Source organism: Corvus hawaiiensis, chromosome 8 (genome assembly GCF_020740725.1).
Source record: "Corvus hawaiiensis isolate bCorHaw1 chromosome 8, bCorHaw1.pri.cur, whole genome shotgun sequence".
In the NCBI taxonomy this organism is placed as follows: domain Eukaryota; kingdom Metazoa; phylum Chordata; class Aves; order Passeriformes; family Corvidae; genus Corvus; species Corvus hawaiiensis.
In genome coordinates, this window is record NC_063220.1 from 18,155,114 (window position 1) to 18,572,083 (window position 416,970).

General features: G+C 41.7%; 6 protein-coding genes across 16 annotated transcripts in view; 4 read left to right on the forward strand and 2 right to left on the reverse strand.

Moving 5' to 3' along the window:
• The window catches only part of DRGX (dorsal root ganglia homeobox), a 17,072-nt gene extending 15,355 nt beyond the window's left edge, over positions 1 to 1,717 (forward strand). The window contains exon 6 of the mRNA XM_048311355.1: positions 1 to 1,717. This exon is cut by the window's left edge and continues 1,173 nt beyond it. The gene's annotated coding sequence lies outside the window, so the exon portion shown is untranslated.
• Positions 1,718 to 11,172: 9,455 nt separating this feature from the next.
• C8H10orf71 (chromosome 8 C10orf71 homolog) lies at positions 11,173 to 63,331 on the reverse strand. Of its 3 annotated transcripts, XM_048311721.1 has the most exons (4): positions 32,909 to 33,234; positions 27,031 to 27,235; positions 22,086 to 22,257; positions 11,173 to 20,360 (listed from the first exon to the last, which is right to left on the reverse strand). In XM_048311721.1, the coding sequence occupies exon 4, from the start codon at positions 20,183 to 20,185 to the stop codon at positions 15,569 to 15,571; it is 4,617 nt and encodes a 1,538-aa protein (XP_048167678.1). In that variant the 5' UTR covers positions 20,186 to 20,360; positions 22,086 to 22,257; positions 27,031 to 27,235; positions 32,909 to 33,234; the 3' UTR covers positions 11,173 to 15,568. The 3 variants fall into 3 exon arrangements, with proteins under 3 accessions (XP_048167678.1, XP_048167679.1, XP_048167677.1); XM_048311722.1 differs by lacking the exons at positions 27,031 to 27,235; positions 32,909 to 33,234 and adding an exon at positions 63,144 to 63,331; XM_048311720.1 differs by lacking the exon at positions 27,031 to 27,235.
• Positions 63,332 to 95,205: 31,874 nt separating this feature from the next.
• On the forward strand, positions 95,206 to 128,084 carry VSTM4 (V-set and transmembrane domain containing 4). Of its 2 annotated transcripts, XM_048311694.1 has the most exons (9): positions 95,206 to 95,286; positions 100,537 to 100,935; positions 104,539 to 104,607; positions 105,404 to 105,511; positions 108,020 to 108,053; positions 113,569 to 113,675; positions 114,518 to 114,579; positions 123,669 to 123,858; positions 125,467 to 125,637. In XM_048311694.1, the coding sequence occupies exons 1-8, from the start codon at positions 95,232 to 95,234 to the stop codon at positions 123,840 to 123,842; spliced, it is 1,008 nt and encodes a 335-aa protein (XP_048167651.1). In that variant the 5' UTR covers positions 95,206 to 95,231; the 3' UTR covers positions 123,843 to 123,858; positions 125,467 to 125,637. The 2 variants fall into 2 exon arrangements, with proteins under 2 accessions (XP_048167651.1, XP_048167652.1); XM_048311695.1 differs by lacking the exon at positions 123,669 to 123,858 and having other exon boundaries at positions 125,467 to 128,084.
• Positions 128,085 to 142,883: 14,799 nt separating this feature from the next.
• Positions 142,884 to 267,728, reverse strand: WDFY4 (WDFY family member 4). 3 transcript variants are annotated; one of them, XM_048311655.1, is made up of 62 exons: positions 267,604 to 267,718; positions 263,427 to 263,688; positions 257,598 to 257,712; positions 256,909 to 257,012; positions 255,343 to 255,489; positions 254,792 to 254,981; positions 253,488 to 253,677; positions 251,435 to 251,595; positions 250,623 to 251,075; positions 248,930 to 249,034; positions 247,881 to 248,071; positions 244,728 to 245,338; positions 240,582 to 240,675; positions 235,878 to 236,092; positions 234,898 to 234,998; positions 232,571 to 232,778; positions 232,224 to 232,300; positions 231,323 to 231,541; positions 229,711 to 229,895; positions 226,566 to 226,797; positions 224,465 to 224,616; positions 223,820 to 223,931; positions 223,514 to 223,704; positions 221,827 to 221,979; positions 221,391 to 221,464; positions 220,440 to 220,601; positions 218,213 to 218,304; positions 217,200 to 217,299; positions 216,184 to 216,389; positions 215,484 to 215,653; positions 215,009 to 215,134; positions 214,374 to 214,535; positions 214,064 to 214,261; positions 212,968 to 213,061; positions 212,222 to 212,379; positions 211,540 to 211,778; positions 209,626 to 209,735; positions 208,480 to 208,671; positions 207,786 to 207,925; positions 197,199 to 197,276; positions 196,082 to 196,285; positions 195,137 to 195,188; positions 194,109 to 194,275; positions 189,673 to 189,821; positions 188,412 to 188,532; positions 185,940 to 186,025; positions 184,502 to 184,564; positions 171,644 to 171,686; positions 170,737 to 170,856; positions 170,134 to 170,251; positions 169,349 to 169,458; positions 164,013 to 164,166; positions 162,303 to 162,394; positions 157,579 to 157,791; positions 156,907 to 157,054; positions 156,310 to 156,467; positions 154,565 to 154,723; positions 150,542 to 150,721; positions 147,542 to 147,724; positions 146,838 to 146,925; positions 144,493 to 144,604; positions 142,884 to 143,494 (listed from the first exon to the last, which is right to left on the reverse strand). In XM_048311655.1, exons 2-62 carry the CDS (start codon positions 263,685 to 263,687, stop codon positions 143,428 to 143,430), a joined length of 9,555 nt encoding a protein of 3,184 aa, XP_048167612.1. In that variant the 5' UTR covers position 263,688; positions 267,604 to 267,718; the 3' UTR covers positions 142,884 to 143,427. The 3 variants fall into 3 exon arrangements, with proteins under 3 accessions (XP_048167612.1, XP_048167611.1, XP_048167613.1); XM_048311654.1 differs by having other exon boundaries at positions 212,944 to 213,061; XM_048311656.1 differs by lacking the exons at positions 142,884 to 143,494; positions 144,493 to 144,604; positions 146,838 to 146,925; ... (37 more) ...; positions 223,820 to 223,931; positions 224,465 to 224,616 and adding an exon at positions 224,805 to 224,929 and having other exon boundaries at positions 267,604 to 267,728.
• LRRC18 (leucine rich repeat containing 18) lies at positions 180,793 to 181,999 on the forward strand. Its single transcript, XM_048311657.1, has one exon. It carries the CDS (start codon positions 180,862 to 180,864, stop codon positions 181,714 to 181,716), a length of 855 nt encoding a protein of 284 aa, XP_048167614.1. The 5' UTR covers positions 180,793 to 180,861; the 3' UTR covers positions 181,717 to 181,999.
• Positions 267,729 to 283,501: 15,773 nt separating the features above from the next.
• ARHGAP22 (Rho GTPase activating protein 22) lies at positions 283,502 to 415,125 on the forward strand. 6 transcript variants are annotated; one of them, XM_048311896.1, is made up of 10 exons: positions 283,502 to 283,833; positions 299,199 to 299,398; positions 303,373 to 303,460; positions 378,391 to 378,567; positions 397,341 to 397,548; positions 401,220 to 401,352; positions 405,888 to 405,961; positions 406,927 to 407,048; positions 409,279 to 410,182; positions 414,275 to 415,125. In XM_048311896.1, exons 1-10 carry the CDS (start codon positions 283,800 to 283,802, stop codon positions 414,501 to 414,503), a joined length of 2,169 nt encoding a protein of 722 aa, XP_048167853.1. In that variant the 5' UTR covers positions 283,502 to 283,799; the 3' UTR covers positions 414,504 to 415,125. The 6 variants fall into 6 exon arrangements, with proteins under 6 accessions (XP_048167853.1, XP_048167854.1, XP_048167855.1 ...); XM_048311897.1 differs by having other exon boundaries at positions 283,506 to 283,833; positions 378,391 to 378,519; XM_048311898.1 differs by lacking the exon at positions 378,391 to 378,567 and having other exon boundaries at positions 283,510 to 283,833.
• The last annotated feature ends 1,845 nt before the right edge of the window (positions 415,126 to 416,970 follow it).

Sequence of the window (416,970 nt, forward strand, 5' to 3'; positions counted from 1 at the left end):
TCCTTTATGCCATCCAAATTCAGACTATTCAATTTACCGAACGCTTGTTGTAATGGATCTAGATATGAAAAGATATTAATTATTATAGATTGGGAACAGTGCAAAGGAGAAATTGATGCTGTAGTAATTATAGCCTTATCTCTCACCCAAACCTCCTGAAAGCAAAGCAGACTAAGATCTGAAGAGCAGTCATTTTAATCTGGGGTGTCTCTCATTTTTTTCCATAGGAACTGCACATATGGATTTGAACTTAGTGACTTGGACTTGCATTTTTCAGGTGCCATTTGCAGACTGCTTAGGGGGGTCCACAGGTATCCCTGGAGTGCAGGCTGAAAACACTTCTCCAAGACTTTAATCAAGTAACATGGAGGCTAGTGGAAGGATTTCTGTCACCTCTGATCCTGCACATTGTGCTTCGGACCTCCTGGAATGTGCTGAGCACATGCTTTTACACGGGGTTTTGTTTAGCTATTCACAGGATCCAAGTTTGGGGATGTGCTTGGAAAGGCAGTCCTGAGTAAGGCTGGCAGCAGAAATTTGTCTCCTCCATATAAGTGATCTCAGCCTATGAATTTCACAGAACCTGGGACTTCTCTGGGGCTCACAGGACCCTTTCATACCCCCTGGTGCAGACCTTCCTTTCCATGAGGCACGGTTTGATGTCAGCACCCACTCAAAGGGTGGGAGCCCTGGTGTTCGTGGAGTGGCTTGGCAGCACCAGGCACCATCATTGTCGAGAAGCCAAGGGTACCAGACACCCCCAGAGTGGAGTTTGTGTCTTCTGGGCACAAGCCAGCAGATAGGGCATTGCTGGGTCTCTCCTTCGGTCAGAGAACAAAGAAAAGGGCCCACATTCATCAAATGGAGTAATTTTGCTTTACTTCTGCCACATAGTGTGTTTCTTTTGGGGATCCTTAACTGTCCTAATGCAGGGAGGGGAACATACAGTAGTCTGTGATCTGCTTTTGTGCTCTAGCTTCAGGAGTTGCTCTGCTGAACTGTGGGAGGAGGTGGCTTTTCTGGCTACAAGTTATGGCTTAGTTCAACAACAGCAACAACCCCTTTATTCCACCAAAATAAAAGAGATCGCTGTGTGCTTTGTTGTGGGGAGTGGTTGGAGGAGAGAGAATCACTGTTTTCTTAGTGATATTCCCAATCATAATTTTTTTTCTCCCTCCTAAAAAAAGACTAAAAAAAAATTCCAGTCCAAAGAGGCAGGCTCAACTTTGTTTCAACATAATTACCTTGCATTCAGTTGAACTTCAGCCCTTCTGTACACTAACTCTTCAATCTAATTGTTTGATTAAACTCGTATTTCCTCCAGAAAGGTACATAAATAAGTGAATTGTTGAGCAAATTAAGAATACTTAACAGCATTGCATCTGAAAAGTAGTTACGCTGATTAAATTTTCTGTCCTTGAGGATTTTCAGGAAATTACTTTTGATCGTCAATAACACAATTAAGTAAACTACACGCACATTAGCATGAATAATTGATAAGAAATTATGTATTACCACGAAGCACTGATTTAATAATTCATGATGCGACACTCTAGTGACTGTGCAAAACTGGGTAACATCGACAAGTCTGCCTGATGTTGCTGGAAATGCTGCAAATACAAACAGTTTTGTTGTACAATAAAGGAAAGTATCTGATGCATGCTGTAGTTTCTGTTTGTTTAATACTTGAATAAATTTAGAAAGAAGACCCTGAAAAGCTCCTGTACTGTTTTCATTCAGATCAATTTCTGTGTGCAAGCATCTGCTTTCACATTGATGACTGTCCAGTTCTGCTTAGACCACAATGATATTACAGAGTGAGGGAGGCTCTCCCATGCGTAGCTGGAACCTCTCAGAACTTGCAAAATTAGGGGACTCAAAACTTCACAAAGCCACCTGGTAAGGAGCAAAGCAGCCTTAGTCCCCCTTAAGCCTGAGCTCTTCAGTGTCTGATGTGTCTGTGATTATAATTATTCAGTAAGATTTTGTGGGTGATTAAGTCAGCCAAAAATGAAGCTGATTGTGTGTTTTGAGTGTACACAATGTCATGTTAAACCCTAGGCCAGTTCTCTGACAATTCTTGCAGTTTGCCAAGGGGAGGCAGATAGATATTTGTGTTCTTGTCAGCATGTTGGGGAAACCAGGGCGTAGTGAGACACCTCTTCCTCTCAACTTTTGATCTGTCTGCTCAGGGCAGTGCATCCCAAGAGAGCTTGCTTGAAGTCACTCAGCAGGAGCACAAGGGCAAGAGCAAAACTCTAGAGATCGTGTCTCAGTCATGCTTGTTTCTAGCCACCAGACCCTGCTCCCTTCCAGATGGACTGCCCACTGCAGATGAGCCACCTGCCTACTTTCTGTGCTGTCATATATCAGGGCTATGCCACTTAAACCATTCTAATGGCCATTTCAGTAGCTCTGATTAAGTCTGGCATTTAAAAGTTTATAACTCAGCTATAAAAAGTCATTCAGGCTGAACCCCAGCTTGAGAGGCCCAAGCCCAAGGGGATGATTTACATGAGAGCAATTCCAAAATTAGCCTGCATGGTATTTTTTTGGTTACGTGAAGGAAAAATGGAAGCCTAGGGTTTAAGGGATGGATGTCAGACAAATATGTTTTGTTTGACAGCTAACTGCATTGTCACTGGATCCTGTGCAGCAATTTTCTCTGAATTTTTGTACTAGCATGAGCCATGCATAGCATTAATGGTGACTGTGCCAGCGTTGCTTCCCTAGGTTTGACAAAGCATCTCCAATCCTGGGCTCCTTTCTCAAGAAATCACAGGCACACACAAAGCCCAGGTTCCCCCTCATCCCCTACCTTCCCTGCATCCTCATTCGTGACTCTGTGGACAGCCTGCGGCCCTGCCTCCAGCCCTGGTGCCGAGTCTCCGCTCGTGCCATGGCCATGCTGCAGTTCCTCCTGCTCCAGGGCTGAGCCTGGCACGGGGGAGGCTGCAGTAGGGCATCCAGGAGCCTGTGCTTAGGACGTGTGTGGGGTTTTGTTAATGGGGGTTGCCGTAAAGTGCCACACCATGGGGCTTCTTTACAAGGTTGCATACCATTCTCTCAGCTCTCTGTGCTTGTTACCTCTTAGAGATCTATTTAAGTCTCCTTATGCCTATGTACATTGTAACAGGAAATGTGGAGCTGTGTTTTCGCTTCTGCTCAGTTATGCTCTAGGCTAATCCTTTCTACACTGCATGCTGGATAGTAATGAGATTGTTGGTCTAATTGGCTCTTTATTAGGAGTATTATTTACAACAGTGCTGAAGGCCATGTGCATGCAGATAAAGATGTTGGTTTACCATTAAACTCTTCCCCCTTGCAGTCGGTGCCCTCCCCTCTGTTCCCCACAGATTGCTGCCCCTGGTGAATTTGGGATGACCTTCTCTCTGCTTCCCAGAGGAGTCCCCCATCCCAGGTCATGGCCAGGGATAAAAGCCTGCTGGCAGGCCTGGGTCCCTGGAAATCTGCACTTCTGCTGTGCACTCCAGCTTTCTGCTTCCCTGCAGCAGAAAAAAGCCAGTGCAGTGTGGGAGGAAGTCATTTGCTGCCAGGTGGACCACAAGGGAACAGGGGATGGAGATGAAATGCTTGTGGTGTGCTGCTGTGGCACATTCTCCCTCTAAAAGAGCTGCTGCTCGATAAAGATCCTGTTGTGCTTGGCTGGTGGTGCGGTGGAAGCCGTGTGTGAAGCAGGGGAAGCGAAATGCCCTGCATTGATACCCAAGCCCTGAGTACATAATTCAGACCTCTCCACTGAAGAGTTTGACACCCCTCTCTGAGATCACAGTGCAGCCCAAGGGCGGGGGTTGCACCACCACAATGCCATAAATAAAAGGGCAATGGAGTACAATAAACAATGCTTTATTCTTTCCAGTTAAAAACTTCCTTTGCAATGTAGTAAAATATTGACTTTAGGTGGCCATGTTACCACAAAATAAGATCTTTTCCTGATAACAACCAAAGAAGTGTTTACACAGACCTAGCTTGTGAAAATGTGAATTTCATTGGCCTATAGCACATCCAGCCTTAGTTGAAAGTGATGTGTTGACCATATTTTAATAATCCAACCACAGTATCCTTGTTGTCTGCCCTAAGCTGTCTGCCCCAAGTAGGTGCTGGTCTGCTGTTTCAGAAGTCTGAGCATCATACTTTGGAGTTGTGAGATGCTTTCTGCAGTAAACTAGTAATAGTTAAATCTCGCTGGGATTTAAAATATTGGCTTGCTTAACTCTTCTAGTATTTAATTTCAATGGCTTCTTCTGTAGTCAATGTTTTTTCAATGTAACATCCATAATATGAAACAGAGAAGGCAAAAAACACCACTGCGTTTGTCATTTTACCAAGAAGAGTTTTCACATGCAGAGCAATAAAAGGCAGTTTCTAGAACTCTGTTCAGATGGGCCTGGAAGTTATTAAAGCTGCTTCTGGTCTCAGACAGTTCAGCTAAATCACTCTACAGTGTCCTGGAGCACCTGAGACTGTGACAGCTGTTTGTACAGAGAAAATATCCACTCCTCTGGGCTGGTCTAATGGCAGCGTGGCTGTTCCTGACCTGCTAAGTCCCAGCACAAGCCAGAGTACTGTGACATTAATGCTGTATACAGGTGGACACCTGGAAGTATGTCATCCTTCATGGCTTACTTACCCATCTTCTGCCCTACCAATGGCCTGAACACACTCTGAGAAGTGCCTTCAGCCCAGGCTGGGAGAACTCTGATAGGGTGCTCAGAAAACGCACCCCGAGAGCAGCAGCCATCAGAAGGCAGGCCAGACACAGCCAGCCTGACACACGGCTCCTTGGGACTGGTCAAGGCCAAGAGAAAACTTTTCATTTTTAATTAAATTGTGTTTGCTTTGTCAGCTGAACTGGTTTACCTTTCAGTTCTTCTGTTTCAGAATTCTTTTTTATTAAACTCCAGCATTCAGCATTGGCCCTAGAGACTAACACTTGCTATAGTGGCAAATTTATTAGGACTCCCCTAGGTACAAATAGGCCAAGTTTTTATTATGTGCACACGGCTTCTTTACACCCGCACTGTACATGAGGCAATGTGTTAAATAAGATCCAAAGCCCATTAAATGAAGAAGCCCATCTCTGCAAAGAAGACTCCCCAGGAACCTAAACTCTGCCTGTTATATCACAGCTGGCTCACCCTCACTCCGTTGTGCTGGCTGAAGCCATCAGGTTTTGGCAGATGCTTGAGAACCAAGATGCTGATGTGATCACCAGCCTTGGCACAGCAAGGGATAGGAGCATCCCTGGGAGTTGTTACTTTTTATTAGAAATATTTCTGTAGCAGCACACAAGAAGTTGGCTGCTGGCAGGGAAGGAAGATGTACAGGAGAAAAAAGCTGATTCTATTTCTCCTCTGAACCATTACTTTAGAGCTAAACCCAGCTGGGACTGAGCCAGAGGTTCTCTGGGGAGGATTTGACAATCCCCATCCAACAAGGGTCAGAAGGAAAGTTTCAAAATCCCTCTCAGAAAGCCAAATACTTGAATACTTCTCCTGTGGGTCTGAACCTGGGAGTAATCCAGATTGATGCTGCTGCTTGTTCAGATAAATAACACAGACAACAAGCAGCCAGACATCATGTGTGTGTGTGAGAGCATGCACATTCAAACTGCAGCTTCCTCTCTCTTTTGGTGGAGTTCCCCTCCGCAGGGCTCAGGAGCAGCGTTCAGGTGAGTCAGCCTCGTGCACCCTGCAGAGCCCTTTGTCTGTCAGTGAAGCCCAGGACCCACTGCACAAGGTTTTGTCCCTACCTCCACTAGGAGGCTGTGGGGTGGAGCTCACAACCTGGCTCCAAGCTGGAAGGAAAGGAAGGGGGAGAGTTTCTTACTCAGTTTTTTACTAGCTATCCCTTTGCACTGTGACAAGCCAATGTGAGCCCTCTGTTACTCTGGTTTTTTTCAGTGCAGACATTCTGAAGGGAAATATTTCTTGCTAGGGCGTCCCCTCTTTTAGTAATTGAATGAGTCTCCATAGCTTGAGAGGTGACTTGTCCCTTCACTGACAGCTCACAAGCCACCTGGGACCCCTCACTGCCTCAGTGTGACCCTGCTTCTCAATGCCACACTGCCTTGTCTGCATCACATCATCACCAGAGATGAGTACCATTACCGCTGAAGATACAAGTGATACTGTTTGTCCCCCACAAAGGGATCACTAGATCTTGGCTGAAATTCTCTTTTGAAGTAGCTTGTTGATTGGATTAAATTTTTTTGTTGTTATAATGTTCGAGGTCTGCTGCTCTGTACAAATACCAAGTGTCTACAGAGCTGCTGAGGCTGGGAAGCCTCTTGTCTGTAGGAAACTCTGAAAATCTTCAAATTCCTACCCAGTTCAGATGAAATCAAACCTTTAAGAAAATAATCCACTGAGTTAAGAGCTATGCTTTTTCACCAGCTTGATGAATCATATACACATAAAATTATTTCAGTGACACTTGGACTCTTCCGTTCTTCAATACACAGTTTGTCAGACACTGTGAAAGCAGGAAGGGAGTGAACAAATGAGAGTTTATTATTAATTAGATTTTAGAATTATACTAATGAGCCAGAAAAGGAGGAGCCAAAGTACTGGAAACACCTTATTCTTGCTGCCACTGCAGGGGCAGGTGGTTTAGCCTTGATTTCATATTCTCTGCCCCTGGGACTTATATGTGCCCAACCAAAATAGCTCCTGCATGTAAAGGTGGATGTATCTGGCCCACAATTTAACAAGGCCTGTAAGGAAGCAAACCTTAGCACCTGCCACAAGGGAGAATTGCATTGCCCAGATGCTATTGTTGTAAATGATGACACCTTTTAAGGACATTGTTCTTCCTTCATCCTTTCCCCCTGCCCTCTGTCAGGGACCCTCTCTCTTCCTGAGCTCAGCTCCTCACATTTCTATCAGCAGGAGGGAACATTTTGGGCTTGCTACAGGCAGACTGGGAAATTCTTGTGCTGGCAGAGCTGGCAATAAGCAGCAAGGAGCAAAAGAGCCTTCTAAACAGCCCAGCATGTTACAGAGGATGATGTCTGCTGTGTGCTCTGTTAGCTAACAGCATGTACACAGCAATGTGAGCATTAATTTGGGGGAATTAGGAATGAGTGAGGGTTTAGTCTGATTCAGGCTGGATTTAGGATTAGCCATAATAAAAACACACACATACTGGGATTGTGTGGTTTAATCTGTGGCCTCTGAGCATCACAGGCTTCCTCCTGCTCAGCCTGATTGGGCATATGCGACTGTGGCTGACGGTGCTGTTCCAGCAAATGCCCTGGATGCAGTCACATGTATAAACCTTTGTTTTACCCCCAGCTCCGCTTTATTTACAGGGTGAAGGGTATTTACCTGCTGAAGGAGCGCTTCAAGTGCAGTGTGGATGTACCATTGCCCTTACATTAGTGCCACTAGCACAGCATGAATGTCACTGGAAGCTTTCCAAGGACCAGGCTGTTGTTTGGGGTTTTCAGATGAGAAGTGTAAAAATTGACAAGTGTAAACCACGTGGTTGGTGTCCTGCTGAGCCTGATCAGACAACCTCTCAGCATACCCCAGGGATGCGGATACTGCACACCATTAAACATGTCTCGGATGCCCAGAAGGATATAAATCTACAGCCAGGTTCCTCTACCGCTGGAAAACGCAGTTAGTGAGCAGCGGGAATAGCCCCCCTGCAGGGCTAATAGAAGATTGTCAGCGTGGAGGCGGTCACACGGCAGCTGCCTCCGGAGCCACGGACAGTCCAGCGCAAGAGGGAGCTCCACTGTGGCTCGTCGTGACAGCCGGTGCTGGAGCAAGTGCTGTGGCGGCATCAGAAACTGTTCCCCTCACATAGCCATTTTGGTGAGGGTAACATCTCTTCCTCATTCCAAAATGGACAAAAAAACCCCCTAAGTCACCACCACCAGCAGCAAAACAACCAAAACCCACAAACATTGGGAAAAAAAAAGTCAAAACAATATTCAGCTCAACAAACTACAAAGAAATAAACCAAAAACCACTTTGTGATGCTTGAAACCCTTTTCTTTATCTTCAAATTCATAATACATGTTTTTAAATTAATGATTTCTTTAAAAAGTAGTTTCAGTCCAGAAGAAAAGGTCCAGGACTGTTTACTTAGACATCCATGTAAGCAAACAAGGACTTCTCAATAAATTTTGAGCAAATTTCCCATCAGAGAAGACAGCAGATGAAAAAAATTAATACTCCAAATGTGTAGGGTTTTGTTCCAAGCAATTTTAGTGTTGTCAAAGCAGTGTCTTTTTTAGCAAATAAGCTGTTTTACTGGAAAATTCCTGCTAAGGTGTAGTCATGTGACTTGGCTGTGTCAGTAGGTTTTTGGTCCAGGCCTCCAGCTGGTATTTGATGCTGCTTGGTTTATGTTAGGGCTCATCTGGTTGCTAAGGAAAGGAGTTTATGGGAGCAAGATCAGTGCTAGGGCCAGTTCTGCTGCTGGGTTGAACTGTTGGAGCTGATCCCGTTGCCAGGAGGAGTGTTTGTGTCTCAGGCTGATAGTGCAGGGGGTTCAGGAAGGGGGCAGAGTAAGCAAAAGGGCATTTCCATCCCCCTGTACAGTTCCACCTGGCCCAGCTGGGGGCTGCTCAGGACTCGCCACAGGAGGAGGGTAGCGAGAGGGGACAATGTGCGGGCGGCCACCCCGCCTCCAGCAGAGAGATGGAGGTGTGGGGGCATACCAGTTACAACCCTAGTCCTGGCAAAAATGTGGAAAGAAGAAAACATTCATCTCCCTGGGGTGGTGGAACATGGGAATGCCAGGGGAAAATGGAGCTCCTTGGGGGAGCTGCAAGTAATAGGACATATGCACCGACAAGAGGGAGGTGGAAAGGACAGTTGAGGGCACTGTTTAGACCATGTCCAGACACTTCAGAAGAACATGAATACTATATCTATAATTTTATATAGACATGTAGACATACCTGGATACATCCCTACACAGGTAAACATCCATGTATGGATGCATTATTGACAAGAACATTGTCTTAGTATAAAGTAATAGGAAATTCTCCTTTCATTCTTTTTCTAACTTTTCCTTTTGGAAATTTCAAATAGCACAGACAGTTTTGGCATGGAATAATGCTGGAATGTTTTCACCCACATTCGTTGGGAAGGGATGCACTCTCAGGGCACCTGTTCCAGGCAGTCAGTGCTCACCAGCAGAAACTGATTCTGCCAACAGACTTTCAGGAATCTCAGGGCAATCAAAGAGAGTCTCTCTTGGGCCAGATCCAGTTCTCATCCCCTGCAGCTTATCAGCGCTAGGAATAGAAAGAAGGATCAATGTTTATCTCAGAGTCTGTCATCTCTACCCTGTCAATGTAAGGATGGTCCTGAAGAAGGCCACCTTACCTTACCTGAAATGCTTTATGTTGGTGACAACACTGACAATGCTGGCATAGCAATAATTCCATTTTTGTGTGCTCTGAATGCTGCCATTCCCCATGCCAGCTTTAAGCAGGTGAAAGTACAGTTGTGATAAGATGAGGCTCTGAATGCCAGTGGACAGGAGTGTGAACACACTGGAGAGCTCCATGACAAGGGAGTCCAAATCAGCATAGGGAAGAGTCAGCCTGTCAGGCAGCTTGCCTTTAACAAGCCCTGGCTTCTCAAAGTGCAGATCCAGCTTTGAACATTTTTTACTTTTTGCTGGAGTCCAACTTCTTTCCATTGCTAGAAGGATTTCAAAGATTGTTCCTGCTTCTCATAGACTCTTCCCTTTCTCCTTCTTTCAAAGTACCCCAGGCCTCAATTTATTCAGTATGGACTTGGACACAGGAAAGTGCTTATCTTTTAGCACTGCAAACTGCTTCCCTCAAGGCTTGAGTTAAATCTGCTTTAATAAAAACACAGAGCTTTAGTCAGTTGGGACATAAATGATTTCTCTTCTGCACTTCTGGAATGCTGCTTTCTAAGTATGTTCAGTAGCATATTAGAAGCAAGTCTCTAATTGGCCATACAGTACCAAAGACCTGACTATCTAATGTGAGAAATCAACATCATGAAAACTTTGAGAATATCAAAAAGAAGCAAGGGAAGACCACAGGTCATTTTAAGCCATTCCCTATCCATTTAAACCACATAATTGCAATATTGTATTTAGTGTCAGGGGACAGTGGTAAATTTGAGATCATCATAAGACCAGAATAATCATCTTAAAGACAAAATAAATTAATCATTGACCTCTGTTGTTATAATGAGGATTTCACAAAAAAACCCCAAACACAATGAAGTTCAATTTACTCAAGTGTTCCATGTTCTTTATCTCCTATAAGGCTCTGAAACAGAGTTTCTTTAATAAAAATGACTGATGTACACCAGTTGCTCCAAATTGCACATTTATATGTATTCACTAGAGCCCATGTAACCCATCATGTGCAATATCACCAGCTTCTGATGCTGCTTTTCAGTGAGAGAGGGGATCAAACTTAGAGTTCTTTATTTACTCAGAAATGAAAGAGAGTATATCCCTCAAATACAGATATGCAAACCTGTCAATGTATTTTTGGTAAAAACATAACCAGCCAACTATTCTCTTTATGGTCTGTTATACTCAATCACAGTAGCACTTTTTACTGTCAGCAAGGACTGCTTGGCTACTCAGGGATCAAAGCAGAGCAAACCTAAATAAAATTCCAGTCTGAACAAGGACTGAGCCAAAATCACTCTGAGAAGAGTCTCCACTGTGTTTCATAACACAACATAAAATAAGAGAAAATGAGGAGAAATGTGAAAAAAGACCAGTTACACACCTGGCAGCTTCCCCCAAGTAGATGGGACACAGGGAATACAAAAGCCCTGATGTCCACTGGGTGGTGGCAAGTGCTGGGTGCTGGCTCCATATCCCCAAGGTTTTCTGGCCAGACAGACCACTGCCCTCACATTGCAGGGAGGGGTGGGAATGGTAACAGGAGTCATGGGCCAAAGGTGTTTCTGCCCAGCCTCCTGCTCCCTCTCTTTAGGAAAGCGAGGAAGGGGGATGAAGCCCTGCATCCAGTCATCTCCTAGATCTTTTAATTGTATACCACACACACACATACACACACACACACACACACACACACACTCTTCCTTGTCAACTTTGTCTGCCAGCGTAACTGGAGATAAAATTACAATGACACATAATTACAATGAAAAAGCTGGCTAGAAGTCATTACAGTATTATAAAACAAGTCCCATTTATTTTGTTTATTAATTAATAAATTATTATTCGCAAATACAGTTGCATTGATGGAACGCGCCGATGACACATATCTTCTTGGACAGATGACTTAGGAAGGCACTGAACACCCAAGGAGGTGTTGACAAAAATCCATGCACGTAGGGCATTTCAATGAAACTGAACTCTGTAAAACAAATCCAGCATTTTCCATGAGGAAATTCAAGCCCTTGGGACAGAGCCATGGCTGTGGGGTGGCAGTCCAAGTGTGCCATGTGACAACTGGACTGTTGGCATTGCAGTCACCCCACAAGGAGAAGGAGACTCAGAGGGAGGCAGTTCTGGCCTTAGAACCAAAGACTAGGTAAGTCAGGTTCGGCCTCAGTCACACCTGCCAAGGAAAAATCACCACTGTAAAGGAGCCTCAGGGCACCAAGAAATGCAACATGCACAAAGGTGACGTGCAGGAGAAGGAAACAGTGAAAACAATGGCTCCTGTTCCCTTCAGCCTGCTGTGCTTCCGTGCATGTCAAGAACCTGCCGTGTTCTTTAGTCCTCACCACTGTCTGCTGGCAAGGCAGAATTTAGCTTGGTTTGCCTCAATACCTCTTCAACCTACAACTTAATGTCACTGTCACAAAACAGTGCTTTCCTACAACTGCTTTCATGACTATTGCACGTTTCCCATAGCACCCCTCCCCCAAAGAAAAGAGTCAATTTACAGTTCTCATTTTGCCTAGTACTGACCTCTTCCAGCCTTGTTTCCCACAGCAGCAATGGAAAACATCCCCCCAATAAACATGGACAGAATAGGGCAAAGAAAGAAAAATATTTGTTATTTGAAAAGGTGTCATTTGTCTTCCTTTCAACACACAAACATTTTGTGTTCACCATCACAGGCATTAGTGCTGTCCTGTACTGATATGAAAATGGCAGTTTTACAGGTATATTACATATATATACAGGGTTGTTTATGTGGATGCATGCATGTTTTTCTACACACACACTCCCACAGCCTCACAAGAAGTTGGCCAGCAGGGTGGTCTAGGCCAGAGACAGGTTTGCTGATTGCTCAATACCAGGCTGGGACCTGGTGCAATACTTTTATATCATTCACTCCCTGCGGCAAAGTGCTCCAGGGTAAGCTCTGGATACAAGACAAGAACCACCTTCTTATCTATTCTCAAAACTCCCCAGTTCTATTTGTTTCATTTCATACAATCATAGAATCATTAAGGTTGGAAAAGACCTCAAAAATCATTGAGTCTGACAGTTAACTTAGCACCAAGGGTTCACCACGCCTTTTGAACACTTCCAAGGATGGTGATTCAACTGCTTCCCTGGGCAGTTTATTCCAATGACTGAGCACCCTTACAGTGAAGAAATTTTTCCTAATGTCTAATCTAAGCTTCCACAGAGCAATTTCAGGTAAATTCCTCAGGTCCTGTCACTTGTTACCTTGGAGAAAACCCTGATCTTGCTACAACAATTTAGCTACAGATTCTCCAGGTCAAAGCCCCTTCTGGGACCTGTTCAGAGACACAGTCCACTGTGAATGCAGCTCCCTGAAGCTGGCAGAAATGAAGAAGTCCTACGTGAAATGTATTTGGTATCCAAGTTAGGACTGACTCCTCTTTAGATGCCAATGTTTCAGTTCACCTTAACAGCAGAGTGAAAAATACACCCTGCTTTCCTCCCATAGCTGGGAGCAGCATAATGGGGCATCCCACTCTCCAGAATAAGAGTTTAAGAAGACCCTTAATAAAAGGGTGCAGAAGCATGCATGTCTACAAAACAAATGACAGTTAAAGAAGTAAAAGGGATGTTTTTTAATACACTCATACATTTCTGTCATCAAATTACCATCTATTTTTTCATCTGCACACAGATGCTTCATATCCATAGTTTCCCTTGGAGAGGAAGCTTTTATCCTGTGCTCTGAGAGCCTGCTTCTTGACTTGTGGCTGTTAAGGGTATTTAAATTTGTAATGTCACGCACACAAAAACAAAAAAAAAAAAGGCTTGTGCACTCTGATAGGCTTTAAGATTTCATAGGTTTTGTATAAATGCACCATGGAAAACTCTAATGGATCTACTTATCTGCAATTTAACATGTGGATGAGATTCTGCTCTATACTGGATAGATGTTATGCTGTATAGAGTGACAGCAACAGAGAAGTGCAACATGAATAGCACCATCAGTTGACAAAATATTTGTGATTAAAAAAAATATTTATAGTAAGAGCCACTTCCCTTAATTTAACAGCTTGAAAATTAATTCTTGTTCCTGAAACACTCTTGATTTTCAATTTTTTTAAAAAAAGTTCTCTCAAAAAAAAAGTCTCTCACAGAGACTGCATTTTCTGAATTCCAAGTCAAAGTTTGTTAAAATTTGAATATTTTCAGAACAGGACCACGGGATAATTCAGGCTCCAAAAGATCTCAGGAGGTCACTGGGTGAACCTCCTCCTCAAGGAGGGTCAGCTCTGAGGCCAGCCCAGGTTGTTCAGGGCTTTATTCAGTCAGGTGTTGAAACCTTTCCAGGGTGGAAAACTGAACAATAAATATTTATTCAAATATGGGCATTTGGCTGAATATGCTTAAAATCCAAACCATACCAGTACAAGCTTCTTCATTTCCACCCTACACCTCTGCTCAACCAAACCTACCAAATCACAAAATGTAAAACAGGTGAAATGAACCTTAGAAAATCATTAAAGGCTAAATCCAAATCCCGTTGTAATGAATGAAGTGATACCCCTAGTGTTTGTCTAAGAGAAATGTTTTAATAAGTGGCTGGTGGGACCAGGACAGGTTGGCTCTTGTCACGTGGCTCTTGTCAGGGATGGAGGAAGGCTGAGAGCTGAATTAAGGAAGGACAAAAACCACAAGGTGGGTCTGTGTCCCAAGAGAGGCTTCAGGCCTGGGAAATTTACTGAAGAAAATCTCTGCCATAAGTATTAACAGTGGGACAGTGGAGCAGTGCCTGTGTCCTGTCTCCACATTGTATTCATTAACAAAAGGCCTGATTCATCCCTTTCTTTTCAGGAAGTCAAGAGCTGCTTCACTGAAAAAAATCCTGTAAAAATTGCCTAAGATATGAATCAGGCTGAAAGTCACTGGCATAATTCTTCCTAAGAGCTTCTGCACTTCAGTTGTAACTGGGGAAAACAGTATGAAAATGAGACAGAAAAAACTAAGCCAATACTCCAAATATAGATATTTATAGGCAGGCACATTACATTCAATTTTTCCATCTTTTCATCTGGGTTCCCTCATTATCTATGATGATTAAAAAGAGCTTATACAAGGATGAGTGATATTTTCATACAGATCTTTTGAAGAAAAGCGATAATTCAAAGAACTTTTCTAGAAATTAATACTTTGGACATTTTGAATCTTTTGTTTGTTTGTTTGCTTGTTTGTATTAAATCACAGAATTCACAAGACCAAAATCAAGTACTTTTTTCAGATTTTAAAAGTTAGTTCCATGTTTCAGTGGGAGCCTGAAAACAAAACAAAACACATTTCAATTACAATAGCAAAGAACTTCTTGTCCTAACAAACAATTAAATATAGTTGTGGGATTTCATTCAATCTTACTCCTCACCAAAATATTTCAAGCCAAGTATCAAGATAACCTGAAGTTTGAAGTTGCATTATAAATAAACACTGACTCTGGGGGAACCTATTGTGATGTTACCAAGAAATACAAAGAATTCAGCAGCATGTTAGTGGGCACTGCAAAAGTATATGAGAAGTCTAGAGCAGCTGCAACTGTAATCTGGTTGTTTAAAAGGGCTTTTTTTGACATGGCTGCTGTATTGTGCATCCAGTATACAATCTTCTTGTCAATGACATCAGGGCAATCAATGTGTGCAAAATATGAATCTTGCATGTATGGCTTATTTGTAGCCACATGCTTTCTACCTGTCAATATAGTTCAAAGGCAGTGAGTGAGGAAAGTTCAGTAGACGCAGCATCAGTCCTCGGTCTCATAGGATGGATAGGGTGGTCTCATAGGTTTTATTTTGTATCATGTATCATGCAATACATCTGGCCAATAGGACATTTGCTTTGGCTATCCCAGCCTCCTTAATGGCAAAGCAGCAGCAGCAAGCAGTGGCTTCATATTGTCACATGTATTTGTCTATCTGGCGTTGCCCCTTCATCTCACTGATAATTTGGTGCTTATTCAATTTCATTTTCTTCAGAGTGGTCATTACCTTGCATCTTTCAACACGAACAGCTTTCATTTTCTTTCCCACCCAAACCACAATGAGATTCAGACAAAGTGTTGTACAAACATCAAATCTGCATGTGTTTTTGTGTGCATGTGTCTGTCCAAACAGTTCTTAAAAACACTAGCTGGCATGTTTTGTTTCTTCATTTTTCAAGACACTCCTTCAGCAGCAAAATCATCTAAACTGGTGAGGGTGACAATGCCGGTATTTTGGGTTGGGCTTACATCCTTTCCTAAGTGAACTTGGGTTTCTCTGGCATTTTGATGGTAGGAGTAGGAGGCTGGTTCAGTGTAGGGCTGAGTATCCACAGATTCAGTGTATCTGTAGTCCTGCTGGGCATCTTCAGGTAGTTCAGCTGGTTCTGGTCCAGCGGGCACTGACCAGGCAGGTTCAGAGAGTTGAGAAGGTGATTTCAGCACTGCCACCGATGAGGCTGGTAAAGGCAGCACTCTAGGGTAGGAGGCATAGGGAGAATTCTTAATTTCTGAAGAGGTGGACTGGTGTAAGTTCTGTTCCAAGGAAGGGACTGAGACTTGAACATATTTGCCAGTTTCTGGGTCATAAAATGTCTTTAAATTAACTTCGGCTGGTAAATCAACTACATAGTATTGACCGGAGTCAGGGTCTTGGAGGAGTTTCCGCTGGGTTGAAGAGGATGAAGGGCTCATTGCTGGTGCAAGTCGAGGTTTTCCAGTACTGGTTTCTGTGGGAGTAAAAGTTGAGTGAAGGGGAGGATGAAGGGGAGAATATCCTAAGGGTGAATCAGATACTATTGTCTCTCCAGAATGAGTAGGCTTTCTCCCTACAGCATCTGTATGCTCAGTCTGAGGGTTTTTCTGCTGCTCTTGCACTTTTTTTCTCCTGTTTGCCAGCTTTTTAGCCCGACGCAGAGCCTTTTCTGTTTTTGGTGGCACAGTGGGTGGCTTGCCTGCTGGTCTCCCACCAAGTCCCCTGGGCTCCAGTCTTCCAGCTTCCCCTGCAATGTCAGAAAGTAGATTCCTCTGTGCTGAATCAATCATCTCTTCTGCAGGCATATAAGCTTGCTTCTCTAGTGCCACGTTTAACAAGGCAGGGTTTGTAACATCCTCTCTCTCTCTAAGGCTGGAAATAGTTGGTTTATCTGACAATGAACTGGCAGCAAGAGCGTGCATCGTGCCTCCTGACCTGGGGCTTGTAACAGCAGAGCATGAAAGATTGTCTAACAAAACTGGTGCACCTTCTGTATGTAGGATGTTCTCTAAAGTGTCATTGGAGACAGAAGAACATGTGTGGTCCTCTAACATGGAGCCAGTCACAGGGGAAATTGTCTCCCTAGTGATTATTTTTTTTGCACAAGAGCCCCCTTTACGGTTAGATAAATGATGATTCTTAAAGTAATTTGTCTTTCTTTTTGCAGGATAGCTGGGGTTGTTTTGTGCTTGGTCATTTTCCAGACCTATAATTGGCTGTGTCAAGCTGTGTCTTGCCTTTGTAGGCTTCTTTTTACTTCTGCAGACACTTTCCTCATTCATTTGCCCAAATTTATTTAACAAAGCACAAGCTGTTTCATCTTCTTCCGTCAGTTTTCCAAATGAAAAGCTCTCTGTGTCTTCCAGAAGACTGGGATCCAGTGCTACTGAAGCAGATCCAGGCTCACTGGCTTCTTTTTCTCTGTCAGTTGCTCCATCTCTCACATTCTGCTGCCCTCTATGTCTCGATGCCCACCAGCCAGCCTCCTGGGCATGCAGCATGTTTTGGTGCTGCTTGTAAACTGCTGGGGACATAAACTTACGTTCCATTTCCTTATAACTGCTGCTCACTGTATCATCCAGGGAAAATGACCTGAGTAGGGGCAGCTTGACAGCCCTTATTACCTGAGGTGACCTGAATGTGTTATCTTTAATCATAAACAGACTGGGTTTGGTTGAGCTTGAAGATGATGGTGTTTGTGGCTCCTCAGACCTGGGGACGGACATGTCTCTTATGCTGTCAGATGCAGAATTTGTGCTGTTGGCCTCTTCCCTTTTCTCTCTCCCTAGTTTCTCTTTCACCAAGCTCCTCTGTTCATTCCCAGTAACACTTCCCTCCCTCTTCTCTGCTGCACCAGTACTAGGGCCGATACAAGCATAATATTGCAGTTCATCTTCCCCAACCCCTTTCCCTCTCTCCTTGTGTATTTTCTTACTTCCTGATTCCATTTCACTGTCAGTCCTCTGGCTTTCTTGGAGGCATGTCTGCTGCATCAGGGGCACTGGCAGAAATGGCTCTTCCTGAAGTGGTTGCTCCACTGTGGAGACGAAGGATTGCTCTGAAGAGCTAGTGCTTCTTTTGCCTCGTGCTTCGTGGCCAGGTACCACAATGCTGGTTTGGCTGCTGCTATAAGGTACATCTTCTTCTGGTGAGAGTTGGTTTAGGAGTGTTTTGAAGACAAAATTTTCATTCTGAACAGAAGCTTGCCTTTCATGTTCCTCACCCTGCTCACTGCGATTTTGCATGGGCTGCCCAGCTGTTGTATCTATATTGTGTCTACTGAATGGTCTCTGTGCTGGATACTGCAGATGTTTTCCTGAATCAGGTTCACTTGATTCATGTCTGAACAAGGGGAAATTTTCATTATCCCTTGTGTTTTTAACCAGATCTTGGTGTTTTGAATTGTCTTGCTGCAAGCTATCTTCAGTTTGGTAAAATGGAAGGTCTTCTGTTGTCTGGGGTGAACTCAAAGTCAGACAGTTGTCTGTAAAGTGTTCAGTTAAATCAGTTTTACTGTCCTTTTCACGAACACTGCTAGACAATACAGAAGCTATATCACTCAATTCATCTTTCTCTGTAATATTTTTCTCACTTTTGTCATGCAAAGTCGAGAGTGAGGCATTTATTTTAGTAGTCTCCTGCATATTTTTCCTTGTTTTATTTTTCTCCTCCAAGGCCCTTAACAGGGGAGAAGGGGTATAAATGCTTTTAACACGTTTGCGCACATCCTTTAAGTTGAATAACAGACTTGATGCTGTCAACCTGTAACTATCCCACGACCTGTAATCATCTAAGGTGCTCTCCTCATGGTCTCTTGAAGCTGTGCTCTCTGTGGGAGGAGGTGTCAGTGGGATCAGCTCACTTTCAACAGTGTCCACCTCCTGTTTTGGTGGTATGACAGGCGTTAGGAGTTCCGTGATGTTGAAAGAGGGACTGATCGATCCAGGGGAGTTTGCCTGTTTAGCCACAGGAGTCATGTCCATGTCGGGGTCAGCACCAGTTGCCTTTTCAGACAATGAGGTCTTGTGGCTGTCTGTGAACTTCTCCTTTGCAGCCTGTCTCTTCCCTGCTGCCCTTTCTGTAGCCCTCTGTCTCCTCCAGGGTGGACAGGTATTGCCCGGTTGGGGGTTGAGGGATTCCTCTTCAGTTAAGGTGGCCTGGGGTTTTGGTGGAGGTGGACTGGGTGTCTCAAACATGAGTGAGGGTGAAACCATCCTGTAGGACACAGACTGGGGTGACACAGAGACTTGGGACAAGGCAGTGGGGGAAAGTGGAGCTGGAACTGGGAGTGGTGGCACAGGAGGGGCTTCAGGGGTAGGGGGTGTTGAGGGGTGGCCAGGTCGGGTGGGGGGTGGGAGAGGAAGTGCTGGTGGGGCAGGAGGTGGCCGAAGGGGACCCTGGTGTACATGATTCCTAGGGGGAGGTGTGGGAGGGAAAGCAGCAGGAAATTTGGTTTCTGAAGGGACGGGACCCTGAGGTACAGCTGGGAGAGGGAAAGCAGCTTCTGGTGGAGTTGGCTTCATCTGAAAATCTTTCTCTTTCTTCTTAGCAACAGTGGTTGTGGCAGGTGACAATTTATGTTCGTGTGTGTGGGATCCTTTAACAAGTGGTGATTCTTCCACGTATTCAAGACCTTCCTTTTTCATTTTTATGTCAACAAATTCCTCCTTTTCTGTCAATTTTTTATGATGAACATTCCATGATTCAAAAGCACTATTCTCACTGTGAAGAAAATTACCTTTTTTTGCTGGCTCATTTACTTTCAAGTTTCTGTTTTTTAAAGCCTTTTTAGAAGAATGGGAAAAATTTGACTTGGCTATTTTTGACCTCTCAATCAGCACAGGATAATAACCATCAGAGTCCCTATAACTCAGGTCTACTTTATTAGGTCTTCTCTGTGGCTCATGTTTGCCACTGAGACTACCTTGCTTAGCCTCAGAAAATTCAGAAAGTTCCTTGTGGATGCTTAAAATGTCTGTATCATCACAGGAAGCAGTATCATTAACATGATTTATTTTATATTTTTGAAAGCTATTCTTAATGGGCTGCTTATTTGCTATCAGAGAACTTCCTGACCCTTGGTCTGCAGTCTTATCAAATGTCTTAATCAGCGAGGACACTTTTGAAACATGCTTATTGTTCCTTGGACCAGGGACTGGCAAATACAATTTCCCTCCCATGGCAAAGGTGTTGTTTTTAGCAATCCTCTTCTCCTCAGGAGTACACTTTGGTAACTGCTGGAATGTGGAAGCCCATATTGTATGTTCATTGCTTCTTGCTGTCAGCTTGTCACAGATATTGCTGTTCTTCATGTCATGGTTTAACGTCCCTGAGTGAATTTTAGCAGACAACTGGAGGGCGAAGTCAGGTGAAATGGAAAGTTCCGGTTCATTGTAAGGGTCTTCAAGTTCTGCTACACACAAACTTTTGAAAGCCCGATCTGTGAGGCTGCTCACCTCTCTGTCTGCATCATCCAGGAGACTCCCAATACTTGAGGAATCACTATGTCCTTCTGTATGTTTCTTATTTCCCTGCATTGTTCATGAGAGTCATGGGTGAATTATCCAAAGGATTAGTTTCAGGTGTTGAACAGGCAGGTGGCTACGTGAGGCAGATCCAGCTGTTTGCAATTCACAAGCACAAAGCCATTCTTCCAGATGGTGCTGCTGTACTTTGACTCATCTTACAGAAAAGTTGAAGGAGACTTTCTCTCTGCAAAGCCAAAAATTATAAATTATCATTTTTCTATATTAACACTATTAGACAGAAAGCATTTTCCAGATAAATCAGTCACTGACTAATTTTGTGATGCCAGCAACATGAAAAATCACTGTTATTTTGGCCAATTCAAGTGGCTCATGGTAGATAGTTTAATTTCTGGAAAGAGCCACTAAAAAAGTGTTTTCACCTCATATTCTTTACTTGGGCTCTTAAACAAGGACATAAGAGACAAATTTTGAGTACTTCCCTTACCATACCTTCAACCATAAAGACTTCCAAGTGCTGTGCATCCATTTAGAAAAGAAGGTTAGCCATTTTTTGCCAGGAAGAATTAGTAACAAAAATTACTTTAAAAAAGATGTCACTGAGTACATCATTGCACACTAAGTCCAAAATGAAAGAAAAGCCGATAAAATTTAATTGTCACAGCTTTGTCATGACAATTGCTATGAGCACAACCCTTGTTTGAGAAAACAGAATGGTACTACAGGTAAAAAGGATTTACTGTGCATGTTCCAAACAAATAGTGCTGGGATACACTTTAGCCACCCATAGCAGGGTATGGTTGGGTTGTGTTGGTCTGTTGGAGTTGAAGAGACTGCTAACATCAGCTTAGCCAGCAGAAGGCAGGAGTGCCTCGGGGACTGTAGCAGACCCACTAAAGTAGAACAGGGAACATTTGGTTTCAGTTCCAGAACTGCTGAGAGCTAAAGGTAACCCATTCAACACAATTATAAGACTTCCATTAATCCCTGATTATTATACACAGCACTGAGGGTTTTGTCTATCTCCTGTCTGAGTACAGGATGGGGGAATCTTTGCATTGAACAAGTAAAAGCAAAATAGACCCTTTGGCTGCACTTGAAATCTCTACACTAAAACTCTTCACAGTTTCTCTGTAAACTTTTCAGATGATTATTCTCATATTCAAGGAATTGAGCAGAGTTTTGACTAAACTGCAGGGAGACTCAGTTTAAAGGCATACTGCAGAGCCGGCTAAAACTCTGTAATGAAAGTCTGGTCTGTATCTCCATTTCCTCCTCCGATGGCATTACGAAGTTGTGATGAGCTGAAACACCACAGTTCACATCTACAGCAGCTTCCACACGAGTGGAAGATATCTCCATCTCAAGCTTGGATCCACTTGTAGATTACTGAGCAGTGAAAAATGCTTGTAGAACTGAGCAGTGAAATTCAGATCTAGATTTCAGCCTCTCCTCGTGTCTACATACCTGATTCCACCTTGGTGTGTCTCAGTGAGACTCTTGGAAAGGACCTGTTTTTCTCTAGGATGACTTATTGCTGGTCAGAGTATGAAAAGTAAAAGGAACTAAGCTTAATCAGCTGAATTACTCTGGCTCAGTTGTTTCTTCAAATGAAAACACTCCTCACCTTCCTTTTCTATTTAAAAGAATCTCAGCCAACCTATTTTTAGGCTCCAAGTATCATAGTGAATTTAGATCCTGTCCTTCCAGCCATGCAATTCCAATGACTTATGCATAACTACAATAGATTTACAGCAGAAATAAAATAAGCCTAACAGAGCTTCTCCATCTTACTTTGTACAAAGATTTTTCGAACATGAGTTTCATGCCCCTCACACACATACATCTTTGTGTATAATGCAGCCAGAAAAAAGAGAAGACAAAAGAAAGGCGATCCTGCTCCTGGTTTTGATTCTTAACTGTTATATAAGTGAGAAATACAGGTACATACCTGCCTTAAAATTTTGCTTCTTGTTTTTAGAACTCACTCTCATACTTGTATTTGGCGTCTTTTCTGACCATCTTTAGTGAGGAGGTAGAAATAGTCCAGTGATGTAGATTCGACAGAAGTAGTGTCCCAGGATGTTTCTGACCTGCAGCATTTTTTTGATCCTAAGTGAACTCTGCAATTTGAAAACAAAGATATTTGTTTGCATGATCTGATGATTGTTTTGTTCACTTGTTCGTTTCCATTTTACAACTATTTTAGGGCTGATTTACAGGATTTCTTACAAGAAGAGACAGCTATCCATCCCAGAGCGACAATAACCAAATACCTGGTGGATTAGATAGCTTGTGGAGTGCACTCAGGTTCCTAGCAAACAACTGTCACAATCTCCAGCACAGTCTGGTAGCCCCAGCAGGGACTGGCAGCTGAGTGAGCAATGATTTCCTGGCACTCTGCCCTTTGCAAAGGCTGGGTGACGACTCTAGGCAAAAAAGAAAAATTCTTCCCTGCTGTGTTACCCTTTCAGAGGGACTCAGAGGAAATTATGTGCCTCCACTCCACCTGTAGATGACTTTCTACTGTCAACAAACACAGGCATCGATCTGGCTGACTTGGAACTAATGCAGCTGAGGTTTGAAAGTCCGTGGTTTTCACTGTCCCTCTGGTAAAGGAGAGGAAAGGTGGACAGCTGGCATGGTGAGGGGCAGTAAACAAAACATCTTTTTGCTTCCATGCATGAGTCAGAGGCAGGAGATGCTAAAGGAAAGCTCAGCCACAGTGAACATGAATTGCTCCCATTCTTCTGCTGTGGAAACCCCCAAGGTTCAGGCCAGTATGCTTAATCTTTGCAAGAATATATCAATTTCCTACAAGGAGAACTGTCTGGCCCTGAGGTAATGCAGATAGCACAGTCTTCTCTAAGGAAACTTTTGAGTCAGCTCGTGATATTCAAAACCTACTGGCAAAAGTGGCAACAAGGGCTCACCCATTGTGATTGTCGGCTGCACCTTGCCTGAGGAAGGGCAGTTATCAGTGTGTTTAGGGATAGGCCTGTAGCAATCACAGCTTTTTGTTGTCTAAGATGTGTGGGTAAAATAAAACTAAAGAAAAAACAAGCAAACAAAAACCAGTGCTACATCTGGTTGCAGCCAGATGGAAAAGGCTATCCTCACTCCTGAGATGTGCAGTCAGTTCTCTCTTTGCTCAGAGGTTAAATTACAATTTTACTGCTTCTGGGGTACTCTTAACTGTGCAAAGCCAACACAGCCATGGGAGATGGTGATTAAGTTCTGTCTCACTCATTAACGGGGCTGCTGACTAAATTCCAGTAGCACAATGTTTATCAGTACTTACTGGTGGTGGTGCCTAAACTAGGAGGAATCTTGGCTTTCAGATCTCATGGACGGAGGTCTGGAGAAATATATTGTCCCTTGTAAACCGAGAACTTTTGCTGAAAAGTGAGTAGAGTAACTATAAACACTGAGATCATGATGTAATCCCAGCAATTATTTTCCTAGATGGAGTCACTGCCACAAAAACAACTCGGCGCCACTGATTAAGGACAGAATAGTGACTGTCCCTGTCTCTGAAATCTTTGTGATGATCCTTGTCTTGCCTGGACATAATATGAGTGCTTGTGAAGTGTAATGTTTCAACCTGGAAAAGCTGTATATACACCACAAGTTCAAGGTGTAGATCATTACTGGGACTGGATGGAAACAGCAACACTGTACTGGTGTAGCTATTCCTTGTGTAAGTATGACAACTACTTCTTAGGCAAAGAAGCTGCTCCTGACTGGTTTAATAACCTGGTAAAGTCCCATTTCTTTACCTTTTTGGACAAACATGGCAGCTAACAAGAAAGGTGCAGTATCTGAGCTTAGGTCAGGATTCAGCTAGTTCAAACATTTAGGGATGTCTGAATTTAGTCTTTTTAAAGAGAGGAAAGCAATGCTGGGCATCTGGAACTGCTTGAAAATGCTGAGAAATGTGTGAAGTGTTAGCAGTAGGCATCATCTGATATGAGCTACTGAAAAAGTTTGCGTGAACACAGATTTCAAGCAGCTTAATCAGAAACCAACCTCCCCTCTCTTTCAAATAGGAGGCTTTTTTCAGTGCCTCTCTTAAGTGCCTAGCAAGCTGTGATGAGGAGGTTAAATTACAGATACTATTCCTGGCCTGGCACAGACTGAATGTCAGCCTTTTTTTTTCACTAGACAGGAGCTGGGTAAACCAGCAAACTTGGCTGGAGTGAATGACATCACTGCTGCTGCAATATATAAAGGGCCAGTTGGTTCCCCCACCCCCTTGGGCTGGTATTTGGCTGAGTGGTTATGCCATGAGACATCACACTGGCATCTTGGCAGTGCCCTTGGGAGTTGCATAGCAATCTGAAGTCAGCAGCACTGCATTGCCCATGAGAATGGGAAGAGAAGGAAAGATTTTTTTTTTTAAAATCTTTGTGAGCTGGTTTCTTTATATGGTGCTCTCTCTATGGCTCCTATCCACAGCTCCAACCCAAAACTCACAGCCCTGTGGTGACTGCTGGCTGAGGTTTATTCAGCAGCATGCTCTACTTCCACACATGTTTCTTCTTTAGGTTTCCAGGGGCTCATCATGACAATGAATAGTTAGTGCTCCTTACCATGGGAAATAGGAGGATCCCTAATGAATTGATGACTTTTTTGCATAGGTGCATATTTGTTCATGGCACACACAGGAGTTCATAATCAGGTGAGAGCTCAGGTCTCTTCAGCTTTGTGTCATCAAGCTGAACCAGCACTCCCAACCGATGTCAGCTCCTCCCTAGCCCTAAGTGGGGCTGGCTCAGTGAGGTCTCTTGGGTATTGCCAGAAAATCCTGCATGGCAGCAGTGGTCAGCACATGAATGTCTATGGAGTGTGCTGCTGTCGGCCAATGCTCACAGCACTGATGTCTTCATTGTGCATGTAGGAAAAGAAACAAAAAGGTGTCAGGGAGTTAAAGGTCACCCTGTGAGTCCCTGCCAGAGACAAGAAGCCAGAAGGATGTCCAGGAGAAATAATGGAAAACCTCTGTAGTCTGGTGTAGAGTACCTAAACATCCCTTGTGCTGGGCTGCCGGGCTGTGTGGGCTGCTCACAATGGGCTGTGGGGGAGACAATGCTGTCTCTGATCTGCCCTGCTGCCTGGGCTGCTCCAGGCACACCCCCTCTCTGAGCAGCCCTCGGGCATGTGGACCCAGGGGTGGACCACAACACCCTCAACCAGGAGGGGAGCTGACTCCAAGAGAGACAGTAGTGGTCAAGCCACAGTTCCTTGAACTGTCAAAAAAGGCAATTTCTAGATTTAGGTGGCCATAAAATTAAATCTACTAGCACAAGCCTCTGTTTCCCTCATCCAACAAGATCACTTTCACCAACTCTTTGCAGTCATAAAGGGAAACCGAAGTGAATTCTCCTGCTTGGGGAAAGGGGAACCACTTTACTCAAAGACAAATACCTGCCACAGCAGATGGAGGATGGAGAAGTGGATCTCTCCAGCTTAGGGTGAAAATCCCAAACACTGACAGAAATGACTAGCAACAAGGTGACCTCAGCTATTCCAGCACCAGATCTTTGATCATTGCACTGGAAAGCAAGGAGAAGAAACCATGTGTCTGAACCAAACCAGTGTAGGAAACTGGGTCCATTCCCCTTGAGGATTTGGCCTGGCAATTATGTCTTGAACAGCTTGTTCTGGGCCAGAGAAGAGGAGAGACTGTTCTTGACTTTGGGCCAACTTCTGTTCTCAGTTACACTGGTATAAATCTAGAGTAATTTTACTGACGTCAGTAGAATAACTGAGAACAGAATTGGTGACTGAATACATCGACTTCCTCAGCCAACACTGGTGCACTATCCAGAAGCTGCATACGCAACTGTAACCATAGTAAAGTGAATTTCAACATCTGTGAAGAGCCAAATCTCGCCCCCATGAGGTATGCAGACCAAGATGCAAAGGAAAGGGGTTTGGAAGCAATACCATATTGCTATGCCACCAAACAGTGCCCTCTAGACAATTCTGATTTTCTAACCTGGATTGCTCATCACTGAAAATAGCAGTGCATTTGGGAAAAGTAATTTTGCTCTTTTCTGCAATATTCACTAGAATACATAGACCTAAGAGTGGTGGGGTAGGCATGGTATAGTTCCAGACTGCACCAGCAGAACTGGCTGCCAACATGAATTGTCATCCTGTGGACAATACCAACTTTTGGAAATATGTTTGTGCACATTGTGTATTAGGGGAGGTGTTCTCATTTAAATAGTTCTTGACATTTCACATGGAATAAGGATTCTGAAGAGAAATCAAATTGGGAATTTCAAAATTTCATTTAGAATTGGACACCCCCTTTTTTATTTTAGGTTATTTCACCATTTTTAGTGAAAAAAAGCTATGAGAAATAACTTGTATATATACACTATAATAGTTATAATAGTATGTTATTACTGTCCTCACATCAAAGAGGGTGTATGCTATTTAACATTAACTGAAACTTTTCATTTTATTTTCTATGTCAAACAATACTCTCATGGTACTGCAATGGAGAGTGTAATCTTGTTTTGAAATTTCCCTAAGTAAATATTTCAAACTATAATGCCCATAAATTTCCAATTATCTTTCTAGGGGAAATGTCATTAAAATGAATATGATTGTGATTTTATTTGTTTAATCAAACCACTTCTTTTTTTTTTTTCCCCCTGAAAAGAGCTGAAGTCTTTTTCTTCCAGCGAGCTCTACTGAAGCTACTGCATCTGTTCCCATGGGAGCTGGAACCGGGCACTCAGTTAAAGGAAGGTCAGTGTAGGCTGGTGGAAATGTGAACACAAGGAAGAAATGCACCTAGCTAATGACTCCGTGTTCTGCATCCTGCTGTGTCCTTTCCTCAGAGGAGGTGAACCTCTTGCAGCCCCAGCTGAAACGCTTACCTTTCCAGCTCAGACCACAAAGCTTCAAACACTGGAAGATGAAGACCTCACATGAAGAAAAATGGGAGGAACAGAGACTGCAAGTGTCTCTACCTTTCCCTTTCTGGTTCAATGGCAAAGACCCAACAGTTATTTCCAGCCGGTCTCCGGACTGCCTTTCCCAATGTCCTCCAAATGCCCCATCCTGCCAACAGGCCTGTTAAGTCTGGAAGAAGGAGATGTCTCTCAGAAAGGGTTGTATCTGGACTGAGGCTTTCTTGCAACTCATGTCCATCCTTTCCATCACCTGGCTCACTGCCTTTGAAGAGCCAGTAACATGTAGACATGACAGGGGAAGTCGGAGGCACAGAGCACATGACTGACACAGGCCAAGGGCAGGTGCCGCACCTGACAAACAGCACGAGTCTATGAGAAACACAAGGCAAAAGGGATGGTGCTCCTCCCATGACCTGAAGTCAGCACAGACAAGTGACATTTAAGCAACTGAACCCAAACAGTGCATTTCTTGGCATTAAATGTCTGCCTGGAAAAGGCCACTGTCTGTAACTAGGTCAGTCACTATACACCAAGATATTTATACAGCTCCCCAGCAATATGGTACATGAACACCTCGTGGCTATTTATCTTTGCAAACTCTCCCACTGAAAGCAGGATCTGTGTCTCTTTTACAGATCATCAGCTAAGGCCCAGCTTCAACTGACTGATTTGCCCAAGATCAAACAGGGCATTTCTGGCAGGGCAGGGAACCAAATCAATGTTTTCTGAATCACACAAAAAGAGCTTAAACATTTTCAGGTAAGGCAAAAATATGCCTTCCCACTGCCCTTCATAACTCGTGGTATTTTATTCCCTGCAAAAATTCACCCCACTTTCAACTGAGTGTTGAAAGTGGTGCTGTAGCTTGGCATTATCCATACAGATTTGGACGTGACTGACTGCAAAGATCTCTGCTTCATCTCAGGTGCTTGATACCTAAATCTTGCTAAGATTGTTAGAACTCAAGCCTTCCTCACTAGTTGATGGTGACAGCTGACTTTACAATACTACAGCCCCCTCACTGAGCACTGGAAGGATTTTGGCTGATGAGACAGGTGTTCATCTCCTTCCATTCAGTCTCAAGCAAGACTTAGACAATGAAAGCTTCTGAGTTTTCACTTCCTGAATGGGAGAAAGGAGATTTTCCCACAGCAGGGGGAAAGCTATGAAGCATCACAGCATTGCAATGGCTAGAGGTAGGAGATGACAAAGGGGGAAGGGAAATAAAACACATGGACAAGAAAACAAATGTAATGGTTTGGATGCCTTGTATCAGGAGCATGCCCGACAGTCCCAGCCCCTGCCGTAGGAAAATTGTAATGATGCCAGCAAGTATGGTAGACACAAGAGGGAGGCAGGTGTATTCTCCTCTGTGACCTACACAATGAATTCTGCAGCTAGCAACAAGCCATGCCTCACTTCTCTTTCCAGGCGGGGGAATCTGAAACCATCCCCCACTTACACTGCCCTCTGCTCATCAGCCCCAACACACTGATACCATCAGCACTGTCAAGTTTACACTTAAACCATTTAAGCTTCTTGACAAAGAGATTCTGACCCACACCCTTCACACACGATACAGTCTCAGGAAATAACAGGAATAATACTTGCAGAAAACAAGTATTACTCCTTTACTGGTAGTCTCATTTGCTCTTTTTCTTTATAACTTCTGGATATTTTCAAGGTTTGGACAAAGACTTTGCTGAATCTGTTTTCTATTAAGAAAAGAATTCAAGATGCTTGTACGTGCTAGGTTCAAAATTGTTTCAACTTCTAACTCACTGAATTCCACTGGATTTAGGGACAGGCAATATACTGAAATATCTGTCTTATGTTACCAAAGACAAAAAGGTGTACGCATCAGAGGTGGGGGAGAAGGTGGAGGCTTTGGTTTAGAAAATTTTCTGGCTCAGGCTGCAGGAACAGAGCTATTTCTTATCTACACCTTGCTATAGCTTTCAAATGCAGCCAAGAGAGCACCACTCCACTCCTAAGCAAGCAGTGTGGCAGGGAGGGTAATACTCACGTGCATGCCAGAGTGTATGACTCAAGCACATGACCATCCTTTCACATAACATCTCTCCTCCGATGACAAACTGCTCCTCAACTATTTGTGATTATAACAGAACCATTCCAGTTGAAGGACAAAAGCAGTGGCTTGCCTTCTGCCCGCTATCTGGAACATGGCCATGGGGCAGCTACACACCTCTGGGAGGACTCTCAGAGGGCAGGGGCAGCCCACTCACCCTTGCCCCCAGGTATCTCTGGAGACCCCACTACTTTCCTCCTTTTGAGGAGCAAAAGCCAGGAGAAAAATCTCACCCTGTACAAGACGGAAGCTCCTTCCAGCTCCCTCTTCATTGTGCACAGGTGTTGTTTTGGTTTTGCCCTGGGAAATGCAGACTCCCTATTCAGAGACTGATTAATTGTTATGATTTAATGGTGTGTCCCCAAGGCAGTTCCTCATTGTTTCACAGTTAATGCACATGCTACGGTGTTTCTTGTGATTATTCTGTAAAGGATATATGCAAAAGACAGAAAAGGAAACATCAAGAGTTTTAAGCAGAATCCACTGTTGTTCCCCAAGAGATAGAGGGATGACTCCAGTGGAGTCAGTCCCTCAGCAGCTTCAATGGTGCTGTCAGCACAGTGCTTTCCCAGACCCTCTGAAGAGGCCTGCAGACAAACAACAGCATCACCATCAGCCTAGTGCTGTCACCAGATACATCTCCTTTCCCATCCCTTCTCCTCAGTTCTCCTACACACCATAGAAGTGGCAATTCTAGCCACTTGTCTATGGCTTCATTCAATTCACAAGCCTGGTCAAAGACTAATTTCTCAGTTTTGGAGAAACAATCCAAATCCTAATATCGCTACTTCAAAGCAGATAAATCAGAACAGAAAGTGTCAGTGAACAACATCATGATAAGGAGTGCTGCCCCACTGCTCCAGCACAAACCATGACACAGCTTGCAGGGGTCAGTTCCCTCTGAGTATGATGTTGTTTCTGCACCAGCATCCTGGGCAGTCCTGGGCACTCATCCCAATTTCTGCACAATGGAGCCCTGTGCTTTGAAATATGCATAGGATGGAGACAGGGACACATGAAATACATTTCAACAGAACAAAAGCCATCTGAAGTGTGTAAAATTGTACATGGGTCTATAATGATGCACACAGGCAAGCCAAGCTGGCCTCGAGGTATGACAACTTATGTCTGATCCAGGTAAAGTTGATAGACAGAGGCACATCTGAGACTGAGAATCTGCAGGAGCTGCAAATTGCCAGAGACTGCTATTTGCTGAATTTGCTGTTAAGGTGTAGCCAAATGTTAACCACATCCATCTCTTTTAAATACTCTTCCAAAAATTTCAGGGATTTTCGTATCTGTCTTTTGCAAGTGGAAAGTATGAATTAGGTGGCCTTCGTGTACCTGTCATACCCATATCAAAGTCCCCAAAACAGCCTTTGACACAGTGTGTAGGTAACAGGGAAGGCATCCTTGAAACTAATGGGATGTGGCTATGTGAGAGGCTGAAAATAAAGATGCATCCCTATTTGACCTTCCTGGCTCATGAAGATTGGTCTGACTGCTACCAGATGATTTAGATTAATCATTACTAGTTACTGCCTTCTTGTATATCATTATTTGCAAGCACAGGTGATGGATGATAAAGAAACCTACAACTATAATTAAATATCTGCTTTCTATTCCTGTCCAAAGAGGATCATTTTGCAGGGAAACCCAAGGGAGACCTTACTTCTAGGTGAGGGTTGTCCTCTTACAGCTTCAATGCTGCCTCAATTTCTCTGAGACTGCTAAAGGATAGAGTCCTGGTGGCAGTCTCTCCCACCAACCACACTTGAAAGCCATAAAAACCTGGCAAGCAACAAGATAGTCACAACACACTAAGCTTAACACACACACACAAATATACATATATATAATATATACATATATATACATATATGCATATATATACCCACACAACTTCAGATATGTGTAAGTAATCACTGATCCATCCAAAAGCATATGCAGGCTTGATTGAAGAGGAACAACCTTATCTCAGGTGAAGTTCCCCTCTGAGTGAACACATGCAGCTCCCACTATGCTCCTTTCCCCACACACCTGTCAGCTGGCTCACAGACAGCTGATCCCCAAATGCAACACAACCTCAAACACTGCACAGTTACCTCTAAAAGCAATGAACTCATCCTCTCACTTGGAGTAGCCAAAGCTCTGTGTAACCTGGCACCCCAGCTGCAGGCAAGGCTGCAGCTAAAAACCACTTGCAGAATTTCCCTCTGCCAGCAACTTTCCCTGTGTGTAAACTCAGCTGGACTAAAGGAAGACTGATACAGATGTGTGGTATTTTCTGCCAACATGGCTCATAGGGTTAGTTGACTTTGTTTCTGGTCTTGGAGGGATTAACAGTTTTGTGGACCTTTTCCACAGCTCTGGTAATGCAAGTACAGGTGAGACAAGCATTTCACAGAAGCAGGTAGGAGCAAGAGGCTACAGGGCAAAATTTCTGTGTGTTTTTGGTTTACAGTGCAGGGATGCAATTACACCTGCAAACCTCCACCCAGCTGTGGCCTTCAAGTTACAACTGTTTTGGTAACTAAGTTGAGAATGCATATATAAATACCTTCCTAATGACTGGCATGGAAGGATGGAGAAATGCAGCTGGGGCTCCAGTGTACTGGGAATCTTTTACTTCTTAGTATTTGTCACAGACCTCATCCTGCAAGCATTAACTGAGGAAATTTGCTTTTTACAAGGTCAGTTCCTTGAAAAAGTGAAGAAAGAGAACCACAGACTTTGATCCTGTCCAGAAAGCTTATTTGTCCTTCTTATCTTGTCTCTCTGTTCCTTCTCCCCTGCCTCTCTCCCAGAAATGGCAAAGGACTAGAGAGGAACCCTCTAGCTGGCACTGTACAAAGTCAGTGTGAACCAGTCACTCTGGTCTGCTGCTGTAAAATTTTCTCTATTCATATTTAATCAGATTGCCTCTTCACAAGCCATTTTAAAAAGCCTAAGCAGTTTGGTTTCTCAGGCTCAATTTTAATTATTTCTGTTCTTTTTTTGCTGCTGAGTTCTGCTGCTAGACTAATAAAATGCAGTTCCTTGGGATAGCAGACTAAGAAGTTCTGCAACAACTGGAGTCAGAAAAGCTTATGCCATTTAAGAAATCTTCCAATAATTAAAATTGGATAAAAGTCATAGTCACAGTCATTTATAGTGGCCTCTTAGCACTGCATAGGTATTTGAACTATCTTACTTTTTCAGGCTCTGTGGCATAGTAATTACTTTTTATAAAATATTTAAATTATTTTATTCCTATTTGTTCCAAAAAAAGAAACATAAATGCTTTCCAAACTCTATACAAATCACTGAAGTTTTTAAGAGTTATCTGTAAGCAGTAATCATCTGGAAAGTAAAACTAATGTATATTTCCTTAAAGCTGCTTACAGCACAATGTGCAAGACAATTAAATGGAGCTTCATATCAATTTAGTGCTCTTTTAAAAAGATCATGCCCCTTTGCAAAATAATTGCATGTCATAAACAGTAATCACTGCAAACAAATCTCTGTGTAAGTCTCTTTCCACACACAGACTTTCAGAGACAATCCTGCATTTCTCTGAGAAAAAAAAAAGCTAGACAAAATGAAAGGACATTCTACCTCCAATCACTAAAGAAAAGATTTAAAAGCTGTTGGATTTCTCCTATCTGATCAATCACACAACTGATCCTTGAGTGCACACACATTCACACACTTAGAAACCACCATTCTTCACAATTTCCTTGTTTTAAAAACACCCATATGCTTCCCCCTTACCTTCTGTGCTCCAGTTTCCTGATAGGGACAATGCAGGGCTGTGCTTTCTTCCCTTAAGTCAAAGCCCCAGCACATTTTAGAGCAGCCTGCTTACTATTAGCAGTTCCCATTATTTATGTGTGTCGGGCTCTTCTTCTGAACATGGTTATTTTAATAAAAAAGATGACTGAAAAATAAATAAAACTATAAAAGTAGAGGAGCTAACCCTTGAGCCCTCGCTGACCTGCCCAGCCAGGTGAAGTGAAATGAGCAAGGAATCCAAAGTTAGTAAAATGTATTTAAATAGTTATCAGGCAAGGGGAAACCAAACGGAGATCATGGTGGGGAAGAGGCAAACATACGTATTGGAATAACCACGCGGTGTCGAGTAACAGACAGATGAAACAAACAGTCATCAGCTATTTTTACATTCAGATTGGCCATTGGTAATTCTTCAGAGATAGCTAATACAGAAAGCAATGCTGTGCCATGGGCTCGCTGCTGCCAGTGAATCCTAGCTCAGAGCACTGCAGTTTTGTACCTACAGGTGGGAGGCAAAGAGTTTATTAGGGTCATCACTAAAAATACTGCGTACATATGCACACGAGTAACACATTACTGTCCTATGGGTGCTTTTTCATAAATAGCTCATTTCATCATCAAGGCTGGACAAATGTAGCTAGTGTTCTTGGAGTAAGGACCTCTTCCACTGTCCTTCCAAAGCAAACAAGACCAGCCATCCTCCTGGAAGGCACATGCCAGCATTTGGTTTCATTTGGCACGCTGCATTAGGATGTTGGATAATGGGGGAAATATGCCATGAAGTCAACAAGTGAAGTTTTTGTACGGCAGATGTAAACAACGCATGGCACCCTGTGCCATGCTGTGTGCACACAGTTCCTTACTGCAGTCATGGGACTCCTGGGGTTCAGCATCACGTTGGACTTGAATCACAGCCTACAGCAAAATGAAGAGCAGGATCTCCTGTAATTACAACCCAACCCCTGCTTCCATGGCAGAGCAGGACTCCACATGAACCCAGTGGTCATTTGCATTTTAAAAAGAGCTGCTAATTACATTGCTACATCATGACCAAGGCAAAACCCATGCAGTATCTGCTGCCTGAGAATCTCCAAGCACCAGGACATTTGTGATGAACTACTTGTACCTGAGATCCAAGAGCAGCCTGGGCTTGCCCCTTCTTTGAGGGACAATGACCTGCCTTCTCTAAAGCAACCATCAGCTTTGAATTCCCAACCTGAGAGAGGGGTCTTTTTCACATTAGATTCCAGCAGGAAGATTTTGCAAAGATGACTCTCCTAAAGTCCTGGTATGGGCTTTTGGTGCTCAAGTGTTTCTCCTAACTCATGCCAAACGTAATGCTGGTCTTGCCAAACATCAGGGCACTTCTAAGTGTAAGTTCTGGCCTGGAACTACACAGTTCCAACAGCTCCCCACGCTCTGCACCTGTAGGAGCACTTATGCACAAAGGTCTGGTGTACCATGAGTCATGCCACCTATGGACTGAGACATTGGAGAGAACTGGTGCACACTGAAAAAAAATGTTTGGGATTACAGGGGACAGTGGAAAAAGTAGTTTTCGGGCAACAACTGCCACTAACGTAGGCAAAACTGTCTGTATGTGTGTCTGTCTCTCCCACACATTTCTAAAGGGGGGGAGGAATGTATTTCTGGAATACTTGTGCTAAAAATAAACACATCTCTGCTGTCTATGAAGAGAGGCAGGTATAACCCTGCTTTCTGTAAGCCCTGAACTTGTGAACTGCTGAGAGGCTGAATCGCAACTAGAAAGATCCCTATGGAAATGGTAACTGCTAATGCAGGAAGGTTGGCTGATTGCTTGCAAAATCCAAAACAGGCCTCTCACACGAAAGCGGCTGGGGTTAACACTATTTATCAGGATAAATGTGGTTCACAGACTCCAGCTTTGAAAGGATTCAAATCTTGGGATAGGCATTAAGCTTATTCAAATACGGTGATAATAAATAGATATATTTGCTAATTCAGTGTTCACATGCGAATCTGGGATCAGATGGCCTGTCATTAAAATAAAACCACTTCTGGGGAAAATTACTGAAAACCACACAGCAAACACGACCCAGTGGCACTTAGATGTTGTTATCCTGCTCCCAGGAAATTTAAAAGCAAAAATTCCTGCTGGTTCCTTTCAGTGAATGCAGAGCAATAACAGATCACACCGAACTTTTGTAAACAGCAATTTGGACTGAAATTTTAAACTTGTATGAAAACAGTATGCAATTTGCACAAATATGTCAATGGAAAATGTACGTATGTCTGTATGCATAATGAACTCCATCTTTCACACTCACACTTGAAACTTCATATGCCTGGCAATGCTGAGAATTCTGACAAGAGAGCCTTATGCAAGAACAGTAGCTTTCAGCTTTTTCTGATTTGTATCCCATCCCAACACTTTCTCCAGGGAAATAAATGGAGTTCTGCCCTACTGACAGAGACAGTCTTTTTCCTTTGTTACCTTAGCTGCAAACCCCAGAGAAGCAGTATGCAGACCCCAAGGGGTCAATGCACCAATCACATGCAAAAAGTCCCTGGTACATGGAAACCAAAAAGTGGAACTGATTATAAACAGAAATGAAAACATCACCCTGGACTAGGAAACACAAGCATCAAACTGCTTTGGTTGTAGAAATTAAATGTTTTATAATTCTCATGGCATTAACAAGCAAGGGGTCTATTTAGGAACCCATGAGAGCAATAGGACTATATTGAGTTTTCAGTTGTTTGCTTACAGCACTTTTTGTCCAGCAGAGCAAGGCAGCTTCAGTTCCTACCTGGCAGCCACAGATTGAATGATTTGTTGGCTATTGTCATGGTGAGTGAAATAACTTGATCTCTGGGCACTGGACAAGGAGTGCAGGTGGGTGTAGAACATTGGCTGGACTGAGCAGCCTCAGGGTCGTATCAGCCAAACAAAAGCCATGAACCAGGGAAGTATTGATAAAGGTATTTTCTCTCCCAAAGGGGAACAAGATCAAAGCTGCATTTTCTGCTCAGCACCTCCTGTCAGCCAATGCAGGCTGTGCTGCACCTGGTACCAGGGGAAATGACAGGTCATATTCTTCTCTGTCTGTGTCCAGCCTCTTACACATCCTGGTTTGAACCAAATTCTATCCTGGAAGACCCAGCTAAGAAAATGTAGGTGAGAACATAAAGGTCCCCTGTACCTGAGAACCACTGGCAGTCCTATGGCCTCTCCCCTTGGGGCCATTTCTCCACCTTTCTGGAAAGGCTGCTTATCCCCCCCTTGTGCAGAATTTGTGCAATGAGACAGATGCAGGATTCATCCACAGCCTCTCTCCAGGTCTACTCCTTCAAACCTTGCCAGAAGATGCAGTTTATTGGTCCCAACTCCACAGACTCCTAGAATTCTGACAAGGAGAGAATTTTTTTTAAGCCCTTGTATTTTTTTCCTATTTGTCCTTATTGAAGCTTTGAAGCCTTGCAAAGTAAAAAGTCTCTGCAAAAGGAAGCTCCAGAAGAAATCTGAGAAGAGTTCAAGAAAAAGAAATATTTCCTTAATTTCATCTTTCATAATTTTATAATATGGAGTTCAATATAATAAAATGTCAAAATTATTTTCATCCTGCCCTCAGAAAGTAGTAAAAGATATTATTTCCTAAAAAAATTGCTACGTTTCTTTTCTGAAATCAGATTTCTTATGAAACCAACAAACTTTGCTACATTTTGGATTTGACTGCATTTATGATCACTGGCAGATATTGGTTCCACCATCTTTTTGTCCATCTTTGAATAAGAACTTAAATGCAATTTTAAAAGAATTTCTGATCTCCTGATCTCCTGTCCCTGCTGCTATGCCATCAATAGCACTCAGACTCAGCTGACTCAGAAACAACTTGTCTGGATTCCAGCCCGGAACACACATCCTAAAACTCTGTGAAGTGCCCGACCATGGCTCCAGGCTGGGGTTCAGCATCTCTCTTTTGGCTTTTGGGAACAGAATGTAGACTAGAAGGACTCTAAAAACACAGCCTCAGTGACTCTTTTGGCAAGGATGTCGATCACAACCGCACCCTGCTTATTTCCCCCAAATCAAACTGACTTTTCAGTCAGGAGCAGTCATGCTTTTAGCAGTAACACAGCCACCTCAAGTAGAGTGATCACACATAAAGAACCCCAGAAAGATGCTTTTGCATGATCGCTTCACTACTAAACATTCTGCCAAGAATGGAAGATAGATGTGGCAGAAAAGAAACTAACTATGGAGAATGTTAAACAGCAGAAGATGCCTAAATTACTCTACAAGTAAAGATTAAACCTGCAAAGCACTCTTCTACCTGGGCCCATTTTTAAAAGGGTTTGCACTACCTAAAATAGCCAAAAAACATGCTAAGTACCTATCTGCCTTCTGGGCATTGATTTTCCTTGGAAATCTTTCCCTTCTCATCAGGATGTGTCAACAAAAACTGACAGCACTTGGCAATTTGCAGGAGAGGTTCCGCCTGTGCCGGGACATGCAATAAACCAGTCTTTCAACTCAAGTTTAAGAAATGAGCACACTTGTGACATATCAGATGAGGGAAAAAATACCTCTAAATAATCTGAGTGATCTAAAAATTAGTTCTCATCAGAAACATTATGTAGAAGCCAGTGACATTTAGAGATACTAGGCCAAATGCATTAGGTAATTTATAAACATAGCTATAATCCATCTAATTTCAGAAAAGGTTGGAAGAATGTGAGGTTACTGGCCTAGTGTAAATGTTTCCCACTTACAAATTGCAAAGCAAAAACTGGAGACCACAGGCTAATTAAAATAGCTGGACAAACAATGATGGGAACCACAGGGGGCTATTTTTAGGGGATCGTATGAGAGCCCAGGCAGCCAGAAGTCTAGTCCCTCCAGAGGTGTCACATGGCTGCTCTCAGAGTCCTTTGCACTCTCTCACCCCACCACAGACAAGGTGAACCAGACATTATGATATTTGTTCCAGCCCCACACACCTCCATCCAGATTTCATGCAGTATTTTGCATTTTACACAACACATTGGATGAATTCCCATGCAAGTTTCCACAGAATCACCATCCCTATCCTGTCCCAGGTTCCTTCACAGCTGAAAGATGGGGTTTGGGCAGTGTGAGCAGGGTTGGCTCCCCCCAGATGCTGGAAATGACAAGAGGAAGTTGTGGTATGCTGCATTATGAGAGGAAGTTGTGTTACGCTGCAGTTCAGCTGGTACTGCAGAGGTACTGCGGTTCAAATGTGTGTTTATCTCTGGGTGATAAGAGGTGAAGAAAGAAAAGATAAAAACGTGTTATAGTCTAATGATTTGCCTGAATTAAATGAGTTTTCATTTTCTGGTTTGTAGAATACACTTTCTGTGGGCCAAGAAGAAGAAAGAGTGAAGCACAGCAGAAGAAGACAATTTTATAATATAATTTTATTACTCAGCAGTCAATGAAGTATCAAAGCATGTGTGCATTATCTCAAAACCTCAGAGTCCTGAAAAATGTGTTCAGAAGATACTGGAGTGCAAAATGCCTCCCTGCATGGTTTTGTACTGGAGCACCAGTGGACAGTGAAGGGGAGGCCAGCTTGGTTTAGGAGAAAGGTTTAGGAGAAAGGACAGGGAAGGAATTCAAATTTGCACTTCCTCTTTCTCAAACCAGCTTTCTCCCTAGCTCAGAATCCTTCTCAGGAAAGGATTATTGGAAACCACTAAGGTTTTGGGAAATATTTCATTTTTGCATGCCTTGGCAGAAAAAGAGATACCAGGAGTATGCAAGCCACAGCAAACACACTTGCCTAACCTGCTTCCAGTCCCCCAGAAGATCAGAGCACACCAGTTAACTGCAAGAAGCAACACAGCTGTTTGCATTTCTCATTCCAGTAATCCGAGTAATTATAATACCACTGCTCTAAAATGATATAAGTCACATTTAAGAAAAGTAAGCAATCTAAAATCAGCATTCAGTAAACCAGAAAGCACTAGAGAGAGAATGAGAAGTTCATGCCCATCCTTTCAGAAAAAGCCAATGTGCAATTGTTCAAGGTTTTGCTGAATGTCAGGAATGGAAGATTAACAAGCAGTGAGATTATCAGCGTTAGAGGGAGGAATTCACGCTAACACAGCAAGGCCAAGAACAGCTAAAAACCTGGCCTGAAAGATAGCAAATGTGCTTCTCTGCAGAACAGTGCTAAATAATGACTGAGAAGAAAGGAGCCAAATGAAGAAGAGGAAAGCAACCACTGCAGAAAAGCGAGGAAACCGAAACAAGAGCGTTCAGAGACAGAACTGCATCGTGCTGCTGCTCTGCAAGAATCGCTCCCAGCTCCTCTGCTTGCACCACACCTGGGCTGCCTGACACAGCCCAGGACCTGCCTGAAAGGTCCATGGCAAAATCTGCCCAGGGAATCGGGCAAGCAGGGCATCCAGGGATGGATATTCATACTTTCACTGTAGCTGAACTCGGAAAATGGAGTCAGTGATATATGTGGAATAGATAGGAAGACACCATCAGAGAACACCCTAAGAATTCCCCCAGGCCTAAAAACTATGTCACAATCCCTTAATGATGATCAATTAGATGAGTCCCAGGTAATCAGAGACTAGTCCTAGCAGTAAAGTGATTCCTGGGACTGAAAGTCACTGTATGAAATGTACTAAAGTGGCTGGTATCAATAAACTGACAAATGCAAACAGAATAATTCTTTAATCTCATTCCATTAAGGAACAGGCACGTGGTTTGAATTATGATCATATAAACCACTGCCTTCAGGCATTTTTTGAATGTTTCTAGTCTGCTAAACTCATTAGAAAATGCATGATGTCAAATATTTGAATAAAAATATAATGGGAATAAAGAGAAATACTGTCTTTTCAAAAAAGTCACAACTGGTTTCCTTTAAACTTTACAAAAGTGTTTTAGACAAAAAAAGATAAATATAAAACAATAATGGAATCATTACTGGTGAAAATGCTAACACAAACAGGTACGTGATTAATTATCTTCCTGCAGAGATTAGGGACTCTTCTCTTAGGAACAAAACTCAACATGTTCACAAAATCAAGGCTTTTAGCTGATCAATAATGACACTCATACAGATATTCTCCTTGATTTCAGAAGGGTTTACACTCACTACACAGCACAGACTGAAGCATTTAAGCACTGCAAGCTTGAAATGCATTTTCATTGCAATCTTTTAGTTAGTGACAGAAAGTATTGCTGTTTCAAAACACAGCAGCAATTCCCATATCCAATGTGTATCTGAAATCCATTAATAAAATGACTGTGTATGCAGGCAGGCCTGGACAAAGAGGCAAGGCTTGATGTCTCCACTGGCAACAATTTTAACAGTGTCCATGTCACTTGGGATGGCAAGTCCCTCTGATTTCAATACTCCAGTCCTATCAAAGGACAGTAGCCTCTCAGACATTTCAAAGTGGCACACGAAAGCTGGGTATTTTGGAAATTGATGTTTACTGCAGAAGCAGCCTGGCATATGCAGCTGAGCCATCTCCAATCAACAGAAACCACTCCACAGACATGAGTGGGAGCTGGAACCTGCTCTACTTGCTTATTGCTTCAAAGACGGAGTTTGTGCTGTCCTCGCAGGAGGGATGCTAATGAGATCTTGGACCAGTCCCTTTCCAGCCTAGTTGAGCATGACAAGTGTGAAACATCTCCATTGAAAAAATATCTCTACCCATTCTGAGAAGGTAGAGATTTTTAGGTAAACAATGGAAGGAAAAAAAATACAAAACTTCCATGCTAGCAGTGCAAGAACAGAAAAGACAAAGAAAGCAATTAATGGGTGCTGTGTATCAAAATGCATAAAAATGAAACACCGTTTAAATAAAAATATTTTTGTATTGGTCAGCGTTAGATACCTTGATGAATGGTTAATTCCAGTGTCCTGGTTCACATTTTCCCTTACACCTTTCCAAGCTCTACCATTTATTTTGCCATCAATGTAATAGTAGTGAATAGTAGTAGTAGTCAATAGTAGTGAAATTTCATAGTTCCTTCAAAAATAATTTGCAGACTCATTGCTTCTACAAGATACTTCCAATATAATCACACAGTTCTTCTACTTACTATTTGAGCTACATTAATTTGTGAAGTCCATGTGATTTTAGTAATATTCACACAGTTTATCAGTGGTTTCCGCTGTGGCCGGTACGAGAGTGAGCAAACACCTAACCTTGCACTTAGAGATGATCTGTAAATCCAGGCCTATGTACTCCAGGCCTGTGTATACATGGTCCTGTTGCTTAAGACAAAAAATCCCAACCACTGTCAATTCGAATAAAATCACCCTACAAAACAGAGATTCATATAAAATACTTGTATTGGAATTCTTTCCAGATCTCACCCTTAAACACCTACAACATGCTTTGTAGTCACGTTGTTACCTTCAGAGCAACTAAACTATATGCTAAAGTTTACACTGGGAACTTGTGAAAAAGCCATCTTTCTCCTCTTCTGGCATTATGGACTATTCAACAGCTTATGCTGAGTCCTAGATGGAAAAACCTCCAAGGGAGGATTTTTACTAGCACATTCTGCCTTCTGCAAATTACTGTGGTATGACTGTAATTCCTTTGTGCTTCTTTCTAACTGCTGGTAGTATTTTAAAAGTGCCTATTGCTCTTGGGTCCAGAGCTGCATAAACAACAACAATAATAATTAATAACTTTTGCAATAATCTTCTGCCAAAAGAAATCTCAGCTTCAGCTTCAACTGGATACATTCATATGTCTTAAGTTGTTGTCTAGGGTTGCTATGCACTAACTGTTGGTATGTTCCATCTCAAAGGTGGCTCTTTGGGAAACTTTGAAGCTCTATAAATAGAAGATACTATTTATTATTATTGGAAGGGCACAGGAATGCAACAATTCACCCTAAGGGGACAGAGACACTTAAGAACACTTGTTTCACTATTGGATGCATGAATAGTTTACAATGTGAGGTAGAGAAAAGCTCTAGAGCCAAATATCCTGTATGAGCAAGAAGGTGAGATCCAGTGGACAAAATCCATCACACCCACTGCTGGCCTTTTACAAGTTTAAACTGATCTTGGCTCCTTTCCTCATCCCTGGAGGTTAGCAGACACCTCTGGGATACCTGAAATGCCATTCTTCCTGTAAGGAAGAATCACAATCTCAGGACACCTGGCAGACGAGAGAGGAGCCTTCCTGAGCAGCTTAGCCCAGGCACCAAGCACTGAGACAGCTGAAGAGAGGTGGCAGGACTCTGGCCCTAGAAAGGGGACAGAAACCCAGCAATGGCCAAGATCCCCTGAGCAAGGAAATACAAAAGAAACACACACCAGAGGAGATTTAAAGGGAGTAGTGATAATGACAAAGTCCTAAAAAGTTAAGAAAAGAATAAAGGGATAACTAGGAGCAGAAGTAAAAGCAAAGTCATTGTTTTTCCTCTAAAATTTGAGGTGTGGTTCTATTTCTGTATATGCCTTGTGAATTTTCCAGCAGGAAATATGAGCAGATTATGATTTCATAGGATCAAATCAAAGGCACCTAAACAAATTAAGTATTCTCCTCTAAGTCACTTTCTTCCAACCTTCCAAAGCAAACTACGCTGAGCTGTCACCCTGCTGGAGAAGCCCTGTGCATAGCCCTGTCACGCCCTTGGTGCTGGGCATGCACCACATCCCAACCAACCTTTGCCCTAAGACTTGAGTGTCATTCCTGACCTCTGCAATGCAGCAGGATTTCAGAGCTAGGCTGGAAAGAGGGAGAGAGCTGGTGGACACTGAAACTGCTGGCAAATTTGAGCAAGACAAGTTCATATACGCAGTGCAGGCAGGTTTGTATTTCATTTCATAATTAGTCAGGAAATAGCATTTCACCCAGAAAGCAGAACTAAAGAGATGCATACCCAGTTTTCTGCACAGAGAAAATCTGCCCGTACCAAGGCCCTCCTTCCCCCACCATGACTGGGACAGTGTGAGATGGCCAGGCCACAGCATCTGGAGCGAGCCAGGGGTGCTGAGTGGTGCTGGCAGTGATAGCCCAGCGCTGACACTGAACCCACCTCCCCTTGCCCCAGGGCTGCCAGCACTCTGTGTGCTGCATCATAACTTCACAGCTCCCCCTAACACACTCAGGTGCCTAAAAAGCCTTCTGGGCAGAGCCCACGCTGTTGACAGGAGTGACAAGCAAACACTGCCTTCGCCTAAAAAGACAGGTGCTCTTTTCCAATTAAATGAGTCTTGAAGTCTGTTTCCTTTCACTGTTCATTTGACAGCCCTGGAAAAAGTGCATGTGCTCATCTCTCAGTGTGCTGAGCACAAGGATTGGGGGGACAGAGGGGAGGATGGCCATGGCTTGACCCCACTTCAGCAGCTCTCTGCCTGGAAGCAGTGAGGGGAGTGAGTAGTTATAGTTCATTTCTTCTTCACTGAGTGAAACATTCACCTTAACTTTACCTCATTCTTCTCCAGAAGAAATTCAGCAAAGGGCTAGGGTGATGCAACCTGTTTCTGCCTGGCTCTTGGCAAAGACAACACCAACCAACCACTCTTTTGCTTGTGCCAAGAGTCAGGGAGCTCAGGTATCAAGTGAAGGCTCACACAACAGCACTGGAGCCGATGGTCTTTTTGATGGAAGAAAATATTCTGCATTGCTCTGCACTTCTACTCTCTGGACCTTCTTTAATCTACTCTTACAACTGTTTTGAGGTGACAGCAAACACCATAGACAGTATTCAGAATGGATTAATGTGAGGACACAATACTATTCTTGGTCCTTTCCCAGTCGTATGTGTGCCTTTGTAACTGCTGAGCATGAAGCAGACATTTTGGAGGCATGAGTGTGGCCCACCAGCATGGAGACACACAGACCAGAGCCAACGCAGCAATACTGGGCTTGAGAAAAGCATTATGGAAAACCCTGCTCCTTATAGCCCTCTGCCAAGAGAGCCTCTCCAGGCTGCCCCAGGAGTGCATGCTACATCCACAGCAGAGCTGAGGCCTCAGTAACTCTGATGCTGTGTGTAGAATGCACAGTTTCAGTTTAGCTTCTCCTTAACTACTCTCTTTCCTTGTGCCTGATACTAATCCTAGCCACTACCCCTAGCAAAAACCTGGTGTTCCCCAATTTTTGCCTTTCATTGCCAAAACCTCACAGAGAGGGAGTCCTGAACTTGTGCCCATTAATTACACTGTGCTTTGAGTGTAAACTGTACCACTGATGCAGGATGAGTCCTAGAAGTGCCTAAATACAGTGATAAGGGAATGAGTCAGATGAGAAGAGATATTTTCAGGTACCTACAACCTAGGCCGGCGCTGGTAATGTCCAGGCATTATGCAACAATCACCACAAGGTGCAGTGTCAGCCTTGGATGATGCAGCTCAGAGATACAAATGAAATTGATGGGACCTTTCTAGGACCACATCTTAGTTCTGGAAGTATTTGTAGAATTATGAAGATATGGTTTAAATTGCACTGAACTGAACTCATCCCACCAAATTCCTTTCTGTTGGCTGCTGCTGGGTTTTGGTTACCCAGCTAAGACAGATGACATACCAGTCATTTAAGGGCTGAGGTGCCTCCTTATGAAGTGGGTTCTGCAGCGTGTGCTGTAGTGGGAGGTGTGATGCAGGGACCCCAGCCTGGCACCTAGCACCCTCACTGGGCATTGGAAGGTATCCCAAGCACACCAGTGCTTGCAGTGCTGTTCAGGGGGAATCATGCTGTGTCCCAGGGGTTGCAGCAGCTCAGGTGTGGTGTTCACAGGTGTCTGCACCACAGAGACACAATACTGACAGCTGGAGTCCCACAGGCTTGACAGACCTAAGCCTATACACATATAATGGCAAGACACCTGGGAAAACCTTCTGCTAAAAGTTCTTGCATATCTGTAATGTTGTTAATCATTTTATCTCAAGCATGATCTCTTTGCCTTGAAGTCAGAAATGCCTTCCATTGTGGAGTTAATTCACAATCTTAACAACACTAGAAGGCAGGTTTTTGTGGTCAAATATATTGCCACATTAATAACTTCAGAATATTACATGAAGCACAAAAAGAAAAGAAGTGAATAAATTAACAGAAGAAGCCTGCATGGCACACTAGAGAATTAAAGTGCCATTTTATTACACACACCTCAGAGTTAAAGTTTTAATTTTCTTTTAAAAGATTGCAATATATAATTTTCGTCCTCCATATTCAAAAATACTTAGAGAGGATGATTTGTTCTTTTATTGTAGTCCACAGGACAAATAAAGCTATAGTCAAGTGATGCTGACCAAATCCCTGCAATTTCCCAGTGATAACAGAATTGTTATTATTTTTTGTATTCATTATTGCTCTAATAAGGAACTTTTCTCCAAGGATCCTGATGTTCTTTAAATACAAATGAATGAGTCTTTCCTAATCCCTTATGAACTGTTCTGCAGTCTTGTTTTACAAACAGATTAAAAAGGAGGACACTGAGGCAGAGACGTGTTGCTGGCCTTATTTCCACAGGAACTGACTTTGAAACAGTGCCTAGTTAGTGGTTTGGCTCAGGTCAAAGCTCTAGCTCTAAGCTGGAGGCAGCTCCAAGAATTTTTCCCAGTGCCCTGCTTGGGACAAGCCTCCTTGTCCAGATGTATGGCTGCATACATTCATACAGTACAGGTACAGTAAGTGCTGCCACTTGTGGCTTTCACTTGCTCTGCTGAGCCGGCACTCAAGAGCTTTTAAAAGTGGAAAGGCATTCAGAGGCATCTTTTTCTTTTACAAGCTGCAGACATTTGCCTCTTAGTGAAGAAGGTCATCAACTAGGCATAGAGATCTCTGTGAATATCACTGCAGCACTTTCCAAATGGCTCCTCAATGCAGCAGCTCTCCCCACTGCCTTATATTGCAGACCAGCAGAGTTATATTTGGAGACAGATATGGGGATTATGTTCCCAAGAGCCTCTGGTGGAGTAAGTTCAGAGTGTGTTGTCATGACGGACGTGCACACATGTGCCCTAGCAGAGTAGAGGTCAGCCATCATTCATGAATATGTGGAGACCACTTACAGTCCAGTTACAGCATATGCTAGCAACACGTGTTCCCCACACACCCTGTTTTCTCCCCAGTAAGCTGCTATATTTTTAATGTCTCCATTAGCTTTTGGAACAACTGACAGCTTTAATCTTTTCCCTGCAATGAGCTCCAATGTGGAAACATCATGCAGCTTTCAATCACAAGCCAAATGGCTAAAGATTTTAAGAGGAGATTCCAATTCCAGAATAGGAAGCCTGCCCAGTCAACCCTACACCTTTAATATAAATATTATTTATTCATGACCAACCATAAATGCAACTAGCTCCTGCAGTATTATTTGTCTTCAGAAACGCCCTTGCTGAAATTGCAGGTGAATGTCTGGGATTTTCTCTTTCAGTGTGCCTGTACCTAAGGCAAGGTTGCTGGCCCTCATGCTTCTGTTGGGAGACAAGATTCAGAATTTAATGCAGCAACACCAACTTATGCCCAAAACATATCAATTTTTACATTTCTTTTAGCACAAGAAATGATTCTTCCATTTAAAGGGAGAAAAGTGCTATTAAATGGTTTCTACATAAGGCTATCAGACCTCAGTCACCCCAAAACTGTGAGTTACATTCACAGCTGCTGAAGAAAAACCTGAAGCTGGCTGGTGTTGCAAAGGTTCAAAGTGCCAAGCAAATAGAAATATTATAAAGCATCTGGTCTCCTGAAGTCTTGTGTCTTTAAGAGATGCTGTCAGCACCAGCAATGAAAGGTGTGCTCGGGTATGAGATAAAATGATGTTTCTCTAAGTGCCATGTGATTTAGTCTGGGAGCAGAAAGTCACTCAAGGCTCTTAATTTAAACATCACTGAAAATATACATTTTTCTATCAAAAGTTGGCTTGGTTTTAGTGGAAATGCCCAGCTATGGAGAGACATGAAGCTGTCCCCTTTCAGGTGGCTCAGTTCTGCAGAGATATCAGGAATAGAAAGAGGTAAAATCACACTTCTGTCACTGAAGGAAGTACACTTTGAACAGCAATTTAATTCAATTTAGAAAACTATTCTGTTAAAGCAGATCCATCCCTCAGTATAATCACTTTGATTTAGCTTTACAGCAGTATTTTGACTAAGGGGCTACTGGCTGAAGAAAGAGCAGAGCAGGTCACTGAAACTGCAATTCCACATGCTGTGCTGATTGCTGCCAAGCTAGTGAGGGTTTTAGTACCCAGCACTTTTCTGGCTTAACCTTAATGCCCCACCTTCTCTCTCCGGGTCTTGCCGGCGTCTTTGGATGCCCCAGGTGTGATTCTGAAGAAACAGAACAGACTGAAAGTCCTCCTGATGAGAACTTAAACTAAACTTCATCTTTCTGGCGGAACTGAGTGAGAAAGAAACCACACACAATTATGTTGGCAGCCAAGGGAAGAAAATAAGCCCCTGGAAACAAAGTAAGGGAGATATTTGTGTGGTAAGATGTGGCTACCTGACAGTGATAAGAGATCTTACTAATTTAAATCTTAAATAACAGTTGCATTTAGAGTAAGAAGTGCATTTAGCTGCTCATTTTCATGCTGTGGTATTGTGAACTGCAACAAAACACTAAAGGCAACTCTGGTGACATGAAACCTCAGGGAAGTTATCTCCCTGTTGCTGTTACGTTTCTTGATAGTGTCCTTCCCAACGTGGGCACAGCCCAGCCAGGAGCTGTGCTTCCTGTATCCTCCATGCTGCCACACATTCCTGTGGGTGCAGGCTGTATAACCCTGTCACAGTGTCAGGATATGATTCTGATAGTGCTTTCAGCTCACGTGAAGCTTATCTCCACTTTTTTGCAGATGAGCAAGGAGATAGCATCCTTCATTTCCCTGGGTGCTCCTCTACCCCACCTACTCTCACGATTTCTGAAGGGATAACATATGCTCTTGTTTTTTCCCACATGGGAGCAAACAAGTTAGTGATCTACAACTTCACAGCAGGAGCACTTTGGACAAACACCTGTCAACTGTTGACAGTGTGCTTTTGTAGGTCACCATTCACCCTTACACTCCCATGCAATGAATGAATGACAAATATGAAGTAAACCACCACAAGAGCATTAGTGAAATCAGCTCACTGGTAAAAATCTTCAATAAACTTCTGCTGCAGAAAGTTCCACACAATAAAGTCTTTCCCCTGTGAGATCACAGAAGTTAAGAAAATGGGCTGTGAATCCCATCAGCCAAGATACCCACACATTAAAAGTCTCTATTCAGGCAGAGAGGCAGAAAAAAATGGTATTTAAACACAGATAGATGGAGGTAGAAAGTTTTATTTTCACAATACTACACAGCTGGAGAAAGCCCTGGAAAGTCCTGACCCTCAGTACCCAACCTCTCTCCTGGATGATTCTCCCAACACCAACAGCAGCCAGAGGAGACCTTGACAGTGCAACTATTTTCCTGCATTTACTGAATTGCTTTAGTTTCCAAGCAAATCTATGGTGCCATAAATGCTTGATTTTAGGATAGAATTGTGAGTTTAGCTCCCACCTGGCTCGATGACTTCCTAAAGGAAAGTGCTCTGTGAGGACAGGTCTCTTGCAGAAGGGGTGAGTTGTGCAGGAGGGAACACTGCCTACATCAGGCCCCCAGAGCAGGGGCTCCAGGGGAGGCACTTCCAGCTCTCCACTGCCTGGGCCATGGGGATGGTGCTCTGCAATCAAGTCACTTGTTGCTCTCTTGAACTTAGACCCTGCAGGCAATGACACAGCAAGCAATCACATAGCATCCCTTTATCTTCACGGTCCCACTCCAAAGTCCTATTTTCAAAAACAATGTGAGCACTTATGAGAGTAAGTCCCAATGAAAATTACTTTTTGCAAGTGGTACTAAATCTCTTTTGCGCTCTCACAGTTGTATCTTGACCTCTCTTGTGCAGTATAGCTGGAAAATCCTTTTATCCAGCTGCTGACAGCCTTTCTGCAGAGCACAGCTCTTCCAGCTCCTAGAAAACATCCCTTTCTAAACAGGACAAAGCCAAAACTGGTGTCAGCAACAGACCAGCTCCGAGGAGGAGTTTAAGCAAGAAGCTCTGGAGGTTTCTTGCTACCAACTTTTCCATTATTTCTATGGCTTAGAAAGGAGAAGGTGCTGGCAAGATTCCAGGCCAGGCCTTCAGAGAGTCGTCTTCTCTAGCATCCTTCAACAGGAAGATACCCAGATTATCTACAATCCAATTTATTTCAGTCTCCACAAGTCAGAGTGAGTCCAGGAAGTGAAACACACCAGAGAGCAACAAAGACTCTCCTCTAAATCCTCACTATCAGGGATTTCAGAGGGAAATGTGAGATGCACCTAGTCCATGTGATAGGGAAAGACTTTGAGCTGTGCAGTCTTCAGACATACATTGGGAAGGGCCCTTCTCCTCAGGGGAAAATAAAGAGAGAAAGTAGGCATTTTTGCTGAAGATTAACAGATTAGGCATTTCTGCTCTAATACCATGGAGTTCAAGAGAGATTTTATGCAGGCTCAAAGGAATGAGCAAATTGTTCTAAATGCTGATAGACTGTAAATAAATAAATGAAGTATTAATCATCACTTCCATCAAACTCTAGGAGAAATCTGTCTTTGCATTATTTGGATAAGGCTCTGTCATTAGTTCAGCCTTGCCATTTTTAGAAATTATTAGAGTTTTATAGCAGGTCTGAAATTCTATGCCAGCGAGACTGTGATTTTAATGCATATTAATAGCAGAAATGGGGGAAGGGAAAGGAAGTTGGTGTGATTCCCTTATAGAGTACAATACTAAATAAGAAGATTCCAGCTGTGCAACAGGAAAGTTAAAATGGTTTGTTTGGATCATTAATATTGCAATGAAAACTAATTAAACCTAGAGCTACAAGGAGGAGCTCATTAGAGATTTGAATAGAGGCAGCATAACATTCAGCAGCCTCCAGTTTTAGCAGTTTCTTTTATCACACCAGGTGGGATAGCAAGAGCTCACTGAAGAGACGAGGATAGTCTGAAGAGTCAAGGAGATATGGATGCCCAGTCCATGGCACGCAACTGCAAGAGGTGTCTGACTGCTAGAGGGCTTCTTTGGAAAACGCTGCATGAGCTTTGTAGCTCTGTAGAATGAGCCAAGCCCTTTTACTGGGTCTCTGCTCACACTAACATTGCTGCTATGTTATACCTCTGTCCCCTTGTTGTTGCAGTGAGGATACTGCAACACGCATATATCAAACCAGGAGTCCCGTGGAAAGGAAATATATATGGACAGACAGATTCTTGATAGCTGTTTCAGAGATGTTTATTTCTCCAGCCGCATGGCCGGAGCTCTGCCCAGGAACTGTTCCAGTCACGGGACCAAGGGTCCTTCTGCCCGCGCAGGGAACACAAACCAACCAATGGGAACGAGGCTGAGCAGGGACAGGGAAACCCCGTGTCTGTGCCCTCAGGGCCCCTCTCCCAGGGCTACACGGCAGGGGAGGGACCCCAACACCTTGTCTGACCTGACATTTGAAACTTCATCTAAAATTTCCTTAGCCTAAGAGCCCTCAAATACACTTTACAAAATATATGTACTCATTTAGCATCAGCCCCTCTATGCCCACCCCCAGACATGGCACTTCATAGTCCGTAGTTTAAGCGTGACCCTCAGTTTTGCATTTCCTTTCTCCTTTAACATGTGATGCCACTTCTGCTGTAGCCAAAGAAGGTGTCCCTGCCCCTGTTCTGTGGCCATCAGCATCCTCCTACAGCTATTCAACTCTTCTCACTTCTGATACTGTCCTTTCCCCATGGCCTCCCGACATCCCAACCCCCCTCAGACCCCAGCTTCACACAGAAGCCAGGGACTATATTAACCTGTTCCATAGATATTTGTCTCAGAAGTGAATAATGATCAGATTGGGCTTCCCTAAGTCTTGCATCCTTGGAATTTCAAGTAAATACTGAAGCCCCAACAAAGCTGTTAATTATCCATGGTAAGTGCTGGCAACAGTGCTTGTATTTCACCCCAGTAAAGGCTGCCAGGGGAAGGAATGGCCTCTTAATGGTGATCATGAAGGATTTTGTGGGGGAGAGTCCTCACAGACAAAAGATACCTTTTAATTTTACTAATGTTGTCTAAATGTTGCTGGATTGGGGTCCTACTGGTGACTTGAGAAATTTAAAAATCCTTCAGTCACAGAGAAAACAGAGTAAGATACTAAAGTAGTGGCACACTAAACTGTACACATGTAACTCAGACTAGAATTTTTCCTACATGCCTTAGACAGTCGAGTGCCAAAGAAACATGATAGGTGAGGCACTGGAACTGGTGAGGCACTGGAACTGATGAGGCACTGGGAGAAATTGCCCAGGGAAGTTGGGGATGCCCCATCCCTGCAAATGTTCAAGCTCAGGCTGGATGGGACTCTGATGGTCTACTGAAAGGTGTCCCTGCCCATTGCAGGAAGGTTGAAACTAGATCTCTAAGGTTCTTGCCTACCCAAACCATTCTATGATGCTACCAAATGGACCCTTGCCTCCCTTAATCTCAGTGTCAGACCATGTGAACATGTGGATCACTGAAAAATCTTCCATTTTCAAGTCAGAAATTTCCCACCACTATAGCAGGTGCTGACTCAGGTTTTTATTAGTTTTGTCCATCTTTGGGCATCCAGGAAATAAATTTTGAAAAATCTCTGCTGCATCTGCATTCACTGCTAGGTGATAGTACAGCCAAAGGTCTGGACAGGAAAAGGCAAAAGCTCAAAAAAGGAGAAAAGAGACAATTAATACTGAAGATCCCAAGAGATGAGAATGGATCCAAGCAAGTCAAGAGGACATCAGTTCCAGCCCAGCCTGCATTTCCAGGCAGGTGTTATCAAGGCATGACTTCCTTAGATAGTCAAGGAGAAGAAAAAATACGGAAAAATGCTGTAAAAGTAAAAATTAATCACTGGACATGAAAAATTATTTTCGAATATGACATCTAGGTATCAGTCTATTCAACCTATGCCAGCGAAGACCCTCAGAAATGCCCCTGCTGTGGTGTTTCATGGTGGGAGGCAGAGAGAGGCTGTTGGACAATGAAGAGCATGGAACTCCCAGCAGAGCCAAACCCACCCACAGTCGGTGCTGGCAGCTGTGGGACACAGGGACTTCTTCACAGGCACTGCAGAGATGGCAGATGGCTCCTGTCTGTTCAGCACTGGGGAACAAAACAAGCTGAAATGCTTTACAGAAAGGCTGCCAGGCAGAACCTACAGCTCTGAGCTACAGGCAGAAACAGCCCCACAGGCTGGAGGAGTGGCACCTCTGCAAAGACCACTCACCCTGGCATCCCAGTAGTGGATGGTGGCATTTAAGGATACTCATCACCAAAAGGGGATGCTTTTGATTTTCTGCAGCCAAAACATGGACATGTAGATGTGATCTCTTCCTCACTCCTCATCCTGCAAACCCTTGCTTTGCTGAACCCATGAAGAGACTTGGTTTACATGGGCCAGGCTCAGGTGCCAGCAAGCCCACAGAGAGAACAGGAGCCCAAGAGAGGCAAGAGTGCACTTCAGATTTCCCTTGAACACAGGAGTCCCAACCTAAGATTATATCCAAGTACAATGAACAGACTATACAAACCCTGCAAAATTCACACCAGGAGATCTGGGGTATGGTTGTGTGTACTGTTTCCACCTTTTTCCTGGGGGAGAAGTAGATGACTTTGCCATGATGTCACTTGTGCCTCTTAATAGCAATCCTGAGAACCTACATTCCACTTTCTATTTTACCCTCCCTGATGTTCCCCCTCAAGCAAAGCCCTCAACAGCATAGTTTTGGAATGACAAATATCTTCACAGGCTTGAGTGACTGCAGTAACCTCACATTCCCTCTCCTGGTGCAGCCTGCATATCACAAATTCACATAGTTCAAAGTCAGCCCCCGAATACTTCACATGCTGGTTCTGCTGCTTCCCCCCATGGCGTCAACATCTTTAAGCAATCCCACATTGGCCCTGACCTGGTCCATCTGATATGCTCTAGACTGATAAACAAGGACAGTGACAAACAAGGGGAAGGAAATCAAGAAACATGTTATGGTCAAGGTCTTGATTTCTACAGAGCAATGAGACCAAAGAACATGTTAACTTTACATAAGCTGCCATCAGTGACCGCCTCACATTTGTTGTCCACCACATAAAGCTTTCAAGGATATCTTCAAATTAATCTAATTCACAAAGTGCTCTGTGTGAGGGGAACCAGGGGTGTAGGAGTCTGAAAGCTGAATAGAGGTGGACAATGCAGGGGAATGTCATCTACCAGAACTTGGGATGCTGCAAGGATTTGGTGAGAAATGCAGTCTTGTTTTAGATCCCTCCCCTAAGATTAATTTGGGCTGTGATGTAGGCAGACATTAGTACAGAGTAAAAGCTGAATGCCTTGGCTGTCACTGGATCACGCATAGTGATGATTTTACTAGCAAAGTGCCTATGCACTGAGATGCTGTTTCTGCTAATTGCCTATCATTAACACTGCCTCCATAGGAAAGACTTTGGGCCTCATCCATCAGAAAGACAACATAGGTTAGATCCTATAAGATTCTAAGATTCTAACTATCTTAAACCATAATGTAAGCACTTAAATTCCTGCTGAAGTAGTTAAAACAGGTTTTTACAACCTTATATCTATATATAAGGGCTTAAAGAAAGCAGGGAGGTAACTAGAAACATATTTAACTCTCCTATTTCAGCTATCTAAATTTGAATTTTGGTGCCTTTCTTCCTTTGTCCATAAATATCTTTCCACTCACTTTGGCAGACACAGCCCCATCATGCAGAGATGAGATTTTTGAAAGCCTCTGTCAGAGGCTGAAAGCTTTCAGCTTTCCACAGCACCATGCACATGAGCAAAAGGACTGTTTTCACAGGCAGATGATGTAATGTATTTGAGGGAATCTGCATGGAAATGAATGCCAAATGCTCATTTTATTTTAACTTGGTGTTTATGAAAATGTCTAAAGACTTTAATGCTTTTTGGTGTTTGTTAGATGTAAAAGGAGAAAAACCACACAATTCTAATCCCAAAGAAGGGAATCAGCTTGTGTATGCCTATTACATTCCATTAAAGATGCAACATCTGCTTTATCTCAAGAGAAGTCCCAGCTTCTTCAAGGCCTTGTGTAAGTGCAAATATTCACTAGCACCAAAATGGGATGCAGTTAGGTCTAATGTCATGTCACCAGCATTGATCATATTATAAAGAAAGTAAGTGGCAATTACTTTGAATAGGAACTGCTTGGCTTGTTCAAGTAGCTCTGCTCTATGTACATTCAAAATTGGCTTCTGACAACAGGATTTCAAAAGTAAAGTGCAAGATGTACATGCAAGGAATAATATAAATGTGCTGTAGGAGTCCGTTTGTCCACTATTCACTAGTCACAGCTGCCCTTGACTGGCTTGAAATGCTTCCTTATCACTAAAACAAACTCACACAGCCACACCCAAAGCCACCAGCTGAACGCATCTACCCAGAAACTTACCAGGCTTTCTTGTGGAAGTTACATATCTCACATTTCATGTCCCCTCTTTTGATGGTTGAATTGACTAGCAAAAGAAAAAAATTCCCTGGACGCATCAAATTTTTGCTGTGCCAGTGCAATGGATCATTCTGTCCTCTGGTTACAGCACATCATGAGAATGCAACTCAGCGGGTGACGCAGCCAAGAGGGCATAACAGGGACATGAACTACATGGATTACCACTTTTATGGGACACTGAATCTACATTCGCAAAAAGGAACAACTGGTGTTTTTCAGGCGTCCATTCCTCGGAAAGACGCTCAACCTTTCCACATTTACGGCGTATTTTCTTGGAAGTTTTATTCTGTTGAAAATCCTATTTTACACCTGGAACAGGAGAGACAAAAAAAATTTCTGCTACTCCAACACCTATGCTCTTTAATAGATAATTTGGAGGAAACTCACCATGGTTTCCCTTTAATAAAGTCCAACATGCTTATACAGAATACAGACGGACAGGAGATGGAAGAATATTGGATGGAAACTGGACACACTTTACCCTTTTCTCTTGCTCTGAAACATCCCAACCACTGCATTTTGCTCCTCCACAACACACACCACCTTCAGAGAGTAAGCACCCAGACATTTTCAGAGGTTGCTTAGGAACTTTCTAAGTTATCATCATACACGTCAAAGGTATTTTAAGACACAGCTGAGTGTACCAGAATATGCAACAATGACAAAGCCAGGCTGCCTGGCATGTTTTGTTCATGCCGTGTGAAAACCTACATAGGAAAAATTCCAGCAGTGCTGCCTCAGTAAAGGAACTTTATCAACCAACACCCCTCTGGTGACCAAGATAACCAGAGAACCAGACAATATCATCCAGTGAATACTGGAGCCCTTCATTTAGGGTCACCCAGTCCAACACTCACTGCTCAGAGAGCCAAACTCTCCCACAAGGACTTCTTTCATCAGCTTTGGGATTGTTTCTTCCTCCTGTAGCATCCCAGTTCCTCTGGCACTTTTAAAAACACTACAGTATCTTCACTGGGACTTACAGTGCTTCGGAGAATATATGATCGGTGGAAGAATCTCCTCCTCCAGCTGCTCTCTCAAAAAGATTTCAGCAATGACACAAACAATGTAGAGACTACTTCAGCACTGTCTTTCCTGATGTACACAAGAGACCTGAGTACATGTCCCAAGGCTTTTTTCTTTGCCTCCTTGCACCTCTCTGAGCTGGTAATAGGGCCAAGCTATAGAGACCCTCAAGTAAAATCCAGAAAACACGTTTTTAAAATGTATCAGCACCTCTGTAACATAATACATTGCTTTACACTGAAAAGGAAAGAGAGATGGAGGGGAATAAAAAAGGAGCAAGGCTGAAATGCTGAATGGTTTCCCACAATATTCCTTAATGTCAAGGCAGGAAAGCATTACATAGCTGGTGCAGGCGTGTTTCCCTTTGTTAACACACCCGACATCTGTGATTCTGCTGCTTGCTGTGACATGGAATCCCTTCCAGTTGTCCCAGCAGCTCAGAGTCCTGACAGAGGGGGTGATGGAGAAAATAGCAAAGGAAGAGCAGCTGTGAGTTTTCAAGCATAGTTTCCATTTGTTCTGGATGCCCATAGCAAAAGCACCTTGATTTTTTGGCAGTAACCAGCCTGAACATGTTTTCTTCATTTTGTCCCATGATGTGACATGGCATGTTAATGGAAGGCAGCACATCCACACACAGCAGGCTGCCTGAGGTTGTCTATTCACCATTGGCACCTATCAAGCAAAGTGCACAAAATCTTTCGATCTTTCTTCTTTCTTTTCAATTGGACTCAAGATTAACTTGGCCACACTCTGAAAGCATATATTTGAGCCCAAGGACTGGATTTGTGTGACGATGAGCTCTCATCGAGAGCTGTTAATGAAAAAAAGGAAATGACCCCTTGGATCCGACCAAGGAATTGTTTCACTCCATGTCAGCCTGCAGTGGCAAACACTGAGGATGCTGGAATCCTGTCAACAGGATGTTGACATGAGTCAGTCAGCAATGTTTGCATGGGTCAGTCTGTAACAGAACATTCTACTCACCGGGGGGGGGGTTTCTTTTTGGCTTTTCACTTCAGGACTGACATGCATCCCATTGCATTGGACTTACTACTTTATTTTCAAATAGGTTGGCTTGCCATTATTGAAAGAGATTTTTAAGTTTGTCTGATTTGTCCTGCTGAAATTCTTCATTTCACATTTCCTTTTTTCATCTTTTAAGAGAATCTCCTTTCTGAACCCACAACTATCCTGGTGCCCCATGCTATAAGAAGCTGCTGCACTGGTCTTGGCTTTGCGCTGTTCAGTGCCATCTGAGTCCATTTTTTGCCCATAGGACTAATTCCTCAGAGAATCAAAGTTGGCCAGGACAGATTTCTTTTGAACCTCAGATGGAATTGAAGGAACAGCATTTTAGTGTGTCTCTAATTACAGCCACCATGACAGTTCATATGTGTAGCAATAAAAATAACCATAAACCTACCTAATCATTAAAGTAAAGCAAACAACTCCTCTCTGTATCATCATACACAGGTACTGGAGTTGCTAATAAACCAGGAAGAGCACTGAGGCACTGGAGTAGCATCTTTCCTATCTCCACAGTTTCTTAAACAACTTTAGAGGCGTATTTTTATTAAGTATATGAAAGGCAGATGATCTTAAACCTCAAAAAGAGTCTGTATAATAATTGTGTGCTCTTCTAATGCTCTCCAAAGACCTATTCAGAGTCCATTCTGAAAGACAATAATATATCAAGAACTTCTGCAAACTTCCTCCTAATGAACACATGCCAATTTGAGACCAAGAATTCTGGCCTCGGAGGACAAAATAACCACTGCACTTAGTCTCTGGGTGTTTTGCTACTTTATTTCAGAGTGATTCAAAATCTAATTAAATTTCTAAACTCTAATGAAATTACAGAAGAAAAATCATTTAGGATTATATTATATACAATTACTCACAGCTGAAAATTACAGTTAGCCTCTTTCACCAAGACAGGGTCTCCTGAGAAATCCTTGTTATTCATATAACGTATAAATCTGACATTACTCCCACTATTTACAGGTCGAAGGTAAAAGCAGAATTAATTAAACATATATATCCTGCCCAGTGGCTGGATGGTGAAGGATAGAGGGAAGGCTGATAATGATGACTGTGCTTGAAACCACATTTCCCAGTTTGGTCAAGAATCAGAATAAACCTACGACAAAGCAGGATTATATTAAGCCTGGCTTATTCTGGTCAGTGCTTTTCCTCACTGGAGGTATGCCGTGAACAAGAACAGTGAAGCTTAAGCAGTCAGCTGTGTGCAGTCACCCAGCTAAGCTCTTTGAAGCATTCGTGGAAAAGTAGCAATGGAATAAAGCAAACAGCTTTAGCAATTTCAGCCAAATACTCAGATGCTTAGCTCCTTCTTTGAAATATAGAAACTACTTGAGATTGCTGATTTGGGCCAGGAGAAGCAACAAAAACAAAATAAGAAGCAACAAAGCAAAATAAAACAAAACCACCCCACCCAATAAAAAAGCAACCACCAAACCCCAAAACTAAACAAGAGAGTTGACATTTCTGCTATTCCTTCAATAACAGGTTTTCAGGAACCTTAAAGCATGGGATCATTTGTAGATGAAACATATGAGGTACAAAACCACTGAAGGTTTCTTACAAGCATCCTGACATTTTCCATCCAGCTGGTGCAGAGATTTTTGTTTTCTTGGTTTTGGTGTTTCCAACTCTGACCCCATAGAGAACCAGGAGTAGTGAAAGAGCAAAAATGAACTACACACACACAGGTGTATGTGCACACCAACACTCACTGCAGGTCAAAGCAGTAACAAATACTTTCTATGACATCTGCCACAGTCAGTTGTACCAATGCTTCACACCGCAAAATAGGCCAGGAACATCGAGATATTTTTCTTAGTCAGAAGTTACTGTCTGGGAACTGGCTTGCAATGGCTTAGCAGCCATAGTGAGCTGCTTCTCCTCTGCTCCTGAAAAAGCTGATTATGAAAGGGAAATATTCAAATAAGTGCTCTTCTCAACACATTATGATATCATTCAAGTTGAGTTCATAAGAAAGCTGGCAATACTGAAAGAGAATGCCTCAGAAGGTTCTTCTTCTAAGACAGAAAATCCACTTGCTTATCCGCAGATTTAGAAGGTTTCAGCAGAAACAAATTCACCATGGTAGGACATTTTCAATTTGTAAAAATAACTGTTAGTGTTTAAAGGCCCCTTAGAGAGCAAAACAGCTGAACTAGGCTGTGATTGTTGGCTGTCTACCTTCTCCACAAAACATTTTCAAGTTTGCTTATATATTGAACTTAAACCCAAAAAAGGGCACTTCTGTTTGCAAATGTAACTACTCAGGATGTGACTGTAGTTTCTCAACGATCATGTGACCTGCTTCAGCTTTTTTTTTTTTTTTTTTTTTTTTTTTTTTTTTTTTAAGACACTGCAGAACAGCAAAACTCAGGAAAACTTGGGTGAAACAACTCCGTTGTCACAACTTCATAATGACCTTACTAACAAGCTGGATATCAGTTCCAACAGCATTTCTTCTCTTAAGTAAGTGATCTAACTTATTTGTTTTCCATTCTTTTTGAGAGCTTTTTTTCCTGAGCTTGGTGGGCTTACTTATTCCCCAGGTTAATTGTACATATCTTGTGTAAAACTTTGTTTCTTAGAGAAGAAACATTTTTTGAACCAGAGGGGTATTTTGCTGAGTTTTCTAGCTCACATTTCCTATTCTGGGTGCAAAGGGCTCGGTTGTGCTCAATCCAGAAGACACCGTGAAGTTAAATGCCTGCAGCTGTGCAGATGAGATGGCCGAGCTGCTGAGCACCTGGTTTGGCACTGTACAGGAAACAGTACTTCAGCAGAGTGTGAGGGAAAAGCTGACCTGTGTGCATGCTGACTGCAAGCTGCTTTTGGACTCTGCGACTCTCCCTTTTTGGACTTTCGTGCTCCTGACTCACGCTGTTTCTAATGCTCCCTGCTGGCCCAAAGCAGGGCTTTCTCACAACCCGTTTTTTCCTTCATTCTTACTCGTCTCCTCGTTGTGCAGGGAGGAAGTGGGGCTCATGGCTAGGAAGCCTCAGCAGGGCTCATATTAACACTGGGCAGTGTGGGCTAACGGGGATGAGGGAGCTGCCGGCAGTTCCATGGGCTACTGCCGTCCCGGGACGTTTGGTAAGGGGGCAGGCACCACCCTCTGGTGGCAAAAGCCTCAGCTTTTACCTAATGAGCTCCTCCCATACTACCCTGCTTCACGCAGACATTCACAGGAAATCACCATCTACATTTGGGGAATCCCACAAGGGCAGTTTGCCCCACCCAAGACATGCAGACCAGTTATTGCAGCTTGCATCCACTGGATATCCACTACTGCCTCACCTTCTGCAAAGCTGTCCACAGATCTACAGCAGTGCTCTACCCTGCAGGTACCCATTCTCAGGGTGCACACAGGAATTTGTTGCTCTCACTGTCTTTTTTTGTTGGCCCTTCAAGCCCTCTGCACCTTTCTACAGGCACTTCCAAGACTCCAGAGGAGTGGAGACTGTCCACCACATGGGATATAGGTAACTATTCTTAGAGATGTGAAGTCAGCTGTGACAGGCCCCTAGTGACTGACTGGTTATGGCTCAGCAATCAAACGGCACAAGTCCCATTAGTGCAGTAGCATTTGCTTAGAGCAAAGAGATGCAGACCCAGGAGCAGCAAGACACGTTTAACAACAAAAGGCGTTTTGCAATAGAGAAAATGCCTGCAGGTGTTCACATGGAAAGGTACAGGCAAGCTATATGCAATGGATGGAGCCGTACGTGGAACAGACTAGAGCTCAAACAATTCCTGTCTCCATGTCAGAGTTACTCCTGTGCTCATCTATTACTAGAGTGAAGGATTTTGCCTCTGAATTCCAGTGAAAGGACTCATTTGCTTGGATGCCAACAGCACCTATATTAAGAAATTTACACATGGCTGGAAGTTTTGCTACACTAAATACCAGCTAAAATACTTCCATTTTTATATGTTGGTTTTCAGGAGTGGCTTCCAGCAGGATAATTGCCTGTAACCTCTTTGTTGTCATGGGCATTCCTTACTTGACTCTGGAGTTGCTCAGATATCCCCTGTGAGCCATCCCTTTTTTCTACCCTGCCTCTAGGTTTCCCAGATATTTGCTTCCTTTCCTATTTGCTGTCTCAATTATGAATGGCACTGAGCTCCTGGCTGCTGCAATGCCATTGTCTGCTGCAATGAGGAGAAATATGAGTTGTTGGAGGAAGGGAGAAGAAAGTTACGTGGAAGCAGGAGGCAGCAAGCAAAGGGACTAAGGCAAGTGCTGTGCACTGTGAAGAACGAGGCACACGTTGCTGTTTATCACTGCAGCTTATGGCTAGGAGTGGCTTACAACACCTAATCCGGTGGGGAAATGGAGCTCTTCCTGCTCCCTGATCTCATGCCCAAATTGCATTCTGCACCATTTTCCTCGCTGCGCTGACCTCTGGGCAAGGCACCGCTGTGGCGCAGAGCGCACAGGGACACCGGCGTGGCTCAGAATCTGTTCTCTGCTTGGCTCAGCTCTGCGTGCAGCACGTCTGGCGAGCGCTGAGCCTGCCCAGAGCTACACCGGGATCACACACTAGAGGCTCCCAGCCCAGAGTATTTATCTGCGGGTCCATCACTTGCTCAGCAGCTCTACCTTGAAGTGGGTAACCGCAGTGGCAGAGCACTGTGTTTGCAGCCGGCAGTGAGAGCTTCCCCGCTGCGTGCCTGGCTGCAGCACAGCTCAGCAAGCCCGGCTCCTCTCGCAGGCTCCCACAGCAGCTCCACAGTTCCTCTTTCTGCACTGCCCCCACGTGTAACGCAGGACCCATCCAGGCTGCAGTCTCATCTCCAGATTGCCCACAACACACTCACCAAGATGTTCCCCGGCGGTGGAGACGCAGCCCGCGTATCTCCCCCGCCTGCTGGGGCTGCCAGAGCCGGGGGCACATCTCCCCCGCAGCTGCACGCTGTGGCCGAGCCGGGCACACCGCAGAGGGCAAACAGCACCGTCACTTGCTTCGAGGCGCTTTGAAAAATGATCCACAAGTCACTCGAGTGTGGGTATCAAATTCATCCGCTAGGCTCTTCCACACATAAGCAAATACTCTGCAAGTCCAGAGGGTTTATTCAAGATGTGTTAGTTTAAGCCCTCTACAGAGAGAGTCAGAAATCCAGCACTGGGACGAGGGCACTGCAGAGTTTAAGGCATCATTTCTAACCCCCCCAAATGGGAAGGTTTTTGTACATCCCCGAAAGATCTAAATTGCAGATAAGATTAAGATCAAACAGAAAAATGTGTATTTGAGTTAGTTAATCCACCTCTTTTCACCCAGGAAAAAACTGAAACAAAGAGAATCCACCGAACACTGTCTTTGAAAGCAAACAGTATTTAAGCAGCATCCAGTAAACGATATTAAACCTTAATTAAAAGCATTTTGAAAGTACGAATTGAAAATATTCTCTTTAGTCTTGTGGGTTTTCAGAAATTTCCCTCCCTTTTTAAAAAGAAACTAAGAACTTAATCTCAATGTATTAAACTGACCTACATAAAATATTCCATGTAAAATATTATTTCTGCCATAAAATACATAATCTGACACTGGTTTAATTCCATTAGAAAGCATACATTAAGGTCTATGTATTATGATCATTAGGATAATAAAAGTAATACAATATCACTTTTATTATGTTTGAATTTAAAACATTCTTCATATGGGCACAAGGAATAATTAAGGGGATGGAAGAAAGGTGTTTTTATAAAATTTATAATGAAATAAAATCACAGGCGAGAGCAAAGAGACTGGTTTTTAATACGGAAAAACAGAAGCTATGCTTTTTATGCCCACTGTGTAGCCTTAGACCTTCTTTTTCTCTTTGAATTTCCTTATCTTTATAACTTTGATTTTGGTCATTTAGTATAGCCAGTATAAGCATAGATTTCTACCTGTTACAACTCCTTCTCTGAGTGTCATGGAGGTTTTGGAGAGAAAACCTTTCTGCTTGTATAAAATAAGTTTCCAGACATTTTCATTACGAAGAAAAGTTTGGCAAAAAAAAAAAAAAAAAGGAGTTTCAGCTCTGAATTATAGTTCCCAAAATACATTTGCTCTGAAACTCAAGATTTTTTAAAGCTCTTCTCCAGATTTTTGAAGCTTGATTTGTAATTTATTAAAATTTGGGAATAGAAATGTGATTAAGACCAGGAAATAAAAACAGATCTGTTGTAAGCCACTCAATATATCAGATTTTTTTGACATAACCCTGGAAGCCCCAGGGCCCACACTCAGCTCAAGGGTTTTAGTAGTCTGAAAAGCAGACACAAGATGTATTTCTGTAAAGATACCAAAATGCCTTGTTTTGGAACATAAGGACTATGCTTCAAGTTAAAAAGCAGTCATGTTTCTAGCATTCATTTTACTGGAAAACAAATGAAAGCCCAGACCCCCCCCATACCTCAAGAAAATAAAATTTTTTCCGCAAAAAGTGGACGAGAGGAGCTGGGACTTGCAATGTTGGACACCTTAGCAGTAGTAAAACTGAGTGCACTTAAGACATTAAAATTCTACTTGGGTTTCAGCCAGACAATACTCCCTCCCAGTTCCCTGCTATGGTGGGGAATGCCAGTGAAAAGATGATGTTGATGTTGATGAAAAGCAGCTGTATTCCCACCTGTACTGCCACTCTGGCCAAAAAGCAGTGCCTTCATGTTCTGCCTGAAGCATGTGCAGGGGACAGGAGTTTAGCAGCATGCAGGAGTCATACCTGCCTTCAAAGCCTTCTCATGGTCCAGGCACCTCATGCAGCTACACAGCAGTTACATCATTTGGAGCTACTTGAGAAGGCTTTGGTGGAAATATCCTTGCACTGAAAAAAAAAAAAAATTGAGTGTACATTTTTAACAATTTCCTATAATCATGCAACATTGACACTAAACAGGACCTTTCCTTTTTCTCTTTTTTTTTTTTTTTTTAATATTGATTATTTTTCCTTCATAAAGTATATGGGAATGAATTGTTTTCTTCAAAGCCACTCCATTCTGAGGGCCTGGCACACCCTGAGCATCAGGCAGCATGGCTCAGTGGCTTTATGGAGAAGGGAAGAGCCAGGAGTTGTCCTTTTTATGAACAGAGTACTTGGCATAGAAGTCTCTGAAAAGGTTTGCTTCCAGCCCACAAAGTTTGCTTGCAAGAGGAAAAGACTCTCTTCTCTGCCAGCAATAAATCACATTCTGACTACTGGAACTACAAGGCAGGATTGGGATTCATGTTTTTCTTTAAAGGGGTGTTGGGCTATGCCATATCCTCACCTATTAGCATGTCTTATTAGCCTTAGTGTATCTGTAATCTTCCTCTTGATTTATAGCAGCTTCTCTTGTAGAAGCTCTCTGGCTTGCAGTGACAAAACCATGGAATGGAAACAGTGCTAAGGCAACATAAAATTCTGGAATTGTATTTTCTCTTCTGGTCAAAAACTGGCACAGTGTGACCACATTTCTAGGATGCCCTCATTAACTTGACTGATAACACTTCACTACAGCAGGAAGCCTTGTATTCTATCTTAAAAATTATTAGAATCAACTATCCCCTTGGAAATAGCCAGAAATGGCATTCTGCTCAATGTCCTAACAGGCTAAAATATTTCCATTCCAGATTTTCGGAGAGCAAAGGTATATGCTTCTGGAAACCCAGAGGAGGAAATAGGTGAGTTTATGGTGAGATTTTCACTTCCAGACAGGAAGTTAGAGGCAAAACAACACAACTGAATGTCCTTAGAAGACTTTGTATACCTTTTATATGTAGAACATAAGCATCTGATTGAGTTTGTAGTTGGCTAGTGCTGCAGAGTCCTGTCATGTGACTGACACTTTAAATTACGTGTAGGGAGGACAGAGCATGGGACTCAGACCCTGAACACAGGCACCCTCCTGCCTGATGGATGAAGGAGGACCCTTCTGTACACACAGTGATGCCAAATCACAACACAGATCATAGTTTACACTTAAAAATTCTGCTTCCTCGCAGCAAAGACTTACAGAGGCAGAACAGCTGGGCAGGGCAGGAGGTGAGGGACTGGGAGGTGGATATGTGCATGTGCAGCTATGGAAAGCAGGAGTAACAGTTTGGAAGGATACAGAGTGGCAAAGGAGTGGGGATGGTGGATTTTGGTTTTGGGGGGAAAAGTAAAGCCCTAGCTCTAAAACTCAGCTGAGACCTGCACACACCAGAAGCTGAAGCTGTTCATTATCATAGAATATCCTCGAGCCCCTTAGCCACAGGTTCACATGGCTTCATGGTATGCTGGGGTTTGAAAGAATAGACTCAGACTCTTCTCAGATACCTAGTCTGGCTCAGCATTTTCTGTTTAGGGATTCATTTAAAGTTTGGCACATCTGAACCTCAAAGAATGTATTTATTATTTAATGGTGTATACTCACTGACTTGTTTTCAATATTTGCAGATTACACATATGTTATTATAGGAATTATTCTGGGAGCAGTTCTAGCAATCAGTTTTGTAGCAGTAGTAATCTGCATGACCAAAACCAAAATGATTGACAGTGTCTTTGAAGGTAAGAAAAACATACTCCTAATCCCTTATCCATAGATCTAGCTCTCCTCATCTTCTGATACAGCAGGTCTGAGCTTCAGTGTTAGCAATTGTGTATGTACAACAGCTCTGGTTTTCCTGAGAAGAACTATTTTAGAAGTGTCTGAATTGCTGGACTGCCTAGAACTGCAGATTTACATTTCAGTATAACCAACTCTACTCTTTAGTCTCAAACTTGTTTCTCATGATACCCTGGGGATATGCTACAACCAAACTCAAAACAGACAAAGTATTAGCTAAGATACAGCTCTGACAAAATTGTCATGCGATATTCCAGCTGCTAGAATCAAGAAGGCCTTTAGGAAAGTTGCATGCTACAACTACTATCAAAGAGTTTTTCCTCAGAAAGGATGGCTGGATCTTTACCAGCTGTAACTGTGGACTCCTAGTTGTCTCCTCACAAATTCTGTGGAGGCCTATCATCCCTCTGTTCCTTGTTTTTACCTAATCACATTTTCCTCTTCTCACTTTAGAGTCAGATGGCAAAATGGATAGAAGGTAAGAGTCATCATGTTTTCTCTTATGCACAACTTTTAATTTCTCTCTCGTTATGCATGATGCTTCCCCACATTTGAATGATTGCACATAACACACATGATAAGGCTCTAGAGATATCTAGTGAATCTGCATGGAAAAAGGAATTTTCTTCTAACAGCATTTTAACATTTCAGAAACATGCAAGAAAACTCAGCAGACAGATTGTTTTTAAAATTAAAATCCTTCAAACACTTGTGATGAAGCTTTTTTGGTTTTTGGGTTTTTTTTTTTGTTTGTTAGGTTTTTTGTTTTGTTTTGTTTGTTCTATGTATAATAACAGCAAACTCTGGGTAAATGGCTTCATCTAAGGTTACTGTGTCTGGATCTCAGTTCTGAGAACTCCCTTCACTCCAGGCTCTTACAAGTCAAGGTCACGCAATGATCATTCCTGCTGGAAGGGATGCCTCTTTGCCCTTCACCATCCTCCCCCTTACCCAAAACAGTAAGGCCATTTTAGGGTTTGAGCACCTGACCAGTTCATCAGCAGAAGAGCAGGGCCAGCCTTCGTAGGCAATGGTCACTCTGCATCTCCCCCAGGGGCAGGCAATGGAGAAGGGGACAGGAGCAGAGACTCTGGACTGCAAGTTGTCTGTTGGCTCATGGTAACCTACAGATGGTGACTCTTTTGTGTTCCTTTGAGACATTTTATAAGTGACTAAAAAAACCCCAAACATTAATTAATGAGCATTCTCATCAAGTGAAGACAACAGCTGTACTCGATGATCTCAGAAATGGCTTTTGGCCTCTCTCAGAGAGCTGGATAGAAGGATGTCCCTATCACAGCCATTCCTCATAACGAGAGCACAGCATATGTAAACACAGAATTAAAGATCAAAGCAAGGACACCCTCTGCAGCAACGGCTTCAATGCTTTGTGTGCCCAACAGAGAAGGGCCCCAGTCCTGAAGGATTTGTTATTTTCCCAGGGAGACACTCCCCCAGTGGTAACTGGCACAAAATGTTTCCTTTCTAGTAACACACCATTCTCTGACAAGACTCTGGCAATTCCTGTGCATTAACCTGAAATAGATTAGGACTATGATAAGGTCAGAAGAACAAACATAGAATACTTGGTAAACTTTATGCTGCTTTCAGGACAGTAAAGACAGAACAATGAATAGGAAAGTCATGAGAAAGAGCTAAGCCAGAACAGAAAAGCCAGAGACCAGAGTCAAGAGAAAAGAGAATAAAGGGATGACAGGGACAAAGACAAGAAGAAACATGGAAGGCAGTGGTAGATTTACTGCCTGGGTGAAATGCAGATGGTATGATCTATGAACTGTTCCACACTGGGCTTCTCTAGCTCCCTTTGCTGTTTATTATGTGCCATATTTTCCTTCAGAGACAGTCTGAACATTTATTATATCATCCTCTGATCTTTCTAGGGGAAGTGACTGACTTTGTGGTGGCAGCAAAATTTAATGTCTTTAATGGTGACCTTACATTGACCTCTTTGGTATTTCCTTATCCCAGTCTACAGGCATTTGCTAAAAGGTAGAATGAAATTTCCAGTTTCATGACAAAATTCTGGTCTTAAGGCTGGAAGTGTGACACAATACACAAACATTTTGCCTTAGAGCCACTGACACTGACCAGTGAGAGAAACTCTAATTTCACAATGTTTTGGGGTAAAACTATTTATGTTAAAGACTACACTTTTATGGCTAAGTAGGAAAAAACCTAGTAATCCACTGTCACTTCTTAATCACTGTACTTTTCAATTCTGCTGTGGTAGTCTGTAATTTACCAGCAAATCTTTGTTCTCATTCACTTCAGGGCATCTATGTATTATTCTCTGGTGGGTCACTAGGGGATTCTGTAATGCTGGTGTTAATCTGTGGAAACACTATAGCCTTCTACTGGTCTTGAGGAAACCTCTGGCAGTAAAAATACAACCAGAGCCATAGCAAACATTTAAAAATGCCCCTAATAAACTAATCCTTAGTAGGATTTATTCAGGTCACCAGAGAGGCATATGGTAATTAGGTCTAAGTTGATTTTATCTACCTGCTTCAGTTCCCTATGGATTTGTAATTCATGGAATTTTTAGACCAGTGGCTAGTCCTGGAAAACCCTCTGATAAAGTGAAATCTATCATCTGAAATCACCTGATTTTCTCCAACCAACCATATAGCCATCCTGAATCCCTCAGGGACAGGCAACCTGAAACCCTCAGTGTTAATTGAGAGACCATCTCTTTAGGATTGGAGAGGAGAACTGGCAAATCTTCTGCAAACAGCTTAATTTTCTGCTTGACCAGTGATGACTATTAATGCTTGTTCAGGAAAAAAAAATACTTAATCCAACTGATAGAACACTCAACCAAATTCACCTTTAGCCAAATTTTGTTTTAAATTTCACGTCATTATTCCCACAAACCCCATCAGTCACTCAATATTTCCCTAGCTGGGACATACTCTGAGTGGGCATCACCCAGCACTGTACTTTCATAGCTGATGGAGTTGCTCAGCCTTGTACCAGCTGAAGGCCTTGATGCAGATTATCATCCTCTAGGTCAGAACCCCAGTTAGCTGGTACTGAACCTAACCAACCCATTCCAAGAACAGATTTTCACTAAGAACAGGAAGTATTCAGATGTGTCTCCCTTGATAATTTCCAAAATACTAAAAAAAAAAGTGTTTCTATACCCACATGATAATGACAGCTCATTGTGAAGTAATTAATAGCATTTACCAGTTTATTTAGTCAGGTACATAACATTAAGATTTAAACAATTCACAATGGGTTGCCCTTAAACTCAATGGGATATTTACTAACGCTTGAGAAGAAAAAGGCTTGAGGCAAGATTCTGTCAGCCAACAAAACAGCAATTTATACGTCAACTGACAATTATTTAACGTCCTCTTTTTTAATTAATAGCTCATGTCAGTATCAAATGCCATCTTGGTGTAAGCTTGGTAAATTATAATGCCTAAAATTTTCATGCAAGTTTAATGTATTCATAAAAATGTCTGGGCACATTTAATGCTGGCAATATTTTGAGTTAACTACAGTGCATGTCACCTAGATTTATTCTGACAGGAGACAAAGAAAGAGACCTACAGAGACAAGGAAAAGGGTGGAGGGACAGAGAATGTTTACTAAAAGGGAAAAAGTACATCTTTTAAACCTGCCACAAATTAATCTGTTGTCAACACGTCCTGGGAAACAGCGCACACAAAATTCCTCATGCAGCTCACTGGGTTCTACAGGACTCCATGTAAATCATTCAGTAGAAAATCAGGTTTTAAATGCAATACACAAATTCTTCTGACATTTGATGGAAGAGAGGAGGAGCTTGGGAGCTGCTTGCCAGGTGTTTTTGACTTCTAAGGGACCAACTTCTCTCTCCTTTGCTAGGCTGTGCTTGAGAAACACTGGATACTTTTGAGAACTTTTGAGAATTCTTTAGGTGAGTGGAGGTGGTCTTGGAATGTTAGTGCACCTTGAAAGCCTCTAATCTGTGCTAAAAGTCTCTAAAACCAGTGCCATACATTGCATAGGAGGTGAAATCATCCACTTTGAAAATATAAACATTGGAGATGGATGGCATGGAAAAGACTAGGTTTGGGCAATCATATGTGCAGGTTTCAATGTTGAGCTGCAGTTTCTTCCATCAGAACTGTGGCAGCCTAAACATCTGAAACAAGAGTCTTTCTCTTAGCATTTTGTGATGTTCAGGTCTGTAGCCTGACAGGCAGGGACAGTGAACAAGATCTGATCTAAAAATATCATATCCTTCAAACAGGTTTAAAGTCAGATAGAAAGAAAAACATCTTGTTTTGGAGATGAGAACAGCTCTTTCTGATCCAAATAGTCCAACTTGGTCTATAGCACTGAATTGAAGAATGCATCATTTATAACAACTAGGAAGCCAAGAACATAGACATGAGTCCCATCACCTGCAAATGAGAGACACAATCTGTCTAGTCACCAGAGTCTGAGCTCACAAATAAACTTTAAATAAACTTAACTGGAGATATAGTTTTGATGCTAGAGTGGGTACTTGAGAAAGCCACATGTGGGAGTCCTTTGGAAAATGGTCCCAAAATTTACAAATCAAATTCCGTAAGTAAATACAAATTGAAAAAAAAGGGATTTTGGCCTTGTCTGAGAGTGTCACTGGAAGAGTGGGTCACAAGGGAAAAAGGTCCATATGGAGAACACAGGTTGCCCAGGATGCTGGGCACTGAAATGCATTGCAGCCACTCAGATACTGGGGCAGCTATTCACAGGTACCACTATAGGTTCAGCCCACAGCCTGGCAGCAAGTCGCCTGCTTCTATCTTTACTCTCCTAAAACAAGCCATTTTTTCTTTTCCTCTCCCAGGAATATTCCTTTTAAACTATGCAGTCGGTTTCATCTTCTTGGGTCTGTAGCAGACCAGCCACGTAGATTCAGCAGAATCTTTGACACCTCCGGGTGAATGGATTCTCTCAACATCCCTCAGTTATGCCCTAAGCTGTTCTTTCACTTGCCACTCTTGTTTCCCCAAAACAGACCTTCACGAAGTCTTTCATTCTGACAAGTAGCATATTCTATGTACAATTCAATCATCAGGTCAACAAAGTTGTCATAAGTTGTTAGTGGTTTACATAGAAGGAAAACCAGAGTTTGGATCTTCAATGATGCAAATAAGCCTTGCAAAATCAGTCACAAATTATTCCTGTGTGGTCTGTTTTGACTGCAGAGCCTCTATTCACATTGCCACCATGGCCAAAAGCCAGTAGTGAAGAGCTGTCAGGAGAATGGGAGTGGAATACAACTTGGAGGGCTCCAGTCCTCTTAGGCAGAAGTGCATTTGAACTTCACTGAGTAGATACCACCTGCACAAGACGAGTCTGGCCCCTTTGATACACTGGGACAGACCCAAATCCTCACTCAGCACTGTAGGGATTGGCAATCCAACCAAGAGGTGGTTGATAGACTGAAGGCTGTATTCACTGCTTTAGGTTTCCTCAGCATGCATCCTAGGAACTGAGTTTAATGGAAAATATTTTAAAGCTTCACAAATGCCATAATAATGCACACTATTGCAAATAAATTTGAGTAGAGATGATCTAAACAAATCCATGTGTGTGTAAATGTTAAAAATGGGCAAATGATCTGAGCAGAAATGGCTGTCTCAACTCCTTGTACACATACACATTTACATAAACAAAATGTCAATACCCATTCTGTGTTGAGGCAATAGTTGCCAGTGACTAGAGCAATAAATTGGTATTTCTACCTACTTCTGTCACTGCCCTGTCTAGCTGAACTTGTTCTTCTGAACAACCTTGGACAAGTCACTGGCTCAGGTTACCCCTTCCATAAAATGAAATTAATCTTTTTATAACACACTTCAAAATCAAGGACATTAAGCTTTGCACTATGCTGGAGACAGCAGGCTTTAAAAAGCAGCACTAAGACACTCTGTAGGCTCTCAGCTCCCTTAGCACCATTCCTGGATTGAGGGAATACTTTGTATACAGGCACACACACCCTGAAAGACAGTGAGATATATAGATAGAGAGATATATAAATATATACTACACACATACATATGGCACAAACTGCTAGGGTGAAATTAATTCATTAAACCTGTTTCCAGGATACAGCATATCTCACTGATGCCAGCTACCAGCCTGATGGGCAGAGCCACACTTCTGGCTATTTTTTGCTCCTCTCTGGCTACCCTCCACATTCCCTGGGAAGGTACCTGGCCCAGGGCGCCTGTACTCCTCTTGGGTCTGGGGACTGCCTTTGTGGTTGACCTTTTCACAGCTGCCAAACAGGGAAGAATCCTTACTCCTTCCTACCCCTCTGCACAACTGTTTGAGGCTAGTCTTGAATAGCTCTCAATAATTTGATTGTAAGAGTTGGTGCCAAACCTGCTGAGTCAGGAGAATGCTTTCCTGGTAATATTCAGACACCTGTCACAGGCAATTCCTTCCACAGCCATCGTGGTCGCTGCTGGCAAACTTGCTGGTGCAAATGATTCCAGCAATAAACGAGTAATTCTACCCTCCCCTCGAGCTGCTGCAACTCTGGATAGGAAAAAAAAAAGGAGAAATGTTTCTGGAAGAGTACCCTCTTCACCCCTGTCAACAGGCACCTAGGGTAACTCAAATATGAAATGCCACCAAGTAAATAACCTCCTGCTCCCTGACAGCACCAGCCTGCCAAACAGACTGAATAGCTTTGTGTTGCCTAGGGCTAGTCAGAGAAGTGACAACATGGGATTAGGTAGGAATGAAAGCTGCTATGATAGCTAAAGGACAGCTTAAAACCAACAGAAACCAAGGCCTCTTGACGCAAGAGACTCAAGAGTGCCACAGGTGTTAGTCAGACAAGAAGAGCATCAAATCAGAGCTCCTGCATATTCCAACTCACCGATTTTCCTGTATCACATTTAATTTCTGCACACAAGTTCACACTAAACTTATGAAAAAGGAATCACTGATTTCAGGTCCTGGGAGCTTTTGTCAGTGACATTTCAGAAAATAAGGTTATTTACAGATCCTTTTTTACGATCATGTGTACAGTGTATCACATCACTTTATTTCAGTTCCCTGATCTCTTACTGTGCAAGAGTTCTGCCTTGAATAACTTGTATTAGCACAGCTGTTAGTTTTTCTCCTGATTGTTGCTTATAACCATCCACTCTCCATATTCCATGTGTACTTTACAGCCTGGTGTCAGAGAACAAACAGCAAGCTGAAAGAAATCAATGAGTACCACAAAGTGATCCTGACTTCTGCCTCGTAGGCTGCAAATGCTTGGGGATCCGTGGTGTATTTCTCAGCAGTTCACGGAAGTTTATGGGCTTAAAGGCTTTCCATATAGATTTAGATGGGGTTTAAAGACACTTTGCAGAGGCTCACAGAGTCAATGGAAAATTTGTATGGTCTTCTAAAAGAAAAACACAGAAAACCACTGCCTGAAAAGTAATTAGGTTTGTGTGTGTCTATGTGTGTGTATTAAAACAACACCTGGCCCACTCCCAAATCTTATTTACAACACAGGCATTGAAATGCTTGTGCTGGTCCAGGAGAGGTAGAAGCTGGGGATACGAAGAATAACTAACCTTGTAGGCAGAAATACACTTTTTAAAGTGTTTGTGAACTGGTTCCTTTGAATGAGCTTCCATGACTCCCTGGAGGAGAGCAAAGCATGGGAGCAAAGGATGTCCTACCTCTAGAGAAAGGCCTGCTTCACCTCCCCCCCTTCCCAGCACAGCTGTATGTTCTGCTCAGGCAGTCACCCTTCTCCACTGCCTCAGGGAACCGGCCCTGCCAAAAATCAACGCAGTAGAACATAAAAATAATTTTCAGAGGTATCAGGTTGTTCAAGGATGTCTGGCACAAGGGAATTGGTAAAATATTGCAACTGAGGTGCCAGGGAAGGCTGGACTGTCCTGTCTTGCAGGAACTGGCATTGTCAACAGTGGGAAGATTGTGTGAGAGCATCAGCAAGACAGCCACTATCTTGGGGTGACTTGCTGATTGCATTGGACTACATGGAGAAGAGCACTGGCCTCCCAGCCAGTCTCTTGTTTGCTCTTTTTATATGGAGAGAATTGAGTTACTCAGTATTAGACCATCTAGGCAATCACTTAGTAACTGCGCTTCCTAGCAGTTCCTTGCCAGCTTCTTCTCCTCTGACACAGGCAGGGGAAGGGATCAAGTGAGCATCCCTGAACCTAATCCATTGCTGATTCACCTCAGTGAGCTCATATCACTGCACTGGCCTGTTCTGTTGTTAGAAGTGGGAAAAATACTGTAATTTTTTTAATGGCTACAGATCCAGACAGAAATTTGTGTAGCACTTTACAGGCCAAAGTCTGTTATTTTGTGTGAAGAAATTTTTGATGATTTCATAAGCACAGCCTATATCAGGTCCCTAAATATGTTTTGAAATGCCTTTCCTTTCTGGGAAAGAGCTGCCACAAAATGGAACAAGCTGAAAAATATTGTTGCATAACTGTTACCTCTTGGGTAATGTCAAAGCTGTGTCACTAAAAGCAATTCCTTGTGTCTGCAAAGTGCCAGACCAGTGCAGGCAAAGAAGAGCTGAGACAATCCTCTGGTACATCCAGTGTGGTCACCAGGCTGCAGGCAAGCAGGCAGGTACAAGTGAGCCTTTGTCCTTGCATTCCAGCAGACACCTTCCCTGGCGGCCCTGGAAGGTCCCAGGGGCTGGGCAAAGCAGGCAGAATGGCAACTTAGCTGTGACTGTGCTGCAGGACAGTGCAGGCACTGCCACCTTACAGAGTTGTGCTGACTCGCCCCAGCCCCAAACCACAGAAAGAAATAGGGGAGGAAAAGGAGCAGAACAGAAAAAATCCCTCTGATTCCAGCCTATCTAAGTGTCATAATATGGTCTCCCATGGACTGTATTCAGTCAGACTAGAAGGATGAGAATCAGAATCTTACAGAGCCTAACAGGGCAGTGAATTTCTCAGGAACAGAAAATTTTGGCAGAGCATTCTAAAAGACATGAGTGACAAAATTTCTCTCAGAGAAGGAAAAAAGACGGAGGCAAATTATGTGAAGCATTGTCCTTGCCCACCAAATCTCCGGTGACATCTTTCTTTAGCAAAGACACCAGAAAATACTTAAGTAGTTTTGTAGGAGTGGGACTGCGATGAAGTTCATTTCCCTGTGGAGTCTTGAGATTTAATATAAACAAGTCGAGGGCTGCAAGAGAAGATCGTATTTCCAAGCACTGACACTAGATGGAGTAAAACTGAATAAAAGATTTAGAGCAGCGAAGAAAAGATAACAAAGTTCCTGCATTTCCCCAACTCTAACGTGTTACTCATTTGAATTCTCATCTTTGATTATTGCTCTGAAAGTCACAGTTAATAGCTCACTCTCTATACTTTGCAGGTCAAACACGGGATCAAGCCAGAACAGGTATGTTCTGGGGGAAGGGGGTGCTGGTGGCACGGGGAGGTGGGAGTGACAGTACGGGGCAGACCCAGCTGTGAAGGCACATGCAACTAGGGAAAGGTCCACAGCAATAAAGGCTGTGGGGTTACCCTGAGCTCCTAGTGACAGCCCAGGTCTCCTGGACACTCTGCATGGGCTAAGGTGGGTAGTTTAACTGTGCTGTCCTCCAGCTTCCCAGTGGTTTACCTGGAGCACCCCAACGTAAGGGCCAAGCACACTGCAAGGCTGTCTGCCCTAGGCAGCTGCCCCACAGCAGCAGGCACTCGAAGTAATAAACTCCTGGGAAGATGCAGCCACAGCAGGGATCCAGGGGCTGCTCAGCTGCTCCCCACTCTGGCAAGCCAATACTGGGAAGCACCCCAAATGACAATAGTCCAGTGTCTGCAATACAGGGAGCACTGGGATGCTACCCAAAAATGTATGGCTTGCTGCCAGTGGATTCCTACCTGGCAGTGACAAGGGCATCTGGAACTCACCAAAACAGCCACAATCATGCGTTTGTTCTGTTAATTCCCTTAGGAAAAACAGATGCCTCCAAAGGTACAAAGAAACATCTAGTAAAAGAAAAGTGAACTGAAAGGAACTTCATGAATGTAACTCCAGCACCTCCATTAATAATTTTCTAGAATTCCTGTTATTTTTATCTGAGTATCTCCCAGCTCAGTTTTTACAATGATGTTTTACCTGGGACAATCCAGGTAAAACCAAAGCCAGAGAATTATTGTTAACCTGTGATTTTTCTTTCCTTTCACAGATGACAGCAATGCAATAAGAAACCAAAGTACAGAAGATCAATAACCCTTTTGCAAACCAAAGTACAGAAGATCAATAACCCTTTTGCAATCCACAGTTACCTGGTCTGAGGATCAATAGAAGTCTCTTGTGCACAGGCAGGAATCTTACCAATACCAATCCTTTTCTTTGTTCTTTAGTTGAAAGGCTGATTGATTGTTTACTGGAAGAGTTTGTAGTGCAGGCTGACTTCAATCACCTGTACCAAAATGGCTTGCAATCCCCCACAGCATGTATATGAAGCAAATGTATGGGGAAAATAAAATAGATTATCTCTGTTTATTAATAGAGCCTATTTAGTCTGTGATAAGTATATGATTGATTTCTAAAGTCAGTTAAATACCAGGTAATCAGAAAGGTGGCAATATAACTCAGCAGCAGAATTCATGGTCACACCCATATTTCAAGATAAGTAAATAATGATTTCAGCAACCTGGAAAATCATTCATGTGAGGTTAAAACAAAACAAGGCTTCTCATTTATTTCAGGAAATACATGTTTTGTGTTGTAATCTCTAGATTTATTTTAGCCGGCTGTAGCTTCCTGAGAGCTCAGCAGGGATGCTTGGGGAATGCGATGCTGGTCCCCCTCCCGTAGCCCATTTCAGACAGCCCCGCGATCTTGCTGCGGCAGCCGGCAGCGCTACAAGCAGTGATGGCAAAGGAGGCGAGAAGGGTCTCCCACAGGGGTTTGAGAGGACTTCAATCACATCCTGTCCCCGCTATCCCCAGAGGCAGAGAGACCTCGTGATCTGGGCGCAGGGAGGTTTTGTTAGGGGCTCAGGGGTGGTCCCTGGGCGGGGTTGGGGTACAGGAACCAACAGGGAGAGCCCGAGGGAGTGGCCAGGGCTGGGGGCAGGGGAGAGCAGGAAAGGGAACCTGGCATCACAAAAGCAGTGGGTTAGCAGATCGCCACAGTTTCGTGTTAGTAGGAAAACATTGCATTCATTTAGAGTTTTATCTTTTTTTACATTTAGAACTGATGTCTTTTGTAGGTGGTAGTGATGATTTCAACCATTTAATATTAATTATGGTCATTTAAAATGAAAAAATTATTTTTGAAATAATGTTTTCCATGTGCTGTTGACACTTCGTGTCAATATTGTACAAACAAGCTGATCTGCTATTTCCAGAATTTCCCTATCCCAATTTTTTTAGTATAAAACAATGCACTAAGTTCAATAAGAAATTGTGAATAATTTCAGTTTCCCAGCACCTTCATTCCAGCCTTATATGTTCTGGTGGACTTGATTACATCAAAATTGCTTTGCCTGGCTCCAATTACAAGCTTCTTAGAGTGGGAGTGATGAGAAGAAAAATTAGAGCTTTGTTTCAAAACATTTACAGTAGTTTAAATAATTTAAACCCAAGTTACTCTGTAAACACTTTCCAACTTTTACCAAAGTTTTGAGTCTGTGGCTTTGGTCTCAGTTCAGAAAATAATGCTGTAGATTCTATTCTGTTTAAACCTCTTCTTTCAAGAATGCTGTATATAACATATTGTCATCACAAGCTGCAAGAAAAGCAGGAAGATTTTTGTATTTCAAGCCAGGCTTTTCTTTCACCTTGTGAAGACAGGGCAGCAAATGTCAGCTGTGGGAACTTTGGGAGCTCTTGGCCAGCATCCTCTGCTATTCCTTACAGCTTCTTTCGGGAAACCCAGCAGAACTTCAAGGCTTGGGAGCCTCAGGTAGATGGCATGCACAACTTAATTAATATTTTATTTATGTCCCAATATTTTACAGGCAGAGCTTTATGTCATAGCATTACAGGGTGACTCCAAACAGGATGTTACACTATTTTATTGAACTTACAAATAGCCATTATCCAGATCCAAAGACCACAAACTGTAAATAAATAGGATCTTCATAAACTTTTAACTCAAACCAATGTCTATAGACATACAGGTTTTTTAAATCTCTCACCTTACATACATTCTTAAAGTTCACTTTTATACCTGTTTCTGCTCTCAGTGTGGCAGATCATAATAAAGTTCTTTCCAGCTCTCCACTAATACAACAGATTTAATCCAACTTAAAAGCAAACAAACCAACAAACAAACCAACAAACAAGCAAACAAAAATAATTGTAAGATTGAAGTCCAACCTAGAAATTCTGAGTGTTATTGAGAAATATCTCTCAGAAAAATAATGGAAACCAAGGCCTCCTATCCAGTAATCAACTTTCAGATCAGGCAGAGCTGGTGTGCTGGGTCAGGGACTTAGAGGAAACATGCTGTTAGACCATAAGAACAGATATATCAGAATTTTGTTTTTATAAAGAAGTACAGTAGCTTTTATAAAGCTACTGTAACTTGTAACTGTAACGAAAGGGATCTCAATATGGGGTTTTTTTGACTTTCACGAAGCAGGTCATTTTTCAAATGTGCAAAGGAAACTGGATAGTAATTTTTCCACACATTTTGAACAACAAAATGTAAAATTTATTTTGAGAGAAGAATGATATATTGGAATACTTTCCCTGGTTTCCTAGGTGTCTGTTACCCATTTCAGTAGCACTGCAGTTCATTAGCAGCATTTGCTAACAGATAAACTAAAGCAGTAATGTGATACTTGTAAGTAATTGTGTGTACATGTGTAAGTGAATAAAGCATCTTGTAAGGTATCTGTTAATTGATTTGCTTCCTTTAGTATCATTTTAATTAAGACTTGGAACAGAAGAGAGAGCATGTGGTCAGGGAGGGAAGCTATCACCTTCCCTTATTTGTGTGAACAAATGTTTCACTAGACATCATTTCAGTACACTGTGGGAAATAAAGATGAAAATAAACAAGAAATGGCAAGTTACAAGCAGTAGAGGAGAAAGGCCTGGAGAATTAAGGTTGGTAATCTTGATCAGGCAAATGTGCTGAGGTGGTGAATAGATTATGATTTCTCAAAACCTTTTGGTGTGTGCCTTGGCTCCCTGGGTATGGGAGAAGGATGAGCAATACTGAGACAAGACAGCTGGGCACAAGGGACTCTCAGAGCTACTGCTTCTGCTGTCACTGAGAAGTTTGGGCACACTTAGTTGCTGTTGCATGGGGCTGCAAGTCTTTTGCCACCTGAGGGAGTTGCTGGTTTTGCCCATTCCTGCAACCAGCTTTACCAGCACCACTTGGAGCATCAGCAGCTCCTAAATTTGGGCCAAGCTGCAGAACAGTGCTTGGAAATAATCAGTGAAGGAAAACTAGATGAAAGAGGAGCATTTGGGAGACAAAAGACATTGTTAGCTCCATGAATTTTTGGTCAAGGGTTCAGCCCAGGCAGTCCACATCCAGCACAACAGGCATCTGCACTCACGTGTTTGCCTGTCCAGCAGAGGTTATGCCTGTCCATGCTAAGCACCCCCCCATGCTCTCCCTGAGCTCGCTGGCATTCCCCTGAATGGATAACAGTGGGAAGCACTCCGGAGTCAGGGTTTGGACACATGCCCAGCGTGTCATTCTGGCCCTCAGTCCCTTCACAGCAGATGCCCAGCAACATAATGATGCTCGTGAATAGAGTTATTCAGAAGAGGAGACAGTTGTGGGCACAAGAAGTGAGCTGAGAGGTGCAGGCACAGCGTGCATTTCTAAAGAGATAACGACACAGCATTGGCTTTAATTACAATGCAAGTGCCACAGCAACAGTGAGATCATTCAAGTCAATTCCTTCTGTCAGCTGCATCAGTCCAAATCAAAACTAAGTACAGGAGTCACACAGCTTGGTGCAGCCCTTGTTCACATGATAATAAATCAGGCAAAAATCCACTGGACTCAGTACAGCTGCATGGGTAGTAAAATGTGCCTGTGGGAGGAGTCCTGGAAATCAGACTCCACTGATACAAATCCACTCTGGGCAGTATGAGGAAGAGGAGAGTCTGATTCAGCTCCTCCCAAACAGAAAGGATGGCAAATGTCAATAGTCAAAAGACTTGCAACCTGAATTTTTCTTGGCTTTTCTCATGACAGTAAATAAAAACTCAGATCATTTTAGTCAGGAATATTTTTTCTGTTTCTTACAATGGCACGTAATCAAATAAAAAAGACTATTAAAAATGCTTTGATTCATCAAGCAAATATGGGAAAACACAAACAAAGAAAGCACCAAACTAGCGGACCCGATAAAGAAAGGATGTTTATACCATACAAATAGGACCTATAGAAGCTTCAGACTTCAGAAAATTGCTCTCATTACACACAGGGAATATTACAATAGTCAGCCTAGGTCTGACAGAGGTCCACCTTCTCTGGTAGCCTCTTTGCCACAGCAAACATCTACATGAAACCTAAGAGCATTGCAAGCATGTGCCAATGCTCTCCTAGAAGACCCTACTGCCCTACAGCAAACTTCTGCTCTGTGTCACTTAGCCAAAAGTGTTGAATTTACTGTCTTCTGGTGTATTTTTCTTCCATTGTCAGAAGTGGTGGATTCCATACATTCTATATAATTGCACATAAAATATCACAAGGGCCTTTGCCCTCTCTGTCACTATATCAGTGAATTTGTACAAATTTCCATGCTAACACATCGTGGAAGCAATTCACATAGTCTTGAGAAGGCATGTTCACTCTTAACTGAGAGGGGAAATGAGACATGGAGCAGCCTAAGTGCTGCAGCAAAGGCCAATGCAGGATCAGCAGAGCAAAGAATACAGACAAAGTTTTCCAAGCCCCACATGGGTGAGCTACCTAGTAGACCATCATTCTTCTCTACTACTGCCTCCAACAAAAACATTGCTTTTGGAATAGTTAGGTGTTAAGTATTTCACCTCAGTGAATATATATGGTTTGAGTTCTCTTGTTTCTGGCTTTAAGTCCTAGACATACCTTGTGCTTTCCCTCATGGCTGCACCAAATGGGAGCCTCAGCAAAGTCAGAGACATTCCACTGGGTTTGAACACTGTGTGAGCTAATGACAAGCCCAAATGCATCTCAAGCAAAGTGGCACAGTGCACACATTCTGTCTTCTGCATTCAGACAAAAGTATGTCTCGTGTTTCCTGCCCTACGCCCCCTCTCTCCACACCATAATCCACAGGGTGCTTTCAGGATGCAAGTGGATTCATTTGCACACCTCACACCACTACTGATGGGGATCTGTCCTGATGCAGACAATCCTTAAGGCTTTTTTTTTACAGATCAGATCCTTCCCAGCACTATCAGAAATCTTCCTGAGTCAATGAGCAATTAAAATAATTACCTTTAATCATATTCTTCAATTACTCCACAGTACTGAGGGAAGACGGAGAGCTGGGAGCAGATACAAACATTCTGTTGTGATTAAAACTGACTGAAATGCCCCAATGAATATAAACCACTGACTATTCACCTGTTTTGGGAACAACCCCTGTATGTTTTAAGCTGCTTCATATTTAAACTCATTAGAGTGACACCAGGGAAGCAACAGAGAGCTGTGCTGAGTGCCCAAGGGCACCTGAAGGGACCTCTTCAAAGGAGCTGCTACCTTGAAATGCATGCAAAACACAAAATAGCTACTCAGAAGAAAAGTCCACTGTGTGTTTGCAGTGACCAGTTCTAACAACTAGCAAAGCACCTGTGAAGATTGGCCAGGCTGGTAGGTGAACCTGCCACTCTGGTATCTCTGGGACCTTGCTGTTCCAACCCAGGCTCCTCTTTGGGAGGCCACTGACATCTTTTTTGTCCTGAAGGAAGGCTCCTGACCTAATGTTTCAAAGGATACAGGTACCTGGCTTTTCCCTTTATGCCTCTCCCCACTTGAGGCTTCTGCTCCTACCTGCCAAAGGGATGCAGTGCCCAAAGTAGAGCTGGAATGGCTCTGAGGTACCTTAGGGGGTCCTGGTGTGAGGAGATGACTGGATGTGTGTGGTATGGGACTGGGGTAGTGGTAGGTTCACAGGGACTTGGCTGGGGATGCCTGGGAAATTGCTTTTTCTTATAAGCAAACTGATGATATAAAGGAGAACTAAATATAAGACAGAACTAACTGATGTCAGGAAGGGGTAAAAGTGAATGCAGAGGAAAAGGCAGAATGCGTGAACTTATACTTGCCTCAAATCACTGTTTTAGCAGTCAGGAACAACAGAAAAAAGCAGAGTGGTGCCAACAGTCATTATTTAACATGGGAGTTTTGCACTGTCTGATACTCTACTTGAGACACTAAGTCTTCAAATCATGTGGCTGTGGCAACCCCCACTATAATATTAAATATACCTTGCTTTGAGCACATTAATAAATAATGCAGATCTAATTCATAACATTTTCCAAATAATGTTAATGAGAATATAATTAAAATCTAGTTCCTATTACAGCATGATCTACACATAAAAGATGGTGCAAATTTAAAATTATTCTCAAACCCATGTGATGTAACATTAACATAACCAATAAACTTTTGCTTCAGATTCAACACCTGCCAGGCTTTTCACACAAGATGATGAAGCTGTGACTGGACCTTCTGTGTGAGTCATAAATGCCTTCCTACCATGACTAAAGGAAAATAAAAAATTCATCTCATGTCATTGATTATTCCATAGAAACCATTTGTTGACCTAGAAGCACATGGTTTTTCAGGGATCCTTCTTGGGGAGGTGATGTTATTGATCTGAACTGGGCTGAGGCTTTCAGCGTGTCGGGGAAAGGAGCAAAGGATGGTTGTGACAGCAGCAAGGCTTGTCTCCAGCAGCAGCAGCAGCAAGGAGATCATATAAGGATCAGGGGGAATCCAGAAGTGGTACCTAGCCCCAAACCAAATAAGAGCTGCTAGTTCTCCACTCCCAAGCCGTCCTACTGACTTATCTATTATCTTCTCCTGCATAATTTGTCATAATCTCTGACTCGTCAGGCCAATTAATCATGCTTCAGAAAAAATGAGATTTCTCACAAGGAGATTATCTGTCTCTGACAAACAAGGGATAATTCAATTAGCTTCCTTTTCTAAACATTTAGTAACTGGTTTTGGTAAATTAGTCCTTTTTGTAATTTAGCTATAATTTAGGAAAATTTAATATGTCATTAGGCACACCAAATTCTGTGTTAATATAACATTATGGCTGAGATTTTAATTGCCCCAGAGTCAGGAACTGTATACATAAATGGCTTGATTCCCTCATGGAAGCAGCTGATAGGAAATACACAGAGCTCCACAGAAATTCTCCTTAAAATCTTTCCTTCTTTTAGTTAAGCACATGCTTAAGGACTCTGGAGAATAGGAGGCTTTCCTTGACTTGGGTAAGAACTCCAAAAATTCCGTGTAAAAAATAAATATTTACATATTTATTAGCAGGATTTCTACACACTACAGAAATTTATGAATTTAACTTGGATTTAATCCTCTTCACAGTTCTCAAAGTTCCTGTTTCCCATCCTGCAACTTCCTGGGAAAATCCCAGTATCTAGCAGTAGTACCCGACTGTGGCTTGTCTGATGAGAATTTCTTCTCTGCTTCATTCTGGAAACAGGCCTTTTAGTCCTTTTGGACATTGCCAATTGATACTAATGTAATGGCATTAAAGAAGTCAATGCAACTTCATACTGAGAGTAAAAACCAGCCTCTTTTGTGCTGGGGGAAAATCAAGAGAAAATCAAAGCCATTGAGTTGTATGGATGTTAAAAGGCGTAAGTGCAGAAGCAGATTTTAAAGCACTGTTAATTGCTTTACCATAGCAGGGTCAGGCAGACTTTGCCTGAGCTGAAAGTGAAGAGTCAGTTAAAGCAGACTGATCCCTTCACACTGCTGGCTGCAGCCTGGCCAGACATGGATCCAGAGCTTCCTGACTGGTCAGTGGAACAACTGAACTCAGGGTATTCCCCAGTGTGCTGAGCAGTAACCTGCCCATGGCAGATGCTTTCAGAGCTCATGTTGGACTGTATGGATCCACCAAAAAGTGCTATGATTTGGAGAATCTTTCAGAGAATTTTGGAGCTCAGGCCAAGGCAGTCTCCTCCCACCATTAGGACAGATTTGCCAGTTTACATTCCAGCATGCTTCATGATGGCAAGCAGCTAGAAAAAGAGGACACAAAACCCCATTTCAAGCTTTTTCCCAGACTGGGGCCTTCTCTAGATCTCTCTTTGCAGGTTACCTGACACCTACTAAGATCCATGGCCTCGTTTAGCAAACATCAACCAAGCACATAACCAAATCTGTTGGGAAGGCGACTTCATTAGTTCTGTTTCTCACAAGACAAATCTGTTTACACTGGAAATACACATCTCTCAGCAGAAGTAGTAGGAAAATGGCCACAACTTACACCAAGGCAGTTCAGCCCATCAGACTGGCACATGCCAGCTCTGTGGTAAACCACATTGATGAAAACCCTAAGGTGGTTATCACAGACCTTTTTATCACAGCCTTTCTGACTCTCAGCTGGAATGACTGGTGCCCATTTACAGCACTGACCAAGAAAAGCCTCAAAGCAGCACAATCTGATTCTCCACCTGTCTTGAAAACACTCATCACTAGCATGACAAGGCAACTTACATCTCTGTCAAAATGCCAGACGTTGAACCACCCTGCCATCACACCTTCATTTAGAGAAAAATAAGAATTTTCCTCAATTTTATTTTAGGGTTAAGATACTGTAGGACTCATTGGATGTCATGGTGCTCACTAGTTTAGAGCCCTAAATTCATATTTGAAATAAATAGTGTAAAACTGAAGATTTTTCATGAGATATTTCACATGGTAATAGGAGGCATGATTCTGCACTCAGCTGTACACCAGCAAAGACTGGGAGTAGCTTGATGGAATTACTGCAGGAAAAAGCAGTACAGACAGGAGGAGACTTCAGCCCATGTATTTTTTAATTTAAAATATTCCTATATTTAACTACAGTTCCAAACTCATTGCTTATTACTATTAGGGGACTTATTAGGCAAGGATTGCTCTGGACAAAGCCCAGCTGACCTCAGTGGGAACGTAGCCCAAGTAAACTTCCCACTGGAGTATGCAATACTATTTGTATGTTCACAATCATGAGCATTAGCAGAGACCAGACCTACATCTGAAAACTGTCATTAGCTCTCAAAGGTGACATTAGCAACAGAGGGGAAGCTTTAAAAACCATTGGGACAGATTCCCTCTGTGTCTTTTTGGCCTGCAAAGTGTCCATTAACACTCTGCAAGCAGCTGAGATGAATTCACAGCTCTGGGCTGCAGGGTGCATTAAGCTCTTTTAATTTTTCTCCTCCACAATGCCGTTGTGGGGCATAAAAGTGAGGAGTGGAAAGGTAAATCTCCTGGGGAGAAAGTGTTCACAACATGTGTGCAGCTGTGCCTTTAAAATCTGCTGGTATGAGACATGTAGAAGGAAATGCTCAGTCCGATGGTGTTCCATGCAGAACAATGCTGACACATTCAGATATCACATTTACAGGCTGTCAGGCTCACAGGCTTGGCATTAACTCAGGACAAAGTACAGTATCGGGGAGAATCAAACTATTCTGCAGGAATGAATAATGGAGTGGGTAAATCCCCTGCTAGTGAAAAAAAACTCTCAGAGAAGACCTGCACAGTTTATGCAGCTACAGTGACTGCTATCAGAAGGATACTGGGCAGAAAGTCAGTTTATTTCTGATAAAAGTTGGTTCTCAGTTGCTTGAAGTTTTTATTAGTTTTCAATTAAGACAGCCAAGAGGCTCACAATGAAAACGGATTGCAGAGCCTAAAGGAGGACTGCATTCTGTACAAAAATGGAACAATATTGTTTTAGTGCAGGGGGAATGGAAAGTATTAAAGGAGTTTGTAACAGATCTAAGACTTGAAAGATGAACATTTTTTTTTTCTGGAGTGGGGAGGAAGGGGGTTGGGGGAGCTTGGTAGTTGACTAACCCTGATAAGAGCAGAGTTCATCATTGGTGTGAAGACACACATGCACAGGGAATCCAAAGAGAGGCTCATGAAAGACCCAGAAATAAACTTTGGCAAAACATCTGGAATCTGACAAGCAAAGGAAGTTACCCAGACTTAACTGAAGCTTACAGAGTGCAGGCTGCTCTGATACTGTGGCCATGATAGCATGCAAAAAACACTGAAAGTAAAGAAATAAAGATAGGACCCGCTCATGGCATTCAGAGTACAAAACAACAGTACGTGACTCGGCACACCAGCCAAAACCATGCCCAGAGCTTAAAACTATGTTAGAGCCATAATTCTTGATGAGATGGCAAGGAAGGCCTGGCAAGTTCAACGATGACAACACCAACACTGCTGCTTCTGGAGATGTCTGGACAGCATGGCTACAAAACATGATTTGGCTGCAGCTGTGGGCTGCTTAATAATATTGTGTCTTCTAAGATTTAGTGAAGAAGGAAAACCTTATAGCTGATCTTAACATTCTAAGTCTGGTCAAGACAGTACACTCATCAGAGAAGGAGTGACCCAAACAACTAAAGAAGGCTTTAGGGACACTTTTGGGAAATTGGGATGCTCTCAAAGAGGGCTGAACAGTGCTGAAAGGACACAATTACTCTAACACGCAGGCTCCCAGGAAAGCTACTCTTGGAAAGAGAGGGAAAGCTTAAACACATTTGTCTGGAAAGGCAGAGAAGAAATATCAGTCCAGTTGTTGAACATTTGTTCTGGTTGCTGAAAGGGGAAAAACAGACAGTTCATGGAAAGCCAGGATGTCCCTGATGACAAATACTGATATGAGCAAAATCAAAGTACAACTCAGGGTACTATAATTTTTAAATTTAAACTTCAAATCTGCTTTTGCACATCTTATTAATCCAGAGATTGTGCAGCATTTAAAAATGGAAATATCATCGCTAGAAAGAACTACAGATGTTAATAATTAGTGACACATTACTCACATTTCATTGTAAAACAGATGTGTGTATCAATTTAATTATAATGACTAATATAACATAGGCCTTTGGCATATATATAAGCATAACATTTTCTGTGAGTCAGTGCTTTAAATATGGTTTTGATTTTGTTTACTTTCCTAAGTTCAGTGTCAGAGAAGGAAAGTATATTTGTTACAGGCTAGCAGATCAAAAGAAGCAGAGAAAGTCTCTGGGTATTACTGGAAACCCATGTTCTGACAGTAGGCATTTGCAATGGGTGAGAGGAATGTTATGATCTCTAGCTTCACTCAAATTGCTCCTTTTTAATGATAATATTTCCTTACCCTGAGGCTATACCACAAACAATTATGGAACATTTTGGAGCCTGCATTGTGTGCTATTACTTTTAAAAGATAGTATCCTGCTTCCTTTTTTTCCCTAGAATCTTCTTTTTTTTCCTCAGAGCAATGTTCAAATACACTCCTTTTTGGAAAATTACTTGCCTATGCCGTGGCTAATGGTCATTTAGCACTGTGGTCATTCACTGTATGGCTAGCTTTTCTTTTCAGTCAGATCTTTGCACTGAGGAGTCTGAATAACAAAAATAAATAAATAAAGCAGACTGCAAGAGCAGAATCACCAGCACACATTTAACAAGATACTACAAGGTACAACATACCTTATGTGCCAGCCAAGCAGAATTTAGATGCTCTCACTCACCCATCTGCTTTAACTTTAGAGTTTTCCTAGATTCAAATACAGACTTCCCTTTAAGATCAGCATGATGTCTATTGTAAGTCCCAGAGAAGGAGGTGAGTTCCCCTCCTTCCCATTTGTGTTTCTCTACAGCCACTCAGGCACACACAAACCTTTTAGCCTGGTGAAGTCAGTCTCAGGTGTGGGACACCCTTCAGTAGTAACTCCCCAGCTGGAAGCCTTTGCTCAATGTCTGCTGTGGACCACATACATTTTGATTAAATTGCAGCTCCAAGAAACCGCGCTGTTTTTCTAGATATAATCCCACAAACCCAAGATACTCAACTCAGCCACTGCTTTTTGGCACTCCTCATGAACAATCCCCATCAGAAACTTCCACTCCTATTATCAATAACTTTTGACAGACTTTAACCATCAGAATAGAAATAGTCTATGCATAGGCTCTCCACAAAGAGATGTTGGGTTTTTTTTTAACAAACTGTGCAAATATTAGTATTCTCTTTAAAACAAACAAAGAAACCAACCAACCCATGGAGCTTTGCCAATATCAACACAGTACACTTTTAATACCTTCATGGGTGACAAAAATAATTTTTCATGTTTCCAGGGTACAATCCTGAGTTCAAAGCTGCCTATCCCAAGCCATAGCGAATCATTCACACAGGTCTTCTGTCATTTAAAAAGTGCAGAGGAAAAGCCCTCTTAGTGTAGTACAGAGGAATTTGACGGATGCTGACTTGTAATGCTGCCCACGTCCCAGCTGCCCTGCACAGACTATTGTTCCACGTAGCCATGGAGCCAGAAAATCAGACTGGACACAGTCAAAAGGGATCTGGCTGCTACTTCACCACATCAAAATCACTAATTTTTAATGGGTCAGGACCTCTCCTCTTCCATCAAACAATGCAAATAATTTGGCGCCTTTCAAAGGCCTGCTGTTGAAGCAGTTGTCTCCTTCCTGCTTTAGGAGACAAACTTTGTCTATTGCCTTCTCATGTAAGGAGAGGAATGCAGGAAAAATAAAGGATCAGATTCTCTTTTTTAATAGGTAGTGCATATTTGAGAGCTTATCCAAAGCAACTTTTCAGGCAGAAGAAATACAAGCTGATTTGGTAATATGACCACCTTACATCTTATCCACATGGCCACAACAATGCTAAGGAAAATATCTATTTTTGGTTAAGGGATGCATCCAAGCTTATGGTATGTACAGTATGTGAGATGTGGCTTCTTTTCCTGCAAAGAATAATTTAACAAATGGCACCTGAACTTCTGTACTTTGAAAAAGAACAGACAACATATTTCTTTTGCTCCTTATTTTTTCCTTTAAAGAAAAGAAGATGAAGAGCACAATATTCAGTACCTGACAGCTACATGAAAGAGATGCCTTTAATGTGCTACAGCATCTGCCTATTTTTCACTTAAATGCAGTATTGAGGAACATATGTCCTCATCTACAACATGAAAGACAATCTATTCTAAAATACCCAGTATTTGAAGGACATGAAACAAATACTTTTGTTTATTCAAAGCTGGGTCAAAAATTCTTCAGAGGGATCATCTTACAAACACAAGTGAGGTAACTTTTAAAGCAGTTCACAGACATGCTGGATATTTGGATAAATACTTTTTCATTATTTCACTGCTCAGCAGGAAACATAACCACTTGTCTCATCCGTAACTCCTCCTGAAGCTCAGAGGTCAAAGGTCAACCTCTACTCAAACCTATATAGCATAAAAAATTTGACTGAAGTTCCCTGATTAAACCATCTCTGATAAAGATATTCACTGGAAGAATTCCTTAAGAAACAGTAGGCTTTTACTTCTGTTTTTTAGTTTAAAGAATCTGTTTTAAAGTTAGCAGCTGCTGAAGTGTAGCGACACCATTCCTGACAACAGAGCAAAAGTGCAGCACATCTTCCAGGGACATTCCTGAGGTTAGGAAAGGATTCCCTGCTTTTCTGACAACAAACTCTGCACTGTGAGTATGTGCGTGGGTACTTAGTTTTCAGCTTGGAATGTTTTAAAAAACTCAAAACTCAGAGTCACAGCATTTATTATCCAAATAAGAAATTTGATCAAGGATTTATTATCCTTAAGAAAAGCAGAAACAGAAGAAACTCTTGGTGGACATGGTAGAAAATGGAGATCAGAGGGCAAGATTCTATCTATGTCCAAGAAGGACAAAGTAGGTCAGAGACAAAATGTTGTTATTCCTTGGGATGGGAAGACCTTAAATTTTTTCTGGTGGTATGTTCAAGGATTTAGTATTTCTACTAAGGGAAACAACATACAGAGAACATAAATCAGTCTCAAAGAAAACAAGGCTAGAAGAGCTCTTCAAATCTCATTTAGTCCAACATTCTTCCCCTTAATTCACCTTCATCCAAACCTTGCATTCCACAACCATTCAATTCTCTGCTTGGACACTACTTCAATCTTTCTCAATCCAGGTGACAAGGTAAGGACAGATCAGAAATATCAGGTGTGGGGAAGGGGTGCATTTCTTGTAATATTTCTGGTCTGAACAGAAACAGGTAGGTCAAAAGAATTCATGTGGAAGCATTTATTCTTAAGATACATCAAGGCTAGATGTGCTACTTCAGAAAATTTGTTGAAGAGATGTTTGAAAACTTAATAAATCTGAGCATAACCAAAAAAATCTGAGACAAGTACACTATACTTTCTGATTTTAGTTCACTGATTTTGTAGTGTGACTTTCCAAGAACCATGTAGCAGCTGTTCGAGTGTCCTTGTGGGGGTGCAGTGATTGTTTCATGATCAGCTTCAGCTTAAAGTATTCTCCCTCCCACCAAGCTTTATTCTATCAGGAACTACATCCAGTACCATGGGAGCCACACACCCACCCTGCCCACAGAAGAGGGATGCACTGGAAAATTTCTGTCTCCTCAGCCCAGAACTGAGTGACATAGGAGCAGATTGAGTGCACATTGAGCAGTTGGGTCTGATCAGTGAGGCTCTGAGACACATCTTGCTGAGACAGCACATGCTGCAAACCGTACAAAGCTGGAAAAGTCTCCTGGGAACACAGCACTGTGTGTTTGCTCTGCCCTTAAGTATTTGTTTATTCCAGCTGCAGCCAGAAAGAGGACACTGAACCAGAAGGATCATTGCTTTGTCTCAGTAGAGTCATCCTTACATCAGTCAGTCCCTTAAACTGAAGGTCCAGAGACAAATTATGGACACAAAGTCCATATAAAATATGGTGCCAGCACAGGTTGTGTAGAAAGACTGAATTCCATGAAACAGGAGACTTCAGATAAACCCTATCATGTGGTTTTTTGGAGAGACTTTTCCTTCCCCAAACCCAGCAGCAATACTTATTTGGGCAGGAAGGCAAGCCAGAACAGGCAACAGCACAGTGCCTTGTCAGGACAACTCTCACTGACCGTGTAGTTCTGGAGTCTGTGCCCCCTCTGAGCTGAGCAGAGTGGGATCAGCAGGCTCACAGGGGGTAGCTTGAAGTCCTGTCAGTAATGTTTCTACTGGGAAAGGTGCCTAATGAGAATGCATAGCCAGAACATACTAATGCACTGAAAAGCCTTTGAAATCCATCTTAGCATGACATTTGGTCACCTACTGCCAGAAATAGGGCAGCTAAAAGTGACATTTTAATATTTTTGGAGAACAGAACTGGAGCAGCAATGGACTTTTTAATGGTCCTCAAATGACACAGCCCTCTACCACTATAGGAAGCTGACATTGCTATATACAACTACAGGAAGCCAAAACGGTGTCTTTTTACATGACAATGCGCAGTAAGACTCTTCAACACTTGCACCCACCTAACTATGCAGGAAGTACACATGACAGTCTCTAAACACTCTTGCAACACATCTACAGATCTAATTTTTTTTCAGGATTAACAGTGCCCTGAAAATTTGAATGATCAAACTTGAAGCAAAAGCTAAGAAAAATATACTAAATCCCTCATGCTTTTGTGCAGTCCCAAACATAATCATAAAAGTAATAACAAAAGCAAGTTTCCTGTACCAAAACGTGTTCTTAGTTGAAAAAAGAGAAAATGAAAAATACATTACAGCATCAATGGTAAGGATTTCACTTCTGGAAGCACAACAGCCACGAAACCTCAGACCCTACCCAGATACATCAGTATCATTCATTCATAACCCTGAAAGAAAAAAGGAAAAGGGAATGGAAGAAGGACACTTCACATGGGGGGAAAGGAAATCTGGAGTTAATAATATCACCATATCTATCTAGCAATTTTCCAATCAGTCAGAAATAAATGGCCACAAGAAAAATACCATCAAAACCCCAAACACTGTGTAAACATTGCATGATGTTCACAGACCTAAAAGTATGATGCTTACAATTTGTAAGCTCTTACACAGTGTTTTTTCTGTTGACAAAGAGCTGGATTTACAAAACAGTATTTTCCACATGTTGGCCCACAAAATAGCCATAGAAAAATGCCAGGGGCAGAACCACGTTGTTCAGAAGTTCTGGATTGCTACAGTTCAAAGGTAACTTGGCGCATTAAAGGAATAGGAAAGTTTGGTTACAGATCCAAACACCCTCCATGCTTGGCAACATTGAAACAGTTTGGATTTTATCCATCTCTAATCACTGAATATTCATTTTTAATTAGGATTCCTTGGGCCATAGGAGCTATCTGCTGGATTCTGAAGAAGACCTGGCCATAACTCATGTCTCTGATGGTGGGTTCCAGGCAGGCAGTATCTTTGCATGCTGCCTGCATGAGGTGTGGAAGGGTGATAAGCTGCAGTTGCTTTGAAAGATAATGCCCAGGTGAAAGACAAAAAAAGTTCAGAGAGATTGTTTATTGCTGCAGGTGGGCAGCAAATTCCCATACACCATTCAGAACAAGCATAACTCTCCTTAGCAGCGTACCACGTATGGGCAGGCAGCCCACCCCAGCCCATCAACACATGGTGAGACCTGCAGCCTTGGGAAGACCTTTTTCCATGCTAGAGCCCAGCTGAAGCAGCCCAGTGTGAGCTGCAGTGGATGTCACTGTGTCCCTCTGCCACACTGCAACACTGCTGTAAGAGCAAGCCACAATCCCGCTCACAGGAACCCTCCAGCAGATTCTGGACACAGATTTGGGGACGCAAGTAAGACCTTTCAAAGAAAGAAGGTGGGTTAAGAACAGCCAGAGAGGGAGGACAGGACAGCAAAAGCCAAGAGGCTGTGGTTACCTCTCCTGACAGATGTGACTTTGCAGAGAGGCAAAGGGGATTTGCACAGCAGGTCTCAGCCCGAGCGACCAAGGCTGATGATTTCAATAACACTGCCCCAGCGAGAGAGGGGCTCCAGGCTCTGCAGTCAGTCAGTCTGAGCTGTGTCAGCTGCACTGGAGTGCTGATTAGGCACTTTTCTCCTCAGAGCAGACCCATTCAGCAGGAAACGAGGCCACATACGTGCTGCCAGAGCCGAGAAAGCCATATCCTGCGGGTCAGAGGCTCCGCTCGCGTGCGTCAGCAAAGAGAGACGCACTGTCTTACAGAGAGAGCTGTGCACCGGCCTGGGGGGGGGAAAAAGGAATTGTACTGCACGTTCATTTGGCCTTTGGGATTTTTGGTGCATGGGTAAACTGTGATGGTGTCAGGTAAGAGGCATCAAAAATCTTGGAAAAACACTTTACAAAAGCAGAAACATCTCAGCTGCAACAAATGGGTGGAAGGGATGAAAGATTTTAACAGCAAAGAAATGCAAATCATGCAATTGCCACCTTTCATGCTGGTTGCCCCAATAGCAAACCCTTCCAACAGAGGCACAAAGGAAGGTTGCAGTTCACCCATCTGCAGCCCAGAGGTGAGAACCAATCTGCAAAAAATCATCCAGCAAGTCAGCATCAAACCTGGGAAGATGGGAGGTCAGAAGTTTCTGTTTGTCCACAGCTCACTAGCCTGACTAGTGCTGTCTGGCCCATGAGTATATCCTAAGAGATTGGCACAATGCAGATTTACTCAGGTATGTTAGGTGCTGGGTTACCTGATGAGTGCTGCTGGTGGTAAAACTTAGAGTAAGCAAGAGAGAGATGTGTACATAGATCTACAGGTGCTGTTCTAGCTGTGCAAAGGAAAGCTCTCCCTTAATAAAAAAACCTAAAAGGGCAGCATCACCTGAACTCATTTATGCAATGACAAGTAAAAAAGACTTCCAGCCTAGACCACTTTTTAAAGTACATTTGGAACTTTAGAATAAATATCCCTTTAAGAGTAAGAATCACTTTTTGTGTTTTCATGTTGTTGAAGAACTTGCAGGGGGGAGCAGTAAAAGGGATTCTACACAAAAGACAGAACCCACAACACAGAGGGAACTGTCAAAAGTACAGAGATCACAAGCTCAAAACAGAAAGAGTATGTTTTCAGTAAAATGTCAGACACAAGAGATTTCAGAAGTCCGGATGTGCCTTTGACTTTTCTTCTGCCTTCTTTCATAGGCAAATACATCATATGAAGCCTTCTCCCCAGTAAAATGATCTAGCTCTGTCCCAAAGCTTGTTAGGGTTCTTGGTGCAATTAAAGGAACTGTTAATGCAGCGAGGAATGGGGACTGTTGACAAACAACAAATGTTGATACTGACACTCGCAGTGAGTCTTTCTGCTCTGCACTCACGTGAGACCTTAGGCAGTCCTTATTTACGTCTTTACACCAGTATTTTGTACACACCATTAAAAGATTAATAGGCTGAAGGAATTCATCAGAGACATGGAGTGAGGCATGAATGAGCCTAGCAGAATTATATGAGAAGGTTTAAGATGTCCATCCAGCCTAATATCTACTATCAAGCAATGGCAAGGAGCAGATGCTTTGGAAGGGTATGCAAAATCAGTCACCCTTGTTTTCCTCTCTATTTGTAGTCCAGTGACTTCCTGAAATGGAGTTTCCATCAGGACCATCAAACTGCATAATTGCTGGTAGAATGTTTTTGGTGAATTTGTCTGTTTTTGAATTAGCTTATCTCTTTGATAGGATTTCCCTGTGCTATGTTAAAGGAGTAGATTTGAATCTACAAATTCTAATTATCTCCCCAGGCAGTATAACTTTTAACAACTGCTTCTGCTTCCTCAGTTCTGCCGATTGCTCCGTGCATAATCCAGACCTGTCACTCTCTTGTGAGAAGTATTTGCTGTACAGACACAAAAGTCTGTCCCTGGAGGAAACAAAATGCAAGATTTTGAAGGCAGTTTTCAGTCTCATAAGGATCAGATTCAGCACATGCTAAATTATCTGTGATGCTTAAAAGCAGACATGTATTTTCCTGCCTAAGTGATTACTAGGAGAGGGGTGGAGTAGCTAAATCCATACTAATTGCCCTATCCAGGGACGCAGGAATGCCAGTGTGTTTGTATCATCCACACTTCGTGCAACCTGAATATATAATCAGGCATAACCCATCATACCTGCTGGTAGAAGTATTAAATCCATGTCTGTGGAGATTTGTAGGCTTTCAAGTGATAAACACTTCAAAAGGAGCACCGGGGAAAGGCAAGAATGGACTGCAAGGTGCCAACTTCCCTTGTACTTTCTGGCCTAGCACTATAGTACCATTTGTGAAGACAAGGACGGTAACCTCGGGGTGATGCACCTTAAGCTACTGTATCAATTCATTCAGGACATTTTTAGAGGCTGATTGTCAGTGGTCAGGAGGTGCTGTCACTGCAGAGGGCAAACACCAGAGCACCGTATGCAATGTCCTGGCACAGGTATCCTAAACGCCTACAACATTCATCCCTATGCTTGCTGATGGGATAGTCCTGCCTGCCAGACCTCCTCGTCCCCAGGCTGCCACCACCTGAACCCAGGGAATGGGAGATAATGTTAACTAGAACAGCCAGGGAATGGTGGTCCTGTTCCAGTTACGGAGTGGGATGAGTGGAATCGGCATGAGTGCCTGCAAAATTTGCAACACCTTCAGGAACCCTGAGAGGATGCCTTCCCCATCCCAGCAGTCTACCCCACAGCCACCAGCTGCCGGGCTGCCTTACCTGCTCGTACAGAGGTTTTCTGCGCTCAGGGAGGGAGGGAGTTTCCCATTTCCCATCGACACAGATCCGTGTCCTTTGGGCAAGGTGCGTATGTGTGCGTACAGGGAGTATCGCGGAGGCTAGAGATGGAGCATCCCTGTCTAGCCCTAATGCCACCCTACAGGCGTGGGGCGGACAGAAACGACAGGGAAGAGGGGCAAGAAAAAGAGGAGAATTGAAGGGGGGCAGGACGCTGGGAAGCGCAAAGGAGTAGGGAGGGAAGGAAGAAAGCGGAAAAAAAAAAGGAGGAGAAAGGGGAGGAGATGAAAAGCAAGGGGAGAAGGGAGGACCGGGCGGGGAGGAGGCGAGAGGCCGGGGAAGAGAGGAGGGAGGCAGCTCGGCAGAGGGGGACGGGACGGGAGCAGGCACCCCGCGGGCCATGCGCCTCCTGGCTACGGCGCTGGCCGCCCTGCTGGCCACGGCCTCGGCCCCAGGTAAGCGGCACCGCGGTGCTCAGCGCCCGGAGGGGCCGGAACTCTCCCTCGGCCCCCGGCGGGACCCCGGCCCCGCCTGGGCAGCCCCCGCGGAGCGGGCCCGGGTCCCCCGCGCCGGGGCGGGGCTGGGGCAGCGCCGGGCTCTGGCGGCGGGACGGGCGCTGAGCGAGAGCCGGGGGTCCCACCGGGGCAGCCCCGCCGGCCCGGCCCCATCCCTACCCCGCTCCGCCGCCGGCTCCCCGGGCTCCCGGCAGCAGCGCTTCTGCACGGCGATCGGATCCTCTTTAGAAAAGAAAGCCCTCTCCATGCAGGTTCATGGAAATGCGTCCTCGGCCGTCTTGTATGCCAGGCAAAGCCGAAGTGAAGGGAGATTTGGCATTGTTTTTTTCCACAGGTGCCCTAATCCCGTTGGCATCAGGTGGAAATGGAACCTGTAGGTCACTTGTAAAAAGTCTCCTCCCTTTTAAGACCTTTTATGCCTCCAAAAACAAAGGTATATTGGCGTTTTGTGTCCTGAAGCTGCAGAACAGATATAGTCTGGATCTGAATTCCAGGTGCAGTGAGTTTAGAGGGGTGGTGAAGCCCTGCTCATTCAAGGCTAATGAAAGAGTTGAATTCGAACTCCACTGCAGAACGGCAGGAGATGGTGGAGGCAGAGGTTTGGTTCAAGTCCATCTTTAGTCAATGCAGAAGCTTTCTCCGAGGGGGAGCCTCTGACTTGTGAAACTTGCAGACAGATCTGTTCAACTGCAAACAGCTGGTTGTTCTTCGGTGCTCTTGCTAGCCAGCTCCTAATTACTTTCATTTAAACAAAGAACTTTGCTTTTTCCTGGCTCATCTGCTCTTTTTAATTGTAAAGAAATCAAACTAAAGCAGGCTTTGACAGTAGCATAGCTTCACTGAACAAACTACAACACAGATAAAAGCCATCCCATATGCTTCTGGTCATGGAAAGCTGAGATCAGAAGGTAACCACCCTAGTCGTATGCCCCTCTAGCCCCTCAGATACCCCAGTCCCCCAGCTATCAGTCCTCTCAGCAGGTTGGGTTGTACGCTGGGTTGAAGATTCTGCCTGTCAGTCTCCATGGAGGATGGAAGAGTGGCCTGTGTACAACACCAAACCTGGACTGTGAGCAGTTGTGCACAGGAACAACTCCACTCCTATCTCAACTGAAGTAGCTGGGGTTCTCCCACAGAACCACAGCCATGCTGAAAATGCTCACCACGTGTAAGGACCGAGTGGTCACTTTAAGTCCTTTGCCACTGTTCCAGCACAGACAGAGGGGAGAGGCCCAATATAAACAAGTTTCTGGGTGCTAGAAGTATATTTTGGTACTACTGACAGTGCTGTGAAACTGTGTTGCTGTGCAGTATGGCAGACAGCAAACTCCAAACCTAGCTAATTCTTGGACTTGAACTGGTGTAAGCAGAACTGGACTGTTTTCAAAGTGAGATTTTTTCAAAACAGCTCTTAGTCAGCAGTCACCTTTCCAGACTCCCCACAGGCTACTGAGACATGCAGGTAGAGTGTACCAGAGAAGCGAGCAGCTGAAATGTTGGGATGGGAGCAACTAAGTGAGCTCATTGCAAAAAGGAGAGAAGTTTGATGGTTAAGCACACTGCAAAGGAATCACCAAGTCTCTGACTCTCTCTCCTCCCCCTTCCTATAAATAATTTCCCTTTCCAAGTGGAAATGAGACTAAAACTCTTGTGGTGAGCTCCACCTGAACGGCTCCATCATGCTATATTGGGAAGGCAGAAGAAAAGCAGTGATTCCTCACTTGAAACAGCAATTTGAAGTCTAGAAATTCAGTACAGTTGGCACACAACCCTGCTCTCAAGTTGTGAAGTCTTCTGTTCTTGGCAAGGAGCCCATTACAAGGGTAAACCTCATGTTGGGGCTGACCAGTGCCTGCTAAAGACAGGAGAAACATGTCCACTCGTGTCTCAGAGCCTTGAATGAGGGTTTTCCTTTCCACATAGGAGGCAAATGAACTTTCCTTCAAAATCCACTGTTCCTTCTCCAATGGCAGTAGGAGGATAAAGTCAAATGGATACTGTTTTTCTGTTTTATGTAAAGCATCGCCTGACCCTGTTCCACATCAGCTGATACCATGGTAAAAGCACCATGAGATTTCCAAAACTCTCCCCACTGCTGTACTTGTGCAGCTGCAGCAATAGGAGCCACGGAAGGAAGATGAGGAGATAAGTTCCCACTGATCAGAACACATGAAGGATGCAAAATTTGATACATCCTTATAAAAAGGCATGCCCCCAGAGGCAAAGTAGAAGCCTTAGGTATAAAATACCAATGTTTGTATGAGTGTAAACAGCTAGAAAGGGATCAGAGTCTCCATGTACAATGCCGCTTTATCTTCTCACAGGGGCTTCCATCATCACCATATCTGACTTCCTCTGTATTTTCTCTTGGGTACTTCTTGGCACTGTGTTCTGCCTAGTTTGGAATTAAGCAATGAGCTTTTTGCCTTTTATTTTGGGACTCTATTTCACAATTACTCCTAGCCAGCTTTTTCAAAAAAGAAATTCACATGTCAGGAAAATGACATAATTGTTTTTCTTTACAGTTTTCACGACATGTTCATAATTTCAGTAAAAAAAAGGTCTGTGTTTTTAATTTACCCAAACAATAATTTTATAAATTATTTGTTAAACATTTATTGCCTAAGTACTTTTGAGGACCCCAAAAGTGTTGAAAATCTTAAACTTATTCCATATTTACTAAGCAGCACAACCTTCACAATGGCAGAGACAGCCATTTACTGGCTTTCCTTCTGCTGGTAAAGCACCAAGGCTGGTAAGTCCAGAGAGTAATAACTGAAGTTTCGTGCCTGGAAAGCTTTTGGTGGGATTCAGTCTTAATTTAAAATTTTGACATCCTGTTATATGCTTTCTACAATGCAAAATAACCTCTTTCTTTGGCATTTGCATGAATTGCAGACACAAACATAATGCACAAATAATTTTATCAATAACCTCATCCATGCTTAGCTGTAGTTTCTTCAAGAAAATTTTTTTTAAAAAGCCAAACTGTTCTTTATACAAAATATTTTCTCCTTCATAACAAAAAAAAAAAAAGTCTACTTGGAATAAACCTGCCATTCATTGGAGATTTCGACTGAAGTGGCACAAAATAATTATCATACTATTAATTTTCAGAATTCTTCGCAAACAGTTGCAATTCAACTTCTTTAATTTAGTGGATTTACTGTAAATAAGGTGATATAATTCACTGCTTCATTTCACAGCTTCACTGGGACCATAAAACCAGTGTCTCTGTCTCCAGTACTCCTTCAGAAATAGAATGGAAATACTTTACTTGCTTATTTTGAAGATAAATACATGTTTGTGTTTCAGGAGCTGATGTCAGACAATAGTCTCTGCCAAAACTCTCATCCCCTTTGTTAAAATGTTCCTTGCTGATGTGCTAGAAAAGTATCCAAAAATGAAAAAATAATTCTCCCAGAGTTGCAATTCTCATTAGTATTTGAGTACAGTACAGTATTCACATAACAGGAAGTTCACAGTTTAGAGGACATTTCATGCTTTGCAGAGTGCATTGCAGGGAGTGCTTGCTCACTGCTGGAACATGGTTCTCTCTCTAGTGGATGCCCTCAGATGGGTAGATTACACATCACAAGTCATTTAGGGAACACATTGCCACAATACACCGTTGGTCAAAAATAGATCACTCTCTGATGTGACTAATCAGGACATTCTTAATGTGCGTTAGGAAGGAAATAAAATGAGTATTGATTCGCATGCCTCAGAAAATCAGTCCAGTATAAATCAGTTAGGTTAGGAAAGGGAAATCTTCCTCTAATGAACAGCTATGGACACTTTTTTCAAGCTTCACCTATAGTGGCTACTGTTAGAAGTAAAGCAGAGAGGCAAACAACTGGTCTAAGTGAGGTTTAGGATGAAGAACATTAAAGACAAGAATCAGAATTAATGGAACAATGGAATAATCATTTGTCCCAATACGATCTCATGTCATATTTTTTCATGGAAATAATGTCAGATTAACTTGAATTTGTAGCCAGAAAATCTAGTCTGCTGGATTTAACCCAGGTTTGAGATGACCACTGGATTATGACAAGGAGAACATTACTTAAAACAGAGGACATGGAGAACTGTAGGATATAGAGAATTCAGTGGTCTTCCAGTGATAATCTAGGGAACAGTATGAAATAAGGTTTGCACAAATGATGTCTAAAAGAGGTAGACAGAAGCATGAACATTGAAATTGTGACCTTATCAAATTAGCATAAGACAAGGATGGCACATAGGTAAAACTGAGGATGGGGTAACAGAAGTGGAGCAGAAATTAGTACAGCAAAGTCACATACTTGGGGATTAGTAAGAATTTCTTTGATACCCTGAGAGCTGAACTGCAAGTGACAAGAGAAAACACCCAAGTATGCTATATATAACCTGCCATATAATCACATATGAAAGTATCATGGAAAAAACAAGTTAATTCTGGGATGTACCAGGCAAGGTATATCCCAGTCAAATCTGAGAAGTACTGTGAGTATTCCACAGGACACTGAAGAACTTCTTTCCAGATACTGCCTATAACTGCAGTCAATTAAATAAAAAGAAAATTAAAATAATTACAATCAAACCCAAAATTTAAACTGTAACCAATGCAGAGAAGGGCTGTTAGGGTGAATAGGGAAGACACTACTTTACTAGAGGAGACTAACAGAGCTTGTCTTCTTTAGCTCAACAAAGCAAAGGCTGAGGCCAGATAATTGCTTTGTATATGGAGTCAGGAAGTAAGCTCTAGAGAAGAAAACGCTATTTTAAGCTTAAAGCTGGCACAGGAACAAATGAGCATAAACTGGCTATTGAAACCATTTGGCCTGGGAGTCCTAAGAAGGATGCAAGCCATCGGAAGGGCTGGTCACGGAACAGCTTTCCAATATGTTTGTTCAGACTGATAAAAGATTATATAAAGTTGGTCCTCTGACAGTAACAAGGTCTCCATGTCAGCTCTGTGTTATTGATTAGTGACAGAAAAAATGCTAGGGCAGGCTCACTGAAGGAGGGCCTCATGCCATCTTTAACATTCACAGACAGATGCTGTCAGGGTCTACAAGGTCATTAAATTGCTGCACACTAAACAGATACCGTCAGTTTACCTGCTGTGGGCTTGCATGCTGGGACAGATCATGGTGCTGTTGTGCCTATATGGAGGATTCTCACCATCTTTTCTTTCCTTTGCAGATGTTTGTGAGGCTTTAAATGTGACAGTCTCTCCTGGACCAACAGTGCAATACTCCGAGGGGGATAATGCTACCCTTTACTGCCACGTTTCTCAAAAGAGAAAGACAGACAATTTGCTGGCTGTGCGGTGGGTCTTCGCTGCATCACCTACCCAGGAGCATCTGATGATCAAAATGACAAAGTTTGGGTCTGTCCAGTATTATGGAAATTATACTCATCATTTTCATAAGCAAAGACTTCATCTTCTCAAAGAGAAACATGGAACTATGTACAAATTCCTTATTTTAAGCCTCCAGCTAACAGATCAAGGACATTATATATGCAAAGTCCAAGAAATTGGCAAACACAGAAATAAGTGGACAGCATGGTCAAATGGTACAGCAGCTACTGAAATAAGAGGTGAGAGACTATTGATTTCAAGTCTATAATTTCTTCTTTTCCTGTGATCCCTTTTTTTTTCTTGGAAGTTCATCCGTATGACATTTGAACTTAGATTATTTTTAAGTGTAATCTGTGGATAGGAGAAGAAAACCTAGTATTCAGCTTATGTGTTTTGCCCTTCTCTTGGTGTTTCTCTTACTCTTAGTTCTAGTCTAGCAGCAGCTGGTAAGTAGCACTTTTAGTACCACTTCAGTACTATTGTTTACACCACTTGCAGCCAGAAAGCTAGAAAAGCAATGGCCATCCTGCTGGTATTGAACTTTGGATAAAATGGCCAGCAACAAGTGGCAGATGTGAACCAAGCTGAAAACAAGCCATCTCTTTAGGATGGATTAGCTCAAATCTTATGCCACCATACTCACACTTTCAGAGATGGGTGAAGTTGGATTTTGAGAGCAGACTCCTTTGGAGAGGTGGTTTTGCTCAGCAGCTGTGCCATCAGTGCTAGCTGGCAAACTAGCCCCCTACTTGTGTCTTTATAAACAGAAAATTTGATTTCCCACAGGGACAGCCCTAAAGATAATGCCAGAAAGCAGTATAGAGTGTTTTCTCATTGTTCCTAAATGCCTGTAGTGAAACATATGGATTTGTCAGAAGTTCTTGGAAAGGGAATGGCATGTTCCAAGTAAGTGGCAGCAGAAGAAAAAGCAATATAAAATATTGTCACACCACCTGTTGCACCCCTCCTCCCAAAGAGACACTCCACAGCTTTCATAGCTTCTCAGACTATTGCTGATTGTAACACTGAAACTGCTCATTGGTTTTCATAGCCAAAGTATGGGGCTTCAGATCAATGCAGTTGTTGAAAAGAAGGAAATCCATCATTTTTCAGTCTAGTCCTTAAATAATATTTTTCCCCTGATTTCTAGTATGAGTCATGAATATATAATCAGAATAGGGATTTGAGACTTGTGACTTCATCATTTTCACAGTCTGCTCAGCTCTATTACTTCACTTGAAATGAACCAAAGCAGAGCAGGAGACCTGAGACAAGGGAGGAAGGCTGGCCAACCTGTAGAGAGTTGTAGACACCCTATGGGGATCTGAGGCAAACACCACAACCACCCTGGCCCCCCAAAAGCATATTTATTCTAACTCTAAATCCAGATTAAAGATACCAGAAGATAGCTGAAATATTGCATATCTTTAAATGTCATAGCAACTGTTTTACCACTTAAAGCCTCTTGACTGGAAAAAAAGGACCACCTTTGCTAGCATTTGGCTAATGCACCCTGAGTGTACAGAACTTGCTGCACTTGAGAGGGAAGGTAACTCTTCTGAGCAGTGATAAAAGCTTCCAGTTTTCCCAACAGTAACACTTGGGCTTTTCAAGGAAATTTTATTCCAAACACATTTTGTATTTTATATTATGATCAGTTACACTTTTTATTGCAAAGGGATTTACTTATATTACAGTTAGACCCAGGATGCAACAAAAGGAGCAATACAAATTGCCTGAAGCATTTGGATACTTAAGTTGTACTGCTTGTGCTTTATCAAATAAGGTTGCAGTGTTCCACCACATCACAGTTGCTGTGTTGCCTAACATTTTGTTCCAGTAATGTGTCTGCAGTTATGCCCAATTCAAAATAGTATCTTTATGCTAAAGCACCAGGCAAATTTCTTAAAATTTTGCACATCAAGCAGAGCAGAAATAGCACGGTCTATTTTTTTTTTATTATTTATTCACACAGGAAGAGGAGGTTACTGTGCAAGACACAAATTTCCAGAGAGAAAAGAAAAGGACAATTCTCTTTCTTCAAAGTGCAACTTGCTCTTGAAGCAACCTGGATCTGTAGTATCTACTGCTATTAATTTATATTTAGATTTTGTTATTTGCTAGCAAGTTTGCACGTGTAAATTTGCATAGGCCATTAAGAAGTTGCAAATACATTTTGTTGCAACACATAAATTTGCACAAATACACATACTGGACTTACAGAAAAACAATTGAGTTACACGCTACAGTTCCTTACTGTGTAACGATGACAGTCTAATTTTAGCTACATATCTGGCTTCTACTTTAGAGGCAAAGTACATTTCTTTGGAAAAGAAGCCTTGTTGTGGAGATGGAGTCCTTACAGTCTTCTGTTCCTGCACTCATGTCAACTACAGCAACTTTGTAGTGTTTTCAGAAGGTCCACATGAAATTTAAACTGTTGTAGTTTGCCCCTTTCATCGTGAATACAAGACATCAGATAGCATCTACAAGAAGGCTACTGTTAAACCTTGTTAGTAAAACCAAGAGAAATCCATGTGCCAGTGTTGCCAAGAAGTGTCTCCTAATCCAGCCTGCAGTGTCTTCTGTCTAAGATAAAGTCAACCTTTTTCCCTTCCCCCATCTTCTCATTACAGGCATCTGCTCCTTTCCCGGGCTTGTGTGGTCAATGTCAGCCTAAAACCAAGTTAGCAGTCTTATTTACAGTAGAGAATACACCAAAACACCAATTTATCACAGACCAAAAAAGAAAAAAATTCTTCTACTCCCTTCCTATCAGAAAACTCTAATCCATATCTCAGAACAATATGCAGCACCCCAGAAACATCATTTACAATCATGTAATCCCTCGAGACTGCATGTCTCTTAGAGTAATACATGTTCCAAATGGTTTACAGTCCAAGCGAAGAGACTACTTGTAGGAAGACAAATACAGAAAATTAGGCAGTCCAACTATAGTCATACTGGCATGGACAACAAAAAAGTAGATGATCACAACAATCTGTCTTGTTGGGAAGTTTATATATCAGAATTTGCCACAGAAGAGAGTCTGAGTTCTTCAATATTAGTTGCATGTGGCATTTTCTAATGGTAAAAATGTTGCAAGATACAGGAATGCAAGATTATTTTTTTCCCCAAAATGAACAAAAGCCCTTTTTTCCAGGGAAGTTATTCTGAAATACTTGCCAGAAATCTACACATGTGATGCTTTCATGTAACAAATGAGTAATTTGTTAAAACATCCAGGATGAGCTTCCCATCACAACTGAATAGAAGATTTCATTAGTCCTGAAAGTTGTATATCCATTGATCTAGCCCCACTCTTGACATCCCTGCAGGGCTCTCTGTAATGAATTCCTTTCCAGTAAGATACTTGTTCTCTAATGATTTGCCACATGAAGCTCTCTTGGAGGTTCAGACCTCACTGGCAATCTGGAGGACATTACCAGGCTCACATTTCATTGCAATGATTGCTAGAGGAAGAAAAATCATGGAATTGGCATAAGTGACATCATCTAATCTGATGTCATAAAAAATATCAGCATGCATAAACAAGCTGGCTGAGGAGAGCAGAAAGGGTTTGGAACAATGTTTCAGCAGTCAGAGCATTTGGATGCTGGTGCTAGCCTGTACAGCTGTTATGATATTGACAGTCACCCATCCTCCTCCTGAAACAGAGGGGACAGTTCTGTGCAGCTGAAGTGTTTCATCAAAAGGCAGTTAGATGAAGAAAGATCTTGGGGCACTGAAGTCTAAGGCAGAATACATTTACTTCAAGAGGTTCTAACTTTTTATGCCACACATTTTTCAGTTTTTGTTGTGTCGTCTTTGGTTTTTTTCAGTGATTTCAGCAAAAGCTTCTGATCATCCCACTTTCAAGAAAAACCATGAAGCCTGGAAGTTTTTTGAAGGTAAAGATACATCTAACTGCTTCTGGTTCTATACTCGATGTCAGTTTATTCCAATGCTACAGGACACCTAAAGTGCCCCAAATCAGGACCAATTTTGCTATTTCCTGTGCAAACCCAGGCCTTGCCTGAGAAACCATCCACAAAGTACAAGGGGTGCTGGACAAAAGAGAATGGAAGCGTCCAGCTTCAGTTTCTTGTATATCTGTTATGGCCAATGGGAAGATAAGCACTGGGAATGTGTTACAACACCCGAATGAAAGCCATAAAGGGAACCTAAGGCTGTAGATTGAAAAAGAAAAAAAAATATACAAAAGTTAAAAGCCAGTGCTGCCAGCAAAAGAAGCAATTGCAGCCTTTCTTCCTTCTTCCCCAGCCACTCAACACTCTCCCCACTGTCACTTTTCTTGCTTCATTGTTTGTGTGTTTGTTTTTCCCTTTTGTTACAAAAGAAAAAAGTACAGCTGTTTGAACTGGGAAATAACCCAACTGAAGTCCTTTTGGGTTTTGAGATGTTGCTCAAAAAAACCCCAAAACCCAAACCAGTCCTTTGTTAGCTCCTGAAAGCCACAACTCGTAAGTGTAGCTACACCTATTTGCATTTATGGAGACTTCAACCAAATTTTAAACCAAGCAGGATATTACAGGAAAGCTTCAAGAGGGTTAAACTACTTCTGAGCAGTTACCCAAAATCTTTTGGGCCAGAGCCTGTTTGGATCTTGCAGACATAACTTTTTTCTGGCCTATCACCATGGAGCATCAGCTGCAACACTGACTATCATCTGTGCTTGGTTTTCAGATCTGTACGTGTATGCAGTGTTTGTGTGTTCCATAGGAATCATCAGTGTCCTCCTTTTTACACTTGTCATTCTCTGTCAGTCACTTCTGAACAGGAGGAGATCCACAGGTGAGTGAAATGCCATTCCTGATGACTGCAAAGACCTTGCCAAAAAGGGGGGCATGGGGAGGGGAGAAGAGAATTAAGAGAATGCAGAGGAAGCAGGAAAAATAAATATTGCCTTGCCTTTATTGTAATTTTAAATAAAATTTGTAGGAAAAAAAATTCTATCAGCCAAACATGAACAAAGGAATTTTCCTCCCTTTTAATAGACATTTCACTTCAAATTTGCTTCAGACTTTTCAAAAATCTTTCGCCTTTGCACAAACATAAGTTGGTTGTTGGAACTTCTTTCAGAGGAGACCACATGCTGTATCACTAAGTTGCATTCTGACCAGAAGCTAAAATCTTGCATGAGTCACGTTTCTCCAAACATGTAGGGTGGTTTCAAAGCAATCTTACTCTGTTCTGTTTTATTCTCCTTTCCTGAGTAGCTGTCAATATTCTTGGGAATTTGAAGGGTTTTATTAGCACTCTCTCACTTACTGTATTTTTTGAAACTGAAGCATCATTTCAACATTCAAATCTGTCTTTTCATAATAATATTTCAAGGTCAAGGGTTACTGTTTCATTCTTCTCTGCCTCAGATAGGGTTTCTCAAAGAGGCTACATCTGCATCAAAGCAGTGTTTTTGTAAACAGATGTGCTACTTCAGATCTGTGGAGTAACCAGTGCAGGCTCTACTTTCATTTCATTTATTTGGAGACCTCACACAAGCTGCAAGGATGAGATACCAGCACACTTAGCAGCCACCATGTCAGAGGAGAGTGTAAGGACCACCTCTGAAGAGAAGCTTTCAGGAGGAGTTTGGTCAGTGCCTTGCCTTGTTAATGACAGGAGAGAATCATGACTTTGCTGCCTCTGCAGCCTACACAGATCCCACGAAGGAATGAGTGACTCAGATACACACGTGAGAAGACATGTAAGCCAAAAATAGATGTATAGAGAAGCCCTTGCCTGACCACAAACACATTTCAGGCTGTGGCTCCATCTTCCTAGTAGTGCACTTAGTAGAGTAACTCTGATTCTGACTGAACCCAACAACTCTGCTTGCCAAGAGGAAGGAGCAAGATTGATGTTATTCTTCCTACCCTGTAAAGTGATGACAAAGGTTCTGTGCCAAGGGACTACCCACACTTAAGTATGTTGGTCATGGTGAGTCACCCTGAAGCCACAAGCACTAGACTGATGTATCCCAGTTTTTCTTGGGCAGACGTTGGGTTAGAATTTGCTTGGTTTTGTCAATTTACTGCTGTGACCATATAAGCAACTCGGAGGAAAGGTCTATTTACATTGAACCAACACCAGCTAAATATTGAAATAATATACAATATAGAATAAGGATATACAAAGGAGAAAAAGTAGGTTCTTCTGAGCTGCTAAAACCTTTCTTCGCTACCCAAATATCTGAATATTTGCATGCTCAAAAGCATGTCAGCACTGTACATGAGCATCCCCTTACTCCCAGAGGGTCAGGCCTACTGTTCTCCTGTACATTTAAAAAAGGCCTGGCAGGTAGATGGAAGCACTGCCTTCACTAGCTTAAACATGGCCTCTGTGTTAGTCCCAGCTCTTGGTGCTCTCAGCTCCCCTTTCCTTAGGACCAAAACAGGGAGCTGTATAGCTCCCTTGGAATGGGAGAATTTAGCTAAGTTCAAATATGAAAACTTTCCCGTAGAGAGGGGCATAGTCATGTGAGTGCCCTGTTGTCTGGTTTTTGTGGTCCTTTAAAGAACAGAGAAGAAGGGAGTGGCATGTCTAGGTTGCATTCAACTTGACATCATGACCCAGGGATGCACCCTCTCATCCTTCTGAGATGGAAATTGGCAGTAGATTGACCAGAAGAGACAGAGTCTGTCCTTTAAGAGATGCATAGAAGCCACAAAGCCACAAAAGAGCATCTTAATAACCCTGGCTCCTAAAAGGCTGCAGTGGGGGCAGCTGCCCTTGCTCAGGACTACTGACTCAAAGGAATAGGAAGTAGAAGGATTTACGCAGCTCACACACACAGCTGTCAGAGACAGGATAGTGGCTGGACTGGACCTCTGATCTGATCCCAGGAGGCAATCCTTTATGCCTATGGTCACAATCTGACTTACATTAGGAACAGCAGTGGCTCCTGTGGGTGAATGGTTTATTTCAGGCTTCTGGAAATAAATACAGGCACCACAAGGGAAATAAAAGTCTTCAAAGTAAAATTACTGGCCTGCTGTGCTTTTCCTTAGCAAGCTGTCTTTTGGCTGGGCTGACCACTGGAATGTGTGTTGCCCGGCATTTCCACAGCAGATTTTTGGTGTTTCATACATTCCCCTCTCCCAAGACTAGCTATGTCTTAGAGTCAGACTGCATTTTAAAGCACAACATAATGTATGGTGAAGATCAGGAGCTCTCCCAGTGTAACAACCTGGCAACTCCACAGTCTCAGCAACACAGGTCTGTCTGCAGTGCCCATTTGAAATTCCTAAACTATGTTGGTGTGAAGCCACATTTTCTTTCTTTTTTTCTTTTCTTTAACAGTGAAGCATTACCTGGTGAAATGCCCCCAGAACAGGTAGGAGATTACACATCTCTTTACTATAAACCAAGGTACCAGTTCTGGATTTGTTTTGCTCTGTATGCTGAAGAATAGGATTAATGTTTTCAAAATGCTTATGGGAACATAAAGAGTCCCAGGTCCCTGACTCATGAATGTGCCTGCTGTGCAGGAAAAGGGAGATCTAACTGGGGTAGCTGAAGGTCTTGCAGGTGCTGCAGTGACAAGCCCCTCCTTGATGCTTTCTGAAGAAGCCTGCTTTCATTCCTTGTAGGTTTCTAGGGTTTCCCAGCACCTCACAGGATGGTAATGTCTTAAACCATCCATGCACATAGAACAAATCACAATATTACCCCATGATTCCCACACCCAGGAATGAAGTGGGGGTTCAAAAGCAAATTTTCAAGGCCCACAGTCTGTTTGCAGCTGAAGACTCCAAGTGATGGGAAGAATTCTACTGCTGCTGCATTCCTTTAAATACCATTGGCTGCCAAAAGTTTTTGATGGTGTGGCTATACAACTGATTTCCATTGTATGATTTTCCTGATATGCATATTGGACTGGAACTGCAGTAAAAATATATGACAAACATTTTACAAACAAAAAGGATGAAAGAGATATGTCTCATAACACAGAGGCACAGCTGTTTCCCAGTTTTCAGTGACAGAAACCATGTGTTTCTAGCCTTACAGTTTAAATCCAATACGTCTTGGTATCACATACTGTTTCTCATCGTATCTTTAGACACTACAGGATTCAATGCCAAGTATAGCACACCCTAGATCCTCCAGTAGTGTGATTTTTAGTGCATTCTCATGGGATTATCACAGTATCCAATCTAACTGGCACTCAGATGGAAGTGAAATCAAAACAAAGCCACACAGGGTTCAGGAGAGGCCAGTACAAACCAAAACTTTCATGTTACTCATGGACAGATCTTTGTTCTGTGACCTTGGCCAGCCATTGCACCACCCAAAAATTCAGAGAGACAGCTCAGCAGTTTTCATTTTTTCCTGGATGTTTTCTCTTTTCCCCTTCTTTATTAGCTGCTGGGACAAAGTTGGAATTACAAAAAACAAACAAACAAAAAAGAATGGGGAGGGGGAGGAAATCTAAGTAGATTGGTAGAGAACACAAAAAGAGAAGAAAAATGAGACCCAACTGAAAAAATGGAGCATGGCAGTCAGATAAAAACTCATACTACAAAATCTGGTTCTCTGGGAACAGATGATGTAGCAGTGATACTGCTGCAAGCACTAACTTAAGAGGCTGAATAGAGGGGAGAAAACAAGCCCATGTGATTTCTTCACCATAAAACAGAATCTCAAGAAATGAAAGAAGTGCATGACTCTATATGGATAAAAACACAGTTTTCATGTATTTTGGTGTGAAATCCTTGATCACACAAATGCATGGCTAAAGTGCATTGACTTGGGGGCTTTAAAATGAAATAGCTATGAAAGTGTTACCAGTATGTACTAGTTTGAAAACAAACCAGTGGGAGGCACCAAGTCAGAATAACAATTTAATGGAAATTAAAGAAAAAGAAAAAAAGTAAAAGAAAACACTGGTTCAAACTGACAGAGTCAAGGTACAACCTGACACCCTGTTAGGCAGGGTGGTGGTAGCAGTCTGGTAGAATGGTGGCTGCAGTCCTCTGAAGCAGTGATCCTGTAGTAAAAGAGTCTGCTCTTCCTCAGAAAGTCCAATGATGGCTGTGTAGCTCCTGTCCCCTGGGAATCCAGTGGAAAGGTTGTCTCTGGTGTTCAGAGTCCCAGATTATATCCACGATGGGATGCTTGGTTCCTCCCTCTGGGTGGAGCATCTCACAATGGCGTAATGAGTCATGAGGCCAAGTGTTGATTAGGCTCATTAACAGAAGATAGTCCGGAGGGAGTTATCTCTGAGTCAGGCGGCAGGACAATGATGGGCCATTAACAGGAAGATAGTCTGGGGGGAGGAGGCAAGGAAACACTGCCCCACCTGGTTTCAACAGCTTATGGGGATGGTAATATAATACACTGCAACCCAGGACACAGTATCATAATTGTTATGTTTCACACTTGGTACCATTTATTTTCCACTCTCTCCTCAAAACACAAACCATTAATTCCTTTGAACTCATTGCTCTTCACCTGCAAATTCCTTGTCTTGGAACTTAATTCAACACATATAGACCCAAAACCTACTGTCTAAATATCCATTAGGCCAAACTGTTTAACTAATTTGCATGAGGTTCTTGCCATTTAAAATTACTACTGTGCAAAATTCAGCCTTGATTAGAGAAGCTCAACTCCAGTTCCCTTAGTGATATTTCAAATACAGAGTAGAATCCAGTTTCAAAATTACATTAATAGTCTGATGTCTAAGAAATGTCTGCATTCGCACTGCAGTAATACCTAAGCATCTTAAAATATTTATGTCTTGATGTCAGAATTATGTTTTTACTTTTAATTGGGATCTAAAGCACAGCGGGCTACGTGAATTGTCCCAGGTCTCACAAAATGGCCATGGTAGAAAAGAAAATTAAGTCCAGATTTCCTGAGTATAACAAAGCAGATGTTTAGGTTTTGGTTTGCTATTTGACCAATAACAAATTAAGGGGAAAAAAAAAGAGTTGACCAAAACCCATTTCCTTACCACATTTTTAAAATAACTACCTAAATAAAATAGTACAGTTATTTTTAGTTTTCCAAACCACCTAATTCCATTTTCTGATGTTTTCTTTTCTTTAAATACCCTTCTTCTTATTATATTCCTTGTTATTGGATCATTTTGTCAGTTTTCAGATCCAGAAACCCCTAGGAGGCAAAGCTTTGAAAACAGGAACATTTTTTTCTGTCTTTTATATTTGTGTTGGCCTGAACTCTCCAGTCCTTCAGTGACTGTTCTTCTGGAGATAAGTAATTGGAGGTAAATAAAGTGTTCGCCTCAGAAAGCTGTCCATCTTGACACCTTGGTTCCACAGTGCCAATCTCACATCACAGGAGCAAATTCTACCACACAGAACCAGAACCAAGAACCCAACTACCCCGGCACCTTTTCACACAGCTCCCCTATCTGAAAAATATCCAACTCCCAGTTCACTCAAGTGAATTTTTTGTCACCCCCATGCAGACCTTTGACAACAGAAAATAGCTGACTTAGGTGACAACAGGCAAAGTTCCACATCCTAGGGTCTAATAAGAGTAGCAAAGCCAAAATTCTAGTAGCTTCCCAGGTCTTGCAACAGGCATGACCTCCAGGGAGATTGCTGCCCTGGTTCCATGATTATTGCACACCTTCCACAGGTTACTTCCCCAAACCCCTGGTTTTTTATTGCTCTCTAAAAACTCATTAGATCCTTCAAGAAATGCACAACGTGACACCATTGAAACAGAAGCCAGGAGGCTGAAGAAGGAACTGGAGATAAAAAACTAACTTTCCTTTTAGACATAGAACAAGACAAGCTCACAAAGAGGCAGTGTTTCAGAGCCAAGGAGTCTTCTCTGAGCCTCCTTGTGTGGTTTGAGGAGCTCAGTTCTAAGACAGCAAGTATAGTTATTGTATCTCCCAGAATCAGTTAACCCTGTGTGGCCCTGGCATTTAAAAGAAACCTTCAAGTCACAAATACATTTCTTTGTAGCTTCACTTTTTCAGTGGCAAAGCAGGAATAATAACTAATGCAATGAATTGACACTAAGCCTTTTCATATATTGCGCTTAAAGAATTTATATCGGAACAACAGCATCTTTAAGCTACACATCTGCCTTAATGACCTGGGATTACTAAACCCAAAAACATTTAAAAAAATCATTCTCATCTCCTTTTTGGTAGTCTTTCTTCTTGGCAGTTTGCTGTTTGTACAAAGAAGCCAGGTAGAGCAGTTTTGTTTTCTGCTGGTTTTAAACCATTTTGTCTTGATTTTAGTATAGAAACAAATGGTTGTTGTGGGATAGGTTCGTAGCAGAGCAGGCAGACTTTGAAATTGTTTCAGTGCAACCCTCTGTTTACATAACTGATGTGATTTATTCATAATTCATGAACATATTTTACTTTTTAAACGCTTTTTAGAAAGTTTGGCAGCAATCTATGTTTTTGACTGAGTACATGAAACAGAACTCAGGAAAATCAGCAAACCAAAGTATTTTTGTAATCTACACAAGTGTAAATCCAGAGAGTGATTTTACCAATGGTAGTGACAGTCATTTGGATTTACAACTGTGTAAAATGGCAATGTCTGTAATTTTGTTGTTCTTGTGTGGGCAATAGCTGACACATCTTAACTTTTGTTAAATCTTTGGCCCAGTCTGAATATTTTATTCTATTAATATAAAGAGAATGTTTCATTATGCAAAAGAATCTGGAGATGAACAAGAGATTGGGTCAAAGGATTTAAAATTCAATGAAATAATTGTTGTCAGTGTTATGACTGTGGAGACCCTGGTTGTATTCCATGGTGTGGTGGAACTCCCAGCACAGAAGAGAAAGGTCCCCACAACCATACTGCCCTAGTCTACTCCAGGGTGAGCCCAGGGGCAGATGCAGCTGAGCAATGGCTGCTTACCAAGTCACCTCCATCACCATAGTCATCATAACTAAATGGTTTACCTTCTCCTCCCACCCCAGCTGTAAGTCAAGATTCCTTTCATCACCACTTAAGCCAGTACAATTTTATTCCCCTTTAGTTGCAGGCAGGGAGCCCCTGCACAGTCAGTTACCCTGCACAGCTCAGCTGACCCGCGGTGACAATCGCTGCCACCTGATTGTGCATCCAAGCCCCGAATATTCAAAGCAGGATTTTTGATCTCAGGCTTTGGGAGATGAAAAGGGTAAAGCGTCCAGCCTTAGAGGATGTTAAACTCCAATAGTCCAAACACAGAAACTCTTGGATAGGAGTCTGTTTACAGTATAACTTGTACTCTTCCCTCATAGCACCTTTTCAGCACAAATATACTGGAGAATGCCCGAGTTAGAGATTGGGGCACAGTTTCTCCTGTTATATTCCCTGAGCACACTGGCCCCCTTGACGAAGCCAGCTTTTGCTAGCGGGTTTGTGAGCTGCCTGAAGACATGCTACATGCTCTCCTGGCCCCTCAGCCAGTCTTAGCCCAGAATCTGCATTGAAGCTTTTGCTTTTCCGTACACTTCCCATGGGAGCTTATGCAAGTCACATAACCTGTCTGTGTCTCTAGCCCTTGAGGGCAGGCAGGCAGAAGTTCACCCTGGGTGCATCAGTGGGGTCATACATGCTTCTAAGGAACAGGTGCTATGAAATGGGTCTTGTTTAAACCTGACAGTTTGCATTTTCTATACCAGGATGAGTGAGACTCTGAGTTTCTCAGCCATACTATATGGCTGAACAAATGCAAAACCCAGAGCATTTCCAACCACCGTAAGAGGTTTTACATTATATACCCTAATAACAATCCAGGTTGTTGGGCATGAACTCTCACAAGTAGAAGGTGATGTGTTTGCATGAACTCACACGGACAAACTGTCTTTCCCTCCATTGCCTCCATTTTCCCCTCACTTTTGGGCCTGTGCTTTGCAGCTCCGGGGAGACAGTTACCAGTGTGACGAGCATGTCTCCTCTACAGCCTAAGAAGGTAAAGAAAAAGAAAGAGAAACTGGAGCAGCCACCAGCCATCCCAGCAAAAGGTATGAATACAGAGACACAGAGGTATTTCAAATCCTGAGCACAACCATGGAGGGACAGCAGAGTGTGGGACGTCAGGAATCTTTCACTTTGCCACTGTCTCTGCCTCTGCCTGTTCTTGCTCCCATCTGTGGGGGAAGAAATGGCCTCTGCCTGCCACTGGGACAGACTTTCACCTCCCTGCAGCTTTAGCCATTCTGAGATGCTACTCAATGAGACCAAGCAGGAGGTCTCAGCTCACACTAACCAGAGGAGAGACAGGAACCTCTGCAGCAATATTCACCCTGTTCAAAGAGAAGATTAAAGTTAGGCAAGTTGAAATTATTTGTTGGGGGTGTTCTGAGGGAAGCCAACACATTGCACTCTTTAAAATTGCTGGTGTACTTGGGAAGTCAAGCAAACTGGGCAGATAAAGACCAGCCTCTTGGGGACTTCATTTTCCAAGAGGATTTGCAACTCCAGGGTCAGTCTCACAAACTCTTGGGTGTACTTTCTGAGCAACACTGCCAGTGCTAAGCCAGTGGGAGAGAGGAGGGAAAGGACCTGAAGATTTACTGTGGTTTAGGTAACAAATGATCAGTTCTCCGGGGGTATACTTGCTCTAGTGTTTGCACACAAACAGCATGTCTTGCATATCACATTCTTTAATCTTATGAATTTTTCTAATTCATAAGCATTATGGTTCCTTGTAAAATACCTGAAATATGTTTAAACTCATGTATAAGTACATGCATCTGCTCCTAATTTGCTATTAATATGTAATTTATAAATTGCTAATACATATGCTAAAAATGACAGTGAATGATAATAATATGAAATGATCCCTTAATATTTATTTTTGTAGCTCCAATTGCCAATAATTTCCCTAAGCCCAAACTCTTGAAACCTCAAAGAAAATTGATCCTGGTGAGTAATTTTCCGTGACATAATTTTCTGCATATTCTTCTGTCTCAATACAAATGCTGAAATGTTGCCAGAACTCTAGGTTCAGATACTGTAAATCGCCTTAAAAAATCATACAGGTCCTTTTTTTTTTTAAGTAATACTTTTTCAAGTGATGAATTATCTTGGTTCTTTTCATTTTGAGCATAATGTTACACTGGATTATGTTTTCCAGCTTTATAACAGTTGTCATGTCTACAAACTTGGCCTGTTCTTAAATGAAACCTGCTATTCCTTCTCACATGCTTCTGGCAGCTGGTGTTTTGGAAAAAAATACCAATTACTGGCAAAATCATAACTGTACTGGTCACAATTCTTTTGAGACTTCAAATCAGAAATGGGGAGGCTTATTCTGCACTACACTGCTGTAAGTCAGAAATGCCTTGAATTGCAGGAATAAGATGTATATATGTAGCTCATACTAAGGAAAAAGCCCTTCATATAAAAGTTTCTCTTGGGTATGAGTTTCCGACTGAAAAATACCCCTGCAGATACATGCAAGACAAATCAGGTAGACAGTGAGATGTTTCTCTGCTTTTGTAACAAAGCAGGGCCTGGACAAGACATCCAGCAGTAATAGAGTGACACAGTTTTATACCAACTCACTTCAGATGCCTATAGCTGCAGTGCTCTGCTATGGTCCCTGTGTAGTCAATAGAAAGAGAGATGAATTAAAGTAGGAACCTGATGCTCCTAGTAATTCAGACTACTCCTCTGAATTGCCTTTTGGGAATCCTTTCTCCCTTCTCTGGCAATAGAGAGATCACAGAGAGACCAACTTTCTATATTAGGTGAAGATGGGTACTTAAAATTACGCCACTGGAATAACCCAAATGCCATGTGATGGTTTCACTTTCAGATGAGGGTTAGAATTGAGAACCTTCCCACCAACTGTCAGTAAATAACCTCTACATTTTACAACCCTGGATACCTGGGCATAATGCCAGGTGACTTGAGAACAGTTCAGCTAATATCTTGGGCAATTTTTCTGCCTGGATATGGAGCTCATCATTCCTCTGCTGGTCCTGCAGGGATTGCCCCTTGGCCAGACTCTGCTCGTACAGGTCAGGCTTCAGTAGAGGAAGAGGCAGAGTTTTAAAACTCCGTGAAAAAGGCCTTATGTCAACATAGGTAATTGTGGCCAAAGCTCTGCTAAGAAGACAAAGACACAGATGAGAGCCTTTGGCACCAGGGCTGACAGGCACCCTTTGCCGTGCCCACGGTGTAAACCCCAGCGCCCGCGCACATCAGTAATCAGGCAGTCTCAGCTCTCTTATGAAAAGCTCTCACCAGTTAAAGCACTCAGACTCTTCCTGCAGGTCAATAAAGCACATCGACACAGGCTAAACTTGAAGTAAATCTGTTTCCAGATGCTTTTTCTTTCTGGAATAATTCCAAGGATAGCCCTTAAATAGCTGTTGGCTCTTCCCTTCCTGCTACAAAACACCAGTCAAGGTCCAAACACTTTGGAGGTTGAGCAGGAGTAAAGCCTTTTCAAACAATGAAATCAGCTTTGTCTCCCCTAGCACAACTGAGGATCCACATGCTGCATGCAGACAGCAGACTCTGTTTTAATGCCTTGCTGTTGGACTTTGGCAGCAGTTTCTGTATGTTGCTCTCTTCCCTTTCATATTTCACTTCAGAGTGCACCTGGAGAAACATAGCCCACAGAAAAGACACAATCTATGGACATGAGTTAGTTTTAAGTCAAAAAGTGATCCAACAAATATAAACGGACCTAGCAATAAAGTGCATTGAGGGACAAAATAAACTAAACTGAAGTAAATCTATAAGGCATATTCAGAAGCTGAGCAGGGCACTTGTCAGAGCAGTTTGCCAATTCTGTTCTTCTTGCCTCCTTTTACAGCACAGTTGTCTAAGCTTTTGTATTCTCAGGGGGAAAAAAATCCATACTTTCTGCTTTTAAATTACTTCTTTTCAGTGAGGAAAATTAAACTAACTGAAGTAAAAGAAGTTTAAAGAAAGATAAAAAATGTAGAAAATACAGAGAAAAAGACATATCATATACATCTAAATGAAACTTTAAAAAAAATTTTTCAGCAAACTTGTCTCCCCATTTTAATTCTCAAAAATTTCTCAGATTTTAAATTTTCAGTGTGCTTTGGGGCAAAAGAAATTAATATCATCATCCTGCCAAATCTCTGCAGGATAAAATAACTTCCTTTCCAGCTATAATTATTGCACAGCTGGTGTCTACACTAGATCTTTTTTCACTGATGGCACACACTTACTAGGCAATCACTACTGCAAAGACAGACACATATCGCTGAGTTTCTGGACTACTTCTGCAGCTTCCCTGTACAACTCAGGGAAGGGACTGTATTGGGGCACAAGGAGAATATTCTAGAAAACCTAAGCTAACAAGCTAGAGTATAAGGGAACATTACAAAATAATTCCAGTGTTTTGGGAAATTTTTTTGTAATAGCCTAAATACCAGCAAAATTATTTCCAGAGGACATATGCTTTTGGTTTCTTGAAAGATGTTTATAATAAGCTAGAGAATTTCTTTTGTTGTTAACGTGCTAGAGTGGATTGCAGTATAATTTTACAAGAACACAATAACCTGGATAAAATATGGACATAATCTCAATGAAAATTAAAAAAAAAAAAAAGAGAGAGAAAGTCTAATACCATGTTCAATTGCGCAGTGTTGAGTAAAGCCTTTTAAATACTCTGCTTAAGTCATATTGCTTTTGCTTTAGCCAGAATAACGATTCTATGCTCCCCCTGTTGCAAAAATATTCCCCATCAGTGTCATTCTCTATTAGCATCAACGAGAAATGTGTGCAGATCAAAGGAAATAGAGATGCTGAAATGCAAAAAGGGATGTTTTTTATAGCATGCAAGAAGCGCAGAGAGTCATTACGAAGAAGAAAATTCTGGGGGCCCACAAACTCTTCTCTCTAAGGGCTGTTCTGCTCTAGCCTTAAGTACTTAGCCCGTTGAGTTGGTAGAGATAAATCTTCTACTTCCTCAACCAAATTTTCTGGTAAGCCTTTCATTGCCTCCTAGAGACTAGCTGTCATAGCCCTAGAGTGTCAGTTATAGAACATCATCTAAATGAAAAGGCTTTAGTGTCTTTTCATGAAGGTTTGAACCATCAATCTTAGGAGCTCCTGTGTGATTCACTACAACCAATGGAAAGGATGTGACTTGAGGTTAGATCAAACCTTGAAATCTTTACTTATACAAAATTTTTTTTTACTTCATCGTTTTCACACCAAATTGTAAGGGGAGGAATACCTGCCCAGATAAGACAGGCTATAGGGACTCCTCTGATTCTGCCACTGACATTTGCACTCTGCTACATCATATAACCATCACACTTTGAAATCAGGTGAATATCTCCTGTATTACAAATGATCCCCTTGGGCTTAGTTCTCCAAACACATCCATGGAAAGCTCACAGTACACAAGAGCTGGCTTCTGCTGTTCCTACACTGACTAACCTCTTACATAAACTCTTTATTGAATGTAGTGTATCTGGCTTCTGTTGTTCCCCACCACAGTGTACATGTTGTTCCTGTGTGACTTCTGGGCAGAGTGATTTCAGTGACCATAGCGCTGAGCTATTTAAGAGAAGCATCCTTCTACCTTCAGCTCCCACAGTGTAGACAGCATTGTTTATTTCAGCATGGATTGGATCACCAGTGGCTCAGTGCTACATGATTACTGAGATCTGCTTTTGATGATGATGATGATGATGATGATGTAAAAGTTACTTGAGAACCAGGAAGGGATTATGGTTATCCAAGGCTGAGGGAAATTTCTAGAAGTCAGTATTTCACACAATTAGTAGGATTCCTCAGTAGTCTTAACTGTAGGTACCATTGGCCCTTTCCTTGAGAAAGAAAATGGAAGTGGAATACATCTGCTCAGTAATTTGTGAATTCTGAATCTGGGAGCAATCAGGTCTTCCCTTCTACTGGATGACTTTAAATTAAAAGCTGTGCCACCTTCTGTTAGAAGAGTTGCTTCCTCCACATGTAATAATGGGTGACAATTTAAGCTCCCAATTTATTAAGGCATTATTGATCTCCACAGACTTCAAGTAAGACCATACATATAATACACAAAGCAGTGGTGAATGGTTTTACCCTAGACTCCCTGTTATTCTTTAATATTTCTATTCAGTCCTCATAATTCCTCTCTCTGCAAGATGAATAATCCTTTCTTTTTTTCAGTGTCTCCATAGGATATGAGATGTCCATAGGGCATGAATATCATTTGCACATTCAGGTTGACACTCAGAACTCAACGTACTCAAAACTACTGAGTTATGCTTGCTTCCTGATTCAGATCACAGGTTGCTATCTTTATGCCCAGGAAGGAATGATTTGTATAAATATGTAAAATTTCTTGTTGGATCTGTGTTGAGACTTGTGTATTTACAAATTCCCACAGTAGATGATTTTTGTGTGATGACACATTTGGAGTAATAGAAGTGCCACCCACAGTAGATGATTTTTGTGTGATGACACATTTGGAGTAATAGAAGTGTCACCAGTGAAGTGAAAACTTTTAATTACTTCCTTGGCTTTTTTTGAATGATAAGAAATCAGCTTGATTTCCAGCAATGTTGGTTTAGAATCTAGGAATAACTGCAACTGTAAAAGCAATAGAGCATTAGCAAAGGGGAGGATGCTCTTCCCCCAAAACTCATTCAATGGGACTTAAATCATCTTTGTCCCTGACTTTGTAATCATAACTTCTGTGGGATGCAATAACAAAATTTAGATGCAATGGTGAAAGAGTGTTCACAAATTGTTGTAGATATTGTTCTCAGGGAGTATAGGCATTTTATTCTATAGGAAGTAAAAAAATAGATATCTTAATGTGAAAAAACCTGTCCTTTTTAACTGATAATGCCACTAAAAGTCATAATTCCTACTCTCCATATTTTCCAATGTCATATTTATTAGCTTTGGCATTGAATGTCTCTCTTGATATTTCATCTTACTGGCCAGTAGATGGATTTCTAGAGGAAAGCTCATTTTGCAGATCTAGCTTCAGAACTTCTGCAAAAGTAATTTCTGAAACTCCTCTGTTCCAGGGGAATCTCTGGCTTTCTGCCTGCAATCAAGTCACTGACATTGGTAAACACTTGAAGCTCTTAAAAAAAGAACAAAAAACTCCTTCTGACTTCTGAGTTATGGTACTATCTTAATGAGGAAATCATCCCACTGAAGTTCATAGGGCTTGACCATTAAGTGTATCTGTGGCCCTCAGGAACACTACTGATTTCAGACCACATAGTATAAAGGGAGGGGTTTTCCTGTGTATATTTAAAAATAGGACTGTCAAAGGTTAATCCTTTTCTCTCTGAAGCTACAGTGAGTTTTGTCCTGCCTGACCCCACTGCCAGCATGTGCTCTCTCCCATGTCCTGGTGGCCCAGACAAGTGAGTTGCAAACTCATCCACCAAATCATCTTGGATCTTTGGATCCACCAGATCATGCTGGATCTTTGCTTCAGCACATCCTCACTTTCACCTCCATCACTGACTCTCCAGTGATGGCCAAGCTGGCAGCCACATCCCATCGCATCCCATCCCCTCCATGGCTTCAAAAACCAGATGCTTTGAAAAGGAGATATGCTGAGGAGATGATGGGCTACCCCCTTTCCCTTAAGCCGCACTCAGCATGCAGTTTCCACCCTTCTGGACATGGATACAGAGACAGCCAACAATCTCTTCCTGTGGTAACACAGCCCAACCAGTTGGCCTGGGGAGTCCTGTCTAGACAGTTTCTGATGGAGTGTGCTCAGGCAGTGACACTGGATGCTCCTGAGCTGTGCCATCTGGACAGTATCTGAGCTTTTCTTTGGAGCTTTTTACTGACTGTGACTACAAAACAAGATGTTTCTCAAACGTTAAAGGAAAAAGGCCAAAGAGTCAAGTTTGGCTTTTGCAAGAGAAAGGGAGAGAAAATAAATGGTAGTTCCAGAATGTGCTTGCTGGGAACAACTCCTTCATGGCACTGGGGCAAGGCTGCTTTCTTGGTGCTGTGGAGTAACCTGGCCAGAAGTGCAATTCCTAGAGACTGGGTCAAAAAACTTTAGCAGCACCTCTTGACTCTTTACCTTTCCCATTTGCACTTCCTGCAGCATTCCTGGGCACCACATGTCCACCCAACAGCATGGCATGGCTGGGCCACGGGTGGCAATTTGCCATGCACTGGCAATCACACCAGCAAACATCTGCAGAATTGGCAGGGTTTTATCCTTGCTGACCTAATCCACTCATCCATGAGTGCAGACCATGGCAGTGAGGGTGGAGTTCCATTTTCAAGTGTTACTGCAGGAAACCAGAGTTACTAAAAATACTGTGAAGCTCTGACAGGAATTTCATAGAATCATAGAATGGCTTTAGAAGGGACCTTAAGGATCATCTAGTTCCAACCCCACCACCATGTGCACAATTTGGGATATATGCTTGTTGAATCCAGAAAACTCAGTGCTGAAAATTTAATTTCATCTATAGGAGTTTATTTTCCCTTGTGTAAAATTCTTTCTGTATCATATCTCAAACAAAAACTACATCACATGTGATTATATAGGCACTGAATTCAAAGGCGAATGTCTGCAGCAATAGTCTCTAAAATATTTAAGACTGAAATGAACTGCGAAATCAGGCCTTTTCTGCTTATTTTTGATAGTAAACTAAAAATTCACATTCAGTTTGTCATCTTCATAACACGTGTGGTCATGGAACAGTGAGACTGCAGCAATCTCTATGTGCAAGTTGGCATCAGTTGTTTTTGCAGAGAAGTTGAATTTATGAGGTTATTATTTGCTTGTTTTCTTCATACCTAATTACAAATTTGGATAAGAGTAGTCTTAGTTAAAACTTCAAGAACTTTCCCGTCTGACAGTGCTCAGAGTAAACATTCTTGAGGCTGCCAAGAAACAAATTAGCTAAGCCTAGTAAGAGAAAAATTGACATTCCTGGTAATTATGACATAAAATTCAGAATAATTTTGATTGAAACCCAACACTTCTATTTAATTTCTAACACATTTATATACTAGACAAACCCAATAAAAACAAAACTATATATACACGTACTTTAGTTTCTTTTACATATTCACATGATAGACCTTGCAGATTGTTTAATAAGAGAAATGTTCCTATAAGTGAACTCTTTTGAATAGTTGCCCATGGGAAGCTCTGTGACTGGAATAAACTAAAATTAAACTGGAAGAAATCTGGAAGAGGAATCATTTTGCATTTGCCAGAAGATACACTGGAAAATCATAACTCTTCCTAATTTATATTTTGGCAAAGTATATGTTCCCAAGATGAGAAAACAGACATACAAGATAAATGCTGTATCTAGGAATGCCACACTGGAATAGATCCTACTTGAAGAAATAATTTCAATATTATTTTAGAACAATGATGAAATTTTTTAGAAAAGGATGTTGTAGCCCTAGAAATCCCAATGACCTCCTAGATGAAGCACCAGGACAGAAAGAGAGGGGTGAATGGCCAGTCAATTGTTGTCTCTTCTTCTTCTGTCCTACCCTCTGTCCCACCTACAACATCAGTTATTAAAGTCACACCATTGTTCCAGAAAGGAAGTGGTGGCACGGGTCCAGGTTAACACTGCCAAAACAATATCCAATCCTAAGGAGAGATGAAATCGTAAGAATTAGGTTGTTTTTTTTTTTCCTGTCTGCTCAAAAAAAGTTGGTTTTGGACAAACAAACCAACAAAATTAAATTAAACGTGGTTGATAAATGAAGTGCAGAAGAGTGTATGGAATAAAAACCTGGCTACCACAGGTAACTTGAAGTAGTGTTGGCTCCCATGCACTATTATTACACATCCTTTGCTGAAAACTGTATACCTTTCACAATTTTGAACCTCCTGTGTGTTTCCTCATATTTTCAATCAAATTATTACATACTAGAAATATGCATAAGGGAAATTATTCTACACATTTTATGGTGTGCTGTTGCTTGTAGCAGTAATTGAAGTACCTTTTCCACTTATGAAAGTACTAATTTTATTTGGTTTTATTGCTTTTCTAGATGCAATTATTTATTTAGTGTGTTTTGGCTTTATTAAATTATGTTTACTATAGGAACATCATAAAAATGTATGAAAGCAACACATCAGCCACTACTGCCCAATGACTTGTTTTGGGGAATCTAGTGTTATTTTTCATATCCAAACATAATAGAATAAGGTAAGACTAAAGAGATAATCTACACTGGAAAACAATGCAATTTTGAGATAATATAATAAAACACCTGGACAATATGATTTCATAAATCTTACTTCTAAAATTTACATGAGCTGGGCGTTGGGGTGGTTATTTTAGGGCATGTGGCATTTTCTAAATGGAAACATAACATGAAATGTGATTAAACAATAAAGGGGAAAACATATACAGATTTAGCTTGCCCTGAACAACTGATTCCTACAGAACAATGAAAATATTTCTGCCTCAACAGATGTTCTGCATCAGACTTAGGAAATGTAGTGCTTTACTGTGGCAGTGACCAATATCTTTTCTTGAAAAGTTTTATCAGATTCATTTTTAGGAGGCTTTTCACATGCAGTGTATCATTATGCATTGAAGGTCTGATGTGACACTGAAGCTGTCAGCAAAATTCCCCATACCTTCAAACAGAGGCTCAGTATACTATCTTACACTGAGAATAAAATATATAGCATTTGTTGGTGTTATTGTGGTGTTCACCCTCAATGTAACTCCTGTGTTTAGCTTCTGTACTACATAACTGAATAGACAGGCACATAGAGGTTTGAATTCTCAAAAGGAATCTTTAACTTAACATAAAAGCAAAAAACAACTGAAGTGCCTAGAAAGTGATACTAATTCTAATACTTTCAGGACAGAAAGAAAAGGGCAATATAAAAATGCATCACAGCAGTTGACCAAGAGTTTTTTCTAAGTCTTTAGGTCAGGGCCAGGATGGAGAGATGTCTTTCTAAACATTGTGGTTCAGTTCAATCCTAATACATTAACAAAGAAAATATGTGTGTGATTTTATTTCTGTTACAGTCAAGATCTGTCTGGATCCACAGTAATTCCTTTTGTCATTACGCCAGAGAATTCAATAAAAGCACGACATTTTCTGTGTTGTCAACAGCAGAGCATTTGATAGTGAATGAGGACCAGAAGTCGAGATCAAATAGGACTACGGATGGAAGTGGGGAGGGAGGGAAGACTGCGTGAACAGTGAAATGCAAAGGTGCCAGTCCTGCAGGCAATACCATGCAAAGGGCTTGGACTCACATTGCACAGATCAATTGACTTTGTGCAGCTGCACAAAGTATTTGAGGATTTGATCTGCAGAGAAGAAATAGGATCAAATTAATGCTGGAAAAGTGTAAACTTTTTCACCCTGATGGAAACAACCTGAAATGAAATGCTGAGTGTGAGCAACTGTCATGAGAGGATTCCAGAGCAGTGCAAAGAACAGGAAGCAGGGGAGCACAGGGACTGATTTCAGAGGGTATTAGATGCTTATCTTTTTAGGAAGAAGACAATACAATAATTATTCAAACACATTTCAAGGAAACAGGAATCATTTGTGTTAAATCAGAAATAAATAAGCAATAAATAAAATGTGAAACTTTGGCTTTGGCAACTATATACAATTTCTTCCTAACATTTAAGTACTGTGTGGAAAATCTTGGTTTATGAACTTTGAGCCAGTTTTAAGTTTACAACTGCCAAAGCTTTTCGTAGTCTGAGAGATGCAACCTTTTCACGGCTGCTTCTTGTGACTGCAGAAATCCACATGGCTGAAACATTTTGGGTTTTTTAATTGTCCTCTGCACTTCAACTTGAGGACACCAGTTACTCAGGTAGAACAAGTACTCAAGAAGATAAAGAACAAATTATCCAGTTCTTCACTTGCATATGACCACAGAGCTTCACCCTTCTTCAGGGAGTACAGACCTCAGTCTTCTACAGATTAACTGAAATCCACTTCAAATACTGAGGGTCTCACATACAATTCCACAGCAACTCTTTTGTTTGTTGGTACATTTTCTGGGTGAATTAGACATGAACAACCCACTCCCAACTGTGAGAAAAACACACACAGGAGCACAAGACAAGATTTTCCTCCTCTAAGCCACCTGAGTCTGGATGAAGTCCCCAATAGCAGAAGGCAGCTTCTGCCACCCACAAAAAAATTTCTTCAGTAAATTTTATTGACCATCTCCCTTAGCTACATTTTATAGTTGTAAGTCAAACTCAATCACTGTAATACAGCAGACAGTTTTGGTGGTATTGCCTTTTTTCTAAACTCTGAACTCATCTATAGCTTGGCAAAAGTGGTGAAATTCCAGTGGAATGGCAGTAATTCTATCCAGTTTTTTCTGCCTTCTGTGTATTTTTAACATTTTTTGGTTCTGTTAAGAAATATAATGAGAGGCTCTGTGAGTGGCTGTGATTAGAGATGTAACTGGTCCAAGGTTTACAGCTGGAAAGCAAATCTGGCATATATCTTTCAAATTGTGAAATCTGCAATAAATAAAATTGGGAAATTTACTATTAAGGAGGCTGAACATTTTGCTAACACACATCTTTCAAGTCTCCAATATTTGAATTGTCAAAATGTTCAGTGTTTGTGAAATTAGAAGCAAACCCGAAAATCCTACTTATTCCTGTTTCCTATTTTTGATACTATTTTTATTTCATCTTCTAAGAACTAACCCTAATGCAGAGTAAACGGATTAAACACGTAGTAGAATTACAATGGGGGGGAGAAGAGCTATAGCCAATTTTATAAAATATCTACATTCAGTGGTAATGACATTATAACTAATTTGTTGGTTCTGTCTTTCAGCCAAAAATCACAGAGGAGAATTTAACATATGCTGAACTTGAACTGATGAAGCCGATTCAGGAAGCCAAAGGCATTCCCAGCATGACGGTCTATGCACAGATACTCTTTGAGGAGAACAAGCTGTAACAGTTCATGCCTGTATAAATGTCCTTTGTCTGTGTTCTATTTAAATCTTGCTGTGCTGTTTATTTATAGAAATCATACAAATGTCCTTATTTTTTTATTTCCATTCATGCACTTCTTTTTTCTATGAAACTTTTAAACACAATGTAGTTGAAAGTAATCATAGAAAAAGCAGCTGGTCAGCAAGTGACGTCCCAGAGATACCCTTTGTAGTGTTCTATACCCCTGTTGGAAATGGACTGAAGTTCCACCTGGGGCATTTTTAACACTAGACATTATTCCTTCTTTAATGTTAATGTGATGAGTCCAGCTGGAAACATCAATATCTTAGCAAGCCTTAGGAGGGCTGGTTGTAGGATCCATGCCCAGCAACCTGCTCCTGAAGGAAAAGACCACTGACCAGGAAAATGGCCACTTTAATGCATTTTGTCCCACCAGAAAAATATTAACCCAGTAAAGCTGAGACTTTTTTCTACAGCAAAGGAAAAGCTAAAGTTACTTTTTCTGCTTTTTTTCCTCTTCTCCAGAAATAGTTAAAAACGTTTGTGTTCTATGTTTTCAAATTCCCTTTCTAAATGACATTGTCTTTAAAAAACTTTTATTACTTTTAGTAAGGTGTTTGAAATAAAATATTTCAAAATAATCTGAAAGAAACATTTATAGATAAACCCCAATGATTTAAGGAAGAATATTCATAGCTTGGAAACATCTCCCAGGATCTGATTTTTTAAAATTCTGATTAGGAATAGGAAAAACTGAGAGAACCAGGACACTGCTTTTGGTCTTGGTTTAGTTTGGTGTTTCCAAACCTGCGAAAGTTTCCTCCTGTAGCCTGCACTGCTGAGCTGCTGATCTAGAGGAAAAAATTACACAGCTTCTCCTTCCGTATGGAACAGACTCTGTAATGCCCTGCTGACTTTGGAGTTATTTCTTTGGAAAGACCAGGGCTTAGGAGATAGGGAAATGAGCCTAATGTGAGGATACAAAATAACATTCCTCTTTCTTTACCTCTTGATAACTGAGAAGGCATTCTCCCTTTTCCTTTGACACACATTGATGGAAAATGAGCTATTCTGTGCCATCCTGGGCATTTCAGTCATGAAGAATAGCTGGACTGCTGTTTTCAAGCTCATGTATCTTCAATGTCTAAATTTCCCCAAAGCTCAGGGAGAGTTTGATACCCAACATCTTTCAGCTCTTGGGAAGCTTTAGCCCTTGAGTAACTGTGCAGTCCATGGAGGTGGAAAAGCATGGGCTCTTTAGGTCACCATTGGGTCATGGAGATCTGATACTTGGTGTGTGACAGGTCTTCTCCAGGTCTGTGAGGGAGCCCCATGACAGGCTGCTCATTCACCAGTATTTAATGTGGATTTTGGAGTAGCACTTGCAGGCCTTGAGTTCTGGAGTCACAGCTAAGATGGTCCAAGTTGGTTCTTCCTTTACAGGTCACAGCCTTTTAGTGATAGAACAACTTCTCATGAGGGTTCAGAGCACAGCTGGGAATCATCACAGGAGCACTCATGCCCTTGTTCCTGTTCCTGCATGGGAGTGCAGGAGAGGAGGGCAGGGGGGACAATTCAAGGATGGGGACATGCAACCAGGGGACAGAGCACATCACTGCCTTTTGGAGGGTTTCACCAGAATAAGTGAGTCTGTATAAACTGCTTTTCAACTTTTTTGAACAGTGGTAGAGATTAGGCAGCACACCTAATCTGTTACTGTCTAGCCAGGATCTGTAAATATAAAATGCAGTCACCTGCTTCTACATTAGATAAAAATTTATTCTATAAAAAGAATTTAAGAAAAGCTTATCAGGTTGACCATTATGTGCAGTACTAATTTTAATTCTATTTCTTCATCAGAACAGTTGTTGCCAAACTAAGGTCAGCTTTTATCGGTTTATAATGCTAGGAATTATTTGCATTTTTAATGTTTGCATTTGTGAGCTGTCAGAAAAGATGTTTGTTTCACCTTTGCATTATCCCAGGAGTTTATCACCCACCAAAAGGGCATGGTACTTTTCCTTGTTCTCTGATCAGGTGTTGGACTTTCAGTGACAACAGCAATCAACTCATTGACCAAAACCAAACTGGTGCTAAGGAGTGATTCAACATTCAGGGATCAATTTTGGAACAGCCAGTTTAACTGATTATTCAGAGAGGACACCTGTTATGCAGACAGCTGTTCAAGAAGCCTTAGAAAAATATAGACATTATTAGTTGTTACTTTGGAATTAAAGATAAAATCCTAACACAGTAATTATTTGACCACTTAGATGTGAAAACTTTCAAGTTTGGTGACAAACATTCCTTTTGCATACAACTGGCCATTGTGCCCATTGTTCCGAAGAATCCTCTACTGTATATTTATGCCCAGCATGTTAATGAATACCATTCTTTATGTATTAATATCCTATATATTCTTGTGTATGTTTGATATCTAATTGCCCAAAATAATAGTTAACTGAACTGAATAAATTACCTTTTTTTGTAAGATTTTTTGTCTCACTCTCTGCAGGATTTATTGCTTCTTAGAGAAGGATATTGCTTCCCAGATTGAAGGATATGCATTTATCTCTTACATAGCATTTAGAAAGTCCCAGTATTTGGAATTGAATTCTTCATTCTGCAGAAAATTCCAGGCTTTTCAAATGTTTGGAACTGACTTCATATGGCAGCAGACAAAAGAAAACATCATCCTGCAATTAATTGCACATCTGTAAGTATCAAAGCAACCCACTGAAAGACTACAGAGAAGAAAACTTCACTGAGTATAATAGGCTTCAATGCGAGAAATGCAGAATAAATGGATTTAGCTCCTTCTAACAGGAACTGCGAGGCCAAATTAATGCCTGGCCTAACTCTCTCTGGCATCAGGAGAAAAGCAGCAGACCTGAAGGTGGCCCACAGTTCTGTTATGACAGGAGTTCCCATGATGACTCTTAGTACCTTATTAAGCAGCAGTTGGAGTCTGCTGAGTCACACTATTTTGGTTACTCCTTCTGTTGTCATTGGTAAAACATGGCTTTGTGCTGAAATCTTAACAAATACACCTCTATTAGCTTCACACCAATTTAATATCAGATTGTTAAACGTTAATGTACTGCACCCTATAGCTTTAAATAGAATTAGATATGTTTACAGCTTTGGTTAAATGCACCTTGTTCCTCCACATTAAATTTTATTACTAGAATTCTCCATCAGCAAATAGGAGTAAATCATATTAGTGTCACAGGCTGTGTGGGGGTTGATTCTGCAGCCCAAGGAAAAAGTATTTTATTATTCTTTATTACAACTTTCTAATTGGTAGGTGTGGTCAGCATGTCATTATCTCTGCAATTGCAAGCAAATTACTTGTTTTAGTATAACTGTAACATAATTGTGGAGTTCTCTTCATTAAAAAGTTCAATAAACTTGTGTCCTTAGCCAGGGTTTGGCCAGGTTCTGATAGCATAGGACTCAGACCAGGTAAGTTTGCATTTGATGTTTAATTTGTAGGTTAAATTTTGCTTTTTGAGGGCCTCTCCAAAACACCTCTGGTGAGTGACATCAAGATGCAAAGATCCTTTTTGGCTTCAGTCTAACCTGCCAGACTAAAAGATGAAATTCCTAAATTTCATAGTGGTCTTCTGAGTTTTCTACTCTAATGTGAAATGTACTCATTCCATTTGCATTGTTCCACCAGCAGGTTTGATTCTATTTCACTACCTTACTTGGGCAAATCAAAAGACTGCATATCAGTGGAAGACTCTTGCATAGATATTTCAGGAATCCTCCCTGTCTTGGCATCCTATTGTGTCTCTCTTGTTCCTTACCAGCATTGGTGGGCTCTTTCCAAACCCCACAAAGGGCTCTTCAGTCTTTGACCACTGTGGTCAGAAATATTCTGGCAGCCCTTTGTGAGCATCCTGCTGAGATCTGCTCAGGTTTTCATTTTAGTACCTAACAGAGCCAGTCACTGCAGCTGCATTTCCCTGCTGTGAGGATCTGAGACATGATCTGTGAGGATCTGCGACCTGATCTGTGAGGATCTGCTCCTGCATCTCACACCAGGGAAGTAGGAGGTCATGTCCACAGAGGCCCCAGGCAATCTCACTTGGGTTGTGGTCCTGGCTAAAGAAAAACTTTGAGGAAAGGGACTGGTTTGGTCAAACACAAGCTTTCCCTCATGGACTTAATTTAAGCCTAGTTAAAACCTATCTGTCTGTAGCAATATTTTGCCATAAGGAAGTGAATGAGAACACAACAGTGCATTAGGGCTTTGCACATAGAGGTGTGACAAGACAAGATCACCATTGGGGCTTTTGCCTTCCTGCTCCAGGCTGGCATCATCTTGGGCACAGTTAACAGCAGTATATAGCTACCCACAACCCTGCATCTTTCCTTGAGAGATTAGCCGTTGATACTTTTGGATCACCCTCAGGAATGAAGAGGCCTGCAGGAACTGCTCTGACTGCTAAGACAAACTGTCTCCTGACACTGGGGAGGGTGGATGACCACAGCACAGAACAAAGACATCACATAAAATATACAGGGCAAAAAACCACATGGGGATGGGCAACAGCTGTCACTTTCAAACATAGTAACTGGATGCATGTCTTCCCCTTACCATGAAAGCAAACAACAAGTCACTGAATACTGCTCAGTGGTGCTGCACCATTTCCTCCACCTCTGATTCTGCCTCCTCATAGGAACTAGAGTGCATAAGAACTAGAATGAAAAATGCTCAGCACTGCCTGTGAAGGGATTTTTCAGGCACCCAGTTAAGCAGCTTTACACATCCCCTTCCCCTGAACTAGTCCTGTGGGGCTGAAGCCAGAGAGAGTTAGGCCAGGGATTAATTTGGCCTTACAGTTCCTGTTAAAAGAAGGTAAATCCATTTATTCTGCATTTCTTACACTAAAGCATATTAAACTCAGTGAAATTTTCTTCTCTGTAGTCTTTGAGTGAGTTGCTTTGTTACTTAGAGATGTGCAATTAATTGCAAGATTATGTTTTTTTTCCTCCAGTGATGTGATCTGATGTCTCGGTTTTGAAAGACAGGTGTCTGCTAAGGAAGGCAGAGGCCCCCCTTGAAGTGGCAGATATAACCCCTTTTCCCTCCAAGTTATTATATTTTGAAATCAAGGGCCTTTAGGCAAAGATGTGGGAAATAGGAATAACAGTTCTTTACTATATACATATATGTATATAACCAGTCAAACAAAACAACAACAACTATGGCAGTAACAGCAATCACAAACCCAGTGCCAGCCTTCTCGGCTGTCAGGCCCTTTCCCCTCGGGTGCAGTTCTGCTCGCAGCCGGCAGGGGCGCTGGCGGCTCCCGGTGAGCAGGGCAGGTGCGATGGTTCCCCCGCGGCTGCAGGGGGCGCTCCGGAGCGCGCTCGGGACACACGCGGCACCGGTGCCCTGAGATCCCGGGAAGGGATGGAACAAAGGCTTCACAAACCCCTGGGCAGCTGATCCCGGGCTCTCAGGAACAGCAGGCTGGAATGGCAGGGACGAACGCAAATCCCGGGTGGCAGATGAGATGTATCCAGATGGGAAAAACCACGGAGGCCCAGGCAGGCAGGGCGAGCAGGGCTACAGCGTAGCGAAAGCTCGAAACAGCAGCGGGGCAGGACAGCCACAGCTCGGTCTCCAGCAGGGCAGGGAAAAAGCGGCTTTTGGGGTCCCGGCGTTGCTTCCAGCAGGAAGAAAGAACGGCCAAAAAGAAAGCAGCAGCAGCTCCTTTCTCTGCAGCTTCTCTCTCCGGACGCTCAGAGCGAACTGTCCCCACACCCCGGTGTAGACAAAAGAGTAGCCAGGCCCGCCCCACTCCCCTTTTTGTCTTTCTTAAGTACAGCTATTTGTCCCCTAGCAACATGCATATGGGAGAAAATTCCTTTAACAGGAAAACCTAAGACTAAACTAAAACCCCAACATTATCCACCCCGAATTTTTTCCCATACTAACATGTTACATGAAACTTAACTTTTTTTTAACCATATAAATCTATGCATTACCCAAATTATATACAAATATACATGCTGATACTGATACAAGTACAGAGCCATGGGTAGTTCACCCTAAAACAAGGTCCTCTTGAGGTAAGCATCGGGTCTCTCCATCCTTTTGCATCACCCACCAGGTGCAACCTGGTCCCTGAGCAAAAACAACCCCACGGATGGGTTTGTCTTTGCTCAAGGCAGACTTTACCCAAACAGTTTTTCCAAGCATACCTCTCATGTGCACCACTGGAACCTTATCTCCATCTGTTGTTTGTAGGGGTTCGGATTGGGCAGGGCCTGCTCGGCTGGTGGAACCTCGAGTGTTAACTAACCAGGTGGCTCTTGCTAAATGCATCTCCCAGTTTTTGAAAGTCCCCCCACCCAGTGCCTTCGAGGTGGTTTTAAGCAGTCCATTACACCGCTCAACCTTCCTAGCTGCTGGTGCATGGTAAGGGATGTGGTACACCCACTCAATGCCATGTTCTCTAGCCCAGGTGTTTATAAGGCTGTTCTTGAAATGAGTCCCATTGTCAGACTCGATTCTCTCAGTGGTGCCATGCCTCCAAAGGACTTGCTTTTCCAGGCCCAGGATGGTGTTCCGGGCAGTAGCGTGAGGCACAGGGTAGGTCTCCAGCCATCCAGTGGTGGCTTCTACCATTGTGAGCACATAGCGCTTGCCTTGGCGGGTTTGAGGCAGTGTGATGTAATCAATCTGCCAGGCCTCCCCATACTTGTATTTGGACCATCGCCCGCCATACCACAGAGGCTTCACCCGCTTGGCCTGCTTGATCGCAGCGCATGTCTCACAGTCATGGATCACCTGGGAGATACTGTCCATGGTTAGATCCACCCCTCGGTCTCGTGCCCACTTATAGGTGGCATCTCTGCCCTGATGGCCTGAGGCATCATGGGCCCATCGAGCTAGGAACAGTTCTCCTTTATGTTGCCAATCCAAGTCTATCTGGGACACCTCTATTTTCGCAGCCTGATCTACCTGTTTGTTGTTACGATGTTCTTCATTAGCCCGGCTCTTGGGGATGTGAGCATCTACATGACGGACCTTCACGGATAGCTTCTCTACCCGAGTGGCAATGTCTTTCCACTCTTCAGCAGCCCAGATTGGTTTTCCTCTGCGCTGCCAGTTTGCCTTATTCCACCTTTCCAGCCAACCCCACAGAGCATTGGCTACCATCCATGAATCAGTGTAGAGGTAGAGCTTTGGCCACTTCTCTCTTTCAGCTATGTCCAGAGCTAATTGGACAGCTTTGAGCTCAGCAAATTGGCTCGATCCACCTTCTCCTTCAGTGGCCTGTGCAACTTGTCATGTGGGGCTCCATACAGTGGCTTTCCATTTCCGGCTAGCGCCTACAATTCGGCAGGAACCATCAGTGAAGAGGGCGTATTGTCTTTCACTCTCTGGTAGCTCGTTATATGGTGGGGCTTCTTCGGCACATGTCACCTGCTCCTCTTCTTCTTCAGAAGATAACCCAAAAGTCTCACCTTCTGGCCAGTTTGTAATTATTTCCAAGATCCCAGGGCGACTTGGGTTTCCAATTCGGGCGCGCTGCGTGATGAGGGCAATCCATTTGCTCCAAGTAGCGTCGGTGGCGTGATGCGTGGAGGGAACCTTTCCTTTGAACATCCACCCCAGCACCGGTAGTCGGGGTGCCAGGAGGAGTTGTGCCTCTGTGCCGATTACTTCTGAGGCAGCCTGGACTCCTTCATAAGCTGCCAGGATTTCCTTCTCGGTGGGAGTGTAGTTGGCTTCAGATCCTCTGTAGCTTCGGCTCCAGAATCCCAGTGGTCGGCCCCGAGTCTCACCAGGCACCTTCTGCCAGAGGCTCCAGGACAGACCATTGTTCCCGGCTGCAGAGTAGAGCACGTTCTTCACCTCTGGTCCTGTCCTGACTGGGCCAAGGGCTACGGCGTGAGCAATTTCCTGTTTGATCTGGGCGAAGGCTTGCTGCTGTTCAGGGCCCCAGTGGAAATCATTCTTCTTGCGGGTAACCAGGTAGAGAGGACTCACGATCTGGCTGTACTCGGGAATGTGCATCCTCCAGAAACCTATAGCACCTAGGAAAGCTTGTGTTTCCTTCTTGTTGGTCGGCGGAGACATTGCTGTGATCTTATTGATGACCTCAGTGGGAATCTGACGTCGTCCATCTTGCCACTTTACTCCCAGGAACTGGATGTCTCGGGCAGGTCCCTTGACCTTGCTCTTCTTGATGGCAAAACCAGCTTGCAGGAGAATTTGAATTCTTCTCTCTCCTTTCTCAAACACTTCGGTTGCAGTGTTCCCCCACACAATGATGTCATCAATGTACTGCAGATGTTCTGGAGCCTCACTCTTTTCTAGTGCAGTCTGGATCAGTCCATGACAGATGGTGGGACTGTGCTTCCACCCCTGGGGCAGTCGGTTCCAGGTGTACTGCGCGCCCCTCCAGGTGAAGGCAAACTGAGGCCTGCACTCTGCTGCCAGAGGAATGGAGAAGAATGCATTGGCAATGTCAATAGTGGCGTACCACTTCGCTGCTTTGGACTCCAGCTCGTACTGGAGCTCCAACATGTCTGGCACGGCAGCGCTCAACGGTGGAGTCACTTCATTCAGGGCACGATAGTCCACAGTCAATCTCCATTCCCCGTCAGACTTGCGCACAGGCCAGATGGGGCTGTTGAAGGGTGAGTGGGTCTTGCTGACCACCCCTTGACTCTCCAGCTCGCGGATCATCTTGTGGATGGGGATCACAGCATCTCGATTTGTCCGATACTGCCGGCGGTGCACTGTCGAGGTGGCAATTGGCACTCGTTGCTCTTCTACTTTCAGGAGCCCAACTGCAGAAGGATTCTCAGATAGTCCAGGCAGGGTGTTCAATTGCCTAATGCCCTCTGCCTCCACAGCAGCAATCCCAAATGCCCACCTGAGTCCTTTTGGGTCTTTGTAGTAGCCATTCCGGAGGAAGTCTATGCCCAGAATACACGGGGCCTCTGGGCCGGTCACAATCGGATGCTTTTGCCACTCCTTCCCAGTCAGGCTCACCTCAGCTTCCAAAAGGGTCAACTGCTGTGATCCCCCGGTCACCCCAGCGATGGATACAGGTTCTGCCCCCACATGTCCCGATGGCATTAAAGTACATTGTGCCCCAGTATCAACCAATGCATCATATTTTTGTGGCTCTGATGTGCCAGGCCATCGGATCCACACCGTCCAGAAAACTCGGTTCTCCCGTGCCTCTTCCTGGCTAGAGGCAGGGCCCCTCTAGCCCTGGTTATCATTCTTTCCCTGGGCGTACATGCTCGAGGTACCTTCAAGGGGATCCGACATATCATCCTCCCTTCTGTAATACCTGGCAGCTCGGTCACGGGAGGCTGAGGCTACCTTCACCTTAGCGGAACCCCCTCGGTTAGTGCCTCCCTCCTTGAGTTCATGCACCCGCGCTGCCAGGGCAGAGGTGGGTTTCCCATCCCACCTTCTCATGTCTTCCCCATGCTCACACAGGAAAAACCACAGCTCAGCTCGTGGGGTGTACCCTCTCTCTCTAGCAGGGGGACGACGGGCTCTGACTTGGGGGCCTGTGACACGCACTGGTGCCACACTGACCCTCCTCATCTCCTCCCTCATCTCCTCCCTCATCTCCTCCCTCATCTCCTCCCTCATTTCCTTCCTCATCTCCTTCATCTCCTCTTTGAGGTCCTGGACCACAGCAGAGACATGAGCTTTCAGCGGGCCATTGATCATGCTGTCATAATGCCTGAGCCTGTTGGCAACAGAGCCCACTGTTTCTCGGGTATTGTCAGCATCAATCGTTGCAATGAAGGTGGTGTATTGCGATGGCCCTAGCCTTGCCAGGTTCCACATCATCTGTCCTGTGCACCTGACCTTATCGGGGTCATTATCATGCTGTCCATCCTTACCAAAGAGTACCTCTAATATTGCCACCTCTCTTAGCTGTTGGATCCCTTGCTCGAGTGTCTTCCACTGCATTCTATGATGATACTCCTGCATTCTTTCTTTGTGAATGAACCTTTCTCTCACACTCATTAAGAGCCGCTCCCAAAGAGAGAGAGGCCCTGGCTCCCTCACAAATATCTGGTCCACACCTGGGTCCTGGGTCAACGATCCCAGATACCTTGCCTCACCACTATCGAGTTGCACACTTGTGCCCATAAGGTCCCAAACCCGAAGCAGCCAGGTGGTATAAGGCTCACGCCCCCTTCGCACAATGTCGTTTCGCATAGCACGGAGACTGTCGTGCGACAGGGACTCAGTAATGATCTCTGGCTCTGGCTCTCCTGCTGGTTGTGAGGGCCCTGGTTGCCCATCATCATTAACTGGTCGTACTGATTTGGTCTTACACTTCCTCCTTTGCACAGGGGCGACCGCTGCTGGCTGTGGTTGCCCTTGTGGTTCAGCTGAAGCCCGGACGGTTGTAACATCCGTGGGTTCCACTGCTGCACCATCGGACTCACCCTCTTTGGGGCAGGGAGAGGGTTTTTCACTAGCTGAGGAGGTGTATTCCCTTAGCAATTGGCATATCTCCTGGCGCACCTGGCCCATCTCCTGGCACATCTCCTTGCGCACCTGGCCCATCTCCTGGCACATCTCCTGCATCCCTTTTTCCAGTACCCCCACCCAGTTTGGGTAGTCCATTTCTGAGGTGGACTGTTGGGCGGTATCAGTCTGTGGGGCGGGATCTCTAGTGTCTGGGGCTGTGGCAGGCTCTGGCTCTGGGGTAGGATCTCTAGTGTCTGGGGCCGTGTCAGGTTCTGGGGTAGGATCTCTAGTGTCTGGGGCCGTGTCAGGCTCTGGAGCAGGATCAGGCTCTGGGGTAGGAACTCTACTCTCTGGGGCCATGTCAGGTTCTGGGGCAGGATCTCTAGTCTCTGGGGCTGGTGTCCGGGTAGATATCCAAGCCAATCTCAACTTATCCTTGAATGCTAAATAGAGTAGGCCTATCAGCAGCAGATGGTTAGTATTCAGAGGGAATTTAAACCCTTCGAAAATTGATGGGGTGGGCCCAAAGAACTGGTTGAGGGGTTGGGAGAAAACTTCCCCTGGTGTCATTTCCTCACAGAAGGTACCATTGTTAACATAACCCCAAAAACATGTGCTCAGTGTGTGATAGCTGTTTATCCATGTGCCCACATTCCGGAGGAAGTTAAAAACCCATGAATTCCTCACCTTCTCGACCCATAACGCAAGCTGGATAACAGCAATGGTAGCCTTAGTCAGAGGACCCATACTCAAGTAAGGAGCTGCAAAGGGGAAGAATATAGCCACGGCTACGTGCCACCCAAACCAGGGTAAACTAGACCACATAGTGCTGCCTAACAAGGTTCCAATATCCAGCACACAAAATAAAGTTATCGAGGAACTGTTATTCCTTTTTCACCTCTATCTCTTAATGCCCTCAGGCCCCACGTTGGGCGCCAAGAGCTGTCTCGGTTTTGAAAGACAGGTGTCTGCTAAGGAAGGCAGAGGCCCCCCTTGAAGTGGCAGATATAACCCCTTTTCCCTCCAAGTTATTATATTTTGAAATCAAGGGCCTTTAGGCAAAGATGTGGGAAATAGGAATAACAGTTCTTTACTATATACATATATGTATATAACCAGTCAAACAAAACAACAACAACTATGGCAGTAACAGCAAACAATCACAAACCCAGTGCCAGCCTTCTCGGCTGTCAGGCCCTTCCCCCTCGGGTGCAGTTCCGCTCGCAGCCGGCAGGGGCGCTGGCGGCTCCCGGTGAGCAGGGCAGGTGCGATGGTTCCCCCGCGGCTGCAGGGGGCGCTCCGGAGCGAGCTCGGGAAACCCGCGGCTCTGGTGCCCTGGGATCCCGGGAAGGGATGGGACAAAGGCTTCACAAACCCCTGGGCAGCTGATCCCGGGCTCTCAGGAACAGCAGGCTGGAATGGCAGGGACGAACGCAAATCCCGGGTGGCAGACGAGATGTATCCAGATGGGAAAAACCACGGAGGCCCAGGCAGGCAGGGCGAGCAGGGCTACAGCGTAGCGAAAGCTCGAAACAGCAGCGGGGCAGGACAGCCACAGCTCGGTCTCCAGCAGGGCAGGGAAAAAGCGGCTTTTGGGGTCCCGGCGTTGCTTCCAGCAGGAAGAAAGAACGGCCAAAAAGAAAGCAGCAGCAGCTCCTTTCTCTGCAGCTTCTCTCTCCGGACGCTCAGAGCGAACTGTCCCCACACCCAGGTGTAGACAAAAGAGTAGCCAGGCCCGCCCCACTCCCCTTTTTGTCTTTCTTAAGTACAGCTATTTGTCCCCTAGCAACATGCATATGGGAGAAAATTCCTTTAACAGGAAAACCTAAGACTAAACTAAAACCCCAACATCTGACACTATTAAATCTAGGTGGTCATTGCACAAGAAAAGTCAAGAATCATGGCCTAAGTGCTCAGATCAGAGGAAGGTCAGCAATTTTGCTAGCTAGCCATTATTTTCTACATGGCACCTCTTCATCTTAAATAGTCCTGCTTTGCAACTGTACTCTGCTCTCAGAGGAAAATATGCCCTTCAAATCCTCAAGCAAACATAGCTATGCTCACTTCTACCTCTACTTCCTCCTTGCAGAACATAAGAGGAACTAACACAAAAGCCAAAATTAGTAAATCACCGTGCACATGATTACAGCAAATGGCAAAGGCCACTCCTATGTATCACTATAAAAAATAACGCTAATTGGAACGCTTTGCAATTTCCTGTACAACCCATAATTAGGTTAGATAAGAAACTAGCAGTGTCTAAGTGCTATAAATGTCTAAATTAAGTTATTTTGAAAGTGCTTGGCACTTTGACATTTGAGAGTTCAGAATAATTGGGGTATTGAAATAAAATTGCTTCTGTTATTTAAAAGGTCATTATCTTCTTTGGGTAGATATATAAGGACTATTTTCTACTCTACTGAGATGGTCTATTTGGTTCAATTAGACCTGCTTCAGTAGATTTCCAGTGGGCCTCCTCCCACTTATCACAGTCCCAGCACTGGCACAGGGAAGGGCCTGTAAATATACAGCCCAGATACGGAGTATATATTCAGCTCATAATCAGGCTCTGAAGAGCCCAGAGCTTCCCCCATGACCACCACAGGCTGCTATACAACAAGGTGGCAAATGAATCCTTACACAACAAAAACCACCAAAGCTGGCTGAAGCCAGCCTGCCAGGCAGGCAAAGGCTTTGGAGCAAATCAGGATTTCACCTTCCCAAGCAAATAATCTCATAGTCTGGCAGGAGTTCTGGTTATTTCAATAACACTAATGAAATTCCTTGTTTACAATGTCCACGGTCGCACTGTCACACAAAGATATGCCTTTTTGCTTGCTTACTAGATCTGATACTCTGCAGTGTGTCTGTGTGATACTGTGTCAGTCAAAGGTGGGAACTTAAAGGACTGCATCTTGATTGCATTTGATTTTGGTCAGACCAGCAGTTTCAGTAAAATAAGGAGTATAAAGACATGGGCATTGGCCAAGGAGATTTAGCTTACCACCACTTCTCCACTTCTCCACAGCCAGGAGTTGGTAGGGAATGGACAGAGGCACCAAAGAGCACTCTCACCATCCACTCCTGTGGCTCACTTCATGTGCTCCCCTCAGAAGAGCAGAGCATCCCACCAAAACTGGAGATATGGGAACAGGAGTTTTTGCTGTCCCTTTTGGCCAGGGAGCATATGTGCAAGGGAGAAACAAAGTCCTGAGAGCCTTGTGTCCAAACTGAACAATTTCTGACCTGAAACAGGGAAACTTCCCATGCTGCTGTTGCCCAATGACTGCACTACACCAACAGCCTCCACATGCATAGAGCTGCACCACCTGAATATGAAACACATCAAGTGGTTGCTGAACAGAGGCACCACTGTCCCCATCAAAAGGGCTACATTTGCTCAGCACTCACTACAGCAAGTATTACTCATGGTCACTAATATTCCAATGTCCTGCTGAAGGCTGCCTGGTTCTGAGTACTACATTTCCACAAGACATTTAACCCTAGTGCAGGGAATAAGGGTGAGCCCTTTTAGATGAGCCCTTTTAAAAATTTCATGTGCCAAATTTGCATGAGCCTCCTGATTCTTGGGAAGAGCTCTGATTACAAACTGTCTGCAAGGCAAAAAGTATAGAGAAGGTTGACATTCCTCCACAGGAATTACACCACCTTGTACCCTCTCACACCCCCATCCCCTTCAGCCTGGTTGACTTTAATGACAATAATTGCAATGCACATGTCTGAACAGTGATACCAATAACACAACAACTGATCCCTGAGTTGAGAAGAGTAGCACATAGTGACAGACACAGGGAAAATTTTCCTGTGAGAATTACAGATTTCCTTGCATAGGTATCTCAAAAAAGTTTTGAGTAAATTCTTTTTTATGAGGATGCAAAGGCCCTGCAGTGCACAGGCAGATATTACTTCATGAGTGTTAACTAGCCTGCAGAATGCTAGAGATCAGGCACTACTTAATGCTCAGTGTAATACTTAGGAGACTTCTGTTGCTGAACAAGGAAGCAAGATAGTCTGTGCAATAACCAAATAAGTGTAATTAAGGCATTTTAGGGTTTATGGTACTCAATTAGATTAAACTGGTTTTTAAAGTCGCATAAAGGTTGTGCTGTTCCACATTTCTTCATTTCCCTATAGGGCAGAGTTAAAACTTATTTCTACATTTCTTATCCTAATGGGATTGGATTTCTTTTAAGGATAATTCTCACCCTGAGCAAAAGTTGGTTCTGAGATAATTACAACACTGTGTTGATTTTTCACGCTGTTCCACTTACAGTAACAATGGAGTTGTGCTACAAGTATTTGCTGTGGAATTGCTATATTTCATTTTTCAAGCATATTCTAGATTTGCTACCCCTACATCCCAAGCATGTGTCACATCAGGATACTCACAGCTCACAGCACTACTGCCCCTGACCTACCACCAAGGCTTGTCTATGTATCAGTGAAAGTCACCTCCACATCCAGAGCTGATGGAATTTCCTGGACATTTTCATGAGCATTCATAATTTACCAAATATCCAGGAGACCAAAACAAATGTTAAAACAGGTAGTTGCAAGAGGGTTGGTTTCAGGCGATCCTTCAACCACTTACTACAAATTTTGAGCTAAAGCTTCCTGTCCCAGAGACTTGCCTGTAGGAAAATGACCAGGTAGCACTCTACCACTGTCACACACACTGGCTCTATCAGGCCTAGAAAATTTGAAGACTGCAGCATGCTGACATTTGTGCCTTAACTCTGCAGTCTGAGTCGTGCTTTTAGTACTCACAGTATTTATTTCTTCCCATGATTTATGTCATTTGGGAAAAATCTCTAGAGCTAGAGAAGAACCCAAAATTTTCTCAACCAAGCATTGTTAGACAGCAAATCATTCCTAATCAGAACTTTTACCAGATGAAATTGCAACCCACTTCTATTCATCTGCCTTTTATATTCTCCCAAATTGCAGCTCCCTGAAAATGAGGAGAAGCTTGACTTGGGAACACATTTAACGTGCTGACTTCCATTCACACATGCACACTCTGGACCTGATCTCTGTGATTCAAACCAGATGTTGCTGAAGCAACTGTTGAAGACTTAAGAGAGCTGATGTTAGGCACAAGGAGATGAGCCTGTCAAATGCATGCATGGCCAGCCTACAGCTGGCCTCTTCTTATACCAAACAAAGCCAGGTTGATGTCTAGAGTACTGGAGCCATTAGTGCAGCTGCCCAGGTTGCAGAGTGCCACTGCCAGCTCTAGAACAGGGAACATCTACTCTTGGCAAAGACAGGCTGCAGGAAAAGGCTAAAAGAGGAAACAATTTGCAAGCTATTCAAGATGCTTAGAAGGTAAATGAAAGCACAGGTAGTGACCTTTTTTCACCACTCTTAATCACCTTTACCATAGTTCAGTAAAGCTGTATTTGCAGGAATTTGACAGGAATCTAAGTCTTTCTGTCCACGTATCCAAATCCAGCTTATTTCTAAGGAATGCGCAGAAGGAAGAAGAAAGAGGTACACTTTTGTTGACAATTGACCTTTCCCCAGTCCTCAGGAAAAATAGGCACAGTCCACCTTTGCTCCATAGGGCTACTTTGATTTGCAAATATTGGTGTGTTTTGGCCTGTTTTCAGTGTATGTTTGCCTGAGCCCAGAAAGATTAGTATTTGACTCATCAAGTCGTGCACTTGGAGGTCAGAAAGGAAGACCAGGCAGGACATCTGTGTAGACATAATGCAGATTTCCTTGTATGTCTGCATCATGAGCTTACATCTAATTACTGCATTTTCCACAGGCAATTACCTCACTCACTATGGTGGTGAGGCTGAACCATGGCGGGGTTGGGGTGTGGACATGTCTCAGCACTCTGTAGGGAATGAGGCTGTTTGCTATAGGACAACATTCAGCAACACAATTCAAAAGAAGAGTCAATAGCTAAGCAGTGTCCTGTAGGAAGAAGAAAGTTGATCATGTAATTAAAAGAAGACTGGTAAAAACCTGTCTTCTACTCCAGATTCTTCCTAATGATGCTGAAGAGCAAGTCTTCTAGCACCAAGATTTTGGCATATAGTGGTTCCGCATGTTCCTCAACCTCTGGCTGTCCAGTGCAGCACACATGGAGCTTCACTCCTGCAGTGCTGACCAGTCCCAGTGCACTGGAAAACACAGATCTGTCTGCCCAAGGGTGTGTTTGGTGGTATGAATAAAAGAGCCTTCATGGCCATAATGTCCTTCGTGTTCTTCCTGGCACTGCTCTGACCCAGTCTGTGTGTTCAGGAAGCTGCTCTGCCTGTGTGGCTGTGCAGACCTTCTGTATGTGAGATAAGATATTCAATCTCTTCACCAGGTCAAGGAGGAGCAGAAGAGAAAGGCAGTTATCAATTTAGCTCCTTCCAATTATGCTAAAATGTTAAAGAGGTTGATTTTTCACTGTTTCTCCATCCCCACTAGGGACACAAATGGCACTTAAATTTATTACACTATAGTCTCAGCCTTCATTTACTACAAATACTCACTTTACCATACAGGGTTGTGGAGGTAAATCCTGAAATATGTCTAATATACTGATCTTCCAGAAAGTATAGGGACAAGGTTAGAAAGAAGACAGCAAAGAAGGAAAATGAATGAATATGTTGACCACTGTGTCAGATCTTCCTCCTCACCTATTCCATACATTTTGCCTGCTGTACTATAAAAAAAAAAAGGTCAGAGATTAGGCAACATTGCACCACAACACACATTCACAGTGGGGCTGCATAAAGGCACCAGCATCAGCATGGGAATTCCAACCTTCACTTTGTAAACAAAATAGCTTCTCAAAAGGCATGCATACATTTTTATGCAGATTCAGGGAGGATGGAAGTGTAAGAACAGAGATATTAATATTCTTGCATGTCAGTGAAGAACAAAAATACTGCAACATACTCACTTAACACCTGTTTGAACCCTGAGTATTTTTTTATCTCATGATATTAAAAATACAATATGTTGTCATTATTAAGCGTCACTGCTCTTTGGCATAATCAAGGCAGTTTTATTTGCTAGATAATATTTGTGAAATACAATGTATTATGTCAAATTCAATATCTAAAATAACATTTTAAATACAAAAGTTTTCCCAGGACAAATACTACAAAATCTCATTGCCTATGTGCATATCTGTCAGTTTCTCTCGCAACTTTGGGGTCCAGTGTCTAATTTAAATTATACTTGACTGCCAGGCTCAGTCCAACAACTCCTTTGAGATTCAGTCTCCAACCAGAGGCTTCCAGTTTCTCTGATTCTCTCATGCTTTGGAGGGTAATTTTTCTCTCCACCCAAAAGGGTGAAAAAACAAGAACTCTTGGCTATTTCTTCCTACCCATCCACAGACCAGCAGCAGATTCTTCCCCAGTCATCACCAACTAGGAGCTTGGAGGAATTTCTTGAGAAAGAAAGAAGACGACAAAGAAAACCATGTTTAAGAGGAAGACACAGGATCAAGGCTTTTTCTGTGTGTGCAGCAATTAGGAAGATGCAACATTCACGGCTGTACATTATCTTTAAAGTTAAAATTGAAGACCCATGTTAGAGAATATTCAAAGTTTGGTACTTCAAAGACTGAGCTTAGAATTGGGTCCAAACTTCCCTGGAGTTGAGTGGGCTAGTTGTGGACAATTTAACCAGATCAGAAGCTCTTACCCTTCTCTGAGTTTCTACGGCTGTTAAATAATCTGCTGTCCAGATTCAGAATTCAGACTCGTTAGCACGATGTCATGGCTTCAGCCAATGAAATCTCTGCTGCATGCAGTGCCACCAGCACTAATGAAACTAACCCTCACCCCAAACGTTCCCCCTTTCAATGCACATCAACATCACACTGACTGCTCTAAAGCTGAGCATGCAGAATGCAGGAACATTTTATCAACTGTCAAAATTTCAACACTTTCGGAGAAAGAGACAGTAACTGGTTTTACAGTACGTTGTAACATCCTGGAGAAGGAGATAACAACAAATATTACAGCCAGATGACTGCGGGAGGGGCTTGAGTAAACTAAAATACTGCTGGCTCTGCAGACTGAGAGGAGTTGAACAAAGAAGTTGTCCTTTGGCCAAAAACTTCCTGTTCACATTTTAAGGAGACAGTATCTCCAGCAACTCCTAGGACAGGAGTTATTTCCATGTTGCAGAGATGGTGTAGCAGCTACTGAGTTCCACAACTATTCTGGCCAAAACCTTGCTCCTGGCTTGTCTCCTGCCTGTCCAATGACTACCTCAACATCCTTCATTAATGTACCTAGCCAGGCCAGCTTCTTGAGCAGCTGCTTTGGCTACGAGAGGTCTGACTGAGCTCCCACAACCCCGAAAGCGAAGACCAGCGGCAGCCTGGCCCCAGGCGCCGCCGCAGGGGCCCCAGCCGGGCAGCGCCGGCAATGGCCCTACCTGGACACGGCCAGCGCCGTCACCGCCGGGCTCGTCCGGCTCGCTTTGCCAGTCAGGGCAATGCTGGGATTCAGTTCCCGACAGAGAACAAGATGTTTTCCACCCTTGTTACCTGTTGTGTGGTTTAAAAATAAATATTTAGAAAGCGTCTGGGGGGCAGCAGGGATGGGATTGTTATTATTTACGGTCAGCAAGTTGTTAAGTTGAGAACAAATATATTTAATCTTGGCCTGTGCTGTTGCAAAATAGGCCCATCCCAATTTAATTTGTGGCTATGATAGTTACATGTGCTGACGTGCGGCTGTATCAATTGTGTGCTAAATTGGATTTGTGTATTATTGCTTTCTAAATTGCATGCCTAGTTCAGCAAAATTGTTCATCAGTTTTCACTGGCTCTGTGCTTAATAAGATGCCCCACAATACTTTGCTGCCAGGATATAATACAGCCCATAATTGCCTAGTAAAAAGAAATTACATAAAGCTCTGGTATTATCAACTTATCTAAATCTGCTCATAACAGAACCAATAATTAAATGCTGTGAACATTTCACATACACACACATACATACACACACACACCTAACAACATAACTCAATCACAGTTACTGTGGTCTTTTTAATGACTGTGGTTTGTATTAATTTTATTTTCTTTAATGCGCAAAATGAGATGTGGGAATATTTAGTCATCTAAAATAATTCTGAAGTCATCTGAATAGGTTAAGGGAGTATGACCCTGCTTTGATTACACCTCTCAACTCTTTAATAAAGAATGCTGTTCCTGTATCCATCTGAAAACATGCAGCCTTATGTGCATGTGCAAACAGGTGTTGTCTCTACACATCACCAGATGTGGGTCAGCACATCTTTTATGGTCTTCTTGGGAAAAAACCACAAACAAGAGTGTTCCTCTGTGCTCCCATGGATGGCTTTTAAGCCCTCATTTAGAAAACTCCTTAAGATATACATTTTACAAATAGCTAAAGTATCAGTCTGTTCAAAAACATGCATATGCAGTTATGCCTGGAAAGACCTGCCACAGGAAGTTTTAGACAAGAACTTCAGAAATTCTTATGTCAAAGTAGACTTTTTAATGGGTAAAGAGAATCCACAAAATGACTACAGAATACCACAGAGATTTTGGAAAGAATGTTAGGTCTTTTGCTTTGACTTACTGACAAAGCAATCTTCAATTAGAGATGAGAACAAAAACAAATACGAGGCTACCACAGCCAGACTATCTCACATCTGGCATCTCGGATGTTCTTGCACCTTGCCTAGAAAAATCTGGCTCTGGCTGCTCTAAGGCATGACAAAAGGTTTGATAAGCATCTGGTTTGGCTGTTATACATACAGAGGCATATTGGAAATATTTTCACATAGCAATCTAAGTAATGTTGATGCCAAGTTCCATGAACAGCACTTTTGAAGATCTCTGTGGTAATGCCCAATTACTGTATAGTATCTTCTTTCTTTTGCAGATGTTACATCTATAGCTCTATATTTATGCAAATTGTGTGCCTAAAATTGAAGTAATAGAGAATGTCTGTAATGAGGACCACAGAAAATAAGTGGAGTAAATTATACATAATAACACCACAATTCCTTTATCTTAGAAAAAGCGCTGGGAAAAGAAGAAAGCTGTGCTATTTAGGATGTGCCTTTAAAGCGTTCTGACAGGTTTCAGCTCCTGTATTTGTTGGAACAGAGAAGCGAGCTTGAGTTGTTTTTAGTACCAGTAAGCACCATAGTCCCACGACCTTATTAACCTCAGCTCTGTGAGAGCTCCATGGTATCAGCTTCAGCTGCACACAGCCTTGAATAAACAGCTCCAAGCACTAGGGCCTGCTGCTGGCCTCCCACCAGTTTGAAGGACCTCTGACTTCTTTTAGGTGGCAAAGACAACAAACTTCTCTGTTCCATCCCTGAGCAGGATCTGGCACTGCCCACTCTGACATGATGCCAGGATATTTTAGTACAGGCCATCAGCAGAGGTGCCAAGGCAGTGGACTTGCTGGAGCTGGGACTATTTCCAGCCATTGGTGTCACAGGTTTATGCAGAAAGGTGGTCTTCTGAGGTTGACAGAACCCATGAGAGAGCCTATGAAGAAGCTTTCAGCTCCATCCAGGCAGGATGTGCCCTTGAGATGGCAGGCTGAGGTGTGCTCTGTCTCCAAGGTGGGGCATTTACTGCCCACCACTGCTGCTGGTCACAGTAACACTGCACCAGCTGCCCACACCATCTCCCCTTCACACCACTGTGCTCACACCCCCTCTCCTTCTCACAACCAGACAGGGCTTGCAGCACTGGGTCACACTGCAGTTCACTGCCCACCCTGTGGTCATACCTGTGCCACCCGGCTCTTCCCTCACGCCGCTCCGGGCTCTCAGTCCAGCACCTTGCTCTGGGGTATTGGGGTATTCGGTCTTCCACAGCTGTGCCAGTGAGGGGGTAAAAATGGAAAAAGCATGGATTGTAACAATGAGAGAGAGATTCAGCTCCTGCTTCCCAGCAAGGGGTGGGAATTGGACTTCTGACACCAGAACAGGATTTTGCAGTTGTCTCCCTCTCTGTCACTGTGCTGCAGGGTGTCACACTGGAGGAATGTATGCAGGGAGGTGGTGGGGTTGCAAGGCTGGCATGCTATTGAAAATCCCAGTAACCCAGGAAGTTCTCCTACCAGACTGGAGTCAGAATAAGCAGTGAATTCCTACTCATGAGAAAGTATGACTTAATTAACGGAGCTGTGAACTCTCAGAACCATATTCAAACATATTTCTGAGGAGTGATAGAATTTTTGCTTTTAGAATCACCCCAGAATGGACAGTACATTTTCAAAATTCTCCCTGAATGGCAAGAAGTTCCCTGCTCAGGAGGATAAAAGTTGATAGGAAGCAACTATTTCACTCGGATTCTCATTTTCTGCCCTCTGCTGCACTGTTAAGAAAGTGTCACGGGCTTTTATTAGCTCTGTCCCTCCCTTTAGAATACAAAATTCTACCTCCAGTCTACAATGAATCAGGATTCCTTTCCTCTCTCCCATCCACCTACCCTCACCACTCCATCTGTGCTTCCTGTGATGACAATACTGCGTGTGTCCCAGTCCATCACTTCAGCAAAGCAGCAGCAAACAATGTGGCAGGTGGGGCTGCAGGCAGTGCTGATGCTTGTGAGAAGCTGGCCATTGACTGTCCACAGGTACAGGTAAGATCCAGCACAAGAGATAATGTCACCCTGTAACAGAGCAAGAGGCAATGTCTCAAACTCCTACACTCATCCTCCTCATAACTTTTAAATGCTGATTAAAAATTGCTGACTTTCTCTGATTTAAATTCTGACCATTGTTTTTCTTCTGGGCGGATGATATAAACCAGACAAAGTAAAAATTACTTTTTTTCTTTCCCATGAAAAATCCTGACATTTTTACATCACATAAACCTGAAACACCATCTCAGATTTAGCAAGGTAATGCAGAAAAAAAGCTTTTTTTCACATTTTTAAATGAAAACATATAATGAAATATTCCCTATTTTCCATAAAATCCAGGCTTTTAGTAAAAAAGCAGACTGACAGAGTGGCCTAGCTACTGTCAGGGACAGGGGCTGTGCACAAGCAGTGCCTAGCATAAGTTCCGGGCCAGGACTAGTGCTCTTGTAAGTCGTACAAATAAGCATTCCCTGAAACAAGGACATGGTGTTCACCTGCTTAGCTGCGAAGCCTTTGGTGATTTCACAATCCTCCTCTGCCCCTCACAGGGAGCTCACTGTCATCGCATTTCTACACTGTGTTTTGCATTTGACCAATAACCAGCTCCGCATCCAGTGACCTGCACTTCTGATGCAGAAAACATCCTCTGCACTGAACCTCTCCCCTCCATTCCATGCAGGTCCTTAACCAGAGACTGCTCATAAGGAGCAAATGCCCTTAGGGAAACACACAGAACCAAGAGCCAATGCTGCAATTGTAAATGATCTAATCAAAAGTGCATTTTGATCAGGTTATTAATTGAAATTCTACCTAACCTTTCCACTCTTGATCCATACTAAGAATCAGCTGAAAAGAACCTCATCAACATAGTCATCTGATTCTGGTAAAGGACAGTGTGCCCTTAAATTAGCAGCATGCATCTGGTTTAAGTCAACTAACACCTTACTTCACCCCTGTCTCATTTGGGGCCAGGGCTCTTTACACTGCTGGGCAGAATTCTGGAGATAAAAAATGATAGCATGTTCAAAACAGAGTAGCCAATAATTCGAGAGATTAAATTTCAGCTACCTTATCTGCATGAGAGTACATGATGTCCAGGCATTTGGCAATGATCTACAGCACTTTTCAGGTCTGGACCAGGGATTTAAAACTAACTGAAACAATTAGTTACAGTAAGCTTTTACAATCTTCCTTAGTTTATAAACTTTTTGGGACAGTTCTTATTTTGTGTCTACATGACACAAACGCCATGAGGTTTGGATCTATAGATGGAAATTCTACATGCTCAAGCAACTCCAACCATCACATAATGAAGAGCTGTATAGGGTTCTTATTTCGCAGAATTTTTTTTCTTCAAAACTTTGCTTTGAATAATTCTGAATCTTTCAGGAAAAAAAAAACACTTGCTACCAATCATGTAATTTTGTGTCAATCAAAATAATGCAGCACAATGGAAAACTTTTTTCTATTTTCACATATAGAGAATTAAACAAAAATTACATTTCATAATTAGGTGTTCTGTTTTGCTAACATAAAAAAGAGTTTTTTCATCCACAAGGTATGGACCCCTTACTTTTTTTCCTTGAAGCTTCAGTCATATTTTTCTAAGGTTTTTGCTCTTTTAAATGAACTTTTCTATAGACTGTTATCCAAACAGCTTAACCATTTGCACCCCAATAAAGTGGAGATCAGTCATTTGGATCAGTCATCAGACTGCTCCTGGCAGAGACCATCTCATTTTTGGGCAGTTCCAGGAGAGCAGATACCAACTGAAAAGGCTCCTGTACTGGCTGGTACACGGAACGGAGAGAACTCTGTCCCCTGGGATCTCGAGCAGCATTGTGCCAGCCCACCTCCTCATTTCTGAGTGGCACTGCTTCAGCTCACTTTGTAAGGGACCACCAAGATATTCTGAGCTGGCCTGCTGAGGCCACTGGCCATTTTACAGTAACCAGGACTGCCAGGACTGGGAGCTGAGCTGGCACTGAACAGACCACTTAATTCCCACCCTCAAAATTGCTAGCCATCAGACTGCATGGTTAATAAAGCTCTGATATGATTGTTTTGGCACAGACTAAGTAGAGAATATCTGCCTGGTTTCTTACTGCTGTGAACTCAATTTGGCCTTTGTACAATATCCAGGACTGGATTCAACCTTGAATTGTCTGAGCCGGTGAAACCCTGTTCTAGTATATTAGCAGAGAGAGAAAATACAAATAGGAAAGAAACATTTTTGGGATGTAAAAGGATGGGGAAAAAATCTCATCCAGAGTGTTTACAGTAAAATCCAATACAGAATATTTTTCTATCAACATGCATGCAATTCTGGCCAGGCACAGACCTCAACAGATTTATACCCACTGCTTTCAGGAGCTCTCCCCACACCTGGGAGTAGAAGGGAAAGGAAAAAGCCAACATTATCACCTGCAAAGGTGTAAGGCAGTTGTCAGCTGAGGTGGCAGAGTGCAGCCTAACATTTCAGATGTGGCTCTGCTGCATGAATGCCAGGACAAATTAATGAAATAACAGAGGCAACAAGGTTATGAGTGAGCCAAATCCAGGAGGTACTAGGGTAATACTTCATGCTCCATAAACTAAAAGTTGTTTAATCCTGCTATCTATCCATCCAAAGATGCTTCTACTTAGCTACTCAGTCTAAGATGTTGCTTTTAGTGCTCGCCTCTCATCATTAAGAACACTATTAGCAATCTCTATAGAAAAAAAAAAAAAAAAAATCAATGTATCAGACTCTCAGGATGTTTTTATGTTGGGAAAAGCACCCATTAAATTATCATGAAATGTTCATGGATGCATCAGAAGAAAGATGATAAATGAAGATCTTACTGTTGAATTGTTGATGGCAACAGAAGCAAGGCTTTCCTCGTGGGCAGGAAGCTGGTTTATGAACGTCAGCTGGTTCAGGTCCCAGATGATGCAGGTTCTATCATCAGATCCACTCACAAAGATGCTGTAGGTTACAGATGCAGCAAGGCAGGTCACTGCCTGAGTGTGTCCATACAACGCCTGATGGGAAAAAACCAACCAATAAACCACAGCAGATGGTGTCCGATTTACTAGGGAACCACAGTCCTACCTCATTTGCTTAGTAAGAACAAGCAACCCAGTCATTCTTTGGAGAACTAAAGAGGGAATGAGGGGGAAATGCCAAAGGATATTACAGAGAAGCGTCCTTGTCCTCAACTCATAGCTGAAGAAAGCTGAGGGTCCAAGAGATCATATGACTTGCCCAAATTACACAGTGATTCAGGGCCCTTGGCCTACTCTTCAGACTCTAAGTGCTCTGTGCTTAGCAAGAATAAAAATCATGATTCACTTCAGTCCATGCAGTTTTAAGTAAAATTTATGCTCAGAATTTCTCAATATTTAAAACACTTTTTGAAATAAAATTTATCAGGATATATTTCAGTGACCTTCTCTGTCTCATCTTTCTGTGTATCTGAAAAAGTACTAATACATTTCTAATATTGGTTAAGAAGAGAAACAGCATTTATGGAGCATTCTTGCTTTTAAGCCCTGTAGGAATTCCTTTCTCTTTCATCATTACACAACATTCTTTTTTTGTTATTTTTAATAGGTTCAGAGTCATAAGGAGTGCCCAGTTAACCTTATTTAAACAGTTTCTGAAAAAGAGAACATGCTTTAGGCAACTTAATAGCACAGTTAGAAGGCATGGATTGAAGTATACTGCTGACAATTGTTTAATGCAGCATTCTCAAATGACAGCAGTGTACATTTCTGCTACATAATCACAGTAAATGACAGTAAAACCTGTAGGGCAACAGAGAAAAAGTCCTTCACATCTTTCCTAAAAAGTCTTTCAGGGCTCATTTTTTAGCTGCCTTACTGTGAAAAATCAGACCCACCAGTTTCAATGTTGGTTTTCAAAGGAAATGCATATTCCTTGCTGCCTTTCTTTCCATGACATTATTAGCACATTTCTAGGCTCTATCCCAGTTCAGCATGAAGCAGGGGAGCCACATGTCCCAGATGACTTTTGTGGCCATACCTCATCCTCTCTTCCAGCATGTGACTGAGAGCCTGAACTTTTGCTGGCTAACATGTGCTGCCACTTGCCAAGGTCACCAGGACAACAGCAGTAAAACATTAATCCACTGGTGAGGAAGCTGAGCTGCACCAGGCTCTGCGTTACTGAAGGTGACCCGCAACTGCGAGGGATGACTTTCAGCTTGGGACTTACTCCATTCACAGGAACTGTCAACTGTAAATACTGGCACAAAATTAGGTCTCCAACTGTGGTTTCCAGAAGTCAGAAACACTCTCACCTAAGCATGGAAAAGGAGGCTCAGTGATAGCTTTGGACTGGCTGTAGAACAGTGTCTTTAGAAAGGACTGGGCATAACCAAGTGCCCATACTTGAGAACTGTGCAAGACTGCTGCAAAAAAGGCTGGGACAAGTCAGGTTCAAGGGCTCAAACTTTCCTCTCCTTTTTCCAAAGCATGAAAGAAAACATATCCACTGTGAAAGCATCCAAACTGCCAAGTCAAGCCAAGCTAATCTCCTGCACAAGTTTCACTAAAACCATTTTCCCCTTTTATTTTAACCCACGAAGATCCTACTTGGCAGTGAAACACTTTAAATACAAGCTGAGTGTGGAAAAGAGGGATAGACCTGCACACAATTACAGTATCAGCTTCAACCCAGCAGTCTCAATGCACATTCAGAAAAAAAGTCTCATGCTTGGCTCTCTACATCTTTTCATTATCACTCTGCAAAGACTGACAGGTTTTTCCTTAATGGGAAATATTCTGCAGCATATTTGCATAAAGATCTTGAGGCCTATCTCCAAAGTATTTTAACAAATATCAAAAGACTAAAAAGAAGACCAGCTTCACTGCAGGAATGTTTAGTCCATGACAGTTTAAACCAAGTTTGAGCATCCAACTTAACTAGCTGACAAGGACACAGACACTTTACAGATACGCTCCACACCTTGCTGAGAGGTCTGTGAGGCAGAGAGCACACCTTGCTTAAGTGTTTCATTTGGCCCAGAAATTCTGGGGACTGGATCACACAGATCCCTCTGCTAGTAAATTGCATGGTTCAATACTGAGGCAATTACGCTCAATCTTTAGTGTTCCACAAAACTGTGGAAGCAGATCCCACTAGAGAGGCAAAAGCTACTTTTTCTGCAGAAATATAGGTTCTGTACTTTACTACATTCCAAACCAGAATGTGTCAGTCCCATGAGACAGCTGGTAAGTGAATAGCATCCACTTTATAGCACATAAGATGTTCTTAAGCAAAGCTCACTCTCTCAGGAAATTTTTTTGTTCAGCAGAAAAAGCACCCACCATGAAACAGTGAAGTACATGAAAGAGCAAGTAATTCACTGGAAGACATTTAGAACCATAGTTCAAGTTTACATCCATTCCAGACAGTCGTAAGAAAAAAAAAAAAAAAGCCTCTGCTAGCAAAGTAAAGGAAAAAATACAGAATTTGTCATTGCATGATCTCATACCACTTTGTGGATTTTGGGTAATACCGAATTAATCACAGTGGAACACATCAGCAAGGCTGATTTAAGATTGTTAAAGAGAAAGGCATTATAGTGAAGATAAAAGACAGCCTCTTTGGTTGCCTGAAACTCAAACTGACCCCCTGATTTGTATCATTTGGATGTTGATGAAAATTACTGCTTATGCTCTTCTCTACTGCTAGTTCTTCCATTCCTATGTTCATGTCCTGCCTTGAAATAATAACCAGCTGGATTAAAAGGTCATCAGATCTTGTCTCATATTTCTGTCTTCTACAGCATTAAACATCATAAACCTCAGAAGAGAGGCTGCTCTAAAACAGTTTGCTCCCCTAATCTCAACACAAATTCCAACAGGAATGTCTGATAAATGAAGATCTAAATATTTCTCTGGCATCCCAACAGACCATGAAGTTTTCACTTCATTTAATGACAAAATATGTTTTGGCTTAGGGTATGGAAAGTACTGAAGTATCATCTGAACACCCCTCCAGAACAAACGAACAGAAGAAGCTTCTAACACTTGGAGACCTTGGTGATCAATGAACCCTTTAGTAGTGTGCCTAAAAGTAGCAGAGGTTTGTTAATCAAGAGTCTCTTGATTTCTTTAGGGAAGAAGGGCCCCATGCTACCTTCCAGATATAATAGTGGTGTACTCTAGTTGTACTTGTAAAGCTGAGAACTTGCCATAGCTGAACCACACAAATCTTGCATGAAAATTCAATTTTGTAAATGAAATAGCATTATACAGTGTCGGTTGATGACTACAGATGAAGTCTAAATCAACAACCACTACAGGGCTTTGGATAATGAGGATAAAAACTATAGCTTTCTTATTGGATGCAACCTTCCCTCACAGACTGACAGATGAACCTTTTATGTTCTGAATTCAGGCTGAGAAAAAAGAATCAAGGACTTTGCCAAGCTGAGCCTTCATCTCCACCAGCTAATTTCACAGGATGTTTCAGATCCTGTCCATTGCTGTAGCAGCCCAGAACAAATTATAAGCATCTCCAGGTGACACTTGTTTTTGAAAATAACCCAAGGGCTGCACTTCAAGAGAGGAGAATATGCCTTATCTTCATCATTTCTTTTATCATGATGAACTTTGAAAATGCTACTAAAGGGAAAAAATCCACCAAGTGGAACTCATAGCTATAAGCTGCTGGTGTAAGGCATATTATCAGCTCCTGACCTGATAACAGGCTGTCACATGATACTGCTTATTACTGGCTTTTTCCTGCCTTCTCGATTCACCCAAAGTTGCTTCTTCTGACAAACATCTGAGAGATAAAAACCTTATCTTCTGGATTTCATTAAGTTTCCGTAGCAGAAGAGCCACAGTACTTACCTGTCTCAGGTTTAGACATTTCACTTTGTCCTTGACCAGGGAGAATTCCCAGACACACACAACTGAGCTTGTTCCAGATGTGATTATGGTAGTTGCTGAAGGACACACTGCACAGAGGCACTTTCCCCAGTCTGCCATGCACTCGAATGTAGTCACATTCTGTACAAGAAAGCATCTTTAAGTCAAATGCTCATCTGATGATACCATGTCTTTACTAATATCAAATGGTAGATTCAATTTTCAAAACTGAGCCTCCATATTTTAAATCTAAGAAAGAAAAGGTCATCATAACCAGTCTCTATGTGAGCACAGCTGTGAACACATGGACATGCACAGTCTGTGGCTGCACGCATCTGTGCCATCTTCCAGGGGCCAAGGCTGAACAAAGCTCAGTATCTCATGTCTTAGGAGATTTGGGTCCCAATTTCTCTTGTGCCACACTTCCTACATAACTTCAGGAAAGCTCATTCTGCCACCATACAGTAACATAAGGCAAACATTCCATGTAGACTAAAGAGAAAGCTCAGGCTGTGATGGCCTGCTTACAGTTACTGCCAGGCCCTGCAACCCTCCTCTTATTTGGATTGAAAAGCCAAAAGACACAGCACTAAATTGCATTCTGTGCTCTGTCAGCAGCACCCAAATCAGTCTAAAGCAGTGTCAGATCCATTGCACATTGCTACAATTACAGCACAAACATCCTCCTGCACATTCTGCATTAGCTCTCCCCCACACAATGGGGACAGCACTCTGGTACCAATGAATCTGGTGGAGTTGGGTGGCACAGCTATAAAACCCCTACCACAGACAGAACAAACCTTTACCTACTTACAACAAGGACTAAAGTTTCTTACATCTCGTCTCCACTGGCACTGTTGACCACGAGAATATTCAAGTTGGACTCCTAACTATTACTTACAGTGACTGTGTAGTCACACTCACTATGCTCAGTGTCACCCTGAGTTTTGAAGTGACAAACTGAGTAATTTATGCCTGCAGCAACAGTATGAACTGCTAAGCACTGATTTTATTATACAGGGAGCGGAAGTTGGAATATATCTCATGGCTTTTTCATTTCCATTGACTTTGGGTATGTCTGTAAAAACATAATGATGCCACTTGCACAAATACCCAAGTCAGTATCTTGCTGAATTATGTGTTATGCTATTCTGGTACCCAAGCTAACTCAGAAGTCTTTGCATATCATAACATTGTCCCAAACACATCCAAAAATCAGTGTATTTATGGCAGAGGAAGAAACTAGATCTGTCAAGTGCCCTAACAAGCAGTGTGATGATATAGACCATTTATTTTTAACAGCAAAGAAGTAAGAGTATTAACTTCATTATTTTGAATGAATGCATTGGACTTTGCTGGAGCCAGAGGGGAATTGACAGATGGTTCTGTCTTAATTCCAGCAGAAATTTCTGCACAATGAAATTTCTAATCAGTGACCAGGAGACCTTGTGTTGTCCTTACACAGCAACAACATGGACAACACAATCACTGGATGGAAAACTGGAGATAATTTAGAGGCAAATGCCATGTTTTTGAGCAGTGTAAAATGATTTTACACTATCTTGGATGTTCAACTTGAGATTCCTCAAGAAGCTTGACTGTGAGAAAGTCCTGTATAGCATCCTCTGAAATCAGCTCCCCAACAGCCTCTGAAATGGGTGCCCAAACCAGTCAAAGACCACAACATATAATTAATTTCTTGAATTCTTAGTCTTTTTGTTATTTACCTTGTCAGATCCATAGTTGCCAAAGCAGCAGGTGAAGTCCTCAAAACCCCAGCAGAATGTTTTGCTCCAAAGAGGAGGAATCAAAATTTTATTTTTTTCAACGGCCAGAATGCCTTTCTCTGTATGAACAATGTGCCCAATAGCTCCCTTGGGATAGTCTAGCAAGACAGAGAAAATATTTAATTCTGTTTGGTTTATAGCACTGATGCTAACTTTTCTCCTTGCACAGCTTGTGTGGTGAGGCTGGCAGGTCCCACATCTGGGCTCAGTGCTGTGGCCAGGCCCAGAGACACAAATCCACTCTGAAACTGAGACACAATAGCGGAAACGCTCCTCTCCAGTGGACCACATAGATCCATGCAGAGGGGGTGATGTCTTATAAGAAACAATCTGTTCTGAACTCTACAACTGAAGTTTGAAGAAGCTTTCAATCCCCACTCCTAATACACAGATACATAAATCACAATTGGCAGAAGGGATCTTGATTGAACCAACCCATACAAAGCTGTGTGACTACTTTTGTGCTCTTGAAAACACAGATTTATCCTGTCTAAGAACTGTGTATTGTCAGAAAATGGAACACAGCCCCTGCAGCACCTTTTATGGTAACTGGTGAGAGCTTCAGATTTTGCAGACTGCTCACAAAAGGAGGAAGAATTCCACTTGAGTGAAGGAACGGCCCAGTCTCTCTTCCTGATGAACTCTTCCCTTGAGCATTCCTAGATGGATGTGGTTTTGTGAAGAGCTAGGACAAAGGAATGCCATTGAAAAATAAATCTCTATTTGTATGACCACTTAGGAGAAACACCTGTTTAAATCTTAAAATCACAGACTCCAAGACTATCATATATGAATCTCTTAATTAAAATCTTAGGCATATAATATTTTCATCAGATTACATCCCTCCCTCGCAAAGACAGAAGGCTAATCCCAGCAATTCCGGACAAGAAAGAAAAGCATAGGTGAGACTTTGAGCTGGGTTTTAGTTGATTATACCCATTCCCAGACTAGTGATTACTTGTGTGACTGTGCTGAAGGAGCAGAACCCAGAGCTGATGCTGCAGCTGTATGGCATACAACAGGAGCAGCATGGTTAGAAAGTGGGGGTGCAGACTGATGTAGTACAAAATCTGGAAAAGCCTATAGCCCATCTTTCAGCAGGTTTAAATCAGAAGATGTTTCTGATTTACATTATTATTACTGGTTTCCAGTCAAAATACTGTAAGATCAAGATATATTATGTTCTCTACTCTCATGATAAAGTGATACCTGCTTTGGTATCTGTCCAAAGTTGCTGATAAATCCCAGGATAGTGCTCTTAATCAGAGGATCTTTAATGTTGTTGAGGTCCATCTTGTCTCCATAGAAGTAAGGGTGATAGGTGTTAACTGCCTCCACTGCAGCTGAGCCGTGCTGCTTGTGGCCAAAAATAAGGTCTATCCAGCGGTGAAGGTGTGCACTGACATAATCACTTTCCAGTGCCTGAAACCAAAACAAAATTACTTAATCCACTAGATTGTATCCATTACAAATGCATTACTGCTTTCCAATCCTTGCTGGAGACAAATTCTCTGCAAATGAGTCATCACACTTTCAGTTCCTCCAGTACCTCCATTCTCAGTACAGGCTCATAAAACACCAAAAGAGACTAAAGTGGATCCCCACAGGAAACGGAAGGACAGAGTGCAGCATGTTTGACTTAACAGACACCAGGAGCAATATCCTCAAACACAACACAGGTAGGTTCCACAAAGCAAAATGAAAGCATTCCACAGATCTGAGCACCCATAGTGATTGGCACATGGATTAATAGGACCAGAATGAACAATTACTACTGGAGAAGACTGGGCGAGATGCTAACGCAATCACAGAGTAAAACTTGTGCCTGGAAGACCCAGACAAGCAAGTTCATAAGCAGGGGACACAAATTCAAGTTGAATCTGTGCCCACCACCAGGTTAGCCAGTCTTACCCATGAGGCATCACTAAATGTTATTGCTCCTGCCATCACCTGCCTCACCAAATTTTTGTGCATTCCCAAACAGCCTTGCGCAATGATTCAAGCAGCAGTGTCAAGCATTATTAAAAGTACTTTCCTATCTCCGAATCATTTGACTGTGTAACCCCTGATGTTCAGTGAAAAGTCTTCCAAGCAGACCAGCCCACCCAAAGCACAGCAGAAATAAACAAGCTAATGGGATCCAGAACAATGGCTCATTTCACAGAGCAGACAGTTGCCCAGTGCAGCTGGTGCAAATGACCCTGCCCACAGCTATAATGATCACAGGGCAGCTCACAGAACAAGCACAGTGTACAATCTGTCCCTGAACAGACTTGGAACTCATTCTTATTAATAAAAGCAGTTAGTCCATGAATTACAAACTGTAAATTTTGACTGGCATCGCTGCCAAAGCAAAACAAAGCAACTAACAGAGCTGTAACTGTGCAGACTCAAAGTATTTCACTGAGCGGTATGGCAAGCCCAGCCAGGGAGGGAGAACTTGTGGTCTAGGGAGGAAGTATATACATTTATTCAGTGAACTAGATTCCTAACTTATTAGGCATGAAACAAGAAGCTGTTCAGAGTTTTATGTCAAGAACAATTCTTCACTCTCACATTTTTGAAAGTAATAGCCAACCTCAGAACAGTGTCAACTTCAATCTGTTTTATGCACCAAACTCATTGTGGAGCCTCTTAAAAATGGCCACGATACCAGTAATTAGTACTTCCAGCCTTGTGGATGATTTCAGAGGAGAGAGAAACCCTCATGTTTCAGAACTCAAAATCTCTGACTCTTCACTTCAGGGTTAGACAAAGTCTCCCAGGCAGGCTAATTAAGGTTTCTTGCACTGCCCTGTGTAGTACCTGGTACCAGCTATGGTTGAAAAGACAATATTGCACTGACTGTACAGGAAATCTGATCAGGTCTGGAAAATTATTAAGAACACACATGTATAAACATGATCTTTCATTTGCTAAGCTGCTCCTATTTGAGATTTGAATTAATTTGCTTATCAGCTGTGCCAATGTTATTAAATAGTGCAGCTCAGAGGAAGCAGTTCTGTAGACAAATGGTAGAGAGCACCCAGTATCCACATTAAATGCACTCTGGGGGCTTTACTTCCAACTAAATCCAGACTGTTCCCGCAAGCTGAATGCTACCAGCATCTGGAGCACACAACTGGAGTGCAGCTTTTCTTTCATTTCACCCAAAACAAATCTAGTTCACACAATCTGAGATCATTCTACAGTGACCGCAAACCCATGCTATGCAGGGATGACTGCAGATTCATTTCCAAACTGTACCATTATTCTAAAGTACTAGGTAAAAGCAGATTTCTCCATGGTATCCAAGTGCCTTTGGAGTATTCACCATTACACAAGCAGTAAGGAGCTCAGTATTTTACACTCCAAACAAACCGTAGTAGAATAGACAGATGTCTCCCTATGTTTTTCTTTAAAAAGCATCAATGTAAAATTGCAGCATCTTTCAGTCATACGTGGCTTTTTGTCTGCAGCACATCTGGTAGGGAAGGACAGTGTTACCTTTCCCATATTTGGGAAACTGGAAAACAGAGATTGAGCACCTTGGACAGTCACAGAGAGACCATGAGACAGAGCAGTGAAAGGAACCAGACAGCCCCAAAGCCTCCATACCTTCCAAGGAGCCACTGAGGAATACGAGGGAACTGTTGCATATTTGACCTCAGCGGCCAAAACCAATTTGCAGTAGGTAGGAGACTGGGCATTCCCTGGATTCAACTCTTTAGTTTAGCAAGGACTTTACTTCCATGAGCAAGTCTGCAGTGCACACAAAACTTAAATGAGGATCTCCTTCCTCCTAGTAGCTGTATCATCATGTAGTTATGGGCTCTGACAAAAGCTCAGGTCTCTCTTCCCTTCCATCACCTTTCAGTGTGAACAGAGCTCTGAGCCTCTAAGTCACTTTCTACACAGCTTCAGAGAAGTCTGTCTCAGTAATACCTATTATTGTGTATGAAAAGGAAATGAAGCATTCTAAACGTGGCTCTTAATCTCAATTTCAGTTCTTTGGCAAAAAAAAAATCTGGTAGATGACTGCATTTTCAAAATGATTGAAGACAAAATTTTTAGTAGGTTATCCATAATAAGAGTTATCCATTTCAAAATAGGTAAAGCAGAAAGATAGAACTTTAACTTCATTTAAATATTTTTAGCATTATTGTTCTGACACAGATTTAAAGTGAAGTGTTCAGGTCATAAATTCAAAATAGAAACTAAAGAGAGCCTCTTAATCTCTTAAAAGAAAAGATGAAATATCTCACTATATAATCAACAGTCACACTATATAAGCAACAGTCATAAAAAAACCCCACAAAAGCAGGATTACTGCACAAAAATAAGTAGGCAAGCACAGGCTCAGACCTTATCCATGTTCACTCACAGGAGTAACCTGAGCATGTGTGAATGAAACCAGAGTTGAACAGGCTCTGTCTCATACTCAGTCATTCACAAGCCAAAGAGTTTGCAGCATCAGGAACCTTCCAGTACCTAAGGGGAGGCCTACAAGAAAGCCAGAGAGGATCTTTTTACAAGGGAATGTAGTGATAGGAAAAAGAGGAACGACTTTAAACAGAGAGGGTAGATTTACATTAGATGTTAGGAAGGGACTTTCCACTGTGAGGGTGCTTAGAATTTAGAACAGGTTGCCCAGAGAAAATTGTGGATGCCTCATTGCTGAAAATATTCAAGGTCAGGTTGGACAGGACTTTGAGCACTGTGGTCCAGTGAAAGGTATCCTTGCCCATGGCAGAGGAGTCGGAACTAGGATATCTTTAAGGTCCCTTCCAACCCAAACCATTTTATGATTTTATGAAAGTAATGGTAACTTAGTGGGAATATTGTGGTTGCTGTTAATGGTTCAGTGAACAGTGAAGAAAAGTATTTACAAAATAAGAGTATGACCCTGGTTTTGTTCAAAAGAAGAACAAGAAGTTAAGGTAGTAAGGAGGTCAGAGACAGGATTTAAGCCAGCATTGGAGAGGTCAACTGAGGAAAGGCTTATCTGGAGATACCAAAACAGAAAAGATGGTTGTATCCACAGGTTTGAATATAATCACCTACAAAGTGATTATGGAGAGAGAAAGGTGAAATCCCAAGGGCAGGACCTGCATAGCAGAGGTGAGAAGAACCTACACCCACTGAGGCAAAAACTGAAGCTACATGACAAACCAGGATAATGTAATGCCTTGAAAATCATGGGCTGTTTGTTTAGCCCCACCAATGCTAACACATACATTCATCACAGCTGTACACAGCAACAATCTGTGTGCACTCACACATGCAGCTCACCCAAGGAAATCTGATGGGGTAATGCAGGAGCACTATAGAGACCTGCACCAAGATATTATGCTGCAAAGTCTGAGTTCAATGCAACAATCTTCATCTAGAACTGCATTTGCTTTCCCTTTTATGAAGCAGATGACATCACACAGAAGACTTTCTAACTATTAATAGATAGCACTAATTGCAGTAAGTCTCAGGACCTTAGAGCTATTTGTTTTCAAATTGCCAAGGCTGACTCCATTAAAGGCAGAGAATTACATTAGGTTTCCCCCATCCCAACCCCCAAAAATAAAAAAATAACTTTAGTCCTGGCATGACTCAGAGATGGAAATAAATAATTTAAATAAACACACATGTTGTTAGCAACAACACAGAACTGTATGCATATAAATTCCTGTACAGTATATTATGTTCTCTTACACTTGTGGGCTGAGATATGGTCATGCCACAAACCTACATGTAATCCACATCTGGTCTGAAAAGTTTGCCTTGATTCAAGGTAAATTATTAGGCAGACAAATATACATGCAAAGTTCAGAACCAACACAAACTCCACAATGATAGGACACATTTGGATTCAACATTTTCATTTGTAACTCTGGCTTTCAGAGCTTCATTTTCAATGGCACCCAGGTAGCATTTTGTCACAAATCTTTATATTCACTGACCTGTCTGTGCAGGAGAATGAATTTATGGGGATCCCCATCTGCCCAAGGAGGAAGCTGCACATCTCCCAGCACTGTTCCATCCTGCATGCAGCCTGCAGGAATTACAAAGGGAGAACCAAAAACAAGAATCAGACACATTGAAAACAGGAACAACTTTACTGAAACACCAAAGTCAAAGGAAGTTGAGGTGATTTTCCTACAGGCAGTTTCAGGTTCATCAAATTTAGGGCCATAGAATACTGAAGAATCAGTGTTCTGGGATTTCTGATCCAGTAATAAAGCAGTGAGAAGATGTTCTAGTAATTGTCATTAACAGAGTAAAAATATGCATGTCCTCAGCACAGACCATTTTAGTACAGAATGCAAACACAGACAAGACAAATGTGTTTACACAACTTCCTTTTTATACATAATCCTGTGAGTCTAACTGCCAAATATTCCTACCAAAGGAGCCACTGAGAGGGATTTTGTTCTCAAGTCCTTTGCAACCTGATTCCTTTCAGAAGGTGAGCATATGTTCTTAATTCAGAGCACAGTGTTGTGCAACTGGATGAATTCAAATCTAAACTGAGGTTCAGTTCTGGGACCACAAGTATCTCTACAGTTTAGCAGAGTACAGATTTGGGTTCTTGGCTTTGCCTATTGTAAAATCTTCCTGTATATTTGCTCTCTACTGACAAGATTCTGGTGTCCTTTGGGTCCCTCCACTCAGTTCCACTCAGGTCAGTCTCTGAATCTTTATTTCAGCCAGGCTTTTTTTCTTGGCCTCCTCTCAGGATGAAACTACTCCAATTCTTTTTTATCTTTTAACAAACTTCTAGCACATTTTTTTCCCCTATTCTTATATATAAATATATACATTCCTATCTTTTAGCATGCCTCATTTCACTGGTATCTTAAATACAATTACAGCTAGATTTCAATACCATGGGTTAAGCTGCCTTTGCTGTCACCAATTTAGGATGATTCTTCAGGTATTTTTCCCCTGCCTTAATTGTTAACCAAACAATGTCTATTATAGAAAGCAGCTTTGCATTGCAAATGGTGTGAAAGTCCTGTCAAGTGAAGTGAATCAGAACTGCCATGCCTATTTCTGAAGAGTGTTTTTTCTGGATTCTCTCTGAGCCTTCATCAAGGATGCAGAAAGGTTTAGAGACAGTGTACATTCAGAGGGGATTGTGATGCTGCTTGAGGACAGGGAAAATGTATCAAGTTCATGTGAGTTGTGCAGAACCTTTGAAGATGAGAGTGAGGACATTTGGAAACTTTAATCACCTTGTGATCTCATGGAGATTAAAAAAAAAAACCAAAACAAAAACAATCCCACCTTTCACCAACACCATTTAACAATTGACACATCTCCAAAGGAATAATACATTTTCAATAGCTACATAGATTTGATAATACAGGCCAAATTTTCAAAAGCAACCAACTAGATTGGTTATATAAAAATCCACTTTTGCGTGACAAAATGTGTAATTCTTTTGCACAGTAATTAGTAGGAACTGCTTGCTTCTTCCTGAGCTGGCAACTTGGTTCTTCTGACATAATTCAGTTTTCAGAAGCTTGCATTCTTGTATTGTTATTTGAATAAAAAATTATCTCTTCATTAGAAAGACTCATCAGTCCACAATGTCCAGAGACTGACTCTCAACACAAGACCTGGATCTTTTCTTTTGGTAGGATGCTGGATGGAACACTAGAACTTACCAAGTTCAAAGTGATTTGCATTGGTTAGGAACTCTGGCAAGTAAAAGAATTCAGGGATGAGCTCCCTGACATCACTCATGTTGTCCCTTGATGCTGATTCCCATGTGCTCTTGACACTGTGAAACATCCTGTCTGCAACATCAAAACTCCCACCCTGTGAAATGGAGACAGACAAAAAGACTTGTGTCACTATTCTGTTAAATTAAAGGCATCTTAGCTAATTTTGTAATGATCCCCTTATCACATGGTTCATAAGGGGATGCCTCAAGATCTGTCCTGGCTCTAAGTAGTGTGATCTTATGCTAGGACCTGTCTTAGTCCTGATTTGTAGGTATGTATGCTGAGAAGCCATCAAACCTGGAGTCTTAGCACAGCCTGCAGTAATACAGAGGCAAGCAGGAGCCATCATGGGCAGCTTGAGAATATCACCATGCCCATTAGTAATGCTTCTGAAAGCAATTAATTTATTTCATCCCAAAGTGATTTGCAAGCAATGGCCAAATTCACTTGTGACCAAAACAAGTGTGAACAATCTTATGTGCAATTGTCCTGTGAAAAAAATCCTTGGAGAAGGAGAGGTTACCACTGAAGTAACATACATTAGATCCAGGAAAACAGGAAAGGCCCAGTGGGCAGGAGTGTGCAGGGACTGGTCATTCCTTATGGGAAGGAGAGACACCATAAAGAGGGGAGAAAAAAAAAAATTCTGGGACCCGAGCTGAACTGGTAAGTAATAAAGGAGATAAAAAACTACCTCACATCTTGAGAATATTTGAACATGTTTAGATTAATGAGAGTCAAACACTAGACAAAAGCAGCCTTAGTGTCCCAGGACATTATTCTGAACTAAGGCCTCAAGAGGAAATTTTAAAAAAAAAGTCACTTACTGAATGAAGGATATGTGCCTCCTAATTAAACCATATTTTCTACAGAATTTCCTAATGGGATTTTCGATGCTGTATGCATTTGTGAAAATCCAGGTTTACCTTTACATATGAATCCCTACATTGAGCATGAAAGAACTTACTGTAACATAAAATTTCTATAATAATGGAAATAACCAAATAAAAATCAGTTTTTGGAGATCATCTGAATGAGTTTGTCAGAAAAATCAAACTGTTTTAGAGGAAAGCTGACTTTTTAACTGTATTAAAGTGACAGAACTGAATTGTTTCTCAATACCTACTTCAGGTGCTGGCAGCAGTGCTCCCAAGCTAATATAGACATTTCTCCTTGGGGTTAATTAATTTGGATTATGTGTCATGGGACATAACAGTACATCCCACTGCCAGGGCTCAAGAGAGATTTTCAGAGATAGAATGAGTACCTTTAAATAGTTCTGCAGTACAGTGAACATGTGTGAATGATTGCTCACCCTCAACCACTCAATCCTCAAAGCTGCTTCCCTAGGCAAAAATAATAAGCCAGTGGGATTGCATAATGAAGACACTAAAACACAGACAAGGTGCAAGAGTCAATCTGTTAAAGATATGAGATGCAGTCAGGTTCTGTCTGTGGCTGACCTCTAGGGAAAACAAAACCTTCAGTTAGTTTTCTCTCTGCCTGTAGACTGTTGCATGTGCTAGATGAGGAGGATGTTGTACTTCTGTACAGTAACAATCAGCTGAAGTTTTGATTTGCAATCTATCACATAGGAAAACAACATTTAAGCACTCTCATGCTGTGAGGATGGGATCCCACTCCCACGGACCAGAAGAACCCCAGCAGCAGATCCCACATGGGTTTCTGATGCTAAGAACCACTGCCCTTTTTGTTCCCCCTGAGTACTTGCACACTTAGGTTGCAACTCCTTTAGATCTGCTCTGCTCAGTCTGGCAACTGCAAGTCAAGAAGTAATTTTTGCCACATCTTTTGTGAGGGAGAAAATACCTTCATGGTTAAGTTATTAGAAGACAGTAGTCAAAAAACCCCTAAGTGCTGAAGCCCCATTCCTTGCTTGTCTTTTGAGATAGACTCACACCAAAACTGAGCATATATTCCAGATGGAAGGATCCCACCCCTCTTTCCCCTAAGGTGAATTGTGACCAGGCTTCTGGTCCAGCCCCATCTCTAAATGACAGCATAGTTCTGCTTTAGCTTCTTGTCCTTCTTTATACCAGTGACAATTGTGAAGCCTTCCCACACCCACTCAAGGGACAGAGTGAAAAAGTGGCTAATCACATGAGCAAGCCTATCTGGAGTTAATCTGATGCACAAGGTCATCTTGCTCTTGATCATTATTAGGCAGGGACCCTTGGAGTCAAATTCAAATTGAAATTAAAACAGAGTAGAAGGAGGACTATAAATAAATCAACAGCTAACAAGTATCTCATTGAAGCATATTAAAGGGCTTTGTATATTTAATCTGCACACAGTGTGCTGTGTCTGGTGGTGATTGATGCTTTTTCATCTTTTTTTGCAGCTTTTATGAGAGCTGGTGGTAATCTCCTGAGAAACAATATGATTTGTAATAAAAAGATTACCTGTATTAAATAAAAATAATATATACATAGGAAATGCTGTTAGCGCGACAAATCTGGTTAAAGATATTACCACCAAGAAAAAATGTGATTTTTTCCCTGGCTGTCTAATTCATTTTAGGGAAAAGTAATATCTTTAAAACTTAAGCCTGTATTATTTATAAAGGAAGCAATAACTGATTTTCCCATTTCCTATATTAATAAATTTATTTGCATATATTTATATCAGAATTAATGAGTTTTCTCTCTCTATGAATGCAAAAACTGCACTGAAAGGGAAAAAGAGAATCAAGAATTGCTTTATGCTTTTAGATTGCAAGACAACGAACTCTTATGACTTTTCTACAGCTTGACACAGTAAGTCTCTGTTTTCTTTCCTTTCAGTAGAGGCCTTACTGTCATCAGAAATACTGGAAAAATATGCTTTTAAAAACTACAGTCCAGCAGGGTATATACAAAGCAAGTAGGCAAAATGATCTCTGGAGAGAAGTCAGAACTTCACAAATTTATAACACTAAGCATCACCTTGGTGGTGCTCTAGACCCAAAGGCCTCAAAGTGTTTCTAAGAGTTGCTTATGATGGTGCAAAGACTTACAACATGCCCAGAGATGCTGAGAAGTTATTACCTGCTGGTAGTGCTTAAATGACTGCTCAAGAGTCAGTAACACAATGAAGAGTAAAGACCCTGCTCTCTATAAGTACCTTTGAGAGGGAAATGTCAGGAAAGGTCAATCTGACAGCTGAAGTGCAAAAGTGGGATAAGAATAAAAAGGGATAAAAAGATGAGTTGATCAAAAGCAAATCTCAATATTGAAGACATGGAGTCCTGGAATGCCTTTCCAATAAAGACACTAAACACAGAAACCTTTATTGCTCTTTTATGGTGCTGAGGCCAATTCTTGAAAAGAATTCCAGGAGCTACTTGACCAAGGTAAAGTGGAAGGTACCAGCCAATACCTGTTTGATAAACCAATTTTACCTCCATTCCAAGTACAATATGCACAGCACATACAAACTTTTATCCAGAGCCAGATTTCAAGACACTTAAAAAAAGGTGAAATAAGGTTCCTCCTGTACAGTCCCGTTACTGAAGGCAGCGCTTGCTCGCTGCTGCCTTCTGTGGTCAGGTGCAAATCGAACTGTTTGACCTGAAAGAAGAAGTTATGCCAACATGAACTTTTCACAGAGTGCACCCAAGTTGTTGCATTTCCTTGTCATGTATTCAGACTGTCCATTTGCAGATGTAAATGTAGCTTTTTCAATTTTTAAGATGCTGAGAAGCTTTCACAGCTCCCAAAGGCAGCAGCACCCTTCCAGGGTCTTAAGTGTGGCAGTTCTCTTTTTGCAACCTGCCATTGACTTGATCATACACTTCTCAGATCTGCTGTTTGCCTGACAGCATCTCACAGTTAGCAATTCCTAAGCTGCCATAGGACCAGTCACCTGGGGTAAATGACAACAATGAGCTCAGCTGAACATGCACCAACATAAAAGCAAAAGAGTAAGAATGGAAGGAGTTCTACTGTTTCTTCCAGTGGATCCACATCTGGACAAAATTTTGAGTGCTTCAGATCTCAGCAGCCTTTGAAGACAACTATCCTCACAAAACTGCTGGTTACCTGCTAATCACACAAACACAGCCACAAAGCATTCACTCAGACTGCGAACTCATTATGCATGAAAAGTGTGCCAGGGAGATACGGCAGCCTTTGTTGTTTACAACAAGAAATAACTGCTCCACAGTCATTCATGACTGCAGCTAACATATGGCTCACAGAGTGTGATGGCAACCATTGCCTCAGGTGGTTCACTAAACCATCAGCTACTGCTGGTAACAGCCAATATCACAGGGCTTATTACTTAATTAACACAGCACTTTATTTGTATTAGTTCACTGAAAAAAAAACCCAAACCACAACAGCAAAGCACTTGGAAAGCTGCAGGAGACATGGCCATCCCTCATTATCCATACAGCAGTCTCCAAATGTGGAATATTCTGGCCTGGCTATCTTCCTGTATTTTTCCACAAGGATAGGTAGATTTCAGCAAGATACTCCTTAAAAAATACACCTTGGAGGATCTGTCCTCCTGGTAGACCCTGTTACAACACAACACGTTACAGAAATGAGGGTAACAACTCTCTGCTGCAGCCCAAGTATATTTGCTTGAGCATTACCAGCTGCCTGCTGAAAAGGGCTATCAGGAAATTTGGTGCCCCTGTATGCTGGGCAGATGGGAAAGGTACGCACAACATTCAATTTCCATAAATTCAATTCCATGGTGAGAGCCAGCTTGGCACTGTATAAACAGTAAGAAGTTCAGAACAAGATTACACTAAAATATTCCTTCTGGAGCACTGGATGTAATCCCATCCCACTTCTTCAGGAAGTTGATCCCATGATCCCTATCATTTCACACCTACCAGAACCTAAATAGCCTCACCTGGCCCAGGAATGCTCCTTATGCCACCACAGCAAGCTCCAAGTGCTTGCCAGTAGCCACATGACTGTACTTGGGCTTAGAAGACCTACCATCTCACAGAAAATGATACCAAGTCTCATCTGCCCCAAAGTCAGAAGTCTATGGTCAGACAGGTAATAAAATATTAGCTATCTGTTTACATGCCTCAGTTCTCACAAAACTAAATAATCCTTCTCCCTTGCATCAATCATGGTCCCATTAAGATGTTTTCACTGAATTCAACATTCATGGCATAAAGGTTGCCCTGAGTAAGCCCCAAGTCCACACAGAGAGTACAGAAAATGTCAGAGGCAATCCCCCTTCATTACACAGCCTCTGTAATGCACTAAATAGTTCATAACAAGGTGCAGGAAAGAAGTTATCTTGCCCCTTACCTGCAGAGAACAGAAGGTCTGGGTAAATGGCTCTATTCGGACCAGGTAAGATGCCACTATAATTGCTGATGAGTAGTGAGTACAGTAATGGCACTGGGCTGACAGGTCTCCTGGAAATTGCACACAAATCAGATTCCAGTACAAAATGCCACCATTTCAAGCCCATAGCATCCAGTTACCACAATACAGCTAAATAGGGAACAGGTATTTTAAGCAGATGTGCTCAAAGACCTGTGAGCTAAAGCACACCTTGCACTGAATATGTGCATTGAATGTGCACAGTTACTACTGAAGTATGTTCACTTTTTGCCTTCCACATTTCATTTTCTGAAGAATAAGGCCTTTAACTTTCCAGACCATCCCTTTCTCCAGTAGCGCCAATAAGGTCTTGATCTCCAGAGGTCAACAGCCTTAACATTCTGTTTCCTTTTCTTAAGGTAGCTGTTAGTTAAACCTGTGTGCAGCAGCCTCCTACATGAAGCTTAGCTAACAAATAAGACCAACATGTGCAGCTTAGCTAACAGCACAGTCTTTTCCAGGGAACACTGCTTTTTGCTGTAGCATTTTTTTCTGTCCAAGGGAAGAGAACAGAATTCAGCAGTACAAGGCACATAAGGCATTATTTGCAGGAGACATTTCTCTTTCAATCAATAATCAGCTTGTATACAGCAGAGAGAGGGGTTCTCCTTGGCATGGTGTTTCCCTTAGCCACAGCTCTGCAAAGTTTTTGGATGTTCCGAGGGGACTCAAGCCTCTGCTGTCTATTAGTCTCCTAAAACACTCACCCTCACTCTTTTCCACTTCATTGAAGCGCTGGATGAACTTGCGTTTCCTCTCCACAGTCTGTGCTCCCATGGGCTTTGACAGGTCTCGAAATGTATGAGGATTAGTGAGGTTTAGAGTCTGAAAAGAAAACCCAGCAGAGATGCAGATTTTAAGATCTTAGACATCATGACTATTCCAGTGATACTGGATCGTGGCAAGACTGTGTTGAATGTTTTGCTCATACAAGAAGATCACAGGTTCACCCTCCTCCAGAACTTCACAAATAAAGGACCTGTCAGCTGGCATATTGCTCTCAAGTCTTTTCTGTCTAAAACTTCTTCTCTGTGGTCACAGAAACCTGTTCATACCTATCTGCTGAGCTGATGCAACCTGTCCTTAACCAGGTCTGTATTAAACAGATGTTCATCCACCTTTGTGAGACAGAACATGATCCTCAGTATGCTGACTTGAAGATAAGGTTAATCTATATAGAAGCAGTACAGTTCAAACTATTTCAGATTTTAAACCATTGGTCTAGACCCCTCTGCTTCAGTGGCATAATTCACCAATCCTTTGTGTAGTTGCTACCATAGAAAGTATATAATTCTGCAGCAAGCACTGACCTCAGAGTGATAGTCAGCAAGGACCCACGGAAACACAGGATACTGCATGTAATCGTTGTAGCTGCGGCCAGCCAAAGTGTTCAGGTACATGAGGTAATCAAAGTTGCTGATCTCCCTCTTCTGCAGGGAAAGGAAACAAGCATTAAAATCTACAGACTCTGCCCCTGAAAACCATGCAAAGGCACCCTCAGAAGCCTATGGTTCCCAGGTCCACCAGGAAAAGAATTATAAATAGTGAAATCAATCATCCTTTGCCATTCAGATCAACACAATACCTCTTATACAACAATCCATTCAACAGAACCTGTCTTCATTCTGTCTCTTCTTCAGACAAGCCATTTGCATTTGTCTATAATCATGCAGTGCTTTTATGCTGTATTTGCATAACAGAGCACTTTTTCCTGATTTAAAAGTGAGCCAAATGCATCCAGTCTGGATATTGGAAAACCCTGGACAACTGCCTATACAGAAAAGGCTGCAAAAAGTGCTACATATAAATAAGAAGGTATGGATTTCTTCCTTTGTCTCGAGTCACCAAGATCATGACTACAGAAAAGTACACACATCTCCCAGCTCAGCAAAACATCTGGCACATTGATTTAGATGTACAGATGATCTGTGAACAGGCATTCAACTAGGTGGCTCTCTTTGGTCTCAATTTAAAATTGTGCACAAAATCACACTTAATCTGCCAGACAGTAGCACCATATGTTTCATAGCAGGAGGAGCAAAAACTGCAATAACCAGATGTAAATACTGTGCTCTTCTTGCCAACAACCTCACCTCCAGCAGTGAGAGAACAGCTTAGGCCATGAGGTACATATGTACACACACATGTATCTGTGTGCAGACATATCTGTGTGCTGAAATTCTTTGCTTAATCATGTGTAGCCAAGATTTAGTTTACCTGCCACTTCTGGAGCATTGTCTTTTCCCCTCCTGAGTGCTTCCTGTATGGAACAAACATTTGATTGAAACAGCCTGCTTCAGAACAATAAAAGAAAGCCAACATGTTAACATCTGTGCTCCCTGTGCCCCCGCTCTCATGCCACAGAAATAAGAGAACACCAACACTAGAAGAAGGTTGAGGTTTCATCATTGACTAAATAATTCCAAAATCAGAGCATCATTGATTATGTTAGTGCTGTTCTGAGTTAAGCCACACTGCTCATCAGTCTGTACTCCCAGTCTCATGCCATTGTAGAGCTACAGAGTGCTAACGACAGGTACCATTACGCCTGTCTGCTTCCATTCTGAAGCCTTATTCTCAAAAGCTCATGCTTTTCTGAAGCATTCAGAAAACACTGGCTTAAAAACAGAAGTCTCTCAGTCTCCAAATCAAATACTGTTTTTGCACAAAGCACTTTGAAACTAATGTAGTTCTTAAAAAATGGATTGTCATTTTAATGTTTTTGAAGTAATAAATATCTTTTCCACTTTTTTGTTATCAAAATGCAACTTGTTATTAAAACTTTAAATAAAAAAAACCAGATCAACTAAAAGCAGGAGAATTAACTTGAAAAAAGAAAGTCAAAGATTCTGAGGAAACAAAAGTTTCATTTCAACTGCACTGAACCAGAACGTATGTCAGTATCTGAAGACCATCGACTTGTTCTTGTCAATATCTAGAGACCAAACTGAGACAAATGACAGATTTGGATTACTGTGGTTTAACCCCAACTGCTAAATGAGCCCAGCACAGTCTCCCTTGCATAGGGGTGGTGGAACTGAAGGAGGAAAAGTGGGAAAACTGGTGGGTTAAGAGTTTAACAGATAAAGTATAGGATGTGCATGCAAACAAAACAAGACAAAACAAGGAATTCACTCACTACTTCCCGTTGGCAGGCTGGTGTTGAGCCATCTCCATGGCTCCATCACATCTAACAATGACTTATGAGAACACACACCATCGCTCGGAATGTCCCTGCCTCTTCCTTCTCCCCCCAGCTTTATATGCCAAGTATGGCATAGATTGGTACGGAACACGCTGTCGGCCATGTGGGATCAGCTGTCCTGGCTGTGTTCCCTCCCAGCTTCTTGTGCACCCCAAGCCTGCTCATGGTCCTGGTGGGACAGTATGAGGAATAGAAAAGGCCTTGACCCTGTGTAAGCACTGCTCAGCAATAACTAAAACTTCCCTCAATTATCAACACAGCTTCCAGCACAAATCCAAGTGCAAGTTTCTTCTAAAATGAGGAAAATTAACTCTATCCCAGTCAAAACCAGTACACAGATTGAAGAAACTTTTCATCTGCCAAAGTAAACAGGCTTACTGACACAATATGATACTGGTGGTAAGAGAGGCTCTTTCCTTTGAGTGTAAAACAAATCCTAAGGTGCCAGCTCAGAGTCAGGACTTTTAACTTCATGAAATGTAAGGAAATCAGTTCAGCATAGATTATAAAATTACTGCAGGAATAACTAGTTGCTAATTTTCACTCCTGTGCTCTGTATCGGATCACACTAGAAATCCACAAAGCAAGGCCTCAAAGTAGCTTCAAAGATCTAAATAAAACACTGGAACAGTCTATGATCATTACCCTTTTATTGAATTTGCAGTAGTAAATTCTTGTCAACCACCTCTCATGTTTATGAATCACTGTTTTACTGCCCATTCAATCCTGGACCAGTTAAGAGTGTACATAAAGGAAAAACACTATGGTTTACACATTATTTTATTCCTTGCTTAGGACTCTCTACAGAGAAAAGCGTGTATCTGAGAGAAAGATTTTGCATGAATAAGCATGAAAGTTAGGATGAATTCTAGCACATGGTCTACAATTCCTAAGCTTTGCTTAGTTCTCCTGCTAAGCATATGAAACCTAATAATGTTTATGGAAACTAGTACACAAGAAGGTGTAGAGTTCATGTCCAGCACAGAAAAATATGACCTTCACTCTTTGTCCAAAAAAAGAAGAGATTATACAATGATCTCATTTACACAGTATAAATCAGAAGAAATTCTGTTGACTAGAGTAGTTGTGTTGCACCCCCAGCTTGAGCAACACATGGTTCATGAATGTGGGAACTCCAAAGTACAAAACAGGTATCATGAGCACTTACCCTTTAAAATTAAGCTCTCTCACACTCTATGTACATTTCACAGAGCTTTGCCCCAGTGGCCTTTGTAAGGCCTCCAAGACACATTTGGAACTCAGAGAGGGTATCTTAAAGGGATGGAACAGGATCAGGATTCCCGGCATTATTTGAAGTGTGGTTGGATTAGGCTGTTTGTTACAGAGTGATCAAGTTAGGTTCTTCCCTTTCCACAGGGGCACACTTGCTCACTAAAACCACCCAGGTTTATTTTGGATTTCTGGCTGAGTTAGGAAGCAGGGGAAAGCATTATAAAAATGCTATACACAGGACTAAACAGGGCCAGTCTCGTGTGGATGTTATGCAAATATACATGTGTTGACTTGTGGGTGCCATGACTCCCTAGTGAAACACTTGCTCTGCTTGTCACAAGCCCTAAACAGCTAATAAGACCCTACAAGGGTGAAAATAATTCTCTCTGCTGACTTTCGGAGCCATTACATAACTCAAAGAGGTTTACAAATTCACCATGTCATGAAAATAAGCAAGGCTAAATGTACTCTCTTCCCTGTAAAAGCCAATCCTTCTGGGTCTCAGAGGACAAGGGAGGATGATCCCTCTAATTCCCCAGAGATCTGAAATTCTCCATTCTCTGTTAACTGAGGGTCTTGGAGCAAGAATTTCATTACAGGCAGCTCAAGCCTATTCCTACCTTCTCCTTGATAACCAATTAGCATTTTTCCAGCCAACACCTCTCTAGACAGCACAGCAAAAGCTCAGTGTAGATGAAGGTCAGTTATCCAACCACATTAAGTGCATTTAAAAATAAATCAATAATCAAAGGCTGATTTGTAAAAGAAATTGAAGTGCTTTATAGATATAAATAACTAAACTTCCAGAGGGAGTGAAATTATATGAACTCAAGAGAAGTACCTACAGATCTATGTATATCTTAATTTACAAGATATATGTTTATAGGGCACCAGCCATGGCAGAATGTAAACACAATGTGTACTAACGATGATCCACCTTTGGCTAAACTATACATGATTTATTAATCCCTCTCCCATTAACATCAGACTATGATGTCACTCTTGTGATAGCCAGTGGACCTCAACCCATTTGGAGATTCATTGCAGATGAGAATCTCAAAGGATAAGATTTTGCCCTCACTAAAATTAGTACTAAACTTCCAATAAACTTAATAGATTCTTAGATTTCACGAAACTGCTTTAATTTTCTTTTTTTTTTCTTTCTTCCATCCTCCAGACTACAGTCTGAAAAACTGTGCCAAGGCTCTCCTAAAACCACTTTTCTTTAAGAATCTTTGCAATTACCAAAGATTTTTTAAGGAAAACCTCCTTTCTGGTAAGCCACAACTTAGGTCCAAGTCATACTATTGAAAAAGGAAAGAAGACTTAAAAAGAAATACCAGCTTCCCTTGTGAAACAGTCAAATCTCTCTCAAACTCAGAAAAGTGTTAGGTTAGATTACTTTAGAATAAAGGTACAACATATCTTCCTTGTTTGACTGTATCAGTCCACCTTCCGGGTATTCTTAATCTGTGCTCAAAGAATAGAGAGGTAATTCAAAATAAAAAATAAATGCCATATTCAAGTAGGGCTCCTTGAACCAGAGTGTCCTGAAGAGGCTAGGGAAGGAGAAAGGAATCTCCCTCATTCATGAGGAAATGCACCATGTGCATTCACAGTGCTTAAAGGTATAACTTTTCCACTGTGGAGATGCTGCACTCAGGCATACTTCAGGTCATGAAGAAACACGTTGAGTAAATTCAATTAATTTGTTTAGGTGAGCAGAATTCAATCTCCAACCCTGGAATCAGACAAGTACATAAACATCATCAGCTTCTTTATGCCAATAATATCTTGGACCTATTATCAGTGAGAGACAGGCCTCAATGTTGCATCTCCTGTGAATAATACCTAAACAAACCACTCAGCTACTTCTCTTCCATAGTAGAATTTCTTTCAGGTATTATTTTGAAATTATTGCAATCGGTTACTAAAAGCTTGAGTTTGGTAACCTCATAGTGAAAAATGTCAGTAAATTGACATGCTCCAGAGTGAAATCATTGTACCAACTGCACTTTTGAAGGGTCAAAGATTGATAGATATTGCAGATAGATATGATAGATAGATAGATACATAGATCGATCTGCACAGATAGATAAATTGCAGCTCATAGTCTCTGCTGTACCATTGAATGAGCCTTCCCTCCTCTGTCCACATCTATCCCATTTGGCATGTACTAAGGATGGTATCACAAACATTGTGAGTTTTAACACTCACAGACAAGCATCTCTCACTCTGCTACAGCCAAGTAAAATGAAATAGTCAAGTGACTAAAATGGACAGTTAAGGCAGTGTTAGAAGCCGACTAACAGCTTCTAATGAGCTCCAGATGCTTTTTCTTTCCGCATAATTTGAAATCTAACATTTCCAGGCACTGCATGCCATTCAGTTCTTTTCTTTCCAGCTCGATCTTGCAGTCTGGAACCAACCATTATGCTAATAATCTCCAAGGGCGTAGCACTCCTGTTGCTTAGTAACACAAGTTTCATAAGGTGCAGAAGGAGCACTGAAGAGCAGGACCCTGGGGTTGGGGAAACCCTTTTGCCACTCCACTGGCACGCTCACCCAACCTTCCTGACGGCCTGCCATTTTCCATCAAGGAAGTACGACTCAGAATTCACAGGACTGTGGAAAGGAAACTGTCCTGTGTTCCCTGCTCATAGGTCTGTTTACAGACTGAAAGACTAATTCATTATTCAAAGAAGAGCAGACAGAGGACAACTGCACAGTAACAGACTATGAATGCTCAGCCCACACTACTGAGAAAAACTGAGCAGCTTGTGACATCTGCACCTCGCCCTCTAGTAGCTTTCTAGCTGCTAACCGGTAAGATCGTATGCAGGGGGGCAGCCTGGCAGAATTGTTAAGATGAAACAATATTTTTGCCTATTCTTGGTGGGCCTTGGTTTTGCAAGTGACCTTGCACTGTGTGATAGCATGGTGGCCCTGAAGTCACCTGGAAAAGTAAGAAAATTGAGGAAGGAAACGTCTCTCAAACTATGTACTCATGGTGGAATTTAATCTAAACCTGCCTGTTAGCAAGAGACTGCATTTAAAACAGTCAGTGAATGAATCTCTTCCACAACAGGTTGTATCCAACAAGAAATGGCAACAGGCTCTTAACCAGGAAAGCAGAACTGCTTGGCTTCATGCAAAATCATTTGCTGTACAAGTGCAGGTTTTAAGCTCTGCATGCAAGTATTTCACTATAGATGATTGTACCACCTATTCCATGGGTGAATTAGCACATGTCACCTCACAGCCTTCCTGGCACCAGAGAGGTGCAGGGAATGCGTAGCTCCACTGGGTTTGCCATGCCTGTTCTGCAGCATGCAGAATTCCAAGACGAAAGACAGAGGAAATCTCTCACAGGGTAGTTCAAGATGGGCTTAAGATTATTCTGTACAGGCAGAACCATAGAGGAAGAGGTCCTGAAACACCTGGCAGTGCTACAGGCAGAAGGTCAGTTCTGTTCTCGCCTGTGCTGGGAAAGGAAGAAGAAATGTTCAGGGTCCAAATGTGCAGTCTTTTAGGATCAGATGTCCTTCTTAGGGCAGGCTTAAGATACAGTGGGTCATGACTGACCCCTGTGCAAGTGCATAAGTGCAGATAAGGAATAATCCCCAATCCTTCCTTGCCTCAGAGAGACACTGATAGTACTGATGCTCAGGTCTGTTCCTTCCCTGCAGCTCCCAGCAAACTGAGCACCCTAGACAGCATGATGCCCTTGACACACAGTTTCTGTTAATTTCTGTATCAGGTCAACCTCAAAGCTCTGGGCCTATTAAACACTCCTAAAGCTCTGGGCTTTTAAAACGCCATCCAGGCAAAAGATTCTACCAAGTGTGGATAGAAAGGGAAAGGGTTTTCTAGTCAAGATCCATTTTAGTGAGACCTTATCACAGAAATACAGCACCCTCCACCCCAGCAAAAGGCTTGTCAACAACTCCGGGGGGTGAACCTGGCAGTGGGGTGCAGGTGGGAAGTCTCATCATTTCTTAGGTGGTAGGGCAGCACACGTACCTCTCCCTCTGCCATTCCAGGAGATGCACTGTGAGCATAAGACTGAACAGGCGTAATTAACATTTAAGCAAGGAGGGCTCCTGTGATTCCTGAATTTTTAATATCAGTGGCTACAGAACTGAGGCCCTCTCACACAGAGCCAAAGAGATGTGGCTAAGTAAGCTCCATTATCTCCAGCTGCAGCACTGTAAAACACTGATAATTAGTTTCCAAGCATGCAGAGGCAGGAGAGCTATCCATCCCCTTCAAGTTGTCGAGTGCACTAAAATGTTTCTGCAGTCCTTTAGTACTAATCCCTATTTTTGGAATTGCAAATCATAGTTTTCAAAGCCCAGAATGTGGCTCCAACTTTTAACCCAAACTAAACAGCACTTAGAAAGAGTGAGCACTCCCTAGGGACTTGATCGGTGCATCTGAGAAGTTCACAGCTGGATTTTAAAAAACCCAACTAAAGAAGGCAGAGTGAAGAAACTTCTTTGGAGTCTGGACATTATGCAGTGCATCATACAAAGAGATCTGTCTTCAGAAAAATCACACTGATCTGTTTGTTAGGAATTCTTAAAAACCTGAAAGGTCCAGGTTCAAACTTTGTAACAGGTTGGAAAGTGTTACTGACAGAGAAATATGCAAACCTAGCAGGCTGAACTGCAGCATTAGTCGTGCCAAGCCTCCAGCACTGAACCTTGTACGCCAGGCTCCCTCTAGTGCTGCCAGGCACGCACAGCGCAGAGGGACCCCGGCACTGGGAACCAGTTACTGGAACAGCAGCACAACCGAATGATTCTTTGCCTAGATGGTATTTTTTAAAGTAAGAAAGGAAACTATTTTGGCTCAATGATTCCCTCTTTGAATTTAAATGAAAATTAATAGAAAAAAAATTAATAGGAACTGAATGTTTTCTTTCTGAGTTTTAAACATGTTTAAAAAAAGCGTTTTAAAAGAAATTATAATACTGAAATTAGGAAAAAATTACGTGTTTCTCCTTGAGGCTCCCATTAATTTTTTAAAAGGCATACTTGGTTGAGAAGCTTCACTTATCAAAAAGCACTGAATGTCTTGGTCAACTCGTCCAACACGAAATTCCAACAAAGAAAAAGTTGGACCCAAAGGTCACCTGGTTCATGCCAATTACAGGAGGCAGAAAGTCTCTCTTCATCCTGCCAACGTGTAAGAAAGCTCCCCTATAAATCTTTTTTCTGAAGCATGGTAGTTACCCCACCTCTGTGCACCAGAAAGGGCTCAGGGTGTCCTGTACCAGCAGTGGGGCTCTGGCACTCCCCATGCTGCTCAACTTTATCTTCACAGAATTGCCAACAAGGATATTGCATAAAATCATTAAAATGAGTGAGCTGTGATTAGAAAACCCTGCTGTTTTGATCTCCAGAACTTTCTACTCACTCCTGGGGAAATTATTTACGCTAACATCAACAAAGGTGGAAAGAGTACTTACACTTTGCTTCAGTTACCAGTCAACATATAGATAGAATAGCATCGACATTGCCCCTTGGTAATATGGTCCTGTAAGTACTCATGAGAGACAGAAACATGGGAGTGACACACAGAAAGATTTAACTGTGTTTAAATATTTTCATGTAAAATAACAAAAAACCTATTCTGGAACATGCCCCCAGGGCAAGATTGAATCCACTGCACTGCTTCCAGTATTTTCTGAAGCATCTGCCTCATTACAGAGCTCTTGGGAGAGTGGGTGGTCGCTGGGTTAATGCTTTTGCATTATTTTGGGCTATGGCATGTAATTGAAAAGAAGCTGAAACGCCTTAGTTGTAACTTGAGCTTCCCCTTCATGTATTCACACATGATTAATGAGTAGCCAAAAAGCCTGAAGGGTTTGTAATGAACATAGGGACATGTATTGTAGACAAATCCGTATTTTGTCCTAAACAATCATTCATCAAAGCTGCAATTTGACTCTTTACAATTAAATGCCAGAGCACCCAGACCTGACATTACTCAGATGTAACCTGTGCTCCTCTCTGAACCCTCACTGAGAGGGACATTGTCATCCATTTCCAGGGAATCGGCCTATTTCCTTTGCCACTAGGCATAATTAGCAGCTGTATTTGATGACCTTTGATTAGAAAGAGTTCACCAAACCTGAGAATAAGTGGACTATACTTTTACAGGCCTCCCCTCCAGGAAGCATGTAACACATGCTGAGAATCAGTATGAGTCAAAAGTCTGACTACTACACCTACATGCATTTTTCTGAGGGCATGGCACCTTTGCAGACCCTCTATCCCCCAGCATGAATAAAATAACAAGGTTAGAGTATCCAGAGGAGAGGACACTTAGCAAGGCCCAGTTTAACATGTCATTAAGCAGCACTGACACCAATCCCTGTTGCAGTTTGTCCTGTAGGTGATATATGAATTGCCAACAGTTCTGGCCAGTCTGGGAGCCCACCATGTGTTCCTGAGTCCTGGTCAAAACAAAATTCTTAATAATTTCCTTTAAACATTTAATCTTTCAGTAACATCCAAAGATGAAATCTCAAGTCCATTACACAGGAAATTTAACCAACCTGTTAGCAAATGTCAGGTCTGTAAAGATGGCAACTGCTGATCTGGTAGAATAAGAAAATTTTAGGTAGCTTCTTTTAATGCAGTCTCTAAGGACTGGATTGACACCCACAATATATTTTGCTCCACTCCTCAGCTGGCTGATGGATAATAACATATTTCATTCAGTTGCATTATATCCTAAGCTCAAATCAGTATTTAGGAATGAAAGACGGCAAATGTCTCCCACTTGTAATTTCACCCTGTAATGTAATGTAGGTGTTACATTGCAATGAAATAATATTGCAAATTATTAGAATTTCACCTACTCAAAATACTTTCAGGAAGAATTTTCAGACTTGCAGCTTTGCAGTCGACAAGTTCTGACCTCAAAACAAAAAAAACTTCTGAAGAGTCTAGCAGTAATATTAATTATAACTGTGTGATTAACAGCCATGGCTTTCAAAGGCTGTATTGGAGTTGTCACATTTTATCCACAGAGTCTGGTCTGTCTGTCTGTCAGCAGAGAGATGCCGCCCAAGGGAAAAGGTCCACAAGGGAAAAGGATCACCTTGAAAGTGGCCAAAAATGCAGTCCGTGTAGCTTTTAATGGAAGGCGCCGTCTTGACTTAAGCAAAATGGGCATTGCCACCTTCCCCAAGTGCATTCTGGAGCTGGCTGACGTGGAGGAACTTGATTTGAGCAGAAACATGTTAAAAAAGATTCCAAACATCATTGAGAAGTTCCAGAATCTGATGTGGCTGGACCTGCATAGTAATCAGCTTGATGAGCTGCCTGCAGCAATAGGCACACTTCACAACCTTACTTACCTGAATTTATGCAACAACAAGTTGAAAGCTCTACCAGAAGAGTTGACCCTGCTCAGGAACCTGCGTATTCTCAACCTTGGCTTGAACCGTCTTGAGACTATTCCCACCACTCTTGGGACTCTAAGGGAACTTACTGAGCTAGGTCTCTTTGACAACGCCTTGACCATCATCCCGAAGAGTGTGAAAAAACTCCCCAAGCTTGAGAAACTGAATGTAAAAAGAAACCCTTTACCAGAATTTGCAGAGGAAGAAGAGCCGATTGACATCGTTAAACGCATAGAATCGCTTTACTTAGTAGAAAAGAAAGACCTGTGCAGCTCCTGCCTGCAGACATGTCAGGGTGAGAGGGACGAGCTGCACAAGTTAGAGGACATGACACCCGGCTCCTCAAATAAGCCAAGTTTCCCTTCACTCGTTACACCCAATTCCTCTGCAAGGGATAACCAAGAAGAATGGAGAATGAAAGACGCCAATCCTTGAAATATACCAAGGCACTCAACAGACTGTGTTCCATGAAGCCCAGCCCAAGCAAATAAAAAGCTTACCTCTCTACTCTTCCATTTTCCTGCAGTTCTGCTTCTTTAAAGATCGACTTCATTTTAGAAGCAGACCTCTATGGTCTCTAAAATGAAAACCAGAACAACTAAACTATGTGTATATTTGGAAAAGACTATTTCCATCTGGGCCTGTCCCTACAACATGTTCTCCAGGTTTCGGCTTTTTGGGGTCTTTTGCATGTGCAATGTCCAGTGAAGGGATCTTTTTAAAAATAGGTTTTTGTAGTAAATCCATTCCCACCACTAAGCCACAAATATTATTTCTGTTCATTTTCGTAGCGTGAGACACAGTTGAGCCAGTCTCAGTAAATACCATTTGGAGGAAAAGGCACAGACCTGGGAACCTTCTGCTGCTGGTGGCTGCCACCAAGGTCTCAGAGTCTCAAACAGGCACTGCCAGTGTAGGAACAGTGAGCCTGTTCAATTCAGCAGAGGCAGCAAACACAAGTGTTATGCTGAGGAGTAACTAAGCAGTGCAAACACAATGCTTAGAGATAGATAACTAGTGATCCTGGTTGCCATCAAGGGGCCAGATTCTGCAAGTTCTTTGGGATTTTGGGTGCTATAGCTAGGTGCAGCAATCTCCAAGTTGCACAACACAATCAGCATGGCATCCCATACTCGTAGTGTTTTCTCTGCCTCTGAGTCTCTCTCCAAGGAAGATGTAGAAGGGAGAACAGGTAGGAAAAATATTTCTCTTTATAAGGGTCCCAGGCTTACCACTTAAGCAGTGAATAAAGTGATTAAGAGAAGAAGAGTCACTGTGTTCCATGAACCAAGAATCAGCTTGTGAATTGATGAAGTCAGGCCTGGTATCCCCACAGCACTTTTAGTTTTCTGTTGACATGTACGTATGCACATGTGCACCTGAGCACACACATTCACTTGCTCAAATCACATCCTTAGGGCAGAAAGTGCTGACATCCTGCAAACAGCAATATACAGGGACAAGCAACGAGCAGATTATAAAAGCACTCATGCATGACATGAGAAGGGCTGGCAGTGGCTGTAATAACCTATGGTGATGGCAAACATTTAAGTATATTTATATGAAGAATAAAGTGCCAGGAGCACTTTAGTTTTTAAATTACTACAGTAGAGCCTGGGAGTCAGAACTCCTGTGTATTTCCTATGGACTAGGTGGAAAAACTGATAAGGGATTTACCAGAAATTCTATTACCACAATATCATATGATGTATCAAACTAGTATTTTCTTCTTTCCATGCTTCAACTGTGCAATTATTAATAATGTGTCTGGGCAAAGAATTTAGTCTAGTCTGTTTCCGTGTCTCAGGTATGGCAGGAAAAGCTGGAATGCTGTGGAAGTTGGCCATTGTCCTCCTAGATGGGGAAGGAGCCTCAAGTGCTACTTTTGAGATTTTCTAACTCTGAAGCAGCTCCACAATTCAAACAAGGGAAAAGTAAACTCATCAAGTCCTCAGTCTGTTAGTTCTGAGCTTGGTAAAGGGAAGCACACCTACTGAGGTTATTTTCCTTAATTTAAGCATGAGTTTTCTGGCTTCAGTACTTAGGCAATGGTACTATATTACATTTATTTTATTTCAGTTTATGCTCTAACATGGTCCAGCCAAAGTTATGCCAAAGGCCCTTTATGTTCTCAGAGTAAGATGCATAGGGGCTTCTCTCAGCCAGTGGAGTAACACTGAAGGCAGAGCCTTACTGCAATTCAGGACACGCTACTTTAGACCTAGGCATGCAGCCTGTCTCAAATTCTCAGATTAAACATGAGTCAAGTGTTTCTCCCAGTAACCACCAGCCCAGTTAATGCCCACATTTCTTGATGCTGTAATGCATCTTCTCTCAAGACATTCACACCTCTTGAGCTCCCAGCAAGCAGGGGGAAAGGAAATCCTAGGGTGAGTTACTGTTTACACAGAACAGACATCATGCTCCCCAGTCAGCCACCACCTCTGGCATGGGCTAGCCAGAGCTGTTTCCATACTGCACTGATACTTTCAGCCAGTTGATGACTGGTGCTCAGGGGTGAAAATGCTCACTTACAAGATAGGTAATGATCTGCAACAGGTAGACTGAAAATTAAAATGGGTACAGCTGACACAGGCTACAACAGCTCAGGGGCAATGTGCACCTCAGGTCTCAATAGAATTCTGGCCTCAGCAATCATTTCAAAGGACACCAATTAGACACTTAGGGCTGTGTTCCCCAGATACCCAAATTGAGAAAACTTACAGTAACTCATGAGATGCATGAAACATTCTCTCAAGCACCTCCCACTGGGAGAAAACTTTTTTCCTGCAATGGTAAATCTGAGGGACACGTTAGAATCTCCACTGTGCAGCTAATACAACATGCCAAAACATCCATGTGTACATCTCTCACCATCTGCCCTAAGCACACAATGAAGAGGTCTTTATGCAAAAGCAGTATGGATTAGCTCTGTCCTCACCTCACTGTCTCTTCCTACAGTAACCATCTGTGTAGAGTTTACCAATAAAGTGATATTAAGGAGACAATAATTATTAATCATCTCTGCACAGTCAGCTTTTCAACACTCATCTTCATGCTGTGATGATGTATGCTAGAATGCTTTTTGAAGTTCTGGCAACACCTCTGAATCTTTAAAAGGGAGGATACAAATAGGTATGTTTCTATATGCTTTTTTTAAGGTGCAACTTATTCACACGATTGCACTTATTACAGTTATCCAAGGTTTCCTCTGTCTTACCTTATATTTAGGGATTCTTCCGTTATCCCCTTTGACTTCAAAGCAGGTTGGAAAGAGCAAAATCTATAGGAGATATGAAAGGTCACATTATAGTTATGCAAATGGTTATTACAACATATTACATATCTGTAAAACTGCTGTGGCCTCACAACTTTCTTCAGGAAGCCACAGCATTTCCCAAGACTCTAACCTGGGACAAAGCTGCAAGACAACAGGCAAAAGCATACATCTAATATTAAGGAGTTGCTATGGGCTGGATAAAAGCAGTTTCTCTCCCCAATAGGACTTTGAAATTATATATAGGGTTATGGACTTTTGATTTAAGGTACTATTAAAGTCAGAGAATAAGAACCCATTCAGACATTTACTTAGCAAAAATGGCAGAAAGAACACCAACCCTTATCTCAGCCATTCATATTTACATTTGCTATGGGTTTATGATATCAGACAAACTATACCCTTGAAAAATATAGGTTTGGTGACCTTCAGCTGAGGATCAAAACCGTGTCTTGAACGGCCTTTGAAAGATTCCCCCAAGAGATACTTGTCAGAACTCAAAGACAGCAAAGGTAAGGGCTGGCTTTGGAGCAGATCCTGGTGACTCTAAGTAGCCACACTGGAAAGGAAGAACAGATAAATCTGCACTGACTTTTTAATGCAATACTGGAATAGGAACTGCTCAGAGATTTTAGGAGCAGAAGGAATTGCTATGATTCTTTAGAAATTAGTAGTACCAATGCTCAGTTCGGGCTGCAGAATTTACTACAGGAAGTACTAGTACTGAAGTGGATTTTCCTGTGTAAAGGCCAGTGAATGTATAGTAATCCTGATATAATGGCCAGAACTGCAGTAGACAAAAACATGCAAGAAAACAAAGTGCAGATTAATCACTTCATAGTCTTACATTCAAGTTCCATTAAACAAGGCAAGCACATAAGGAGAATCTTTTTTAAAATGCCATTGTTAAAAGTTAACTCTACAAAGATAAAGTTGGAGAGACAAAAATATGTTATTCCTAAAGAATCTAGTGATACTATGTGGGTTGGAAGAAAGCAGGAAGAAACCTTCCACCCAGTACAGTGAGGTGAAGTGGAAGTGGTTCTAGTCTTAGTGGGAGGAAGGAAAACAGCTACAGTCAAAATTTCCTGGGATGCAGGGACACAGAACACATGACTGGGCGCTAGAAAAGTCCTACACATTAGATGGCTATATAATGCTATATATGGCTATAGATGGCTATATAATGCTCAGAAAAATTCACAGGTCAGAAAAAGGAAAATTTCATAGCTAAAGTGTAACCCATGAAAGCTCAAGGAAAAAATGGAAAATAAAGTTCCCGTGGCAACACAACACAGACACCTGACACCAGGATAAATAGGGGTGGTATACCAGGAGCATCACCAGGAGCATTCCCATGTCATTATGAGCTCGTCATTACCTTTTAAATATCTTATTTCGGTCACTGTCATGGAAGACAAGAAACCTGGAGTAACCATTTTTGAAGAATATTTCCAAGGCGATCTCCTGGAAAGGTAAATCATTTACAGTGTGAGGAGCTGCAGAGCAAAGCCTAGTGCTGCAAAGGGTCCATCACAGCCTGTCCAATTCTTCAGAGCTTTAAAAACAAGACCTTGACTTTTTGACAAACGTGAAGAAGTAAAACAAAATACATCTAACATTCTAAATATCTCCAACAGTAGGAATGGTCCTACTGGGTGACTAGGAGTTCAAAGACCTCTTTGAAGCAAAACCAAACTCCAGATATTGGTTCCACCAATCACCTTTTCCTGCTGCTTCTGAAACATTTCTATCGTGAAATCTCAGTGTGATTAATAAGACAATAGTAGCATTAACTTCCAACTAGGTGATAAAGATAACACAGAGAGGGGATTCTAAATAAGTTTCTTTTAGAGAGCATCCATACTGCTTTCTAAATTAAGAGAGAGCTCAATAGAACTGCCAAAATAATTTCTCCTGACTAGAAGCAGCAAAGGAGGAAGGGGAGTTTATGACATTTCTCACCAAAACTTTGAAGAATTAAAGTTGAAAGAAAACTTCACTCCCTTTTCACCTCCCTGGAATGTCTCCACACGTTGTTATGCTGGGCATTTGAATATAATCCTATTATTTACTTAGTGAGTGGTCCTTTCTTCCCCCAAGTCATTCAAGTAAAACTATAAATAACATGCAGTGTCTGGGAACACAGACATGAGTTTCAATCCAAATGCGGCAGGTGCAAAACAAACCTAGAAAAACACTATGATGGCAGGTGGCCCATACATGATTCATGGATAAAATATAAAGCATAAAGGTAATATGAGAGCAGCTATGACAATAAACAGCTTGCACCATTTGCTCTGAAGCTCAGCTTTCCAAATGAGGTCTGCTCAAGTGTTGCCATTACAGAATTGGGCCAGTGCTTTGCTCTGGGCTGGGCTATGTGCAGGGACAAGAGGAGACCAGCTGAGGCACAGTCACTGCCTAAACAGCTGATCTACCTGGCCTGCAGGGAAAGCACAAGGAATCAGGTTTCTTCTTTTCCACAATACATTTTCAAAGTTTGTGGCATAGAGTGTTGCAGTAGAGTCCCAGCAAAGCCTGATACAGATACCTGAGTTTTCAGTTAATTAACTGAACAAAACAACCCTGGAACAACAACAAAACCCCCAATCTACAAAACCCCTCAAACCAGCAAGCTCTGCCTATTCCCCAGGCCCATCCAAACACTGTTTCTACTCATCTCCACTTTTCACTTTGGGTCACACTAACACTTCTATTTTTCATGTTTAAAAAAATCCATGCATACACAAATGTGAATATATGAGTAGCTGGAAGTCTTCCACTAGGACCTTTGATGCTATCCCACAAACAGAAGAGGTGACAGTTCTGCTACTCAGGCTGATCACCTAAGTGATCTAAGAAAATAAGCTTCATACAGTTACTCAGAACATGACTTACCATTCCTGTACATGCTTGGTGAGTGACCTAACCACTGCAATGTACTGTATCCTGAAGCGTCACCCACCAAAATTACCCAGTTTGCATACACAATTAAATATAAAATAAAACAGGGCTGACTCATGGATGAGTACCATACTACATGATATAAGACAATTATCAGCCCTATTTTCTCCAGCTTCTGAATTTTCTAAATGATTTCTTAATTCCCTGCTGAATCTCAACCTTCCAAAAATGGATTCAAAGTAACAAGTAACTAGTTACAGGTGCTTCAAAATTCCGTATTTTGGTCAAATCTGTGAATTAATCCTTAGACTGTACCAAAACCCTCCAAAGCAAGTACAGGCTCTGGTGTTGCAAGAAGTTCTAGTTACGACTCTTCTGTGATTCTCCTCACAGATTCAGCTAAACGAGACAAAACTGAAAGGGTACTGAGGCCCCTGGTGATGAGTAGCTCCTGGGTATTGCAGCTATAGGCACAGAATCCTCTGTTTTGGCTTATGGTTCTTTTATTGAACCACATGCACAACTTGAATGCTATTCCAAGAGGCCCAGGATAAGTGTGTTAGTAACCCATAGTACACTGATGCTGTAACTACTGAAGTCTTTGGGAGCTCAATATTACTAAAGTCAGCTGCTTTCTGGTAGCTTCCATAAAAATAAAGAAAATTAACTTCAAGTCTAATTTTCAAACACATTGTGTGAACAACACTGTTAGCCCAACAATTAATAATCCAGCCACTCCACTCAGGGTGTTTTAACACTGTGGTGAGTATAGAAAGGTGTTTGTATTAGCAAAGGCTAATGAAGCAATGATGGGACCAAAAGCATTTTGATACTCAAGCAAAAAAATATCAGCAGTCTTAGTGAAAACTGAGCAAGCAGTTTTCAGTCACGTGTCACTGCTGCTGTTGCAGCTTTCCCTCTAATGACTGAGCATGTTAATTCCTACCTGCAGGAGAAAGCGCATCAGATGAATCTCTTTGATATCATGATATGAATAACGGGAACACATCTGGTCTCCCACAGCATGATCTTTATGACATAAGTTGAAAATAAATGGATCACTGATTCTGGAGGAGAAAAATAAATTAAAAAAAAATTAATTTGAAACAAAAAAGACCTGGAGAGACCTCTTGAACATGCAAGTCCTCCCCTAAAGAAAAACAACAATACCAAGAGATATCAAGATCAACTGGGACATACATAAACTGAAAACAAAGCTAAATAAAGCTAAATACTAAAGGCAGATTTTCAACTAGTTACCCAAATAAAGAGCCTGTGGAGGCTAAGGGTAGGTTTGGAGTTCTTTTAGTGCATGCAAACAGGCAGACAGCAATGTTTTGCACACGTTGAAGTCTGAGAATGAGCAAGGGAAGAAACTTGTTGGGAGAACCTGAAAGCCCAAGTCAAGCGTAAGCATCATATGGACACACAGCTATTGTAAAGAGCAATTACTTGGAATTAATAATTAAGCAATTAATTAATTATTATTTTAGTTGTGTATATGCATTGGAATTTCCATCTACAGCCTAGCCCACAGAAAATCCCTTAGAAAAACAACCTAAGCTTTTATCAGATCCAGTCTAATCGATCCTTAAGTCACCTGATCAGACTGACTGATATTAAATTTAGTAAGATTCGGATGCAGAGCAGACAGGGAGTAAAAATGCTGAGCTACTCACTGTCCCACTGGGTTTTGCACATAAGCACACAGTATGCACAAAGAGCTCAGTCTAACAGACTCATTTTCAATATTGATCGCTTTCAATAAATCATGAGTCAGCGATAATAGCAGTGTGCCAAATATTAATTACGAATCTGTCTTGGAGGCACAAACAAAAAACTTATGAGACAATGAAGCTAAAGGGTCTTGCACTAACTGTTCCATATGAAAAAAAGCTGTGAGCTACTCAGAAAGAAACTTTAACAACACTATAACATAACTGAAAACCAACAATGTATGTGTGAGACTGTCCACCATCTCCATCTGTTGAAGATGGGTGTTCTCATGGCATCTCCAAAGCCTGTGAACAAGCACCTCTGTTAGTTATGTTAAGCAGTTTTTTGAACAAATGGGAAGGATGGAAAACTTCTTGCTGTGCTATTACTCTGCTTGAAATGCCCTCAAATCTGTACAAATTCAAGGCATCCATGTGCCAATACTGGAGTTGACCAAGCAGATCTCTGGAAGAAAGGAAAGAATGACTCACCTGGACAAGCAGTGACTAGTACAGTAGACTTCCTCCAGAGGGGATAACACGAAGCACTCACAGATGTAGAAGTGCTCTTTGCCAAAGAGCAGCACCCCTTCCAGTGCTGTATGACCCCGCACAACTGCCACGGAGCACTTGAACGTCACCTAGTATGGAGGCAAGAGTAATAAGGCCAGGAGCTGGTAACATGGGAGACAGGGGCAGCAGGGAGCCAGACCCAGTGATGTAGAAGAACATATATTGTACCAAAAACCAATGTTTGTGCCATATTGATTAGCGAATTCACAGGAACAAAGCCACAAAAATCACCATACGACTGACAGAGGTCCAATCAGAATATATAAATCTGTCAATCTAATTGTCTTAAAGATTTAGATAAACATTCTAGAATATTTTTAAAAATTTGCCTTGACATCCTAAGACTCAATTTCTTGTAGAAGAATTTCTAAAATACAATTTAAAAACATGGGGAATTTTTCAACCAAGTATTTTGTTTATTATATACGCCAGTTCATAGAAAGTTTTCTTGGGAACTGACCAGTTTTGATAAAGAAAAGAAAGCCTTTTTTCTGGAACATTTTCTATGGCTGATAGATGGTGCAGAAAGTAAATAAACCAATATAGGGACTGGAAAATGGTGTGGCCTGCAGGAAAAATAAAAGTTCTGATTTTAAATCAAGCAGTAGTTTATTGCAAAGAATTTCTCTTACATTTAGAAGCATGGAGTTCCTTATTTTTGTCTGCTCATGTAATATTCTATATATACTCAGCTCCAAAAGCAAAGCCCACTGGTTAGTACAGTGAGCTGGGAGGGTCAAGGCCAACTCAGTGTTGTGCCCAGTTTCAACCAGAACTTTCAACCAGTACTTCCTCCATTCCTAGGGAAGGAGGCAGTAGCTAATCATCTATTAGCCCAGCCTCAAAAATCTTCCTCCCAAAATCTTAAAACGCTACTACCTTTTATACTAGGAAAACTGTGCACTGCTGAGCTCCCCCTGTAAATTAACACAATCCTGAATTGCATACAATCCAGAAATGAGTGTAAAATTTTGCAAGCTGAGTCCACCTGAAGCTGCAAGGATCAGTGGGCTACATATAACAGGAGAAGTTTCCTGATTCAGAAATGTAATACAGTGCTCTTAAAAGAACAGATTGACAAGTATGAGAAGTATCACAAATCTGTTTTTCTCTTAAGATCTCAATGGTCTTACCTCTACCAAGCTAGGGAGCTGTATTATTTTTTGGGGCAGGCAAAATTGACCCAGAAATGGGATTGGTTTTACTACATAACATAAAGTCTACACGATCATATGTAGGGTAAGAATGGTTCTCCTTTGCTCTTTGCCTTTGTTCCTAACCTCACTATTTCTGGAGTCAAATCTACAACCTTCCTTGCCATCCCAAAATACACACGGTCTAGCTCAGGTCAGCTGAAACAGACCTGTACTGCTTCACAAGGTTTTAGTGTTTGATGTCAGGATAACATAAATATTAAATTCATAAGTAAATGAAATAAAATCTCCACGTTTAAATACTTCTGCTGAAAAGACATTATTTTACCAACAAATGGGGCGCTTCATTTTGAAATCACTTAGTGGGCACAAAAGGTTGTTTTCTTCTAGCTGGCTTTAAAGAAAAAAAAAAACCAAAAACCAGCCCTGGGAGACTTCTGTGGGTATTTTTTCATGAAAATCTCTTCAATCTCTTTCCCCTCTAAATGATTTCTAAGAGGAAGGTAGCATTTTTTCATCACCTCTCCCACAGGAATGCCTATCTCTGCAGGGAAATGCCAACCACAGAACCCTGAACTGGAGTGCCTGCCATTACATGGTTAGAGACATGTATGCTTGCACTGAGAATACTGGGGAAATCTGCTCACATTAGCAAACCAAATGGTTTCCTGAAGTAATTAAATAGGAAAAAGATCACTTCTTCCCAAAATGAAGGTAACTGAATATTGAAATATCAGGCAGTTTCATAAAGCAGCTCCACAGACACAAAGTTGAAATCCAGACTTCTAAGAAATCCACCTCAAACCCAGAGATCATGTGTCTGTTTTTAGGAGGCATGTGGATCGTGAAGGAGGCCTGCTCATGATCACTGATATGGTCTGGCACAAATAAACACTTTGCTATTCTGCCTAAGGCTGGACCAGGGCACATTAGCAGACCCTGACGGGGAGGAAAGAGCATGTACCTCTCTTTCACAAACCTTAAACTCTGAGTATTCTGTACTATCCAACCAGAAACAGTCAATGGTGTCAATCCCTTTCTCCAATTTTATATTATTTCTTCAAATTTATATTATTATTAAATACATCTGCGTTATTGGAAATACAAGAGCCCTTGAGCTGAGTAAACTTTTTTCATTTGGGGAATGTGACCTATATTACTGCTGATGAGTAGCAAAGATCTGACAGAGTTGTACCACAAAATCTCCACCAGGACAGTGTTGTACCTGCAAGTCTTGTACCTTCAGTCTTGCACTGAAACACCAAGCAGCTTGAAATTATCATAAATTAAATAAAAACTTCCATTTTCTGTCAAAACAGATCAACACCCAGTTCACAAGCGACTAGAATCATTAATCAATGAAGCAAACATGACATAAAATAATTGAATAATTACCTTCTAAGGTATTGCCCAAAGCCCTGCATCTCTTGATTGCTCTGTTCATTCAGATGTACAAGGGAATTAAGCTAAAGGCTTAAGTTGTTTCTTTTTCTTGTTTTTCAGAAGAGCTGTTTCTAAATGTTCCAGTTGCATTTAAGCAAACAGCCATAAAAGTGTATCTGCTCTGGAGTTCAACAACCAGATTTCCAAAAGAACTACATGTGTGAAGATGCAAACAGTCTTCATATAGTTTTCAAAAACACTACGGGGATTAGCCATCTATTCCTGCAGGCTCTAGTAGTGTTAGCATGGTCCCTCCAGGGAAAAATACAATGGTCACACACACACTCAAACTCACACACACTCAGGCACATTCAATGACTTGTCTGTGCAGTGCAGGAGAGAACATGGCTCCAGTTGCCTGCTTAAAGTGCAAAGAGCTCAGGAGGCAGCCACTGACAAGGCAGGACAGCGGCGCACTAAGTGAGCACAGGACAGCTAATGTCACCCCCCGCTGCTTTTGTTAATACTTCTGCCAGCTTGGCAAGGCAGCGACTGCTGCTGGAAAAAAACATGCCTGGCATTTCTGATGGCTTCCTGCAGAGTTACATGGAGAAGAGACAGACAGCCTGAAGGTTCAAAATGAGATCAGTGCATGGAAAACATGCCTCGCATTTTCATGCCTGTCTCCTTCTTCTGGGGAGAAGTATGGGGAGGAAGGGGCAAAAGGAGGAGGGGCAGAGAAATGAATTCTGTTACATAAACAGACTGCACCAAGAGGTCTGAGAAAGTCCTATTAGAGAGCACGACTGCAACCCCCAGCCGCTGGCAAAGCATCAAGAAAATCTGGTGATGGTATTGAGATATTAAAATAAAACAGCTATTTCTGTATCTATGTACAACTATCACAGCACTGTGATGACTGAGTTTAAATTCTAAAAGTATTTGGCTTCCACCATGGGATGTTAATTCCTGGGCCACTGGGGGAGTGATGCCACTGAAAAAAACAGGTACACTGCAAAAGATCAGGGAATGAGGCCATGTCTATGCCTCAATTAAATTGACAACATCTAAGTTACAATATTCCTAAGAGTCACCCTTATTTACTCCACAACTCATCTCCTCCCACAATGGTCCTGAACTCGCCTCTTCCTTATATTGGGAAGAAACCTTGGTGAAGTACATCCAGTTCTGTACAAGGGCAAAGAAGGAACAGCAATGTTTTGACTAGGTAACACATGATGGAAGCATCAAAGAGGAAGCGTGGAAAGTTTCTGTGGCCTAAGAGGGAAGAATCTGTCCAGAACTCATGGGGAGAGAGAAAGGAAAAGATGTATGAAGGGAGGAAGAAAACATCTTCTGGTATTCTTCAGGAAGACATGTGAACACCACTGAACTAGCAACCTATACAAAACTGGCACACTCTTCCAGAGGTCAGAAATAAGTTTGATCTAGGCACTGCTCTGACCATGAATAAAGGTTGTGGAGCAGCACAGGAATTCTCACAGTCTTATCATTTGCCATGTCTTAGGCAAATTCAGACAATACTTCTCATACGAGAATATCTTGGTTGCTATGCCCAAATTTTTTTCTCTTACTTCAAGGAATTAATGTTAATTGCTCTTCAAGAAAAGTCTGTGTAGGAGTTCATACAGAGGCTGGAAAATTATATTTGCTCTAGGGAAACAGAGAGTAATGATGTGTACTGTAGACTGAATCCACCTGAACCCCAAACTGAAAGGAACAGATAGGCCTCCACATCCAATTCACCCTCTAAAGTGCCATGTCCCCAGAGAAAATTTTCTAGTTCATCTTTCCTACCTTTTCACTCTCTGCCAACTCCTGCAATATAATTTGTCTCTCCACACACAGTTCCAAAAAGTCTTCTGAATGGAAACTTTCATGTAGAGCTGGGAAGAATGTTAGCTGGTTACAATCCAATCCCTTCTGATCCATCTCCCTCTCTGCTCCATTTAACATCAGCTCTCCTGTATCAGTATAAAGAGATTGCGGTTTCAGTGGCAGCCGGATGACACCAGAAGCATTTGCAATTTAGACTTTCACTCAATCTATTCTACCTTGGGAAATAGCATTATTTATGTGCAAAAAACAGGCAAGAGAATTAAAACCTGTGACTGCTGAAGAAGGATGATTATTTCAGGGAACCAAAGACAGATACATGCAGTCAGTCATAATTCACACTAAATCCCTATAATCACGGAAGATTAGGAAAGTAGGAAAAATTTAATGTGGACTTTGGGGATGTGGACTGAGCAGGATCTTAATAAAACCCAAAGACAGACAACCCACTTATATCTTGCTTAAGCTGTGTCCCAAGTTTTGCACACTCATGCAGTGCATGCAGATCGAAAAGGCACAGTCAGCCTTCTTATTGAGGCTGACTGTAACCACTCCATGCAGGAACTACATACTGCTTCCATCTTGGTTGGAGTCTAAAACAATGAGCTCCACTCACGTGTTTGCTAGACCCTATCACAGTAAAAAGTATGCAACACTGCATATTTCCAACCTAATTTCTTCTGAGTTTAAGCAATTGGGAGCTTTGCAGGTGCCCAAAAGTACCCAAAGCTTTCATTTCAAAATAGCTCTTTTAGATCTTTCAGGTGGCAACAATAGAGCAGCAAATTCTGAACACAGTTGATATATCACCTATAAAATTTACATCAGCTTTGTCCCAGATGTTACAGTGACTTTTTAGCCCAGAGCACTAACATTAAGGTTTTTTTGCTGGCTTGAATTCTGACCTGGAACTCCATACACTAATTCCAATTATCTTTGACTGTTTATGTCTACTTTCTTGATGATGCAATGAAGCCCTAAAAGGTTACCTGGATTCACTTCAGTGGGGGAAGTTGTTTCCTTTCTGTTTGCTAGGAGAACCTGAAAAGAGACTAGGTGTGACTAGAGTGGAACATGCAGACAGGTAAACATGTCAGAACCTAGCTGGCAGAGAAAAACACAGCTTTAGATCTATGGTGCAAATAAATGCCTTGGAAATTCAAATAAACTCAATGGAAAGGAACAAATAAACATCATTGGAAAGGAACCCAGAGGAACAAATGTCAACAATTAAACAGAAGAACTATTATCTTTTCAAAGACCACCGTGCATGAGGCCAGTTATAGGATAAAAATCATACTACTCCATTTGCAGAAAACTGCCAGAATCCAAGCAGCACATGAAAGATGAAAATGTCTTAGATATAGGAACCTTATATTAAAGTGCTTCAGCCTTTCATTGATAGGATTTGACACTTTGACATTAGAGAAACAGAAAGTACTAAATACCCCACATACACAGTTCAATCTTAGTTCAAACCACCCTAGTTCCCCTTTTGGCCATTCACCACTTCTAGCAGCACTTGTAAGCATATGACTAACAGGACAGTGCAGCCTTCTAACTGGACTCTGCTGCATACATTGGGAAGCACTTGAGATACTACTAGCAGAAAAGTATGGACAGGTTATATTGTCACCCGTCTGGGGAGATTTTATACAAGAAAAGAGGAAAACTCATTCTGTTGCTGTTAAATACATTGGAGCCTTTCTTACCCCCAAACCCACACCCCTTCAAGGGGTTCTCTATACATGGAACAGCATATTGAGGAGTCAGGTGATGAGAACCAGAGGAAAGAAATGCACATATTTGTCAAAGGTTGGACTCTATGATTTTGAAGGTCTTTTCCAACCTTAATGTTCCTCTAATCTATAAAGCCACCACCAACTGTTACAGAAATTGTGCACCTCCTGCAAAAGCTTTCTAAAGCTTTCTACCTCACTCTTTGTTTGCATTGTTGCTGCATGGGTGCTCATGTGTTGAATCCTCCTCCTCATTCGCGAAGGCCCCTCATAACAATCAAGAATCCATCGTGGCTCTAACGAACATGAAGCATCTCTCCACGGGCCCCTCCTGTAGAAAAGCTGCTCCTCAAGTATCATCCAGTCTTTGGCTGCTTTGCTGTAAGCACACTGCTGCATCTGTGGGACAGAAACACTTTGTGCTGGCTTTTGGACACTTCCCTCCTCTCAGCCACCAGTGGCACCACCCCAGTGATTCAGACGGATCTACCCAACCCACCAGATGGGACCACCGCAGAGGGAGTGCTGCAGACCTACCAAACAAGTCCAAGTGACCACTGGCAGTGTGCTGCAGCAGAAGTTATTAGGGATAAACTAGTGATAGTCTGACTAGACGATACAGTGACAAATACAAGCACATCACAAAATTGAAAATGGCGGCTTTCATTAAATTTCCAACTCAAAAGCAGTCAGCCAGGAAAACCATATCACAGAGGTTTTTATTAATTCCATTTTCTTCTGGCAAATGTGTGTGACAAATAGCAACAATCATCATGTTCACTGAAAACAGTCTGAATGTCTCAAATACAAATGTACTATGCTCCCTCTGAGCAAGGCATAAGTTTAATTAATTTTACTTAGGTGTTGTGTGCAAGGAGTTGGGGAGCATTAAAATATTAATTTAAAGAAGAGGAGAGGTGCAAATTTCAAAGAGGCAAAAGTTTGTTGGTCTCTAATGGCCAAACTTGAACCTGTGATGTTTTACTATGAGCTTGAGATCTATTTTAAAAGTTTTACTTGCTACTAAGGAAAAAAAAAAGGTCGAAGTCCTCACTTTCATTTCTGCCATTGGAGGAGTGGAATAATTCATTTAAACAAAGGAAAAAAAGGCTCCTGAAAATAAAGTGAGGCATTTGATTGCCGAATGATGCTGTATCACACTTCAGTGGCAATGTCAGGGAAGGAGTGTTGACTCATCAACTCTCAGCAGTTCTTTAGGCACAATATTCATCTCACTTTTAAAATGCTCAGTTTCTCAGGGTAGTCCAAGGGTAGTCCAACAGAAAGCTGTTGCCCAATATTCATCCTTTACCTGTACGTGGTCCTTGTACAGAGAGGCATACAGCTCCTGCCCAACTCTTCGGTACCGTTCCATACTTGACACAAATCCCTAGAAGAAACGTCAGAACACGTTATGCCAAGGTGCTGCAGGTGCAAATCCTGTGAGGGGCAGAAGCAGGCATTAGCTGCCCTTCTTTTACAAGAGCAGTTAGGGAATATGGCCTGTGTCTGCAAGTTTGATGGCTCTGCAGGCAGTGTACTGATTAGTCAATTACCTGAGAGCAAGTTGCACACTTAGACTGGAAATATAAACATAGACATGATCTTAACAAGATCATTAGTGGAACTACTCAGAACTTTCTCAGAAGGTGAAAGAAAACATCAAATACAATTTAAGGCTCCTCTTTTTTGGAGCTGAATTAGTACTGCAAATAGCATAAATGACAGAGACCCCAGCTGAGGCAAGGATCTGTAGTGATATTATACAGGAGAGGTGAGTGCCTGCAGTGCCATATGAATGCTGTCACATGCAGGTGAACTTCCCCAACAAATATGAGATTGTTGTGAGTCACAGCACGAGGCTGCACTTGCTGTGAAAGTCCCAGCCTCTTACTACCTAAAGCCATGGATCAGGTAGGTAACTTTTAAATGCAGGGACTCTCTGCCACACTGGCAGTGATCTCTCTCTGCAAACTGTCTGGCTGCTGCTTGCACTGGGCTCTAATAAAGTTAACATACAAGGCCTGGGTGTTGTGCCGATTACTGCTGGCTGCCAGCCAGGTCTGTAACCCTGCTGCGAAGCCACATTTATTGGTGTTTCCCTGCAGGAAGCTCCTGTTTTACACTGATGAAAGTCATTATATTTTTGTTTGTTTAAAGCATCATTAAACCTGTAATCACAGTTGCAGCCTCACAAAACTATTCCATAATTCATATAAAACTCCCATAAAGGCTGACCTAGAAAGCAACAGCATCTCTGTGCTGTTAAACCAGTCTCGGTGTAGGAGAAGAGCTGAGATCCTGGCTCTATGTGGACTTAGGGCAAAACCATTCAGAGTAGAAAACCTTTTCCTCCATTTTAGATATTCACAGACTATTCAAGTCAAGTCAGTGCTCTACTGGCAGCTGTTTCAAAGTTGCTCATAGTCGGTGGTTCACTCATGGTCACCAGTGAGACCCCCTAAGGTCAAAGCCCACATTGCGAAGATTCTCACTGACCCAGCTCCTAGCCCTTGAAACATATGAAGGGTCCTAAGGAGGAAAAGTTCTGCTAGCCAAATCTGGTCAACCAAAGACTAACCACTTTGGCTTCTAAATGAGCTATAGCTAGCCAGCTTCAACCAGATGAAAATGTCCCTCTTGATCCCACGGGAAAACCATCTGGTTGTAAAGTGAAATGAACAGTTAACAAAATTGGAGATGACTCTGATTGGAAGGAAAAAAGCCCACACAAACCAAACCAATGCACAAAAACAAAACCTGAAAAAGATATCCAATAAACATGGAGAATATGAACTAGGCTATTATTTAATAAGCCAGTCAAAACAATTACACTGTAATGCTTAATGAACAACTAGTGCAAACAAGTTTCTAACAAATAAACAGTTTCCATTAAAAATTTTAAGTGGTTATCCTTTAAAAGACCACCTCTTTACGGAGTAGCTTAACTTCAACAGTGCCACAGTAAATCTATCTTAAACAAAAACATGCCAGCTTTGATAATTGTTAATGTAGTGTAACATAAGGTTTGAGTTTCATATACAGAAAAGCAGGTGTAAATGTAAGAACTATAATGCACATTTTAGGGAAGGGTCTACTAAAGAGCCTTATTGATCAATCCCTTCCTAAAAATCTGGGTATGAAACCATGCTTTAAGTCTTTCATTTACAGATTTCTCTACTTTGCTGCCTTAGGCAATCACATTGTAAGTAGAATCAGATCATTTTACTGCCACATATTCCCCAGCCAATATTTAGAGCTTGAAAAGGTGATGGAATTTAAAAGTTATTTTCCTATTAAAAAACCAAAACAAATCACAGACTCAAAAACCATTTCTGCTCTTGCTGTATGGAGTCCTCAAATAGGAGAGAAAATTATTAGCACTGAGGAAATCCAGAGTGTGAATTTTCTATAATTTCTTTCAACTAAAGAGATTGAGAGACTGTTTATAATGAGAAACAGTTGAAAAGAAAAACATAAAAGATTGAGGTGAGACTTATAAGTTAACAAAACTCTACTGAGCTTTGGAATGCTTTATGTCTGATATTTTTTTTTAATATATATAGATCACTTAACACTCCTGCACCTCATAAATATTCAGGCTTGCCATAACAAACTCAAATTGTATGATCCAGACACCACACATACCACAGCTCTTTCCTAAAGAAACATTATGTCATTAGGGCTCTGCACTTGGAGGCTTTCTTTATATGTGTTGTGCTACAGAATACACATGCACACAAAAGTATGTGCCGAAACTATTAATAAATAAAAATAAACGTCAAGACAAATTAATTTTTGACTTTTAAGAGACACAAGGTAAGCCTAAATGTTCAAATCCCTCACTGTGCCAAGCGAATTATCCCATGGATGACAGTGACAGTACCCACATACTTGTTTTGAAGCATGTGTCTCTAGTCATCTGTTGGTAAGGGCTAGAATTAGTGATGATAGTCTATTACTTTAGCTCTTCTGAACAAAATAAATATTGTAAGTATATAAACATACATAGTAAGAGCATTTATGTAGCATCACAGCTGTAACTCTCGCACAGTAGTTTTGACCAGTACCACTCAGAGATCTTTATGAAAGAAGTCAAAGTCTTTAGTTTGAAGATGGGGAAACAAAGAAGTGAGTTTCTGGAACATGACAGAATCTAAGAGCTGAGTTTCTGGAACATCACTAAATCATAGAATTGTTTGGGTTGGACAGGACCTTAAAGATCACCCAGTTACAACCCCTCTTCTATGGGCAGGGACATTTTCCACTAGAACAGGATACTCAGAGCCCCATCCAGCCTGGTTTTGAACACCTCCAGGGGTGGAGAGTCCACAACTTCCTGTCATTAGGACGTGGTTGCAGGGAAAGGGGGGATGGTGATGGGGCAAACCCAACCTGAATTAATTTGAAATAGCATGATAAGCCCACAGGGAGGATGCATATGGTGAGAGCATGCAGTAGTGGGAGGGAGAAACCATTTGATGAACTAGTTTGGAAACCCCTTCTACTCTTATGTTCCCAGTGGCAGATAGTACTCTAATATAGCTGATTTACCAGATACAAGATCTCATATCCCAGGAAGAGTCCATGTGCTTTATTTGTCTAAATTGGGCTTTCACAATTCTTCAAGGAAGGTTTTTTTTATCTAATTATGGCTATTCAAGCAGTCACTAGGTTTTCAGAAAGTATTTCACAGGCACAGAAAAACAGCACAGCAGGTAGTGAGCTCTTAGGGATGCCAGACACTGCATGTAAATAACATATGTGACAGTGGCAAAGAGTTTGTGCATGGCAGAAATAGATCTGATGACTGATTCAAGAAATCACTATGTTTAGGGATGTGCTTAGGCATGCATTTCACAGGTTTTATGTACAGGTTGTCTGCTAGTGAAGGGAGGCAGATGCACCTTTAATCCAAGTATTAAAGATATCAACACAGAGATAATACATATGCAGCAGTTGAACCTCAAAAATGACAATTAAAAATACTTAAAATCTCTATGGATGATCACTCCCAAAGAAGAAAATAGGAAATTAGCATCATTAGAATAAGAAAAATTACACGATACCAATGTGATACTCTTCACATCTTGAATCAAACAGAAAAGCAGATGAAACAGAACACTAAGGAAATGCCATTTTAGAAAGAGCAAATTGTTCAGTTTTTCTTAAGTATATATTTCCCAGCAGCTCAACATTAAATGGCATCCACTTGTGGCGCAGCATTGCTCTTCTCAGCAGCCCCATATGCCACCTCTGTCCTCTGGACCACATGCCCTAACCAGTGTGGATGAGGATGTGACCTAGTCAGGAAGGAGAGAGTTTCTCACAAAAGCAAATGATTTTTGCAGGCATCATCTAGAGCCAATAATTTTTTCATAGAACATTTCTGAACCACCATGACTTACACAGGCACAGAGACAGAGTTTCAGTAGTTTTGAGCCTAAACCCTTTGGAGATATGAAAACTATCTTCTTGTATTCATGGCAGTTCTCATGCTCCTTCTGTTTCCACACATCTAACCAGAATGTTAAAGCACAATACTTCTGGTCCTTTCTTGCTAAATCAATCAATGCTTGCTCATCAAGCTTGCTACAGAGGACAGGATTATAGCTACCATGGCAGCTTTACAGAGAAGCATCTGAGTGCTATAGTAAACTATTAGAGCTGGGTAAAGTCTCCAATGCACCAGCCCTGTTCTATTCAGATAGAGACAAAGTACATAACATCTCCAAATCTTCTCCTGCTACTAAATCTGACAAAGTAACCAGGTACACTGCTACCCTGTGCAAACAATAGGCCACCTTTCTTGAGACCAGATTACTTTTCAAGAAAGTGACTATGCACTAGGCAGCAAGTAGGTTCATTTCACAAGAGAAAAAGTTGTTCCATTACTCACCAGGTAACAGCCATTAAGCTAAGGCAGATAATGTTTTCCTTAGCAAATTAAAGAGCAGTTTATCCTAGTCCTTCACATACACTCTCCACACTGAGGGTTGCTTGCAGGCTCTTTTGAATCACAAAATTGTTATTGCCGTGTGGATTTTATTGTTGCTTTGCCAAAATTCATTTAGCTTTTCAACAGACTGAGTTCCAGCAGTTAAGTGTTGCGGGGAAGCTTCATGCCTCAGCCCACTAGGAGGCTAATGCAGTGTGCCAACTGCTCCTAAGGATCATGGATGCATTCCTGGCATTGCCAGTTGGTTGGGGAATAGCAGACCTAATGAGAAAATCCTCCATATTTCAGTGCATCACAAATGTACCCACACACAGGGGTGGGTTTCAAAGGGTAAACCTAAAGCTTGGTGCGTACATGTGACTATTTATCAGCTAAATCCAGGCAGTACAGAAGCCAATCTACTTCTATAGCAACCATATGTCTGTATGTGTGCGTGCATACACACAGCCCTTCAACAGATGACACTATTGAACAGATTACTTGTCTCCTAATAGCAAAAAAGCACAATGAGAGTCAAGGCATGTTTATTCTTTAATCCTATCTCTGAGAATGGCTTCTGTGACTTGGGATAATTCATTCAACCTCTTGAGGACTCAGTTTCCATCCTGTTACAGCAGAGGCATTAACTTTTACCTCCGAAGTGAAAGGTGAAGGTCAGACTTTGGCATCACAGGGAATAGCAGTGGAGTCTCTTCTAGCCTTCACTTGCTCTTACTCACTGTTTTCCTATTTCTATTTAAAATGTGGAAGTCCTACAGGTGTATTTAACTTAGGGCTTTATTACACACTATTATCTAAATGCATTTGTCCAACATTCTCATGCACTGGCATTTCTGATTACATTTGAATCATGGCTTTTATGTAAGAAAAATGTGCCCTTCTAGTCCTTGAGCTGATGAAAGAATTCTGTAAACACCACTGTATGCTTAGAGGTTAGAGTACAGAAAAAAGAAACATCTCTCTCCTGACTCAAAAATATAGTTTTCCTAAAATGACTTACATTTAAAGGTGACAAGATTACTTCTGGAGTTTCTTAGTGCATATACTTCAAGCTACTCTGCAGCAGAAAGCATAAATAGAACACAAGCAAACTTTAATTTGGCTAGCAAAGATGAGAGCAACAAGAAAGGAATGGTCACAGACTTTAGCACAGTTAGCAACCTATAGCCTCACTTAGAAGAAACATGTAAGTCAATCTCGCAGAGATTTCTAGGGCCTCCCTTGATTTTCTGTTCTTTACTTTTCAGTTTAAATTGACACTTCAGTCTTTTGAATTCAAACCATTTCTTTCTGAAATTATTATAAATAAAATGTTGAATCAAAAAACTGGAAGAAAACAGACATATCTGAACCAAGAAATATGAGAAATTATTTATCTATGTATTTGGCAAAGAAAATCATAGTCTGTTTCAGTGGCTAGCACTAATTTCTAGGGTTTTTCTGCAACCAAATAAAACTCCTCTTTCATCCATGTCAACACCATTCAACTCATTTGGCATCAGCTCCATTATGTGAAAATAAAACTCCACAACCAGCAGCTCTTGAAAGATGAGACTTTGGTGCCAACAGCTTTAAACATTAAATTCCACTTGCTGAAATCCTATATCCAAGCTTAACCCTGACCCAGACAATCTCTAGCTTGAAAGGCAAAAGTATATTTTAAAACAATATGCAGGAGAAATAACAGGCAACATTTTCATACAATGTGTAATTCAGTGAAGGCACTTCACTCCTACAGAAGACCACTGAGTTTAAAAACACAGGAAAAGTCCCTCTGAAGAGCTACCCACAGAAAATTTGTAAGCAATGTCTCTTGTGTTTCAGGTTTTAAGATGATATAAATCAAGAAAGAAGCAATCTTGCTAGGATAGGTTTTCTATTGTACACTGTGCTATCACACACCATCTCCTGCAGCAACCTCTAATGAATTTTTAGGGGACAGACTGAGGGGTCTGGGAATCTGAGGCAGCCTAAAGACCTGTATTCACCATACAACATTTATATTCCAGTTCTCAGCTACACAGTTATCTTCAATGAATGGGGAAATGATTCCCATGTTTCAGAAAGTTCAGTGATTTGTATCACATAATATGAAATAGCTCTATATTTTATGATTTCATGCAATTCTTAGCTAACACTGACCTGTTGAATTACTTCTTTATGATCTTGTAAACAATCTGAAAATGATAAATGAGCAGTGTGTCAGATATGCGTGTAAGAGGACATGAAAATTTCTTTGTTCAAAGTTAAAGAAACTTTTTTCAGCTTGCTACAGCATGCTGTAATTTAGCTTTGAGCCAGTTATTAAACAAGACAATAATATTATAATGGAAATTGTTTAATATACATCATTAATAGTAAAGTGCCTGCTTTCATTGAAGTAAAAAAAATGTGTGCTATGAGCAGTTTTGAAATGAATATTTGATTCCAAAGTTCCCTTGTGCATTTAATGACATGCTAATTTACATTTTAATTACTTCCTAAGAAATCAAAGCATTTGTTGACAGAAGAACATAATGTCAACTTCACGGTGCACTGTTGGTGCATAGTTAATGAACTTAATTAGATAATTAGTGATGTTAATTATCCTTCTATTATGAAGATAAACATGTTACACAAATGATGCTCTTTTCAAAGAAATATCATTAAATGTTTGCTTGTTTTAACTCACTTAACTCGAAAAGCTGATAAAAGACCAACTAAGTGATTGGTAAGAAAAAGATTTAAGTTCCTGGCTTTGCAATTACAAGTTAGGAGGTCTCTTAACCTCTTCATTCTGAAGACTGGGATTAAAAAGACCTTTTCTATCAAGTTATATGGGCCTTTGGCATAGAGGAATGCAATTAATCAATGAAAACAGTAGAGGACAGGCATGATCAGGCCTCCTGTAAAACTGAGGAGGCTCTGCATTTCTTGTAAAGAGCAACAGCTCTAAGGCACTGTGTCTTACAGGAGTTAGAAGTACGGTGCTTGTAACCTTGCTCAGGCACTAATCCTAAGGAACCTCAGGACAGGGCATGAAGCAGCTGTTGACTGATTTAGAGTTGACTGAAATACAATTGTTACAGTGGTCCTTTGCTGCTCTTGTAGCTTTTTGACGATATCAAAACCAATCACAGACGCTACTAACCTAAAAATTAAATACATATACTAGATTTTGACAGTAAAACTGGGGAGGGGGAAAGGAGGAGAAAGAGCAAGAGATCAAAAGGCTCACTTTGAAACAGGAAAGTCAGTGATTTGGAAACCTTGGCACTGTATTCAGTCTTACAGACCTTCCTGCTGACAAATTTACCCAAGTCTCTCACCTGTAAGCATCAAAAAATCCAACTTTGAACAATGCTCCTTGTGCTCCTGCATGACTACTCAAACTTCCAAGAAAGTACAAAACAGCAATTACTAGAGCAGATCATTGCCATTCTACTACCAGAAATGTAATTACACTCTTTTCTACATGATCACGCCTCGCAGACAAAGCCACGAGCAAAGCATAAGATAGCACAGTGGATTCAGAAATATACAGAAAAACCAGCTGCATTTGATGGCTGATTCTCATACTTGCTACCAAATAGCAGGAAATTGCCTTTGCTGATGGTGGAGAACATGAGCAAAAGCACAGCAGAAACATGGGGCCTGATCCTTTGCTGGAGTGAACAGTTTGAATTTTGCTGTTTTTTCCAGATTGAGGATTGGGTCTCAAAAGCACTCTTCCTATCTTGTAAATAATCGTGGGGAAAAATTTAAGAGCAGTGTTTGCTGCTTGTTTTTTGTTTGTTTTAATCTGCAGCAAATACTACTACTGCTTCAACGTCTTTGTTTATTTTTCAGTCGATAGAGGAATCACATTAACAACCCAGTAAACAACCCATTTCTTCTTTCTACTGGGCACAGCTCTGAAATCCTGGGTGAATTTCTGCACTTCTCTCAGTAAACTTTGCTCAGTCAGGAGCAAATATTTTTATTTTACTCCAGGATTTAAATTCTTTGTTCCTCCCTATGTAGTTCATACTATTATTTTTCCTTTAATCTCCATGTTTCAACCAAGTGCCTATTGCTGTCAGACGTAAGTCCATAACTTGCAGTAATGAAGACAGAGGCCAGTAGTGAACATAGAAGTCCCCTGACAAAGAAAGTGATACAAAATTACATTACAGCACATTTTTAAGTGACTACCAAAGTGGTCAAAACCAGGAGGTAGAAGCAAAAATACCATTTACTTTTAATGTAAGATTTCTAATGTAAGTCTATAAAGGAAGAGAACTGTTGAGGGGCAACTAAATTTTCTTCCTCTTAAATTTCACCTCTCTAAAAAGTGTATCAAACTCTGAAAGACAGTCTGGAGGGAGAAGGGGGGAGAAGGAGAGTGGAGAAGAACATTTGGAACTGTAGCTTCGTATCTCATTGAGAAGAACAATTTATCAGAGCTATGGAGCTGTCAGTACTTGACATGATAAAGAATAACACCAAGTGAGTAATGTTTCTTCCAAACCCAGCTCCTTTAATTACAAGCAGCTTCCTTGCAGAAGAGAGACAGAAGATGTAGAAACACCAATTTCATGCACTTGTGCCTGAATAATGTCTCCGTGCTGCCTTTTCCAGATGGCAACCTTTTCACTGGAGGAACTAATGATGTGGGCATATTTAGGGAAAAACCAATAACAGAGTCTTTAACCTTCAACAGCAAAAAGCATGTTGTACAAAATGTTCCTTGGGATACATTTACAAATATCAATTACATTGCTCACTGAGGTGTAATCAGCTGTAATAATCAAAATTAATTTAAAAAAATAATTAAACAGACCCCAGGGCAAATAGTCGACACTCTTGTAGTATGACATCACAGTATACATATGTACCTGGGAAGAGCTTGCTCACTCTGTAAGCAGCAAAGTGATTTTAAGGACTGAGAAGAATTCTGTGGCATGCTGAAAAAACCTTGCAGCTCAGTAAGGTACCATCAGACACAGCTGGGTATCACAGTCTTCCTGATCAACACACCTGGAAGTGAACCAGGCATCACCAGGCATAAAGCTGCAATCTCACGTGGCTTGAGCTAGAGGGTTAAGGCTGCCTAAAGTGATGCTAATAACAGACTCATTGTGTCCTCAGGAGAAGAAAAAGACCTTAACATGTTGAGCACCACAGTAGCACAAGCTTGGTTTAAAGCTCTGAATATTTGGTCAATGCACTTTTACCATACCCTAGGGCAAGTTAGTTACTCTACCTCTAGTACACTTGAAAAGTAACATCTATCTAGGGCTTTTTATTTCTAATTTTGACAAATGCTCAGCAAAACCATGGAAATGGCCCTCTCTTTCAGCAAAGGAGGAGCTTACACATGGAAAAGACAGTTCACCTTCATTCCTGACAGTAGGAATTATGCAGACCCTCCAAACCAATCCCTGGGTTATATACCAAGACTTGTTTCTTGATCTCTAGGGGCTAAACTAAAATTTGGACCTTTAATACTTCATATTGAGTAGAAAATGTAATGATAGTACCACAATAATAGTACTATGATGATACCTGAGCCGTTCTACTAATTCTACTAATTCAGTGGCTGAAGGACAAGGTTTACATAGGTGATGCAAGTCCAAAGCAGCAGCAAAGCTGGCATCTCCTCACCTTGCTCCAAGCAGAGCCCTGTAAACACAAACGTATCTGGGCTGCTTAGGGCACATAATTGTGCCCTATGCAGAAAATATGCATTATTAGACTACATGAACAGGCTTGCCAAGAGAAGTTCTTCAGGTAACTATTTCTTTGTGATTGTTTCTAGCAGCCTAGAAAAGGAACCTCAGCTGCAACAGTTGCCTAGTTTGCCATGGAACATGTCAACCGACAGACATTCAGAAGCCACCCCAATCCAGAAAAACTCTCCAGAGCTATATAAAAGTTAGACCAGTGACAGACCCAGAAAAGACAAAGAACAAAATTTACCTCTGATTTGCATGCCACTTCCTCTGTGTTTCGGCCAGGTATAAACCTAATAGCTGAAGAGAGGCTTTCACTCCAGGAATTGTGCTTGCTCTGGGACTGGCCTGGCCCTGCTTTTTTCTGGAGAAGCTTCTTTTCAGATACTGCAGGCCAAAACAGACAGAAAAGCTTTTAAGACTTGAAGTTGAGCCTGTCGGAAGATAGAGGGGTTCTATCCCGATTACACAAGATAAAACAACATAGCAGCGTGTTACCCAAGATGAATTACTTTCTATTTTTATGAGAATTGAATTAACACATACTTCTCAAGCTTTTATTTAAAAGCCTCACAGAGCTCTGCCATAGATCAGTTTCATTACAGACACAAACTGTGAATCACTGCAGCACTACACACATTGCAACGCCCTTCTTTAACCATATATCCTTCCTTTTAAATCTTCCTATGGGATACAACCATCTAAGGAGATTTCTCTTTCTTGCAGCACAACATGAGCCCTAAGACACCACCAGGGGATTACAGAAGGGCTGGGTTATGACACAGGAAGTAATCACAGCCCTGAAGGAGAGAAACTGAGAATCTGCTTCTCAGCAGGTGATGTGCAGGGTATAACCAAAGAACAGCTGCTTTCCACCAGGCACCCCATTTACCACACTATCTTTGCTTACTACAAGGAGTATTCCATAAAAGAACAGAGACCTAGCAAGTGCTGCCAAGCTTTTGTCATAATTTCTTCCCATAAAGGAGTGATCTCTGTTATCTTCATGTCCCTTTCTTTGTCATTTCCTTTTACAGAAAGATCCATCTTGTAAGTGTCCTCCAGAGCCTGCTGCCTCTGAGAAATGAGCTGCTTCCAGATGATTTCTACTGTTCTCAGAATCTCCTGGTGAACTAGGAAACAAAAGTAACACCAAAAAATGATTCTTCATTTGTGTTTTCAAGTCAAGCAACAGGTAATGCAAAAACATCTCATTTGGAAAAGCACTGCTCCAGAGTAACTGCTGGAGTCAGTGGAGTTGTTCCTTTTTGTGTACTGCCTCCATAGGTTCTAAGCTAGAGTAGTTAATCTAATACAGAAAACAGCAGGATATTTCTTTTATATTTCAACTCGTTGAAAGAAACAAGTAGGAGTGACATGTGGTTTTAACAGGTTTCTGCTTTGGAAAACCATTTAATCAGAATTTTTATGATCTTATTATCATGCATAGAATGCTAAGCACATAAAGGACATTCTTTTATGTTGCCAAACATCACTGGAGATGGACGGGCAAAGATAACCAAGTTGTGAAACAATTTGACGCAGCAGGAGGGTACTGTACAAGGAAGTGCTGAGATGTTTTGCTCTATTTCCCTGCAAACCAGACTGATTTTGTTGCATCATAACCAAGCCAATATATATTAAAAAATAAAAAAAGAACACTGCTCTGCTGCAGGCTTCAGCTAACCACACTGAATCCAACCCAACATTTTTCCCATGTTTCTCTTAAATGCTCAAAATGCTTCTTTCTGCACGTAACAGACACACACTGTGTATGGCCTTGAAAAAAAGAAATAGAGCTACAAATAGTATATGTGTCTGGTCCCTTATACTGGCCGTAACATGGAGGAGAGATCTCCAAACTGATACCCATTACTCCTGAGGAGGTAGGGTGTGACTTTTGAATCAAAAGGCTTGATGCAAACGCAAGTAATTTTTCAGCACAACTTTCCTTTCTCTTTGCTGTGCCTGCAGTGCCTGTACACCAAAGAGGAAGTAAGTGGCACTTGCACAAGCTGCTCTGATAACTGCTTAGGACAGGTATTTTCCTTCTCTCTAAGCCACAGGAAACATGTGCCATGAATTACCATCATCTGGAGTAGGCAGGTTGCCCTTTTCCTCTTCACTGGGGGCAAGGAAAATTTGGTGATAAGAAGCCACCTTTGGTTTTGCATCCAACCCAAAACCTTCCGAACAGCTGTGACAAAAAAAAAAAAAAAAAAAAAAAAGGAGGACAGGTGAGGAAATCAGAACAAACTGAGGACAGTGAAAGAGCCACAGGTGTTTCTGCATATCCACTCCTACTTGAATCATTTAGTAGATCAGTATTTATAGTCTTGAGAGCTTATACCAGTCATGTAATACCACAGAATTTCCAGAAGTGGGAACTTAACCACTACCAGTCTGGTTTTCAAAGTCAAGGAGCAGTCATCATGACCCTCTAGATCACCCTCTTGTTCGTGCCTAATCCCTGCACTTCTTACTGCACTTGTATCTACCATTCACCCCGATTAGACAGAACACAGGGCTGTACTGATGTAGCCAGTCTACATCCAGCCTTCTTGCACCTCCCCTGGGCATCTTGTACATCGTCTCTTTGCTCTGAATTCCTCTGCCAGAGGTATCTGCCACTATGCAGAAAGCAGTGTCTTGCTGTACCCTACACTTGAACTGCTTAGTCTGAGTTTTTTGTAACAATGATTTATTCATTCAGTTTCTAAAGCACTCAGCACAAAAACATTGTAAATTTAGCACCGTGATACAATTATCACGTAGATGTGATTATTGAGAACATCACCATGGCCAAGAGGAGTTCTGCTTTGGGACTGGGGGCTGTGCCACAATTTACCAGTCAGTAGGTAAAAGACATTAGGAACTTCAGTACAGCAGTAACGCTTCAAAAAAAAAAAAAAAAAAAAAAGTCAAACAGGCTTGGGTAAGGTATCCATACAATCTGGACACAGAACGGCTGCCAATAATGGCATATATAGCCACAAGTAACATACCAAGGTCTTTCAAGTCTAAACAGGCCCTACTACCTGGGAGAGTCAAATCCTTGGGTATGCAAAGCTGCCATTTTTATTTCTGATTTCTTTAAAATACCACAGTTCTGATTCCCTGGGTTTGTTATGTTTGGCTTTTGGATAACACAAACCCTTCTCTAATTTCATTTTTTAAAAAATGTTTCTGCTCTTACTACGTAAAAGCAATCCTTACTCCATCTTAGCAGTTTTGGCCTACAAGTTATTATCTGACTGGAATGAGAATAATCCAGAAAAGATCTCAGGAAGTGTAGCTTACTTCTTGTGTAACACTGTATTAATGGATTCAATTCAAACCATCAAAGCAGTACAGAAAGCAATCAGTGAAACAAGAAACATCATTATAGCGAATAAAGCACTGGCCAATATTGGCTTTTTTTCACAAAACTAAGCTTCCAAAGTAACTCCCCAGCTTACATTAGCAGGAGTATATCTATTATATCAACATCTGTAAGAACAGCAAACAGTGGGTATGGATGTTCTAGCCCTACCCAATGTCAGAACAACCAGAACTTTGCAGCTCAGATCCAAGTCACAATAACACAAAGATCACAAGATCCATGCACACTTTTACTTATATTTTAAATGTACCTGCACATAAATCACTGCTGGATCAGAAAAAACATCTCACTAAATTACCCCATGCAGATGTCTCAAAGAATGGCTGCCTGCATGACTGTGGAGTGGTTCTAGCCCACGTCGCAGGAAGATTTCCAGATGCTCATTTTCCTGATGGGCTTGTGAGCCAGCTCCACTGAAATCAGTTCAAGCCTGTTAATTGCATTTACTACTCCGAAGTGAGTAGGCTGCTGGAAATGCTGGATCTAGCTCAATCTCAGCTTCTAGTGATTCCCCAAACCAGATATGACCTAAGTTCTGAGATATCTCCCCCTCTGCAGCCACTTCCATAGGTACAGCACGAGATACAAACAAACATTATAACGAGATGAACATTTGTACCTGCCCGAGTTCAGCTGGCAGAGGCAGTACATCAGACAGATGACAAAATTACTATTTGAGTTGTAAGTTGCAAAAATAATGTCCCAGTGCTCTTGCAGAACAATGAGAGTGTTCAGGACATTAAACTGCTCAGGCAGTGATTGTTGTGGTCTGGATAGGCAGTATAGGATGGCTCTGTTTAAGCAGCTGTACAGGGCACTGAGGAAAACTTCCTTTTGAGAGACAGAGCTTTCTAAGACCTGTGAAAACACAAAACAGCAGAGTACTTGGCTTGCTCAAAGAACTTTCTCCCCAAGGATCCACTCCTCCCACTTCATTTAACCTGCTGGAAACTTATTTCAGCGAAATTCCCCCAAACTACCTCTTACATAAAAATTATATTTTTCTGTATTTCTGCCGAAGTCCCCAGAACTGTGGAAGAGATTAATTTATTCCTGTTCAGCAACGTGTACATAGCCAACAGACAGTGTCACAAAAGAGTTAACTATCCTTTCTTTATGCTGCACCATCTATCTCTAATTATAATTTAGAACTGTTATGTTCTTACGCAAGAAAACAGGAATAACAACAATCACCAAACCAGTTGCAGCCATCCTCTTCAGAATTGCAGTATCACGACCTCAGTGTAAAACAGCATGTTAAAACATGCTGATAAAAGTTGGAAAAAAAAAAAGTGACTCACCCACATAATCTGTTTGACAATGAAGATCAGGATTTGCTTGGGATCAGCAGAAAACATTCTGCTGTTCAGCTTCTCAACCAGCTTCTGAACAAAATAAGCAATATTCATCGTGGATAGGGGTGCAGCTGATTCTGAAGCACCATGAGGATCGCTGCTCCCTGGAGAGGATACAAAAGGGTTGATTATTCCATAACAAGCTGAAATGAAAAAAAAGTGAAATGTGAGATTACCAGAGCTGAGTAGGAACAGTCTCATCCCACAGTATGTCAGAGCTGGGACATGTCTAAGAAGACTCTAGGTATAGCAGAAACACCTTACTCAGACTGGAAATGACAGCTCCATATTAAGGATGGAAGCAATCTCACTAAAATGTTGTAATGAAGAACTGGTTCAACTAACAACTCAGAAAGGAGAGCTGCAACAACTAAGTTAGTGGGGCTGCTTCCAGAAGCTTTCAAGGATAAACCTAGGTTTCTTTCCACATACTCCCTTTTTAATATTCAGGTATTTTTAATATCTGTTCTCAAAAAGAAAAAAATGAAGAGGCTCTCCAGAAAAAATTATAAAATTACAGTAATTTATGCAAACTGGCTTACAGCAAGATAGATTGGACAGTGCATCCTGCTTAGCTGGACTGTCCTTCTAGCTATTGTTTCCAAACCTTTCTAGCAATTACACCTACAGGCTAAATATCAGCTAGTTAAACAATCTGATTCACTCACCTCTTGGTCTTGTTTTCCCCTCACCTTGGCTGGTAACATGAAAGACATCCATAGCAGACAGCAGAACTTTTGTCTGAAAAAGTCTCTTCTGCTCACTGGTGGCATGTTCTGGAGAAGCCTACATAGTGATGGCATACATATTAGTACAGCAGGAAAACAGGAAATCTGATTCAACTTCACTTTCAGCAAGAGTGCCTATGTGGACAGCTACTGGACAGCAGAGATGGCAGGACTTCATTCCCTAGCTGGAAAACCAAGAAATCTTCCATAGGACTACACCATCTAGCTGATAGCCAGCACAGTCACCCTGTGCACACTGAACAGAAACAAGATTTTGCAAAGGGCCAGAATCTGGCTCACAGGTGGTTCCCAAGAGGTCTTGTCCTCAGGGAATTCAGCTCCATTAGCAGGCTCAGGATTCAGACAATCAGAAATCCATACTCTATTTTAACTGTACCAAACCTTGGGATAGTCCTGTATAAACATTTAGGGAGCTGTTGCTCCACAAGATGATTTAACTCATTACAATTGTAGTCAAGCTTATGTTCATTACTATTCATATTACTAAGCTAAGTCTGCATCAGAACTCACATCTAGGATGCCTGGATTATTGACAATGTGGAGTTGAAGCCTAAATTTTTCATCTTCCCCTTTCTTCAGACTACTCTGATTCTCTTGAGTGCTTAGAGTGGCTGAAACCTATAATCCAGACTTCAACTGCTACAGCTTGAATTAATCTGTACTTAAAGTGGAGAGAGGGTTTTTTTGTTTATTTGAGAACTGAGATTTTGTTATCTCAAAAATCAGTACACAGGATACTCCATGTGAAATTTTCTGTTCTCATCAAATTCAAGGGCTGCTCTAATGACAAGCAGATATTACTAAGGAAAAGTGATTTTTTTTTCCCCACCTTTCTTCAATATTAAACATTGCCTGAAAAATATCTTTTCTGTTTTCCAGGGGCAGCATTTTCTTAGTTCACATTAGTACAGAGGCATTAGAAAAGTCCTCTCCTTTTGTCACTGTTAGCACTTTTTTTTACTAGGTTGCTAGCAGGATATGTCCTGTCCTTCCACCCCCCGTGCAAGGTAGAACAGCAAAGCCTGATGAGAAGAGAAACCTCAAGAAGCAGCTCAAGGGGATGTCCTTGTTTGTTTGCTGGGATGTTGAGAAGACTGTCCATCAGGAGGACTCGCACAAAATCCCACACTTGTTTCTTGACAGGGTGTGGTAGGAGTGGGAGAGAGGAGGGATCAGCACAGCCTTTCCCTTCGGCAATGGCTGGACCATCAGGAGTCAAAAGGCCTTCAGACCCACCCTGTGAAAGCAGACAGCAATACATTTTAACTCAGACTCCTGTAAATTGATTTCTTTTCCCCTAATGACCCATCTCTGATCTGAAGGGCTTGTGCTGGCTCATATACACGTACCTTGGGTGGTCCTGAATGAAAAGCAACCATAGCCAAAGTTTTCAAGAAGTCAGGACAGTGCCACATGGGGTCCTGCATGTAACTGTGATAGATCAAGCACAGAAACTCGATAACATTCCCTGGATAGGCAATCGCCCAGGAGGCTTCTGCATCTGCAACAGGCTGAACACAGACAAATGTGCATCTGGTCAAGGCAGCATTCCTCTCATTCACAAAAGCTCATCTTTGTTCCTCTTTAGGTATTCCTAAGCAAACATGACACAGCCACAAAGAAGTCAGACGAGGCACCAGAAGCCAACCCGCGCCTTGCAGACTGAAGATACGCCCAACCAGAAAGGTAACATATTATCATCATCATCAGGAATGAAAAAAAAAAAAAGGAGTACTGTTGTGGGCAAGGCCTGTCTCTGGTCTCAGAAGTTCTTAAACATGAGCCCACCACATCCTGTGCTACATAACCAGGGCAGTAGTTGTTCTGACCCTTGGAAGTCCCTGCTCATTGTCACATTCAGTATTGCCCTCTGAGGGCAGAGCAGGCACAGGGATTACAGGTAAAGGCTGCCACTGGCATCTGTCACACCTGGGCACTTTATTCGGCCATTCACACTGCACTGTCCTTGCAACAAAACACTTACCTTGTCCACAGTGAATCTAACCATTTCCAGCAGTAACACAGCTGCCTCTGCACACAACCCGAATTTGAGGACGTTCTCTGTAAGGTGGTGCTGAAAGATCCACTGCAACATAGACTCAAGATCTTTCTACACAGGAGGAGAGGTATTTCATTCAGAGATAGGAATTATATACCATGCATCAAGAACAATGCCTGCTCTCTCCAAATCAGAATAAAATCAACACATCTGCACTTCCAACAGCTCCTTCCTCTCCTATTAAATTTGTAACATTTAACACCTGCCCAAACAAGGTTGTTCTGAACAAAAATTTTCTTAAAGTTAACTAACTAAACGTCTAAAATATGAATCATTTTTATTATCACAAAACCCAAGTAGGGTAAACTTGCCTGAGAATCCTGTCATGGAAAAGGGCATAAAATGTCAAAATAGTAATGCAATAGCAGCTTCAGGTGCTTGTCTGCTATTTTTTTCATACCTTGACTGCTTCAGGCGGTTCAGACTGAGGAGTTGCCAGAAAGAGCTCTGCCACAACCAAGTAGATCTCAGGGATGTGAACATGATCAGTCAGACATCTTTGCAACACAGAAAATCCAAAAATCAAGAAGTAGCCATTGTCAGGCACTGGAGGGTGACTTTTTAAATTATCTTTAAAGGAAAAGAAAAGGAAAGTGTCTAAAAATAAATGTCATATCAGCAGAAGAATTACTGACACAACTTTGTCCTCATTTGTCTCTGTCCCAGGACACTCAGTGGTCTGCTAGGCTGCAGTATCAACAGTATAAAAAACATCCCCAGACTAACAGATAATTTTTCCCACTATCCCTTTTGTTATAGGGCAGTGTCCCTGAATCATTCTTCTTCCTTTCTCCTCCTTTCTCAGATCCACAGGTCTAATTATCAAAAAGCAAGCTGAACAAATCTTAAAGAAACAAAAGGTTTCAGAGCATGAGTTGACATCTGAACACCTCAAGGGCTTATCAACTAGCCTGATTTTGTGCAACACAAAAAGTACCAGGACAAATTTATTTTTAAACTTAATAAATTACTACCTTAGGAAGTAATTTAAACTCTTGGTGTACTGAGATCAGTGAGGATTCTTGTATCATGTACACAGTGATCTTCTACCACTGAGCTGGATCAAGGCAGTGTTTTGGGAACATTAAACCAACACATACCCATTAGAATACTCAACCCTGCAGAGCTGTTTTCCAGCCAACGCCCAGCCACTAACCCCTCCTTGAATTTGTTCAGCAGCAAACGATTGTGGAGGAAGCACAGAAGCAGCTTGATTCCCAGGACAACTGTGCTGAAGTGCAGGTAGCTCTGTGTGAACAGCAGAAACCAGTCTGGCCCCAGTGCCAAAAATGTCTTTTCTTTTTCCCTAGGACAAACAGGTAAATGAAAACACATGGAAGGAAACATGATGGAAGACAAAAAGGAGATATTATTTAAAATTATCTGTAAGTGATTTAGAAGCTCATGTTTCTCTAAAAAAAAAAATCTCATTAAAAGGTGTACCACAACAGAGAATCCTGAAGATTTAACAACAGACTCATCCATACAGGTGAAATCACTCAATTCCTGCTAAATTTAACCTTGTATTACTGTCAGGCAAAACAGTTCATTAAGACGAAGCTCCTTCTGAGAGTGTGTATCAATAACTGAGGCAAGCTACATCACAGACTAGATCTTTCAAGCTATGAAATTCAAAATTCTGGTTTAAATTTTGAAGTCCAAGATGTACTATCTAATGAAAATGCACAGTTACAGCACCCAGCACTATGAAATCTGCCTTTCAGTTCTGAAAGGTAGAATTACAGTAGCATCATTCTCATGGTTACAATAGAAGGATGCAAGTAATCCCTCATTATATTGACTTGATTTTCAAATACAGATGGGATTTCTTCAACCCCTGATATGCAGAAGAAACATCAATATCCAAGTTCCCCTTTCACAGTATTTTCTGAAAACATGAAATTTTCTTTCAAAATGGATATCTGATGTGTGCTCAGACCACACAGCTGTGTGAATGCCAGATAAATCACTGACAAAAAAGACTCTGTGAATCCAGTCTGCTCTTACTTAGTATTTGTTTAAATTCGAACATTAGTGTGTTTAGTCCTGGTCAAGCACCAGAAGATGAAAAATCTGGAAGACAGAGACACTTAACTTCCTAAATGTTTCTACTTACTCAGAGGACAGGTGAAGTTTGTCTGAGCGTATTACATCTAACAGCATCTTCAATAGCTGGTTTCGAAGCCAGATTGTCTTTCCAGATGTTTGGCTTAAGGCTACAAATATCAGAAAGTAATAAAGAGTAATGAAGAGACAAAACACATGTTCCATTGCTTTGATGAACAACTTTGCATCAAATTAGCCCAGTAGAAGTACTTATATCAGGTACTTATATCAGGTACTTGTATCTTTTTTGCAGAGTAAAAAGATGCAGACATCAAATTTTAGACATAAGGAGTCCTGCTAACATAAGAAACAACCTGGGCTTACATTGCCAAAGTCCTCTCTTTAGAGTTATTTAAAACTCATTCAGACTATATGTTGAACAATATCTCACAGGAAGCAGTCTCAGGCTAACTAGAGAGGGAAATGTAAATAGGCAATCTGACTCGTACTGCCTAACTGTGTTGTCTATATACAAACCACAGTTACCAGTACCTCCTTAATATGATCTATTGTTTAGAGGGGCAATAACAATAAAGCCTCAACTGAAAGATCACAGTGAAAGGGCCAAATGACTGGATGTTCCCCCACGTGAACCTGACAAATACACAGATACTTTAAGAGGTGCAGAGCTCCGCATTATTATTTGCTACAACTGTAGGTGTAGCAAAGTCTTCACAGAAAATCCAGGATGCCCATTGAAATTTTACCCCTTGTAACAGCCCAGTAGGTTAGTATGGGGGCAATTTCAATTTAATGTCCTTCCTCTCTGTGTATATCTGAAATCCAACATTGTGTCAGCTCTGGACAATGCCGCCAAAGTACTACTGGTTTATTAGCAGAGAGAGAACAAAAGGGTCACCTCAGTGCAGCCTGTCCTTTCCATATGAAGTAATTGGAATTGTGCCTCTTCCTGCCACAGGAGGCAGAAGCACTAATGTTGCATTTAGGTTCATCAGGCCCTGGGGAAGGAAGGAAATACTGTAGCTACCTATCATAACTCATAAACCAAAGGCAGCCCCTCACCTTCAGTGGGCCTCTCAGCCACACTATCCAGGTAAATCTGATTTTCATCCACAGAAGAAGGTTTCAAGGTGTAAACAAGGAACAATCCAATCCTTGCAGAGAAAGAGTGAAGGAATTGTGGTCAACAGAAAGACATTCATTTACTTAGAGATTATATGCAAAGCTGAATACTGATTAATGACATAACAACCACTGGAAATTCCAGTCACTTGAGAAATAGGATGAAAACTTCATAAACTAGGAAGCAAATTGAAAGGTCACAGAATCACAGAATATGCTGTGTTGGGAGGCACCCACAAGGATCATCAAAGTTGAACTCCTGGCCCTGCACAGGACACCCCAAGAATCACACCACGTGCCTGACAATATTGTCCAAATGCTTCTTGATCTCTCTCAGCCTTGGTGCTGTGACCACTTCCCTGGGGAGCCTCTTCCAGTGCCCAACCACTCTCTGGGTGAAATTTTTTCTAATATCTAGCCTAAACCTCCCCTGACATAACTTCAGGCCATTCCCTTGGGTCCTGTCACTGTCACCACAGAGCAGAGATCAGCGTCTGCCCCTCCTCTTCCCCTCACAAGGAAGTTGTAACTGCAGTGGTCGCCCCTCAGTCTCCTCCTGTCCAGGCTGAACAGACCAAGTGAACTCAGATGCTCCTCATACAGCTTCCCCTGAAGACCCTTCATCTTCATGGCCAGCATCTTCTTTGGATGCTCTCTAGCTTAATATCTTTCTTATATCATGATGACCAAAACTATCTACAAATTGAAGTAAAATACATTCTGCTATGGAACTGTTTTCTCTATCTACTTTAAAGGTCTTTCACCAAGAAGAAAGGAATACTGAGTAAAGCACTCTGTTCACATGAAAGACTCTGAGCAGCCTGTGGCATTCAGATATCACTTATCACCACTTGGTTTCCAAGCATACAGAGGAGAACAGAGAAACCTTAACAGGTCCTTTGTGAGGGGGACTGTCACCCATTTTTCACTTGTAGTTTGCTTTAATGCATTACATGGTTCTAAGGACAGAAAGATTAATGTTATATAAACATATTTAGTGAAAGTGCATAATCTCCTCCTGCCCACAAGAAGGACATTTCTTAAGGGACATAACACCCATTGTTCTGCAGGAGTGGCCCACACAGCAATTCCCACTGGAAGTCCAAATTTGGGACCAGCAGAAACTCCAGCACCTCCCAGTGCTGCTGAGAGCCTGTTACAGGCTCTGCTGTTCAGGAGCTGGAAGGATAGGGACTGTCCAATCTCTCAGCACTCATGGGCCTGACAACCAATCACATTACCATGGGATAACAAATCATGATTATTTAAGAAAAAATGCTCTTTCACACTCCTTACATCATGACAAATTTGATATACTAAATCCACTACTCTCACCTGTCTCACTACCCATATGAAAAAAGAAACAGACTAACTCCTACAAGCCCAGGGCAGGGACATGCATACAGGTAACATACATCAACGAACATAACATCCACAAAAGAGTTGGCAAACACTAAGTTCATGTAACAGCTTACTCCACAGTTAACTATTAGAGGTACTCACACTCTCTAACAGAGCAAAAGGCTTAGACCACAGGTTTGACATGCAACTCTGTTTCTACATTTTATTAAAACAGAGCTTTAGAAACAGAGCTGCCATCTGTGCAGTGCATTTCCCTGGGAATTAGGTGGCTATAGACAGCACTACATGGACCTTCCTCAGTTGATAGGCTACAGGCTGGGAATATAAAATGAAGCAGTGCTTACATTCTGTGAAGAGCAAAGAAGGATTTAAATGCTATGCTTCATGAAATCCTGACTAACATAACTGATTGAAATTCAAGAACGAAAAGGACTGTTACTGGGATATAAACCAACAGGATTAGGTACACAGTTCTTTGGGGCCAAATTGTAATACTGTAGTGATACTTTAGGGACAAGGCTTTAATGAAACCAAATATTAGCTACAGGCTTTGAGTAATCCCAGTCATACCTACAGAACTGTCTGTGCCACTATTATAAGGGTCATCACCTTCACACAACTGTAAGGTTGGAGTGAATGAAAAAAGTTTTCATCAGTTTTTCACCAGGGGATCCTGCAGTTGCCAAAGATCTGGTGTTCTACCAAAGACAAGGTGAGAGAAGCTCTATTGTCAAGGTCTCTCCAACACTAGCAGAAGTATAGTTCATCTACAATCTGAGGAAACACAATAGACCTTGAAGGTTACCTGAGAACATCCCTTGTATTAAAGTATCCTTGCAAGAGATGGGACAGAATAGTGCAGGCCAGAGTGATCTTGGAGCTACTGATTTCAGGATCGTTGAAAAGGAAAAGAAGCTTGGGCACCACTTGTACCTGGTAGGCAATTACAACATTCTGACATGCATCTCTGTAAAAAAAGCACAGGGACTATTAAAAGCTTCTACTGGAAATGACCAAATTTGCCGAAGTTTCAGCTAAAAGGATTCTCAGGTTGCACTGATAATTTGTGCTTTTGGCTTCTAATATTGTCTTTATAACATTTCAAACACTGTCAGACAAACTGAACATGTGTCAGTGATGGAGATCTGAAGACTACTCTGTGTGTTCTACTCTTCTCTTCTGCCCTCTCCCCCAGAAACTGCTGCATTCCAACAAGTTCAAAGAAAACATTATAGAATTTTCAAGCAGCAAGTTGGTAGAAAAAAATGCTATTCCTGGAAAACTCAGCAAGGGACATCAGACAGCTCTCCACAGAGCTTTCTGCTACTTAGCCCCCCTACCATGCTTTGTCTCTTTAGATACATTTAACTCCAGTCCAGATGATTAAGCATACTGATAAAACGGTTGTGTTTTGATTTTAAACACAACTTCAATTATATATTTTAAAAAGTTATTTCATACTGAATTCAAACATTCAATTTTCCCCTCCCCAGCAGATATTTAAACTTTCATTGTACAGCAGTAGTTGCACGTGAACCAGGTAACCAGATATCTTTGCCCAGTCTGGCCGCATAGTCATCTCAGGAGCTGATCAAATCACTAGCTCCGGGCTTGAAAGAGCAATACAGGAATGATTCACTCCCAGAATCCACAGATTCCAACTGGGACTAGACCCTTCACAGCCACCTCACAGTTCTAGCTTCAGGTTACAGATGTGCTTGTACCACAGGTGTCTGATTCAAACACCTCTATATACCTGGAGGACTGCAAGATCTCCACAAGATGGGAAAGAAGAACAAGGTCAAGATTTTCTGGTGCTTTCATCCAAAGCTGAAAGACAAAGGAAAGCAGAGGTTTTACCACTCTGCTGAACTTAGAGAACAGTATCTGCAGCAGAGAAACAGTTAAATCTAGTTAGGGAGAAAATCATAACATTCAGCATTTCTGTAATGCAACCTGCAGGCACTGGGAAGTCCCTGCTAGCGTAGGGAATTGTAGCTCCAGAGCTAGCCCTGAGGAGCAAGCCCTCTGGGAGTGTTCCTGCAGACCTGGGGAGCCACAGTGTGATAATGCACAACATACAACCCCACCCTAAATATTGGATACAGGTGGTGCTGGGAACTAACCAAACCTCGTATTGTAAAGCCATCTTTAATACAGCCAAACCCACAGAGTAACATGAACAGTTTTACCTCAAAGTTGCAGAGAACATACTGGAATGCACTACAATTCTTGATGACTGAAGACTCGAAGCCCAGCTCAGCTGTGCCCACCAGGGAGAACATTAACTGTAAAATCCTGCTGTTCAGCAGCTGGGTTTTCCTCTTCAATAGATAGCTCAGCAACTGAAAAAAGAAGACTGAATAAGTACCTGCCAAGTATAAATCTTTATTTATAAACTGATATATAACACTTCTCTTTAATTCAAGACCAATACACTGTTTACTCAGCTGTAGTAGTCATGCATGCATACATTTTCCATAAGTATCATGAAGAAAATGCAGATTTCAGTCCAGACACAAAATTTCATGCAGGAAATGAAAGGGTCAATTTTTGAAGTAGCTTGACAACTCCGTGGCATTGAACAGCAGGAAAATATCTGCCATATTATGTTGAATCGAATGTACAAAAAGCAACAGACAAATATAACTATAAATAACCACAGTAGGTGTTCTATGCTGTTCTTCATGGATGTATTCTTAATTGCTTACAAATGGTCTTAATTTAAAAAATATTAATTTTCACCTCTCCAAGTGAAGAACATTTATGAAACATTGCCAGTTTCTCAACTGAGCCTTTGATTATCCAACAATTTCCCAATACTGTGAGAAGAATGTTCAGAAAGCCATTACATTTTGAACAGGTTGGGAAGAATAGAAATTAATTTGAAAATACATATCAAGACACATTTATTACTTAGCTGTTAAAAAAAACCACTTCACTCCATTGCAATATGGTGATCAGTCACATGAAAAGAACACTATTTAGTAAAAAAATCAAAAGGAACACTCACACAATATAAAGACTGGCATTCACCTACAAAAAAGGATTGGGCAAGCAATATCTAAGTAGGATAAATATATTGCTATAAATTGTGATCAATTTATGAACAATTTGCATGTTGGGAAAATTGAGAGTTTATAATAAATCATTCATGAAACCCTAATGTTAGGAGTCTTGTTTGGAACCTTCTGTATTAAAGAGCCTTCTTTTTTCCTTCAGAGTTTTCTGCTTCACCTACTCAGCATGAAGTAAATTATACTAAACTGAAACTTTATACTTGAGCCTCAATCCATCCAATATTACATATATAGACTTTACATATAACCAAAATCTTCAATCTGCATAGCTTTCAGGTTTAAAGATTAATCTGGGATAGACCTAATCAGTGAATTCAGACAGCACGCACTTTTATCAGCACAATTCCTCATACACAATGAAGACTGAGCTGTGGGAATTCATTGTCAGCCTTACACTGGGCAGTCTGTAAAGAGGAATCCTAGGCCGAGGGGAGGAAGAAAACCTGCCTGATAAGTGGTCTTTTGTGTAGGGCTCAAGTGTGTTGGTAAAAGGTGAAGAGTGGTTCGGTCACAAATCTGCTGCACTGGTTTATTTAGTTTATTAAATCATGTCTGACCAAGAGGCATCTGCCATCTCCTTCCCTTCAGCAGATAAACTGTTACAGAGGTTCCCAGGAATTATAAACTATAAACACAGCATATAGAGCACTATCCTATATTCCCCCTCCTAACTTACAAAGTTCCAACCACAAGTGCCTGTAGCCAAGATATGTTTGGTTCGTTCCCATTGATGGATTTGGGGATAAATATCTACAAGGAAAAGATTATAACCAGAATGAATGAACAAAGGAGTGTCTACCTGGTATCCATGGATGTGCCTCATCAGTTTTCCACTCAATGGGCTATTGTTGAGAATGGAGTTCAGGACTTTGACAGCTGCGTACATGGTGTGGTCATCACGGGCCATAGCAATGAGACCCAGGAGAATGGCAGGGCCTCCAATAAAGTTCAGACTAGTAGCTGCTGGAGTGGACTGGAACACTCTTACCCCTAGGAAATTGCAGTGTTACTCTACCAGGAAGTTACATGACCAAATCTATTGTTATTAGCCAGACAAAGGCTTCACTCTTAAAAAAATATTAAGCATTAAGACAAGTGCATTTACCATATTGGCCCACAGCAACTGACCCAATAGTCCGCAAGGAACCTGAGAGGTGCCCAGCAATATTCTTAGCTAGGAATATTGGAGTTGAACTGTCCCGAGAATTAATCCCAATCTAAAACAGATAAAAGACATTTTAAGAAAACCTTTGGTAGTATCGGGGACACTAAAAGTAACAAATGCATGCTCTGACACTTTAGCTTATTTTATTACTTTTATACTATGAAAACCATCTTTTTTCACAACAAGTTTATTGTAAGGACAAACATTCACCTATCTACAATATCCCACAACTCCACTACTTTCACGTCAGTAGATCTGGTATTAGCAAGAATGATAGAACAGGATGTGAAAAGTCCTTGTGAAGGCATTAAGAAAACACAGAATGAAACAAGTTATCCCAAAATCTGAAAATTATGACTTCTGTTCCTGTTTCAAAAAAATGCTTTTAACATTGTGCTCACACTGTCCAATCTATTCCTCTCCATATATGAAAATTAACCTATGAGTAGAACAAAGTTAAGGAATGGGAAAAGAAGCTCAAAAAAAGCACTGAAGGTACACAGACAAGACAAAGTCAGAAACTTGGCTCTAGGAAACTGATTAGAAGCAAGAGAAAACTTGTTTAAGACAAGGGGAATTTGTGACCTCTTTGGCAATCAGCCGACCATCCACTTCATTGTAAGAGCTCTTTATATCTTGGACTGTGGTGAGAGATGAGCACACTGCATTGATTCCAAAAGAAATCTTCTCCTCTGCCACCAGAGGTGCAGTATTATGATCACTGTACTGGCCCTCACCTAAAACAAGAGAGACTGTGAATGTCTGAAGGAACTTCGTTTGTTCAATATGCAAGACAGAGAGGCAGGTGAAAAATAACTGGAGGAAACTGGTATTTAGGAAATAATTTTACTTTGTCTTAACTATAATTAGAAAAAAACATTCACCCTTTGCAACACAGTCCACAGCAGCTTGCATCACCAGCAGATGTGCTTGGCTGTGTCCTCTGCTACTTTGCCTTGATTCAATATCCTCTCATAACATCTCATGAAGCTCAGTAAAGTCCAGAATAAACCTCTCCCTCCGTCCACACAATATAAACAAACAAGCTTTCTGGATATAGAAAACATTTCAGAGGCCTTCTGTGTTAGTGGGAACTTTATCAGGGATACCAGAAGCAAAGATTTGTGTGGAAAGAGGGCAGAGGCAAAAGTTTAGAGCTGCCAACTCACAACGTTTGGGAAGCTTCTAAAAAGTACCAGGTTCAGCAGCTTAATAACTACATGAAATTACCATATGCATTTCTTTAAAGAACTTTCTATTCCTGCTCACACTTGGAAAAACTGTATGTACCTTTATTAAAAAAAAGGTCAAGCTTGTATTTTTGACAATTTTATACACTAGGAAAACAGCTGACTTACAAAACTGTTTACTAATGCTGGTCACACAGCCCCTTTAGGCAAAAAATTAGTTCATACACCACATGAAGATTAACTATAAGTAAATGCCCCAAGACTGTGTCACCGTTTCCCTTCCAGCAGGACTTGGTTTTAGGACTAAGCCTCTGCACAACTGCAGCTGATTAGTGAGAAGCAATGAGGTAGTGGGGAAGACAGGACACAACACTGCCAAAAATTCCCACTGCTGTTTGCAACAAGGTCATCAATCCATTTTAAGGAAAAAAACATAGTATTTGAGGGGATTGTGGTAATTTTTTTTTTAAGTCAGAATTTCCATTTGACCAAGTCCCTTTGAGTGTTTTGATGGAATAGGGAGAGTGCAGGGAGAGAGAGGGAGATCATTTCACAATCATGAGATCATATCTTGTATGTTGCTCTGTGATTCCCTGCAGCAGGGCATAACTAGAGTCAGATGGACACAATCTATAATTAGTACTAGTTCTTCCCATCTGGGGAGAACTTTGCAGAAAACAAGCCCCCCAGACTTCATAAAGACTCAATGATTCAAAAAATCAAATCCTTTTGACTTCTACAGGTAATGTTTTTATTTCAGAGCTGTACTTTGACACCATTTCTCTTTCAACAACCCCTTCCCATGCTTGACTTGCAGATTTTTGCGTGTAGATAGACAGCATTCTGAAGGAGTACTCTCAGCCAGTCTTTTCACATTGTTCTAGGCTGGAGTGTCACCAAGAAAGATTATTTTGCTCTTTTCAAATGAGAAATGACCATCCCACTTCATCCCAAGCTCTAGCACAGAGGTGAATGTTCAATGTTGAACAAACAGTAATCAGTAACTGAAATGTTTTGTCTGTCTGTTTAAGAATTGAAGCTAACAACATACTTTAGTTAAAAAGCCTCTTCATTAAATGGAATGTATCTTACTCCCCTACTCCTCTCTCCTACACTGCAGGCATTTGCAATTAAGCTCCATACTTCTTTTTCTGCCCTTTTTTTTTTCCCCTGTTAGCACTGTTAATGCAGAGTATCTCAGTTAAAGCTTCTGCTTTAATGTTTGTCCAACAGAAATCACAATCTTGCAGCTCAGGATGTTATACCTCTTTACTCTTCATCTCTCTCTGCTGCTTGACTCCTGCCCTTCTTTCCAATTCACAGTATGTTACAAGATCCTTGTGTATCTTACTACAGCCTTGTACAACATTCAGTAATGCAGTTTTCCAGACTTTTAGAATGAGCCCTAGACACAGCTGGAACATTAATAGCAGATTATAAAAATAAAAAGAACACTGCCCTGACAAATAGTGGCACATATGAGAATTATTACATACCTTGAAGTTGTACTGCTTGGAAATTGCTACAATACTGAGGGCCAAGCTTAATAATAACTTCTATGGTTTCCACAGAAATGGCTTCTTCAAACAAGTATGTAGGACCAAGGCGCCAGGTCAAAGAGGACTTCTGTTTCCAAACTCGAGGAGTAGCTATGTACCCATAGACATCAATAAAGGAAGAGGGTTCCATGGAAACACAGCTACCCGGTAAAGGCTGGAGATACTGCATCTGCAACAGAGAAGGAATTCACTAAGGGGATCCAATACATTCAGGGTGCCCTGGGGTCTTGTCCCTGTAAGGTACTGCCTGCCACCTCTTTGCTCATTAAGCTCTCAGTCAGCTGTGCAACAAAATTATATTGGGTCTAGCTGAGCTGGAGCTCATTTTCCCACAGCAGCTCTCACAGTGCTGGGCTTTGCCCTGGGAGCTAGAAGGGGGCTGACAGCACACCAGGGTTTTGGCTATTACTGAGCAGAGCTGGCACAGCATCAGTGCTGTCTCTCCAACATTCCCCCCATCAAGGGGCAGGAGTGGGCAAGATCCTGGGAGGGGACACAACCAGGCCAGCTGACCCAAATTAACAACAGGGATATTCTATATCGTATAACGTCAACTCAGACATAAAAGCTAAGGAAAGGAGGAGGAAGCGGGGGAATTCATGATTTACAATGCTTGCCTCCTATGGCAACTGCTCCATGTGCTGATGCTCTGCTTCCCAGGAAGTGGCTGAATAGCACTCACTGATGGGAAGTAGAGAATAAACCTATTTTTTTCTCTTTGCTTGTGGACATGAAAACTCACTTCTGCTTTAATAAACTGCCTTATCTCAACTTACAAGTCGTTTTCCATCTTATTTTCTCTCCTCTGTCCAGCCAGGAAGGGGAGTGATATAGCTGCTTGGTGGGCACCTGGCATCCAACCAAGGTCAACCCACACAATAATTATCAGCTATTGTTCAGAAATTGGACTTTGAGAAGTACTGTAAACATAAGCATTTTGGAATGTTTAAGGCTAATTTTTGTTCCAAAAACACAGTCAAAAGAATTTCAAGTATTGGCAAAGAAAAACCCTGTCTTGACTCCAGAAATATTTTTCCTCTTCTAAAATTCATAATCCTGACTATGACAACACAGAAAGAAAAGTTACAGATCACACTTTGGACTGGCACAAATAGAGAATAAGCAGTTTTTGAAGAGTGTAGACTGTTCAAGTGCATCAGTAAGCTTCAGTGGAGCTAACATTGTTTAAGAAACAGGGCCATTTATTTTTGGTACCAAAATAATGATTTGGCCTCCTGAACAGAGTCTATTATTTTATTTAACTGTAGAGAGCTCTAACAGGAAGTAGTTGGAATTTTTTGGTAGAGAGAAACTATATTGTACTTTGGGGCTTAGCCCTGTCTTTAACAACTTGCTGTTAGGATAGGAGACTCCTAGCATTTACTGATGTCTGGATACTGAGATTTAGAAGACAGGGCTGGTCAATATTAAGAGGCAGGAGTTGATACTTGAGTGAATAAATATTTGACTTGATGAAACACAGTAACACACACACATACATACCCGCCCCATAGCCACCAACTAAATATAGCCTTTGGTATTGTTAAGGGCCTTTGTCCATTTCTAACTTCTTAGACAATCTTTTCACTGAACATATCAAGATGAAGGCTTGCATTTAGTCAGTGACCCCAACACTGGGAAAATCTTTTGTTTACTAAAGGATTCTTTTATTTATATGAGCTGTTTCACTGAATGTTAAACACACTTGCCGAGAATTCTTTAATCATGCAATGTTTAGGCCTAGTTTTATTGATGACTTTCAGTCTCATTTGAAGGAAGTCAAATTAAATTAAATTTTCATTCTTGAAATGGATATAGGTCCCAAAAGACATTTATAAGACAGATCATTTTCCCAAGTATGATAAAGAGAATATTTGAATTAAACAGGTTGCATTTACAGGGGAAGCATAAAACACGCAAGTGAGCTTTGCACATGCTGAGATTGAATTGAAATATAGGAACAAAAAGGAAGAAACCAAGGTTACAAGTTTCAATTAATAATAGGATTCTATTCAAAAACAAAACCAAAATAACACTACACCAATCAGAGACATACTAGAAAGAGCAGGCTGCCTTTTCTATACTGCATTCAAAATGCAAAAATTAGATCTCTGAAATAGTATGAGTTTACTGCAAAACGAGGAGCATGATGATATTAATAATATAAACCAGGGGCTATTCTCATTTATCTCGTAGATTATGAACCCTTCAGGTGCATTTGGATTACTTTTGCCTGATATCTCATGCAACCTGAGAACTGGCTGCTGTGAAACAAAAATCACAAGAAATGGCACATTAGGGGAAATACCAGTACACCAATATTTGCAATGAACTCATGAATTGATATAATCTCAGACACTGTACAACTAACCCAGAGGAACACCTATCTGTTCCTGAATGCTTAGTGTGCTAGTGAGGAAAAAGACCACTGACTGACATTGCTCCCATCTTTGGATTCTTGCAAAGAGCTGGCCAGTCACAGCAGCTTATTTCTCTGTGACCTTTCCACTTTCAAGAGCTTTCTTCAAAAGAAAAAGTGAAGACTCCCTGCATAATTCATCACCTTTGCAGGTTTTAGCCTAAATCCAAGTTATCTTTGGTTTAGGGCTTTCTGGTCACACCTTGATGTGAAGTACTTCTTATAGATGGCAACTTCTGCAAATTTTGGGCTTAAACTGATAGGTCCTCTGAATCACTAGTAAACTCAGAAAATTTTGACCTAAATGTTTAACTGAATTTCAGCAACATAACCCTGAGCTACCTGCAACCTAGGTAACTTCAGCTCTAGAGGAGATAACCACCACATGGTTATCTACATGCTGAAAGGGGAGGGGGAACTAGTTCAAAGCATCAGTATAAGGTGAGAACATACTTCTGAAAAGCAGCACAAATACACCCTCTTTGGTATGGATTTCTGACTCCACTCACACCCAGCACAGTGGCATGTGTTACATGTGTAAATCACCATGCTTTGAGTTTCTCAGATTAATACTGAGAAGTCATGGTAGGTGCATTGGGAGATGAAAATTAGAAGCAATGCAAGGCAAAAGTCAGGCGCAAGATCTATGCAGAGAGCCTTTACCTTTGCAGAGCCAAGCATCTGACCATTTATATAAGCTGACACAATGCAGTTCTTCTTTGCTTCCTTAGCAACTGTCACTGTGAGATGATGCCACTGGCCAGTGACCAGTAGTTTACCACAGCCAAACTGGACTTGCCCTGGAAATGTGGAGGGATTTAGGACCTCACCCTCAGGTTCCATAATATCTGTAACAGCAAAAACAGAGGTAAGTCAACAGAAAGTTTCTTACCTTCACCAACCTCTGGAACACAACTTTCAAATGGGACAGAAAGAGCATGACACTCTGTGGGTAGAGTGTGATTCGATGGTATTATGTCCAATGTCTTTAAAACATTGCCCAAGGTCTAGTATCAGGACCTACAACTTGCACACCTCTCAAGCTCCCTCCAGCATACGTGTCACCCTCCCAAATAATACCTGCTATCTGCCTTGACGCTGCAAAACTACCCTGACCTAGGAAAACCCAACATATTCACTAAGGGGAGAACCCCTCAGTATATTCACAGTTAGCCGACTAGCCTGTGGCACAAGGGATAGAGAGAGCTATTGGTAAGACAGTCTCTGGTGCCAGAGACTTATCGGTCATGATGAGGGAAAGAAATCTCTCCCCGGATGCCTTGTTCTGTTACGGTAATCGACCCCAGTTTGGCTCCCCCAGTTGGCTGTCAGCCTCTACCCCTCATCACTCCCCCAGAGCTTCCCCACTGGTCCCGTTCCCTAGTCCCGCCTTTTCCCTGTCCCCAGATAAAACTCCTGAGTTCGGCATTGCTCTCGCCTTTGCCTCTGTAGCCTTCGACAGTGTAGGCGAAGCAGTAACTGCTCCTCTTGGAATACACACAAAGGCCCTTCCTATCTCTTGGTGACCGACTTTTTACTGAAGCTAGCCATGCGTCTGTGTATGCGTGCATGCATGTGACCCCACAGAGCCGGACAGAAACAGTAACAGCTGACACAGAGAAACTCCTAGCAAATCCATTATTTATAAAAGTCTCTATAATAATTTGTAGCTTTTATGAAAAAAGGTAAGCTGGAATTTTTATCATTATCTAAGGCAATCAGAGCACTCATACAATGTCAGCTGTGCTTGAAAAAGTCCCAGCTACTATTCCCACTCCATTTCCAACCTCCTCTGGAATATTCAATCACATTTACATTTGAAATACCTACTCTACTCAATAAGGAAAAGGGGATAAATATCAGCAGGGAACAGTATTAACAGATTGGCATAATAGAAAACATTCTGAAAGAGAGGAGAGGAAATGAGTTGTTTCATTAGGAAGCTAGATCACTCCCCAAATTCTCAGTCCTACTCTCCAAACCTGCCTAATGTCACACAGAAGAGACTGGTTCAAGCCCAGTCTCCACAACTGCACACCACAGTATAAATGACACTCAAAAATTTTCCATAAAATATTGCAGTAATTCACAATGCCTACAGCAAACTTAAAAATTAAACATGGCCAAGAATTACAATCACAACTGGATGCAAGAGGAAAACTGAAGAGAAATCTCATTAATATCCTGGGTACTTCAAAGAAGAGGAAATTTATTAATGAAAAATTCCAGATAATAAGAGGACACAGCACTGCAGCTTGACTGAAAAGAGCCTTACCAAGTGGCTGGAATTCTACTTCTTCTGTAGAAATGACCAAAGAAAGGTCCTGTGGAAAGAAGCTTACAGAAAAGCATACAAATTCTTGCTCTGTTCTTGACATGTGCCTCACAATGGTAAGGAAGCGGAGTGGGTGGCTGTTGTGCACCAAACCAAACTTGCTAACCAGGAACCAGCAGGAGAGTGTCAGTCCACTTGAGGGAGGGAATGTTCTGATGCCTGTAGACAGGAAACAAAAAGGCATTAAGGAAGTTGTTTTCCTTGGGCAGCCATTAGCAGACTGCTTTGTGTTTCATTTGTAGTCCATACCATGGAAGAACCAACATTAGGTTATGGGGTTTAATTTCTATTCTGTTAGATTTCACTGCTTGTATTCAGTATCACAAAGATTGCACATATGAGTCTGTGCACATGTATAAATGACCTAAAGCTGACCGATGAGAAATGACTGCTAGATCTCCATGCTATGGAGCTCATGAATTAGCAATCTCCAAGCCAGAAACAAGTTCTCAAATTTCACAAAAATTCAGGAAGCAAAAGTACAGCCATTTCCCATTCCACCCAATAGAGCCTTTTGTTGTATAGAAAAATCCCTTTAAGTGACAGTTCCTATTCCTTCCATTGTCTGTTACCCTAAAATCTGGTGGCTCTTACTTGTTAAGTCTGTTTTCTTAGAAGCTTGCTTTAAAATTGTATTGCTAATATTAATTCATCACACTATGAATCTGTAGCCAGTGCTGCATTTTGCTGAGCAGTATAAGTTACACAGTTCAGAGCTGGTCTGGGGCAGAGAGACAGAAACGTTGAAACACACAACTTATTTCTTACAACTGTTGAATGCTTTCATTGGGGCTGAGAAGCTGGTGCTCCCAGCAAGCTGTAGGTGAGTCAAAGTTCTTACCCATGCCAGTCCCTCCTGAGACAGATTGGTCTGCACTGGATCCCATGACAGTGGCCAAGGTAGGGAGGTATAAACACCTACAAAAGCAAGCAAGCACCCATTCATCAGAAACAAAAATCATCCCTGAAGGCCACCAGGGACTTCTGGCATTGCAGAATCATGCTAGCAAGGCAGAGAGTAGGCTGTCAGCAGTAAGACAGCAACAAAATATGTTGGCAGCATTGCTGCAAGGAAAGCAGCCATAGGGTACATAGATTAAGATGAAGAGAGAAGTGAAAAGTTACTGTGTTCAGAGTAAGGGCTTGGAGACCCCAGAGCAGCTAAAATAAAAGCAACGGCAGCCATACCCATAGCCTTCCATGGACATGTCAAACTCCACAAACGATGGAGCTAAAGCCGTGCCGTGTAGCTGGAAGTTTCGAGGTGATGTCATGGAGATGAGACTCATGGCAGTCTGGAGTGCCAGGGCAGATCCTTTAGACAGCCAAGGAGAGGTCCTGATAGGTACAACTGTCTGAGGATCTGTTTTGCTGTCCACCACACGCTCTTCTGAACCTGAAAGATGAACACAGTGCCTAAACAGATCAATGTCTGCAAGTCTTTTTCCAGTCACAGGTATTGCCCATATTCTATTCATCACTGCTCAGAACAGCACTTCATGCTCTTGAAATAACACATCCTCAACAGCTTACAAAAATCCTCAGCAATTACAAAAAAATATTGCACTGAAGGCATTTCAAAATGGGAGGCTGGCAGAACAGCCATAGCCATATTTCAGCTATATTTTCTTCCCACACATCTTCAGGCAGCTTCAGAACTCACCCTACCAAAAATTGTTCCCAACCCATTGGTTCCATTTTCCTTATACACAGACCATTCAACTCTGCTGTAACACAATAGTTAAAAGAAACACGTGGGAGAGGATTTGAAGAATGACTGCAAAGAACTTAAGACCCAGATATGGATCATACTGTATCAGGTGTCTCAGGCATGAGAATAGTTTATATATTCACCATATATATATTATTTATTATATATTTTATATATATATATATTTTATATATATAATAATATTATATATATTATAATATATATAATATATATATATTATAATATATATTATAATATAATATATATGGTGAATAATTATATTCACCATATATATATTATTATTTATATATTCACCATATATACACACCAAATACTGCTATACTGTAGCCTCTCATCTATAAAATACATTATAGCAGAGAAAGGGCTGTGAGAAAAGAGACAACTCTTAAATAAAAAATTAAAATAATTTACTGAAAACAGAAAAATTGAAAAATTACAGAAATTAGAAAAATATAAAAATTTGGGATCCTATGGCTCAGTAGATGGTATGCCCCAGGAGCGCAGGGATCTGAGATCTTCTGGCTGGGTCAGCACTGGACCTCAGGTAGAGAAAAAGGACTTGCAGTGCTGGGCTGGCTTTTGGCAGGTCGAAAAGTCAGGAAAAAAATTATTAAAGGCTCCTTAATAGGAGTAAGGCTTTTAATGCCCAGCACTGATGTCCACCACAGCCAGCCGGCAGAGAACCCCTCAACTTTTGAGGCCTGTCTCATTGTTTTATAGTGCCTTTGCTCCGCCCACAGCCCGCCCCTTTGGTTTAAAGTGATTGGTGCTTTCCCTTTGACAGATCATCTCAGTCCACCAATAGCTCGTCGTTGTCAGAGGGGTGGTATCAGTTGAGATAAGGATGCTAAAATGCCCTCATTAAAATTCGGGTTGCCATGGAGCTTGCCTACAGGGTAAAGGCTATGGGGCTAAAAATAGCTGCTGGCTGTTAGAACTGGGGTTTTGGAGTTAGCCCTTGGACCAAAGTGCAAAGTAAAAACACCTAAAAAAAATATTAAAATACATCTAACACATCTTAAAACACTTGTAAAAGTATACAGTAAACACAGGAAAGATAACTTATGGTGTACAGGTGGTTTGAAGTTTGAAAAGGGAGCATCAGTTGGGGATTTTTAACTGGGGAATTTTTAACTGGGAATGGTGCAACTCTCTTAATAAACTACTCTGAACAATTGAAAACACTGATAATGGAACTTGATTTTTGTACCTGGGTGATGGGTTAATTTTAACATTCAATTTAAAAAATATTTAACTCAGAATTAATTAATTAAAGCACTTAATATGCAAAGACCAAGCACAATTAGGGATTTCATGTATGACAGGGCTCCTATGGAGAAGAGCCTATATAAGCAAGGCAGACTACTAGGATATCCTCGGGACTACAAAAAGCAGTGCTCTTTAGTCCCATCCTTATTCCATTCCTATCTATAAATCACAGGAAAAACATGCTGCAAACCAAGGAGACATTCCACTTCATTTGTAGAATATTATTTTTTTTATAGATCACTTCCATGTCTGATCCAGCAAAGCCTGAGTCTATACTCAGCATCTAACTTGAGCAAAGACATCACAATTTGATCTCTGCTGATCATTAGATCAGCTCCCAGTGTTGTTCAAGTACCACCCAATCTGGGCAATACCCAGTGAAAAACTTCCAGGCATACTCCACCTTCACTGTGACTATCTTGGAACAACCTACTCAACAGCAGTTTCCTGTCATTTCAGAGACATGCCTAACTCAGCCACTGTATCAGCAACAGACTGTTCATTGTGTGCTTACCTGCATTAGCTGACTCACTCCCCTGACACGAAAGGACGTTGGGCTTGTTTGCGCTGGGCCTGGAAGGTAGCAATGGAGAACCTCCCAACCACAGAAATTGCCTAACATGGAAAAAAAAATTAAGAAAGCAACTTAAAAAAAAGAAAATGAAGCCAGACACTTTGTAGTCACAGCAACCATGCAAATAGAGCTTAGATCTGGAGAACAACTTTTGTATTTAACAGCAAATTTTAAAGACATCCCAAACAGAACAAAAGAAATGCTTTCCATTGTAGCATCACAAATACTTAGTTTGCTTCACATTTCCTTTCAAGATTTTCCTGTTGAAAAAAAATCAAAGATTTCTTTTCTTCATCAATATTCTTGACTAGCTGTAATTATTCAGAAAGAAAAAAATCTATGGGTTGGGGGTTTTTATTGAGGTTTTTTATAGAAATCCTATTCTGTATTTGAGTGAAAGAAATACAATCTTCCAATGAATATTTAAATTTACCTGCACTCTGATACCTGCTAGGTACTGTAATGTCTAGCACTTGTTAGCATTAATGAAGAAAGTGCAACCTCAAACTAGAAAGAGCGACTGAGGAAGAAGACCATACTTTTTATTTCTGCATCTGTCATTGACATGGATCTGAGATACGAAAAAGTCATTTTTACTCTGCAGAAAACAGCTTCTCCATATGAATACCAGGAGAGAATAACCCTGGTTGTTTTGCAATTACTTAATTAGTTCATTAATAAATGGCTTTACAACCCCTGCAGAGATGATGCAGCAGAACACTACAGACTCATACCATCTTCAGGAGTCATTTAAGCATATATCCTGCAATCAGTGAGAAAGGAGGATTAAATGGGACTTGAAACAAAAGGCTGAGTCTTGCTGAATTAGAGCACTATGTGAAGCATTTAATTTTTATATAAACTTTGCAAAAAAATGGCACCACTAAAGCAAATTGGTTCCATTAGATACAATCTGATACCTTAACACATGTGGCTCAATAGCCTGTGATGCGAGCTTCTCAAACACTCTGGTGAGGGGCAGATGCAGGGGATGGCTGTCATTGCAGAAAGCATCTTGACAGGAGGTTATGATGGTGCTCAGCAGGCCAGATTCACACATCACCTGACGACTCTTCTCTGACTTCACCAGGGACTGGATATGATCAACCAGAGCACACTGGATTTCCTGGGAAAGCTGAAATGGACACAGAAGTAAAGTCAGAGGGCTGGAACTAAACTGTATATGGTAACTGATTTATTTTATTTTAATTTGGTTTTCAGTTGTCAAATCCCTGAGTGTAAACATCTGAAGCCCCTAAGGCAAGAGGCTCAAGCAGAACTGCATGGCTGTTCTATCAAGCTCTGCACTTAAACAGTGTGCATATACTCATCCAAGCAGCTGCTTGGCCAACCACAACTCAGCTTTCCTGCCTCGACACTATGGTGGTGAAGGAAGAGAGCAATCAGCTGTCATTCACAAACAAGGGATCACCACCAAGGGCAGGTTATTAGGCATAAGCTCCAAGACCAAACAGGAATTCAGAATATATTTAACATTGAGCCTGTGGAGAGCCATATTGACATGATCTACTCTTCATTCTAAAACCCTGCTCTTAAACAAAACTGTATCAAGCAATGTCATGAAACAATCTTAAACACTTCTCTATATGTTTTCCTGAATTGACGCTTTACTTTATTATTGCTTCTTACTGATCTTAAAGTCTCTCAATTCTCATAAATTATTTTTAGAGCAATTTGTTCCCATTCGGGAATGAATTGTACTCCATTGACCTAACTAGACTTCATGTAAAAGTAACTGGATAATATATTTAAACACAAATCTTACAAAGATTAATTATTCCCTATTTCCAAGAGCTTTCAAGCTTTCTCATATGCTCTTCTAGGAAATAGATATGCAAACTTTTAAACAAGAGGACAACAATGGTGACAGAAATGCAAATGAAGGCAATGGGATTTGATTTTATAACATGAATGAGAAGTAACTGGATTCAGAATAAGCTTATTAAGTGTAAAGAGGAATTGAGCTCTTTTTCATTCAACCAGACAAAGCCAATACAGAACAATTTCAAAGCCCACAAGCAATTTGTTTTCAAAGCATCCCCAACACTTAGAAGATAATACAGCCATTGCAACATACATACTGTTTTTGCAAACTCAATTACCATTTTTCATATCTGAAGGGTGAGTTCTTTGGATAACATTTTCTTCTCTCTGAAGGACTATTTATTGCCAGGGACATAAATTTCACTATGCATCGCATTACATATAAAAATCATCCACCAGACTAAACTACACTATTACAAAGTCTCACAACTTTATAAATATTTTAATTAATATTTTACTCCATTTCTGACTATATGTAGGAAAGTATGTGTAAATACCACTAAACAAAGATTGACATAGGTCTTGACTAAGTGAAGCAACTAGTTTACTCCAAAATAAATCCAATAAAAGCGTAATGGTGTACAAAAAAATTGATTGTTTTCATTAGCCTAGCAGCTCTGTCAATACCAATATTGCCTTGTTTTGAATAAAATGTGCTGTTTTCAGGGATATTTGTTCCAGTAAAATGAGATTTTAGTGGAAATATTAAAGGTGGCCAGGAAACCATGCTGTGTGTTTCTGTATGCATGGATTGATTTTCCTAACACTTATTACTTGCACTGTGAATCAGGATATTGAAGGTGCAGTTAGAATGTAGCTGAGCTCTGCCTCAGATTAGTCTTAAGGGCAAAATGTCACCTAGCAATTTGCCCAATCTGCTTAAGTAGTACCCAGATTTTTTCTCCTTAGAGCCTATAGTTTCAAAACTTGGTAGCTAAATTTAACTCACTACTATTCATCTTCAAGGTTATATTCAAGATAAGCAAAAATTATGAACTTTTGTCGCTGTGCATTCACTTCAAAAGGACGCAATTTCCTTAGATTTAAGAACAATATAGCAATAATTATGTGTGCAAAATACTTGAAAAATGTTACCTTGTTAACATCTACAAGGAAGAACAAGTCATTTAGCCTACATTTAAAACAGGGATAAGGGTCTTTTTAAAAGGTGCAAAATCCTTATTGATGGACAATGTTTTACTTTCACAACAGTGACTGTGACAGCAGTTCATCATACAAGAGGCATGGATGAAAACAAAAAGGAAAAATCCAGCTGTGTAAGCAATAATATCATTTAGCAAAAGTATAGATAATTTACATGATGAATTGTGAGAGGATTTATTTTTTGTCCGTATTCACAAGAAACCTACCAGGATGATGAGACAGAACTGAGTAATTCTTTTATTCTCTTCTCAAAAGTTCTTTCCTTTCCTTTACTCAGCCTTGTCAGATACAGGCAATCTCAGTATCTGACATTACAAATGGGAAAGATCTGTCATGACACTCTGGAATCTTAAAATTCCAGTCAAGGATGAGATGTGTCTGAGAGGTAACTTCTTTCTTTTTAAGGTAGAATAAACTCTGTGAATATCCTGGGCCACATATCTAAAGTGGATGCTAATATGTCTCAATTTACTAGGTGTTTGAAATGTGTCCAATGCTGTCTTTCATCACTAAATAGACAACATATTAATAAAAGGAAAATCGATCTTATATTTGGTCAAACAACATGGAAACTGGTTTAGTTCCAGTCATAGGCATGAACATGAGCAATATCCTCTAAATACAGTTTACTGACTCAAAACTCTTGGTCAGTTTTAAAGTTTTAAGCAAGTTTTTGTACCCATGACATTCAAATGATTTTTTTATCATACCTAGCAATGGTAGGAATATACATCCACAAATCTATTCTCCTCAGCTTTTAACTTTCATTACAGAAAGTATAAGAAATGGCTGAAGTGCAAAATCACCTGTTTTACTATCTGCTACTGGGTTTTCTATGCTGACAGGCTTAACACTGCTTCAGCTCATCATTTCTTGGGTCTGACAAAGGTCAGTGAGAGGTTGCAAAATTGGCAGGATATTGATATTATTTCTGAGGGTCAGAATCAAAAGTACATTAATTTTACTGAGTTCCATTAATGTTTCTGTAAAAGCAGTGCTTTCTCATTGCCAATTCTGTGAAAGCAAAGGAATCGCACGTGATCTGAACTGATTCTAAAGATTTTTCCAGGTTACTCCTGGACACTCAGGCCTAAAGTATCTATCACAGCGCTAAAAGAAGCAGAAAGAGAAGAGTTATTTTCTCTTCTTCTCCATATTTGCTCCTAAAAAATGTATTATTTAATTCAGTCTTAAATTCAGAGCAAGAAACGCCTTAAAACTTTTTAATGAATGTCTGAGATACAGCCACAAAGCCATTATTTCATCTCTCATCCAGCTGTCAAACACTGTGGCGCTAGAAAAAAAAAATAGTACACTGTTTTGGACAGGATATATCTACCCAAAGAGCAATTCCTTCAGTTATTTTCCTTCTACCAAGTAACTCCCCCTCACTAGCCACTGAGGTTAAACCTTTTGCATCACATCTTACCAGAATCCTGTGCTCCAGGTAGAATCTCCTTGCACAAGGATTCATGCAGTGGTTTACGTTATGATTAACAGTATTAAAGTCCAGACTTTTATGTCTCTACCTGGCAGCATCAGTGAGCTTCCCAAGCTCTGAAATATTCTATCCCTTCTCTCAATGATTTTTTCAATAGAAATAGTCAGGAAAATTCTATTTTTCCTGTATCCTTTTTGTGGGTTATTTTATGAGAACTCTTTAAGACATTTGTTAACTCCTAGCCAGGGTTTGACTCAGGACCTTGCATAATAGTGGTCCTGTTTTACCTGAGGCAATCATATTCATAACAGCAATACTAAACAAACACTACCAGTAATAATTTCTTACTGACTAAGAAAGGAGTGAGAGAAAAAAAGAAAATATGAGCATAATTAAATACATAACTGAAATTGCTGGAATTTGTGCTCTAGTCCTTCATACTTTTAAGAACACTGCCATCTACTGAGGGTCTCAGAGGCTCTCTCTCTTGCAGAGCTCAACTCTAATTTCTTGATGACACTCTCATCCAATTAACGATTCTACTTGTTTTTCAGAAATTAATTACTGTAATTAACAAAATTTCACTAGCTGATGGCTTGATTCCAATAAACAGAGCTGGAAATTGCCAGCAGCTATTTGCCCCTTTCATAGCTCTGGATGAATAACCTGGTTTTATTTCAGGCCCTCCATATGTACTTGACTGCATTCAAGTATTTTGGACCAAATAGCCAATACAATATAGGAAATATCTTTATTCAGAGTGGGTGTATATATATATATAGAAAGATACAAGAAAAATACATTCTAAGCTGCATTAAAAGTTTATGGAACATTAGGTCCAAAGAGCCAGACTTTTCTGGTTGCTAGGGCTGTTAGCAATACTTTAGACAATTTTCAAGGCACTTCTACATTATGCCTTTGGAATAAGTATTCTGGGACCAAAGTCCATGTACTGCATCAGGCAAGTATAGAAATGCTTAGGCAAACTGACAGCCAAGAGTCTTTGTTGTTCTCACATCTGTTGACTCAGTGAAGTTTGTGCTGTTCCTCCTGACAGTGTTTTAGGTAAATTTTAGAACTACCACATTTGCAAAGAGTAAGCAATTCCTGGAAAAGAAGCTACAGAGAAGTAGAAGACACTGTTTAGATGGCATTTCGATATGTTCAGACTCACCTGAGCATGTCCTTCATTGTACAGTTTTGGCAGCAACCTCACCATGACACAGACAGCACCTGGATGTACAATGGTGCAGTCTCTCATTTCCAACCTGCAGTGAAAAGACACATCCTAATTATCATTAAGAACAGCAAAGAGAGTCTAAAAGTGCTCCAGCAGAGCACAGCATTAAATCCTCCTAGCAGCAACCAGGCTCAGCATTGGAAACTAAGCAAATAATACAAATGACCCAGAACAACTGGAAGCCTCCTTCAAGTAACAAAGACAGGACATCACCTGCTCATCCCAGGGATCTGCACATTCAAAGATGTGCAGCAGCCTCTTTAAACAAACTTTGCTTTTGAAGGTATTTTCAGAACAGAAAATAGACAACCAGAGGAATCACTGATGCATCAGTCCACAACCAGTGTTATCCTTTTATTTTCTAGGAGTTTATAACTTCAGTTATACAGTAACTTCAGTACTTTAAAACATAATAGAACTAAGCAAAGGTGAGACAGTCTTGATAAAATCAGTATGTCACCCTCCCCTTCCAACACCAAAATTTGCCTAAAGTAGTAAACTAAAGTTGAATACCTGCTTTCCCACCAGTTTTCATTTTTGCCACTTACGACCTTTTTATGTTCAGGCACAGGAAGGAACTGAGGAATCAGAGACATCACAGAGAAGATCTGCTTATGCCATGATGCAGGTTAGAGGTCCAATATATCTCAAAGATGAACCCACAGCATAGCAGAAACTCTAGTTTAGGCACTACAGGCTTGTCCTGTTCAGAGTATCATCAGCATTTCTGGGTGCACCTCTGAACTGGAGTTGTGATGTACACTGTCAGAAACATCTGTCTGAAGCAGATCTCACAGCAAAAGCAAGGGCAACATTTAATGGCTGTAATTAGACTGACAAAATAAAGCACAATATGTTTTATGGACTTTATAAAACACAAGGTACAAGTATAAGAGTAAGCGTAAAAAAAAAAGTTTTACAAGGGATGTAAAGGAGGATAAAAAGGCTTCAATTAAACATGTTTGTTAGCCACTCCCAAAATGGCTCATCTGATACAGCAGAACAGGGAGTAATGTGTAGCACACTGCCACACAGTGACAAATAATTCTTACTGCATCCTCAAGAAAGACAATTTCAAATAAATTGCTTGTTTGCAGTATTTTCTGTGCAGTAAGCCAAAATCAGGTCTGGTATAAAAAGTTGTTGCAGCAGTGGTTTCAGTGTGGATACATAAACCTCTGCTTGACATGAATGTGGGCACGTTTTTAAATGTCAACAAAAAAAGTACACCAAAAATATGCTCTACTTACATTTCCCTGAGAAAACCCACACCATTTTAAAAGAGAAAAATCCAGGCTCACTAAAATCAATAGGAGCAAAATTATGGCTGGAAACAAACTTGGTGTGCTGGTCAATGCCCAGGTGAACATAAGCAAGAGTGTGCCCAGGTGGCCAACAAGGCCAATGGCATCCTGGCCTGTATCAGCAATAGTGTGGCCAGCAGGACCAGGGAAGTGATCATCCCCCTGTATTTGGCACTGGTGAGGCCCCATTCTGGGCCCCTCACTACAAGGACATTGGGGTGCTGGAGTGTGTGCAGAGAAGGGCCACAAGGCTCATGAAGGGTTTCTAAGAACATTACACAAGCCTTATCTCCAGCCTTCTCTGTGATTTTCTATGAGTTTCTCATTTTATGGCCTGTCTTAGTACAAAAGCTGTCTTCCTGTACCAACTCCTCCCCTCTGCAAATACCCCATGTCTCACACTCCTGCCCCAGGGCTATCCAGTCAGCCCTGTGATTCCACTCCATCTATCTCACCAGTATCATGCTGTGAATCACAGATCTGCTCTGCACTAGCGCTACTTAAAAATAAGACAGATGAGAGGGTTTGGGGACAAAATGAGATGTCACAAAGAACCTGAAGAGCCATTAGCACAGTTGAGTTGTCTGTGGTAACAGCAGCTGCAGCAGCCACGATGCTTGGGTGGGCACAAAGAAGGGCTTCCCTCCCAAAGAGATCAGCCTCAGTTAACACAGCTTGCAGCAAGCTATGTCTAATCACCAGGAACAAAAGGAAAACCAGAGACCTCATCTGTCACAAAAGGTGTTCCAAACATTACTGCAGGAGCAGGAACACAGAGGGCTGGTTTTGAGATGGGAATGACAGGATCAATTCCCCTGTGTCCCAGAAGCTTGCAGCATCATTGACCACAGGACAGTGGAAGGGGCTACAATATTATCCAGCATTAAAATGTTAACTTTCTTATATATTAGTCACAGGCTCCTGCAGGGTCACCTCCCTTCCCTGCCTCTTTGGGAATGTTAAATATATGTTGCAAGATGGGGCATCACAGGCCACCTACACTGACTGCATTCAAGTTCCTCCTTTCAAGCTGCATAGCTGCTGCCTAAAACCTTTTCAAGGGGAAGTGTGAGTGTGGAGTACAGCTAAGAGGAAGCTGCATCAGGGGAACAACAGGCTTGCAGAAACTATGGGATTTTTTATTTTCATAAAATTTACTGCTGGAAAAGGATACAGGCTCTATGGCTTGAAGATTGTCAGCTCTCCAGCACATGTTCCTCTTTTGTGTTTGCATACATTTGTCGTGGACAGTCTCCAACCACCCCTAACTAATCTGGCTTCCTTTTATGCCTTCACATCCCATAACCAAGACAAACAGTCCCAAATCAGACAGTGAGAACTGAAAGGGTCCCAGTTTACAGGATTAATTTCTCCACAAGTGGTATTCAATTACTGTACAGCATCACATCTCAGCAGGCAAAACAACACAAGGACATAGGAAGCCTTGCTCATTTCGGACCTAGTGACTTCAGAAGGACAATCAGAAGACAGAGCCACACTGCTCCCAGCATTGCCCCGACCTACTCTCTCTCCCTTACCATCCCGGGCCTCCCTTATATGCATACTTAAGCAACAGACAGTCTACTTCCTGTAACTACCACCATCTATATACTCTTTGCATATGGACCCAAGTTCTCCCAAATCAGGCTAGGAATATCTGCTTGGAAAAGAGCATTCATTCCTCCCAAGCTACCAAGTCCTCTCCCCAGCACTGAGTATCTAACCAGAAACTTCCAGTGTAATTTAAAGAGTGGTGACAGGGAGCAAACGCCTCCATGACTACTTTAAAATCTGCTGCACAAGGAACAAAGAAATCCACCACAAGTTTTTCTACTTTCTTCAAACAAGTTTAAATATAACCAGAAATGCTTATTCAGCCTGCCTCAGTACTGAGGGAAAAAGAGTTCTGCTGACTTCAGTGACTGCTGCTACAAGTGGCAGACGTCATGTCTTGGTCTTTAACTTGGAAGATGACTTTGCAATAATCTACAGTAAGGGTTGAAGAAGTCTCACACTTATCAGTTTAGCCTTTTTAAGCAAAACTTCAACCAGAAACATAAATTTGGTAAAAGGACTGAGAGATTCAAGATAAAGCTACAGACAAGTGATGGGACAGAAGATCTCATTAGTTACAAAATGCAGGTTATTCAGAACTGATTCACAGCTGACAGCAATGCTGATTTCTGGTATAGTCTTCCCTTCCTACAAAGGATATATATTTTGATATAAACCTTCATTCAATGAGGCAGGCAGCATGACTGTCCCTTTTCCAATTTTCTCTGTTTCAGCATGAATGAGTGTGTCTGCACACATATGCTTGGACACAGATGCATGAGAGAGCATTTAAAATAGCTTAGAGTAATTTTTATTTTTAATGTATTGAGTGACTGGAAGCAGCTTTCCACATAATTGAAAAAGTCAAAATTGATTGGGGCAGGTTCAAGCAGTGAACTTAAAGCACAAGCTTTAAGTCCCAGCAACCTTGTTCTTCGACTCCATTCCTGCTCCCACATTTCAGGTGTCAGAATCTCCAACATAAACTCTGCAGCTCTTGGGGCTGTGTGTCCCACTGCTGCACTAAATCCTTATGCCCCACTTCTACCATCATTTACCTTTCCAAAAGCATAGATTTCTGTTGCCTGGAGGCCTGGGACTTGGGACAGAACTGATTTGTTAGCTCTTGGCAGGTTGTATCACACCTTACCTCAGTATACTACCATATAAAATGCACATACCAGTCTTAGTACTATATTTTCTGTAGTAAATAAAAGCTTACTTCTCTTCAGGGTTTCCCCACAGCATATAGGTAGAGGCAGGTAATTTGTTGCCTGGTCTTTTGAAAACAACAGGATGCTCTTCTTGAGCTTGGGGTGCCTCCTGATCATCTCTTGATTCTTCTCCCATCTCTGGCTTCCTCTCCTTAAAATAGCTTTCCTGGTGGAGGGTTCCTTTGACCATACGATCAAGAAAATTCAGAATCCAAATGCTGTTCTTTAGCCACGCTGGGAAAGGTTCTGAAGAACAGAAAACTGCATCCAAGAATTCTGCAAATGTCCTTTTCTTCTCAAGGCTCACAGGAATTTGCCTTCCCTCTCGTGTCCAGAAGCATCCAAGTGATCCGAGATCCTCTGCCATCTTTTCAAAGAGACCATTCCTCTGGAAGAAGTTGCTGTTGACAGGGTCTAGGTGCAGGGCTGCAGTTATCCCCTGAAGTGTGTAGAAAACAAGCTCCAATATACAATTCTGTCCAACTGCTGTCCACTGCCCAGATGGAGGGTCCTGCAACGCACCTTCTATGTCTGAGAGGAGGGACAGGAGCCCATTGAATCCACTGCAGGTTCTGAAAGCTGAATGGCTCTTGGGACTCTCCAATATCCTCAAGAGTGACTACAAACATTGGGAAGAAAGGAAACAAAAGAAGCACTTAAATCAAAGGACAAAGAGGCTTTAGAATATTTTAAAATTCCAAGTTTGCACTGAAATTCTTTCACTGAAATTTCACTCTTTGGTGGGGGGGGGAGGGGGGAGGGGAAGGTGGTCAAAATAAATGTCATCACTGCACAACTTCTCTTCCTCCCTTCCCCCACAGACCCAATGAATCATACAACCAAGATTTGGAAGCACCCTTAGGAGCAGCTAAAGCAGTCAGCCTGACAGGTGGGGAACAGTGCTCACAGGAAGAAGCAAAGGAATCAAATTTCCTGCATTACATATCCTAGTCAGTTTGGCCAGAGGTAGTTTCATATCTTTGGCTGTTCTTTTATCAGTCTTCTCAGACTCTCTCAAGAAACCTGCCTTTGCCCTAAATAAATGGAAGTAAAGATTAAATGTAAATACCCTCATATAGAAACTGGCAGGAAGGCACAGCTCTCTACAGACAAGTCTTCCTGCAGCCCTGAATGCACGTGAGAACCCACACTAGACTTTTGCTCAAATGACTGAGAAGGACCTTTCCAAAAACCAGTGACTCAGGATGGCACAAAGAATATTTTAAGCAGCAGGCTCTCCTCATTAAGAAAGACGAGAATACCTTTTCTCAGCTGAGGTATTTTTAAAGTTTGCACAATACTTTAGAGGAAAAAAGCCATAAAAAGTAAGATCTCAAGACAATGAAGTCATTAGATTTTATCTAACCTCAAAAGGCTTAAAGCAGGTTATAACTGAATGCCACTTGACAGTATTACACATGCGTAAAACCAACTTAAATAATTTGCCAATTTTGAATGCTATGGGCTTGCCATTTTAAAACAAATCTTGAAAAGTTATTAAGAGCTGTGGAAGTAAAATTGATGAGAAAAAGGAGCTTGCAAGGAAACTGTCTACTGCATTTGAATATAATTGATCCCAAGCTTTTCAGGTGTCGCACAATTAATTTTGTACAGGGAGTTTTCAAATTTGATACTGTACCTTTGCACATTGGAAAGGGTTAATTTTACATATAGACCTTCCCAAGAGATATCCAATGGAAGAGCTTTACTTCACAACCTCCTTAAGAGGAACAGTTTCTAAGAGAAATACATCTGCCTGTAACAGGATCTAGGACTGTGAGAAAGGGTTGCCAGAACTGAAGGGGTAGGGGGAACTCTATTACTGTCATTCAGTTTTGTATGATAATGTATCAAACCAGGCAGAGACTTCTGAACAGGGAGTAAATTTAATAACTTAGAGTTGAAGTTACCAGGATGGCTTTAACACATTCCAGAGAAGGTCAACAGTAAACACATTTCCTCCAGCTTTAACTCAGTTAGAATTTAATCGCCTATGAGTTAATATTCCTCTGTCTTGAATCTATAAAACTGATGTCTGCTGGAAACCCCCTAACTCAGTTACTGCTAACAGAATTTATTTCGCACATTCCATTATTTGTTATTCCTCATAATTGTCCACGAGTCACACTGGAATACAGCAGTGCTAATTGCATTTGGGCTCAGGCTTTAACAGCTAAATATACATTAGCAAATCAATCTGAATTTGTGTGTAACACAATCACAGTCCCAATGGATAAACAAAATAAATTCATTTGCTTACATTATGCTTTAATACAGTTATCATTTGTCAAAATTAGACACTGAAGTTGCATTTATTTTCATATTAGTTTGGACACCATACTCAACTTTTCCACAGGTATTGTTAAAGTTTACTGTTTCAAATTGTCAAATGAAAGCTATAAACTTTGTTCTTTAATTTTTTTTTAAGTAATATGGTTCTTTTATCACAGAAGCAGTTGCTATATTGTACAGAAAAGTTAATTCCATTCCCACTTGACAGAGAAGGTAGAATGAAATTTTAAAATCAGTGCTTACAACACTGCTGCTTTTCAACTGGATGCCTATGACCTAAACCAAAATAAAGCACAGCGATTCTTTCCTCTGTTTCATTGTTTAGGGATCAGACACTCTGGGGTCAATAGAGGCTATGACTAGTTCTAATTTCTTTCTCCAAGCATTCATACAGTTCTTCCTTTCCATTGCCTCATCTCTTTTTACATGATACTAGTGTTTGTGAGAAATGACAAAATTAAGGACAGCAAAGTTTCAACCATGGAAACTTATCAGAATGAAGCTGTTCATCTCATGCCTACCCTGGCTCTTCCAATCTCACTCCTTCACATCTGACATCCTCTCTCCACATATCCACTTTCATTCTCATTTGTTTCTCCTTTCTCTGTCACATTACACAGAACTGTTCATACAATTGTGCCTTTAGCATTTCCATTTCTCCCTCCTGCATTACTATTTAAGTCTTCAAAATACTTTGTAATCTGATACTGAGTGAAGGTATTGACCACACATGCATTGCTAAAAATCAAAGTGCTCAAGTTACCATAATCCAGAGCTTGCCTATGGCTCTTTTTTCCTCTGCTCTTGCCATCTTGAAAAAAAGAGAGTTCCCGAGAAAACAATGCCCAAGTGATAGCCACATTAATTACCTTCAGCAGATCTAGTTTCAGATGCAGTTCCCATTGAGTGGAAGAACAGAGGGCCCCAATAATAATGCTCATATATTCTTCATAATTGATGACTGATAGCTGCTCCAGGATGCTGAGAGTAGCACTCCTGTAGCACTCATCATCCAAAAATATCTTGATATATGGCACCATTCCATAGTCCTTCAGAACAACTAGGGACAAATATATTATCATTTGTTAGTTAAACTATCCTTTGCTCATAGTTTTTACAGGCAGATTTTCAGTGTTGGTGTGAAGTGCCACATTTCTACAAATACAGCAGGACAGGTAAGGAGAGCAGCTGGTTAAGCTAAAGATGACACAAACTGAATGGCACAAGAACAACTAGGGATAAAATGACTGGGTGTCCATGGTTTCTAATCATCAGAGATGACAGCTTCCCAATACAATAATGAATGAAAAGGAAAAGACACCTTAGTTTTCAGCTTAAGCATCTTTTTCATTTAGGAAGGGAACTTTTTGATGGTTTCTGAAAAGACCTTTACACTGTGCAAGATACTACAAACATGATGATTCTAGGATTTCAGAGTTAATTGAGTGGATTCCAGTATTCACTAGAGTTCACTCCTGTACTATGTTCCACAAGATTCCCTACACACAGACTTCCTAGGTATAACAGTAATATAAGAGTGTTACTCAGCATGCACCTGATCCAATCAAGATTTCAAGTAACAGAAATGATGGAAGAAAATCTGGATGAACAAACAATACACAAGAGTCAAGTACACACACATTTTTTCCAGAAGCTAAGTTTGTACATCCTATATAAACACTTCAGGAGTATGCACATGGATCAAGGAAACAAGTGGACTGGGACAAAGCTCATTATGCAGGATGAGAATACCTTTGTCACATTTCTTCCTAGTGTAACACAGTTATCCCTACACTTTAGCTTTTGTCCTCCATTTTTGACTGAAGCACCAAAGTCAGAAAATATTTTGGTGCTCCTTAAAACCATGGCCACCTACCACCAAATATCACGAAGGTAATGCAGTCATATGTTTCCTTACCCGTGTTCCTCACAGACCTCGCTGTAAGGGCAGCCACCATCTTCAGCATCACAACATTTAATTCCTTCTCAGTGCCTTCTTTCAGACCAGGCAGGTGAGTTCCAGCTGTCAGTATGTTAAAAGTAATATTACAATATACAAGAAATGGGCAACTGTAGCTAAAATATATTTAGCCAAAATGGAAAAACAGTTCTCCAGCAAATTCTAGCTTCTCTCAAGTATTACTTACTGGCTACTTGAAACCTAAAAACAAGCAACAAAATGCAGACATGTCATTGCCTATTTGTCAGGGTCTAGTCTGGTTTTGGGAAACACAGGTCTGATTCTTGCTCTGCAGCCCATATCTCCTTCATAACTACAGGCAGTACTGCTAATAGGAGTGTTTTCACTTCCCAGATGGTGTAGATTTACCTGTCTAGTGGTATCTAGTAGGAACACAGATAAACAAAAGAACAGGATAGATTATGAGCTATGAAGTGGTAAAATATTATAGCAACAGAGAGACATTAAATACCTAAAAGCCAAGAGCAGAAATATCCTGCATGTTCAAAGGCAAACAGGATCAGACAGCGTATGGTAAGTTATTTTAAGATCTAAAAGTCAAGAGTTTCCAGGCTAAATTTCTGGAAACCAAGAGAGGGAAGTAGCAATAATTTCTTCTCACTTGTCCCTCTTCACCTATGTGTCTAAATTTACAAATTATATAGCCATTCAATCACTCATTCTGTAAAATTTTTATCACCACACTATCTAAAGCAGTGAAATAAATGCAAAGACAGAAGAAAGACCCTATGCACCAGCTCATAATCAGAAGACAAGTTTCCAAGAACCTTGGTATTTATCTTGACAATCCTTATCTAAGCATTCTTGTGCAAAATCCTGGTTCTCTGATATCGAGAACCCAAATCTAAGTGTCCTTGCAGTTGATGGATGTCTGCACTCTAGAATTTCTGTTGTAATTCATATTCCTTCTGTTGTGTATAAATAATTCAAGTATGCTTACTGCATCAGAAGTTATTCCTAGTACCTTGTGTCTCTCCTCCTTCAATAAATGACTCTTGCACTGAAATTTAAAGGCATTTCCCAACTCATATAGCACAGAAAACACTATGATGCCTTTTTCTTTCATTAAAATAGTAGTTATAAACCTTTAAATATGTGAGTCTGTCTCCTAAGTTAGCTGTACTCCACAGTTACCAAACTAGGGGTATCACCTTCCTGTTTCTATACTAGGAGATAACTCTATCACATCACAATGAGTGGTAGCAATTGTGGGGAACATATGGCCAAAGTTCAATAAACTGTTTTCTATCACCAGTCCTCAGGATTAAGGTGTTACTGTCAGAGGAATAAGCATTGTGGAAAACTTTTCTTGCTCCAACCTCCAGCTGGCATTCTAGAGAGCCCCAAACTAAGACCTGTTTAAAAGTGTGGGTTGAAGGGTACCACCCATAATAATTCATCATACACTAGTGAAGAATAGCCCAGAGCTGTTCAGGCTAGTGACCAGAACAAAAAATAGCAAAGATTTCAGAGAGGACCCAGCTTAATGTGTCAAATTTAGGCCAGTTGGCTTGAAGATAAAATCTAGCTACTCAGTATATAAAATATATAAATTTATCATAGAAAGAGATTATTCATTCCTGTTGATCTGCCTACTTCAGTGGTCATTGTGAGTGGCAGTAAGTTGTACCTGACTTCCTCAGGATCTTGGCTTCCTTCCTCAAAAGTGCCAGCAGTAGGCCTAAGAGCCCAGAGTCACGGAAAATATCACTAAATAACAGGTCCTTCTGGGTCATGCTGAGAAGGCACTGAAGAGCTGTTAAGGTGCAGAATGGCACTATATTTTCCTTGATCAAATACTGAACCTTCTTCAAAATCTCATGGGGGACATAGGACAGGTCTAGGACTATGGACTCCACCAGTCTGAAGAACTGGACTTGGACTGGGTGTGGTTTGAAATGAATTATGTCAGTAAATTGGTTGATAGGTTGCAGTGTCCATTCCAGAAGAAAGAAATTCACTCTGTCCCAAGCCCATATGGTACCAATTGCTGCCAAGATTCTTCCACACAGGTGCTGATCATTACTTCTCTGGAAAATGGATTGCAACACCTGAAAAGGCTGGAGGTTTTTCACTGTCATTCCTGTGGGGAAAAAACCCAATTTTACATGAGTGCTATTTAAGCCTGCAAGCACCATAACTATAATGTTAGCTCATGTCTGAAAGTGGAAATAAGAGCAACAGACATGAGGGATGGAGGCATAATCCAGACATGATTGAGAGGCATAATCTTGAGCTTGGATCAGACCCTAGAACTGACATGGGCATTTCCGTTTGAGGTAGGTGGCATTCAGGCTCCTGCAGCACTAGCACATAGATCTGAAGATGCCACATCATACTCCTTCCTCCATATTAAGAAACAAAATGAATAGAGCTTCATTTTTCAATGACCCACCTACCCACCCACATGTGCATGTATATATATATAGATATATACAGTACCAGAAGACTGTGTCCGTTCAAAATCAAAGTGTGGCAATTGCGGGTGTACGATATTGCCAGAAACTTTCAGTTCAGTTTTTCCACAGGTTGTAAGGCAAGTCAGCATGTCCAAGATCTCATCCAGGTAGGGATCTCCTTCATTTTGTTGCAAACCCTCGCATCTAGGAACAAAACTTGGGACAGTCATATATTCATATCTTAATTATACAGACTCTTTGGATACATCATCAAGTACAGAGCACATAGGCGCTGCACAGGATAATCCACACCATGGTGACACACTCTGAATCAGGACAAAACCTACAGACTGAAGTGACACTGACAGTCTTATGAACAAAAGAAAGATAAGTGTTTTAACTTAGTCCAGTTATTTGTCCTTGAAAAAAAAAGAAAAAGCTAAATTAAAAAAAAAGCCTGGTTTGGGGAATAAAAATTTAAACTTTGTGAGAATTCAAATAATTAAAGCAGACACTTCATATTAAAAGGTGAGCATATGGTTGGCAAGAAAAGGGACTTGCTATCTGAGATAAATAACAAAAAACTTCAGCCCTGAGGAAGGGAAAATTATTGTACTGCCTGAGCTTTGTGAACCAGACGTGAAGATGGCATGTCTCTCCTAAGTAAGGAAATACTTAACCAGGATTTGTAATGATTTGAAATGTAACCAAGATTTGCCATGGCTCATAGACTGAAGTGAGAGTCTGTCAAAGGACAGAGAGCTGCTTATCACATCATCTTATTCTGTACTGCTCAGATGGGTCAGTTATTAAGGAAAAGTGCATCACCTGGGCACGGGTTAGTGGCAGAGAAATAGATTGGTACTGTTAGGCTAGAAAAATCTCGGAAGAAAACAGAACAAAATGTTCTGGTTTCATGTAAACAAGAAAGAGAAAAAAGAGACCAAATGCTCTCTTTCAAAGAATGCTGTTAGCAAGGTTCTTCTACCTGAAGAAAAAGTTCTAAGCATCAGAGAAGAGGATACCTGCTCACACAAAACATTCTGGAAGGAAGGTCTCCATCTATCCCTTTATGCCAGCATATGCTGGGAACGAAGACTAATCTGAAGCCCTGAGCATCTGTTATTTCTGTCTCTCCTGCCTAGTGACATCAGTTGAAAAGGATGGGGATATTCATGGCCCTTACTGAAAAAGATCCCGTGTTTTCTGCCCTTATATGGCTAGAATTTAATCAGAAATATGCATCTCAACACAGTTTATTTATAAGGGAAATCTAGACAGTCTCTGGTAACTAAAGAAAACACTGCCAGAAAACCACAATTTTTTTTCCAATCATAATTTAATAATTTTGTGCCATTCAAAAATCATGAGCAGCCATAGTCACTTACAGATATTTTTGACTTCATGATAGAATTTGCAATCCTCTAGATCCAAATTACAAAATACCCTCCCCACCCAGTCTTTGTTCAGGGACCAAAGTTTTCACAAGTGTTGGAGAAAGAGGACAAGAATAGTCAAAGCCAGAATGGAAACAAAGATCTGGAAATGCTCTCTTCAAATGATATTAAAGAAACCCAGCCTAGTGAGACAACACAAGCTGACAAGGAGAGTAACAGATTCTTCTTTGAACTTTGGATTAGGATAACTAGTGGGGATTTTTCCTGATATGTTTATGCTCATCTTGCTTCTGAAGAATGTAAACATTTCAGATTTAAGTTTGGGTGGGTTTTGTTTGCTTGTTTTTGCACAGCAAGGAGATAGTGTTTCCCTCCCAAGCTGACTGCATTCCTGGACTAAAAGCTCACTTTAACTGAGACAAATATCTCTGACCTACATCCTCTGTAATACTAATTGATGAAGAACTTTTGTCTTGTGTTCAAAAAGTCCCTATCCCACCTGCAAACTAACTTCTCCTATACTGTTCTCCTTCTGTAATGGTTTAAGTAGAAAAAGTTATGTACTGTTTCCATTCCTAGTACAGAAATGCTTTGCATGGCCACAGGATTACCTATATGATTCTTATTTTAAGAGACTGCTATGCATTCTGAAAATTAAGTTTTACCATCCTCTAGAAGCCTACTAAGAGCCTCTCTTACCTGACTAAAATTTTTAGCAGGAGCTGGTAGCCATCATTATTTTCAAATTCTGTTAATAAAGCTGATGATACAGGGTAAGAATCTTTCACAAAGCACAACACAATACTAGCAGCTTCACACACATCACAAGCAGGTAGAGTATCAGCCAGTGTAAAGAGTTGCTGAATAGCTATTTTAATGCAGTCCACAGCTGTGAAAAAAAAAAAAAATACAGCAGGTATTTACAAACTGACAGTCAAACAAGTTTAAAGTTACTAACAAAAATGAAACTAATTTGACAAGTTATTTCCCAGTAAAATAGGAATCAGTTAATTCTTTTTCTACAAAGAAAAGAAAAAAGGATATATGAATATCACACTCATTTCAGAAGCTACAGGAAGAGCATTGGTGGCTTTACAGTATACATGCATTTCCTTGCTTAACTCCCAGAAACTGATTCAATCTCAGGAGTATAAGCTTTCAACCCCCAACTCACCAAAATTCATAGACAGTGAATCCAGCTGTCTGAGTACAAGGTAAGCAGAGACTAACAGATTTAATTGTCTCCTACTAAGTCAATCACACATCCTGTACAGAGTTCACAGATTAATTTGCTCAATGAAGCATATGTAATGGGGTACACACATTTTGCTCTGAGGAATGAAGCCTATTTTCTTGTCTAATCTCATGGCCAGTCCTTCCAGGGCAGCTTCAAAATGTCCAAATTGTTCTTTCCATCTTACACAGGAAGCCAAATTTTCATTTTAAAAAAGAAAAATATCTATATGTGTTTACTCCATGACATGGAATACTGATATTATTTTGTGCATTATAAAACTATTTTTTCACTTCTAAGAAATTGAGACTTCTGGCCTTTGCACTTCTTAATTAGAAAAAAAATTGCTTAAACTAATAAAGCCTAGAAAGAAATGATTACTTAACCAACTGTGATGTTGTCCCAAAAGATACCATTACTCTGACAGTGCCCCCAGCCTTGTATTTAGTGTTCACGAGTCTCAGGCCCACAGACTGAGTCACATAACTTAAGAAAAAACATAATACATCTCCCCTTGCCTACGTCAGTGTGATCAAACAGGATTAGCTCTTGCCTGTAATTTGGGGGTTTTCTGTGTAAAAAACCCTTCAGTTTCCAGATGGCTATCAGTGCTAAATAAAGCTCCTCTCTACTAAGTCAAGAGCCCATGCTTTGCAGTTGACTACTGGATGATGTAGGGATAAAAATTTATCCTGAGGAGACTCTTTTTGATAAAATTCATTTTCAGGGGAGCTATAAGGAAAGGAGAAGCAAATTTACTAAACCAAACCTTGTAGGTACACAATGCTGGTTTTGGTCTGAGCCTTTGAAATTGTTCTTAGCACACGGCCTGTAGGTACTTTCCATGAGTGGCTGCACTGGTCCCAGAGAGAAGCAGTTGCTATGATTAAAGACTGAAGCTTATCAGCTGCCAGAAGTTCCTCTACACCTTGTTCTTCTTTGTACATGTTAAGCATTATCTGAAAAGCAGACAAACATCAGCTACAACTCCTTTAGAAACACCCAGGAGAGGAAGAAAAATCCATTGAGGAAGGAGACTGTAAGTTTGATACTAGTGCCAAGAGAAAGGATGCAGTGAAATGAACAAGGAAAACTACCATTAAGATATTCTTAACGGATTTTTCCCACTTAAAGTCATGTTGTTTTGTTTAATAAAAATGTAAGATATAGGTTATATGTTTTATGTGGCTCCTGATGCTTATTCAATGGTTTTCAGTCCAAATGTACAGGTTTTTTGGCAGTTTGAATGAAATGGACAGCTAAGAGCCTAAGTGAACATCTGAGTACCCAGGGCAAATGAACCCCAAATGCACATCTCACCTTAACAAGCATCTCCTGAGTTTGGGCATCATCCTCACTTGTCTCTCCATCATCACTAGTTTTCTTCAGAGGGACAGTAAAGAAAAGGTACAGGCACTGCATCAGAGCAGCTGGAAGTCCAGATCCAATGATGTTCCATATAGTCCTCTAAGCAGGCAAAATAAAGATCAGTCCCTCCAGAAGCTGACCACAGTTTCCTTGTGTTTCTACACACTGAGAATAGTCATGGCAGAGGAAAGACCTACTTGAGCATTTTATCCTCATGAGTGCTCTAGGGCACACAGGACTGGCAGTCACATAGCACAGCTGTAAAATCCACTTGGCAGAAGTAAATGCACTGTGTATTGCTGTAGCTGCTCCCAGGACTTCCTGCTCCAGCTGAACTACAGCTTTGGCAGAAATACTATGTCCTGCATATGGAGACCTACAGTCAGTGAAGCACACAACCTGCAAACTAACTAGCAGTTGAACCAGCAGTAAGGCCAGGGGCAGAGTGTTCCCCTTACCATTAATTTCCAGGACACCCTGCAGCTATAGAGGCCTGGTATGTTGAAAGCATGGATTCTCCATTCCCTCCCTGACTCGGCATAGCAGCAGTTTAGCTATAACGCCTTCACTCTTTAACATATTCAATAACTGCACACACACTTCTAATTACAGGTTTTATAAATGCAAGTTGACAGTTTCTTCACAGTGTTTCCCAACACTTATTTTCTTCCCATCTTCATTATGGCTGCATAGAGCTTCCAGAGAAGTCCTAGTCTGTGTGCTTGGCACGCAGTAATCATGACAAAAATCAGCACCAAACTAACAGAGGAATGAGGTTTGTGATATGAAGTTTTGTGAGTATGTGTGCTACAAAAAATGACAACATCTTAAATCTGTGAAAAACACAAAATCTCATCAGATACTTCATGTTGTGACTAGCTATATATATAATTTTATAGAGCTCCTTATGACACAGAATATATCCATTATAAGCTGACAGTAAGATTTTTTTTTTGTGTCTTTTAATAAGAAAGACTGTTTAACTAAATGTCACAGATAAACACGCCACAGGTGCCCATCAGCAGGCTGTACTCCTGATGCCAGTCTGCATTCCTGATGCCAGTCTGCATTTGGGATGGCTGTACAAGTAGAGTTTGTTAAACTCTATGCTTCAAAGTGAGAGGCTATCAGGATGGAAAAGCCAACCACTGTACTACCAGACAGATTCTTACTAGTCGTCTTTTTGATATGTATGCTGGAGTGACAAAGAATACACAAAAAGATACACGGGGGGGGGGGGGGGGGGGGGGGGGTGGGAAGAAGAGAAGCATCAGAAAAACCAGCTGTCTGATATCAAAACTAAAAAGGTCTCTGAAAGCATGAAGTGCTTACTTCTCTCTCTTAGAAAAGCCTGGCCGACAAACCTGGTGCTGTGTCCTCTAACTGTATACCTTGGGCATGCTGAAGCTCAAAATATTAGAGATAATGCAAATACTGAGACCTGGGTGTTCCACTGAGATGCCTACACAATTTCTCTGAAATAAAAGGGAAAATACACTTTATAGCAATTTCTCTTACCAAGTCAGTCTGTGAGAGCAGGTACACCGATTTCAGGAGCAAATGGCCATCTCCTGCTTCCCCTTTCTTTTGCAGCAATTTCTCCAAAGACAGAAGAGCTTCTTCTGTTATCACAAAAACATTAAACTTTAATTCCTTAGTGAAAGATGAAAATGCTGCATTTATGCTTTCTTAACAGATCTGACAAATTTAACAAAATTACAGTAGCAGGAGTCCACTAAAGTGAACAGAAAAACATAAAATGACTGATTCATCGTCAAGCTTAGTTCATGTAAACTACCCATATCAAACTGAAATTTCACTGAGAATACCAGCTCAATCCACGAAGCCTGGCAGCTGACAGCACAAACAATGTACAACAGCCACCAGGAAAGCCATGTGTGGCTAGCAATATTTTTCTCATTTAAGAAAGCTCCTCAGAATAGTGTATAACCTGCTCTTTAACTCTTACATGCATTATACATTACACATTTCCAGCTACAAAAGTTCCAAACCCAAGATCGGCATGGCATACAAGGCCAAATCTTCAGTGCAATCACCTCAAACCAGTGCTAGCTTGCACCCACTAAAATATCTGGCTTTCTACAGAGCATTTTCCTGTTCCCCCTTTATTTCCAGCACAGAGGACAGCTGAAAGACACACGTTTCCAGAAAAACTGGATCCAGTGGATATGGTATGGGATCATTACCTGCAGGTTTGCCATTGAGGTTCCTCTTAATTTCTTTAGTCAGAAGCTTGGAAACCTCACTGGCTAACAGCTGAATGTTGGGGAACACGATTACTCCAGCAGACTGTTCCCAGGCCTGAAATCCAAGGGTAACTGTTAAGTCTTTCTGACAGACCATATCTTTGGTAGATTGACAAAAACTAATAAATATAAACAAACGAGTATAAGGCTAACATTGCACTACAAAATTCGCCCCCTAGTCAGTATAGTCCATTTAGCAGTATTTCCCAGACAGGCAGGAGTATGACACTACAGATAGAGAATTCAAACTGGAACTACCTTTTGAATAATGTAATGCATCTACCAGAGATCTTTTGCAGTATTTTCTACATCGAAAACAATCCAAACAATGTAAATGTTGGTTACACCCTTTGTCACTAATTATTTGTGTTAAAAATTATTCTAGTCCCTTTCAAAACATGACAAACACCCTGAAGAAACACAAATTTATAGACAAGTTTATAAACAATTTATAAATATGTTTATAATTCACTTGTTCAAGAATGGACAAGCAATTAAGTGCAAAACTTATTAGATAAACAACAGTAAGACTTGTAGAGTCCCTGAGTTGGACAAACAAACCCCTCTTAACTGTTTCTTAGCCCTGCCTTCGGGGGAAAAAAATTAAAGAGAAATAAAGAAAATATTCCAGCAGACTAATATTATTGCACCCAAAGGGCCTCTGAGAATCAGGTACCAATTCTTTTATATAAAACATCTGATGATACACACATTTATGTTTTCGTAATAGTTCAGTATTCACCTCTGAAGACCAGTCTGAGACACTTCTGTCCTCAGCAACCTTGAAAAATTTTCTTTATGAAAGTCTCCTTCTTTAAGAAGCTCTGAAAAATCACGCTGTAAGCCCCAATGATGAAAGGAATAAAAATGACATGTGTTCTCCTAAAAAAATTGGATCAGACACCCCATAATACTTTCTGCCAAGAAATCAGCGCAACTCTTTGTAAATGAAGATCCTCCACAAATATTTTTTCCTTCCCTACCATTGCTTTCAATTTCTTTTCTTTCATCACAGATGGTAGCTTGTGGAGATAGCATCAATCATCTCTCAGTAATCAGGCAAGCACCTACTTTTGACTTAATTTTACTGCAGTCAATAAGCAAAATGCCCCCAACTCTTCTTTCTGTGCTACAGGAGTGAAATGCAACTGCACAGTGCATCTATTAATAATTTTCATCAATCAATAATATTAAAAACAAACTAATTTTTTCAGATTTTGACCGTAAGTTACTTTCAGAGACACTCAGTTGCAGAAGCAAGATTCACAAATTCCTCCACCTCTGATGCAGAAGGGAGGGAAGATCTGTAAAGAATAGAAGCAAGCTGGGCAAACACAGTGACAAGAAACTCACAGCCACTTAAGAATATACGATGTTTGTCATTAAGCTATGGCCTTTTACAGAAGAAAGTAGTGACATATTTCTGCCGCTCTTCCTCAAAGAGGAACATCCTCTTAACACTTCAGAAAGGCCTTGCTATATTCACTCTTCCGCTAACAGAAAGAGCAGGATAAATTTTAGAAGTTCAGACCATGCACAGCAGAGACCAGTAATCAAATGTTCATAGCAATGCTACTAGTCCATCTCCCTACAAAGCAGGCCACTAATGTTCTGATTCGATTTTGTAGGTGCTCTTCCTGAGGGTCAGACACCAATCTTTAGAATATGCTGTCCTTTAGGAACAGACCTCATTAATTTCATATTCATGTCTGAGCCTAAAGAAGATCTATGTCTGGAAGCATATCAACCTACTACATTGCAGGATGTCTGCCTTTGGGGGAAACTCAAATAATATGGTACCAATGTAATCTGATTTTCTTTCTTCCTCTTAAACCTGTTTCTGCACGTTTAAGATTCTGCCACAAAATCCCTGTGTCTGCTGTTACCATCTGCCCTTCCTATTCCATGGTTCATGGAGAGATGCTAGCTCAAAAGCCAGCCACGTAAAAGAACGTTCTGATACTTTCTGAGGCACCAAGAGGGAAGACACAGAAGGCACATTAAAATGACTCCCAGCCCAGGCCTGAATCATGAGCAGATGGCTGACATTTCCCTCCCACACCTTTTCCTTCTACGTCAAGGAGCCTCAGTGAGTAACGAGCCTCCGCATCACAGGGGTCTCCTGCTTGGTGACCCCTCTCTCCAGCCAACTGAGTAAGAGCTAAAGCACTCAAAAAGGCAAGGATGCACTGCCATCTGCACCATCGAAACAGGGAAGGAAAAGCAAGAGAAAAATCTTCCAAGGAGGGAGAGGACTCACACAGAGTCCATTGTTAAACAAGAGGAAATGAGGTAGTTTCTGTAAGAACTTCGCAACACGTACAACTCAAACTGAGATGTGTTTCCCCAAGCCAGCAGAAGGCTGGTATATGAAGGGAGTAAAAGTAATATGGGGAAGGACATGCTGACTAAAAGCTAAGGGCCAGATCCTCCACAATGTACTCTTAAATCAATGATGCAGAGCCAAAATGCTCTCTCTAGTCACGCTTCTGGACCTAAATGCCTATAAAGCAGTGCAAAGCTCCAGTAGCATATCTAAGAGAAGTGGAGGGGAAGAATCTCACTCTTAGGGCACAAAGTCAAGTGTTAAGATAATGAAAAATTCATTTCTCCATTATGAATATATTCAGTAGCAAAGTTTCCTTTGAGAATTCAAAATCCCCTTTTTGCAAGCATTACTGCAATTCAGGAAATCAGTTTCTACAACCCTAAGGCTTGTGAAGTTCAGTCTTAAAGAAAGGAAACTCACCATGGATGTGCATATATACAACATTGCCAGTCCCTCAGCAATACTCATCTTGCCTCCTGGCAACAACTGTCCTTCAACCCTGAAGTACTGGTACTAAAATTTATTTGCTTATTTATCGTGATGTGAGAATTTACTGCTTTGCTGTCCAATTTTTAATTCCCAAGACTTCTAGATTTTATAACTTTTCTCACCCTTGTTCAGTAACAACTTTCTCAGTCCTTTGAAAGTTTCACTCCAAAAAATCATCACCACATTAAAGGCATTCTTGCTTTTCATACTTAGTTAATGACCAGTAAATCTAAAGATGATATATATAATTTCATCTCACCACAATTTGTTTACTTCATGCTCACTACATGGTATTCAAAAACTAAAGCTGCAATAGGACTCAGAAACTTTAGATCTTAGAATTTCAATTTAATTTTAAGTTTGAGGCAGGAAAACCTTAATGGAAGAATTTCTCATAAAGCCTGCAATATGTTGCTTACAAAAACAGCAGGAAGCAGTTTAGAGAGACTATCTTCTATAGCAAAGCCTGTTCATTGGGATGAATTAATACCTTAGAAACATTAAGGATGTATGTTTTCAATGGACCTTCAAGAGAAAGTGCACTGGTTTCAGCTGGGGGAGAGTTAATTTTCTTCACAGTGGCTGGTATGTGGCTGTGTTTTAGATTTGTGTTGCACACAGGGCTGATAATACAGAGATGTGTTGTCATTCCTGAGCAGGGCTTACACAGAGCCAAGGCCTTTTAGTGCTGACACACTGGTCAGGAGGCTGGGGGGAGACACAGCCAGGACAGGTGATCCCAACTGACCAAAGGGATATTCCAGAGCAGATGGCATCATGCTCAGTACATAAAGTGGGGGAACAAGGAGGAAGGAAGGGATGTTTGCAGTGATGGTGTTCTCTTTCACTCTTCCGATTTTCTCCCTGATCTCACTGATTGGAGGGTGAGTGAGTGGCTGTGTGGTGCTTGGTCATGTCAGGAAAGAAGACAAGAGATCTGGAAACAGCTCTACGGGGGGCGGGGGGAAGTAGAATAGATGGCTCTCATTCCAAACAAAACTGTTGTAACTTGTTGAGGTGGTGTGTCAGAAAAAAACCAAAACCCAACAGTGAAATTTTCAGCATGCCATTTTAAAAGCAGATCCACAGAAAAAGGAGGTGCTCCTCTACAGAAAACTGTCAGATTATCAGCCCCTATCTGACTTTGACATGCATTCTTTGGAGGCTGAGAAAGGAATGCTACCCCTTTGCAAAGCCAGTAATTTGGTGATCTGATAAAGCAGTGGTGAACTCCCAAGACAGAAAAGACCACCACAGCACACATAATGCCATTTGCAAAGAGAGATTTGTTCCCAGTGACAGGCTCATACAGAGAGCAACAGTTCTTCTTTTCAAATATAGCCTTTGGTTTGGGAGGGACACTCTTCTATGCTAACAAATCCAGAAGTTGAGAGGAAGTGGTGAAAAGTGAAAGCTTTGTTCAGTAAACATAAAATATCTGTAGAACCATTTAGATTTAATGAGAAGGCAACTTCTGAGACTCCAGGCTATACATTCACTGTCTTTTCAGACCCCTGCGCTCATTTAGTCTGCACTGCCTTGGACCAGGGCAAGCTTGTACTCAAACACAGCAAACTCTATACCATAGGCACTTCCAGGTCCCACCCACAACTCAATTGTTTGCACCAGTTTCAATGCTGTTCGTTGACACAAGCATCTACATTGATTTCACAGTGCACCAGGACTTAAAAGCTCCAAATATTCATGCTCCATCCAGCTGAGTGAAATATTTATGACTATCTGGAAGTTATTCCTGCTTTACTGTCATGAATACCAAAGATTTCACAGTCCTGAGTACAGTGATTTCCTACACACTCAGTTCAAAATGCAGAGTATCCCCTTTTATGTCTCACAATGCTTCCATATAAACAGTGACCATACATTAATTTTTTTCCCTCACCAACCCACTGACTTCTATTTTAGAAATCCAACTCATCTAGGTAGGGAATAGATGGATCTGAGTTTGGTCACGCAAGAGCACTAAGAACTCACAGACACCTGAAATACGCTATCAGTAAAATATGGTTTCACCAAAGAGGGGTTTTTATTTTCTTTCTGAAAGGCACAGTGAGAGTGTAAAAATGCAGATTCAATACCCATAAATACCCAAGGTAATCCAAGAGAAAAACAATTCTTCTGTACTAGTAGATCACTACAGTACATTTAAAGATAAGCCAGGTTTTCTGCTTCACTCAGCATATGCTCTGCCATTCTGTCTCTGTATGGTCCACTCAAACAGTTTCCTGTATATTCCACAGACTCTAGCAAAGAAAACCAACCCATAAGGCTCCTATTCATTACAGAGCTTTTCTAGTTTCACCTTTCAATATGTTTGTCTCAGAATCGTTGGCTGATGGCAGCTGTAGGGCAGGCTGCTAACTAAAATGTTCTAGTTCTCAGCTGTGTCCCTCACCCACGATATGGCCTTCCTCTTCTCACTCCATGGCTTCCTCATCTCTCACCCAAATCCTCTCTCAAGCACTAAAATTAGACATCAGCATTGTCATTAACTCCAAAATTCCATCTTAAGACTGTACACCTGCATTTCCCCTAACTGGCTGCATGCCACAACCACATTTTCCCAGACTGAAACAGGGAAGGAAAGTTCTCAGCCCCCACTAAGTAATAACATAGATGAGGCAGACCTCTTCACAGGGTACTCACTTTGCAAGATGGCTGTCTCACTCCTTGATTTCAAGGATAGAATTTAGCCACTCAGGAAAGTGAAGAAGTGCTCCCCCCTGTACTTTTTTCATGTTGACCTAGCAGGTTAGGTAGATGAAAGGAGGACAAGAAACTTCTTCTCCAGGCTCCCAATGGAGTGAAAGAACTTATCACCTAAAAGGATCCTGCTTTAATTAACTACACTGGCTGTTTGGGTGACCACAGAATGGATAGGGGAAGAGAAACTCAAATTAGCATCTGCACCAAAGGCAACAAAGAGAACAAACCTTTAAGAAGAGGGGAAGAAATTCCAGCAGCCTTCTTTGTTGATCCTCTGGGATGAGAAATGGAGCCACTTGCTCATATTCTACAAACTGTTTTCCTAGAGTCTCCCACTGGAGGGTATGGCTCTGGGGTAGCTCGTCCTTGCTGTGTACAGGCTGCTCCAGCGCTTCTGCTGTGTCTCCATCATCAGGGCTCTGCTGTTGCTGTCCTGCTTTGTCAGATGTGTCCTCCAGCTGCCACACAAGTTCAGCTGCTTTGTCCATGCTGAGATGAGACCAGATAAATATACTGTGTTATTTACAGCTCTTACCAGTCAACTCTCCCAAGAAATGAGACACTGACAGTTTTAACTGTCAGAGTTTAGAAATACGGAAACGCTCTCAGTCATTGACTCTTTTCCACTTTTCATGGCAAAGCACCCTGTTCCTGGACAAGAACAATACCACTCTGCAATTGCATGAAAAAGCTCTCTTCCATGAGACATGTGCATGTGCTACACAGCTCATCTGGGCTTTGGCAGAACAAGCCAGTAAACCACACAGCAAATCTGGATTCCAGCCCCAGCTTTGCCACTGAGCCAGATCCTCTCTCTTGCAGTTCAGTCATCCAACTATAAAACAAGTTGTAACTATTACCATCAGCAGATCTGCAACAGAAGAGCACTAGCCAAGAGCCAAGTTACACATTTCACTGAGTATGGATGCTAAACCTAGCTGCACATCACTGATACATTCCCCACCTGGCATGGGGCTGAAGCCCTGTCTGGAATAGTAGCTGTGTAGAAAAGCCAAGGATTCCCCACAGGGCTGTGCTGGCCCAAAGAGGCAGCAACATTCAGTTCTTCTTTGTGCCAGAGGTACAGCTCTGGACAATAGGTATTTTCACAACAACGTTGCTTGTTTTGCTGATCCTGTAAACTGAAGTGGATATGCCTCAGTGAAGGAGCATGGTGCTTCTGGCAGTCTCATTTCCTTCAAATTTAAAATGGGTCCATCTTACAGTACACATCAAGGAATCCTTCTGGTACCCTAATCTCAACCCCAAGTCCTCTCATCTACTTTACAGCCCTGTTTTCCTCCATAGTGTTCTGTGGGGTCACTCAGCCCCACTTCTTTGCCACAGCCTTCTGTGAGCTCACCCTGCTATGCCAAGCCTACATCATGAAAACACCTACACTAACAGAGATCAGGCTTCTCCAGTTTCCATCAAAGGCATCCATATGCTTATTGGAGTCTAGGTCATTGTCTGACTACTCCGGAGTCTACAACAGGACAAATTATGGCAGTGTGGATGGGCAGATGGGAGTTGTCACCAAGATGAATGTAGCTCACTTTACTTAACAAATATATCATTTTTTAAGAGCCCAGAAGAGTCTTTAACAAATCACTACCCTCAAAGAAAAACACCAATTTACCTTCTTTTCTAAGAAATAGATTCTTTCTTAACAGTATCTTTTTGATTGCCATTCCACCATTTCAATAAAAATGTCAGAAAAGCAAACAACTAAAAAACAGAGTCAGATCTGCACTACCAATACATACATACATACAAATAAAGACAGTATTATGAGCCTGGTTTAGAATTATGAGCCAACACTAAAACTGCATTTGGGATTCTCTTCCTTCGTCATCCATCAGTTACACAGCTAGCTTACTGCTTGCATTCTGCCCACTCCATGCCAGATGAACCAGTTTCACTTCCATGCTCCTGCAGAAGCTCTGTACCACAGAGATGAAGGGAATGGCATTTATCTTGTCACTGTACACCACACCACCTGCAGCAAGATGGTGGTCCCAGAAGACACCTGTGCTTAGATGGAAACGCTGGTTCTTCACACTACACCACAGGCTAACTTATTTTACCACAGCCCAGACTCTGTCCTTTGCTAGGAGATGGAGGCCTATGTAATTTTGATCAGTCCCCAAGGAACAGTCAGTCTAGAATTTCCTATCTCAACAACATTTTGTGTTTTGCCGCTATTGTTTTCCTTAATTATCCCTACTAAGACAATAAGCCCTATGAGCAGAAAAAGTGTGGTGACTGCACAGAGTAAACAGGAAGACTCTGTTCCTCATGACTGTGTGGGAGTTACATTTGTCATATGTTATACTTAACTCTGGTGTGGGATTTTGACCCACTTGAGTCATCCTGAAGCTGTAAGTGTGTTGGTTGAGAAAACCTGGGTGCTGTTCTAGGGACTTTGGTGAGCATAGTTCAGTTACATTTTCAGTGAGGCTCAACTTGCATCCCAAATAGCAAAGCCATTTTCTTCCTCAAGGAGATCTGACCTTGGAAGCTACTCTGCTAAGCCTAAATCAATGATAAGAAGTAACTCACTCCAGTGCCTATGTTCATGTTGGTCTTCTGCACAGAGAACCCCAAGGTTCTTTACAGAAGCGTTCTACAAATGGTGACACTAAATCATGGTGAGGTGAAATGAAATGGTTACACTGGCCTCAGAAGAAGGTCAACTCCCTCAGCTGCACTGCATGGGCCGGCAAATGTGTTAACCAATTTTCTCTCTTTCTATTTATACTTGACTGAGAAGGCCTTTCTTGTTGGTGGCACAGCAAAAGCAAGCAGGGATAGCCTCTCAAAAAGTGTTCACTCTATGAATCCATGTAATGAAAGAGCTCTCATCTCCACAGAAACTCTTACAACCAGATATTCACAAACAACTTCATTAGTGAAGATCAGATTGTAAGAGGCTATGTAAGACATTTAAAGTGTACATGGAACTCAATCTCAAGAAATACATGAAAGCAAAATGAGGATTATGATATTCCTCGTTATTTTTTCCAACTATCTAGACTACAAAAGGCATGTTAGACTAAAGATCAGTCCTCCAATATTAGTCTGTTCACTCCACTTGCACTATATGCTTTAAATATTACTTCTAGCAGCCTTTTTTTGCATCTACAATTTGATTAGGGCTTTTAAATCCTTTCAATTTTCTATTCATCTTGGAGGACAATTATTCTTCTAGACCAACCACAAAATCGCGGAGTTAACACCAAAGATATTTGAATGCTGAAGGATAACTTAGATATTTCGAAAAGGTCTTATATGTTGTCTCTCTTCTACACTTCACCACTTGTTCTGATCCTTAGTGTAACCTTATTTCAGTTTTGATAAGTTTTTTGTTTGATTCTTGGTTAAATTTGATAAGATACTTTTTGATAAGTATCACAATGATACAAAAAGTAAACACTAAATAATAAATATTTTAAAAGACTTAAGAGTGAAAATTTATCAAATAATTTTGATACTATCATTCAGAAAGTAGTGTCAGGCTACAGAGAGAAAATGGAACTTAATCATGTATTTTCCCTTTTTTCTGAATAAAGCTTGTGTGAAATCACACTGCAATGTGGCTACATCTTTCCAGACTGAAAAGACAGAGGGGAAGAAAGGCCTAACCATAAGGACCAGCACAATACTGTTACTAACAGATTACTAATTGAACAAACATGATTTTTAATGACATTTTAATTCTATTTATCTGTGATTACCCCCCTGAGCAGTTCATAGAAGGATCCCATTCAGTTAAAAAATCCTAATTTGCACCAAGACCAAAAGAGAATCAAGTTTCATACCAAAATTCAGGCCAAAATTGGTTCCCTTTTTACAGTAAGTATCTTTAAAAAATGTTAGTTGGGTGTACATGGAAATCTTTAATCTCCAAAAGTACATGAACATAAAATAAAGACTACAATTTGCCTCCTTATTTAATCCAACTGTTCTGATAACAAGAGATTTACGAGACTAAATGTCAGACCCCTAGTTCTAGGACTATCTGCTTTAAGTATTTTTTATCCTAATATACTTTTCTTGACTATTAAATACCAGGATTCTGTGGACTATCAGAAACACACAGCTCAGATCATCCCAAAAATCCAGTGTGATACTCCTTTATACTCCCTTTCTTTCTTTGGCAGCCAAGATGACTGTTTAATGAGCACAGTTATGACAGCTCGTAATTGTAAATGCTAAAAACAGGGATTCCACTACTTCCTAAGGAAAGCTGTCTTCATACTGCAGTTTAGGGTGAACTTTGACTGAAACCTTCACTAATTGAAAGTAATCTATCATAACACACAAGTTGCAACCAATACTGTAGGTTCCCTCAACATTTAACAGTCTGTTCCTTCTGCTTTCACAGAAAATCTCTTGACATACCTGGGCTCCTAGATCTGGCAGCTGCTGTTGCAGTCAATAACCATATCCAGAGAAATGAGTGTTGCTGCTTCTGTCCTCCTATGCATGTTGGTGTATGCAGCAGCTCCCGCTCTGCTCTTTAAACTTTCCACTGTGAATCACCTGATTAGCTGCTGCACTTACTTCCTGAGGAAAGCAGAAGTGAAAAGCAAATGAACCACAGCTCAGGACCCATCAAGCTCCCAAAGCAATTTAGAACAGCTCAGCTAACACACAAACCTGGAAGGCATAGCATTCTTCTCCCTGCATCAAGGGTAACCAGGTATTTCCCCCTCTGTACCATATTCACAAGGGGGAAGGGGAGTGGGATTTATTTCATTTTGGTTTTAAATTTAAGGTTTACAAAACTACTACAGGAATACAGCACCACAAAGCTCATGCTGTCCATGCAACAATCTATGCCCAAAGTCAGGCAACAGTCATAGTCCTTCCTCAAATGCTCCACCCTTAAAATAAACACATTTGAATGGTGAGGGGAATGCTGCGTCCCTGACTTCCCTACTAAAATGGTCAAGGCAGCTGCTCAGATCAAGAGGCAAACAAGCACTGTAAGCTCACTGACAACATAAATGAACCTTGATTAGCTATGGGCTTGAGAGAAGATTACTTCTCAGTTGTCTAGTTGCTTTTTTGTTCTCCTTAACACATCTGAAAGGCTTTACAATGTTTTTTTAAGGGGAAGTGGAGTTTAAACATTTTTACACAGGAAATTCAAGTGTTTCCAACTGCTTCTCCCCAGCAATTTTATGGTGACCTTGAGAATCAATGGGATCATGGCCTTACAGTGACTGAAACCTGAGGGGACTCTAACCTAGGTGGTTAAAGCCATCTGTTTTCTGTTAACATCTGCTTTACTCAAATGCTTGAAAAAGCATCCAGAAGAACTTTCTCTTCCAACTCATCTGCAACGTTGCTGGATAAAGCACAGCTAATCCAGGCTGAAGACTCCCAATGAGTCGTAAGATGGGACAGCAATTGCCTGTACACCACGGAGACCTCTCTTGATGCAGTGGTGTTCCTGGCACACAGAGGACTGTTCTCATCTCTTACAGTGGAATTGTATTGTACTGAACTATAGGCAGCAGCAATATCATGGGTTTAGTTTATCCCTTTACACATTATACCAGGATTTAAACAAAACTCTAGCTTTGCTGCAAACAGAAATATGCCTCAGATCCCAAGGAAAATACTCTGCTCCAGTCTATACATATAGTAGCCTCTAAACTGACCAGGTATTGGAAAGCATTAGCTAAACTAAGTATAATTTACAGGGTGTTTTCCAAGAACATGCAAAGTCACACTGAGCTGTGCACATTCAGGGCAGCTCCAGTGAGTGTTGCATTTGGCCACTTCAGTGAGTCCCAGAGCCACTAACAGCTCAGTGCTGCACTGGTGTGGCTGTGGGGCCTCTGGCAGCTCTCAGCACAGGCTGAGCAAGCTCACACAGCCTGTGAAACTCTGTGCCAACACATCCACTACTTTCCTGCTGGAGGCCATTCACATATCAGCTGATATGCTTCCAGCTGCAATCTAGCCAATCCCACACTGGTGAGATGAATGGCAGAAGCAGAGAGACCAAGAAAAGAATATTAATACCAACTCAGAGAGAATATCACTGTTTTCGACTTCCTAACTCAGAACCAAGCCTAAATGTGCTCCATTTCCACCCTTTTACTGCCACTTTAAAAGCACAAAAGGTCATTTGCAGCAGCCTCCCCATGCTGTTTGATCAGAGAGGTTTATTTCCCAGGGATCTTCCCAATACAGTAGTACCTCCTCACTTGATGATGTCAGGACTCAAGCAGACACACAGTTGTTAGGAGAGTCACAGCAGAGGAAGTACCATTTCTCTTTTTCATTCTTCACTAACTGCTGATGGGTCTGAAAGTCCAGTTTCAAGACGCCCACCCACTTAATTTCTGCTTCACTGGAGCAAAACAGATGTAACAAAATTATCTGTAGTAAAAATAACTCAAGGGGTAAAGACAAGCATACAGTTAACATAGTAAGAAACAGTGCCATGACACTCTGTCAGTCTGGGTTGTTTATACTAAAAACCACTTTGCACTGTGCCTCCACCTACAAAAACAGGAAGAAAAATCCTTCTTTGTCCTCTTCCCCCTAGTCTAGGAAAAAAAAAAAAACAAACAAAAAGATATGTCTCCCACATACTTGCATTTGCATCTGTGTCAGGGCACCTAGTTCAAAGGAACCTTCATTTTGTCTGTGATATCTAGAAAGGGCACTAAATCTCCTGGTCCCAGGAGCCAGCTCTATCAACACCAGCTGGAAACTGCCATCTGATAGGGCAGCACTGTGATGTAGATCATGCATGGCCCAGTGGAGATGGTGTCCTGCCTGAGCCAGACATACAGACGGCTCTCTGAGGCAAGGGTCTAGAGATAACTATAACTACAAGGTCCACCTGTCTCACAGCATCAAAGTGTCCCTCATGCCGATTCTTGTCAAACTTCCTTCTTCTTTGCCACTCCAATCTCCACACACAAGTGGAAAAAACCAGATTTGTGCCTTTACCTTTATGATACCAGCCACACCAGTGTATCTTAGTGGTTCAGGATGCCAAGAATCACAGTACTTCTTCAGCCTGAGGCTGCAGGTCAGTGACTGCAGGTTTCCCCAAAAACACAACTTGCAGTATGTTCCAGTTGCATTACATTCACCAAATGGCTGACTGGCTACAGCAAGAGCAGACATGTCCTCTGGCTAACTGCTGTGCAGTTGCCCTTGCCCAAGGAGCTCATAGTTTCGCCCAACTGCAAACTCAGATGGGATGGGGCTTTGCTGAAAAGCCTGTATTTCTCCCTTCAGCAGGTTTGTCTCCTTGTAGACATAAAAAATAAAATTCAGCTGAATTTGCTGAGACAATAAATTTTTATGCTGCACATTTATATCCTTCAATCTAACGAAAAAAAGCCAGTTAAACACGTGTTCCTTTCAACATTTTGGTGTCCAAATTTGAATTAGCTGCAGGCTTTTTCCCACTCTTTGCCTCTCTTGCTAAAATCCATCATATTTTCTTGATAAAAAGCAAGCTGATTAAAAAATGTTCATAGAATAATTTTTCATTTCTCTAGGGAAGCGGCTGTGTTTCATTTTCCTCCCCTCTTTTCAGTGGCAGAAGAGAAGCTGACAGAGAAACCGCAGAGAAAGGCGACGCAAAAATTTAAACCATCTGCTTAACCATCATTTTCAGTCATCATTTTTCTCAGCAAACCTTGACATTTGCAATGAAGGAGGCATTCAGCTCCTTCAGCACATCCTCCCAGAGAAGCAAAAGCAGCGGGCTACGAAGAAGCCACAGGACTGTGAGCCTGAGCAGCTCAGCTCCTCTCCCTCAGGCACACACACAGGGGAGGCCTGGGGCAGCAGGTGTTCAGAGGCCACCCCACCTCCTTGGCTGGGTCTTCTCTGGAGGTCAAAGCCGTGGGAAGGAAAAGCCAGCTGCTGTTGGTGCTGTTGGGCAGCCCCAGCTGAGCCAGGGCCCTTCCCGCCCAGGCCCTCGGGCAGCACCACCACCTCTGAGGGAAAGGCAGCGACGTGTGCCAAAGCACGGCCACACTGTGCAGATTGCCAGGTAACTCATGTATTTGTGCACCTGCACAGGTAACTGCACTTCAGCTTTAAATTAAATGCAGCTTGTGATGATGAAACCATGAGAGGTAGCTGGTAAAGACACACAGCGTACCACGAGGAGAATATCTCCTGCCTGCTAGCATACCTTGCACCTGAGCACTCTCAGTCTGGATCGGGAGACCCAGACATCCCACACTACTCTGGCACCATGACTGTGGGGTGCAAAAGGACAGGGCAGTTTTCAGCCTTGGTCCTGCAGTCAAGCTCCTAACTTGGCTCAGAAAAGTGGTCCATTTCCTTCCCCAGTGTTTCCACCTGAGTAAGGTCAGAGGTTCTGCAGCTGGTCCTCTGCGCCTCCTGGCATCCAGCAGTCACCTTTCATCAGCAGTAGCAATGTTATGTAGTAAGGATAATTTGTTACTTGAATTTTGCTATTTCAGAATGTTTCATTGGAAACAAATTCTCTCCATCAACACAAATTTGTAAATCAAAATGAATTTTTTTCCAGTGTTTTTGTTTAAACAGGAACCAACAGAAGTGAATCCAATAGCCTGTATCTTACATGTTGGGCTGCAACAGTGGTTTTCAGTCTTTCAAAATCTATGCAATCCTGACGTAGTTTATTGCAAATCCTTACGCAGCACATGTAAATCTGCTGCTTGAGAGCTTCACCCTTTGGTCATTTTTTTTGCCTCTGTTAAAATTAGTCAGGGGGACTCACTGGATGATAAAGCTGTAGAAGTACACTGAATAATTTTAAGCTACACTTTTCAAAAATTCTGTGCGTAAATAAATCCCAAAATTATTCCAGAGTCAGTAAAAAAAAAAAAAAAATCAACTTTTAAAAACACAAGAAAAAAGAAGCCTCATTTGAAAATGGGTATGTAACAAAAGTGAAAACATTTTTGTTTGAAATTGTCAGACTCAAACAACCAAATAAATAGAATAATTTTTCCCTGGAAGAAAAAAAGTATCAACTAAGAAAAACTCCTCTGGGAAGCTGGTATTTTGATTAAGCGTCACCCACTGACTAGAAAAACGTTGTGCAGGAAAATTTTAAGGCAATTTAACTGAACACATGATCTCCACGCTAGAACCCATGTTAGTCTAATGAGATTGAGGAAGTTGAAAGGCTGGTGCAAAAAATGTAATTGGCACAGCAACGACATGCCCCCTCCTGTACTTCAGATTAACTCTCCACTAAAGGATATACAGGAATTCATTGTTTACATATCAACTCAAAAGCTGTTGAATTAAAAGATCATGATACAGCAGGTCTGCAGGATTTAAAAAAAAAAAAATTTACAAAGCAAAGTTGGACTTTAACACATAGTGCTTATCAGAAAATAGCACTCAAAGACAGCTGCAGACAAAAGCACAAGAGGTAATTACAAAACACATATTGACCAAGAGCTGTTTTCTTGGAAGATTTACTCTTATTCTCTATGTAGAAGAACCATCAAAATCTGTGCAGACAGCATCACTTTCTTAAGTTCCAGAAATGGGTCCTAGTTCCTGTTTTACACCCGCTTTGTTTTCTGTAAGGATGTTGTGTAGCTTGCACAGCCTACAGCAATTCATCGTCATTTTAGAGGAAATAGGGAGCCTGAAGTTCCGGCTAAACAAATTAGACAAGATCCTTCCAACACGAGTGTGAGAGCACACATTTTTCCAGCACTGATATGTCCCCTGCTATTTTTTTTTTTTTGATTGGTTGGTTGGTTTTTTTGCAACTCCCAAGCCTATTGATAAACTCCAGCTCTTGTGACCTTGTTCTCCAATAAGCTGTGCTCCCAGAGAGACCCTGCATGTATCCAGGAAGGCTGCTCTTCCACAGTCATAACTGCTCAGAGAGCTTCAAATGCCTAATAAGCCAGGCTTAATGAGCTGTCACACCCTATTCACGGATAAGCCTGTTTTTTCTACAGATATTCTTCTAGCTCTGTGAACCAGACTCATGTATCTTCCCTTTTCTTCAATTATTTATATACAGAACTAATACTTCAATAGCATTTGGTTTGCCATGTCATACAAAATTCTGGACAAAAGGAATAGTGAATATGAAAATAGTGGTTTTGCTATCTGGTATGCTCTGATTTAAAAAAACAATTCTTTAAGCTGAATATCTTCCCTGGGGACTGTGTTGTTTTGTTTTTTTTTCCCTAGGAAACAATTGCTTTTAGGGTGTTCAAACAACACTGTTCTAGGCTGGTAAATAATAAGAAAAAAATCTCCTTAATCTCTACTTAATTTATAGCCAGATTCTACACTAGTGTTTGCTTTTGCTCTAGGAACTGGACCAATAAGGATACACAAAATTGCTGCTGCTCATCAGAGAGGTAATTTTAGTTCTGAAATTAAACCCAAGCACTGCACAAGTAGAAAATACTTTGTTAAGGTGGCAGATTAGAGCAACAAGGAACTAGTCATTGGCTGTGTGATCATTTGGAGCTCAGAGCATTCAGCAGAACTTGAAAGCAGAGCTTGCACATTCACAGCAGAGGCAGTTACCACATGGAGTAAAGGAGGAACTGGTAAAGAGTGCAGTCCTTACCTTGCAGAGGAGCTCACCACAAGAGGGAAGTGCAACAGGCACCTCAGCAGCTCCGTGTCAGATGGGAGTCCCTTTTGCTGCTGTGCCACTGCAAGGCTGCAGAGCAGTGGCTCAGATCTGACAAACCAAAGCAAATTCCTTCTGCAAGGCTGCACGTTAGGATGCCAGTTCAGACACAGGGTCTCTACAACTGTCACTGCCTTCAAGAATTGCCTGGCTGTAAGCAGGGAAATGTGAACAGCACGCTTCACATGGAAGTCTACAAAAGCTTATTCAGTGACAAGAGTTGTTAAGCTGTCTAAAAAACAGACACCAATCATAAGGTGAAAATTAAATGATTGTTTTGTATCTCAGTACATCAGTCACAATACAGATGCCTCTAACTTGAAGGAAGCAGAAACCTACCTTGTCAAAGTCTGGGACCTATATGCATTTGGAATGTAACCTGCAAGGTTTTCCCCCTTCATCCAACTATGTAGCAACAAACTACTACCAGAACCTGTGCTCAGAACATTAACAGTTACTAGGGGGAAGTAAAAAAAAAAAAGAAAAAGAAAAAGTCAAAATCAGGCACCTGGCTTGTACTTTATTAGGCACAAGTGGAAGAACAGCTCAGAGGCGGGATCCGACTTAAAAGACATCTGAAATGCACAGATGACAAGTGTATGACTAAATGCTTAATGTAGATAGGCCAGGCTCTGGTGGTATTTTTATTTCTATTTAATGTCTTATCCTTTTTCATTTCTACTAAACTTTTATTTTCTATTTTTATTTCTTTTTTTTTTTCCCTCAAATGAGATGAGAATAAAGATGAAAAATTCAGACAGCTGGCCTTTGCCCAATACAGGCATTCCCACCAGAGCTATTCAGAGCTCTCCCATTTCCACAAGCCTATTTTGTCCATATAGATCTTAAATCTATGTACTGTAAACTGTACCTTACAGCCTTTTAGCCTCTGAGTTCCTAAAATCATTACTTGCTTTGTGGTTCTCAGCAGTAACACGGGCAGTCTTAATTCTGAGCATCCTTTGTGTTGGCACCGTCCTCCCTGAGCGTCACGAGGTGGCAGCACAACAGAAGGGCTTGCAAGGGCTGCTCTTCCATCAGGCAGCCAAAATCTCACATACCTGCAAGTACAGAGTTCATTTTCATCCTAGAGTTGCAGCTTCCTTTTCTTTTCCTCAGACCATCTTAAAAAACAAGACAGTAGAGTGTGACAGCACAAAATATAACCACTTCCTTGCCCGTTGATGTGCTTTCAGCTCTATGAGCACTTACAGGATTACATTTTCATACTCCCACGAGCCTCTGGAATGGACAGGTCTTAGCTGTGCACCCAGCAGAGAAGCCACTTAGAAAACAGTGGTGTACTTCAACCTTCTCACTTTAGGCACACAGCTTATAAAGGTAGCATCAGGTAGCAGAGCAGATAAAAGATTGTGGATGAAGAATGGAACTCTGGGGGAAACCAAATTATTTGTAAATTGTGTCGGCATTGGCAAAAGGAAAAAACATAGAGGATATTTAGTTAAAAAGTGGGGTTTGATACTTTCAAAACTAAACTAGTTGATGTTTTGTTTTGGAAAGGCATTTTTTCATTTAAACCTTGAGCAGAAACATTAGTAAAGCTCGATGAAGGATAACATAAACAAGAATATACTGAGACAAATGACATTAGTGGGGAGTTCATGATTTTTAGAGGGTTATTTGGTTGCTTTTAAACAAAACAAAAATCCCATTCATACAACTTTAATGAGTAGTTCAGTTCTCTCTGTAAATCCAGTAATATAGAACTTTTCAGTACCTTATTTTTTCCAAGTTGAAATTCCCTGCAGGAACACAAACTTAGGAATCTTGCTAAGGATTTAGAACCATGGGATTTTTTTGGTCCTACAGATTTCTGACTTTTCAAATTAAGTATCTCTATGCAAAGTCATTATACTGCAGCTATGAGTGGGCAACCTCCACAGCAGGGCATATCTGAGAAGATATCTGCATAACTAAACAGTTAGGATAGTCCAAATAAGTCTGCTCCACAAATGAATATTGGAGTAGGCAAAGAGAAGAAACATTTGTCATCTTCCAGGAAACTGGTGTTCTTGTAAACAAGATGCTGCTCTAACATGAATGATGCTTTAAGATACTATGACTCCTAAATTGTTTTCACCCATAGAAAAGTTGACAAGCATTTTTAAAAAATAGTATCACATTTTTCCATAACATTTTGATCCAAAAGTATTAATGTGAATGTATTTTCAGATCACACTTTTGTATAATAAGTAATATTTCTTATATTAAACCCATTTCATTAGGGATTTTTCTTCCATACATCTTGAAAACCTTATCAGAGAGGTCAGTTTTACACACTCCATTTCACAGGCTAGAAACAGTGACATTAAGAATTGAAATAACAGCCAGTGGCAGAGCCACAAGTAGTACCTGGGCCTCCAAAATCCAAGTCTGGAAGTCATTAACAACTCTATTTTAATTTCATTATTTTCTTCTTCTCTCCTTAAAATGATTTGAAACAGAAGAAAAATGGGTCAGTGTTAAAATAACAGCGCATTTGAAATTTTTAGCGCCCTCCATTTTTCACCTAGCCTCCAGTTTTCACCCTAGTTTCATTTTGAATCAGATCTGCCTAAATGACTGTGTTTTTCCCTGAGGCAGCAGGAGGAGATACGTTCCTGAGGATGCCAGTTGCAGTCCCTGGTGTCTAAAATATGCATGCACCGCTCTTTGATTCCTGCCACTAAAAGAAAAAAAGTAACATTCATTCTGCAGAGATAGCCTTCAAGTTTTAAATAATGCATTTCTGTATCTCCTCTCCAAACCAAGGACTTCATTTCTTCCAGGCCCATAGGTGACAGATAGGATAAGCAATTGCCCAGGTTACTGCGTTCTATGCAGCTGATTCATGAGGTCCTGCAGCTCCTTGCTAAAGGATAGATTGCTGTCACTGCTCTCAAAGGTGCAGGGAAGGTCTGGGGATGTACAGAAACAGATGAACAAGTGAGAAACCAGTAATGTCTCCAGGCTTTCACATCCTACCTGTCTCAGGAATATCATAAAAACTCAAACTGGCAAATTTTGTTGGGTAATTGGAGCAGACTGATCTTAAGACACAAATGGAGGCGTAACTGTGTAGGTAATACAATTAGAATCAGAGATGTGAGCACAACAGCACAGTTAAGTGGAATTTGGTCATGTTAAGAAACTTCATTTTGAAGTTTGAGATGCTTTGCTTGCATAATGCAAAATCCAAACAATGTGAACTACTCCAATAAATTCTCATCCAGCAGGTCAGTTAAGCATATATTTCAATGTGAAGCTTGTGAGCACTCTCTCATGATTTAAATTAAGACTTCAAATGCTTTTCTCTATTGGAGTCAGGAAATTAAGTTCAGAAAGATCAGAATACATTTCACAGATAATTTCTGTGAGAGGAATCACCCATTTAAAAGAGGCAATGATGAAGCGAAGACCTTCAGCTGTGATTTCCCTGATTTGACAGCAGTAGCAGCCCTCAGACCTGCGATGATCTGAAGGTGATAGTGATGCAAGGGCTGGAGAGAGAAGTAGCATTTTGTTAGATCAAAAGATGTAGCAGCAGAAAAGAGGCTTTTGGACAGACTCACAAAAATGGTGACAGAAGGAACCTCTGGAGGTTACTCAGTCCAGCCTTCTGCTTGGAACAGAGGTAGCACCGAAACCAGACTAATCTAATCATCTTCAAAGGCTGACATCTCCCCTACTCTGCAGGTATCTGTCTCAGTGCTGCATCATCATCCTCCTGGTCAAAAAGGTTTTCTGGGCTCCAGTCTGAGTTTCTAAGGCCCAAACTTGGGGGCACTGCTTTTTTGTTTCAGCATCTGTACTAGCAGATCTTTGATTTTATACTCTGAAAACATCCTTTAATTAATTGTGGGTTGATATTAGATTCCCCCATTAGCCTCTTTGCCAGATTAAGCAAGTCTGTCTCCCTCAGCTCTTCCTTGTAGGAGATGGGCCCTAGTCCTCAATAGTCTGAGTAGCCCTTATTCAGATGTGAAACAGATTTCAAGCCAAGTATAATTTGGGAACAATTTATTTCTGTGTACCTTAATTGTGTTAATTCTGTATTTTATCTGGCTGTGAGACAAGCTGCAGTGTCATTGCCATTCTATTTCAGATTGGAAAATATCCACTAGATCTTGTATGGAGCAGAACCAAATAATTCGAAGTCTCTGATCTGCCCTGGCACTTCCCCAGCAGATATTGCAATGGTTAAAAGAGTTCTCTCTGCCTCACTGATAAAGCTATCTTCTAGACACAAAATTAAGATGGCCACTAGTTTTCCATACAATTAGCATCCATTCTATATTTAATTTATCTCCTTATCCTGTGAAAAGCAGATGAGATGCAATACTTGGAGCCATCCTGTCTCAGTATCCTTATGACTGCCTTCATTACCAAAGGAAACTTTGCTTGAAGTCATGTTTAGGAATATGGCAATAGCAAGAGTTTCTAGTACTAAAGGGGACATATAATTTCTGATCCTGGTTTTGCCCTCGGTATAATAAGGATGATACCACAAAGACACAATAGGAAATATAAAAAAATTAAATAAGGACTAGGAACATTGTCTCCCGGTTTATGAAATCCAGAATATCTGGATTTGTAATACACTTACTGCTTTTAAGAAAGTTTTTGCATTCATAATCTAAGTCTTGCTTTCCTGTAATACATGAAGGTGCATCACGAAACACATTTGGAAGTCTTTATTGGATCATTCAGAATTGTCTATCCTTTTTTTTACCACCTCTTCAATTGCACTGCCTAATAGCTTCTCAAAAGCTGAAAATTTCTGTCAAAGGTTTCGCTTCTCATTAGAATAGTGCACCTTGACCTGGTCAGAGATCACTGTTTATAACAAAATCAGAAAGGGCACATCAACAGCTCTAATGTTGGTTAAGTATAAACAAAAAAAAAAGGGAAAGAAATCCAAGTCATACTTTATCTACTATGAAAAATAAAGTTCTTAAAGTGCTTTTGGAGGCCACCTATTTTTCTTACTCACAGGGCACTCTTGAATAAATTTGGATTACATTAAGGTCTTTCCAACAGCAGTAGGTGAGATCTTGCAGGGATATAGGTACACTTGGTATATGTTCACCACTGCACGCAGAGGAGAAAAAAGTGCTTTTTACATTGACTGTAACAGAACAATAAAGATACACAGGAATTCCCTAGTTTCACTCTGAAAAACATTAAAAATAATTCTTTTTTAGTCTCCCCCTTAGCCCTCATTCCTGAATGTAATTCTGTAAGATCATAGTTCTGTCCTTTCCTGGTAGTCATGATGTGTTTGGCACATTCACTGCCTCCTGCAGTAAGCATTACCCCTGGGAAGCCCAAGATGTCATTAGGCTTATGCATTTTCTTACTTTTCAGCCAAAGCTAAAGAAATTGTTCCATTCTTTGTCCCTTGGCATTAGATAATCCCTGAACTAAAGCTTTTCATGAATTACCTTTTTTTCCCTCAAAGATACCTTTGAACTTCCAGTTGTTTCCAGAGCTGCTCTAGAACATCAACACAGCTTTCTCCATTCTGCATCATCAGTTTATGTGGTACTCGAGAGGCCATCTCCAAAGAAAACCAGGGTAATTCTCTCTTCATGGGTTGAATGTTTCTTGCTATAACTACTAAGACTGCCAGTAAAATCACTGGTTACTGGCAGCTGAAAGACCAGTGCCCTATTTCACCTGGAAAACCATCTGGCATCATGAGCATCAAGAGTTTTCAAGTGGTGATCACTTAGCCTGTAAACAAGGGTTATATCAAACTGAAATTTCTTCTGGTCATTAGATACTTGAAAAGTTGTTGATTTATGCACAAACTTCTTCAGCAGAATTTCACAGTTCCTGTATACATAAGCATTCAAACTTGCCTTGCAGAAGAAATGCTGCTGCAGTTATTGATCTCAAAATGCTCACCACGGTTTTCCTTGGTTTTTTGGACCCTTTTCTATCAACTCCACTTTATAACATATTAGAACAGATTGCAATTTTGGTTACAGTCTAAATAAACTGGATCTAGAGTTCCATGGGGCCAAAGTCCAGGGCGATTTGAGCTTGGGCTTTAATCCAGGTGCATCATGCTGATGAGCAAAGAAAACGTTATCAGTCAGCTAGTTACAACAAGTCCTTGGCCTGCAGATGGAAGCAGAAGATGAGGAGGAGGAAATAAGGATATACCGTGTGATAATTGGTAGGTGACAGCATGCTGTGTGTGCAGCCTGGGGAAACAGAGATCCATTCAATCCACCTCACAACAGCTCCAGCAACTTCACTGGCCCACGCACTCTTCCGTCTCAAGCACCCGCCGTGTTTCTTAGCCTCCAGTCATCAGCCTTGGCGCCAACAGATGAATCATATCTTCTGTGAGTGTCCCTGCTGCAGTACCTTATTATCATCCTCTGCAGTTAGATAGCACTTGCCAATCCCAGACCTCAAAACACTGCATTAATATGGATGTGACCTGGGATTTAATATCTTGCTTGTCGCCATGGGAAATCAGCTATCATTAAGACAAGAGACCCCATCTCCTCACTCTCCTTAAATTCTCTAATCCCTAGGTCACATCACCTGCCTTCATTATGTGTGCTTAACAATCAATGGTGAACACTTCTGATAGAGAAGAGTTTTTCCACATTCCAAAAAGGCAGCAGATAATTAATGACCACATTTATTTTTAGATTCACATACGAGTCACAGTAACACTTCTGCAGTATGTGGTTAGTCAACTGATTTCTATTTTCTAGCTCCCTAGATGCTTAGAGCTCTGCAATTGACTATCATTCTGGATTTGACCAAGCAGAGGGATATAAGCACGAGAGCAGTGGTTTGCAGCAACTGGTACACATCATCACTTTAGTGTTCCAAGCCATCAGTCCCCTCTTGACTCAGATCAGTCATAAAAGCCCTATTGCCTACAGCCCAGCAGCTTCCTAAGTCACTCTGAGAAGCCTACTAAGTGGGACCACCCTTAGAGCCCAGCTCTGGAATAGAATGAGCAGCAAAACCCCTTTCCTCCCTAAGGGAGAGAGGGAGAGCACAGCAGGCCAGGCCATAGTCCCCACAGTACCTGAATGAAGTAAGGAGGAAAGATTGAGAAGTGGCCAGGTTCAATCAGAAATCAAGCTCATCAAACACATTTATGATGATGAAGAAGCAGGTCTAGGGTCAAGCTAGGAAAACACCCCATGGCTAAGAGTGAGAATTACGTAGAATAAAGATTACCAATGGCAGACACAATCTTCCAGTTACTAGGTAGCTCCACAGCAGTGAGGGACATGCAAGGCCAAGCTGAAAACCCAGTCTACCACTACAGCTGCATTAAAGACCAATATTCCTACCAGATAGTTTAAGCTGGATATGAAGCCCAAGCCTGGGCTTAAATAGAGATCCTGGACCTATGGGCGGAGGGTGTGGATGGTGCCCATGGGAGGTGTGTTAAGGCCATTAAGGCTATTAATGCACTTCAGGATCACAATACAGGTTTCTCTCATCTTTGCAGAATGTGCTTACATGGGAGAATATCTCTGCTGCTGGGATGGAAAGGAGCTGTTAAACTCACACAGGAGAATTAAGGTAAATACAAACTGTTGAGATTACTTCCTCAGTTTACGCAGTTCAGCACACAAACTTTAGGGATTAAACATTCCCATAGGGCCTGGTTCCTTCTAGAAACTTGTGCTACCTTTCTACTTCATCTACTCTTAGTGTTTCTTTGAGGAGCTATTTCTCTAAATTTTCAGACCAAAGCATTGCAGCCAGCATGGAACCACTTACTGGAGGTGATGGTTTTGTTGTAAGGTTTTTTTTTCCTCTCAGCTGGCTTGTTTGTTTTAATTTCGTTTGGTTTGTTTTTGGGGTTTTTTAAAATCCCTGGCAAGCAGTTTACTTTCCACAAATAATGCCTGAGAATTTCAGACCTGGACTTCAGACCAATACTTAAATGGGAGGAAAAAATCCCAACACACATCCCCCCCCTGGCCCCCCAACTTTCCAAGTGTTTAAAAAAGCATTTAAATTATGTTTCCACTTTAAAAATTGCTTTAAGAAGGGCTGAAAATGTTTAAGTCAAAGTAAAATATTTTAAACAGTGTCAAATTGAATATTTCCATTTGCACTGAGTATTTTTCTTTTACTTAACAAGAAAAACTTAGAAGTTAGCCTTTAGTGTTAGGCTGTTATTTTCTTGAATGTTTTCATTTTACTCTTAAAAATGATAATTATTTATATAGGTCATGCTATATTATTTTTTTCCCAGAGGGGAAATCAAGTTTTCATGGGAAGTGACTTAGCGGGATGAAGTGTTCTGTGCTTCCCATGAGGTTAAAAGTTCAGTCAGCTTTATCCCTTGTCATGTTTACTGTACACACCTTTTGACTTCCTGCTCAAACTGCAAAATGGTGTGTATAAACAGCACCCAAACAGACAGGAATTGCTAAAAATATGGAGAGAAAAAGAGTTCTATTAAGTGGTTAGTAGGAACGACTTTTTGATCCAGAGTCTCAGGTTGGACAGAAAGGCAGAAGTGTAACATCCCTCTGCTGATGCTCCTTCTGCTTGTCCACAGTATCAGGATGCTTGTTAAGTTTGCTGGCCAAGAGATCACCAGTTAGCTATTCTTCATTGTGCTGAAACCCAGCTAAAACAGATGATTAGTGGGGAGATAACTGCAGGAGGCTGTGTGTTCAGAACTGAGATGGTAGTTCAGATCTCACTTCTATCCTCACATACAAGTGTGTAAATCTGAGTTCATGCCACCATGAACTCAAAGATTTACAATCACTTATTCCACCAGCAGCAAAAGGTCCAAAATATCTCAGCCATTGCTGCAGTCTGCACATTGAGAAGTACAACCTCTATAAAGTGCCAGAAAACCTCTTCCAGTATTGGAGATACAACTTGATAGCCAGCATTAAGTATCCGAGATATGATAGATCTGGTAGAGGAGAAAACTGCCAATCTCAAATGTCTTTTGTCAGTACAACTCAGCAATACAAACCTGCAGGGTGATACTGCAGGGCACGTACACTGCTAGGGGAAGTATTTACCCCCTTTTTGGCACTCACAGAAGGAACTGCTAGGCAGATGGAGCTAAGAGCAGCCCAGGGTCAGGATATGTCCATTACTCAATTATCATCTAATTATCTATTTATATTTTATAGACACTACTTAATAGTTTCTATCTATTTCAACAAATGTTTGTCCTTTCCTCCTCTTCATTACTGTCTGCAGAACTGCAGACTTTGCCTCCCTCCCGGGGAGGAGTGAGGGTGAGCTTAGCAAACAGTACAAATAAAAATGATGGGTGCTAAAATGTCATGCAATGTAAAATGTAATGAAGACATTCCCTTGTGCCCATCCTGCCAGGCTGTCAGTGCAGGCAAGAAATATTTTTCTCAGTCACAGAGAGCAGTGGGTCGTTTCTCCCTCGGCTCCCCAGCTCTCACCGGGATGCCTCCCCGGGAGGGATGCAGGGCACAGCAGGTGGTCCAGCACGCCGCTGCCCTCAGGACCACCGCTCTTGGTATTTCTTCCAGCGCAGAGGAAATCCCGCTGAATCAGGCTCAGCTCCTGATCTGATCCTTGTCGAGTCAAAGCATCTGTTGAGCGCACGGCACCGGAGGAAGCCGCAGCTCTGGAGCGGGGCTGAGCGCTGCTCCCTGGAAGCGGCACATTGATCACACGGCCGCGTGGCCAATTAGCGGCAGGAGCCAGGGCCAGCCCTCGTGTCTGCGCGCTGGTGATCTATCGGCAGTAATTACCGAGACACTTAATGCCTAGTTTGGATGGGAATTAATTCGAGGCCGGATAAATAATGTATTAGGGCTTATTCAGCCCCGCGTGAAGCGTCGCCCCCGAGCCAGGGCTGGAGCGGCGAGCGGCGGTGGCGGCGATGAGCGGGGCGGCGGCCGGAGCCGGGCGCTGAGGCTGCGGGCAGCGCCCAGCCGGGAGCATGCTGAGCCCCAAGATCAGGCAGGCCAGGAGAGGTGAGTGTGCGACCCGTGCCCCTCGCGGGGTGGGGACGGAGACCATTGCTGGCGCGGGGAAACTTCGCGGCGGCGGACAGCCTGTACCGCTGCCCGCGGAGTGTCCCCCACCCCGGCTGCAGTGGCTGCTGCCCCGCTGGCTGAAGCCAGCCCTGGGGAGGGCAGCGGAGTGACTGTTCGGGGAGAAGGAAGCAGAAGGAGGAGGAGACCTGTGCTGATGTTCACCAACGTGGTCTGCAATGTCTGGGATGAGCAGCAGGGATAAATAAAAAAAAAAAAAAAAAAAAAAGTACTCTGTCCTGGGACTCGACGTAGTCTTTTCACCCCTCTACTGGTTGCTAATGCTGTGTTTCTAACGCTGAATTCATTATAACGGCTGGAGACAGGTGTGCCTGGTTTACCTGCAGCATCTTGGAGAAGCAGTTTGCTGTAGCACATTATCCTTGCAGGGCTGGAAGCAGGAGGTGGAGATACTATTTCTGTGAGCTGTGGGCAAGACAAAAGGAAGGAAGGAAGAAAAACCTGCCCTGGGTTTGCAACAGCTGCTTTGAGCAGTCATTCGGAGCTGCGAGGTATAGTGTGCCATGTTTGTAAAGCAGTGAGCTGGGGCTGGGCACAGCCGTTGTCTCGATGTCAGGTCACCTGGAAGAGATGTTCTGGCAGGGGATGAATTCTGTGATCTTCAGGGGCAGCACCAGTTCCTCATTTGACATGGCATTTGTAAATCATCATTGCCACTCACAAACTAATGACAGTGTCAGAGGGATATCTTCCTGCATATTGGAAACAGATTAGATGAATGTAATTTAGAACCTAAAGCAAACACAGAAGAGTATGTAAAGATTAGGGTTTTCTTCAGCCATGCCAGCATTTTTTAAAATAGGAAAAGTGTCACTGCTTCTAGCTACTGTGATTCTGAGACAGGTACTTTCAGCCAAATGTCACTGCATTGCATATTGAAGCCATATTACGTGATTAAAAGTCCTTAAAATACCATCAGCCCATTAAGTAGCTGTTAGCATCTTGGAAGGAAGAAGCTTCCTGCCATGTGGAGGTGTCAGGATCAGATATTTACTGCCACACCCACAGTAAAGTCATAAGTACTTATTTTTTAGTTACACAATGTTGTAGAAGTTCAGCAAGCCTTTTGTAGATGCTGCCTCTTTGCCATCCCCCTTCTAAGGGAATCTTTTAATATATGTTATCCAGCATTCCTGGCAGCTACTATAGCTCTGATGAGACAAGCTAGATGATGCTGCTAAGGTTGTACCGGAAGGCTGTGTCATGCCTGCCATTCTTCTGCTTTCTTCAAACCACCTGGAAGAGACTAATTTGTGCACTAATATATATTGAAGTCTGGTTATGGGACAGACATGTGTCACTGTTGTACCAAGAACAGCGAAAAACTACACGAGTCCAGTTTCAGGATAAGTGGCCAAAATGGCTATATTTAGTTATATAAATCAGCTTATATAGCTTTGTTCACAAGGGTGGCATGACACTATTGGTCCCTTGATCAACCACCTTCTAGAATGATTGGTGGAGGCTTTACAACACCCATTCAAAATATTTTCTTCAGTGTACCATAACAACTTGGAAAACAAGTTTGCAAGTGCAAGATAAAGCCTTGGTTTACAAAAACCTAAAATTGTTTCTCACTTAGCTTGCATGAGAAAGAAAAACTTCACAGGATGCTGCAGCAGCTGGAAAATTCCTCTGCTCCTAGCTTTTTAGTATCCACAGACATGCTAGATTCCTAGGGGCTATTGATACTTAGGGGACAAACTATAGTGTACCTTTGTGATTCTATTTGTAGCAGTACATGTCATTCTCTCTGGGTTTGTTCTGTTTGGTTCATTAACTGTGCAGTGCTAAGTTTATTTCTGGATGAATTTAGAACTCATGAAAAGAGCTGGGATGCTGGGTTTGGAAACTCCAGGAATTTTCCTACTTTTGCAATGCTGTGGCAAAGCACTGGTAACCTCTATCAAAGCCTACCAAGTAGGACCTAATCCTGCAAGGTTCTTCTATAGCTCTTGTTCACAGGAACTGTAAACAGGCCATTCTGAAGATGCTGAATGCTTCTTGAAGGTAAGTGTCCCACCTTGCAAGATTGAGGTGAATGGGAAGTGGTAGTTCATGCTCCCTGGAGTCTCAGCTGGGATTGCAGTGAAGATTCAGGTGATAAACGGTGGACAAACATTATTCAGAAGGCTGTGAGAATGTTCTGCTTGCAGTGAACATCAACAAGGGCCATTGATCTGCTGCAAGCTGCTGCATGAGTTTGGCTGACTTTTCAGAGTAGTGACTGTTAATTCTGCCATTGAAGACTTCGTTGTGTAAGGGAGGCAGTGTGACTTCTCTGAGCAGACAGATTGAAGAGAAGGGACAAGGAAGGATACTCAGGGTACAGCCTGTAGTTTTACTTGAGTGTGACAGAAGGCAGCAATGTGGCTGAATCTAGGGATGTCCATGTATTTGTAGAGTTCTTGAGGTTCAAACCCCTATGTGTGTGTGGCTAGCTGGCTCTTTGCTTCAGGCTCCCAGCATTTGTGCAAATAGGAATTCTTCAGCAACTTCTTTTTTATTTCCAGTTCTCTGCTGAGAATGTACCTTTAAACATTGAATTGTGATGCTGTCATTTTTGGTTGAGTTGTAGACTGTCCTTAAGAAAGCTCCTGGGTTTAAAGGCATTCAAGCTTTTGAAAATGCGGTGTCTAGACTTGAGCCTGAGATCCAGGGTGTAGTTCCTAATGTCTGTGAAAAGGACAGTAGAGAACAAAGATAATTTGCTTTATTAAAAGTAACTATTAAGTATAAGGCAGTCCTTGCCGTTCCACCAGCAACCTCACATCTATGACTCAGAAATCAGCATTCAGAGGTACATGTTCTTTTCATAAGATCTAGGAAGGTGCAAAATCTCACAGACTGAAAATCTTAATGTGCACAAATGGGCCTTCTGGGAAATCATTCATTCTGGCTGGGTCTGAATGGATTTTGCATTATTTTTTCATCTATAGGGGTTCATGCACAGCAATTGGCCGAGTCCAGGATCCCAAAATGAGTGACTGCAATGGAAAACATCTATTTTCATATTCTTTTTATGTGATGGGGCATAAAAATATATCCTCGCAGAGTGGAAGCAAGAGAACTTTCCATATGGATTGGAGTGAAGGCAGTTTTCAGACTACATTCTTCAGTCCCAAGCATTTTTGTTTCCTTGTTTTTAAGAGATTAAAAAATGAAACAAAGCATTTGCTCCTTGGCTTGAAAAGTCCCAAAACGGTTACACCTGCCCAGTTGCATTTAAATGTGCTAGAAAATGGAAGCTGGAGTAACTACAGGCTTATGCATTTGTATTTTAATGAGTGATGTGATTGCCCTCTATAGAAAGAGAGTTAGCCTGCTGCCATGATATATAATTTACAGTATTCCTGTCTTCAGCACTGTCGGTCTCAGTTGTAGAGGCACCAAGGATAATCCTTGTCTCCTTAGTAGGACCTTGTACTTTTGGGTGACACTCTGACCTATTATTTCTGTTTGTGACATGCTCTTACATATGTTACAGTATGTTGAAAGTTTTCCTTACAGTCATAACAATTAAACTTTTGTTTGTCTGTTTTAATTAAAACTTAGAGCCTGGGAAAAGTGATGGGAAACATTTTGATTAGTTAGGCTGCTGCAAATGTACTGGTATCCTTCACATGCCTGTCGTAGAACTGGGTTATTTCCCTCATGCTGTGTGAAGAACCATCCCTTCACCAGCCAGTGAAAGATGGAAAAGAGGAGCTCTCCTGTGTCTAGTGCCTCTCACCAAATGCCACCTTAGCACCTGCAGCCTCAGCTCTGCACAGGGCAGCACCGGTGCCTCCACAGCCCCACGCTCAGCTCTGGATTGAGGGGCTGGTGCTGTACACAGCTATCCCAGAGCACTTGGGAGGCCAGCGCCTTGGCACCTCCAGCCTACCAGGCAAATGGTAACACCCAGTTTCTTACTCCTGGAACCAAGGTAAACAGCCCTGAAGCTGTGAACTCCTCCAAACACTTCCTTCAGCCCTCAGAGCCCACCAACATTGCTGGGAGCACACGAGGCCCTGGGGTGGGAGCAATCAGAGTGACTCGTGCAGCTGGCACAGCAGAGGCACCATTAACGAGGAGCCCACCTGTGAGGGGGCGGTTCACTACCCCATCCTTAAACAAGTGATCCTTTAAGGCAGGAGAGGCAAGTTCAGGAGCTCTTCTCTGGAAGGTATGTGGGTAAAAGGCAAGGATGAGGTGTTGGTAATTTGGTTTATAGCTCAATTTGGTAGAGGAAGGCATCTCTGAGACCGTGGGGGGGAGGAGGAAGAGGTGGTGGCAGTAGGGCTGCCTGCAGCATAGCCTTGTGTTTTGTTATTTTGCTGTGGAGGAACTTAAGATGAAGCTGCTAAGTCTAAATCCTAAGGCAGGGGTACAGGGGCTGTGGAAGGAGGCATTGGGCTGGACCTGGTGCATTGTTGGACTAACTTCCCTGAAGGTAGCATGAAGAAATAGGAGCAGACTAAAGGGTGAAGCGTAGGGGACAAGTAAACTATGAGGGTCCCTTCTCACTATGTGCAGCCCTAGGGAGGTGAATGAAGCATGGAGTTACTTGTGTTCCTCAGTACAGGGTTAGGCTCCTAGCATTGTGCTGTTCTGGTGCAGGGGTGTGTGGCAAGGAGCTGCATTATAAGCTCTGGGCTTTTTTTTTTTTTTTTTTTTTTTCTCTCTTGTCCTGATTTAGTGGCCATTTGCATATAGAGACAGGGTCAAGGAAGTGATATTTGTGGGATTCTTCAAGAGACAGGTTTGCGTTCTCGCTCTTACTTTGTGGCATGTCCCATGAAGAAGGACATGAGTTGTTCAAAGGTGTAATCCTCTCATTTCTGTAGAGATACTGCTCTCGAATTGGATACATGGTGTGTGCTGGAGTAATTGCTGCTATTGGCAGTAGCAGCTTTCTGTCCCTGCCTGGAGGCACAGGCAGGCAGTCATTCTCCTTAGAAAAAGCCCTGAAAAGTTTGCAGGCAGGCACCAGCTTATTAAGCACAGGCAATCTGAATTCAAAATAACGAGCCATAGCTTCACCTCCTGGGGAGGGAAAGGGGCCTTGAGAAAGAGCAGTAATTCAGCTCTGAGGGCAGCTGGATGGCTGGGGAGACCACTTGTGGGGAGGGAATTAAATATTAAAAAATCACGAAGCCATAGGCTCTCTAATTACTCGTAGAACATCACTGAGTGAGTACAGGGTGAAACTGGAAATTAGTGCATAAATAGCACAGTGGAAGCACTACAAATGTTAGCACCTCTCTCCTGAGAGAACAGTCACCTGCTACTTTTACTACCTGTATAAATGTATTGCTCTTAATTGTAAGATTACTGCCAGAATGACTTTCTTTCCTTGCTGGCCTTCCCTTTACATTTATGGTAAATTTTAGGCAAGCACAGCAGCATAAACAACTTAATTTGTTTTCTTCAGCTCTCTGCAGTATGGGCAGGGGTAGTTGATGCAATGATAAAGGTTCACTGGTGGGAAACTCCTTCCTGAGGCTGCAGCATGTGCCATCTGCTGAGATGGAAGAGGAAAGGATCTGTGCCTAGACTCTGTCCAGGCCTGCATGTATTTAGGTATTTAAAACTAATATGGGAGAGGGAGGCTCCTACTGACAGTCTTTCTAATATGTATTCCTTCCACCGAGCTTTTCTGTGCATCCTTTGTGCCCAGTGAGCTGTAAATTAGTCTTTATGAAGAGTTAAATAGAGGAGATACTAGGTTTTTGCTGTGGTTGAAAAAAGTTACTTGTAATATCCTTCCCCTTAAAAGCAGGTGTTCAGAATGTTATGCTTCACTAAGATTGTCATCCTGTGCACTGGTATTAGAAAAACCAACCTGTGGTATAGGAAATAAATGACAAGCTGCATATGTTGTTTCTAAGGTGAGAACGGATTCTGTTGCATGGAAAGGGTTTGGGTTCTTTATGATCTCTTTGGAAGAACTGTAGGCCCAGGGTTAATACTTACTCCTTTGCAGACTTCCAGTTTAGGATGAGCCACCTTTGTTTTATTAACCAGTGATGTCACAAATAATGATGAGTCAAATATCTGAGTACTTAGATTCAGAGTATGAATTAATGTAGGAGTAAGAATTCCTATATTTCTTCTGCTTTTGTCCCCCAGATCAACCCTGGCAGTGCAGCAAGTCAGTCAGCTGTTGCATACATAAGGAAGCAGAATTTGTTCACACATTGAAAATAGGTACAACAGTGTTGAAATAGGCAAAATGAGCTCTTGGTTCAGTGTTATGCCCTAAAAAGCAGGGTAGGCATGAATACCCTCCTGATCTTTGGATGACTGAAAGAAGAGAAATACAATGTTACGGCTGAATTCAGGGGTGTTTATTGCTGACAGCGGCTGGGTTGTGGTATCACTTTATTTTATAGCCAGTTGCTGGCAAAAGGCCTTGAGAGAGTTTTCTCTACTCTAGATTATTTTTTCAGTCCAGAATAATTTTGGGAAGTGATATCTCATGGAGCAGGGTGGACAAATGTTTGGTGCTCATAACATCAATTTTAGGAATCATTGATGCTAGCAGACACTGCAGTGTCTGAAGAATATGTCCCATGTTTGGCATGGCACAGACAGTATTTAGCAAAAGCATGTGGGTGACTGGAGTGCTTCTGAGGAGCCCGAGTTGTTAGGCAGCAGTGGACCTATGTTTATGCTGTATCTGTAGTGCTGTAGAGCTACAATCTTGATCAGGATTCCACAGTATTTGATGATGTACAAACTCAGGCCACAGTCCCAGCTCCAAACTGAGTGTTACTGTGGTCAGCATTTTTTTGTTAGCTCCTTAATCTACTGTGGCTGGAAAGATTATTAAAAATTAATAGTCATAGCCATAGAGAGGACTGCAAGGGGCTGCTGCTGATTGCAGAGGGAGTACAAGTATTCATTCAGCCTTCCTTCTGTGACCTGATTTGACTCACTAAAATAGCAGCAAGAAAAAAATCTGAGAACTTTCTACCATTACAGTGAGCAACTTCTCTTATAAAAAGGTCTCACCTTGTTAGTGTAGTGTGGGAATGTAAGGCTGAGTGTATTGGCAGATGGAAAGAGCTGAGTGGAAGTAGAAGGAAAGGAATAAGACTTTTTTCTTCTGGCAGTGGTAAGCTGTAGCTTAGTGTGGTTGTCCATGGGACTACAAGAGATGCAACAGAGATGCCTTCAGCAGTGCTTTTCAGGTATGCAGTTCTAACCAACCAGATGGAGAAGATGTACAGCTTGCAAGAGGTTGTGCCAGAGTTCAGTGGGAGTGGAGAGCTGGTGCTTGGGTTTGCTAGATAGCTTTGTAGTCCGCAGTGTGCAACAAGTGCATGTGCTTTAAAGCAACACATCAATTAGAGACGACCTAAGTGCTGATCTGTCCTCTGAATAGTCTGCAGTGGATCCAGATGGAAGATCTCAGAGGATGGTGCAGATAAAGGGACTGGAAAATACGGTCTTTTGCTGGGAGCAGTTTCTGTACTTGTTCTTACACTGTCAATATGGTCTGTAACTCTGGTTTTGCAGTAACAAAGGACATGGGCTATTTCACTTTACTAGATAGTAAATTGGTAGGTCAGTCTGTTGTAGCAGAAGAAGTCAAGCCATCATCTTTCCATCCTGGCACTTATCCATGATCTAATGCTGGTGGTTTGAAAAGACTGGCATGGCTTTGTGTATTTGCAGGGTGCTTTTGAGAACAGCTGGTGGCAGGTTACCTGCAGTATTTAAGGTTTGTTCATTGACAGTTGTCAAAATTACTACCTATTCCTACAACCTGAAACAGAAATTCAAATTATTTTGCAAATACAAGGTTAAACTCTTTAAATAACTGTTCTGTGGAGTTGAGACCTGCTGGCCTTCTTGCTGATAGTGACAGCAAATTAAGTTTGGGACTGCTTTGTACAATAGCTGAAAGGTCTCCAGTGTGAAATGTCAACCAGCAAACCAATGCCCCTTTATGGATAGCAGTGTATTGCCAAAATACTTAGCTTTTCCTGAAGTCCAGCATGCCATCAATTTGTAACAATAGTTTGAAGATGAATGTCAGTTGTTCTTCAGGAGAAAATGATTAAATTATTCCACTGTCTTTATGTTTTGTATTGTATGGGGTGGATTGCATTGATTATCAAATATACTTGGGTTTTCCTTGACTTGTGGAAAGGTTCTGCATTAATGTTTATCTGTTTGTGCTACTGTATGTGTGTTCTCTGATGTAATAAAGACAAGGCATTGCCAGGTCATTGGTTAGTATATCTCATGGAAGCCTTGAACTTTGTGTTACTTGAAAAGAGGACTAAGATTGAGGCTGATTTTTTTTCTTTCTTCAGTCTTATCCCCCTGATGCCATGTTTCGATAAACGACCTGCATACTTTTGAAAGTAACTCTGCTCAGTAAAGTGGCTTTTATGGTCACATCACCCAGGTCACTGGAGTATAAAATTATTTTTCTGATTTACAGTGTGCTTTATACAGAGCTGGCTATGCCATTTGTAAGGTGGTGAAAAGTCATGGCTGTTGAACACCACAAAGAAGTCCAAGATTAATTTCTTCATTCTAGCCAGGGAGCGAGCAACTTCCCTCCAACTAGTGTGTCTTTGCCTCGTTTCTGACTGTGTTCCATAAATGCTGTGCCAGTGGAACAGAGGCATCGTTTTTCTACATATTCTACAAAGGAAATACTGTGATCTTGTTGAAGATAGATGGAAAACCTGAGTCAGCTGTGGTGACCCTAAAAAGGCTATAGGCAACTTGTAATGTGTGTTGCTGTACCTGAGCTTACGGCACGGTGGGGCTACACAGCTTTCAGAAGCAGATCCAGTTATGTGTATTCCAAGTGTTGTTTGGGTGTGCCTAACCTGCTTACTGGCAGGAAATCCTGCCTCCCTTTCTGCCAGGTACTGTCAGCATGTTCACCCTTAAAAAGTGCTGATATGAAGCATTTATACAGTCCAGTGTTATTCTTCAGAACTCCTTGGTGCACATGGAGTTTGCCAGTGAAAAAGCACTGACTGATCTGGCAGTGCAAGACATGCGAAAACAACCTTTACAAAATAGCACACATCTTAAAAGCAGAACCCTCAGCTTTTGGACTTTGAGAGGAGATGGAACTGTGTTCTGGAGATAGGGTGTTCCTTCATGGACAAGTCTAGTTTCCCAAGCCATTTGGGCTCCTTTGTGGGCATTCATCTTTTCTTGTCAGAGTCCTTCATGCTGGCTCAGATTCTTTAGCCATAGCCGAAATATGTTTTTTGGTAATCTCCTTTCTATTCAGACCTTTCTTCACCCCTCCCCCCTCCCCCCCCTTTGGTATTTTTTTGCTCAAAAGGCTATCTATGTGGTTGGGGGGCAGGGTTATTTGGGTTTGGTGATTGTTTTTAAACAGAATGTGCTTACCTACAGGTAAATAATGTATAACCAAAGTTTCTGCTGTTCAGTTAAGGGCTGAAAGGTATTTCAGACTGTGAATATAGCCAATTTCTAACAGCAGTCATCCCTAGTCTGAGAGTGAAATTACAGTGGTTTATAGTATAGTATATTGTACTAGTTTATGTTGGATTTTACATTTATGAACTGGTTTTTGGGAATGCAGTTTTTCTTGCAGGACTTTAATAACAAGTAAATATTTATACAAACAGATCCACCAATCCTTCAGACTTTAAGTTTTTTTTTTTTTTTTTTTTTAATCTGGTTTGGTACTTTCAGTCTGGTTTTCCAACCACTGCACAAAATACAAGTTAGTAGACAAACATATATAAAGCTGTCTCCCTGCTTTTCCTTTGGTTGGACTGTAATGTTACAGAACTGCTTCCAGTGTAATGCCTGCATAGGGGTTTTTTTTGAAAAAAAAAAACAAACAGAAACAGGTTTCCAGACCCTTTTATTTTTTCCTTTCCTGTTTTTATTTTGGCTGAAAGAGAACCAGATCAAGGGAACGAAATAGAACACAGCACATCACTTTGCTCTATAAAATGTTCTGAGCAGACAGGTGCAGCTTTATTGAGTAGAAGTGATGGAGCACAAGCTGGCTCTTATGGTAGTGTTTCTGAATGTGGCAATTGTCATCCTGATCACAAAATGGGAGCAAGTACGTGACTGTGTAGCACCTTTTTGTTTCTGTAGAGATTGCTACTCTGTCTTGAGGGAACTAAAAGCCCTTGCCAGTTCCTTAGAAATATTAAATATTCTGACTAATTTCTTTGCTTATTGTGTTTCAAGATGCTTAATTCTCAGATTGTGCTGAGGAAGTATCTTGGTTTTGTTTGTGCTTACTGACTCTGGTATCTTAGCAATCAAATTCAAACATAGATATGGTTGTGAGATGGATACAGAAAAATCTAAACCAAGTATTTTATTGCCTACAATTCGGTGAAAGGAAATTCAGGCATATTACTTGTGTTTCCAGTGAATCCTTTTTATAAGGCCAAATTTGAATTGAGTAAACCAACTGAGAATATTTTTTATGGTATGGGAAACCACTTCCCTTTGTGGCTAGTGCTTTAAACAGACTATATTAGAAATAATATGTAGTGTCACTGTGTCATCAGACTGAAGGAACACCAGAGCAAAGTGCCTTTATTGTAGGACAGTTTGTTGGCCAGAATCAATTATAATGACTATATTGATTTTAGCTAACTGCCTATGAAATTTCAAAAGATTACAACTTTAATTGATGTTGAATTGCATTGAGTTGATTGATTTCCATGTCTGGTTTAAGCAAGTACTTACTGAGTGCTCAAATCTCTAGTGGTGTTCAGAGCTGGGAGAGGGAGAGCAGAAGAGATTGTATAATGTTGCCAGGCAGGATTGAACTCAGGAAGGGGGGATGGTATGGATAGGGAAGGGCAGATGTTGTCTCTGTTATGTGCATATTCAGGGTAGAAAATAGATGTGATGAGAAAACAGGAATGTGGATATTGCTTGGAGGCAGGTCTAAGTTGTAGAGGAACTCTTGTAGTGGTGTATGGCCCCTCTGGATAGGGATCGCTGCCTCTGTAAGGAATGGAAGTGTGGCTCCATCCAACTTGACCCACCCACTCCTTAGGATAATCTTGGATTTTACCATTAGAGGCATGACAATCAAGTGTGGTGTTTTGGAGGGGAGTTTGTTTAGTGTAGTCTCAGGCATTTGCACACTGAGTGTTAAGCATTGCTTCACTGCCTTTGCTTGTATTCCTCCTCTCATATTCATCTCGATATGAGAACTTCCATATGCCAGTGTCACTTCCAATCACAGGAGTATTTTCAAGGTCTGTAATTCTGATTCTTGCCTTACACAATGATTTACCATCCCAAAATGGCTCGACTCGTTAGTGCCACCTATGTGTCTGCCTGGTCTGTTGTTACCTTGCCGTGCTACAATTACCTGGAGTGGGCGTGGTGTGGGTGTGTGGTTGGCATTTCAGTACTGCCGTGCTGTGCAAATGAATCCCAAACCTTTATCCGTGGAGAGTTTGAATCCTTTCTACGCTGATTTCTGTTTAGAACTTATGCATATGGCTAAATCAATAATCAACTAATGACAATGTGAAGAGCGAAACCAACCTGTGTGGCGTTATTGAAAACGCATTACTGGATCAGAACTCCAGAGCATGTAATGTATTTGCTGAGTTGTGAGTCTGATTTATTGATTTGTTTTCTTCCTTATGTTCTGCTGATTCCATAATTCTGTTAAATAGATGAGCACAAATAATATATTTCTACCATTAAGAATCAAGGTCTTGATGTACTGCATCAGATTATAGAAGTAGATATTTTGATCTCAGTAGTCTGAGATAGCTGCTGCTTTAAAGGCAGGCTGTGCTCATCTGTAAAAGTTTTCTTCTGACCTCTATGCAATTATTATATTCTGTGAAGCATGCAGTATAAGCATCAATGCTGTTAATAGCCATAAATAATTCCTCTTTCTAAAAATTTCTATCTGATCCATGTTGTTGACTTGCAGATGAAGTTGCTAAGTATCTCCCTAATGAAATTAACTGTTACAGTCACGACCAGAAACTTAAGGAAATGGAAAGCTAAGACAGCATGAAGAATTAACAATCATAGCAATTGACTGAGATGTGGTGCTGCATAAAATAAAATAAGAAAAAGATCTGCATTCTCCAGAGACTGATTGTGAAAGCTTTAAGTCTTGGCTAAAATAAATAATTACTAGGTGAGCTGTACAAGTAGTACCAAAGCAGGAGTGAGGGAACATACAAGGTAACATATTTGGGGTTATTTCAAAGCAAGATGTTTGATGTCTTTTGTGAGGTCTGTGTCAATATAGATGGTAGGTTTCCAGTTAAATAAAATGAATTTCTTAGAGGGAGAGGTAAAGTAGCAGAGGGTGTATATACTACATGCAAGTCAGGAAAACTGGGGGCTGATGGCATTTTCATGCTTAAGTTGGAGAGTGCTAAGGTACTTCAGTGTGGAGATAGTCTAACATTACCAAAATCCATCTTTCAGTAAGCACCTAATTGGTTACTTTAATAGCCAAGATGTTGCCTAAGAACCATTATAGTGCCTTTGATAAAAGCAAATGTTTGGGATATTTATTTTTGTAATGACACAGTTTGTAACATGAATGTGGAATGGAATCTGGACAGTCTAAACCAGATTACAGTTTGATAATAATTGTAAAGTGTGGCCTGGGATGAGGCAGAGAAGTTTCATTTGACTCAGTTCCTATGGACCTCTGCAACAGAGATTTAAACATGACCAGTGAGTTTTGTTACAGCCTGTGCGTGAGATGGGGTCCTCCACATCCTGATGGGGAGGGGCCAGGTGTTCTGGTACCTCTGTAACCATCTGCCAGAGGTTGCTGTGCTGCCAGAAGGGCCGAATTAAAGCCTGAGGATCTTGGCTGCATGGGGGAAGGTGGTTCTTGATATATTTATGGGAATGAAAATACCTGTCTGAGAGAGCTCAGACCACAGTGAGTGAGCTTAGAGAATATGCCTGGATACATCAAGGCCTGATTTTAAGTGATTTTTTTTTTTTTTTTTTACTATTTTTTTAATGTGCAGAAATAATCAGAATGAAGGAGTATTGGGTTACTTAGGAGAATCCAAAAGTTGCTGGTAAACTTTACTAATGTATGACTAATGCTATATATTAGCTCACATTGAATTCAGCAATGTATTTTAGGCATAAATTAAGGGAAGAGTAATTCTGAAAAAGCTGCGATGCTGCAGCAGCACTTCTTACAACATTTCAACTTTTAAATTAATTTTTAAGTGAAACTAAAAACAAAATAAAAACTTAATTTCTTACTGCATGAAACAGTTATAATTTGAAACCTAATTTCTCTTGACTGAGCCACAAGATAAAACCTGTTATTCACAGCTCTGTTGAGAGTAGCAGGATTTACCTTAGCAGTTTAGAGAAATGTAAAAAAAAAATTCTATCCTGCTTGCTAGGGCTTGCACTGAGTCTGCAATTTAGGACTAAAAAAGTGATGCCATCTTTTGTCTATAAAACTGGAATTTGTTAGGGTCAGACTTGAGTGCCTTCTGGATGGTTACAGGAGAGGTGAGCGGATCCTTAAGCCAGAGTGGGAGGAGAAAGGATATGAAACTATACAAGTGGAGATTGTGTCACGGAGACTTCTTGATAATGGGAGGATGTGATGCCATTCAGATCTGCCCTCTGCTGAAGAAAACGTTTACTGTGTAGATGTGCTGGTTTATAGTTCTTTATAAAGCAGAACATGATGACCTGACTGCCAGGTCATGAGGAAGGTCAAAGCAGATTTTATCACAGACACCAGTGTAATTTCCTTCACTGGATTACACTGAGGAGGCTCTCTAAAGATCTGACCAAAGTCCCTTATCTGCCTCTCCTTATTTTGCAGTTTGCTTCATGGAAGTGAAGAAATAGGATCAAGTTTAATGTTGCAATTGTGATTTTTTTTTTAAATTTATTTTTTTTAAATTCCCCAGACACCACAACATCCACATTATTTTTCTTTCTTTGGTGTATGCTGGCAGTTTCATCACTGTGTGCTGAGGCACCAGGAGCAGAAACCAGGTGGTAACATCAAGGCCACGTTTTAGTTGTCTGAACCCGAAAGAGACAAAACTAGATGGTACTCTGAGAGGCAGAGGGTTGCCCTTTCTTGTGATAGTTTGAATTAGCTGTAGTGTGTCAGGGATACCTGAATAAGAAGCTTCCGTGGTTTTTAGCTGCAGCAGTTCAGTGTTAATGTGAGACATCAGTGATGCAGATTTACTGGTATTTGCCTGTAAACTCATGCCTTGTTCCAAGTGGGCAGTTATAAATTGTGCTTTAAGTTAGCTGAATGCAGAAAATGGGATGGAGCAGGGTTGTGTTAGCTCTAATGAAGGAAAAATGGCATGAAATATTAAATAATAACTGTTATTATAAGATACTTCATAAATCCAAAGGAAGTAGATGTGAAAAAGACCTATGAGGTCACCTAACCTATCTATTCCAGAGAACTGGCTTACTGCCTGCAATATATAATCATTGTGGGCTACTCCAGACTAGTTCTAAATGCCCCAGCTTTAGTACTCTTACTGCAAAAGAGGAGGATAGAAAGGCTGATAGACTTTTCTTCTATTGCATAAACTTTTCCTCACTTGTCTGTTTCTGAAACTCTTCCTCAGATTTACGTGTTGGTTCTTTCCTCTATTTTGTCCTTTTATTTTTTAATTTAATTTTTTAATTTTGTTTTTCTGCTCCAATGCCAGAATGCCCTGAAGAGTGAGATGACTTTAATAATTCTGGATAGCTATGTTATCTCTATGCCTTTTGTGTAGATCACAGTCACTCCTTTGATTGACAATTCTCTTTTTGAATCTTCCCCAGTTTTTAATTTTTTTTCCCCTCTCTCTCCTGTGGCAGCTGGTTTCACTGGTTAATCACCCCAGACTGATAGTGCGTGGAGGGAGAGTATTTTTTATACTCTGTCCTTCTCTTTGTGCCCCCTCACTACACATTTGTACATCCTCATTGGGCAAATATCCCATTAGGAGAGAGCAGTATCACTATTCCCATGTAGAGGTGGAAGGCAGTAATGATTTGCCACAAAGAAAGGTAGTGTGAGCAGTGAAGCCTTAGTGGTGGTATTGTCTCTTTACACACCCTGGAGTGAGCAGTACCAAAAAGGTGATGTTTGTCTTGTGTTTGCTGTCATGAACTTGAAAGTACACCCTGAAAAACAAGTACCTGTTCAAAGAGGGAACATGTAATGGTCTGTCCATATCTGAGAAGAAAATGTGGAACAGTTCTTTAGCCTCTCTGAGTGTTCTTACTGTTATTTCTTTGTTTCACTTACTCTGTAATTCTCTTTTCAGCCCGGTCAAGGAGTCTGGTGATGGGTGAACAGATTGGGCCTCCCTCCAGACCATCTTCTCCAAATCCTCAAGAACGTGTGCTGAAGTGTGGCTGGCTAAAGAAACAAAGGAGCATTATGAAGAACTGGCAGCAGCGGTGGTTTGTGCTGCGTGGGGATCAGCTCTCCTATTATAAGGATGAAGAGGAAACTAAACCTCAGGTGTGACTAGAGAACTGTAGGACTTAATGGTTGTGACTTTTGTGATCACAGTCATGCTTTGATTGACAGCTCATTTCAGTTGTTTTCTATCCTCACCAAAACCATACACACTTAAGGAGGTTCAAAGGCAAGAGATGTCACAGGGAGGCTTCTCTACTACCAGACAAGTCATAGAGCTTGAGAAAAGGTTAGAAGGTGTTTATTTACCCACTAGGGCATGCTGACCTCCAAATCTTAATATGGTCATCTATGAGACTGGAGTTTGACAGGAAGAGCTATGAAGTTACAGATTACTGAGGCAGGAGTGATTAACCTTGCTTGCTCAGCTGGGACTCGTTATCTCCCAGTTAATCCATTGTTAGCCATGAGGTGAACCAGCTCAGGGCTGGCTTGTGTGTGTGTGTGGAGTGCATAGGTTTTGTTACATGCTGAGAATGGGCTGTAATGTGTTTTAGTGTGGGGGGAGAGGGGGTGGCTGTTGTGCTATGGGCTAAAGCTTACAGAGGAGATGAAGAATTTCTTATTCATGTTTTTCAAATGGCTGTAAAATTCTATTGCAGCATTTGTGCTAAGGTCTTCCCTAGTTGCTGCAGTAGATTATGCATCATAATTCACTAGTCATTGTTTGACTGTCAGGCCTTTAACCAGAGTTATTGAACAGAGGGAACATAATTGAATGAGCCAGACAGTGTCCCTGTACTGCTGGCTCCTGATGAGTCAGTACAGGCATTACAGAGTGACAGTCAGCCTGTGTAATATCATCACCATCCACAGACTCATTATGGACGATTATTAAACTGCTTGATGCAGCTGCCTGCTTGACTGTCACACATAAATTTCATTGTAGAGTGAGAATGGAAATTAATATTCCCCTGTGGGCCTGACATGAATATGGTAGATGAATGAGGATGTTGGCTGCATCTTATATCTTGCACTCTCCTGATCAGGGCTTTGGTCTATAATTACAGATAGTCTGCTGTGTAAAGGCTAGAGAGATTTCAACTTGATGATGTAACCTGATTACTCGGGATGCTGCCAGTAGCAGCTGGATTTTGCACTTTCAAGCCAAGCACCTTATCTTCATATGCAATGCATGTGGAGAGCTGGGCACTTCTGAACTGTGTCAGTGAACATGATGAGGAATAAACTGCCTCAGGTAATCATGTTGTAAAGGATTTCTTTAACCCTGGCCCTGTTTGGGCACAGGGTTGCCATACATTTATCACTGTGGGAAGCCATTTTGTATAGGATGATACAGGACTATGTCCTGACTATTCTTGTAGGAGTTGCAAATTAGATTTGCATCTGACTTCAGCTACGACTGTATGCATCCCATAGGTGAGATGTACTTTTGGGACTTGTAGAGAGCTGTTGCTTGGGATTCTCTGGAATGAAAGGGCAATGGCGCAGGCGTGCCCATGCATCTTAGGAGGATAACTGAGACTCTTTATTGGAAGGACTTCTTTGTTATTGGCCATAGAGATATTTTCACCAGTTGTTATTTATAATAATCCCTCATTTCCCTCAAACCTGAAGGTACTCATGCTTAATTTAAATCTTCTTGGTTTATTTATTAAGTATGGCCTTTAAGCTTGTGTGTAAAAACTAAATCAATAGTTTCACCAGAGTTCCCATTGATCTTTTGCCTACTTGATTATTTATACATACTCCGGAAGAGAGTTGTATTCTTGTTGTTTACTTGATAAAGTCAAATGAGATTTATGACATAATGTTTCAAAAGAGAAACATGAAACACATCTTTTTGTTTATGGATGTTGCATTGCCTATTTTTATGAAAACCTGTTCTTTCAGATTCTTAGAGAAAACTGTAGATACTCTTCCTTTAATAATATTGCTGAAAAGGTGGAACTGTAATCTAATGGCAGGAGAATCATGTAGGCTTTCTGAAGAGGAATTATTCTTGTCTTTAATGGACAGAGTACTGTTGAAGGTGTGTATATTTGTGTGCCACCTGACAGTTGCAGTTGCACAGCCCACTCCATCAGACACCAAACGTTAGAGGGTAGACTTGCAGCCATTGCTTTTCTTCAGAGTTTTCTTTTTTTTTTTTTTTGCCCCCATGAGGACAGGTGGAAGTGAGGACTGATTTGCAAAGAGCTTTTGATGCTGCTACTGACTCTGTCAATATATGTGTGGGTTTTTTAAGTAGCTTTGGGCTCATTTCTATTCCCAGGAAAGGAGACAGCAGGCACCCCTCCCCAATTTCCAGGGGAACAGAAGTCACTGCAACTAATTCATTAACCTTCCTTCAGTATTGGCTTGGCATGATAAAAAGCTTTAATGCATCTGCAGTGGGCTTGAATTTTGTGCTTTAGGAAACAGCATAATTTTCTAGAATGTGTTCTGTCCATTGGACTCTAAAGATGATGTTTTTATACAATACTTTTTGATACCATTCGGAGTAACTTCAGATGCATTTTTGTCAAGTTGCCTTTCCAGTGTTTTCCTGTTATCTTTGGAATGTCTTCAGTTTATCTTCGAATTTCAGTGAACCTCAGAGTCAAATTGCAGGGCAACAGGATTGGGAGGAAAGGGTGTTGAAGGTTTATCCTGTTGTGTTGACTTATTTTACCTCAATTTTAAATCTTACAACCATTCTTGAGAAACCACTCAGCATGGATTTTGCTAAGTGCCCTCCTACACTGTGTCCTTCCATAGTCTTATCCTTACACTAGCAGGGGACAGGAACTGAGCCTTTACACTGTTGAACAAAGCATCTGTAGGAAGATGTATTCCCAAGGAGCAAAGCTATGGAAGTTACACTGAATAGCAGCAATCATAAGTAACATATCTGGCCTCATTATTTTAGAGAGAAGATTGCAAAGGTCATATGATGAGTTGTCTTCTGTTAGTTGAAATTCTGGATAGTCTGTCTCATGAGACACTAATTATGTTTCTCCATTATATGTGGATCTGCAAACTGACAAATAGCACAACTAGAATTTGTTTTGATTACCAGTGTTATAATGGTCAAGTGTGTCTTGGATTTGGTTGTTGCATAGCTACATTCTCATAAACCAGGGATATGTGTGAAAAAACCTGACTGAAACAGCTGTCTTCGTTTTCTGTTCAGCAAGAAGAGATGCTTTGGAACCAGTTTGCATTCCAGGGCAGTTTAGTGCAGGAGTGGGAACTGCTGATTACCTTCTTCATGGCTTAACTCTTGAGAGTCCCAGTTCTTACGGTATTTTGTCTGATTATGCATATGTCCTGAAGAATGTTAACTGGAAACCCTTTAAAATATCAGAGATTAAATGCTTGTTTCACTCTTGTTACTGGACAAGAGCTTCCTGTGGTATCTTTTTCAGCTTTTCCATAAAGACCATTTTGCCCACTTTGAAGATAATCTGTCACCAGCTATCCAGAATTCCCAAACTGGAATACGTTGTGTTAGTTATGCTTGGGCTCAAAGTGGAAATGAAGCTGAATACTGGCAGCATTTGAACTTAGGAAGTAAAAAGGCTCCGGTTTTTTTCTAGGGAAGCTATAGTCTTTTGGATTAAAAGGGTAGTCCATTGCCTTGCAAACCTGAATTAGCTGCTCTCTTCTAGTATCTCCCTGGGAACTTCTGTGTACTGAGGATCTCTGGAAAATTGGCCATTTTATTCAAATGCATGCTGCAACCAGAAATTCAAGGGTGTAGGAAGAGCAGATGTAATGTGAGATAAAACTTTTGCAAGGGATAATTAGTTACGGAAACCAAGGAGAATCACTTCTGCGTGCTCAGAGTAGTGTTATTCCAGAGGAAAGAGCCTTTAACCAGCAGTGTCCAGTGTGAGAGAAAGGACAGTGAAGCAGGTGCATGACCAGCTCAAATCTTTTCTTGCTCAGAACTGTAGAAAGGTGTTGGGCTCAGTAGATGAGCAGGACTTGAATTTACTATACATTTCATCATCCTTTCCTTACCCTTTTAGTGGCCTTTCCCTTTTCACTAATGTTTGTGTCCATTACAGGGTTTGATACTACTGCAAGGCAGTCAGGTGAATGAGCTGCCACCTAATCCTGATGAACCAGGGAAACATCTCTTTGAAATTACCCCAGGTATGCCAGCATTTCTTTGTGCTTTCAACATAACATCACCTCATTCCCATCAGTTGTCATTAATGGTAACTGAGTTGTACTTATCGCTCCTGAGTGTTCTGATACACTGGCCAGATTATCTAGTGAGACTGAGAAATGGGACTTGACTACATGGTGTTGTTTTGGATATGAGTGCTCCTGTGATATCTCATTTTCATTTCATAGTGGTTGAGATGCATCATGCTCCTTGAATTTTCTGTTTGGAGAGGGCTCTTTGCTTGGAGTGTTGTGCAGTCTCTCAAACTGTGTTCTTCCAGTTGTTATGGGAGAGACAGGCACAGAACTTGTGGAAAAGGGACATGCAGTACCTGGATGCAATTTCTTTCGTGTTTACTACCTATTTTGGGAAGCAGGTGGGAGGGCAGACAAAAAGCTTCAAAACATTTCCCTTTTGGATGAAAGGTTTAAGAAAATAGATGACCTAGCATGGAAGAGAGGCTGAAATTTTTTTAGCTAGAAAATCTAATGATCTGTCACTGTAGTATTAATGTAAAACTTTCGTAGTCATTTTAGCTCCCATATAAGTGCTTCCTGTGGACAGAGTTGGTATCTCCAGAGTAGATTTAGAATTAAGTTCCTTGTTGCAGCATAGGAGCAACTGAATTCAGTTGATTTAGTTCTGATTGTATTTGGGGGATGACCAGCCCTGTGCATGGGTTTGAATGCAGTGTATTTTGGAGGCAGTTTCAAGTGGCAGCATCTACAGAGGAAAAAACCAAAAACCTGTTGCACTGCTACAGTGTTACAGCAGATGAGTGAGAGCTGTGTAAGGACTAGGCCAGTTCCTCTACCTCCCAGTACCTGAAGACTGAGTTCCCAGAAACAAAGAAGGAGACAAATGTGACTCTGCTAAAAATTATGTGAGTGCACTGACTCAGTCATCATGCACTTCACTGCCAGCTTGTTCTGCGTGGACTCCCTGTCCATGCTGCTTAGCATTGTCTCTCCCAACAGTATTGGTGCTGTCAGTAGGGTAGATAAAAGTAATTGCATTAGGCTGCCTCTTGTTTTTAATGGAATTTTTTTTAAAAGCAACATTTGCCCCTGTATTTGAATGTTACTGCTGTGAAGTCAGGTGTGTTTTTACACTTTGGGGTCTTTGTCTTACCACCCTGTTAGGCTGGCTTAAAATGCCTTTTTGCACATCCCTCTTGACACAGTGTCAGGCAGAGCAAGAACAGGCAGTGCTGTAAGATTTTGAACTACACCAGAACGCAGTGTTTTGCAGTGACTTAGTCACAGAATTCTGTTTGACACGCAGGAAGCTACCTGGGGAGAAGAGATTTATTTTTTTTCTCTTACTTATCATTGTGCACTATCTGTTAGTGCCTTTTTTTCTTTCTTATACTGCACCATGCCTTCATAAGTGGGGTCCCACAAACCACAGGGCATTGGGCCCAGCTTGCATGGAGGATCTCCAAGGAAGTGGCATTCATTGTTGGTCTGAATGTGACACATCTGCACCATTTTCCAAAGATTGTGCCTCATACTGATGCAGAAGGACTGTGGACCTGCAGTGTGAAAGCACTTGGGTTGTTGTGATTGTGAATGATTCCATGTGTTCTGGCAGTGATCTGAAATAATTAACTGAGCCACAGACTGGCTTGATTAAACTTCCTGCAGGCTTGAGTTTCTTTTGATTCCAAATGAGAAAGTAGTAATTCTTCTCTGCTTGTCCAACCTGTCAGGTTATATTACTGCAAAAGAATGGTCCTACACTGCAGGTTGCTTCAGGTGAGTTGGTAAAGCAGGGCCATGTGGCTAGTTGAAAGGGGCTGCTCAGAAGGGTGGAAAAAAGTGATGCTGTTCAACATGGTTGTGGATCCCAGGATATTTCTGTTCACATTGGGGTTTTAACATTGCACTTTTCTGTGTTCCCTGGAAAAATGATTTAGTCTTAGTGTACCACTGACTTGTCTGCAAAATGAAGATGTTTTCCCTAACTTATGCAGCTAAATCCGTTCCCATTTGTAGCAAACTTAGTTGCTACATGGATAGTAAGTATTGGAAAACACTATAAATAGCCAGTCAATACAGAATGTCATTGACACAGACGTCACTGGAGAATGTGGCCTGAAGAGTTCCCTATTTTGTTCACAGTGCACTTATTCTGTGCTGGTTTTGGCGTAAATGCCTTTTCTTTTTTTTGCATGTGTTCTGAAATGACCGTGTTCTGCATGGTTGCCAGCCTGCAGAGCACCCACATAGTGAATAGCTCTGAAACAGATGCCAGATCGGAAGGGAAGCACAAATGGTCTTGCAGGACCCAGATCTTTATTTTCTGTCACTGCCCGTCTTTGCCTATGTTGGATGTATGGCCATGATCACATTTCTCATTTCTGCCTAATTGTGTTTCATTTATCTCACTATAAGCTAGGACTCTAGAGTTTCTATAGGGATGATAAGATATTTTTTTTAAGTTGTCTTAGCTAAGTTGGGGATTTTTTGAATACCAGGTACATTCAATAGCTGTATGTACAGATGTGGGATTTTACTGTGCTAGTAAACATCAGAGCTTTAACTAACAAAATCAAGAATGGAGTGTAGCATTCCTAAAATGTACCTATAGCTGCTACCAGCTTATCTGGCAAAGAGGAGAAGCTGAGATCTGAGAAATGTCCAAAGAGTTCTAAAGCCTGTGGTACCAGTTATCTCCAAAACCCTATTTTGTGATTAATAGCTAAGGAGCTCAGTGTTCTTGTTGTGGAACTGTTGCTGAGGTCTTGCCACCTTTCCTCTGCTGCAGGCTGTGTTACGCTTGGCTGTGGGAGCTGTTCCTTCAGAGTACAGGGACTAGAGTAACAGCATGTCCTGTGCTGTAACAGAGCATGTATTGATTTTCTGCTGAGTAACAAGAACTAATGATGGGCATTGTGTATTATTCGTGTTTCATCAAGTTCATTTCTAAGCTGTATAGAGCAGCTGGGAGACGGGTTAACTAGGGACATGAGAGACTGCAGAACAGTTCTACGGTCAACCCAGTGTTAGATCTGATGACAGGACTTCCTGAAATACATTCTCTATATTCATTTTTGGGGAAACTGTGTAAATTTCTGGGTCCTTTTGAATCCATTCATGCTTCCCTTCATCATAGCTGGAAGTTCAAAGTGGAATGGTGGGGTAAGTTGTGGGTGCAAGTTACACTCATATTTCAGTGCACAATAGCAGGTGGCGAGGGATGTTTTTGTAATATTATGAGGGTAGTGAGGTCACGTGCGAAAGTTGTACCATTTTGGGTAATAATTCCACAGCAGCTGGTATTTAGGGATGGAAGTCATCTATGTTGCTTGGGAGAGGAGTCTGAATCTGGCAACAGAAACAGCATCTGTTGTTGCTAGGGTCAACAGAATAACTTAGTGTTGACCTGGGGTTACAGTGCATTTTGGAGTGGTGTAATGCAGCTTGTAAGAAGCTACAGGGATTATGGTCTGAGAATCTTCTAAGGAATGTTGATGACTTAAATGCTCCTGAAGTCTCACCTTGTAGGAAACTGATGTTTTAATGTCTTGTTGCAAGTGGTCTACCTAGTTTTATTCTCCAGTGTTTGCAGCACTGAGATGCTCAAATTCCTCTGCAGACTGAGAATTCCCTGATATAGTAAGGTTTTTAGAATCAAGGAAGGGAGCAGTAAAAAGGTTCAGAAGTTAGGAAGTACTCATGGTACACATCTTGGTGTCTCCTTATCGCTGATGATAGCTAGTTCCTGTTTCTTGCCACAGTGCTTTCTGCCAAGGTGAACAGTGACAGCTCTTAGCTGAGACTTTCTGTGAGAGTACAGTTTTGTAATGAGTTTAATTTTTTCATTGGAAACAGCTGCTGAAGGGGTTATCTTGTTTCCATACATCTAATCATATCTTTCGTTTCAGCTCTTGTAACTGAAAAAAGTTCTCAAACCAGTTGGACTTCAGGTGAATTCAACTGTGTTGAAAACTGCACCTTCAGGTTGTTTTTTGTGCTCCATGCCCTCTCCTTAGTGAGGCAGTTCAGTGCTCTTCATAATTGTTACCTTGGTGTTTTTGTGGACTTAGCCAGAGCAAGGATCACAGCCTATACTTGATTTATATGTCAGAGGTTATTTTCAAAACTTTAGAAGTCAGTTCTCTATGGTGTGTGCTTTCAGTTATAGAGACTTAGTTCAATATAGGCAACTTGCCCTTGCAGAAGGGATTTGTGTTTAATACTGAACCCTTTAAAGATGGAGTAATGGTCGCATTATGTGGGAAGTTAGGCTGGGGCAAAATAAAATGCCTCATGCAGAAACTTTGTCCAGGGCTTATGTAGAAGCTACTTCACTGCCTTGGTTATGCTATATAACAGGAAGGAAAATCAAGAAAGGCAGAATCAGAAGGTGGGGGTCCTAATTCTTACAGGGACAGTAATTGTTGCCTACTTGATCTGTAGGGGTCCATTTGTGTTGTTGACAGTATCTGACAGAGAAGTTGGAGTGGCAGCTTGTTTGTCTTGTGCCAGTAGGTGGAATGATGCCTACAAAGCAGTCTGCTCTGTGGTACGCTTCTGCATCCCAGGTGATTGACACCAATTAAGCTATTTTTGTGGCCTTTTTATCTCAGTTCCTGTTGAGATGGTGTGTAATTAAAATACCTGGAGGAGAAATTAGAAATTCATACATTGAAAATCATTCCATGTTCTCTATTATTCAATGCAAATTGCAATTCTAATTAACAGCAGGATACAGAGTTTGCCATTGGTAATTAAGTTTTCTCCTGAAGTCTACAGCTGAAAACTGACTGTGCATATCTGAATATGTGATGATGTTGATATTTGAGAGGTATATTTAGATTTCTGAGATTTGGCACCCACCATACTGATGAGGGAAATGGTAACAAAATAAAGCAGTTTTGGGTCCTACTTGAAAGTTTGGCAGTGTAGTTGCAGCCGTCCACTCTGGAAACACTTAGCAAGAGAGAACTGTGGATGTTACCGTGTCCATGGCGTTGCACTGACCTGGACAAGAAGATTGGTGGTCTTGGTTTTGCAGTGGAGGGCCTGTCAGATCTGTGTTTACTACTTCTAGATGTATGGAGCGTAGCTGAGAGCATGCAGTTACTTGTAGATAACTGTCTTTTGGAACATGAGAGAGACTTCCCCCCCCCCCCCCCCACTTATTGAGGGGTGAGAAACAATAAATGTCTTTTCTAAACTGTCTTTCCAAAGGAGTGCCCAGAATGATAAAATTGCTTGCTTTCTTTGCATGTCTGGAAGCAGTTGTTTATTATTACCTTATAGCTTGCATTGAAGTCCTTTAAGCACTAAGATGATGACAGGTACATCTGCTTGCCTTTTCCCTGCTGCAGAGTCTCTTTTAGTGTTCAAGTGCAGTTTCAGTCTCCTTGAAAGTGTGTCTCCTCAACTGCTGTGCCTGAAAATAGTTGGTGCGTTCTTCTGTCTGTTCTTCCTGCTCCGTCTCTCCTGAGCACTAGATGGTGCTGGTTGTTTCCAGCTTCTACTTGGTCTCTTGCTGTCAGTGGTGGCACGTCTTCAATCACTGGAGTGTTAGTTCATCCTCTCAGAGGAAAACTACCTACTCTGTTTTGTTCGTGTCTCCTCAACGCAAATCAGCAAGCAAGAGTCCCCTAGTTTTTGTCCAGCCTGCGAAGCCAATACTGTGCTCTGTAGGCAGAATACAGTGTTGAATAAAATTCTGCACATCTGCTCAGTTGGTTAGAGCGTGGTGCTAATGGTGCCAGGGTTGTGGGCTCGATGCCCGTATGGGTTATTCCCTTAAGAGTTGAACTCGATGATCCCTGTGGGTCCCTTCCAACTCAGAATATTCTGTGGTTCTGTAATATTCTATATTGAACACACCCCATGTATTCACAATATACAGCTGCTGTCACACATGCTAAAATCAAGTCTTTGAAAACATTCAAGTTCAAATTTTTTACCTCTTTAAATCTTGTTTTGGTCTTAAAATTGTTATGTAAGAGCAGAACATGTTCTGTATAAACACATACAGTAATGACTGTGTGGGGAAGCAACTTGGGCATTGGTGTCCACTGTTTCAGATTAACATACTGACCCAGGGCTTATGGACTATTTAGTGACATCTGTCAGACTGTTTTCCTCTTCTCCCATTCTGAGCCTGATAAACTTATTTTTCAAAATATGTATCTTCAAAATTTTGCAATTTTAATGAATTGACATTTTCCAAAAAGTACTAATTGCCTTCGTTGGGTTTATTCTTTTCCTAATTCTACTGATACTATTTTATTGAACTGAAAAAATAGCTTTTGTGGCCTGTCCAAACCTTGATAACTTCCTTTAGTGTCAACAGAGGTATCAGTCAGCTGCCAGTATTTCTAGGCTTGTTTTACAAATGGATTCAAGTTGATGAACTCTTAATTAATGGAGGCCCTCATTTCCCTCATGCAGATACATACTAGCAGCACAAATCTTCAGTAAGCAAGGCTTCTCTGCTTACTGATTTTCTGCTTTCCCTGAATGCTTGACTGTACCATGTCACTGAATTCTTATGAAAAGAGAACATGGAAAAAAGGACTGAACTTTGTTCTCAATTCATGTAACCTTACTGATTTCCACAGTGTTATGTTCAGCCCAACACTGTATCCCTGCAGCTTGACCAATCCACTTCTGCCTACTTAAGGTGATGACTCATTGCAGGCGAAGGTCTTCGGACTGAATCCAGAGTTTTGTGCAGAAAGGTTGTTAGGCTCCTCTTTTCCCCTGAGGGCTATGAGGCTCTCTGATAGTTAAGAATGTTTTGGCTCACCTTATGTTATCAGTTTAAAACATCTTGAAGGGCATCAGGAGGCACCTGCAGCCTGTAAATTGCTTTTTGCTTTGTTTTCTTTTTTCCCCTAGCATATGCAATGCTCAAGGCTTATGTTTGCATTTGGCAGGTAATGATCCTGCTTCATGAAATAAACAAGATTCTGCCTTTGTTTTATTAGAAGTGTTTGATCCTACTTCGGGTTGTGCTGTCTCCATCCCTCAGTGCTCTTGGGCCCTGGGCAGTTGAAAGTAGGACTGGAAACGGGCTGTGACAGCATACGTGTGTTCTGCTGTCCTGGGATTTGTATTCCAGGAGAAGTTCTGCATTTGATCTCTGATCAGTTGCACCTAGCTGTCTTTAATGTACGTGTTGGCTTTCAACAAGAATGGAGGTTTTTAAAACTTCAATTGCAATATCGTAAGGCCTGCTGTGAAAGGAGCATGTGACTTAAGAAGTTTTGTGAATAGGGCTTTCTGCTAGTGCAGATCATTAAAATGTAACCTCTGACTGGTTTTGAGCAGTCTTCTTTAATCCATTGTATTCCTAAGAGACAAATACAGCAGTTTATATAGGTTGTCCTTTGGGTATAGTAATATGGCTTTGTAGTGTGGTGGCACATTGTAGCTGAAAGGTGCAAGGTATCATTTGATCCCCTCAGGTTGATTTTTCAGTGCAAATGAGGTAAGTTTTTGAATACTTCCTGCTGAGACCTTCCAGAGTGAGTTCTGCTATTGAATATTCTGCCTTGAGGATAATACACTGAAGTCCTAAGGCATGTGTATTCAGTAGAGAGGTTTTTTTTTTTTAAGTATTCTGGTGCAAGTACAGCTTTGTTACATAGAGATATGCTTATCAAACTGTCAACATGATCAATTATGTTGTACCATCTCCATATTTCTTGCTAGTTTGTCAGGAATCAAGTCTTCTGTGATGTTTTGCAGCTTGTGTGCTCTGTTACTGCTCTGATGGGTTAAGCTTTTTTCAGCCCCAGAAACAGCTGTGTTCCCATTTGCAATAACAATGGGTGAATTCTCCACAAGATTTATGCAGTGTCTGGGATCCCTGAGGCTGATAAAGTACTCTAGTAGGTCAGCAGGATGAAGTAAAATAAGATACATGATGTACGGTGATGTCACAGCACACACCAAATTCTAGCAGTAGAGGAAAAGGCCTCAAGCTGTGCCAGGGGAGTTTCAGGGCAGACATGAGGAAGAATTTCTTCACTGAAAGGGTTGTCAAGCACTGGAACAGGCTGCCCAGGGAGGTGGTGAAGTCACTATCCCTGGAAGTGGTCGAAAAAAGACTGGATATGGCACTTAATGCTATGGTTTAGTTGACGTGGTGATGTTCAGTCAAAGACTGGACTTGATCTTGGAGGTTTTTTCTAACCCTAATGATTCTGTGATTCTGTTCTGTGATACTGACAATCCTGCAAGACAGCACCACTCATGCTTTTGAGGTACCTGTTAGCACTGTACCTTCTCAGTAGAATACACTGACTTGGAAATACCATGTGGAAGTCATTTGGGGAAGCAAAGGTGAGAAAACTAAAACACACAAGGCCCACAAAAAGTGTATGGGGGAAAGGGTGGCACTCCTGATATTGTGCTGGTCCAGGATCCAAAAGAGTATATAATTGAGAAACTGCTATCTGGGGTGTTTATGAATGCACTAGTGCCAGTTTGAAGTGACAGCTGGCTCACTGCCAGACACCTGTGAGGGAGGGTTCCCAGGCAAAACCCTCTCTGTATTTGTCTCAAATGCTTTAGGTATAACTAGTGTGCTACCAGTGAGAACCAGCTTGCGTTGGGCTTTCTGAACTTCGTAGGGAGGAGGAAATATGACAAGGATATATTGCCCATAGTGTAACACTTAAGCCTTACACTCAGCTCAAGAACACCCAGAGCGTTTTGGGTTTTTTTGTGGAAGTTCATTATAAGCTTCCCAGTGTCTCTCCAGTACTCGTTGCAGGGGCTCTGCTCAAGGTACTGTTCTCTAAAGGCAGTGAGGCAGCTGGGATCAGGACTACTGTCTGTATTGTATAGTGTAGTGCATTCTCATGAGCTTAATACTCCTAACTTTTTGCAAGCACTCTAATTGAAATGAAGGATTTCTTCCATTAGGCAGCCAAAGTTCAGGTCATTCATAATTATAGAGTTTTTGTTTTGACAGACTCTAAATGTTTACTTTCTCAAAGTTTGTGTCTTCTGTCTGTTCTAGCAGGTGTACAGGCCTTTAAAGACACATTCTTTCAAAGTCTGCCTTTGAATCTCAGCCAGAGCCCCTGGCTCATCTAAGTGAAGTCCACTTAAGATGTTGATCTCCATGTTTCCATGTGGTATCAAAGATGCTATGTATCATCTTGGACTGGTAAAGCACTGTTATTAGTTCTGGGATTTGTTTTTAATCACCAACTGTCAGACAGTGATGAAAACTTGGGGGAAGGAGCAGGAGGAATTTGAGATAATGAAGAAAAGGGCTATGAAATCAAAAGTATACAGTGTTAAAAGGGAATGTGTGTAAGGCAATAGGGAAGGACTGTTACAACTGACCATATGTTATTTGCATTGAAGGGTAATTGTGCAAACTGTAGTGCTTCCCTGAATTTTGGGTTGTGTATTTTACTATGAGAATTTATAAGCACTCTGGCAGCTGCTAACTTGAGAGATGAAGACCCTTGTCTACATCAGTAATTCTGTCCCAGAATAATTGTGTCAAACAGAAAGCCTCTGCTGGCATAATAGTGTAATGAGGAGAAAGATCACCTTTATTAACACAAAGAGAAGTGTCTGCAAAGATCACTATTGTGTGAGAATCCTTATGCTCCACAGAGGCCATAAAGGCTCTGCTTTTACCGAATGTGGTTTGTATATGAATCAGAAAGTCAAAATTATGCCTTCTGGAATGGTTCAGCAGAAGATATTTTCCAGATTAAGTTTCATCTGGTCTACTTTGAGTGGACAGACCAACCTGTTTCTGTCCCTGTGTCCTTTATAGGTCTTGGACACAGGTAACGTGTGTCATGTGTTGTTAATACTCTAGAATATGAAAGTAGACATCCTACCTTTAGTTAGCTCTGTGACCCAAACACATTGCAGCAGAGAATAGAGGAAGTTAGTACAAATGGAAATGTTATGCTTATGATCATGCTTGGTATGGGAAATATTATTGCCTTAGCCCCTGTTCTGAAGCTGGTGGAGGTCTGTAGAAGGTGTCATAATTATGGCTGCGGACCTGTAGGGTGTCTGTCTTACAGAAGGAGATGCATAAGGATTGGGGAGGACCAGTGAGAATAAATTCAGTGTTCTCCCTTAGCAGTGTTTAGAAGTTACCGGTGTTTCCTCTTGGAAAGCACAGTTTTGCCTTTGGTTGTAATGCCAACATCAGCACAGGGTTCTGCTTTGGTCTTGGTAACTTCAATGAAAGCATTAAGCTACCCATAAGGAGTTATTTCTTAATCACCTTCAACAAAGACATCCTAGGTTATAGGAGTCCAGATATTTTTTTATCAAGCTCAGGCCTTTTTGCCATTAGCTCTAAGTTCTGCAGTTAGTGAAGAGTTGTCTCTCTGTGAGCCAAAGCAGATCCTCCCCTCTCTTCTAGAAGCAAGGATTCTTTGAAGTTAGTAAGTGCAAAAGCTTGCATACATTAATAGTAGGCTGTTTGCTCTCTGTATGGTGGAATCTCTTAGGAAAGGGTTCTTTTTACAGCAGTTTAAAGTGCTTTGGGCAGCAAGATGCCTTCAGGTGTTTGCAGTAAAACCACTTCTTATAATCTATGTGTTTAGCTGACCTTCCCCTTTGGGCTCTAAACTGGTGTGAACTGTACAAGAGCAGCTATGGATCCATGGCAGTGCCAGGTAGGAATTGCTGATGTCAGCCAGTGTGCCTACCTGCTGCTGAGAGCTGTGCTAGCACTCCAGTCAATGCTGCCTGTCTACCAACAAAAATGGAACAGTAACAATGTCAGCTTTACCACAGCCAGGTGCAAAAGACTGGTTATAAAGGGACTTTGTCCGTGTGTAAGGCTTGACTATTCAAGGATTTTTTTCATGTTCCCTCAGTACTTCAGCCCCAGAGCCCCAAGAGCTTGCTAATGCCTGCAAAGCGAAAACCTGGGAATGTACTCTCTAGCATAGTGTGGCTAAAGCTGTATTGGAATTTCTAACCAAGCTTTCTTCATTTGTTGATGCTTGCACCTAAAATTCTTCAATTTTTGGAGTTTATGAGAATTCATGGAGTTCCTTTTTGCACTTCACAAGTGCTTTAGGCTGCAGAGTCATTATTTGAAGGGGAAAAAAAGAAGGTAGACACCTGTGAATCTCCTAAAGTATGGCCATTAATATGAAAAAATGTCCAAATGCCAGTGAAAACTACTGTCATAGGAGTGTCAGATGGTATGACTGAATTTCTCTTGGAATTAGTGACTGGAGGGAGAAGAGAAAGCAATGGACTTCGTCAAATCAGAAGGACTTTTTATGAACTCTATCTTTTGACTCTTTCTGGACTAGAAATTCTTTAATAGGACAAGGCCCGATGTTTTAAAATGTTATTCCTGACAGGTAACTTTTGATCCTTTCTTTTTTTTTAGCCCATGAGGCTTTTCTTAACGGAGCTGTGCTCCATTATAAACTTAGCCTAGCCTGGTTAATGGGAATGCACTTGGGACAGGGCAGCCTGTGAATACAGAATGTGTCCTTTCATGCTGAACCTACCTCTCACACCGTCTAGTGATATATCTCCACTGAACTCTTGTTTTCTGTGCTAATGTCTTCTGTGAAGAATAGATGAACTATAAATTGTTCCTTTAAACGATGAAGGTCTAATTCTTCTCTCAGCAGTTTATTTTTCAGAGTCTTAGAAGCCCAGAGAACTGGAGTTTTCAAAAACATTTCCTTTGTGGTTTATATTAAACATACTAGAAGTGTGTATTTGGAGGGCAGGGGATGATGAAGACTGGGGTTTGAAAGGGTGAGGATGGTTTACATTGCTCAGCTCTCACAGGAAAGAAGCCTTAGGGGAAGTAGCATGTCACTTTATTAATAAATACTAGACTAGAAAATTCACTTTGTAGTTTCAGGCTCTTATAGGAAAGGTAGTAGGTCTTTAAGGGAGTTAGAGATTATATGAACTAAGACTGGTTGTAATGTATTTTCTACCTGTGTTATTGCATTGCCTGAATAGTCTTTTCTTTCTTCTGAGTCCAATGGCTATTGGGAAATCTGTGGAGAGTCATAGGGTGTTCCCACTGTAGCCTGGCAAGCCACTTCTACTTGTTTCACCATGTATTTTGGAAATCATGGGAATAATCCATGCTGAATCTGACTTCAATTAGAAAGTAAACTTTTCATTTTACAAAGACTCTAAGTTTTCTTGTAAAGACTGTCTAATTTGCCCTAACTTACGGATTATTTGATTGATATGGAGAAGATCATAGAATAAATAATTTTACAGAACAGACAAAACAAGCTTTTACTGGCCAAGCTTGAAAATTCTGACATATTCCTCTGAATTTTGAGCATGGATATTAGTATAAATTGTGAGCTTTTCACGAGTGCACATTTCATACTCACTGGCTTAGGCCCATTCTCTATGAAGCCCAGTGCACCTCTTTAACAGTAATGAGGCAAGGTGGTGCTAGTGTTTGTGTTCTTCAGACAAGTTTGTGCCTTCTGTGGAGGAGGGAATGGTGGGGAAAAACCCCAAAGCTCTGTAATCCTTGCCTGGTGTCTAGAAAAGCTTCCAAAATGAATGCTTGTCCAGCTCTAGAGATGTAACTCTGACGTGGTTGGGAATCACAAAAACCATTTACTTCCTAGTAAAGGAATGATTAATAAATACCTTCAGCCACTAGTACTCTGTCATACCTGGAATGAATCATTGAACTACAATAACATATTCCTCTGCCATCCTGCAGTTTTTTAAAATATACTTGGTTGGAGTTTTTTTCCCCTCAGACAATAAGTGGTTGGCTTAACTAAAACTGAAATCTTTACCTCTGGCTTCCAGATATTTATCATTGTTAAGAAATATCAAAGTTCATTATTCACACAGCAGTGATTAGCAGCTGACTTTTCTTTTCAGTGGCAGCCAGTACACTACTGCATTTCTTAAGAAATGGGAGGGAATGTAAACTTCAAATCAAGAATTTCAGATGGTGAAGCTGTGAGCTGTGGCTGGAGGGAAAAAAAAAAAAGTGCAAAGTAGACAAGTTACTCAGAAAATCTTAGGACACTCAGTCTGCACCAGTGGATTTTACAGGGATCTGTTAAGTACTTGGAGTTTTGGAAAGATCAGCCTAATGGTTTAGTATTTGAAATCCAGATTTAGACATTGAACTCTGGGCTCCTGATTTTATAAACCGTAGTCTAAAGTTGGTGTGTACTGTTTAAAGAGAAGACATGCATGGTTAACTATAGGTCTAAAAGGTCACATTGTTAAGACTTACAGAAATCCTACCTTGAAGAGCTCTTGCTGTCCAGACTGACTTATGTGTATTAACAGAAATGAGTCTCAAAAGAATCACATTGCAGAGTAAGTGGGTTTTGTTGCTGGAAAAGTGCAAGCATATTCAGCTTTCTTATTGCAAGAATAGGCTAATCCCTACATGAAATTTTTGCTGTGTGTAAATATAAATGCATTTTTTATAATATTAAAAATTATATATAAAATCTCAATTTTATTTGACCCAGACAGGTTTGCTATCTTTAATATATTAATCTTGTGTTGAGCCTTCAAATACTTCAGGTTGTGTCAGACCTTGTACCTGTAGCAATCAATCTATATGTTAGGGTCTAGGATGTGAGTTTCTAGGGTTGCCTTTATTTAGGCAAAAGATTTGAGTGGCAGTTCTGCACTCTCACCTTCATTAGCTGACTGCTAAGGTGATCTGCCTGGGCCTGACTGCATTCAGAAGGGAAGCTAAGTGTGGTTTACACATTAAAGAATCTTGAATTTCCCATGGGGTGACAGATCTAGACATCTGACTTCTGCATCTCCCAAACATTGCTCAGTTATCTCAAAATGTTTTTGTTTTGTTTTAATTTTGACTGTACCACTCCTCTCCCCCTCAAAAAAAAAAAAAAAAAAAGCTTACTGGTTTGTGTTTATGTACTCTGCTGGCCTGATTCCCTGCTAGCTCCTTCTGTCCAGCAGTATGTTTGACAACAGACACGTATTGGCTTAAATTTTAGGAAACTTAATGAGTGCCCTCTGAAGTTAAAATGACAAATGATCTGCAAAGTGCATTGAAGGTATGTAGAGCGTGAATGTCCTGGTTTATATTATTTATATGGAATTTACAGGTTATAAAAGAGGTGGTAGTGGTTATAGTATTTTAGTTTACTAGAGATTAGGGCTCTTTATTTAATCACATTTTCACTCTCACTTCTTTGGTTGAATTTTCAATGAACAACTCTTTAGCTATGATTTTCTTCCCTTAAGGGTTTTGTGTTTTCTGAGTGTATTTTTTTCACATTTTTTCACATTCAAGACTGACACAAATATATATCAAGGGCACCAATACACGGAAGATCTTTCTTAAATGAATCTTTTCTTAATGAGCTAGTGTTGAAGAACTGCTTTGTTTTGGGCGAAATTTGTATTTTGCTGTGAAATTCAAAGCATGGGTGGTTCATTTATATGCAAGCTTTGGATGGCTTTCTGAAAGCTGTCAATATTGGCTTTTTTTACTGCTGACCTTCACTGTAATTTTTGCCATCCAGAGCCAAAGTGAGGGAAGGACTGAGTGTTCTTTAGCTCCATTTTGTATAAGTGGTGCTTTTGGGTAATGTCACACTATGTCCACATCGTAAGGATATCAGAGGCTCAGCCTTCCTCTTGCAGTGAATGCACCCTGAAGATTGTTCTTTTAAATACATGGTGATGGTTACTGCAGGAAATGAATCTCAGCTGTTTTCATCTGGTACCATTTAATTCCTTTAGGTAATGTCACACAATCAAAAGGTAAGAGAAACTTTTTGTCAGTTTTCCAAATGTTTTGTGGAAGTAATGAGAGTTTAAAATTGTAATGTTTCAGTAATAGAAACAAAAAAATTCTTGAAATGCTTTGTTGAAGTGGTCAGATTGTCTGTATCAGACATCTGTGCTTAACCCCTCATCAGCCTCTATCTGCCCATGTGATGTACATAATAGTCCTAAAACTTCTTAAATACTCAAATTTCAGTAACTTCTAGGTAGTCTGGGGGATTCTCTGAGATACAGCATCTAGCACCTTTCCCCATGGAGCTGACTTGGCTGCCAGGCTGGAACAGCTGGAGAGCAGGGTGCTTTCTCCATCCATTTTATCTACCACTGATCTGACAGTGCCATTAGTAAACACTTTGGCTTTTCCAGAACTTGGAAAACTTACCCTGCTGGTGGCTGCCCGGAGTTGCTTTAGGTAAATGAAATGCAGGAGTGTTGCCAGGAGATTGTCCAGCCCCTCAAGCAGGTGGTTTATGTGCCTCTTCCCCGAGATTAGATCACCCTCTAGCCAAGAAGAAAGGGAAGTATCTGCTGCTTTACAAGGGCAAGGTAGCATTTTGCACAAGAGATGGATTTCCAAGCAGCTGTCAGCTATTGGCACTGTCTGATGATTTTAGAAGCTCAACAAAACAACTGAGATGAATTCTCACACATCTATTCCAGAGGAGCAAGTTGGTACCAGCAAAGCCAGAATACTGGATTTCCTTCAGTTCTCTTGCAGGAATACCTTGAATTTCCTCTAGTATGTTTGGTGGTGGTGAGAAAGTTTTCCTGCCCTGTCCATCCTCTGTCCTGTGTGGGATTTGGTTTTGTTTGGTTTTTTGTGCTAACTAATGAATGCTCATACTCTGGGATTGCTCAAGTGTGCAGTTAACAGCAGAATACTCTGCTGGAGGACCTCTCTCTAGAACATTATTGTAGGGGTTTTTTGGTTTCTTTTGGGGATTTTTGGTTTGGGGCTTTTTTTTGTTTGTTTTGGGGTTTTTTGGTTATTTTGGTGGTTTTTTTGGTTTGTTTTTTGTTGCTTTTTTGAGGTTTTTTTTTTTGTTTGTTTGGTTTTTTTTGTTTTTTTTTATGGTGGGAGACCTGGTAAAGTCTATCCTTTAGGTTGTTAATTTTTTCTTTTGGAAGTCCTTTCTGAAGAACTATAGTTCAATCTCAAGAGGCTGGAATATGTACTGGGAGCAGAAGCTGCAGATTGTCATCAGGTCTTGGGTTCAGGCTGTTTCTGATATTTTAACTGTATTAAAAGATGTAGCTCCCTGTTACTCCCCCCACCCCCAAACCTCTTATTTGTGTATCTTTCTCCCCTCCCACGCACACTGTAATTTTTGTGCATTGCACACTGCTATTAAGGAGTGTATTTTTTTGCAGTGTCCAGCCTGGAAAAGATTTTATATCATTCAGTTGCTTCTTTGTGACATCTAACTCTTAACATTTGATCCAAGCTTTGCAAAGGCAGCCAGTTTGCCTGTGAGTTGGTGTATAACAAAAACTGTGTGACTCTGATGCAGTGCTTAGGGCATTGCTGCACCTGGGCAGTGGGGCTTCAATAAGCAGGGTCCCTGCCGGCTTAAGTGAAGTGCTGCAGGGTCTAGAAAACAAGCCCATAGTGATCAGAGAACCAGCAAACATCTGTTGTAGGGATGTTGTTCTTTCCTTATTCCAAAGCAAAACTCTTATCTTGTCTTTGTGGCTGTTGATTTAGTTAGGTTGATGCAATTAAAAGTGAGTGTGTAAACAAGCCTTCTGAATATTGCTAGAGCAGTGCTGACCTTTGCAAGAATGCAAGGTCCCTGCAACACTCAGTATCTCTGTGGAGACTCAGATATATGGAGAAGTGTTTACTCTTGTGGGGGGATACCATATGACCCTGTCCTGTGCCTGACAGAATTTTGCAAGAGGTGAAATGGTCTTTCTGGTATTTTTTTATGCACACTGAAGGTTTACGTTTACTCTCTGTTGCCCTCTGGCCATCTGAGAGCCTCTCCTGTAAAGCAGGCTCCGGTGGCTCTCACCCCTTCAAAGGGGCGACTATAATTAATAAGCCGGTGCGTTTTAAGGGGCAGGGAGCCTTGAAGCGCTGAGTTCTGCCTCGAGGCCGGCTGGAAATACGGGCGACAAAGGCGGGGAGCTCCAGGGCACCAACCTGCCGCTGCCCCTGCGTAGCCTCTCGGGAGCCCGTGCCCGGCCGCCCGCCCCGCTGCCAGGGATGCTGGAGGCGGCCCCGCCTGGCAGGGAGCGGGCTGGCTGGGGCCGAGAGGGACGCTGCCACCTGCCATGGGGCTCTGTTCCTGCAAAGGCTGCCGTGAGGAGCCCACAGGTAATTAACCTTCCCCCGGAGATGTGACGGCAAGCTGTCCTTCCCCATGCGTCCCGGCGCGGGGTGCGCGCAGCCCCGGCTGCGGGAGCGCGGCTCCGGACCCGCCGGCCCCGGGCTCAGCCGCCCTCTGCGGGAAGGGGACGGGGGGAGTGCGGAACGAGGCCGTTTTCCCTCTCTGTGCGGTGTTCGGTGTCTGGTCCTTCGGGAGGTGCCACCACTTCTTCTGTGGCTCGAAAAAACTCGGCAAACTAAACCAAACCCTTAAAAATTGTCTCGATGCGATCTTATGCTTTAAACATAATTCTTGGTTCTTCTTTTTCTCCACTAACAAATAAGATTTGATTGGAGGGAAACTGGTTGTTTCTTTTCCCCTTCAGAAAGGCTGTTAACGTGGCAATAGCATTAGCTGACAACCTTTCCTCATCTGTTCTACAGAGCGATGAACTTGGATACTTTCTGAAGGGGCAAGCGCCCAGTAGTCTAGAAGAAACCACTTTAGGCGGCAAAGAGACAGTGTCTCCCAACCCACTTAAAGCTACTGTAATTCTTCTATCTAAGGATTTTCGGTTACTTCCAGGGTGGCCCCTACATGGGTTTGTATTGGGACCAGCCTCTGACATCCTGTCTGTTTTGGGGAAAGTTTGTAGCTGATATTTAGGAGCTCTAAGAATAGGTGTTGTGTGAGCCCAAAGAGAAGTGTAGCTTTCGTCAGTAGAAAGCAGTCTCCTCATAAGAATAGTGTTCGAAAACATTACCATGCTTGGAGTTTGTAAAATGAACACTTAGATGTTTTGACTTTTGACAGCTGAAAATAACTCTCTTTTAATAACCAAAATCCTCTGAAGTTAGATTCTTGAGAAAATAGGGAGAAAAATTGCTTTTTGTGCAAAACTTTGGAAAAAACACCCTTAATAGTCACTACGTTGGAAGTATGATTCAGAAAATGGTAGAAATTTAGCACCCATACTCTAGTTTTGAGACAAAAGGAAAAATAAACACATTGGGGGGAATTTGGTGAACATGAGGCTGCTGTCTGCATCACAGCTGTATCAGGATAAAGTTTATTTATAAAGGTAAGCTTTAAAAAGCTAAAGAAAGCAGTATAAAAGCTAGAGGAAAAGTATGCTGTTCTGAAGTAAAAACGGTAACTATCAGTTATATTAGAAGCGTAAACACTGAAATAAATTTTCCCTGTCAGGAGTAGAGAAGGCCAGGTAAAGGTATATCTAGTCTTTCAGTTATTACTGAGTTGACTATGCCCAGATTGTCAGTGTGGCACCCAGTGAATGGATCTGAATTGCCTTCCAAAGACAGGCTAAGGAAAAAAATTTTGAGCAAAATACCCCTGAATTTTGGATTGGGAATACTGTGGGATTTTTCATATGTGTCTGTTTTTAATCTGTTGAGGAAGGGGAGGCTTAGATTGGGTATTATCAAAAAACATTTGTCCTAGTTCCTGGCATAAATCCAGTCACCTCATTCACTTGGGTGAAATTGTATTTATCTTCTTCGGGAAGAGCTTCTACAAACAATGGGTGTTTCAGCTAGCATATTGCATTCAGGCTTGAAAGAACAAAGTATGTTTGTGTTAGAAATGCACATTTGTGTAAATGTTCAGACACTGGTAAAAGCCACACCATCCTCTGAGAACTTGTACAGTCGGGATAGATATTTGTGTTAAATTGTGCTTTTCTTGTGGAACCCTATTGAGTATGTAACACTACCAAACATTTTGAGGACCTCTTTCAAAGCTAGCCCATTAAAGGTCCTGCATGATTCTTTTGTCTTATTTTGAAAAGTTATTTTAAATAATTCCTGTCTAACAGAATAAATCTATCTCTTAGTTGACTCAACCCATGTAGGAGGCTGAAGCTTGTTGCACAGAGTGTGTGCATGTAACTTTGTAAGTCTCAAATTTAATACAGCTTTGCTGTTGGTACTAATATGATCAGGAAGGTAAAAAGTCTATGCCCTGTTTTGCTGATCTGTCACTGTGAGGGAAGACCTGAAGTGCCAAGCTGTCATTTGTATTCTTAATTGGGGACCAAATTTGGCTTTGTATGATGCTGCTGAAATTCATTTGTTCCTTGGTGCTTGGCATGGGCCCCTTTAAAGCAGTAAGCTTATTTTCCAGTGTTTTTCAGATGCCTCTAAACTTACAAGATATGTAGAGAAGCCACTGACTTAGATTGCCCCTGCTGCTTTGCTTTTTTGGCTTTAAGGAATGGTTTAGGCTACGGGTGCACTGGCCTTTTGATCATCAGCTTCAAGGAGTTGTGAAAGTATTTTCAGCAGATGTGGGAAGGGTGTGACTGGGGACCTGGGTACTGATAACAATGTTTTGTGTTATTGCATTTGCCCTATCAGCTTTTTCTGATAGCCTTTTAGCACATCAGGCACAGATAGGGCTAACTGATGAGTAGATTCCTACTTCTTGGAAGTTGCAGGCTGAAGTGGCTCCCTGAATGCAGCAGGTTATCTGCGGATAGCAGAGACAAGCTTAATAAGGGGGTGAGTGTTTAAGGGTATTTGCATTTGTTTAAGACCAGAATGGAAAGCTTGAGTTGTCATCCTTCCCCACTCACCTCCCCTTTTGTCCCTGTAATAGAATTACCCTAGTGGCTGGAAAGGAACAGATTCCTGGGCAGGAATACTGAATAGTCCCTTTACCCTGTCTATTAGATTCAGTCGGTTGTTGTGTGCTGAAATCAGAATGTGGGAGAAGGACGTGACTGCTGGAAGGAATTGGAAGGGAACTAGAAATAAAATCCTAGTTTCACCTCACCCTGTAGTGCTGTTAGCTCCCAAGTAGCCTGTAACTTGAAGCTGGTGGGAGTGTTTGCCATGTGCTATGGTTGATTATTTGCTGTTTCCTGGGCTTGCTTGTTTCAGTGTGATTGTATTTCTTTTCTTGACATTTTTTATACTGAGAGTTGTTCCCCACCAGATGATCCAAAAAAATCTTGTGCTCTAGTGTTACAGAGATTTCTGCTGGCTTTCCAGTGATGCAATGTAACCAAGATTGTGACTTCTGCCTTTACTTTCTTTAATCTGGTCATCAATTGGTCCTGCTCTGTTTAGGTCTCCTGGGGAGACCCACCATGTGTTCACTATGATAAAAAGTTTCTAATTGGTGCAAACATAAAGGATGAAAGAGAACTCTAGCTCACAGGCAAACAGGATTTTCTCTTTCAGTCTTGTCTGGTGTCAGCTGCCAAGGTGTGTTTTCTGTTGCAATTTTGTGTTTAAAAGGATGCAATGTATATATCAGGCTTGCAAGACTGGAAACACTGGGAAAATAGGGCTTACCTGAGATGCCAAAGCTTGCTTGGTTTTTTGATAATGATTGTGCTTTGTGTAAAAGGAGTAGAAAAGGAAGTCTTGAAAAAGTCAGTTGCATCTGTTGGATGACCTTAATATATTCCATTGTAGAAGGAAAAGGGGTGAGGATTTAGGAGAAGATCATACTTTGGAAGACTGCAGTTCTTAATGCAAAAAAATCTGTACAGTATCTTCTAGTCTGAAATACTTCAGAAATGTGGCCTTGGGATTCATAGTACTACCTCAGGGCTAAAGAACTAATTTTCCTGTTCAAGAAAAAAAAAAAAAAGCTAAATTGTTTCCTTTATCATCTTTTTATAGATTCTTTTTGAGCCTCCACAGTAACTAAATATACCTTCTTAGAGAAGTCCAGAATGAGTTCTCACTGGAAGTACTGAGTAGATTTTGACCATACTTTTACACATTTGGCTCTCCCAGGGAGAGTTTGATTGGCTGTGCAGTCATGTGAAGCACACGGTAGCACAGTTGCAGCATTGTAGAGTTATGAAGTCCCCAGATAAGAGAGCATGTGTATGAATAAACTTGTGTGCTTATTATGTTGCACACTTTCCTTCCTGTGAGAAACAGTTCTCTGTGATGTGACCTAAGCACTGTAAGAACAGCCCGTGTTAGGTGGGAATGTGTATTAAGTTAGGATGTGAACTCATTCCTCATTTCAGCAGGGTGGTCAGTTTACATTATAACTATAGTAGCAAAAAGTACTTCAGAGTATTCTGCATTCTGTATTTTTTTGAAAACCCAAGACATAACAAAGGAGATAAAGGAGGAATTCACAGTCTCTTCCAAAATGTAAGAAAAAAGTGAACTGATTTTCTTAGTGAGTACAGCAGAGTATGCCACCTGCATGACTCTCAAGCTGGCACTCCCTGGTACGCACCCAAATGTGCTTCCTCTTCTTTTTCCATGTGCCTGCTAAGGGTGGCATTTGGAAGGTATGTCCTGGGGCATGTGGGAGACTTTACTTATTTTTGCCAACATTCAAAAATTAACTAGAAATTTGAAAAGTTGAGAGATTTGTTTTAGGAAGAAATATTGTCCTGAAGTTACCTGGTCAATTATTACTCATCTAGAAAATTTCTTTGTGACTGGTTTTGTCAATGAAAGCAAAGAGTAACCTTTGACCTAACACAGCAGAGCTGTTGCTGTGTTAGTTGATGGAAAAATACTATTTACCTTTATGGTCTCTACTACTTATGCTCTGAAGAGGAAAGGAATTAACTGATAGCATTTCAAAGGCTTGATCATATGTTTGGTTTCTTGTCTAATTCACCATCTGTTTTTTTGATGTTGGCTGGTTGCTAAGCAGAACTAATTGCAATTCTTTTGTTGAGACACTTCATGAAAAACACTTTTAAATAAAAAATTGTATTTCTACAGTTCTTGATTACTGTAACTTGAAAATACCAGTTTCAATTAAAAAGGTTTATTTCCTCACATATTATTAATAATTTAGCAGAAGTACAAAATATTTTCTGTTGCCCTTTTATTGAAGAAAGTGTTACTTCGTGTGGTGTTGGACCACATCCCTCAAAAATGAGCATGTATGGCATATTAAGTGGAGTGGGATACTTGCAGGACAGGAAATATGGGTCCAAAACCAGAAATGGGGGTACTGAGGTTCAGCAAAGCAGTGGATCACTACCTGTATGTGAAATGGGGGAACTGTGGAATACTGCTACGTTGAGGGCAGCTGCACGGAGATTTTTAATGTGTAACAACTACATAAGCTGGGAAGCTGAAGCAGTTCTTTCCTTAGTGAACAGTGTCTGTGCCCCTTCAATGAACTGCCATTTATAGGTTAAACTGCCTGCTGCATTTAATCTGTACACAACTGAACTAACACCTGAAGATTTGGTAACATCTGCTGTATACATAACCTCTGGCTTGTATTTACTGTCAACAGTCTTGTTACTTGTTGATCTAAATTCAGGCTTTTTCATAGTGAGAGAGCTCATAGATGCAGCATGAACCCCTGCAGTGACATTGCTTCTGCTCTGTTACTGATTCACTCACTTGTGACAGAAAAGCTCTCTAAACTGCGTGAAATGGCAGGTACTCTCTCTTCTCCAACTTGTTTTATATCCTCTCTTCTCTTTTTTCCTAAATACAGTGTTCATGCCTCCATGAGGGCTCTCAGCCTGGCATCCTACCACAGGCAGAACTCGCGTTAATTGTTCTTGGGGACATCTTCCAGTGATGGTGACTTCACAACTTCCCTGGGCAGTCTCTTCCAAAGCTTAACTACTCTTGGAGTAATATTCACCCTGAACCTCCCTGACACAACTTTTCCTCTTGGTCTGTCACTAGTTGCTTGGGAGAAGAGTCTGACCCTTGCCACAGCCTCCTTTCAGGCCGAGAGCAATAAGGCCTCCCCTGAGCTTCCTTTTCCCCAGGATGAACAACCCCAGCTCCTTCAGCTGCTCTTCATAGGACTCAAGTTCCAGACTCTTCTCTGGCTCTGTTCCTCTTCTCTGGACACACTCCAGCACCTCAATGTCCTTTTTAAAGTGAGGGGCCCAGAACTAGACACAGGACTTGAGCTGCAGCCTCACCAGCCCTGAGTACAGGGAGACAATCCTGTACTCCCTGGTCCTGCTGGCCACGCTATTCTTGGTAGAAGTCAGGATGCCATTGGCCTTCTCTGCCACCTGCCACCTTCTCTACCTTCTCTGGTACATGCTGGATCATGTTCAGCTGCTGTTGACCAACACCACCAGGTCCTTTTCCCCTCGGCAGCTTTCCAGCCACTCTGCCCCCAGCCTGTAGTGCTAAAATAAAAATCTGCCAGACAGTACTTTTGAGGTTTAAAGTGATGTTGGAAACAAAGGGTGGAGGTGTGGTGAGCACAGCAAGTGTGCTGCCTTTGCTGCTCTGTTAAAAATGACTGTCTAATTGGAGGTCAAAGCAGGTTGGATAAGTAATTAGCTGTTGTTGATTGGCATGATACAGAACTTGTTCATGAAGCAAATAAGGTGCCTGGGTGTTTTAACCAGGGGCTGATTTGGAGAGGAACCCTTTACTGTGGTATGTGAGAACTGAGCAAAAAGGTGGTGTTTGGACAAACTTGGTGGTTAGAAGCTAGTGTGGCAGGGTTTCTTTTCCCTTTCTTTCTTTTTCTTAAATAACAATTGAATAATGATGCCACAAACCATAATCTGTACGCTAGGCACAATACTCAGACTGAAATGGCAGTAATGGAGCCTGTGTCTGGGTACTCCAACCTGCTCGTGGAGCAGCTGTGGGCTGGCTGGGCAAGATTCAGCACTGCTGAATCCCCCACTGCCTTCTGGGGAAGCCTGGAAAACCCAGTCTCTTCTTCCCTAAACAAGAGAGCCCTGAGTGTTTCTGGAAAACTCAAAACGTTGCTGAAGGTATGTTGGTGGTGGCTCACCCGCTGCTTCTCTCAAGACATCCCAGGATGTATCCTCCAGGCTTGCTGTAGTCCCCTGCCTGCTGCAAGTATCAGTCATCCGAAGGGATTGTATGATGCAGTCTGTAAATGACAGGCTTGTTGAAACATCTGGGGCATGCTTGCTGACTTGAAGGAGTTGATGCTTCTGTTTCATGTGTTGAAAATAGTTGTGCATGTCATTATCAAGGGGTCTTACTGTAATTAATATTTGATCCTTTGTTCAAATGTCAACACTGGGTGCCTTGCATCTGGTTTAGGTGATGACTTTGCTGTGAGCAGCTGCTATAAACGAAAGGGTTTTTCAGATGTGTTACTGATGGTGCTTAGGGATGTGAGTAATTTAACAAAAAAATAAGCCCAAACCCTCTGTTTGTTGAATGGCTATTGGAATAATAACACTATTTTGTTGATTTTTATTTATTCCCAGGAAGTATAATATTAGCATTATTAATGCTAATATTATTATATTGCCTAATAAAATCAGGCAATAATGTTTTTAAGGAATTGTGTTATCAGAAGCCTTGGGCGTCTTGTTTTGACTTTCAGAAAGTTGCCTCATGGTATAATCTGGCAATTTATCCCATTTAAGAAAGAATGTTGCTTGACAGTGGGACACTCCCCTCACTGCTCCCCAAACCATTTCCATAAGGTAGGCTTTTCCAGCATTTGAACCAAATTGGACTTCAGGCAGTTTTTCTTTTCTGTCATTAATATTTAGGTTATCGAAGAAGCTGCAACTAAATGCAAATACAAATCCTCTGTAAATCAACAGCTTTTTGACCCTGTGATATGGGAATTGGCACTTTGAAACAAGATGGTAGTCTTTGTTCCAACAAGTCTGTATTTTAAAGCATAAATGAAACTATTAAAAGGTGCATGACAAGAGAACAGAAGAACAGTGGGTGGTGTTATAATATGATAAGTCTAATAATTATTTTGCCTTTTTTTAAGTGACATGAGAAAGAAGTTCAGGAACTGTTCCAGTGTTTGGCATACTTTGTAGTAGCAGATAGACTCTTCATTTTACTATTTTAGCAGGTAAATATTTTGCTGTTTTCTCATTTCAGCAGTTGCATCAGTGTAGGTAGTGAAACAGCAGCCTGAGAGGTAAGTTTTGCAACTCTGGTGTAATCAGTGTGTTTCTGAAAGGAATAAGTAATTAAACTTGTTTTTTAACCGAGAAGAGGGCATGTCACATAAAACATTACAGAAGGTATGTACTGTGTAGGTGATCCCCTGACTGTGTTTTCTACACCACAGTTGGTAGATGCTACATGAAAAAATGGGATGGTGGGATGGAGTTTGCCGTAGCTTGACCTCATAGACAGGATGGTCCTTTTGCACTTACAGGAATTCTTGCCTTTAAAAGGTAAGGAGAGAGAGTTGAGTGTGCTCTTTGTCAATAACTATAAGTGATTTGGGAACTGGTTCCTGAAAGAGCAAAACTAATGAGTTTCAGTTCTGCTTTGGGAGCAGCTGGTGTTGCAAGAGAGGCTCTCTGTCCTCCTACAGCCTTTGCAGCAAAAATGTTATCTCTAGACTTTCAAGGTGCAGTCACATCTCTGAGTGGAAATGGATATTTGGTTATGCTATGATGCCAGGTTTAATGAACTGAGCAAGTGAATCTGGTGGGGAGTTGCGAAATGAATGTAATGAACTATTTGAAATTCTTCTTTTAAATTAACTCATTTCTAACATCTATAAAAAGGCCATTACCTTTCAGCTTGCAAGTATGTGCCAGTTCATTAATAACCTGTGACACTGAGCTAGTAATTGAGGCCCTGGCTGTACCAGGGAGTGTGAGACACAACCTTTGCTTCCCAGTAACTTCAGATATGGCTTCTCTTGGCCGTGTCTTGGCAGGACCGTCTGTGATTTAGTTACTGTGAGTTGGCCATTACCAAAGAAATGAATTGGGCTCTGCTTCTGGTCTGAGTCTGGGGGGGGGGGGGGGGGGGGTGGAAATCCTGTATGAAGCATTTTTTTTCCCCAAAATCTTGTTTAATGTTTTGTTGTCAGATGAGCATACACTTCCAGTTTGTGGTTACAGCAGTATCCTAGCACTACCCATGATTGGATAGCCTTATCTCCCCCGTACCTTTTGTTTATCAAATCAGAAGTGCAGTTGGTAGAGGAAGTCATTATCTCTGTAGACTGTAAAGTCTTTTTTACTGGGCATCCTGTTTATATGAGGTTGCTGGGATATGCAGTGAACTGCTGCTGTGAGAGTGAGAAATGAAAAAGCCTCTCTCACCATGGTGTTTTCACCTATGTTCTTGCTGTTGGGATGGTGTGGATAAAGACTCATATGTGGAGGGTAAGAGAATCTAACAACATCCAGTGGTAAGAGCACTGGTTTGGGAGACTTAAGTTTAGTACCTGGCTTTGCCTTAGTCATTGTTGTGACCCCAAGCCAGTTGCTTAGTCCTATAACTCCTCACTTTTAATTTGTGAAAGATGTCTAATGACACCTGGAATTGAGACTGAACACCAAAGATTGTGATTTGCTCAGATACTGTCGTAATGGGAGTTACATTATTGTCACAAGTGTGAGATTGTATGTTTTTTGTCTAAGTAAATGTGTTATGGGGCAATCAGAAAGAAAAGGTAAACCTTATGGGTTAAGATTAGAACAATTTAGTAATTGTAACAAAATATTATTGTAGTAATACTAAATACACCAATAATATTAATAATAATTTTAATAAAAAGGAGTGGGAGAGAGAAGACAGAATTCAAGAAACCAGTGATGCACAGTACAATTGTTCTCCACCCACAGAACAATATTTAGCCCATCCCAGAGCAGCAATTGGTCCCTTCCAAGTAGTTTCACCTGTTTGTATACTGAGCATGATGTTCTATGGTGTGGAATATCCCTTTGGCCAGTTTGGGTCACCTATCGTGGCTATGATCCCTCCCAGCTTTTTGTGCAGCTTCTCACTTGCAGAACATGAGACACTGAAAAGCCTTTGACTTAAGACAAACACTGCTCAGATGAACCAAAACATCAGTGTGTTATCAACATTATTCTCACACTACATCCAGAAAAACACAGCACTGTACCAGCTACTAAGAAGAAAATGAACTCCATCCCAGATGAAGCCAGGACATGGCATGGCAGTCGAATTACACATGAAGAAATACAGTAACATACCAGTAACTAATCATTCTAGCAGTGCTAGGTAATCTAGAATGTGTGGTTTTTTACTCTTTCTTTGCTGCAAAGTGTTGTGGTTGTAAATGTAATCACACTATTTTGCTCCCCACCTTCAACCGTTTATGATTCCTCTATAAAGTTTTCTGTAGAGATGGAAGCTTTTTAGCAACTTTCCAAGGGAAATTTATACTAAGTATTGAAAGGTTTTGGAAAAAAAAAATCAGATGAAACACTGAGAGCAGAGTAAGAATGAAAGCTTTATTTTCCTTGTTACCAATAGTTCTGTGAACTTTTTGAATATCTGATAATGTCAGAAAATTAAAATCCTTAATTTAGAAAAGTTTCTAACCCAAAAGCCAAGACTTGGGAAGGTAGTTTTAATTATGTAAATTGGGTATGTTGTTTAAGTAATTGTTTGTGTTCTTTGAAAAAAAAACCAAAACAAACTCCTGAAGTAATTCCCTTAAATATAGGGACAATGGATAACAGAAGGGCTGTTTTCTACCCTGAAGTGTTCTAAATATCTCATTCTAGGATGTTTCTCGCTCAAGAAGCTGTCTCTGTGCTCATGCTCGTAATCTCCATTCCTTTAACATCCAGTGCATGCAGCCTGCTGCCAGCATCCAGCACCACACCTGTATGATTGATGGAAACTCTTATGTCTTACTGCTAGACTCAGGTCTGCCTATTTAGCTTCACAGTATTGTCCTTGCACTCTTTCGGGTGAGGTTTATATGTAATCACTGGACTCTGATGTTTGTCCCCTGACTTTCAGGGAAGTTGTCTTTTTTTTCCTCAAATCTTGTTTTTATACTTGTCACTCATACTGTCAGCACTAACTGCTCTTGCTTTTGGCATGAAGCCTTCCTTGTCCTGCAGCAGCTGCTGTCCCACAGAGCCCAGGCTGCCTCTAGTGACACTCAGCAAGGTACTCCAGGGCATCATTAGGAACTCAGTAGGGAGTGAGGTATGTCCAGTTTGTTTCCCACCACAGTCTGCTGCCTGAGGTGATTTTGCCTTGAGTTTCTCTGGATACAAAGGCAGGTGCCTAGGGTAAGAGAGAGAGAGCAGTCAGTCCCTTAAAGGAAAACTCTTGGATGAAACTTCCACTTTACTACTGTCTCCTCATACCCTGTGAGGACTGGTTTCTTTTCCATATGGAGGGCAGCATCTTCCTGAAGTTAAACCACTTAAGCACCTCTAAAAAGGTGGAATCTGGGACTTTACTCCCATTGCCCAAGGCATGTAGGCCTTTTGTGTCTAGCTCTTGAAGTAATGCTTTGAAAAACCAGTGTTTTGGCTTTCTGTGTGGGAAAATCTGTGTGTGCCAATGTGTGTGCCTTGCTGATTAGCCCACTGGGTCAGACACCCCTCCAGAGCAAAGAGTCGGACTGAAGGGTGGTGGGAGGGAGGGCTTTGACTCCATCAATCCCTTTCTGTCTGTAGCTCTCAGGAATGCTGAGAAACCATATGCAGTATTGTTCCCCCAGCATATTCTCACATGCTTTGAGTAGCTTGGCTGTAAGCAATTCAAGTGACAGGCATCCAGCTTTCCCTTGGGAGGCAAAATATAGTTCAGCCATCACTGTAGGAAGGAGAATGAAATTCCAAGGAAATGAGGGGAATCTGCTTGAAAACAGCAGTGATGTAAAGGGTCTCTTAGACTTTACTGTCAGGGATTTACCCAGTCTCCGCCAGAGACAGACTTGGGCTGTTTTGTACCTGCTGATGGTAGCAATGACTTATGGCCTTACTGTATATTTCTGTATTATGTTGAAATTTTCTTATGATTATGAAGATTCAATATTGCTATTTATGTGGTAGAGAGAGACTTCAGTATAGGAGAAACACACAAGGGAGTGTGGTACTTGAGTTAATTTTTTGGAGCAAAGGAGAATAGACTAGTTGAGAGGCCTTGTAGGCTGTTTAGGGAGCTGGAAAGGGCCCCTGAACACACTGATGGTGAGATGCTTTGTGAATTACTGCTTTTAAACATCCTGGTTCCCTGTTTATTAATACACAATGTGTATTCCTAGATCACCTGACAGTATAAATGTGATTCTTATCCATGTGGTCAATTTACCAGTGTTTATATTGGATAAGGCAGAGCACATAGTAGAGTTTCATGATGGTACTTTATGCCTGTGGAAATAGACAGTGCCTGATCTGACATGAAGAAGTTTATCCTTTCACAGCGTTTTAGTACATCTGAATAAGGCAGAATTTGCACCCTTGTTTTGTATTGTGCAGCTGGGATGTTTTCTGGTATTATGGAAAATGCCCTAAAATTTGCTTTACTGCCTCACAGGACAATAGCCTTTCAAGTCTGTTGGCATTACCCACTCCAGTTTCTCACAACTCTGTGTCTTCTTGGCTCTACATTACTGAGCCTCCCACATAAATTCACGGTAATCTTAATCGGGTCATTCCTCTTGCTCACAACATCCCAATAATTTATCCATCCTGAGTAACTCAACCTGTTAGAGACATGAACTGGTGTTACTGACAGATTTGTCTAGTTCAGGGAGGGTTGAAGAATCATTCTCTTTTGTTTCTCTGATGCTGTAGGTGAGTGGTTGGTAGTGTATAACTGAGCAATGAACATTTTGAGTCAAGGAATACAAATAAACCCTTGGAAGTTTGTGGTTTCTTCTCAACAAAAGTGAAGTGTACTCTGACTTCATTCGTTTTGAAGCTGTTTTATCTACCTCTCATCTGCTCTCAACACTCCTTTCTGAATTACCTAAAACAGGAGTAATATCATACTTTCAGAAAACTCTGCAGCAGTAGCCTTTTTCTGATAATAGCTAAACCAAAACATGATCAAGGTCTGTTTTCACTGACAGTTCAGTTTCCCTGGACAGAACTCTTGCTGTGCTGTTAGTATCAAATTAACGAGTCTGTTGTTTTCTTTTTCTAAGAAAGCAGCAGTTGCTAGACTGGATCTAACCCAGGGTCTGGTATTCTGTCTCTGGCAGTGGCTAGCACCAGATGTCTCTGAAGTGATAGGGCTCTGGAGCAGCAGGTGGGAGTTAATCTACCCCTACACTAGGTTTTATCATGTCTTTAACAGCTAGAGGTAACTTAAGCTCTGGAAAAGGCATTTTAATATTTCTGCTAAATGTCTGTTAGAGTGAAGTGATCCTTCTGGATAGTCTTGCTAGCACAGGGAGTATACAGTATTTTTGAATCATAAATTTTGTGGAGTTTTCCCTAATCTTTTTCTTTTTTTTCCCTTTTCTTTTTGGGTTGATGCCTCAGAAGATCTGTTTCCTTTATGTGGTGGTACTGCTTCTGCTTATTGCATTGTCAGTTTTTCTACTTTTTCTTCATAGCTTCTCAGTGAAGTTAACTCCTCTTTCATAAGAAAAGAAGTTTTCTTCTTTGTTGAAGCCAACTCAGCTGCAGTGATTATAAAAGTGCTTTTTGCTATCTACTGCTCTTGGAGGCTGCTCTGCTGAACAGTGTTAACCTGCTGTTGCCTAGATGCCATCTGGCCACTTGTGGAAGCATAATCAACTTTAGCTGCCCTGGTCTTTTGTTAGCCAGAGTTCAGTTCAGTAAAAATAGCTCCACTTCTGTAGATGTATTTTCTGTGTATTATAGAAAGGAAAACTGAGGCAGAGACCAAGAATGCACTTTTATCAGCTGGAATTTGAGCCAGGGAGTGTGGTATCTCAGGTCCACTAATGGGCACTATTTCTGAAAGGAAAAATCTGAGTTTGAGACACTGATCTGTTAGTTCAGCTAAATAAGAAGTGTATGATCTGAGAATCCTGAATTCTGAGAAAGGAGTAGCCTCAGTAGCACTGAGCACCACCCAAATATCTTTACCTAGTGTAGTTCTGATTCAGGTTCCAGCAGGACCTATTTTGTTGTAAATTTTAACAGTGATTATTACCCTAGAGCTGCTTGTGAATATCCTGGCACAGACAGCTAGAACAATAACTTGAATTTATATAATAACTTGAGAGCTGTATTGCTTGAAGAAACCTCCTGTAGCAGCTGTAAGTCTGCAGTTGTTGAATGCTCCATTGGTTCAGAGCAAAGTAAAGGCAGAAAATAAAGGATGCCACACATTACTACAGTCCTTGGGAGTAATTCAGCTGGAGTACAGGTCTAATCCATTCCTGTTTTACTGATGAGATTGCTGAGACACTGAGGAGTTGAGGGACTGACCTTCAGAAATGCAGTGCAGAACACCCACCGAAGTCAGTGGGAGATAAGAGGGCATGGCAGCTCTGAAAAGCAATGACTGCAGGAGAAAACCTGGGATTCCTGTCTCCCAGCATAGATTAATATTCAGTAGCCTGTCCAGAAAAATACTTGCTTAAATGCAATGTTGATAGATGTCTTAACCCTATGCTTTGCTGTGTGACAATACAGGTTTGTTTCTGTCTGTTCAGTTGTGGAAGGAATGCAGAGCCTCAGAGGAGAGAGGATGAAGACTTATGTAGGCTATTCTAAACAAGTCTCTTTGCTGTCTTCAAGAATCAAAAGGTGCACAGACTGTTCTTTCCTGGGGTCAATATGTGGAATATTTTTTCATTAAATGAAATGTACTGAGACAATTCTCCTTAAATAGCAGCAATGCTCTATCAAGGGTCTTGGTGTCCTTTTGTCCTGGAACACTGGGAAAGTTTTGCTCTGAAGACATCCTGAAATAGTTTGCTTTTGTCTGATTTTAATTTTCTTCGTACTGTGCACAAAAAACACTTTCGGGGCTAAGGTGTAACATGGCTCTGAGGAATGATGGTTTAATACCATTGGGGTACGTGGCAGACCCTGAAACTAGTGCCACTGAGTGAGCTCTGTAAGACATTTAAGTATATCTGAAGAATAGATCTAGAGGCTTGTAGCAGAGCTTTTACTCTTAACCCTTTCCTTTTAGCTTCTTTCAATTTAAATTCAATTTAATTCCAGGTTTGAAACTGAGCAGAACTTGTGTGTAGGACATGAAATGACCTGTGCATGTGACTTCTTGGCAAAACTTCTGCTGCTGTTAGCAGTCCAAGTAAACCACAGAATGCTGGGATGGTCTTCATCCCAGGAGATAGGTCCAAACCTGTGTCATTTAATAGCATGGCAGATGAGCTCTGTCTTCTGTTAGTCTCAAGTGAAAGCCATCTTTAAGGCAGCAGAGGCCAGCTATTACTGCCTGGGTCGCAGTGAGACAGTGTGGCTTGATGATGGGTTGGGAAGGTATGCCAGTCTCAGCAACCAGTGTCCGTCTGATCTGCAGGGGAGGCATTGATATTTTAGTGGCAACTTCCTGAAAGATACATCCTTTAGTGTCCAATACTGGTTCTATATTGAATGCTCTTAATGTGAATAAATGTCATCAAAGTCAGGGATAAAGGATGTGATAATCCGGGTCAAAAATAATCATAGAAAGGAGAATCTCCGTTTGTGACTATGTGTGGGGATGAGGAGGGTGATTTTCTTGGGTAGTTTTCTCCTGGGGGGGAATCAGTCAGTTCTGACATCCTCAGTCTGTGTTAGGATGTTGTGTCCAGTCAGATCTGAGTAATAGTCCCAGTAGTTTTCTGTCCTGGCAGATTTGTTCTGTTCTAAAATGTGAATGCTGTTGGGAATCAATATGAATGAGATAATAGCTTTCAACTGAAGCATCCATCCAGGTCTACTCCTATGGGAGTTTTATAATTACTTTCACATGAGTGAACTTGATGTTTTGTGAGTTGTGTGCAGAGCTAGTCCAGGTTGCCATACAGAATTCAGCAGCCATGAGAACTTTCAAAAGTGGCTAAATAATGCATTAAAACATACTTTTACATTGTATTGCATCTTTGTGATTTCTGAATCACTGAAAGAGAATGACCCTCAGAAAATGCAGGAGAGGATATCCTCATAAAAAATAGGGAAGGCAGCTTCTGCTTGTGGGCCTAGAAAAGGTTGTGTAGGGTTGGACAGCAATTTTAATCCATGGAAATGAACTGGGAAGCCTGAGATGCACAGTACTGGAGGTCCAGCTTAGAATATGTAATGAGGAGGAGTCATAATTTTATATAATAATTTTTCCCTTTGCAACCATTAAGTATATTCATATCTATGAAATACCCCTGAGATACTTACGGCTATTTAGCCTACACTGAGTGTTAGACATTAACAATGCGTCACCATCAGTGTTAGGTTTATATTTAATACTCTGGTTCATTTTGTGCAGCATGTCAAAAATAGCAGAGAACCAATTTGTATCCTAAATAAGACATGCAAATGTCTCTTCCTCCCCCCAGTACTGGCATTTCTCTACCTACTGCAGTACACGGGTGGCAGCTTCAAAACAGTCATTCTATTTCTACAAGTGGTTGTGTCTGCTTAATATTAGAGAACATCTCTCTATTTATCCATTGGTTTGTCCAAAACAAAGAAAAAAAATCTTCCTTCTGTGATTTCTGAGTCCTAGCAGGATATATAGAATCATATGTGAAGTGTCTGATGCCCTCCTCATCTGGAGGAAGCTCTTTTCTGCAGGACAGTGCAGTGAGGAAGATGGTGTGTTTGTTGAGAAGGTGGAATCAAAATCTTACTCACGATTCCTTGCTCTTGGACCTGTGGAGACTTGTCTTCTGCTGCTTGGTTATTTCCATTCTCTCCCTTGCATTCTTTCTCCAGTGAATCAGATGCAACTTTCTCCTTCTTTACTCCTTATGCATAGTTCAAGCTCTTTTGTCAAAGCTTGCAGCACCTCTGCTTCCTTCTCTTGATGTACTGAGCACTCTTAAAAATGAGGAAAATGAGGTGATTAACTATAATCCCTCCTGAGTTCTGTTGTTATAATCATCAGAAAATCTATTATTCTCTTTTCAGCTAAGCTTATTGTTCTGCTCTAAGTATTGGGATGGAGCTCTGTGATCACTGGCTAGCAAGTTAATGCACTTTGAACTTTTATCCTTCTCAGAGGTATGACAACTTACAGTGTACCTCTCTGTTGGAAATGCAAAGTAAAATGCATTAGCTGAAGAATATGTGGTGTTTATGCATCTCTCTTAAAAATGGAGACTGCTGGATATAAGGGCTGGTAAATCCTGAAGATGTGCTGAGTAGATGGTCTGACCATAACTTTAGTATTTTTACTTGCTCATTGTGTGTGCACTGTAAGAGCTGCCTCTGCTCTTATCTGTTTCTTTGAGGCAGACCTTTGCTTTGGTTTTATAGTAATTGCTCAGTAATATGAAGGAACAGTTATTATCCCAGTGGAGATTAAAATAATTTATCTATTTTTCCAGACTAATCTAAACATGCAGGAGGTATTAAAAAAAATAGACACTGCTTTGAATAGGCTAAATATCCTTAGTGCTAATCTGTATTAAGGGGTTTTTTTGAAAGTAATTTTCAAGTAGGGAGCCTGTTTGGTTTACTTTGACTAGCATTAGTCTGTTGGGGGTTTTTTTATGCTTTTTAGTGCTTTGCTTCCAGGGAAGCCAAGGTCATTAACCAGATGCTCCTCTAGAGCTGCTGCTTATTGAAATGAGGCTCTGTTTAAGGAGGGTACATGAATGCTGTCATCCAAAGTGTCCCCCTGGGATGGGGATGATTGGAAGGGGCAGGACATGTTGTTTTGCACTTTATTGCCAAGGGCCACACTTGCTTTTCTGACAGTGCTGTAAAGGACTTTCAGAGCAGTCAGACTGGTACTGTAAGGTGGTCCTTGGTGTTGTGTATCAGCCTGCTCACAGTGTGCCAAAGGGGGTAGCTTTGACGCTGTCCTGTTGTGGGAGAGGTGTGTCCCTTTCTGCCACACGTTGCTAACCCACTTTGCCTTCACAGTTGGTTTTGGGAGGGACAGAACCAAAACCAACAAATTCTCAGTTCCTAGTATCTGGCCATCTAAAATGCATGGAGTGCTCTCACTTTGTAGTTTCTCTAACTTCTTGATCAGTTACTGCATTTGGGTGATTTTAAGTGCCATGTGAGTGCTCACTAATAGTTATGTTAGTGATGTTATCCTAATGGTCTGGCTAAATTGTGTACATGCAAATAGCCGTTGTCACGATTAATTGTTCAGGACTGGTAGTGCTTTATAATCAGAGGGATGAGGCTAATGATTTTGACAGTGACTTTTCTATTTCCTTTATTTTAGCATCCATAGTGAGGAGGTGAAACATTGGTGCTGAAACCCTGGTTCTTGTTATTGCCTAGAAAAAGTTCAAGCAGTTGAAGTCTGTCATGGTGTTACCAAATTGGGTTGAATGGAATTTACTGAAAGCATTAAATGTTGAAGTACAAGTTGAAGCTCTATCTGGAGCCATTGTAGCAGGCAAACCTTCTTAGCAATACTTGTCAATGGCTATGCATTCTTCTGCTGTGGAGTTGATAGTGGGTTTATGGGTGGGACCAGACCAGCACACTGTGCACCATTTGAAAAGAATGACTTTCCAGGTTTGCTTCAAATCCATCAGAAGGACTCTCAGAGAAGGTAGATGTAGCATTACTTAAGGACCCTAGACATTATCCACAGCCCCATTATTTTTAGCACAGATACCAAGGAAACATGCAGTTTATAAAGTAAATACAAAATAACTGCATGAATAAATAAAAAAAAATCTCTGCTTAGGAGTTAAGGCTTCTAGCCCAAGTTAGACCAAAAAGAAATGGTGAAGAAAAGACACATGGGAAAGCAGAAGTATGTTGTATATAGGAATGAACTCTTCACTGCAGTATCCAAACTGACTAGAAGCTCTAGATCAAGCTGGTTAAACTAATTAAAGAATAAAAAAAAAATTATGCTGAAGGGTAGATTTAGTAAATTCAGAGTAGCAAATTAGCAGGTCTTTATGTAACGGAAGAAGAGCTGATTATAGTTCCTATGGTGTTAAATTCCTGTTTCCACTGAGGTTCCCTCCTGCACTGGTTTAAAACCTTCCTGGGCTTCAATTATTATTTCTAACAAACTGGTGGCCTCTTAGTTTATATGCATGTTAGACAAGATGCATGCAAATATTTCTGTGTTGCTTGCCCACTATATTGGGAAGTCAGGAGCTGCAGCAGTACAGCTCTTCTTAGTGTTGTGGTGGGCTTGTTTTCCACATCCTTAAGAACAGTTCTTACTTTTAAGTAGTACTTAGATCTTTCTTGATGTGTCATGACTGCCTGGGCTTGCAATTTCTGACCTCAGAGTACCATCAAAGTATTTAATTTGCATGTAGTTCTCATGCTGTTTGCTTGTATTGAAGCTTTCTTATGTGCTGTGTCAGATCATAGGGTCTACTACTGTAATGACCTTCCAATCTCATGGGGAGACTTCTAGAGTAACAATTTTAATACTTAGTGCATAAACATTTAATAAGGGAAGGAAAGCATGAAGTAGTTATGCCTCCGGTACTCTAATTTTTGTCTGCTTTATTTAATTCTTACAGCAAACTTTTATGGCTAAATCAAAATTTTGTACTCAGCTACTCGTCCTCACTGGGTTATTTATGTCAGCTGGCTTGATATCACTTTGATACTCATTTGAAAAACATTTTAAGGAAATTGACTCTTACAATATAACCTTATAGGAGAAAAGAGTACGCACATAACATAGAGCCTGTAAACTGTGGACAGTAGAATATAATGGTTGTCATTTGAAGGAATACATCGTTGGCTTGTTCTTTAGTCTGAAAATGTGATGCACTAAGATTACTCTGTATTTGGGATCTGGGGGGTAAATTCTATTTTCAGTCCTTTGGCCTGACTCCACCATCTGTAGACTGTTTAAAGCTGCATTTGTTTGAAGATATGTCTGTCTCTGTAGTGATATCCTTGTTTCCTCATCCCAGTTCTCAAGGGCATGTTGGATTAGTGTGAATAATAAATTTGTCTAATTGAGGGGAGTTGACATTGGATGTAACTAATACGATATAGGGTTGGAAACAGAGTGAGTATAATGTAACCTTTGAGAGGACATACTGATTTTTCTTTGGAAGTGTATGTCATGAAAGTCCGTTATTACAGGTGTTGACATGCCATGGTTCTTAATATCCCATTCTCTGAGACTTCATGGATACTAAAGCTGGATTTGCCTTGTCCATCCTCATTTTGAATTGCTTGGCAACGGAGTGAACAGGACTGATGTTTGTATTCTGCATCTGCTGACAGAGAATGGCCTTTGGTCCCTCTGTTTCCCCCCCTTCCTAACATCTTCACTGGTCTGCTGCTGTTTTTACCTAAAAGCAAATCTTGATCCTGCTAAAGAGGTGAAAGCTTATAAGAAAATGAGCTTTACATGGCAGAGAGTACCGTTTACAACACAGTCACAATGGGCCAAATATGAGAATCAAAGGAGGTGGTTTAAAACCCACAGGTATAAAGAAAGGAGGTGGTGTGATAGGATCTCGATTTCTGGTATCAGCACTTTGTCTGATGCAAGTGTCACTATTAGAAATGAAAAGACAAGGTATGTTTTGTTTCATAGCAGCCTTTGTTTTTCTCTTCTATGTTGAGTCGGCAATGAGTGCTGGCTCATGCATAAAGTTGTTCAGTGAATGAATCCGAAGGTTTTGCTTTTTTGCAAGGAAACAGTGGGTCTCTTTGCCACAAGAGGGAGAGCGTGAGAAAAGCCAGAGAGGGGAAACTGCACTGTGACAGTTCTGCTCGTGTCTTCGTTTTAGACCCCACAAAGGGATATAGGGAGGTTTTTGGAGCTGAATTCGTCCACCATTATGCCCAGACTCACTTGAAAACGGAGTGCTAGAGATGGTCAAAATCTAACAAAGCCTTGCCTAATCAGTGTTGCCTAGTGGTTCTTGCATTAACTGTGATTATATCTTAGCTTGAGATGTATGTCATTATGGTTTTGTGAATCAGACCTGTGGACTAATTTATTCAGCACATCAGTCATAGTACTGAAGCTGGGACTTGGAATCTAGAGAAGAAATAACAGCAGTTGTTAGAATTCATCATTGTTTGTGTCTGGTTGGCACTCTATTACTGAACCCACTTAACTAAATGGATATTGATTTTTAGTTAATTCACTATCCAACCAAGCCATGCTGATATACTTTTAATGTACTCTGACTTTAGTTATGCTGAAGGGCTACATCTATTTTGACTGTGTTGGGGTTTGTGTCAATTTAGTTGAATCTGTATAAAAGTGAGTATTGACAAGCTTGAAGTGCTTCCTAATGGAATTTTTCATTGTAAGCTCATTTTCCTATTGGGTCAGGTTTTACCCCAGCTTCTGTTTTTCACTTGGTCTTTGGTGATAACATTTTCTAGGTTTATTTTTTATTTTATTTTATAAAATCCAGAACAAGAGTGATTGAATAGTAACACTGCATGATTACCACTTTGAAGTCAAGAAATAACCTAAATCTGCCTTTTGTTTTGCTTTCTTCTCCTTGCTGCAGATGTGCTGTAATAACAGACATGTCATTCAGTTATTTTTACTCATATAATTATTTTTTTCTTTCTCCTTTGATAATAGCTTTGAGATACTTTCCAATCCTGTAGTATTGTGATTAACTGGCAGACCCCATGAAAGGTGTCTGTAAAAGTTAATTGCACACACTGCTCAGCTCATCTGAGGTGAGTGGAATATAAAGCAGAAAGCAGATCTGCTGGGAATATGTATATTTGCGTGACAGGTTCCCATTGTGGATAGTGGGTTAGGCATGACACAGAACGAAGCTGTAAGAGTTCCTTCTCCTGCTCTGTTGATGCCTGTTGTGAGGCTGTGAACACACACTGCTCCCTTTGTCTGCCTGCAATTCCCTGCCTGTCTGTTCTCTAGTCTGTTATGGTGATAAACTCTGCAGGGCATGGACCAACTCTTGTTGCAGTCTAAAAAAGCCAGGCACATCCTCATTAGCTACCGCTCCCTCCTTAGACTATTTTTAGTCATTGTTTGTCTCAACCAGTTGTTACTTCTATCTTGCAGACAGCAGAGACTGCCAGCTGCATGCTTAGACAGCACCCAGCACTTGGCAGCCCAGACTTGGTGAGCATCCTTAGTCGCTATTGTCACTGTCTTTCCATCACAGCTCTATATTTTAGTGGTATGACACAAAGGATTTCTGGTATCACCTACATTTTAGCTGTGGCACTTGTCACAGCTGCTTCAGTTGCTGGTGTTATCAGCTATACTTCAGTGCATTTCAGGCATCAAGTTAATAAACTAAGTTGAGAGAGGCAAAGTTTAGGGCATAGACTGAGGGGCCATCATTGCATAGTAGCAGTGGCATGTAAATGAGCACATTGAGCTCAATTTCCTGAAAACTGACGGGGGGGTGGAAAATCAACTCTCTTTAGCCAAAGTAAAATCTTCAGTTTAGGCAGGCATATTAATTTAGGACATTTCATCCTGTATTTATAGCTTTTCAAAACTGTCAGGACAGCCTGAGGTTTCAAAAACATTAATCCAAGGATGCCAAGCATACACCAGCACAGGCCAGAACATTCCTCTCCAGTCCTATTTGTTGGTGGTTCTTCAGCTGTGGGCAGGAAGTGGTTTGAGGACTGGAGGGTTTAATCTGTTAGTCCTGTCCCTGCTATGCTCCTACCCAGAGGCTCCATAGATTTTTCCTAGCACATGAAAAAAGTAAATATTTCAGGTGAATTAAATTCTGACAGCTCCTACGCATGCAATAAGAATACATCTGGTGATGTGTTAGAAAATGCCAGGAATATCTGCATTTGACTCTGTATGTGCTCATCCCGTTATGAGATGTCACATGTCTCTGTTGTGTGACACTTAGCTGTCATGGGATTTCTCTAATGACATGCTTAAGAGCCTCTGGAAGGGTTGATTGCCCCATGATCTGGAGTTATTGAACCTTGTGGGACACCACGAATGGCAGACTTCCAATTAGACCCTGATTACGATTCTCTGGGGTCTGCTGTTCACTTGTTCCAAATCCATTTCTCTGACCACTCATCCAGGCCACACTTTCTGAGTTTGCTGATGAGGATGTTGTGAGAGGCAGGGTTGAAAGCCACACTGAAGTCTAGGTAAACAATATCCATTGCTCTCCTCTCATCCAGCCAGGTAGCTGTTTCGTCATAGAAGCAATCAGGCTGGTCAAGCGTGATTTACCTTTAGTGAATCCATGCTGACTACTCCTGATCACCTTCTTGTCATCCATGTGGATAGAGCTGGCCTCCCAAAGGAGGTTCTCCATCACCTTCCCAGGGACTGAGCTGAGGCTTGACTGGCTGTAGTTCCCCGACTCTTCCTTCTTGCCTTTTTTGAAGACCATGGTAACATTTGCTTTCTTCCAGTCCTCAGGCATCTTTCCTGATTGCCACAGCCTTTGAAAGATGATAATGAGCAACATTGCCTTGGTGTCTGCCAGCTCTCTGAGCACTTGCGGCTGCATCCCATCAGGGCCCATGGAAGTCTGGATGTCAAATCTGTTTAGGTGTTCTCTAACCCCATTCTCCTTGACCAAGGGAGGGTCTTCCTTCCAACATTCCTTTACCCTTTCTTGGGTCAGAGATGCCTGAGGGCTGGTCTTGTCAATGAAGACTGATGTAAGAAGGTGTTCAGTAACTCTCCTTTGTTGGCACCCTCTGCTCCAGGGCACCCCTCCATTTAGGAGCAGTATCCTTTATTTTCCTTTTGTTGTTGATGTACTTGAAAAAGCCCTTCTTGTTGTCTGTAACATCCTTGGCCAGACTGAATTCCAGATGGGTCTTGGCCTTCCCTGTTTCATTTCTACTTATTCTGACAACCTCTCCACATTCATCCCAAGTGGCCTGACCCTGCTGCCATTTCCTGTGTTTTTCCTGTTTACGCTTGAGTAATGACAGACAGTAATGGCAGGAAACTCTGAGCCTGAGGTAGTTGCTGAAGAGCTGGGCAGGCAGGACTCCTGGCTCCTGTGGCTCCTGCCTGCTGCCTGCTCTCCAAGAGCTCTCACTCATGGTTAGCAGGTTTAGTGCTGCAAACTGAACTTCACATTGGAGTTAGTTTTGCAAGGTAAGGGGCATGTGAATAAGGGAAATGGTGTCATATCTTCGAGGTGCTTAAGATGCAGCCCTGTGCTTCATCTCTGAAGTCTGGAATATGAATCTGTTTGAATTATTACCCTCTAGTCCAGATAGATTTGCTACTTTTTTCTTTTTTTTTTTTTTCACATGGTAACAGCTGCCTATTTTTATGTGAGCTTATGGGAAAATCCAGTATTTCTCCAATTAAAAATAATTCTGAAACTGTTCAGATAGCTTCGCCCATACAAAGGGCAGCCCAGCAGCCAAGGCAGTAGCAAGGGTTTGTGCCAAAGACCATGAAGAATTCCAGCTGTGAGCAAATGTGAGAGAGCAGCCTCTGGGTACCCAAGCTCTGTTCCCTCCCAGCTATCATTTCTTTCACAGCTGTGGGAATGCTTAAAAATTATGGATGGCTAGGGAGGAGGGGAAAAAAGATCACAGCGACTTTCAAATATTTGGCTGAAAGCCAGAAACATTGTGAGCAGAGATTCAGCATTACAACTGCAGCCATGAGAGAGACTCAGAAATGATTGGGATTTATTTTTAAAGTCCACTTGTTTCCAAGCTTCTTTCTCAGAATATGAAGCTCTTGTTGGTATGCTGAGGTCCAGCCTGTCCTTTCTCATTTTCCTGGGAGTATCACTTTCCCAGTCTCTCATTGATTCCCCTGAGCTGTTATTAATAGAGATCAGTTAGTTAATTTTTCATTCTCTTTCTTTCAGCTATTCCCACTCCACTTTCAGTGCTTCAGGAAGTTCAGACACCTGAGATGGAAGTGTGGAAGCTGGGTTGAATAGAGTAGTCGGGTTGCCATCTCTGAAAGATGTTCACCTGCCAGGTTATAATACTAATCCTCCTGCCACATCTGTGGGGAGCTTTGAGGGACTTGATTGCAACAATTGTGATTAGTGATGACTCGATCTGTTCTTCCTTGGGTTATCAGTGTGAAATTCTCAGCCCGTGTAACTGGTGTTCTTTTGAGTGCAGCTATTCCATTACGTGTGGGAGTTGGGACAAGGAGGTATCCAAGATCTGTGAAATCTCATTGCTAGGATTTCCCTCATGCATCCAAATACTTTCTAGGTTTAACTTGTCATCAAAAAGAACTTTATAAGCAGAGTTAGAATAAGAAATAATATTGTAGATTGCTGCATACTCAGAGATTCATTTGTGTTAGAAGAAATGGGGGAGACCAAACTTTCTTTTAAAATGTTATTTTTCACATCTCTTTGAATGGGTATGGCCAATTGTATGAATTGTATGGGTGATTTTTCACAGAATCACAGAGTGGGCAAGGTGATTTGTCAGCTCCTCTGAAATGTATCTGAGCACTAAAGAGACATTACAATAAAATAATGTATTTACTTCTCAACAAATACTAACATTCATCCACTTATATTTTAAATAGTTTCTAAGAAGATCCAGAGACTCCCTGCTATTTGTAACTACACAACAAATTCAGTTTCAGTGCAATTTGGGCAGAAATGTTAACTGTCCCATTAGCTTCTGTGAAAGTGATGGCTTGTGGGCCATCATCCACCAGAGAGTAGGTAGCATGTAGTTACCACTTACCCATAAACATATTAGTTATCATCCTTAGAAGGACCACTCCTTCCTGGCTCAGTGTAGTACAGCATTCAACACAGCTCTTAAAACCAAAATATATTTCTATATAGAGTTAAAAATACACATCTTTATTTTTATATAAACACATAAGTGAAAAGGATGAAAGGAATTGACTGTAACGGTATTTGACTGAAATTAGACATAATAGCAGCCACATAAGTTTGGGGGTAAACACTATTAAAGTTTTGATGGATGGAAAAGTTAAAAAACTCTCATTCAGTGAAGCTACAGACATCAGTATTCAATTATTTTATTTACATTGTGTTTACTGTATAAGGATATGGGGAGAGCAGAATCCACTCCCAAGCAGTGAGGTGTATAGGTGGAGTAAGACTGCTAAATATGAGATCAGAGTAGATTTAATCTTAAACCAGCAATGAGGTAGTGAGTCAGTCTCTTTAACTGTGACTCAAAAGACAATCTTGCTATTACTAGAAAAACCAGTTTTGTTTGTTGCACCACACTGATTTGTTAATATTGTAGCAGTTCAGCCTTTGAGATTAGTTTTTGTCATAAACAGGCAAGTGGTGTGTATATGTTGTAATAAACAGTTTTAAATAAGTTGATTAGAAAGTGTGTGCACCTCACTGCTCTTAACACCAATCCAGCTGGAGGGGAGAGAGAGTCAAGGAAATGTTGCTGTGGCTTCTAGCAAGGGTTCCCTGCAGGCAGGGGGAAAGATGGATTCCATGTTGTATCATTATTGTTCTGTCCCGTTGGTTTCCCCTTTAAGCCCAAAGTGGCACCCCAGCTGCTTTTGGTGGGAAAGATCTTGCAGGAACTGAAGGTCAGCTAGCCCACTCTCCCTACCACTTTGGCCTTTGGTACTCCAGGTTGTTGGCTTTCAGACCGCTTCGGAATTTTTTTCTGACTTAGTAGCATGGCCCTGTGATGTTTTCACATCCGTTTTAATAAGTTCTGCATCACCTTTTTTTTTTTATACTCACTTTCTTGTCTTGAAGCCATGGAGTGCTGTAGGGGGGAGATTATTCCAGCAGAAATGATTGCCTGTTCAGGATGAGGGTCAACTTGAATTGTTCCTTGTGTATATTCTCCATGGTTTGAGGCTTGCATCATGTTCTCTGGCTTATTTCTGGGTAGTATTGTAGACACTAATGCTGAAGTTTAATTTCTTATCCCATTTCAGAAGATGTAGTCTTAAAGTATAAACGGATAGCTTTATAGAAAATCCCAGGGAAGCATGAGACAGCATTAAGGCATGTGTGTCAGTGCAGGACAGTAAGGTTTTTACCTACTGGTGACAGCTACAAAACTGCCTGCCTGGTTGAATCACAACTCAGCATGCCCGATAGCAGTTTATAAGAAAACCCTACATGGTATATGTGCAGGGAGAAGGGGTAGAACTAGTTCTGAATCACATAAATAGTTGTGATAGCCTTGCCAAACTGTTTACAGTAGCTTGTATGTAGGCTGTATAGTAACTGAACAACCAGTAACCATTTTACTTAACTTCGCTTTTTCATGGCTAGGTCACCTAGTATTTTTGTTGAAAACTAAAGCTTTCACAGAAGTCTGATTTTCACAGAAACTAGTCTTGTTCCAGTTTTAGTAAAATCACTTAATTCAAACAAGAGTAGCAGGGAAAGAATCCTGTCTGTGAGGCAGAGAAGGTGTTCAGCTGGGCATACAGCAGGTAACTGTGCAAAAGCATCTTAAGTTCACAGAGCCATGTGATATGTTGGAAGAGGACTGATGATGTGAGATCACTTATTTTGCAGACCAAACAATGCCTTCTTTACTGCTTTTATCACATACAAATTCCTTCATAATTAACCGTTCCCTGTCAACTGTGGTGGTTGCCAGGATTCATTTTTCCATAGCATATGCATTGTTTTCACATAATACATTATTTTTCATCTCCTGTGGTTTATTTTTGTCTTTGCAACCTATCTAGGATTCTTTGTTCTACTTCTGTCACTACAGTTTGTAACACTTGTACTATCTTCACATGCTCTCACATATTTCTATTTACAGATCTTTATGAAGATATTGTCTGAACACTAAATAAAACATTAAAAGATGTATTCTCTGGGGAGAGAGAGGTTGGAAACCTCTAAATGGAGATGCAAACAAAAATCTAGATGCAAAACGTGAAGAACAGCTGGGACTAGAGCCTCATACTGTGTGTATTTGATGAGAGATTTAACATGTACTGAAGAGTTGACAGTCTGAGGCTGTTCAAAAAATGAACGATGTTTTGGAGCTGTTAGTACCAAAGATGTAGACATGTGATCCAAAGTACTGTTCTGATATAAATTCTTTTTGATGTTTCAATTTTTTTAAAAAAAGGAAAAGAGATCCCCCCAGGCTGTAAACTAGCAAGCTTTATTTTTACACAGATATGGTCTGCTTTTATAGATATGGTCTGCTTCTATCATTCCAGTTTTGTTGGATTAGGTATCTTTCCTCCTGCAGCTGGCATAAAGCTGATGTAAACTATTGTGTGCTTTCCTTAACTTGACAAAAATGTGATTGTGTCTGTGCCTGATCTAGATCAGTCATGCCTTACTAAGTGATTTTGTAGCTTACAGCCAGCATTAATTGTTGTGGAGCCTCTGCCATGTTACATAAGACAGAAATAAGTTGTCCTCTTCCCCATTTTGCATATGGGGAGCTGTGGCAAAGGAATCAAAGCCATGTTCCTGTTCAGAGCAGGACTGTCCACCCAGCAAACACTGTCATGCGTGCAAGGTCATTAGAGCAAAATTGTCAAAGGTACTGTGTGAGGCCCTGCAAGTCCGACAACCAGTCTTAGCTCTGTTCTCTTGGCTCCTGGATGGAGTGGGCTGAATGCCAGATAATTCTCCAGAGGTTTCAGACTGGGAATTACCCACCGGCCCTAGGAAATCAGTCTGGGGGAAGATCTGGTGAGGAAAGTGCTGAGGGAAAAGGTAGTGCTTTAGAGGGCAGCAGGAAAGACCTGAAGGCCAGGTCAGAAGACGTGGCAGGTGAGAAGGCTCTATCTCAGAAGAATCAGTTGCAGAGATGCTCTCCCTGACCCAGTCAGACCCTTAGCTGAGTTCACTTGACTCCTGTCCACCAGGACAGAAAGACTTGGACAGCTGTCAGTACTGGGCAGGAGTGGCAGATCCATCCCAGACCACACAACCCTTGCTGCCCAGGGTGAGCTGCCCGGCATGCAAGACAGGTAATCCTGTGCAAAACAGTTGTGTTACAGGTGACTGAAGGAGTTTTGCAATGCCTAATGCTGGGTAATAATGCAAAATGCTGAATTTAATCAGGAGCTGAACACAGGGAAGTTGGGCAATTTCTGTTTTGAACCCCACTTATCTTGCTCAGTGGATTATTGTGGTATGATTGCTTAGGCTAGCTGGTCTGAGCCAGCCTGTTCTTTCAGCAGCAGTGCTGTGGATGCAGTTTCAGGAAAGGTGGCTGCAGCTGATCAGTGGCTTCAGCAAGGGTCCTTGTCCAGGTACAGCAGATTGACAGTGCTCAGCACCATGTCTATTGTGCACTCTCAGTGCACAGGAGGACATCCTCTGCAGTGTACTTCAAAACAGGAAAAGTCTGATGCATTCTTAGCTAAGGTACTGCTCTCTCTAATTAGTGTATCAGAAAAGATCTAAGGAGACAAGATGACTCCAGAAGGGGTTCTCACACTGGTTGCAGCAGTGTGTTCAGAGGTCCTAAATATAGCCACCCAGGGATCAAAGGCATGAGTGCTAGGACTTAAAATGCAGACATCCTTCTGCCATACTCTGAAACCACACTGTACACGTACATTGCAGGAATGGGGAAGAAACGGCAAAGCAAAAAAATTAGATGAGGAAATGTCTTGTTCCCCTTCTGCACCACACCACCACCAAGACACTGGTATCCTGGGGAAGATGATCAAATTCTGATAGGCGATTCCTGAGTCTGAAATGTAAGAATAAGTTGCTATACATGTTGTACCTCTCTTTGTCCACTTCTGACTTTGTCTGACTTCTCCAGTGAGAGTGTATTAGTCATCATCACTGTCATGTTGGTATTGAATATCAGAAGCTTTTCCTGTATTCCTTGTGCATGTTGAGACCATTTTGATTTCACTTTCACTTACTTTCTGTCCTACATATACATTTCTCCTAAGAGAGAAAATGGAAAAACCTAGAAGTATTTTATAGAAACATAAAGCGAAGCCTGGCATTTGGAAGAGAGGGCCTGCCATAAAAGACAGTTTCCTGAATTTATGCTGCTGCCCTGCACGCCCTTTTTCACAGGGATGATACTCAATAGACTTAATTCAGTATAGCACTGCTGACTTGAGTAGAGCAAGGCTACCTGGAAAGTTGAGCTTGTAGGGGCCTGCCTTTTTCACCTGCAGGTTTATAATCAGACCTGGGGTTTGTGCTCCAAGCCTCCCTCAAGTGCCATAGCAGAATGTCTGTTCTGTGCCATAATAGGATATGGCTGGAGATTTGTTGACAGCTTTGCATCCATTTCAAAAATAGAGGAAATACCTTCAGTTATGCAATTAGGATATTTTTCTTTCTGGCAGTTACTTGGGAACCCATTTCCTGGGGTCATCTGTCCATTTTTTACTCTTCACAGATATTCTGTCTTGTAAAATGGATTAAGGACTTTGATCATATTCTTGATCTCCTCTCTTCTGTTATAACAATTCCTGAAAGGTACATACCAACTGTAAAAGCACCACAAATGTTTCAAGTGTATGGATGGCTTCCATGCAGGAAGAAACTGCCTAGATCATGAGAAGAAGTGGTTGAGAGGTAGGTACAGTAGAACTGGATATAATTCTGAATAGTATGGGCAAAACAAAAAGGGAGTAATTAAGTATTCAGGACTATTTATAGCACAGCAGATATGATCACTTAAATGATTGTAATACTTGGTTTTAAAAATGAACAAGAGAGCATTTTTTTACTTGACAACTCACAATTAATTTGCAGCTTTCCTTCCATAGTTTATTATGGGACCTAAAACCAAAATGTCTTTAGAATGGGATTAGAAACACGTGGGATAACACACGTGTAAGTAGCTGAGAGCTGTAACACACAAATGTACATACGTGCTATGTACAACAACAAACCCCCCCATCCTCTTTGTCTGTGCCCTCTCCCTATACATCCAGCTCTGATCTGACTGAATATGGCATTCTTCTGCTGGTTTAGTTAAGTTTCTTTGTTTTGATTAAAGTCCCAAGTTTGTGTGATGATCTGAAACTTGTTTCAGCTAGCAGCGTTGAGGAGTACATGGTATACCCTGAACTAAACAATTTATTTACTGCTGATACTGGGGACTGGAACTTGTGAATCAAGGTGTTCTAGGCTTGGAAATGAATATGGTTCATTTTCCATTTTGTTAGATAAAGCTGTGAGATCCAACCCTTTTGAGCCTAAAATATGTGAGGCTTTTGAATACCCCTGCTCTGATCCTTCTTCTATCCTGAGACCTCATCCCCCTCCCTCCCCATCCTGGGGCTGCATTATGTATTTGACATAAGTCATTGAACCCTTGTTATCAAATCCAATCAATAATGATTTTTTTTCTAAATATTTAATTATCAATCTTTTGAAGTAGTACCATGATGGAAAAACATAATTTTTTGTCAGCTGTAGGGAGCTGTCCCCAACTCTAAAATTGGTATTGTCATCGTGCAGCTGGGGAGAAGGGGGGGGCAAGTGTGTTACCTGGGTGTTTGTGTGCAAATGATTAGCAGTAAATCATCTTAACCTGTTATATGAGGATATTTGCATCACCACCAGTGGGTTTCAGAGTTAACATCTCAGTTCTTGGCTCTTCAGGTGTTTGTGTGTATCACTGCATTGTCTTCAAGTGTATTGGGATGTTTTTCTGCTGTGCAATGGGGGAAAGAAACTTGGAGGAGCCAGAGTGCAGTTTAAGGCAGAATGGTGATGAATTTGCATAGTACATCAAGCCTCACATCAGTATTTCAGTATGAAAGGAAGAGAGACTGTTTCAGTCTGTAAGGACAAAAGAGTAGAGCAAAGTAATGCAGACTCTGAGAAGTGACACCTACGGGCTGTGGACCTGTGTGCAGTAGAAGACTGATGAAGATCCTGAGAGTCCTTATCAGTGAGGCTGGTGGTGTGAAGTGTTTAGTTGGTGGTGTTGATGGATCAAAGCAGTTCGAGCACAGAGTGTGCAAATGGTTCCTGCCCTCTGCTCTACTCCACTGGGAAAGGAGCTGTCTGAGCCCCTGTAACACTCTCACCTGCAGGCCTTTTGTGAACAGAGAAGCTTTTAGGGCCTAATCTAGATATTACTGGAGAAAAGTAAAAGTGTGTTTTGTTGTTTGGTTTGTTTGGGGGGATTTTCATGGTTTTGGTTGTTTGGCTGTCTTTTTTGGGGTTTGGGGGTTTTTGTGGGTTTCTGTTTTTCTTGGAAATTTTTTTTTTTGTTACTTGCCTACATTTTTTCCTGTTCAAGTGATGATCGCAGGGTAAGAAATCTGGGGAAAGATACCAGTTAAGGCTTCCTGGGGAAAATCGGATGACAGAGATATTGAAATTGCTTTTCAGCAAAGCAAAAAAATAATGTTGTGTTATCTCAAGACAGCAAACTGTCTTTCAAATGTGTTTTCAGTTTATTTTTGCATTGGTTGCTTTTGCCTGAGCTTTTCTTCTGTTGTAGATCAGCTTTTAGATAAGAAACCTATTTATCAGTAAAGACATTGAAATACTTTCTGCAAAATGTAATATCTTGAGAGTTTTTCATCTAGGCCAAATCCATTTGCACTGAATTAAAAACTGTTCTGATATCCTTGAAATACAGCTTTCATTTCTTCTTTCTCTGTCTCTGTTCTGTTGTGAAGATGCTTCTATGGATAAAGATACTTAAATTACTCTAGGTGTACCAGTCTGAGGCTGAATGTACATTATACTCTCTTTACTGGTCAAGGGTGAAAATAGATGCCCTCTCTGATGAGCACATCTGCCTTAGCAGACGTTGCCAGTGCAGTTAAATATCCATTACCTGTCTTTACCATGAAGGTTTTGTCAGCGTGGACTACAGGATGCATTATGGTAGCAGATCTGCAGTTCCATTAGTCTGAGCTGAAGGTGTACTGGAATGATGCTTCAGTCTTCTACCCCTCTGGCATCACTGGAAAAGCTCCTGGTATAAATCTAGCCCTGGAGCTCAAGGAACAGGCCTAAAATTCTCAGCTGTGGTTTTGCTGGAAAGAAGTGGGGTAAAATCCCTCAGCTGAGGATAAATTGGGCTATGCTGACATCATTATTGCTGACTGAGAATTTGGCCCAGTGCCATGGTTGTATTTATTTCTCCTGCTGCACCTTGAAATACAGGCAGCTTTTGCTGGATTGAATAGGCCTGTTTTCTAGGTGGGACAATTACTGTTGTAATTATCAGCTCACAAGAGGAGGTGCTTGCCTGCTGTCATTTCTGGTAGAGGCAAAGGGAGAATAGAAAGCTCACTGTCAAGTTGCTGCCCTGAGGAGGCGTCATCCAAAAAAGAAGGGATCCTGGCCTGAGTGCAGGACTAAAGGGTGCAGGTCCCAGGAAAGCAGTGGTGTAACCCTTAAAGAAGATGCATACTTGTTTAGGAGTCTTACAGGAACCTGTGCTGTCTTTGTTTCCTCACATTTGTGCATGAAAGAGAAGTTTTGTCTCAGTCTCTGCCCAGTGGAGGGATGTGAAAATAGAAATACTGAAGTATAGTACCTTGATTCTTCTGCCTGACTGTAGCATTGAATTCAGATTCTGTTTGAAGCCAGTGACTTGCCAAGGCAGATGTTATATGCTTGAATGAGTTTAATAAGATGATCAGGACTCTGTTTATCAGTTTGGCTTGCTTAGAGCAGTGCTCCAAACATCCAGGGAAACAGGAAGAAATTGTAATTAAAGACAGCTTTGAAATTCAGTACGTGACTGATTTGCATTTCACTATTTTATTCCTCTTTCGCCTTCCCTACTAAAAGCCCGGGGAGGTTTGCATGGTGCGACTGGGATTGCTGTGGTGCATTATCTATGCTTGAGATACTGTGGAGTGGCAATTGGGTAATGAGGATGAAAAAGGGCGCTTTCTCTGAAGAGAAAACAAACCTTTTCCCTTAACTGGTGCCTGGGGCCTTTCATCATCTCGGTTGCGCATGTGGGGCAAAGTTGTGGCTCTCGGAGTAGCTGTGCTGGAGGATCCAGCAAGAGACTGTGGTGCTTGGGGGGCTCGTCTGGGGCTTCTGACCAGTGGATCTGCTTTGTCTCAATTTCCATTATCCTGTTTGGGGTGGAGAGTACATGTGTCTGTGCTAAACTTCTTGCTAGTAGGACTAGCAACAGAATTGCTATTTCCTGTGCTGAGACTGTAAGCAAAGGCTCCTTCCCTAGCCTCACAACATCTAGTGATTTATTATATTCTGTTTTACCTACCGTGTCACTAAAAGCCATGCTTTACACTCAGTTGAAGCAGTAAAAATGTGTTACCAATCAGTTTATTGTATCAGTATCTCTTAACTAAGCACTACAGACTTACTGCTTTGTCTTGCTCTGCTTTATAAGTGCTATAGATACATCTGTCCTCATCTTGGTTTAGGTACCTGAATAATTTAATTTATTTCATTTCCAAAGTGAATTAAGGAAAATGTGACAAGGCTGTGGGATTTCCTGTTTAGAGTACCTAGACCTGAAGTCATATGCTCTCTCATTGTGTATGTGGTTTCCCTTGAAAATCCTTATTCTGAATAATATGATTATGTAAAACTTGCAGCTTTCATTAATAAGGAACAAATCTCTTAATGCTTATGGATTTAAAATAAAGATACCAAATAGGATCTGCAAAGGCTCAGAAACCAGAAGGTAGATAATAATAAAAAATTCCCATTGGTTGGAAACCCATCTCCTGATTTTGGTGGGCTGACCTGAAATTTCTGAATGCCTGGAATGGCAATGATTCAGAAGCCAGCTTGTGTTCAGGCTGGTTAACCAACATAAGTCACTGTTACTTTAAAAACATGTCATTCAAAAATCAATTAAGATAAAAATGCCTTCTGGAAACTATCAGTGGACTTCCCACTACATTGTAATCTTCTGAACCAGGTGGGTTTTCATCACATCACAGCTACCCAGCACATTTATCTACCCTCTGTGTAGTAGGGAAACAGCATCTCTTTCCCTGCCATTGCCTGTCCTGTTACACTAGGGGGAAAAAAAAAAAGAGAAAAGTAGGGCAAACTCTGTAGCCTTTATGCAGGGAAAGTCCCATCAACTTCAGTGGGAGACTTGGCTCAGGGAGAAGTACAGGAGCCAGGGCAAAGTTTTCATTCTGGTTTTTCAGAAGCTAGTATCCCATGTTTGTAGATTAATGCCACATAGCTTTGCAAAAGAGGCCCATGAAATGCCTGTAACTCGGTGGACTTCTGGCATTTAATTCCTGCAGCTTCCAGTCGTTGTGTTTTAAAATCTATTCTTCATTGGAACATGTTTGCCTGAATGTGACATTAGGAATACAGCCAGCAGTGCTCGAATATACTTATACATAGGCATAAATTAAACCCCATTCTTGCTTAGGGGATAGATAAGCATGAAGGGTCTCAGTGTTCTCAGATGAATCATACTTAGCTCATCAGTGGTTGCCTTGATTTAATGAAGCCATAGTATGTTAACGTTAACACTGCAGAAAAAGCTGAAAAGTTACAGGCAGCCATGCTAACTAGCTACAAGCATTTAAAAGCCTGGGCATGAGCTCCTACTTGGCTATTCTGGCCATAATTAATGATGACAAGTATGTTGGAAAAATAATTATTTTGCTTGCTTTTAAAGACAATTACTTGCTTGAGGCGAATGAGGGGGTGGGATTTATGTGGCTGTAATAAGCATATGTAGATGGCATCTTCCCAGAAGAATATTATAGCCACAGGATCTTTTTAATTGACCTGAGATTCCTTTGTTCTGCAGATACAATTAATGTATGTGGTCACAGACTAAAATGACCCTACTTGTTCTAGGGCAGGCTTAGTTCTAAACTGCTGAAAGGAAAAAAGACTGCTTTTATCAGCCCAATCAGCAACAGATAGAAATCTCTCCTGGTCACTTTGTAGGGGGGAGAAATCTTTTTAAATTGGTACCCTGAGTGCATGCTCTTTTCATCTGATAAAATAGGAGTTGGGGATATGGAAGCAGGCTGAGGTGAGTATTATTGCAGTCATACGGTATCACTCCTGTGTCTGGGCTTGCATAGCACAGCAGCTTTTGCCTGGCACGTGGCCATGCTGTCCTCTGACAGCCACCTGCCTGCTCATTTACCGTGTTGGGCTGCAGAGCCTTGGTCCCTTTCCAGCCTGGACACGGTGCTGGAGTCTGGGAGGGAGCACCTGCTTCTCTATCAGCTGCCGTTCTAGAGCATCGTGTTACTGTGTGGTGGAGGGCACCTCCTCTCCTCCTTCCCGCTGCTCACTGGCATTCAAGGGCTATGGGAGCCACACAGTCTTATCACATAGTCTGTGATCAGATCCTGTAAAAATAAGGTGGGGTCTTACTGCCTTTCTCTCTTTCTTCATGCTAACTAGGTCCAGATGAGAAATAACAGGAGAAAATCCCCCAAGGCTGTAATTCAGTGGAAAATTTCAACATGTGCGAACAACTAATGACCTTTAATAGAAATCAGGAGGTTTTGTGTTTGTTGTCAGTCATTTCATGGTTCATCTAAGATGGTAAAATCCTCTTGGGCCACAGGAGAGAGAAGAGGAACCAAAAAGCTATGTGCTGCTTGCTTGCATATCAGAAAAATTTCCCTGTTGTTCCCTTTTTTAATATTGTGGTGGTTGTACAGAAGTCACAATCCCTTTCTCCAGTTTCCATCTGTAAGATGGAGAAGATGATGCTGTTTTTCAGTAAAGTTTTTGAAACCTGATACTGGAATTTGTTACAGAAAATACAGTATGAAGAGTCTCAGGTGCTTTTCTCCACACTACTTAGCCTGCTGCTAACAGTAAAGGTTGTGCTCTGTGCACTCTTAAGTCAGTCTCTCTGGACTGGGATCTGAAGTTGGAGGAAGGAGGATGAATAAAAGAGGAGAAACCTACTAATCTTATACTAATGCGGTTTTGGTATGATGATATGTAACAGAAAAATCTTAGATTTCTTGCAGTCCCAGTTGTATCTAGCCCTTTGTAAAAGCATTGCTAAAGGAAGCAGACTTAACTGTGGGTGAATGATAACATTTGAGGGTTTGGGTCCAATTCATTCTACTCTTGGTGTCTACAGACTTTTGTCAGGATGGAAATTTTTACCTGATTTCAGTCTGTTTGGAGAGCTGATTAAGGAAAGCTGTGCCTGAGTAACAGAAGAGTACTAGAGGATAAAGAATAAACAGTTCTCTCATCATGAAGATACAAGGTCTTAGGGTTTCTCAAAGTAGGCTGTGGTGGTAGGAGGTGGGGAGGGGAAGAGAGAGATCCCGTGTTTCATTGCCCTGGATGAGAGATACAAATGTTTGTTTATGTAAGTTCAAAGTTCTCCCTGGAAATTGCAAGTCTAACAGGAGGGCAACTTCTGCTTTTAGCTCCAAGGGCAGAGTGAGTTGGAAATGAGGCAGAATATAGGGTACTGGAGTTAAAAGCACTAGGGTTTTGTGCAAGGTCATTAAAGGGCCAGAATCTTAGGCAGCTGGGAGGGATTACTGCATTAGTCTGTATTTGACCCTGTGTTAAACTGGCAGAGAAGGGAGTTCCCTTGTGGTTGTGCTGTGGTTTTTACTGGTTTTTTTTTCTTCTTCTTTTTTTTTTTTTTTTTTTTTTTTTTTTTTTTTTTAATATTTACTGAGTGTAAAACGGCAGACTTAGTTCATCAGGAACTTCAGCTTGGTGTATCACTGAGTGTGGGACATGTCTGCTGCCAAAGAGGAAGCTGGTGTTTTGAGAGGTGTTTGGGCATGACATTTTTTCCCATGTACCACACAGGAATAGTGGGAGAAAGTGTCATGAGGTTCAGGGATGAACTCACAGTTTATCCTAACTGCTGAACTTCTCCTTCAAAATAACCAGATTCTAGTGTAAATCTTTGTTTAGGGTCTGCTGGAAGGAATTAGGAGTGATGGAAAGGGCCCACATCCCCAAATATTTCCAGATATCCATGGAAGGAGTTGTGAGGCCATAAATTTTGTTAAATCTGGGGGAATGTGTGAGGGTTTTTTTTGATGACACAAGATCAGGCATTGTTTCCAGATTAAATATGGTGTAGACTGGGCTATCTCCAAGGCAGAGCAGTAGCAAGCTTGGGCGTCCATTCTAAGGTGACGTGTTGCTGTAGTGGCTGAGTAATGCTGAAGTTCTACCTGAAAAAATGCTTCCTCCTTATTATGATACTGTACATTCCCCAAGTCCAACCCACAGCCTCCAGTCGTTCACAGATGGAACTTGCCTTTGTCACTGACTTATTAGGGACTCTTTTCTTTTCTCTTTCCTTTCTACTGTTCCTCTCTGCTCCATACATGCTTTAGTACCAAATAGGTTTTTACAATTATCAGGTTAACCTGACTTTAGCTTGAGGTGTGCTGTGGAAGAATTATTTATGCCTGAAATCTTGTCAGCTGATTTCAGAACTATCTAATGAAAGAACAGACAGTTGTTTCATTGTTTGGTTTAGGTTTTTTTGTATGATGGTACAGATACAAGAACAGTGACATCCTATTGAGCATCGTGGGCTTTATGAATACTAAACTGTGGTGAAGTTTTTCAGATGGTATGCTGAATGGATTTTCCTTGAGCATAAAACTTTTCCAAAAAATCTTAATATTTATTTCTGTGCTGACAACAAATGGTTCAAGAAAAGGCACAGCTATGAGCTTCCTATCTTGTGGAGTGCACCCCTGGTTTTTACAGTCTTCATTATAGCATGGTATATTCTTTTACCTTATAAGAGTAGTACTGGTTTCCTTTGGATCGGTTGCTTTGCCAATCTAGAAACCTGACTTCACATCCAGTCAGTAGGTTAATGGTTATAGATTGTAAATGTTCTCCCTTGCTTACAAGGTAGCTGCTTTCTTGTATCTTAGTGCAGTGATGACTTGGCAGTACCCCAAAGGCTGGAATCAGTAAAAGTCAAGCACTAAAGCACCACTGCAAGTATAGATTATTTGCTTTTGTGCATTTTCCATAAGTCTATGAACCTTTAAAAGGGTGAGTTCCATCTTTGAATCATTACACATAGAAGGACTTGAAGCATAGAAACACTAGTGTGTCCAAGACTGGGTAGTCAAATTCATGGCATTGTCCTTTACATTCTGAGGAATGAGGTGTTGCCTGCCCAACCAATATGCTGTGGTTGAGTGAATTAGAGGTTGGGGACTAGAAGGAGGCAAACACAGATAAATGTCATTGCCATTAAATGTACTGTCCCAACTCTATGGAATTCAAAAAGATACTAAGTCAGTACCAAACTGCCTTAAACTCTCCAGAGAGGCAGCAGAAGCAACAGGAATAAGACTGAATTCAAAATTAGGTCATCTTGGTTGAATAAAAGCAAAAGATTTTTAGGAGACCTAAAAGCAGCGTGGTAGAGTGAGGGGAAATAAACAGCTGTAATAACGTAGGACAAAGCACTGGGATTAAGCCCTGCTTCTTTTCTTATTACCTACTGCCCAAGAGTCTCGAAGTTTGTTTGTTTGTTTTAAATGAAAGAATTGTCGCACTGTTGCCCCATTTGAAAAACAGGGAAACTGAGGCATGGGGTAGTGGGATAACTGTCTGGGATCAAAACATCTTGAAGCAAGGTTCCTTGTACCTAAGTGGAAATGAGGAGATAGCCAGAAGTGCCTAAGGAGGAAATGAAGAGATAACCCAGTGACATGACAGGAGATTTATAGTGATAAATCTTCTACTCAAGACAAGAAGTGGTTAATAGAATCAGGCTTTTTTTTTTTTTTTTTTTTTTTATGTTATCCAAACCTGTTGTGGGTTTGTTTTTTTTTTCTTCTCAACATATTGCTGGTTGCTGTAGCAGCTGAGTAATGCAGAAGTTCTGCCTAAAAAATGCTTCCTCCTTATATGATACTGTACATATTGTCATGGAAATTGTCCTCATTTCCCCCGAGCACACTTTAAATAACTCGAACAGCAGTGCTAATGAGCAGAAAGATATCTGCAATCCCCACCGTGCAACTTGGCATACTTTATCCCACTCTGAATTCCCTTTGCTCATCTCTGAGCATTTTAAAGATCTGGTGTAATAATTTGCTTTCTCTTTTTGGTCTGTTCATTTCTGTCTTAGCACTTGGTAATAAAAGGTCAGCTTTGGCTGAAACCTTAGTGTTGCAGCCATGCCGTTTTTTACTGCCAAATATCTTAAGAAAAGCAAGTGTCTCCGAAAGGGTAAGTCATGATTTTTTTGGTGTGTTTAGTGTTGTCTGTTTTCCTTTAAATCACAGTAAAGGATTTATTTTGAGCTAACAAGCAGTGGGAATGGATCTATTCATACTGCCTGTCGTTTAGCACTGGGGTTTTTGTTATGCTGCATGCAGTTTTGGTTCAAGATACAGTGTATGTTATTATCTTGCATTTTACATTCAGAAAAGTCAACTAAGCGAGAGGATGTTTAACTCTTTAAATATGGAGCATGTGTTTTGCACAGGGATGGAATCCCTGATGTAGAACAAAAGAGCAACAGAGAATATGTGTGTTTGTTTTTACAGATAAGTTTAGGTAGGCAGCTGAGTAATGCTCTACTATTTTTTGTTTCTTTTGTACAAAAGGAGCATTTTCTTTTCCATCTACACTGAAATAATAAATAATACCTAGTGAAGGAACAGCATATTTCCTCTTAGCATCTTTCCCATGTAGGGGTACCTGAGTACGTGACTCCACAGAGATTTTCAGCTTGCTGTTGTGAGGTTCACTATGAATTGCCATGTGGGCTTTTTCAGGAAATACTGATTTTTCTCCAGGTACATACAAAACTTTTGATGAGAGCAATCTGCCTCTAGCATTGTAGAAATGGGCAGTGTAGTAAACTCCTAATACACACATTGATTGTAAATTATTTTCTTCCTTTGCATGGGTCTTTATTGTGACATTTGTTGTTTAGCCAGCAGTCCAGATGTAGGCTTTGCATAAAGGCAAGTAGCAGGGATTTCTTGAATCTGGGACATGCATTAGTTCCAGAGGATCTGAGGAATCTGACTTGCTCACCTGGCTAATTACATATATATGTATATATACATATATATATACGCACACACATATATATATATATATATATATATACACACATATATATATCTTGGCATTTATGTATGTATGTGTTTACCTAATATGTGCATTTGTCTAATTCCTTGTTTGAATATGAATTTTCTTCTAAGGCATACATGCAAATGGGAATTGTATACATCTTCATCACAGGTGTAAAGTTGAGGAAAACGTTTGGAAAAAATGTTAAAACAAATTTGCATTACCTTTGTGTTTTATTCTGGGTTTCTATTTTAAAATGGGATTGCACAAGAACTAGCAGTTGAGATGTGATAATTTAGTTAAGCTGACCTGTAGATGCTGGTACCAACTATTTGGTATTTTGTTGAGTGAAATGTGTACACATGTACACAAATTTATACAATAATTCAGAAATTATTAAGGGTAGAATAACTTCAGCAAAGCTTTTATTAGAAAGAAGGAAAAATATTATAACTGGATTATTAATTTGATTATGCTAAATTCTTTTTTAGGGTTTTGTTGTATGTGTGTACATATAAATGCCACTTTACAAGGGTGCATAGGATGATTTTTGCTCATTTCCTGGGGGCACCCAGCTGTCCAATGCTTCCTTCCCTTATAGCATGTGCCACAGTAGCAATATATTTCTAAACAGGGGCTTAGGAAAGGCACCTGCCTTACCTGTGCCTGCAGAAGGCATTGCAGGAGGGGGCTGATGGTACAACCAGGAAATGTAAGATTCAGCCTTTAAGAGATGACTGAGGAATGTTCAGGGAACAGCAGCCAGTTGTACTCTCAGTAAGTCACTGCCAACAGGAAAACTGTCAGCTGACTGAACTGAGGGTGTTTCCTCTTGGAGCCTGTTTCTGCCAAAATCTATCTGATCTGTGAAATCCATCAAGCTGTACAGAACACCTCCTGAATCAGGCCCACTGGCAGGGTAGGGATCCTGATTGTTTCTGGTGCCCTCTATGCTGTGTGCTGTCCTTTCCTTTCTTGCTTCCAGGACAGGGAAGTGCCAAAGCACTGTGTGTCTGAGTGGGAAATGCCGAGGTAGCTGAGCTTCTCCATGAGCTGTTTAGTATCAGTCTGCCGCTAATCTTGCTTTGAAGAAGCTGGACTCCTGACAGCTTTTGAGCCACTTTCCATCCAGGTACTTAAGGCAATCCCCTTTGACTCCCTTTCAGAAAGCACTTCATTTGCAGAGGGTTTTACTGTCATCTGAATAAGGACATCATTCCCAGTAAGTAAATGTGGTTGTTCAAAGGTTCTATATGATTAGAGTGCCCTAGGCATAGCATCAAAAATGTGGTTGCATAAAAACTATAGTAGCCACAGGCTCCAGTGGATCTGACCTTGCTGTTCTCTGTGTCCCTGAACAGGGAAGTGGCAAGCCATCAGGAGCAGTGAGGTTTGTGTATGATCTGTGATCTCTTCTCCACGGGTTCAGATGGTCTATGGACAGAAGCTGGGCTATGGACAAGTTCATGGCCAGAAATATTGATTGTATGGAAAACAAAACTCCCAGGTAAACACTCCTGGTTCAGCCTTGAGAGGGAACTTGGCTAGATTAATACAGGAAGTGGTCAGCAGAGATGGGAACTGGAAACTGATTCTCCAAAGTATCTTATAGCCTGAAATCCCAGGAAGTGCAGGATTTTGTGTCTTAGTTCTTTTGTACCAGGGTATAGCTGAAGCCTCTTTCTTTCCAAGTGAGCTTTATTCTCACAATGCACCATTTTATCTCCTCACTAGTATTCCAGCCAGGCCACCCTGTGTTTTGGATTAATTCTCTATTTTGTTGAGGCTGCAAGAGTTTCCAGGCATGCCTGAAATGAAACAGCCAAGCCAAAGTAGAGTGTTCTCTCTTGCTGTGTATCCTTTGCTATGCAGACTGTTGTGCCTATGGAGACTTTCTGTAGGTCTCATTTGGGGATACAGCCTTACCCTACTCATACACTCTGGTAAACATGCAGCAATGACAGATTCTGGAAAGATGCAAGTAAGGGTTCCTTTATTTTTTCTATTACCAGTTTTAACCTCCATCAAACTCCTATCAGTTACATCCACACACACACCTTAAATAAGGAATCAAAACAATGAAACTATTTATTAACCTCTGCAGCCTGTTGTTAAAACCTTCTGTTTTCTCATAAGTCTTTCTCCAGTAAATGTTTTTGTTTTCTTTGGCCATTCCCTGAGCACTGGCTCAATACTGTTCAAAACTGGGCAATAAAATGTCATGTAGTCATTCTCTGATCTGGCAAGTCATTGTCAATTTTTCACTTATGTCTTCATTTCTAGTGGGCAAAAAAGAAAGTTTCAGCTTCAGGAAAGCCTTTTCTACTTTAATTCAAAAGAATTTAATAATGAATGTTTTATTGCCAAGTGGTCCTTACTTTTCTGCAGCTGTAGATTTACAGAACTTCAAAGCTGGATGATTAAGGTGCAGTTTTAGTTTGTAGCCAGGCAAGCCAAACAATCTAAACTTCAAAGAAGGGGAGTGTTCTTTAATGTTGTAGGCTTGCTCTTTGTGTTCAGCAAATGGAACTGCTGGGGAAAATGCCATGTGCAGCAGACAAGTGATGTGGCTGCCCCTCCCAGGAGGGAGTCTGCTGGCTGCTGTCTGAGAAGAGCAGCCCACACCCAGCAACCTCAGGATATTTGATGGCTGACAATTAGGTCACTTTTTTATGATGTCAACCTATAAGACTTTCAGCTTTGCTTTTGGTATTCTTAAAGCTTCTGTCTCTGTTGACTTCCAGGGGTGGTCATGCTAAAGGCAGGATTTGAGCCTGAGCTCTGTTACCTCTCCTGCTCCATTTTGTCTGTGACTGTTTTCCTCCTCTGATGTGCTCACAGGATGGATGATTTTATACACATTATGAAAGTTGAGAAAGGCTGTCCTGGTGAAAGGAAGCATTTAATCCATACGACACTGTGGTTTGAGGGGAGTAAGGTCCAGGACTGGAAATGAGGATGTTCTGCATCTATACCAGTCATGTTGAAAAGGGGCCACTGTGATTTTGCTCTTGTGTTAATACTTTGTGCAGTTAGCCCAACAATGCATCTCCAGTTCAATACAGCAGAGCGTGGAGAAGAAAGGAGCTAGATAGCTCCATCATTAGGTGGACTTGGAAACTGCGATGGTGTATGGCTTTTCTTTCAACTCTGAAGCCCAAGCAATGTGATCTAACCCTTTGTGTTTTATTAAACTCCTTATTGCACTTATCTGGTGGATGCTCCAGTTCAGAAAGTAGAAAAAAAGCCTCATGAGGTAGAAAAGGGCCTGGATAACTCTTCTTGAACTGGTGTGTTATTTACTAGGACTGATTTCTTGACTAGAAATCAGTCTTAAAATTCCTACAAATAAATTCATTCCAGAGGTTTGGGATGCAGCAAGGTGCAAACATGCCATGGTGATACCCCATGGTATCTGGGATCAAAGCAAGGCACTTGGGTGTAGAGGATGAGTCCACAGTCTGGATCCCAACTGTTTCGAGTAGTCGGAGCCTCCAGGAAATGGTGTGCTGGATTCCATGGGCCTGGAGATATAAAAGGAGCTGGAAGGACACCACAGAGACACATCTGTTGTTCAGTAAATGACTTGCAAAGCCATGTGGCTCTAGTGCAAATCTTCCTCATCAGTATTAAAATCTGAGTGGAACTGGGGCTTTTTACAGTCAGTATCTAGGCTTTTGTGGGATCTGGGCCACTCTCTCCACAGGGCTCTGGGATTCAGCAGGCAGAGAGGCCAGCGCTGCCAAGAATCGTAGTGCTCGTGAGGCAGAGTTGGCCAACACTGTGGTGCCTCTCAGTGACCCATGTGCACACTGCTGAGAGAGTGGTGACTTCAGCTCACCAGTTAAAGCTCTCCAAAGAGAGGAGGTGCCAGGCAACCTCTGGAGCTGCTGAGTGAAGGAGCAGCTTTGTGAGACACAGTACTCTCCTAATTTCTGATGTGGCTTTCCCATTTCAAGAGCACTGCTTTGATGAGAAAATGGTTTCCTTTCCATCTTGTGCTGGGAGAACAATTATCATGCTGTTCGGCTTGTTTTCACTCATTTTTTGCTTTCTAGGGCTGGCACTGCCTTTGCAGTTGCACACAACCAACCTTCCAAACCATATTCCTTGCTTTGTGATAATTGATGTTTGATTAATCCAGGTTGCCTGGATGTGGTAGTTGTGTTTTTCATTCTGACTCTGCTAGCTGCTAGCCAGCATCATACTGGAAATCACTGTCTCTGTATCTCAGTTCCCCACTGGTATGTAGGAATTTCTCATTGTGGCATTCAAGGGATTTTTTTTTTTTTTTTAATTTTTATTAAATACAGAGAAGGCATTTCTCCACTGATGCGCAATATAACCTTGGGAAGTAATTTCAGTCTCAGCGCCTGTTCTCTCAAAACACTAATGTTTAATTCTATGTGAAAAGCATATTTCCAACAATGGAGAATCTTTTTTTAAAATTTCTTTTGTTTGTTAATAGCTAAAGCATACACTGAAATCACTTCTGTTTTCATATACTTGTTGTAAGATTGGTTTGCAATTACTGTTGTGTGACTGTTCCTTATCTGAAAAAGGCAGTCCAAGCTGTGTTAGATATTTTTAATTGGACAGAGCAGTAACAGAACTGGACTAGATGAAGCTGATCTTAGGATAAAGTGTGTGGTATAAAGAGTTCTTTTTACTGTTGGCTTCCTGAGAATCAGCCTTCCTCATATTTAGACTTTCGTATAGACAGGACTAGAATATCTGCAAACAGGAGTATTTGAGACGTACAAGTGTTTGACTGCGCATTTAGAAATATGCTGCTTCATAATGATCATTACAAGCATGTAATGCTTTCATGATTAGTATCTGGATCACCTAACTGATGATCTAAAATTAAAGGCAAGAGAATTAAAACCTCTCTGGAAGGCTGGAGAAGCTGTGTCTGTTTGACAAGTGCTTGCAGATTTGCTTCAGAGACCATGGATCAAGTTTTCACTTAAAGGTAACTGGCAGAGACCAGATGTCAAAGACAATAGTTTACTGCTGTCTTGGGTTTCTGCTTTCACAGTATGAACTATTTAAATAAAAACCATGATACAGTGGAACCTTCTGTGTCTTTAATGCTAGAGTACTGAAACTGGCTGCAGTCACAAGCATACAAGCTTACAGTCCTGTTATTTTTCCCTATTATTATTATTATTTCCCTATCCCCTTTTACGGATTTTCAAACTCATCTGATTGCTGTTAACTAAAAAAAAATGTAGAAGGGAAGAGTAGGAGGCACTTGCTATGCTCCCGTCATTCCCTCTGTTACCTGACTGGGCTCTGACAAATCATAAAGCCATCAGTAATTTCTTTTTTTCAGCTTTGCAGACCATTAACCCAAATGGTTCTTTGATTTCCAAACCATGTCCTCCCAGCCCCCTGTGTACCACAGTTTCACTATAGATACATAATTCATTATCTGGAAAGCTGCTGTTTTAATGTAATATTAAACAGGCAGCAGCTCAGCAGGTGTCCCCAAGGTAAGGAAGGCAGCATGCTGCTGGCAGCAGCTGCTGCCTTTAGGCTTATCAAGATTTCTTTGTTTTGAAACAGAAGCTGGAAGGCTTTTTAATACATTCCCTATCATTGGCCAAGCAGATCCTGGTTTCTGGCTGTAATTCTGCCTTTGACTACAAAGACAAATTCTTATAACGTATTCTGCCTGCCATGGCTGCGTACAGTTCTGTGCTCTTGAGAAAGAAGCAGGGTGAGGAGAGGGAGGAGGCTCACAAGGCAGATGCTTGTGCCCTGGTTCCTGTTTGCATTTTTCTTAGTGGACCAACAGGGCTCAGTGAATCTGTGCAGCAACCCAGCTTATGTCAGCATTTTCAGAATGGGCTTTCTGCTTCTATAAGCATAAAAATACACAAATATATTGTTTGTAGAGGGTATTCCAAATAGTGAGGGTTATATTCTCCTGGCCTCATGCAAGTTCTAGTTCTCTGTGGCTTAAATCTGTGTAATTAGATATACTTCATGTAGTTCATACCACTGGCAGAATCAGCTCAAATGGCAATGCTGGCATTTCTATTTGAATAGTTTATCACAAGGAGGATTGAGCAATGCTTTTTAGTTCTTTGGGATAAGAACTGCATCTTCTGTATTTGAACATCATAAACTATGTTGATGGTTGGGTTTCTGCAGAATATGTGGGTCTTAAAATGGCCATGTGCAAACTGCATGTGCAATGTTTCTTGCTCTAGAGGTAACTGGGGTGTAGGTTACAGAGTTTGGCTGCCCAGTCTCATCATCCATGCTGCAAATACGCTCTCGCACCAGGAGAAAATTGCTCTGTTACATTTGGCTGCTGTACATATCTGTGTTAGCTTTCAGGGCTTTTGGGGCAGATTCCTGTGAGTCGTAATGTCTCCTGAAGAATTGGTGTCCTTTCTGTGCTCCTTTGTGGAAATTCTTTTAGTTTCCCTTGTTAGTAAAGAGACTCTGACTTCCTAGGACTGTGACCTAGCTTTGGTCAGTAGCCTTGCTTGAAATGTGACAGGCCTGTAAAGTTTCAAATAACATAAGAAGGTTTAGAGGACATTTTGGCAACATAGTGTAAGTGACAGTGTGCTTTACTAAGGGACTGTGAGTGCCAGTATAGTGGAGAAGAGGCTGCTGACCCAGGTTTTCAGATAAAAGGATTTCCCTTTTGCCAGCTAACTGTTCTAGATGAAGACTGTCAGGACAGAACATGCAGACTACAATGCCTTGCTGTTCTACGAAGACCAGAAGAAGTTCAAGGATCTCTGTGGGAAGGATGTCACTTCACTGGAGTTTGCCCCAGTCCATGAGTACTGAGATGTACAGGCAGGAATGGTCATACCAGCTCGGAAGCTGCTGTTTGGAGGAGCTGGGCAGCAATGGCTCAGTGGCTGATTGCTTTTGTGCTGGTGAACTTTCTGCACTATGGGAGTGGAAGCTTGCACAGTAAGGCTTGAGGCAGTTCTGCTGTGCTTGATGAAAATTCTGAATAGTCACAAACCCTAAGTGGGCTTCCATGAGCAGTCTGCCTGAACTGTGGTCTCTAAGATTATACACCTGAGCTTTACTCTCTGTCTCTACAACTCAAAGGTGATTATCTCAGCTTGTCTGATGAGATGCTACCTATGTGCAGGCCTTTGGCCTATGGTGGAGACACACAGCTGTCAAGATGGGAGGCAGTGGAAGGGTACATCTGTATGTAATAGTAGCAGTGAATGTTGCAAGACAGAACTTCCATTGGGAAATCCAGAGTCGGAGAGAAGCATTCTGTGCAACATTCCCTTGAATTTCAGTGGGAACAAGGCCACCAGCTGAAGACATCTCTCAGGATGAGCTGCTGTTTACCTAATAGGTTTTTTATTTCTTTTTAGAATCTGATCTAAACCATCATGTCTCTGGAAAGTGAGGTTATATTAGCTAATAACTAACCACTTCAAAGGAACTTCTATGGACATTCTGATAATGCTATTAACTGGGAGGAGTTTGTTTATTGCCAGTGAGTGGACAGAATTAGAATTGATGTTTCTAAGCACTGTTCTGGTAGCAGTTCACTGACAGTTGTCCTAAAGCACAAAGAATTGAGGGCCCAGCTTTTTGCATCTGCCCAGCCTGGAGTCCTTTAGCCATCTGCAGCTGTGTTCTGAGTGGCTGCAGTGCTGGGCCTAAGGGACAGGTATGAACTTCCCATTTTTTCCCAAACAATGTTGTTGTGAGAGTGGAGAATGCTGTGTGCTACACAGTCAGGTTTAGAAGATTATTGACCACTCAATGCATAGCCAGATACAGCGAGGAGACTGCTCTAAAATTGTTAGTCTGTGCGAACTGTAACAAGGCTACAGACTTGGATCAGAATATCCCTGAGCTCTTAAGTTTGGATGTGGATCAGCAGTACTTCCATGTGCATTGTCTCATCATTAGTATTGGCAAGGGTTTCTTCAAACTTGCCAATGGCCTACACTATATATGCTTTCGCATTTCAGTCCTTTTTCTGTGTTAATGTGACAAATAGCTTCGTTTTGTGTAAAAACAAAGTCTGCAACTGTTGAGTCCTTAATGATAGTCCATTAATTTGGTGCTGCCAAAACTGTGCTTGTAAAGCTTCAGTTACTTTGCTAAAGAAGATAATAATGTTCATAATTGGTTGGCTTGAATTTCTGCAGTACCCTGTATTCAGTCTACAGAGAATCAGAGTCTTTACAGGCTCTGGCATCTGCAGCCTAAGCTTTACCAGTGGATGGTTTCTTTTCCATCCTCCTTAGTTCAATGTTCAGAGCACTATCTAAGATGGGAGACATGTAGTCCTTTAAAAATACAGTGAAGATGTCTTTGGTTTCATGGTGGATTAAGTGCAGGAGAAAGAAAAAATAGGCTTATGAGGGGCAAGGTGGAGGGGAGAAGGTGGTTGTAGAGAGATGTATTTAGAAGGCATGAACCACTTCATTCCTGTCATGGAGCAGACCTGGCAAATGTGAGCACAACAGTTCCAAAAGAATGCAGAAATTGGATATTATCTCTCCAATATGAAATTATTAAAGAAAAATAGGTAAGAATTTACTATTCTGATGTTATAGTAGATAATTTCTTTTCAGAATATAAAATTTTCCTCAACTTTTGTTTTTGGTGTTAAAGATTTGAAGAAATTTATGAGAATTAGAAAATTACTTGTGGTTGCATGGTAATGCATAAAAATTATCCAGTCATTTTCATTCAGATTTTTCAAAGCATGAAGTATCATCATCTTTGGTCAGGAAGGAATTTCCTCCCTTATAATAGCATGTAAACATAACCACAGTTGGAATATATAATTTGATACATTCTTCAGAAGTGTTGAGTACTTGCTGCTTTGGGGAACCACATGGAGCCATATGGCCTGTTTTGCACAGATGAGCTACTATTTTCTGAGTCTTTCATACATACATTTGTAGCTTCTTTTTGTACCCTCAAATTAAGTTGCCTTAATTTAGATGTCTCCTGCAATGTGTCTTGTAGGGACAGACATGCAGCTCCTGCCAGCTGGCCTAAATTGCCTCCTTGTGAGTGTGTGGCTTCTGCTGGCCTGAGAAAAAATTCATTTCCTCTCCTTCCAAATCAGACGTCAGTGAAATGACTCTAGGCACATAGTCCAGGCAGTTCCATGCCATCAACATAAAGGACTGTGCTCATTGTAGCTTTCTAGATCTGAAATATGTTGAGGAAAGACAGTAAGGGTTAGTTTTCTGGAGTGGAAGAAAAGAGGGTAAGGGAAAGCAGCCTGCTATTGCTACAAGGCTGTCTACAGAATGTACTGGGGGGAAAAAAAATTTCTTGCTCCCCCTTGTTATCCCTGCTTTCCATCACCAGGTCATTTTCCATGAGGGGATGAAATTACTCCTCTTTGGCATCCTCCTTGCTGGCCTCCTAAACTAGCTGTGACCATGTTGGAAAGGTTTCATCTCTTCCTGCTAGCTAGTAGGAGCTGATAACAAAGTAATTGCAATGCAGCTTGCTTATAGGGATACTGTATGGTGTTGCGGGCACATTTCACAAGCCCCTGTAAAACCTCTCTATTTGGGGAGGCAGTGTGATCATTGTTAATATCTGTTCCTTTTACAGAGCAAATTAATTGTGGGCAGAAGGTGGAGGAATTGGTACCTGAGCTGTGCTGGTACAAGGGAGATGCTGCATCCTTGAAAAAAAATGTACTTAGTTGTGTGTTGTGCCTGAGCTCATCTGAACTCTAAATATTGGGCTGCTGCAGTAGAAGTGGCCTTCCTCCATTGTGAATCCAGGTAACCTAAGCTGTACTTCATGGCCACAGTGAGCAGCACATCCCAGGCAGCATAGTAGTAGTCTCTTCTCTAAAATTGCAAAGAACTGAAAACAAGGAGACACAAGGGCATGGGTATACTAGTACAATAAATATGTTTTTAATGCCAGAAGTATAATTTAAAAATGACTGCATTTTTTTTACTGAAACGTCTGAAAGTTGAGACAACGGCAGACAAAGCACATTAAGGAAAAATCAGCTCAAGTAGACTCAAATATTACAAAGCACTGAATTCATGTAAGCAGGTTTTACAAGCAGGGGTTCAAGGTGAAGTTTGTGTGTAATGCTACTTACTTTTTCTTGAAGAGTACTTGAAGTTATTTTTCTCCCTTCCTCTGGTCTTGCATCTTCTTTTCTGCTTGCCGTGGTTCCTGGAGTGTGACATCACTTACTAGCATTTGGCCTACCTGGAATATGGGTTTTGTTTATTTCCAAGGCATTGGTTTATTTGAAGTGATTGGTAGTCTTAAACAGTTCCTCAGTTTAATTAATAGATAAGTCTAGAGTAATGAGGTCACGTGTGTTACCAAGAAGGGTATCTTGAGGCGGGAGAGTCAAGCTAGCCAGACACAGTTTTTATGTATAACAGGCCAAAGATTTAGTTTCATCTTCATTTCTTGCATATAGTTTTAGTAATCCTACACTTCATCGTGACAGCTGACACAGATCACTAGCCTTAGGTTTATAAGGGTTTTCTGTAGTCCATGTACCAGTACAGAGAAGCTTTATTAGTGACTCTGTTCATGTTAAATCTTGTCAGATGTTTTTGCATAAGAAACCACACTTGTGAGGTCTGATCTCTTTGTTGGTTCATTTTTAAAGCAGTTTAATGGCTTCTGAAACCACGAAAGGTATGGGAGAGGAGAACAGATCACAGGGCTTTTGGATTGCTTAATAGATGGCAGTGGCTTTAGAGTGTTTGTCTGCTTCTGCTTTATTCTCTGGGATGAGGTCTAAGATATGGTATTGAAAAACCATTTACAGACTCACCAAAATCCTCTGCAGTGAATTTTACTTGGAAAATTTGATCAACTTCTACCTGTAACTACCATCGAATTTGGTGAATTGAAAAGAGCTTAAGGAAATTAGGCATTTATATTTGACTGAGAAGTCAATGAGATTTTAGTGCATGCTTGTAAATCCTGCCCTAATAAACTGTGAGCTGTGTCAGTTTATGCACTGAGCTTCCTCATTACAATAAAAGGTATTTAAGATTTCCCTTTCCTCATTGACACAACCAAATGGATGTTGAATGTTATAATCCCCCTAAACTCTTTCCAAACTGTGGAAATGAAACACCTTTCACCTACAAAGGTGTCTGTTTCTTTAGGAAAGTTGCCATTATGTTGTCCATCGGAGATGTGACACAGTGAATGTATTTTGATTCAAAGCTTGTTTTTTTCATTCGCACTCCACACGATACTAAATTCATGTGCCTTGTTTTTTCTTAGTGTTGTATGCATTTTAAAATATGATCATGCATTTACTCAGCTCCAAATCAACTTCCAACTCATATATTCCATATATAGATTAGATGGGTGGGTGGGGATAGATGGACAGATACAAATAAAAAATCATGGCAAGCACACATCACTGTTTACTGTTCTGCTTAATTCCTCACAAATCATACCCATACTGGAAAACCCCCAGTTTCCCTTGTTTTTATCTCACTCCTTGACTACTTCAGATTTTTCTTGCTGTTTTTTCTGTTCTCAGGAAGCCTAAATGGACCATTCCAAGATGGGTTTTGTATTCACAGAAAATTTTCCATTCTATTAAAGAAAAATTCAGAAAAAAAAAAAGGGAGAAAAAACCCAGTGAGGTTTAAACTGATGCTAATGGCAGGTTAACCCAGGATTCAGCTGTGTTAGACAGGGTCTATCGCCAGGATTTAGGGTCTTGAAAACCTTTGGTTGGGGTGGAACGTGCTCAGGGTAGAGGTTTAGCATTAGCTGGAAGCAAAGACAAGAAGACTGAAGAAATGGAGTTAGGTTTAAAATGTATGTTCTAAGCATTCTTAATGAACTTTTGCTTACTCACTGATATTTAATTCGTCTCTTTCCATAATCCAAAGATCAAGACAGGTTTTCTTTGGTTTTTTTTTTTTCCTGCTGTGCAAAGGAAGATTCCCCTTAACAGAGCTGCCCTTACTCTTGACAGAATTCATCTCCTCATTTTTCACCTTCTTTCATTATCAGGGAGATCTTTGAGCCCCAAATTCTGATACTCACCTCTAAGTCAATCATAAAGAGCAGGTCAGGGAAGATGAATCACTGCAATTGTTCTTTTCAGCAGTGAGTGCTAGGTTTTGTCCATTTGTCAAGATCTTTGTTGCTGCTTGTCTGCAATCAAAGGCTTCCTGTCCCTACTTGCTGTAGTACTGAGGGCAAACACGTCAGCTGGGCCTTGTGTTTCCCACCAGCCACCTTTCCCAAATCCAGCCCTGAGCTGCCGTTTGCCTCCCGCGCGCTGCAGCAGCACCTGTGCACAGCCAGCTGAATTTCACTCTCACTGAAAGTACTACAGCTACCATCCACACCAAAGCAGTGCAAACATGTAAACAAACATGTCAGTGTATACACATACACAAGTTATTGTAATTGTGTAACTTCTCAGGAGCCTCACGTAATGACAATACACAAGCACATCAGTAAGAAGAATGATGTAAGAAATGGGTGAAAGGCGAACCAGAGAGGGGGAGGTGGAAGTAAAAGAAGTTACCTAAGCAAAGAAAGAAGCTGCCAACTTCAGAACCCAACAGCAGCTTTGCTTGAGAGTATGAAAGTTCCTCCTTTTACATGCAATGAGGTAGTAACATCTCCCATGGAGAAGTCCAGTCCTGTTCCCCCTGAATTTCTGTTCTGTATGGACAAAGGGGATCTAAGGCTTGGTTTCACAAGTGACTCTAAGAAGGTTAAGCTTGAGTAAATGAGGTTCAAGGCAAACAAAAAATTGAAGCTTTTCCTCACTGGAAAAAAGCTGTATAAAGGCAGAGGTGCAGTCTGTCTGTTGCAGGTTCTTTGAACAGCAACACAGGCTAGGATAAGTAAATGTAACAAAATTATACCTCACACTTTTCACATTCTGGCAAATGCTTACCAGACTAAGGATGGTCAAAAAAAGAATTTTCAGTAAACAGGGCCTCAAAGAGTATATAGTGACTGCTGCTGCTGTTGCGGCACTCCATCTGAACTTTAGCAAGATTAAGTCCCAGTGGTTTTGCATTTAACCTTCCCTTTTATGGGGCATGGAGAGAAAGCTGAAAGGAGGATCATTTCGAAGGTTAGGAGGTAAATTCTGTCATTAGCAGGTCATGGCTCCCAGGCCATATGAAATGGAGAAACCATGAGTGGAGGCACAGGAGAGCAGTTCTGCCGGCTTGAGTTAGTCTGGTGCTGGGGAGAGAGCATTTGTGCACTGCAGCTGGGGGCCTGGAGCTAAACTGTTCCCTCCAGGCAAAGATACCTACCAGAGTATGTAAAGCACCTTGACAAAGGGACCTTGGGACAGGGGCAGCAAAGCATTCAAGTCAGCTGGGACCTGCAGCCCTCTTGATGGGGAGCAACAACCAAACAAGTCTCTTAATCTTTCTAGGCTCTTATATTTACTGTATATGCTGACATGGTTGCCATCACCTTTCCCACTCTTTGAGTGGTTCAGTTTCTGTACACCTGGATGAGAGGCAAATAGAGCTGCCAGCTTGCTTCATACAGATGAAATCCAGTCCATCTTGTCCAGCATACGCAGGAAGCCTGCAGCAGGCAACTGAATACAGGATCCCCTGGTCACAGGCTAATGCTAAAGCAAATGGACTGTTCATCCCCAAAGTTAAGCCTCCTGTTCCTGCCACATCTTTTGAGACACTTGCACTCTGTTTGTGTTTGCAGGCAGTTTTATTTTGTCTCTGGTCTGGAGATGAAAGTAGCTTTGAGCGAAAGGACTGGAATGTCTGCCCATGGCAATCCTGAGCTACACAGGGTTTGTCTCTGAGGCCCAGTCTTGTTTATATGGAAGCTTGATTAAAGATGAGTGGGAAATTCTGTTCAAGGGTATGAAAAACCCTTGTCTGTGTTTAAAATCGTTAACAGAGTGTTCTTTCCTGTCATGGTGCTGAGTAGCAGACACCATCTTTGATTCACACAATGGAAGTACAGCTTGAGTGCTTCAGGGTTAAGAGTTCAACATCAACCATAGTAAGGGCTGAAGCTCCCTTAGTGGCAGAGAGGAGGTGGAATTCAGTAGCTGGATATGAACTTCATCCTTCTGTGAGAGGCAAAGCTAAAATTTTGTTTCCAAGTGTTTCTGGACAGGAAGCTTTGAAATTGTTTTCCTGAAACAATTCCTAAAGTCTAGTGTGTTTGATTTGATACAGTGTTGTGTTTCCAATTCAAACCTGAAATCCAGGACAGGATCCTGTTTTGAGTCTGAGCCCATAAAAGAAATAATGTGAATTTCAGGTAAAATTCTAGATTTCTAAGAAGTTTCTTGTGACATTGTTTCCTTGGGCTGTTTGTTTGTTTGGGGAGGTTGTTGGATTTTTTGTTTGGTTTTTTTAAGAAGATCTAGGTGTTTGAATTCAGCTGTTTCTCATTCTTGTAACTACCAAGACTCAAAAGCTGTTGAATGTCACAACAATGTAGAGAGATGTGTCTGAACTCTGCCTTTTAGTCACCCATAATTTTTCTGCTTGGTGCCTCAAGGATGTAGTAACAGGAACCAGCCAAGTGTACAAAGAAATATGAGTAATGAAATGAATAAAATGTTATTAAAAAAGAAAAATGTTTACAGGTGGATCTACATGCTCTGCCACTGCATAGTCACATCATACTAGCATAAGAAGCAATTCTGAAGTGCATTCTTATTTCTAAGCTGGCTTTTGTGTGTGGAGTTGCCTTAATTTTCTTGTACTTACATGTCTAGTCACTACTGACTCTCCCACAGGCAGATTGTAGGGTCATGACCTTGCTCCTATTTCAAGTTTCAGTGGGGAAAGCCAAACATGGAGGAACTATATGTAGTCATTGGCAGAATCTCAGGTCTAGTGTGTACAGAAATCTTTTTTTCCCCATCCAGTTTTTACAGACTCAAATAGAAGTATACATGGGGTTTTTTCCCCTAAATGCTTGCATGACAGCTGTCTGTGAAGGTTTAGAAAGCAGCTGGCTGGTCAAAAATAACATCTTAGGGGGAAGGGGACTTGTAGTCAGGTCCCTGTGGTACAGTGATTCTTTGGGAAAATGCTGATGCCAGTTTTGCAGAAGCCCAGTAGGTGATCTTCATGCTCTGCTTATTGTGCTTCTTATGGCAATCTTTGTATGGATTGGTGCAGCTAATTCCACTATTTACAGCTTGTGATTAATTCTAAGACAAGCTTCTGGTCTCTTCTTGCCCTTCATGCCTTGAGTGGGCAAGGGCTCAGCTGGTACCTTTAAACTTAAGAACAAGATGTATTTTTACCTTGACCAAACTGTTTGCTGGTGGTGGGACCCATACAGTAAATGTCTTTTTGAGTCTGTTTCATTTCTTTGAAGAATGATGGCCTAGCTTGAGCTCAGGCCATCTATCTGCCAAATACTACATCCTGAAACCCATTTCTGATGTGTATTGAGGGCTGTGGAAAGCCTCTTTTTTTAAGTCGTATTTCCTATAAAATATTTGATCGTGAGAAAGGGCATGTCAGTACGTGTGCTGGGTAAGGTACAAGAATTAGACTTCACTACCTCTGCTTTCACCATGAGGCTGAGTATGTTGGTAAAAAGATTTAGGCAGTGACAGGAATTTCACAGACTGCACTTTCCTGCTCTGACAGTTCTGTATGCAAAGGATGAAGTATGTCATCCTTGCAGTGCAGAATGGCAGGACATTGATCTGTTTAGATGCCTGCATCCTAGCCTTGAGCTAGAGAGCTGTTCTCTTCATATACCTTAAGGAATATGAATAATTCAGTAAATTAAAAAATGGGAGACTGTCCAAGAGGATGGTGTGAGGAAAAAAGCAGAATTTGGGCACATGTGGGGAAAAAGCATCATGGCTTTTGTTTCTTAAGCTGCATGACTAGTCCCTGGTGGCTGTTGTTTCTCCTCTTTACTGAAAGACTGCCTCAGTTTCCCAGTTTAGTGAATTGCTTCTCAGAGAGCTACCAAATACTTCTCCATGCATCTCATTTTACCACTTCTGCTTTGTAAATCAATAAACGTTCCATGAGTGTGTCAAGGCAAGAAAACAATTAATAGCAAGAAAAAGTACTTCCTTGGCTTGCAGGCAGCTCCCAGCTTGCTTCTTTCCCCAGATTAGCAAGGATTTAAGCAGCACATGTTCTGTGTATGCTAAATCATCTCTGTAGAAGCCACAGCATACCGTCATCCTGCTCTTATCTCTGAATTCCACGGACAGGCAATCTCAGCTTCTCAGCACAGGCTGGCAGGTTTAGCTTGCCAGTAGGTGCTGAAAGCCATGTAAGCATGGAAACAGCAGTGACACAACGGCTCAGATGTTATCTCTGTAGCAAAGCCAAAGGCAGTTTCCATGGTTATGGAAAAGCTCCAGGCTGCTGGGGATGCAGCTGCTGTACTGGACAGGATCAGTAGCCTTTTCATACAGAGACTGTTCTAATAAAGCTTTTATGTGTTTGTGTGGCACTTCACTAGGTTGTGTCCAGCTCTGGAACATAAAATGAAGGGTGAGGGGAAGCTGTAAATTGGCTGGAGTGAGTACTGACCTAAAAATGAAACAGGAAAAGAGGGTCAAAATGTTTCACATCTTGGAGTATCCACAAGGGACAGTTTTTTATGACAGCTTGAGTGAATTTGATATTCTGGTCAGTGCTTTTCTGACATGTTGTGCACCAACATTAATAGCTCCTGAAGTTCTTACAAGTGGAAGAGTCAGAATCACATCCCCAGCTCTTAACTTTCTTCTGAATTGGATCTCTATTGAGACTATAAATATCCCAGAAACTTGGGGAAAGTGGATGTCCTTGTGACTTCTACATCTGGAGCATTTTCAAATGTCTTGCATTTCACTTGGTCCCCCTTTTGGGTAAAAATCTCTCAATATCTCAGCACAGGTATGTGGAATTAATTTTTTACTTTTCCTATAGGGTCTTACAGCCTGTGCTTTTGCTTTTCTTATTGCTGAGACAGCAGATACAACTTTTCCAGGTTTCCCACACTGGAAATGCACGTTTTGCACTTCTGCTTTGATCTTCTATCAACCTGTGCTCTGTGGGTGATGCAGCACATCAGTAGGAGCTGGCTGTAAAACTGCTCAATTAAAATAATAATTTTATTATTTTGAGCCTGATTTTTAGTGGTTTTAAATGTTGATTGCTCTCTTCTGAACTAGATACTAAAAGAGATTTATATTCTGCCTTTCAGGTGGTGCAGGGGACCGGGAAAAGATGCCTGTCAATCATGAGGCTTTCCTGCTCATGGCTAATTCCCAGAATGAAATGGAAGATTGGGTGAAAGCCATCCGACGGGTTATATGGGCTCCATTTGGTGGAGGTATTGCAAATAGCTCACATGCACATAAATTAAAACATTTGCCTCAAGGTAAAACATATTCTTGTGATACTAGGATATGTGTAACACTGTAAAATCACTGAGATGTCTAGATAAGCTCTTGATTGTCTGAAGTGTTTTGAAGCAAGGGATGGGGTTGATTTTTCTTTCTCTTGCCAGGGGATGGACAGGAATGAAAGGGGAGTGCACATCCAGACTGTATAACTGTCTCAGTCAGAAATGGGTGGTGATAACAGACATACCACTATTGTCACTATTCAGTTTTTTACAGCAAATTATTCTGTGGACCTTATGGGGAGGAAAGATTTCCCCAGTTATCTCAATTTTCTTCCATAAAGGCAGATGCCCATCTCAAACATTTGTACAGCCAGAGACAACAAAACTTTCGATCTTAGTTAAGTTAATGTAGGGCCCAGTTGAGAAGGCAAAGCTTCCACTGGCTTCAATGGGGTGTAGCTTGAGGAAGAACAGGCTCAGGCTGAGTGAACACCTGTAGGGTAATACAGCTGTTGACAATCCCTGTAGTTAAAATGAACAAAACATCCAGCCTTCAGTGTTGATATTATACCACAATCTTCAAATTCTCAAGTCAGCAGATTAGATAGGAGTTGTTTTTGTGGTTTAGCACAGAACAAGGATTCACAGATGTTTTCTTATGGGTTCAGTGTTGGTGACAGCAGCTACTGCCTTGGTACTGGAAACTGGGCTTTGAAGCGACTTGTGTACTACTGATGGAGTTCATGCAAATAGTGCTATCGTATGCAGATAGTGCTGTCAACCTCTTTTGAGAGGTACAGATAAAAAAGTGCCAGATAAGGGCTAGGTAATACAATTACTTTTGCTGAAATGAAGTTACTGGTTTTCCTGGATCTAGGGGGGAAAAAAGTGACCTTGATGCACGAGAAGATCCAGTGTTTGTTAGTCACTTTTACCTGAGGCTTTTTTTTTTTTTTTTTTTGATGGGGATGTTTTTTTTTTGATGGGGGTGTTTTGTTTTAAGTGCCTTTTGAAATTTGGAGTCTATGTGTAGCAGCATTTGGTTTGCATGGAGGAGAGACAATCTCTACTGATGCAATTTTTCCAAGGTCCTTCTGTCGCTTAGCAGAGAGGGTGTAGGTACAAAAGTTAGCTTGTAACCTGATCTGAGAGGTTGCATGTGATGCTGTTGTGCTGTGGACAGAAAAAGCCCTCTACTTTCTAGTAGAAAACTGATCCACCATAATTTCTCCTCAAACATGAGGATGTGCTTGTTTTGCTTCCCTTCTGAATTCCAGTCTACATTGAAGGGTCTTTTAGACTGAGCTCAGTGCAGGTCCTCCATTGGAAATCTCAGAATTTCAGAGCTGGTATTTCTGTGGCCATTTGTAGTAGACCTTATGGTGTGTATTTTATAACTTTGCAATGTGCATTTGGGAAATACTGTGAGGAAAAAGGAGACATTCATTCATGACAAATGGTGCACTCTCTAGCAATAGCCATCTTTCGGGCAGTGTACTGTCAGCACTGCTGGTATCAGTGCAAATTTGGCTTCATGTTTTGCTTGTGTTTTTGTCAGTCTCTTGAAGTAGTTTCAAAACAAACATCTTTAAGTATTAAAATAATAAATAATTAAAATTCATAATATTTTAAAAACAAAAACACGAGAATGGCATAAAGGTAGTGATGGATTTCCCTTTTTTTTTGTTTGTTTGTTTCTTTATGGGGCTAGTATTGTCCTAATTAATTGGCTAAGTTTCTTTACCTTTGAATTTCTCTGCAAAGTGGTCAGATAACATTTTTGTCTTTTCTTTAAATGAGGCAGATTCTCTTATTCTTCCATTCTTTCCAGGAACTGGAACTTTATGAAGCACCAAAGAATGTGGAACCAAGGCAGCACAGGGGAGATTACAGCAGTGCAGGGGGGAATACGGCAGCTTCTGTTTGTTGCTATTTTCACATGCTGCAGACTTGATCTGGTTCAGTGATCAAAGTCAGTAAAGGCAGCTTTGGCTGTTGCTGGGAGCTGGCTTAAGCACTGTAGAAGAGAAGCACAGGCATTTGCAGAGTTGGAAAGAATTGCAATTGTGTATATATTTTTTCTCTTTCTGTGGATAAAAACTGCCCAAGAACATGGGCACATGCTGGGCAGTCAGTCTAGCCTGAGCTCTCTGCCCTAATACACAAATGTATTAGCCTAAAGCTAGCTTGACTATGCCTGCTTTGTAGTCCAAGCTGCAAGAGCAGATCTTTGTGCCGTGGTCACTTTTCTGAGCTGGTGAAGTGACAGCTGCTGTCAGGAGTGGTCTTCTACCCCTGGCAACCATGTGGTCCTAGCACGCTTCATTCTGCTAATACTGGTTATGAGTTGTGCAGTAGAAAACGACCTGGCAGGAAAAAAAAGGGGGGGGAGGATTTTTGTAGGTAGATTGATGCCTTGGCCCTGCTAACCATGCAGCTGCAACACTAGTAATTCTAGCCCAGTGAGGGCAATGGGGAGATGTGAGGGTGTGGAAGAGGGCAGGCTTGTTCATTCTAACTGCAACCCACACGTAAATTGGCTTAAAGAAACCATGGAGCTGCACCCTCAGTTTCTTTGCACTTCACAAAGAATATATAGGAATGTCAATAACTGGGAAACAGTAAAGATATTCAAACCATTGTTCCCCAATGGTTTTAAGCCAGTTTGGGGAAATGATCAAACCTACCCCTTCTCCATCAAAATCAGAGCAGGACAGTTTCCCTGAGTGAAATTCCAGCTTAACTCAAATGTGGGAGGACAATAAACATAGCTGTCTCTGTTTTAATTGAATAATTCGAACTCTGCTTGCCACCACCACTAATTTGAGAGCCAAGTCTTATCTATCAACACTTTTTAATATATTAAGCTAAAGGGAGGAATTAAAAAGCAGGCTTCATTATTAATATGCAAATATTCAGCCCTGGAGAAGGTTGATATGGTGTAAAAATGAATTATGCCAAGATAAAAGGGAAGGCTTAACCGCACTTTAATCTTTGCTGATGTATTGAAGAAACATAAATAAAAAAAGGTTGAGGGTACCTTCTTGCGTGTTGATGCGGGCACATGAACTGTGCTTAAAGGTGAACAGCAAAGGCTTCTTAAAATAAAACAGAAAACTCCCCAAAGCTGCTGAGGATCACAATTTACTAATAGAAGACACAGTCAGGTTTAAAAGCCATATGGAATGTGTTCTTTGAAATACACTTCAAATGTGGCCTTAAAATAAAATCCTAGAGTTCCGAAGTCTTTTGAAGAAGAGCTGTCTTGTTTATAGGGAAAATAATCTCTTAACAAGTTTCCTTGAGTTTCAGGTTCCTGAATTCTTGAGTCTATTACATCTCATTCAGAGCAGAAGATTTTTTAAACTGAGATTTGACAGTACTCCATATATTTTGATTGTCTTTCAGAAAGAAGTTTGTCACAGTGACTTGATAAAAGTGAGTTTTGGAGGTACATTCTGACAGAGGGTGATTGAAACTGTTTTCTATGATCCTTCTTATCTCTGTGACAAATTTTGCTCCAAGTTTACACCACTGAAAGCTTATCTAGAGAAGTCCCTCTGTGTCCTACAGTCCTGCCATTCAGTGGCTGCTCTTTAATGTGAAGTGCTTGTAGCAGTGCCACAGTGCTAAATCAAAGGGTTCCTGGCCACAGGCTTGGGTGAGAGTGACCTTGTCCTTGCCCTCCCAAACTGGATGTGTTGAAAGTGTTTGGTGTAGCTGGGGGAGAGAGGAGATCTTAGACTGTACCCATGTGGTGGGACTGTACTTCTAGTCTGAGGAGGTGCAGCCTCCCAGAAATTCCTTTTCGTGTGCCCATCTCTCAGTTGGCATGCCTTCCTCATGTCCGTCTTGCATCAGCTGGAAAACAGGGTTTGACTAGGACTAAATTTCTGGCCATGAGATACAAAACCTCAGCTTTTTGGTGCCTGAGTTGCATGCCAAGTGGCATAACTCTCTCACAGCTCAGCACACAACCAGCACAGCATGGAGACAGAATCGTTCTGTGTTAATCTTGATTTATGTTTGTGTTTGTTTTTTTCTGTTTATGTATTCTGTCTTGCCATGAGCAGTTCCTCGCTTCTCTGCCAGAAATACATGTCTCAGCCCCTTTCTTTCTCCATTACTTTATCCTAATTTCTCCTCCTCTTCATCCCAAGCTTTCATCAGTTACTTGTGATGGAGGGGAGGTGAAGCAGTTGGAAGGGATGTGTTTCCCTTAGGCAAACATGAAGAGCTTTAGCCCTATGACAAAGTAATTGTGTTGCAAGAGCTTCATGAATAGTTTCTCTGCTCAGGAGGAATAGTCGCTGTTAAACTGGTGGGGTCTGAAGAAGTGCCCATTGAAGAAGCTCTTCTGCTGTCATTAATTCCAGACATCTTTCCCATAGAGATAAACCATGATGTGTGGATTCTTTCTTCTTCTGCCAGCAAACAGTGCAGAGAATGGGCTTTTTTGGGAACCAGGGCCCTGTGCAGTTATGCCTTTTATTAGGGGAGAGTTACAAGATGTGGGATGAGTGTCTGAAGTGCAGTTGAATTCTTGAATCAATGTCCTTATGGATAATGGAAGACTAGCCCTACATAGGCCTAATTAGGAATCCTGCTTTAGATGAGTAAATGTCTTTGAGATAACATCTGCATGAGAGCAACCATGACTGTTTTGAAGGGTCAGATACTGATATTAGGTGCATGTTCACCAGGATGCCAAACTATTTAGGAGCTAGGCATTAAGTTTTGGGAGTCTTGAGTTTTAGTTTTTCCACCTGAGGTATGGGAATTTTCCAGTAAGAGCATCATAAACCTAGAGCCATGTCAGTGAGTTTAAGATGCTAAAATACCACTGAAGAGGAAAGGAAGAGGAGAAGGGAAGTGGCTTCTGTTATTTGCCCGGTCTGAAGACAGAGAGGAGATTTCTGCTCCCTTTCTTCTTAGCGGGCTCCCCCAGACAGCCTCAAGTAGGATTCCTGACTGGGTCAGGAGGAGCCCCTTCAGGAGGTGTCAGGGTGGGCTTCCCTTGTGCAGGCTCCCCCCAGGTGTGTGGGGAGTGGCGCTGGGTGTTTGTTGTGCCTGATACCTGCCGTTATCTCTACACCGAGATAGCTGGCGCCTGATGCAGCTTATCAGTGTTTGCTCTTGCTGTTGTTTAATGCTGGGAGATCGGCCCAGCCAGGGGAAGAGGAAGAGAAAGATGATGGGGGTTATGAGGTCAGGTATCTGCCCAGGATTAGGGGATGCCTGAGTCATCTGTGAGGAGGTGCTGGGCTAGCCTTGCCCCCAGGCAAAAGTATCCCAAGCAGATGGTACCCTGTAGATATGGAAACTAAGATACAATAACTAAAGTAAGTTGAGAGTGGATCTTGCTGCCACAACTGTTTACAGCAGAGAATGTTTCAAGATCTGTTTCTGAGACCTGATTACGTTCTTTTTTTTCTAATGTTTCTCTGTCAGATATATCTGGGGCTTCTATTACTGGTTTATGACCAACATATTTTACCGTCATGTTACAGCCTTGAGGTAGGGAAAGGCAATTGTTCTCATTTTTTGTTAAGGAGGAATCTGAAATATTGAGCAGTCAGATGACTTGCCTGAGGTGACAGTGACTATCTGTAAAAGAACCACTCTGACGGCATCGTTCTGGAAGGCAAATAGATTAAAACCATGGAGCTTGGCTATAGGGACGTGTTTGGAAGAATGCCATGGGATATGGTCCTGGAGAGAAGAGGGGACCAGGAGATCTTGTGGATTTTCAAGGATTACTTCCTTCAAGCTCAAGAACAGTCCTCTTCCTTGTGCAGGAAACCAAGCAAAGGTGGCAGAGGTGTGCATGGATGAACAAGATGCTTGTGGCAAAGCTCATTAGCTAAAATGGCAGCATAGAAGTGGAAGCAGGGACAGGTGATCTAAGAGGAGGAATACAGAGAAATTCCTGAGCATGCAGGAATGGATTTAGGAAGGCTAAAGCAATCTGGAGTTGAATCTGGCAAGGGATGGGAGGGGCAATGCTGGGGCCAGTACTGTTCCACAGCTTTGTTAATGACCTGTGTAATGGGACACAGTACACCCTCAGCAAGCTTGCAGATGATATTGGGAGGACTGATTGGTGCATCAGATGATTGTGTCATCGTTTAGAGGGGTCTCAACAGGCTGAAGAAAGGAGTGAACAGGAACCCCATGAAGTTCAGCAGAGAGTAATGCAAAGTCCTGCACCTGCAGATGATGAACGTAGACAACAGTACAATATGGGGAGCTGACTGACTGGAAAGCATCTTTGCAGAGAACTGGGATGCTCTTGGAGAAGTTGAACATGAGCCAGCAATGCACCTTGTGGCCAGCAAATTCCTGGGCTGCTTCAGGAAGAGCATTTCCAGCAGGTTCAGGGAGGTGAGCTTTCACCTCAGCACTAGTAATTCCACACCTGGAATGCTTTGTCCAGTTGTGGTCTGCCTGGGACAAGAAAGACATGGGACTACTGGAGTGAGTCAAATGAAAGGTCACTAAAATGATTAAAGGACTGTGCAAGTAGAATGCTAAGAGAAGCTGAGGAGGCTGGGATTATTTAGCCAAAAGAAGAGAAGGTTCAGAGTGGTTCTTATCAAGGTTGATGTATAGTGCGCAGAAAAATTTGGTGGAAGGCTCTAAAACTAAAAGCAAAACTAAAGCATGTCAAGGTGTTCCTTACTGAGTTTTAAAGATCTTGCCTTTAGAAGTCAGATCCTGCTCCCCTGCTCCTTGTAGGTATTTTACCTCTAAAGCTGCTGGCTCAAGGCTGTCAGTGAAATTCAGGCTGGGTCCGGGCTCTGAGTGGAGACCATGCAGTAGCTTGGTCATCCCAAAGCAGAAATGGGTGTTCTTGGAGTGCTGTTTCAGGGCTCCTCAGGGGAAAAGTCCCTTGCTACTGGTTTCAAAAGCCCCAGGCCAGCAGCATGAGTTCTGCACTGCAGCCCTATCCTCAGCTGTCATCAGCCAGCTTAGTTCCAGTGGCTTCTGAAGGATGATGCAGTTTGGCATCAGGTGAATGAATTTCTAGTGCTTTATCTGTTACCATGGTCAGTCTGGGGCACCAAAGAGCAGAGACCCAGAGCTGGGGAATCACAGGCAGCTTCTCAGTGTCTTTGTTCAACCAGATTAGCAGACAGAGGAAGAACTACAAACAGAAGTCACCTCTGTTACATTTGCAGGTGAGCAGGGTAAAGCTTTTCATGGGATTTGCTTGATGGAACTTCTTTTTGTTGGGAAATGCTGATTTGATAAAATGAAACGTCATATGGGTATGTTTTCATTTGAATGAAACTTGTGCTAGGAAAGTTTTTTTGAGCTCAGGGTAGAATTTTTAATACAAGCTAGCCCCTGAAATGGTCTTGTGTTCCAGAGGTTGTATAAGCAATTAAGATGTAAAATCTATCTGAAGCCCTTTCCTCAAAATACCAAAAAATTACTTTGAAAAGGTCCCGGCAAAAGAGAAGATTGCAGGAAGGTCTGATTGATTAAATGACACACCTAAGGAGAATCTGAACAGTTGCACAGTCACGAGGTTTACACCAAGAAAAAAAAGTTTAATGGAGAGCACAATTGAATTGTGAAACTCATTGCCACAAGATGCAGAAATAAAAACAATAAGTGGATTAAAAATACAATTAGACATGTTCATAGAAGATAAGTCTACCTGGGCAGTCAAAGAAAAATTTCTGGAGGTAGTCACTAGCTTAATATGCCCATTTCACAAAGAGCAGTTCAACTTTAGATAAAATAGGATGGGGCTTGTGTTTGCTTTCCTCTTCTCTTCAGCTAGTAAGTGCCACGAAGAGCTGACAGTGGCTGTGCATTTGCTACATTGTTGGTGGCTACTGCCTGTAGCACACAGTCTGACCAGTACCACCCCCTACACTGGTGGTTTCTCAGTGAGACTCTTCCTGTAATCATTAGATTCATGTTTGACATTTGAGAGCTGACAGTCTTTAAAACGCTGGTGGTTCTCACTGCACGTCCTGGCAGTGTATTAATGGGACAAACGTGTTCCTGTGGTGTTTCTCAGCTTGCAGGCAAGTATTTTAATTTCTGTGTATTAGTCCTTTGATGAATGTTATGAGAATATGTGATTACTGAATGAAAGGGAATGGTAGCCTGCTCCTTGCAAGTTGCAATTTTAACCATTTAAGAGCTGAGAAGAAATAAATTCACCCTGTCTCTCTTTTCCTATTTTCTTTCTAATGTTACCCTTCTTCCACCCACAGTTGCTCCTTTTTTCTACTTCTTCATCATCATGTAATTGGACTTGCAATTTCCCCTTCATGTCTTCTGAGTTGCAGGTTAGAGAAGGGAACATTCAGCTCTTTACCACTCAGAAGTGTTCTTTAAAGACTTGCTAATTTACTGAAGTGTTTTACCTATTTTACAAATAGGAGCTAAATGCTGCCCCTTCCCCAAGCACAGCTGGTCAGGTTCAGCTGTTGTTGGAACTTAGATAATGACTTCATTGCTTGGGTGGTGAAGCTGTAAGTTGGTGAGGATTTTAGGTGGACAGTGGAGGATAAAGATAAATATATGGGAATTAGGTAACATATTTTCATCACTGATTGTGTTTGAGGATGCAATAAAGTGAAACCATATACAATTGACCTGGTAGTGAGTTTTAAAATTGAAGGTTAGAGACTGACAGAGGTATTTATGATGAAGTTTGGTTTGGATAAAAATCCGTGTGTTCAGTGTTGATCCTGTTTGCTTCTCAATGAATGATTGTGCTTAGGTTATCAACCTTGGGATATGGGAAGGCTTGGGATATGGAAAAGCTTCAGGACATAAGCTTGTTTGGCTTTTTGAATGGATAAAAGTGCCTAATGTGCTAAATGTTGGCTGTGCATCTGGATCGCAGTCCCTGCCAGGTTCCTGTTTGGCCAGAAATACAGGTGAATAATTTTATTCCATACTAGAGGTTTCAGACTCCGTGATCCTTTCATTTGAACCCACAGCTGGAATTCTCATCCGTCTCTAGTGATGAGACACTGAAGGCAACAGTTACACTATGTCATAACTATTTTTTACTAACCAACACCCAGAATTTTGTAAAGCTTTTCTGTGCAGTGGAGGCATAAAGAAGCAGCACCACTTGAAAGAGATGACCTGCTGATCAGGTGCTTTCTACAGACATCACTTCGGACAATTGTATGGAAGATATCTTTTAAACATAGAGAGACATATGCAAGAGTCAATAAGTAAAATTTCTGTAAAATATGGTCTTAGGTTATGGGGAGAAAAAAGTTGTACAGGGCACGTTGGTCCAGATCACTGCTTGCCAAAAGGCATTTTTGCTGCTCTTGATATTTTGTCCTCCAAATTCTCTTGCCATTGTTTAGAGAGAAATAGAGCAATAAACACAGGGGGTTGGCTCTGGATTTAGAATTCTGTGGTTAAGTGATGTTTAGATCTGCTTATCATCTTTTCTCTGTGAGCACAGTTACAATCTCAATTTGGAGCATGAACTGGTCAATCCATCACAGGGTGATTTACAGTACTGCTTAGTCAGTTCCTTTCCTGGCACATTTTAGAGAGATGGGAAAACACATCACACAGGTTAAGAAGAATCTACTGTGGTAGAAAGGTGAGCATAGCTATTTGCTAATCTTTAACCTAGAGTGAACTGTTTTATCAGTCAGTAAACAGAAGTCTGTTTATCCTCAAAAGATTTAATTTCACCAGTAAAGGTTGAGACCCCAGCCCAGAGCAGGTGAGGGGTGTGGGGGCATAATTTTGTTGAGAGAAGGACCTGACCAAAGTGTTTGGAGAGGGAGGAAATGAGGAGGGAAAATTTCTGTACAGAAGACATGCGTGCTGAAGTTTTTCCTGCTGGGTTCAGCTCTGACTGATCACCTCTAGCCAGTTCACTGCCAGCTTTCAGCAGATAGATGTTCAAGTGCCCGGGTTTGCCTGGGTTAAAAAATGAGTCTGTTCAAGGTTCAACCGTCTTGAAAAACAGGGAAATTCAGCTATGGTTCTAACTTTGATACTAGGCCCTTCTGTACAAATAGAGCAATTTCCTACATCTGAGCTCCCTCAGATCTGCTTGAGTGTACCTGTATATTAGCTAATCCTCTAAGCCAGCATCTAAAAATACACACACCCCATGGGCACTTGCTAGAGCTGTGCAAGCCAACAGGTTTGCTCACAATCAGAGATGAGGAGAAATACTCTGAGTTCATGTGGGTTCACCATTCCTGTCTGTTGCAACCAGACTGAAGACTGAATTTCAGCTGAGTTAGATGCCAAGCATGAAACATGCCTGGATTTTCAGAGGTCGTGTGAGCTATAGTGAATTTCCCAGCCAATCTCGAGGCTTGTAGTGACGTGTAAAGGCAGATTGCTTTCTACCTGTTCTGGTACCTGCAGCAGAGTAACTGCAGTGGTGCTAGCTTACAAGAGCAGTGCTAGGGCTCTCTCCCTGCAATGACACTGGGAAAGAAAGTGCATCCAACTCCTCATCAGCAAGTTCATGGGAGATGTAATGTCTGAACAATTTTATAAACCTAAGTTGTTTTGTAGAAAATAAGAGGTCCTAAACTTTTCTACAGTTAAACAACTTCATACCAGTGGGGAAAGAGGCAGTCCAGTCTCCATTACCCCTTCTCTCCCTGGCACATGAGTATGGGGAGCTCTCCAAGTGAAAATTTTGATGGAATTTTATATGCAATGTGCCAAATTCTTTGGATTATATTGCTATTCTTGCAGTATCAAGTATACCTCTGGAGTCTGCAGCCCCTGCAATCCAGTGATGATGTGTGAATCTTGGATTTCATTTTTGACAAATGTAGTTAATAGAGAAAGCAGGATCCAAGTGTGATGTGGAAATTCAAAACACAGAAGAAATATCATATAAATATATATATCTTGTGATTTTTATTCCCGTTTCATCATATTCTTTAGTCTAAGTCATGAATTTTAGCACCATGATTTTAAAAGGATTAAGAGTTTCATATAAGAGGACAGGTGGTACTTGTGGAGTGTGTATCACAGTGTTGCTGTCACAGGGTACCTATAGCTGCAGAGTTACCTTGTGCAGGGAACAACACTGAAGCAGCTGCCACTTTCTGCCTCAGTTCTGGTGCTTACGTGAGCAAGCATGTGCTCCAGCCTTTTTCTCTCACCAGAGAGCTGTGTTAGCTCTTCGGAGAAGAGTTTGCATCAGCTTCATCATCTCATAGCATTGTAAATTCTACTGAAGTCTAATCATGCTTTGAGTCATGCTGTGTCCTTGGCCACAGAGAGGCTGAATTTTACAGGTTAATTATACTTTGGGTCTAACAATATCCCTGTTCAACAGCATGACTTTCTATTTCATCGGATACCTCCTTGTTCCTGTGTTTTGAGAGATGGAAAACAGAAATGGAGAAGTGAATGGAAGAATAAAAATCTACATTTGCTATCTTCTGTGCTCCCATCCCAAACACTAAGTCCTAGGCTCCATAATGTTATTAGCAGATATGACACATTTTGAGGTATTATTCCAGGAAATAATGCCAGAAATTCTGGTGGGGTCTCAGCCATTTAAGAGGATTGGTCCTGCTTGCCAGTTAGCATTGTGGGCAGGCTCTCCCTAACCTGCAGCCTGCTGTGTTCACCACAAGGAAAGAGAGGATAATAAAAGGGTGAAGAATACTCAGGACCTCGTTTGTACCTTTGTTTTAAGGATTTCTATCACTTTCTAAATATTCTTTAGTGTGTTTTAAATGCTGCTTAGTGTATTGACGGGGCTTCTGGTGTCTAGCTGTGCAGTACCATGCTACTCAGGGTATACCTTAAATAGTTCGGGAATACCTTATTGTCTTGCCAGTCATAGAGTATTTTGAGTTGGAAGGGACCCACTAGGATCATCCAAGTCCCAGCTTCTGGCCCTGCACATGACAGCCCTAAGAGTCACACCGTGTTCAAGAATGGAAGCTTTTGATCCTGGTGCTGCCTTCACTCATATAAGCAAGAGGCATTCTTTTCTTCAGGAGCTTTTGTTCAAAACAGAATATAGAGAAGGTTGTTGTGGGACAACACTGTCTCACTGACTAGAATCTCGTAACTTGTCTGCTGGTTCAGTATCTTCTTAGACGTGTGTTCAAACTGGGCCACAGTGTAGCTAAGAAAGGGGTGGGCTGCTAAGTTAAGGTGAATGTGCTCTATAGTGACCACAGAGATTTTAACAGCTGAAGCAGATGAGGAGCTGTGGACAGATAAAACTTTTTTCGCTTGGTTTTTTTTTTTTTTTCTGCAGAGGGAGAAAAAGTTAGCGAATATTGATAAAATTACTCAGAAGCTTGGTGCAAGGGTTTTGGGTGGTGACTGCTGCAGATCTGCAGTCACATGAGTGCGTTTTGTGAATGGGATGGAGGCCTGACCGCATTATAACTGCACAGGGCATTGCATGGTAAGCATTTTTGTTAATGACAGGCTTCTTACCCTGAGAGCAGGAGCTGAGGGGGGATGAATCTTTTCCTACAAGTAAAGTGACTGGGTATTGGTTCACATGTAAGGAGTTGTAGTCCCTTCCCCTACCTGTTATTCAGCTGAGCTATTAATTCAGGCAACTTCTCTGTAAAAAGCTAAAGCAGAGGTGGTAAGCACCAAAAAACCTGCACAGGTCAAGGAGCGTAGCTTTTCCTAAGCTTTGTCAGACTTCCCAACATGTCCCAGGGCTGTGGAGGTATTCTCAGAGCATGCTAAGGGTACTGTGGGGAAATGTTCCCCTCCAAAACCAGGTTTCTGCTTCTGGTGCTTTGCACGCAGACGGGAAGCCAGACCAGGGCACCAGGTTGCCTGCAGCACAGTAATATTGCCTGTATCAGGAAGGATCCAGAGTGTGGCATGCAGACAGCAACTGTTGCTCAGCTTTTCCAGCTATCTAGAATAGATCTGACAAGCAATTAGAGCATGAATATATTACAGAGCCGATGGGGGATGCCTTTGTTAAAACTTGTGACCCATACTTAGCTGCTGTTTACATTGGCGGCTGCTTCGAGGGTGGGCAAGACCCTACCTGCCTGTCTTTCTCCTCTCTCCTTCCCTGTGCTGAGCAAGCCGGGGAGCTCTGCATCCCATTGGATATTTCAAATGCTTTCTGCACAAGTCATAATTAATGCCGAGTTGTGGAGCTAAGACCAGATGTGCTGCCGAGATTATCTCCCAGGGCAGATCGGCTGCTCTGTGCTCTGTAGTGCTGCGTGAATGGAAAGCTGCCAGTGCTGGGACTCAGAATGTGTCTGATGCCTGAAGTCAGGACTTTCTTTCTCTGCCGCTCCTGCTGTCTGACACTGCCTGGTTTCTGCTTGAAGCTCAGCGCCTGTCATGTAGCAGAGTGCTGCACAAGAACGAGAGGTATGAGATGATTTTCCAGAGTTTAGATTTGTTATGGTTTCCTTTTGCTAGAAGAAAAGCAGATATTTAAGCATAGCCTTAGACAGAGGCTAAGAATCTAAAATAGGAGCTGGCTTTATAAAGGGGGAAGGAGCGGGAAGAACACAGTCTATGGCCAAAAATACTACTGGATATCAAGCTAGCATGTGAAGATAGTTCTGGGAAGGAGTATTTTTCTTTGCATATACACAGAATATTTAAGTGGATGTATGTGGATGAGAGCAATCAGCTTCTAGTATATGGACACTGCTTTTTCTGGGAATGGGGTCAGAAGACACCAAGTTCTACCACAGACCCATTTGTGTGACTCTGAGCAAGTTATTTAATCAATTTTTCTTGATTCCTAATTGTCTGTTGCTTCCGTTCTTTTCTCCGATTCTTGCGTTCTTTGGCTGGCTGGATTGCTTAGTTGTTCAGGACTATCTTTTTTTAGGTACATATGGCTCCTACCATGAAACTCCTTTCTCTATTGCTGCTGCAGTAATTCATGTAGTGTGTGCTTGGGTGGGCTAGGGGAGGGGAAACAAGTTAAAGATTTGTGTGTGTTTTGTGCTGTGGAAGCATATTCATTTCTGAATGTCCGCCTGTGATTTTTTCTTGGTGCTTTCATGTGTGAGCGGAACAGATAAATGGGAACTTAAGCATGAAACTGGGAAGGTAAAAGCAGGCACTTACCTGTGCAGGTGAGCACGTACACAATCTTTATATCCATAAACTGCCTGTCTGTGAGGCACCGCATGCGTGCGCGGGTGTATGTGCTGTTGTATAGCAGCATCCAGGTGTAAGCCTGATTATCTTCCCACACATCTTCTAACGTGTGTGTAATAAGCTGTACATACAGCTGACGTAGGTGTACCTGGACTTTTCACACTTAAGCAGATGCGGAATCCTTAGTCCTCCCCATGAAGAAAATCTACTCAAAAACTGACTTTATCTCTGTCTTTAGTTTATTTTGGTTGAAATCAGAGCCTCTTATGAGGAAAAATGTAGCAGAGAGCATATATTTTCCTGCCCACTGCGTGTCTGGACAGCATAGCTGAATGTATAGGCTTTGTATGCCTGGAGCTGGTGGGTGAGCTATTCAGGCCAGGACAGAGAACCTGTCTGTGTCTTAGTCAGTACATCATTCCTGGCTTGCTTTTTCCACAAAGAGTCACCTAAATCTGTAAAGAACAGAGGCAGCTTGTTGGAGTAGAGGAAGGAAATTCTGTAGCTCTGCTAGCCCATTTTTTTAGTATCTCTTGAATCTTTCTGAGATTAAGGATGTGGTTCCAGGCATGCTGGAGTTTTTTTTCTGCTTTGAAACCAAACAAAAGCGCCTAGCTATAGACGAGGGTATGACAAGGAAAGTTAACCCATGGGTTGCTAGTAAGCTTTTGACTTTATTTCCAGCTTAACTCTGTCTGGAGTGTGACTGGATGGCACTGGCTCCCTTTCTTTAGAATGAAGAAAAAAGACTTTAATGTCTTCCAGCGGGATCATCAAATGGAGTGAAGCGCTGCCAAGTTCAGTCTGAGCTGCAGGGCCCAGAGATTAAAAACAGGCCCTATGCCTTGAGGAGCCAGCGGATGAGGCTGTGTGTGACTGGCTCCACATTGCTTCTCCTTGCAAGGCAGGGCAGTCCCTGTCCAAACCAGAGATGTTGTCATATACGGGTAGTTTCAGGGACATTTGACTACATCACTTTTACGAGCTCTAAGACCTGACGGAAATGAGATGAACGATACAGAGCCAGCAGGACACCAGTTCCTCAGTTTGCCTTGTGTACCCCTGGGAGACTGAAGTAGGCACATCTGCTAAGTCTGTTGCCAGTGTGACTGAGAGGGCCCAAGTGATAATTCTCCTGAACTTCATCAAGGCCCCCCAGCAGATGCCCAGATGAAAGATTCTGCAAGCCTGGAACTGTCAGCATCTCAAACTTGCCTTTGGCAGTCCCTTTCCAGCCCCACTCCATAGACAGCTCTTCCTTTGCTCTTTTTATGAACCTTAACACTACTTTTCTTTTTTAAGCCATGGACAAGTTCTGCAGCCCCTGCACAGATGAATAATTTCAAAGCCAACTTTCCAGTCCCACTAATTGCAACTCTGTGCTTTTTCTCTCTTAACACCAGCCATAACGCTCTTACTGCCAGAAGACTTGGCCTGCATGCAGTCTTTCTTCTGAGCAGCATCTGTGGTGGCCCTTCTCTGTGGCTCAGCAAAAAAAAAAGTAGGATAGAGAGAAAGAAAAGGCATAGAGCTGCAGTGTAACTGAAAAATGTAATAAAGGGAAAGTTGCAGTTAGCAACAGGCTTAGCTTGGGTGAAATATTTTGTCTGAGCAATGTTTGGCGATCCCTTCTAATGCTTACCTGGAAAATAAGGGTTCAAGTTCAAGGGAGAGAGAAAGGCATAGGTCTGCAACTAGAGTTTGGCTGGAGTGGGGCTGCCAAACCAGGGTGGGAGGCAGCTGAGAGAGCTGGGCTAGGGGAAGCCTTTCACCCTGGAAATGGCTTCAGAGTCCTCTTCCCCATCAAAAAATGACCTGTGCAGACTGTGTGATGTCACTAGCACAGCCCTTCAGCAGACACTGTCACACAAAAGGAAACCCATACTTGTGCCAGCTCTTTTCACTCATCATGTGATAGGTAGATGAGCTTCATCCTCAGTCATGTTTGCTTTCATGCCTGGTTTTTCTTGTTTCTTATTTGAATTGGTCTGGAGGGAGGTGAAGAGTATTGCAGTATAAGAATGTTTCAGTGCCTTTATTTCCTCCAAAGACTGTTGTTTTCATCCAGGGGAAAAAGATGTTACTGACCTCAGTGTGTGAGGAGGAGGAAAGATAGGATCTCCCGCATCTGGCTGTGCAAGGAGCCACCTACAGTAATGGTGATACTGTGTTTGTGAACGGTCTATCTGCTGCTCCAGCTGACTCTCAAAGCAGATCACCCTTCTATCTCTGTTATCTTAGCATCACATTCCTTAATCTCTGTGTTGGTGGTTCCCTATTTGACTGTAGTCCACTTGTCACCAGAAGTCACCCACAGGTAGATTGCACCTACAGAAAGCGACTGCTGTTGTGATCCAAGCTGACTGTGCAGGCAAGGACCAATGTTGCCTGAAATGTATTAGAGATGTTGCTGAGCACAGACCAGTCAAGGCTGCGGAGAAGTAGCCAGAGCTTCAGTGGAGATTGTGTGGTTGTTCTGTGTGCTTGCTTATGTGTGTGTCTGACACTGCCTTTGTCCTTGATCTGAGTTAAGTGTAGAACATCAGAACATGAGCTTACAGAATAACATTGTATATGTGCTTTATGCCTGGGGAATGCAGAGCATTTACCTCTTTCCCAGAGTTTTCTCTAGACAGACCCATTAGGAAACACATTCAGCAAGTAGGGATTTGAGAAAAGACGGCTGCTATTGCCCTGACATGTGCCACATCCTGACCTTCCTGAACTTATATGTCTTGCATCTAGAAAAGTGAACATGTATCATTTTAAGGAAATAAATATGCCCCATCATGACAGCAAGGATTACGTGATGAGATTACAAAGCAATCTGTGCAAAAGCAGAGATGCCCTATCCTAGAAACTGATTTCAGAGACACCTAACTCAGTGAAAACTAAAGAGATTAGAAATGAGAACTAGTAAAACCTTTACTCTGCAATAAATCCAATACATACAGTGATAAAGATAAGTCACTCCCATGCTCCAGGGTATGCCCTCCTGCCAGGATGAGGGAATTTCCTTTGAGACTTTTCATGGCCCTCCAGCTTTGATACTGTAATGCAGTTGTGTAGGCTGTGGTGTAAGGAGAGTTTCTGTCTTCTGATGTATAACAAACAGGCAGGGAAAGGAAATTGGATTTCAGGATCCTTCTTGTTCATTCAATGAGTTGAAACTGATAATGAGAGGTTTGTTTCACTGAGGATTCAGCAGGGTTGGACTGAATATAGAAAGCAGGTATGGTTTGACATGGTGTCTCCTATGAAGAACGGTGGTCAGTGGTTAGGGATCATCCTACCCAAAGTTATCAGCCTCTCATGAATGTAGCACTAAAAAAAAGACACTAGCAGGGGAAGGTAAGTAAAGCCTTCAGAAATGACCAAATTCCCTGGCCTGATATGAGCACATACGTGCAAGTATTAAACACTGCTTCTGGCAGTGTGACTCCAATATTGCATGCTTCTTTTTTTCCTCAGACCTGCAGGTTTAACTGAGTGCTGAATTAATGATCTAAAGATCCTTGATATCTGTAGAAAACTTTCTGTAGCTTTGAGAAATCCCTGAATAGAATTTCCTATCTCCTCTGGTCTGGTGTCATCTGGAATTCTGAGAGTAGATTCTGAAATTCTGGGCGTAGATTCTGGGATTCCCTCACTTACTGAATTTTTTTTGCCAAAACATGATTAACTTGGATATTATCCTCCCTTACTCCACCAAACATCGTAGGGTGCTAGAATTAGAGTTTCAGAACTCAACTGAGTGGCAGTCCTTTTAGATGGAGCAGTCTCCTAGTGGTAGGGATTGAACTAAGACCTCTGCCCTTACAGCCTGAGCCCTTTCTGCATTGTCGAAATACCTGATGCCAGTAGTGGCATTCAGCAGCTGGTATTGTCCAGGAACTCCATATTCCCCAGAGAAGAAGACAGGGCTTCATACTTAATGATATATGTCTACATTAGATCTGACTAAAGAATTAACCTAGGCCAGTCTGGTTTTAGAGAATATGGTGCTTCTGGTATTTTCAAGATGCAAGAAGTACAGCACATACTTTTTAGTAGGAAGGGCAGTGGATTTTGCATATGTTTTACTGTTTTGGTTTTGGGGTTTTTTTTAATTTTCATTCAGCAAGTTTAATTAAAGGAAAAGAAATAGAAAGGGTTTCCCAGGATGGAGGAAGATTCTCACAATATCCAGTTTTAATGTTAACAGCTGTACTCTGCTGTGTTAGCAGTCCCCTCCTGATGGGATTGCTGCCTGTTGGGCTGGCCAGCTGCAAACTAGTGGAGGGCAGCTGTGCGACAGCCTAAGCAGTGGGTGCATGCAGGAAGGACATGTGTCCCATAAAGTCAGTGTAACCTTTGTTTTGGTCTTCTTGGGATGGAAGATGCAATTAAAGCATAATTACTTAATCCAAATTCAGCACAGCCGTGGATAACCATAAACATAACCTTAAACCCACCTTCCTTGTGTATGAGATATAAACCAGCTTAGGGTAGAGGATAATTTGAAGCACTGTTAAGCAGAAAAAAAATTATTCATCATGTAATTCTTGTTTTTTAAAATAGCTTTATTCTTCAGAGTCTGTTAGAAACTGGGCCTTCACACTGGCTGCCCCCTCCATGTGAAAGCTCTCCTCCTTGTGTGCCCCGAGCAACAGCTCAGGAAGAGTTTAAGCTGACACCCAGATGTCTCTCTTGCTCTCTGCTGTCAGGGATCTTTGGACAGCGCTTGGAGGACACCGTACAGTATGAGCGGAAGTATGGCCAGCGCTTGGCCCCTCTGCTGGTGGAACAGTGTGTGGATTTTATTCGGGAGCGAGGTCTTACAGAGGAGGGGCTCTTTCGGATGCCTGGACAAGCCAACCTTGTCAAAGATCTGCAGGATTCTTTTGATTGTGGAGAGAAACCCCTTTTTGACAGGTGAGTTGATATCACCAAATTCAGGCTAGTGTATCTGTGACATGTATAATCTGCCAGGAGTATCCATGCAGTGGTAATGCTAGTTTACATGTTCTTTCCACACCATCATTCTCAGTTGAAAGCACTGATGGAGCTTTCTCCCACATGGTGTTGGGTGTGGAGGCCTTTATACAGCTCAGTGGTGGAGCAGAGCTCATTGGTCTGTACGGGGCTCCTCCAGTGTTCCAGCTTAAGCACATGTTGAATGAAAAGCATTGCTAGATTTGGGTACAGCAAACCGAGCAGTTGGTGGGATCCCATCAAAGAAATGGGTATACAGAGGTGAGCTAGGTGATGTACTGCTTTCAAATGTTGCATTCTCCCAGCAGATCTGCCTGAGGCAATATCTTGACTCTTCCTCTGTCACCAGGTTTTAGAATAGTCACCACTATCTCACATGTTTTCCCTGGCTGTTACGCCAGAGGCTGTTTTGTAGATGCTCAGCTTAGTAACGGTTCCCATGGGAAGTGTCAGCCCTGTCTCAGGCAGCAAGGGAAGTGGCAGCTCTCAGCTGTGCTGTCTCTACATTAGCCCCCAGCAAGTCACCACAAAGGTGGATGCTGTCAGGGTCCTTCCAGCCAAACACTGTCCTTATCCTGTAACTAACATTTCTTCTACTCTGTCTTATGTACATCCTGCCTGGAGTGAAGGTCAGTGTTGTGCAAAGCTTAATAGCCCTTTGTGAAATAGGGCTCGACCCTAACAGAGACCTTGAACTTCAGGGATATTTGGATCCAAGGGCATTGTGTAGATCTGGTCTGATCTCTGTGACAGGTCCATAAGCGACATCAGATCTGGGATCTTGTCTTGGAGACCTGGCACCATTTCTTGCTGGAACTCACTAGCCTTGTTTTTCCAGTTGGTGCCGGTGGCATCTGGTGTATTACCAACACATTAACCTTAGGGGATTGCTTCCCCTGGACCTGCAGCCAGTCTCGACACTGCCAATACCTTCCCTGCCTACCGCTGCCGGAAGAGCTAGCACTGTCTCCTGCGTGGGCAGAAACAGTGTTTGGTCTCATCTTGGGAAGTATGTCTTCAGAGTTTATTTGGAACATTCTTCTAATTCTTCCCTTCCCTCAGCTTCCCAGACCACCCATTCTCCTTTCTTTGATTCTTAACCACAAACAGTATTTGCTCCCTAAATGGAAGTGTCAAACATTTAGAAATATTTTCATGAAAAAATAAGTTTGAAATCATCAAATTGTCTCACTTAATCGTTTCTTTAACAAAACCTTTGCATTTTTAAATTAATTTCTGGGTGTTCTAGTTCAGAATTAAAATTATCTTAATTCAGTGATTATACTCTGGAACAGGAGTATCTACAGAAGGAATTAATTAGGAGTGCAAGTTTCAGTTTCATGTTTTACTTTAGCCTTATCTATACTAACTTCATTGTTATGTAGATAAACCAAGCCTCCACCCAGCATTTTTAAAGCAAAATAGAATTGTACAATGGTTTGGATTGGAAGGGATCCTAAAGTTCATATCCTTCCAACCCCCTGCCATGGGCAGGGATACCTTCCACTGGACCAGGTTGCTCAGAGCCCATTCAGCCTGGCTTTGAACACTTCCAGGGATGGGTCATCCACAGCTTCTCTGGGCAGCCTGTTCCAGTGCCTTACCACCTCAGGTGCCGAAAGCACCTTTATTTCCATAGGCATTTGCACTGGCTAAATAGATCAGTGCTGTCTCCCATTTAACAGAGGCACTAAGGACCTCCAGGCAGGAATGCCTGCCTTTTTGGTAGTCAGTGTGTGATGTGGTAACTGAAGGTTCAGTACAGAATTAAAGGAAGCAAGCCCGGAGTACCTGAGTACTGGAAAGTTAAGGGTCTCCCAGTTCCTGCCTTTTGCTATTCCCACCATGTCCACATGTACACATGCAGTCTATCCTGTGTATTTGCAGTCACAGGCAGCAGCAAGGCGGGGAGGCAGTTCCACTCTGGCTAAGTGAAATGCTTCTCCTCCTAGCAGCCATAATTCTTTCTTTGTGTAACTATAATTTATCGATGTATGGCCTGGGATTCCTAGGAGCAGAAGTGTGAAATCCAAATGCTTCTTTCCAGATCAGGTGCAGTGAAAGGAATAGCCTTCCTTATTACTCAGCTGCAATCAGTGCTTTTAGGTGTCTTTTGTACCTACAGCGATATCCAGGTGCTTACTGCCTGCTTGCCCCATGGTGGATCAGACATTTGTGATGACTGATAATTAAAATATTTATTTTTAAAAGCTTTCTTTTCCAACGTTCTTATGAAAGGCCAGGTGTTGCTGTTTTGGAAGCACCTATAGCAGCTTGCTCCTGTTGCACTTTCATGCCACGGAAAGTCTGGCTGGATTTCACATGGCATCGTAAACGAAACGGTTACTGCAGCCAGCGGCCCTGAAGGTCTGTTCTGGGCTCTGCTTCTCAGTGATAGTCAGATCCACCATCCACACCTGAAAGTCTATACTAAAGGCAAAAAAAGAATAAGGGTACCGATCTCATTTGTGAAATATTATAATCAACTGAAGAAAACCACTGTGTGAAGCTGTGGTATTGTCAACTATGCTGGGGCTATTTAATAGCAATAGCATTAGCAGGATTAGTAGTAAGTGGTATCTGCTGACAGTTTCCTGGTGTAATTTTTCCAGTTTTGTTTTAGCCCTGTATTCTAAAAAAGAAACATACTAAGCAGAAGGATTCAGCTTTTGGAGGGAAGAGATGTTTTGCAGCTCTCTTGCCCAATGTTCACTGATACGTTTTTCTCAGAATTCTTTAAAGACTGTCAGGGCAATGGTGGGTAGGGAGGAGCTGGTGACAGAATCTGTTTAGACTTCCAACAGTCAAAACCTTTGAGGAAGTCATCTGCAATGAATAACAATCCTGTACAACAGGAAACCTGGAATGAAGGAGAGGTATCACCATACACCAGAAACTTGGATAGCTGGAAATGGAAGAGCAGGTGCATCTTCATCCTGAGATCTGACACTTCAACCCCAACTTTAAAGCAAAGGAGAAAGAAGAGGAAAAAGAAGTTCCTGGATTGGGAGAGAAAGTAAAAGCTGATATAGTAGCATAACAGATGGGCTAGGAAATTCCAGATACCACAAGCCAGGCAGCCGTACCAAAGGGCAATACAGGACCTGGAGGAAGTACAGCTTCCTCCATTTTTTCTGAATGATTGACCAGGACGTTTGGGAGCTGGCCCATCAGCTGTATGTGTGTGCTGGCTGGGGAGAGTATCAGGAAGGATCAGTGAGAGGCTCAGAGGTTATGTTTCACAGAATCAAGATACAGAGCTCACTTGTCAATGCTGTGTGATCACTGTGCACTTGCGTGGACTATTCCTCACATTCCTGGTCCCCACTGGCAGAGAAACCACAGTGTCACCCTACCTTAAGCAGTATCATGGGCATATCCCTTCCACTGCCTGTGTTGCCTGAGGTGCGTTTCTATCTTGACAAAATGGAGATTTCCCTTGTTCCCAGGCAGACACTCCTGCCTAGTACAAATGACTGGCAGAAGAGCTTCCTTCCATGTGCCTGCTTTGTCCCTGCCCCTAGGAGGGACCTTGATGCACCCCCAATGAAAGGCATCAAGCTCTGAGGTAGTGTGAGTTTCTAAATTTCCTTCCCTCTTCTCTGTTGCAGCAACACAGATGTTCACACTGTGGCGTCCCTCCTGAAGCTTTACCTTCGAGAGCTGCCAGAGCCTGTCATCCCCTTTGCCAAATATGAAGACTTTCTTTCTTGTGGACAGCTACTCTCAAAAGATGAGGGAGAGGTCAGTGATCCTTCTAATCTGCCTCCTCAGAGGATGTTCCCAATACTCAATGTAGTACAGGTTTTATCCTCATCACTCTTCAAACTTGATTTAAATCAGTGAAGTCCCCGGGAACTTTTCCCTGAATTTTCCTGAAGCTGTGAATTGGGTGCTGTTATCACAGGCTGCTGCTTAAAAAAAGTCAGTCTTGTAGCCTGGTACTTCTTTCTTCTAAGCAAAGCTGTTGTGTAGCATAATTGGCAAGAGATGCAAGGTAGGAGGAAATCTGGGTTCCTTTCCCAGCCTTGCTGTTCACTCACTCACAAGCTGTATGGAGTCACTCCCCTTTGCTGTGTTTTTTGTTTTATGTATCAGAACAGTATATTCTCCTTCCCAAAGATTTTGGTGGATGAGACATTGGTCAGTGCAATGGTCTTTGTATTTCTTAGAGGAGAGGCAGTACGAGAAGACAGGCTATGATATTATCCAGAATGGGGGGGGAATAATGCTATGAATACTTTGCCAGAACCTTCTTACGATGTTCTTCTCTTTGGTTTCCAGGCAAGGGAAAGGGCTGACAAAAACTACCAAGTCTGTGGCAGTCATGGAACAGGATTATTTACAAGATGATTGACTCATCTGTTTCATCCATATGGTTCTTCTTGTGGCGCTCCTTTAGCCCTTTGCAGAGTGCAAAGGTGTGTTAGGTCTGGCCTGATGCGGGTGCCCCTTCTAGAATAGAACTTTAAAGACGCTGCAAGGGCTGTTTCTTGTGTCTTTTCTTTGCTAAAGAAGCAAAGGCCTGAGGGCTTGTAAGTTGTGGTCCACAGTTCTGTCCCTTTTCTGTGTGTGGTCTTGTCTTTGGTGGGATTTGTAAAAACTTTTCCTCACTGTGAGTCTGGGGTTCACTTTCAGTTCAAGTGGCAGAAGGCTCTGTGGAGATTGTCCTTGATGATGCCCACAGGAAGATGCTTGTTTGCATGCATCAAATGTAGCAGATGTGGCAATATAAGTTCTTTATATAAGGCAAGTTTACTACTCTCTACACTCAAATGATGTAACCCTCAGTCAAGTGCGAGAAAGCAGATTTCTGTGCATGACACAGCATGTTACCACACATGGATATGCCCTTGCATTCTGGACACAGCCAATGCACTTCTGTTATATTTTAGTAGGTGTCTGCTACCTCCAAAACTTGCTCATTTTCTGCCTCAACCTCAGTGAACTCAGGCATCTCTGCAGGGTGCCGTGTTACAGACCCCACAGCGGATATTTCACAAGAAACAGCAGCATTTCTAAGGCAGTGGAGCTGGTTTGATTTTGGTCATAAGATGTGCAGACTGGGAAGTTTTGGATCCATTAAGCACCATTGCACAAGAGTAGAGACACTGCCAAATTGGGCAAACATAATTGTACATCACTGCTCAGCTTATTAACTACCTTGTTTGCCTGATTTTGTCTGCACGGGCTGCAGCAGTTTAGGAAGCAACATCTGTGTGAGCAAGGTCAGACTCAAATGACGTGTAGAGCAGAATTCTCTTTAGATTAGAAAGGCAATGGGGAGCACTAGGTAGCCAAAATGAGCACTTATAAAATACAGCACTGCTCATAGCACAGAGTTGTTTTATTAAGGTGCTGTTATAAACATAAGCAATTTTGGTTTTGTCAGGGAAATCTGGAACCTCAACATGGGCTGTTTACCTTTTCAGAAAGGAAGGTGGAGTGCACACACCAGGGGCGGAGAGGCTGTACGTGCACAGGAGCACGTGGAGCAGAATGCAGCACAAAGTCATACCTAGCCTGTGGGGCCTGACTCGCCTCCCACATGGAAAATCCCCCTGCTCAGAAACGTGGTTTCATTGAAACCATGATTTTTAACACGTAATGGTAAGCAGGGAATTTAAAAATCAAACATTTTGTTTTGTAAAAGTATTTTGAAACAAAATGTAATTGTACTGGTTTAATTTGAAGTACTATTTTCATTTTTCACTTGAAAGTTTTTAATGAGACTTTTGGACTCTTAATATCGTTTTCTTTAGTTTTGTACAGCCACCCTCACCCCACACCCAAAAAACCAGAATTGCTTAAGGCAAAATAGCATTTTGGATAAAATTGTTGGTACCTCATGCTGCTACACTGTGACCATGGATAGGAATTATTGTGGGGTTTGCTAACCTGGCCTAGCTCCAGTACTGCCCTAAGTTTTTATACTAACTGCTTTTGATCTTCATTCTGCACCCAGCTCATCTCTGGTGTTTGAATGCAAACAGGGACATAACAGAGACCTTGGGTGGTGCTGAGGTCTCCAGGTATTTCAGCAGGACTGCAGCATTAAAAAATATTTGATTCTGGTCCCAACTGATGGGGAGGAGGGTTGAAAATTAAAAATAACTTTAGACCAAGAGAGATCTTCAAATGTCTAAAAACTCATTTGAGTCTGAGCTGCCTTGACATGGTAGTATTTTAGCCTTCACTGCTACCTGTACTCCAGAGATGCACAGAGCAGTTCAGTAGATTGAACACAAGGCTTCAGGTGTTTTTAAAGAGGCATATGAATTTTTTATGAACATCTAAAGTGTTGCTAGTTTTCCAGCCAAACTAGAAGCTCTGAATTGGCGCTGATCTGTTACACACATTGCAAAGTCCTTGGGTTTGGGATCATTCATTGGAAAGCAACGTTTTCAAGGAGGTAAGAGTTATTTCTGCAAAATCCCACAATAAATAACAGTACAGTTCTTCTATGGCTTTCTGGGCTGCAGCCACTGGCACTGCTCAGTGCTGTTTGTTACTACAGAGGTTTCAAGCTCATGTTTTCCTCTATGCTGTCACTCTGGTATTCCTAGGCTAAGCCTCTGCCTTCCATTGGTCAGGCCTTGGTGAGGATGAATCTATGGCAGAGCTGATAAATGCTGCAGTAGGAGAGAGCGCTTTTTTTTTACCTGTCAGGTGTTTGTACTTCGATGAATATAAAGATATTCTGTGTAATACCGTGCCTGAGATTCCTTGTGACAAAGCATGGATTATAAATTTTTAGAACCTTTTTTTCTTTTACCTTTACATCATGTTTCCTGCTGTTCACAGCTGCCTGTGTTTCTGCTCCAAAGCTTCCTCTTACATCCAGTGGAGTCAATGGCATTTTAATTCAGAGCACTTGAAATACAGTCCCAAATACCATCCTGATTTCCCTGTTTGAAATAAATTGGGTTACAGAGAAAAATTCAAGAGGGAATTAGGTCTGTTAGCTCACCTCTTTCTGGTTCAAACTTGTCACTTGAAAGCTGGTTGACCTGAACAACTGACCTTAACCTTCACATCAGTAGCAGCCATCCTTGATTGAAAAAGTTTTAAAAGTTTAAAGAAGAGGATTGAGATTTTTCAGAAGAGACTGGCCTTTTATTGGTGTCTCCATTGCTGTCACCATTAAACCAGCATAGTGTTTAAGCTAAGGAATTATAAAGGGGTTACTGCTTTTAAGAATTTTGGTTTAAGTTTCAGGTTTTTATTAGAGAACTTTTTTTTTTTTTTTTTTTTTTTTTTTTTTTTTTTTTTTTTTTTTTGTGCTGGGATGTACAGAATAAAAAAGTAGCTATATATTTAAGGTAATAAGGAGGAAGGCAGGAATAGGCACTGCTCTCTGGATCTTTCTGACTTGTCTGGACCGGAGAAATCAGGAATACATTGCAAGAGTCTGGCCAGCAGAACTCCCTTCCTAACAGTCCTTAAAAATTCAAGGAGAGTTTGAAATGAATGTTCAACTGCACTTTTTTGGAACCAGTTGCTTCTGGAATTTCTCCATCAGTAGTGAGCAGCTATCACTCTTTCCTTAAATGTGCTTCAGTATCGGTTTTTCCACAAGAGGTTGAGTTGTCTCCAAAAATAACCAAATTTCCAGGGCAATAGCAGCATTGACAGGAACAAGCAAATGATACTTGGTACTGTGGCAGGACAATAGCCTCCTGAGTCAGAGGTTTTCATTAGATGATTTAAGTAGCTTCGGGGGTTTAAGTCATTCCTTCAGCTGATGTCTCATCTTACATTTAATGTAAAGACAGAAATTTCATGAAGAAGTATGTCCCAGGTGAGAATGACTGCAAATGAAGTACATCATTAAAAAGGAGGCAGTTGATTTGGACTCATGTAGCTTTTTAAAGAAAATCTTCCCTCTGCTCAACTGAGCATTACTGCAATGTATTTATACTGTACTCAATGCTTCCAAGTCTCAAGTAAGCAAAGGCACATCTGCTGGTACACTGATACCAGTGCCAGTGGGCAGGCTTTGAAGGCTGGCAGGCCTCACTAACTGAAGGCTTCTATATCAACCATTAAAGTTTACAGGAGGATTTCCACTGAGAACTGAACTGAGTCCTGGACATTGGGTTTTTGGTAAGGCACAACACACTGGATGACACCTCTTCTGAAGCAAAGCCTCTTTGTGTTACTATCTATTGTTCAGCATTTGGCTGTGGAAAGAGGACTTTGTAGTCCTGAAGGAAACTCACGTCTGCTTTGCAGCATTTACATTAGTAGCTCTGCTTCTTGTTTTTCCTGTCCCTCAGGGTACCCAGGAACTGGTTAAACAGGTGAAGAATTTGCCCCAAGCCAACTACAACCTCCTCAAATACATATGCAAGTAAGTGAAATTAATTAACACTTGGAAAAGTCTCTAGGTTTTTTGAGGCTGTCTTATATGCAAATAATAAACTCTGAAAGTATGAATATTCAAAAACCACTTAAGTGTAAGTTACAGCTCCTTTAAAACACGTGGAAGTGAATGCAGCCTGCCTGAAGGAAGCTCTTGGTTTATCCACCGAGCAAATTGCTGCCACCTGCAGCCTTGGCAGCAGGCACGAGTGATACTAACGCAGTATATTGTTTATTTGAGAAGCACCTACAGACCACTAAAGATAGACACTCATTCCAGACACTGAACACTTGGAAGATTTAAGACACAAGCTGAGTAGCAGATGCATTCAGAATAGCCAGTCTGGCATTTGCTCTGGTTTGGAAGTGGGATTAGTAGTGGCTTTCTTTTGGATTACCAGGGACTCCACAGCTTTGTCTCCTTTAATCTTTGCTGATTTTCCCAGTTTTTGGGCTGCCTCTTTATGTGAGGGGTGGAAGGAGATGATTTTTAAAGGCTGCTTCCAACTCAAACCAGTCTATGATTCTGTGATCTGTATTTTGTTAGATTCAAGCCAAGCCACAAAGCTCTTTTCACAGGCTGCTAGTTCTTGGACAAGGAGATGAGTAAAATGACTTATTACTTCTCTTACATCTGCAAGTGAAAATTAGCCAAAGTCAATCCATGTAATTGGAGAATTCCTGTAAAAATGCAAGAATCTGTCCTTTCAGACCCAGTAGAAGGCTGGGTCCCTCCTAGGTGGGTACTTCTGGCAGAAAACATCCTGTCTTCTCTGGTTCATACACTAGGAGGGATCTGGGGTTATATTGAGTCTCTAAGCTACAGTAGTTCCTAGAATCATTTCAGGTGTCAGGGTTGTATGAAAACAGGACAAAACTGAATGTTTATGTTCTGAGAAGTGACTTACTCATGAATTCCCTCCTCCTTTGATTTTTCTGTGGGGACTTTTCAAGGTTTCTTGATGAAGTTCAGGCTCACTCCAGCATTAACAAGATGAGTGTCCAGAACCTGGCTACAGTATTTGGACCAAACATACTGCGGCCCAAAATGGAGGATCCGGTGACCATGATGGAAGGTAGGTGCTGCTCTGGTGGGATGGCACAGCAGCTGTGTTTTGGCACTGGAAGTGAAAACCATACATTCCTTGGTAGCTGTATCAGTTGCCTGCACAGTCAGAACAAGTCAAGCCACCCCTTTCATCAGGGCCTGTGAGGGGTATTCCAGTTGGCATCTTATCCCATTCACCACTGGACTGGGAGTGCCTCTCCTCTCTACCATGTGGAGATGCCTCTGTGCCCCTGAAACTCTTTTTGAACCTACTGCTGAAATGAAAGCTCAGCTGTTTTCCAGAAGGCCTGTGCTTAAGTACCAAACTGCAATCATTTTGTATTGGTGCATTTCAGTGGTTATACAGCTCCCTGCAGAGAACATCTGGGCCATGAGGAGAGCACTGTAGTTTTGGCTGTGCCACTGTGGCTATAACTAGAAATGCTGTCTTCTAAGCAGACTGTATGGATCAAAACTTCACAGAATTCGAAAAATGAGTTGGAAATCACTGTTAATTTAGGATGTAAAAAGTCTGAAGCTATAAAATTGTCTACCTCCATATGAATCAAGCAGGCTGACACTAGGGCTGGGATACAGCTCCTCTCCCAGGTCGCACTGAAACATAATTACTGTGGTGCAAGTTTTAGCAAGGTCTTTGCATAAAGTTTTGTGGGATTTTGGCAAGCCTGCAAAAAGAATTGATGAATTAATTAGGCACAGATGGAGATGCTGTGCCCAGGATGCTTGAACTTGGCTCTGGTTTTGCTTCCTAGCTGTAGGGGACAGCTGACATGGTATTTTGTGTGATGCAAATCCTTCACAGAAGGCCAGTATTGTCATGCCTTAGCAGCAGCAGTGCCTTTAGCTCTTTCACAGGTGATGTGCAGATGTGATGGCAGCTCACTGTACGGCAACAGGAAAACTTCAGAGCATGACTTAACATATTATAATAGTTCAGGGATTCAAAGCCTGTCACAGCGATGTGGGCCATATTATTAAGGGTAGGTTTGATACCTTGCCCTAGAGGTGCAGAAGGTACGAAAATCGGGGACGAGAAGGGAGTGCGGGAGCAGTGCTGGTTATTCAGTGTTGGATATGGGGACAACTGAAGTCAGCCTGTGTGCAATGCTGGGACTTCCCCTAGTGGCCACCGGGCCAGTGCTGGTACGGCTCTCACAGCCTTGGCCAGCAGCGTGCCCTCTGCTCAGCTGGCACAGGGGACAAGTTTGAGTTCAGATCACCTCAGGCATTTCATCTGCAGCTCATCTGATGGCAGAGGTGCCTGTACTGTGTGCAGGTGCACACGTGCAGGTGCTGGGGTCTCTCCTAATCATCGTATAAAAACACTACAGTGATCTGACCTGGAATTCTGTATTGCCACAGATCTGAACTGTAAAAAAAATTGGGATACGGAGGCTGGATTTTGAGACTTAATCATTATACTCATAACAGGATTGGCAATTTTTTGTTTTAGTTGAGAATAGAATATTGGTTAGATAAAAATAACAGAGAAGTGGAAAGACTAAATTTTTTTTTAGCTTCAGGGTAATTTCAATCTCCTAACTAAACTGATAATGAGATCTTAACAAAAACCACTCTAATTATGTCTGCCTTCAAATTTAAATAATGAATTTCAAATAGAAATACCTGAAGTTTGACAGCTAAATTGTTAGGAATGCCCATATCTCCAAGACATTTAGTTCTCTTCCTGCATTCACAAACATAAAATAGTGGTAGGTAAGCTCTGTACATCTTGCTATTAGGCCAAAAACTCGTCAATAAAACCAGGCTCTTGCCTTGAACCCCTGAGTATGTTGGCCTTATTCTCTATTTCAGGCAATACTTCAAAATAGAATTGCTTATTCACCCTTTTAAAGGCTTTCCTCTTTTTAGGAAGCACTTTGTATTAGGTTTAGTAAGTGGCGTTCTCTATTATTTCATAATGGTCTGCTCCACTCCTGGAAAACAACAGCAGCACGTTTCTGTGAATTTAAATAATCGTGAGTACCTTCTGCACTTGCTGTACACCGTCTGCCAGTGTGTGTATAATGCAGGTGTCATACTTCCTGCAAGTTTCTCTATACACTGAGAGCAGCAGCAGAAGGCCTGAGCTGACATTTGTGTTTTTACAATAAGCAGTAGCTCTGGCCCTGTTTAGACCATGAAACTGGGTGCAACCTAGTCATGGAAGCAGGTGGGGTGAGTTGCAGAGGTCTTCCATGTCTCCTCAACTGCTTGCCTTTGTTTTCCACCCACAGGCACCTCGCTAGTTCAGCACCTGATGACAGTACTGATAAGTGAGCAGGGGCGGATCTTTGCTGTTCCTCAGGCGGAGGTGCCAGGGAGCCAGCTGGAAATCAGACCTGTGCGCCAGCGCAGCACTGTCGAGTGGATCTCAGAGGAGGACGGGGAGGACAGCAGGTCACAGAACAGCGCTGCCAGCCCTGCTGATTTGCCTTCTGGCAATGCTGTGGCACTAGAGGCTACTCCGGGACCTACAGTGAAAATCACTCCTCCAGAGCACAGTGGCAAATCAGCCCAGCCTGCCACAAGCCCCAGTAAAAGAGTGCAGACGCTGCCTCCATGGAAATACTCCTTCCGCCAGCAGGGAGCGCGGTCTGTGAGTCCAAAGCTGGGCAGCTCATCCTTAGATATCCCCAACCTCTCCTCCAGCGGGAACTGGTTGATGAACGGCCTGTACTCCCTCCGAGGCCATCGCCGGACAGCCTCTGGGGAACGAGTGAAAGACTCGTGTTCCTCCCAGAGACTCTCCACTTACGACAACGTCCCTTCATCCAGCCTGTCCCTCAGCACGCACAGCATGGCCAGCACCACCTGGTCTACATCATCCTGTGAGATCTCCGTGATGGACTCAGTGAGCAGCTGCCCAGCCTGCCGGGCTAGTGACTCTTCTGCTTTAAGCTCCCTAAAAACTGAGTGGGTAACTCAGGGCTCACTGTCTCAGAGTGAGGTCAAGACAGCAGATCTGGAGAACAGCATGGACAGGTTTGAAGCCTGCAGCAGCAGCAGCAGCGAACAGAGTGACCCAGCTGCAGCTTCCCGAGACTCTGTCCAATGCTCCAGGGCCTTACAGAGCTTGGTGGTGGAGCTAAAGACAGAACTGAGCAAACAGAGGACTGAGTATGAGACTAGTATCAAAAGGTAATGTCATCTGCAGGGGGCACAAGGAAGTTATCTGTCAACGTTCTCCCTGTCTGAACATGGGTGTGGGCTACCAAGGGTGTCAGGTTCTTAGTCCTAAAGTTTGGGGTTGGGTAACAGCAGATTTGGTTCTACTTTTTCCTTGCTACTCTCTGAATCCAGCTTTCCTTCCTCTGATTTAAGAGAACATAAAGAAAAAAAAAACACCAAAGAAGGGGGATTTCTATTGACAACGGGAAATACAATACTTCATATTCGGTGTTTTCACTGTAAATGAGAACTGCACAGGTAATGCCAAAGTCTGCTCTTAATGTCCTCAGAGAAACAACATAGCAAACATCTTGTAGGGAGAAATTGGGACCCATGATGGTCAGGCCTCAAAAAGGAACTTTGTTGATCTGTGCAGGTGCTGATACTTGTACCAAACCAGTCTGAAACTGAGGGCTTCTTGTTGCTTTTCCCAACAGCAGCATTCTTGAGGAAACTGCTCTTCACTATTTTCCACAGGTTTTTTTGAGGTGGTGGTATTGGGACTGCATCTCAGCTACAACGTTGTCAGGAGCCCTTTTGTGTTGAACTTACAGAAACCTCACTTTGGTTTTTGATGCAGAGTGGTCCTTGGCTGATGGGGCTGATGGGGCAGCCTGGCTTGGGGGAGCAGCATGAACTGTGTCATTTGCCAACTGGTGTCTCTTTGCACAGCTGCTGGTGCTGTACTTTCCACCTGAGCTCAGAAAAATTCCTTTCAGTTTTCAGGAGAGCTGTGTGTAAGGGCTGGGGATGTAGGAAGTGGAAAGTATTAATGAGGGAGTCATATTTATTAATTTGTGTGTGTTAGTATATTAGGTTTTATGAGTGTATGTGCTTTATAGAATGACTTTCAGGAAAGTATTTAGGGAAACAGGCACATGAAATATTGATGCTTAAAAGAACTATATATATTTTAATATACAGCCATGTGCAAAATTGCACACCATGTTACAATACATGCTGCTCTGCAGCACCAGTACTCTGCACTGAAGAAGGGCTGTAGTCACATTTCTTACAGAGTTGAGTTCTTGGGGTTTGGGGTTTTTTTTGTGTTAAGGTGTTGCTGTTATACTCCTTCAGTTATTAAAACTCAGATTGGACATTGAGGTATGGAAATGCTGTCAGTCTCCCAAACATGGTACCAAAAGCATGTATGACTGTTGGGATTGTATAGCACAGCTTTAGGCTGTATTTTTTGGCACTTTTTTCTTGTTAGGGTAGTTTCTCAAAAGTGTATCTGAACTGTAATCTCTTCCCATGGGCCAGTTGTTAAGGTAGGAATTCCACTTGCTATCTTTCTGCTTTATTTTATGATTTCCTCTGGTGGTGGCTTGCAAGCCCGTGCAGCGTTTCTGCCTCTTGCATTGTACTGCCTTGGTGTGTGGAGCTGCAAGGAGAACGAGGCTGTGCAGCAGTTTCAGTTCCCACCTAACATCCCAGAGTGGGAGAAAAGCCCCACCTTGTTGTGTTCCAGGTGTAAGAGCTTATGAGAACACCAGCAGTTGCTAGCATGGAGTACTGGGAAGGGTCTGTGACTGAGGGTGGAAGTTCATGGCTTACATGGGTGTTTTTTAGATGCCTCACTGATGCACAATGGGAGGGAGGTGAGGGTATGTGCCTTGCATTTAATTGTGCAGAGCTGCCCTGGCAAGCCTTGTTGCAGGGATACAGAGTAATAAACAGAAATACCAGGCTGCAGAACATTGAAATGTGTAGCTGCAAATTCTTGCCCGCTGCCTGGGGGAAGAGATGGTTTTCCATCTCTTATCAGTAAAATTGTTCCAATGGGGTCTTAAGCTGCTGACATCAGGGGCATCCAGGAAGACCTGTTCTTCATTCCAGCTGTTGAGCTGCTTCAGCTCCAACACCTGCCTTTCCCCTGCAGCTGGATGGGGCAGAGAGCACTGTGGCTCAAGGGGAGGACTCTGAATTGGCCAGGTCTCACAGGGTAATGTAGCTGAGAGGGAAATGCCTAATGAGCTAAAGATTTTCATAAAACCAGGCACGATGCAATCACTGCCTTTTTGTATTAAACAGGATGAGTCCAGCTGTTCAGGATTACAGCCTGAAGGACTGTGCTGTCATGTCTAAGAATTTCAAGCTGAGTTTTTCAGCTCTCAAAAATTTTGCCATGTTTTTACTATATCTGCAACAATTTATGTGTGCAAAAGTACATTCCTTTTGAGACTGCACTGAAGTCTGCTACTATGGAAAGACAGGAGCGAACTAGCAAAGAAGGGAGGCTGCTTAGCAGGAAATATTTAGGCTGCCTCACCAGCTTTATTTTATTGAAGATAATTTAGTCCCCCAAAATTGTACATGTGCTTGTGTGGTTTGCAGAACTGTGTGTATCTAGCAGGACCTGTTTTAATGAAAGAATATGAGCTTTTTGTTGGCACATACATAAGTAAAGGGAAAGCAGAGTAAGTACCTGCCTGAGGCAGAGGTAAGGCACACTTGCTGATGGAAAAGCTGTTATTTCTCATCATCAACTGCCCATTTTCTCTCTCTTAGTCAGAGGGAGGCAAGTTTTATGGCCTTTCTGTAACCACTCTGTTCCAGAGCATTTCTCCCTCAAGGTTAATATAATTATCAGATATTCTCTGTTGAGTTTCAGTAATTCATGTTTACCATCTGGGACTCTTAAGAAAGTGTAAGTATTTAGAGAGGACTGTTAGGAATGTAGAAATGCTGTAAGTACTGTGGCCGTGTCATTCGGCCCAGGCTGCTGTAGCTGACCCCTAAACATAGTGGTAGAAAAATGCAATTGGCAGCTCAGAGCTGTTACGTGTGTGTAGGGAAGCATCCCAGCTTCAGAAGTGTTGTATTCCAGAAGCCAGCTGGCTGGAGATAAAGGTCTGCCTTCATCCGTGGGGGCTGCTTTTTGCTGGACTTGGGGCAGATCAGTGGACCTGGGACTTCGATTCATTGTGAAAATTGTGACAATAATCAAACTGCCATCTTTAGCTGTACTTAAAGAATAGAAAGGAAAAGTTTAAGGTGAGGCATTGCACTGCCTCTTGGTCATAAAATGGAATTCAGACCCTTCTGGGACTGTCAAAGGCCCCCTTTTTTTCGTTTGTCATGGAGTCAGTAGCATGGCCTTCTTGATAATCAGTTACCCTGCCTAAAAATAACCCCTTCACAGTTCCACTGGGATGCCACACCCCAGCTTCACAGCTGAGTGTTGGACTGATCAATAAGAGGTGGGGGTGGTTTTGGGTTTGAAATTATTTTTAAAGATTGTATTTATTTTATTTAGAGGAGGGGCATTTTTCACTGAAAAAGCCTAATTTTTAAATTCATATTCCAGTGATTAGTAATGCCTAACTGAAAATACTCCTTCCTCAGTATTAACACCACTTCTCAGTCTTGTGATTGGGAAACACAAGAGGGAGGACAGCAAATGCTGTGCCTTCTGTGCTTCTTCAAATCACAAAACCATGAACCTTGTTCTTCAACTTCCTCAGTGAAAAGCCCTGAATTTTGCTTCAGAGCTTTGTGCCCAGATACATTTAAAAACTGTTCCTCTGATTCTTCCTTATATGAAAGGTTGAGTTTTGTAAAATCCTGTACCCCACCCCAATGTCAGTGATAAACTTTACAGAAAATACCATCAAATGGATGGTGAGGAAGGATTGTGACCTCATTCCTATCTGATCCCCAAGGATGTTTCTCTGTACTGGATATCCACATAGAGAAATACAGGATGAAAACAGAGGTTAAAAGATTATTATATACTTGAACTCTGCCTAAGTGAGGAGTTAATACATCTCAGCTCTCCAGTATGGTGCTGGAAAGTAGAAAACAATGCTTAAGATTTGAGCATTTTTCACATGATACAAATAAAGGAAGCCCCAATTCCAAGGAATCTCTGCCCTTAAATTCAACAGTAATGAAATGGCATATAGAAATGGCAATTAATATTATTTATTATTGCTTTAAAACTTCCTCTTAGCATTAACATATTCTAAGAGGAACAACTTAAATTTATTAGTTATCAGCTGTATTTATCCAGCTACTTTAAAAAGCCTTTTTTTTTTTCTCTCTGTTGGTTTTAAGAATTGAAGAAACAAGTGCAGACCTGAGGAACCAAGTGGTTAGGTTAGAAGAAGAACTGGATCAAGAACGAAAGAAATACACGATGCTGGAGATAAAGCTGAGGAATTCTGAACGCGCTCGTGAAGATGCTGAGAAGAGAAATTACCTCCTGCAAAAGGAAATGGAAGAATTTTTTTCAACATTAGGATGTTTAACTGTTGGGAGTCCAAGTGCTAAAGTCCCCAAGTAGAACAAGCATAGAAAATCCTGTTCCTGACAAAATGAGTGAAAATGCATATTTTGCTCTGGTATACTCATGTATCATGAGTAATTCTATAGTGATTGTGCTCTCAGTGACACTTCCCTGTTGTCTTTACATGTGCTATATTTGGGCCAGCTGGGAAAGATTGCTGACCATAATGCTTGAAAATTTAGTGTCATTGCCAAGAAAGGGTGGGTCTCCTCTGTATCCACAGAACATCAGACACTCTTCTCCAGGGTGTCCTGCTGCCATCTTTTTGCTTGCTCAAGGACAGTGGAAGGTCCTGCAGGGTGGGTGGATGGCCAGAACAAATGGACAAGCTGAGCCTGGAGCTGAGGGACTCCTGCACTTGTGCTTGGAAAGGTGGCAGTTCCACCACAGCCAGGGGCTTGCCACAGATTTAATGAGGTGGTTTTCGCCCCACTCCGTACATAAAGTTTGTTCAAATTTCTCATTCCTAGAGTGGCGTTATTTTATGAAGATATTGTGAAAATAAGGTCTGCAAACACCCTGAGGCTACCAAAATCTTGACAATTCACTTATCCGTGAAATTATTTCGGTGTTTGACAAAAATGCAACTTTAAATTAAACTGTATGGGATTAATAATCAGACTGGCTACACAATCTCCGTGGAACTTAAAATATGCACATTTCACTCTAGGTATCTGGGGGTTTTTTGAGCCAAAAATAGAGCAGTATTTGCTGTGAGAAAAAAAAATCTCCTGAGTTGGTATATGTATTAAGGTAGAAGATGGAAGATTCTTATTATCAAAACACATCCAAACTTTAATAGCAAAACTTATGGTAAGAGGAATGGGTGCAATTGGGGTGGGGGGTATCAGGGTGGTAAGGGAGGGAGGGTGGGGATCTATCTTTAACCTTTCCTGGACTTTACACTAACATTTCTCATGATACCAGTTGATATTTTTGTTGTTAGTTCTTACAGGGAGATGAGGGGACAGGAGGAATACTGCAAACAATCCCAAGTTCCTTACTTCTGCTAAGGAAAAATCATTAGAATGAGGCTGTAATTTCTGGTAATTTGCTGCCAGGGCTGACTTCCCTTCCAAGTGACTTCAAGAAGTTCTGCATAGCATTTGTAGCACCCTGAGCCATGCAGAGCCTGCACACAGAAAACAGTCACCAGCTTCAGCTTGAACTCCACCTGCGAGCCCAGCACTGTTCACTCTTTCTTAGCACTCTTATCTTTGACATCCTGAGGTAGCTTGGGAGTCTCTAAGGAGAAGGATTTTTAACAAAAATGTGCCACAACAACATGAACTGGCTAAAGGGAAAGTATAGACTGTAACAAAGAAGATTGCTTTATTTTAAGTATTTTGAAAAAATGCCCTGAATCTCACTTCTTACTAGAGAAGACTATGACTCACTGTCTGGAAATAACCTTTGAATGGGGTTTTTTTACATACCAGGAGATAGGTGATACTGAAAGGTGTACTTTTTCCTCATCAACTCACAGATATCCAGGTACTTCAATATTTAAAACATCTGGGTGTTGTTTTCTACTGCACTGTAACACTTCTCCTTCCTATCGAAATGTAAAAAATGTAAAACATTGAAAGCAAACAAAAAGCAGAATTTTAACTTCATCTTTCCTGGATAAGAAAAGTCAAGCAAGTACAGTAAGCCATGTGGATAGGTTCATTCAGTTATTTCAAAACCTTTTTCCTACTTCCCAGGCTCTCCAGCTGCCCTGGATTCCTTACTGCCCCTGGCATGAGGCAGGTACCTGCATGTTCAGCAGCAGCCGCCTGCCACCTGCAGGCATGAGCATCATCCCCATCTTTTTTTCCCGGCTCTGCCTTGGATTCATTACCATTGGTCACAAGTGATCCTGCAAGGAGTAAGATGGCCTTTTAAAACAGCAGCATAAGATGCATAATGTGAGAGAGAAGCAGTAACAGTGACTGAGGTGGAAGAGCATCAATGTGTCAGGTAGCTGGAGGTACCAGGTCAGTCATCACAAAATAAACCTTAATACTGGAGGGTGGTCTGAACCAGGCTGTAAGAACACCAGGACTGATAAAAAGTGACATTCAATCCAAGTAGTAGTAGCAAACAGTATTTTAATGCCTTCTTTTATTCATACCCCAAACATGGAAACCTCTCACTGTATAGATCCTGACAGCCCACACCCCCCTTACCCTATTTATATTGCATTATCTCCTGTGTGTACAAAGTGCAGACTGCTCCCTTCAGTTCACTCTACAAACTCAAGAACTGAGCCCTGCTGACTGGTGGACTAAACACCAAATATGCCAGACAAGCAGTGAACAGGACTGCTGGTTAACTCTAAGTACTTAACTTTAGGTAACTGCTCACAAAGCCACCTGTCCCAGACTTGCAGATCCAGGATAGGCCCATGAGATCTGTAGTACATCATTTGGTGTCCAAGATAAATTAATTCTTTTTAGTATCACAAATGAAACTCTATCCA

Bases quoted from the DNA above. Each gene is read 5' to 3' on its own strand.
- C8H10orf71 (XM_048311722.1), bottom strand. From the start codon at position 20,185: ATGCAGGGAAATAAGAAACATACAGAAGGACATAGTGATTCCTCAAGT.
- VSTM4 (XM_048311694.1), top strand. From the start codon at position 95,232: ATGCGCCTCCTGGCTACGGCGCTGGCCGCCCTGCTGGCCACGGCCTCG. The intron at 105,512-108,019 runs GTGAGTGAAATG...TTTCTTTAACAG, and splicing joins GAACAGGAGGAGATCCACAG to TGAAGCATTACCTGGTGAAA. The intron at 114,580-123,668 runs GTGAGTAATTTT...TTTCTGTTACAG, and splicing joins CTCAAAGAAAATTGATCCTG to TCAAGATCTGTCTGGATCCA.
- LRRC18 (XM_048311657.1), top strand. From the start codon at position 180,862: ATGGCTTTCAAAGGCTGTATTGGAGTTGTCACATTTTATCCACAGAGT.
- WDFY4 (XM_048311654.1), bottom strand. From the start codon at position 263,687: ATGGACAAAGCAGCTGAACTTGTGTGGCAGCTGGAGGACACATCTGAC. The intron at 255,490-256,908 runs GTAAGAGAAATT...TTGCCTGCTTAG, and splicing joins TGCTCTCACAGACTGACTTG to AGGACTATATGGAACATCAT. The intron at 207,926-208,479 runs GTCTCTGTTCTT...TTTGGCCTGCAG, and splicing joins AGCTTGGCAGCACTTGCTAG to TATCTGAAAAGAAGCTTCTC.
- ARHGAP22 (XM_048311896.1), top strand. From the start codon at position 283,800: ATGCTGAGCCCCAAGATCAGGCAGGCCAGGAGAG. The intron at 299,399-303,372 runs GTGTGACTAGAG...TGTCCATTACAG, and splicing joins AAGAGGAAACTAAACCTCAG to GGTTTGATACTACTGCAAGG. The intron at 378,568-397,340 runs GTAAAACATATT...CTCTGCTGTCAG, and splicing joins ATTAAAACATTTGCCTCAAG to GGATCTTTGGACAGCGCTTG.